The sequence below is a fragment of the Rissa tridactyla genome, chromosome 7 (genome assembly GCF_028500815.1).
Source record: "Rissa tridactyla isolate bRisTri1 chromosome 7, bRisTri1.patW.cur.20221130, whole genome shotgun sequence".
Classification (NCBI taxonomy): domain Eukaryota; kingdom Metazoa; phylum Chordata; class Aves; order Charadriiformes; family Laridae; genus Rissa; species Rissa tridactyla.
In genome coordinates this window covers 34,033,451-34,526,253 of record NC_071472.1, presented here as the reverse complement: position 1 = coordinate 34,526,253, position 492,803 = coordinate 34,033,451, and the positions used below count along the sequence as shown (strand labels likewise).

The 492,803-nt window shown below is 40.1% G+C and overlaps 6 protein-coding genes and 3 long non-coding RNA genes across 41 annotated transcripts; 4 read left to right on the top strand and 5 right to left on the bottom strand.

Moving 5' to 3' along the window:
- Positions 1–5,030: 5,030 nt before the first annotated feature.
- Positions 5,031–28,526, bottom strand: STK17B (serine/threonine kinase 17b). 3 transcript variants are annotated; one of them, XM_054210354.1, is made up of 9 exons: positions 28,393–28,522; positions 26,132–26,315; positions 25,639–25,796; positions 21,619–21,831; positions 16,433–16,577; positions 16,074–16,200; positions 15,114–15,162; positions 13,541–13,720; positions 5,031–9,775 (listed from the first exon to the last, which is right to left on the bottom strand). In XM_054210354.1, exons 3-9 carry the CDS (start codon positions 25,758–25,760, stop codon positions 9,493–9,495), a joined length of 1,119 nt encoding a protein of 372 aa, XP_054066329.1. In that variant the 5' UTR covers positions 25,761–25,796; positions 26,132–26,315; positions 28,393–28,522; the 3' UTR covers positions 5,031–9,492. The 3 variants fall into 3 exon arrangements, with proteins under 3 accessions (XP_054066329.1, XP_054066332.1, XP_054066330.1); XM_054210357.1 differs by lacking the exon at positions 26,132–26,315 and having other exon boundaries at positions 28,393–28,526; XM_054210355.1 differs by lacking the exons at positions 26,132–26,315; positions 28,393–28,522 and adding an exon at positions 26,517–26,573.
- A 4,517-nt stretch (positions 28,527–33,043) lies between these two features.
- Positions 33,044–236,558, bottom strand: HECW2 (HECT, C2 and WW domain containing E3 ubiquitin protein ligase 2). 7 transcript variants are annotated; one of them, XM_054210347.1, is made up of 31 exons: positions 236,398–236,558; positions 235,325–235,538; positions 210,306–210,429; positions 156,069–156,409; positions 123,283–123,390; positions 108,177–108,271; positions 104,290–104,365; positions 102,234–102,403; positions 99,535–99,677; positions 95,911–96,011; positions 93,069–94,400; positions 91,797–91,892; positions 87,613–87,763; positions 87,110–87,213; positions 83,410–83,534; positions 82,279–82,464; positions 77,197–77,331; positions 74,176–74,278; positions 73,056–73,152; positions 68,808–68,891; positions 65,644–65,753; positions 61,529–61,649; positions 59,337–59,450; positions 55,507–55,659; positions 53,305–53,403; positions 51,937–52,066; positions 51,191–51,337; positions 50,424–50,538; positions 49,628–49,713; positions 48,079–48,191; positions 33,046–42,650 (listed from the first exon to the last, which is right to left on the bottom strand). In XM_054210347.1, exons 4-31 carry the CDS (start codon positions 156,358–156,360, stop codon positions 42,539–42,541), a joined length of 4,698 nt encoding a protein of 1,565 aa, XP_054066322.1. In that variant the 5' UTR covers positions 156,361–156,409; positions 210,306–210,429; positions 235,325–235,538; positions 236,398–236,558; the 3' UTR covers positions 33,046–42,538. The 7 variants fall into 7 exon arrangements, with proteins under 7 accessions (XP_054066326.1, XP_054066328.1, XP_054066325.1 ...); XM_054210349.1 differs by lacking the exons at positions 235,325–235,538; positions 236,398–236,558 and adding an exon at positions 216,030–216,207; XM_054210351.1 differs by lacking the exons at positions 156,069–156,409; positions 210,306–210,429; positions 235,325–235,538; positions 236,398–236,558 and adding exons at positions 127,158–127,273; positions 129,731–130,589 and having other exon boundaries at positions 33,044–42,650.
- Positions 236,559–236,798: 240 nt separating this feature from the next.
- Positions 236,799–258,980, top strand: CCDC150 (coiled-coil domain containing 150). Of its 5 annotated transcripts, none has more exons than XR_008467668.1 (25): positions 236,799–237,024; positions 237,314–237,531; positions 237,625–237,803; positions 238,398–238,466; positions 238,705–238,821; positions 240,274–240,403; positions 241,962–242,005; positions 242,869–242,961; positions 243,941–244,048; positions 244,599–244,720; positions 244,899–245,076; positions 245,388–245,456; positions 245,990–246,082; positions 247,371–247,454; positions 250,591–250,760; positions 251,154–251,247; positions 251,906–252,075; positions 252,675–252,801; positions 253,370–253,552; positions 254,130–254,198; positions 254,278–254,439; positions 254,781–254,867; positions 255,848–255,967; positions 256,527–256,758; positions 258,655–258,980. XR_008467668.1 is itself a non-coding variant. In XM_054208624.1 (24 exons), the coding sequence occupies exons 1-24, from the start codon at positions 236,879–236,881 to the stop codon at positions 256,635–256,637; spliced, it is 2,943 nt and encodes a 980-aa protein (XP_054064599.1). In that variant the 5' UTR covers positions 236,799–236,878; the 3' UTR covers positions 256,638–258,980. The 5 variants fall into 5 exon arrangements, 3 of the variants coding, with proteins under 3 accessions (XP_054064599.1, XP_054064600.1, XP_054064601.1); XR_008467667.1 differs by having other exon boundaries at positions 256,527–257,534; XM_054208624.1 differs by having other exon boundaries at positions 256,527–258,980.
- Positions 258,981–258,996: 16 nt separating this feature from the next.
- Positions 258,997–282,857, bottom strand: GTF3C3 (general transcription factor IIIC subunit 3). 12 transcript variants are annotated; one of them, XM_054208629.1, is made up of 20 exons: positions 282,689–282,857; positions 281,457–281,559; positions 278,769–278,965; positions 278,223–278,346; positions 277,515–277,706; positions 277,068–277,233; positions 275,900–276,047; positions 274,083–274,155; positions 272,981–273,067; positions 271,802–271,905; positions 271,028–271,199; positions 270,367–270,569; positions 269,644–269,745; positions 268,600–268,735; positions 267,690–267,927; positions 267,132–267,322; positions 266,331–266,455; positions 263,479–263,631; positions 262,407–262,533; positions 258,997–260,898 (listed from the first exon to the last, which is right to left on the bottom strand). In XM_054208629.1, the coding sequence occupies exons 1-19, from the start codon at positions 282,785–282,787 to the stop codon at positions 262,411–262,413; spliced, it is 2,736 nt and encodes a 911-aa protein (XP_054064604.1). In that variant the 5' UTR covers positions 282,788–282,857; the 3' UTR covers positions 258,997–260,898; positions 262,407–262,410. The 12 variants fall into 12 exon arrangements, 4 of the variants coding, with proteins under 4 accessions (XP_054064604.1, XP_054064603.1, XP_054064605.1 ...); XM_054208628.1 differs by lacking the exon at positions 258,997–260,898 and having other exon boundaries at positions 261,778–262,533; XR_008467669.1 differs by lacking the exons at positions 258,997–260,898; positions 262,407–262,533 and adding an exon at positions 264,594–265,103 and having other exon boundaries at positions 263,494–263,631.
- A 547-nt stretch (positions 282,858–283,404) lies between these two features.
- On the bottom strand, positions 283,405–328,707 carry PGAP1 (post-GPI attachment to proteins inositol deacylase 1). 3 transcript variants are annotated; one of them, XM_054209502.1, is made up of 30 exons: positions 328,402–328,707; positions 323,834–323,987; positions 320,152–320,327; positions 319,342–319,513; positions 318,131–318,291; positions 316,487–316,539; positions 316,249–316,315; positions 314,723–314,828; positions 312,932–312,987; positions 312,693–312,776; positions 310,916–310,965; positions 309,445–309,496; positions 309,136–309,213; positions 308,212–308,287; positions 307,881–307,954; positions 307,742–307,793; positions 306,972–307,038; positions 306,005–306,113; positions 305,590–305,628; positions 304,440–304,533; positions 303,687–303,777; positions 303,398–303,595; positions 301,114–301,249; positions 299,950–300,000; positions 298,479–298,702; positions 298,020–298,124; positions 297,095–297,176; positions 286,135–286,278; positions 284,978–285,178; positions 283,405–283,700 (listed from the first exon to the last, which is right to left on the bottom strand). In XM_054209502.1, the coding sequence occupies exons 1-29, from the start codon at positions 328,555–328,557 to the stop codon at positions 284,996–284,998; spliced, it is 3,090 nt and encodes a 1,029-aa protein (XP_054065477.1). In that variant the 5' UTR covers positions 328,558–328,707; the 3' UTR covers positions 283,405–283,700; positions 284,978–284,995. The 3 variants fall into 3 exon arrangements, with proteins under 3 accessions (XP_054065477.1, XP_054065479.1, XP_054065480.1); XM_054209504.1 differs by lacking the exon at positions 286,135–286,278 and having other exon boundaries at positions 283,406–283,700; positions 328,402–328,705; XM_054209505.1 differs by lacking the exons at positions 283,405–283,700; positions 284,978–285,178; positions 297,095–297,176 and having other exon boundaries at positions 286,196–286,278; positions 328,402–328,702.
- Positions 287,766–299,180, top strand: LOC128912853 (uncharacterized). The gene is made up of 3 exons (XR_008467777.1): positions 287,766–288,011; positions 289,123–289,278; positions 298,919–299,180. It is a non-coding gene; the product is annotated as an uncharacterized LOC128912853 (long non-coding RNA).
- On the top strand, positions 328,242–345,516 carry LOC128912852 (uncharacterized). Of its 2 annotated transcripts, none has more exons than XR_008467776.1 (5): positions 328,242–328,404; positions 335,219–335,407; positions 339,853–341,482; positions 342,254–342,375; positions 344,817–345,516. It is a non-coding gene; the product is annotated as an uncharacterized LOC128912852 (long non-coding RNA). The 2 variants fall into 2 exon arrangements; XR_008467775.1 differs by having other exon boundaries at positions 344,591–345,516.
- On the bottom strand, positions 329,547–477,392 carry ANKRD44 (ankyrin repeat domain 44). Of its 7 annotated transcripts, XM_054209512.1 has the most exons (29): positions 475,258–475,385; positions 410,457–410,540; positions 401,334–401,412; positions 393,701–393,771; positions 389,947–390,147; positions 387,752–387,839; positions 385,297–385,439; positions 383,685–383,897; positions 382,130–382,208; positions 378,812–378,926; positions 375,246–375,328; positions 373,843–373,906; positions 371,328–371,396; positions 370,432–370,572; positions 366,987–367,070; positions 365,880–365,991; positions 358,682–358,708; positions 352,791–352,862; positions 350,386–350,587; positions 346,821–346,899; positions 345,669–345,786; positions 344,407–344,623; positions 343,610–343,697; positions 341,371–341,454; positions 339,944–340,089; positions 338,999–339,081; positions 337,796–337,878; positions 336,557–336,648; positions 329,547–334,380 (listed from the first exon to the last, which is right to left on the bottom strand). In XM_054209512.1, exons 1-29 carry the CDS (start codon positions 475,282–475,284, stop codon positions 334,115–334,117), a joined length of 3,210 nt encoding a protein of 1,069 aa, XP_054065487.1. In that variant the 5' UTR covers positions 475,285–475,385; the 3' UTR covers positions 329,547–334,114. The 7 variants fall into 7 exon arrangements, with proteins under 7 accessions (XP_054065487.1, XP_054065483.1, XP_054065481.1 ...); XM_054209508.1 differs by lacking the exons at positions 358,682–358,708; positions 475,258–475,385 and adding an exon at positions 477,109–477,392; XM_054209506.1 differs by lacking the exon at positions 358,682–358,708.
- LOC128912854 (uncharacterized) lies at positions 347,529–352,177 on the top strand. Its single transcript, XR_008467778.1, has 3 exons — positions 347,529–347,637; positions 349,633–349,719; positions 351,687–352,177. It is a non-coding gene; the product is annotated as an uncharacterized LOC128912854 (long non-coding RNA).
- Positions 477,393–492,803: the final 15,411 nt, after the last annotated feature.

The following is a 492,803-nucleotide window of genomic DNA, read 5'->3' as shown; positions in this document are numbered from 1 at the left end:
AGGTTCAGCACAGCTGCCTGCTCAGGTGTTACTGATTGAAGACACAGTTAGTAGCTGATAAACAACAGAGAATGGATTACACCTGTGCTCATAGAATTGTCTAGGTCAGGAGGGTCCTTTAAAATCATCAAGTCCAGCCATCAACCTTACACTGCCCAAACCACCACTAAACCATGTCCCTAAGCACCAACCTCCTTTCAGGTAGCTGTAGAGAGCAATAAGGTCTCCCCTCAGCCTCCTTTTCTCCAGGCTAAACAACCCCGGCTCCCTCAGCTGCTCCTCCTGAGACTTGTTCTCCAGATCCTTCACCAGCTTTGTTGCCCTTCTCTGGACCCGCTCCAGCACCCCAATGTCTTTTTTGTGGTGAGGGACCCAAACCTGAACACAATACTCAAGGTGGGGCCTCACCAGTGCCAAGGACAGGGGGACATCACTTTCCTCGTCCAGCTGGCCACAGTATTCCTGATCCAGGCCAGGATGCTGTTGGCCTTCTCAGCCACCTGGGCACACTGCTGGCTCGTATTCAGCTGCCAGTCGACCAACACCCCAGGGTCCCTTTCTGCCAGGCAGCTCTCCAGCCACTCTTCCCCAAGCCTGTAGCGTTGCATGGTTGTTTTGAAGATATTGCAATGTATTTGCAGCTACAGGAAGTTGAATTTCACCTTTGCTGTTATTTCACTGAGATTGTCTTCCCGTAGAAAATGCTTGATACCCTTTTGAGGCCTGCCAATTTCAGGAAAATTATAGTTAAAATTGCTTTGAGTAGCATGTACCACGCACTGCTGTTTAGGCAGGCATTCCTTTCTACCTTTTAAATTCACTGATGTGTATCAATAAGCAAATGCAGCTGCTTGTCTTTAGGCAAAGCAGTGAGACATGTGTGCTTCAACTAAACATGCAAAACAACTCACCTGTGCTTGCAAAATCATTCTCAATGAGTTCTAGTGGCTGGACTGGAGTGTCTAAACCGCAACAGCAACAGAAGATTTTTCCGGTGCCACATCGTGCTTCAGCCCATCTCGTGCACAACAGACATAGTATTTAAACAATCTGCCACCACCTCTACACACCCCCAAAGTCAGTTAATTAAAGAATACAAGAAAATACAAATAAAAGTCTCTTTCTGTTTCATTGGTAGTCAATGGGTGTTCCATGCATTATGAATCTGACGCTTTGACCAATCTAAATACTGGTATGGTTTGTACGACTTCTAACACTTTGCTGTGAGCAGGTTTGGATTTCAATGGGATCTGAAACAGCTCTTGCAAAGTTAGGAAGTTTGTGAATTTTAAAGGAGAGGTTTTGTTATGTTTTCACAGTAGCAACACATAAAAGGCAGCACTACAGTTTACAGTGGAGTTAGCTTACTGGAAAACCCCTGTAAATGAGTTCCGGCCTGTAACCAACCTTGTGAACAGTACATAGAGCATTATAAGAGTCTATATATCAAGTTTTAAACATAAAAAGCCCCGTTGTTAAAATACCACGGGCAAAGAACCAGTAGGGTATTTTTTGCTTTGTCCAGCTGTAGAAAATTCAGCATCACTTGGAATTCCCAGTGCATTTTCTAAAACAGTACCAAAGCCTGGTTTTGATTTTGAGCTGAGAAATACCCTCATACTCAACATATCTTAGGGAGATTCAAACAAGCTGTATGCTGTAGTGCCTATAATATACAAGGGTCTAGCTGGAAAACACGCAAAGGGAAATCCTTGCTATTTCTCTTTAATACTGAGTCATTCAACTATTAGAAACTGTACCTACAGAAGGCAGTAGCATGTTCAGCGCACATCACCATACACTGTCGGGAGCTGTGATGTCTTTTGCTAGAAAGTGACGTTTTGTTTTTTCATTATCTGGTTAGGAAACTGGAAATAGCACGACTGCTTTTACTCTTCAGAGGAGGAAAGATGCATTTAGGTTGCTAATATTAGGAACATTGTAGAGAAAATTCTTGTGTATATAGTATTTTTCATTATCGGAAGAACTTTCTTCTTACAGAGAACTAAGAACTTCTTAGTTCTAAGAGAGAACTTAGAACTTCAAGAACTACTTTTTCCCTTTTCCCCCTCATCTCACTCTTTTCCTGCAGTGACCAGTTAAATACAATTTATTTACATAAACACAATACCAGCTGATTTTAATCAGATTTTCCAAGGTCACAGTAGGACACAGCGGAAAAAATGGTTTACAACTCAGCTTTTTGCCTTCTTCTCTCTTCAGAGATCAAAAGAATAAAATCGCAAAAGGATGAAGAAGGGAGTACACACAAATATTAAGTGAGTACTCCTCAGCATCTGATTTAGAACTGCACTAAAAGCAATTTAAAAAATGGAGCAAGCTATTAAAAAAAAAAAAAATCTATCATTACTAGCCAAAGTCAACAGAACATAGGCAGTCAGTATCATACAGTTCCTATATTGTTACAGAATAAACAGTTTAGCAAAGATTGGAGTGAGTGCACCAAAAAAAGAATCAGTGATGCAGTAACTAAATACAGAAAGGAAAAAAGGCCGTAAGTAACATTTTTATCATTAAGTTTTCATTTTCTGAAAGAGTCAATGATATGGGGTTTTTATTCCACATTGATTCCTTGGTTAAATTCTAGAGTGCCAGTAATCAAGAACACATTTCTTTCTCCCTTCAAACAGAGGCAAAAGTATTAAACAGTAGTTAACAATGTGCTTTACTCCATGGAATTAACAAAACTTAAGCCAAAATACCATGTACCAAAACACCAGATGTTTTGTTTTTAATGTGAAAAAAGTGACCCTTCAATTTTTAACCAAAGTAGTTACTGGTAAGCTTTGTATGTTTTGATTAGAGCAAATAAATAACACTTGAAAGTACAACAAAGGTAGTAACTTCTGTGTGTACAAAAATTAAAGTTCTCAGATTTGGGTATTGCTTTAAAAATAATTTCAGGAAGGGGTTTTTCCTTCCCCAGAGGTTTCATATGACAGAACGAAAAACATTAACCAGCATGAAAATGGAACAAGATGTTTGAATGCAATGGAATTGCAGCTTCTTAAATGCCTACAGCTTGTCTCTCGAAGTTGTATTCCTAAATCACTCCAGCGGTTACGGCAATCTCAACTGAACACTAAGAGTACGTACTGAAACGTATTTCCACATAATACCTTTTCTTGTACTCCACTTCGTCTAAAATCTCTTTTGTCTCTATTGTTTTTTACTAAGTATGTATGCATCTATATATTTTTAAGTTCTCTCACATTTACCCTTCACAGACTCACTATAGTTGTATATAAAACAAGCAATTAATCTCACATTGTACTGACCTTTAATGAAACAAGCAAAGCTTTTTCAGAGAGGCTTCTAATAGTGGGGAACTTTTTAATGATTGGTAATTATTTCTCTAAAGGAAAAACTTTTAGTCATCAAAATTCAAGTTTAAGGGCTTTAAATCAAGAGTTGATACTTAAACTCTGTTACATTCATAGGCAGGATGTGAATTTTGGCCAGCACTTACTTACTTACAATTAGATGTGATAATTATTTCAAAAGATAATGAATTTAACATTTCTACTCACATTCATGGTGAGACATGACACTTCAGGCAAGTTTTCAGTGGGGAAAAAAAATAAGGATACATTTTTCATCTCAAAATCTTTTTAAGAGACAAAACCAGGTCTATATGTTTTCTTGTATACTTTATTTTTGGCATACCTAGACTAAAAATATAGAAGCACAAATACAAGTAGCGATTTTGTAAGTAAGAAGTAATTCCTACAAAATACTAGAAAATTTCCCCCGTTTGAAAATATTTTTTTTAAATGTTACGATCTTTATTAGATCAGGTCTTGTTATACAGATCTCTTAAGTATGGAACAATTAATGCATAAAAATAAAATTGAAGACAGGACTAAACTAGCATTTTCCTCTCTAAAAGAAAAGCAGTAGTTATTTACATACTGATTGTAAAATCATTCTCAGAAACATGTTGTGCTATAAGAAGCACGTGCTTAGTCAGATTAAGTCTTCTCCTCATATCACAATGGAACTACTGACCATTAAGGAAAGATCACGTTCCAAATTGTTTTAGAACAGCCGCCACAGTAACAGCAGAGACGTACTACACAATCCTACAGTTACTGCAATGCAGAAAAGATTTTTAAAGAAAGACAGTGAAGAGTTCTGGGTTCATCTATGTCAAGAGAAACAAAGCAAGTTACAGGCCAGAACTCATATTCCTATTTCATCTTCACAGCCACTCCAAAGGAGCACTAGAATGAGCTTGAGCACCTACAGGGCTAGTTTAAAAAAATCAAAATGAGTCTTTATTTACTATCAAGAATAGTAATAGATATCAAGAATAGTAATAGATATCAAGAATATCATAACACCAAAGGAAACATGAATACTTTGTGGTCCATGCAGATATGCTGACTTACTGACTGGATGCAAGTCTGTTTGTCGCTGGAAGCCTCTCTTCGCACTCTTCTCAAAGGTGAAGTCTTCATTTCACTGGAAGGCAACAGTTTTGTCACAGGTGTTACTGGGTCAAAAAATCATCCTTTATCTTCCTCTTGTGTTGTGAAAGCAACAAAAACCAGCAGTCTGACATGAAACAGGGGCTAACACTACATGGGCTAACCAGATAAGAATTTTATGTCATAATTCATGTACCTGCTTTTAATTAAGAAATTTCCTTATACTCTCACGTACCGGTAGGTGACTCAGCAGTTCAGCCCTGTAATGTTACCATTAATTTGGTAGACTTTCAATGCACTGACTCATTCTGCATCTTGCTCGCTTCTCTAATGCTGAGTGGGCCAAGCAGTATTTTCAAGTCTGTCAGCTGCCAGGTTGTTAAGGCACAGGATGATTGGTTCTGAAACAAACACACGTTAGTCACATGCTTTTATCTTGCCCCAATTTTAAAATATATTTTTCCAAGCATAACTTACCTTACCTGGGAAGAGTACGAGCACAGCTGTCCTGGTAAGAAGATAGTCAGCTAATATCTAGACAATGTATTTTTCTAGCATGTCTCCTTCCTTAGGAGGCCTTTTAAAAAGACAAATTTCAAGCTGTCTCAAATCACTACTAGTGTTAAAAAGAATAGTTTGTTTTCTAGAAGTCTTAAAAAAATTTAAAAAGAAAAAAAAGGCAGCATTCCTGATAAGACCCTTCAATGCAGGAAATATATTCAGATAATTTCTGAACTTAATGCTGCAACCACCACCAACCCAAGCACATGAATACACGATTTCTTTCACTAGAAAGAAAGCCCATTTGTGCATTTCTAACAATGAGAAAGCTTTCATTTCATCAATGAAACACGCCTTTGTAGGAAACATATTATCCAGGCCACAATGGGTTACCACCTCTTTTGAGTGTAATTTCTTTTCTAAAGGAAATTTGTTTTGTTTCGTTTTTTTAAATTCAGCCATCTACTTGAAAATAAAACAAACGTACAATTAGTACCCTAGGAGGGTAATATGTGTAACAAACATTCCATTTAAGTTTCCTTTCACGGTCATTCAGCAAAAGCTATTAGAATTTAACACAAAAGGTATCACCTCAAGATATAACTAGACCATTCTGCAAGACACACTGCAAGACATAACTAGAACATTCAACTTTATATGTATAAAAAGCAGGCATATATAAAACAGTTCCAGGAAGTTAGCTGATAAGTTTCATGATTCATCAGGAGTAGTCAGTGTGGATTCACCAAAGGGAAGTCATGCTTGAGCAACTTGATAAAACTTCCATGGTGAAATGACTGGCCAGTTTTGGGCTTCTCAGTATGAGACATAGACATACATGACAGTCCCCCGAAGAGCCAAAAAGACGATTACAGAATGGGAGCACCTCTCCTGTGAGAAAAGGCTGAAGTAGCTGGGACTGTTCAGCCTAGAGAAGAAAAGGCTCTGGGGGGATCTGTGACAGAACAAGAGGGAATGGGCACAAACTGAAGCACAGGAGGTTCCATCTGGACATAAGGAAATACATTTTTTTACTGTGAGGATGACTGAGCACCAGAACAGGTTGCCCAGAGAGGTGGAGCCTCCATCCTTGGAGATACTCAAAAGTCATCTGGGCATGGTCCTTGGGCAACCAGGTGTAGGTGGCCCTGCTTGAGCAGGGGGGTTGGACAACATGACCTCTAGAGGTCCCTTCCAACCTCAACCATCCTTTTGATTCTGTGAAGAAATGAAAACACAGACATTTTGAAAAAAGGCAACACGTATTTATTTATTTTAATATAAAAAGGTCATGAACTGCATAGAAATATGACTTCAGTCATCTTAAAATGTTACTCATCACTCATTTACACTTGGTAGTTCCCAGTAATATGGCAAGAAGCAGGACGGGCTAATAATCGTCTACAATGTATGTATTTACATTCAATTGAAGTTTTGCATGCACAATAGTATTTTTAAATAAACCAAATGCACTGATCCAAACAAAATCTGATTCATAAATTTTACATAAAGTACAAATAAAGTCTTCAAAACTTAAGTTCCTTGGATAAGACCAATTTTCATGTATTTAAATTTAAAGATAAGTTAGCTCCAAAAGTTTTAAGAAATGTAAACATCAGATACCATGAAAAAAATCTTAAGGAATAACAACTTTGTCATAAAGTGCTGGCATATGCTTTCAGCTTTATTTTCCAGATGTTAAAAATAGAATACTAATGTACAAAGACTTTCACAAGCTTCCTAGTTGTAATTCTGTTGTAGTTCAGTAATATTTTTGCAGAATTTTAATATTTAAAATTTTTATAAACATTCTTTTCTACCTTTATCCATTATAGCTTTTTGACAGTTTCTTCTTTATCTTAAGTGAACTTTAACTTCTGAGTACACATAAAATAGTTCATATTTTTAATTTACCCGGTTCAAATTAGACTCCATGCTGATGAAAAAAACCGAAAAGGTTAAAAAGACTCCAACTGGGAAAAGCCAAGGACTTTGAAGAGTAAGGGTATAACATACCTGAACACAATCCAACAACTGCCTCCAGCAAAGTCATTTTATAATTATATATATTATCAGTATCACTGAAAAAAGTTACATGAGAATTAATACATAGAGGAGATTCAGTGTGGTTCATTTATACCTAGGCATCTGAGCTTCATCCATACTGAATATATCTGTGACTTCATTTCACATGACGTTAAGTCTTGGAAAACTTTTACTGCTGTTGCATCTGAACCCCATATGACAAGGTTACTACTAGCTGTCTGTACTCAGGCTGCCGAAGGGCTGCCAGGATGCAGACTGCACTGGAGCAACCACAAAGCAAAATACCAACTTTGAATCCACTGACTGGCTGCATGTAGGCAACACTATCCTTATAAGGCTGTACCCTGGCTGGGGCAGGTGAAGCGATTCATTAGTGCAGTGAATACTTCCTGGCCAAGGATGCTTGACCATGTTCGCTTCTGTATCCTTTAATCTCACATTTATTCTAAGGTGTAAGACATGCAGCATAATGGGTGCTAGGTCATCATTATATTCGCATGATACTGGTTGTTGTTTTAACTGTGATTTGTTGTTACTGATAGTGGGTTGCGCTAATCTAGCTCTTCAATTAAAACTTTCGTTAAGACTGATAACCTCTGGGCCTAACGTTTCTTATTCACAACTCAAAAAATCATGACAACTAATCTAAATAAATAAATTAAAATGGGCAAGAGTAAGATAGGTGAGATGGAACAATGAATTAGATGTAAATTGTCTATCAGAAATGTCACCTCCCCTTTCTGAAATCTAACCAACATAATTTCCATTTTTATTGGATTGTAACAACTTCTTCTGACAAACATAAGGTGAAAGATAGCCTTATATGCCTTACACCTCAATCAACTTCTCACTTGTTGACAGGAGTGTCACCCAAAATAAAGACAATAGTCCAGAATTCCCCCATGCATTGTGGTGATACCTTATATTGAAATCTATTTTAAAAAACCCACAAAACTGTTCCTGTCTTGTGCAAAGAAAGATAAAAATACAACTTTCTACCACTCATTATGTTCACCTCTCATTCAAATGTTGTTCCTAAACCTCAATCTGCCTAACTATTGACAAGACCACAGGCACACTGATTGTGATATTTTATTATACAAAACAAACCAAATCCAAGACTATTAAGACTAAGCTCTGAGGAGTGGAAAAACCCAAAAGTATTTTTAAGTGCCATTTGCTCTCAAAATATTTATAAGAGTTTTAATACATTCCCTACACAAAAAGACTTCCAGCCCGAGTGTTACAATTAGGATTTTATCTTGTCAGTATTAGTTTTGGGCTGTTATGGCATGATTGGTATTTGCTCTAAGTCTAAACTTAACATAGGCATTATTTCCTCAGAGCCTAGAAACAGGAAGTGGAAGAACGAAGTTAAAAAAAAATAAACCCACTAAAAACCCCAAATTTAAGGCTTAAAACAATTATTAGGTAGTTTGTCTTTAAATACTAACACACTGCAGTCCATTTCTCAGAGCGGGCATGAAGCTAAATTACCACGGATAACAATAACTGACAGGAAGATGCACTTCTACATTAGAGGGGCATAATGAAAAGCTTTTAATTGCAGCTTCACTGGCAAAAATGGTTATTTTCAGTTTATTCAGTTATTACTTTTAACTCTAAGGAAGCTTTTCGTTTTGGGGTATTTTGGTGATTTGGCTTTGTTTGGTTTTGGTTTTTTAAGATGAGGAATAGGTCAATACAGGTAGACAACACTATTTCAGAGGTTTGATGAAAGCAAACTAACAAGTGCATCAGATATTTACATGACCATGGGACCCTTACCCTCTTCAAATATAACTTCCTGATAAGAAGTAAAGGACCACTAATGCAAGGACTGACAGTCTACCCGTTTTCTATTCAAGCATTCCAGAGATCCAGCACAGGAAAAACACAGAGTATGCATTATAATGCTGAAGTGGACCAGATCTATAAGGCAGAAACACTTGTTAACTATTAATGATCCTAGAGAGAAAGCAGTTTTACAAATGGCCCCAACAGATGTATCATAGTCCCAAAACATACGAACTTTAGCTTCCATTTAAAGCAATGAGAATGGTCACAAAGAAGCCCAGTAAGACAACTAGATTCCGTTTCCCTGCTTAGACCAATTTCTTATTAAGGCTAGTCATAAAAACGTGCTCATATTCAGCCACTGTTTGGCAAAGCTTGAGTTTAAACAAACTCATTTTCAGGTTTTAATTTGTTCACTCTGGCATCAATTTTGGATTAAAACTTGAAAAGTGCAAAAATATTTAATTATATCTTCTTAAAAAAAATAATTCATTTTATTGGTGCAACAACTCCAATTTCTCAGGAGTTAAATCCATTGCCAGCAACGGATAGAAAAGGAAGCACCAGCATAAAAGAATCAAAGTGCATTTCCAGTATGCCAATGCTGCAATGCTGCATAAATTGGCAAGCCATAATCTTATATTCACCACTGGAATAGATTATGCTAAATTCATTTAATAAAAGTCCGTATTACATATTAACATATGAAGTCTGTCATGAAGTCTTGGGGATACTGCAATGAATCATCAAAACGGAAACGTTTGGAGACTGTACTGCTGTCCTCTGGAATGTTTTCTTTGTCTTCCTTGTGGCTACAGGTACCATTACAATTGGATTTTACACTCCGCTCTTCTGAGCATTTTGTTGTGTGTCCTGGCATCAGAGAAGAGCAACAAGTTTCTTCAGGGCTACACAACAGTATGAACTCCCCTTGCTGCAACCACAAATGAGAAAGACAGGCCTCTGCTGTGGGTCTTTCCCTTTGAAAAAGAAAAGGGTAAAGTTACTTAAGTTGATTTCAGAAATACTGAAAGTGTAATTAAAATAGCTCTGACGCATACTAAGAAATCTTAAGCAGAACTGGCATTAAAAAGTTAATATTTCTGGTTTTCCACCACTACCACTGCTGCTTGAAAAACACATCAGATCCTATCATAGTTAAGGTTAAGTATTGGCAACATGCATCTAAATTTTAGTTGACAGTTTCCCCTACTGCTGAGTGTCAGAAAGGCAAGCTTTTCATGAGAACAAAGAACAGTTATTTCTCAGCTAGTATTCATAGTCCCTTGGAATGTTTACAACATTGTATATATATGTGCACATGCTTATGCTTTTGAAGACCACTGTAAATAGGGAGGCTAATGAATATTCAGTCTTTAGGTTTTCAAGGAGGGCCAAATAACATGTCGCCAACTCTATGTGACATTTTGCAGTCTTTTACTCTTGCAATTCATCAAAAACTGGTGTATACCCTTCCAAAATGTAGTTACTACCAAACAAACCACAAACTTGCAAAACTATTCATTTGGATAACCTACTATAGCGCTACTACAGTTTTGATCATGTTCTACATTTTAATGTTCATAAAATGGTTTGGGTTGGAAGGGACCGTAAAGATCACCTTGTTCCACCCCCCCTGCCATGGGCAGGGACACCTCCCACTAGACCAGGCTGCTCAAAGCCCCATCCAGCCTGGCCTTGAACACTTCCAGGGATGGGACATCCACAATTTCCCCGGGCAACCTGTTCCAGAGCCTCACCACCCTCACAGTAAAGAATTCCTTCCTAATATCTAATCTAAATCCACCCTTTTTCAGTTTAAAACAGTTACCCCTTGTTCTATCACTACACTCCTTGATAAACAGTCACTCCCCACCTTTTCTGTAGGGCTCTTTTAGGTACTGGAAGGCTGCTGTGAGGTCTCCCCAGAGCCTTCTCTTCTCCAGGCTGAACAACCCCAGCTCTCTCAGCCTGTCCTCATAGCAGAGGTGCTCCAGCTCTCTTATCATCTTCATGGCCCTCCTCTCGACCTGCTCCCACTGGTCCATGTTCTTTGTATTACAGGGACCTCAAGAGCTGGACACAGTACTCCAGGTGGGGTCTCATGAGAGCAGAGTAGAGGGGCAGAATCACCTTCTTTTGATGCGGCTGGCTTTCTGCACTGTGAGCACACATTGCCGGGTCACACTGAGCTTCTCATCCACCAACAGCCCCAAGTCCTTCTGCTTAGGGCTGCTCTCAATCCATTCTCTGCCCAGCTTGTGTTTGTGCTTGGGATTGCCCTGACACACGTGCAGGGCCTTGCTGAACTTCATGTGGTTTCCATGGGCCCACTTCTCAAGCCTGTCCAGGCCTCTCTGGATGGCATCCCTTCCCTCCGGCGTGTCGACTGCTCCACACAGCTTGGTGTTGTTGGCAAACTTGCTGAGCGTGCACTCAATCCCACTGTCCGTGTCGCCAAAGATGTTAAACAGCGCCAGTCCCAATATGTCCCTGAGGAACACCACTTGGCACTGGTCTCCGCTTGGGCATTGAGCCGTTTACTGCAACTCCTTGAGTGCGGCCATCCAGCCAATTCCTTAGCCACTGAGTGGTCCCATCCATCAAATCCATGTCTCTCCAATTTAGAGTCAAGGATGTCCTGTTGGACAATGTCCAATGTGTCCTGGTAGGTGATGTCAGTTGTTCTTCCCTTATCCACCAATGCTGTAACCGTGTCATAGAAGGCCACCGAATTTGTCAGGCACGATTTGCCTCTGGTGAAGCCATGTTGGCTGTCACTGATCACCTCCTTATTTTCCATGTGCCTTAGCAGTTTCCAGGAGGATCTGCTGCATGATCTTGCCAGGCACAGAGGTGAGACTTTTTAAAAATGAGGATTATGTTTCCCCTTTTCCGGTCAGCAGGAACTTCACTGGACTGCCATGACTTCTCAAATAGTGGCTTGGAAACTTCATCTGCCAGTTCCCTAAGGTCCTGCAGATGTATCTCATCAGGTCCCATGGACTTGTGCACCTTCAGGTTCCTTAGATGGTCTTGAATCTGGTCTTCTACAGTGGGCGGTACTTTATTCTCCCAGTCCCTGCCCTTTGCCTTCTGTGACTTGGGCAGTGTGGCTAGAGCACTTGCCGATGAAGACTGAGGCAAAAAAGTCATTGAGTACCCCAGCCTTGTCCATATCCTGGGTAACCAGGTCTCCCATTTCCTTCTGGAGAGGGACCACTTTTTTGCTAGTCTTCCTTTTATCACTGATATACCTGTAGAAGCTTTTCTTGTTGCCCTTGATGTCCCTGGACGGATTTAACTCTGTCTGGGCTTTAGCTTTCCTAAGCTCATCCCTGGCTGCTCAAACAATTTCTCCCAGGTTACCTGTCCTTGCTTCCGACCTCTGTAGGCTTCCTTTCCGTGCTTGAGTTTGTTCAAGAGCTCCTTGTTAATCCATGCAGGCCTCCTGGCGTTTTTGCTCTTTGTTGGGATGCATTGCTCCTGAGCTTGGAGGAGGTGATCCCTGAAAATGTTAATCAGCTTTCTTGGGCCCCTCTTCCCTCCAGGGCTTCATCCCATGGTATTCTGCCAAGCAGATCCCTGGAAAGGCCAAAGTCTGCTCTCCTGAAATCCAGGTGGGGCGGGGGAGGTATTGAGGATATAATAAAGATTCTGAGATGCCCAGAAGCAAAAAAGCGAGTAGTAACTGTGACAGAACGTCAAACATCCTGCAGGTTCACACCAATGTTTATCAAAGCAGGCTCTTCATAATTGCTTTCCTTATGATATTATGGTGTTTATGAGTTATTCCAGATATTGACAAACTCTCTATGTGAGATGCCAAAATAGAAAACACTTGTTCATCCTTGATCCTGTCCAGACATGAATTTATATGGCGTCCTTATTTGATGAGAGTAGGCACTTCATGGAGATCATCTCCCATCATCCCCTCCTATCAAAGAACCTCTTTCTCAACCAAACAACAGGGTCACTCCTACTTCCTGCAGGCTCTCTGAAGAAGACAGGGACTGCACTGTCTCACCAAAAATGACAATACGTAGCACTGTACTTGATAATACCTGACCACGCCTAGTAGAACATGACTGTTCTCCCATACTTACCTTTTAGGGTGTTTTTCTTTGTGTTTTTGTTTGTTTGTTTTTTTTTACTGCATGTGCTCGTGTAACAGTTAAAAAAATAATCCAGATTTAAAGCTATACAGGAACACAGACAGAGTTAGTTAATGTCTGTAATTCTACCAGTCTCAAAGACTATCTTCTCAAAGTTCGGCTACTTTGACAGGCCAAGATCTTATATAAAATGTATTAAAGTAGAAAGAGATATTAAAGATAAGTCAGGAAACAAGAAAGCACTGCATCAAAAAGATTGCATTTTTTCTCTCCAAATTGTGCAATAAAATGTTAGATTATAGACAAGAACATGACCTTCCTAGAATACATTTAATTAGATTTGTTAATTATCTGTCCTCTGAATGAAAATATAAAGAATCTTAAAATACAAAACTCAAAGCAGAAGCCTGACTACAATAACAGCCAGACAGTGAACCAAAGATCCTTTTCATACATTATAGAAAAGCATAAACCTACACTTTTAAATATCCAGCTGATAATACCAATGCTTTGTAAGATGTCTGACTGATCATATCAGTGGTATTAAGCTTCCAAATTAAAATTCACTTTTTCTAGGTGTTCCATAAACATAAAAGATAAGATTCTTGCCCGGAGGAGTTTGTTACTTACTCGGGATTTTTAATGAGAAGTTTTTGAATGAAGTCTTTGGCAGGCTGTGAAACTGACGAAAATGTTTCTTCTGAATAATCCACATTAACTTGAGATATATTAAGGTAAGTTTCTTGATTATCAGCTCCCACAAATGGAGATTCTTGCGTCAGCAGCATGTATGAAATTACACCTATGTTCCTGAGATAAGAACACAACGTATAATCGTACCAGGATACTGAAACAATATACCCCCATATTTATTGTGCTGCAGATCAAGCTTCCTGATGCATGCTACACTCAAAGAATTAGAAACATCACGTGACACCTCACTTTTATGTTTCAAGCATGTATCCACATGCACACCCAAGGAAAGCTATGTATATATCTCAGTGAAGGGATTTTTGAAAATCGCTTATTTTCAATATACCCCATTTTCTTCCCATTGAGATTGTTAGGAAAATAAAATACATCACTTTTACACAGCCCGCTCTTGGACATACAGCAATTCTGGAAGACAGAACCGCAAAAGGATAGACATTCTAATTTGCATGTAAATAAAACCCCATCTTTCACTACAATTCTGGATGAAGTATCAAAGACTGATATTTAGTCAACCTCTCTGTAGAATCGACATTTGTGTTACAATATCCTCTTGCTGAGATGGTTTTCCCTAAGTACATCAATGTGAGTACCACACATCATGTGATTTATTAGAAGTCTTAGGTGGTTTCTTGATGCATAATAAAAATGGTTTTGTGACCTGATAGTTGAAACCTAGTACACATTACAGTGTGGAAACATGCTACTGGGTTTGGCATTTTAAGTACAGTGCCAATAGTTTGTTTTTATATCTTCCCACAAAAGCAGACAAATAAGTGGTTAAAAAACATTCACTAACATTTAATTACTATTACGAGTTGAGAATGTCAAAGGAGTAATTAGATCATAGCAACCTTTAAAATGGAATTTTAATGATTTAGATGCTTAAGAAGAGTATATGAATATTTTATGTTTTTAAGGAAACATCCCAAAGCTAGCCTTTACACTAACATAGCTGATTAAATTAGTTAGGCTACAAAGATATACTTAATAAAGTTGTGGATTAGTTTAAGGTACTTGTCTCATTTTTTATGACTCATTCTGCAATTATTGCTCTAAAGATAAGAAGTAGAAAGTTAAGATACTTCTTATCAATTGTATAATACAATTATTTAATGATACAAAAGTGGGTAGGGAGAAGCGTCCAAGAGTAAATACCTGACGCATGTCATCCGAGAGTAACTAATAGCTAAAGTATGCTATGCAATCATTGTTATTGTTCCCTTAGAACAAATACCTATACTCTGCATGCTCAAAAGCCACCTGCATTCCCTACTAGGTGTGCAACAGACCCATATACAGTAATTCCCGTAAACCCCAATTTATATCCTGAGGGCTCCCTCCCCTCCCAACTCTCCCTCTTTTGGTCAGCCCACCAATAGAAGGGTATTTTTGGAAGCAGGATAAAACTGCATCAGAATCTGGATCTGTCCCCTAGATTGTTAAGTGGTCACGCCTACCTCAATAAAATGAATTAACATATACAACCTACCACATATCTGTAGCTGTGGTAATAGGATCATAGTTTAAGATTTCTGGAGCTAGAGAAAGAGATGAGGGGAAGAAAAACATTTTAATAGGTATATTACTCAAGTGGCCTTGAATCATGCACTACATTTCTAGCGGTTTTTTTGCCAACCATTATTATGAGACTAAACATACAGTTTCAATAACCAAATTTATTATTTTCAAGCCACAAGGCTTGAAAAAAGTTATTTCCATTTGATTAGACATACAAATGCTTAACTGGTTCACACTAAAATCGCTCTGTATGGCCTAAAGTCTATTCTGTCCAAGTCCCAAGATATTTTCTAATCAGACGCATGCACATAAAAGATTCTTCTAAGAAGTTTTCAAGTATAGATCTTTTTAAGGGGAGTGCATAAAGCCTTCAGCATGTTAACAGTGCAAGGCCAGATGAACAAGCCAATTTTGTGACTGTTGGCATATGCTAGATAGCAAGTTATTCACTACAGATTGAAGTGCTCTTAACATTGAGTGCAGGCAGATCATTAAGGAAAGCCGCCCCTCGGAGACAGTTAAGTGTTAACGGCAATTCTTCCCTTTACGAGGAATATTTTCATCTCATTAAATCATCATACTAAACAGCATTCCTAATTCAAAGAACATTTCTTTGTGCGTACTAATGCTGTATTTAAACTACAATCAAAATAATTTAAATCAACAAGAAATTTTGGCTGTTAACAGTTTGCATCACAGCAAATACTATACCATGAAATTAGAAGTGCACTTATTGATATAATTTGGGATTTTTTTTGGTGCAAATATTTGACTACTCAAAAAAAAAAAAAAAAGAACCCGCTCAGAACACATTGCCTTGTCTTGTTTTTCTTTCTCCAGTAACGACTGTTAAGTTGATAAGCACATTACATGAACTGTTTTTGTCTTCTCAAAACCACACATCAGGAATTGTGAAGCAATTCTTCCATACCTAGATACTCTGTTGTTCCCATGATCTGCCGCAGTTCACTAGAATTCTCAAGCTTCCGAGACATACCAAAATCTACAATTTTTACATCACCAAGAGGATTGATGCTGCTCAGCAAAATATTTTGAGGCTAGAATAGAAAGGATTTAATTCTCAATTAATAAAATATAAGCTACAAAAGACCCCAATATACTAAATGACATTTCAGTTTCTATTATGCAATACTTATTACTACATTTTATTTTTTTAAATTGTTTAATCTCTAATACACATCTTTTTCACATCCTTGTTATGTAGTTAACAAACTACTTTGATTATCATAATACTAAAGTACTACAATAAAAAGTCTGCTGCAGTCTTACCTTTAAATCAAGATGAACAATATTGTTTTCATGCAAGCAGCAAAGTCCTTCAAGTATTTGTCTTATAAGCCTTATAATATCCCTTTCACCAATTCTGTCATCCAGATCTGGGACACACAAGTCAAATATTTCTCCTCCAGCAGCACTGAAACACATTCAAGAACACTTATGTATTAAATTTGTATTTTCAAGCTTTAGTAAGGAAAAAATTTATATATAGTACCAACTTATATAATATATATTCATTTGTCATATTCATATTCTCAGAGAGGCTGGGAACATTCTTATTGCTACTTTTTTTTTTTTGAACACACACTTATGCCAAGACATTTAGAATAGGAAAAAAAAAAAATTTGATGATGCTTTTTCTTTCCTCATAGCTGGCAACAGCAGTTCAGACAGCGAAACAGAACTTTGTGGCTGAAAACCTCATAATGTGTTGGTACCCTCAAGCATGCTTTCCTGTAAGCACGTGTGAAGATGCCTTTAGGAAGATGAGTTCTGTCATCATTCCCTAACAGAAGCAGCCTTTCTCTTCAAGTCAAATCTAAAATTTCTTCCATTTGACCAGTTCCGTAAATAATCCAAATCAAGAAAGCCCAGCAGTATTCTTATTCTCTGAATTTGGGAGTAAAAATAATGTTGTGGGAGGTTTTTTTGATGTTGGGTTGTTTTTTTGGGTTTTTTTTGTTTGGTTGGTTTTTTACATGGTGCCACTGTGGTGTAAATGTAAGAACTAGAATGCAATGAACAGCTAGAGTCGCTGAAGGATATTTCTGGAGCAGGAGGAAACTGCATACTTGCCATCCTAGGTCCTGCCATTCTGATAGAAGACTAAAAATCAGGTATTTCTATCAGAAAGGTACCAGGAAGAAAATGTAGTACAGTGCTGCTGATTAGATACACAGTTGCCTAGTCAGTTAGTGAGCAGTATCCTCCAGAATTCTAGTAGACACAGAATATTCAGAAATACAAGGACCCAGCTCTGTCATTTTGAAATCTACCATTTCCACACTAGCAACAAAGATGAGATTGACAAACTTCATGTTTTCACACAGCATCTCAAATACATCTTCCTGGGAAAAAGGCTCTTGTTTGCTTACAGAAAACCCTACTATTAGTACAGCATAAAGGAAGCATGGAAATAACTGTGTTGCATGTGGTTTATTAGTTATACTTCTACACTTTGCTGCAGTGTCGGCTGTTTCGTTTCATGCTGGGTTTGAAATCATTATTCAGCCTGCTCTAAACTGCCTGAAGTTTCTCTCTCTTAAGGATAAAGAGCTACCTCAAAAGTACAGATCAGTAAGCTCAAATTTCATCATTGGCAAAATTATGAGTCTATAAAAAAAGCTAGATAATGGACAACATGGATAAACACAGTCACTAACCTGCTGGAGCTGTGAGGTATCAGTAGTGTCTCCCCTAGTTGCATTTATGATAAAATGTAAACAAGGAGAAGAGCAGTGGATGTCATCTAGTTCAACTTTAACAAGGTTTTCAACACTGTCTCCCATAGTATTCTTGTATCCAAGTTACTATATTACGGTCTGAACAGGTGGACAACCAGATGGGTACAGAGCGGAACAGCTCTGCTGAAAAGGATTTGGGAGTTACAGACAGCAAACTGAAGGCAGCAAAGAAGGTCAGCAGCACCTTGGGCCATAACAACGAGCCCAGCCAGTAGACTGAGGCAAGTGACTCTACCCAGCATGACAGACCACAGCTAGAATGTGGCATCTTGGTTTCGGCTCCCCAGTTCAAGGAAGACATTAACAAGCAAGTTTCAGCACCAACTGAGAAAGCAAGTAAAAGAGCACCAGATGACACATAGCATACATAAACGTAAGACATAATCAGAAAGATAACCAAATAGAATCCTACGCAATGCCAAACTTTGAACTGGCAGGTACAGCTCAGGAAATTTTCATAGAATCGCCTAGGTTGGAAGGGACCTTTCAGATCACCTTGTCCAACCATCAACGTAACTCTGACAAAAACCATCACTAAACCATATCTCTAAGCAGTATGTCTACCTGTCTTTTAAATACTTCCAGGGATGGTGCCTCAACTACTTCCCTGGGCAGCCTGTTCCAATGCTTAATAACCCTTTCAGTGTAAAATTTTTTTCCTAATATCCAGTCTAAACCTCCCCTGGCACAACTTGAGGCCATTTCCTCTTGTCCTATGGTCTGTTACTTGGGAGAAGAGACCAAGCCCCACCTCTCTACACCCTCCTTTCAGGTAGAGAGCAATAAGGTCTCCCCTCAGCCTCCTTTTCTCCAGGCTAAACAATCCCAGCTCCCTCAGCTGCTCCTCATGAGACTTGTTCTCCAGACCCCTCACCAGCTTCGTTGCCCTTCTCTGGACCCACTCTAGCACCTCAATGTCTTTTTTGTGGTGAGGGGCCCAAAACTGGACACAGCACTCGAGGTTGATTGACAGTTCTTTGAAATAATTGCACCAACCTGCAGAGCAGCCAAAATAAGAGCCAACATACAGGGCTATCATCAGGAAGGTTACTGGGAACAAAATGTATCAAAATGATGCTCAGTATAAGACCTTAGCATGTAGTTCTGGCTTCTGTATCTTCAAGAAGTGTGTAAGATTACTGAAGATACAGAGAAGGGCAAGCAAGAGGACAGACAGTTGCTTTACAAGAAGAAACCAAAGGGACACGGACTCTTCAGTTTGGATAGAAGATTGTGGGGGAGTCTATGAATGAGGCTTACAAAAACTAAAGCTGCTTTAGAGATAAACAAACAACTGTTATTCACCAAATCCCACAATATGAGAACTAGGAGGCACCTGATGAAAGTAGCTGGTTAGTTGAAAACAAAGAAAAGAAAGTATTTCTTCACACAGAAGGTAATGAACATCTGGAGTTTATTACCACCAAAGTAGATGGTATCACCAGGTCCAAAAAAGGACAAAACAGATTCACAGACTATAGGTCCATAAACAGACACTAAAAAGAACAGGCAGAGAAGTATCCTCAGTACAATACCTCTGGTTGCTGGGACAGTGCAAAGAGAATGGACAGCAAGAATTGGACAGGCTCATATGCTCCTTAACTCTTCCTACATAGCATCTCTCTACAGCCATTGCTGGAAATGGCAGCAGATTAGACAGACTGTTAATCTAAGTCTGTAGGGCCTTGCTTAGTTCTTCAATGAACAAAACTAGATAGATTTGAAAATTAGTACAGCTGCCTGGTATGCTGTAAAATGAATTAATACAGCTGCCAGGTTTGTCTCTGAATAACTGGATTCCTCCAATTACCTTTGACCGCCAGATTAGAAGAGTAACAATCTCTGTTGTGAGGCTTTTGAAGAAGTATTCATGTCTTTAATAATTCCCTCTCCAGAGATGGCCTTAAGAACTAGCATCCATTTCTCTCCTTTATTTAGAAAATGTGTCCTTACACAAACTGATTCTTACTACTACATCTTCCAAAGAACCCCACAAATACAATCCAACAACAGCAAGGACCATATGTAGGAGGAAAAATACGGCTAAATAGGAAATCCTTATAAAATACGAGTAAAACTAATTTCTTGCAATTCTTTTAAAGTACTGCTTCAGAGTTCTGATAATGAGAAACAAACAAAATCTGTGTATTCTGCTACAGAAGGACATAATTTAGAAATGTAATATCAGCCCTCTGCTTATCCCAATAGAACACTTACTGCAAGACTTCTGAGCATTACTACAAAGTAGACCATCAACACCAATGTAGTACAAGGGACTTGTTTCATTCAGAGCTTTAATAAGCAAGACTAGGGCAGCTGAGACGAAACAGAAACAGTAAAATCAATATGGCTTTTATGTAAACTCACACTTGACAAGAAGTTCAAAACTTGTCATCTGGGCTTTGTCTTCCAATTATTTATTATTTTATGCTTCTCAGAACAACAAATAATATTCTAGAGATCAGCTGGTTCCAGGAAGAAAAGCTTTTTTAAGATTATCTAACTACATTCTTTGGAAAAATTGAAGGAATTTACCATGGTGTTTGCAGTCCACTATTAACTTTTCAAATGCTTTGTACATGAAACTTAAATCCTAGAGAAAGACTTCCTGAATTAATTTCCCAAACTGCATTTATGTTCCTTACATTCCAAACAAAAATTTACATATACAGCAAATACAATAGATAATTCAAATTAAATTCCCAAATTAGACTTGTTTTTAGAGCTAATGAGAAGCCACAGGGACATCTAAAAAGAAGTGAGAATTTTTGAGGAAACAGGTCCAAAAGCCAAACAGCTTTAAAACAACAAAACCCACTAAATTTAGAAGCTCAGAACCCACAAATGAATAGCAAGTTTTCAGTCACCAAAAAGCATGAAGCGTGACTGAAGTCCACAGAACATGGACGTGCTCTGCTTCTCTGAAATCTGTGTACTTGGTGTCAGGGCTACAATTTTGGGGAGTATTATTTAAGATGCATCAAAGCACTATGCACTTTCTATGAGATTCAAGACACTCTCTCCAGCCAGCTTGCATAAAAGATTCTTGAAGGAAAAAAAAATAATTAAAAAAATGTACACCTTAGAGTTTGCATTCAGGTTTTACGTTAGGTTAGCCTGAGCTGAAAACCGATCAAAGCTTTTTTACAATAATCCAACTAGCAGAAGAAATAATCTGCTCTAATTAAACAGGCAAGTTTTCATCAAAATTACCCTCCTGAGACAGTATTTAAAGGCACAAAAAATATTTCAATTTGAAATTGAGTGAAATTCTCTATGAAATTGAGTTATGCAGTGGGAAGAAAGAATCTCTCTATTTTTTGATAGCTTTTTGTAAAAAAAAAAATCTTTAAGTCCTTTTTTAAAAATTTTGAGTACAGAACTACTATAAGTTTTGGTGTATTTTGTTTTATGCCTTATTCCATATTGTTTGACATAACTCATTAGCTGTGGATGTAACAAAATGCACGTACAAACCCAAAGATTCAAATTAACAGCAACTGATGCAACTTTTGCATTTACATTAAAAAAAAAAAATCACACAAAAGAAGTCCCTAAGAGCTTGTAAAGTATATCATAAAGAAAAGTTTGCATCATAATGTATATAGTACATTGTTGTAATTCTTCTGGGTGTTCAGGCAGCTCATGCAAAAAATGAGTATATTGACAGATTTGTAACTACAAAGGTGGAACATCTGATGAAGGCATACTTACTATTCCAATACTAAGATGATTTCATTTGCTGTTTCATAGACTTCATGGAGATTAACTATGCGAGGATTAGATTTCATTAATTCAAGTACAGCAACTTCATGAAGAATCTCTGCTTTGCAGTCTTGACCTCTTCTTCTTTTCTTTAAAAATTTAGCTGCATACTCTTGGCCTGTGGATTTAGCTATACATTTTCTAACCACAGCACATCTTCCTCTACAAAATAAAAGGGAAAACATTAAGTCACAAGACATAAAAAGTATGTAAATTGCCATTAGAAATAAAAAGGCATGGCAAATAATTGGAAACTAAAAAAAAAAAAAAAAGTGCTATGTTTGGCCTGTTCTTACACTAGTCCCTGAACGTTCACTTTCAGCCACTGTAGGAGAAATGATACCAAGCTAGATGAAGCTTTGTGGAGACCCAGTACAATTCCTTTTATACAGACTAACTAAGCGTTAAATCAGAGTATCAGGTTACATGGACATTCTTACTGTAGGATCATAGAATAACTGAGGTTGGAAGGGACTTCTAGAGGTCTCTAGCAAAATCTCCTGCTTAAAGCAGGGCCAGCTCTGAGATCCTACCAAGCTGCTCAAGGCTTTGTTCAGGTTGGCAATATTATATTAAAAAAAACCTCAACCACAATATAGCACATACAGGACAGAGTAATAAAAAAAGCAAAACCCTGTGAAATGTAGACAACGAACATAGAAAATAAAGCATATTTATGCAGGGGGGAGGTTTTCAGTGCAGAAAACTTTAGTCATAAAGAGAATTTCCCTCCATAAATTACGTAGTACTGTTAAAAAAAAAAAAAAGGTGTCTGCAAAATGTTTGAAAACATCTTAACAGAAAGACACTCACTACTTAGCATTCTCTTTCTCAATTACAGTTAGACAAAGTGCGCTGCTTTATTTCCCAGCCAACCGTTTAGGTATGGAAACAAAAATGTATTTTGGCAGAGAAATGTTTTTAAAAGAAAACCACATAGTGTAGTTAAAACACCAAGCTGACCTTTTAAAAAATTAGGGGAAAAAATGCAGTTTTTTAAGCCAAGTTATAAACTCCAGAAAAAACAAAGTTTTATAATCGCAAGTTTTGCATTCCCAGAAATGCTTAGTTGCATACTTGCAAAGTGTTTTCAAATAACACAAGAAACATTATTTAAAGAAAAACAACTTGAAGGGGTAAAATAAGTTGCATAAAGTTCTAAAAACAGTACAAAACTGTGTACAAAGAATAAGATCTACACTTATGTCTTTGAAAATACAATGCCCTTCCATGCATGTTTTTTGTTATCACAGCATACCAAGAACGAACTTGATGAAGAAGGTCAGTACAAGCTATCTGACCTGTGCTTTTTCAACAAAATTAGCTTTTTTAGTAGAAAAGACTATGTTGCCCTGCAGGCTTAGCCTTTCTTCTAGTGAAAAACACCTAATTCCTGAAAGGAACATCTCTTAAAAAAAAAAAAAAAAAGGCATGTGTGAGGCTTTTTGGAAAAATCTATACTTCAGTGTTTAATCATAAAAGCTATGAGCATCTCATGAAAAATCAGATTTCCATTTGCAAATAATGATATGTTTAAATACACTTTGTACCAGTCTGACTAAATTATTAAGTGTGTAAAGTTGACCTTTAATCATATTGCTATTGCTTATTTACAAATAAAGTCAACAAAACAGCTTCTCTGTCATAAATGATTTCAAAATCAATTAGTTGTTGGATTTCTTTATCCTTTTTTTAAAGCACTAAATTTAGAAAGGTAAGAGTACAAAACTCAAACCAAAAATTAATTTAAGAGGTGAAAGTTATTTACATTCTGATACATGTACACTCCTCATTTTAGCAAATATTTGTAAGCATGAAATGGCCAGGTCCTTTCTCAATTGTTAAACCAGCTTATTATTGCAGAGCATTTGAAGTTATTGAACTGAATTTCATAATACACCAGAGTTTAAGATACTCCCCCATAGCTTACATTCTCATTTTAACATCACATCTGTCAACCACAAAAGTTTCTCTAAAATTAAAAAAGGGGAACTGGTTGAGTTTCATGAGAACAGCAAGATCTTCCCTGATAGTTTTTGCACATCTTCCTTCTAGTCACTGCAGGGATAACAGCTTTGAGGGTCAGCAGTATCATCAGATAGATGATGTAAGACTTTCTACTTGTTTATGCTGTATTTGTAGCGTGCCAATTATTAAGACAAAATTATTAAGACACAAAATTATTTTAGAGCAGTGGACTTTCCCCAAAGATACCAAAAAAAAAGTGAGATCTGAAGTGCTGCACTGAAGCAAGCAAAGCGGTTCCCATTCCTTGTTGCCTGCAAAGCAACTGTTTAACCATCACTTTAGAGCCCAGTTTTACGAGATAAAAAACAATTTCAAGTTGTTTTCATATCCCAAGTTATAAACCACAGAAATTTAACTACTTCAAAAGAAGCCAAGCCATCCCCACACTGGGGACAAAACTACTTAACCCACTAAACAGAACCTGCCTGCTTCATGAGTCAGTGTCTTAAATACCAAAGGACCTAAAAGATAAGGGTGTGGGAGGAAGAAATAGGACATGGGAAGCTTAAGAGAAGAACAAAAGAACCATTTACGAAGTAACCTGAAGAGGAAGAAGAAAGTGGCAAATGAAAAGAAAAGCATATTAAATCTTTTAGAGACGCTACAAAGAAAGATGAATTTTGCATCACTTAAGTGTTGTAAACCCTTAAAACATTAAAAAAAAATGCATACTCACACTGTTAGGCCAGCAAAAGTAAAAATATGTTTGGAAAACATACTACTCTGCTTCTGTTTCTTTGCATTTTGGCACTTATTTTGTTATGCTTAGTTTTGCGTATGCAGAAAGTATTAAAGACTGTTTTTTTGGAATCCCTGCAAAATCTACACTTTTGTTTGCTTTAGACATCGTCTCATAGGTATGTATAATCTGAAAACCCAGCATTTTAAGAACAGTGGAGTTCTAGAGGATGGTGCATATAAACTGCTTCTGTAGAGCCTAGAATTCAAAAGTAGAGCTGATAAAGGGGTAAGAAAAGAGGAAAGTTATGGGCTGCAAGGTGCACTTTTTATAAAAGTGTACCAGAGAAAGCACACACTAGGAAAAAAGCAAACAAACAAACCACAACCAGCAGAACAATAAAAGCTAAAGAGCTTGTAAAATCACATGTAGAAGAGCATCTTTGCTGACAAAACAAGTTACAGGTGCAAAGGATCACTATGTGGCACAGTGAGGCACAATAACTGTGGGACTGACCTATGCCACTTCTGTTCAAGCAGCTTGGAAACATGACCATGACATTATGATTGCAAGGCTTTACACCGAAGTCCCTGAATATTTTCAAGGTATGAATTAACCCAATGATTTCAAAAAAGCATTAACTCAGAAATCTGAAACAATACCATAAATACCAAGGTGGGTTTTTTTTCTTTTGTTTTATTTCGTATTTTACCATTGCAAACAAGACCAAGGGAAGCAGCCTTCAAAGTTACTCTGAAAGAGCAGGTTGTTAGAAACTTAGACTAACTGCTTGAGGGTAAGAGGGGGAGAGAAAAACGTCTTTGTTTTCTGGACTTCAAAAAATTTAAAAAAACAAACAAAAACAACCAACTCAAAATCCACACTCTTTGTCTTGCAGCCTTACCCTATGTCATCTTTTCTTTAGTTTATGTTTAATTTATTCCATCACCTGGAATGTGATGTGTGACCAGACAGGGGAAATGGAAGAAAAGGAACATAATCCCAGATCTACATGCCTACAAAAACAGGCTAAATCTCTCTGACATGGAAAAGGCTGGCAACTTATGTCTCACTATACCTTTTCCCGGTCCCTAGAGAATCGCTTGGAGCCTGCAAAGAAGGGAGTGGGGAAGGGGAGAGGCATACTTCATTCCCCATCTGTTACCATAAAAGTTTGCTAGAAAGGGTCTATCATTGCACAAAGATTTCTCCTGCAGTAGAAATTCCTCTTACTAAAATGAAATAAACATGAATAATCTTACCTTCCTAGCTCTTTTGATTCAAGCATATAAAAATTGTGGAAATTGTCTGTCTTGATTTGCGTCTGCAGAGATGTGGCTAACAAGCCAGAAAGGCTTTTATTCTCCAACTTTCTCCTCGACATAGTCAGGAACAGGTCACTCCCTCTTCTACCAGTCACCTGTTAAAGCAAAATAATTAAGAGTTTTGGAAATACCATAATTACAGTGCATTAAAATATACAAATATTAAAGTTTAGGTCTATCAGACTAGAATACCCTTAAGTCTGTGCAGTAGTGACCTGAAAAGAAAACATTTGATCACTGAAAAAATACAACCGGAAAGGAAGACTAATCAAGACATGCTAAGAAAATTAACAGAAAGACTTCTTTTTTTTATAATAAATAATTTTAACATTTGAGATAAGGTGTGGGTTTTTTTTTTTTCCCCTGGAGCATATCCAAAAAATATTAGGGATAAGCTTAAGTTCTAGTAAAAATGCTAATAACTCCTTACCTGTTAATGATATGTGCTTTGCTTTTTTTCTTTTTCTTTTAGCTTTCTGCGAATAAGCTTTAACTCTTCTTTGGATTCTGGGTAAATTACAGCAATTCTCTTAAATTTACACTTTTAACTTGTATCCCTGGGGAGCTTAACCAAAACTCCTTCTTGTTTGTTGTCTGCAACACAGCAGGAATAGCTAACCACAGGAAAAAAAAAAGGTTTGGGTTTTTTTTCCCCAGTGGGAAGATTCACATTTCCTATTAAACTCACTCATAGCTCATCTAAGTTTAATTTTAACTCTAGATTAATTGTCAGAGAGCAGCATGAATGTACAACATCCTCTTTGCAAGTTCAGATCATTTAGAATCAAATGATGTAGTAATCCTGATTAAATTACCTTAATAAACCAGTAGAACGGCACATTATGATGGTACAGCCACCCACATTATTTCTACTATAAAAAAAAAACCAACAGTAAAAAATACTGGGTTTTGGCATTCACATTTATAGGCCTGAAGCATCTCTTCAGGTGAAATGCAAAAGCAAAGCAGAAAAAGGTTACTGAAGGATAACAGAAGTCTTAATTGATGGTTTATTTTAAGTTAAAGAGTAGGTTTACCTTTAGTAATGAAGGGGGAAAAAAAAAAAATCACAAGGCAAATTACAGTTCAGATACAGTTAACAAACTTACAAAAATACACTTTCAGTTTTCAAATGACAGAAATGTACTATCAGAAACTTCTGGGGGAGCACTCGAATTAATTATGATTCAAATATAATCCAGTACCCATCAAACATTGTTCCAACTACTAGTTCTTGGAACATGGATATTCATATTGGAACTACTTTGGATTTAAGTCACAATTCATGCTTTAGCAGGAAAAAAAAACAACTACACAGTTTAAGAATATCTACAAAGTAGCATTTGATAAGCATGAAATAACTTCCTAAAAGTTATCAAGGTGTAAGAATACAATCTAACATATAACCTTTGAATTGCCTTGTTTGTAACAAATATGCATTCCTTTTACCCCTTCCTTTTATCCCAATTATATGACACCTTATCATTTAAAAGACTGATTCAGATGTCTGAAGTTTTACACGATTCTCCTTAGAGCTGTACTTACTAAATACAGTTTAACAGTTAAAATTATCTTGTTACTGCAGTACTTCAGCACAAAAAGATCTATTTATTTTAGGCAGTTGGCTAATTGATTAAGAGCTTACTATTATCAAATTTATTACGTAAGCTTTCATTTTATATTGCTATTCTTGAAGTTATTATTAAGGAAAACTTTTGTCATGTTGAATTAAGTTTGTCTGCCTGGTAAGATACCGCATCTCCTCTTTTTAGCTTGGTGTCATCAAAAATAGAGAAAAACATATTCACAGCAGACACAAACCCACAAACAGGCACATATCTATTCAGGAGAATAAGATCCAGTTTCAAATCCAATTAGCTGTGAAAAAAAGTCATAAGTTGTAATACATTAACTATTTCCGAAGTTAAAAGTGATACCCGTGTTGCTACACATTGCACCAAAAGCCCCGAGTAACAGACATTAGAAGTATGGATCTCCCAGAAATTTGCAAGCTTCCCACTAAACTATCTTTAACTGGACAAAAAGCCACTTGATTTAACTGTTTCCAAGAAAAGTCAAGTCCCTGCTCCGGGCTAGGAAGACGCTCAGCTTCAGCGGAGAAGGACCACGGATGAGCAGCAGCAGGTCACTGGACGACACCGCAGGCGACCACCTCCCTCGGCGGCGAGGGGTGACGGGCACCCAGCGCCCTGCCGAGACCGGCGAGCCCCGCGGCGACCTCGGCTCAGCGCCAGCCCCGTCAGACGGCTGTCCCCACACACCTTCTCACTTCAGCCGCGCTTTAGCCTTTCGGCGACGACCCGCCCCACTCCGCGGCCAGCGTTAGATGCGCAGGGGCGACTGCCAGGCGGAGAGAAGCACCCGCGGGGGCCGCCCGCTCCCAAGTGCGCTGAAACCCGGTCGGGACGGGCCGCCGGCAACAGGGTGGGACCCGGCCCGAGATGTCCGCGGTACGCCCCAGCTCTCCTTGCCGGCACCCCCGCGCCTCGGGGTGCTGCCGCCAGCGCTCCCCGGGGCGGGGAGACGCGCACCGGCGAGCTCCGACACCCGGGCGGGGGAGGCAGCAGGACTCTCCCACCACCCACCTAGAACCCCACAGGATCCGCCCGCCCGCCCTCACCCGCGGCAGCCGAGGACGGCAGCTGCAGCCCCAGGCTCGGGCAGGCTCACCTCTCTCCGCCGGACTCCCAGGAAACCCCTCACGGGCCAACGGTCACCGCAACGGGCCGCACGCGCTGCCGGCCGGCCCGCGCACCCGCCAACCGCCGCACCCGCACAGCCAGGGTTTGAAAAGCGCAGCCCGGTAGATGTGGCCGCCCCGGCGGCGCCCGCCCGGCCCGCCCACTTCGACTGCGGAGAGCCAATCCGCGCCCAGCGGGGCGAGCCCTCTGCCCGGCGATTGGTGGGGCGCCCTCCGACCGGGCAGCGCCCCCGCCCGGCTGCCCTCGCCCCTCGAAGGCGGCTGGGGTGGGGCGGGGGCGGTGGCTGGGGCGCTGCTGGCGGCGGCTATGGGGGGGGTGGCAGGTGCCGCCTGTCCGAGCTCCTTCGTGCGGGCCAAGGGGGTGCCGCCGACGCGGGCGGGACGAGCTCCTGCTCCTCTTCTTCGTCCTCGTCCTCCCGCGGTGCCGGGACTCGCGGCCTTGCTCGGCCCCGCCGAGTCGGACCGGCGGCCTCGCCCCGGCCCAGGGTGCTGAGCCCGGCGGGGCAGGGCCGGCCGGTTGTTTGGAAGCCGGTGAGGCGAACCGGAGCGGCACCGTGAGTCGCCGGCTGACGGCCCGTCCGCGTCTGGGGCAGCTGCGGAAGAGCCATTTTGTTTAGCCGCCTCACGGAGCGCAGGGCGAGGGGAGCGGCTGGTTTGGGCGAGATGCACCGATAGCACCTCCTAGTCAAAGGGCTGTATTTAATCTAAACACCGTAATGAGGCTTATCGGCGTGCCTGCTGCATGCAGCAGCACCAGAACAAAGGGGAAAGGCTGAGGCCCTGGGGTAGCGCAAGGTGCGGGAGGAGCGATGGTGCGAAGGCCAGCTGCACAGAGCCAGCCATGGCAGCGCTGCCGGGGAGGCCGCGGGGAGACCTGCCAGGTCTGCAGCGTTTTCTTTCCTTTCTGGTCCAGCGTAGCTGGGGATCTGAGAAAGAAACCCACAACCACAAGAACAAAACTTGCATGCGCTTACCAGCAGTGACTGCAGGCGGTTATGCTTTTTATGCTGTTTATGACGCAGCTTGCAAAGTCTCAGGCGACCGTATTACTGGCTAGGTCCAGTTAAAAATAGAAATCGGTACACCAGTTCTCCCTGACATCTGCATATGCATGTTCAAACGGGACCAGAACCTACTTTTTATTACTTTTACACAAGTACACAGCTCACACAGGGCCTGCTTGACAATCCCTTTTTTCATGCATGTAAGTGGCAACCGGGTCTTCAGAGCCTCTTGCTTTAAGAACCCCAAGGGAAAAAAGAGAAAGTTAGAAGACTTTAACTTGTGGTTTCAAAGACCCTTTTTGAGGATATAAAATAGCCAAAAGCATGATTTAGAAATAAGTTGAAATTAGACAGAGTTCTAAAATAGCTGCAATTTGTTTGCCAAATTGATTTCCTCTGTGAAGCAATCCAACCAGCTGCCCTAGAAATTTGCAAACATCCGTTTTATAATAGACTTGCCATAAAGGCAGTAAGAGTAATGTAGCATAAGAGTTTAAGAGTTATAAATTTAAATTTCAGCAGCGTACCATTAGTTACTAGGTTAATTTTGTTTATGCCATGGCACTGCCAGTGAAATGGGTGATTGCTGTGTGCATGGCAAGTACAGTACCTACGTCATGCTGCCACAGCAATGCTTACACTAAGATTAGTTAAAGTAGTATAAATGAAGATGAGATACGCACTTTGAGAAAATTGGAAGTATTCTTGAAGGCTCTGGAATATGTTCTACCATGCAGCTGGCACAAGAAGATATACCTACTAAGAACAAGAGCTGCTGCTTCTCAAGTGTTAACTCTTGGTAATGCTTGACTTTCCATCTAGATGTTTAGCACTTAGCTGTGGATATTTTTGACAGAAAAAGTCCAAAATCTGTGCTCTCTCCCACTGAGTTCCACCATCTGTGCAGAGCTCCAGACCGTACCCTTTCTTCGTTACAACACGATTTCAAATACATCTGCCAAACAAAAATACAACATGCAGAAATGCTTGGTTTTGTTGAGAAGCATTCTTTGTGCAGTATGAAAAGCAAGCAGCATTCCAAACATACCAAATGATCCACAGGAGTAAAATTAAATGATGACTACAATTAAGATGTTTTAGGTTATTATAGCACATGGTGCCAAAAAGTAAATGACAGTGCTTATGTTTGTCTCCTTAGCTGCTTGCGTGTCTTTATCCATCCTTTTCGAGGCCAGGATTTCCTATACTCTCCCTTTAAGTTCTGAAAACCAAATACATACTAAAAATGCTTCATGACATGCGTGTTATTGTAGTCTTGGTTATCTGTTTATATATGCCATAGAAACATGTACGGCACTTGGAGAAGGGTATAATTGGCAGGACTCCACCCTGAGGACTTTGGAATTTACTTAGATACACCACCACAGAGAATGACAAACAGGGTGGAGAAGGGGGAACGGCAGGCTGAAGGTCACAACGCTGCAAGATCATGAACTGTGTTTCTTACTAATGCATGCACCTGGTCATTCATTGCTGTTTTTTAATTGTCGCAAAGGTGTTAGCTTCATAATTCCCATTCTTACCAATAATTTCTTCTCTTGCTTTCCTTCATTATCTATGCATTACAAAGCTGGCTTTTTACAGTCTTTAGAGGCTTTCATCAAAAGAATGATTTCTTCTTCATCAGTTACCCATTTGACAAAGCTGTGATGTACAGCTCACGTTGATCAGAGCCATAGGCGTTTTAGGAAGTGAACCTTGTGGAAAAAGCTCAGTTCCTTCAAGAAGTGCTGATTTCAACTCAAACCCATCATGGGGTTGATGTAGTTTGGACTAAATAGACAGCAACCTACCCTTCTTAGCAGATAACTGCGTTGCTACAGTGGGGGACAAGTGGACAACACGAAGAGCTGCTTAGATGGAAGCTGAGAATGTCAGAGCGTCCTTCTCCGACTCGTTTGTGGTAACTTCTTTGACCAGACATTGACAAAGAAAAACCATGATCTGTAGCACCAAAAAAAGCCTCAAAAAACATAAGTAATTCCACTTGCTGTTAAGTCTCTTTGTGGCATCACCATTCCACAGGGCAGTACACGCTTAAGTAATGTGACAACACATGCAAAACAAAGCCTTACATGAGCATCTTCAGCATCCTGCAGTTTAAACGTCATGGGGAACGATCCACATCTACATGTTGCCTCTACTACTGCAGCCTTCAAGAAGCAAGAGCCAATCTGCCTGTGAAGTGGATGATCGTTGTTGTGCAAAGTACCCACAGCTGTTTGCTTGGCGGAAGAGCATGGAGTTGGCACGCCAGAACACCACACAGAATAGGCTAGCTGAAAAATCAGAGAGTCATAGAATTTGTTGGGTTGGAAGGGACCTTTAAAGGTCATCTGGTCCAACCCCCTGCAGTAAGCAGCGACATCTTTAACTAGATCAGGTTGCTCACAGCCTCATCAAGCCTGGCCTTGAATGTCTCCAGGGATGGGGCCTCCACCACTTCTCTGGGCAACCTGTTCCAGTGTCTCATCACCCCCATTGTAAAGAACTTCTTCCTAACGTCTGATGTAAACCCACCCTGCTCTAGTTTAAACCACTGCCCCTCGTCCTATCGCTACATGCCCTTGCAGACAGCCCCTCCCCAGCTTTCTTAGAGGCCCCCTTCAGGTACTGGAAGGCCACTAGTGTCTGTGTTGGCTCAGTGCTGGTTCAGTGCATCTCACATTATAGCATAAAGATGGCTGTCTTAGTGGTGATGCTCCTGTACTTACTGACAGTGATTGTTGTTCCTCTCACTCTGTGGGGATAAAATAAAGAAAAAACCCTCAACACTCCACTGCCCTGTACAGATTACCCATGTCCCAAACATCTACGAGAGCACTCTCTTGCAACCTCTGCGATACCCAATGGCAACCTAAAACATGAAATACTCAAAACACAGAACATTTTGCCATAGGTTCCTCAGAATCAGCATGCCATCTCCTGCCGTACCTGCAACAGTCGGTTCTAGAAATAATCATTGAACACAGATACCTGCCTCATCCAAAAAGAATTATAATGTTTTTATTTAATATAGGTTGTTTAAAAAATGTGACTTTTTGCCCATGCCAAAATCTCTGCAAGAATCCCACCACATTTGTGCATAGGAAAGAAGTAAGAAAAGGCAATCCTCAATGCAACGGACAAATAGTCTCTGTATTTCACCCAGTCCCTGCTCACCAGAATTGCCTCAGTGTCACCCAGCATGAGCTTTGTACAAACTCCAGTCTTTATACTGAGGGAAAAATGAGCAATTGCTCAATACGTGGCGTCAGTTATCAGTGATCTGGATGAAACTGTCTCATGAGTCTGCCATCAAGAACTACGAAAGGGCTCAAGTCTCAAAGCCTCTGCTCTTCCCACAGCAGCTCCCCTTCAGTGATTTAGGTGAGCTTGGTTTCATTTCAGGTGAGCTTTGATTGCATTTCTGGTAGCAGCAAGATCCTGCAAAATTACTTTCTAGAAAAAGTTTTAAAATAATAGAAAAAAAATCACTTCAGCATTAGATTCTAAAAAGAGTTGATATGAAACACAGGAGAAATGACAACTTGCCATTTAACCATTCTGGAGCAAACGTCTCCTTGGACTGTTTTGGTGGGGAGAACCCTTGCGTAAGTGTTGAATAAAGACCAGTATCTCTAGCTGGAACTAGTATAATCTGTTATAAAAGTAGGAGGGAATCTTTAGTGGGGGCCACTGACTTTTATTAAAGACAGAAAAATGTATTTTTCCCTGAAGATATTTCCCTGTGAAAATACAGTGTTCTTTTGTGTTACAGCCACTGTTGCAAAGTGTGTCGCTGCCAGTTCTGATGCTCCGTTCAAAAGCAGAGACTCTTTCGTGAAGCCTGGGCCTCTCCAACATGTTGACTGTAGTATCTGGTGCTTTGTTCGCTTCATTTGTGATGGCCTTTGTTTCATGTGTAGTTCTTGTTCAAATTATGTTGCGTATGGCTGCAGAAGCCTTGCTTTCTCTGCTTCAAAATTTACGGTTTGTACCTTGCCAGGCTCCACAGGCCACCAGAGAAAGTGATGTAAGAAAGAGTATCTTGTGGTTCCTCTAAAGGTTTTAAAATGCTGCAAAGGACTAGAGAGAAAAGAGGTTCTCGTTTAAAAAATGTTACGGTATATTCAGAGGCACAATAAAAGAGTTGATTTCCAAAGTGGATTTTGTAAGAAGATTTATTTTAATTAAGTGATTTCGTGATGAAACATGGTCTTAAACAAAATAGAGATCAGTATGAAAATAAAATTATACACAGAAAAATCTTTTCCCCAAATGTTTTTGAATAACAGGAAATACAACACAACAGTCCTGTATTCAACTGAGTAGATAATTATGCAAATCTGTGAGCAGTCAAACATTACAGTACATTCCTAGAAGCCAGGCACAACGAAACACACTGTGTGCCCCTGTAACACCCTCAACACATTTCATATCTGCTCTCTCTGCCTCAAAGAAAAAAGTGAAATGTAATGCAATGGAAATGGAGAAAAGGACATACACCATCTTAATGCTTGAAGCACATATTCCCCATTTAGTATTTTGTGAGAGACATATACCAAATTCGGATGAAACTTAAATTAGCTTGTAGAAAGATAGAAAAACTTGGTATCGTATTTGATATACAATCTTGTGAACACTTAACTGAGAAGTATGGAAAGGATTAAAAAATACACCACATGTGTTCTACTTAAAGCTTAGAAATAAATACGCACTCTGTATTCTCAGTGCCTGAAATTCTTTAAAAACAAAGAACTTGGTATAAAATTATATCAAGTAATTGTCAAAAATGAGGGAGATGCACCTCTATACCTGTTAGATTCTGGATGCCTGCATCCCCGCTACAAAAACTTGTAATACTATATGCGCTTTCAAACATGCTGAATAACCCAAACTGTAGCCTAACAAGGGCAAGAATATCGACTGACTTGGGGGTACCAGTATTCCACACCATGTCCCTTCTTTTCCAAGTTTTTCCTTTCCATACTGTACCAGCCCTTACAAGTACAAATATTCAGTCACTTATACAAAAAGCAGCCTTGCTGATCAGGATTCACGGATGCCCTCAAGGCTGTGTCATTCCGAGGAAAAACAGAGTACAAAGGAAAAGCATCCTCCTAAAATGATTTTTGTACTTAATATTATTATAATTCTTCTTCCTCCCTGCAATGCTGATAATAAACAGCAGTCTCCTGAGTGTTGCAGACTCATTGCAGAAAAGTGTCCTGCTATATGGAACTATTGAACCATTATGGTCCAACATGCTAGTTGTCTTCTAGTTTAGGACCTAAAGTTTATATAAAACTCTTACCACCCCAGTTACCATGTTAAAGAAGAAAACTTGCAAGGAATTCTTCTTTTGACTCTTATACTGACTTATCTAATAGTCTTGGCTTTTAGGTGAAGAACCAGGTCAGCTTTTAGGTAGAGAACCAGGTGCTGAAATCTTCCTACCCTCTTGGCACAGTTTTTTTCTGATAATGTTATTAGAGTGTGAATGGAGTCAAGACTTGCATCAGTTTGGCCAAAGCTAACTACATAATTGAGGATATTTTCATTACCTTAAATAAGCTTTAGCAACATCATATCAATCCCAGTATGAGAAAGCAGTCAAACAGTCTTTGTGAAAAGTCACGGTTCTTACATAACCATAAGCTCACAACCTCAACCATCTAAAAAATAAAATTAAAAAAAAAAAAAATCTACATTTTCACACATCTAAATGTTAAGAGATTTCACCATCTAAATGACAGGCCAAATGAAAGTCACCCTCCGTAGTGATGATTTAACTTCTTATCAGATGCTATTTCTCTTGCCGAATGCAGCTAGTAATAAACACAATAATTATTTGCACAAACAGTAAGAGTAAAGAGGACTTCCAGACACCACTCTTATTTAGAAGCCTTCACTTTCCTGAGAGTAGTCCAAATAATAAAAAAACCCAAACAACCCAAAACCAATAAAAGAAGAAAAACCAACAAAGAAGTAAGTTTTCTGATTGTGTACTTTAGATTTTCAAAACCTAATAATTAGGTAAAGTATGTCTTGCAGTTACAGTAACACTAATGTACTTCATGATAAATAGTCGTTTTCCTGCGTACGTTATCACAGCCTAATTTTCAAGCAAAGAGTATCCCCTTTTGTATACCCAGCGGTCAGGACATCTCACTGTCCTGCTCACTATTTGCAAAGTCTAGTCCTTTTTCTGTCCCTTCTCTTTCAGTCTTTGTCTTCTCTCCAGCACTATTCCACGGTTGCATTCTGTATGCTCTGTCTGCTGTGTGAAACTGCCGTATCTTATCATTACAGCACCTACAATTACATTCCGTCCTTAGTATTATTTATGAGGCTGCGGAGATTTATTTGCTTATTCATACAGTAATCTATTTTAAAATTACTCAGCTCCAAAGTCTGACTGCAGCCAGCATGGCAATCAAAGATGATGTCTCAGCAAAATCTTCTTTTATTGACCTGATTTATACTGATAGAGGAATATTTCTAACTATAAAAATTGTAATTCTCATTTAAAGTGGGAGATGCGGTACAGTCAATGGAGTACGTCAGGAGCCGCTCGTATTGCAGTTAGCAGGCAATGCGGATACGGATGCAGATATGGAAGAAAGCATTTCAAGGGCTGTATGACAAAGCCTCCATCTGGCGAAGGCACAGTCCTCACTAAGGTAACACATCACCTGCCGCCGTGATTTCTGGACCAGCACTCACCTGCCTCACTGCAAGAGCCACTCGCCCTTCCAGCCAACAGCCTGAAGCAGCCCATGGGGGCTGAGAAATTCTGGCAATAGAAAACATTGCCAGAAAAATCCCCTACCTTGTTATTAATTTCGCAAAACCAAAATGAAAGGAGATTTTACCCCTGGGTATCTAATCAACTGTTTTCCAAAAAACTTCAAGGACTATTTTTCTTAAACCGCTCACAATCTAGATGTCAGAGTCACTGTGATCCTGTCGACTCTCTGGATCGAAGGGAGCTGCTTTTGTTGCGAAGAAGACCAGTTTAATTCTTGATGAAAAAATAAACAAACGCACTCTGATACTATAGCTGCAGTCAGCGTAGGTGGCCAGCAATTGTCTCTGCGTGACTGTAGGATTGTGTGCAGTTAAAAGGGAGAGGACAGCCAGCCTTTGGAAGACAGCCCAGAATAAAGGAGACCAGAGTCCTGTGAAGTTTTGCAGGTCTGTACATTCAAAAGCTGATTACATTGATGTCAGCACAAAATTACATTAAATTAGCGGAACAATATACCTCCTGAGCGCTTAGCAAAAGCCCTCGAAGTAGACAAGGTTCCTTCTAGTAGGGGCCAAGTGAGAAATTTGTGAAAGCTCTAAAAAAGAAGCAACTGAAAAACAAAATAGAAATCTAATTATTCATAACTTTTTAAGGGGAGGAAGGACTGAAGGAAGCACAGCTCAGGTCCCTTTTGCATTCCCCATAACTTTAAAAGATTTGTCAGAATACATCTGTAGTTAAATTTTTATTATTACTGTTCTGCAACATAATCTGACTGCATTTGGTACATAAAGGAAACAAGTTCAAAATTCCAATTATTGACTTAGAAGGGGGCTAATCAATGTGTGTAAGTAATTATTTGACATAGTCCTCAAGAGATATTTTAATTGCATTTTGAATACATACAGAGACTACAATGGATTGTAACCATTCCAGAGGAATCCTTGACTGTCATCCTTTTACCTACAGTCAGAAGGAGCCTTTCTAAGCAGGGAACAGGAGGTCATTATAATATCACTGATACTAAATAGAACTCTCAAATTAATCATCAGTTTATCTTAAAATACCAATGGCATAACATGGCTCTGAGCAAAGCATGTGAAGTAGAGCCTAAATGAAGTTTCAACCAGAGCAATACCTTTCTTTACAGTAAAATTATTTTAGAAAATACTAGAAAAGTTTGAATAAAAAACTTTTCATAGCAATGAAAATTTTAAATAGTAGTAGTCTAGTGCCGAAACTAGTCAGTCTGAAACTGAACAGAAGCACTATGAAGCTCGCGGTCTATTTGGAAGAGATGCAAAACATAAACCAACACACACTGTGAAAACTGTGTTTATATGGTCAGCTTTATAATTTTGCATACTGCTAACAAAAATAGGTTGTAAAACGGCTTTTAGCCTTACTGGCCTTACAATAAAGTTCTTCTTTCCCTCTGCTATTTACCTAATGTATACTTATTTTTCCAGCAAACAAGCAATTTCAAATTCAACCCCCTAAACTCCTTTTTTTTATTGTAAAATATTTAGGCAAAAAGTTAGACTACTCCAACAGCAGCCACTGTGGTTGTGCTAATAAAATTGTAAAGGATTTTTTACTTGCAATTGGTGAGCTAGTCAAGCCCTGACATTTCTGCAGTTCTGTTTCATACCGCATAATTGAGCCAAAATACGAACAGTTTAAGAAGCCAGGTTTGAGTAACTATTCTGAAATTTTGCTTGGAGTTCAATTTGCTTGCTTGGGGGGGAAAGCATGAGAAGGGGAAACAGCAGTGCTGGTTCAGTATTAATACTGTAAGGTTAACGTTAAAGCTACGTCTGTAGTCTTACGACTGGAGACCAAACTTACTGCTTAATTCCCATTAGTGCTAACAGATAAGTTACCCCTCCGCATAAAAACAATAGCAAGAAAAAAAGCACAACTATTAGTATAATCTAATACAAAAAATTTTCATTTGCTGAAAAGAATTAACTTGCTTTATGCTATGGGAAATGAACTTACACAGGCTATTCAAACACAGCTGACGCACATACCCCTTTTGAGCACAGGAGCTCCCTCAGTCCCGTGACAGCGTGCTTGCGAGTATCTCCATAAACCACTGCAGAAATTCAGTAAATATCTGCAATTCATACTGCTGAGATTACCTTTAGCAACCAGATGTTACCATTATGAGTGCTTCAGAAGGAAGCTTTTGCTTTTCTTTTACTTTTAGAAGGATTAAAAATACATAAGAAACCACAAAACTCTTCTCTTTTCTATAATTTTAAACTGAGCAAACTACCAGTCCCAGCCTCTGCCAGTTTAACTCCTGCCAGAAACTCTGTCTGATGTCCTGCCAGCACGCTACTGCCGAGATTTTCAGTTTCCCTGAAGATTCCATATATTCACCATACGTGACCCGAGGTTAACCGCTTCCATGCGGAGTGTATGTGGTGCCCAGCAGGCCTGTGTACGCAGACGGATTTCACCCTAGATACTCTCTGAGTCATATTAACACCTTTTTATGGTGGTTCACAACAAGGATAAGGACAATTATGTTTAAAAGCAAAAAAAAAAAAAAAAAAAAGGCAATTATTTGATGAATACTAAGGAAAAACAGCAGGCAGGGGGTGAGGGAAAAGGTTTGCTTCTGCTCGGCGGGACTGCGTGTTAAATTGGATTTTGTTCCAGATTGAAAGGCAGCTTCCAATCCTACGATCCTGTGATTCCCTGTGTCACCCTGCAAGGTGCTGCTGACGGTGTGACAGAGGCAGCAGATGGCTGTCCCCTGCCTGCCGTGGGTGAAAACACTGCTGCCCTGACTGCTGCTGCCTTACAGGTGTTGAGCGGGTAAGCGCTTGCTACAGTAGGGACCACACTGCGTAATTTCATTGACTACAAGCTTTTCCGCTGTATTTAGGAGTGTTAGGGTTAAACTGACTGCTGGCAGTGCCAGGTGAGCAAAGCACACCCCTGCTTGGCTGGGATGCTGGGACGAGGTGGGCGCCAGGGACAAAGGCCACTGGCTCCTGCCTGTGCTGCCAGGGGACCTGCTCGCTGGTTTTTGGCTAGCAATGCCTTACTTAAGTGCAGCTCCGCTTCCCGGCAGAGCGGGAAGCATGGGCACCTCACTTAACCTCTTGCGGAGACCTCCCCAGCCAGACTCTGTCTGATGGAGATGCTGCCGGGTGAATTAGTAGAAGCTGTCATCACGCTGGAGCTGAAGGGAACCTTTTGTCTACTTCAGGCTGTCTGGTTTTTTTCCCCTCCCGAAATGCAAAGCTCCTCTCTCTGGACCCTCGTGCCTGCCACAGCACATCATAAGCGAAAGCACCGTGGTCGCCTGTTGCAGTCCTCTGCAGGATGTCCAAGTTGGCTTTCACTTGGGTCATGTTTAACAGGAATGGCTTCTCACACTGAAGGGACAATATTCCACGCAGTAGCCAGGAGATGTGGGTATATTCCCTCCCTGCTAATCTCTTCAGAGCCGCAGCATCACTTAGATCAACACAAAGCGCCGGCCAAGTGCTCAAGGCACCATAGGGTAGCCACATCTGGGCAGTTACTCCTCGTCGCTTTCAAACAGCATTTTTCTAGGGTTCCCCAGGTGATGGTGGCAGCAAAATAGGAAGCAGCAGCTTCTCCTTGGTCTCCCTCAGTCTTAACGCTACAGGGATTCTAAATTCTCTCTCTTTTTTTTTTTTTTTTTTTTTTTTTAACTGACAGCCGCCCCACTTTGACCCTGTCATATCTTTACAGAATAGCGGATCATCGTGACTGATTTCTATTATTTATAAATGCATAAATATAGAACAAATGTGTGCAGTAAATACATTTAAATAAAAATTGACAAGATGCATTTATTGTTTTCGATTTGTACAAAAGCATAACTTAAAAGGCAGACTAGTATAAACTTACTTTGTGCCAAATATTTAAACTTTTCATTCCAAAGAGTTTCTGGTTCAAAACTTGTAGATACAGTTTGGGAAATCTCCTTTTTTAGACCACAGATAACACAGTATTGTAAAAATCAATATTCTGCAGTCCTTCAACCGAGCAAAAGTTGCATTCTGCTTCAAGTTCCAGAGTTTTAGCTACTCAGAGGATGGATCATATGAAACATGAGCCATGCTGGAGTGACCTGATGAAAAGTCAGTTTGCCTACTGCTCATTTGTGTTCTGAAAAAAGATGTGCATTACGATCTGTGACATGCAATCATAGCAAAGACTGATAAATATATGTGTAAAAATAGGGTGACGTGTTTGGATTTTTCTTTGCTACTTCATACCAGCCAGAAGTAGCGTAAGAAAACCTGTTACTTAAGCGAGTCCCAGATGTCATGCAGAAGCTCAACTGTTTCTGAAATAAAAGAATGCTTTCACTCAGATTTTGCAAGTGGGTTCTCCTTTGCGCAAGTAACATTGTCTCAGTAAACCCGAAGGTTTTTCTCAGTCCTTGCTGCCACCACCGCAGCTGTACCTGCCTTCCGACTCGGGTGGAGTGGCAGTCTTTGCTGACGACATCTCCACAGACGTTCACCTCCGTTGGAAAAAGACTCCCACAAGAACAAGCAGGATACCACCCTGAGATACCCTTTCAAGAGTCTCCAGAGCGAGAATGTTACCTCAAAAGCTACTTTTCCCACAGAACAAGGCTTGCTGTGCTTCAGCGCTATCAAGAGGGCTAGCGCAAGGCTAGACTCATGTTCTCGTCATCCAGTATCCAAGTGCAACTTCCTGGAATTTTAAAATGTGGTGGATGCACTGCGTGACAGCAGCTGTACAAGAAATGGTGCGCAGCTGCACAAGCGTTCCACAAGACCATCTGGAGGAAAGTACCAAAAATAGACGCGAGCAAGCCTCGTGTATTTCAGAAAAAGTAAGTGTAAAGAAATCGGTGTCCATGCAGTGTTTGATATGCCTTAAAAACCCTTTCAAATAACATTTGATAAGAAAACTATTTATCAGTGAAAATGCAAGCTTAGACACTATGAACAGTTTACATCTTGTAGGTGTTCCCTGGTACGGGACAGTGGGCGTTATGGCCAGTGGCTCACCTTAAAGTAGGTTACTCGTGGGTTTGCAGATGAGCTAGTGTTTTATGGTGCTGTACAAATAAAAAGTTGTGGGGAGCATATGAAATATCTGTATTAAACTCCACTGCATTAAGTTATCCAATGCATGAAAAATGACCCAGATGCATTTAAAATAAATGCATATTACAATATCATATATAGTATTATAAAATTATTACTTATGTGCACAGTCCTGATATCTATAGACATGGCACCGTGAAGAAAGCCTGGTTCCTAAGCATTTTTACAGATACTTGATAGTGATGCAGGTTGCTATCAGTCAGATCATGATGTCCCTTCAACTTTGGTACATTCAGTGCAAAATATTTTTGGGAGTTTTTTTACTCTTATAAAAATAAAAGGCATTTTTTTCCCTTGAGAGTGCTTAAAGAATAAACACTAGCAGAATGTCTGTTCAAGCATGGAAAGTGACAAAAAACAGAAATAGCGTTTTAGTTTGCTTATTTCCTGTTTACACTCTAAGAAAACATAATATAATGAACCTACAAAAATAAACAGAAGTCACTGTGTTAGGGCTTTTTTCCTGATATGCTGTGATAAATTGCTAGTTTCTTCTTAAAATAGTTTCCATGCAGTATAAAGCATAAAATCAGTCTTATTAAGTCCATTATAACAGCTCATCTTTTGTCAGACACACCACTGGCAAAGACATTTCCACAAACCTCCTTAACGCAGGCCGTTGTTGTGACACCCTTTGTTGCTGACTTTCCTTCCAATTCACTTCTGCCCCAGGAACTTGAACTCTGGTGCACATCATGCAGCAAGCACTGGATACGCTATTAGAACATATGGCATAAAGTAATGTAACTTCATGAATTAAAAAAAAAATAATAAAATCTATTGTATGATTTTGTGATAATTTACTGAGTAGGTAAGGGGCTGAATGATTTCACATTTTGCCTTGAATTTTCTATTCAACAACTTTGATGAGATTCAGGTTTCGGGTACACGTCAGTTTTGCAGTAGCCAGGTTGATCACAACATGGGATCACGTTTCTTGTTTGCTCAGAACATAAACTTAGGAAGTTTGGCCGTCCTGAAAAACCATGGATTGCAAGACTTGGTTTTCCCTGCACATCAGGCACACTCTAGTTTCACTGTAGAGAATTCTGCCACTACCACAATGCTTTTTAATTGCTTCATAAGCTCTTTCATGGAACCTCATTATTTGAATTGCACCGTGAAACAATTTTCCCCTAGGAAATCCAATACAAACGTTCATTCATTCCTTGAGAAGACAGATCCACAAAAGTCCAATGAGCTGGGCACTGTGGTTTGTGTATCACTCAAGTCCAAAAGTACTTGTCTCTTCAACTGCTGTCAACAGTTTTTCATATAACATGGAGAATGATGGATAAGGGGGAAGGTCCAGACGATTGAAACAAGTGTGAGCCCTGAGGGGGGGAAAAAAGAGGAGGTGAAGCAGCACATTATTTAAAAAGTTCAAACGAGAACATGCAGACTGGTATGTGCTTGCATAGAGAGGGGCAGATAGTATTCTTTCAGAAGACTTTGTTCTGTCAAATGATGTTTTCCAATTGAACAGGTAGTGAGGTTTAATCTATTTTCTTCTAATTAAAATAGGCCAGTAAGAAGCATTTATGAAGCTCTTTAGAAACACACTGACAGCCCAAAAGGCGTGGGATAAATTTTAACCATTAAATGTGCATGAGAAAAGAATGATATAGCATGGTACAATTCAAATAGTCTGTTCTGGAATCTTGGCTTTAAATGTATCTTCTGAGAAGCAGTATTTTTTTTCTGTACTGATACTTGAATACTATATTTGTAATCATAAACAAGATATTTCAGTACACTGAATATACATAAGATATTAGATTTGATGAAATATTAAAAAATACTCTAGATATACCAGAAACAGTCCCCCAATAGTAAAGGGCAGACAAGTTACATGCTCTTCCTTCTACGTTTCCTTGGCATATGGATCGTGTTCTTGCAAAGTTACCATCTGTGTTGATTTACACTATGTACGTATCTGGCCCCGCAAGCCAATGACCTTTAGAATAATACAGTTTGTGATTACAGAAAACTATGCATGTACCTGCAGCATACCGCCCTGCTTGCTTAAGAGGACAACCACGTGGTTTATTTCTCAGTATCTGAAGTCTACCACCTACCTCAGGTTTTTGACACACTTGGAACTGACTCTTGAAACCTCTTCCAGGGAATGAAAAGGGAGATAATAAAGGTTTCTGCTTGTAGCAGAACAATGGATATCATGGCCTGACCTCAGGGCAGGCTAAGGATAATACTTTCTAAAGCACTCTAGTGGATGAACCTGCTCTAGTGAAATAAAACAGCATAACTATTAATGCAATGGGTTCTTGAGGAAGAAATGATGCAGAGAGAAGCTGGAGGAAGCATCTTTTCTGCTTTGAAGCTTTGTACCGAAGCCTTACTTCAGACTGATTTTAGAGGATAAAAACCTTTTTGTATTTTGGCAGGTCTCTGTTTGCAAATACTTTATTCTTTTGCAATAAAACTCATCACGGAGTTATTTAAATACAATCCAGCTGAAAACCAAAGTTTTCCTGCAGTGACCTGCCCTTCATCAGTATGACCCGTATTAAGTGTAAATGTATAACATCAATGGAAGGAGTGAACAAACTCCCTCCTCGCAGCAAACGCAACTCCTCATTTAACCTAACCACTCCCGGAAATCCTAATGCCCACGACAGACCTGTACCGAGTTTCCACTGAGCCAGAAAGTGCTGCCTTCCATGGGAGCAAATTTATTAATTGCTGTTTTAAGTGGTTCTCAGCTGCCAACTACGGGGATGGAACATGAAGTGAAGTGGGTTAATCGCGTTTGTTAAGAACATAAGAGTCCATAACAAACCCTCACTGAAGGCGAAACATTCACTTAGTTACAGCCTTATAGTGTCATAAAAACATCAGGCTGAAGAAATGCATACGCATTACAGAAGGTCATACTATTATTATAAACAAAGTCCAAACATCAAATATGCAATCACTTAAAAAAGCATTGAATTTTGCACCCTCCCCAAATACAGTACGCTTTCAAGTCCGCTGCTATGCTGTACAGCAGAGAGGGCATTTCCCTGCCCTGTACTCCAGGGGCCTGGTAAAATTTCTCCACCCTTCCACCCCTCACAGGCTCCTGTTGAAAAGCTTTTTTTGTTCTCCTCATTTGCCTCTCCAAAATCCTTACAAAGTAGTATGTGTGATAGAGATTAAATTATTATTCCATTTCCCACACTTTTTTCTTAAAAAAAAAAAAGAAAAGAAAAGAAAAGAAAAAAATAAATTTCCCTTTTGAAGAACAAGACTGATTTAGACCCGGCAGCAAATGGGCAACTGGAACTCAGTGATCCCTTGAGTTCAGTGTAGAGTGTGGAAGAGTCTTAGGCAATTAACAGTCTAACCACATGATTCTGCTGCAGGAGGCTGACAGCCACTCATTAGAACTATGGATCATGCTGTGTGGGCTGTAAAACCACAAATTATAACAGGCATAGTGTATAATTAGCAAGGGATTCATTACAAACTGGTTTAATAGTGAGCCGGCACGTTGTTTACATTTATGAAGAGAAATGAGTTTTATCTTAATTTTGAGGGCAATTTTGAAAATGCAATCACCTACTTTGGAAAACCAAGTCATTAAAAACGACAAAAACATAAGATCTTTGTCTTCTGAGGGAACGCATGCCTTTTTCACCCTAGCAAGCAACTTTGTAAGTCTTGAAGAAGAAATTTTTTTTTTTTTCCCTCCGGACAGTATTTTCCCATTCCAACATTTCAAACCATACAGGCACTAACTGTTCATCTTCCTGGACTCACATTTTATGACAACATGAAAAACCATCTTGGTTCCTGATGGATGGAAATTAATCTCCCCTTCCGCTTGATTAGAGTAGTAAAATGGAGTGACTTAGGGTTAAAATCCAGCAGTCAGACATAAATACTATTTGCATGTGAATCATCACATGCGCGTATATATCACGAACCCGGAACCAACTTCTCAACATGTAAGTGAATGGAAAGAGTAACAGTCCCTCTGCTGATTTAGTGTAATGTACAATACAGGGTGAAAGAAGGAAGTAGAAGCGGCATCAGGGATAGCAACAGTTAAGCTAAACCTGAAATAATCAATATTTTCAGAGCCCTTTTCAGGGCTCCTGACTTATTAGTCTAAAAGACAGTGACAGAAGCTAGGCAACCTGACACGCACCTCACTGAAATCTCACTATTTTGCTTCAGCAGAACTGATGACACAGCAGGCAGAACAGTGGGAACTGGGTAAATATCTAGTGCATGCTTTTGTGTTTATATTCACAGCTACTAAGACCACAATCGCATATCTAAGTCACTATATTAGTTGCCTTCTGTGTCTCAAAATCAAGAAGAAGAGATGGGGATGGGTATTCTTACGTGTTTTCATCAGTGCAGCAGTTTTTTCAGAAACAGAGGAAGAAACATAAAGTCCACTGACTTGTTGAGTCCTAGCTTTTGCCACCCTCGTACCATTATCAAATTTCACAAGCACTCCCACTGAAATCAAAAGGGCAACTTGCAAAGCGTAACACTGCTACGAGTGAATGACGGTGCCTTAACACAAATGCTTTAGTTATCTGAGAATCAGTAAGAGTCACAGAGTCCTAGGGCAGCATTCTCGGCAGATCCAGTAATGTGTTTACACACGCAGGGCTTGTTTGGAAACCTCTGGAAAGTTCGCTACTCGGGGTCGTGGTTAACGATGTCTTACCTTCAAGCCAGTACTACCTGGTGTTTGCACAGTAAGTCTTTGAAGCTGGTAAGACGCAAGCTGAAGCTATGCTGCACGCAGGAGCTAGGTATGTAGAAATGCAAATACTGCTTTCTGCTTAGGGCTTAGCCCATTTAAGCATAAATGTGGAAGATCATTTGTTTTTTATGAGATCAAGGTTCCACATACAAATGGCAGGAACGGCCAGCTCATGACAACGGTAGATGTTTGTCGTGCACAGTTGTTTTCATTTTAACAAGTGTGGTGTTGGTTTATTTTAATTCTCACACTTGTATGTTAAAAACTATCCACAGAGAAAAACATCAAATGTTTCCTAACCAAGGGGATCATAATGAAATTTCAATTTCAATGCATTCTCCTAAACATGAAGGCCTGGCATTTCCCTACACTTGCTGAACATCTTACGGTAGCAAAGATTCTTGACACATTTGTCTGTGCTGCACTACAGGAAGCAGTTTTATTCTGCAGTTTATTACAACCAGGGCTCTGCGTATCCTTTTCAGAGGAAATTGTGAGCATCCCGTTCTGGCACGTCCTGACCTTTGCCATGCTGCAAACGGTGCGTGTTGGCACCAGCAATTCCAGTATTTGAGAATATACAGAAGGACTTCCACAATCTCTTTTCTTACTTAAACTCACAAGAAAATCTTGTATTTTGAAGTCAGAAATTATTTTTTAAAAATAAAAGCTTTTTCTTTTTGAACAGAATCAAACCTAGCCCATAGGTCAATCACAATCAAACTATGAAGCAGACTTACTGGGCTACAAGGTATTAGTAGGCCCCCAAAAGATATTAGAGCATTTGATTTGAAATAAGAAATTTCCAGAATTTGCTTATCTTTAATCCTCAGTAGCCAGGCTTGCATTTGTACAGTGGCTTTGTTTAAAGGCCACCTGCTGTGCCTGTGGATTTCACAGTGCCACTTCTGCGTCTTTGACTTTCTCAGTGCGGTTCAAACGGCTGCCTGCAGGCAGGAGCCAACCCCAGAGACGTCTCTGCCTCTGACTTTACGCTGGAGGAAAAAGCCAAGGGTTGTTGGTCAGAGAAGCTCTCTGCGTGTCTGACAGGCGCCTTGTGTCTAAAAAGAGACTTTGAGTGCAAGTTATTCTGGAGGTATCTTGTTTAAGACGAATGGGCTAGGATTAGGGTTGAATTTCCTCCATGGATCAGCCCAGCCCAAAACTACCACCACAGGCTATAAGCAGCATACTAAAGCTGAGATCTGATTAAGTAGAGTTAGTTCACCCACACTCCGCACACTAATCTGTATGTCTAACCACTGTTAACCCATTCTAGAGGCTACAGAATTATAGACCTGGATGAAAGGAAATCTTCCAGAGACATATTGGCCTGATCACAACATAGAAAAGACTGGAAAGTGACAATTTTTGTCAATGAAGTGCCCATGCTAGATTTCTCTTGCATCACTCGTATATTATTAGTGCAGTCCTGGTATTGTTACTGTTGACCTTTGAAAACAACTCTCTCTTGTTCCTCTTAAGTCAAAATACACCTCTTCTGCAGTTCATAACTTGCCTCTTCCATATTTGTTGACTCTTGACATCGGACAGTGCATAAAACTGACATCACTAAACTATACCGTAAAGGCTGTGTGTGTCTAATGCGAAAAGTCTGATATCAGCTTTCACTCAGACACAGGCACAAGTGCTATTCAATTTTAATTCCTATTAATTTTTGCTCCTAAGTGATAACTACATGTTCAGGAAGTAAATACTTGCATATTTAATCAAATATAAAAAAATCAAATTCTAATCAAAATACCATTCTAATATAATCTTCCATGAAAAAAAGCATTACAATATGGATGTCCACCACAGTCACACTGCCTTGTCCGTCTTATGAGAACAAAACTGAGTTCAAAGAAAAATGGATGCATCATACGCTGGAACAATGGAGAAGGAAATTTTCATGTAAGCCATAGTATATTTGCATATTCAGTTAAAACTCATTTATGTTTCTCAAACAGCTTATCTGTTATCCCAGTAACTGATATTCTAAAGTATCTCGAGCATTAATACGCACACAGCCGTACCTTGGAAGAGCAGTGATCTTTCCCCACTTTTCTACGCAGAACCTTCTCGGACCATTGCTCCCCCGTAGAGAGGCAAATCCCTCATAAGGTATGCTGGACGTGCCTGTAACAAACTGCCAGCGCAAACAAAACATGACGGATATTGGATACACAGATGGTGCAGGTTAGAAATTTACTGCTGTCAGCATACCCACTGAAGTCCAAATGCTTATGTAAAAGCGCTCACAAAATAAGGAAATTTGTGAGGCACAAGTAATAAAAGCTACTCCGAATAGAGGATAAGGGGAAACGGGCCATTTCCTGGCAGGACTCTAGAAGAGACAACTTATCAGATTGATTTCCTTCAAAGGTTTCTCTTTGGAAGAGTAATTATGCTACAGAAACACTGTAGAATAAAACACTCTTGATATCAAGTTACTTAAACTTAGGCCTAAATGAGTTTTTTCTTTACAGTTTTTTTTCTGTATTAAGAGGAACTAATAGAAAAGTAACAAAGTATGACAATGGCTTCCTCTTATGCCTTTTTGGCTGTGTGGATTTCAATATCTTTACAAACCATTATTAAATACTATAAGAAAAGGACTAAATTCTGAAGGTTAGGTAGAATGCCCACGGACGTTTGCTGAAATGCTGTCTGTTGAGCAGATTTAGTTAGAAACTGTCACGAACAGAGCAAACATGGTTTTTTGACAGATCAGAGGATACTTAATTTTTAACGATCTGGATATGATAAAAACTTTTGGTTAACCGATGTGATAGGAACATATAAGCAGACATCTCTGGCTCTCCATCAAATGAGATGTCCCACACTGCTTTTTACAGACCTTTATAAAGTACTTAAATAAAAAAAGAAAATCCTTCATCACACTCATATAGGTAACTCAATGATCAGATGCAAATTCTGAATTGTTAAAAACAGTGGATTTCATAATACCAAGAACATGGTATGGTGTGGTGTGGGGGGTTGTCTGTTTCTTTACAGGCATGATGGACGTAACCTGAATTTAAAAAAATTAACTCAATAGTAAATCCACACGTATAAATACTCCTCTGTTGAGAGGTTTTTGTCCTTCATCAGCAGGATGACTGGATTCTGCAGGCTGACTTAGTGAAAATGGAATCGGGCTGATTTTCAGGTTTTCATCATTATTTTCTAATTTTCTAATTTGAGGCACTTTCATTTCCATCTAAGCTTTCTTCTTCCTAAGCTGCACAAATACTGTTAAAATTTCTACCCAATCAGCTACCAGTTACAGAGTCTTCCTTTTCTATCTTCACTAGTCTTAATGTACATTTAATCAAACAATAGTAAAGGATCATTGACATCAGATACTTTATCTTAAGTGTATTTTTAACTTAGAAAACTATAAAAATAGTTGTGAGCTTCAGTCACTTAGAATTATTACAGGAAGTCTCCGAGGCTTGTAAGGTTATTTCCATTAGGCAGCATCACCGTTAAGTTTGTGATGCCATATGCCCGGATGGAAACAGTTTAGCATCTAATTTTAACGCTGCAGACTATTTCTACACAGATCAGCTGATTTCTTACCTGTAAAAGTCTTAGTCGTTGTTCATTGTTGAATCTTTCCACAGCAGCCCAGAACCACCGAATTACAATGTGATTGTCATGATAACCTGTTAAAACAGGAAGAGCCTTTGAGTGCTACAGAAGTGATTGACAGAACCAACTTTCTGTTCAGTAATTTTACTTCTTAGCTAAGAGCTGAGAGAAAACTATTCTTGAAATCATTAAAAATCTTAAAGGCAGAGAATTAATTTACTAGGAGTGCTTTTGCGAGCACTTCTCCCATTAATCGGTCACTAACAGGAATGCCAATTCTTGAAATATTCCAGTGCTGTGCTTTTTATATATCTAAAGCTACAAACGATGCTGCAACTGACGCTGCAACCATCTCTCTTGAAGTAGTTCCCAAATCTTCCATTGTTCTCAAATTATCTCAACTGCCAGCCTGCAGTCACTGGGATTACTTCTAATTCCCTGTCATCTTTGACAGTGGAGAAGAGGCAGATCCTAAGAATGGTTACCGTTTCCTTTTGTCTCCAGTGTCTGGGTGGTACTCTACTAGTGTGCGGGTGAGCACAGTACCTTCTGTGGAGAAGGCCGCTCTGTTAGGCTGTCCAGACAAAAATAGTAAGGGAAGAGCTGCATGGGGAAGCCGTGAAGCAACCAAAATGGACAAGTTACCTTCCCCTAACACAAACTTAACCACAGAAATTCAGAGGATACTAAAGATGTATCTTGTGGGATGGTTCTTTAGTGTCTTAGGAAGGGGTACTTCCAGGCCACCCAACACTGCCAGCGAACAAATCAGAATTAAGGTTACCTCCTCTATACTCTGTATTATTTCTCCAGTCGCTCAAGTCAATTTCTGCTGTTCCAGCTATAACGAGTTCCAGTTCCCTGGCGTCAAACACAGACACGAGCCTTGCATCAACCACCTGTGAAAGGAAGTAAAACGCATAGCAATGTTTCTTCATTTATTGATTTCTGCCTCCCCATAAAAGGCTTGTCTGCTACTAAAACCTTTATCAGGTAACATTTCTCTACAAATGGAAAGAATTAAGGTCTTTTTCTTTTTAAAGGCAAATAAATGTACTTTTTCTTCCGTTGCAGTTCCATTCAGTTTCATTAGAGGATCGCAGTGATTGGGAGAGAATTCTATTGGCAAATAATACTGAATTATTTCAGGACAAATTAAGTTCAATACATCAATCTAATTATCCATGTTAAAACAGGAGAGAGAGAAATACCTTGGAATATACTCAGGCCAACGCACTACACTGAGTAGGGCATACGCACAAAAAACCTCAAAGGCCCAATAAAGAAACAGATGGGTCACCTCAGCAAGCACTCACTGCTAATCATACAAATAGTGATCAATAGTATTTTCCAGTTTAAAGAAGATATAACCATAGTGTTTAAGTCAATGACTAACAATGATACCGCCCCCCAGTCCCAATAGTGTAAAGACACTTCTGATTATATATGTATCTGTTTTTGGGAATTCTGTATTTGGGAAATGTATATGAGGAGAAAAATATTTTGGGAGGATAAAGGAAGAAAGTAAATTTAATTTTGGAGTTTTTTTACCTCATAGAAACCACGAACTAGACTTTCTGTTTGTTGTACAACTCCTCTCTCAATTCTCCATTTCACCATTCTTTCTATGTATTCTTTCTTGTTCTTTTCAGTGACGGGGATGTTGGCACCTCCTGGCTTTAATTCCCGTTCTGTGATCTTGTGAAGAAAATGACCAAGTGACAACAGAGTATTATAAAGACAAAAGAAAGGATTATAATAATTTAAGCTTTTAAATTGAAGTAATTCCTCAAAAGCACTAGCCAAGACCGACTTCAGCGAACTGGAATATGTGAAATAAGAGGACATACAAAAAAATCTTTTTGTTTGATAAAATCATATTTAAAATCCCATTTAGTCCGAAGAATCTTGATGTTCAGTATGAAGAATAAGCTGAGAAGAAAAAAGAGTCTTTACAACTATTAAAGTAGTGAAGTCTTCTAAACAATATTGTAACTAAGGTGTTGTAATACCTTTGCCTACTAACGCTGCTGCACTTAAATTCAGGTAAACTACCTCCAGCAGAGCAATACAAAATTTTGATATTTCAGATAGCCTCCAGAAAATCTCCTTAACCAGAAAGACATGTTTGACCAGATACAAATAATAATCCCTACTCAGATTTCAACATTGTTTTCATCAACCAGAATTTTATAAAAACAAGTTAAAATCACCATGGAATGATAATCATTCTTCCAAATAAATGTTTATCTAGCAGTAGAATACACAAAGGAAATTAAATTAAGAATCTTGCACACCTGCCCAAAAACTTCTTCATTTACAGTAAACGTGAGATCTAGGATATCGTGTATATCATTGTCTTTCATCCACTGCAAACTCTGGTGAAACTCCTCGTCGAGATATTCCAGGTCACTCAGGTCACAAAGTCTAACATAAAGAAGAAGAAAACACAGATGATGATACAGATGATGGCAGTAGCATGTGCTCAGTAACTAAACTCAGATAGGACAGTCCTGAAAAACAGACTGAGAATGGGAGCCAGGAGAAAAATCAATAGAATAAAGAAGACACTACTTCAAATCTGTTTGTTTTGCATAGTAATAGCAGTTACTGTATGACACAAAGTGGTTTTGTTATATACAAAACTCCAGAATTTATTGATTTGAAGACACTCAAGTGTAGTTTAAGTGACATCCTGCAGTAACAGCCCCTACATCAAAGCTGATGCATTGGGCACAATGTCCCATCTGCAGAGGTGGTCTGCACGGCCCATCAGTTCTGAGGAAAGTGAAGGCCCAGGGTTCAGATGGAGAAGTTGCATGAATTAGGCTGTAATTTTTAATTTTACTGTTTAGAGAACCACTAAGCTAAACAATTAATTTAATTTGGCAGGCACACAATACTGGTATTAAAGTTCATCTGAGCTAAATCCTCATTCTTATTATTCTGTTAGCATTTAGGTACTTTCAAAATACACGTGCAATAGGAATGGATGCATTACTCCACACTATTAGAATGTATGATGTTTTATACGAGAAATATCCTTCAAGACTTCTCAAAAACAGCTTTCAAATGGAGGGCAAAGAGTGAAGCACCTTAAGTTCATTAGGTCTTAATTCCAGCCATGCTAAGGAAGTGCAGCTCTCATTGTTTCAGCAAGAACAGGAGTAGTAGTTCTGAAAACAAAGTCTAAAGTATATCAAAGTAAAGCTCCTTAAAATGGAGATTGCCAACAATCGGTCTACCTCTGAGAATGGGTTTTGCAGTCTAAGATACAAAGTGATTCATATCCTATCCTGTGAGTCATTATAAGACAAATGAATAAGAACTCTATTAATATCTGGAATAAAACCACAGCATTTCATTGTACAACTTCAAACGTAAGATTTTGTAGAAGAAAGCTGATAACGTGGCTAAAACAAAACAGGAGGTTTTCATACCAATCAGAAACAACATTCTGAGTTACTAGGTAACTGACTAATAACCATAAGTGGAAACAATAAAACTTTAAAAAAAAAAAGTCCTACATTGAAATAAAATGATTAAGTTATAAATAATGGCCTGTCTTGCTTGATGATAAAACACCATAATTTATCCATACACAAAATGGCATCACCCACGGGGAAGGAACCAAACAAAAAAGGAGACAGAACAATTCTACTCACATTCGGAGGAGGGCTTTATAAAAGGGTCGTGTAAAAAAGGCATCTAGCAAATACTGATGTATCAGAGCAAGACCAAGAATTCGACCACTAAACCTGAACCTGGAAGAGAAAGAGTTACAATCGTTACACTGAAACTTTGTGGTTTCTACACTGCTCTGTCATCAAAACTTACATATATTTCCAAACAGCATTTTAAAATCAGATAGCTATGTCTGAATTGTGGTATTTTTGGTTTTTTCTTTTTTTTTTTTTCTTGTACATTCTTAGTAAGGCACAGAAAAAACACAAGTCCGCAGGGTGTGGAAAATCCCTCAGATACCTAAGTTGCAACTTCTCAAAAATGTCAAATCCCTATTAACCCCATCAACCCCTGCCAGACCAGCCTCTTTATAAAAGCATATCTTCCAAAACCGTAGCCACTCTCTATTTTCTTCACAAACCCCCACACAGGATTAGCTTGTTTTCACATTACTGGGAGGCCAAAGGTTTTTCTACCCTTTCCCAGCCTGATGGTTCTTGCTCTCTGTCCTTTCCGCTCGCTCTTCTGACTGGTGATTATGGAGGTCTATATATATATATATATATATATATATATATATTTTCGTGAACGGCAGCCTGAAGCTTTTATATGTTCCACAGTGCTCTCCAATCCTATGTCAATGGGATCTAAATGATCTCCTCCTCTCCCCTCTCTCTCTCTCACCCTATTATCTTAATTTTGTCAGGTGAGTAAGGAGGGTTGGGGGATGGGGGCGGGGAGGAGTTTGATAGGTTTGGGATCAGATGGCAGCAGCTGTGAAATAGTAGGGCCTTTGCAAAAATTCCCATAAGAATAAAGATCCAGTGTGAAAAAACCTCCACATCTCTGGAACTAGATTTAAGTCTGGTATTCTTTTTCAAAGAAAATGTTTCTTAAACTTTCTGTTTATGCATCCTCAGGAACATTTTTCTTGGAAAGATTAGGGCCTTATTGTGCCTGCCTGTACACAGGGTTTGCAAGATGAGGATGTGGCATGCACAGCCCTCTCCTTCCATGTGTAACTGCTTGTCACAGCTGCATTTTCTGAACTCCCCTGAGCCTGTACAAGACCAGTGCTGTCACCGGCACCAGCACTCCAAAAAGAGAAGGGGTCTGGGGGGTTATGCCTCCCTTGCCCCCAGGGTCTCTGGTCCAGCACTGCAGAAGTCAGGGATGAATATAAAACGTTGGCACAAGCTGCATAGCACGTAAGGGTTTTTTTCTCCCCTTTTTGCCAGAATGTTCTGCTTTTCCAGTACAGCATATGCCATCTATTATTGCAGTATTGTAATTCAACAGGTAGACTGCTTCAACTAACTAAACTGGATGCAGCCAACCATTTAATTATCTATTAATTTTTAAAACAAGTAATGAAATTCCATTCTGATATTAATTCTTCATAACTGGCTTCCAATAAATAAGAACTCGGTACCTATCTGTCCTACACAGACGAACAGCTGTCACTCCATTATTACTGCAATCTAGCTACCTACACAGCAGAACCCTCTGTTAATATTCACAGTACAGCTTTACAGACTTTGGTGATGCCAGGATTTAAATCAACTGAGGGCGATTTAAACTGGCTTATAATGGTGAAAATGGGATTAAGTAAAAATCCTTGATAACTATTTTAGTATTATGTTTGTACGTACAGACTTTGCTTAAGAGCTATGTAATCAGCAGTCTTCCCCCCGCCCCCAATTAAGATACCTCCATAGATTTCCTTCCAATTGGTATATTGGGTCTTTCCACTGAGGAGACAACTTTACTCTTTAGGAAGACTCAGACAAATTATATACAGTAACACTTGTTTGAAATCTCCCTTAATCTCCACAGCTGACAAAAAGCCAATGTTTCATTCTTTTCCCCCCCCCCCCATGCACGAGAGGCTAATATTGCTTTCATGAAATGACTGCTAATGTACAAGAAATGCAGAGAGTTGTGTTCTGAGACAATCCCATGGTGCACTTTCCAAATCATAGTTTTGCTGACCTTGTGAGAAATAAGAACATTTAAAACCACAAAAGAAAACAAATCAGGAAACTCTAAAGAAATGTGATTATGTTGCTGCTGGTTAAAAAGATCAGATTCTGTGTTGTATGTCCAAGCAGATATGAGCAGTTGTCTGCAAGGGAGAACAACAGAAAACATATCTGAAAAACAAAAAGAAAAATAATTCTTACCACTCATGGTGATTGTCTACAAAAGCAGACATGGGACTTATTTGTACTGTATAGGTATCGTTGGCTGAATATTCAAACAAACCATAATACGGATTGAAGAGCTCTCTAGACACCAGGAAAAAAAACTCTCTTGAAGGTCCACTGTAGTCCAACCTTTAAAGAGAAACTTGACATTACTATAAAGCGTTCACTGTGTGCAAAGAAATGCAGAAAATCTACATTCCTTATGCTATATTTTAATTAAAATTGGTTAAGATTTTAACCAGAACCCTTATCCTGAAGATTGCTTAATGCCAAGGTATGTGAAGTCCTCATGGGGCTATTCTGAAATGGAATGGCTTGGAGGACCGGAATGAAGTGCTCCATGCAGGCTGCTCTCATCAAAAATTTTGGCTCCAGCCGTAATGGCCTCTTTGCCACAGGGATATTACCAAATAATTGGGGGCGGGGGGGAAAACATGAAAAGAGCTAACATTAGATCTGTCTGCATCTGACAAATGAAGAATGAAAATGAAAAATGCTCATATTCTGTCTTTGCAGATTTGCAACAATAGGACAATTTGCAGGATAATCTTTCTGTTTTGTTTCTGCAATATAATCTGAGATTACTTCAGTGATTTGTCTTTCTTGGTCTGAATTTTCTTGTCTGTCTTCCAAACTTGAGCGCATTTAAATGTCTTTTGGAGAGTGCATTTCCTTTGGTTGTTTGGGGTTGGTTTTTTTGCTATTTCAAGATTCCGGTACTAATGAACAAGGAATCTAAATAACCCCTTCTTCCTGAATCATTAACAAACTTCATTGCTGACAAAGCACTGAGACTGAATTTTGACATTATGCTGCAGGTCATCATTATGTTTCAGTTAAGTATGAAGTTAATGCTCTAGTAGAGTTTGAAAATGGGAAACTAGAGATTTTCTTGTGGGGAAAAGAGATTATTAGAATCCTAACAAAGAGTTATAAAGATACACCTTCTATAGATATAAGATTTCATACTTGACTTTTAAGGAGATCTTGCTTTTGACTAAGACAATGCACAGACGGAAGTATCACAGAGAAGGTCAGCTTTCACATAGGACTTCTGCTACTAATGTTTTGACTCATGAACTTTTACAAAAGACAAACAGATGAGAGTTGTTTCTGAGGCTGAAGTTGTCAGGAAAGTAAAGGTTAGGTACCATTATCAAGTTGAGGACAAAGCTTCTTTCCTGTGTTGAATAAAAGCCATTTTCCCTTCAGTCATTTGGAAGCACTTTGCTTCTGTTAAGCTTCAGAAGTGAAGTACTGAAACAGATCTTTACCCTGGCAAGAAGGGCAGATTCCGTCCTCAAATTGCAGAAAAAAACCCCACGAAAATGGTTAGGTATCATGGACAACTGTTGGATCTTAATCTTGGCACAAATACCAGGATCAAGCAAAGGGTCATCTGGAAGACTCTTGCAAACTTCTGGGAGAATCAGACCGACTACGAAATTTTAAGATAAAATAGAAACTGTGTGCTTGACGACCAGCCATTTCATACAGATCTTTTTGTACACAGAGTTACTGTGAGTCATGTTAAATAAATCAATCACGAGAGTCCTGCACTGCCAGTCAGATTTATCCCACAATTAAAGGCTTGGCACAAGGGTGAGAAAACTTCATATGAGAGGTATGCAACCACACAACAGCTGCCACTGTGGGGCATTTGGGTATTCAGGAGTAGAGAAATATGTTGTTGGCAACATGACTCATGTCTCCTAGGAAGTACCATTAATACTTCAGATTTACTGTTCTTAAATGTAAAGCAGCTTCTGCTAATAGTTAATAGAACTTAGGGGAAATAACTTGAAGGAAGTTTGATACTTTGTACCTTCATTTATCACCACGTGCAGTATGAATGTAAAATCATTAAACTAGCATCACAATTGCATGACTGTAGAAATTGAAGGTTCAAGGAAGATACCAAACATTATGAGACTTATGATAAAAATCATATGAACAGCAATAACTATGCCTGAGTTGCTCCACTTACTAATTTATACAGTAATAAATCAATAGTTACTAAAATCTTTTCATCTGTGGGGATTTCATTACCCATGACTCTAAGACTTACACCTCTTTACCGAGAGGAAAAGAAATGCAGGAGCAAACTCCCACTTAAAAACTTAAAAAAGGAAAAGGAGGAGCAAATAGGAAGCAATTAACTTTCAGTATTCCTCCTCCTCATCGTTCTCCTCCCCTCCACCCTGACCTGTCTTTCTACACCTAGACAAATAAATAGTTTGATGTGATACGTATCCTTGCACCATCTCTGATGAAACAACACTGTCTGCACACATCCTTTCTTCGTTCAAAACAGAGATTTGTAAATAGAGAATTGACGTCATTTTAATTTGACTTTGCTCTTAATTAACTCATTCTTTTCCATTAAGAGAGCCTTGTGTAAAGCTGGATGTAATGGGAACAGGATGTGTCACCCCCATTTCCAGGTCACGCTTCATCTTGCTGTACAGAGTGGTGGAATGCAAAAGCCAGACTGTCTCCTTTCATCAGACATCAATCTGGATCAATCTCTATCTCAGGTACGATTGTAAAATTTTCCCTTTCATTTTTAAATCTGAGTCGAGGTTGCGGCTGTGAAAGTAAAGGCTGGTAGGGCTGTGCAAGACAGTCCTCGTTCCTGCATCCCCACCCTGCTCTGTCAATACAGTGTAATCTCATCCTGCACCAGCCTTGCCATTCCAGTTCTGAGTTTTTCCTCAGACAGCAGGGTGATATTATTTATATGAACAAGTCCACACTTGGCTCTCAGCTGTCAACATTTTTTATTTTAAGACTCCAGTGAGTCCTTATTAGCACTAAGCACTTCAGGGTGAACTTTAAACAAACAACAGGATTTAGGGGTTTTCAAAGGCAGATTGATTTTATCTCATCTTGTATGAGATGTTTCTACTACAACTTCACTATTTTAAAGGCTCACACATCGCATGGCAATAATGCACACTACAGCATTCCAAGAGCTGTGTGCTGCAGTTTCCTAAATATCAAGGAATAAAGTCTTGAATGTATAAAATACATTAATGAGATTTATCAATAAAAATATATGCGTCTAAGGCAGTAGGCTTTAAGATCTGACAAAGGGGTGAAGAGACAAAAGAGGCAAATAGTACATCGTTCCAGTTTCACTTGCAAAGAAAACCTAACCACATCTTGCTTCACAATGCACATCTCGCAACCTGAAACACGTTAAACTTTCATTAGACACAGACTGAGTGTTCCCTGAAGTGACTTTGAAACACCAGGAATATTGGTGTTTATCTGAAAACTAGCAACAGCCTAATTGCTTTTATTTGTGACACAGGCCCTGGCCTGGAGAGGCAGCGAGCACCTCCTGTAGCACTGAGGGCTTTCGGCTCCCATTGCCTCAGACCGGAGTTGAATTAAGGATTAAGCCTCTAGCTTACTCTTGAAGTACCCTCCTTCCAACAAATGGCAGCTGTCTTTTGACAAGCACTGGGCATATAATGTCAGCACTGACAGAAAAGAAATATGAATAACATAAGAAAGTTGCTTGTTTTTTCTTTGTTTTCCCAGCAACATTCTGAAACACACACCAACTATTGTGAAAATTCACATAAACACATGCATTACTTCTGCAAAGGCAGAATGCTTTACATTTCACAATGCCTAAAAAGTCATCTTGAACAGCTGTATGTTCTAGGCTTATGTATGTGGCATTTCCTGACTGTAATCCTTCCTCTTTTCACTCTAGACCACAAGAAGTTTGGCGAAACAGCAGCTGCAAGACACACTGAGTTTTGAGATCACATTTACTTCCCTGCTCTACTCACCCTTCTTCCCCAACAAACGTGACATAGAGTTTATTCCTCTGCAGGTCTTTTCTTGAGTAGCCCATGATCTGGTTAAAGGCATCTTCTAGCAAGTGATCTCTCCTGATGATTAATCTGAAGAGCAAAATAATTTTGAAACAGCAATTCGTGAACACGAACCACACTATTTACACTGCAAGGTAACAGGGTTACTTCAGAGAGATACACATTTCTGCCGGATAATTTGATCCGGACCAGGCAGCTCCTGTCTGTTAGTCTATTTCCCTCATGGATCTACTTTAGATTTCAATGAAATGTCTCTCATAAAAAAGAAGCGTAGCTTTATTTTTTCTACCCTGGTTTTTCCTTAAATCAAAGGCTTCAATGGGAAAGGTCCTGAAGCGGGCATTTTCATTAAAATTAAAATCCTTTTGTAAAGCTGGGCCTCTAAATCAGTCTTACTCTAAGCAAGAATCTAACCTTTTACGTAAAAATCAGTCTCTTAACAAGGAAAAAGATAAAACCGTGGGAAAGTCACTGAATGGTAACTTCAGAATCACATATCCTGACACTATCACCAGTGTACGTGTGACGGGACAAAAAGTCTAGAAGGAATGCAATTGTTTGTCCAAAACCAGACTGAAGCATTGCATGTGAAAACATCATCTAGAAGAAAATTGTGAAAGTGAGGAAGTGCCATAAAGATCTAAAACAAGAGGTGAAAGAATCCTCCTTACTTAAACATTTTATCTTCTGCCAAAAAACCTGTGTTTAATTAGTTTCCTGGAACTTAGCATGCTTTATATTCAAATACTGCCTTATGTGTGCGTTTGATCAGTCAGTCAGAGTGAAGCTGGGAGCTGCTGCTGCCTGCACAGAGGCAGCTTCCCCCTTCACACAGCCTCCCGCAAAGCCCTTGCTGGCCATACTGCTTGTGCAGAGACGGGGCAGTGATTGCACACAGAAGCGGAGAGGCCAGGAACTGGCAAGGTACCTGGGCAACAAGAGGACCCAGGCAGCATGCACGTCGTACTGGGGTCCTGGTTCAAAAAAGGGTAGCGGGTCAGTGTATGCCTGGGAAAGCAACCCCGAGAAAACTTGCTATTAAAACAATCAAGCTGTTGTTCTGCTTAAAAATCCACGGTGTGATGGCAAATAGGTCAGGGAAAAAAGGTGGAAGAAATGTCATGGATCTTACACGTAGCAAATGCCATCTTCTTCTACCAGCTATTTGCCCCAGCACTCCTGACAAAACTTTCATAGATTAAGCTTTAGGTGTTTATGATTTCATTACATTACATGCAGACAAGGTGCAAGCTCTGCCTCCTAAGATTGTTTAAACAATACCATTTTAATCCCATTTCAGTTGTGGAAAACTTTTAACAAGCTCATATAAATGAAGTCTGAGCTCTGCACAAATTCCTGCAAAATGCAAGAAATGACTGACCGAGGGGAATAAAAATAATTAACCCACCCACCCCCCCCGTTCTAATAGAAGAAATAGTTAAAAAATAAAGTTCTAGTGCCTCAGGGCTACTATGAGTGTATCAAACTATAATAGTTCGATACCTGGTACAAGACTTGGTAATTTACAAAATTATGAAGGTATCGTATGATGACGATCCTTAACACAACAGTATGTAATCACACAATTACCAGATACATGAAGGAGGAAAGACCTCACTCCCAGCACTCTAGCATTCAGAGTGCTGAAGTAAAAATATGAGCAGGTTTTTAAGGCGATCCTTAGAATTTAATAATATTTAATCTTAAGAGTCCTCTTTATTAAAGAGGACTGTGATACCAATACAGGCAATGATGTAAAGAAGATAAGCCTACCCAGTTTTTTCAACAGAAAAAGACATGAGAAAATATAACTGTTTATATCACAGCAATTGCCATAATGGAAGAATTCAGATGCTTCCTGTTCTGCATGCCTCTTCCCAAAGCGCTTTTTGGCACTTTATTGGTAACATTTGTATGAAAATATAGTTGGAAGAAACATAAAAAAAGAAGCGCTTAGAACTTGCTGTGTCCTCCACTATGAATCACATGCTGACACTAAGTCTTTTATGACATGCTTTGTATTTCCAGAAGTGCAAGGGTAACCGTAACATCTGCATTCCTTCTAGTGGGAAGAAGCCTCTAGACGTGCAAGGCGAAGGCAAGCTGCCTGAGAAACAACTCCAGTTTATTGAGATTCTTCAACATACTTCAGTTTCCCTGGGCCTTGTCCATATCCTTTAGTCTCCAACTTCCTGTAAAAGTTCCTCAGTTTGGCTTCAAAATCTCTTTTGTAAGGAGCTGGAGCTCGGGCATTGGCACGCTGAGTACCTGCAGGAAGCAATACGCAAAGGATGAGCTGTCGTGATATGAAACGATTAATGTCCCATCCTCTACTGAAAAGACTCCTTAATAGCAAAAGGCGTGGTATGTGTTTGGTTTAGTCACCTTTATAAAGAGTAAAAGCTACATATCTTCAAATCTGCTCTGCATACAAGACTTTTTGGTTGCTCATTTCGAATAGTATCATATTTCTAAAGTAATTCTTAAAAGAGCAAATCCAGGTCAATGCAGAAGATGGACTAAAAAACCAGCACAATCCACTGGAAAGATTTAACTTTTGTTTGTGAAGTACACTTTACGCATAACCTTTAAAATAGCTCATGTAATAAATGTTCTGCTCTGTTCTGGTTTTAATCTTACTAGGAAAAACAGGAACTCAGAAACGAAGCATAAACAGACTGTAATTTTGCTGTGCCCCTGTTGAATACATCAAGCTGAAGAAGGAAGACTTTTGGAAATTCCCTAGTAGAAGTTTTTCCTTGGGGAAGTAAAAGGAAGAAAAATACTGGAAGAATGGAAAGACTACCAAATTTAAGTTTGTGGAACTTTTCACTTGTAGCTGCAGGAACATACGTGATGGTCGTCTAAGTGAATTTATTTTTGAGAAACTGTTTTTGAGGGTCAATTTCTTAAAAGCAGGGAGAGATGAGATCGTTTGCCAAAAAAAAGGCATACTCTCACCTCTGCATGCACAAGCCTAGTATATTCAAATTAGGTATTTAGTCTCATCTACTCTGAATATTACAACCATTAGAACTTTCGCTGCCTCCCTGGATATATTACTTCAATTGATTTGACTGCAAGACAGTGTGCCAAATAAGCAGTTAATCCTAGCCCTTTTACGTTCCTCTTCTTGCTCCTCATTTTTTTAACATTAAATTCCTCCCCTGCATGCCTGTGTAGACATCTCCCACAAAAACTCAGGGGTTGTTTAAAATTTCTCATGCCCTACAATATACATAGGTTGTCAACTACTTATCTGCAACAGGTGGTCATCTAACAGGCCCATAATGCACTGGAAATACAAATGAACAGTTTAGAAGCACGTACATGTAGACTTCTGTCTTTTAAGTGACAGTCGCTTCCTTACATGAGTTTTCTTTTGGCTCCCTGTAAGAAACTAAGCCAATACAGAAACATTTATTGCTACTATGGGGGAAGGCATGAGAACGCAACGTTTTCAGGTTATGAAAGAGAGAAAACGTGTATCCGTTCAGCCTGTGGGCAGAGACCAGGGGAAAAGAGAGCAGCTTGCTTAGCCACAAAGCGTATGGGTCTGACGGCAAAGGCGACGAGCACATCCTGCGGAAGTGGCTGCTGGAAGAAGCTGCAGAGTCGATCTCTCTGCAGAGATCACAGAGAGAACAAGCGAGATCAGTATTAACACTGGGTGCCATTTACAGGTCTTTGAAAGACCTGTCTGACCAGAAAGACACTTGCCACTCGTTCTAGGCTTAGAGTGGTGTGTGGGAGGAATAGAAAGCGTCAGGGAATCCTCAGAGCTCCAACATGCAGGACCCCTCTGGAAAAACAAATGACGGTCATTGATTAATGTATTGTGGTTCTCCTCTTTTACTGAGAGCACCAAGGGCTTCTAAAGGTACACTCAGCTAAGTTCTCTAGAAAACTTACATAAACTTGAAATTGTAATCAGCCTTTTGGTTATTGGCCTTTTCCCCCTACTTTGTTTGTTTCGCTTTGGGTCAAAGCGGGTACAAAAACATAGTCGCCAAAAAAATGCAACAAAAGCATGCTTTAATCTTAACCCCTGAAGGAAGTTTTTGCTGAGACATACCGCAGAGCATAAACCTGGTAACGCATTAATTCACGGTTCAGAAATCAGCAGTATATTATGCTGTCAGCACATGACAAGTCCTCATTGCAAATCAGATGCATATGCCAAGAAATTCCTGGGCAATTACAGTGATTACGTCCGCCTTGGGAACAAAAGATGTTAATGGAAGAGCTAAAAAATGCCAGTGATGTGATAATCGTATTTGATTTTCAAAGAGGTTATATTCTAAAGCAGATATAAAGAGTATCTTCATGACTATTCATCTTTCCCAAAAGAGAAAGTAGAACTGATTGTGACCGATCTGAACAATGGATCCTTAACACACAACGTCCTGCAGTGCACCACAGCCAGTTTAGATAACAGAAAAACACAGAGCCTTCATAGAAATGATGGGCTATTTACAATTTCTCATCAAAAAAGTCATTTGTACACCAACACAAACACGCATACTCGCAGACTGACAGGGCAATTCAATGGTCTCTCTATATTTTTCTATGAAATAGAATAGAGATTACAATTTTAAGGAGAACAGGACTAAAACCATCACTGTTCATCCTTTACTGTGTGCTGCTTCTTTGAGGAATAGATGAAAATACCATGTTAAAGACTGAATGTATTTTGAAATGACTTTGTTAGAGTGAAGCCCTGCCAGCATGCTTCGGCGCATGTACTAATAATGAAGAAATTATGACTCTGAAGGCCAAAGCTGGTTTTACTCATAAAAGACTGCCAAGTTTGCAGTTGGAAATAAGGTGCAAACATCCAGATTTCATTCTTCCTTTCTTTTCAACAAAGGGAAAGAGTTATATCTAACCCATATATTTTCCAAAAATATCAATACACGTGAGTATTATATTTTGCTGCTTTGCAGAATGCCATAAGATCATTAAGGTTTTCGGATACTTTCTTCAAATAGGTCCTACAGAGGTCCAGCAGCTTGAAAAGCTACCACTCATGACATGTTTATGAATGGTTTTAATCTGGTTTCTTGAAAAGGCAAAGCTTTTTATGATTGTGGGCTGGGAAATGCCCATAAAAATCACAGTACTTTTTCAGATAAAATTTTCTTATTGTCTGGAACTACCTAGAGGTAGTTCCCGAACTACATCCTGAATGTTCTCCACTTATCTATACTTTTGTTATCAAATTTGTAGAAGTCCCCTTAAGCCAATTCCAATTTACTGCAGTGATTTTATTTTACTTACCTATTATCTTTCTTGAGAAAACTAAGAATAGCGACATCTATAAACTTCAAATTGCTATAATTAGCCTTCAGAGGTCAAATGAAACTTGCCATATTTGAAATAATTTAGTTCTGATCCACAACTTAGTTAATATGTGATCAACTTCATTCCATTCTGACATGTGCATTTCCAGACAGCTGCAACGTGCTATCTTTTGAACTCATGTTAAGGGACAACAATCTGACTTTACATAAAATTGTCACTCATTGCCCCACAGCCCCACTAAAACTGGCATTTTAATGTACAGTTATTACATCTCATATTTTTAATTCTTTAGGCGTCAGGATCCTGGCATGAGCAGTCACTTAGGTGTTTCACATCAGTGAACAACAGGTTTGCATGTTTTACAAGTCAGAACAAAATCACAACCTCTGAAGCTGTAATACGCCAATTTTTTCTACTGGCAAAACATCTTGTGAGCCCAAGGCAAAGGTTCAAGTTTGACAGTCAAATGCAATCACACTTGTTGACTTTGCTCAAAAATAGGACTAGATCTTTGTTGCTGCTGGAGCAACAGAACTTGTATCTTCAGAAAGGTGGAAGGTTATTGTATGCAGCATAATGTAAACTAAATCACGGGACTGGCTCTACTGCAATACCTTACGGATACCATCATAATGAAAGTACCGCAGTGACAAGCTCACTGACCACTCAGAAGGTGCTTCAGCTTATGTAACTTTACCCGTCTAAAGGTTGGGGAATAAAGAGGGGAATAGGTTATACTTTCCAAACAGCAGGTTCTTGGCTTTAGGCTGACGTGATTTTGAATTTGGAAAGCAAACAAAAAAATACAGTCAAACCATTTTTCTATTGTTTTTGTTCTCCGACTTTCGGGAAGGCAGCAAGAGCATGCTACTGACTTTACTGATCTGGAACTGGTCCTTACCAAGAATGAGAAACGGTCTCCTACAGTCCCTGCAGAAGCTGTGCCTGAGAGACTTACCTGGAGAGTTCTGAGGCGAAGACACCGGCGAGCCCCTCGGGGACTGGCAATAACTAGGATGAAGTAAGGCATGTGGTGGCACATATGACATTATCTCCTCCTCAAACAAGCTGGTAAAAAGGAGCAAATCAGAAATAACACGTTTATTTGAATGAATGGCATTTTTCCACTTTCTGTGAAGAAATCTGTAGTTACTAGCCTGCTTCCTTTCCACTGTGCACACTTAGAGTGATACAAAATATTTTACTGCCATTCCCTCAATCAGACCTTGAAAGTTACCAGAAAACAGTAATTACTACTTTTGTGGGACATCACTATACATAGCATGGTATTTGTTTTCAAGGTTGAAATATAATTAATCGCCTTTAAAATTTGTTTGTTTGGCTTTTGGGAGTGTGTGGGTATGTGGTTTTTTGGTTTTTTTAAATTGTGTTCTTGTGACAAAGGGGTCAATAACCTTAATCACACTTTCCTGGAAAAAGATCTGCAATACTGCACAAAGACCAGGAGCAGAGACAAACATTCTAAGCCTCCAGGATTAAGAATCACATCTGAACTTGTTGAGCGTATTCAATAGTAAGCTTGTTGGCATAACAAGTTATTTCCTTATATTATCTTTAATTCTAACACTGTTGCTGAAACAGGTATATCACTAGCCTGTTCAGGTTGAGTTATTTCATGCTTCATCTGTTATTGCTACACAATTTTTAAGAGAAAACCAATAAACATTTGGCAGCCTAATCACTGCATCCGGTACATAGAGTCTGTATCTATATTAAAATTTCAGTCTTTTCCCAAAAATTGACACAAGCAAATCCAAAAAGAGACAGAATATCTAGTATCAGAATGGATCTGATATCAAAGCCTATGTTGGATGTTAAACACTACACAGATAAGAATAACCTGCTGAGCTCATATATAAAATTCATTTTCAAAAATTGAGCTACAGAAAGAATCACAAGCCAATCTTTTACTACAGAGCTCAAACAATGAAAGCAACGTTCAAATAAAAGATTTTTCTCACCAAGTTTTTTTCACTGAACAAATACCTAGAAAAATTTTTTGCATGAGGTTTTTTTGGAATGGGTATTTTCTGGCAGTTCTTTTTAAATTCATGACCATGTGTTCTTTTTCTCCAAGTTACATTTTGATGCTGAAAATGTGATGAAATATAAACCACTGCTTCAGTCTTGGATTAAATGAAGAGTTAAGATGATTATTTGTGTTGCATACAAACAACACGTTCGGAAGAAGAAACTGAAAAGTATTTTCTTCCTAACACCCGAAGCATAATGTAATGCCATTCTTAAGAGTGTGATGCACCGTATTTCCTTCAGTCCCTAAACACATAGGGGTTGGTTTGTTTCTTTTAAGTTAGCTGCAACTTTATATTTACTGAAGCATGTGAAAAAATGTACAGTGTTCCCAAACAATAAAGATATCAGAAACAGTAATTCCACCCAATTATTTACTACATCTCAGAGTGGTCTACAGGACAATTATATCTTTCCCCCCCAGCTGAAGAAACAGAGGCATGGACATGGGTACAGTCTTCCCTAAGGTCATTCAACCAGCCAAGCCAGATACACAACCCAGGTGTCCAGAGCCCCAGGAAGATTGAGTCGTCGTGATTAGAGTGCAGTTTTCTCAGGGTTTCATAGAGAAGGGTCATGATGACACCCTGCTGGAAGATACTGTTAAAAGTAAAAATCCACTGAGACTAAACAATGGTAAGAAAAGACATTTCATCACCTCAGTACACCAGTATTTTAACTTAGCCGACCTTCAGTTTTACACTGGTATTTACTCACAATAACTCGGTCCAGTCTTGAGGTTTAGCATCCAACATTTTAAGAAACTAATGAATGCATAGATAACATTTTATCAATAGTATGTCTTCAGGGCAATTAGATTATTAATAAAATGGGAAGAAAATCCTCAAGCAATGCTTTTCAGTTAGATTTGTTTTTTGGGGGGGGGAAAAAGTAGATTAAGAGAAATATAATGTGAAGAATATGATAAAGTTATTCTAGGGAGGCACTAGTTACAACTTTTCTCTTAAAAATTAGTTATACTTTTCTACAAAAGGAAGACTGCAAACAAAATTTTTAATTTGCTTTATTTCCATTATAAGTTATTTGCAGTCTTTGCTGTTAACAGAACACTAGAGGGAAGAAAACCCATTCAAAGAGCAATGATAAAATCATTTGTGCAACCCTTATTTAGAAACAAATAGCTGAAGCCAGACTTTTCTGTGTAAAACCTGTGCCATCTCCATGCATTATATATCGAAACAAAAATTTAAAAGGTTTATTAAGAAACAATATTTGCATTTTAAAAAAGCTTCTGCATGCCTTTAGAATGAGGGTTTTTTTATAGCTGTAATTAATTCAGAGATTTAGGGACCAGAAAGGATTATCATTATGCAACCTGATCTCAAAATACTACTACTAATGCCAATCCTATTTTACTAGATTCAATTTTAAATGTACTCATGAATTTCTTCATGCGCTTTTAGAATGGATGCGAATACAACGTGAAGATACAAGGGTTTAATCCTAGCAAAAACTCTGCCCGATTTTTTGATGTAATTGTTTAAATGAAAAATACTAAAGCAGCAGCTTCCCCTTTCGTGAACTCTGTATTTCCTTTATTAAAGGGGACAATGCTTGACAGCATAGTGAAGAGGCAGCAAGACGTTAAGTAATAAAAACACATCTCAAGTATGAATGTTCACAAATACATCCCCAAACCACGGAACTAAAGAGGTGCATTCTTGAAGCAGCAGGAGGCACATTCTTGCAAAGAGGTCTAAACTGCACCGCCTCTCCAAACGTCAGAGCTGGATGCAACAGGACAGTGAAAGGTGGTCTGGGCAAACCCATATAAATCGCAAGCACAGCCATCTTGCACTTGCCTTTCCTCAGACAGAACATCACATTCCATCACTTCTACCAAAAAATGTGACCTCCAGCTACCATCTAGAAATTGACCGTGATGAAAATAAAGTATCTGACCCTTGAGTTGTAGCTCTTCCAGCTGCAAGTCGGAGTACTGAAAGGGAAATGATTAGGTCACGAAATCAGCACACTCTACTCACTGAAAGGCTCCTCAGCAGCTGCCACAGCATATTCCATACGTGCATCGAAAGCAGCAGTGCCTACCTGAGTAACATGACAAGGTCTGCATCACTGGATAAACGCACCAACCCAGGTGTTCCCTCTGTCCGGATGAACTGGATCTTCTCCCTGTGTAAGCGAAAAAAGACTTCCAAAATATCTTTTGCAAATAAGGCACCAATGTACACCACAGCAACAAGAAAGAGTACAGGGTATACCATAAAAACCTCTGGGTTATGCTTCTGTATTTCAAAAACCATTTTTTTTCCCTTGCCACAACACGTCCACTTGAGCAGGAAAATATTACAACCCAAAAGCTAATTTATGCTGAGGAGTGATTCTCCTGCTGCCCTCATCTCTTCAATGCTCAGGCTGCTTCAAGTAGTACAGCCATCCAAACAGTTAAAAAAAAAAATAATTTTTTTTAAAAATCAGTCATTCAAGTTCACGCTAGCTGTGTCCCTGCATTCAAAGTAGAAGGCTGAGCCCTGTGAGAGGTCATTACTATTCCGAAAGTGAACTGTTTAAAGAGGTACTGTCTTTTTTTGAACCTTTGTACAAATGCAAGCCATACATCACAATGCACACTTGTGATTTTAAAAGCGGGGTTTTCATGCCACACTGCATTTAAGAGATCTTCCAGAAAAACCCTTGTACTATTTCTCCCCCTCTGTCCCACCCCAGCGCACACCCTTCCTCCCAGAGCCAGCGCGGTCACTACTGTAGAATCTACGCATCCTAAACTCTCAGCATGGTAACACACAAGTTTTTACGATCTATATTGAATAAAATTCCTTGGCTGATTTCTGTTCTTTTTCTCTTTAGAGTTTTTTCCTGCATTCTAAAACAGAAGAACATCCTTTTTATTTTCTCTCTAGCAGTACAAGGTATTTGATGGTACAGTAGAGAGAAATTCTAATTTGGCTTTACTCTTCAAAAAAGAAAACAAAAACCAAACCCATGTAGTAAAAACTGTCCCAATTCCAAAGGAGAAAATCCCCAAACAAAAAGAAAAGTAAAGAACTCCACATAAAAACAGCAGCATTGGCTCAGCTCAGAGGTCCATCTACCCCACTATTACCAACAGTGACAACAAGAAGGTCAAAACCGATCTGTTTTGACCTGTTTTGATCTGTGTGGATCTGCAATCCACATCGTAACAAGGCTGCTGGTGGCTGCACGCAGTTTAAGCTGCGAGATGAATTTCTGGAAGACATCACTTCATGTGCAGCAGTTTCAACAAAAGGATCAAACCAAATTTCTTGCCACCTGTCTCTAAAATCACGGTGCATAAAGACGTTCTCAAAGAGCAGATCTAACATACGTTGCCTGGTAACTTGCACTACACTTACGGCGTATTCAAGGGTGAAAAAAGGGCATAGCCAGGCTGCCCAGAGCTCGCCAGGGTGGCGGCTGTGGCTGTAGCAGGAGTGTGGAATTCAGTGTTTTGCCATGAAGAGAGGTCCTGAGAGTCAAGCACCCGCTTCATCGATGCTGTGGTTGCAGCCAGTCAAGACTCGAGTGGTTGCACTAGCACAGCGCCGAGCCAAAGCCAGCCTGCAAAAGCATGGCCCTAGAGTGCCCAGGGCAGGGACCTCTGGACACTTCCAGAGCCTACTCCAATTTACATCAGTGCCCAAAGGGCAAGGTTTGAGGAAATACATGGTGGATTACAAAATATATCTTAGCATTTAGTTGGCAGCAACACCAGGAACCAGAAGGATGTTTTCTGCATTAACTCACAGATGCAGCCCTACAAATGAATGCAGTCCATGACTTCCTGGGGCTACCAGGGACAGTTGTGACTTTGATAATGTTTTTTTACATATATGCCTTTTACCTGCTGTTAAGATATAAATTCTGTTTCATGTACAACAGGTGCCTTCGACTGAAGTCTTTTCCATGACGTTATTTACAGTTTCATCTGTGGTGTCTTGCAGTAAGATTTGATGCTGGCTACACGCTTAATAATAGTATGATAAATACAATGTTCTCACTCCACCATAAAACCTCTGAACAACAATCTCGTACCTGTAATATACTTTCATTGTATATTTTAATAGACCCTCAACTTCTTATCTCTTTATTCTTTTTAGGAATGAGAGATTATTTTAGACAGAAAATGTAAGAAATCTTTTCAAATTATCTCTGTGCCCTTCCACTGGCCAAATACTGATTTTCCTCCTCTCCTATGTAATAATTATAATAATAATAGCAATATTAATATCATCATTCTTCCCCAATTGCACTGAGGTCCTCAAAGAAATAGATTACTGACAGTGGTACTGATCACTACACTAAAAAAAAAACGACACAAAGAATTCATAGTGTGGGATTTCACTTAGGTCTTAATTCATCAAGTGTTACAGCAATGTCATTGGAGTTGCTTACTCTCACCACGTGTGAAATAGACACGGATTCCAATAACTTGCTAAATCAGGGTCTTAAAAGACTAACTAGGAGAAATGAAATTGTGATCTTTATAAAAATATAAGCAATGTTACTGAAGCATCAGCTTTAGAAGAATATAGGAGAGGTATAATGGAAGATACTTTACCTTAAATATACTAACTTCGAAGACTAAGGCTAGAATGGAACGATTTGGCTTAACAGAATGGCTTCTCTGAACAATCCTACTTGATGTAAAATAAAATTATGTTCATTAAAACCCCCAATCATTCTGCTAAAGCAGGCAAGTTAGACATAGATCTTCAGTCTATTATACACAGTCTCAAGTAAATGAGGAGTTACAGAAACCAGTATCTTTTATCCTTTGAACTTCCATTTTTAATCTGAAAAACATTTTTCCCTTGAGAATGGCTCAGCTTGTGGCAAATTATGATTCGGTAGTCAGGAAGCAAGGTTCTACAATAAGCAGAGTGTGATAACACAAACAAGTCTTTTGAACAGTCTGAACTCTTAAACTATAGAAACTCTAAAAAAACCACAAAACACGTAAAGAAAATGACAGTCTGATTGCTATCAGAGTAAAGGAAGCCAAGCACCCCAGGGAAAGGAAAAAGGAATAATAAAACTACTAATAATCAGAAATGGTATACTATTTCCCAACAGATTAGTTTGCTCACATTTCAAACCAAGCCTGGTGGGACAAACTTGCTTGTAGTGATAGGGGTGCAACATAGGAAGTGTTTTGACAGGCTGAGAATTGTAGATTTTTATTTTCCTCCTTTTCTCTGTATTTTCTAGAGAATGTGTATTCTGCTAGTACGTCATTTCAGGTTTGTCAGCCAGGATTTCTTTAGAGGGTAAAACAAATATTTAACATAGAAGCCTCATCACAAAACTCATTAGGACACAATGCTTTGGGAAACTGCAAAACAGGGCAGCTTGTTGAATTCTGGGAACTTGCAGGACATGGAGGAAAGGGGATTAATAAGTAACACTATGAGAATGGAAAAAAAAAATGAAAATCTGTGCTGGCTACTGCGCCAGCCAGAGTGGATAGGCACCTGGAACACAGAGCACTTCACTGGCAGCTCTCCGCACAGGACAGACCGCAACCATCAAACCAGTGCTTTTCAAATTTAATGCCCAAGGAAGAAGAGATAGTAATTTGAGCCCTAGTCACTAATATCCAAGTTGTTAGTTATTCCATCTTTTACACTCAAGTACATGAACCAAAGTGTCTTTGTGAAGGACACACTTTAAGATGGATCTTGCCACTTACTGAATTTCACTTTTTATCATTCCTAGTCTAACTATACGAGGGAGCTATAACAACCATATAACAATCACAGATCATCCTTCATCGGATCTTGTTGGACGATGCAAAAACCTGTAGCTACACATTTTTTAAATTTTGGAGAAGCACTAAAAATTCGGATTGATACAACATTACCTCCAAGTTCATTAGGTCAGGACAGCCTTTCTGTAAATGCGCACTAAGAAGCTAAGAACAAAACCAAATGCCATTCTGCCTCACAGTCCCAGCTGTACTCATACTGAAATGAATGGGCACATTTGCCGTGCCATCCAGCTGTCTTGGCACATTTTGAAGACATCAGCAAATCTCTTATGCCAGTTGTTCAAAACATTTTATTGTAGATACCTTTATTTGGTAATAACGCATTACCTCTGTTCTCGTAAACCTTATTACAGAGACTTACACAGAAGTACAATAAACAACTATTTCTTAATAGTTTTATGAATATGTTTGAACAGGCCAGAATTCTATCATGTGCTATGTTCCACTGCTGATTTTAATGAAAGAAACTAATTCTAATTAGCATTTTATACTGAAATAAGAATAGCAGATTTCACTAATTTTATTACCTGAGTGAATGATTCCTGGTAAGATCTGGCTGACGTTCTTGTAGAATTTCAAAGATATTGGGCTGCCGCAAAAACGCAACGATCTTGTCATTGTAAGCTGAAAACATCAACAGAAAGATCATGCTGAAACAAGGAGATACAAGATACAAGACTGCATTTCTTCTGAGTTTTGAAAAAATAATGACAGCGGACTTCATCTTCACGGTTTTAAGTTTAGCAGTATTGTGTTAATGCTTTTTCGTGTAAGGCTACTGATTCTACTATCATTTGGGGAACACGCTTCTTGATTACGAAGCAAATCCGATTCTGACACGACCTTCCCACTATTAATAGCTCTAATTTTGTTAGCAATTTCTATTATATTTTATCACTCACCCTCTTAGCCAAGGTCAAACTAGAATATTCATTGCTAGAATAAAATTGCAGGGACCTTGGTTTTCACTGCACTGAAATCCACTCTCAAATATTAATCAGTCATTGGAAACACCCATATCAAATACTCACTAATTGCTGAGCCTGCAGTGTATGCACACCACGTCCATGGCAAGGGGAAGGATTTAAATTAGCAGAGATTTTCAAGTAAACGTGCCACAGTACAAAGAGCCAGTTACAGTCAATTGGATTAATTTATCTTGATTTAGCACAATGTGACAGCTGTTAGATTCAGTAAGCTAAATTCTGTTCTTGGCGGCACACAAGTCAGTAACTTTGTGTGTATGTAACCGAGAACAGAAGTTAAGCTAATGACTAATTCCAAGCTGATTAGCACTTTCTGGAATCCTGCCAAAATAGATGCTCAGAAGTTGTACAAAAATCACTGGGAATAGAGGGAGTCCACAACTTGGCTCACTGGCTTCAACTCTTCCTGTCACCGTGTAGAGTAAGCGAGCTAGGAAGGTAGAAGTTTTACATCAGTTATTTGGTTCTGCACAGACACTTTGGGTATCATTATTCCAGCAGGTTCCAACTGAACAATTGGGAAATGCCATTGGACAGAAAAAATCGTAACAAATGATAACTTCCACCCACCCCAACCAAATGAAAAACCCAGCAGCGCACGCTGACGTGACACGCTCAGTGACGGAGAACTTCTCTGTAAAGAGGCCGTATGCCGACATACCCACTGGAACCACGTCCTGGTACTGAGCTCTGCTGACTGTGTTGAATGTGCTGGATGGTCTTGGCAAAACTGGTGGTCCTGAATGACGGGAGTCCTCTCCGACCTGAAAACGTGCAAGTAACCACAATGAGCGGCTCTGTGCCAGCACGCGTACTTGGGTGCGTAAAAGTGAGAACTCAGATGGCTTAAAACTAAGCACATAGGTAAATGCTTTGCTTGATCACTATCCCCGTAACCACCGCAGCAGGAATCAGCTGTGTGTTGTTATTAGTTAAACATTATTCGTAATTAGTTATTAGTAAAACATTGTTTAGTACATTGTGCCTATTAATATGAAGAATCAAAACGGATTGAAAGGTTATTACTATTTTTAAATAATAGTCCCATTCTGAAAAGGGACTAAAAAATGCAAACTGGGATTCCTTCAGAGGGTCTTTTGTACTTCATGGACACCTTTATCCATATCCAAGGTTCTGAAAAATCAAATTCTGCTCCTCATTAGCACCTCTATTTCCTCTGTGCTTGAATGGAGCTTCCCTAAATCTGAACCAGAAACAAGTCTGTGTCTGAAACAGGAGGATAAAGGAGGAAGTTCACGTTCAGGCAAGGCAAACGAGTCCAAAACTGGTAAAAATATGTTTCCTACAATCATTCAGTGAAAGTGTTCTGATTTTTTTGCGTTCACCTTCTAAGATTAAAAAATGTTGCATACGAACATTTTTTAGGGTAGAACCACAATGCAAAAGTGTTCCTGGTAGCATTTGTGATGTCAGGGCAACTTCTGCAGTTTTGTGTGTGCCAAGGCTTCAGCCATTTCTGCAGTGTCAGTATTTTGTATTTTCTCTATATAAAACATTTTGTTCACCCTCTTTTTCACCCTGTTGGACCTTTATGTTTATTTCTCAGTTCCTCTGCCTACATGTAATGGTTAGCATTTGAACTACACTTCCAAGCTTCAAAGATCTCCAAAACATCTAACTGCAAAAGATAAAATAACTGTAAAGGTTGTTTTTAAATCCAGACTCTAAAATCACGAAGAAGCAAAAGTCCTGAGATATCTCCCCCAAGACCTTTGTGGTCTCTGATAATACCCTCTCAGAAAAATGAAGAATTATTTCCTGTAGGCACTGTGCTGGAAAAGGAATGCCATTATTATTAGCTCCAGCTTCCCGCTGCAGTTCAGCTTTAGCTAAAAAGGCATTCCTTGCACTGGTTCATGTTTGCTTTAGCGCATCTCCCTGTAAAAACTGGGTCAGTGGCTTCAAAACATCAAAGTTCGTGGCAAGGCAAATCCAAAGAAAGTATTTTGAGAATTTTTTTCATTAAGTATTCATCTTTTGCAATAATGTACAGTTCTTTGATGCAATGGTTTAAAAATAGGAAAAATAGCTGCAAATATGCAATACTTAGGTCATAGGGGCAGAAGAAAAAGTGGCATTCAGATTCATACATATGCATATAAATGAACATCATTACATCATTAATCCTAGAACGGGAATACTGTATTGAATTGCTATGTATGAGATTTCTATCTGGAATTATACTTTTATTCAGTTCAAGTTACAGTTGTAACAGTATCAAGGAAATACTTCTAAAATTAGATGTAGAAACATGGTTTAAGGAATTTCATGTATCTAGGTGGAGTGGGAAATTCTGACAGATAATCAGCACTGTGTATATGCAATATACGTGATGACTTCCTGTAGGATAAACTACACTTATTTTGCAGCATTGACTACTTCAGCAGCATGGCTGACATGAATCTCGCTGTTTTAAGTGCAGAACTTCTGCACACTGCTTAAAGAAAGATAATTTTAGTGCATATTTGGTAAAGTTAAGAAAAAAAATGTTTCTGCTCTGTTATAAATCAGTTGCAACAGAAATACTTGCTTTACTTTATCGAGGACCTGAAGAGCTACATGAAGACACCTGTAGCTTCCTTGCCTGCTCTAAGACATCATTGTCTACATCACATCACCAAATTGATGCAAAATACCATGTAAAACCATCTGTAAAATATACCTTACATTGGGGGTGGAGAGTGGAAAGTATCGTGGGTGATAAAACCACGTTCACACAGGATACGACAAGAAATGCAGGCAGTGGTATGGCACTCGCTTGCCGCAGCCCAGCGGAAGCCTTTTTAGAGAAGTGGCAGAGAAGATTCATGCCTGCTCTAAAACAGACCTCTGTCAGAACTTCATCTGCCACAAGACTGAGCTACAAAAAAGGATAAATCAGAGCATTTCTCTTGCCATTCTGAATTGTACTATCTATAATTCCTGGCGTTTCGTTCCTGGCCCTTCCCTGAAAAGACAATGTGCAGTCAACAGTATGGAGGTTAAACAAAGTACAACTGAAGTCTAAGTCACTGTATACACACTGGCTCACAAGTAAAAAGATGTTACAACAACAAGATGGAGACTGACGGTGAAAATGGTCCACAGGGACATAACAACAAAATAGTATTTTCCATGTATTTCTGTTTAGAACGTAGAGATGAAATACATATGCAAATGCATATAACAGTTTGATAAGCCTACACATGGTAAGATTTTTTATACTTGTTCAGAAAGTTGCACATCTAGATTTATATACACACATGCACTTTTTTGTACCCCTCTAATTTGCAGAGTTATATCAACATATTTGGCAGACACCATGCTAGACAGCAATACATATTTTGGCAGCGAAAGACAGGATACAGATACTGGTAATCTGTAATCAGATGCTCTCCTGTGGTTAAACAGGGTTACTGCAAATTGAAAGTAAGAGAAACTCGTGTCTGATATTTTTCCTCCGAATTCATACATTTCAAAAGCAACAATGGTTGGCAAATAAATAAACAGAATATTAATAAATAACATAATAATGAAATAAATAAATAAAATAATAAATATTTATGGGTGAGTACAGGAGAATCATGGTCCTCACAACATGGAATTGTGGACGGAACAATGTGAAAGAGGATGATCCTAAAAACCCGGTGGTTCCCAAAAAGAAGGGGCAGATCCAACTCACCTCACCAGCGCTGTGGCTGCGTTGTCGAGTTAAGTGCTGCCGATGGACCAACGCGCTCGTGGGCCTGCTACTCTGCAAGGGAAGCCGGGGGTCGATGAACGTGGTAGTGCGGGAATTGTGGTCAACAAAGAAAGCCTAGAGAAAGAGAAAGAAGAAAGAACATATAGCTAATACCTTCTTTTAATACGTCCGAGGTTAATGTCTAGTCAGGATCTAGGTTTCAGTCGCTGACATGAGGCTTTGGAAAATTTTCCTCACGTTACTATGGCTTGCATTTCCCTTAGGCAGAAGAGGGATAACAGTTTTCCATCTCACTGAAGGGATGAATTCTTTAATGCCCTACTTCATTCATGTCAATAAAGCCCTTTGAAATTCTCATCTGACAAGCATCAGAAGTAGGAAGCTATATTATGATTGTCAAGACGACTTAAATGTTTAATAAAAGTAATCCCGGTGTATTCTCCATTTCATTTCCTTATAAGCATCTAAAAAGATGTCATTACGTGCAAAACCATTCGCTTTTGTAAACTATCTACCATGTAATTATGAACACAATTGTGTGTATGTATGTGAAGTGTATGATTGCATTCCTGTGATGAACTATGATTACAGGCCAAGAGGCATTTCTGCCATCCTCCTGATACAACTACTCTAAGTTTCGCTAACCTTATTAAAAAAAAAAAAACAAAACAAAAAACCAAAAAAAACACCAAAAGAAAGGTCAGTCAGGGACAAAAAGATGATGGCAACGAAAACATTTAAACCAGGCAACCAGTGAGAACTACCGCATATTGGCCAGTCAGCCATCTGCTGAAAGCAAGGTCACAGGAGCACATGTCCTGGAAAATGAAAACCTCCTACAATTCTGCGCAATTTGAACCAAAAAGGTTTCTAAGCCCTGAAATTTAAACTTTTTCCAGTGTCTGTGCTGCAATTGGAAAGCAGCACTGTTCTATTTCAACACACTTTGTTTTTTCCAGTCACAATGCTGGAAACATGCGGAAGTGGCAAAAAAAGATCCTGGTTTTGAGCAGGAGAGTTACAGGAAAGTGACATCTGGTTTGAGGAATCAAAGAATCTGGACCAGCAGAGAGGTGGTCGGGGACTGCGGGAGCCATTTCTGTGTTTGGATACCAGTGAGGTACTTCGACCACAGCTTCATAAACAATTCAGTCCTGCGGTGTCAGCAGTAGAAACATTCTCATCTTCCCCCATCCTGACCACGTGCTTCATCCCTCGCGCACCCTTCCTGCCTTGTGTTGGCACAAGCGTTTGTGCAGCCACACAGTGAGCCCAGCTGGGGAGCTGGTCCAGGCTAAAATTACTCTCTTTTTGTCCCTCTAACCTCGGTCAGTCCACCAGGGACGCGAGGAGAGTGGAACTGGCTCTTTTGGCAGCGATGCCAGCTTAGAGTATTCATGAAATCGTTGTTTGAGACCGCTGGGTATAGCCAGACCAGAGAAAATGCAATTCTTCTGACTGCTATGGAGGGAGGCAGACAAACCAGTGTGCCGTGCTAAACAGCAACTAAATACCGTTATTGTGGTGGGAGAAAATGTTCATACTTCCATTTCCCAAGGAAGGAGAAGCATATGGAGGGACACAGAAGTTGCAAAACCTTAGAAACGCTCCAGAAGAGGGCAGCAAACCTTCTACAGCCCTAACAGCGACGGCCTGCACCTGTAACCTGTGCCTACAAGCAAGGAATCGCATTACCCCAACAGTAAGGAAGAACTCCATTTTGATCACCTGACATAGTTATAGATATGAAATTGAAACTGACTGTTACACAGTCCAACAACTAAGAAGTGTATTCAGTAAACGCAGTTTTCCTTGGAACGTTTGAGCCTAATGCAGGGCTTGTTCACCTTGACAAGTAACGATGTCACCTGCAGCAAAAATATACAGATTAGAGAATATGAAACCAGTGGGAAAGCAGAATGAAAGCCATTCTGAAATTTCAGTTCTGGGCCTGGAAAATGACTGGAAGAGGCTCCTGGAACATATCCAGGCTTTCTGAAAATTTTGCTCCTGATTGATAGCTTTATTTCACTTATTAGCAAGTAGTCGGTATAGCGTTTTTTAATGTGCCTCTATCTACTATTTTATCTAGTCTGGTCTGTGTGTATTTATAAGATGTGAAGCACTTTCACTAAAACAAAAGTTGATTTCAGTAAGTCAACATCATACTGCAAAATCACTTAGAAGGAAAAAAGGTACTGACTGAACATAGGAGAAAGCACTACCTCGAGTTCTTTGCTACAGAACAAAGAATGAGCTCCACAGTTCTTTGAGTTAATGAAGCAATCTAACATTGCATGTAGTGTTCCTTGGCATTACATTTAAATAAGCAACTCAGTTTAAACATTAAGTTAAAGACAATCATGCCTTATTAAATATGAATGCTTGCAGGTCAGCTAGTAGCAGCCTACTTTAAAGCATAAATTACTACTTTGAAGCTTCAGTGAAGATAATCATTGGAGCTTCAAGGCTTTGAGCTAATCTAGACACTGGCACAGAGCTCAAAACACAGTGGCTCACAGTCTCCATTCAGAAAAATTCCTCTCATAACTCCTGTCTAGCTATAATCCATAAATCTATGATGCTTGAAGAGACTGACATAAGACGGGTAGTGCCAAAACTATATTTAGTCCATTAAATACGGACAGTTGCCCAAGTTATCTTTCCAATTAAAGTCTATGAAGCTTGTTAAAATACCTTTTCTTTCTATTGAAGACATTACTAATCAAGTACAATGGATTCATTCATTGTAGGAAAAAAAAAAACAAAAAAAAAAACCAAAAAATGCCCTACAATAACTTATTCTGCATTTGCACATCTTGCAGAGATCTAATTAAGAAGTATACACGTTTGCACCTGGCTTTAAAATATGAACATAAGCTTACACATACACTGCACACATGCACTGGGGTCCTTATCTGTATATACATGTGTGCATGCACGTGAAATTCTACATTGCTGTATACACAGTCATCAGACCGAGTTGAGCTCGTGGACCAAGCTAGCCTCTATGGTGTGTCCTGCTGCCACTCCTTCCAATGGTCTTCTGCCTCCCTGTGGTCAGTGACTGATGAAGGTTCCTCCGTAATGCCAATCAGGAACTACACCCTAGTTATGCCAGACCTTTTAGGGAGAACTGCAGGCCAAACTCATTTTATCTTCTGTAAGGGATACACGGAGGAGTCAGAGAGGAGTGGGCAACCGGGCTTTGCTGTGCCGCCTTGAAGGGAGTTCAGAGGTAGGCAGTCCCCAGCCGACCCTGAAGACAGCCTGCAAGAGGACAAGCAACCAGGACCGCACTGACACTGGGGAGTAAAAACTCTACTACTCAGCACTGCATAAGGGTCAGAACGGTCACCGTGCCTCGTGAGCAAGAGCACCAAGCCTCTTACTATGATATACTTGGAAAAATAAAGGAAAACCTTGTCTCAGCAGGGAAGAGTAGCCAGGGAAAGGAAATACAATAATATATTGTGGCATGACTAATTTCTACTTGTTTCCCTTTAAGTTTATGCTTTAATAAAGGCAGGTCCAGTTTCGGTTTGGTCTCATCAAGCACTGGTGTCACCATCTACTGGCCATCATCTCTCTTGAGTGCTGAATAGGCTTTTCTACTGGCCACAAGTGCTATTCGTGACAAAGGCAATTCAACATCATGAAAATGAACAATACTGAGCCTCATTCAAAGTGAATAAATCCCAGGGGGGATTTATTCAGTGCTTCTTTTTGATTAATGTTGTGGTAAGCATCACTGTTACCAAATACCACACCAGAAATCCAAAGGTCTAATTCTCTCTCTGGAGCGCCTATTAAAGTCAATTGAAAAGCGCTGTATTCTTCAGGAGAAAACTGGCCTCTGAAGAGCTGAACAGGAAAAGAATTACTTAAAACAGAAAAGACTGAGGGAGGCAAAGAACAAGGTTAGTGTAATTGCACATTCCTAATTGTGTTTCTAATGACAAAAACAGAGTGCTTTCCAGAGTTAATAAACCCAAGAAGAAAACAACCCTCAAGCACTTTTTCTACCCTTCAGTTTAGAATCTGCCTGTAATCTTTTCAAGCACCAAGATCATTGTTTATATGGAGTCCCACAGCTAACCGTACCAAGACTGATAAACCTAAGAACTGCGAAGCTCAATATGCCTATGGTCCTAATTAGGACTTCTCAGATGAATTGATAGCCTTATCACTTCCTCACATGCCAATCACAGTCTATTTTTAGCCTTCCTATCTTCTGCAAAGAAAATCATATTCTAGATAGTGAGGACACACCAGTTTACAGTTACATTAAAATTGTATTACTACTATTAAAATGTCTGTGATTTAAAATATTTTGTTAGAAGTTGAAAAGCGGTACCTTTTTTGAAAAGCAGTAAGACTTACAACTATTCAAGATCTCTACTAATGAAACTTACTACACACAATTTCTTTCCTGTTAACCAATACATAACCAACAGAGTGATCACCCCCAGAGCTATCCCAGTCTTAAGTGCATCCATTTTATCTCAGAAACTGATGAACAGTGGACCTACTTAGCATTTGGGTAGAGGACTCACGTAGGAAAATGGTCAGCTATTAAAGAGAAAAAGTGCAAATAACACACACTAATGAATGCCACTCAAGACTTTGATGTTGAAGAAGAAAAGAATAAAAAAAGCCTGAAAAGTTGACAGTTAAACAAGAAAAAAAAACTAATACAAATCGTTCAATGATAACAAAAATTCTGTAGGTAATAATAAAGTAGCTTTATATCTAAATTATCTTACGAGTACACAGGCAAGACTCCAGAGAACTTCACTGAACTGCCTGTATTTACACAGTAGATAATTCATTTCAAAAGATGTTCTAGACATCCAAGGGAATTTAAACAACTTATTTCATTGTAAAAAGGCTACAGATTTTCTAGCAATTTTCCTTGTAACGATTAAAACATACAGTTACCAGTCTCCTCCTCCTTTCATATAATGCTTTGTCAGCACAGACGAGAAATTCCAATCTCAAGATTCCATCGCAAGATCCATGATCAAGCACTAACCAGAGCCGCATGTGTGTTACGGTTACCTTGCCCTGATGGTCATGTTTCATTTCCCAACCTCTCGGCAGCTCCAGCTGTTTGTTGGCAAACATGTTTAGGAAGCCCACCAAATCACGATTATGCTGGTAGCGCTCAAAATGGTGGGTGTCCCGCCGGACTTTGGTGATCATGTGCTTCAAACACGTGTTATTTGTAAACATGCGGTAGGCACTCTGAAAAATAAGTAACAAAAGGAAATATTTTTAAAAGATAAAATTTCTTCTTACTGCAAAAGACAGCATTTCCACTGTAAATAAATCATCTGATCATCAATAAAACCTTAAGAATTATCTCGAACTAAGCCACAACAGTAGGAAAAAAAAAAAAAAGGTCCTCTTTCTGATGTTTTAGGATAAGTGTTTGATGTTTCTTATTTTGCTTGAGGTATACAAAATTTTGTAATTGACTCACTTCAGCAAAGTGTGAAATCCATTACAGATTCCATTTACCACACTTGGCCCTGGAACTGTGAAGGATCCCATAACATTAAAATTGCTTTAAAAGTAGATGATTTCATAGATATTTTCTAATTTCTGGAATAATGAGTCAGAAGTAGCCACAGAATACAGCAATAAAGCTGGTGAAGTTTTCTGCAGGACAAAGATACACAAGCTTGTAGAATTTATCACAAATCTACATAAATATTGTTTCCACCTATTGATTTTTCAAAAATACTCTTAACATTGCATGTCCATTTGTAATTTATGTAATAAAATTATGTCAAGGTTTAGGATGGACTGGCCACTAAACGAATGGCACGTGCTTTCTATTGACTCCTCTCTCTTTCCACAAGGAGAGAGAATAAGGGAGAGACACTTATGGGTTTGAAAAAAAAACAAACCTAAAACACCTTTAATGAAATGTTAACAATAAGAAATCATAAGAAAGATGAAGAATTGAGTGAAACATAAAAACTGTAGGAGCTATAATGCCAACCAGGACAACTCTGGTAGCCCACCAATTGCAAGGAGCGATGATGAGTGTTTGAGGTTAGCCAGCCTCCCTATGTACTACCAATAACTTGGCATCAAACACTGAGCAATATCTTTGTACACAAGACAACTATATTTTTAAGCACGTATTTGTGAAAGTCTTTCAGCTATAAATGCTATACTCACAGGGTTAGAATGCAGCACTGTAAAGAACTCTGGGCTGATAAGGAATTTCACAGGGGGAGACTGGAGCAATAAAGTAAGTCTGGATCTGGAGGTAGAGTGAGGCAGCACGTTCTCTCTTCGAAAATCTAACAGCAAAGTGAATGAAAGGACTTCCAGTAATAATCATTACCAAAACATCACTGCAAACAACTATATCAATTTGAATCCCACAAGCAAGAAAAGCCCTAAGTATACAATTACTTCACATTTATTAAGTATTATCCACACGAGTGTACCTGAATTTCTTCTAACACAGCACTGAAGTTCCTGAAAATACCACATTTGAGTTCAGTAACTTTTACTTGTTACTTTTGGTGCACAATCATTAAAAAAAAGTAATTCACGTCCAATTATTTGGGTTACCAAACATGTGCCCGTGTATAAGATGCAAGCAGGTCCCTGTGGCAAGCCTACATCACTACACTGTAACTGTATGCAGATAAGTTAATTTTTAAATGCTAACTAATGGATATAAAAGTCATTGTACACTTCAAAATGTTTCATTCCTCCTTTAAAAAAAAATAAATTAAAAAAATCACTGCCATTAACACAGCCCCAATCCCAATACAGTATTTAAGCAGCTTATATAAGTAGGAAACAGGTTGCCAAGGAACTACCTTTCAAGTTTCAACTTTCAATAAACATTTGGGTCTTCTCCTAGCAACCGTAGAAGTGCACTGATTTTTCAACAGTACCAGGAACTGAAAATATATTGTAAGTAGTATTTGCTATGGTGTTAAACCTGTTCCCTCCAATTATCTTTGAAAATCAACAGGACATATGGGTGCATATTTTAATGTGAATGAAAAACTGCAAATTCAGATTGGGTCTGCAGTGATTTTACTCTAAAAAGTATGCCATCTTTTACATTGCACAGTTTCTTTCTTTTACATATTGCAGTACTTGCACGCTTCCCCATCAAATCACAGATGAACATTAATCATGTAGAAGCCAGCTACCATGGATATAAAAGAACAATATCCCACAGACAGAGAAAGAAGAAGAGGCAGTGAATGAGACTCTAAACTGAGGGAAAAGTAAGAAAAAGTTTTAGAAAGAGGAGGAAAAGAAGACAGAGTAAAATTCTAAATATGGACGGGTAGACATTATTGATAAAAGGGAGTGTGGTAAATAAAGATGTTCATTCTAAGCATTAGAGGAAACCAGAAAACAGAAGTAAAGGAAAAGTAAATTAAAAAGAGGCTTTTTAGAGACACTTTTTAAACAACAGACCTCAAGCCCTCCCACCTGAAGCATGTCTATGGAGCGACAGCAGCGTAGCATAAAGACCCCTGAATCTATGTCTGAACACCTGGGCTGGGAGTGTCTTCCAGGCACGCACTGCGGTTGCTTGTCAGCTCTCGTACAAAACTTGGGTGTACACCAGACCAGCCACTTCTCACACCCTGGAAGATGCTGTGACTTGCTGCAGATAGGTCTGCTCTCACAGTCTGGGTAATCTGGAAATTGTGTCACCAGGCGACTTTCTTGCAGTTTAGAGGCTTGGGAATTTGATTTACGGAAAGCTTATTCAGCTGAACTTGCTGATTAGGGTTTAGTCTGAATTTGCTTTAAACTGGTATGTTTGCAGCACAACAAACCATCTCGCTGCACATGCACAAAAACAGAAAAGGAAAAAGCTAAGGCAGAAGTAAAGAAAAAAGAATATATAAAGGGAGAACTTTGCTAAATCACAAGCTCTACAACCACTTGAAACTTAAGGAAGAGTGGCATTGCTTGGGTATTAGATTAATTTAGGAAAGAGTACTATAACAGAATATCAAGAGCATCTAGAGACAAAGACAAAGCACATAATAACACACAACTAATGCAAGGGACTGGATGGGTAACAAACTAAATTTATAAATGTATTAGTAAATTAGCAGTAGGAAGATGACCAAGGAGAGTGCTGCTTAGCGAGAAGAAAAACTAGCAATGATGCTTGCAGCTCATTGAAAAAGATCTTTCCTTCTGTCTTCATTCAAAAAGTTAACACCGACCAGACACCAGAAGAACTAATAAACAGAAGAAAGACAACTTTCTTCTTAGGCTAGAATAGGTAAAGAGCAGGTTAAAGACTGCTGCAAATCAGAGATTTTCAAACCCTTTGGGCTTGATGAATTATACTCAAACACACTTAGGAACCTAGATGAAGCAATCTCTGAGACATGGGTGGTGATTTTGGAGGTCCGATGAAGTTCTCAGAAGTAAAGAAAAGGGCTAAGTATTATATCCATTTTTAAGAATAGGTAAAAAAAAGGATGAAGGAAACTATAGATGAGTTGACATATTTTCTATTCTCAGACACATGAACTAATTGTCAAACCACTTAAAGCAACGAGAAGGCAGCAAGCTGGAGAAACACAAATAACCAGGATTTCTGAAGAATGAACCATAACCAACTAATGAAGTTATTTTCTACTACTTGAGTGGTGTAAAGGCCACATATTTTGATGTTAATAAGGCCTTTAATACTGTTTATTTGATATCCTCAGAATAATTTGGGGGGAGAAAATTATCTGAAGCAGACGAAATCACCTGGAGGGGGTACGCAGCAGTTTGCAAAAATGTGCTGAAGAGCAGTTATGATTTATGTCAAACAAAAAGAGTACACCAAGTGATGTTTCACTGAGATCTAGCTGGGTCTGGTCTTATTCTATTAATGACTGGATAGGGAGGACAGAACTTGCTCCAACTAGGAGATGCTGGAGTACTTGGACAGCAGGATGGACAAGATTCAAAACCATACTGACACATTTAAAAGCGCAAAGACCTGCGTGCAGGTAGGGAAAATCAACTGCACAAACACCAGATGAAAAACGGACATCCGTGCCGAAGTTCTGCACACAAGGGTCTGGACCGGGCTTTAGCAGATCGAACGCTGTTGGCTAGTGTCAAACTATCAGACAAAAAAAAGTAATAATTATGCAGTAACGTAGAAGGAGTGTTGTACATAAGACGTGACATTTCCACAGTCTCTTCAGTCCAGCAGAGTCATAGCTTTATTAATTGTCTGAAATATTCCTCAGGAGCTGCAGACCAACTGAAGACCGCCCTGAGCAGGCCAACAAAATAACTGAAGACCTAAAAACACAAGCCAGGAGGAAAGACAGGAGAGACTAGGAAGTAACTATTCAAGATTGTTATAAGAGAAACAATGTGAGTAGACTGTCTAAAAAAGTTACAGAATGTGCACTAACTGCAGAACATGTTATAAGAATACACCAGAGAGCATTTGCCAAGTATGGTTTAGGTACAGGGCATCCTACCTGTCTTCAGCATGGAGACGAAGCTGATGACTGACCAAAGTCCTTTCTAGTCCTATATTCTACCATTTCAAAATGCAGTAGCAGATTCAAAATATTTATAACCCAGACCACGCAATTTTATACTTTTTCACTGCAAATTTCCTGACTATACTTCTACCCAGTCAGGTACTGACAGAAAAATGCTCTGAATCTCACATTTATCTCTCCGGCGTATTGAAAAGGATGAGCCATAGTCTTCAAAAACTAGACAGCAAGGAAAACAAATGGTCTCATTTTCACCCAGACTTTCAGAAGGCAGAACCTAACTCCTGCCCACGTCACTCTCATTAAATCATCTGTGAGATGAGTGCTCCCTTTAAGAAATCAGAAAAAGGAAATATATTTTTTTTAACCTGCATTAGAATGGTGAAAGTCAGTTTCCTCTGCAGCTCCATCCACAGCATTTGTATGCTCTTCAGGCCTGTCGTTAGTCATTGTTCTTCGGATGCTCTGGTACCTAGGGTTAGAAAACTGGACTTTATATATAGCATATGGTAACTATGATCCAATTCTGGATCCAAGGGAGCTTGCTTGTCTTTTCGGCCATGTAGGTTAATATACACTGACTTCTCATTTCTGCTTTTTGACATTGACCTTTAATTTCTGCTAATTTCTCCTTTTGAATTTCTAGAAACCATTATCAGAATTGTTTTTTTTTAGCCACATAGCTTACGAACACAGGTGGAATATAAAAGCCCTAGAAGCTCACATGCAAATTAAAAGGGACAGCCACATAAAATTAAACACGTATGGCCAGCTGCAGTACCAACTGTGAACCTGGCTCCATACGCAGTCTCACAATGGTGAATGCAGGTTTGCAAACACACAATTCACAAACAACATCGGTAATTCTTACCGGCGATTCAGCTGTTCCATTTGCTGTATGGAATTTGACCTCTGGAGAATCTGCGGGGCTGGGGGGGCTGTGGGTCGCTGCCATGTTGTTGTCCTGTTCACGTGGTCCACGTAAAAAATCCGTCCATGGCTGTCAATTCGAGCCTCCCAGTCTAAGTAGCAATAAAATACTGTGAACTATCGAGGGCTTGGGGTTTATTTATTTCTTTATTTTAGCTCTGTCACCTTTGTAACTGAATCTACTGTTCCAAGCACAGAACTTTCTTACTGAAGGGTTAAGAGACATGGCTTTTCTCTATTTTATCCCATAAATCAAATTCCCCACTGTAGTTAAGTTTCTGTGGAATCCATATCTAATAATTTCTATTCATTTCTCTATTCTATTTCCCACTAATCAGTAATTGTCCCAGGGAAGAAGAAAAAAAAAAAGAGAAAGTATCAGGATACTTAGTCTAATTCTCTTGGACTGAAGTAATTCAAGACCCTATCTCTGAGGGTTATTTCCAGTGCAAAAGGCCAATAGATAAGTACCAAAAACCTGGCAAAAATTGGTATCTGTCATTGTTTTTCCCCAGCTAGTAGTAACAGTAATAAAACAGATTCCAGCGATCTCCCTGGGTTTACATGTACCTATGAAAGGTAAGCAGACCTGCCAGAGAAGATGGACAATTACAACAAATCAAACTCCTCCATATACTAAATGCATGTTCTAGAATTGCTGATTCTGCAAATTTATCAAATTCAACTTCTTGTGCAAGCGGTCACTGTAATGCTGCCCACTGGTTTTGCAACACAAGCTACAGACAATGTGAGAAGTTTAGACCACAGAGACACACCAGGAAAGCAGAGACGAAAGCGCTGGGACCTTTCCCCAACCACATCTGGCTTCACAGTGCTCAGCAGAAACCAGGTGCATCACAACACCTAGCCCTTTGTTCAGAAGCTTTTTGGGTCAGAAACACTATCTGCCTAATAACTGGTTATAAAATAAGCATGATACCAAAACACTGATCACAGCTGGGGCCACGTAACAAAAAAAAAAATTAAGATATTTTATATACAGAAACAGACAGGCCTGATTCTTGGGGCACCAGCAACTGCAGAAAACATGCAAACCATTTACATATCAGTTGAAAAACAGTCTTGGAGAGCTCAGAAGGTTTCTAGAAGAGACTGCCTATATTGCAAGTCTAGGTGAAAACATCAGTCACTGCAGTAACATTTTAGAAACCACTGGCAAGCAACCAATCCTAAACAAACTCCGCTCCATAAGGAAAGTGGGCATAAAAATGTCTTGACAGCAGAGAAGGAGAATTAAACTCTACTGTACAGTATTTAATACTGACAGTCTTAAAACCTCAGGCTTTGCTGCTGTATGTGTCCTATGACTTCCGTCAACTCTCGGAGGCAGCCAAGTGGCTCACTGCGTTACACTGCAGGGCCTGAGCTGACTCGCGAAGAGGGAGGAAAGGCAGGTTTTGAGACAAACTCACTGTGTCATCTCCCCACGACAGCTGCGTGTTTTAGCTGGCCCCAACGCAAATTACTCTTCTGTCTTTATGATGCACAACCAAAACAGCCCATTAGTGTTTAAAGCGTTTCTAGTGTGAACAAGAGCTATGCAGGAAAGTAAGCTCAGAGGAAGAAAAGAAAAAGCACCACAAGAGGATAGGAATAAAGAGAACCGTTTAAGGAACAAATTTCAATTCCAGGAAAAAAAAATTCAAAATTTTGTATTATACTTTAAATTTAAAATACAAGTTTAAAAATAACAACATTACATCAATGCAAAGCTTACGGCGTAATCACTGCATTTGCTATTCAAAATATAACACATTTGAAAGTTATTAAAAACAATTTCATTTCTATCTCAAAAAAGCAAACTGAAACATTTCAACATTCTCTCAAAAGTGTTTCCATTTTTTAAAAAGAAAATAAATGACTGAAACAAATGTTCCTGGGCAAAGGTCCTATTTAAAAAAAAAATAAAAAAATCTTCTGATGAAATAAAAATACTCAAAATTTTAAACCAGAGTTTGTAAACAAAGCAAAACATGGAAGTACTCCAAGAAGGACAGAATTGTTCATTGGGAAAAAAAACCCCAAACACCAAACCAGTTTAAATTTGTGAATTCATTATTCTGCTTAAGTGTCAAACCCTAAATCACTGTATAATATTTCATATATTTTTTTTTGTGGTGATTATACATCCAATTCTGACACACAGTCACCACTTCTGTAATGTGGTCTTGCAGAAGAAAAGCGTTTTTGCCTGCATTCAATTTTAAACACAGAAGTTTAAACACTTGGGCAGTGGCTTCTAAAGTAAAGCACCTGCATCCGTGTTGTGATGGACAAGGATATCTTCTGTTAGTTAAATTGTTGTTAGTCAAATGTGTTACAAATAACTTAGCTTGCTGAATCGCAAAACTGTAATTCATCAAGGTTGTGTGGTCAAGCTTATTTGTTAATTTTCCCCTAGGAATGTAGGAATTGGAGCATAATGTTGCATGTTACAGGTAGAAATACTAGATAAATATTCCAATTCTTTTTCTTGTTCAAATAGACAAATATTTGAATTTGAAATAACAAATAGAATACAACCCAAAATATAAAGAAATTACAGTTTATAACTCAAAATCGTATTCTGTTTTCTCCAATTTTTCACTCTTAAAATATTAACACTGTTACATATCCAAAAGGAGAGCTTTAGAGAGAAAAACTGAATCTAGGCAACAATTAGTATTTAAGATTTTATTCACATTAGCAAATGAATGATCTACATAAAGATTGCATCGGGCTTTGACTGTAAAGGGGAGGTGTGTATATGCGTGCCCATGCGTGACTGTGTAAAAACGCAGCAAATGTCATGAATGTTAGAATACCACACAGCCAAACCTGATCCATTAACATTCCAATAGTTTTTCCAAGTAGTTATTGTGGTGTATAGTTTGCTTCTGAAACACAAAAAGCAATCTGTGTGTACACCATGGTACTACAAAAGCTATCCCTATGCATTTCTCATTTATTACACTGATCTCTGGGTATTTCCTGTAGTGTTCTCTGTCTTTTTCAGTATGAAAAGTGATAAAAATGCAACTGTAATATATGTCTCCCAGGCACAATTTTGTAAAAAATAATAGTGGCTTATTGAGGTGGCAGTTAATTAACTTTAGGATCTGCATGCAGGACTGATTTGTTATATGCACTGATTATAACAGAGGCAGCAGGGAGCAAAACCTTCTCATCACCCAGGCTTTCCAATATTCAGTTATATCTGTGTTCTGCTATCCGGCTCCTTCCAGTTCCCCTCTCCACTTACAGAGCAAACACAGTCCCATTCCATACTATGAAATAAGGATCTATTCATTTTACCCTAAATATCTGAATTCCTGACTTCTTTAAATTAATACAGCTTTGCCACAGACTTCAGTGGGTCCAAATTTAACTTTTTCTTTGGGTTTTGTTTTTTGTTTTGTTTTAAAGCAATGTTTACCTATTGGCTGTGTACCTTTTTTTCCAGTCCTTTCTCCCTTCTTTAAATATCTAATACTGAATAGATTTTCACTGCCCCAAGTTTAAGCAAGTGAATCAGTCCAACAATTGGGAGCAATGTATTTTTCATACACTTTAGAGAAATTACAATTTTCTGTCAATGTACGTTCATCTAACTGTTGCTTAACACCCAGGTTTATTTTAATTTAAAAAGTCTTCACGCTCCCTCAAAAAAATGCAAGGAAAAACACAGACCTTTCACATAATCTGCAGAGATTAAAGATGTTATATATTTCTTTGTGAACCATCCCCATACAAGAAGCATTCAGAGATTTCAGAGTGCTTGACATCTTTCCCTCCAAGTGCCTCACGCAGTACATCACCTCACCACTCCACCCATGTGCGCTGCATACTGGAAAGGCAGCACCGCTTCCGCCTTCCTGCTTCTCCACAAATGTCACTTCACAAGTCTGTATACACCAGGTACAATTATCATAGCACATCCTCCTAGTTTGCAGACTGAGCACAACGCCTTTTACAAAACAGCACTAGACTTAATCATCGTCACTCCTCACTTGGAAATTCTCAGCTGCTCATTCTCAGTTCTCACATTTAAAAAAGAAACATAATGAGGTCTCAGTAATGAGATCCAAGCAGCCTACCCCCCAATTAAAGTATGAAGAACCTCACTTGGTGGTAGAGCCTCATCCACTCTCTGGTACCGGCTAACATCCTGACGTACCGAAGGCAGTGACCTCAAGGGCTGATGGCCATTGGCTTGAGAACCTGGAATTAAAACGCCCACAAATTATTTTTTCAGTCAATGTGTGGAAGCCTTAGAGATGCCTCTAAAGTGAACAAGACATGCTGAAGCTTCTGCGGGACTATGATATTTTAGGATATATCGGATATTCATCTATTTTGGGGGGGCAAAATAAGCTACATCTACAGTTCTGGGTAAGTGATTTCTCTAGGATGCGCTGCAGTCTTGGTCCATCTTGGTCTTTCTGCATCCACCTGTGACCAGCAGAATCCAAGGCACACAAACAACAGCCTGTGCCTGAGCCATATCCCAGCAAGGGACAAGGACAAAGCTCCACCTGGACACCACGAACCCTGCTGTAAGAGTGGGAGGTGAAACTGCCCATTGACCTTCTTTGCTGCAGCCACATTGATCTGCAAAAACACGGTGCAACCTGACACCTAACAGAGTCCCAAATGGCTAGAAAATTGTGTCCAAAAAAACCCCATATTAAGAGTATTTGAAAGGAATAACAAAATTATTCTTTCCAAATCAAAGAGCTGTTTATGAAGGGAAGAAACTAACAGATCCCCAAACTTTTGAAATGTTATGAAAAAGATGCATTCAGAAATCCAGTTTGATTGCACTCCTCCCATGGTTCCAGCTGTGCTAGGATTTGTCTACACAGATAAGGGACTGGGAAAGAGAAGATAAACAGCCTGGAGTGTAACAAAAAATGATTTTGGTTTTTCCCCCCTGCTTTCTTTTGATTACCCTTACGTTTTAACGTTAATTCACGTGTATATTTTCTTCCCCTTATAAAGACACCAAAGAAAAGACCCAAATATAAATTCTAGCTTGCATTTCATAGTTCTGGGATTATTTCCCCCCCATTGACATTTTGATTAGCAAGGAGGGTAATATTGTGGAATCCGTTCCTCCTCTTCATTCTCTTTCTCAGTACTCTCTCAAGGATTAAAATATATCCCGTTTCAAAATAAACTTATCTTGGATATTTCAGTTTTGATTTTTTGTTAAATCAAAAACACCAAGAGTCTCTTGAGGAAGGGAATAAATCTCAAAGGAACAACAACATCAAAATCTTGAAAGACAATGAAATTGAGAAATTAAGATCTTTATTTTCAGATGTTAGTTTTTTAAAATAAGTTTTACTGGCTGCAGAAAGGTCACTTCAGAAAAGCGCCTCCTGCAATTGTTACCTCCAGTAGCTCCTTCAACCTGTCCTGTGGCACCCTCACAAGCTGCTTGCGCTCCTTCGGTTTCTTCATCCTGAGACTGGCTATTGGCAGCTGCCGCCTGCAAGCTTCTTCTTCTTTGCCAGATTTCTCCTGCATCCTCTTGGTCTTGTAATTCACCTGCCTCAGCCTCCTGTACTTCCTCCTGAGGTAACTGTACCGCAGGCAGAGAACCAGAAGTACTTGCAGCATCCTGTGTTTCAGCACCTGGCTCAATTCTAGCCGCGTCGGTGGCAGAAGCTCCCTCTTCCTCCTCCTGAGAAGAAAAGGCAGGAGTCTCAGGAAACATGGAACTTTCCAAAGAAGAACACCGCATTTCAACGGAGGAACGTCGCACAGTTGCACTTTCGTTGCAAGAGCTGTCTGCCCCTTCCGCATCACTCTCCCCTTCTGGACGGGTACTAGCTTCACTGACGCTTTCCGTGCGAGCGGGATCACTCTGCTCGGTTTCTGATGACATCTGGGAAGGTTCAGACCCTTGATCAATGGATTCCGTTTCACTAACACCCCTTCTGCTCCCAGCAGCAGCATCAGCAGCTCCTGCGTCCGCACTGCTAGGAGGCTGTTCCGCCTCCTGAGCGGCACACGATTCACTGCCAGCCAGGTCTGCTGGTGCTTCGCTTTGAGAACTTTCACCTCTTGCTAACTGTGAGGGTGGAAGCTCTGGGACAGTCTCTTGCTGGTCATCAGTTGACGGCAAAGGAGCTTCAGAGGCTGAAACATTTTCATTCTCTGCAGGCCCTTGCATTACCTGATCTGATGAGCAACTTAAACCGTTTCTGTCAACATTTCTTGTAGCACCATTAAGCATTACTAAGCCACCATCGTCTTCCAAGGAAGATGGAAAACCCAGGTCTTGATGTAGCTCATGCTCCTCTTCATCTGAGTCAATGTGAAGCATAGCATTAAGTCTTGTGTCAGTAGGAAAGCTACTCCTCAGTTTTGGGGAGGCTCCACGTGGACGCTCTCCACAGGCAGACGTCCCGGGTCTAGGATGATTATTGTGTTCTATTGCATCCAGATAGTCATTTAGTGAGTCCTGGCGACCTCTGGTAGGTGATGATCTTGAAGCACCAGAGGTCAACTCATCCTGGTCTGTTTCCAGAGTTGTACTAGTCCTTAAAGGGTGTCTTAGGATTGCTTCTCCAGAAGATTCCTCAAGGACCGGACCATTGGAACACACTGTGGACGTATCGTGATGTCCTGCTGGCATGTCCTCATCATCAGAGGGGCTCCCCAAGTCTCCATTTACAGAGTTTACTCCTAGCAGAGTGCCAACTGTTTCTGGCGAAGCATCTGCAGAGACACAAAGACTGAATGTGAAACACAAGGCAGCAACAGACAGTTTGTTCTATTTTCTCTGCGTCATAGAAGTGATATAAAAATACACATCTTCAAGATGTTTGCTTATTTCAATCAGACAACTAAGGGAAGAAAATAGAATTAAAACAATAGAGGCATCTACAGCGTTGCAACAGCAGTTACAGATTTTTCTCTGTATAAGTTTATACTATTTATGGGGCGGTAAGTATGACTTTAAAGGACTCCTATTTTGCTTTCAAAAGACAGAGCACTGCCAAGCATCTTGCCCAACTGTCAGTAAAAGAAGCCTTACAACCAAGGAACCAGTTTTCTACAGCATACCTCTCATATCCAAAAGTAGAATTTACACAAAGCCAGTCACTGACACCTTTAGCAGCATGCAAACTAGCATCTGAGATGACATGAGGAATCACAAATTGTGTACAGATATTAAATTCTATACACAACATTTATTTTGAGTTAATTTATAGGACTTTCCACTGAAAAGAATGGGAATCTACTTAAGGAAAGTTCACGAGATGTTAGGTATGCTATGGTAATACATATTGAAGAGAAATGAAAATAAACCATCTCATTTGAGAGATGAAATGGTAACTCCCCACATGGAAATTAACAGGCTTAGAGTTGAATAATCCAGCTGTAAGTGTCTGTACACATCTGCAAGAACCTTAACAGTGAAGTCAGTGAACTAGAGTGCCTGACAAAAACAGGACTGAAGACAGAAGCGTTTTTTTTAATGGTGACAGAGCAAAAAATATCGATGAGATTCAGGACTACACAGCTACAAAAAAAGACAAGATTACATCAAGTTAAAAGACAGAGCAATATCTCACCAAAGAGATTATACCAAGCCTAGCGAAGGAGAATCTACAGTCACAAACACATAAATAGACACATACAATGTGATAAACATGTAACTGTACCAACCAGGTTCTGCTGGTTGCCTTCAGAACAAGAAAAAAGGGGAATAAAAGAATTGTCTGATAGAAGCACGCATTCTCATAAACGTAACAGATATTCAACAGATATTCTTGGTTCTAAGCAGCACAGAGTCCTGTGAAAGAGGGACCGCACAGACTGATCTCCATGTACACTAGCAGGGGAGGAGAGTACAGGTGGAATCTTCCTTGCAACTGCTTCTCAGCCAAAGGTGTTACAGAGCAAAGATGTTAGAGCGAAGGGAAACAATGAGTTTGACTACCACATCTATCCCATTAAATGAGAATCATAAGCAGATTAACTTACAATCTTTCTAACAAAACAGGAAACAATACAGTAAATGCTGGTGTTTTGTTATTCTCGTCTCCAAAGCAGTACCTGACATATCTAAACTTTGAAATCCATCAGGAAAACAAAATCTGTAATAGAGACACTGTACACAAATGAGAAGGTTTATTATCACAGAAAATCCTGGAAACAAGAAATACATAGAAACTCTCTCCATACAACTACCTGGGGATACAGATCACTGACAAATTCTCACCTTCGTGAACAGAAGATGTGATTTCCACTTTGAATTGGAGATATCCACTTACATGATCAGCTGGGAGCCTTCTGCCAAGATTATAGCTGAGAACCTGGTCTCTGCAAAAACAAAGATATTGCGTTGGGGTTTTTTTTATATAATTTTAACTTTTTTTTCCCCAGTATTTTCTATCAGAGGCTTTTATCAGATAAGAGCCAGCGTGACAGCATGTAATTTCTGCTAGAATCTTAAAATCAGCCACATACTCTGGCTTGTATGGAAAAGCACAAACACCAACAATGGTGTAAAATACTGTTAGTTAACAGATAAAACAGCCTAACAAACTACTTCCGATCATTTCCAAATACAGACTGTGCCCCAGCAATTCTTATACGTCCCTAAATCTCTTCTTAAATTCTAAAAAATCAAATTGCAAAGGATCCGCTTTCCCCTAGCCTCGTCCTTCCCCCCACCCGAAATATGTTTTATAATTAACAAAACCTTTCATTTTTTAAAACCTTCTGCCCCCTTGTGGTTTTTACTATACACAAAATTCACAGATAGTTTCTTCACATTTTCTGATTCAATAAAGCACTTCTGCATTCCTATTTAGAAAAGCTATTAATGCTCGGATTTAGCTTCAAATACGTTCTTAAGGGTTACTGAAGGCAGTGGGACTCAGATTTGATTAAGCACTTGTATCAGCTTGAGACGTAGGATCAGATCCTAGGCTACATGTTCTTATTAGGCACAGCCAGAATTCACGGCCCCAGCCGCCCTCAGCCCAGCTGGGAGAGCTGAAGGGAGGGGGGGGCACTGCTGAAGACCTCCATAGGAAATTACTGCTATTAATGCAAATAAATTTATACTGGTATAAACACCTCTCCCTTACTGGGAGCACTCCTACTGCAATATGAGTGACAGACTACAATGAATGCCAAGGTCATTACTGAAATAAGCTGCAGCAGTTTGCACCCAAACATTAACTTTTAGTAAAAAAAGTCCGGAGCGGACAATGCGAGGCAAAGCAGCCTCCCCATGTTGCTCTATGGGCCATAGCATGTCAAATTATTATAGTAGTGTCTCCAGGATCTGCCAGCGATTCATCACTGTACTCCGATTACAGTTCTCAGCTAGACTTGGGGCGTCCTCAGAAGATTGCCCTTTGAGTTTTCTACAGTTTTTACATAAAGTTTATATCACTCTAGACCATTCGAGACTAGAGAAAACCACGACACGAATAATGTCTGCTCTGTATTCATTTGAATCAATACTAGATGATTCTCATGCTCGTTTATCATATTTTCCATGAAATTTAAAGCCACTTGGCCGTTTTGTTATGCAAACTTGTGAGATATGCAGACAGATAAAAGGCAGGCAGAATTTCAGTGCAGTCTGTGTAAAAACAGCTAGTTCTGGACTTCACCTTTTAATTCATTAATACTGATCATTAATACAGGGAAGGGCAAGTTAAGCATACTTTGTTCAGGCAACTTTTCAAGTTCACATTTTAACCCAGGAGAGGATTTCAATTGTCCTTGACATCACCAAAATGAAAAAGAAGAAAGTGAAGATGTTTTATTTGCTCAACCAAAAACAAAATAAAAGAGAATTAGCAGTTGATTGTGCGTTTGGTACATTTCTGCTTCATGTGTATTTTAACCACTCCTTTCCTTTGCAAAGCTTCTGGTGAAGCGTTGTCTGCCTTTACAATATCTAGGAAAAAGGAACTCTGGCAACTGATTGGCATGCAAAAACTGTAAATAGACAAATAAATTACAGATGAAGAGGCAAAACTAGCTGCAAGACGGATTTAATGTCAGTTCTAACTGCAGCACGGCAAACCCAAACTGAATACTTACCTATATTCTTCCTATATATTTATTATACAGCCCTTCCTTTCCTAAAAGGATTTGATATATCAAATATGCAGAACTGAAGTATGGAGGAGAAAATAGGAAACGTCTTCCAGAATACTGGTTTGGAAAAGCACAGACAAGAACCGACGAACACAGCAAACGAGTAATTCACAGGAATCCCGGAGCAGAAAAACTTTTTGGGGTTTAGCCTGGAAATGAGCAGCCTGAACTAGGTTTTGAAAACAGTCTGCATCACAGTGCTGGTTTTGAGTGCCTCGCAGTGTGCAAATTTATTAGAAAAAGCTGCCTGCTCAACTTACCACAATTTGTTGAAACTCGAAGCATTTCTTAGAAAAGTTAGATTGTATATACACCTGGACTGCCCTTGGATAGCACTACGAAACAAGTGGGCAGGCTTTTGCTGGTTTTTTTTGTTTTGTTTTTAAATAAATTCTGTATCAGAAGACATCGTCAAAATTTTAAGCTGCTCTTACAATTTTAGTCTTACTTTACTTACCAGTGTAACCACCACTTTGGAAACTTTAAGCTGAAAACTGTTTTCAAATTGAATTTGATTTTCTCCATTTATGCAACTTGTTACTTTGATGGCAATATCTGTGAAAAAGGAGGCCAGTCGTTTATATCCTGCTTTTTGTGCAAAAGCATGATGATACTGCCACGTCCCTAAACTTTCTGGGAAGAATATATGCATTTTATTTCACCACCATTCCTCACAGGCCTCATCCAGTGGCCTTTTAAACTTTAGCACTTCGAGTTAGGTCCTATACAAAACACATTTGAATAATTTAGTTCCTCCCATTGTCTTTCAATGAATTATTTTTTTCTAATTTGTTAAATATAGCATATAAATGTAAAAAGATGTTAACAAAATAATATACTCTACAATGACTGCTCTGTCTTACATGTAAAATTATATTTCTTGCACACACTGCTGGATCTCTTGCAGACCTCCAGCCATTTGCTTCCCACCCATAACGTATCACAGCGCCTGACCACAAAGTCTCAGGCTCTTTGCAGTGCACATGGCTGTACGAAGGCCTCACGGGATCACGCACTTGACTATATTATGGTCCCCTCCAGTAACCATCATGAAGTATAAAACATCTTAAAACTTCTTAAAAGTTTTTAAGTGACTTGCATCTTTATATGCATTGTTATACCGTAACAATTAGCTATCAAAAAATGACCAGAAAATTTTTAAACTAGCACAACAGGTGAATTTGGAGTCCCCTCAGTGTGCTATTCATAGCAAAAGGCAATTTTAATTGCGTAGTACCATCAGCACTCTGAAAAATAATGAGTCATAGCCTTGCAGTTCCGGCCAATTAGCTGAACAGATATCAAGTATCTGATTATTAAACTTACAATTAAAAATAGTTGAACTCTAACAGAAGTGAGACAACAAAATCTGCTTCTTCTAAAAAATTTGCACACAATCATGTAGTATTGTGATAATGCCTTGCTTCTTGACTAGCTAGACAGAGGGTAAGATTTTTTGCGAGGGTAGCATTTTTTGTGTAAAGAAATTAAGCTGAAAACAAATTACAGACACACATAAACACAAACATGGGTACATTAATTCAGAACAGGGTTAGAAACACTGGCATCTTCCAGTCAGGCAATAAGGCTATTAAAATTCCTACTAAATTTCTCACTACAGATGCAGTAGAAATTTGCTGGTCTGTGCCAGCTCTGCACCAGTATCCTAGATGCTGATTCTCCTGGATCAACAGAAGTTAGCATTAAGAACATTTTAATTTACCCAATTGCATGTCTCTCCAAGAGCCTCTGAACCGGTATGGTTAACTTCCCAAGAAAGCGCTTGATGATCGGACGACTCTTGGCAAATTTGTCTTTAACCTCAATTTCCAGGACATCTGTTAGAAGTGCAACAAAAGAATATTTCTGGAAGGAAAGAACATATTTGACACCAGATCAATACACCTTTATTCAGAAAGTATGTACATAATTATTACTAGCATGCAGTGAGCTCCAAAAGCAATGACTGATGACGGAAGTTTCCATACTGCAAAATAATGTCAACATCATTTATTAAGCACTTTATTTTTGCATATGTAACCAGCCTCTCAGGCAACCCATACCCTTTGATCGTTCCTTGAAAATAACTGCTCAGTGAGAAACTGCACTGGATAAAACCACTTTCATGATATGCCTGAGAAAGGAGAATACAATCTATCCTAGTGCTGGCTTCAATTTGGATGGTAGAAAGCAAAAAGAGAAGGAATCCTTGCTGTACTGTATCAGGTTACAGATAAGTAGCCAGGTCAATGCAGGAGGAAGGCAGAAAACGCCTCATTCTAGGCTGTGCTTCGCGAATTTCCCTTCCAACACCACACTTCTCATTAGTTTTTTTGTATGCATGACATGAAGTCAGAAGGGCAATGTGACTACAGTATTTTCAGGAGCACTGTAACTAAAGGAGGATAATTTTCTATATATTTTTGCCCCAAAGTTCACAAATCTCAGCAAGCTCCAAAAGAACCTTCTTCTGCACTTGAGGCCTTTAAACAACACGGTGCTAATTCATAAAAGACTTCCTGATGTCTGGTAAGATCATTCTTCCACCTTTCCCTATGAGGGAACATTTTCACAGTTACTCTCTTCAGTCTAGCATCCATTTTCATGAAGTTTATGAACGCTTCACCTTTGAGACCTGTTCTGCTCTGTCAAGTCTGCCTGAAGATGACCACAAGACTCAAAAGTGATACAGGGCAAATACATGAGCAGGCATGTTGGCAGACACACACACACACGTGCGCGCGTACGCACAGTGGGATAACAAATTCCCTTAGGAACAAAAGAACTCTAATTTTTCCTCTAAATTTTAGGATATTTCAAATAAAAAACCAAAAAAGTATGGTATAACCTACTCAGAAAAGCCAAGGTCATCTGGTTATGCTTTTACTATCTGCCATCTCTACGACCTCTGAGCAAATCGCAACCGAAGTACAATGCTTAATACGCATCTGGCACGATAGCTAAAGATGTATTGAACAAGGAACAAACGAAGGAACAACACTTCAGCTGTAGACATCAGCTAAATACATTCAAAAACAGCAATTAAATTGGGTCAGGAATAAACACACTTTCTCATGCTGGGCAACTGTCGGAGCTGGGTTCCCGTGATAAAAAGAACTTAAAATATTGTCACTCTCAGTTTGTTATAAAATTGCAAATTATTTTGCAGAAAGGAGTAGATGTAAAACAGGATCAATTCTGCACCACTAGGACAGTATATGTAACGGGATCATAAGCTGCTGTCGTCAGAGCGTTGCCACAGGGAAGATACAGCAGTTAAAGCAAGCTGATACGATACGTGCACCAGGGAACATTATCACTTTTCTAATAAGCTTCAAAACCAAGGAGAACTGGAGGAGAAAAAAAGGGGAAAATAAGAGTAGATTTTCTTTCTATCTACTGAACAGATGGATGGACAGACAGAAAGATGAAGAATCAATTCAGAGATCAGAACCTTGATTAAGATTTTAAGACTTCCACACATCTACAGTCTTTCCCACAACCAAGTACCCCACAGCAGTGCTAAAGCTGCCCCTGCTGTTCTGCTTTACTGCTTGTTTGGTTTCATTATGATTTGTGGGAACATTTTCCAAAGCCCACTCAATTTTTCAACGTTCCTAAAGAACACATTAATATTCATCAAACACAGTACAGGCATCTGCTCATTAGAAAACAGGCGCAGATCAAGAACGCTGCTCGCCGGTCCTGAAACAGTTACGGATGCGGGTCGGTATTTTCACCTTGTTTCCCATGTAAACATTTATCTTCAAAGGCACAGCCTGGCTCTCTTGTGATCACAGACAGTTGTGAGACCAAGCTCCTTCTCCGAGACCTGCACGGCTTACCCAACATAAACATATCTGGAAAACTGGCTTCTGCCAAACGGCCTTTCTTTTCCCCCCTTGCCGAGTGGTGCTGTAATGCCTCCTACAGCAACACATACAGAGGCTACACCAAAGAGCATCCCCTCTGCCTGGCAAAACTGAAAGCTTGCCACCTGCTACACACAATGAGAATATCATTTCCAAATGAACAGTTGTTGCAATCACTGAGCATAAACACTCACTTATTGTACCTTTCCTTAAAGTGTCTTCTCACAACATATAATCCATTTTAATTAATTTATTTTTGCAATTTCAAGAAATCTCAGAGCTGTTGAGCGAGTTCAACTCTTGTTCACAGAGAAGGGAATGAAAAATTCACAGCAGTGCAGCTTAAATACACAGCTTAAATATGCAGAGGATAGCTGTTTCTAGCCAACAACAGGGTTCCTAAAATTACTACAATTTCTGTGTCAGTTTAAATGACTAGCTACAAAATAAGCTCACAGCCTTCAGAGAGCAAGGACTAATGCATAAAGAGAAAATACAAGCCTGGTACCCTGCATCAGCTGGCAGACACCTCTCAAAAGGGATACGTTACCTCTCTGTGCCAGACAGGATTCGTTGTGTTACTGATGATAGTCGACCTTCTTTCCTGGCCATGATGAGCAAATGTAGGAAATGTACTTTTCTTGCCTGGCTGAATGGACATCTTTAGATAAGGATCAGGGTTGAAGAACATGCCTTTTTTAAGTCCAACTGCTCTAATATCTATGAAGCAAAACAAGAAGGAAGGGAAAAGGAACTGAGTAAATTAAAGCTAGTTCACAAAGTAGCGCATTCCTGAAATATTATCCAGGAAATCAATTCACCATAAAATACTACGTAAAGCAGCTTAAATTTACTTATACGTTAACTGGATCCAGTGTACAGAAGATAGTTAAAGCAGGAAGTCAAGTGTTTTCCCAAGAGAACATAAGGAGGAAAGGTATCAACATCCCCATTTACATTTTAGCCTCCAGTCATTTGTGAAACAAAAAGCATGAACTTGTAACTCACCTACAAATGTTTTTCGCAGTATGTAAGGTATTTCCAGTCTTAAAAAGAAAAACCCAAAACCACAAAAAAACCGTAACACAGTACTTGCTCTGTTTCTGGGTAAGGGGGAGGGGCCAAGATAAAAAACTGTATGGGAGGCAATATAGTGAACTCGCACTTTCCCAAAGTTGAGACTTTGATAAACATAACTTCAAATACTCATTATCGACTTTGCTCTGGAGTATGATGCACACTTTCTCTCAACTTAGAAAAAGATTATTTATCTCACATAAAAGGAGGCAAAGTTTTCTGAAAATGCTTCTTTCTTCCTAGGGAAACCTCATTACCGCAGCCCCCGAGACTTGCAACAATAATTTCCTCAGGTGCACATTCTCATGCCCAGGACTTTAATGATAGCGCAAGCTTCAACAAGAGCAAAAAAAAGGGGTATTTTTTTAATGTAATATTAGATTTTAAACTTAACTGTGAAATATTTCTCTGTTTAGGTTTGCTGAAGCACAAGATTTTAGTGTCTTTCTCCATTAGGTACTCCAATATGCTGCATGCAGTCTCCATGACTCTAATGCAACCAGCACATACATACTTAGATGAGCAGTTTTTGACAGTTTATACGCACAGGCAAAAGTCACTGCACTAAAATGAAATGCCACGGCTATGGATTCAGTAAAAAAAAATAAAAAAAAAATCCTACCCAACATTCAAAATTAAGCTACACAGTAGAAATAAAGGGCAATTGCCTTTAAAAGCAACAACTTTGCACGTGCAAATGAGCAACCAAAAAATTTTCCAGGAAATGTGTTACAGACCTATCAGTCAATACACCTTTCAAAATTAAATTAGGGGACTCCTCAGGCTCAGTTACAACCTTCTATTGAACACAATAGGTTTCTGAGAATTCACAAAACAACTATTTTTATAGTACTCTATGTGAGTCTATACAATCTATCAATCAGCTCTGTCCTAGATAACGGCTGAAAGACCATTTCAAAAAGCGGGGTTTTTTTTCTGCTTTACCCCTACACTCTCTAAATGTTTTCACTGTCAGCTCTTCAAGATTCAGAAGCAAATTTTTTTCTCTCTTTGCTCAAGCTGAATATGCTTCAGTCTCACACAAGACTTTCCGTGGAATAAAGTGCTAATCAAAACAAGTGACGCTGGTAGACTGTACCCCTGCAGCTATTTTGCTGTAGTGACAGTTTAGCTCTGTTACAAGTAAAGACTTTTTTCCTTTCTAAACCACCATTTGCAGTCATTGTTTTTTTACTACTTCAAAGTGATGGAACCAGCTTGCATCTTATTTAGAGGCTAAGTTTTCCACTCTTCAATCTGAGAGGAACTGTCCCTTGTGCAAACAGGAAATCTCTCCAAATTTTTCATGCTGGGATCCATCAAATCCATTTCTTTCACTCCTGGAAATTCATGACTGACTTGTTTGCAACAAACAGAAGTTCTAAAGAAATGACATCTTTCAAGCCACTAGAGTGTGCTCCTACAGAGGCTAATAAGGAAAAGTGTCCTATCTTTGATGTTATTTAAAACAGTAATTTAATTTTTTTTTAGCAATAATTTGTAAAACACAGAGTAGTGCTGTTTTTTACCTGATAGGGTAAAGCTGACTAATTTCCTAGAGTGCTGGGCTCCAGAAGCACCTTCATCCGTGCCTTCTACTCCCATCTAAAGAGGAGAAAAAAAAAAAAGAAATGTACCACAGAAATTTTCACCTGCTTTGTATATGCTTGGGGATGATAACGCAATTGTAAGGTAGTATGTCGGGGAAGAATCTGACGAACTACAGCATATTACCATGGACAGGCAAAGCTACAGCATTCGTCTCTAGGAAAATATCATTTATGCCACACAGTGCTACAGCGCCAGTACTAGGAATCTTCCAAACAGGACACGTATAGGCTAATAACACGTGCAGACACTATTAACCAGAGAAAAAGAGACTATATTTTCTTACAGGTTTCCCTTTTGTAAAATACAATCAACAGTATGGATTGGTAATACCAAAGCACCAAGCTGGTCAGTGACAGCATGTGTAACTTCTGTCACTTTCCACAAACAGATCATTTACTGTGCAACAAAAAAAGCAAACACATCAAAGAGAGACTAACAAAAGCCTTCGGATCTATGAACAAAAGCTCCTTTTAATAGAAAAGTGCAACAGATATCTAAATATGAATGTGGCCTAAAAGCTTATGCTTCACAGATTTTATGGTTTGGTTTCTACTGAAATCCCTCGTTAGGTAAAGCACTACTTCAAAATACAAAAAGTTTCTCATATATTAATGACTCATTAATGTCCATCTCTTTCAACCGGCAGAAGAATTTGTCCTTCGAGAGAGAGATGTGCATCCAGCTGAATAATCTATCATGAAGACATCAATGGAGCCATCTTTAAAGTCAAACTGTTCTCCAGGTAGGCACCGCGCTCACTGCCAGGCAGAAGAGGTGACACAGCCTGACGAAAAAGCTTCAGCCAAACACAGTGCTGGGGATTAGTACTAGCGACAGAACAGGAAGTAACCTGATGTATTGAACAATAAAAAAAATAAGCTGAATAAAAACTCGCACACCTATGTGTGTAGAGGAAGTATGTAAAGCAGTTCCGAGCAGCTGGAGCAGCAGTTTGAAGTTAACGGATTGATAAATGATTTCTGGAGCCATGGTAGCTGTGAGGAACCCACTTTGCATTCCTTTTTATATTGCCCTAAGCTATTTAATACCATTAGCTTTCAAATACTTCCCACAATGATCAGCAAGCACATTGGAATTCCATCAGAATTAGCAAACGTTTCAGAATTAGCAACAACTTCTCCCATTGCAAAACTCTAATACTTTGTACGAAACAAGCAGTCAAACAAAGTGATGAAGAAACAGTGATGACATCGATGCCTGATGTTCCCGTGGGCCTCCGCGGTCTCGTGAGGGAGCACACTGCGCTGTCACTTTCCCACCAAGAGCGACATCATTACCCCAGTGACTTTGTATGGACGCACAGGCGGTGACGGCTGGTAGTCAAATTACAAGGGCACCAAAGCCATGGGTTCATTCCAGCCGGATCAGTGTCCCTTCATCTACAGGCAGATTCCCTGGAAGCAGCAAGGGGCGCATCCCCCTGGGATGGTGATGCTGCCCAGGCAAGGCCAGAGAACGCTCTGTATTTCAGTGTAGTCTTTTGGGCTCATTCTAACGTGCAACGTTTTCTTCTTAAAAACGTCATCCATCCACAAGAAGGCTTTCCTCATTCTATACCTATTTTTCTGCCACATCACTGATTCTGTTTGAGAAATATTGTTTACATTGTTAATCATTACTTCATTTTATAGAGAACAGGAATTGCCTGCAATTCAGCTATAATATAATGAATTGAACGGTGTTCCCTCGCACTTCCATAGTTTCGCTATATATCCTTTTCCTGTTTCCATTATGACCTGAACAGCAATTTCAATTTTTCTGAGCCAAGCACAAAATTTCATCCCAGCATACATGCTTAGATTTTTTGCACTACAAAGGCTCGCTCTCATGCAGCGTAACAGTGTTTCTCAGCGCTAGATCAGCCCCTGCATTTCCACTGGTTCAAATGAACACAATGGAATGCTAGTTGCTTATCCAAGAACAAGACGGACTGAAACACCTGGTGTGATATGCCATCAATATGAGGAAACCCAGAAACATGTCTTCCACCAAACCATGGAATGCGAAAACACAGAATCATCCAAGTAAGCAGGTAACTTACTGCAGCTTAAAAAAAAGCGAGTGGGCATGCCGTGACTCTTATCACTTCCACAAACGCCATTTCTGTAGCAACAGACACGACCAGTGCTAAGAGAACAAAGTGTTCTCTACTACACAGTGCTTAAGCTCAACACCAAAACCATGAAAACGGTGTGAGGTATTTAACATAGTAATAGGTATGCTTACGTATAACTAACCCAATACGGTATTTTTAGGAAGTCTCATCCGAGCTGTCATATGACGTTCTCCTCAGGGGAAACTAACAGCTCACTATTACTGGAAGTCTATACTGTTAGCACAAATAAAACTGTTTCTATAAAATGACACCTTCTAGCAGGAGTGTAGATTCTGTAGAATCCCCAGGACCCTGTGCTACCTTTCAAAGGAAAGAAATTTAAATAGTGACAGCCAGTGAACCCCTCCAGACTGACCAATGACTCTGAAAGACAGGTCCTTCAGGTAGCTCCTAAGTTAATAAATGCATACTAAAAGACAGAAATTCAGGTGTCCTTTTGAGCACTGAATCTCAAAAACATTGGTGGCTACTATGACAAGGTGAAGAAAACACACAAGTTCAAACAGTTTCTCCATCCAACATAATCATTCTGCTTCTCAGTAACAACACAGTGCAGCACGCAGCCCATTTTAAGATGTGTTTTTTTTCTTTATTCAAAGTCAGGCTACCTTACAGTCTGTAGTTTATAAATTGATATTAAAGACAGCGGCTGTCAAGCTCATTAACTGTAACACATTTTCTTCTGTAAAATATCAAGAGTTCACATGCCTGCTGCGAAATGGTATTATTCATAGACAGATCTGACAAAGATTTGACAATTAAATGATGTTATCACCTAGTTCTATAATTCTAAGAAAAAGAAAAAACATTTGGTATAATGAGATATAGAGTCTAGTACAGCACATACAATACCATATAGCCATAACATGCACTTGCATATAACATAAAACGCTGAAAAAGTGCAGGATCAGAATAAAAGCTATTCAGTCTGAATAACTTGCGCCCTACAGTATCTTCAGCATTGCAGTTGTCAAGACAACATCCTAACAGACATGATCTTAAATATTTGTCAGCTAACATCAAAGAATCAAATGCGCTGTGAAACTTCACATCAACTGAAGATCCAGCCTATTAGATAAATTGCTTCCATCAAAAGCACCTGGATACAAGTTCGGAAGGCTCTTCTTCCAATACGTATTTAAACAGCTGAAAAAATTCCTCTAAAACTTTTCGTATTTCAAAAGAACAAGTCTCATAATGAAAGCATAGAAAGGCAGCAATAATTTTCAATAGTCAGAGAATTATCTAAATTTCAGTGGTATACAAACACTCAACGAAATCAGTAATTTTTGCAGTCTCTTTTTTTATACTAATAGTTGCTACCTCAGCAACAATTTCATCTTGAATATTAAGAAATAAGAAGACTTTTAATAAGGATTCAGTTTGAGTCAGATAACCAGTGGGAAAAAACTCTACTATGGTGTTAAATTACAACAAACTAAGCCACAAAATTGAAAGCAAGCAAAATCAAGTTCTCAGCATAACAGATTTCCACTAAGCTCAGTGATTTCAATGTCATTTTACAATGAAAAATACAAAACCAAGAAAAGCGTTTCCCAATTTTAATGATTTCTGTCAGGCAATATCGCTTTTTGCAAAAACTGCAGTTAATGGTAAAACTAGGAGGCTTATATCAACAGGTTTGTCTGACAACGAGGCTACACTTACCATCACAGCAGGGTTTTTCACAGTGATACATGGAGTAGTAGCTCGGAGGGCTCCACTAACACCATGGTAATATTTAAAACAGATCTTTATTTCAGCTGGAAAACAAAACAAAAATCGCATTAAACCCTTTACGACTGACCCTGGGCAAGAGAGAGACAACGGAAGGCGCACGTGCACACAGGGATTCATGGCTGACTTCTGTGTTCTTTCACTTTGTTGTGAAAGCATGCAATAACTGTAACTGAAATGTATGTTCTCTCAACCTGTAGAAAATTGGAAACCTGTCTCAAAACGTCTGAATAGAGTTTTTAATCAAAGAGTTGGTAAATGCTGCCTTCTGGTTTTGTTTCTAAATTATTAATTTTAACTATGTTTCCACTCAGTCAGTAAAAAACCAACAGCTCATTTTTTCCATCTCTTACAGTGAGATATCCACGGTCACTATTGGATAAGAAATGTCTAAGTATTCACAAGCCGCAGTTCACACAAAGTCACTTCTGTATGTTTTGTATGTGTCCAGGGGGAAGGAAATGAGACCGGTACAGATCTCTGAAGACAAGTTCATTTCAACATTATAGGGATAATGTGAATTGTTATTTTTCAACAGACTTGTAATTTGCAAACCAAAAAATAATTACACATATGTTTTGTTCTTAAATTATTTAGTCACATGGAAATGGGACCTCTCTCTACAGCCGTACGCCCAGAGGTGGTACTGAAGGTATTGTACCTTGTTAATATATGAAATTGTCAAAGCAACTGCTTTTTTTGCTTCTCAAACAGAGGGTAACATATTTTGATGAATGCATTAACATAAATTATGCTGACATGATGATTTAAACAGTGGTATCCTTTTTAGGCAGTTTGAACAGTTTGGGTTTTTTTTCATATGGAAGGAATAATTCTCAAGTGAACTACGTACTCCTACAGTAATTGTGCTAGAAGGGAGAGCAGCACGGGTGAACACATGCTAAGTGCCCCGAGCCCCCCAGCAGCAGCAGCAGGACAACGTGCCTTCCACTTCTTTTTCCCAACCTTAGCCAAGGGCACAGGGAACAGAAAGGCTACAAGTGTCCCATCGCTCGCTCTCTCACAGCCAAAAACAGGATTGCAGAGAATCAGGGTAGAGATTCAGGGTATATTTTCCTGGATTACAATACAACCCTATTTGTAAGATAACTGTGTTTTTTGCTCTGAGTTGATTCTTACAAGATGGAGGAGAAAAGAAATCACTGGATTACCTACTCTGATCACTGTTGTGCTCTTTGCTGCCCCTTCTTCCCTTCACAACGTGAATGTTGACATATGGACTCTAGGAGTACACACAGTACCCCTGCATCACCCTCAACAAAGCTGAATGAGGGGACAAGGTTGGGGCGATCATTCCTGTGGTCCTACAAGATGCTTCTCTGCTTATATATCCAAGAAATGCATTACAGCTCCTTGTTCACAAGTTACGTAGCATGTTGATGTTAAGATGCAGGACACATGGCCTACATGCCTTTCATTCTGAAGTCAGCAACACCAAAATTATTTTTATTTGGCTGTGCCTAGCTTGCTCAATCATCCTCCATGGATCTTTTATCAGGCAGTGTAATGATAGGACGAGGGGTAATGGTTTCAAACTGAAAGAGGGTAGATTTACATTAGAGATATTAGGAAGAAATTCTTTACTGTGAGGCACTGGAACAGGTTGCCCAGAGAAGCTGTGGATGCCCCATCCCTGGAAGTGTTCAAGGCCAGGCTGGATGGGGCTTTGAGCAGCCTGGTCTAGCAGGAGGTGTCCCTGCCCATGGCAGGGGGGTTGGAACTAGATGGTCTTTAAGGTCCTTTCCAACCTGAACCATCCTGTGATTCAATTTTTATCCTTTCCACTAATTCTCATATCATCCACAGACGAAATCACTGGGAACCCTGTATTTCACACCACTGATGAAAGTGTTTAAAAGCACTGCATCTTTTATTAACTCCTCCAGAGCCTCACTAATAAGATTTCATTTTTTGTGTAACCTGTCAAACCTTTTACAATCGTTTAGTATGCTAAACCAAAAATACCCTTTATCCTGGTTAAGGGAATAAATAGACACAACTTGAGGGTGTGACACAATACTGTGAAATGCAAGCTCAAAGTCTGGATTCTGCATTAGCCCTACAGGTGTTCTGGCATTCTGGTAGGAGTGGAGATGCAAGTATGGCTGACCACGGTGGAAAGCTGTTAATATGCTGTTCAGTGTATTCTTGAAAGCTCATTCTATATGAGTGGCATCCATCATTCAATGATCTGCCTTCACAAATACTTCAACAGGAAATTGAAAACAGAGCATCTGGTTCTCTCCCCTTTGTGTGTTGGGACCTTCTGTTGCTTAACAGGGGAGGGGAAAAAAAAAAAAAAATTAATTTACCTAATTCTGCATTTTAGATTTCTGCTACTATTTCAATGTAATCAGCTATGAAAAAGGGTTACCAAGACATTTGGTACTAGAATGATTCTTGTCAGACTCTGGAAGAAGTTGCATGACACATACCTGAAGGAAGCTTGATACATTTTATATTGGAACACAGGAAAGGTGAACGTGGGACCATGTTTCCGATCCCCCCGAATAAAGTTTTGTTTGCTAAATTGCATTTACTGCAAATAAAAGAGCATTATGTTTAACCGAAGCCTGACCTCCCACTGTTGTTCCTCTGCATTCCTCCAACGCAGCAGAACAGCTATAATTATGGCCGCCCTTGATCCTGTGGGATTTTCCCCTATCTGGAACAATCGCTCTGTTTTCCTTCTCCATTGGGATAACTCTTCTGTGTGAAGTTGATAAGGGTTTACTTCTGGGTACAGAAATGGCCACAGGCAAGCAGAAATTACAGCAGTCAGTTCAGACAGACCAGAGGATGCGCACGAAAGTTTGGGCAGTTCAGTTCCTCTGACTTGGTTCAACAATACGTCAGTAGTTCTAAAATACAAAACTGCAATGTTTTGTATAAGGTTTTGAGACATACAGCATTATTCCTTGAGGGCTGAGGTATTTCATTACTGCTGCTCAGAAGTATCAGACATCCATCCTGCAAGCCTGCTAGGCCAAAAAGGACTATTTATTTATTTTTAAATTTGCTGCAGTTATAGGTCAATGTTTATTTACTATCTTCCTCCCAGAACAAAGAGGAGGCACCTCAGAACTACCCTTCAAAGGCAAGTGACTGGCTGATGGAGCCTCCAGGGACTCAGGAGGTGGAGGAGCTGCTGGTCCCACTTCCTGCTCCCCACAGCTGAGTTCACACACACAGTCAAAACGTGCTCTGTTTACCACAAGCTTTACAGCAAAATTCCAAATGCAAACAGGATTTCTAGTCACCTACAAAGCTTTATCATCAGACCTAAAAATGACGGGTCAGGACCTGCAGGTTCTTCCTAAACCGAGCAATTCTCTTGACCTACCAACAATATTTATATCCAAATCAACACACAAGAATTTCTGGCTCACATAAAATGGGACTTTGAGCACTCGTGAAAGTTGTCAGGATTTATACCAAGTGCTCAACTATCCACCTTGTAAAATACATATATTACATAACCAGGACGCAGCCTTGAGCATCATTTAATCACACTGTGATTGTGTTACAACTACATGAGAGAATGGTAAAACAATGAATTACTTCACCAAGACTTCTATTTTCTAGCTACATTGCTCAACTTTAATGTGACCCAAACTTTATTTTTCAGAGAGTTTCTAGAGCTGCTGTTTATTCAGTCTGTTGTCGCTAGCTACCTTCTCTCAATTCATCACTTCTGAAAAGAACCTAGCAACGGAGAGGTATCAGCTGCTGCTTCTGTTCACAGAGAGTCAATAACATGACAGCGGACAGAAGTTTGTCATATATTTTCACTACACTGACACGTGTATTCCCCGAAAGGCCGAAACGCAGCGCTACAAGGTCTGGATCCTCAATTTCTTTCTCCCAATGACTTCTACAAGCATACAGTACTTTTCAATACCTGTATGCGTCTGGTGATAGAACAAAACAATCTTTAATCTGATGATCCCTTTTCATATAAATGAAATTTTTAAAAAATAAATATCATCAGGATTAATTTCTAGAACTAATTAGAAAAAGCAGAGCACTTAAAAACACAGTGCAGAGACTTCTTCTCTCACTTCCCAACAGAAGCAGCGTTGATTTGGTTTGGGATTTATACACACAGGAACGGCAGCCCTGCTGTTAGCATTGTGTCGACAGGATTAACACAAGAGAAGCTGTACATTCAGCACAAAATTGTAAAATGGGAATCACAAGCACACAGACATTGCCAAATTGAATATGGGCTTGCAAGACCAGATCTTGTATGTAGCAAGAATACAATCCTTTCATAGGACCAGAGATAGCTAAGGAAGCTTTTTGCAGCTAATGCTACTAGAAATCCCAGTTAACATTAGAAGAAATCTCAAAGGAACCCTGTCAGTTCAAAGCAGCTGAGGATCTAGCTTTCTGACATTTCTTGTACTGTGTTCAGAGAAAAAGGTGTTGATTAGAATATTTTTTTCTTGACTGATGGATTCCTGAGCTCCAGATATACTGAAAATAGGTATCCGTGGCTGGTCCTGATAGAACACATCTCAGCCTACTATCTATAAATAAGGCCCCATATACACACAGACCTCCTCAGAAACAGTAAGTTCAGTTATCTGCAAACAGGACTTTAATATTTAGAGAGTTGAGTTCAATACTGTATTAACACACAGGCTTCCTCTGAACTCCTCCATACTACAAACTGCACAATAGCACGTGTCACCTACCGAGTTTTCCCAGTTTCTTTCATTCCTCCTACCATCTTGCTTTCATGTATTTCCTTTAGGGGAAAACTTGCACTTCTCTTTTTTCTTTCCTACTTCTTCCCTCAACAAGGTAATTAGCTTGCTTTATATGTGATCTTTAATGAAAAAGTTAATAGCAGTAAATCCAGCAAGGGAAAGACATCTGTACCTGACCACAGGACTATCTGCTGTCTCATTAAAGAAAAATATGACATTTCAGAACAAAAAGTATTTTCATTCATGGGGGAAAAAAAATAAATGTACCTAGCTCTGTGTCCTTGATACCACACATGCCCCATTATCACTGACGTTCCTCCAGACATCATACACGCCACAAGAAATTCCATCTTCATTTAGAAACAAGACCAAAATGGAATTGAGGTAGCTATGATTATTTAAAAGATACCACACACACATAAAAAGTTATATATATGTTAATTAATCGGAACACTCCATAAAACCATAATCCCCTTCTTTAAAAGCCAATAGCTGTTATCATTTTACAACCATAGTTTTATAGCTGCTTAGGTCCGTTACATAAAAATGTTGGAATTAACAAAGGTTTCTGGGACTCAAACACTGATATTTGAATTTCAAAAGAACTCCTGCAAGAAATTATAGTGTTGTACTTCTCTCTATGGACCAAACACTCTTGCCTATTCAATACTAAAGAGATCAGCCTGCACCAAATAATAACTTGCTTTTAAAACATCACTAATTCCCCAAAGTCCCCCACTTCAACTACCTTTTTACTGTCTTAATACTCTAACTTGTCCTATCAAAAAATTACTTTAGGATAGAAAGATACTCAGAATACATAAACTTGGAATGCATAAACACATGAAGATAATTCTAAAAGAGTGCATTCTTTCCAGGAGACTGATAATTCAAGAAAACAAATGGGTTCGCTATAAGAACAGTTTGCTCCAGATATACCCAAGTCAAACGAAACGCCTGTATTAGAGGTGGAACCACCCCACATTCCACTGAGAAGGGATGGGCAGAGACACCTCCAAAAGACAAGTCAGATCCTGGTTGGGTTTTAACAGTCTGCGGAGGTAAACAGTGCTCCTGGCTAACTGCATGGAAATTGCACAGCAGCTAATACTTCCTGGACACAGCAGAGAGATGCCAGAAGTTCTCTGGGCTGAATCCATGCCTCTCTGCAGATATAAACGTATGCCCTCCAACGTTCAGTAAGGAAAAAGCTGACATCAAATGAACTCAGCTGAAAAATATAAAAGCATGTTCTATGAAACTTAGTTAAGAAAACTTTGTCACTAGAACAAACCAAGTCACTCACATTCAGGCTTTACAAAGCTATAAAGGGAGATGCAATCCAGGCAAAAGGCACTGGGTTAAACTCTAATTTTTCCTAGCTGAACCCAAACACCTCATAGACAACTGCAGCAATTTAGAAGTGCTCTGCGCATCCCGCCAGTTGAATTTCTTTTCCTTAGCGTGACAGTTCAGTGAACACAAACTTTTTGCTTGGACATTTAGCATTCTATTCTCTGCATCACTTTAAGCATGTACCTTTCTGATTACTTCCTACGGGGAACAGCCCAGCGTAGTAAACAGCAGCAGAACGCAAGTGCCAAAGCTGGCTGCCTCAGGGTACTTGCCGTGTCTCTCTCAGCACGTACATCATAGAATTTATTTCACAGAAGGAATGATAAAAAAAGAAACCTAGAAAGTGACTTAAGTAGACTTGCAGAAAGCTTTTTAGATAAACTAGGATCAATAACAGAAAATGTTTATGTCCCAGTGGTCTCTCTTCATCTATCCTGCTTCAGAGGAAACTGCTTGGACCAATGGTTGTTCAGATAACAGAGCCTTCGCACCCCTGCCAGCCCCGCTCACTCTGCTGTCACTCGGAGATGTTCTTATTTACAGTCACGAGCATTGCCTATTATATTCCAGTTTGGCAAAGCATTTCATTATAATCTAACCTTTAAAACAAAACACCGGGGGTATTAGGAGCTTAAGGAAGTCAACAAGGCTTGCCACAAAGGTAAAAATACAAGACCTGATCCTGTTTCAGTTATTTGTGATACTCAAAAATAGCTGTTAAGAGACAACAGATATAAATAGCAGAATAACAGAAGTATTTCTAACTCAGTGAACGTGTTTATAAATAAGGTAGGGACAATAACCATGAGTCCCCAGACAGACCACTGAAAGGGCACTGGTTGCAAGGCACTATACAGACAAGCGTTCCAGACTCAGAACAATGTGAGAAAACAATACAGAACATGCAAGAAAACAATGACCTTTACAGAATGTAATTTAAATGGTAAAAAAATATAAAGACTGGATACAAGGAATGAATTATGTTGATAGAACATTCATTAACATTGACCATTTTGGTCAAAACCACTAAAAATAGTAAACTCTGCTCATATCTCTAGTAACAACTCCTTGCTACAGCAGCTCTTAAAAGTTAAATGCACATCAGAATCAATTATTAAACTAGTATTTTTTTCCTTTCAATATATATTAGCTTTTTTTAATAAAAAAGGGAAACGGGAGTTTGCTCTGCTAGCTACAAAGTATGGCAGTTTCAGTCTCAATACACTATTTTTGCAAAAGTTATAGCTTCATGGAAATAGGGACTGAATACAGGGAACTCCACACAAAACCTCACTTGTAATATCATACCAGTGTAACGCAAACACATATATTACCACGTTTTCTAAATATAGCTCATAGTCTACTCATGCCACAAACCTGAGATTTTAAGTACAAAACAGACAGCATCTGTGCAGTCACTGCATCTGAGTATCGCAGTGTGGCACCAGAAGTAGTTTAACCACAAACATCCCAAGGGTGATTTGGAAATGATTGATGTGACAAGACTGTCAGTCTCTGGATGAATCCCAGCAGCTGCCACTACGGATTACCGTTCAAGACATAAAGTCATAGCATCAGTAAAGAAAATATATGCAAATCAATATATTTCTATTCTACTAACAGTAATGACTATGACATCAAATGTTATAAATAACAACAAAGACATTACACTACAAGTAAAGTAGGTGAAGGTGTTTCTTGTGGATACTGTAATTACTACTCATGGGACCAAGGCTCTAACTTATAAATACAAGTCCAACACAGTCTCAAAGGAGGCTCTTGGCCTACGCCTGTACTAATAAACCAGGCAGGACCATGGCAGGGACTCCAGAGCGAGCACAAGACCACCCCGACACAGGGGTAAGGGTTGGCTTCACAGGCACAAGTCACGCCGTGTCACTTGCTCCCAGCAGCAGAAAATAGCCCCTGGCCTGTTTTACCGCTTTTAACCTCTGGGGGATTTGCATATGGAAGGGCATAAGCACCAGTTACCTGTTGCGTGGCAGTGACTGTACCATACTGATTCTCCCTCCCATGGCACCTCCGACTTGGCCGTTCCTTCCCCATATTGCAGAAAACTGTCTTAGAAGCAGTGGTGTATAAACGAGCAGCAGCTTTTATCAACTAGTCTTCACAAGACTCAAGCTCCCTTTCACATGCTTTTTGTATCACCAGCCTTTCCATGGATCATTTCACTCCATCTTTCTGCTAGCTCTGTTCTCCGTAAGGAATACCATCATCTCTGTTCCACCACGATGCCCCAGAGAGAGCCCCTGCCTTCCCAAGCTCACAGACTGCTATACCCAGAGAAATACTCCGCCATCTAAAACCTCTCCTGGGGCAATTGCAGCCTCTCTTGCACCAGAGACTAAAGGTCCCGCCATACTTAAGGACCGAACAGTCTGATGCCATGCTAATTACGAGGTGACCATACCAAAGGCGAAAGCATTAAGCTCTGTTGCACCTTCACACTATTGCCACTTCCCCAGGATAATGCTCCTGGAACTTGTTCCTTCCTTTTGCAGAAGGATGAAAACTGTTTGTAGAGCTGCAGCCACGTTTGGCAATTCTTCTGCAGTTTACACAGCAAACAACTTGAGGGAGCCGTCTAGTGAGTCATTGTTTCCCTTCCCCCAGATTTTAGCAAGCCTCAAAGCAGGATGTTTTAAAGCCACCTCTACTACGTAAGGAAACAGCATCTCGGGCATACTGATGCTCAGATTCACCTTCTTGAATCTCTAAAATGGCTGAGTTCCCTTTCATGCTTGCAGGGCACTTCTGCTTCTTCCCCAGGAAAAAGAAAGAGGAACACCTGTCCCTGTACTGGCTGGCTCTGCAGTTCGGAGCCACTCACTTTGTCTCAAGGTGACAGCTTAACACCACCAGCTGTTTGTGATGGTGAGCTGGACTTCGTACTTGCAAGTATTTTCTTTCTCTTTTGCGTACTCTTCCTCCCCCTCCCCTCAGAGGCTGCTTGTATTTCTGGAATACATTAAGTTCATTTCTCATTATTTCATGTTGATTCCTTTGATTCTCCCTTCTAAGGGTAGAGTCTACAGAATTTTTGGTGTTGATTTCTGTCTAAAGCAAGCGAGAGTTTTCTTTGATCGTCCTTGTTTTGCCAATTTTGGATGTCTGGGGGGGGAATTAATGTCTGTTTTAGTATGAAGATGGTGAGACTCTCCCTGCCCTCCTTTCTGCAGGTTACTTGATCTGAATAGAGCAGATGGCAAACTATTCCTTTATATGTTACTTGCTTGGGAAACAGGAGATGCTGAATCCACAGGGATGAAATGAAATGGAAATGAATGGAAAATTGAGTTACAAGACTGCAGATATACAGTAATGCAAAATTCAGAAAAATGCTTATCTAAGGCCTACCTTCAAACATAAGCATAAATTCCACAGACCACAGTGAAAGTATCAATAAGTTTACAATTATGCTTATGGAACAACAGCTTCCCAAATTAAGACCTAAGGTGCTTTTCTTAAAAGATCCAAATCTGAGGATCATAGAAGGAATCTGAGGCCCAATCCAGCTGACTCTCACTGATTAATATGAAAGCAATTAAAATGGCAATAATCCTTCTGCGTGAGATTAGTTTGCATGTGGCTTGTTAGCGATGCTATCATCCTCTGCACTTCGCCCTACAGAGATATTACATTACTGGTGAAAAGATATGTAATGTCCCTAAGCTCTCACACGCCTAGGGAAAAAACACAACCAAAGTCTTTGGGATAACATGCTTGCTGACTAATGTCAACGCATCACTCAACATTAGTAAATTCCGATCCTTTTCTTGCCAAAAAGACAGACAGCTTCAGGCCAGTTTTGACTGGAAATCCTAAAGGATAATTGTAATTATTTAGCGTAACTCTATTAACAAGCATCGTCAGTCCTCACTGCCAGAGCTTGTTCAAGGCTTCTCAGGCTTGCAGCAAACATCCCCCTCCTCTCCTTGCGTATAGTTAGAGCAAGGAGCCTGCCAATCATACAGGTATAGCAGCCTATAGGTGGCAGCAATTAAGCACTGTCTGTGCTCCAAACAGGAAACAGCTCTGAGACAGAAAACCCTGTCGTGACATAACCCCAGCTCCAACTCAGTTATATACCTAGCTTGTCATCAGCTTTCTGCAGCTTCTCTACACGTCAGAGAACAAGCAATAGCCAGAGGACTGGGTCAACAGTGATGTCATCGAGTTCAGGAGGGAGACTTGCCAGTCTCTGCGCCAGGGGCAGAACGACCCCGTGCATCACTACAGCCTCTGAACAGACTGGCAAAGCCACAGCCCTGCTGAAACGGCACTGGGCCCAAGACGGACACCAAGGCGAATATGAGCCAGCACATCCAGCACGTGCTCCCCTCGCAAATACGACAAGCCACCTCACAGGCTACATTAGAAGGTGTGTGGCCAGCAGATAGATGGAAGTTACTGTACCCCTCTACTTGGCACTGGTGAGAAAAACTGTGCCTAGTTTTGGGTCCCTAGGTTCAAGAGCATGGACAAAATGGAGAGGGGACAGCAGAGTGCTACAAAGATGGTTGGGACTGAGAAAATGTGACCCATGAGAAGAGGCTGAAGGATCTGGCCTTGTTTAGTCTAGTGAAGAGGAGGTTAAGGCAAGACAAATATTATAAACTCTACTCATTACAGTTCTATGAGAAGATTATAGAAGGGACAACAGCCCCAAATTTAAGCTTTGGCCATTCAGATTGGATGCCAGAGAAATCTTTTTGGCTGGAACAATACCGCAGCACTGGAAAAGGTTACCTACAGCATCTGTGAAATCTCTGTCCTTGAAGGTTTTCAATACTGTGTTTTACAAACCACAGCTGACCAGGTCAAGTGTTGAACCCGGTTAGAGCAGGAGGTTGGATACAACCAGCATTCCTATGCTGTGATTAGTCTCCAGACGAGTTTAGACCGATCCTCTTACACATTTTGTCCACGCTGGTCCCCCAGACATTGTTGCCTCTTATTGGACCTACTGCTTCAAAAATTCTGGGACATAGCTGCTGAATCTGGGATTGTTCTCCACTTGCTTCTTTCATTTCTAGAGAAGCATGGTCAAGTTACCAATGGTCTGCTGCATGTCATTACTGTGAGGAGTAAGTATGACAAAGTCCTAATACCATGACCTGTATGCCTCTTAGCAAAGATATTTCTAAACACAAAAAATCTACAACTGTAGAGTTCTTTCCAAGATTTGGAAAATAATGGCAGATTAAAGCATCAGAGATACCTTAACTTCAATAATCAGGCACGGAATCACAGAATTTTCAAGGAATTCTTCAGAGTTGGAAGGGACCTCTAGAGATCATCTAGTCCAACTCCCCTGCTAAAGCAGGATTGCCCAGAGCACATTACTCAGGGCTGCATCCAGGCGGGTCTTGGAAGTCTCCACAGAAGGGGACTCCACAACCTCCCCGGGCAGCCTGTTCCAGTGCTCTGTCACCCTCACCGTAAAGAAGTTTTTTCTCATATTTGATCGAACTTCCTATGTTCCAGCTTGTGCCCCTTACCCCTCGTCCTGTTCCTGGGAACCACTGAAAAGAGTCTGGCTCCATCCTCCTTAAACCCACCCTTTAGATACTTTTAAACGTTAATAAGGTCTCCCCTCAGCCTTCTCTTCTCCAGGCTAAAGAGTCCCAGCTCTTTCAGCCTTTCCTCATAAGGGAGATGCTCCAGTCACTCAATCATCTTTGTCGCCCTTCACTGGACTCTCTCCAGTAGTTCCCTGTCTCTCTTGAACTGGGGAGCCTGGAACTGGACACAGTACTCCAGTTGTGGCCTCACCAGTGCAGAGTAGAGGGGGAGAATGACCTCCCTTGACCTGCTGGCCACACTCTTCCCTATGCAGTCCAGAATTCCGTTGGCCTTCTTGGCAACAAGGGCACACCGCTTGCTTATGGGCAATTTACTCTCTGCCAAGACCCCCAGATCCTTTTCTTCAGAGCTGCTTCCCAGCAGGTCCACCCCTAACCCATACTGGTGCCTGACATTCTTCCTCCCCAGGTGCAGGACCCTATACTTGTCCTTGTTGAACCTCATTAGGTTCTTCTCTGCCCAGCTCTCCAGCCTGTCTAGGTCACGCTGGATGGCAGCACGGCCCTCTGGGGTGTCAGCCACCCCTCCCAGTTTGATATCATCAGCGAACTTGCTGAGGATACACTCTGTCCCCTCGTCCAGGTCATTGATGAATACGTTAAGCAATACTGGTCCAATTATTGACCCCTGGGGGGCACCACTGGTTATAAGGCCTCCAACTCGACCCTGCTCTGTTAATCACAACCCTCTGATTCCTGTCACACAGCCAGCTCTCAATGCACCTCACTATCCCCTCGTCTAGTCCACACTTCCTCAGTTTCCTAAGAGGAGACTAACCGGTCTGCAGTTCCCTGGGTCCTCCTTCCTGCCCTTTTTGAAGACTGGAGTGATATTTGCCTTCCTCCAGTCCTCAGGCACCTCTCCTGTTCTCCGTGACCTTTCAAAGATGATGGAGAGTGGCCAAGCAATAACATCTGCCAGCTCTCTCAGCACTCACAGGTGCATCTCATGAGGGCCCATGGACTTATGGATGTCCAGTTTGGCCAAGTGGTCTCTAACCTGATCTTCCTCTACTGGGGAACACTCTTCCTCTCTCCAGACCTTCCCCCTTGCCTCCAGGGCCTGGTATTCATGAGGGACATGAGGCACATACTTACCTGGAGATGTTAGCCTCTCCATTTGCCTCTCCCTCTTGCTCCCTTGCTATGGCAGTGGCATCACACGCAGTGCTACACTGAGAGTACTAATTATACCCAGCACCGCAGCAGGAGAAAGAGGCTAACAAGGGAGCTACGTTTGTCTCCGTGGCCGGCACAGGCCGGGCAGTGTCACTGTCTGCAGAGCATGGCAAGAACCCTGACAGCACAGCTCTTCCCACACCCGGCCTGGTGCGGCACCGCAGAGGCAGGAACACTGCGGTCGCACATGAACTGTGCAGCCACCTGCTGCATTTGCCTGAGCTGTGATTTAGTGATCTGAGGAATAAAAAAGAAAGGGGGGAAAAAAATAAAATAAAAAAAGAGCAACTGCCTGTAGTTGCATCAAGAGTCGCTTCGCCACCTTTAAGCTACAAGAAAAAGCCTTGCTGAGAAAACATGGTCACATATCAATGGGGCCTTCTAGTTTAAAAAGTGGAATCTGACATTCATTTAAGTGTTTCAGTGCAATTTTTGGCCTCTCACAAGAAACACAAGTGTCACTGGTGACATATTTATCTGCCATACTATGTGCTATAGCAACATATGCTCACAAACATTCCTTTTTACAGTTCCCAGTTGCTGCATAATTGCTTGTCTCGTGTTCATTGTATGGCAGCAGAACTGTTCACTAGTAAAGCTAGCCACAACCAAAGAATGTATATCCTGCACTCTTTCTATCAGTTGCTGCGAAGTGTGAAGTCAGTTGCAGCTGATTTTAACTCAAAACTAGTTCTTGAAGCATTAGCCTAGGTTACTCACATGAAATAAATGTTGTTCAAAGCCCTCATCTCCGTGCATGATGGAGCAACTCATAACCAGCGAAAATATACAAACATCCTTGAAGTCAAACTGGCCATATTGGCAAACAATACTGACAGATATGCACAAGAAAAATGAGGCAATGAACTCTTCTAACATACATTTTAATCTGCTTTAATATACCACTGTCTTTGGCACCACAAAAGTTAATTATCTTGATCCTTATCTTTAGTTCAATCATTTTTTCCTGTAACAAACTCCTGACATTGAATTTAATTTTATCCTAGTAAAGCTTTTTTGTTGTTGTTAAAGAAATATGCTGCATAACGCATAGAGTAACTTGGCAAGATTCAATGATGAGTTCTAGAAATAAGTTTTAATAATTATTTATAGTACAGGGTATACAACACCTCTTGAAATACATGTATTGCTGTTCTATCAGTTAATTAAAATAAAAATTTCTGCCAAGATCTACAGTTAGCAGCACTGCACTGTACAGTGAAGTAACAGAGTGGGAGCATTTTTTTTTTTTTTTTTTTATTTATGAAGGAAGATTCATTGCTGTGAGGCTAAACAGGTGGTAGAGCAGCTCAGAGCTCTTTTGGGATTGATTGCCACTTTGATGCTTGGCATATCAGAGTTTTCAGCAAGCCCAGACATAACATCGTAGGATTAGAACATCAGTTTCTTTAGGGGATCATATACTTTAGATGGTAAGACAGCTCTTTTTCATGAAAAAGAAAAAAAAAAAAAAACAAAGAAAAAGATTTTTTTTTTTTTTAAAAAGCACACAGCAGAGTGGCTTAGCTTCCTATAAATCCTGGTTGCCTAACGGAGTGGCATAGCTGTTGCATTCGAAGCTTGGCTACCAATACTCCTTACAGAGTTCAACTGAAGGCCTTTTCTTCCAGTCACGTAGAGACTCTCAATACCTCAAAATTACTTAGGGGATTTCCCAGCTCAACAAACTTCAGCTGAGAAATCCTGATGCAACTGGACAGGAGGCTGGCACTTCCTAGAGACAAATCTAGCCTTCATACTAACAAACATTAGCAAGAACTATTAGCTTATTACCTTGTCCTTCGTGTGCATTTACCATTAATATTTGTCTAACTGAAATTTTAAACTTCTTGGGAAGGGACTTCATCTTTCAATGCGTATATACTATATGACATTGCATAAGGGAAATTTCTTCCTCCCTTAAACTGAAACATGCTGTCTAAGAACATTCCTAGAATACAAATGTACATCTAAGTTCAATTTGACTTTTATAATGCCCAAGCACACTGGAAAATGCTGCCCCTTAGAGGAAAACAATCAATTCCTTTGGTTTATCAGAGGGACTGACAAAATAGATATCAAATGCCATCCTGTTGATTTGACTTGACATAAAGGCATGCTCGCTTTTAGATATGCGTTGGATAAATAGGTACTCACATTCCATAAAATAGGGGCCAGGTTCAATTCGCCATACAATTTGTCCTTTTTGCGTGCCAGTCACTCCCCGATTCTTGGAATCCCAAAAATTGGCTGGAGAGTTCTCATCTGAAAGAGGAAAGGAAAAAAAAGTCAAGTAGTACTTATGATAGTAGTTTTCTTGGTTTTCTGTTTCAAAAGGCCCAGATACAAAAAATGACTTGTATTAAAAAAAATAAATAAATCAAACTAACTGGCAAAAGATAAATTACTTCCGTAGATCATTTTATGCAGAGTGAGCAGACATACATACAGCCAAAGCAAACACACGGTTTCCTGCAGGAGGTGACCTGCCAAGGTAAAGTATTAAATTCCAAAACTTCCCTAACTCAACAGAGGTGCTATTGGGAGTGTATAGCTGGCTGTAACTTCATCACAGAGTAACCACACCGTTTTATACAGCAGTCCTGCTCTGCAATGTGAAAATTGAGCATTCATGCCCTAAGTAGAAAGTATGGCATTGCAACTAGAGCTTTTTAACATATTCTTAAGCTTTAGAAACTAGACAAAATATTTTTATACATACACCAAAAAATTGGATATATTCAGTTTTCTGACAGGTACAGTATTATTATTCCTTATCAGTGGAGTTAGAGGCTCAGAAGGGCAGAACCGTCACATAGTAAGCCAGAGATACAAATGAAAGATCCAGCAAAATATATTCCAAAGAGGAGAACAGAGAAGCAAACTAAGTATCTGCAGATCAGCTTTGCAATATCAGTATTTTCCCCTCCCAAACTAAGCTTTTTGTCCTAACAGTAACAAACACAGGTCTTGGGGTTTGTTTTTGATTTACCAGCCTGTATTCAGGCACCCAGAATGCTGCATGAATGAAAGAAAACCAGAGCGAGAAGCTGTTTGAACAGGCACAACAGTTAGCTATGATGAGCCAGAAGAAGCTGACATAAATCCAGCTTAACTTCTTTTGCACAGGAAGTTCTTTAAAAGTATGCATCATAACATTTTAGGCATTAACATTTAGGCAGCTGTTTCTTAATTAGACAATTATACCTGCAACCTCAAACACAACATCCTAATTCTTTCCAGTGATATCCCTTAGGCTTAAAATTAAAAAAAAAATAAAAATCCTGTTTCATTACATACATTTAAGTGCATTCTGTAATCTTAAAAAGACTTCACTAAGAACTTAGTCTGCTGTGGCTTTGTTCACGAAGCTCCTATCCATTCAAGCACGTTTTCTTTGTACTTCGGTAGGAACTCTCGCATAAATAAGATTACGGAATTGTCACCTACATTTTAGAAATCCATATGCTGTTTATCAAAGATTAACAAACAATGCAGCTTTATTGCTTTTATCTTAAAAACAGAACAAAACAAAAACTTACGCTAAAGCTTGCCTTCCTCCTTTTCATTCTGATTGCTCCTCTCAGTGCATGCACAATATCTGTACTGAATCATTAGTGCCATCTGTACATTTGCATCCTACCAAACTGACGTACAAAGAATTCCCAGAGACATGCTGGACTTCTGTGATTGCTTGAGAGCAAGTTACACACCCTGCCCACAACCTGGAAGAGCTCTGGAGAGTCAAGAGGCAGCCATGGCAAGCTACTGGCACTTTTATGCCTCCAGGCATGGCTGACTTTTGAGAATTTTTAGAAGGCTGTGGTCTGAACACCTCAACATCCCAACGAGTCCAGAACAGTTTCGTAATTATCTCAATGACAACGAGGAGGGACAGGAGGGTTCTCCTAACGCCTGTGATCCTCGAGCACGTAACACCCTCAGGAATCAACGCGATAGTACCTAAACTGCATACACCAGAAAGTCAGGCACAAAGGCAGTAAAAACTTAAAACACGCATACATCTTCTTCATTACAGCGAAAAACTTTCAGAGTAAACAAAGCTGTATCTCACCCACGTATTCCCATTTTTTTCAAAGCTATATAAAGAGGAACTCTGAAAGTACATCCTGTTAATCATCCCACGGGCCTCCCAAAAAAATACCCTGTATGTGGTTTGCAATGGCACTTTAAACGAAACAATACACTGTTGCTTTATTTATTTACTTTTTTATTTTTCGATGTGCCTTCCTAACTCAAAGCCCCAGTATTATTTTCAACAGACAGTACTCTGGGAAGCTGTGAGATGAAGCTTAACTTCCAGCAAATCTACACTAGTGCCCACTTTGGTCCACCATACAAACTTGGTTATCCAAACCATCGCTACCCAAAGAGAGCAGATTCTTTAAAAATTCCACAGTTATCTGAATCACAGATCATTATAAATTATTCAGTGTTCTCATTACGTCTAGGTAAATATAGATGTATTGTATGACAAAAAACCACCCCCCTGACATGCTCTAGTTCTTCTGAATTCAGTCAATTGGAAAAGAGTCTGTTCATCATTCTAAGCAGAAGGACAGCTATTTGGTATATTTTAACTATAAACATGAATTTTTTTATTCTTACCTTGTTCAACAAATCAAGGAACTCTGAAACAATGAAATATGCCTTTAACAGTGAGATTTCCAACATTAACGCATGAGCAATTGTTCTTTGTTTTTTAAAATCAGTAACTAAGTAAAGTCAATGGTAATTTTTACAGGGACGTTAGTGAGCTTCAGAAAAGGTCCTACATGAACTGAGTCTCGAATTCTGAGCTGACAGGTACAAGAAAGCAGAACATTTTCTTACACCTTATTTTATAAAATCCAGTATTTAAGAAAGTGCTTGGATTTTCAGCGCTTTCATGAAGGAATAGTCTCCTTTGCAGCAACGAAGACTACATCATTGATACTCTGCCCACAGGCACGGTGCCACTGCAACAGAAGGTGGCAGAGACAGAGGGATGAAAAAACGCTGACAGACCACTGCCTGTCAGCAATCCACTCAAATTACAGAATTTATTTTGGACAGCTTTGATTTTCTTCTGAAACAGCTGATTTTGTTTCTACTTTTATGATGTTATTCACATAGGGGCAAAAATACAACACTACTAATGCATATGGAAAAATAACTTCAAACCTCAGTTAACAAAAAAACCTGAACAGCAAAAAAAAAAAAAAAAATCAAATAGTATGAAAACAATAAAGTACACAATATTGCAGAAATTTACTTATCAACACTGCAATAAAAAACAGTTAAACAGTGATAGCCTCAGTAATATTCAGCTGCACAAAAAAAAAGTGTTTGAGAGCACAAAAAGCAGTGTCAGAATTACCACTCCATCACTCCTCTTCCCCAAAAACATATATATGTATGTACATGTGTATACACACACACACACACATATTATATATGTATATTCCATAGGGAACTTCAATTCTGAGAAGTTCTAGTCCCCTTTTAGCAGATAATTGTTGCTGTTTGTGAAACTGGCGGCTGTTCCAGAATCTGGGCCAAAGAGTAGATATAAATATCCCTTCCCAGAACATAAAATATGCAACAAAATGCTGTCTTACTGCATTTGGTATCTTGTCCAGTGAGTCTACACTTCTGGAAGAAATAAAACAACGCAAGATGCACAGTATCTTTCTATGTTCAGTAATTCTTAGATGCAAAATATTACAGAAAGTAACTTATTTCTCAGAGCTGCAACCCCTGCACAGATCACCATACGTGAGATATCTTCTACGATGAAAAGTGGGTAGTAATAAATATATCGCTGTGTGGAACTTCACACTGACTAGAGCTCCTTGAAATCACTGTAAAGCAAACATGTTCTGAGTAATAATGTTTTCTTTATTTAACTGCTAAGCAATCAGCCAAACCTGGTATTAAGAACTGAACTCATTTTTTCCACTTTTAGGCTTTGCCATCATTACAACACCCTTTAAGATAAGTTAGATACCAACGGCATCTGTAATACCCACAGCTTGTGCTCTCCATGTCAGCATCGTAGTTCTCCACCTGCGTCCACAGCGCTGCCCTGATGTGACAGTGAACGGGATGCAGCTCCCTCTGGCACGTGCCACTTCGGTACAGCTGTCTTATGTGAAAAGCAATACAGAAGTGCAGGATAAATGGATGAACAGTGTAATGAAAGAAGAAGGTATTGTTTTTACAGAATTAAGTTTACGCAATAGAATTATGCCCATAAAAGAGTAAGAGTTACAAAAAGCTCCAGTTTGCCCGTGCCTTTTCTGTAGCGGGAGCCCAGAGCTGGAGTAGGACTCAGAAGTGTCTCACCAGTGCTGAGGAGAGGGAAGGACCACCTCCTTCAACCTGCTGGCTAAGGCTCTTCCTAATGACCCCAGGATGCCAGTGAGTGTCCAGAGCACTCTGATGGCTCTTGTTCGACTTCTTGTCCTCCAGGACCTCCACGTCTTTTTCTGCAAAGGTGCTTTCCAGACGGTCAGCCCCCAGCCTGTCCCACTGTCGGGGGTTATTTCTCCCCAGGGGCAGGGCTGGGCATTTCCCTTTGAACTTTGTGACATTCCTGTTTGCCCATTTTTCCAGCCTGTCTGGATGGCAGCACAACCTTCTGGTTTATCAGCTGCTACTCCCAGTTTTGCATGAGGATGTTACGGGAGACAGTGGTGAAAGCCCTGCTAAACCAGTAACTGACATCAGGGGTCAGGAGGCTTCTGCGGAGCTCACGTTTTGGTCTTTGCATCTTATCGCTTTCACTGTTTCTGTCTTAGGAAAAAGGATAAACTACCTGAAATCCATCACCTTACAGAGTCATCTTGCATAACTTAAATCAACAAACAAACAAATAAATAACAAGAACTGCTACTGATCAATATCTGAAACAAGCTTTATAGTCCCAGTGCATAGACTGGTCATATGTAAACTCGTCTTCTGGTCCCAGTTTCTGTGGTCAGTAGTGTTAGGTTACGTGATAAAATTTAAAAGTTCCCTATAGCAATCTAAGAGCTTCAAACTTTTGCATACTGATCTCTTTTCTGTAACACATTTATAAAGACGCTTATATGCAGAGCTCAGAGAGAAGGTGATGCTTAACAGACTCAGAATGTCACTGAATGGTTTTAATTATACACAATTTTACAATTTTCATCCCTCACTACCATATATGGGTATTCTAATTCACAGCTCTTGAAAAAATCCGCACAGCTTAGCTCAGAAAAGATCAATCATGTTGGTAACACCATTGTATCCCTGCATAATTCTGTTATCCTCATTTGGGATTTACATCCCAATCTCCATTTTTTCATCCCTTTCTGGAAGATGTTTTATGCAAAATCTTTTGAAGTGCTTGTATTGTTTATTCTTAATTCAAAATTTTAAATTAAGCTCACATTGTCAAAATGCTGACTTCCTTAGCATTTTAGGTTAATTTTAATAAATTCTTGGACACTGAAGATGATGTGAGTGATGCATCCCGTTATTAACAGGGGTGTTTGTTCTCAGCCCAGGGAAGCTTATAAAGCAACGATCTAAATGTTATTTCTCTTGTCAGGTGTTCTCTTACAGTATGTATCAGAGGAGCTGGAAGGCTGGTAGATAGCAAGGCTACATATATTTTTGTCTCAAGATGAGATTCATCGATCTGCCACCAGTTTTTCTCATGAGCATACTTTTGAGAATGATCATCCTCTATTTTATTCTGTTATTTCACTCAGTCTTTAAAAGTAACGGGTTTGTACTTAATCTGCATCGGAGGATATTTCTGAACTTAATTTTGAGCCAACCATCAGGAGATCTCTAAAATGGCATTTCCAATGTAAAACATAAATCTGATTTACATGAATTTTACTGCATGACTTCCAAAACCTCAGTCCCAGTGCCAGTAAATGCATTCCGCTTTTTTGGTGTGAGGACAGACCTCCAAGCAGTAAAATAGACCGTCACCAAAATGTAAGACTAATAAGAACATTCCAAAGAGTACTCACTGTGGATTTTGAGCAACTGAATAGGAATGTTTGTAACAATAAATTTTGTGCAGTATTTTCACTTTGGTAACCTCTAATAATTTTAATTCCAGAAATATTTTTTTAAAAAATTAATAAAATAATCCATAGGTAATCATTAAAGTAGCAGCACAATGGGTACTGAACTAACGAACTAAATCCATTACTCCCTTATATCCAAAATATGCCTAAAAGCAATTGAAAACTGCATCAGTACACATTTAAAGGAGAAGACAAATCTTATTACCTGAGGCCTCACTCCTTTTCTGGAAAGCCAGTAAGTAAATCAACAATTTCAAGGCAGAGCTCCCATTGCAAGCAATTATTAGAATAAATTACATCATGTCAACCCATTTAAAATATGCTGCGTATCAGTTACTACTGTACAAACAAATACTAACCCACTACGTACAGCCTATGTTCTGTGATTTTCAGAATTCCCCATCTCAGTTTGTGAACAGTTCACAGGCTTTCTGGTGAAAGCCAAACATTTCTCACAGAAGACAGCACCAGTGTATGCAGTACATTGCTGAAATTAAAGATCAACACGTAGTTGTACCTTCTAGGCTTACCTGGCCGTTCCAAAGGATGGCTGTGGATCCTAAACTGCATTTCTCCATCTGAGCCCAATTAACAAACCGATGAGTAAAAGAAAATTAACATTTCACAGGACAGACCCTGAAAATAGCATTCCTGTTCCCAATCACAAATGTTATCTTCCACAAACGTTGCCTTCTGGACCCAGCCCTGTGCAGCTCAAGTTTGGAGGCTTTAGCTCTGTATTAGCACTGTTGTGTAATCTCAGCTCCACGAGGCGCGTCTGTCCTCTCCCTTCCTCTTGTCATTTGAAGGAAAGGGGTTTGGAAGGATGTTCTCAAACTCCCTGGCAGTTTCTAGCAGTTACACACAATCGTCTGCCTCTTCTCCTTTAATCAAGGGTTTATCTAGGTTCAAAGAGCCCGTGTTAAAACATATAAAGTATTACGTCCTTCAAGCTCAGCTATTTGCAGCCACTCCCCTCCAAAGGGTACAGGATGCCGAAGCCCCATCCTCCCTCCATTTCCTTCCTCGCCTTGTCCAAGGGAGGATTCCGAGGCACGGCCACGGCCCCACAGCGCGGGGCGGGCTGATGTAAACAGGAGGATGGTTAAATCCTAGAAATGACGGCAAGGCAGCCACAGCAACCAGCACAGCAGGATCTCACTGGAAGTTCTGGCTTTTGTTTACTCAGTATTTCGCTCTCCCGCATGACTTCCCCACAAATCCAGTTATTTTAGAGAAGAGGAGACTGCTCCATGACATTTGGCTGGGATGAAGCTGCCTCTAACCCAGGATAACGCTGCACTGGGCACCCCCGAGCAGGAGGAAAAGCAGGTGGCAGAGAGCCGTTATTACTACCTCTCCTCTTGCAGGTTGGTAAATGCCACCTCAGCGCAGGGGCTGGGACAGGGCTCTGTTTTGCCAGACACTCTGACTACTCACAACCCCCCTGGTAGATGCTGGCAGCTCACCTACTCCTTCAGCTTATGGCAAGGACCCAAACCGTGCCAAACCGACCCTGATACTGCAAGAACAAAAAGGGTACTTAAGGGTATTTTTGCAATCTGGTCCACGATCTGCAGATCGAGTCCTCTGCAGCACACATTTCATGAAACCGTACGTACTCTTGGGGAGCACTAGGTTCAAGCTCTGAAAGCAAATCTCGGTTCTCGTACTAATAGTCAGATAACAAAAAACAGGGAGAAACCCCCCAACTTTTACAGGAATATTTATTCATACTCAGCTTGAAGACTTTCCAAGAAAAAAAATTAAAATGCTTCTTTCAAAGAAATTAAGATGGGCTTTTTGCTAACGAAGAACTGAAAAGTACTGTATTACTTCATGCTTGCATAAGCACCTCTAGGAATTGTATTTTCAAAGGACAGGAGGGAAAAGAACACCAGAATTGGACTACTGTAAGAGAAATTTAAAACACTGCTGTGTACTAAATGGCTGGAAACTGTTCTCCCTTGAATGCCACTAGAGCAACCCCCCCAAAACACTGAGAAAAACAAAATTCTTGGACAGTCTTAAAAGCTGCCCGAGCACCTACCAGATCCTATCACAGATCTCATTACTCTTTAAAACACTTTGGAAAACTTGGACAGTAATGAAAATATAAGACACAAATCTTCAGCTGAGAAAACCAAGAGCAGAAAAGTAAGATGCGGAGAAAGGTACAACAGATGCTCTCACAGCCTCACATAGGAGAGAAGCGGCTGTCTGGGGTCTACATGGAGGTGATGGTGCACTGCCAGAGGCTGCAGGGTGACACTCTGAACTCCAACCTAGACACGAATATCGGCCTCCTGGTGACACAGTCCTGCTGTATTAGCAGTGAAGGATCATCATCATCATCATCATCAATATTCAGATATTTAATATCATGACCCAGGGTCAAAAAAACAGGGAGGTGTTTGTGCCTCACTGCACAGCAGCAATTTGTTGCCTCGCACAACCAAAATTCAGGTTCACATACCTCCACTTACTGCCCCTGCGCTGTGGACAGGGAGGAAAGACTCCATTCGCGTTCCCTTCCATGCCCTCCGCGACCCCCTACATACCACGTATATTACGTTTACTGCACCCTATTACTTCAAACAGCAAGAGCAATTATCCATTTTTCTACCTGTGACTGGCAGGATGGTCAGGAATAAGCTGTATTTCTCTAACACTTCGCTCCTACAGAAGGAGAGCAAAGGTAGAAGCCATACCATTGCACCTCCTCCAAACACTAAACAATGAAACCTTTTTGCTATTGAAGCTTAAATTAATAGAGTAGCAAGATCCTTACTCTCATTTTCATACACAGCCTTTATTCTGACGCTGGCCATAAGATGAGCTATTTTCTTCTTTCTCAATAATTATACGACTACATTTTCTTTCCTTCTATACATACACTAACACTTCAAGGTAGGGATCAGAGCACCTCCATGTGCCCTCACACTATGTGCTATTTCAAGGCCCAGCAGCAGCTCCAAGGATTAGCTACCTAGAATATAGAAGAAAGATATTGCAAAAAAAATACGAGTAATTTTTTTAGACATATGATACAGTACAACGGCAGGACTAAAGTGGAATTCCACTTCTCCGCATTCAAAGTAAAGACATCATTGAAATTCAAAGCATTCAAAGACAAAAATACATCCTTTCACCCATCTCACTGGCAAAAATTCAGAAGCGTAACAATAGGAAGGAAATGACCTAAAGCTTAACCTCTTTCCTGAAAATCTTATTAATCCTCCTCCTCCATAAAATGACGTGCATTCCGTTCCCATCCACACTTCAGCTTTCACATACGTGCCAGCCCCGCAGCACAAGCGGTCCACACAGCGTGGGTCACCACCAGCTGACCAGGCTCACCTGCAAGCCAGAGCCTACGCAACACACGCGCACACCACTTGGGTGTTTCTGCAACGCACCACAAAAGACGGGACACTCTGAGAAAGGCATAATGTTAGACAAAAAATTAAGCTAGAGAACAACACTGAATAAACTCTGACAGATGGTACGGCACGCCGTTAGCCATAAAGGCTATTAGACACTTGATCATATTGCAGAAAAGTCCCTACATTTGCAAAATGCTAATAAATTACCTACCATTTAGTTCACTGAGGTCCAGCTGGCTGTATGTGGGGGTAAGTATAGCGTGAGGGATGCTTCCACCTCCTCCTGAAGAAGCCTCACACAGCTGAGGCAAGAGCTGCACCACCTCTCGTGTCAGCTCACAATCGTCTCAGCTGCTGATGGTTTGGGGAAATGACATCTGCAGGAGATGGAGACAGCACGTTCCCCAGGGGGAAAGCCAAAAGCAGGGGCCACCAGGCAGGGAAGAGTTTGGAAAGTCAGATTTAGGCCACCAACGGCTACTGAAGTTGGACTACTCTTATAATCTAACATACTAGACTAATTTAGTAGGCTATCATAGGAGGATAGCAAAGATGCAAGCAATATATTGAGGAAAAGGAGAGGAGAGCCTGTCTCTCTCCTGTAGCACCACCCATGACACTTTCAGAAATCTTTTGTTGTGGTTTTTTTTTTTTTCCTTTTTTTAAGCACTTTGCTGGGTCTCACACCTTGTTAAAACTATTGATACAAACCCACTCTCACAACCAGAATTCCTTCTCAGTACGCCCCTCTCTGTGATATCCAGTTCCCCACCATATCCCCAAACACATCCCAACACTCCCACAACCTTGTAGCCTAAAAGTGATTATCTCCTGCTTTCAATGGTAGCAAGTCCAAGAAAAACAAACAAAAAAAAAAACCAACCAAACCAAAACCTGTGTGTCCACGTCTCCTAAAATCCTGTTATTCTGGGATGGGACTGTTTAGCAATTCTAGAAACACAAGCTATTTTTCCTAATTAACTGTAAAAGGTCATTTTTGGGGTAAATACTATCAGAGCTAAATTTAAAAAAAAAAAAAAAAAAAAAGCAAGCTGTATCTAAGCTTTTCTGTGTCATATTTAATCTGCCAGTGTAAGTTTACCATGGAATGTTTTTCAACATTTTCCTTCTCGACCGCAGCCTTATATGGTGTCAGATAAGCAGTTGTTGCTGGCGGTGCACGAGCTGCTGAGCTTGCTTGAGCCGCACGCAGAAGAGGATTGCGGCTTCCCAGGAATAAAGGGCATGCATTTTTATCTGCAACCGCCTTCCCATCACAAGTCTTTGCCAGAAAAACTAGAAAATACAACAAAGTATTCCTGCTGTGGAAGACATGATACCAGCAAAGCTGTGCGTTTGTCAACATAGCCTATCCTGCCCCTGGATGAATTCAGTTGGTAAATAAACATTACCAACAAAAGCACAACTTTGCTAGCACAGCTGCACTTACAGAGAGGGCTTTCTCTGGTGTGGCTGTCTGGGAACAGATCATATGTAATGTCACAGCCAGTGAAAAAGTGAGGGGTCATTTATTTCATGGCCTTCATGCTGGTTTCTTTATGGACCAGCACTGTCTGCTTATGAATGCAGAAAGGTACCAGAGAAACTGGGGGTTTTGCTCTGTGGGGGTTCTTTTGTTTGTTTGCTTTGTTTTGGTTTTTTTCTAGTCAAATATTTCTGAAGTGGAAACTGTGGAAATCACTTCAGGAAGGGCCAGAGAGTTATGACAGCCCTGCCATGTCTACCACTGGGGTCACCAACCCCATCCCTCTCCCTCCTTCAAACCCCCAAAATGCACTTGGAAAAACTCCTCTGCAATAAGATCACTATTATAATTTCAGTCTGCTGCTGCACTCTGACAACAATAGGTATTTTAAATTTTCTGTGAACTGGAATGTTCAGGCTAGTTAAAGTTTGGATAGCACTGAGTGGCCCATAATATATAGGAAATCAGACTGAATGATGTAATGACCTCTTCTGGGTTTAATTTCGGTAAAATTTATGCTCATTTGAGAACCATTACTAGCTCATAAGCTAACCTTAAGTACACTTTATTCCACATGTAATTCTCCTGTAACTGACTTACCCTTTAAAAAGAGGTTCTTCTTGTGGAACTGTCAGCAAACACAATTGCCATAACCGAGAGGCCTTAAAATAGAGTCAAGATGACTGTGTGCTATTTGTACTTTTTTTTTTTCTTTGCAAATCTAAAAATAAAACACCATTTTGAATCGTTATGAAATGTACATCTGCCCTTTAAACATCATACGCATCACTGAAATGCACACCTATAAAAAGCACAACAGGCTAGAGAGATCTTTAGAACATACGCATCTTATTTTAAATCTGTATTTTGAAACAAGTTACAAGTGTCTTTTGTGCTATTTGTATTTATGAAATTTTAAAATCAGATACCAGCAAACAAGTTCTTGGCAACTGTCCACCAAAACTTACTGATACATTAGGCTTGAGTACTTACCATTTCTCCAGATTACATATGCCTCATGTTGGCTTTCCATGAAACGGAATAAATTTATTACCAGCATATTTGCTATTACTGATCTGTAGGCTTGCACAGAACATTTTCTAGTTTCCTTATTTCCTTTTTGTCCATCCTTCTGCTCCCTTTTCTTTTTCCTCCAGTCTCCAGCAATACAGCAGAAGAAATTACCCCACTTCATCAGGGATTTACAGTAGTACTGGTACATTATTATCAGAAACCTTATCAGTGGTAAGATGGGTACCCTAAGTAGTATCTAAGGCAAGTATCAAGCCTGTTACTACCTGTATAATAAACTACAAAACTTCCTGCCCTAATTAACAGGAGCCATCCCAGGCCTAATTAACAGCAGCCATCCTATTTCCCATGCCCTACAACTTAATATTAAGATATGCGAGTACTTTCAAATTTCACATAAATTTTGCAAACACTTTTTGACAAGTATTGTGCTTATTTCCTTTTTTTGATCCTCTGGTCCTAAAACTGAGATGATGATATACTGTAAGAAACTACAATTTATTAATAAAATTTATAGGTTAATAAATTTTTCAAGTCAAAAACCTCAACTTGACAGATGACCCTCAAAACTGCTGGAAAGCCAGAACTAGTTATCGATCACAGTAATGAGCAATAATTTTAAAAGCCCCATTCTAACTTACTTGAGTGAAACAAATTCCTCAATTTCTGCAATTATATTCTATAAAAACTGACCTGAATTCACTGGTGTGTTATCCACTTGATGTGCTTTTTTTCCATTCCTATTCTAACAGGCATATTACTGGCAGGATTATTTACACTTTAGCAAGATTTAGCAAATATTCATACAGCACAAAGGATGAGCTCAATCACTTCAGACCAGGAACTGTCACCTACCGTATGTGCAACATCTTGAGCAACAAGACCTTCCAGGCACTGCAGAGACACAGACAAAACACCAACCAGAAGCAGCTACACCTGAAAAGTAACTTCACGATCTTCACTCATCAAAATAAAGGAACCCATCAGCACAAGACCTCTTGTAATTCAGCATGAGATTGCACTTCTAATCCTCAATTAATGTCACAACTTTCGATGACAGAGCCGCAGGCCCAAATAGATTCATTAGGTATATGTAGTAATTCTGAAAAGATCTTTATTTGCATATATGCAAATTGCAAACAAACAAAAAGGCTAAGTTCAATAAATATATTTTGTTTCCTAGAACTGAACAAATAATAAGCAACTCAGAAGAAAGTACAAGAGATAAAGAGGTATGTATTTCTTAAATTCCTGCAAGGGTATGAAGTATCCTAATGAGCTGAAATCTCATTTGCGGAGAGCTCTCAGGCGTGTAATGGGAAGGAGGTGCTCCCTTGCCAGATGGTACGTTCTGCTGATGGCCACGGAGGAGAATGAGTGTAACCACGAAAACGACTTAAGTGTTTTAACTACCCACATATGCATATCTTCCACCAGTGACGACAAGTGGCTTTTTGTGCAGGTGAAAGTTTCAGCCAGGATCACTGCAGGTTTTCCGTAAGATTTTTATTTGAAAAAGATGAATTCATTATTACGAAGGGCGTAAAGCTCAGAGCGCAAAATATTCTGAGCCACAAAGCCAGCATCACCCCAAGAGCTGACCCAGCCTTTGCACACGATGATCCATCAGCCGATTTTATGGCCAGCTCGTTGGGTGGGTTTATTTTGCTTTTGATAGTCCCACCTTCAGGTTTCCCAAAGCTCTATTGTCTTTCCTGGAATGAACCAGCAAGGAGCAAAGTCAGTACCAGACACGCTCCCCAGGGGTCACATGGAGGTTCATTTCACCGCTCAATCACTCCTGTATGTTCAGCCCTTGCTTTACTTGGTGTTTATTTAGCCTTTTTGTGTGTGTGTGTCTGTGAAAGGTTTATTTATTGCTACGGACGCAGGGCTAAAACAAGAATCCCTAGATGCAGCATACCCCCAGAACAGACAAAATGCCCAGTAAAAGTTTTCCCACATACAGCAGCTGACATCTACGGATCCAGGAGGTTAGTCTGGGTTTTGCTTTCTCAAATGGTTGCTGGTTTGAACCCTGGAACTATTGTGATGGCACAGATATCTCTGGATTTCCAGCAATGTGGCATCCTTCAACATTGGGTGGAGACAACTGATTCATCACTGAAAAGAAAGGAAAGACTGCCTCTGGATTCCTCAGCTTTGCTTTTGATTGCATTTGATTATTGCTTGCACTTTCTGACATTGCCCGATAAATATTCTTCTTGATCGGTTCCAGCCTTTTGACAGTCACAGTATCAGGTGGCATTTCATTCTTAGTGTTCAAGTCCATTCCCGTGTCTAACACAGAAACGTTTCTTAAAATGGTTTTTTCCTTGCCAGTTCCAAGTGATTTCTCACTGCCTTTCAGAAATCCTTCGTGTTTCTTAAAGTTGTCAATAAAATATGTCTCTGCAGCACACATCTCTTAAGGATCTTGCGGGATTTAACATTCCCTTAGCAGCTGTTATTTTTTAAGTTTATCTTCAATATTATGAGCTGTTTAAGCAGGAATGCAAACTAGTCTATTGTTGTCATCTGACGGTAATAGGTTTCTTAGGGAATTTATTAGAAAGTCAGAGAGCCTACTGCTTTGGAATACAGAAAAATATTTATATTTAAACAACACACTTCTGTCACACTTCAACTTTTTGGTAATCTAAACCAAATGTAAAACCCACTAACAAAAAGAGGTAACAGCCCCAGAATACAGGTTATAACCCAAGATCAAAATAAGCTTCTCTCTTGTGTCTCTATTAAGAGCTGAACCCATTAACTGTGATATTGTGGATACCTCTGCATAAGCAATTTCTCGTCTCCTTTCTACAAACCACATAACCTCTAGCTTAAGCAAATAGTAACATCCTCCTATTTTATTTATATATGTATATGTTTGCTAAGGCATCCAAATGGCTGATAAGTAATGCTGTGGAAACCTACAGATAGAGAGGAATAATAGATCAGCAGAACGACAGCACACCCATGGTGCAGCGTGCTAAGGAAGGCTATTAAAGCAATATGCTGAATCACTATCCTTCACTACCTTTGTCACCGTTACCACTTACTTTCCTGGCCAGTAATGCCTTCCCCCACTACCTCCCCCTCAGTGCCTCACGATGGCAAGATCTAATGGCAGATTCACTCATCTTGTAGATTTTCCACTGCTGAAAAGCTCTTCCAGGCTCTTTACTGTGACTTAACCCAAAAATAGTTTATTCCAAAAAGCTTTGTTCTGAACTGGCATAAAGGTAGACCCAAACATTATAATATTTTCCAAATTATTAATGAGGCCATTGCTATTATTTGACTTCAAACGTGCTGAGATGCTTTACCGTTGCGAGAAGTATTTGATACTCCTCGCTCTGACCAGATTCCTCCTTTTACCTGCCTCCTGCTTTGGAAGTAAGGACTCATGATTCACTTTAGATTTGATATGGCTATTAAAAATTAGCAGAATGAATATATTATATAGGATAATCTCAGTTTGTTACAAAGCCCAGAAAAGCTGTAAGTGAAACATCATCTCTAAGCATTTACTACTAATGTTGCACCTGAAATAAAATATTTTAAATGTTCCCAAAGACATATATTATTCCCATATTTGTAGATGACAACAGCCAGCACTACTTAATATGGTAGTGTATATCCAAGAAGCAGACAAGCAATACACAAAAACAACAAAAAAGAAACCTATGGCTTTAAAAGTATATAAAAATGCTTTCTTAAAACAAACAAACAAACAAAACAAAACACCAAACCCTGCTGAGGTCTGTTATATTACACTTAACTATACATAATTTCATATAGTGAGCTCCGATCCTGAAAACTTTTTAAATACAATTTGTGAACTGAGTCCCTGGGGCATAATTTTCAGCTGAGCTGTGGTTTCTGCATTTTTGTATAATTTTATATTGTGTGCCATTGATTACTTGCAAACACAGACTATCCCATTTTGGGATCTGGCACTAGCATGCTGACATTGCAGAATTTAACAGCACAATTAAGGAAACACTGTAGACACAAGGAGAAGGGTTTTTTGGATGCGCATATGACTGAAGGCTGACCCGGTTCACTTTTAAGTAGCACATCATGCTTTTTTCAGTCATTTCCACCAAACAATATAGTGGGGTTATACGTTGTATTAATATTCAAGCAGACACAGGATAACCCAGAAATAGTTCAGGAGCGCAGCATATTCTAAATTTGCACACACACTTTCAAAGATGCTATTTTTGCAAGGTATACAGGCACAGGAAATCTAATTTTTTTCACCTCTGTCTCAGTGCCTGCATTCTTGTACTGTCCCTGACCTGATTCAGGTTCCCTTGGACTGCAGCATGGGGCTTGTTTACTTGACAGAAATTCACAAGTTCTTGTCGGTTCTTTGCTGAGGAGACCAAACCCATTTTGTCACAATGTGCCGACAGTTTGTCACGGTGCCTATAGCCACCTACTTTTGCCAATTTTCTCTACCACATTCTGGATACCATCCCCTATGCCTCAACCTGGAGCTGAAAGCAGGTACGTATGCTGACCTGCAAGTCAATCTTGCGTCAAGCACTGTTTTTCTTCCCTGCGTTCCTGCCAAATACATTACAATCACTAATTTCTTCAGATTCTTCAACAGGGACACCTCTACTAATGCAATACCTTTTTCTGGGGTTTTTTTGGTTTGGTTTCAGGGTTTTGGGTTTTGTTTTATTTATTTTTTTTAAATAAAGCATGAGTATTCTGCCTATTTGCTTGCCCTTGGTAAGAGGAATGCAGCAGCCATTCTCTCCCCATGGAGTCACAGAGCCCCAACCTTGCCACCTCCACAAGAAATGGGAATGATTAAATAAAAACTTAACTACAAAATGAAGTAGTCAGATTTTATCAGGAAAGCATAAATGGTTGGAAATATTTATAAGGAGTTGGAAAGAAACTGTAACAGATATAGCACATGATACTCTTTTGTAAATACCCCCAAAACGGAGGGAAAAAAGCCGCCATTGCTATTCTATATCCTCAACACTGAACTGCTTTACAATTGCTCATGATCATAGCTGGTTTTAGGGGTTTTAGGTCTGCTGGTTCCACCTCACCCTTTACATTTCATGCTCTTCAGAATAACTACAAAATACCTGTGCTCCTCCTTCAGAAACTATTTCAGCTGCATTGAATGCCAGGACAAAACCACTGGGGAACTTGCAGGTGCAACTCCTAATACAGACCACCATTTCACTCCTAAAGGTCATATTAAAAAGTTTATAAATCAAAGTATCAAACTACCATGGCCAATGCTCATGCTCCAACAAGAGAAATGTAGAAGTCGATTGTTCATGACTGCCAGTCAGGGACAAACACTGATGACAACTAGAAAACCAGAGGCAAAGACCTGCACCATCTTCCAACTCCTTCCCTTTGCAGGGTGGGGTCCAGAGGGGGCAACTTTTAGATAGAGCATCACAGTTGGATTTTTATTCCGCACCTGCATTTATCCGACTCTCATTGTTTTGAGACACTTTAGATACCAACAGGGTCGACCCCTTTGCAGTTAATCTGTGCTTTCTTCTCTCCGTTGTGATCTGCATGCATTCAGATTTTCCCGGAGTGCCTAAAAAGCTGACAGTATATGTCATCTGTTTGGAGATATGGTATTTAATGCTTTATTTCTGTGTAATACACCGAAGCAGGGCAAGCTAGCTAATTGCTGCTGCATCCAAGTTCAAAGTTCAGATCCAGATGTCAAACTTCTTAAAAATTCAGGATCATCTGGTTTTACTTTAGTTTGACTTATCAGAGAGAAAATCCCAAATCATGATGTTTGATGCTGGCGTCCTCATTTCTGTCCCTGAGTTGCTGCGTAACTCTTGGGAAACAAAGAAAATCCCGAAGCCTTGCCTACCTACTGTGTAAGACATGTATGTTACTAAAATGGTGTCCTCTTACTTACTTTTAAACTAACTATGTAGGATTCTAGTCGGTCGCCAGCGGCGCGACTCAGCAAAGCCCTGTGCAGAGAAACTCCCTGCTGGGACTCCTGCAGCCCCGAAGGGAAGGAAGGAGGGAGGGCGGCCATGTCGTGGGCCTTTCCTCACAGGGCCAACGCGCCTGCTTTAGGTGATGGCAGGGGATGCAGGACGCCGTCAGAAAGGGCTCCCGAAATCAGAATGCAAATTGTTTGCCAGTGATGAAATAAGAAGTGAAGAACATCGCCTATGCAGCCTTCAGATTTCAGGGTGCTATTTTAAGAAAGCTTGGTAGTCCTCAACTCAGCATCTTTACATTACTCCTCTTAATTTACACTCAAGTTCAGGGACATCCTTAATTTTGCATTAGAGATTTCGCCTGTCACTTCCCTACCCGCACCTCTCTCGTGCTGATACCTGAAAACACACTCTACACTTCTAACTGCAAAGCTCAGGTGCTCTTTTGGGATATTTTCTCCCAAATCCTTTTGGAGCATGGAGTACATATAATAGATTTTCAGAGAATATCTGTAAACTAGTATCCACAGAACCATCAAGAGCTTCTACGATTTCGAATGCAGTATCCTCTATTCAGTAAGCAATTTATTTCAGGAGGTTGACTCATTTCCTTAAAGCTTTTTCAGCTATCTGTTGTGACTGAAAAAAATTCAGAAAATTTAGAAGTACTCAAGGAAATGAGCCAACACATCCTGGAAGAAATTCATCCAATACAGACACAATAAGATAAGTCAGTCTTAGATTTCTAAAGAAATGAGCAGGAGGAAGTTCTAAAAGAACCTGAAATATTTTCTGTGAAACACAATGTTTGTTTCCCATCATCGTAACTCTCCTTATGCCCACTTTAAAAGCAACATACTATGGCTGATCAGGAAGGTATCACAGTTCTTGTTGGGTTTTTTCCCCTGCGGAGACAAAAAACCCTCCCTGAAATAGTTTAGTGATTCTCCACAATATTTAAACTAAAAATATTGCTGCCGTTATGCCTCATGAGAACTTTATTTCAGGTCTTTGGTGCTTACCCTCAGGGGCATAGAGTCCATGGTCAAACTATACATCCCAAGACGAAGCCTTTTCAGTGAGATGCGCAACGCACCACAGAACCACCTCATCACAGAGCTCTGGTGACCTGGGGGGTCATCACCCAGGGACAAGGAAGCAAAAAGTCCCAACCTTCAGGGTCTCCAGCAAGGTAATCAAGTGCACTGTCTTGTAAAAGCTCAACTCTTTGAAAACAAAAGCAAAGAACCAGAAACTTTTCTACAGCCTTTCCAAAAACCATACATCACCACGGTTTCATGTTTCTGAATATCCGAAATCATGACAGGAACAAATGAAAAATCCATCTGCCAAACAATAAAGACTTCATGAAACAGTAGTTATTACAAATTGCTTTTGCCCTTTTCTGGATTCTTGCATACTTGTGAAGCACAAAGAGTGAAACTCAAGCATTCTGAGTATTCTCAGTCATTAAGTGAAAAAAGGCAATTTTTCATTAAAACTTTTCTATGCCATTGTCTGTTAGACACAAATTTAGCAACACGACAATGCTGAACAGATGCCTTTGGCCAGACGTTTACCAAGTGACGACATATGTCCATGTGCTGGGCTGGCAAAGGTGCCAAAGCCTCTTCTTTCGCTTGTGAGGCTCACTCCATATGCACATATAGCTTTTGGAAATGTTGCATGGTCCAGATGTGGTACTGAATCTCCCAGAACACATTAGCACCACCAGCCAGTTCTGAGAGGGAATCAACACCACCCCACTCTTCAAGAAATGGTCAACTGGCGTTCTCACAATAGATGGAAACTGCACCCTGAGTTTGCAGCACAAAGTCACTCTTCAGACAGATTCCATCAAGACAATAAAATCTTTGTGCTTCCTTCTCCTTTTCTCCGTTACTCTTGACAGTTTTACAGTTTGTATCAGTGCCTGTTCAGTCTTTCCAGCTGATTGCCTTGGACTTCACTTTTCTATTTGATGACTTCTCTGTATCGGAATATCCCTTGTTCCCTGTCTATAATTTGTCATCTTTACCCTGTCTGGCAAACAAAGAGGCTTCCAAAACATACCATACCCCTGTGCAATCCATTAAGTCCTTCATCATACACAAGTTCTAAACATGCCAATCCCAACACCCAGAAATATTTCATTGTTTTAAAGCCTTTATCTCATACAGGAAAGCTGAGATCCAGCTGCTCTTCGAATGACGCAGTTTCACATTGCAGCTAATAGTTACAACCACGGGATGAGCAGACGGGCTGTGGAGGAGCAGCCTCACACTGCCTCCTGCCATGCTGCACCACACAAAACAGTCAGTTCGATGCACACTAAGTTAGATCAGCCAGCATCCAAAGGAAACCTATAACCAAATTAGACTCAACCCAAAATTACACTGAAAGTCAAGGGAGGTGGTGTTAGTTTTCTCTAGGGCAAGGCAAATTCAACTTCTTGATCATCTTAATGATTTTCCCAGAATCCTCCTCACCTTAACAGAAGAAATACGGTATAAAAATATGAGAAGGAGAAGTGACATCTGGAGAAAAACAGACAAACAAAAATCACACACTCAATGCAAGCCAATGTATCCCTAAAAAAATACCCCCAAAACAAACAAACAAAAACCCCAAATACTTTTTGCAGGTTACGTAGCTTATTAGCAGAAAGTTAATTTTCAGAATGAAATTGCTCAACATTTGCCTGAGCAAAAAGAGAACTGGAGTAATGCTAAGTGGTAATTCAGATCCTTGAATAGTGAGCAACCTCTAAAGAGCAAGTTTGTCCTGCTCCACTATTTTGAAATCAGTTACATTTAACAGGCTCTTCTCATCTTTAAAGAATCACAGTGCTCTACTTTTAGCCAAATGCAGTTTTTAGAAAAATGTACTTCATATCCAACTACCCAAACGCAGCTTCAATTTATTCACAATAACCAGAGTTTCCGGTGAGTATGTATCAAGAAGATTACCAAGATGTTAGTAAATATTCTCGAGTACCAAATAACCTACCTCAAAGTAACTGGCAGTTCATGCCCTAGCTAAATGGAAGACTGTTTTCCACTGTAAATTAAGACGGTGTTTTATGACACAGTCCTGATGAATTATGTCTAATTGCATAGCAATCCTAAGTAAAAAGACATTATCCAAGCAATAGCATCTTACTAATCTATTCTTCATTACCTCTCACGCAGTAGATGCAGAAGAGTGAAAGAGGCAGTTGGAAGATTGCCCAGGATCTTTACAATCTACTCCAGCAGAAGTTAGAATTTTCAGGATAAGTTAAGTCCAGAGTAATGCACTGAGAATATAAACAGTATTCCTGTAATAGCCACAAGAACTACTAACCTCCCTTCAACATCATTGTATCATATTCAGAGTAATGGAATGACTTTTTTTCTACATACATTGCCTAAATCTTTCTCTTCACACACATGCTTTATCAGCTTTGTAATGAGATGGATTATTTCTTCAGGGTTAAGATTTACCTCTTAAACAAAAAGGATATGGTTACTTCTCGTCTAAAATCTTTAAGTTCATGTCACAAAGATGAGAGCAGATGAAGCCGAACACTGCTTATGACAAGTACTAAATGGCTCTGCAGACTAAACTGGATGAGACCAAAGATAAAAGAAACACAAGGGTCATGTGGCAATTCTTTAGAAGCAGTATCATTTTACCAGTGCCAAATATCAAAGCCAATAATATTAAAATCATCACTGTAAGTCAAAAAAGGAGATAAACATCTTGCTTATTTAATATTTTAGCATGGAATCTCAGAACTAAAAGGTCTCTCTTGCAGCATTAACATGCAGCAGCAAAAAAGGACCACAAAACTGGGTAGACTAACGAAGGCAAAGAAACTGTATCATTTGTGTAAATATCTTGAAAGCACCTACAGATAACAACATTTCCATTATTTCCTTTAAATTCCTAGCAGCAATTCCCTGTGACTCCGTAAGCAAAGAACAGAACCTAGAATTAGACGCAACTAGAAACAAAGGCTCGCCAACCCAGCTACTCCCAGCAATACAAGCAAACCCAGAGCATAAATAAGTGATGACAACAGGCGCACTCAGACTTGCACTCCTCTTACAGCAGCCTACAAATCACATCCCATCACACCCTCTCTGCTGGCGTCACCGCTGCACATTGCAGCTGAGCGGGTCCAGCGGGGAATTACTGCCAAAGAGAGAGTCCCTCTCACTCCCGGTTACACACTCCTGCGGGCTCCCTGCAGCTACCCCTGCTGCTCTCCCTCATCCCGTTCAAGACGCTAAACCAGCACGGAGCTGTTGGTACTCTTGGGAGAGCATATGCTCTGCCAGTTTAGCTCTGCTCAGCCAATGGCCAGTAAATAGAGCACTGAAGACAGTAATCTACACTAATCTGGAAAGCGGTAATTTTTATTTAACTGCTTGAGCAGGAGAGAAGCAGTGTACTCAATTAAGTGTGCTGTAATTAGGACTGCTTTTCAAAATTGAAATCTTATGTGCTAATGACTCAGAACCTCTCCCCAAATGGACAGCAAAAGTCATAAAGCTATTCACATCATTTGGTGAAATGCCACTGATGTTGGGTGGGTTGTCTTTGACTTTACTTGCTGAAAACAGATCACGGGTGTGGGGTTTTTTTTAAAGGAAACTGGACAAGGCACTTTTCATCTTATTGCTCAACTAATTTACAAGTTAAAGAATACATCAAAGAAAATGTTATTGCCTGTACATTAAATACTACTCCATCAATAACTCCTGAAATCTTATTCATTGTTGACTTTGGTAGATTGTTGCATCCTCATTCAGTATCTTGAAAGCAACTGCCTGACTGTAAGTCTACTAAAATTCAGAGATGCATTTATTTTGAAAAATTACTTGAACTGAATTTTCCCTCTCCCTGTAGGCTACCATCTGCTGAACTATGTCATGCATGAAACTCTATATACAAATTAAACTAGAGTGAACACAGAAAGATTTTTTTTTTTTTCCTTTTTTATGAGGTCATTACTGGATATTTATCTCAGTGACAACGGTATGTGCCTGCTATTTTGCTATAATGTTTTTCTACACATATTTCGTCTTACTAAGTCAAACCCATTTAGGCTTAACTGACTTCATATGCAGGAAAGCGCTTCCACATTTGATGGCAAAGATAAAGCATCGATTAAGGTCCTGATCTTGCATGACACTGAATGCCTTCAATTCTTTGTCCTCTTCATAGATGACACCTAGTAGGTCCAAGCTTTCAGTTTTAATCTGTTGAAAATGATCCTCAAGTGTGTCTCCACTCATGTGAAGCACATTTATGACCATCAGATAAAGTTTAAATTCTCAAGGTAGGAAGCGTTTCGTGGAGCATGAGAGTTCACACCACATCCAATAATGAAAACTTCTAATGGCAACTGAATAGCAACGATCAGAGAATTATTGCCAGGGAAAAACAGAAACTGAATTTCTAATGACACTTTCTGTAAGAAAACTAGAAACCTGTACCCATCAAACCTTCTTCTGTGTACAGTTAAAGAGGGCTGGATGTTAATTAACAATGACATGCAAGAAGAGATCAAGCTGAAATCGAATTCTTAAATATGCCCTTTAAGAATAAATATTCTTTGTCTATTTCCCTTACGATCTGATTATCTACCTGCATAACTATGCAAGTTATTTTGAATATATTTCATAAATTTTCAAAATAAACTCCTTTACATTCACTTAACACAATATTCACTTCGCTTCTTTCAGGCAAAGTAACACATCTTTGTTCCTCTTTTCCTCTTCTCCTTACTACAGTACATGGAAAATGGCTATGTTATTTTTATGGAAATTGTAGGTTCATTTTTTGCATTACCACACACTGAGATATAAAGGATTAATTTATTCCCAAGGTTGGGACAGGAGTGAAAAGGGCAATGAATCTACTAATTTTTATAAACTTTCTAGGACTACTGACACATTAGTGATGAAACGAGTGATTAGTGACTCGGAATACAACTGAAGACTAAACAGTTTGACATTAACACTGAATGACTGCTAGACAAAGGAGGCAAGATCTCGTGATTAGAGTATGACCAGACCTTGAAACAAAGCTCTGAAGCACGGGATTTGCTTGCCTGGGAATTGGCTGCCCACCAGAGTGACAGCGATGGAGTCCTGGATGCTGCTGGGCAAAGACACAAGAAACGCTGCCAAGGCAGGCGTCTGTGAGCTTTGTTTTTCCCAAAGAGTAAACGCCAGCGAAGCATAGTCAGTTTAACTGCACTCTTGCAGCATCTGCACCCCACGTCAGAACCTTTCTTATGCCAAAATGGCAAATGGTACAAGGGCTGGGTACGGCTCAGGCCCAGCTGATAATTCTTCCATACCAGAGGAGCTCTAAAATGCTCAGGTCTGGCCATTCTCTTCATCTTTTTCTTCCTCAGGTGGCGTAAGTTGCAAGATACATCTTGATGAGCTTTCCTAGGAAAGGAGGCCGATCAAGATCAATATTGGTACTTTCAGTAACCTCCTCCAGTTATAATTTAAGAACCTGTGTATCCAATATCAGCATATATTAAAGGATTATATTAAACATATCCACCAATACAGTGTTAGTTTCAGAGTCCCAATATGCATGTTTCTCGTCTTTTTAAGTGACACTGGTTTTAACTACATCAGTCACGTCCTTAACATACTCTATTTAATGTTCAGCTTATTACACTTCTCCATTAATTCAGATTCATACAGTCATTGATAAATACGTGCAGATGAAGGAGCCAAGAACTTCATAAAAAATTTACAGGAGGAATTCTAACACTGTGCATAATGCAAAACTAATCCATAATCTATTACTTACATGAAACAAATGAATAGATGAATTAATGCACCTACTTTTTCAACCCAGTTGCCAGTGATTTGGAATAACTGTTTTTCCCAAATTATTTTGAAAATACTGTATGGCATGTTGATTTGATGACAGAAAACAGCTCAGCAAATGTCTTAAAAAAATAAAATGAAAGCCAACCTCCTTCAAACAAATAAAACCCCAAGCTAACAAAAGGCAGTTTTATGGTAAAAGGGAATATTATGAATTCAGAAATGTATATTGCTTTCCATTATCCAGTGTTTGTATTTGCCATCTTCCCATCTGCTGGAACAGCCACTTAAATCAAAAAGGCAGGGTGGGGAGACTACTGCTTTCTATCCAAAGGATTATAAGTGTTGTCATGCCAAAACCTCTTGCAGTGGAAAGATACTGACAACACAGCTGAAAGTGTCCTCCCTGCAGCTACGTTTGTCTAGTTTTCAGGTCGGGGTATCTCAAAAACTTTAAAAACACAATTAACTGAAAAGTTTGGATGTTCTGGCAACACTTTCTCTGTCACAGCCTGAACTTCTTCCAGACATAAATATCATCCTACAAGATTTTATAGCAGGGAAGTAATTCTTTTCTTCTTACAACAAATACAATTAATGTATTTTAACGTAGTGAGGGTATCTTTTAAGGTATCTGCTGCATGCAGAGAAAATACATAGAGAAAGTACTTTCTATTCATGTCTTCTAACTTTTGTAGTAAAGAGAAGGTATTATCCTGCCTATACACTGATTCTTGAGCAAAATTTATTAGCTCACAACTGAGGAGGAGGAACACCAAATTCTGCGCTGGGGAAAAAGTAGCTTTCCGTATGGGTTAGGATCCAGGAAGAAAGGAAAGAGTAAGATTGAAATGCAGTACCTGGAGGGTAAGCTTCTGAAGACCCTCGGTTTGTTACAGATTTTTTTTTTTTTTTTTTTAAATTGCTGTAAATCTCACCACATATGATTTTAGGATACAATTCCAATACTAGAGTGCCTTCATCTTTCATTAGCCCACTCAAGAGGTGGCCTTTTCCTAAATAGTACTAAGTCACCAGCAAATGAGGTATTTCAAGGCAGCTTTTTCTACACACTTTTGTTTATCACAAATATCAGCATCAGACAGACACAGACTAGCGCCAATCCCAGATGCATGCCAACATAAATTCAGGTTCTCTCCTGTAATCCTACTTAGTGCAGACTATGAATTTTGCTTTGTTATATGTATTATTTACACATAGGTCTCCAGAGGGTGTTTCACCAACATCTCAACACACACAGGTATGGCTCTTCCAGAGCTTCAGAGCCATAGCTACTCCTTTTGCTTATCTTTTGAAGATAAAAAAACCACCACGGTGCTTAGATATTCAGATGATATCATAAAAAAACCAAAACAAAACAAAAACAAACAACCAAAACCAAAATCCCCAATGGATGATAACAAACGGTGCAACACCAGCCTCGTGGAAGGCTCAGCCAAAGACTACCATGAAGCCAGCTGGGTAAAGACCAACTCTTCTACATAGGAAGTCAAGCCCATGGTTTGCAGACATTAGCAGCAGCCAAAATGAGGAGTAACCACAAATTAGTAGTATTATGCCTGGTAACTAGTCAATAGACATTAACAGTACTGCTCAGATTTTAAAGTACAGAAAAGTACTCATATTGCTAAAACAGGAAGGAAAAAAAATAATCAAGTGAATAATCAGGCTTTTCTGAAAGATAATAAAGTTACTACTTTGTATGTTTTCTATAATGGAAACCAGAGAAGTCTTCTGGGAATAAAGTATCTTAACATTTTATAATCTCTCTGTCTAATGTAAGCCACTATTTTAAGTGTATTAAAGACAGTTTATGTGAAAGCTTTTTTCTTTTTAATCTTGTCTGACCTGAAATGGAAAGGCTCCGAACTCCATTAACCTAGGAAGCTTAGCATAAACCTACATCCTATCTGAATTGCCCTATATAACTTTGTATCAGTTTTCTTTTGTTGTTGTTGTCTTGATTTTTGGTTTGTTTTTATAATGCTATTGTGGATCCATGCTGTAGGTATAACAAAAAGCCAAGCAGCCTGTGAAAAGCAGCTAATGGAAATAAATATAATGACCTTTGATAACCAGCATTTTAAATGTGCTAAGGATCTCTAGAATAAGGGCATGCATCTCATAAATAGGACTCTGTAAATTAGGACAAAAATAGGCCAACCTGGGCAATTTGGCCATGGGAGTTAATCTATTTAAACAAAAGTAGGGTTTGCTTCTCTCTCCTGACTTTTTATTCTTTATTTTGTACTTTCTGATTTCTTTAAATATTAGACTTCATGGCAACCCGTAAAACTCCTCAAGATTCCGCATTCCTCAGCATCCCACGAGCAGTAGAGAGTCCACCTGCTCATCTTCAACAGTTCCCACTTCCCAAGGAAGCCCTGGTACCCTGTTGCAAGTACCCTGGTACACAGTAACAAGAAAACTGGGATGTCTTATAGACCCTTTGAACTGAATATCCATCCATTTCTCTTCTTTGATTCCAGCTGGGTCCAATACTTTTCCCAGCCTTACTCACTACAGGACTCCAGAGCCTGTTCACTCTTGCCATAGCAAGATTCAGATTCCTCTTAATTAGACAAAAAAATCACTGTAAAACTCTAGTACCTTAAATATTGCTCGGAACAAACACTTTTAAAACAACACATGTAAAGAGCAAAAGCTGGGTCAGTACTGGACAAGAAAACTTCATGGGTCTAACAGGATGCAAAACCTGTTTGTTAAATTCTGTAGTCTTCTACCACTTCAAAAGATGAAGGTTTTTAGACTAAATCCAAGTTTAGCTCTTAAAAAAAAAAAAAAAAAAAATTAAGACAATGGACCTCTTCCTTCCTTCTCACTAGGACAGAAGGACTGAAAATTTACCTTTACTCTTCAGAGTAAGCACAGGTACAATACCTCTACTAAAAAGCCCCCGCTCGGAATATCATCACACCTCGTCACTCTCAAGTGACAGTCCTTATAACCGGTCCTGAAGCAGAAATGAAAAGCCCAGCCTAGGAAAAGCTTAAAGCTGAATTCAAAATGATAAGTCTGTATTTCAGATTTGACAATTTTACATTTCATGCAACGCTACTCAATTTACCTGAAGAAGAGCTAAAACTCATAAATAACATCATAAATAACATTTCTCTCTTGCATGTAGTCTCACTGGGATGCTTTTCTGTGCTTTTATAGATATGTTATCCACATTCTTCATGCATTTCGCCTCTGCAGCTAGAAGCCTGCCTCAATAAAACTTGATGGACAAGACTGTTCAAGAAGTGCTACTGACACTGTAAAGAGTTCAGACAGTACAAAACCAGAAATAGTCGGAAAAAGGATGTTTGCCTTCACAGAATACACTGTGTCCCTCACATACACTTTTCTTTTGGTAATCCTTAGAAACACACCAGAAAAGAAAAACACCCTTTGTACAAAGCAGTCCCTCAACAAGAAAACAGATCACATTTTAGCGGTACACAGTGATGAAACCGAGGAAGATACAGATGTGGTACTAAAACTAGGAAACTTGCACATGTATCTAAAAACATTCCTTAAAATACAAAGTTCTAGAAAATCTGAACATGAATTTAGTGATGTAGAACTATTTAGAATTTTTCACAGTTAGCTTCAATTTCTTGCGTTTAAAAATGAAAGACCAAAAGTTACTAAAGTAACTGCAGAGGATTATCCTCCTCTTTTTTTTTTTTTTTTTCCCTTTAAACAGAAGCCTGGAAAAAAATCTACATGCACTTAAAAAAAAAAAAAATTACCAGTCCTTCAGAACAAGATGATTCTGTGGTTCTCCCCTTAGGCTTTTCTCTTTTTAAAAAGATAACACCTATTTTCATAACCATTTAGCAGGCCAAAGATTTCACTGAAGTTGTACCGCACTAGAAAAAGCTCCATCTACTGTCCCCTAGCGTAAGCCCATCATCTGCAAACCACCTATAGTAAAGGCAGTGACGCTGATCAGTGACAGTCTTGTGACCAACTGCACCACGCGACGCCGGGGTGAATGTGTACAGTGGTTTTGTAGTCAGTCTCATAAAAAGAAAAGGCTGTAATAAGTTTGGTGGGATTCCTAATGAGCCACTTCAATTTTAACCAGGCAGTAAAACCACACTCAGAAGCACAGAAATGCTTCCTCATGATGGAAAACTAATGAGAGAGCGCTAATTGAATAAATTAATGAATGAAGAGGCAAGACAGTTTCACAGTGAGTCATTTTCAATTCCTTTTATAATGGATGTATTCTATGAAATTAATTTGAAGTGAAAATGTACCTGGCTTGCCTCAGACCTTTGCCAGTTCTCTCTGTACTAATGCCTGAGCTCAGAATGATGCTTGTTTTCAGGATTTCACCTTCTCTTCCTTTACAGAATTAAGGAACCACTTCTACCCCCCCTCAAAACATTGATCCAGCTTTCATGACAGTTAGTTGTACAACCAACATTTTAAAAAAAAGCCACAGGACTCCGCTTTTGGTTATGCAGTGCATTTTTTTAAAGACGACCAAAATATTTGCCTTTTTCTAGCTCCTTGAAAAAAGGTGCTTTACTACAAGACGTGGGGGAACACTGGAGGTACAGCACTAGGCTGGCACAGCCCCAGCGCTATCTTTTCTTAGTGTCCACACACAATGTCCACTGCGTTCAGGAGGCAGTGCCAGAGGAAAACAGTTTTCTAAGTGAGATGGTTTTCATTTTAAAGAAAGAACATGATGGATAACCTCCAGCAACTACGTTGAATATTACTAATGTGTTCAAGAACGGAGCTTTTATTATTAAGTATATTTACCCACAAACATCCCTCTCCTAGAGAAAATAAGAAGTGTGTCCTCAACTTAGAATCACAGAATACTTTGGGTTGGAAGGGACCTTTAGAGGTCATCTAGTCCAACCACCCTGCAGTGAGCAGGGACATCTTCAACTAGATCAGGTTGCTCACAGCCCCATCCAACCAAACCTTGAATGTTTCCAGGGATGGCGCATATCCCGTCTCTCTGGGCAACCTGTTCCAGTGTTTTACCGCCCTCATTGTAAAAAATTTCTTCCTTCTATCTAGTCTGAATCCACCCTCTTTTAGTTTAAAACCATTACCCCTTGTCCTATCACAACAGGCCCTGCTAAAATGTTTGTCCCCATCTTTCTCGTAAGCTGCCTTTAAGTACTGAAAGGCCACAGTAAGGTCTCCCCGGAGCCTTCTCTTCTCCAGGCTGAACAACCCCGACCCTCTCAGCCCGTCCTCATAGCAGAGGTGCTCCAGCCCTCGGATCATTTTTGTGTCCTTCCTCTGGACTCGCTCCAACAGGTCCATGTCCTTCTTGTGCTGAGGGGCTCCAGAGCTGGACGCAGTCCTCCAGGTGGGGTCTCACCAGAGCGGAGTAGAGGGGCAGAATCACCTCCCTTGACCTGCTGGTCATGCTGCTTTTGATGCAACTCAGGATATGGTTGGCTTTCTGGGCTGTGAAAGCACATTGACGGCTCATGTCCAGCTTTTCATCCAACAGTACCCCCCAGGTCCTTCTCACGGCTGCTCTCAATCCCTTCATCCCCCAGCCTATATTGATACTGGGGTTTGCCCTGACCCAGCTGCAGGACCTTGCACTTGGCCCTGTTGAACCTCATGATGTTCACACAGGCCCACTTCTTGGGCTTGTCCAGGTCCCTCTGGATGCATCCCATCCCTCAGGTGTGTCAAGCCCACCACTCAGCTTGTTGTCATCTGGAAACGTCCTGAGGGTGCACTCGATCTCACTGCCTATGTCACTGATGAAGATATTAAACAGTACTGGTCCCAATGTGGACCCCTGAGGGATACCACTTGTCACCCATCTTCACCTGGATATCAAGCCGTTGACCACTACCCTCTGGATGCGACCGAACTTCCAAAGGAGTAAGAGGGTACTTCACAGCAATTATTACAAGGGACTGAAAATCCTGGATTATACCCTGTGGGATTTAATTTACCTTAGTTATGTCTATAAAAGTTACGCAAATTACGAGTTTTTAGATCGTACTCTTACAATTTTTATCATTTTTTATTTGTAAAAGATGCTAGATACTTCAAAGAGCTTATCAAATACCTAAATCAAAGACAGACAGGCGTGCCTATCAGGCTGAATACATCCTTACCTCTCTGTTGTAAAAAATGTGCAATTCCGTCATTCAGAATGATGAAACCACAAGTCTTAAAGGAAAGACTCTGCTCCGATCTATTTTAAATCAGTAACAAAAATTTCACCAGCACTGATGGATTTCAAGTGGCAGCGGAGACAAAAGCTGAGTTCCTGGACCTTTCACCATTTAACAAGAAAACAGGAAACCCAACATAGTCAAACACTCTGGTATTACACAGTAGCATGATAGGGGTTTAGGCCCAGGAAGGCATAAATTTGGCTGTTCCTTATAGGATTCTTACCTTGTGGTAACTTAACATTGTTTTGTACTTTAGGAGCTCAACAGACTGAAAGTAGAAATATTTTTAATCATTAATGTAGGACAAAAATCACTTACAGCCTACAATAAGAACCAAGGAGAATTTTACAGAAAGATGCTGTACTTCAGCACCTTGAATACCAACCCTAAAGTGCTGTGAACCATGAAAAAACAAACAGGAAGGGATGTCAAACCTTTATTCAGATGAAGATCTCAGTGTATTTAAATGAGAACGTTTAAGCTCCATTTAGCAGTCTGCATTTTACAGCACAGATCATACTTCAGTTGCTAATGCTGTTGGGAAGATTCATTTCTGTTTATTATGGAGACCCTTCATTTAGGTGGCTTAAATGTTAGCACATATTCACAGTTCATCCCTGGAGACACTGCACCTCATGCAGCAACTCCAGTACAGCTTTTGTAACCAGGTAAGCGCTGGAACCGCACAAGTCAATACTGTCCAGTTTGTGGAACTGCAGTAATGGTGGGAAAATATATCAGACAAAAAAAAAAAAAGAGAAAAAAAAAAAGAAAGAGAGAACTGGAAGCACCATCTACACAGCACGTAACATTAAGTGATGCAGAGATGGAACATCTTGAGAAAAAGCTGGCACAGCAAACATCTCTCCAAAATCCTGCTGAGACCGATTTCATTGCACTAAGCTTACTTCTAAGTACAGACAAAATTCCAGTGGTCAGACCCACTTCCACCAGTTTCTGCTATACAGGTTGAATTGGCAGTTCCTTTCTACATTAGTAATTAGGTTCAGAGAAGCAGTGCAATTTGCAAACAAATCAACTGATGCGTCCCACTTACTAAGCACTGGTTAAATTCAAAGGGTAATTTTAGTGCACGCGAACTGGATTCCTTGAGAAGACAACTAAACCCCATGTGCCACTACAGCTACCCGCTAGCTACACTCTAGTTCTTAGCGGGGACATAAAGATTGTCCTTCGGCCAGCTCTAAACCACACACACAGCAGGGATGTTTGGATCTAGGGACCTGATTAAAGATAATACAATGGAAATTCCCAACCCAAATATGCTGCTGATGGTAGAGTCTCAGCACCAACTGCTCTGACCTACTGATCCACTCCTTTTGAGACACATTATTTGCTAATGCACACACTGCCCACAGGCCCTGGCACACCAGTCTAGAGCTCTTTCCAGCTGCCTCCTATGAAATATCCTGAACGGCACAAAAAAGCACATAAAATAATCTCTTTAGAGGATTTCCTTCTACAAGAATTCTTCATAAATAGAAATGCTCGCTCCTTCAGAATTGAAGTACAATTTCAGTTCTACAAAATCAATGACATACAAAATACCTTTTCACAAATGTTAAGAATTTACTTGTCAAAAAAACTGTATAAACATTGGACAGTAAGCATATGAAGTTACATGATGAATACCATACTCCAAATTTTCCGATCTATAAACCAGCCACCAGCAAACTGTATGCACATTTGTTGTTTAAGAAGAATGCATTTCATCTTCTAGCAAGTCATTGTGGAACCAGATCTACATTAATTAGAATCATGTTTTTACACAGTTCACTGCACTGAGAAAGGCAAAGAGAAATCCAAGGTACTTTTCTGCAGTCTTACTTCAACTTTATCTTTAGATTAATTACGTAGTGTGCCAGAACATGTATCAGAAAAGCAAGAAACTCACAGAAATAGTCCAGCGTGGCTCTGACTTACCTATGTGATAAAGTCCTATCCAGTCAGTCGGGTCTACTTCTTCCTTAATATCCCAGAAGATGATGAGGTTCTGAGATTGCCCCAAGGTGTACTCATACATACTGGCTGTCAAACTAGACCTGCTATCCGAGGTCACTAAATCAGTGTCGCTGTTGGCACGCTGCAAGTTCATGTTCTCAGCCATGGTGCCCTGAGATGCCAAACTCTGGAGATTCTCTGGGCTCAGAGTATACCGTAGCTGTGGGTTGCGACGTCGCACAAAAAGCAGATGTTCTCGGGCTGAACTGGCCATCTCTTCTCCACTTCTGTCAATTTACGTGAAAAAGTTGTTGTTCGAAGATCTACCATGGGGAAGAAAAAAAGAAAGTGTTAAAGTGAGACAGCAAGTTACGCAAAAATCTTCCTACAGAAGCCTAAAATGGACTGAGTAAAATGTTTTACTTCATTGCTTTACCACTGCAGCCACCTGAGTGTCTACATTAAAAAAAAAAAAAAAAAAAAAACAAAAAAACCCGCATGAATCACTTCCGACAAAACTCAGAGTTAACCACATACCATGAAATAACATTTATAAGCCAGAAAGCAACAGAAAGCAAGACATCCAAGTCCATCTATCAAGCAAGAACAGCCACAGTAACAAAGCTAATTTAAGTCTGGCAGTAGTCTAAAGAGTGAAGAGATAATGAACTCATCTTTCACCAACAAAATCAGTATATGAGGTACTTTCACTTACATACATTAGTTGCCAACAATACTTTCTATGCACTGTATGGTCAGAATTAGTATCATTGTTGAAGATATTAATAAGGTTGGAAATATTTCATTAGAAATGTGGTATCACAGATTTATGCTACTATAAAATAATTTTGTAAGGATTTTATTTTTTAAGATACAAAGCATAGCTTCTGAGAGTCTCTATATCATACAAACCCATGTCAGACCATTGACTGGGGTACCTCAGACTACAGGTATCTATTCAATTAGCCCATGACAGTTTATCTGTGCAGTCAGATTTTGTTGTTCTTTTCCATACATCAGAAAACAGAGGCCTTATAAATTTAACAGCTTTCCTCTAGCCCTGAGGAGACACTAGAAAGTCTTCACAGCAATGGTCATGCCAATGTCATCACACTATACCTTCAGAAACAGAACTTGCATCTCATTATCCATAGCTACTAAAAGTACCATCATTTGAAAATAAGCCCTCACGTTACTCACAAGTTGAGATAAATCATCAGAAAGGAAAGACAAGAATAGCAAAATAGAAAAAGAGAGGGAACAGCTTATAGGAGAATTGGAGATGGGGAACCTCTTGCCATTGAAGGTATTTGAAAATTTCCTTATCTAGGCTAAGTGACTGACCAAAGCTGTTTGGCTTTTTCAAAGCTATAGTTTATATCAACTCATTCTTTCTTTATTTTAAAGAGGAAACAAAACAGTGCTCATCTGGCAGAACCATTTGCTTTCAGAAGAAACTGAATATTTTGGTAATGTGTTTTTCAGTGAAAACTGTGAAACTGATCTTCCATACTATATTCACCTGGAAGAGGAATCATGTATTTCCTCCAAAGTCAAAGCAAACCAAAGCAGTCCTCCTGCCCAGTAGTAACTCCAGAGCTCACTGGGAAGAAATTGTGTCCTGGGCTCCTTACACTCTTCATACTAATTGAAAATATTATTTCAACTTTTCTGGCCAGATTGCAACTTAATCAGTGACAACATCATTTGTTCCACTACAGTATCTTCTGTGAGGGATGTATACTGCGGGAAAGATCTCCTTATTTTTACGTATACAAATAACCACATATAAGAAAAATATGCCCATGTACGCATATAAAAAAGGCAAATAAGAGGTACCTGTATATTATTCTTGGGCTTTCTTCTTCATGTCATAGCCTTTGGCTATCATAATGCAGACACATTTGTTCTCTTAAAATAACCTAAGCATTGTCAGACAGTGCTGACTGTCACCTGCTATAACGCTTCTTGTTTCAAGCAAGGAAGCCTGTAATGCAGAATTAGGTAGAGCCCACAAGAAGTGAATAGATTGGTTGGCCACTTCCATAGTATTATAATTGTAATTAGAGCTACAGTACACTACCACTATCAATCAAATGTTTGACAACTGGTTTATTAAACAGAAACCTCTGCCTCTAGAGGTCAAAAGACATTTAATTATTAAAAAGAAAAAACAAGTACAGCACTTGGAGATCCTAAGAATGTGACTAAGAAAAAATAATTTAAAAAAAAAAAAAAAAAGGGGGGCATTTTCCTATTTTGAGGGTTTTCTTTTCCTATTCATCCCTCTTTTCCCATATGACCCATCTTCAAAAACTGCCTCTTGCCTTCACATCTATTTCTTACCACTCATCTTCAATTTTCAGTTTAATAACATTTCAGTGTATGCTCTCTTCCAATGTATCACAAATTCTTCTGCTATTTTTCAGCTTTTCTTAAATTCAAGATGTTTTGAAATATTAAGAACCAACAAAGGGGAAAAATAAAGTTCAACCCATCCAGTCGTATGCAATTCATCACACACGGCACACGGTTCAGCATCAAATATTACAGAAAAGGAAAGAAACAAAAATTCAGTTTGATAATTCCACATATAGGGAAGTAACATGGAGATTACCATATTTACTTCACAAAGTACGCGACACAGTCTTTCCTGACATGAGCAATGTTTTGGCTCCATAAACAAAAGATTTTATTTTTGGTGCTGGACGTCAGCGGGGTTCACTAACTCCTTCTCTGTCATGTTCCTACACACTCTGCCTCTGACACCAGTGTCACTGACAAAAGGGAAACTTGGGTAAAAAGGGCCTTCTTAAATGAGAGCCAGGTAAGTTAGTATCTTGCTTCTCTATACGGAGTATTATTTGCCAGATCTGAAAATCCTGGATGACTTTGAGACCAGACAGGTAAATAAGAAATAGCCACCAACTTCCCCACAAGCCAGTGAAACATGCAGGGATCAGCCAGTTGCTGCGATCCCCCCACCTTTTTTTTTTTTTTTATCCCCCTTCTTTTTTACTTTGTGATCTGGGCAGCGGCACACGCCAACAGTTAATTTTTCAATGTCACAGCGAAGAGCCCCAATTTGCCCCTGAGCCTGCCCACCACAGCAAGCGCATACACCTGCCTGGGTACCACCGCCCCCCGCACCGGGAGATCAGGCGAGATTAATTAACAGACTGACAGCGCACTAGCAAGTTAATTTTCTTCTGTCCCACAACGAGAGATTTATGTAATTTTGTACTGTTGTATACAGTGGTTTTACGGCAGTAAAATCACTGCAGAATAAGCGTCATGCAGGAGGATTACAAGTTAAAGACAAAGTTTCAATAGGAGGGATGAAGAAATTTCCTTCAGCTGCAGAGCCACACACTGTACCCGGGGCAGGACTGGCATTTGTTGGAACATATTGAAAACTTGTATGTGGCAGATGGACAAATTCATCCATGTTTAAGGACACACGAGAACTAACTTGTGCTAGCTAGGACTATCCCACAGTTTGAGAGATGAGAACAGCCTGAGAAAAACATTAACTCCTTTGCAACAGTCCATTTTCTTAAGTCCTAATTGATATCACTCTGGTGAATCACAGATATAACTACAGTTTCTTAATGTAAAGTAAACCACAGATGTAAATGCTGGGTAACTTCTCTGATCCTACTCATAAATCCAACTGTCTTAAAGTCATGATTTAAACAATGATCCCAACAAATGACATAAAGCAACTGAAATAAATTTGCAATGAACACGTTAAAGTCACAAGGAAATGAGCTCTTATTATGGAAAAAATACCTCCAAAAATGCAGGACTTGTACGATTTTAGAGTATTGTCTAAATTCAGTGAAAGAAGTCGTAAAGCAGCCCTAGTGTCGGACAGCACTCTGCTATGTAGCACCTCACAGTAACCTGGGAGGTTAATTAAGGAGATTTGTAAAGATAGAAATATGACACTCATATTGTAAAAGGGGAAAAGGTGATTGCCATAAAACCGAGGAGTGATGGAAGGGAAAACAGGAGCCACTACTTTAATTATTCACGCTCTGAAAATTCAGTCTGAAGATGGGATGAAAACCTTACACAGTACCTTCCTGCCTACAAAAGGAACTGCTTAGCTGGCATTTGGTTAACAATTCCCAATGTCTGTCATTAATAACATAACTAACAGTACACTAACATATATATCCTACCAGAGACTGAAAATAAGAATCATCCTCCCACCTTCAATTCCTGCTAAGCGCCACTAACAGCATTGGCACCCAGACTATGCTGTAAAGACGATACCCTCTATTAGCTGTGTGCGCCTTCCCTGCCATGAAGCTTTGGCTAATCGGGCTGAATGTGATCAGAGCAGCAATTTCGCTAAGCATCAGACCAAGCTGGCAAAGAATATTGTTTCGTGAAGGCAAGCTGAAACATGGAAACCGAGTCAAAAGCATAGGGAAAACATAGGCATTTGAGAAATCAGCAGATACTAACTTTAGCAAAGTATTTTAGTTGAAAAGTGAAACCTGTACCAAAGCTGCTTATCCATATCACAGCATTTTCTTCAATACTTGACAAGAAGCTTTGAGAGAAACAGGACTGACTTCCTCTTAATCTCTAAATGGCACAAGTTCAGGATTATTTCTATCTATATATACTCCTCAAGTACTAATCATAGAGGGACCAGAGTTCGGAAAAAGTTCCACTTAATACATCAAATACAGATAGAAAAAAAACCCTTGCCCAACCTTCTTCACTAAAGGAGATTGAAAAGAAATGTCAAACAATTTCTGACGTGTAGTCAAACATTCACTAGTTTAAAAAAATACATGAATGAAAGTCTAAGGGCTCCAACACAGGAATAACCAAAAAAATCCCACCCCACCACGCAAAACAAACCAGAGTTCACATGCTGCCCTGTTTATCTTACTCATAACGGTGATTCATTTCTTGTTTATGTAGTGATCTTTTGTGTGGCTTACGGGTCCTGCCAACAGCCTCTTCCCACAGCACTTACTGTAAACTGACTCTACAGGGCTGGCCCCGAGAGCATGACCCGTCACTTGCCGGACACCCGCAGGTGGCCGAGGGTGCTGCTGGCAAAGCGACGATTAACAGGTTTCACTGGGGGATTGGCTTCACGTCACCACGCTGTAACGTGATGTCACCCACAAGAGGAGGGAGGCGAGGAGGTGTGCAATATGGCAGCCCGCCAGCCACGGCTCAGCAGGGAGAGCCCTTGGGGACTGCTCTGCACTGCAGCATCTCCGTTGCTCTACATCAGGTGGGCAAGAAGAACCATCCAGCCCAACTGGCCCCCAAATTTTCCCCTCATTCATAGAATCACCTAGGTTGGAAGGGACCTTTCAGATCATCTAGTCCAACCATCAACCTAACTCTGACAAAAAACATCACTAAACCACATCTCTAAGCACTGTGTCTACCCGTCTTTTAAATACCTCCAGGGATGGTGACTCCACCACTTCCCTGGGCAGCCTGTTACAATGTTAGGTTGGAAAAGACCTTTAAGATCATTGAGTCCAACCCTAAACCTAACACTACCAAGTCCACCATTAAATCTCGTCCTAAGCGTCACATCTACAAATCTTTTAAATGCCTCCAGGGATGGTGACTCAACCACTTCCCTGGGCAGCCTGTTCCAATGCTTGACAACCCTTTCCGTGAAGAATTTTTTCCTAATATCCAATCTAAACTTCCCCTGGTGCAACTTGAGGCTGTTTCCTCTTATCCTATCACGTGTTACTTGGGAGAAGAGACCAACCCCCACCTCTCTACAATCTCCTTTCAGGTAGTTGTGGAGACCAATAAGGTCTCCCCTCAGCCTCCTTTTCTCCAGGCTAAACGACGCCAGCTCCCTCAGCCGCTCCTCATAAGACTTGTGCTCCAGACCCCTCACCAGCCTCGTTGCCCTTCTCTAGACACATTCAGATGATGCTTGGTATCTCTCTCAAATGCCCCTCCCCTGCTGAGATAAGCAATCTACATAATTATACAGGCAAAAGAAAACATTAAGGATATGAAGAACAGAAAACATGCTGGTTTCCCAGTTATACACTGTGTGACATTGCTTTTTTCAGGACAAAGATTTACAAATGCTGCAATAAAGTAGAGGGCTCAAATTGACCAGGTCTCAGCTCTAAGTAGCTAAGAAAAGAAAATGCTTCTTGAATAAATTCAGAATTTGGGGATTCTTCTCCCCACAGAACCCAAAACTAGCCTATTTTCTGGGATACAGTCCATTTGCAGCTATCCATACGCTGGCTTCAAACTTGCTAGAAACTGGCAAAAGGAGAATAGTCAGAATTCACTGCGAGCTGCAAAACCTGCCTAAGAAGCTGGGTGATGGTTAACCATATGGTTAACTCATATGCTTAACCAGCCTGCACTTATCCTGCTCTCAGTACTCAAGTCTTCAAGCTCCTTTATTGCTGCTGTGTACCTCTGACAGCAGGACAGAGGGGCCCCTCCCAGTAAAAGTCACCAGCAACTCACCAAGATCATCAGTAACTGATTCTGCCCAAGACAAAGAGATGAACTCCCTAGCTCTTCAAATTTCCTTCCAGGCCTATATTCTAGTATTCCAATGGCTATCTGGAGGGACAGATTTGATCTATATAAAAAAATAATAATAATAAAATCAGATAAAGCTGACATGAAGTATCCTTTTCTATAGATATATAGAAATAAGAAATAAGAATTACAATTACAAGAAATAAGAATTACAATTACAAGAAATAAGAAAAGAAAGCTTCATCTTTCTGCCCAGGTGTCCTTTTCTTCTTATTCCTCCTGGAATATTTCCAAGAATTTCTACTCATCAGGTTTCCTGCGATCCACAGAATGGAATTTCTCTCAGAAATTCGGAATTTCTTCACCGTCTGGTTATTAGGATTTTTCTTCATTAGCTAACATTTTATCAGATCTGAGTTAAGCTAACACGTTTGGATGCTTCCTATTCAGCCACCCGGATAAAGAGGAATGTAAAAGCTGTCAGTATTCAAGAGCCAAGAAAAATCAGCTATTTGGGATCTCTATTTTTCTCCACTGTTTACCAAGTAGAGGGTAATAAGGCCTCTTTACTTACATGAGCATGACAATTTTCTAAGTCTTTAGGATGATTTAATCAACTTCTATCATATAGCAGAAATTTAGTATTTTTCCAGTAGACCACGAAGTTCGGTATTTCAAAAATATAACCACCATTATACTACATAACTGCACAGTTCCGAGTATCAACACCAGGCAGAAATCTGGTTAAGATCCTTTAGCTAAAATATAATCATAACTGTTCAATATTGCTACCTAGAATGCCTGAGTGATCATTAGGTCTGTATGTTTTAAATAATAAATTATGCAGGTAATTTATACAAATAAGTCCAGTGATGGATATATTGGAGGGAAAAACATGATCATTCTAAACCTAGAGAATTTGTGATTGAATTCAGTGCAAAAGAGAGACGATATAAACTTGAAAAATCACATCATTACAGCTCTGACACCATTTTTCTTTTTAATTACAAGGCTACTGAGGATATCTCAGAGAGATTAAAAGGGAAAGATGTTTCTTTCTTTTCTCCAGTTCTTGTAATTTACACATTTGACAGTAAATTTGTATTCACTGCTTTTCCTTGAATAGCCAGTTCTGAGTATTTCTTTCATTTGAAAATATATTAAAAATTATAGGAAACTACCATCATAACTGACACAGGACTTAGATATAGTTTAAGTACTTAAGTGTACTTAAATTTGTTTCTTCCTTTTTAAATTAAGTAAAATTCAAATTTACTTTAATTCAACTTTAAGTTATTGGATAGTAACTGTCTAGAAATACAAATTGTTCTGTCTAGAAGTGCAAAGAGACAAGTTAAATTCAGAAACACTTTCTGCTGATCTGCTCACTTTCTCTTTTAACAAAGCCCCCTAGACTTTCAAAATAGGACAATTACTGGATACTCTTAGAAGCAGCTTAGCCCGAAGCAATGACGACGAAAGAATTTAATAAACTTGCTAGTTTCCTATATGCTCACAATCGTTCAACCAGATTTCCTTTTTAATCAAGAAAATTGCCAAGAAAGTCAACAGAAGCATCTTGAAAGATGCAGCATTTTGTAAATCTTCTCCTAAGAGAAATGTTTTGACTTCTCCATTCAAACGATCTCTGCAGGAGTGCCAGATAAAATTATGTGCCCTACGCCGGGCAGGCGGCTGTGCTAGGAAGCTGGCCTCCCCAGTGAAGAGTCAGAGGCTCCTCTGAAAAACCACTCAGTGTACCCAAATCACTCCCTCTCTTGATCTGTGCAGGTAGTTGGAATAACCCGAGACCAAGCAAAAGAGGAGAGAAATTTGTCTAGATGCCCGTTTCCGTGGTTACCCTGCTCTGAGCCGTGCCCATACCATTGGCAAAACAACAAAAAAAGTAAACTGGGCTGAGAATACCCTGCCTTCGGCCTGCTAACTCATCCTCTGAACTCACTGCTGGGAAATCACAACTAGCACTGGAATTTACTTCTGGAAATTGTATTCAGATGTTTTAAGGTAAAGCTAAAAATTACTGTGCTAAAATTTCACAAGGATGTTGCCATAAAGAAGGAGGAAGAGAAGGAAAGAGAGAAAGTGTGCATGCATACTCTAGTCTCCTTTGGATTCAAATCTGGTGACTCAGCTCAGATGTTAAATATCAGCTCAGATTACAAAACCACCATATAATTTACACTGGCTGAAAATCTTCCCTAAGGAAAAAGCATATACTTCAGCATAAATATATATTTTTAAAAAACAGTCTATGCAGCACATTATTTGGCCAGAGAACAGCTGAGTTAATTCAGAGTGTAACAAAATATCTATTTTAGGCATTTTCAATGCATTTTTGTACAGTTCATTTGTAAAGTCAATCTTTTTTGTATCTGGCTGGAAACAAATATCACTCTCCTATTATCATGTGACCTTAACTGCTTGAGTAAGGCTTACATCTTCCATCCCACCAATTGCGACTCCCTTACATCAGGCGTAAGTTACTGACCAAGTCTATTATGAGGACCAGCAGTCTGAAGAGTTCTGGGTATTTCTGACAGGTCTCCACAGCCTGCCCATCAGGCAGTGCCGTGCTTTCTGTACAACTTATTGTATTAATTCTCACACACATGGAGCTAGCTAGTATACAGAGGATCTGGCCACCGGTCAAAAGAGTAAAAGGTCATAAATATGTACACAGAGACTAGTGTACACGTACATACATACACATATGTATAGCTTGGCATGTCTACAGTTATACCAGTTTTAGAGTGTACCTACTGACATACTGCGTTGTCAGTGTCTACAAACGTCCCATGTCGCCGCACTGCTGTCCCCACTGCTAAGATGGAGTAATCAAGCCCTGAAACATTTCAAGCTAACTCAGCCAGGTGAACTACAGTGTTCAACACCAAGAGTTTGGATCATATGTCTGAATTTGCACTGAAGAGATAATGGAGGGTTTCACACCATCCTTTCTGGTACGGCTGCCAGGCTGTGAGGTCTGGCTGGCTGGCAGATGTGTCGTAGCATTGCTCTGCAGATATACAAGAGGATGTCTGTGGCCTAAAACTCATCCCTGCCTTTCACCAGAAGCAGCAATAAAAACTGCAGATAAATTTAAGTGAAACGTACCAGATACACTTTTATCCTCCAGACTATTCACATGAAGAAACAAAGCTTGACTGGAAATTTTAGTGTGATTTCATAGTCAAGAGGCTGTGCTCCATATGTATGACCCAGCCCCTCAACCTCCTCCTGGAGTGGCAAGTAATTTAACGAAGTTCATTTATTTCAGTAATCTTACCTGCAGCAACACCCCTCAAAGAGCTGAGTTCACCAACGAAGCAGAGACTGGAGGTACAGACATGTAGCCATTAAACCCAGCACATCATGAAACCACGGCCTTGTATATTTTACAATACAATATTACCCTATATAAACTTTAAGATCAGAATGCCCACTGCCAGAGGTTTGATCTTCAGTGTTCATGACACTGATATGTCTGCTGCTAGTTGCTGTCGATTGGTTGTCCTGAAGAATTTCCCTTGCAGTACTGATGCAGTTGCTCTTAGTTTAGCCTTTTGATGTCAGGTCACACGATCCATCTAAAAACATAGCCCCCTTCAAATATCCATACCAGAAAGACAGAATATAATCTCTGTGAGAAGCTACTCTGTCACAGGAGGGGAATTTAATTATTCTGTGAATAAACTGTAATATAGGCACATACTTACATATGTGAAAGCCTGCAAGGACATATTAATGACAAGAAAAATGCGTAGCCCATTTAATTCTCTTGAAACTCCCTCCTGTCATAGAATCATAGAATAGAATCATAGAATCGCCTAGGTTGGAAGGAACGTTTCAGATCATCTAGTTCAACCATCAACGTAACTCTGACAAAAAAGTCCCTCTTTAGGACTTCCAGAACATCAGCAGCACCTGCCCAGAGTTCCCCAATTATACGTCTTCTCCAAGGCTTCTTCACAACAAGGGACAGTAAGCACGAAAATACAGACATTTTACAGAAAAGAACAATTTAGCATCTGTCTGCCCAGGAAAGTAAATAAACGCAACCCAGAAGAAAGAGTACAATGCCAAAAAGCCTGACAAACAGCAAAGAAAAGTTGTGTTCCTTTGAAAAAAGAAAGGAAAACTGCCAGGCCAAAAAAGCCACAATTCAAAAAGCTGTTTATAAAATAATGCACTTGACAGTAGTAGTAGTACAATTATTTACTACTTACTATCAGAGCATTTCTGCAGTTTCATTCCAAGTCCCTGCAATCTGTACCAATGCAGATACTATTCAATGAGTGTCACATCCATAAATGACAGCTGTATTTTAGTGATACTCAACAGAGCCTGAATTAAGCGTTTATTTGGTAGTTATTTAAAGCTAGCATATATACAATGCAATAAGCAATTGTATAAATTTATTTTTACTCAGTCTTAAACTGGAAATCCATTCTATACTGATGGAGATCCCTGGAATATACAGTGAATATGAATGAGCATTCATTGTTCCACCCATCCAAGTCCAAATCCAATACAATCATTCCCATTATCAAGCCTGTACAAGCTCAGTTTTCTACCATGTAAAATTGATTTCATTCACTGAAATGGTATCAAACCACCACAGAACAGGTACATCTGTCACGCTGAGAGATTCCCACATTATAAGGAAACACAGGAATGCTCTGTTCTTCTCAAAGCAGCACACCAATTCATCACGTTATTTATTCATTTTTGTCACAAAGAGGATATTATCAACTTGAAAAACAGCATTTCTTTGTGTAATACATATATTCACTGACTTCAAATTCAGGAATTCCATAACTGAAACATGCTACCAGACTAAAAGTAGAATAAAAATGAGTGCCCACCAGTCTGTAGATAAGAAATTTCCCTGATTCTCCAATTTTTAAAAGTTCTAGCCTGGTAAAACTGACTGGAAAGTAGGGGTGGAAGATGTCTAAAAAGACTCAGTTGGTCTCCTTAAAAACAAAACCAACCCAAAGCTTTGTGTACCTAAGTTTTATAAATAAACTACAGATACAATCAAGTAGAACAGGAAAACAGGAAACAATTATTTTTAAAAACTGACAAATTTTGCTGGAGTGAATTTAACTGTCCATCAGTATACAGTCAAATACCCATCCTCCTGCCCCTTTCACCCTTCTGGTATTTCAATTAGGAACATTTTACCAGTTAATAATCTCCCCCCAAAAGAGCCTGCATTTCCATAAATATTTGAGGAGACTTATTGCTGAAATAAAACGTCAGAACATTTCTGCTTGCCAACAGTTCAATGGAGCTTTTTTCCTGATAATATACTAAGCAATCAGCCATCAAAAATGTCCCTGAAACTAGCAATAGCAGAAGTGTTAGGCCTGCTCAAAGGCAATGCTTTTTGCTTGCTGACGGTGCAAGGTACGTCCTTAAGGAGGAGGTGCCATCAACAAAAATATTTCAATACTATTGTCATTTGCGTAACAGTATTCCTAGATTTACTAGGAATTTCTTTTAATCAGCTTTTCTTCAATTCCTTGTCTTCATAACACTTCAAAATACATAAGAGCTTGTAGCTGAAAGGTAAAAATTAAGCCCTGTGCTCATATATATTTTTTTGAGCAGAACTTACAGCATTACCACAGTGACTAACACACTGCTAAAATGCCATGCTGACTACGTTCAGTACATTAAGTTACAAATATTGCAGAGAATCAAATATATAATCTTTGCAGAAACAAGAGATGTTAAGCCCTAAAGATTTCCTCCTCCAGAAAACTTACCTTCTCTACACTCTTTTAAACTTTTTCCTTATAAACTGCAAAAAAGAGCCTAGAATGAGAAAAAAACAGGTATTTGTCTGCATTCTGTTTCCACTGTTTGCACAGATGCTGATCTTCAGCTTCAATAAATCCAAGTAGAAAGTCAGTAGGGCTGTATATGATGATACTGCCCTCTGTACTCACAGGATACATCACTTCTAATACTCTACACACTTCGGTTCTGTTGGTTGTCTTTTACAAACCAGAAAACAACAACACACAAACATTTCCAAGTCTAACAATCTGTTTTAAGGAAATGCAAACTGCAACTTTATATGCTACTTCAGATTTTCCCCAGAAATATAATTTAGCTCAGAAGTTCACGCCTGGACACTACAACAGAATTCCTACGCACCAACTACTTTACTATTCATTCAAGGCCAGGCTTGATGAGGCTCTGAGCAATCCCATCTAGTTAAAGACGTCCCTGCTTACTGCAGGGGGGTGGACTAGATGACTTTTAAAGGTCCCTTCCAACCCAACACATTCTATGATTCTATGACTATTTTTTTGAAAACACTACTTAAATAATTTTTAGCTGGATCATTCAAGAAACAGAGTACTTAGCAGAATTAAGTATTAACAGAAGATGCCTGCACTTGTTATGGTGTAGCAAGAACATCAGCAGGACACTTGGACATACTCTACGCCATACGAAGTCTCTGTCTGCTTAATGCTGAACAGCTGCAGTGTAATTGCTGACGCCGTCAGAGGTGAGGACCCCAGCTCTGCGGAAACACAGTCTACTTCAGGAACAGGCTAAAAGCACAGAGACACATGCTAAATTTCAAAGAAAGAACTAGAAGGGAAAAGGGAAATTAACAGAAAAGTAATAGTTTCCATAGTTGCACTCAAGAGAAAAATGTTTAAGAGCCCTAAGGAGCTCCACTATGACAAAAATTCTACTCCTGTGGTAACTCGCATCCACCACCATCACAGAATCACCTGCAAGCGTACCCAATATGCCTTTGTCAGTGCCTGGTCTGTGTTCTCTATGTGAGAAAATTCTTTGAGCTAGAATGCAGACCACTAGGGAGTTAGAGATATCAAAGCTATCACCGCCCATGCTTCCTTGCCTTGTGAGTACACATTACAATTCATTATTTAGTTCAGTGATCATACACTTTAATTTTTTTTCTTGCAGGATTACTGCTGCATTTGCTGCTTTCCTCGGTTTCTGCACTAGATGAAGCAGAAATCCTTCAGAATCTAAATGAACAATTAATGAAAAGACAACAATATGAAGTGGGCTATATAAAGATGAGGCCTATTATGAATTAATACTTTTACTATTAAATATGCATGAGTTTTTAATAAGCAGAGCTAAAAATAGAGACATGTATCACAGGGTTTCTCCAGGCTGTACAATTTTCATTCATTTTCATCCTGTGAAGAAATGGGCCATTGCTAAAAGGACTCTCACCGTGCATTTTCACATTGTTGTCATTGGACCTAATTCATCGTTGCATACAAAAAAAGCCCCTGGGATCCAGGCATAAAGGATTCTGAAGACCTCCAGCCTCTGCCATAAGGTTGGAAGGAATCTGCAGCAAATTGTGTGGGTTTTCACAGTCCCTTCACCCATCTACCAACAGGCACACGTCCCTCAGCAGCCTAGTCCACATCCCCCATTTGTGTGTTTAGAAAGAATACATTTGAAAGACGACTCCTGCATCAGGTAACAAACAGCAGCAGATGTAACCACTAGACTTAAATAAAACTGAAATAACAATTTAAATCTTTACTTTTTAATCTTAATATTTAATTTAAAAAAATACACATATTCTCCTCATTCCTTCATCATTCCAACAAGGAAAGAAGTCCAAAACGAAGCCAAACGCAACAAATCCAAATATTCTGTTTGGGTATTAGCATTCATTTCTAACACCGTGTCACGTTACAGATAAAAATGAACAATAGATTTTAATAAAGACTGCTCTAATTCTGGCTGAGAGTGAGCGCATTCTGGAACGTAGCACAATTCTATATAAATCCACCCCAGGGCGTAGGTGCTACAGCACCAGGAAACGGAAGAAGATTGAAATCAGTGTTTATAAATACAGCCAAGAAATCCTAGCACACATACCACCAAATATATAAACAGAAGTTAAGACAATCTCATCTGTAGTCATAAATTTCCTACACTTATTTATGTTGAGGAATTTCTTGCTATTTTTAAGACACTTTGTTTTGTGTACTCATGTTAAATGACCTTGGTGTATTTAAATCAAAGCACGCATATTGAGTTACCAGTTGCTAATGCTGTGTGGCAAAAGGAAACAAAAACAAAGAAATCGTAGCACACTGCATTCTAGTATCATCTTAAATTACTCTGAACTCTGTATTATAAAAATAATTCTGGTTTGATTTTGAATTTTCTCTATTTTTCAGTGTGTAAAAACAAAAAAGTAATTTAATCCACAACAGATATATTCCTAATTAAAAATAAACAATAAAACCACAACGAACACCGGAGCTAATGTTCAACTTTTTATGGATAAATATGCAGTTTTAAATAACAGTTTATCAAAACAAACATATTTTTATCACCTATTACCATTTTAATCTTTTTTCTGGAGTTCAGTACAAAAGGTGCGATAACATGATAGGCATTTTCACTGCAATGTCCTTGGCTTAGTCTTTGTGAAGACAATTTCAAATTTGAGGTTTTCATAGACATACAACCACTAATTCAGAGTAAAACTGACATGGCTTCCTGGAAGCTCAAAATATCATGGGCAAAGCACACTTTTCTTCCCCTCCTAGAGCTTCATCCTAGCAAACACTCAGGATTTGTGTTTGTTTTTCCTATGACACATTATAGTCACAGTGATCAGAGATTTTCCAGAAACAATCGGTCTTTTACCACAGCTGTAGAAATACACAGAACCAGAAAAAACCCACATCATCATTGACATCTTTTGTGATTTTGGTGCCTTTACTATTCACAGGTGCATTTTCGGCTTCAAACAAACATCCCCCCCCGACCGTTCAGGATCCAGAGTCTTGGGAGAGAAGAAGGGGAGGTGGTCAGACCCTATCCTGGTTGGCTGGGGATTTTTTTCCTGTTAATGGAAATGCCCTGCATTTTCCCGCATTTGGAAGTTAACTTCACAGGGTCACCTTCCCAAAAAGTAAGATGCAATGCAGCTTTCTGGTTAGATAATGCCACTGCCTCTGTGTCAGGCCTCCACTCGTGCCAAATTGTCACAGCCAACCTCTGCTGTAGGTTATTACTGAGCAGAATTAAAGAGAAATCACTAGAAACAAACACCTGCATACTGATTGGACTCCATAGTCTGCCAAAACTACAATGTCCTCATTTTAAGACATATGAATGAAGTCTCCTATCAACATTGCTAGTTAGCTGGAGGTTTTCTATGTAGTTTGAGACTGCTTTATTTTTTTTTAATCATGTGTCTAATAAATTATGTATACCATACGATTACAGTCAAATTACTAATTATTACCACTAAATTGTTTTCTCCCTATGGTGTAATTACAGTAGCTCAATAAGAAAAAAATGTCAGGTTTAGGCAACCACCCTTCCGTCAGGTTCCAGAGCAGCAAGTTTGAGTTGTGTTTCCTAAACAGCAGAAGCAGCCCAATCAAGCGGAGGATGTTGTCGTACTTTACTAACAATCCTACCCCACCCTGTAATGTATACACAAACCTCAGATTAAAATACAAATAAATCTTACAGCTGCCAACATCAAAAACTCAGGAAGGATGCTGCAACGGCAAAAGAATACCAGTCGTTAGACAAAGCAGTGATACAACAGAAAAACACTTGTTAAAATAATGCTGCTAGAATCCAGGAGCCAAACACTTCAGAAAGTCACAAACACTATCAGAAGCAGCAATTAGCTCTTCTTGCCATCACAACCACATCTGGTGACAACACAGGTCTGCTGCTGAAGTGCCATAGTGTTATAGACACTGAGGAATCAGATCACTCATCCATTCAAAAAGCTCCACTGGAAGCCTTTTGTAAGACCCTGCAAGACTGCGATACACACCGGTGATGCCAACTGCAGCTGGGAAAGCACAGAGTGCTGAAAACGGCTCAGCAAGCCTCCGGTACCAACATAACGCAGGCTGTATTAGCTAACTTCAAATTAATAGCCCTACTGGACACGGCAAAAGTTTTGAATCCAAGTGTCATAACACTGAGTCACTAGTTTGTGATCAGTAGAAGAAATTCACCGGAAATTGAGAGGTTTCCACTAGTACTGATGGCATGAAACAAAGCAGACTATTTTTAAAGTCACCAACACAAATGTAATTACTTTAAATCAGTTTCTCCTTGGTCACAGAGGAACACATATACCAGCATTGCTGGCATCCCATCAGATGCTGTATCTTGTCTAGAACAAAAGTAGAGTGTCAATTATGAAACATGCTATTCTCAAACACACTTGTTTTCTAATATTTCTTCTTACCAGTAAAGAAAAAATTGCTTTATAATTGCATCCAACCTAACACAGAGGTAAAAGTAGTTCTCACTGCTGTTTACCAGAAGTCATGACCAACTCTGAGCAGAAAATATATGACACACACTCATGCCAAACACCTTCCATGAAAATAACTTTCTGAAACCTATTACTTTGTTTTGTGGCATTTTCTAGAAATAAGCACCAGAACTGCTGGGTTAGCAAAACCAATCTGAATTGCAGTGGATTGGCAGCGTAAATTTGGATCACCACTGCAATTGTGCATCTTCCTTGACACCTTAGAGCTACAGTTCCTAAAGCAAATGGGAATAAAAGACCTAGCAAAGGTACACCTAAAGTGCCAGACCACGCTTGTGGCATTTAAGTGTTAAGATATGCAAACTGATCCTTCTGATGCAAGGGAAAAACGCTACGATGATGTGCCAACCTTCAAAGCAAACCGGCAAATATTTTATAATAAAGACAAAGGTTTGGCACAAGTAACAATGAGCACTTTCAAAACTGAAGTATTGCATGACCACAAAAGATTAAGTGTTAGAATTTGCTGTCATGGCTCTGAATTTCGGTGATGTAGTAACCTCTCAGGTCCTGAACTACATCCAGAGGCAGCACGTTCCTGTGTATGCCAAGATGAGATGTACTCGCCGTCGGGAATCAGCCTCACCACTCGCAGAGCGACGGACACCAATGCCAGGGGAAGCTGGTGCCGATCTACCAGAGTTCAGCCCTGACCAGCAGATGTACAGGGAGCATAGGTTACACAAAAACAGATCGATAGGCTCTTAAAAAGTGTTAATAGCGAACTTAGCGGTTGAACAGACTGTTTTGCAGAGGGAGAGGCACAGTAATTAAAAGATCAGAAAATCCCGCCACAGATCCATCAGGGAACTTTCTAGTGGGTCACAAAATTAAATTGGTCCCATTATATGTCATGTCACTGGCCTTTCAGAGCTAACCAGCGTCTGCAATTCTTTCATTTCACTTTTAAAATAGTCCCACTTGTTCTCTGGTGCGCACATGGAACGCAGGCGGTCTCCTGGCCCCAGCGGCTGAAAGGCACATGGGTTTCATGCCCTAACAACGCACTTAGAAAAGCCTACAAAGGCTCACAAAGTGTTTTACGTGCATCGCATTTTAACCAGAATCCAGCTAAGAAATGTATGGTGGGGTTGTTTTGTTTAGGGGTTTTTTTGAGTGTTTTTTTTGTTTGGTTGGTTTGGTTTTGGGGTGTGGGTTTTTTTTTTTGTTTTGGTTTTTTTTAAATCAGGAAATTCTACTGGAAATTCTTTTAAGCCACCAGGACAGTACCCTCTGCTACCTACAGGCTACTGGCACGATTTAATTACGAATGCATGATATAATAGACACTGAAATTCCTAGAGACTACAGAATGCCACAGAGGGTGTCAGAAGGTGTCATAAGGCCAGGCAACAGAAATAAAGTGATTTAAGTATATGAGACCAGAAAAACAATTCCTGAAAAATGCATGACTCCTTATTGCTAGAAAGTATAATTTTGGATACTGTCTAATAAGCAATAACCAAACAGATCCAAATACAGCATGACCTTTTGCAGCTGTTTTACAATCTACATACAGACTGAGGAACCTTTTATGTGTTAAGGCACAAATACGTCTTCCAGTTGTATTTGGTGGGGCACAGAGTAAAATGCAATTTACCCAGTAACAGTGTGGCCAGTGAATCATCATCCCTGCCATTCCAACTGCGGCCAGAGGGTATTTTGCATCACAACATTTAGTGGATGAACTCAAGCACGCACACAAACATATGGCAACCAGGTAAAGGCAACTCAATTCCTGCTGAAATTAAGGGGAGCCTCTCTGCTACCTCAGAGCACTTGGGATCAGGACCAGACTGAAGGGCTGATTCGGTGCTAGGGTAAAGCCTAAAACGCCATGTGCCTTAGGTCTTCCAAATAAAGTAACATTCTTGTGACAAAAAAGCTCTAACAAAATTGAGATCTTGTTTTTCTTAATCATAGAATGAAAAACACACCTCAGAAATACATTTGTGTAGCAAATATTTTACTCACTTCGAATTTCCAATTTGAAGATGCCATTCCCTGTAAGCACCACCAAGCCTAACCTCATAACAGACATTAAAGCCATAAAGTGGCTGCTGTTCCTCCTTACCTAGAATTCATAATGATCCCATTATTAATCCACAGTCACGGTTGAGATATGACTGAACTCTTCCATTATTAATAGATCAACAGTGGAATATTCAACTTCACACAACAAACTATCTCACGGGCATTAAACAGTTGTTCTGTGGGGTGAGGTTTTTGTGTTGTTTTTGTAAAACATTACCATTTCCAATTAGTCAACACCATGGTGTAGGCACCCTGCATTTCATAACATGCCATTATTTTTGTTAAAGATGTAAACAGAAGTAGGTGAGATACTGGATATACAAAATCTATTTTACATCTAACATCAACCCCACATAAGAATAACAGGTATATTTTTCTAAAAGAACTGAAATTCCTATGAGGCAGGTTTTAGGATCTGTACTAGGGAGCAGGAAGGGGAGCAAAACAGAGCGTGAAAGAGGCAGGAACTCATCAGAGGCAATCTGAGTGCACACAATAAAATTTCTTAACTAATGAGAGTCCCAGAACTAAATCTCTGATCTTAATGTTATTCTGTTAAATAAATATAAAAACTACAGAAATGACTGTTACTTTTAAAGCAGATTTTTCATTACTTTCTGGGTTTGAGGTTCTTCCTCCTCCATTTGCTTCAAGATTCCTTATCAGTATGTGTCAACATTATCTTAACCATCCCTGAAACACTTTTCAACGTATGATACACTAAGAAAAGGGCTAAACCCTCCCAACACATTCAACTGAAAATTGCTATAGAAAGCTCCCCTCACTTCTCCTTCACAGCACCCGACAGCTTCTCCAATTGGTACCTGATGTGTGTTAGTACTGTATTGCCACCAACTATGTGAATATTTAAAATTACTTTCAAAATATTTATGAAAAAAGACTGAAGAGTATTGTCAGAGTTCATATTGTTGATCTTGTTACCAACTATTTTTAATACATACCACTAGGATCTAAGATTTGAAAAACTGAATGACAAAACACAACGCACAAGCCACGCTGCCAGGAACAGTTATCCAGAGCCATGTTTTATCTAAGAGAAAAGCTGTCACCCTCCAATAAAGAGAGGATTTTATTAGCAAGCTGTTTGTTATTCCATACAATTTGTACGTAGTCAATGAATTAAACTGATAAAACTACCTTGAAACGCATTATTAGATATTTAGGGAAGCAGAGTACTCCTAATGATTTACTGAATATAATACATTTACAAAAGTAGACTTTGAAATTAAAAAATTAACAAGGTATTAATAGGATAAGACAGCTTGTGACTCATTGTCTAACAAAGGAAACGTGTCAGGGAACAAAAAAAAAAAAAAGAAAAAAAAAATCAGTAGACTCCAAGTATGACATTTTAAAGCTATATGCACAAGCAATTTATTTCAGTCATTAAACACAACAGGGTAACTTGTTCTCCAAGGGGACAAAATCAACTAAGTGAATATGCCAACCAGGAAAACTTGGTCAACATTCAGTAAAAAGCAACCATGTCAGAAGTCATGTCCAAAAATCAAAGGAAAGAGGGGGAAGCTCTCTTGCACATCCTAAATAAAGAGATCTCTCTGTTAAAACTTCTTCATTAACACTTTTTGTGTTTTCCTGAAATTTTTATCCTCAGAAATCTTTGCAGATTTCATTTGATCTAGTCCCACATCTGCAAGCCAGGAGAAAACGTGCATGCTTTGATTGTCAAGATATACTTTGAAAACAGCACAAATCTTGCCGCCTGCCCTCACTTTCACCAGTTTCTTTTGCCTCATGGAAAATTTTAATCTGTGCCTTGCAGGGTGTAGAAGTACAATAGTTTGAAACTAAGTATTTGAATAGAGAGACTGAAGTTTATTTCAGCAATGACTCTCTAAAATTCCAACAATGCCAACGTTCCCTTTAAATACTTAAACTGTACTACTCTCAAATAGTGTGGTGCTTTTGATAAAGTCCGATTTACTTATTGGGAGAAACCCACTCTTTTTAGAACAGTTTCTTATCAATAAATAACTTTTCTTCTCCAACCCTTCTTGTAAGAAAAGCTTAAACTAAATTAAGGGGCTGATGTTCCAGTTGGACAAGGATCTGGTTCAAGCCTGACCGCATCAGTATCTTATTCTCGCATGGCATTTATGAGTTTAGATTATACAACTACAGTCACTAAACACACTCAATTTGGTATGCTTTTGGCATTCCCTTTATTTCCTTCTTTTCCTAAAGATAATAGTCTCAAGTCTTTTCACGTGCTTTTTCGGAACGTTATTTTTCCATGCCTCTAACTACCAAAAGTTACTGCAGCAATCAAGTGCATGTCCTGATGTCCTGTGATGCCCTTTAAAGGGAATGTGTAAGTTTGAGGCTAATCACACAACCCTTCCAGCACTCAAAGATATATCTCATCACAGTGAAAAAAGTAAAAGGAAGATTTGTTTTATCATAGGTCAGTCAGATATATGATCTTTTCTGTACAAAGAAAAGCGTACCATCTTATTTCTCCTCAAGAATTCACTTTGGTAAAATTATTTGTGATGTTTCTGATAGACCAGTTCAGTGCCAGCAAAGTTGGCCAAAAATAATGGAAAACTAGTCCAAATTGCCTAATTTGGAAAGACTGCCAAACTCTCCACAGTAAGTGGCTGACATTCTCTATTTTCGTGTCAAAATATTTATCAGTTTTTCCCCAACAATAACTACATTGATTTTTTTAAAGCTGTAGTGAGTATTTGCAAAGCGCTGTATTGATTCACATGCAATAATCTTTCATTCTCAGCAGACCCCTATTTTTTGAAGAACAGAAATGAAAAAGGTTAGTAAAGCATATGCCAAAAAAACACGCCCTGTGTGGAGTATCGGCACTCTCTGCCTCCCACTCATACTGTCTCCGCTTTCCTTTCTTCTGCTCCACTTTTTGGCAGATTCTTTTCTGTCAACACGGACACGGGATGGAGAACCCTCCTCAGCACTGCTTTCTTGGTGCAGTGGCACCAGCTTTCAGCAGCCCCCCAAAGGAGGGCTGGAGCATCCTTCTGCTCTTTTTTTCACCCCCTCCATGAAAGCCAACCAGATTGGCACTGCCACCTTTCTAAGAAAGGGACCCAAAGCCTGCATAAGGGACCTCAGTGCTGCTGCCTCACAACTGATCACTTTCAGAGAACTACTCTTTTGTTCTACACCTAAACTGTAATGGAGGCTTACAGTCAAACCAACGGGGTTGCACCTAAACATGCCAAATGGCAGATTAAAACAACATTTTGCTGCCAAGGTGAAACAGTTTTAAACAGCTGAGCTGCTTTTAATGATGCTTCACCATCCTTATGCTATGCTTTTTTGTGTTTGTAATTTTCCTTCGTATTACAGCCTGTCTCTGCAATCATCTACTACCATCACTCTGAGTTACTTAAGCACATTTCTACGGTTCTCCCAACACAGCCTGTGAACACAACCTGATTTGGCCGACTAATGCTATAAATAAGCAAAGCAAAACTGGCACCTCTAAATGCAATTGCTAAAAAAACCTGTCCAATACAAGCCAGGGCTCAATACAAATACAATACCTTGAAATATTTCTAATGCACAGAGCTCTGAATTCCTGAGATCTTAGGTTTATGAAAAAGCTTTACAAAGCTAATTTATATTCTTTCAACATAACTTTGGAGTAATATGAAGAAACAGAATCTAGAGTATGAATTTTAACTACACATAATGCACCTCACCGCATCTCACCACCATTGCTGGGAAAAGAAAAATTCTGCTGCTTTCTTCCATGGTGACACTGCAATTGCAAAGAAATGTTGTGGTTAAATGTATACAGCCAGCTCCAATGACTTTTACTGCTGTTTTTTATTAGTGGTAAAACAATTTCCCAGCAACCTTCTTCCCTTCAGAATTAAAACCACAACACTTAGACGTGAGGTTTTTCTCCTCACAAAATCTCCAGTGATAATTCATATTCAGTGTTCCCTCAGTGACATGGGAAAGTGGTGAAAGATATATCCACAAAGAGACAGAGCAAGAGCTTCCAGTCTAGAGGAATTTAAGTACACTTTCTCTTTTAAAAGCATTTATCAAACTGGCGATTCCAAGTTAACACTCCTGAGGGAAGCTGAACATACATCAGTCTTTTCATCTGAAAGACTGTGTCTAAATGCCACTAGTTCCTTCCGCTTCTCTCTTTTCTCACTTAATTATTCTGTTCTGACTTTCTGTAAATGAGAAAAATAAATAAATAAACTTTCATATGGCTTCAGGGTCGTAAGTACCAAATCTGTAGCTACAGAAAAAAAAAACCTTGAGAAGTCTGCTTTCCAATTATTGCAACAAAAAAACCACCTTGGACTATAATATTGTTCTCCACATTTCACAGAAGGACTGATATAAGACCAATACGTCAGGCTATCTGCTCCAGGAAGAAGGAAAACACACTCTGTAAAGTCACCATCAGGAAGACTGCCTTACTCCTGCTCTGTCTGAAGTTCCTCTGCTATCTGGGACCCAATCCTTCTACTGCGCAGAGCTAGGGGTCTGCAATTAGATTTAATAAATATCAGACCTAAGAGCCTAAACTCTATCGCTAACTCATCACCAAGGGAAAGGACCCTTACGTTATTTCTCTCAGCAGGAACACAGGAACACAACCCAACTCACTGCTACTGCAAGAGGGAGCTGCAGAAGGAACTGGCTCTTCTGACCCATTAACTGCAAACTGAGCTTACATTTGATTTTGGATGTAGTAAACTGAAGGAAATAAATAGGAAAAAATAGGATTATTCACAAATCTAAAAGAAGTTCGCTTAGGGGTCTGGGGTGGCTGCTTTTTTTTTTTTTTCCTTTTGAAGCCAACAATTTCAGAACACAGAAGAGTTACGTGTAATCATTCTTTGGGGGAAATAATGTTTTGGAATCTTTATTTTGGTGTCCTACTAAATGTTAGCCACATATCACTTAATAATATCAGCCTATATTGGGCAATCCCAAGCACCGATATAGGCTGGGTAGTGACTGGCTTGAGAGCAGCCCTGACAAAAAGGACTTGGGAGTGCTGGTAGACGAGAGGCTCAACATGAGCCATCAGTGTGCACTAGCGGCCCAGAAAGCCAACCACATCCTGGGCTGCATCAGGAGAAGCGTGGCCAGCAGGTCAAGGGAGGTGAGTCTTCCCCTCTACTCCACTCTCGTGAGACCCCCACCTGGAGTACTGCGTCCAGTTCTGGAGCCCCAACTACAAGAGAGATATGGACGTGGCGGAACGTGTCCAGAGAAGGGCCATGAGGACGATCAGAGGGCTGGAGCACCTCTCCTATGAGGACAGACTGAGAGAGTTGGGGTTGTTCAGTCAGGAGAAAAGAAGGCTCCAAGGAGACCTTATAGTGGCCTACCAGTATCTTAAGGGGGCCTACAGGAAAGCTGGTGAGGGACTTTTTAGGATGTCGGGTAATGGTAGGACTAGAGGGAATGGATTAAAACTAGAAGGGACAATTCAGACTGGATGGTAGGAAGACGATTTTCACCATGAGGGTGGTGAGACACTGGAACAGGTTGCCCAGAGAGGCGGCGGAAGCCCCATCCCTGTGGGTGTTCAAGGCCAGGCTGGATGGGGCTTTGAGCAGCCTGGTCTAGTGGGAGATGTCCCTGCCCATGGCAGGGGGGTTGGAACTAGATGATCTTTAAGGTCCCTTCCAACCCTAACAAATCTATGATTCTATAATTTAATTGAAATTGACTCTAAGAAAAGCACAAAACTGACAGGTAGTACAACAGACTAAAGTACCACTTCTATTTGTTAGCAGAAGCCTGCAGAATTTAGTTAGTCTCGTGCTAAACATCACTTGATAAAAAATACTGGTCTAAACCAGGGAAAAAAAAACCAAAACAAAACATGCAAACCTTAGCTACTTTTACTACACAACTCACTGCACCTGTGTGATCATCCTTCAGAAACACTCCTAAATAATTTTTATTAGTGAAATTACTGTAACACTTTTTTTCCCTTTTAAAAAAACTGAAAGTGATGCAGGCACAGTATTCTCAAGGAGTAAATGAATTTATTTTACCTCAGATAAACTACTTATTTTTTTTTATAACCTCCTCAAAATACTTACTGTGAATTCACACATATCTTTTCAATGTAGGCAAAATCCTGCTATACTGTAGCTGGGATTTAAGAGGACTCCTTTCTACTTTGGGTAAACGCATAATCTAATGAACTCGATCTCTCTAATCTAAGAGAAGGACTGAACCTAATCAGTAACAATTTAATTTTATCCCACATCAAAGCATCTATGGGTGGCAGGAGAGAGAGAAGCATTACGTATAGCAGTCATTTGCCTCTTATCTGGAGTGTCTTTTTTTGTCTTAGACCTTTCTCAGTAATGAAACTGACTTTATAGAAACATTAGTTTCCTGAAAGTATTTAAGGAGGGCCGGACAAAGGGGAAAGCATAAAACTATTTCTACAGTTCGATACAGCTAGATTGCAAAGGATGGGAGCTCTCTGTAATCAGAATGAATTTCACATAGGAACATATCTCAGGTCATACTAAGGTACTGAGATAACAAATATACTATGAAATCAGTTTTCGCAACAGCCTAGTTGAAAAAATAATAAAACGAAGTTATGCAATGCATTTTTGAAAAATTATTACACCCTTCCAGCACAAGTATATCAGTAAGTCACAAGTACAGTAGCAAACCAACCAAAGAATAAAAGATTCTTTCACAAAGCTGCAGGTTTCAAGAAGTTTCAGATAGGATGTGTCACAGATAGTAAAACCCAGGCGTGTTTAAACTCCATAAGAGCTATGTATTCCAATTTCCTTTCAAGAAGCTTTGATGTTTTGTGCCAATTCATTTCAGGGCCCACTGCTTCACTGTAATAGCCCCCACTTCTCCTCTCTCCTGCCCTGGGCCATCCCTTCCCCTGAGCTGAGCTGCTGAACTGTGCAGTCAGGAGGGAACGCTCGACTCCGGCATCCTTTACTCTCTCCTGTTGACATTCATACTTCTAAAAGGTATTTCCTGAGCATAGAAAAAAGAATCAGCATGACCTTAAAGTTGTTTTATGCATGGGTGTCTACTGCCACAAGCAGAAAGCCATCCTTTTTCAACATTGCTCTTAAATTATGCAGCTTTTGCTGCTGCGGATAGTAAATCATTCATAAGTTTAGCATTAGGGAACTGGAAATGAACTATTAGCGACAGTGTGCTCTGATACACCGTAACAGTGTGTGAGCAAAACTGTTATGAAAATATTCATACATTTTCTGTTTAAATACTATACACTGAGTGAACAGTCCAGAAAAGACTTATCCCCCTTGTAACCAAGGCAACGGGAGCCTCAGTTCTACTATGTCTCAGTTCTGGATTTTTCAGTTTTTCTGTTGTAAAATGCATAGGATGCCTGTGTTGTGTAGGCATATACACACATGCTTACAATATTATATATATTATAAAAAATGTGTGTGTATACACATACATATATTTATACACACATATATGAGCATATAAATGGAAATTGTCAGGGTGGAAGTTATAATTTTTTTAAATCTCAAATTCAAAAGCTTAACTAAATAAAAAATTAAGATGTTTTGTATTTGCAAGTAGAGGCCCTTCCACCAGTGAAGCTCATCTACCAAAAAGATACGGATCCATGTTTACTAATGTATTTATGATGTTAAATTATACAATCCTTATGCGGCACTTAGACAAAACTCATGCCAAGTGTTCAAATCCAGTGGGACATGGGTACAGACTCCTAGATATTTTACATAAATAAAACTCAGTAGTGCATGGATGAAGGAAGGAGCTCATAATAGCCATTTGTTAGAGTTGAGCCTCCAAAAATATTTAATAGTGTTTAGGAGAATCTTTCATATAACTTTATGCCATTTCTCCCACACAAAGATTATTTTTTAGATTCATAAATACATTTTTAGAGAACAAAGCATTTGTTTCTTTTGAAGAGGGATATGCCTTCACCCTAAATTACCCATACATTTATCAAATTTTATATATCATATCTATTTTTTTCCAGGATTAAATGGAAAACCATTTTCAGTGAGTGACTAATACATAAATACTTTTGATAGCTGCTACTTCACTCTTCTAATGTCGTTTTTTAGGAAGTTTTTCTGGCATAGTGGGAATTATATCAAAACACTCCTTATCACTCTTCCTTTCTGTAGAACATGCGCACTTCGACTTTTACCACACGCTAATAATTATTTTGTGGAAAACCTCCACAAGAAGATGTTTGCAACATCTACCTGATCTATTTATTTACGAAGCCTGTAACACTATAATATTCCAGAGACACTTATAGATTAGACATTTACCACCAGTGAGTCATCACAGTATCTGCGTTCATTGGTATTTATAACAAACAATGGCAATGCTCAAAAACCCCACATGAAAGCAGACGGGTATCATGGACAGATCATCATTACAGAAGAAAAAGATCCTCAAAATTACATCCATTGGACAGGTATTACTGGAGCAAAATACAATACAATACAAAAAGAATCTGTTTCCATGCAAGTCACAAAAATATGCTGGAATGAGAGATGTCAGAATAAAATTAATTTCATTCAAAACGTTCAAAATAAAGGTGAAACTGAGGAACTCTGCTGACAAGCAACTAAAATGTCTAACAATAGTTAGAGGCTAATACCACTGCAATATAGTAACAATCCTTTCCCTTGCGTAATATTATTTAATATATTCTGTTCCATAGTTCATGTCCCCCTTCATTTCCTGGAGGTTTTTCTCTTTGTGCTTCTTTTGCTGGTACTTTTCTAAGTTCCCTAACAACATGAAATTATTACTATGATTCTATGATTTTCAGGTTTTTGTTTTCCTTCCTGTATTAAAAATCCAAATCTTAAAGACAAAATGTTACTCTCACCAACATCACGTATATCGACACAATAAAATTCATTATTTAAAATTAGATTTATAATATTGTAAAACCTGGATTTAGAGGAGCCCTGTATATCCAAAATCACAGCATACAATAGTATCATACCCCGAAAGCAAGTTAAAAGGTGTTACTTGTGTGACATTCATGATTACTGATGAACTCTCAATGGAGAAAACTAGAATCTTTAAAAACTGATCCAAGTAGATTAAGTATATAAAATATACAGTAACTTCCCATTCACCTTGAAATTTATTTTTATATACAATTTGTAAGAACCTTTCTTAGCCATATGCCAAGAATATGTAGGCTGGCATAAACCAAGGTTATTGTAACTGATTTTCCAAGAAGCTATGCCAGCTTGTACTTGATGAGGACCTCGTACTTTACCTTTTACCCCTTTTGTAATGCTTGGATATGCCATAGTTTACCACAGGTCAGAATTTGTAACTAGAGCTGCCCAGCATGAAGTCCACAAAACAATGGGAGTCAAAAAGAAGCTGTCAGGTTTTGTTTGAGAAACAACTCCTGCTCTCCATTGACATTTCCACAGTATACCTGCACTCTCAAACCACTGACATGGAAACTTCACTTGTGAAATCCTTAACTGTCTAGACTCAAAAAAAATATACTACACAAGGGGATTAGACTTCTTCAGAACTGGTTAAATTCATCAACCTTTCAGAAGTGCAGATTTTTATAGCATAATATTTTTATTTTCCCATGTTCGCAAAGGTAAACTTACTTGTTTATACAGAACTGTCATGATGGACTTTGCTCTGTGTGTTTCAAGCTTCATTTGCTGTAGCCATGGTAAAAATGTAGCTAAGCATCCGACCCTCAAGTTTTGCTTTCTATTCTGATTGCAAAGCTATCCCAAAATTTGCTAACTCACATACATTCTAAAAATGGCATAATCATTACAGAACCTTGGGATTACACAAAAATCTTCACTTAGCCTGGAGCCAGAAAACCCAGGGAAACGTCCATTACTTTGACATCCCTTACGGTGACAGAAGTATGACGGTAGCAGTCTGGGCAGTGGGAACAAACTTTAAAAAAAAAAAAAAAACTAAAATAAAAAAACCACAACCGTGTTCTCTAACAGGTAGAAGTCGAAACCTGGATGCCCAGGATGTTTTGGATGCTTGGGAAGAGACAGCTTGCACTACAAAAAAAATCTCTATTAAACAAAATCATTATTGACTGGAAAGATCCATAAGCATCAACTTTGAGAAGCTTCCCATTTGGAATTCCTCACGGAAGGCTACACTCAATTTAGATTGGTCTATCCAACTTTAATGGAGCTGTTAAAAAAAAATAAAAATCATTCTAACATTTCAGGAATAAACAGTGAAGCAACTGTCTAGGGGGTATTCGTGTGTTAAGATACTGAGCAAGGTCACCAAGCAGGGATCGAGCAAGGTGCTCTGCCTAGACAGTGAGGAACAATTCCTGCCCTGAAGAATGTAAACAAAAGAGATTTAAAGAGAGAGAAAATAAATATCAAAATGAGAAGCAGCTAGCAGGTCAACAGCACAGCAAAAATCTTTAAAACAATATCCAGTTTGCTAGAGCCTGCGTTTTAGAAAGCACTGGGCTTTCAAGAAATCAGTGGGAACTTACATATATTGATCCAAGGTAGGACTTGACATTTCTTCTCTGCAGGTCTGCCAGACCAGAGCACTAAGAATGCTGAAGAATAGCTCTATCATGCTCTCAACTGACAGTGTTTAGTTAAAGACGCAGATGAAAGGCCGACCTTGCCCTCTTACCGCTAGAGAAACCTCACCACTGAAGGAGCACTTTTTTAGCCTTGAACTGCTTAGCAGCTCCCTAGGGTTCAGTAAGCTTATGAAAGGCCAAAAGCATCTTAGAATCTGTGAAAATATGTTTATTTTTCTAAAGTCCTTAAAAATTATGATTTGTAGAATCCATTCATATGTTCTTCCTCCCTCCTGCCTTCTACGCTTCTATTTCTCTAGACTGAGGACCTATCCTCTGATTTTCTTGTATCGTCTCCCTATAACAAAAAATACTACACATGGTATCCTGAGTATGTTCTCCTTATTTAATACATCAGCTATGCAATACTAAACGCCATTTGTGCAGCCTATTTACACAGAAGAGAACGTGTGAAGATTCACAAATAAGGCCCCCCTGGAGACAGAAGTGCTAGGCAAGTCATACATGTTGTATAAACCAGCCTCTGCTGCCTTTTCTAAATTTTATTTGTGGAAGGCTTATTTTTCTGCATCCTTAATAGAATCACAGCACAATCCTGACTGGAAGGGACTTGAGGAAGTAATTCATGCCTAGTTAGGCAGGATGAAACTCATTCCCATGAAGGAGACAGGCATATATTTTCAAAAATTTTAATCCTGTAGCTGCTTCTTTGTAACTCTTAAAAGCTTACCCAGTATTGCGGAGGAATGCACTGTTTCACCAAAAAGCACCCATGCTACTATAAGCATTACACAACCAACACTCCACAAAAGAAATGCCTCTTATCCTAGCAAACAATGAAACTGGGATTATTGATGTTGATGGCAAGGGTGCCACACAAACTGGAGTGGTGCAGGATCTGTGCAGCACAGTGAAGGGTTTATGCCAGCAGTGGGAGAATGCACAGACTTCCAGAACAGAAAGTTTGGGACTTAAAATTTCACTGCTTGGAACATGGAACAAAATTTTAATGGCAAATGATCCAGGAAGCATCCATGTATAAAGAGAAAAGGAGATCGGTCAGCAAGCAATGTGTACCCAAATTAAGATGTATATTGTTAAAGATGAAATTTGGATTGGAAGGAAAGTAGAAAATGGTAGACAAGAGTCAGAGAGCAAATTTGGATTCAGAATACAGCATTCTCAGCTCCGCAAACCAGTATTTGAGTCCTCTCCACAGGATGAAGGGTACTGTTCTAGGTCAAGCTCTAATTCGCTAGTTGTTGTATAGACTCTGAAGCTGTACTTGCAAGACTACCATTATCCATTAGTCTCAACAAATGCTGAAGTAGAAAACTAAGAAATCAGAATAAACATCTACAAAATCAAAACCCACATCAAATAAAAATTAACATGCAGCAAAGGTTAATAAAGATTTTCATTCAATGAAAGGAAGCAGACAGAAAATGAAGAGCGATCCTGACAGTAACAATTATCTGTTATCTCAGTGATAAAAGATGCAGAACTCATCTTTCCTGAAAGATTAGAAGCCATATCACTGGCAGCAGTACAAGCCAAACCCAACACAAGAACGTCTTTGACTGGTTCAATTTCTGGTCTTATTACTTTGAAACTCTCACGAATTTATAACAGATTATAATCGGGAGCATGATTCCTCACTTGGGGGGGGGGGGGGCTGCGGCAGCGGGGGAGGAATAAAAGAAAACACACACAGGTCTTTCCTGCAGATTTCAGGCCTGAGAAGATCCCTGAGAAGATAGTTACTTAAGCCATGTCGATGATCATTAATCCCACATTCAGAATCCTCCAGCAGGACCAACTATGCAGCAAAACTCATTTAATGGGAGTTTTAGGAGAGACGGGTCACCTCCTCCCCCTTCATGCAAGTATGTTTTCTTATACACAAGTTCAAAGCTAATCACGATTTTAATTTATCTTTTATTTAACTATTTATCTATTTTATATTTATCTTTACACTGATACTAAATATATTCATTAGTCTGATACCTTCCAACATAGTAAGTTCAAGAAGAAATTATATCAATTGTCAATTCCCTTTTTATCAGACTAATGAATTATCCAAAATTTCTGTTAAACCTTAGATACTGGTCCTGAATTTCTCCACACAAGAAAAGAAACCAGAGGAGTGATGCCAGAAGAACAGAATAAATTAAACTCTGATATGTTGATTATATAGCTCATTAATCTAAAGCCATACACATTTCACTCAACCTTTAAAATCACTTAAGTTTTAAGCCGAGTTAAGTGTTTCTAAAGCCTAACCCTGAGTTAAATCTTACATTTATCTGCATTTCATTGCAATGCTTATATACAGTTTGATTCAAAATTCCTCCTTAGACCAAAGCTTTACGTTTATTTAATAATACACATCCATATTCTTTATTATATCCTATTAGCAATATATCTATGGTATTATTTTCAACCTGAAAGCCAATTTGCATTTCACTGAAAACAAAGCAGTAAGAGACAAAGACGACTTTCTCTGCACTAAATTAGCTGGGACAGTACTTTGAAAGACATCTATTTTGCCTATTGATGTTGAATTATTAAAAAATAGAAAATTCACAAGACCTGCAAACACTGAGAGGATTCCTGTTCAACAAAAACGTCCGTTGCTTTCAGATAACAAAGCTTCCTTGAGCTACACATGCATCAAATTTCCTGATACTTTTGGGTTTTCCTAAAAACACAGAGCCTCTTATTTTTACATAGCATATACAAATGCAACACCAGTATAACACACAAAGTTAATACTATTAACAGTGTTTGCTTCTAGTGCTCCATGATCCGCCCCAAGGCAAATACATCCAACAGACAGCCTGCCTTCACCCTGGGATGGATGCGGCGTGCCTTGGCGCGAGGCAGAAGCTTGCCAGTTCCCATGGCCTGACTTCCCAACACTCCCACTTTCTGCTCATTAACCAGCTCTACACCAAACATATGCATACTTGTTGACTTGAACTAAAATGAGCTTAGCGTATATTTAACTAATCAGCAAAGAACTCTGAATTTCGGCAGTGCTGCACTGCTATGCTATTTACGCAACAGAGCCACACAGAAAAATAGAAAGGCTTTTTCTTCCCTTCAGCAGTAGGTAATTTTTATTTCCTTAGGGTGACGCAGCACGAACACAAGACACCTAACATGGCTGAAGACGTTCATTTAAACACTGAGGCTGTAGTACAGCTCTCTAGAGCTCCTTAGTACGCTCTCTACAGCTACCTGAAAGGAGGTTGTAGAGAGGCGGGGGTCCGTCTCTTCTCCCAAGTAACAAGGGAGAGGAAACAGCCTCAAGTTGCACCACGGGAGGTCTAGATTGGGTATTAGGAAAAAATTCTTCATGGAAAGGGTTGTCAAGCACTCTAACAGGCTGCCCAGGGAAATGGTTGAATCACCATCCCTAGGCGGATTTAAAAGATGTGCAGATGTGGCGCTCAGGGACATGGTTTAGTCGTGGACTTGGCAGTGCTACATACATGGTTGGATTTCATGATCTTAAGGGTTTTTTTACAACCTGAATGATTCTATGATTCTACAGGGTAACATCACCAACTGGTGCGCCAATAATCACATGGGCAAGGAAAAACAGGTATCTGAGAGGCTTGTGGTTCTGTGGACATCATCACCAGTATCATCTTACAGCCTTACAGTCAAAATACAGCTTCCATTCAAAAAAAAAAAAAAAAAAAAAAAAGGAAAAATTCAAACCAATGAGATCCAAGTCAGGCAGTTTCATCTAACAATCTAAAATCAGGAAGCTTTGGCAGACTTTGTTTCCACTTGTTCTTTAGCTGTTACTAGCTTGCTTCCAGATATCACCAGCCAAGTTGCACTTTTTTTCAAATGAAAAAAATTTACACCAACAGGATTAGAGCTAACAGTAACTGGCAGAAGCTAAAAGGACTCAAAAGGAAAGCTAGTAGAAGGAATAACAAGGAAAATAGAGGAATGCAGTAAATGAATTTTAAAACATGGGAAAAATACAAATGAGAACACTTGAAAACTGTACAAAGGCTATACACTGATCCTGGAAGATGTAGCAACTGCCACAGAATTAGCTTCCAAGGACGGATTTCAGTCCATCCAATCTGCCTCGCAGCATGGCACAGGCTGGAGAATTCACCCATTAAATCTTGCATCTCACCTCCCCAGAAGCTGTGTATTAACTCATCCAACAAGACTAGAATAAGTTTTGACCTGTATTCAGCAGGAGAATATGGTATATCCAGTCTTCCTGTCCAGGTAAGACACCCAAGATTCATCCAGTGTCAATGGAAGAACAAATCCTGCATCTCCTCTCTGTCCCTTGAACTTGTCTGTGTGCACCAAGCATACACATTACTGGGTTACACACCCTCCTCCAACACTTCTGAAAAGGGTATTTTGCCAGAGAGCATGTGCACGCGCACACCTCCTGATTCGTTCTGAACCTGAGCCAAGAAATAGGGAATAGGCCACAACTGTCCGAATTATTCATGCAGCATATTTTCTGGCACAGCTGCAGAGCACACAGAGAGTGGGCTGCAGGCTGGATGAATGGTTCTGGTAGTAGCAACCTTCAATCACCATTTTCCTACAGCTATTCTTAGCCCTTCCTCTGTTACCTTACAAATCCCTAAATTTAGAGGATTACAACATTGCAAACTCTGCACATCTATAAGGAATGTAATGGAAATTTGCACAAAAAGGGTCCCAAAATTAGAGCTTAAATCAACGCTGGATACAGATGTAAATGGAAAGTCCATAATGTTGGAGGGGAAAATGTGTTTAAACATTTTCATATACTGCGTATGATATTTCTTCTGGCTTTTTTTAATGAAACATGTGGATTAATATCCCAAATACTAATTCAAAGAAACATCATTCCCAGTGTCTCAGCCAAGCTTTACGTTTGTATTAATGCCTTCCTGTTTCATGGCAATTGCAGTCATTGAACATTGCAATGCAGTGTTTGGCCAAGATCCGCGCTGGCACCCCTGGCCATGCCAGGCACCATTTCACGTCTTGTGTAGGGCTTCAAAGACCTGGGAAAAGACCTAAAGGTATACTCAAATTTTCTCAGACAATTTTTCTGTCCCTTTAGTGGGAGATGTTTCGTAATTGTCATCTTATTTGCTTTACCTCCTACGCTCTTACCATTATTTGACATTTGTTTTCCTCTGCCGTCTCCTTTTTCCCTTTCTGATGTCTTAGGGAGTCCTGCCTACGTCAGCTAAATGAAGACACTACTGAGAGGTCATTTGATTACCAGACATAAGCATTTACTCACTGAGAAGGAGATCTGATAGCAAGACCTCCTCAACCTTGCTGATAATAACGCAATAGGATCCAGCAGCTAACAATTAAAGTTAGATCAATTCAACCTTGAAACAGCCTGCAATTTCCTAGCAGTGACTGCAGCTGAACCTTGAAACAGTTTACTGGGAAAGACGGAGGACAAAAAAATGCAAGGTTTACCATCAGGCAGAATCTGTGTCACATATTTTTGTAAAGTGAAGGCTTTAATTTACCTTTCGAAGAATTTATATAAAAGTTGTGAAATGAACAGCATTTCTTTCTGGGATCTGCATCTCTTGATCTACAAATATTGTCCTTCACTCCTTTGTGAGCCACACAGAGAAGGTGGTACCTTTTAATGCCCAAATCGTGTTCCTTAGACAAACCTTCCCAGATAACCTGCAGAATGCTTTAAACAAACGTGGAGCACTTGACTGAAGTAAAGCAGATTGCCAGATCTGGTGTAGGAACAGATTATTTCATCCAGTTACGACTGTTAGATCTTTGTTTTGTATTTTTGTGTCTGTTTTGACTAGCGAGCAGGGAATTCAATAAAGGAGTATTTTGCTTTTCTCCGTTACCTGGATTGTCTAAGGATATCACACTGAACAGACAGGACCTGAGCACTACTACCACCCCTCTTCTCCTGGTTTCTAACCACACAACCGTTCAGTGTAATGTCAGTGTGGTCAGTATAGTACCTGCCTGAACCCAAACTGACACTGATTTACTGATTTGCAGGAGGTAAGGCTCGAGCTTCAGTAATCCCATTAGACCCCAAATACTACAAAATCACAAAAAAGAACATTCACCTGCATTTCACTTATTTTCAGAGTGTTACACATAAGGCATGAATCAACCAAAAATCCCACATGTAATATGAATAAATCTTAACCTGGACAAAATATTAGCACTTAAATACGCAGTGATCTACAGCAAACAAGAAGAAAATAACAGGTAGAAGAACATTCTAAGTAATAACACACTAAATTTATCTGTGTTTGTCTTCAAAAGCTATTTCAAAGATAGGAAGCTCTAGTATTCACTTTGTCCGTAAACTCTTATTTCTCCATTCCAACAGAAAAGTCTCCATCTTTTTTGATCTAAAACCTTTTCTCTAGAGGGAAAAAAAATCCTTATAGGAACCTGCTTTTAAAAGATAATCTAGGGATTCTATTTTGTAAAAATAGAGCTGATTTTCAAAAGAGGAAGGAGTCTGACTTAAATTACTCACATCTGCAACTGCAGCTCTCCCCCAGGCATCTGATTAAGCATCTATGGAAATTAAGTAGGCACTTCAGCATTCTGCCAAACTGGACTGAAAAACATGCTTCAATACTTGGATGATTTGGGATTTCATCTTCAAAACAGTTCAGGTCTTAAATACGCTCCACTACAAAACACAGGTTTCTCACTTAGTGTTCAAATTTGGCCCACAATTCTTTGGCAACTTTGTTCAGGACAAGGACAATATCTTCTCTCCTTCTGGCCAGAGTTTGCCATAATGCCACCAATTTTTAGTCCCACATTTCTACCACAGAAGTAACTACCTTTTGAAGGCTGATCAAGTACACAACACATTTTTTATAAAAAAAATTATGCAGAGCCCCAGTCCTGCACTAAGCTTCTGGCTGTGAGGTCCATAAGAAAATGAAGACTTTTTGTCTGAGATATGGTTCAAAATTAAGTGTGCAATGCCCTCTCAGTGTCTCATACCTTTCTATCAGAATCATAAATGAAATTTAACTTCTGCTTTGCAGTTCCTCTTTCATGTCTAAAGATGAATTATATCAGAAACATATTTTAAAACTGCTTAAGACTGCTTTCATTTTATGAAACAAAGTTCAACTACATAGCCCTACAAATCTGTGTACTTGAATTAAAGCCAATTTTTTCATGAAAAGTGCATCAGAGCTAGAATCTGAATGCCCATGGTGTTTATTAAACCATTTCTTTTTCCTTTCTTAAAGGAAAACTATTTTACATAACTCCCTTTTACAATTTCTTGTTCTGAAAACTGTTATTAACATAAATGCTTTATAAAGACGTAAAATACAAACATGTCTGTGATAGTGAGCTACCTACACATTTAATTTCACATTCACATTTTCCTAAATAGCTACTCACATGTGAAAATTTAAACACAAGTCAAGTACAGTCATGATGTCACAACAAGTTCTTATGATTACAAAGTGTTCCTATATACTTAGTGTGTTCCCTGGGAAAAAAAGAAGACCCAGTCCTCCTATCTTTGAGCCAACAATATTATGTTAGCTTAGGCTCTGTAGCAGATAATCCTGAGAAATTAAAACAAGAAATCAGTTTTTCAAAAAATGAGCATGGTTTATACTGTGCACAATATGCAAGCAAAACAAAAACATGCTTGTTACAATCATATTCTAGATGAACTCCAACATTTTTTTTTCCATATCCCTATGAAGACTAAATACCTTGGAGACCAACCAAGTATTAAGGTCCTCTTTCTATCATAGCCAGTGACGAGAACTTCGCTACAGATCAAACGTTTCCAGGTTAAAGTCACGGAAGTGTGAACATGTACTTATAGAACCAGAAAAAAAAAATTACAGTAGACTTTTGCTTACAGGGACCCATCAAAGCATACAATATTGTATACTAGACTCAATATAGGGAAAAGCTAAATGTATATATCAATTTATTTAATATTGTCAGAATAACACAGAAATGGAACTGAACTGCAGAAAGACTTAAGAAATCAAGTGGTACACAATGGCTTTGATATGACTGATTCTTGACAATATGAAATACGGTATTGTCCAACAGTGACAGTATGAGAATCAAAGCATGAGAAATGTCTCTTCTGCCTTTACTTTAACATCCAAACAGGCTACCTTATATGACCAATACATTGTGTCTACTTAAATGCGACCCATTTTCTTTGTTTTTGAAATAGAAAGCAATTGTGCAATGCTGCTCATCCCAAAAATCATCAATTGAAATGAAGAAACATGACACTAGAACAACGAATAGTAATAATTGCATTGTTTAACTATTTTTAGCCTGTTAAATAAAGCTAACATGCCGATAACACGTGACAAACATAGGAACCCTTCCACAGACTAAATGGTGATTTGACATGGCCATTAGATTTGAATTTAATTAAAAGTCATTCAACTCTCTTTATGTCTCCTTCCCACTTCCTCACAGTCCCCAACTGACAAGACCCGCTTTCCCACTGTCCTTGCACTTATACGGGTGCTGGTCTATACTGACCAACCTGTATATATCATATCCCTGCAACTGCATGGGCTAAGCTTCAAGATGTGCACTACTAGTGCATTGACAGAAATCAAAATCCATTTTACAAGAAAATCCCAACAAATCACTAGAAGCATCTATGGCTGCTTTGTTTGCTTGTAAGAAAAAACAAAGCAAGATTTTTTCAGTGAAGACAATTTGCAATACAACAAAAATTCTCACCAACATCTACAGCACATTTTTGCATAAGTCATAACAGTACTGTAAGTGAACAGTCTTCATGAATTCAAGTGCAAAACTGCTAAATTATCCCTACTTACCTTTCCTTCCAAGCATAGTAGCTACTTATTTTTTGCTCTCAGCCAGTTAACCTCACACAGTTTTTCTCACAACTTTTATTTTCCTTATTCTGAAACACCTCGTAAAACAATTAATCATAGTAAGTTATATAAAGCATTTTAAAGACTTCTCTTAGAGAATCCAGAAGCATTTTAACAAGCTTGGCATTTCTTTCAAAAAAGAACATCTATTGAATCACAACTGAGTGTGTGTAATTGTCTAGAAAACATTGTGGAAAAAACCCAAATGTATGTCTCAGTTCAACTAAAACTCAGCGCAACGAGGGTCTACCTATGTCTTAACCCTGCTGTAGATCACGATGAGTCACTGCTTTCTGGAAGAGCAGCCAGAGCACCACCTGCAACTTGCCAGTGGGCTGAAATGTGATTAAGTTATCCAAAGCTTTTCTCCAGCAGGAAAGTCTTCCCTTACACAGAATTACTGCATGAATGCATTGACATAAAACAGTATTTCCAAAGCAAGTATCATTTAGCCTCCACACTGAAAGCTAAGCATAAAAAGAGTAAGAGGGTCTCACCACAACAGCAGTCAATTTGGTTTTCTGTTTTGAAAGGTAGCTTCAGGGAACCAATAGTTACACTGATTTCCAGTCAAGTTCTACCTCTTCTTTTCCCTCACTTTTGCATTAAGAACTGGCCTTGAGCACAGCTGTTAGTTAAAGTTTAATGCATCCCCATAGCCCACATCACATGGGCCACTGTGTGCCATCTAATGGGAGAAAACATCATGGGTGTCTAGTATGTGTTACTCATCTTCTTTGGTATTTTTCAAAACATCAGGCTATGGAATTATCCTCTTGAAATTGCAGAGGAGAATGCAGTTAACAGCCATGCAACTGGAGGTACAATAATTATAAAATATCACATATATTTCGTGTACCCTTCAATGTTCTCACTTTGACAACAGCATCAGTTCCAGAACTGTACAGCTACCCATATATCCTGTAATCAGCAAAAAGCAAGAGTTGTCTGTCCTGTTATCTGCCCTGTGAAAAACCAACAGCAAAAAAAAATAAAAAATGCATGCTGAATGATATAATATCAGTCCTATGAAACATTAATAAGCACAAAGCAACCAGCCAAAGAGGGAAAAGGAGGAAAATAAAATATGCTAGCAGTAGGATTATGTAGATCCTTCTCCCTCGAACGACAAATACAACAGTAAGCTCAGTCTGCAAACAAGGAAAGGAAACTGCAGGTATTTCTTTTACAGATTCTGTCATCTCTGATGACATTCTCTCTCAGGTACCTGACCAACTTACTGTCTATCTTACTAGTTAAACTCAGAGCTGTTATTTTCAATGTGCCTTTAGTTTCAAAGATTAGTGCTGCTACCTGACGTCTGAAAAAGGGCTTCTATATTCAAAAGCCTGTTTATTCCCCCCCGAGTCTTACCAGCTCATTCAGTATAAACTGTACCTTCCACCTCTGATTCCCCCCAGATCTTGCCACATTTGCGCACCGCTCTGAGCCCTTTCCAAGTACGAGTGTTATGGAATGTATCTGGGTTTAGATTCCCCAAAACTTTATGACAACCATAAAGTAATTATGCTTTCTTAAAGCTTGTTCCATGATGGTTTTGCTAGATGCCTCCTAGATTTTACATTATCCGAAACCATGAACAAAAACCGCAAATCTATTCAGGTTCTCTGTATTTTTCATTATTCTATATGTATTTGTCATATCCTTCTCACTGGCCTTTTTTTACAAGAAAATAAGAGATCCATTCAACTTAGTTTCATTAAAGCTATTTCATGCTTTTTAAGAATATAGCAGATCTAGACAAAAGATGTTTAGTCATTCTGAAATTACTACAGATTTAGATAGTACATTTAAAAAATACTTTTGTGATTTTAACTTCCGTATAAAGCATAAAATCTCCTGGACACTGTACTAGAAGAACAAGCTATCCGAGTCTCTGTTTTTCTGATGCTGCTGTTCTTCAGCTGCTAAAAGAAGAAAACTTGTTACCCCTCCCGCTTAATGAATATAGTAAGAACAGGGCAAGACACTAATTTAGGGAGCTGGTACTGTTAAGAGTTTCAAGACAATGTTACATCAGAGGCTCTTTCTGAACCACAAAAGCCGACAAACTTACCAAAATAATGGCAGTTTCCACCTCCTAAGTTAAACAATAAAACATACGTTATTTTTTTTAAGTTAGCTTGCACTCAAGGATTTTAATGAAAACAAATGAAGATGTACGGATTCATTAAGGCTTGCAACATACTTAGTTTTTCTAAATTGCTACTCTTTTCAATAAGCGTGATGCTTTTATTTGCTATTCTTTAATCTTCATAATCCAACCCGTTTTGTTGAACTACATTTTCAAAAATCCTCCCATTCATTTTATTTATTTTTATATTTCCCTGATCACAAATATATTGCAAACACACCCCCACCCCATCAGCTGGCTTTTCCATCATCAGCAACAGAAGCAAAGTTGAGTCATACAGCAGCTCCCTGCACTGAACAAGTGGTCCTGTTCTTCACAGCTACTTTAGAGATCTTCTTTCTGTCTGCAGCCTGTCAAGATCTCCACTCTCAGCTGGACACTTACGGCTCTCAAAGGGAAGGACGAAAAGCAGAAAAGCCACTTTAGAAGGTGGAATTTTACTGTATCAAACCACAGCAAGTCCATCTTGGATCACCTTCGGAATGCAGCGCAATGCACTGCAACTGACCTCTTGGTGGTTTTTGTGTTTCGTTTGTGGTTTTTTGGTGGGATTTTTATGGGTTGGTTTTTTTGTTTGATTGTTTTTAAAAAGATGCTTATAGTGGTTTAAAAGAATCCTTTTACTTAGCGTTTGGAAAGCACAAGGAGCGTGCACAAGGGCAACTATGGTATTTCAGGTGATGGGTAGACACTTCCAATGTGGATCAGTGATTTCCCTAAAAATGATACTGACTGCCTATACTTGTATGAACATATTTTAACTGTAAAGACAATCCAGAGTCATTTCTTCCTCACAGATCAATAGTGGAGAAGAAAGAAAATGTGAAGCAAATAGTAGCAGTAACTATATCAGAAACAGTAGTCAGGCAGGTTTAATAAAACTGTTAATTGGATATGTCGCAGCTACTTTGATGACAACAAGGAGAAAAAACAAAACCAAAACAAAACACAGAAATGAAACACAATGCGTGATGATGGTACCAGGAAATTCACCCAGTAACTGCATTAGTGCTAGTGTTCTGGCATTTCCGTCTTTTATTTAATCAATCTTTCATCTTACATTCCATGCTGAAATGCACTTGCCTTCTACCTTAGCACACTTTTACAGCCATGTACTGCTGGTTTCTATAACCAGTAATGGATACACATCCAACACATGGCTTATGCAATTCCCAGAGTCTTTTCCAGACAAACTAATTTTGTCTAAATAATTAGTTGCATTTTGACACGCATATTTGTTCTCTTCCTCTTTCCTTAGAGCCAAGCTTTTTTCTGAGTGCGTTAATAACAGTGAAAATAAGCTGTTAACTGGCAACTAAGCACACCTGTAGAGCAAGAGTGTTAATTATCAAGCTATACCAAACATTTACAATTTCACTGTGACTTCTGCCTTTAATTTTGCAAAAGTTGTTCATCTCCCATGAAACCACGTGTTTGCTTACACAGATTTCCAAAAGAAAAGGTATTCTAATTTTACTAACTGATGTTCTTGTTACGAATTATATACCTGGTATGTTATTTTGCAGGGCAAAACATAGCTGCAGCTCAGTAGGCATTACCCAATGCCAAATCCTCATCAAGTACAATAGAAATTCAAGAGCATAACCCACAATTTTGTGCCTCAAATGAAGCAACCGCAGTCAAGCGCAACGTATGAATTCAGGCAGACCAAAAGAACAGAGGACACTGATAGATGTAAATGACTGGAAATCCTTATACAGCTGCTTTTTAAATTCTTTGCTGTGAGCAACTGACTCCAACAAGACCATTAGATAGGAAAGCCAAAAGGATCAAAATTCAGAATTTTAGACATAAGCACATTTCAGTAGGATCAATTATGATAGTGAAGTAAGCTTACATAGAGTTTCTAAGTGTTGATGATAATATTCAAAGTTAACAAAGCAAATGAGAGTACAAAAGGTTTCTGGACATCATTAAGTGCCAGAGGAATTATTTTTTTTCCAGTAATCCAAACAAATGTAATTGCCTGTGTCAAGGATTTCCAAGAGCAGATGCAATTAAGGCACCACTGTCCTAAAAGAAACAGAAAAGGGTTTCCATTATTCAGGAATCTCAGAAGCCCTACTAACATGCACTATTTCTGCAATACTTATGACTGCATAAGTACATATAAATCACTTACATTTACTTATTACTCACACTCCTGGCTTCTGATAAAATTGCTTTTCAAAGCCTAATAAAGCATCATGGATCGCGTCTAGACTGATGCTTCAAATTTACTGTATGCAGAAAATGTAAAAATGTTACAAATTTGTTCTCAGCTCAGAAATGGCTCTAACAATTTCGTGATTTTGCTAAAAAAAATCTTAACCTAAAATTAGTATTCTGTGTGTGGGCACACCACTGTATTTTTAATTTCTTGAACAGACTAAAAAAATTTCTGTATACTAACCTTAATCTTCTATGGCTAAGTTCTACGGAAAAAAAAAAGAAACAGCAAAATTCACTCCAAGTGATAAAAAAAAATCATATGCATACCTGCAGCAAATGAGTTTGCAGACTGATCCCTGTCACTCCTTGTTCCATTTGCCTTGTTGCATATTTTGGAAGACAGCATCCCTCTCTTCCATTAAGGAAGAGAGGAAAAAATCTCAAGTGAATGTTTCTCCGTACTGCTAATGCACTGGAGCTGCTGGAGGTGAAAGCGAAAGCTAGTGTGTGCCACCTTTTCCTGACACATGGGAGAAAATTTGACATCAAAGACTTGCAATCTCTCAGATGCAGTATCTTTAAGAAAAGTTATCGCACTGGCAGATTTCAGCAACTGATTAAAAAGTGACCCGAGGCACCTGCTACAGACCAGGCAAAGGAGAGAGGGAGCTGAATGCTCATCACATCCCCTATTTTCTGGGCACAACCCTCCTTTCAATTCACATTTTGCCAGTCCCATGGCTGGTCAGCATGGCTGTCTCCAGAGCTGTCCCCAATAGCTAGAGTATGTCCTTTTAAAAAACGTTTTTTCTATTACCCTACACAAGGGTAATCAATCTTCAACCTTACTCTCCAGGCTCCCATCCTTACTAAACCAGAAAAGGACAAGAAAAAACAGGATGACCAAGACCATAAGAATGAATGTGTATGCAGAGAACTGCAGAAATCCAAAATTACCGGAGGTCTGGGGAGGGATGAGAATGACAAGAGAATTGCAGAGATGCCTGAAGACAAAACTGGGGGGTGGGGTGAGGGGGGATGTGGAATCAGTGAAGGAAGGAAATCAGAAGAGAAAGAACTTTGGGACATATAGGATGGTAAGATAGGAAAACTTCAAAGAAAGGAATCAAAAGAATAATTTAAAGATAATGGATACATGACATTTCAGAACATATATTCTTAAAACTCAAATTGTTCTTGTTCTGCAGTTTAATTGATTGAAGTTCTGTCATTTTGTAATTAAAAAGCCACATTAAACACACACTAATGATAATCAGAGGGAAAAGGATCTCACAATCTGATATTACATAAAATCACTTGGACTCTTACAATAAGCAAGCTAAATTTAAAATAATCAATTCCATAATGGTTGAACTATCACTCAACAATTGGAGGGTAAGTCAGGCATAACTCTTTATAGAACATTATTTCTACGAAGGTATGATGCTTATGAAGCTTGATGGTGTTTTGGGGATGCATTACTTTCCTGTCCTGTTTCAACAGCAAACAGGAGGATGTATGCTCTAGTCTTTGGATTTTATACCACAACCACCATGACCAATATTACAGTGTTTGTAAATCAAAAGCAATAGTGAAGTCCTCAACAGATTTAGTGGAGGTTGTCATGTTTAAGAAATAAAAGCACTGTTTAGGGTAGCATTTTATATGACATGCTTTTTGAAAGCAAGATAAGGGTGGCAAGAGGGGGCTTTTCACATTGAGACATCATTTGTCATGAAAGGGCTTTCTCAAAACCAGAAGTCTAGAAGCATTTGTAGGAGTTCAGATTTCACTGATTTGGTTTGGAAGACTGTTCCATAGCTGAATCATTACCACCAAGAGTGTTTTATGCCCAGTTCTTTCAGTGTTAATCCTGGGCTTTGCTAACTGCATCGTGCCAGAACGGCACACCTATGGGATGGTTCACAATCCGACTCATTCTTTCCACCGCAAATGCTTATACAAAATTTTTTCCTGCATGGTCCAAGAGGAATAGCGCTATAATCACTTGTAACTCTTTATTCCTTGGGTCCTTTCCATGTATGAATAATGGATAAATATTTAAATCTATTGTATATTTCTTTAAAAAAAAAAAAAGCAGACAGTTTGCACTCATATATGTTCAGCTCCTGCTAACTGTAAAACAGCTAATATTCTGTTCACCTCAGTAAAGATTCCTAGCTATGCTTTCTAATGCAAACTATAGATAGGTAAAATATCACCTGCAGAAGAAAATGTGGCTATAACACCCAACATAAATAGTGGAATATTCATGCTCTAGAGATCATGTATGGACTGGTTTTAATTCCAGGTAACTAACAACAAGAAAAGCTGAACTTTTAAGTGAAGAGCTACAAAAATGCAAGGTATTTTTACCCACGCTTACATTTTAATGAAATAAAATGTCTTCAATCAAGTTCAGTTAGACTGAAGTATGTAAGGTTTTACGAAGATGAGAGTATGTGCAGTAATACTGATACCCAGTGAGTAACTTGGAAAGTGGAATATTCATATGAGAACACTTTTTCCCCCATATTCAGGAAATGTGAATGTATCATGCAATACATCTGCTATTTTGCTGTAGTAAGCTATATTTCACCAAATTTTTAAACTAGTTTCTTACTACATTGCACAGATTGAAGGAAAAACTGATCAGATACACCAGTCAAAGCAGACTGCATTCTCTTAATCCACTTAACAATTTAAACTGTACTTGGCCTGATTCAAGAAGTGTAAATCACAGTAGCCCAATTAAGTGTTATGCCCATTTACATTAGCTGGAATCAGGCCTATGAAGGCTTCCTTTTTAAGTAAACCTCAGTAAGTTTGAAAACATTCAAAAAATAACAATACTATTAGACACAAGACCAACTTCCCTTATTCAAGTCATTAAGTACAGAACTCAGTTGAGAAGATTATTTTTTTCCTCCACATGATGCAAAACTTCCCTTACTTTCTCCTCCCTTAGAAGGCACAATTTCTAGGCTTCAACAATCCACATTGGACTTAGGTTGTCAACCTGAAAGTAAAAGATTTCATTACCGGTTTCGCAAGAGGTAATGAATGATGTTTGCCTTTTAAATGTGTTTTGGATAGAGGAGAAATAAAAGGATAAGCCATCCATGACTGCAAGACGGCACACGATCAGAATCTGATGTGATACTGCATGGATCCTAACCGTCCTGCCCCCACTGCTGGCAAGGCTGCAGGGGCAGGGAGGGACTTCACAACCATTTCTGTACTAACAAGAAGTGATTACAATATTGATTTTTCATGGGGCTACTTACATGAGTAAACATTAATCAATTTGTGTTAGGGTTGCAAACTAAGATCAAAATAATTATTTGACAAATAAGGCTTGCTTGCAGCTGACTCACAGCCTACATCACAAGTCGCGAAGCATAGTTAGTAGAAAGCTAAATTCTTCACCCTTTTAATACTGCTTTTTGTTTTCCAAATGGCACACAATCAGCTAAGACAGTAAATCAACACGTTTTTCCTTTGGAAATTAAGTTGGGATATATGACTTGTTCCAGGCCTTTCTTATTTCTGAGGTGTTTGGAAGACTGAATTCCTCATCATCCACACTTAGGAAGATCCTGTCTATTCTGTTTAAAAATATTTCACATGTGGTTAATCAACGCATATTTTAGTTACAAAGTCTTTGTTTAATATACAGATAGCCAACACTGCCTTTTGCATTAAAAAAGGGATGTCATTAATTTAAAAATCACATTAATCTGTCAGAAAAGTTTTTAATGTATTAGAGCCTCACCAAAAAAAACCTGAAATTACACAGAAGAAAGATTTGAGGGAAAGTATTTCTATTTTTCCAGGTTGAATAATTGAGAGTTTGTGTTTTGTTCCCCTACAGCAGTCTCCCAGTTGTTTGGGTGGATTTTTATCAAAGCATTGGAAAGAAAAGCACTTAGATGGCAACAATAAAAACACAAACCTTGGAAAGAAGACCAAGCAACATGCACAAGACCTGAAGTTTACATTTTCTTCTACGAACAGATTCAAAATGGACTGTGTCGAAAAACAAACAAAAAAAAACCAATCCACCAACAAGCAGTGTAGGAATGACCAATTTACAGTAAAAAAAAAAAAAAAAAAGGAGGAAGATTAAAACAAAGGCTTCTTTTGTGCCAACACATGTTAGGTCTCCCATTAAAAGAAAAAAGAAAAATTAAATATATGCATTAGTCCTCCTTATATTGGCTATATTTATCCCACCCACTTATTATCCAGAAATGTAATAGAAATAAGTTTATCTACAGAAGCAAGAAACAGAACTGCTTAGCTTTCCCCCCCCGCCTTAATAAAGGGCTGTCTCCATACAGCTACCGACAACTGATGAACCTCACACCAAGAGGTGCTGAACATGCTTCTTGTATCTATAGTACCTCAAACTCTTTACAAACTGAGATAAGCATAAGTAAGCTTTAAAAACCTCCTGACTTCATGCTCTTAGAGCCTTGGCAGATAATTGTTACAGCTAGTGATTTATCCTATCATCATGAGGCAAACCTGTCTTAAGTTCAACATAAGTCAAAACCAGATTTCTTTGTAGTGTATTTAAGCTAAAGCATTTAACCTATTAACTTACCTTAGCTAGAAATCCAGTACTTAAGTCTATGCCTTTGCACACAGTCAGTATCAATATCAGTATTAAGTGGAAATGAAACAACTTAACATAAAAGCAAAGACTTCCTCCAAAACAGTGAGTCAGTTTTTAAAAGACACAGGCTCTCACTGGAAATCAGTATTTTCAGGACTACAAGGTAAAATTAACACAACACCCACCTCAATGCAGTAAACAAACAAAAAACACCCACCCAAATTCAATTAAGAAAAATAAGGGTAAAATTTTAAACAAGCAACTAGTTCACTGCTTAGAATGTTAAGTCTGACAATTTGGCTTTATTTACCTATTTTTCATAAAGGTATGCATAAATCAACTCTAGAAAAAAATCAGCCTTCCATAACTTGCAATATTCAGTATGTTTCACACAATGCCTAAGGAGAAAAAAAAACCCTAAAAAAAAAAAAAAAGCCTACATCTTTGATATCAGGAAGAAAACCACATCTAAACTGTTCAGTGTAACTAAACGTGTGACACAAACTAAGGCAAGAAGTGGAAATTGTCAGAATTCTGTGGAACATTAAGGAGGGTGACAATTTACAACCACTGAGCAGCAGCACCACGGTGTTTACAGTGGCTCTCTACATTAACCAATAGTTTCATAATGAAAAATATCAACCTGTCACACTTAACAGTCCGACAGAACATAATCCAAATTCAGAGCAAGTTCATAATACGCACTTACTCAAGTTAATAGAATGTGTTCATAAACATGGAGCTAGCACCAAGTTATATTTTGCTGGAAGTTATTTCATTCTAAGAAAGTCAAAACACCTTTTAGGAAATGAAACAGAGAACTGGTGTCATCTACACACTCAGAGATTATTAGGTGAGCATTTGAGACAAAAACACCATGTAAAACAACCATGAACTCTGACATTTATTCTAGTTCTGATACTTTGCTACGCATGCTTACAAGACCCTGACAGCATTCTGGAAAGATCTGGACAGCACTCAACATGGTGTTATTCACAACATAAGCAGCTTGTTGTTGAATGAAATAACGTGTATGTGTGTATATATAGATAGCATGGGGAATAAACAAGAGGAGTTAAAGACATGCGCACGCCTCCAGGGCTGTGATCTTATTGGCATCACAGAGACATGATCATAGAATCATAGAATCTTCGTGGTTGTAAAGGACCTTTGAGATCATCGAGTCCAACCATACACACACAAAAAAAAAAACCCTACAATATCTGCCACTAGAGCATGCCCTGAAGTGCCAAATCTAGACGTTTCTTAAACACCTCTAGGGATGGTGACTCATCCACCTCCCTGGGCAGGCTGGTCCAGTGCCTGACCACTCTTTCAGTAAAGTAATTCTTCCTAATATCTAACCTAAACCTCCCCTGCCGCAACTTCAGACCATTTCCTCTGGTCCTGTCATTATTCACCTGGGAGAAGAGGCCAACCCCCACCTCTCTACAACCTCCTTTCAGGTAGCTGTAGAGGGCCATGAGGTCTCCCCTCAGCTTCCTCTTCTCCAAACTAAACATGCCCAGCTCCCTCAGCCTCTCCTCATGTGACCTGGTCTCCAGACCCCTCACCAGCCTGGTAGCTCTCCTCTGGACACGCTCCAGCACTTCAATGTCCCTCTTGTACAGAGGGGCCCAGAACTGAACACAGTACTCGAGGTGAGGCCTCACCGGTGCCGAGTACAGAGGCACGATCACTTCCCTGCTCCTGCTGGCCACGCTATTCCTGATACAAGCCAGAATGCTGTTGGCCCTCTTGGCCACCTGGGCACACTGCTGGCTCATGTTAAGCTGGCTGTCCACCAGCACCCCCAGGTCCTTTTCTGCTGGGCAGCTTTCCAGCCACTCTTCCCCAAGCCTGTAGGGTTGCTTGGGATTGTTGTGACCGAAATGCAGGACCCGGCACTTGGCCTTATTAAACCTCATACAGTTGGCCTTGGCCCATCGATCCAGCCTGTCCAGGTCCCTCTGCAGAGCCTTCCTACCCTCAAGCAGATCAACACTCCCACCTAGTTTGGTGTCGTCTGCAAACTCACTGAGGGTGCCCTCAATCCCCTCATCCAGATCATTGATAAAGATACTAAACAAAACTGGCCCCAAAACTGAACCCTGAGGGACACCACTGGTGACCGGCCGCCAAGAAGATTTCACCCCATTAATCACAACTCTCTGGGCACGGCCATCCAGCCAGTTTTTTACCCAGCGAAGAGTACACTTGTCTATGCCATGATTCGCCAGCTTCTCCAGGAGAATGCTGTGGGGGATGGTGTCAAAGGCCTTACCAAAGTCCAGACAGACAACGTCCACAGCCTTCCCCACATCCAGAAGGCGGGTCACATGGTCATAGAAACAGATCAGGTTGGTTAAGCAGGACCTCCCTTTCCTAAACCCATGCTGGCTGGCCCTGATCGCTTGGCTGCCCTGCATTTGCCATGAGAGCTCACTCAAGATGATCCTCTCCATGATCTTTCCTGGTACTGAGGTCAGGCTGACAGGCCTGTAGTTCCCCAGATCCCCCTTCCGACCCTTCTTGTAGATGGGCATCACATTAGCCACCCTCCAGTCATCTGGTACCTGCCCCGTTGACCAGGATTGTTGATAAATGATGGAGAGAGGCTTGGTGAGCTCTCCTGCCAGCTCCCTGAGTACTCTTGGGTCAATCCCATCCGGCCCCATAGACTTACACGTGTCTAAGTGCAGAAGCAGATCACTGACTGCTTCCTCCTGGATTATGGGTGTGTTGTTCTGCTCTCCATCCTTATCTTCCAGCTCAGGTGGCTGAACACCCTGGGGACAGTTGGTCTGACTATTGAAGACGGAGGCAAAGAAGGCATTATCTCAGCCTTCTCCTCGTCCTTAGTTGCAACTTTTCCCCCCACGTCCAGTACGGGACGGAGATTCTCCCTGACTCTCTTTTTGTTGATGTATTTTTAAAAACTTTTTTTGTTCTCCTTTATGTTAGTGGCCAAGTTGAGCTCCAGCTGGGCTTTTGCCTTCCTTGGGATGGCTCTTGTGACTGGAGTGTTCGAATGGAAGGATACAAGCTCTTCAGGAAGGACAGGCAGGGGAAACAAGGAGGGGATGCCACCCTCTATGTCAATGACCAGCTGGAGTGCATGGAGCTCCACCTGGGCATGGATGAGGAGCCGACTGAGAGCCTTTGGGTCAGAATTAAAGGGAGGGCAGGGACACATGACATTATAGTAGGTGTATGCTACAGGCACACCCAACCAGGAAGACCAAGCGGGTGAGGCCCTCTATAGACAGATAGGAGCAGCCTCACGTTCTCAAGCCCTGGTCCTCATGAGGGGTCTTCAGCCACCCTGATATCTGTTGGAGGGACAACACAGCAGGGCATAAGCAATCCAGGAGGTTCCTGGAATTTGTCAATGATAACTTCCTTCTTCAAGTGATATAGGAGTCTATGAGGAGAGATGCTATACCGGACCTTGTTCTCACCAACAAGAAGGGGCTGGTGGGGAACATGAAGCTCAAGGGCAGCCTTGGCTGCAGTGACCACAAAATGGTAGAGTTCAAGATTCTTAGGGCAACGAGGAGGGCACACAGCAAGCTCAATACCCTGGACTTCAGAAAAGCAGACTTTGGCCTTTTCAGGGATCTGCTTGGCAAAATACCATAGGATAAAGTCCTGGAGGGAAGAGGGCCCCAAGAAAGCTGGTTAATATTTTCAGGGATCACCTCCTCCAAGCTTAGGAGCAATGCATCCCAACAAATAGGAAGTCAGGCAAAACACCGAGAGGCACGCATTGATGAACAAGGACCAAACACTAAAAGGAAGCCTACAGACAGTGGAAGCAAGGACAGGTAGTCTGGGAGGAATACAGAGAAATTGTCCAAGCAGCCAGGGATGAGGTTAGGAAAGCTAAAGCCCAGATAGAGTTAAATCTGTCCAGGGACACCAAGGGCAACAAGAAAAGCTTCTACAGGTATATCAGTGATAAAAGAAAGACTAGGGGAAAAGTGGGCCCTCTCCAGAAGGAAACGGGAGACCTGGTTACCCAGGATATGGACAAGGCTGGGGTACTCAATGACTTTTTTGCCTCAGTCTTCATCGGCAAGTGCTCTAGCCACACTGCCCAAGTCGCAGAAGGCAAAGGCAGGGACTGGGAGAATGAAGAACCACCCATTGTAGGAGAAGATCAGATTCAAGATCATCTAAGGAACCTGAAGCACAAGTGCACAAGTCCATGGGACCTGATGAGATGCAGCAGTGGGACCTTAGGGAACTGGCAGATGAAGCTGCTAAGCCACTATCCATCATATTTGAGAAGTCGTGGCAGTCCGATGAAGTTCTGACTGACTGGAAAAGGGGAAACATAACCCCTATTTTTAAAAAGGGAAAAAAGGAAGAACCTGGGCAACTACAGGCTGGTCAGTCTCACCTCTGTGCCTGGCAAGATCATAGAGCAGATCCTCCTGGAAACTATGCTAAGGCACATGGAAAATAAGGAGGTGACTGGTAACAGCCAACATGGATTCACCAAGGGAAAATCATATCTGACATCTGGTGGCCTTCTACGGCAGCATTACAGCATTGATGGATAAGGGAAGAGCAACTGACATCATCTACCTCAACTTGTACAAAGCATTGGATGTTGTCCCACACGACATCCTTGTTGCTAAACTGGAGAGACATGGATTTGACAGATAGACCACTCAGTGGATAAGGAATTAGCTGGATGGTCGCACTCAGAGAGTTGCAGTAAACAGCTCAATGTCCAAGTGGAGACCAGTGATGAGTGGTGTTCCCCATGGGTTGGACAGGCGCTGTTTAAAATCATGTTGGTGACATGGACAGTGGGATTGAGGGCACCCTCAGCAAGTTTGCCAATAACACCAAGCTGTGTGGAGCAACTGACACAACTGGAGGGAAGGGATGCCATCCAGAGGGACCTTGACAGGCTTGAGAAGTGGGCCCATGTGAACCTCATGAAGTTCAGCAAGGCCAAGTGCAAGGTCCTGCACCTGGGTCACAGCAATCCCAAGCACAAACACAGGCTGGGCGGAGAATGGATTGAGAGCAGCCCTGAGCAGAAGCACTTGGGGCTGTTGGTTGATGAGAAGCTGAACATGACCCAGCAATGTGCGCTTGCAGCCCAGAAGGCCAACCACTTCCTGGGCTGCATGAAAAGAAGCCTGGCCAGCAGGTCAAGGCAGATGATTCTGCCCCTCCACTCTGCTCTGATGAGACCCCACACGGAGGACTGCATCCAGGTCTGGAGTCACCCAACATAAGAAGGACATGGACATGTTGCAGCGAGTCCAGAGGAGGGCCACAAAGATGATCAGAGGGCTGGAGCACCTCTCCTATAAAGACAGGTTCAGAGAGTTGGGGTTGTTCAGCCTGGAGAAGAGAAGGCTCCAGGAAGACCTTATAGCAGCCTTCCAGTACTTAAAGGGGACCTACAGGAAAGAGTGGGACAGACTCTTTATCAGGATAGTGATTTAGATTAGATATTAGGAAGAAATTCTTTACTGTGGGGGTGGCGAGACACTGGAACAGGTTGTTCAGGAACGTTGTGGATGCCCCATCCCTGGAAGTGTCCAAAGCCAGGTTGGATGGGGCTTTGAGCAGCCTGGTCTAGTGGGAGGTGTCCCTGCCCATGGCAGGGGGGTTGGAACTAGATGATCTTTAAGGTCTCTTCCAACCCACTCTATTCTATGATAGTTTTTTTTCCAATACGGAAACAAATAGAAAACAACAATATGCAATAAACTTTCTTAAGTGTTGCTTTCTCATAAATGACAGTGGCTTTTTGTTTTTCTCTAGGTAAACGGCATGCAATTGCAGCTTTTTCTTATGCAAAAACATGCAGCAGCATCCTTATGGCTACATCTGCACTCATATGCAGAACAGGCCACAAAACAAATGCTGAAGCCATGCAGTACAGCACGCACACTAAATGCTCTTCTCTCACAAAATGGGGCTGTCTTATCCATAGCCCATTTTAGGGTTGTCCCTGGTCCATGGCTTTCCCTGAGTTGTGCCTTGTTTGGGCTGCTGACACTGGCCAAATGCATGCCAAGGAGCCCACTAACAATAAAACAGTGCCACAACCTTGGGACAGCATTTAAGTTCAGGCACTAAGTCACTCAGACAGCAGGTACAGCCATAGCCTTGCTGACCCCAATGAAAGGTTTTCAAGTCTCAGAGAGCCCACCACAGTTACATTTGCAATTTTCCTATTTTCCTATGCAATACAAATATTTGGGAAATTAGTTCCTTGACAACAATTTTTATGTTCATGAAGAAAATGTAGACATTTTTATTAGAGCAATGAATCAAGAACCATAAATTATGGTTTTTATGCAGCTATAGCTACATTTTAAAGAGATGATAAGTTTACAATCTCTACTCTTTTGTTATTTCTAGTGGGAAAAATAACTCTTAGCAAACTACCCACTCAAAACAGACTCCAATCGGTAATCTAGCAGAAGAATAACATGATCAACTGATCAGATCAGCTGTTTTTAAAATGCATCTTAAATAAAGAAAACACACAGCTTAACAAGCGCACCTTTTGGAGCTGGAACTTTGCAGCCTAGCACTACAAAGCTCACATGCTCTTGAGAGAGCGAAGGAATCCCATAAAGATGGGCATATGCCTTTTTGTGACAATAAGGATCCAAAGGAAATTGCTGGTTTTGTAATTTTTTTTATTGCTACTTTGCCAATACTCAGCATCTGTAATATCCAATTTAGTGAAGCCCTTGATTTGGGGCACCTAGTGAGTGATCATTTTTGAGCGTTCTTTCAGCAGGATCCCTACGTTCCTCGCTGCTCCCCAACAGAGTGCGGCTGATCCACTCCACTCACCATAAGGTGCTGTGGCTTCAGCTGTCACAGTCATTCCTGGCAAACTCTTCTCTCTTACTGTGGTTACTCTATCCGACAAGGATCAGTCAATGTTTTCTTTTTTTAAAGATGCTGCTGGTCATTCCTGGAAGAAAATGAGTTTTACTGTTGCATGCTTTGGGCTCATCTAATTACAGTACTAGCCTTCAGGGAATTTTTAAACTAATGACATTGTATTTGTCAAGCATATAAACTTTTAATCTGATTTTTCAAGTGGATCCTAGCCAATGGATCCTTGCCACCATAGCACTTAACAAAACACATCTGACTGTCCTCCATGCAATATTTAGGTGGCCTTATTATCAAAATGTTAATTTTTGTTACCTAATATCTTTCTCTGGTGGTCAATACAAGGCATATAGGTATATTGACAATGTTATTAAAGTTTTTATGACTAAAAGTCAACAAGTCAAATTATACGTGCGTAAATACAGCTTCACAAATGAAGAGGCGCGCACCTTAAGAAATCTGAATCAAAACACTATCTGAACAACTCCTCAGTTTCTCTGCTGATCTCATGATTTATTGTATGCCAGCATCAAGAAATACCAGGCCAACAGTACAGTTGTTTGGGGTTGTTGGTTTTTTTTTTTCCTATTTCAACATGCTATTCTTTATTTTCAAGATTTTTTCCATTTACAGTGCTAATACAGAGACCAAAAATCCAAGTTATTAATTACATCACAATGACTCCTTAACCCCCCCCAAAATGCAAACAGCTCAGATGATCCATCAATCACATACTTTGGGGTACTTCCTTAATTCTAAAGGACAAATAGTGCACTATTTCAACCATTAAGTTTGGCTTGACTGTACTAATTGGGTCTTTTGGACAAATAATGCTGGATTCACATTTCAATTTCAAATTCATTTCAATTATTACTGCTTCTCCAGAACACACACAAGCTGCAATTCTGCCATGTAGAAAGCTTGATGACTACACTTCAAAGAAAAGATCCTCTCTTATTTTCACCTTTCAAACCTACCTTTAAACATAACTATTTTTTTTCAAAACTCCATGCCAGTTCAGGGCAAAATTTGCTAAATAAATTATGAAATACAGGTATTAATGTCCATTGAGCAACAGGTATCAGCATACCAGTCCTCCCCAGACTTAAAACAATACAGTTGGGACATAAAACTGTGTAAAAGTAACATAACACAAAATACTGGCACAATTAAGACAGCGGTCCTAACTGTCTACATCCAAACCAGACTTAGCCTCAGTCACTTTTCATTTTCTCCCCAGTACTAGAGGGTATCATGAGAAGAAGGAACAGCTCTTCATAATAAGATAGAGAGATATGACTCGCCATTTGCCTCAAAATCTAAATCCATACATCCTGTCAGCAGAACTTGGAAACCTAACACCGACTTTTTCAAAACAAGTAATAGGATTCCTAGGTGTTGCAAGGGATGACTGGAACGCATACACTTCTAACGTGAGTGACTACATGTTGAACTAACAGTCGAGGGCTTGCACTTCCAATGAGGACTCACAATCTGACTGCAGTCTTTTAACACAACTACTCAGAAGTTTTATCATGACACCTGGAAGACAGCACAGAATCATAGAATTGCCTAGGCTGGAAGGGACCTTTCAGATCATCAAGTCCAACCACGAACCTAACTCTGACAAAAACCATCACTAAACCATATCTCCAAGCACCCCATCTACCCATCTTTTAAATACCTCCAGGGATGCTGACTCAACCACTTCCCTGGGCAGCCTGTTCCAATTCTTAATAACCCTTTCAGTGAATAAATTTTTTCCTAATATCCAGTCTAAACCTCCCTTGGTGCAACTTGAGGCCATTTCCTCTCGTCCTATGGCCCGTTACTTGGGAGAAGAGACTGACCCCCACCTCTCTACACCCTCCTTTCAGGTAGCTGTAGAGAGCAATAAGGTCTCCCCTCAGCCTCCTTTTCTCCAGGCTAAACAATCCCAGCTCCCTCAGCTGCTCCTCCTGAGACTTGTTCTCCAGACCCCTCACCAGCCTCGTTGCCCTTCTCTGGACCCGCTCCAGCGCCTCAATGTCTTTTTTGTGGTGAGGGGCCCAAAACTGGACACAGTACTCAAGGTGGGGCCTCACCAGTGCCGAGGACAGGGGGACGATCGCTTCCCTAGTCCTACTCACCACACTGTTCCTGATACAGGCCAGGATACTGTTGGCCTTCTTGGCCACCTGGGCACACTGCTGGCTCGTATTCAGCCACCAGTCGACCAACACCCCCAGGTCCTTTTCTGCCAGGCAGCTCTCCAGCCACTCTTCCCCAAGCCTGTAACGCTGCACGGGGCTGTTGTGACCCAAGTGCAGGACCCGGCACTTGGCCTTGTTGAACCTCATACCATTGGCCTCGGCCCATCCATCCAGCCTGTCCAGATCCCTCTGCAGAGCCTTCCTACCCTCAAGCAGGCCGACACTCCCACCCAACTTGGTGTCATCTGCAAACTTAATGAGGGTACTGTGCTACTTTCACTGAGTATGCAATCAATTTTAAGAAAACACACAGGTTTCAGGCACTGACATCTACATTTCTGTAAAAAAAATATTTAAAAAAAAAAAGTGTTACTTGAACTCTTCTACAAGGACTCCAGTATTTCAGGATCACATCCTACTTGGCCTCTCATCCCATGAAGAGGTGCCCTTGTAACACATGTCCATGCTACACAAAGCTTTATCACCATTTTTGATCTTATTGCCAGAGAAATGGGCATTTCCAACCTTTTCTTCAATACCACTGATATTCCAGCTGATCACAAACAAGCTGACATGGAGGAAGATCACAGAGGCCCTGTATCACTGTCTATATAAACCGTGCACAGTTAATTCAATTTCAATGGAAATGACATGGAACTTCTTTTAGATACTAAACTCAAATATCAAAATAATCTGTAACAATGACAATTAATCCCATTCTCATCTTGCAAAGGGCCCTGATGTGATTAGATAAACACCTCATGTACTGCCATTAGCTTCAAAGTGCCAAAACACAAGCTCACAAGGTTGCAAGAATACATCTCTTCTCCATTTCAGTTGGGGGACTTCTGTATAAAATGTTCAGTTCCATTACATCTGTTAGGCAATAAAATTAATATTCTTCGTACTGGTGAGTGAGTAACTTCACTCCAGCCTCTCCCCCTTTGTAATATAACCAAAAAATCACCAACGGACAGTGTGAAGACAAAGGCTATGACTGTGCCATGCATGATGACAGCAGGATCAAACAAAATTAGGCTCAGCTACTCAGAGCATCTCATACTATGAAAGGCAGCACTGTTGGCTATGGCCTCAAACAAGGGGTTTTGAACGCGCTACTGAAGTGGACATTTACATCTCATTTTCCATTATTAAGCAACATTACCCAAATAAGCATTTTGTCACCATCTCCCTTGTATCAGTACACATTAGCCAATGGAGTAAATGCAATAGCCTAAGCATCCTGTTTCTGTCTGATTAAAGGAGAGTTATTGAAAAAACAAAATGCTGAGTTGGATCAAAAAAGAAAAAATGGAAAAGGAGTTACACTTAATTATTCAAGAATGTAATCTGCAGATTGCATATGCAGAAAGCCCCCTTATTTTGCAGCATACTGGAGCTTTAGCTGCAGTTTAAAGAGTGTTGGAACATAAAGGGAAAAAAAGGGTTGGTTTTTTTTTCAGTTAGGCATTACTATTTAATCTTATAAAGGGGGCAACACAAAGTAAATTCCATTTCTTCTCAGGAAATCTGATAAAACAGTATATTGTTTCTGGCTCGCAGCCATTGCACTATTACACGCTTCTTAAAGGCGTAACATTGTGAATTCTACCAGATTTGAAAAAGCACTGGAAGCATAAAATAAATAGAAATGCCCGTTAGCTCAACTGACTTTAAAAATAAATAGCAAGGTAGTAAATAGGTCTTTAAGGAAGGCAGAGGGTCCTTACAGAGAGTGGCAAATGCTCCAAGCCAAACCAATTCCATAGTGCCATCAAGACTGAAAGATACACCGCGAGTTTGCACTGGCATCACCAGAAGGCTGTTTATAGAGACAGATGAACGGAAGGAAGCCTGCTCAACAACAATTCTGTGAAGTTAAACTACTACTAAGCACAACTTTAAAAATGGTCTCCAGTCAACCATATGAGCTCCATGCAACCTCAGAGCGCCTTTTAAGGTGGTATGTTTAAATTCCAGCATAAGACACAAATAAGGAGAGAAAGACAGATACACACATGCAGACTAGCGTCTAACATCCACTGTGGTATCTCCAGATGACATGAAAGCATCCACATTTTTGGAAATTGAGAGCCTGAACAGCAGCGGTGATTGAAAGGCAGCATTAGGTTTGTCCCTTTCATATGCTAATAATGACATCATACCTTATGACCCAATGCTGCAACCACACACTATCATCTTCTAAGAAAAAATTTTTCAAAGCAGTCTAAGAAGCAGGCAAACTGCTCACCTGCGTATATTAAAGTATTTTAATCCATCCATGACATAGATTTCTTTCTCTTCCTCAGTGCTGTGAATAATCACTACTGAAATATTTAGAACGGTTTGACTGACTTTCTTAAAAAAGTAAAAAAATACTATAATCGTTGGGGGAAGTAGGAAAAAAAAAATCTCCAAAAGAAGTTTTTAAGCATAGAGAAAGCGGTCCTGGACATTTACGAAGTGAAGCAAGGTAAGGCCCCTGCTGGGATCTCCGTACAGGAGGGATTTAGGGCTGAACCTCTTGCAAACATTCCAATGCAATGTAGTGTAGTGCAAAGACTCCCTCACACAGCATCCCAGAAAAGAAAAAAGAAAAAAAAAAAGTTATAAATACTCTCTCCATCCTCCTGACATATATCCAGCAATAAAATAAGAGATAATAAATTATGTAACTACTACTGTCTACATACACCACACTCCCTGTATTTTGACATCAAAGAGCCCAAAAAAGAATTTTTTATTTTTCTTTTTTAAATATACCCTCATGGTTTTTAGTGACATGCACAGAAAAGGTTAAGAGAAAAAAAAAACAAGCGTACTAAGAAAGAGATCTCCACGTCAATAAACAATCCACAGAATGGTGAGAACAGGAATATAAGCCTATTTTTCCCCCCAGTGTCATTGTGCTGTATTTCGTGCACACAAGAACAGAACCACACATTAAACCCCACTGTTTTGAAAACAACATGCTTGAAATCTGCAGCGATCTTTCTTCCCCACCGCGGACACTGCTACATAAAATCTGGAGAACAGCCCTATACATAAATAAATAAATAACCTAAATGGCGAGGGGAAAAAAAAAGAGCGGAGGAAACAAACGCGTCGCACAAAGTGTTGGACGCATTCTCCGGGCAGGAAACGACTTATAATTAAATGGCCCAAAAGCGATTAAAACGAAGCCGAAGGGAGCCCTGCGGGGCTGCGCGGCAGCCCGCCGCCCGAGCCTCCGGCATGACGGGGCAGGCGAGGCGGCCGCTGGGGCGAGGGAGCGGAGCCCGCCGCGGGGGCAGCGGGCGCCCCGGCCCGCAGAGCGCCGGGCCCGCCCCGGGGGTACGGCGGGCGGGGGCCGTGGGGGCCCCGCACCTGCCGCGGCATCGGCACCGCTAAGGCCAGCCCCGGCCCGGTCCCCCTCAGGCTGCAGCCGCCCCCCGGGCTCAGCCGCGTCCCTCGCTGCCGCCGGCACCGGGCGGCGCCCACTCACCTCGCAGAGGCGCGCACTGCGGATCCGCGCCCGGTGGCGGGCTCCGGGGGAGGGCGGCTCCCGCGCCGTGCCGTGCCGCTGCGGAGCCAGGCGGCGACCGGAGTCACCCCGTCCTTGCAGCAGGCGGCTCCCGCCGGTGGCGGCGGCGGCCCCTCCGCGCCCACGGCGGGGCGAGCGCCTCCCCGCGCAGGGGCGCCCGCGCCGCCCCCCGCCCCCGCGCCGCCTCAGCGGCGGGGCTGGGCCCCCCGCCCCTTGGCCGGCCTCCGCCTCCGCGCCGGCATCTTCCCCGCGATCGCCGACAGGCACGGCAGAACCGGTGTGGCTGAGGAGGGCCGGGGCCGAGGCCGCAGCCCCGCGGGCCTGGGCGGCGCCGGGGGCGGATAGCTGTAACAAAGCCGCCCGCTACCCGCCTCCCCCCGGCGAAAGGAAGGCAGCGGGATGCGGTCGCCCCGCCGGCGGGAGGGGGCTGCCGGGATGCCGCCAGGCCGCGGCTCGGCGGCCGCCCGGGCCCCGCGGGAGGGTAGCGGGCTGCGGGGGATACCCGGGCCCCACCGAGCCCCGGCCCCTGCACCCGTAATAGGTAAATCCTATTTCGAAGCCCTCCCCGTACGGATCCGGGGGGGGCGGGAATGGTCCTGCAGCTGCTGCGTTTTAACCGCTGTTCCTGAGAAAGCGTCACGGAAACGGTGCTTTGAAATGCCAATTTCTTTTTTTTTTAATTCACTCACGGTTATTAGCCCTGACAGTTATCAGTGCCATCGACCTGGGTATGAGCCAGCCTTTATCATTTTCTCAATTATCCTGTCTATTTGAAAGCAGTTAGGCGCGATCAGCTCTACATTTCCTACTTTTCCAGCAATTTTACTTTGTGCTTTGTCCATCACAATGAATTCAGGAATGTTTTCATAGGAAAATGTGGTTACAAAAAAAAGTAAATGAAATGAAAACTTGAAATACACACAGGAGTTACCAGAGAACCAGTGATTTGAAACTCTACAGAATCACAGCCCAACGAAAACATGGTAATGCCAACGACAGGGAAAATGGACGCATTAGACTTATTCTTGCGTGATCCAGGTCCTGGTTCTTATTATGAGACAACGCCTCACACTTTGTTTTCTTTTCTGAGTCACATGAAGGCAAAATCTTCCCACAAGCAAGCAGCACATCAGTCCTAACTACTTTGTATTCTACATCTGTCTTCTGACATAGATATCTCTACCAATATATGGGCAACTACATGGGTTTCTGTAGACACTGTTTCTTCAGAAAAACCAGACCGCAACTATATTAAATTAATGTACGTCAAAATACACCATAAATTTTGTATAGCTTGTAGCATATTCTCAAAGCCCTGGGCTTGAAATGCTGTCTGTATTGAAGCCCATGTCACTTTTGGGCTTCAGTAGAAGGAAGGAATTTGCTTTTCAGCCCTTCTGCGTGATACTACACAAACTGCTCCAGATACAAGTGTATGTGGCTGTATTCCAAAGTAGGTCAAGCTATGAAAGTCATTAACACTCTTCCAACTATCTGAAGCTTTAAAACTTTGTTCTGGTTCTTTTCTGTGTAATGGCACTTACGCTGTAGCTTAAACGTGCTTAATGTGCAAGTGATCGGGGTGCAACTGATTACTTTCATACAAGTTTTCCCTGACTCCCTACACTTAAGAGAGTACTACTCTGATGTGTCATTGCAATAAATCTGTTTAGATTTCCATTAAAGGCTCAGATTTGGATGATCAGATATAGGCTAGTGTTGATTTGGGCATTCTTAGATACATCTCTCCCTTCTGCGGTACCCTGACTTGGCATTGATAATATAATGCCTGCTTTACTTTCTGAAACAAGATGAAAAGAGAAATAAGGATGTGTAATGCCAGGAGTTTCATAACATTTATAATTATTTGTGCTTTGTTTTTGGTTATCGTGACATTTTTATGATGGTAAGATGAGAAACCGAGAAGATGAGAACTGTTAGCTAATGAATTATTCTTAGTGGATTTGCAAGCTGTAAAAGCCCTTTGATGGTGTGACACAAGTGCAGACTGTCTTTAAGTTAAGGCTTCTCATCTGTCAAACTAAAAAACTACATAAATCATACACTAGATTTTCAAGTTTCTTTCCCTCAAAATGGATCTTGAGAATGTTCTTGCGCCCAATGCTAGAAAAATGCTATTTCCACTGAACAAAATGTTAATCCATATCAATCTTTAAATCCCCTTGACTTCCCTCCAAACATAAACAGCAGCGATCACAACAATAGTAAAATATAAAGCATTTGTAGAAATTCAGCGCTACTGCTTTCCAGTAATTACAAACCTGTTGATTTCTGTCCTTATATTTCTGATGTATTTGTATTATATGTGATGCTACAGGAATAGTTCTTTATTAACAGTTCCCGTGTCTTTGGTATGCTTTAGGATTCTTTTCTATTTTCCCCAGATGTAACTTTGGCTGTAACTGAATATAATTGCGTGCACACTAGAAAATAAACACATTTCATAGAGGAATTTCTATGTCTGTCTTCACAGATGATTACACACTACAGACATGATGCTGATAAGGAATAGGGTAACTTTTCAGAGCCGTGCACTGAGGCAATGGGTAGTTAACCTTCAACAGACTCAAAAATAGAGAAAACCAGCCTGCTTTTCTGGAGCAAACGGCTGTCTTTTCTCCTCTTTCCAACTCTATTGCTTCCCTGCCCCCCTCGGATCCATCTCATATCTCCTTTGCCAAAAAGTTAATATGAAAGAAACCAATGCGACAGAAACTCATACAAAATGACCTTTGACCAAGTGGGCGTTCCTACTGTCTTCACTAGGGCTCTAATAACATTCTGTAACAGAGATGTGCAGTGCACAGCTCACGGCAGCACCTTTCCGGACCGAGAAACATGTTTTTAAAGTTAAGTTACAATGTATCTGAGGCGAAGCTATTATTGGGTGAAAGTTGGAAAAGTATATTACTCTCTTGTGGAGATTAGGACCTAAAAATAACTGCAGTAGCACTAGAATATTAAAACTTCCAAAGAATATTTATATTATGTTCTTGGAAAAGGTTTCACTGGAGAAAAAACAATTTTCAGTCACCCCCAGAAATTATTTAGTAAAAAACATGCAAAATGCAATGAACTGTAAAAATATTTTACCATAAAAATAAATTAGACATCCAACATTTCTAATCAATACTCTTGAAGTTCTGTACAGGCTGAAAACATATGTCATACTGACATAAGGGTGCACCCTCTCTAAAAGGGATTTTCAGCTGCTCTAACTTTGGATATTGGTAACTCAACAAAAGTGGACATATACTTAATTTAATTAATTAGACATTAATATTAAAAAGCAATATACATTTTGCCTGGCAGTATTACTTAATTCCCACACAATTACTTAAGAAGTAAGAGTACAAGTACAGAAAAAGCAAAATATAGCTTTTCAACAAACAGTAAACAAAGAAAATAAAGCAATCTTCCAGCACTTCCCAACTCCTTTCTCTTCCTTTTGGTTATCATTTACAGCAAACAAAGAAGGACTTGATGAGTCATCACTGAAGGTCATCGTCTAGCACCGTGTGATCAGCAGTAGAGTGAACAAAGAGCAGTGCCCTTTGAGAGGGTAACTTTCCTTTACAACAGCTAGAAGTGTTAAAAGACAACAAATGCTGTTCTATATTATATGAAGATGTCATATTTTCCCAGCAATTCAATTCTCTGCAAGACAATGGGCCAAGCTGAATACCCAAAATAAGAGTTTCTTTGCCATGGCCATTATAAAGCCAAACATAAAAAGGTTAAAAGGATCAACTGGAAGAACATTCATGTCAAATGGAAATGTAACGTTTCACAAGACTTCTGGACAGATTACTGTACAGCAGGTGAAAGTATTAATTGAAAGAATCACCCTAGGTGCCAAAATCTGCAGGACATATTCTCTGGCCTGGCCTGCCTCTTTTGTGCTGCACAAAAGACTTAATGAGAGTGAAAACCATCTGCAGCTCCCCAGCTGGTGATTTTTGTGACATAAAAGAGTCCCTGAGTGACTGTGGAGTTGTCCACCCCATGGAAGGCCACATGCCCCTGCAAGCTGAGCAGAGAGAGGGGAGGACACAGTGGGGGAAAGCACACCTGGGTTTTGCTGCTCCAATCGCCTGCAGCTGGTCCATGGGCCTTGGGAGCTGTTGCCATCTGGTACAATCTGGTGCCAGGGCAGTCATTTATGCAGCCAGAGAGTCAAGGGGCTTCACAGCAGCTCTCCACCCTTCTGGTGTACAGAGAAGAGACCCACTGCACAGGGCCATCTGGGCTAATCTGGTTAGAGCTCAAATCTCCAGACCCTAATCTGGCAAAACTCCCATGGATATCTCTTGAGTGCATACCTGAGTTGGCCTTCTGGTCTCAGACCTAGAGGAACATTAATACCTAAAGCAAATAAACACATGGCCAAGTTTTCATTTAAAAAAATTCAAACCACTGGTGAGAAGTATATTAACTGCAAATATTAAAGCAATCTCCTACCAATAACATTTTATGAAATTATGGAAATCGTTCTTGGGTAGAGAAATGAAATTTGCTGCAGTTCCTAATGCTTCCAGATAGTTACTGAAATGTGCATCAAGATCACTGAATTGGGGTTAAAGTTATGATGATAAAAGCAATTGTCAGTTTCTGTTGGTACTTGCAGTGATTTAATTTTAGAACTGTACCCTTAGGCAAGTAATATAGGATTAGATCCATACACACTGCATCCAAAGTCATACTGAAATGTCACTTGTAAAACACACTTTCATGATCTTGCTATTTGACTTACAAACGTGTCAGTCCAATCCACAGAGAAAGCCTGCAGTATATGTAGGCTGTATTGAGGTAGTATGTTACTGTATCCATGCACCATGCTTTTGTAAATTCAGGAAGCTTCCATAACTGATTAAAATGAACACATTGTTCTTCTGGAATAGTCTTGCTGAAGCAAGTAAAAGGCGTCTGAGAGGAAACAGTCCAACATCATGTTGAGAAGACAAATGATACAAAGTTTGTGAAGGTATCAAGACATTAGTGAGGCTGAAAAGAGGATCATAAACCTGTATTAGAATCCTGGAGAATTTAAAGATCTGTACTGATGGTAGTGGAACAATTCCTCGTTTTCCCCAGTGAAGGGAGAGCTGAAAAGGCTCAAACAGGTGGCAGAGAGCTGCCACATCACTACTATCACTAGCATTCAAATCCCAGAGTATTTAGCTGGTGCCCCTCTTCACATCAGTTTACACCTCTCTAGACAATAAACAATGGTTTATTGAATTACATATTTGGTTAATAATTTGACTAAAAATCCTCAAATGATCTCTTTAGGAGTCTTACCACTTCCCACAGCAGCAACAATTACCACATAGATGCATTTAGCAAGCAAATACAGCAGATATTAAGTGAACAAGCTATACTGCCAATGAATTTTCTTTAAATGATTTGAAGAAAGCAGTAATTTCTTCGGCAACCAGGCAGCAGGTTACCCTAGTGACATTAATTCCTTCTGCATCCTGCATAGGATTGAATGTGGAATTAGCAGAGCTGGAAAATGCCCCTGCAGCTGTGGCAGAAATAACATACTTTCTCACTGTAAGTGGAAGCTTCTCTACAGGAAACGCTTGTGCTTCACTGCTCTTTACCAAACAGGGTAACAAAAATATACATTTCACTAACAGGCTTGATCAGCAATGGAAACTCAACTTAGCATGAACTGAGAAAAAACTGTCAAATGCTTGAGCCACATTTATCCTGCACACAACAAATAAACATTAATGCTAGAAAAATAAACCACTCTGAAAGGCTGAAGAATCAACAAAGAAGCTTTTTGCCTGTGCCTAATCCAGCTAAACCTTCTTAAAGTCCCATTCAAAACAGATACTTGACATGATTTCCATCCACAATAGCTTTCTTACCTATTATATCCTCTTCCATTTATGAAAGGACTATACGTTTATATTTAAGAATCCACAGAGTTGTCTAAAGTACAAATACTGAGACTGTTATTTTGGCTAAGAATTCAATTCAGAATGGTGAAAATTACTAGGGTTTTACGGTCCACAACTCTCTTGCTGATTTCATAGGGAGAAGGTTTTCTTTCAGTGAATGCATAATATACAAATGATGGTGACCTTAAAGCCAGTGTTCAGTCAGTTTTCTTTGTAGAAGTGTCGCCATAACCATATCCAGTACCATTACAAAGATAACTGCAAAATCCTAACAGCCATTAATATAATCTTACTCCCTGTTGAGGCTCAAAGCAAAAGGAAGAGCTTGTATTTTGATATTTTAACCTTGCTCTTATTGCAAGGTGTTATACAACTTCAATGTTAATTTTCACCTAGTGTTTTTTCTTTGGCATCACATGCCAAGAATGACGTGGGGGTACTGGTGGATGAAAAGCTGGACATGAGCCGACAATGTGCGCTTGCACCCCAGAAGGCCAACCGTATGCTGAGCTGCATCAAAAGAAGTGTGGCCAGCAGGGCGAGGGAGATGATTCTGCCCCTCTACTCCGCTCTCGTGAGACCCCACCTGGAGTACTGCATCCAGCTCTGGAGCCCTCAGCACAGGAAGGACATGGACCTGTTGGAGTGAGTTCAGAGGAGGGCCACAAAGACGATCAGAGGGCTGGAGCACCTCTGTTATGAGGACAGGCTGAGAGAGTTGGGGTTGTTCAGCCTGGAGAAGAGAAGGCTCCAGGGAGACCTTACTGTGGCCTTTCAGTACTTAAGGGCTTATAAGAAAGATGGGGACAGACTTTTCAGCAGGGCCTGTTGCGATAGGACAAGGGGTAATGGTTTTAAACTAAAAGAGGGTAGTTTTAGACTAGATATAAGGAAGAAATTTTTTACAATGAGGATGGTGAAACACTCAAACAGGTTGCCCAGAGAGGCAGTAGATGTGCCATCACTGGAAACATTCAAGGTCAGGTTGGACGGGGCTGTGAGCAACCTGATCTAGTTGAAGATGTCCCTGCTCACTGCAGGGTGGTTGGACTAGATGACCTCTAAAGGTCCCTTCCAACCCAAACTATTCTGTGATTCTATGATACATTCATTTAACAGTAGCCCACTGGGCAGCTCCACTGTGTGAGTCAGTGCTTTTGTTCATAAATGAAGTATTCGGAAAACAACCACAGGTGTAGAAAGAGGCCTGGAGGTATACCTCTCTCTTAGAAAGTTTACATAAAATATAATATAAATAACTTTTTTAAACACATTCCTCTGCCTTATGTTAGAAAGATTTTACAAAACTCAAAATTTTTACTCAGATTTCCAACATCTGTTGTATGTATTACAAAAAAAATTAAGCAAACAAAAAATTTGATTTTTGAGGCTTATAGATTCTGAATACCCAGACCTGGCAATGTGGTGGTGTAGCAACTATTATGACCAACAATGGGGACCTCAGCTGAACAACACATAAAAATAAGGGCTCAAAACTAAAGCCACAATTAGGCATAGTACCATATGCTACAAAGTGCTTGTGCATTAAGCATGCACTTAAATTCAAACACAAACTTCACTGCTTAACTGAAGAGGGACAAATTTAAAAATGTACTTCAAGTTAAGCCAAATATCAACAGGCAAAAACATCACATGTATCTGTGAAAAAATATCTCAGTCAAAAGTCAAAAACTGCTCAGAAGAGTGTGATGTCACATACAGAAGAAATGATAGCAGCAAAGAACATTAGAGGAAGCAACAATATTAGAAATCTTCACACTGACAAAGAACAACAAACAAATATTTGAGTTTAGAGACTAAATGAAAATACAGTACACAGAGTAGGAAATAAGGCCCAAATAAGAACTCCATAGCCATCAACAGCACAGCTAACTGCTGAGCCTTGTACACAAATCTGCCTGTGTTACCTGTAGAAAAGAGTGGTGGTGTATACTGCTGTATACTGCTGAATATGCAGTAGCTCTTGCTCATGTAATCTTCATGCTGGAGACTAAACCTGAAGCCCCACAGGTACTTTGGAAGAGCAGAGCCAAGAAGAACAGGAATTCTTGAGACAAACATTAAAAACCCAAAGTTCAGAAAAAATAGTTAGAGTAAGACCAGTCCGGAATATCGCTGCACAAACTCTCTAAAAACTGAAGCACGGCGAAAACAAATCTCTACAAGTACTTACAGTTTTAAATATCCTGATATCCAGATGACACACTGCAAGGATATCTGGAGTGCAGTTTGAACAAATCAAAGTCACTCTTATCCTGGCACATTTGGATCAGGAATATCTGTCAGATTTCAGTTGAGCTCACATCACTGTATTAGGCAACCATTTAAATCCTATGCAAGATTTTGGCCTGGTATGTGATTTGAGAGCAGGAATCCAAACTACCGCATGGCAATCATTCCAGTTGTTTTACAAGGCGACTTTAGACACTTCACTCGCACTCCATTTATCTAAATATTGTTTTTAATAAAGACCCACTTTCTAATCTCTGAGGCAAAATACCAAACCATGTATTATGAAACTTGGATTTACAAGCAGACAGACTGAAAGCATGGACATAACAACACAGCCCGCGTACTACACAATGACAGGCATCCAGCTTTCCATAGCAAGGTTTTGCCTGATGATGGACTGACGGCATCATGCACTTGCAACCTGTAGGAGCTATCCTCCGTTGCCTAGTATCTTGTATTAAATGCTACCGCCTGATTTTTAGTGAAGTCTGAATGTGTTGTACAGATTGTAACTATAGATTTTTTTTTAGGCAAGACTGCGTAGAATGCTATCATTATTTTACGAAGAACAGTCCTGCAATGACAGAGTGCAGCCTACACATGCAAAACTTTATCTCACCCAAAGGACTCTAGTTCAGGGGACAAAGACACCATTACTTGACAATAGATACTGGAGACTTTTGATCATGTGAGTTAGGCTATGTAAGTGATCCGGTTATTATGTGACCAGATTACTGCAAGGTGAATATTCTGCAAGATGAATATTTTTTACCTGGATTTTACCAGTGAATAGGAAAAGGACTCTAAATTCTGAAAAGTCTGTTCTAATCAGATTTGAATAGCACACTTAATTCTAAGCTAATGCATCTTATTAAGCATGAGTGGAATTAATTTCCGAGCAAAAAGCTGAATGCAGCAGGAAAAAAAAGGGAACAAATGTTACTTAGTTTAGCCTTGATGGCTAACTCAATTCATTTACTACATTATTATCAAAGGTGTCTGAATAACTTCAGTAAAGGATTGTAACATATAACTGCAGAAAACATCATCTCCACATAACATTCCTATGAATAATGAATGCTATTTAGGCATCAAGCTACCACTTTCACACAAAGGGAGGTATAACATTCTGAGAAGAACAAAATATTCCAAGTAATATAACTGTTTAAAAACCATTAGGATTACAACTTGGTATATTGTGGAGAATATCATTAGTATGTATTTTTTAAACCTCTTAATTTCCCTCAAGTTACACATGATTTGGAGAACCTTGTTGAAGCTAATATTTATTTCAGGTATTAGGTCTATTTTTTTTCTGAGAAGTGCTAGGTTGACACATGACGAGAAAGTGGCAGAAAAAGAATTTTTACTAATGTAAAGCTTAAAAATTAAGCATCAGCAGCACATTTTTGCTTAGACCTTTGAACTGCACCATATGGCTGACGCTCAATTAAGCAAAGATTTATCAGTCCCTGATTGGAATGTGTCCAGGACTTGCGATCTTCTCAAATCTTTGAACCAGAGGACAAGAACTGAACATACAATTTTCTGGACTCACACAAGATACACTTTCAAATCTTCGAATGAAATGAGGAAAATTATTTAATATAGATTTTCTTGGGTATGCATTTCTAGATTTTAGAATGAAAATATAACAGTGCTATAAAAGCTACAAAAAGACAATTTCATGTTACAGCTTTAGCCGCGTTAACATCTCAGCACCATCAAAAAGGTGAGGTCCAAATCCCTGCGAGCTCTCCACAACATCTGCTTTAGCAACCACCAAATTGCATGGCAAAGAATGTTCTAGGCACTAAAATGACAGAATACCAACCCAGTAAAAGTGTGTATTTTATTGCTGAGTTAGCAAATTGAATGAGTTCACCATGCAATCCGAGTGGCACCAAATCCGACGTGACAGACAGGTGATCCCATGATTGGGAAGAGACGGCAAGGGAGAAGGGAATGAGACAACTTCTGTTTGAAAGCCCAGTGCTGTTAACACATTTTGACTTGTAATCTAAACATTAACCGTTTTCCACTCCCTGGACAGGTTGCTTCTGCTTTTAGCTGTATGCTTTGTAAGTTCATTTACATCACACCCCAGCGCAGCAATAAATTCATGAACAACAGACAAGTCCGCGATTGCAAGTCTAAAAGTGCTAAGAGTGGAATAAGAAATAAGAACTTCAGAATGAATCCAGAAGGAATTTCATCAAGTGAGCACTGGAGAGGGTATCAAGATCTGGATGTTGTGACTGCGTAGGAAAAGATGTAACTTTTTCATTTAAGACTGTATATTTCATTTTTTTGATAATGGACTCAAACACAGACACAGTATTAGACTGAAGTAGGTCATGAATTTTTTTCCTATCAGATTATTTGAGGCAACAGAAATGTAACAAGGAAATTGTTTACAGTGAAAATCCTAACCCAAAATTTGGCAATAATGAAGTCAGTCAAACATAAAGCTTTTACGTTAAATTGTAAAAGCTTAATTTTAAATTCCATGTAGGACTCTATGGTTAAATTCTGCTTTTTATAGACAGATGGTAGGGGGTTGGGGTTTTTTGCTTGTTTATTATAAATGTACTTGAGTGTATCTATTCAGTCCACTGAAAAAAACTGAAAACATAATTTAGAATATTTTAATCCATGAGGCTTAATTCCTTTGCAATCGCCATTTCAATGTAGCAACAGATTTCACTGTCGCTGTTGCTACAAACGGATTAAACTTTCCCTGTTGATTTTTTATACTGGGAAAAAAACGTAATTGAAGGGTTCAATTGGTTTTGTCTGAAGGTTTTTGTTTAGTTGTTTTTCCTTTTCCTAAGTGTCACCTCATCATTGCAATTCATATTTTCATAAATGTTGGAATATAGCTTCTTCTACTATAATAAAACCATAAAACATTTCTGTAGTCCTGTTTCTCCATGTCACCAGTTCACTGAAACCTCCTGGAATAGTAACTTGTAACATAGCAAGTGTAACGTAGGAATGAAGAATACTACTTAAAACCAACTTCAACTGCAAATTTACCAGCAGCGCTATACAAAAAGTATATGGGTGTTCATGTAGTTTACAAAATAACACTGGTGCATTGCAAATGATGGCTATTCTACTTCCATGACCTTTCCCAATGTGCTCCATTAAACTCTGATCAGGGAAGATGCTATTTCTTGACTTGACAGATTAATGTAAACTTTATTACCTTAACAGCGGGGCTCAACAAAAACCTGACTTCTGCTCTGGCACATAGATGCCAACTCACACAAAAATGTGTTTGTATGAGGTTTTATTTTGCTTGTTGTAACTGCAATTCTTGACACATGATGAGGCCATCATGTTTAGGCTTCTTTAGGATACCATCAGGGTCTGTGGACCATGGATTTACTCATGTAGGTCTAGTCCATCCTTCTACCCTAAGGCAGAATGAATTATGACTGAACCATTTCCAAGGTATTTTACACAGGACATCAGAGCAAATGATCAGACCGCTGTCTTTGGCTACAAATTCTATAAAGAATAGTGATTACCCTGAAAACACACAGTGAGATTACAGCATACTATACCCTTTTGGTATACAGTTATGAATTCTGATTATAAAATATAATGGACAAAAAGTCTGTCCTACTAAATTCAGCTAGTGCTAGAGACTTCAGTTAAAAGCAACATTTCATTCAGCCTATATTTTCTATAATTCAGTAATTTTGACCAAACAGGTAAGAACCTGTGCTCATTGCATCCGGCAGCCTATCAGGAACCTGTGCTCATTGCATCCCGCAGCCTATCAGTTACTGAAAGATATTCCAACTCTGTGATTTATTTTTTTTAATGGTGTTGTTCAACAACTGCCCTGTTGAATGCAATTGTGCGTTCTTTCCCTAATCCCACGAATCTTTGTAAGTGGCAGGAAAAGTCATTTACAAAGTCTCCAGTGCTAGCATACTGTGTTTTTAAGAAAAAATCATGAGGAAAACATCAAATTCCATATGGTGTGAGCAGGCTGTAAAAGGTCAATGTGAGTAGAAGAATTTTAATGGTCTCTTTAAATAAATAGTATTTATTCATCAATACTTTTTTTGGCCAGGAACCAGGACGTTGTCTGCAGTTTGACACAGAGAGTTAAGAACGTAAAATCTGTCAGCATTTAAGGAAACAAGGTCTGAAGGTAGAAATAGTAGTTTATAAAGCAGTATTTAGGGCAATTGCATTTTAACATAATTAAATACTGCACCATTGGAAGTACAGAAAACCCTGCATTGTTTGTAAATGCAGTTAAGCCTTTTAATCAGACTATCACCTTTTCATAAGCACATCAACAAAAATGACAGCCCGTAGAGAAAAATAAAACAATTAATATTAGAATATTGCTTAGATAGATTAATCTGCTTCAGGACGTTCAAAACAATAAGCAGAGTGACATATTTTGCTGAACGTATTAAGTTTTGAATATAAATTAAACCCTGCTACTTGAGATAACTAAACATGTTAGCTGCATTAATATCTGTTACTGATGCAAGTTGTTTTAAGAGATAACAGACCAGATTCTCTGGTGTGGAACTGGTATTTTGCACTGCACTACTGAGTACTCCATCAGACCCACAAGGATCCCAGCGTAAAATGGATGCTAACAGTGTATGTTACGCTCCTCTCCTTTTTTGCTGCTGCTGACATAATCCAGCTCAAATCTCCCAGTCCTGTGGCTGAGTACCCACACGACCACCCTAAACTTCAAGCAGATAAATGACGCTTTCCCTCCCACTGATGAATGAATTCTGTACAACGTGGACACAAGAATTTGAAGTGAAAAAAGGCAAGCTGTATTGTCCTTTCGTGCAAGCATCTGATTTACAGCACGTGTCAGTCTGCAACTCCTAGGATTTGGGCCACGCTCACCAAAGCTATGCAGCAGTCTCACACAAAAATAGCACAGCACTTCAAAGATTGTACAATGCAGGTTTAGCATACAAGAAGGCAAAGTCCCTCCCAAAAATATATGCTGACTTTTGATTACATCCAAAAGAAAATGTTCCTCATAAGGACTGCATAAACAATTCCTGAACTCAAACATAAAATGTTAATTAAAATGTAACGTAATCTGTGTGATGCCTTTGTTTTCTGTGCATCTCTGGTTTAAAACTAAGGCTAGTTATCTTGCTGTCTGGTGAGGTTCTCCTGCTTTCTTGTTTACTTGTTCTGAAGAAGGCATTCTCCCAGTAACAAATTGAAAACACAACAGTCATTTACCTCTTCTCTCATGTCAGTGTCTTACCCTTAGAGACTCTTGCACTTCAAAAACAGGCCAGCAGATACATTAAGCTTTATGTGCCACGGGCATTAAGGTAAGAGGCAAACCCTTACTCAGAATTTAATTCTATTTTATAAAAAGCACTTAAATAGGATTTACAGCTTTCAATTTTTTAATTTAAAAATAGGAAAAAGACATTACTAAGAGCATGGCTATTGATTTAACAACTGAAACTTGTGTTAGTGCATACTGGGATTGGGCATTTTCAGCCAGGTAGCCAGAATGTACAGAATGTCATAATATGGAAACCAATAAAAGCTATTACAATTTTTTTTGCATTCTTATGTTTTTCTTAGATTAAAAATCAACCTTTTCACTGCCAGCTCTTAAAGCACAAGAAAAGACAGAACTCTACAAAGAACAGATTTTTTCTTTCATTTTCACAAAATTTATGCAATGGTTTCACACTTTGTTCAATTAGACAGATGTAAATAAGGAATATTACTGCTCGTAGGAGTACTACTGACAATGTGTTTAAAATGGATTCAAACACCTAACAGAGTTCACTGTACGCTGCTTACATGAAATATTGCTTCTCAGCAGGACTGTAGGTCATTGTTCTATAATCTAAGTGTACCAAATGTTCTGGTATGATTTCATTTGATTTCGGTGAAAGAGGTGCAAAAGGTGACAACTGAAATAATGACAAACATTTCTGTCATTGTAGAACTATCATGTTTGACTATTTTAGATGTCATTTAGACTTGTCTTACCTTTAAATCTGTTGAAATTTATGCATTAAGTTGTCATGTACAATTACACTTTGATTACACTTCAACTCTGTATTCTTTTAGTTCAGTGCCTGAAAAGAGGGTATTTGCCTCTGAAAGGTAAAAAAGAAATGCCATACTAGGTTTTTAATGCTAAACCTCTGAGGATATGGAGTTGGTTGGATAAGCTGATATGAACTAATGAAGATAGAAGCCGATTCTGCTCACGTATCTCAGAGTGAAACAGGAATGATATCAAAGTGATGTCATTATTTCTTGTCCCAATAGAACTTTTACATACTCCTAAAGGAGCAGATGCCATCTCATATTTTGCAGACTTCTCAGAAAGGAGTTGGACAGCAAATTGACACATTTTCTAGATATTGATTGTCCCTTGGTCTAGTATTCTATAGCCTGTTTCCTGATTTCCAAAAGTGAGTGTTCTGATTCAGAATCAATATACCACTTAAATTGTCATCTTATCAGATCTTTCTTCAAGTGAATTAATAGAATACAGATAAAATACCAATTCTTTTACAAGTGTTCCACACTTCTCATATATGCATTTACACAACAGAAATATTATTTAATGGAATATTCATTAAGATGAAGTTTGAGAAGAATGTTACTTACACTGTCCACAAAGCTGTGCAGAAAAGACTGAGAAATAGTTTTGCATCCTCTCTTTTTTAGACAATATGAACCTTCATAGCCAGAACATTGTACATGATGTATACAGCATGTTCATTTTTTAATTACTGAAATTTTAAGACAATGAAAGGAAAACCAAAGCAGAAGAAACATGAGTCTTATTTTTGCAACATTTTAACGAGAGACTTCTTATGTGCCTACAAAGTAAAGACAGAATACAGCTGCAGAACTTGTATTTATATTTCAAGTGTTTCTGACAGTGTTCTGAACTACAGGTATTGGGGTTTACTGTAAAGATAAACTACATGTGAGCATCACTCACATCTGTATTTATGTCTTGAACATCCAAAGTTCAAGACTGTTTTTGTTTAGAGCTTTCAGTCTGGGCTCAACAGCACACATAAAAAAACCAGTATTCTAGGAGAAAGCAACAGGATGGAAAAGGAAAGTACCTAATAAATCAGTGTGTCCTATCAAAAAGTGGGAAGGCTTAGTTAAATAACAGCTTAGATACAAATTTATTAATATATTTTCTGCATATACGTATATACACAGACAGAACCATCTTGCATGTTTCTTATTAAAGACATTAGTCTTCATAAAAAAATCTGTCGGTTTTAGTTTATTAGGTCCTCGTCTTTATGTCCTTGAACTCATAATTCTCAGCGTGACATCACCATCAGTCATTCTAAAGATACTGATGGTATTACAGACTACCTCAGACAAGAAAACAAACAGAAGAAATTTAAATTAATCATACCAATCTGAACTCTTTTTTCATAAAACTGATCTTGAAACAAAGAAAATAATTCAAGGAAGAGGAATGAAACACTGGTAATCACCTAACGTTTATCTTCCTCATGATGCATGCAAATTATCTCTTGGACGGACATCGCAAATAGAATTTGGTTGCCTACAGAGAGGTGTCTAGTGCCACTTTAGACAATGTCAAGTATCCCAGCTGGCTTCCCTTGGCTTGGGACCCCCTTACATTTTGCATGACATCTGTTAGCCCTGTGAGAATATCTTCAGTGGCCTGCAATATCTAAATTGGCACTAGACAGTGCCTAAATGTTTAGGCACCTGAAAGCCTAGTCCATACTCCCTTTTGCTCTGGTCTACACCATATGAACTAAATCAGAGTATTAGCATTGTATATTAATTTTACACTGCCATAAAAATGACAAGATAAGTAGGAAACTGAAAAACAAAAGTGGCCTTCTGCTGATTAATATTTTAATACAATAGCATCTTCAATGAAACATTATGTTCACTGGTTTGCATAAACATTCTTATACCATACTCGCAAAAAAAAAAGACTAATTTCTGTCAGCAGCACTGATTTAACACTCGAGTTGGATATCTAAGGATTCTGCTATTGTCTAGCTGCATTGTTGACTATTATTCCTCCTTGTCTGAGACAAAGCTGTCAAACTGAAGAAATACTGTGTTAGCTCACTATAGAAAAAGGGAAGAGGGGAAAAGGATGGCAGATCAGAGGCAGGTAAGCATAGAGATAAAAACAGAACATTGTTCTTTATCTGGTATACAAAATAAGGATTATCAATATCGGCAGCATATGGAAGAAAAAATATGTTATATAGAATACTTATAATGCTATATTATTATGTAATACATCTAGTAATATACTTACTGTAAGACTCTATAGCAGCTAATAACACTAAGCTGGGGATGATCTTTTCATGACACTCTCTTCAAAAGCTGGTCTCCAGCTTTCCCAAAGGTCTGACAGGTTGCTACAAAGACCAGATGGATGCAAACAGACTGGGCAACACAAAGTACAGTTACTGCCAGTAAACCACCACAGTGGTAGAAATATACTGATAACCTGAATTCTCACCAAGTTTTGCAGATGTAACAGTGTAGCAGAGTTTTAAGGATGGATCAAAGAATAGTGCTTTCAGCATATTTATGTTAATACCCCTCTAAGTATTGAAGTTATGAGAATAAAAAAACCCCAAACACCACATATGGGCTTGTATGAGAATTAAATTAATGCATGTTGGAGTCTGGCATCATGGGTCAAGCAAACTCAGTTAGTATCTCATTAACGATAAAATATACCAAAGAGGATGAAGAAAAATCATGAAGGGTTCTGAAGAGGAAGCTTTCAGTTATCAATTTCCACAGCTTATATCTGATGCAATGAAGAAGGGGACAAACTTATTGAAGCAACGCTCAAGGAAAGCAGACTTGCAGCAGTGATAGAATAGAGTTGAGGCTCTTACTCCTACAAAGAACCTTCCTTTGCAGAATGCTAACCTGGACAAACTGATCCAATTTTGCAGATTTGATTCATCCCACCTCTCAGTTCAAATTTGCAAGTTTCACCTACTGCTCCAGCATTCTCTCATACAAGCCAAGGAATCCAAAATAGGGATCTTTGTACTAGTATTTCCTCTCTGATTTACCTTCATACCAAAGCATTCTGTATAAGCAAGTAATTGAGTGAGATGAAAAGAATTCTAAAGACAAGCACTACAGAAGTGCTGGCAGCTCAGACTCCACCTTGAACAAAGACTTCAGTCCTACCACAAAACAGTAGAAGGAATTCAAGAAAGATCAACAAAACTATGAAGAAGGAAAGTATTTTACGTACGCTGGAATAAAACTTTTATTAACTAATGACAGTTGTAGCACATAATTATCTACAAATACATGGGAAATCTAAGAAGAAATGAAAATAAATTATCAGAATAGTGAAAAGGCTATAACTAAAAGAAATGTCATTACAGAAAAGGAAAATTTAACAGCACCTTTAAGCAGTGAGCTCTATTGGAAGATGGAAAAACTTCCCTGGGAAAACCCCATTCCCTCAAAAATTTGAAATCAGACTGAAAAGATGATTCAAGACAATATACAAAAATAAACTGAAGCTATAAAACTGCTGAAATAATTAAAAAATTATATGAATTATCACTTTTTTTATATATATTTTTTACATGAAAGTTTTACAGAGATATGTGAGCTGCTGTATGCGTCACACAAAGCACAGGTGTTTTGCTAAGAAACAAAAGTCCACCTGTGCTCTTAAACATAAACCAAAACATTTTTCTATCCCATTTTAGCTTGGAAATTTGTGCAGCAACAATGATTCCACCAGGCATATATGTAGGTGGCAAACTATGAAGGAAATTATACTGATTTGAAGAAAAAAGTAGGTGGTCCTACTGCCTTATATATTAAAAATAAAAGAAAATATCATCTTTAGGTTATTTTGAATACTCCTGTGAAACTGTTGAGCAGGATATTTGAAGCAGAAAAGGACATCAAATTGTTTAACTTCTGCTTCCAACAGTCAGTTGTTTGATCGGTGGTCTTCTTAAAAGTTTCCCATGGAAAACACGCTACAGACAGTTTGATGTGTATGTTTTACTGCTACATTTTTCATATGAAGTTACTCATTAAACTATACACCAACTTCTGAATGTAAAATAAAGAATGTGAATAAAAAAGCTCAGATCAATCAGTTCTTTTAGTGCCAACTAAACTAAGAATAGCGTTTGATCTGTTTGTTTCAAAATTTATACAGTGTCTTCAGAATTAACTATCTTTCTGTCAAATATTGTTATCCTACCTCAGCTCATGAAAGGATTTCTGAAATATAGTTTCAAGTTGACCTACATATCAGTTGCTCTTTTATGTTCTCACTTCCTGTACATGCTATTCTACTGCATACACTAGGCATCCCTACATTGCCATTGTATCGATATCCTCTGATTAAAGAGTAGCCTAAGTACAACACCAGTAGTTACCAAGAAACTATGCAATAAAATCAATGTTACTTTTAGGATTCAATGTTATTTATATATCTCTCCATTGGGGGAGAAGCTTAAGATTTACTTAATTTATCATTTTTAATCTCCTTTTTACCCTAGTGATCTTTATATTCCCTCACATCCCACGTTTCTTCACAAGCCTCCTGGCAACATCCCCCAGGCAAAGGCTTCTTGGAGCAGATTCTCAAGTGGAGCAATAACAGTTTTACATCAGCTGAGCATCTTTTTGTTACATACACATTACTGATTGAAGGCAGTGTTGGCCTGTGTGCAGCATCACTCTCTTTGCTCAGAAAAGCTGCAACTCTTCCTCCAAAATAAAACAGTCAAGCCAGAAGATCCTTAAATCAAAACAATTATATTCATCAACAGAATGCAAAATTTTCAGCATTAATGGATAGCCACCAGCTGCAGTTTCACAAATGATAAAATGCATAGTCACCATGTTTAAATGTTCCAATGAGTATAGTTCCTCTTTGCTGCCATCTACAGATAGATTTGGAATTTTTAAAAAAATCTACTTTTCATTTCGAAAGATATATTTAATAATAGGATCTCAACATGGCCTACAAACCAGCTCAACCCAAACATATAGTACCTCAACATATTAGAAGCTTCAGGCAAAGCTGAGCCCAAGTGATAGTCTTCGAAAGGTATTTAGATGTTGCCACACTGCACGCTGAGTGACGCTTGATCCTTGGTGTTCTGCAGCCTGTGCAAAATGCTCAGCTGGGAATTAGGTGTTCATGTTCCCTGTTGAATGCACGGGAAGAGTTAAGCTGTACACAGATGCCCCTCAGAAGTCAGATGAGCTGCCAAAAATGAAAAGGAGATTCTAAATCTCTAGTATAGATATCTTAAATACCTTTGCTTGAGTCCCCAGAATATCTAATGCTTAACGGCTGCAGCACTGTTATCTGATGCCTGCTCTAAACAACACATTTCCAGTTTTGCAGCTGTGTGGTCTAACTGGGAGGCTACAAAGTCAGTTTCCCTCTCTGTATAAAAATGAAACTCAGCAGACCTAAGTGGTACGTTTTCAAAAATCTGACGCCTCAGATGCACAGTGGAGACAGCATAATTCAGTAAGACTGCTGATCTGCATGAAATGACCACATGCCCATTAAGTATACAACACTATGCCTACTTACAGCCCAAAGTGAACATGTCACTTGACACGTAGTAAATTGCTCATGTATAAAAATAACTATTAGCCTACAGGTTAGTATGGTCCTCCCGAGCATCCTCCCTACATGGGTTTGAGCCCTCTAAACCCCTCCAAACGCTAAATACTTCTGTGTTTTGCTGTAAAACGCACTTTGCTGTGAGCACTACCTAAGCACAAAAAGCAACCAACACACAATTCGGGTAGCCCTATCGAAACCCTTCACGGGCAACCGCCTTACAGCCGCCCTGCGACGGGAGCAGGCCCGGCTGCGTGCCCCGGCCTCAGGCCGCCCCCTGCCTCGCCTCTCTCCTCAGGGCCCGGCCGGGGGTCGAGCCCCGCCACCCCGCTGCCCGGGGACAGCACCCCTGCCGCCGCTGGCCGCGGCGTGAAGGGCAGGAGGGCGGCGGGGCAGCTGAGGGCCCCGCGGCCGGGAGCCGGCGGCTACCGAGGTGTGAGGGCGGGGTGCGAGCTGCGCGGCGGGGCGGAGGGAGGAGAAGCAGAACCTGCTGTGCGCATCCCACGACGCCGCTCACCAGCGGAGGCAGAGGCGCACCCTGACACCGGAGGGTGAGGCCGGACCCTCAGGACGCCGGACCCTCAGAGCACCCGGCCACCGCCACCTCACGCACTTCTCTTAAGCCGCCGTCCCGCGGCTGTAGCTAGAGCTACAACTACAGCTCCCAGCGTGCCCCGGCGGCCCGCCTGCTGCGCATGCGGACACACACCTCCCCCGGCGTGCCTTGTCCCAGGTTCTGGACGGCCGCCGCGGCTGTGGGCGCGCATGCGGGGCCGGCCGCACGGGGAGCGGGTGGGTTTGAAGGGGAGGGAGCGCCATGGCGGCGGTTGGGGTGCGGAAGGGGTGAGGGGGCGCGGCGGGCAGGGAGGGGGTGTCGCAGGACCGGGGCGGCTGCCATGTAGGGGGTGCCTCAGGCATGGCTGGTGCGGGTCTCCTCAGGGCAGGAGAGGGAGGCCGCTGGAGCGGCAATGGCCAGGCCAACCATCATCCCCACGAGCGTCAGGGCAACCGCGCCCGAGGCCTTCATGGTGCTCCACCTGAGGATGAGGGTGGTGGAAGAGCAAACCAACGGGCTGGTGCGAGACCTGGAGGCACTCGGCGTCGATGGGCAGAGGTAGGGAGAAGGGAGGGGTAAGCTTTTTCCTTCTTGGAGAGCACACACTTTTCTTGATTTTGCTTATCTTATTGCACCTTACACTCATTTGCCATGCTTTGCTCTTCTCTCCATGAGGGAGTGGTACTGGCGGAGACAGCAAGAATAGGCTACAACAACCTGGGGTCACAGGAAACCTTCCAGCACTATGAAATGTGGTTTCTAATCTAATCGCATCTGTAATGCATATACGTGCAATGCCGGGTAAGGTATGCATACACAGAGTAGGTCAGTCTTTTCTCCTTTTCAGCCTCAACCATTTCCACTCAAAGACGTCAGAAACACCTGCCAGTCACCCAGCCATTAGCCCTGTGCAGGCCAGGGTAGCATTTGTGGGAGAAAACACACTGTGGAGAAACTGTGAAGCACTGGTGAATCGAATGTGTCGGTTAGAGAGTGTTGTACAGACACTGAAATTAAACATCTTCCGGCTGCAGACAGAAAAGGAACTGAATCCAAAGCATGCAGGTAGTAGAAAATTTGGGGGTTTACCACTTTGTTCACTATCCCTCCATATGCTTTTTCTGTCAGTGAAAGTTTTTTGCCTTTTCCTTGCGGCAGCCCAGTTGCAGCACCGCCTGAATGCAATCCACGAGGAGCATTTGCAAGAAATGAAGATTGTACAGCAAGAAGCAATGAAGTTGCGCCAACACCTAAGTGATATGAAAGAGGCTGAAGAAAAAGCAAAAGAAGAAGTTCAGAGACTGAGTACTGCTCTGGAGATTACTACTGCATCCAAGGTACAAAAAATAATGATCTTCTTATGGTTTCAAGTATTAAAAGACTGGTTTTTAAGTACGTTCATCTCCGACATAGTTAAACAGAAAGTATACTCAGCTGGAAAAAGGAGTTTATTATATATTGTTGGCAGTAAGATATATTGTTGGCACTTTTGAAAAGGAGAATCTGTGCTTCCAGCAATTAAAAAAAAAAAAGAAAGCAAATCAAGAATAAAAGTATTTGAGACTTGTAATTTTCTCATCTTTGTGACTTAAGTTCATCCTAGTTTTCATGCACAGAGTTCTCAATAGCTTTTCTGTTTCTCCAGGAATTTTTAATTCTCTGGATTTCAGTCTTATACTTTTATTACTATCTCCTGTGAAGAGAACTTCAATGGAGTATGTCAGTCAACCTCATTAATTGTATTAAAGAATGCATTGCTTCTTAGTGCTTGCACTCTTATATTCAGTGCTTCAGAACAGAGAACATCAGACTGGAGATAGAAATCAAGTTCTAGGTGTTAGCGTGGCAGTTGCGTTTTATAATGCCTATTGCTTTTGCAATAGTTATGAACATGAAAGGATAAAAATATCTGTTCCTTTCATCTTCTTTAGATGGACGTAGCAATTGCAGCAGAGGAACTGAGAAACACAAAACAGAAAATTAACTGTAGACTTCAGGAGGTAAGTACAAGAGCAAGGAGCTTAGTAGGAGGCTGAATTTGACAAGTATTATCTAAAGATTTGAAGAAGATCCTTAAATACTTTTCTGGGTGCAACTCTGGAATGTTCACAACCCAGAGGAACCTGCCAGCCATGCTCATAACTAAATATACAGACAGAATATCTTTTATATATGATCTCGAGTATTTGTTCAATCTACTTAATTAGACCTGGGTCAGAAAGTGTTTATTTTTTCTAGCTCACAGAACAGCTGTCCCAGGAGATCAGCCTGCGGGAGTCTTTGGAGGAATCCCAAGCAACTGTGATGTGTCATGTACAGGACATGGAAACAACAGTAGAAGCAGAACGGAAGCAGGTTTGAGAAAACTTCTGTCTTCTTTTGTATCTATTTTCATTTTCTCATCTGGGAGGAAGAGCAAGAACTTGAATGTCATTGCTAGAAACCAGTTAAAACACTTTCTAACTCCAACATTTTGTACAAATGTTAATCAGAAGAGATCAAGTAGTCAAACTTTCTGCTCAAAGTAGGAGTATCGCAAACACTGGATTGGGGCAGTGGTGGTTTTGTCTAGCAGAGTTCAAGGACTGTAATTCCATGGCTGCTTTAGGTATTTTTTTTATAGTGCTGCAGTAATGTTCCAGTTAAGATGTTTTTTTCCTAGCATCCAATCTGAACGTTTCAAGCTTAAATTTGAGACCACTGCCCCTTCTTAAATCATTCAACACAACTGAAAAGAGTTTGACTTCATAATCTTTGTAACTACCTCTCAGATTTGTGCGCCACAACTGGATCCTGACTTAATGTCTTCTTCGCCAGGCTGAACAAGCCTCCTTATAGTTGAGGTACTGATAAATAGATAGAAATAAATAAAAAATACAATTTCTGAAAAATATTCTGTTGACATCTAAAACCTTCTGGGAGTAAGAATGTTTTCTCCATTAATTGTCACGATGACAAAGCTAGATTTTTATTCTCAGCTGTAGTTGTATTATCTAGCTATTTTGGAGTGTGGCGAGGGGCCATAGTTCATGCTAGAAATGAAATGGTTTGCACATAATTCAAATAAACAAAACCAATCCCTCTGCACGCACACACACAAGCCACATGCAGTCACTCCAACACTCTGAATTCATAGCAACAGTTTAGAAAGGATAAAGTGAGTAGCAAAGTACCAATACTTGAATAACTAAGGGTTTTTTTTTATTTTTTGATGATCATCAAGGTCTCTTTTTTCTTAAAATATGCACAGTTCTGTTCGAAATTACTACATATTTTTCCTACATGCCTTTTATCATCTTTGTGTTCTTCTACAGCAGAAGCAGAAAAATGATGGATACATATTGAACTATATGAATTATATATCATGTGGGAAGCAAAGGTTACTTTAATTCATCTATCCCTTTCTGATGGTTATATTTGACCCTGTGGTATATTTATTAGTTAGTGTTAAAACAAAAAAAATTCCGCACAAAATGGCACGAGACAGACCTGTTAAGTGTCTTGAGTGTTGCATTCACCTTCCTCTTTTACAGCTTGATCTTTTCTGTAGTCTCGAATTCTGAAAACTTGTTAGTTTCTGCCTGTCACATAAAGATGACTGTAAGCACGCATACACTGTGTTACATATAGAAATTGAGTTGCTTGCCATAAAAGTCTTCTGCATAAGAGTGGGACAAGCAGAAAGAGAGGAGAAGCTGATCAGGCTATATCTTTTCCAGTTAGATCAACCTTGTAGGCTCTGAAATTTGCTTAGGTTTGCCTGACTGAATTCTGCATCTTAAAGAATAATCTGTGATATCGTTGCAGGTACAGATATTACAGCAGGACTGCCAAGAGTTGCGTAAAGATGTCCAGCTCACCCGATTTAGGCAGCAAGAGGAGGAGGAAAGAACTGCCCAACTGGAGCAACACTGCGCACAACTGAAAGTGGAGCTGGGTATGACAGTGGGTTCTTGTCGTATCTTTTTAGCACTTCTCTCACTGCTTCCACAGTGAGAGAAAACGAGCACTGAGGTCCTCCAGACCTGTGGCAGGTGTACCAGTCAACAGGAATGGAGGGCAGCTTAAGAGGTGATGAAATATTAAAGGCCTTTAGTTTGCATGTGATGGTTCTAAAGCCTCTCCTTACCTAGAGGAAACTTAACACCAGTGGTAATCAGGGTAATGAATACACAACAATAATATGAAAAGATTCCATTAGCATAAATTCTTTTCAAAGGAGACTTGATCTAGCAAGTAACCATTAACACATGATTCCTGAACGGATGTGCAAGTAGAATGCCCGTTGCTATTGCGTCTTTTTGCAGCTGATTAAAAAAATGTGCTCTATTAAACATCAGAATAAGGACAAGCATCTTGGACAAGCCTCTGGTTGATCTCATTTAGATTCCCAGTCTACTGATGTGAAAGTAGCTGCTTATAAGGAAGCTAAGTGGCTTTTAATGCACTTCAGGGTAGGGGGAAGATCCATATTGTCAAAATTAAAGGTAAACGTTCCTAACCTAAAGTCTATTCCCTATTCCCAAATAACTCACAGTAACCATGCCTAAATCACAGGATAGTTATTTTCTTGTGATCCTTCCCTCAGGACCTGTTTAAGATTTCTAGCTACTCCTTTTACAGAAGTGTTCATGTTTCTCATATGTTTTGTTTGTTATTCTGTGAACCACACATGCAATAATTAACCTGTTGCTCACAAAAGGCAGTCAGCATTTCTGCGTAAGGCATAGCAAGAGGAGAGAAACTTGTTGTGGCAGAGTTGGCTGAATGGGGGATAACGATGGCAGAAGAATTCTTTCCTTCAGAACAAATCCATATGCAAATGACAAATTTAAATGAGACGTACAAATTTTCTTTACTACCTGTCAACTAATTCTGCTTTTTCTTTTTGTTAATTGAAGGAACTTTTGAGTGATCCTTTGATGATAGTTTGGATGTCATAATATTTTTGTCTAGATTTCCTTCCTTATCCTGCTCATGCTGAATTGTCTCTTGTTTTCCTTTTCTTCTGGTATGTTATACAGCACAGCAGAATAAGAGGTTGATTCAAATTCCAACAAAAATACTTCTGCTTTTAGATCTGTATGGTTTAAGCAGGGATCTAACTATTGTTCTTTGTCAATGCACAAAAACTTGTAAAGTTGCGTATGGGCTGTGGGTTATAGTCAGGACAAATGAGTTGCTTACATGCTAGACAGCTGAATAAGAGACTTATTTTGAGAGATGGAGAGATTCGATGTGCTCAAGCAATCACAGAAGTGGTATGTGTAGGAGATTGGCATGATGGCATGCTTAATTTTAAAATTAAATAAATTATAATGAAAGTAATTATGCTGAAGTACTGAAGTTATCAAGAAGAAAACATTTGTAGAAGTCTTACCTGTTTGTGGTATATTCAGTAACTTAGCTAAACTCAAACATTAAATCAAAGTGTCACCTTTTAAAATTACACAACAGATAACAAAACATGTCCTGATGTTATTTTCTATTTTTAGACTCCAGGAACTGTATCATTTCCCAGCTTGAAGAAGAAGTGAAAGTAAGTTTTTAAACAAGCATTGGTGAGGAAAATAGCTAAACGAAGATCAGAACAGCCTATATGGGGTCTTTCAAACGTGCCACGCTTCAGAGGCAGAATTTTTACGTGGACAAGTGCCAAATGTGACTAAGGCTATAACCATTTTATGTCTTATTTTATTATGTTACTAGTTTGGGTTTGCCCTACTTATGTTTTGAAAGATTAACCTTCATATTCTACTGGAATATCAAAACAGTGATATGAATGCCTTCCCTGGAGAGCTAGAACTGACCATGAAACACAGTTGTGGTAGCACAAGTATTGCATACAAAAGAGACAAATAGATAGATTGGTGAATAATACTACAGAATAGTAAGAACCTTGATCAACTGCGTACTAAGTGGGTAAAGAGGTATGTTTACTGCCTAGGTAGGGACTGTGATCGCTGTCTGAAGTCTCTGAAAGAGTAAGTTTCAGTGAAGGTGAGGTAAAAGTTCAGCTTAGATGTGGAGTCTAACAATGCTGGCACAGGATTCCTTCAATTGTGAATTGTACCACTTCTGTCAGGGAGATTTTTTAAAGTTCAGAAGTACTGAGATTAATTGTAGTGGAGACTAATAAGTTTGAGCTCAGAAGTGTATGAAGTCACCCTCAACTTTAAAAGCTAAGTTAGAGCAGGTAGCACTTTGGTTATTATTTCAAGGTATATTTCAGAAAGAGGCTTGTACTATAGGAACCATGTCAGTACTTGCAAGAGCAGACAGCCGTGTGACAATAGCTTAAAGGAAATAGGCAAGTATGAAACAAAGACTTGATTGTGAAGTGCCTGCCTAAATGACGTTTAAATTTTTTCTCAGTGGACGTTCTGTTTTATTGCCCCTTAGAATGCACAGCTGTCCTTTAGCAAACAATGCAAAGAAAACCTGCAACTTCAGTCTAAAATGACTGCCCTGCGAGAAACGGCAGAGAAAGTACAGGTAATGAGAATAGCTGCTCTTGTTTTTAAAATGGAAATAAAGTATAACAAAATGAGTGATTACAGTGAGAAACGATTATACATTTATTGGGAAGCCTCAAATGCAGGTCAGGAGACAAAGTTTAGTACCCTCAGGTAACGCGGGCTAATGAACAACTTCCAGTGAAGGAATTCAATCACTAGCCTAGGTAACTGTTCCATATTTCCTAGCCTTAAGGTTGGAAAGTTTTCTTCCCAATACTTATTTTGAATCAGCTTTTTTTGAAAGTGTCTTCCTCAGGGGCCAGGACATGCAGAACTACTGCTGCTGCCTCTTCTATCTACCCTTGAAGTAGTACATTTATATTCCTTTGCACCTGTAGATTCTACAGGAATATATTTCTATTAATAAGTCAAATGGGGAGTACCCGCTTGGCTAAAATTTCCTCTGCCTTTTGTGACAAAAGTTTTACCTCAGTACATTCTAAAAAAATTTATTTATTCTACTCTCCCTGTTTTTAGAACATATTTTAGAAAACATTTTTCTATTTTTTCCCCTCCCCCCCAACAGATACTTGTTTATTGGGTGGTGTTCACTGGTAATGGGATTTGGGTATGTCTTTCAGAGAAAGTTCCATTTTTCTTTGTTATCTACAATAATTCAACTATGTAATTAGTAGAGGGGTCCATTTTCAATTTTTACCTTCTTTGCCTTAAAAACATTACTTTTTTCTGGACTTTAAAACTAGTAAGTTATGCTTGATTGGTAGTTTAAATTATGTTCTCTTTTTTCCCCCACTACTGTAAACTTTTAACGCCTTGGAATAAGTCTATCATAAACTGGGACTACCTGAACAAATTTTTTTGGACACTTTCTACCTAAAATAGATTTTTCCATGTCTGCAAGAGATTTTTAAAAAGTTTCTGACAGCCTACTATGCAGAAAAAAAACCCCAAAACACTGAAAACATGTTTGTCCTCCTCCTCCTCCTTCTAACCAGGTCCTTAATGACCACTTAAGCCAGCAATGCTCAGAGCTCAGCACCAAACTCCGAAGTGTTGCCACGGAGAATGCTAAACTCGTTTCAGATCATCAGACCATGCTTAAGGTATGTAGCCTAATGTTAGAGTCCAAGAATGTTGTCTGCAGCTCAGACGTTAAACAACAGACTAATTCCTAATACTGATAATCTGCGGGAACACAGTAGAATACTTTATATATAGCAGTGTAAGTTCTATAAAGGTTGTGATAAAAAAGCGTTAGTGTTCTTCTTTGGCAAAGCTTTATTTTCAGTACAGAAGAAAAAGTCATATGTTATGGAGAAAGAGTGTAAATATGATAATACGGTTTCTCTAAACAGTATAAACATCCTGTAACAACCACTGAGAAAGAGGAACATAGGAATTAATGAGCATTGTAAGTACTGTAAATGCAGAAGCTGAGTGGAAGTAATAAGGATCTGAGATTAAATACACATATAAAAGCTAGGTAAGGTGAATTCAGCTTTGACGCCCTATTCAACAAGCATCACAACACAATATGCAGAACTATAGGGATGATCAGGAGCTCGATGACAAATTAACAGCTTTGTGAATTAATTATTCATCCCACATCATTCTGATGTTAGTCTTATTGCCTGGGTAATTTTTCCCCTTTAGGCAGAACAAGAAAAGACTCATAAGCTGCAAGAGCAAGACTCGCTTCTGAACGCTGCCCATGCCAACATTCTCGGAGAGCTGCAGAGTGTGCAGCGTGAGAGGGCTCAGCTTCAAAGACAGCTGTGAGGAATTTTCTAGTCTGCAGCCTCTTTCTCCCCTTTCTCCATTGCATTCTCACCACCTTAATTTCTGCTTCTTTAGCACTTGTCACTTACTAACACAGAAGGGCTAGTTTGGTATTTAATATGGAGGCCATCTTCTGTGCTAGAACTCCAACTTGGCTAATTTCTCTTTCTTTAGGGAGGCCTTGCGTACAGAGCATGGCAAATACAGGCAGAAAGTAAGCCTTGCTGAGGAGGCAGCTACCACACAGAGACAGCTTTTGGAACGTACTGTTGCTAGACTGCAAGGTGAACTTGAGACAGCTTTGCAAGAGAAAGGATCTCTGCTGGCAGAAAAGGAAATTCTTCAACAGGAGGTACAGAAAACTTACTGGTTTAAAGCTATATTCTTGGAGGCTGCTCTTGGACCCACATCGCTAGAGTTCTTACTTACATACCAGCTTTGCTTTCGGAACAATTATTTTTTGTTATTGCAGTGGCAAGTGTGACACACTCTCCCCTTATATAATATATATATATTTTGACTTGTAATGTCTCTGAAGCATGAAAAGGGAGGGAAGAGAGGGAGTTGACTTGCAACCTTCAGATCAGCTGTTCTGAAGATGTGTAGTAGTTCTATGAATCAAGACGCTTTTAGGTATCAATGATTTCACATTTCTTTTGACAGATAAGGACAACAGCAAATGAAACAATACAGGAAAGGAACAAATTGCAAGTAGAAAAAACAGAGAATGAGGTATCTTGCAATACATATGGCTGTTCTTTAAATTTATTGTTGTCTTTAAGTTTTCCGTTTCATTTTGCTTACTCTCTCTTAACTAAATTATTTCTAAATAATGTGATATTTACTATAGCCACATTGTTCACTTTGCTGTTTGATATTTTTCTTGTCTGTATGGATGTGTCCTGTGGAGCAGCAACCCTATTCCTACCTACACAAGACTGTATTTGTAGTAATAAGTTTGTTATGCTACTATGGCAAATGATAAATAATTTTCAGCTTCTCCTAGCTGTTTTACCTGTGTAGCTTCCTTGCATATGCGTAGCCTGGAAAAGGAAAGGTAGTATTTGTGGTATAAATGCGAAATGCCTTAGTGTTGTGACTGAAGTCAACATGATTCTTTCACTGTTGTGGAATTGCTCTCCAAAACAGGAGAGACTATACCTAGTCCATATATAGCGCTGAGGTTTTGTGATATTCCTGTATTGTGACTGTGGAAATCTTGAAGTGGTTAGAATTCAATTAGAGTTGGATTTTCTTGTTCATAGCTAGAAATGGTTTCAATGAAATTCACTTTGCAAACACTAGAGGAAGAGAACAAGAGGCTCTTGGATCGCTTGGCCACACTGGTACATGAGCAGGTAAGCCTCTAATAAAGTAGATAAGGTGACCTTACTGATAAGTAACTGTAGCTGTAAACAAGGTGCTCTTTAAAGTAATCTATGTTTTATGGAGAGTGACTGATCAAATTAAGGAATCAAAAATGGGAAAAAATGAAAACAAAAGGATAAGGTATCTCAAATGTTACTACATCTTTTTAGATGTCTGTGTGGGATGAGCTAAGAGGACTATATAGAGCTTCAGGTGTTGGACATTTAGGTATGTCATGAAAATCCCATGACTCCATTCCATTTTCTAGTACTGGTATACAGCTTGTATATATTTACCTTGTGTGCACTGGGAAGGTATTAACAACAGTTTGACGCCCATTGTGAACAGATTTGCACTTGAGACCTCGTTCCTGTATTTAACTTGTTCCCATTCCGTTATTTCTCACTACTGTCAGTCACCTGGATCAGGATACTTGACCAGTTCCAGAAAAGTTGAGTAAAAGCTTAGTAACACTGTGCTACCAGTGCTTTTACCATTGGGGTTTTTTTGTTTGCGGGTTGTTTTTGGGTTTTTTTTGTTTGGTTTTTTTTTGTTGTTGTTGTTTTTTTTTTTGTTTTTTTGGTTTTTTGGGTTTTTTTGTTTTTTTTTTTTTTTTTTTACAACGTTGGATGTAATGACCAGTTGTATACGCTGGAGATCCTAAAAACACTTAGCTGCCAATAAGGTCCTAACATCACAATGTTAAAAAGAATTAACTGAGCACCTTCTGAATGTTTGTTACACGACAATCAAAGTTACACTTCTACAGTAGTTAGTCTGTAACATATGTATACCTTTTTTCTGTTTAACACAGAGCTCCTTTGGCAGTCATCAGTTAAAGAATGTGAATCAATAGAGCATTCAAAACCTTAAAAAGTTACCCGATTTTTCAATTTTATTTGTATTCTTTACCGTGTTTCTAAGTTATTTTAATTCTGTCCCTGCCTTCTCATTCTTCTAGTTATTTTTGTGTCTCTGATCCGTGTTGTCAAAGGTTTCTTTCATCTCTTCATTTCTCCGCTTGTAGGACAGTGGCCTTCTTGTAGCCATCTGGAAGGCCTGAGCAGTTCCTCCTAGAGATTAAACTGTCTTGAAGGAATTTATGCCATTTGGATATTTTTATATTTTTAAAAAAAATTCTTAGTGTTTCATCTAATTGAAAATTTATACCTGAAGCAATAGAGGAAAGTTAAAGTACTCAGGACGCTGAGCACCTTTTTTGCTGCTTTTTGCCTTATTTTTCCTACGGAATGGTGACATCTGCTCTTTTTTCCTCAGCATGCCCAGCAGCAGGTGCAACAAGTGCTGGCAGAGCTGACTGACAGCAAGAATAAACTGACCTGTGACAAAGGAAAACTTCAGGTACCTCTCAGCATCCTATTTGTCAGCTCAAAAGGGAAACTCGTTTTTCATGTTCTTCTGAGATAAGGTTCTTTAACCTTAGCTCTTCAGTACTTAATTTGTAGGGATGTGTTTATTTATCTTCGCTACTTAATTTATTTGTGTGGGGTCAAGCACATCTATTAAGAGAGTTCTGTATCAAAATCATCTTCAATCATGCTCTCATACTGCCTTTGGGTGACAAGATGCTGTTGATGTAGCATCTCTACGATTTGTGCTAATTAAGTTGCTTAATGTGTGAAAATAGTGGAATGGCTAAGAACCACCAGGGGGCATTGAAACAAAATATATGGGTAGAAAATTGGTTGAAAAATTAGAAACATGGAAAACTTTACAAAAAATACCGATTAATAAGCAGGGAGGCAAACCATGGTGGTAAGCAAAAATAAACAGCATATGTAAGCTTTCTTGAGCAGAAGTTAGCTAGACAGTAAATGAGGTGCTGAAAGTAAAGCTTTTACTTCAATGTGACCTATGCCGTAGGAATCTTTGCACCACTGTCCCAAATTCTGAGTTTCTTTCAAAAACAGCACAGAATGTGTAGTGATTATTAGAGAGCAAGAAATCTGCATTTATGTAATAGTCCTAGGTCTGATGGTAGCGACAGAAGGAAGCGACCAAGACATCGTACTTAGATTAAAACAAGGTGAATTCTAATTTGGAATTATTTCTGTGGAAGGATAAGTTAGAAGCAATTCACTTCCTGCTTCTCTTGCTATGGGACTCAAGGAAAAGAAAACATTTGCTGTGGGCAGAGAGACGTTGTCACATCACTCCACTTCTGTGTTCCAGTTAAGATAATGCTTTTCCATTTCTGCACTAGAAGAAAGCTGAGCTGTTTTGCCACATCTGTTTTCTTAAGACTGAAGTACAGAAGCTGGACAAAGAACTGTAGATACACATTTAGATAATAGCGAGCTTTGTAAGTGCTTTGCATAGAGACCAAACACACTGAGGTGAAACAGAACTGTGAGAACTTCTTACCCCTCAGAATTAGAGTCAGACTAACTAATGCTTACATAGCCATAAGAAATCAGATTCAACACACTTTTTTCCTGAAGAACAGAGCATATGTTCAGTGTTAACTGTAGCATTCTAGTCTGCAGCTGGAAACAGAACCTAATTTCATCAAAACAAACATGAGAACTATGGAAGCTCAGCTGAACAGAGCGGTTTTTCATGCAAGTTGATTGTACGTATTCAGGCTAGAAAACGCACACTTTACAGGATTATAAAGATAGCACTCAGGATTTATTATTATTTCTCAGTAAGAGAACAAATAGTTGCAGATAATATTGTCTAGCTGTATTGCTGGGAGAGAGACAGTTATTCTGCTTCAGTCTGTTCGCTCAGTCTTAACAGACAGAAGTACATAGAAGAGCTGTGTTATCCTGGGCAGTGAAACCAAGCCTGTAGGTATAAGACTGTGAAGTGGACTCTGCTCTGTCAGGAGTTTGCTATTCTAAGCTGTAAATTCAAGTAACTGCATTGAGACTTCTGTTCACAAGCAAGAATGAACTCGTAATAGTAAATGCTCTTTACAGACTCCCCTTGCTTCTCAGATACTAAAGCAATCTTGTAATCATTCTGATTTGTAAAACTAAAGAGGGAAAAGTGACAAACTGTCAGTCATATCCATAATCTCCATTGATCTAGAAATTAGAAAATGTAACCATGTTTAGGACGCTTCCCTGGAACACAGGAGGTCCTATTTTTGCCTTCTGTCTCCAGACAGCAAAGTGAATCAAAGTTTCTCTTGTACTTTATTCTCCATGATAGAGGATGGTCCATCAGATAGTCAAAGGCAATTGGATATTACATTGATGATTGGAATCCATGACCTGAATGCTTTCAGATTTCGTGAAAGTTGAAACACTCTGTTCCATTGGTTTGCAGATATAGAGAACTAGCTGTAGAAGGGTCTCACAGTGGGAGCGGATGAGAGGGGTGCTCAGAACCAGGGGACTGTGCTGGCTCTGCAGAGCTATGACAACGGCTGACATCACAGACTTCTAATGAAGTTCCAGTCAGCACTGTGTCTTGCTGCTGCTGAGATGCAGAGGGAAATCACATGAGTTTGCATAATGTGCTGTGGAAAGTGTCACAGAAGAGAGCTTAAATATCTTCCTGAAGTAATGCAGATTTAGGAATAAGATGTAGCATCTACTCTACTCCAGTGAATAAATGTTTTGGAGAGTATTTTTTCAATTTCTGGTTTTGGTATTCACATCTTCACTGCCTCCAAGGGCTGACTGATTTTGTAGAAGGAATGGCAACAAAATGAAAAAAAATCCCCAGCAAGATCTTGGCAACATAAGTCTCCTGATCGTAATGCTAGGTCAGCTGTAGGCTCAAGAGCAGAAACTATGAAATACGATTTACATCATTGTGCTCACCACTGTACTTTACACCGAGTTCATTTGCAACAAGATGAATGTTCAAGAAACTCTGCGTCTGAACGTGGAGCTAGCTCTAGGGTCAGCCAGAGAATTCTGTTAAATGCTATAAAGGACATGGGAGAAAAACTGGAGAATATAATAGATATTCTCTCTCCAAGGTCTTTGAAAACTGAATGGTCTTCTGAGAATGATGAAGGAGACACTAATGTGGTGAGTGATGACCATGAAATGCAAGTTAGAATGATGGTTAATTTCAGTTGACTAATTGATGACAATGAAGAAATGGCTGAAAATTAACAGGGACCAAAACCTTTGAGTGTTTTTTGTTTTAAAGAGATGCAGGTGAAAACTTAGGCTAAGCAACATTAGAATCAACAACTGGTTTTGACTAAGCACCCAGCTTCGTGCATCTGTGGCACTTTCTGAAGCCTGGGTGCCGAGAGTTCGGAAGCATGGGAACTCTCAGCGAAAACACCCACAAAAACCCACCAAGAACACCACCACACACTCAGCTCGGGCTTAAAACAGGGGTAGAACAAAGGTTGTGTAGTAAGAGGAAGCTATTTCTATTTTCACAACCATTGCATACTCTTGGCACTGCTGCAAGCATGCAGCTACTTATAAAAGAATCCTTTAATAAAACTCTAAGAGATGACTGATTTTCCTACTCCTTTTCCTAATGATTTCTTGTACTGCAGATGGCAAACCTGCAGCACCAGCTGGACACAGCAAAGGATGATAACAGTAAGGCGACAGCCATGCTGGAGCATGTGTTAGCTTCTCGTAACAAGATGCAAGCAGCTCTGGATGCGGTACAAACTGAGCTGGGACACAAGGACACCGAAATAAGCAATCTCAGAAAAGATAAGTAGGTGAAACTGATGCTGTTTCTGTGGTCTATCAGCAGTGGGGCTGATACAAATACAGTTGAAGAGTGGCATCTTCCCCATGGTTCTGGCTAATAAGCTGTAGGACGAGTTTGTTTGAGAAGTTTCCTGTAATCTTTGCTGCAACACTGAAACATCCTTAGTACTAGTGAAACAAATACTCCAAGTGCTTGTAGTACTTGTACTCTGTAAGTACTCTGCAAGCTTGGCAGGCCTTGTGCGGAAAGCAGGTAAAAAACCAATTTAACTTCAGTGACAGGCAAAACTTAATTGGTTAAGGTAGAGAACCAAACTGTGAGATGGTCACCACTTCAGAGGAGATGTGCACAAACTGACTTAATGCATGATTTTGTTAATCCAATTTCCATTTTCAGGAGCCAGATACAACAGAAAATACAGAGGTTAGAAACAGAATTGGAACATTGCCAAGCCAAACTGATTGCCATGGGAAGGCAGCACAGCAGCCAGGTAGAGACTGCATTTTTCCGTAGTAAGAGCCACCACTGCATTTTTAGTGTTGAGCCAAGTACCTTGTCTTTAACTGAATACAGTACGGTTGACACATTCATGTGAATCAAGGCAAAAATATTGTATCAACTTTTAGCTGTGGAGCAGGAAAATCGTTATCCAAGTGTTGAAGGAGGGAAGCATCTCCTCTCCAAAGAAAAATTCCTTGGCACAAGTGAAGGTTTTACAGTCCGCAGCTGGATACTTAATGTGAACAGAGATTTTGGAAGTTTACATAGCTGTTATTTTTTTGCTATTAGAATGGGGGGGAAGGAGTCCAAGGAATTCCTTTCATCTGTCTTCATAATACTTAGTGTCAAAAGGATTACTTTACAACCCGAACACACTCACTATTGGCAAAGAACATTTTTCCACTCTCCCAAGAAAGTCATGGCTATATGAAAAATTGTTCTGATCCTTCTGAGTAAGCCAGTGAATGGATTGGCATTGTAAGGATTCCCATCTAGATGCCTGTTCTTAGGACATTTGTAATCAGACAGTTGGTGAACGCACTTTTACTTCCTGTAAGTTGATAACTGCCTGGAAAGGGAAAAAAAATATTCCTTTCCAAGCTTTTTCATCTGGGTAAGTATAGATCTGATTTGTTGTCACTGCACAGGTGGAACCACTTTGTAAGGCACTAGAAAGTACTAGAGCAGACAACAAGAAACTTGTTTGTCGTTTGGAAGAAGTTCTGCAGGTTAATAACACCCTGCAGAGCAAGCTGATCCAAACCCAATGTGAACTGAAAAGTAAAGAAACTGAGCATCAACAGCTGATGGCCTGCCGGTAAGACCAGATACATGATACTACACTTGAGGAGAAACATTACTGTGCACTAACATCAGAGCTTTACGGCTTTATTCATCTATCAATATCAGCATGATACAGATAGATTCCTGCAGAGCTACAGAAATGGGCTCTTTCACTCGTTCCCATAATGACTCTTTGACCTACTCTGCTGTACTGAGGAACTGCTTACCCAGGGTCATTATGGCTCATCTACAAACAGCTTTTTCCATGAGGACAGCAGATATCACTTCCACTTTGAAGTGGCCTGCAGTAGCTATAGCAAGGGGAGCACAGGATAGCTGTTTAAATTCACCACCCAAAACTGAACACTAGTAAGTAAAACCTCAAACCTAAGTGTAGGCGCAGTCTGAATCTCCTCATTATCCTTTGTCTAAACAGGCTTAGCCTTTTAGTTTTGTAAGGGAAAGTAAGTTGTCCTAAAAATATTAGAAAACATTCCAATCTTTAAACAGTAGTGGTACAGAGAGTATTTCCAAGACAAAAGTATTTACAATTGTCTTTCCTATTCCTGGTTTTAAAAAATAAAGCATATTAAATAGAAATGTGAATTACTGCTTTGTTTCCTCTCTTTAAAGGGAACAGTTAATGGAAAAAGCCAAGACTGAGGAAAAGATGTCTGCTGAACACTTAAAGTCTTTGAAGAAGCAGTTTCAAATTGAGCAAGAGGCTTCGAGGAAAGCTGCCTGTCAAGAATCTGCTGAGGTGACAAGGGAGAGAATTAAAAGATTTCAGTGAATGATTTCCAGGGAAAGAGTTCTGCTTTACAGTTTTCCAACAGAACAAGAGCAGCTTATGACAAATATTTGTCTCCTTTTCCATTCGTCGTGGAGTTGTCTGTCACTTGCATACAACAAACTGAATTTTATCGCGTGGTGGACATGCATATCTGTGCTCTCCCAACATCTTCAAGTACCACTCTGTATCCCTCAACACTATATATCTTATTGTACATAAGATCTAGACGTTGATATCAGCCTTCAGTGTCTTCAAAAGGATAATCTGGAGTTGTATAACAATCTTCGTGGATAAAATACTGGTTTGGAAGTCTGCTTTATTTCCCGGGGGCTGGATTATAAGGCTCAGCATAACCTTAGTATTACTCAGTATTATTCACTTTTTTTCCTTTGTTAGAAGGGTATTAAAGAAAAGTGAAAACACACAGGTGCTGTGGCACACTTCAGATACAGCAAATCAATTGGGCGTGCTCGTTAATTGTTTTATAGAGTGAGCTAATTCTTAATGTGAACTCACTTTTTCCTCTTTCCCCTAGGTAAAGAAATCCATTGAAGAATCCTCCTTCAAATTGGCTGAAGTTTCCTATGCTAACAGGGAGCTGCAGCAGAAAGTAACAGAGCTGGAAAAGTCTTTGCCCAGTTACACGGAAAAGCTAAAAAGCCAAAGAGCTCAAGTCAGACAATGCCTGGCCTGTAAAGCTAACACAGAAAGGGCAGAGGTCTGCACACATTTGTCAATAAAAACAGATGTCCCAGTTGAGAACTTTTTTCTCCACGGAGTAGGACTGCTGTTGATCCTTTGCAGTGGAGCTAGACTTGAAAATAAAACTAACTCCAGACTCAAATTCTGAACAGAAGATGCAGCTACAGTAATTGGGTGGCTTCTCCTGTAGTCCCTCCTCCCCCCCCCATATTAAATATGATGCCATAGAGTCCCATCCCCCCGTTAGATTTTTATAGTAGCATTTGTCCTTTTTATCATTTTGTGGATACAGTCTGTTTAATTACTGAATGGGCCAAACGTTGCTTGTGTAGTGATTAGTCCCTTTCTATCCTTTATAGCCATAGAACTTACAGTTCAACTGGTACCTGATCCTAAATGAGAATCTAGACTCCTTTGCAACTCTGCCACCTGCTAGTTCCCCTTTCCCCAGCAGGGCATGGGTTCTCTTAACTTCAGTCTCATAGGGCAAGAAATAAGGACACAACGTGCAGACATCTGCAGAAATAGTTCCCAAATCACAGCCAGTGAGCCTGAAAAATTCATGAAGTTTTGTTTCTCTCAACAATTTCCAGGAGACAGAATCTGAACTGAGGAAAATGGAAGCAATAAAACAGGATTATTGGAAGATGAATTACGAACAAGTGAGTTTGCTTGACCAGTTTCCTGAAGAGACTGATCTGCTAAAATGTTGTTGGGATTTCATTCTTGTGTTGTCCTCAGTCACAGGACATCCAGAAACTTGTGTCAGAGTTGAAAAGTGTGCAGAGCGAGATGCAAGTGCTGTTGAAAGACCGACATGAAGTGCAAGTGCAGAACAGGCAGCTGGAGACCCAGCTGGAAGCGGAGAGAAGGCAAAGGCAGCAGCTGGAAAACGAATGTGGGGTAAAGTGCTAACAGCATGATGAAGTGGCGAGACACCCATGGATGCATTTTTGTGCAAAATCTGTGGGGTTTTAGAAGAGGTGGTAAAAGACTTTATGAACTCGGTCAAAAGATATTGCTATAAATCTTACTGTGTCTGCTCCAGAAAGCCTGAGTAACAACTTAACATACATTCCCTATATATCTGGCTTTAGAGACAGACAGGATTTTTATTTTTTTAAACTATACAACTCTAAGCTGTTTACAATAAAGGTTGGAGAGTCCTGCCGTTATGTTGCAATTTTTTATTTGTGTCATGAAAAAATTCTATAGAAATTAACGTTACTTCTTTTTCTACCTAGAAACTGGAAAAAATAGTCAAACATCTGAAGAAATATAAAGAGGAGACAGAAAAGAAACTGAAGGAAGCCAGCATAGAGTCAGAACAGGTGAGACTAGATAGCATTAGAATAATTATTCATTGAAAGTCAAAAGATAGTATTTCATCATATGCACCAAGTAACCCTTTCAATCTCAGATCTAGGCCTCTGGTGAGGAGTGAGGTGCATCCTTGGCCTTCTGAACTAAGTGGCATTTATCATAACTTTTTAAAAAAAATTAAAATGAAAGGTTTTATCTTTTCTGTGAATCACTTCCATTTAGTGGTGCTTGTAAGAATAGCTTTTGTCCCCCACACCTATTGTTTTTATCAGCTCAAGATATCTGTGTTAACCAACTGAAAGAGTTGTGGCCAAGTAAATGGCCCCCCTGAGCTGATCTTGTGTCACTCTGTATGTGACATCATGCAAAACCACATTTCCCACCCGCTCTCCCCCTGCCCCAAGAAGTCCTTTGTCCTTGCATCACCTCATCCTTGCTCTACTGTACCACAATATTCAAATTATTATAACTTGCATGGATTACTATAAGTAGTTGGGGGTGAAAGTCTAGTTTAGATGTTTTATAGGGTATTAACCAGCATGAAGTAAAATTAAAGAAGTAATAGAGGTGCCCCAGCCTGAGGTCTTACGTGCTGCTTATCAGTCTGAGCACTGTTCTGTGCTTAGAAAGAGACCTTAATAGCAAGAGAGTATTTCTACAGCATTCTTCAGGTAAAGTTAGTCTTCCATTATCTCTCTCAGGAGTTTGTGGTACTCAGCATCCATTTTCTTCCCAATGTCTCTGTATTTTATGCTGTGTTGGAGACCCATGTTGACTTCATTACCCATTAAGAGAGGGGCAACTTTGTAGTGAGGACCTCTCTGATAGATTCCTTTCACAGCAACGGAAGAGGGCATCATGGAGAGCTCCACCCCTACATACAGAAGGATTTGAGTTGTATGCTGTTCTGCCCCTTCTTGCTCAAAAACTGGAACGCAGCATGCATTAACTGTTCTCTCAGCTGTTCTAATTACGCTGTTTTCCCTAGATCACAACTAGCCTAGAAGAAGCTCAGCGTTGGTTCAGATCTAAGTTTGACAGCCTGCAGCCAGAAGTTGTGAAAAACTACCGGTCAAAGAACCCTGAAGAGAGCAGCTCCAAAAAGAAGGTAAAGAAAGCAAGCACATTAATTTCAAAGAGGGAAGCAAAGAAAATAGGTGGGAGAAGTACTTGGTAGCTCATTATCAGTCAGGATTTCAGTTCCTGAAACTTTTGTAGTTCCTTAACAGGGGTAGAAAACAGACCCCTCTTCTAGTTCAGTTTGCTTCCTCCTCTTTTGCCAAAGGACATATTACATTGCCAAAGTAATATTACAGGTACAAGATAGCTTCAAGGGACTGTTTCTGTACTTAGAAAAGTTCTATTGCACACACTTCATGTTTTGTTGATGCTTGTTAACCAAATACTTGTCTGAAAGCTAACAGCTAGTGTGTTTTCTTCTCCACATTCACCCATTTCAGCAGTTCTCCTTCCCCTCCTCCATACCTTTATAGATACCCTTTCAAAAGCTGTGCTTACCTTATCTGTGTAGGTTCATCAGCCTTCTCCATAACTGATAGCTTTTTAGAGATACATGTATTAAACTGCTAAAACTTTAATCTCATCTTAGTAACAACAAAGATTCCCCAAACAGTCATTAGCTTCATAAAACGTTGCATCTTTTCCAGGAGAAAAGGCAAGAAGAGCTTCCCACTCGCACCTCCCTGGACAGCAGGGCAAGGACCCAACACCTCCCAGCTCACCACCAGCAAGGCCCATGTGAGCTGGGCAGGAAATGAGCTCACTTGACTGGGTGATTCCCAGCCCAGGGAGAGCATCACCTGCCGTCTGGAGACTCCCTGCTAGCACCCAGCTGCTGGAAGAATCGGAAACTTTACTTGATCCGACATAGTTAGATAGGTCTGTATCACCGAGAAGGCCTTGCAAAGAAAAAGCGCTCACAGGACACCCATATACAGGGGACCTAGCAATGGTTGTTTAAATCATAAATTCCAATTTGAATTAACTCATACCCGTCACCTTGTCTTTTTGACTCAGGTGCTTTGTGTTGTGAGGCTGATACTAACAAAACTACTACCTACAGCAACACAGTTATCATTACTGTAAACTACATGCTGTTGATATGCACCATCTGTGCTTTCATCACTTTTACCAGCTTTAGACTAAGACCTGGCAGGTGCTGTCAAAACAAATCTGACTGGTTTACAGAGGGTTCAGGTGAATTACTGAAGACCGAGTCATGTGTCTGTGGCTGGATGCTGACGTGACTAGGACAGGGAGGAACTGGCTGGACCAGCTGCTTCTAATGTAGATAAAATCTGGGTCATGACAGAACATAAGCCTTGGGCTATTTTAGGAGCATATAAGGAATGTATTAGGTGTGTGATGGTATACAACACATCACCTTACCTTCGTAAGAATTAGTGGAATTCGTTCAGCCTCGCCTACTGTGGAACAACACACTGGGGAGGGAGAAGTTGAAGCAGATGACTGACATCAGATGTTGATGATGATTATATAACATGGACATTCCGTGCTTGTTCAACTAAGGATCAGCTCGTCTTCGTCCTGGCTTACTCTTCCACCTGGTTTCAGTACAACTAGTGTCAGTACAGGTGTTCTCGCACTCCGAGCTGCTTCAGCAGAGCTGCTTGCAAACTCCTCTGTGATCAATGGTACTGTTTCTTTCTGTGGGATCCATTCATGTTATTTGCAATACTTGTCTAGTTTAGGGGGGAGGGAAGTCTTGCATACCTCAGGAGCCTAGGAGTAGCCCGAGGACACACTGGAATTAGCTCATTCTGCTCCTTCAGAAATTTGGTCCTAAACTATAACTTGCACAATAGGAATCTGGACTAATTCATGGTGACCTGAGCCTCTCCTTGAGGCAAACGGCTGTTCTACGGGGCAGGGGGTGGCTGTGCACACTCTTAAAGCTAATGCACACCTGAGCTCCATTAAATTGTGCTGCTTAAAAGCAGGCCTATGCAATACAGCTTTAGGGTTGTCCCAATCAAGCTGGTTCCATTAGAAATCAATTGGCATCTGTGCCACACCTGCTCTGTAAAGCTGCTTAGGTGACTTAGCATAAGCTGTGCCTCTACCTCCACAGTGCCATTGGGCAAACAGCACTCAAAACTGTAATCGAGTTTTGCTTGCTATGGACTCAATCTGTAGAGCAATCACAGATGAAAAACAGTCCTCTCCAAAGCACTTACCATTTAACACTTTTGTTTATACTGAATGCTTAAGTAGGTTGCCTGACAAGGGCCAAATGATTGTGACCTTTGCCTGTGCAAAAAGCATACGGCAGCTGTTCATGTGAACTACGCGTTGGCAGGGCAGCAGCACCAACCACCCCTCTGTTTTACCTCTGCGGGAGTTTTTACCAACGTAGGGTACGCCTGAAGGGCTGGTTCTTCACCCCTTGCTTGTTGCGGAATCCCCTGCTCTCTCTAGGGCTGCGCATCTGCAATTACTTTGTATATTGAAACGCAAAGTCTGATTATATGGCTGTGGCCATTAAACTTGGCACTTACGTACATTTGCACAGTGACAGTCTGTTCGGGGTTCAGCCCATCCTGTTGCTTCTTCTAAACCTCTTTAGGGTGGAAAGCAATAAGATACGGTGTAATTGTGAAGGATTACTGCATTCTAATACCTTTTAACTTTAGCATAACCTTAAGCTTTAGCTACGCCTGCTTTAGCAAGTGGTGCAGCTCAGTGAGTTGCATGCAGAATGAAGAGAGCTGGTCCCAATGTCCAGGATATGTTCTGGATTGGTTTTCACTTCAGATTTGCTCTAGTCTGATCCTGCTGACCGAATGCTCACTAGCAACTGGAGCACTCCTGGAAGCCATCTTCTAGCTTGCTTTCCTTTGAAAGGAAACCAGTTTGTCTGCTCAGAGCCTGCTCTGCAATATGAACCACAGCACGGCGAGTGGCAGCGCACCCATTTGAAACATCAGCAGCACACAACAGGCAAGAACTTGTTACTTTCTTTAAACACAGTAATTTCAATAAAGTTGTAGTAATTAACACGGCTGCCACCTGCAGGATCAATAATTCAGGTTTCCAGTGGTAGCTGCTAAGCCTCTCAGTTACAGTAACATTTGTAGTATTTAAAAATACATTTTCTAAGCAGCAAAAAGGTTGGGGTTTTTTTTTCCTCTCAGGCTGTGGCCTTCAGCGCATGCGGATGGCAAACAGCTTTCTACTCTTGTCAGGGCTGCTATCAGGTAAGCACAACTGAAAAGGTATGATTCAGTTTTTAAGACAATCAGTAGATGCCTTTATGAGCAGTCTTTTAGCCTTGAGTTAATGTATGTTTTATATAAAATAGTTCTTCAGCAATAAACAGTTAACAAAATTATCATGGTTAAACCAAGCAGTTTGACAATATATGTGGTATGTTTGACAGAAACTGTTACTAATTCTCTTAGTGAGGCTTGAGGACTATTCCCAACATGCTGACAGGTGAGGCTGGCATTGATTTAAGTATTCTGTCCCTCAGTCTCTTGTTCTCAGTGATTTATGAAAGCTTTCCCAAAATTGTAATGGCTGATTTCAAGCTTTTCCTGCCTTGCTGTTTGTTCCCACACGTTCAAGATCAGGCTGGACGGGGCCCTGAGCAACCTGATCTAGTCAACGACGTACCTGCTCATTGGAAGGGGAGGTGGACTAGATGACCTGTCAAGGTCCCTTCCAACCCAAATTATTCTATGATTCTATGATTTTACATTTTGGTAAAACAGTCCTTACTCTGAAGGCAATTTAGGCAAGGTGCTGGGTTCATCACCCCCAGCGTTAGGTTCTTGTGAGCATCCTTAAAACAAGCTACAGCCAGGTAAGCCTGAAGATGAACATAGCGCATGCCAAAATAAATCCCATACAGATGCTCATACCCCAAGAAATATTTGTTTCAAATTCACAGTCCCCTGTCCATTCTCCATCCCTCACATCATAGAGTACAATGATGAGATGTGCAGTACGTGTTCACAACTTCGTTGTTTGAAAAAGAATTCCAAAGGAAAGGCATTTTATCAGTGGTATTGCAAGTGAAGCGTGACTTAAAACTTACCCAGTTCTGTATTGGAGAGTACAGCTGTGGCTATAAGCTAAAAGCCCAGCTTAACATATGTATTTTCTGTATGCAGCTCATGTTCTCTGCTTTGTTTTTCCTTAAGCAGGTCGGTTCCCATGGGATGTGCCTGGTTAAACAACCTTTTACTGGGGAGCTCACAATCCTACAGCATTTGTTTTGTCTCCTGCTTTGTCTGAAATCTTGTCTAGTCTAATCTGTTACTGCTGCACCATTACAATATAACATATTTATAATATTGTGTAGAAGTGAAATCTAAGTAAAAGACTGTTTATGTCATAACCATAAATGCAAGTTGGATGTAACGAAGGAAAAAAATCTATCTTCATATACAGTTTTTCCACAAGCATTTGAGAAAGCTTTAGATAATTAGCATTGAGACAAGCAGTATCTCTTCCTTCCAGATGCTCAAAATTGTTTAGACCATCCTTTCAGAACACTGTTTGCTAGCAGTATGAATTTTCCAGTCCATAATGACTGGGTTTAATTAAATGCAAGTTTCTGTTACTTGGTGCTTAAAAACAATCCAGAAAGCAGATTAAAAGTCATCAGCATTCAGATTCTATTTTTTCCTTTTTATTGGTATGAATGCGAAAGATTCATACCTCCTACGTTTAAAAACTAAACTACTTCAGAATTCTAGCAATAGTAGGGATCAGAAATGAATTAATTAATAGTAATGCCTTGATGTTGGTCAATTTTTAAGACAACTCTTAAAAAAAAAACCCCACAACCTTCCTCTATGTCAAGTCTATTTAAAAAATGTACAAGCAATAGGATACTGGGTATTTCAGACTCGGTTTTGGAAAAAAATAATACAACGGGCATCTGCGTACAGCATCTCTGGTTTCTGTTTTCCAAGCAACAGTTCAGTGCTGAGGGCTGTGCTTCCTGGGACATGATAGACTTTTTTCCTATGAAGGGACAGGAATCATTCACTGCAAGAAGACAAAAAAATCAATGGAGTTACAAGAGGTGAAAAGGCCGATAAAGAATAAAGAAAGCTTCAATGGAAGAATTTTTACCCCAAGACGATGCAACGATACTATGTCTGTACATACATCTTGGCCTTGTCTTATGATCACCCCAGGCTAACATAAGTAAAATGGTTATTTGATTTTAGCTCTCCAAACTTGGCATGGGACTTCTGTTTAGTAAAACTTTCTGTTTTACTATTTCCAAGTAAAACATGCTGTAATTTTCCGAGTTAGTGATACTTTATTGGTATTTGTCTCACCTTTGTATTCTCACTATGGCCCAGCATGTCTCTAGTGAAGTGGACACGCAATATATTGTAATTTAATACTTGATTGGAGAAAAAATTGCCTTACCTTTAAGATTAGTCTAGGCAATTGCACAAGACTTGTTTCTTAAACATTGTATGAAATGATTCCAGAACACAACTACATGTAAAAGTGGGCTGAGAGCAAATTAGCAGTAGTTAGCTGTGATACCGTAAGTAACAAGACTGCTTGGGAGGCAACAGCACGGTTTGTTTTCTATTCAGCAAACTGCCTTGCTTAAAAATATTTTTCAGCCTTATTTTGCTGTAGCACATAACATATATCCTTTTCTATATATACATATAACTCTATACTCTTTATTTATGATAAAGCACTGCATCCTGCTTCTCTTACTAGGGTAGAAGCAGCACACCTCCACCATCATATGCTACTGTTCAACTGTCAGACATAATTAAAAACCCAAAGCATTTGCAATTTATGTTAAATAATAAGCTGTATGATATTATTATAGTACTTTTTGCTATAAGCTATTCAGTAGGATATATGTTTGGTGAGAATGAGTAAACATTATCATTAACGTCAGAATTTTTATTAACAAGTTCAGAAGAAGAACAAAGGTCACACTGATTTCAGTAAAACAGAAATCAATCTCCTTCAAATAAAACAGCTGCTAGGAATATAAACTCCCAGAAAATTCAGAATACTTTAAAGAACTCGAAATACTGAGTTCTCCATCCTCTAGGGATTAGTATGAGCCCATTTCTTCTATATTATAGTAACACTGTACATCAAAAACGCCTCATCACCAGTGAATATGGATTCTTGAACAACCTCACTGGTAACTAGTTGTAATATTGCACATTGTCAATTTTCCCTAAAAAAACCCCCCCAATAAACGGCACCGGGCTTCAGTTGTCACTGTTTGATTCTGTAGACAAGGCTGACTATCAGAGTAGGGAGCAACGCATCACAGAAGAGCTAACAACAGACACACTTGAGCATGTCAGCGTTGTACTCGGAACAGCTTCCATCCGTACGTGATACAGTTCAAATGCCAGAAGTGGAAAAAGTCCCCAAGGCCATATATGGTACAAGCCACGTCTCCGACCATCCATAGAAAAAGGTGTACATAAAACCAATTTCCTCAGCGCTACATAATGCAAAGGTGAATACAAAGAGTAGCGATTCCATCTGCCACAAACCTCATCACACAACGGCATAGGTGTACAACATCTTTTGAGCCATTCTAGTATTTCCACTGCTCTGATAAATAAGCGACAAGTTAAAGGCAGTATCTCTTCTCAAGTCTGTCTGATCAGTTTCTATTCCCTGTAAAAATAATGATTAGAAAAGTCATCTATATGCAAAAATAGTGTAAATCTTGAAACATGAGTAGCAATTACAGTGGAATCAAATGACATATTCATGGTTTATACAGGTTTTCATCTGTACAGAAACAAAAGAAGTAGTATTCCTTGTGCCCGCCCTCTAACGAGTTTCCACATATTGGTCATCACCAAACAGTTATATAATTACATGCTCAAAACATTAGCTGTAAATGAGATAGCCAGCCCATAAAAAAGAAAGTACCATCCTAATTTGTCTTTGTAAGCAAAGTATTTCTTTCTACAGTCAGAATGTGAATAACTGCCTGTACCTTTTACATGGTCACAAGATTGCTGCTTTGTACTCCCAGCACTGCCCAACACCCACGCTTCTCACTTTACCAACCCTTCCCGTTTTCTAAATACACTTGCCATTTTTCTACCTACCCGTGCCAAAGCTAGGCAAAATCTTTCTCTCAGACCAGGCTTGTAAAGGTATGGCACATCAATTAGGGCGAGCTAATACAGATCAATTAGAGCAAAACCACGGCTCAGACGCATTTAGGCTTTCTTCAGAGCGGTTCACAGTGCTCCAGCACGCTGGTTTATAGCACCGGTGAATATACAGAACTTCCAGTTATAATTTATTGCATGTAATATATATAAAGTTCAACTACTTATTCAGATAAATTTGTTAAGCAACCTTTTTTGCTGCTACTTCAGCTGCTTAGTAAATCCTTAAAAATTCATAAACCTTTGAAATTAACACATGCTTAAATACATTACCAGCTGACAATCAGATTTGGGCTTCCAACGACAAGGAATTACAACACAAATTAAAGGAAACTCAACCACATGGATTTTTATGTACCTGTTTAAACTATGGCTGAGAAATTGTTAACATTGACCTGATTTTATTCTCTGTACGCAACTTCCAAAGATACACTACCTCTAAGGCGAGAGGAGGAAGTTCAAGTACTTTTTGGTAATAGTGGATTGCCAGGTGCAGTAATCCCAGCTGGTGAAGGCTACGGCCGAGGTTGTAGAAAGACTCTTGACATGGTCCACGCAGGTCCAAGTACCGGTGAAGGAAGGAGAATCCCTGTACACATATTACGCACATTTGTGAATGTTCCCTTTAAGAAAATGGCAGCAAAACAGGCTGGAGAACAGGCGTTTAAATGTATCTGTTTCAACTTTTGATCGCCGCTTCCCCACAGAGCCACATGCAAGTTGAAGGCAAAAAATAAGTCACATTTGATAGTTGAGACCATAAAAAGTGCGCTCTGTCAGTCTCTCTGCCTTCGATAACAATGGGTACATCTTTTTAATAAACTGAACACAGTTATTTATATATTATAATATTTATATATTATTTATATGTAATATACACACAGATAAGACTGGTTCTTGTGCAGAAGAGCTAACCACGTTAAAAAACATGCAGCCAAAGGACAGACTAGAGCAAGATTTTACTTTTCTTTAAAAAAATCTTTAAAGGATAACCCTCACCCAATTTTTTTTCTTTTTCTGAAAAGGAGAAAAAAACCCAAAACCCAGACCTTCATTCCCTTTCCTTCAGTCTTTGCCTTGGATAGTGCCAAGAAATGGTTTCATTCTACAACTTTTCAGAATTCTGCAAAATTCTGAACTCCATGAAGTACACATCAAAGTATTATTTCTGGAATGCAATCATATTCTTTTCTTGATCTTGTGCTCCATGTAAGTGTTTATTCCAGTACCAGTTATCAGGGAAATGATCAGTATATCATTTTATAAAATGGCCAGAAATAAACATCACTGAATAAGGGCATGAAAAATCCATATATCCTAAGCAGCAGGCAAGAGTTCATGTCCCTTCTCGAAGCCAGCAGATGTTTTACTGCCAAGTCTCCAGCAGAATTTGAAAGGAAACTCATACCCAGCAATTCCAGTGCTAGGCTTTAACAAATTTCAAGTCAAAGCACCCTGTAAGTGTTACACTTCCTTATTTTGCTTTTAGTTTAAAATTAAAATATACACTTATATATTTAAACTACGTGACTAGCAGCATCCCAGGTGTACCTAATCTCGTTGTCAACTTTAGTGTGATTACCCGCTCCTCCTACGTGGCATGCTGTGCTTCAGACAGAGGAGCAGGACCCAACAGGTGCTGATGTCCCAGAAGATGTAAAACAGGACAGTGACAGTGACCAGGCACCGGTGGAACAAACTAGTCTCATTTATACGCTGACGTGCTGTAAAGCGAGGGAAGTGCTTTGTTTCTCATCTGTAGGATGTCACAGATGTATCGGCTTGGTGTGTTACAGACTCTTCATGACTCAAGGTCTGTATGATGCTATAAAGATGAACGGCATTAGACCAGCGCTACCCCCCTACAGAACTCAGGGAAAGACAAAGAGGCATACAGTGGTATTTCACATTAACATGCAGTGTTTCATTCGACACTGACGGAGCCCTGGGGGAAACTCAGAGAGATAGAAGAGGTGAATGCAGAAGGGAGAAATCGAGGACACAACGTTTTCATCCTCTCCTGTGCATTTCATTTTGTTACCACTTTGGAATGCGATGACTCTGTTGTAAATAGAGGATTTCTTTTTAGGCACCATGTTGGTAATCAGAGAAGATAGCTCCTTCAACGTGAGGAATTATTTCAGGCACAAGCAGCTAATGATCATAATAAAGGTCACCAATATGTCACTGTGGTTGAATTATTAATCAACTACAATAGGAGCAAGAGAGGAGGTAAAAATACCAAGTATGGTAAGCAAGAAATGAGAAGACAGAAAGCAGGGAACCGTATAGCCAGAGGGTAACATAAATAGGACATTGTTCAAGTGTGTTACAAAAGGAGAACAGAGCAGCCCATAAAAGAAAGGCAGGCGGATCACAGAGAGAAGTGGATAAAAATATTAAAATTAGGCCAAAGTTTGCAAGTTCAAAATGTCTTAAGTTGGATACTGACATAATTGGTATTGGTTTAGAGTAGCTGAGGAGCTACAGCTTTTGTCAAAACCAGGGCAAGGTACGGTTTTTCAGCAGTTTCAGAAGTCATGAGAGTTCTGGATCCTACCATATTTTGCTGACTCTGAGCTCATTGGCCACAGGAATTAAAAGGCATTTCAAGTTAATGAAAATACTTGTTGGAGGGTAGAGGAAATTACTTTCAAGATTCTGTTTGGAAATAATGAGCCTGTGGTTTGTAACTGGATCTGGCAGATGAAAGAAAAATGTGAGTAAGGAAGCTGAAAAATTGAGGGTAGCCTAAACTGGAGTTCAAAAAATCTTTATAAAGAGAGCGGTAAGAGGCACGTAAAAGGGGGAAGAGAAAAGGAAGACGGGGGGAAAAAACCCCACTTTCTAAGTCTGTAAAGTTCACTTCAGCAATGCAGTTCATGAGACACAACTAAGAAGGGCACGTGACAGAGATTCTACTCCACAGCACTTCTTTGGACTAAGGCGGGCAAGAAGAAAAATTTGGAAGAAAATCCAGACTACAGTCATCAAGACTGAAATTAGTAATATTTTCACAAACAGCTGGCAGCTGCTGGCATCTATGTGAGTGATCATTATACACACACAGCAGAACAAGCTACATTTAACTAAAAGGAGAGGAGATTCATCTGGGTATAACTACAGTTCAAAAGCATCTTCATCTGTGTTCATGTTTCACCACTTCCCTCTTTTGAAATGCCGTATTAATTATTAAAAGTTATTTAAACAGACTACCTTGTAGCCATAGCTGTCTGCAAGATCCAAAGCCAGGAAACGCTAAAGGTAAAAATAATCACACTAACTCACCTGTACCAGGAGAGCGTGCCTTTTCAACACGTATTTCTGAGAGGCCATGTGGATGAAAGTCAAGCCAATACAAAGACTGTACAGAGGTTCATCTGGGTTCGCACGAAAGGCTTGCACGTACTGTCCTAAAAACAAATAACTAAATCAAGATGTTTGTTGTGAAAAGAATTCCTGAAGAATTAAGGACAAAAAAGAAAATCTTCAAATTAGAAGTGTGAACTAAGAAAAGAAATAGTTTAATACACCCACACCAAAACACACACAGGGAAAAAGATGAAAAGAAATTTTATATTTTCAGCACTCCTTGGATTCTGAAGGAAGAATGCAGACTGTGATGTAAAAACATAAGCAGAAAACAATCAGACACAGAAAGCGAACACGGTCCTTGCTGGGATTTATATCCCGGAGGCCACACACCTTAAGTGTGACATTTGGAGGGCTTGACTGAAAGCAGTAGGTTTACTTCAAAGGCCTGCTTCAAATGTCCAACCGACTTTATTTGCTGTTTAAATTGGTTTGTTTCTGTCCTTCTTATTCTTTACTATCATTAGCCTTCAATTATCTTTGCAAGTTAGTTATATTGGTGATGTGTGCTAAACTTGAAACGTGTCAGCTTAATTTTTTTAGCAAAACTCTTCAGCGATACTTTGATTTGTGTACAAAATAATCAAAGCACCAGACTAACACTGTGAAGCCACCTATAATTTTCTGATGTATGAAAAAAATGACTTCGATAAATATTTCTCAGAACAAAGCATTCACTTGTTATATTTGTTAATATTAGACCATTAACGATATTACCAAGAGCGTGCTTGAAACTGCCAGATACAAACGCATTGTGCCCGTTCAGGACACACAGTGCGTGATTATCAGGATTTTTCAGCATCAAGCGGAGACAAAAGCGATGGTGACGGACATCCTGAGATTGCATAGTCACTTGATTGAAGATGTTCCATAGCTGAGGTTTATTGACATTTTCCATTACCATGATTCTACAGAATGAAACGTATACAAGAAAATAGTAAATGCTATACAGTAAATACTGTATCTGCAATAAAACCTCAACAGTTTAGGGAAGATAACAAAGAAGAGACATTCAAAGAGCAGATCAGTGACTGAGGCAAAGTAGAAAGCGAAAGACAGAACCAACGATTCTGGCCAAATCGACCAACTGTTACATTATGCTTTTTTTGGAATCAGAGGCTATCAGAAAGCTTCTTTAATTTCAATAGTCTTACCTGTTTTAGTGAAAGCTGAAAAGCATGAGCCTGCCTCCTTTAGCAATATTTTCAGCAGTATGACTACAGCCTCAGTGGAAAAAATCACAGAAGAGATTGCTCTACCTTGTCAGTACCCCACCTGATATAGTTGTACGCTTTTCTGAAGTTCTTGTCCAGAATTGCAGCAGAGAGCCCAAAGTATTCCAGCTCCTTGCGCTTTTGTCTATCATCATAAAACGAGTAATATTCCAATGAGGAATCCACTAGTAGCTCTGCCTCCTTGTACCGGGAGAGGTCACACAAGGAATATATAGCCTTCAGGAGGAGGTTCCACCAGTCATCTTTTGTCAGAACACTCGTGAGAACGGCAAAAATTGCTAAAAACATTGAAGTCAGTAAGTTGAGAAAATTAAAACAAGAGAGTTAAACTCTCTAAAAAAAAAAAAAGGGCATATGTCAAACTGATCTTTTCAAAAACATCTCATAGCATTAACAGGTAAAATAAAGATAAAACATTTACTTTTTTCAGCTGAAGTACAGTTTGCAAAACATCAGCAAAAAAACAGTGAAAACTTGGGAACAAATGTCAAGAAATACACACAGTTCAGGTTGCAAACATACCACATGAATGCATTAAAATTCCTCTTCTTAATTACCAAATGATGCTTAAGAATGTGTAGTCTGGCTCAATCAAGTCTGGGCCAGTCAAAAAAAAAAAAAAAGACAAAATCACACCACTTTTAAAACATGTATTTCTATTATGTTCTAGATTTGCGTGGATTATATTTGCACTGAGGAGAATGTTGGACCATATGATCTCTAGAGGTCCTTCTCAATCTGAATTATTCTTTAATCTTACTATTTTTCTCTGAAAGGGGATTGTTCCCTTAAGTTATACTATCTTAATTTTTGCTGCCTTCTTTGCCCTAGAAGTAAAGCAACGTTAACACGAACTGCATGGATTTAGCATGCAAAATAGTAACATTTATTTCATTTTTCAGAACTAAGGAGTTTATCTTGTTGCTTTGTTTTTAATAAACATTTGTTACCTTTTGCATCGCAATTTGCTGTCTCTTGGTCGTCATTGTCAGAAATTTTATCCCTTGACACCTTAATAAGATAGAGGTGTCTCTCTCCAGATTTGGAACTAGATATCAAACACACCTGAGCTCTGCTCATTGCTACCTAGAAACAAATTTAAGGGCAGCATTTCAGATTACATTAATACATCCTACAACAAAAGCAGTTTTATGGCAAATGCATCTTGCTCATGTTGCATGCCAAAACAGTCTGCAATTTAGAAACGCCTCAATAGAGCAAGAACAGGAGAGAGAACATTCCCAAGAGGAATATCATCTCCGTGTTGTCTCATGCTCCAGTGCAAACTGGGCTATGCAAAAGAAAGATGCAAACTCTTTAAATAACTTAAAAGACTTTTCCTGGGATTGGAACATCCCTGTATTTATTGAAATCAAAACTATTTGCGTAGAGGCATAACAAGAGCAATGCCTTTCTGTATCAGTTTCAGAAATATGTGGATAGTCACCTACTCAACCAATGTAATACAGTAGCAATGGCTCTGACCAGATTAGTAAAACTCAGGTCTCAATATTCCCCTCACTCCCTATTTAAAAACAAACAAATAAAAAGTAACACAAAGCCACCACTACTGTATTTACTGGCTAAATAAATTCTTTGGTGATTTTATCACAAGAAAATATAAAAAAAACCCTTAAGAATTCAAAGGAAAATTGATGAAATAGAAACCAGTATCAACATTTCAAGAAAGCACTATGCTGACTGCTAAAAAGGTACGAAGCAGCTTTAGTACTCAGTGCGTTCTATGTACACTGAGGAACAGGGAGTTGAAGTCACTGCCTTAAGAATCCTACACGCAAGCGGTCCTCTGCTCTGAACACTACGGGCAGGAACACCAGCGTTACAGACTCCCTGCAAGATTATTGTCTAACAAAATTATGATACCATTTGCATATTAAAAACACTAGCTCTCCTCCTGAGTTTGTCTGTCACTTATCTTAACCCAGCTCATAGCCGTCCAATTTCTTAAGGTGTAGCTGTAAAGATTGGCTTACCTTCAACAGCATTGCCAGCATTGTAAGTAAAGTGTCTATGTAACCATACATTTTGCCTTGGGAATACAACAGGGTCGAACGATGGAGGAGTAGCTTTAATTCCTAGATAATATTAAACATTATTATTCAACCTCTTGCGCAGGGAGTGCGTTCATAAAACAAACAATTCTGACTTAATACAGTACTAATAGGATTGGAAAAGCTTTTAGAAAGCTGGAAGAATCTTAGCAGCAGCAGGTAAGAGCTCCCTAAAGTGCCCTGCAGTAATTACTGTTTCAAATTCTCAAATTTCAGAGCAATTCAGCATAACCCTTACCTATAGTGAAAGTGCTACTGGGGAGGGGATATAAAACCTTTGCTACACAATCATTTACAATCTGTAGAGGCCAAACCACGTAGCTTGTATGTAGCAACTGCTGATCAACTTGATGCAAAGTGATTGGCATCAAGATTGGCATCAAAGTGGTTGCACATCACACAGAAGTGATCAGGTGGGAGAGAGGAAATACTGATAAAACGGTCAGGGAGAAAGGGCCACGAGGACTCATCCCTGACACTCTGTGATGAATCATCTGCTGTGCTCTGAAGGCTCAAGCATAGTCTCAATGTAAGTAAGATAAGTAAGTCTCAATCCCTGGTCCTACATAGTTGACGTCTTTGACCACTACCATAGTTTAGCAGAATAAAATATCCTAAACTGTAAGCACAGAACACTTTACCCACCTGCTGGGCAGCGTTAGCATCCTGAGCCAGCGTATCTGGATCATACATCGGTTCCAGAGCCTCCAGAGCTTTCTCAGGTCGGCCCAGCTGCTGCTGAAGTGTTGAAAGTGAGATTCTTGCATCCAGATGCAATGGAGCAAGATCAACAACTTTGGCATAGCTCTCTGCTGCACGCTCCATGTGTCCCAAAGCCTTCAAGCACTCTAAAAATACCATACACAACACAATACACTTAAATGGCAGAAAAGAATATTTCAAAGCTTGCAAAATAGTTAATATATTTTTCAGATACTTTTTCAGTTAGAACCACCGAAAATATGCATTATTAAAGTGAAAATATTCAGAAATATGTACCGATGCATTCACAGTTTCACTTAAAGCATCATCAGTTGACAGGATGGAATGCAGAATAGATGCTGTTTCACTTACAGGCAAATAAAGTATTTATAGCTGAAGTAAATTTCAGTCTAGATGAAGAACAAGAAAATGCTCCACGACAGGGCTGTCATAATAAACTCCAATTATTGTTCTGCAAATACCAATTATCATTCAACATGTGAATCTAAAATCCCAGTGATTTTAGATACAGGGCCCTGGAAATGCTCAGCATTTTATTATCATCTCTCAGCACCACGTGCTCAGCAGTCCTGCTTCTTCTCACCCGCATGCCGAAGCCAGACGACAGCCAAGTTGTATCGTTCTGAACAGACAAGGGAACTCAAGAGAGGCAGCGCTGAGTTGTATTCTCCAACATCCAGAAACGCCTCTGCGACGTCCAAATACAAGTCGCCCATTTCTTCTGGATTTTGTTCCACCAGAGTGGTCAAAAGAGGCTTTAAAACAACCACACAAGACACTAAAAGCACAAATAACTAACGAGAATATTTCTTTAAGATACAGTTGTTGGAAGCTTACATTTTTATGCAGTGGTTTTTATTCTCTTTGCATTCTTAACTACATTTCCTTTATTTAAATGCTAGTGTAAAAGTGAAAAACAAAGACTTGAATTTCACAACTCCTGAAAAAGCCATATTTTTCTATTCTAGACATTTCACATCCAACGGCTGAAAGTGCCCATCAGTGAGGAGTGCTCTTTATGAAAGAACAGGCTTCAGATTTAGTAGGGCTTCAAAACAAAACGAAGATGTGTTCCTTAGTGTTCAACAACTTTGCAACGTGGTCCTGGGCCTCTCACAACACATATGCTGTGATTTACTGCGCTTTAATAATACTTCCATTGGAGGCATAATTTATAAGGACAAAAATAGTATTTCTGCTATTATAGGTTTGCTAGGTTTCTCTCTTGGAGTGGGAGGGAAGCAAAAAGAATCTCCCCAGGTCTCTCAACGACCTCCGTCATACAAAACCAGGAAAAATTACTTGCTTTGGTAATTTATTAGAACATCGCCCACCTTCTGAGTTGGCTTCTACTTACATTGAGCGGCTCTAGGATGTTCAAGTGAACCAAGCACACCATCAGCTTGACTGTGATGTCTATGGGAACGCCCTCAGGTATACAGCAGCTGACCTTCTCCACAGCTGTGAGAAGATAAAGAATTTCTTTCTGAACCCATAGGCTTTAGCAAGCACTTCACAAGCTTCACATCCCTTTCAGGCCATATTCAGCTCCAATGAAGAAGATATATTCTCATTGACTAGCAAACGTTGGTGTAAGCCTGCCCTCTCCCTTTCGTCTGTATCTCTGACGATAGCTGGAACAACTTGTTCCTACTATCTCTGATCCCAATAATTTCATCTGAAGTATCAAGTGCTGTCAGTCTGCATCGACTTCAACAGCAGGATCCCGCAGGATGCGCTTTACAGCCTTCGCCCTCTTAAGACGTGCTTGCTTCATAAAGCTTTTCTTTAGCAATTTATGCACCTGTACTCTCCTCTCCTTGCTTTCTGCAGGAAATATGCTGTATTAAGGTATTTGTTCTTATTAAGCTAATCCTGTGTCACAGGGATCTAGCTGTATACATTGTTACACACAGTTAACTACAGAACTTTACACAACACATAGACAGAATGAAATTCGATGACAATGCAAACGCGAGACAAAGTAGTTACCCATGACAATGCTAGAAAACTACAGGTCATACAGTAAAACTCCATTATTGTATTTCCTTCACATGCGGTCATGATACCTCCTTAACTACTCTGTTTAAGTTCTGCTTCACCTTAATTCTTACACCAGACATTCAAAGGGTGATTGCTATAAACTGAGAAAACTGATTTCCAACATAAGGCTTCCCTATTACCTTCTACATTCACATCCAGTTACTGAAAATCACAACATGCAGATTAATTCATCATTCTCTAAACTTAATAGCCAGCATGAGAGTAACTATTCACCTACCGATAAATTCTTACAAAATGAAAAATTTTCTTTCCAAAGTGGGTATGCCCCAGAAGAATGCTTTTGGATTTGGTAACTGGCTGGGTTAGAAGTAAGTTGTGAGTAAGAAAGACAGTACACAAGAAACCTTTTCTGGATCAGCCCCATTACTCTGCTGTTAGAAGTCTCTCCCAGTTTTCATATGATTGCGACCTGGTTCCTGAGCATATGATCAGTTCATAGACTTGTATGAAATTCAAAAATTAAATTACTTACCTGCAGCACTGGGTTCAGCAACTGGATGACTTTGGTCTTTAGTCTCTGCCTCCTGGCTTTCCTGAGTTTCCACCACTGCCCCTGTATCTTTTTTAAAAAATTAACAGACTATCCTAGTAGAACCAGCTAAGCCAAAAGTTACTCAATTTTGAATCCACACTTGATTGGTAGCTTACTATGAAAAGTGGACTTTTTTTTTTTAAGGACAGAAGAGCAGGAAGCATTCAAAAAAGTTATAAAGGAACAAAGGGCAGGGAATCAAGCTGTGGGGTAGTTTAGAAGCTTTGTCTTACGAAATTACACACACCAGGTAACATGGCAACACTGTGTTTTAATTCCTAAACTCATTATAGATTTGTTTCTTATAAATTATCTGTTAAAAGTCTCTATCAGGACAGTTGTTCATTGATCAACTGTATTTTTACCTGGTCCTTAAAGCAAAAAGACAACAAAAATTTCTTATACTACATTGGGTTTGGATCGGATTGCTGAAACAACCAGTCAGTTTAATCATAGAACAGACCGTCTGCTTATGGAGTTGGCATGCTGTGATCATTCTACAGCCCAAACAAATATTTTTCAGACTAAAGCAATGACTTTCACAAAGCAGGTTTCTCGAAAACAACCTACTTCATTCAATTACAAGCTAATATCCCTAGATTTCTATATACCAAACCATTTAAATACATAATAACAGAAGTAGGATTGATGAAGAATATTATTCTCAGGTCAAAGGTTGATATTCTTGACTACAGATGCCACTAAACTTATCTAATTTTTTTTCAGAAGCTATTTAGCTGGCAGAAATAACTGGCCTGATGTGAACACTCCAAGGAATGTTTAGAACTTTAAAAGGCCTCCAGTTGCCTGGAGAGCAGTCCTTGTCCTTAATGAGTCAGCAGGGCTAATTGGATATCAGAGTAACTCCTTATAGAAAGCTGAGGTCGTGCCACGTAATTCATTAAAAATACTGAAAAGTTTCAAAAGAGAAAAGACTGTCAACATGCATTAAAATATACCCACGAGTTGAAAAGGTAACAGAAAGAAAGATGTCATATTAGACGAACAGCAGGGTCATACTAACCGCTTGGTAGCTACTTACCTTTTTTCTCCTCGGTTGCACTTTTTTCTGACACTTTCTTTTCAAGTACAATTCCTGCAAAATCTGTAATAACCTAAAACAGACAAGTAACTTGGATCATTTTAAAGATTTAAAGGATTTATGGAGTAACCGGACCACACGGCAATTGTTTTAGACATCACAAAAGTTATCAGAAGAAAAGCTGCATTCATTTCACATGGGGTTAGTTGATTAGTACTGAGTTTGATCATCTTATGTCTTTGTCCACTATTTTTTGACTACTTAGATGATCCAACCGGCATCTCTTTAGCAAATATAACAGTTACTTTCGTCACAACTAGAAAAGTTTTTAACCTTTATAGCTTCTTTTAATGTCTTTTGGAAAGCAGAAAAAGCAACCAAAGCACCAGGTAAACAGATAAGCTCTCCACAGATCTTTCCAAAATGCTCCAAGGATTCCTCAGCCTAATACATTGCAAAGGAACCAAATGGTTTGTCTCAGTTTAAAAATAAATAAATAAATAAATAAAATTCACATCTACATACTGACATTTTACAACAGCCCTAGTCATACACATCATGACCTCAATAAAACTAGTATAATTCAATAGAACAACTAATTAAAAAAAATAAAAATCATAGACAGACAATTCAAGACATTCACTTGCCAATGGGGAAGTGCGAGGGGGAAACGCACAGGTGTGAACGACTGTTGGTCTAAGACCCAACTCGGTTTGGTATTTTTGTTCATGAATTGTAAAGCAAGTATTTAAGTCATTACTGTTGCCCAAACGTGAGTGATAAACACAGAGTACGTGGCCCTTAGAGGAACATACCAGATGACTGTATTAAGACAATTATTTTTTAAAGGCTTGGTTTACCAGCTCAAATACAGATTCAGCTATCTAGGAACAAGAATGACAGAACGGACATGAGGAGAACCACCAAGAAGGAACAGGGGAACAGTTCTACAACGGAGTACTGTATTAATAAATCTGGCAGCTGAATACTGGTTACATAAAATTGACTGTTTGATTTTTAAAATGGGAAGAAATATAGAGAAGGGTCAGAGGAATTGTTTGCAGGCTAATGATGCTTTACACAGACAGACATTTAAATAAAATCTTCGGGGTAAAATAAAAAGAGGTAATTAATATCAGCAAATAAGAAAGTTCACAAGGAGAAAGTCCCAACTATTAGTGTCTTTTCAATCCACCTGGGAAAGAATAACAACAGCCAGACACTAAAGACTTTCCTCTCAAAGCCAGACCAAATCAACTGGTAAATGCCTCAAAAGTGAGGGTTAATAACCACTAGAACAAATTGGGAACAGATAAGCAATCTTCTCCAATTCCTGATGCCTTAGAGTCAAGATGTATTGTCTTTCTGAAATGTGTGCTTCATGCTTAATGTATAAATTATTAGTTGTAACACAAGTATGCCAGATAAAGCAACAAGAGTCTGCATTTGAGCCATTAGACTACTCAGTGTCACCCGTTTAACCTTCAACTTCGAGACTGCTTTTTGCTGGTAGCACTCACAAAAACAGATCATAGGTCTTCTCTGGCTACTAAGGTTATGGCAATTGTAGAGAAGGAGAGGAAGGGTCCTAAAATTTTAAACCTATAACAGCATACAAGTCTATCAGCCCCCAACTTATGAAATCAAGCCATTAACTTCAATGCTAATTACTACAGAACGAACAGAAAGCAGTATTTGATCAGCTCTATCATTATAGAAACATGACCATATTTAAGCACTACAGGATTATCAACGGTCCATCCCGATTGGCAAAGAGGTGCTTAACACAGTACAGAAATGCATTTAATTCTCCATACCGCCAATGCTTTGTCATACTGTTTGGAAGAAATATATAGTTCGGCTGCAATATTAACATCTTCCATGGAGACAAGGCTCTGGTGTTTAGTAAAGGCTTCTTCTATTATCTCGATAGCAGAGGTCACATCGTTTGCTTCATAGTAACTCCTATAAAACACAGATATGAGATGTTAAGTATTTCAGATAAATGACAGTACGTACATTGAATATTAGCAAAATTATTTTCATATTTATTTTTGTCTATTAGCAAATATTTTTATTAGCAAGTTACAAAAGACGGTGGGAAAGAGGGTGTTTTTTCTTTTGTTACAACTGTTGACAATTTTTATGTATTTCAAAAAATTACCATTATTTTCTGCCCTATATGTTAGGACATCACTGGAGTTTTCCTTACAACATCCCCCACCTCAAGCCAGGTATCAACAATGTATTGCATTAAACTGGTTTCAAAAAAAGTTTCAAAAATAATACTGTTATAATACACTTCCTTGCATTTTTTTGTCCATTTCACAACCATGAACATCAAAAGACTTAACAAACTGCTTTGAAACAGGCCAGTAACACCTTTCTACAAGTTATGCATTAGAAAGCTGAGATATAAAGTAGCTAAACAGCTTACTAAAAACTATGATAAGTGAGCTACACCACAAGCCTCCTCTATCTCCGGTGAGCTTCTATGACTTGATCTGCTCTCATTAGCAAAAAAGGGAAGGAGGCAGATTTTTACTTGCTCCAGAAGTGAACCACAAATGACATATAAACTATGTTCTGTTGCAGATGGTTTGTATTTCAGATTGAAGAATTTGTTTAATTCAGATTTGCTGGCAATAAGTTTTCAGGTCTCCGGTGATATTACATAGATAAAAAATGTATTGCATTTGTATATAATCATATACTATTGGCATCTTTCCAGTCATCAGTATTTGCATTTTATTCTCTTACGCAACACTTCTAAGATGATGCATTGGTCCTACACAGCATAATTCACACATGCCAGGCTTCAGAAACATCACAATAGTTGGGAAATGCATGCTTATTCTGTGGGTCACCCCCAGCATTCCTTGATTTCAGCTGCATACCCAGCTTGAATCAGCTGCAGAGCTTATTAATACCAGTTTTTGAGAAACTCTGGAAAACCAAATCACACTAGCTTTAAGTCCAACTTACTTTGCCATGTCTCTAGCCAACTGCATGAAGCGCTCTCCGTCAGAGGGAGACAGGAGATTCAAAATACGCCTGTAGCCATCCATAGCCATCTTATGTTCCCCCAACTGTTCGTACAGGCTTGATCTCTCCCATAGGTAACGCACATTGGATGCATCGTATTTCAGAGCTACAAGAAAAAGCTTATTAGTAGCCTAGCTTAGGAAAAGGCAACAACGGATTTCACATTCATCTACCTGAATAGATGAATGTTAGTGGACATGCACAAGCTTTTTGTAAGAAAAGGACATCCTATATTAAAGATTCATGAAATCTTTCATCAAACTCTGGACAGAGGTACCAGAATCTTAGGAAACTGCAGCAAACTATATTAGAAAGCAAAAGAAAACAAAATGATTGCTATTAGCAGCTAAAATGTATTTTTAAATATTAAAATGGTTGCTACGCTACCTTTTGTGTAGCAGAAAACAGCCTGTTTAATATTGTCCTGTTCCAGCGACATCTCTGCTAGTCTAACCCACTCCTCAGTATCACTAGGATTTAAGTGAGCTGCAATCAGTTCAAACTGTAGTGACTTCTCCATATCACCCTGGTCTTCATAGATCATGGCAAGAGTGGAAAATGGCTCATGAGCAAGAGGAGCTGTGTGAAGACAAAAAGAATGATTAAGAACCATTGTTTTAAAACCACCTTGAAACCAAATAACTTGCCTTTCTGCAAACAACAGATAGCAAAATTATATGAGCCATCAGCATTGCTCTGTTTAAATTCACAACAAACTTGCAGACAAGCTTCCGATTCCTTTTTAGAAATTATTAAACAGCCTGACTGAACCTACCAATGCTAACTTATAGCATTATTCTACACTGTAAGTCATGCTGACGTTTATACCTTGGTTCTACAAAGACAATAAAAGCAAACTGTGTAAAGCCAAGCAAAGGCCCAGGGTGCTCTGTGGAATTAGGGTCCTAGTTTCTTTTTATAAGCAAAATTATGCACTCAAAATGCACCACACAGTCTTAATTCCATGCAACTTATACAGTGACATTCCTTGTACTGAGTATTTTCATCATCAGTGAAGCCACACTGAATTTTCCTGATGTTCATGGCAGTTTCACCGTACCCTTAAAGCCAAAAAGTTTTACTGTTCTAACATACCTTGTCGAATGATTTCCATGCACATTAGGATAGCCTCCTCACGTTCTCCTCGAGCAAACCTGATATTGGCCTCTCCCATCAGACCCCTCAAGGCACGAGGAAGTTTGCTGCGAGGTCTTTTCTCCTAAATAGAAAAGGGGTATTGTTATTTCTACCAAGGATTCAGTTGTGCCCAAATTCAGGAGACATCCGTCACATTTGTGCTTAACACTACCTAATAACAAGTTATTTAAGTACTAGCGATATTAAAATGACAGACCAAAATATTTGGTAATTTTCATAACTGACAGAGTAACTCTGATATCTAACACAAATACAATCCAGACACTGGAAAAACTCATTTCATTATTTTTGAAAATTTTCAAAGATTAATCTACATAATTTTCTAAAAAACAAAGACAGGCAACACCAACACAAGCAGAAGTATCCTACACAGGATTATTTTCAGGGACGTTTCCCCGCAAGTAGCTTAAATCACACAAACTGTCATTTATGCACTATGCTCCAGGGGATCCAGAGAAGTTACGTGAAAGTTTAAATACTTGCTTTCATCATTTTCTTGGTCTCTCGATTAAGTACCATCTCCAACACAAAAACATCTCCAGCTGTGGGTTGCTCAGTAGTTTCTTCTTCCTCTTCCTCTTCTTCTTCTTCGTCTTCATCCTCTTCTTCCTCTTCATTTTCCCCAAGCATGGATGCAAAGACCCGATGAACAGATTTACTGACACCATCTGAAGTTTCTCCTGGTTGAGAAAGAAACAAAAAAGGTTTATGATATAATCAAGAGCACACGCTGCCTATCAGGACAAGTGCAGAGAAAATAGAATTCTTCATAATTAGCAGTCCACTTGAAACAGTTATGCTAGAAGAAAGAGGCCTGCAGAAATGCAGAAAAACTATTAACAATCTCCTTGGCTTTAAAACTCTGCATTATTCATCACCAATGCTTAGCATACCCCAGCCTCTAACATTTTCTGGATATTTGAAGTGAAAGGATGGAGGAACACAAAGAACAAAGCAACAGTTTACTCAACATTTTTCTCAATCCACACAAGAGAAGTATATTAAAGCAATTTTCAAGCATTGAACTGGTTGGACGGAATAAAGCTTTTCAGATGAAGAGGCTAAGTGAGCAGACAATTACAGTAAACAATAATGCAGCAACCAATTTTTAGAAGTAATTTAAAACAACATCTTGTAACCATCCTCTCCATGACAATAAGTACCTCTTAATGTGTGTAAATGCAAAATCCAGATTATTCACCTTTCTCAAGAAAAAGAAATAAGAAAATTCTTTAAAATAAATAAGAATACGATGCTATATATCAAAATCAAATATGCTTAAAGCACATAATTTTAATATTTTTCACACTTTTTAATTACGACTTCTCATTACTAAGCTAACCCAGGGTTATAATTGCCCACAAGTCTCTATCTATGCAAAATATCAAAATATGTAGTGTTGAAAGGTTTCAGATAGGGGATTGGGCATCTAAAGATTTGATAAAAGAATAACCATAGCATCAAGCTGGGACTGAAAAATAAAGCTATCCTATATTGTGTATATACAAGAGGGAATTGGGTACTACACCTGAGTTTATGTTTGGTTTGGTTTTTTTCTGACTTGGATCTATTTGGTTACTTTTTTTCTGACTTGGATATTAAGCATCAAAAAATCAAGACTTTTCTTCCTCCCATCTGAAAAAAACTAATTATTAATTTAATTTCCCTTTTCTTTCAGTCTTCCTGGCTGCAGGAAGCATCTGAAGATTGAAGCAGATAAGCTCTGAAGATTCGTATATCAAAAGTGCTTTTAACAATGACCTAACATTTTTCTTCTGAATATCCTAAGTTTGATACTAATGGCAACTTTTTAAATAGTGATAAATATTACCTGATTCTGACTGCTCCTGAGACTTGCCTTCTCTGTAGTAAGAGCAGAAGTAACAGTATCACACAAACCTATCAGGATATGTTTTTTCTTAGATAAAGATCATGTGCACGAAAAAAGATGTAACAGACTAGGTGGAATACAGAGCAGAAAAGAGCAGCTTGGAAGTATTTCCAAGACATCAGCAAAAAGAAGGGGTCAATAAGGAACCACAGGTGTCTGGCTCCAACCACACCTCCAGTATTCATTTTCTGTCCTTCTAGGATGAGGTCTGGCCATACTTTCAAAATCAAGGCACCACTGACACACATTTTTGGTGAAAGAATTTAAGGCCTAATTTTGAAATTTTAGGAGGGAAAAAAAACCCAAACAAACCCAAACCAGAATGATGAGAATTTGCAGTGAAAGTAGGCAGAGTCTAAGAACCAACACAAAGAGATAAAAAACTGCACTTTGCTATCTCACAGCACTAGCAATCCCACAAGAATACACCCTGACCAGTGCATGGAGAAGACGTCTGAAACAAGACAGCAACACTCTAAATCTCAAGCTCAAATCCAGAACATGAAGCATGGGATCAACAACCACTGATACAAACTAGAGAGAGAAACGCTGCTTCTACCACTTCCTGCACGTCCTTTCACTACGCAGGAATGCCAAGGAAGTTGAGCTTATTTTGCTAAAGCATCTAAGGAGCTATTACCACTGCAGTAAACTGCACAAAGAAAGCCAGTCAGGGAATCCGTAGCTAGGAATATCCAACAGAAAATAAGGAGAGAAATAAAGGTAGGCACTCTAAACAGGCCAAAGGAAAACTGAGTAGGCGAAAAAAACACAGAGGAAAAAAGAAACTCTTCTTTTTAGGTATTTTATTTCACTCTGGATGACAACGGAAGATGGTAACACTGACACAGTAGAATCAAGTATTCTGAAAAATTCAAGTCTCGGCAAAAGACTAGCAAAGAGATGAACAGGGAAAAAGCCAAAACAAAACACAGAGAAGACTCTGAAATAAGTTAACAACTTCAAATTATTTGTAGCTTTAGAGAGAGTAAATATTTGAGACCATGTGGTTAACAAGCCAGGAGGGGAAAAGTGGAGGTTTTTCCAGAAAAAGATGACGAACCGGCCAGATCTAGCCCCTGAAGAACACTGAACAAAGATAAAATCCTAGCTATGGCTCGGAACATCCTACAAAGACATACATTCTAATGATGTGCTTCAATACCCACAGGTTCAAAAGAAGCAGCCAGGTATTTATTAAAAGTCAGCTACCAAAGAAAAAATGCTCTCAATGACCTTTTAAATACATTTTTCACTGAAATTATTATGTTAACATTTACCGTCAGTTTCATCCTGACTTTGGGATTTCCCAGATGCTTTTCTGGATGAAGATGGAGCCTCTGCATCTTCAGTGTTTTCCTCAGCAGATGCATTTTCACCATCCTGTGCACACCAACAATATCAGTTATAAGTTTTATTGCATGACGTTCCCACTTCCCCTGATATATACAATTAGCATTTAGACCACGGATTTCCAGCTTTTGCACTGCTAGTGAAACAGGTAGAATAAATGCTATATTTTTAAACTAACAAAACCCATCATTACTTGCTTTCAAGACATTTATATTTTTATCAATGTGAGGTGACTCAGATGGTGACTGTTCGCGTTATTTTCGACTTAAGAGAATAGTCCATTGCTTATTTGGCATTACAGCGAGATAGGATGACATGTCCGACTGTATTAAAGTTACAAAAGTGTGACGAAGCCTGCCTTTTTAAATACAAAATGAAGTATCAAAATAGCACTTGTAAATGCAGTAAGAAGATTGCCCTAGGATATCACTTGTCCTTCCATGACAGGTGAGTTCTGCTGAATTTGTTCTCTGGTGACTAGGAAATACAGAAATTTAGTTGCATTTTGGTATAAAGATGGCAAAGTTAAAGTTAACTTCAATACTCCAATCAAGCATACAGAATTTCTCGTAACAACTCCATCTGCTTACTTCTAGACACAAAGCTGTGTTTCTCTGAATTTATTGCTGCCAAGAAGCCACAACAATTACCAAAGGGAGTCAAACTGGATCTCTTCATTAGGTCTCACAGAGAAGATGGTGGGATCCACCATATGCTGGATAATTTTTATATCAAAACCTGCTTCTGCTCATTGCTCCAGCCTAAAGGAGAAATTAATTATGGTGCCTGAAGGCAACTTCCACTGGCTTTTGCCAATCCGAGGGTTGTGAGCCACACTGGCACGCACCAAAATGCTGCCATTCTGCACCCCTAAAAGGTGGACGCTCCCCTGAACAACTAGCTCTACCACCCAGTACCTAACGGCCCTTACAAATTAAACTTAGCTTCTTGTAATTTTTCCACTGAAATTATTAATTAGACAGCAACCCATGGCCGAGTGCAGCAGCTCTTAGCGTAACCCTCTCCACACACACACACACACACACACACACACACACACACACACACAGAGGAAGCCCCGCTGCTCCTGAAGCGGCCGGGTGCTGTCGTGGAAGGAGGGCCGGGCCAGGCCGGGGGGCGCCAGGCGGGGCAGCCTCACCTTCTCGCGGCTCTTGCGCTCCTCTCGCCGCCGCTCGAACTCCTCGAAGGAGATCTTCCCCTCCAGGTAATCGATCAGCTCCGGGCTGAAGCCCGACATCGCACCGGCACCACCCGGCAACGGGAGCAGCCGCAGCCGGCGCAGGGGAACCCTGTTCAGGGCAGGACGCGGGTCCCTCCGCTATGGCGCCCGCCGCGCCCCGCGCCCTCACACTGAGTTCCGCCCCGCCACCGCCCGGCCCGGCGCCGCCGGCTTGGGACGGGGGAAGAAGCGTCGCGCCCCCGGAGGGGGAGACGGACGCGGCTTAGGCCGGGGAGGACCGCCTGGGGGGCTGCGGGGAGCCGCGGCGGCAGGAGGGGCCCGCTGCCTCGGAGGCTGGAGGGCAGGAAGCAGGAGGGCAGCTCCTCACCATGAAGATGTTAGATCATCTTTTATTGCCTCAGAAATAGGTGTTATTTTTACACGAGAAGGGTTTCTTCACTTCATATACGTGTAGGGTTAAGGCGTGGGTGATTTATTGAGCAGGGCACGGTGAGGAAGGGGTGAGAGGGGCGGGGTGAGGCACAAGCGGCCATCGGGGCCCAGGGGCAGGTACGGCCCCATTCCCTCCTGCCTCCCAAAAACTAGAGGGCCGCTGACAAAAGAGTAGTGAGGGGAAAAAAAATAATCACTGCAAAACAGTTTATGACCTCTAGCTCCAATAAACTGAAAGGTAACATTTATTTACCAATTTTGAACACAGACAGGTAGCAGTAGTTAAAAGCACTCCGTTGCACTCGTCATTTATTCATATTTAAACAAACACAGTTCTGCAAAGCAAATTGTAATAGCCAAACATGACACGTTTGTCAATAGGCAGCAAACGTGCTGATTACAGCACGGCATCAGGTTCCATAGGTAAAAACTGTGACAGTGAGGAAAATTTGAAGTTGCCAAGTTACAGTTAAAAAGTCAAAGCAGTAATATTTTGCCGAGGTGGTTACCACTCCGCATGAAGTTCAAATATTAATGCCTGAAAAAAAGAGAAGGAAAAAAAAATAATAATAAAAAGATGAGAGACAAATATAGAAATATTTAGAGGCAACCAGGGTAAGATCCAAGCCAAGCCCCGGTAACACTGGCTGAAATACCCCATTTTCCGAAAATAGTTCTGAACACTGAAGAGAACTACCCTGATCATCCTGAATTATGCAGGACAAATTACTTCCACCAGTTACAGCATCTCACCGTTGCTGTAACTTACAGTAGAGCTACAGCATCCCTTCTAAAGTCTCTTCTAATTTATTTGTCATGCACAATACTCAGTGTGGTGCATTTTTTTTCCTAACACAAACTCAGCAAAAAGAGAACTTAGTATTAAAATTTGAGTGCAGTCGTCTTTATTGTTCATAATAAGAATAGTGGAGCTGTGCTTTTGATTACAGTAGGAGATGCGCTTATGCAGGCAGAGAGCAGGACAGAGCTAAAAATCCTAAACTGAATATTGATTACAAATGAATCTCTTAAGATACTGGGTAGATCACCAAAATGCTTAGATTCAAATCTTACTGAAATCTTCACCTATTTGTAAAATGTGAGAAAATTATTTACCTTTCCTCAGAACTGCCAATATTCACTGACTCTTAAAACGAGGTACGAAAGGATTTATTTGTTACAGAGTATGGTTATGCATAGATAAAACAGCTGAAAAGTACTTGCTATAAATTGAGGCTGGATTAATTACTAATGCAAGTTTGACCCACTTCAGTTTTATTTCATATTTATGGAGAGATGTGAATAAGTTTGCAATTATTTTGTTCAGCCTTCAGTTTTAGTGGTAGAAATAAGGAAAATGGCATGAATGGAGAAAGATGTAAAAGGTGATGTATGCTTTATCAGTATAGTATCTTATGCCTAAATTAACTTTCCTTATATACACGTATCACAGGAAATTAGTCTCAATTTATAGTTTTACTGATATAAATTACTTAAATAAAACCTGCATTCTCTATTATCTACATTTTCAGAATTCTTCTCCACATGAAAAAATAGAGAAAAAGAAGGAAAAAAAAAGCATGGCCTATATAAGTCTGCACAAGCACCATGTGTAATTTTACCAAAGTCGTGAATACCTCATAAATCCTCAACAATTTTACACCAACTTCAGGCAAGAGTTAAGGTGCTAAATTTTTTAATTTCCTCTGAAAAATAAGTTGTTTTAGACTTCAGGCAGAACTGAGAATCACTTGAATCCAAATCTTTCACTTGGTTACACGTAACAACGTTAGAGGAAAAGGCATCCTCTTTTACCTTGGTCAGCAGCATCTTTCAGCCTTTGAAATAATTTGGAAAAGAATTTCTTCTTTCTTCATAATCTGCAAATGCAGAAGCAATAGGATCCGAGTAGAACATGACAGGCCTTGGTCCTTCATTGTTCACAGTGAAAGTAGCTGGGAATTTTCTGAGATCAAGACCCCTGCCCGAAAAATAAGCCTGGAGCGTTCTGAAAAACTGAACATATTTCATAGATGAAAATAGAGCATGCCCAACAGAGATTAATTATTTCTACCAGCACAAAGTAGATGTAATATTTGTTCCTATGTGGGATGAAATCCTCTATTTTTATCATAAACTGGTACAATACAGGCAATATAATTCAGGCGTGTCTACTCTGCCCACAGCTTGTACACCCTACGTGGTGTCCAAAGGCCCCCAACTGTTTACTGATCATCTGTGCTCCCCACCGAACCACAGAAGATTCAAACTGTATCCCTTATAAAACAGGCACAGCAAGACCCTTGCTGAGAGCAAACAGTACGGTTCTGTTGCACATTTCTCTAAGAGAAATGTTCTGCAAGCGTTAGCAACAGGGGGCAATTGATTTCAACAGGCCCCTTAGATCACTTAAAAGTAGAAATTAATGCTTAAAACGGTGAGGAAAAAATTGTGGGAAACTGATTATTTTTCCTTCACAAATTCCTTACAAGATCTTGCAAACCTTTCCCTTAATGATATTTTTTTAGCTGTAATTAACTTTCAGATCTTTAGTCACTATTCACGACAATGTGTCAGATGCAAACTTATTTCTACTTCCAGAAGATGAGACAACATGCAATTAACAAAGTACACATTCGGGAGAAACATAATAATCATTCCTCTTCTGTTTCACAGAACGAGTGATTGTATAATCAATATACAGTTTTAAAAGCTAAAGCTGCTGGATGGAGATACAAGGAAGTTTTTTTTGTGCGCTACTACACACCGAGAACGTCTCTTCAGTTAAAGGGTACATCTTGACTGAAGAACGCTCATCCAGTTGTGGTTATTGACTACACAAAGTGCACAGTTACTAACACTACATTTAATGGGCCCCTCTTACCTTTCAATTTAGAAGATAAAAATTCTCATGATGGAAAACACAAAACCCACATAAAACTTAGGCTATTGTTCTTGCAGTATTTTCTTACCAGGTCTCTGTTTCTAGGGTTATCTAGAGGTTTCCACTTTTCTTCTGGTTGGAAAGGAGCACCCTTTGCCAATCCCCTCACAGCCAATGCTGTACAGAGACCCAGGAGCACCACTTTCCACATGCTGAAGAGATAACAGACTACCTGTAAGAAGGACAATGAACCAGACTCCTTAAGTCCTACAGAGCTGTCACTGGTAATAAATAGAGCAAGCATGACAATCCAGTGGAGTGCTGAAAATAATTTATCCATGGCAAGAAAAACTTGCCTGCTGCAGATTACATCTGTGTGCTATCGACTTCTTCGGTTTACATTAAGGTACTAGGGAGAACAAATTATTCTAAAGAAGTGCTTCCCATACCAAAGCTATTTCTAGACACTTGATTCTCTTTTCAATAAGGAGTAGTATGACATCTAACACAAAATATTTACATTTGTAAGTTTACATTTGTTATTACACACATCCATTTTCATTGGCTGATTAGTTACAGCATCAGATATTTATGTGCTCCACAGAGAATGCAAAAATATGGCCTGAGACCCAAATAGCTCAATTTCTAAAACCGCATGAAACAAAAATGTGTTACATGTATTAGTAGGGGCAATAATACAGTCTGGTATAATATACTAGAGACTCATTTCACAACTTGATTCAAGAAAAAAACAAAACAAAACAAAAACCAACACGCCACCTCCCTTTCATGCTCTTTAAAATAAAGCTTACCAGTGAATTTGGCTCTGGCTTGCCCCTTCTTGGTTAGTCTCCTTGTAATCTGTGAACAAACTGATCTCGGCACTTATATTTCTAGTGGACTGCAGGTGGGTGTCAATGACGTTAGCAGGAGTTCAAAAATACAGTAATGATTCCATTTCCATCCATGACATAAAGACCCTTGAGAATTTCATCCTTAATACTCTTAAGACCTGTTGCTATCGAACAGTGCAGTGCAAATTCCTCCTCCCTAAGCCATATTGCAGAAAATTGGTGGTAAGCATATAATAAGTTTAAAACAATTCCCAGCAGAGAGACCAGAGCTGTATCAAAATATTACTTTTAATTAAAAGTAATTAGCCATGTCTTAGAATGCTGACTAACAGATAATTACAGCTGTTTGGATGGTTTTCAAGAGATAGGGATCATTTTCTTGATGCTGGAAAGGGAAGAGTAAGGTCTGTTTCAAGATCCAAAGGCACATCATTTTAATGAAAGTGCTGCTTTCCTACCCTGATTTTATCGGCAGTCAATATCCTCCTGTCAGACTAGAAACTAAGACAAAGACTGCAAGGACAACTATGCTAATTTACCTTCGCCTTATTTCATAGCATCCTTCATCTCAAAGCTGCTTGAATTTTTTTTGCTTATAATTTCATTATACTGTTCTCTCCACTATTTAGACGATACTTTAGTTAGTATCACATAAAATATACCTCTAAATAGACATGTTAAAACTATAGATTTTTGGCCATTATCTTACCCCAAATTATAGATGTTTGTTTCTGACTAGAAGCTTTACAGCTTTCTTTGGTTTAAATTTTGAAAGCAAAACAAAAACCTAACACCGCCCTTCCAGGCAGACTAAGCTGTGGATATCCAAACGCCATTAGTAAAACAGTGAACAAAATCATAGCAGTGTTGTTTCCATGACTGCCATAACAAATACGAATAAAAGTCAACATATCCAGCTTGCATATTTTTCTAGACTTGGAATAAAAAAATTCATCAAAAAATAAAAATCCATCAAAACTCATAAATTACTTTTTTTAATAGACAACTTCCAGATAGTGGACTCATCAAGAACCAGAACAACAGCAGCAACGGAAGAGCTTGTAAAAAGGTGGCCCCCGGTACAGGAGAACTTTCTTTGTTTATTTTCTAGGTAATTACCCACCCCCAATTCTTTCATGCACTTAATTTATTCAGAAAGAAAAACCTGGGGGATATGCAGTATATTCAGATAATAAAACATACCAAAGTCAGCTGTAGTTTGAAACAAGCTTTATTACTGTTGGACTATTATGTTACCCCCTAACAGAATTTAGGCAGTTTGGTTGACTGATGAAGTATGCAGATATGCAAGGGATTGAATTAGCATGTATTTCTCTGTGAGCTGTCTTTAAAAAACCCTACAAACTTGTATTGTTGCTTTCCGAGCTAAAAGAGTCTGAGAAATTGTTTGAGCTAAAAGTCTCTTTAGACTTAGTGCCCATTTTAATGTGGGGATTGCGGTAGTTGTGGTATTTTTGCCCAAAGTTTTTTGGTTGTGGGGTTTTTTTTGTTTGTTTTGTTTTTTGGTTCTTTTTAAAAGAATTTCATTATATCTCTTTCCTTCAGTGAAAGTCAAATATAAGTGGAACATATTCATATTAAAATGCTATTAGTATGGTCACACTGATTAGACAAAATTGCATCCTCCTTTGAGAACAGTATGTAATTTAACAAATACTTTCCAAGCCAGATGTTAGTGTTCTGCCTTTTGAATGCAGCCAAATTTAAGCACTAGGTTTTTCTTGACAAGTTATGTCTATAGACACACATCTTCAGTAAATCCAATCTTTTGAAAGGGGCTATACTAATTATATAGCCCTTATGGCACAGTAATATTCATATATATTTGAATTAAATTGCACCGAAGCTGAAAATGCTCATAGCTTTGCATGTTCAGTTTCATGCAAGTTACTTCAAAAAGGTAAAAATCTTGTTCTGGAACAAAAGGCAAATTTAAAACTAATTAGTTTAGCTGTAGAACAAGTTTTATACATGTAATGTTTTATATAAACTATATTATTCATCAAACATTTTCCATTTTATTGCATTTCGATGACAAGGCATATGTAACAGCCTAAGGTGCATGAGATAAGATATTGAGACAAGTTTCATCAGGTATGATCTTTATTGTTTTCTACTCAAGATGTGAAAAAAGTGTCTGTTACCTGAAGTACTGCTCTAACCACAATGCTTTTTTTCCACTGTTTTTATTTTCTGGTTAGAACCCCAAGTATTACAAGTTAGAAGGAAAAGCGCGAAACTGCTCCACATGAGTACCTGAGCAAAGACTAAAGGCAAATGTTTATCACAACACTCATTTGCACATTTGTACAACAGAAGTACGGGTAACATTCACCACATGCTACACAGTATGACTGGTAAGTGGCACTTTTTGTGAATTACAACCATTTTTACTAATGCAACCATGTTAGAACACCATACAAAAATATACAGAAGTGCTTATTTAGCAGACCATATGCTATACAGTGCACTCTAAGTCATGCACACTTAGGTTAAAAAAAAAAAAAGTGAAGTATACACTGCGGACAGGGAAACTGTCAAACAAAAGACAAACATCCCCGCGTAGCTCCCATACAAGTTTCCCTCAATTGCAACAAAAAAGTACCAGCATCTAAAAGACAGTTTTTCAAAATTTTGAGATTTCAGCTTTTAGCAATTTCAGCATTAGCTGAAGATACCTATTCTCCAAGGCTTTCTCAGCATCTCACAAGACTTTACCAAAGTATCACACATTGCATGAACTGTATCTGAGAATTCTGTTATAAACATTTTAATAAGCACAATAATTTATTATAGCATTATTGAAACATTTATAGATAGGACTCTATTAACATCTCTAGAAACCTGTAACTATTAAGAGTTAGCTCCATCTAAACCACCAGGTTTACACTAGCTACGTAAGAACTCAAAACAGAGGAAGAGTTAAAAACATGTAAGACAGGTTGCTTGTGAAGAAATAGCTTTTTCTAAATATGACGTATATGTTCTTCAAAGTTCTAAGTCCTTTAATGAAAGCAACCAACCAACCAGCCAACAGTATCCTCCCCCCCGGCCCCAGCACCTGTCCCCACAATTACCCAAAATAGATAATTTGACAAACATTATTCTGTCTTTGTGCTTGGAAAAGCAATTAAAAGGTAAGGAATCAAGTTAGTAAGCCTACACAATTCTAGACTAAATAAAGTTCTTAAAGGTAGTTCTGCCCTCTTGATGACTTTAATGCTAGAATATTCCTGTAGCCAGGAAATCAACAATGACTAGGATTACTGAAAAAACACCATCACAAAAGAAAGAAGAAAGTTATGTGACTGGAACGAGGGGTTTAGAAGTCCTAAACTAGCACAGGAAGTTGCACGGAAGGTACAAAAATTGCATGTTATCTGTTGTGCCGCAGCGCCAGCAGCATTGTGGCAGCCAGGTACAAGTTATTGGTTCTCAATAAAAGATGGTTAATAACTTTGACTTATATTGCTTCAAACAATTATGGTGATCAGCTGACATGCCATCATTTTGTGTGTGTATCTAAATACCCACGGTCTAATGATAAACTTTGAGATATGGCATCTTGAATAAAGATCCGGTGTTATGTAGTTCTAATACCGGGGAATTAAAAAAAGGCAGAATTTGGGAGGTTGTGTTCAAAACATACGAAGAATCCTATAGAGACACATAAGGAAAGCCAGTGGTGGCTTTTCCCGAGTTCTCTATATTAAAAAAAAAAAAACATAAGAAAGCCTTTTACTATATCAAATTTTAAGATTTTAACTATTTCTGACTTTCTTTAATGGATTGAGAAGAACAGAATGTATAAACTACCCCCACCCCCACCTTTTCAGGGTTTTGTATATGAATATTTTCCCTAAAAAGTGAAATTTGTTATTCAAACTTCTGGAGTTTTAAAACAACAAATCAACCCCACCCTACCCTCCCCAAGAAACCACCTTCTAGTTTTCTTCTCACACTGGTGTAGACCTTGATACACAATGCCTTAAATATAGTATTTTGCTTAAACTACAATTGGAGGAATTTTTTATTTTGAAGAAACTAAAGAACAAAATTAAAAAAAAAAAAATAATTTGACACACGGGCTTTGAAGTTGAGACAGATATCTCAGACTAGTTTTCCTTCCTTATTTTTCTTTCGGTCACAATAGAAAGACTTGAGAAAATAAGGTCAGCTAAAGCTTTGCAACTTCAGCTGGTGTGATTCCAAATCACAAACATTTTTGGTCAACTCCAAAAATCAAATATAAGGCTACAGAAGTCCCCAGGCTACAGTTAGAGTGTATTCATTAACTGGTTTAAGGCACAGTATTTTTTTTGCTCTAGAAAGCTACGAGTTAAAAGTCACAGTGAGGAATTTCACATTTCAATTTTGGTCTGGCACTCTAATTATATTTGTCACATCTACTACTTGTAGACTTCTGTAAAATATTTCAGCTGTCAGGTGCTGCAGTCTCAAATACTGTTTTCACACTCAAAGTAACGTAAGTGGAAAATACTGAAGCCTGAATTGATCCCAAAATAGTGCACTTACCATTTTATAAAATTATACATCAACACATTTGCACATTTGATACTTAATATATATACCCTGAAATTATTTAAATTGTAGGGAAAAAAAAAGTCTTTGCTGGTATTTCAACAAACATGCAAAACTTCAGTAGAAAAACAGTCTACAGGACAGCTGCTGTGTATCTTCACTAGGTCAGGCATGGTGCCTACTCTTACTGTGGACATTATGTTTTGTACTACAGCAGAAGGATACCGCAAACCAAGGAAACTGCATATGGAAGGAGGAACTGGAATGATGTGCCGCAAAATAACAAATTTGTGTGCGCCATTCTTGACTTTCACAGACACAAAATTAGCTCTGATGCCAGATTCCTACAGAATCTAGACCACAACCTGCCAATACCCGTAGAGAGACCATGCTTGCAAGATTTGTTTATAACAGCATGAGTAGCAAAATCTGTCTGCATTTAAGAATGCAGAATGAGACCCTAAGTCTTAAGCAAAATTAGAATCAAGACATCCCAGCTTTGACTCAGGTTTTCATGCTACAAGGCAACAAGCACATATTTGAGGCAGTTATGTGCTTAGATACCTGAAAAATTGAGGTGCTGGGCAGATTTGCATAAGAACTATAGAATTTTCTCCTTAAATGCTTAAAATTTATTTTTAAAAGCAGTAATGTTTATTATTAACAGGATGAAATTTATAGATTTTATTTAAGCTTTAAGATAAACGAGCTGATTAAAAGCTTTGAATACATTCTTCCATAAATAAGAATATCCATCAGAAAATACAATATTTGCAAAAGATTTTCAAATAAACTTTTAGATACTTTAAGGATTCTTTTATGAATACTAGCTTGAAATTCTACGTCTAAAAAAGGTAGAAAACCTATTTTACTGATGATTTTACTAAAAATGAATCTGTTCTCAATTGTCATTCACTGGCACATATTTCCAAAGGTATATAAAAGCAGCATGTAGCTTTGGTGACAAAAGTACGTCTCCCCTAAAGGAATGGCAATGAAAAGTTTTAAAACCTTTTGCAGTACAGTGCTAAGTGCTTATAAAAGCTAACTAGATTATTTCCCAGAAGAGAGAGATGTAAATATCAAAGCTGTAAATGAAGTAACTAACATTCATCACAAAATGGAAGATAAGCATTAAGAACTTAGTCTGTTGTACAGCTAACAACTGTCTAGTAGCTTAGTGACTTTAAACACCAGCACAATTGTTGTACAGACACTCTAACTGCTTCCAAAACCATTTTCACTAACCCAGAGTATTGAAGGTCTGTAAGTGGCTGCTTTTTTCTCAGTATTAGACAAATGCCTAAACATGCACGTGGCTGTATTGAAATAAACCTGATCAAATGAAAGCTTCTCGGATGTTCACAGGCACTAATTGACTTTATATCGTCCTGCCAAAGCTTAGAAGCAGATGTATAAGATTTAAGAAAAAAGTCAAGTAACAGGTTCATAACCTTGTTATTGGCAAACACATGGAAAATTAGACTTCGTATCAAATAGCAACATATGCAACAATACTTTTTGGTTTTTTTAAAGTATCAATACATTTTATTTTTTTAAACACTGACCTTAAAGGTAGCCCAATTAGGTTATAGTTGAAAAGTTCACTTAGACATACAGGCAGTCTCTATGTCTTCTACAATATATTACTACTACATTGTTTAGGGTTTTGGTGTGTTATTTGTTTGCTTGTTTTAAAACTTAGCAAATTAATAATTTGGAATGAATTGCTACATGTATCAGCTCACAATACAAAAATCAGAGCAGAACTCTAAATATTAGAAATATTAACTTAAATTCCAGTTACTGCTATTTTTTTTTTTTTAAACAAAACAAACGAACCCTTAACCAAAACCCAAAAAACAATCCCCCTTTTAACAGGACACTGAAACATGACATTCTGCAACCAGCTTTTAAATCAAAACCGAAAATACCACCTTTGGACAACATTCATTCATTCAAGTTTCAAGGTGAATTTGGTAATTCCAGTTAAGAGGTAACAGTTTTTCCTTATCAGACAAATATAGACCTTTTATGAACTGATAGCTACAGGTGTAGCTACTATGACTGCAGCGTGGTAAGACTACGAGAGGCATGTTTGCTTGTATCAACCAGAAAAGATTATAGACTTCGAGAGCAATTCAGGGTATGGAGATTTTATTAAAAGCTTCTCATTAAATCTCCCCCTGCCAAAGAAAGATTCTGCTATATGTATATGCTGTACCTAAAATTAGTGACATTTGGTACTCTAGGTTCTTACCCTGTTTTTTTATTCCATTTCTGATAGCTTATAAAAAAAATAAATTAGAAGAGAGCCACACAAATAGTTCTTGTTTTGAATGCATCCTGAGGTACAAGCCAAAAAATGGTTGCTTGATCTCAACCTAAATGCTTGATTATGTGGTATAATCTCCATCTAAATGTGGTAAACATCCACATAGATGAAGAACAGTGGTTTTGCAAAATTAATACCTCAACGTCTGAAAAGGAGAGAGCAACAGAATTTGGGTCTGGATGTAAATACAAATCTTCCGTTACAGAGCAAAGGTCTAATCCATTACAAGTTAATTTGTGTCTAGATCTTCTCCTACACAGTCTAGATAATCTAAAATTTGAAGAATAAACTGGAATTTTAATTTAGTTAAAGGTACTACGAGACATTACAATATATTTGCCAAAAGCTGGTTTATAAATGCAGCCTACTCATAATAAAGGATATTTCAGTAATATAACACATCCTTCTACATGTGATTAAAAGTATTTATATTTAATTACGCTAAGTTTTCACTGAGATTATAATTGTGAACAGTGGCAGAACTAGATTCATATAACAGAATTTAGACTCTCATATCAGGACGGCAAGTAGGATAATTCATCCTCTCTCAGAATAGGATGAATTGGTCTAATCCTATCCCCCCCTCCATTGATTATATAGAAAATCTAGTTGGGATTAGACACCTAACCTCTCAAACAGTTGAAGTTACATAGTCCACAATCACTGCAAAATTCAGACGCACATCTCAGTGCAGTTTTCATCTAACAAATGACACGGAATGCATTAAATCCAAAAAGAGCAGTAAGACTTCCCCCCTTCCCCTTGTGAAGGTAAACCGTCTCTGAAACATCTCTGAAAAAAGGGAGCATTGAGGGACATGAGATAAATTCTGTCATCTGGGATCTCAAGACTCAGGGTTGTATCTATTCCTACATCCAACCTGAAAATCAGGTAGGAATCTATGCACGATTCTGTAACCCATTTAATGAAAAGTGATAACAACTATCAATACGATTCACAGCTTTAAAAACATCATTAAAGGAAAAAATTGGTGTCATTCTATGCTGCTTTAATTCAGTAAATTTCACACTGTGGCAGATTTTGGAAGCTATCAAAGCTACTACATGCAGAGACTGTTTGCTCTCCTTGTTCTGATTATTATTTTATTCCACCAACAGCTCCAACAAACGGATTTGTGCATAAAGAGCCCATTAAAGTGGCAAAACAAAATCAGAAGTTAAATACAGTAGTAAGCCAAAAGAACCATGAAGGCCAAGGAAAATTTCTTCCACAGAAATCAGATCCTGCACATTTCAGGGATGCCCTTTGGAAAGCCCCGATGCAGTTCTGCCACCATCTTTCAATCACAGCCATTTGAAAGTACAAAAACTATTCTTCTATATGTGAACAGCAATTTTTTAAGTTAAACCAACTGGTGGATTTAGCTACAAGTATATTTAGACACACAAATTAACAAATTATCTTTTTTATATATATATAAAAGATATATATATATATACACACACACTGTAGCACACGTTTGATTAGAAAGTATCAAGATATAATCTATTCAAATACCTTTTCTGATTTACAAACACTATGGATAATCTAACCTTTTTTTTAAAAAGGTTAAGACTAGAATACCAGGCAATGAATTACTGATAACAGTGACAGAGGTTTGGTTAACTACAATAGTCTTACTCAGTTAAAGCAGTTTTCATGACTTACAGATAACTTGAACTGCTGACTTGGATATAAGCAGAAAAAATACACGCTTACCTCACATTTGTCCTTCATTTTGGAAAATCCCTGTGTGAATTAAGTCTTTCCAGCCAGCTCAAGTAAACTGACCCTAACAGCACACTAGATCTAACTGAGGCACTTTAGGCAAGATTAATGAGATACAATACAATTAATGGGTTAGGCTGGCTGCAATACTATATCGAGAATATACTTGATTGACTGTAGGTAGCAGATTTCCTCTTATTATTCGTATAAGATGACTGAGCTGGTCTAGTATTTCCATATGACAATAACAGGTATCTTGGACAGAGTGGAGACAGCTAACACAGAGACAAGTAGCCTCATCTCTACACAGAATCAGTACATCATTTCAACCTAATGGCTACTAAGATTTCTTCTGTAGGCAAAAGACATACCCAGGGGACAGAATTCCTTACACATAGCTATTTTAGGCTTCGTTATAAATGGCAGTCACTGTAGCATCTAGGCACTAAGATAATACTTTATACAGAGCTAATAATTAGGGTCAGTATTTCCCAGTATTACTAAGGGCTTGTCTGCATAAGGAAGTTATAACTTTATGGCAGGGCTTGAATTGACAGTGTTGTAACTATTCCATATTAATTTCATGTATGGACATTTCTTATGAGACAGCTGATTCTCCATTTACAATAGGAAAAAAAAACTGCCTTGTCTACTTTGAAACAGAGCGGTACAGCAACTGCACTGTAAATTCAAACTATACCTCAACATTTGCTAGCTTCTACATATGGACAAGGTCCAAGGAGTAATTTCAGGATTGACAAAATTCCAGAGAAAACCGGCAATGTTTTAAAACAACATTACAGCAAATTGTTTCTGAATCTGCTGGTATCCTTCCTGAATAGGAAGCTACACAGAATATTGTTGTTTGCTCACTCTCACAAAAAGTAAAATGTATAAGACTTTCAATAATCTCACAAATGTTCAACTCACACTGATTGAACAAATGATTTGATAGAAATAACAGTTCTATAGAAGCAGTACATTCTAGTTTGTCTAGACACAACTGTGGCAGCTTTTAAATGTAGCATAAAATGATTAAAAGTATACTTGGCTGTGTAGTTTTTGTGATAGTCACAGTGTGCTTGAAATGTATTGAGTTTTAACCAGCATAATTTAGACCTGCAAAAGATGCAGGTTCGTAACATATGCACTGTATGGCATAGTGAGTAAAAAAAGTCTTGTTTCAACAAAGAACTGTAGTGAAATATCAAAGTCTCTACAAGGCAAACAAGAGTATTGAGATGTTACACTAATATGATTTATGTGCTTACACACACACATAGTAAATTCACTTAATTTTCACAGTCATGTGAACATTTTCACACCACGAAAAGCTTTCTAAGCAACATGAACAGAACCATGAACTTTTCATAAAGTATTCACAGTTCCGTCCTCTTTCCCACATAATGTAAACTACTGATGATATTAATCTAGGCATTTCTTTGTTGAAATTTGCCCATCTCCAGTGTTAAATTTCTAGGCTGCACTGTTCTTCCTATGTATAACGAATGTTACACAATACAACACAGCACATGTAAAAGAAAAGAAAAGGTTACAAAGTGTGGTACTTTGTATAAATGCATTCGTCCAAAGGCCAACATTGCAACTGACAAAGGGAGTGGAACTTTGGCTGCGATCTTCAAGAGTTTACTGTAAGAATATAAAGAAAAAATTGCCATTTTTGTAGCCATACATGCAGAAGATATACAAATACCATATTTCACTTTCTTTTGAAAAGTAATTTATAGATTTCACAGATTTGTTCATTTCTAAAACTGAACAAATAGGTGTAATAGGCAATAACAACTGATGCATAAGCAAGAGTAATTTCAAAAGGCTAATAAAATGTAATTTTAAAATATTCTTATATTAATTTAGAAATAAGTTCTCTGTAACACGGAAGATGTTTAGATCATTTGAATTAACAAGTACTGGCCAAGGGGATAAAGTACATTGGTTATTATTAGTTGTCTTTCATGAGGCACTAATTTTCTATCTGAACAAGAAATGCTCTACCTGTCAGCAAAACCAAGTGCTCAAAACTTCTTAATCCAGTAGAAAGCAAGTTACGTGTCCACAATTGTGCCCGTAAGGGGGAATGGCAAGAATATAAGCTATAATGGTTTAGAATTCAGTTTAGAATTCACTTTTCCTTGTAACTTCTGATAGTAATTGCTAAACATATTAGGATTCTGTAACATTTGTAAGGATTCAATGAATTTTGAATGAAAGACTCCCAGTTAAAGAAGTCTTTATGCAACTGATTGTTTAGATAGTAAATACTTCATTTAAATCCACATGGTAAATACCAGTGATTTTCTCCACTTGGCTGAACTACAGTTAATTTGCATTTAAGATTTAACCATACGACTTTATGAATCTATGTAGACAGAACAATTACACATCTTTGCAGCATAAATTAAGTTTTACCACACAAATGGAAGTAGTAAGAAAGAAGTAGGAAAACAAAAACTGGGAATTAGGCTACAGTACCTTGATTTCACTTCAGAAGTACTTGAATTCATGAGAATTTCTAAAATGCATACAAGGATAATAGCTGTAGATCTACATGGATCGGGATCAAGTCTAACACTGTACCTGCAAAAAACGGTTTAAAAAGCATATTACTTCTAAACTAGGCTACCAAATAAAATCCAAGTTGGGAATATGCACATGCTGACAACAACAAACATACATGAAATGTACATGGCATCACGGCCTGATTTTAAACCCTTTCTGAATCATTATTTCCATCAGGACATCACTGATTCATTTAACACCTACTTATACCATAACATAAACCAGATTGCATAGAAAAAATGATTAAAATTAACAGAAGTGTTCGATACCATGAGATAGCTAATAATAAAAAGAGTCAATCCTTTGCAATTTTTATTGTCTTTAAAGGTTCATATTATTTTCTTACACCTTACTGGCAATTTAGGAAGTTACCTGAGATTTTTTAACCAATAAATTAAAGATGGCAAGTTGAGCAGCACAATCCACGTGAATAAATTGAGAATTGTAACATGCATCTTAAGACTGTTAACGGCTTCAGCAATTGTTGTACTGTTGGAAAGCAATTGTGTTGCTTTTGAGGTATTGTCCATCGAACTCTGGTTTTTGACTGTGTGTATACTGGAGTTCCGTGAAGTTTCTTTTGAGGGGTCTGAATCCTGAAAATAAAAGGCAAAAGTCATAAAAAAACGCACAGGCTTGTAAGAACCCATGCTGTGGGAGGAGGAGGGAAAAATCATCGTAGCATCATCATACCAGCTCTGATTTAAGAAGAAAATTTGCAATTTATCTCTCAAAATGCCATCAAAAGCAAAGTTAAATAGTTCAATTTTAAAGCATCTAGATTTAACCAGAAATTTCTCTTACACTAATAGTTCATATGCCTTTGGAAGAAAAGAATGGAGAGTGGAGATGCCCTGACACCAATGCAGTGATAAGAAATGGAGTTCCTGGAAGGAGGAAGAACAGAATAAAAGGAGTAAATAAAGCATGCAGGTGAAAATCACAGATGATCATTCATGGAAAAAGATACAGGAGGTAATGCAACTCAGAGTAAAACATTAGCTGTAGGAATAAGTAACAAAGAAACTAATGACTTGGCAGATGCTAACCTCTAATGACAAGAAAAAAACCTCAAAACACACAATTGAAACAAAACAAAATTGTAAGCAGATGAAAAGAGAAGGAGAGTATTTAAAACTAAACACACAAAAAACACTCAAAGAAACCCAAAGAAAACTGTCAGCAGCTTTTTCTGGCAAACTTCTTTTTTAACTATGTTTGCAAAAAAGAACAGGTAGTTATTATCTGCTTGTATCCACACATGCTTACATCTTGGATCCTGTACCTTAAAGTAACTGAAAAAACAAAGACAGTTCACAATGCATGAAACCTAATGCTTCTCCACTTCTTTTTAAACAGCTCACAATATACTGCAGTCTCAGTCCATATCCATCTAATAAATCATATTTGTCATCCCCTTATTAAAAACACCCCTGAACTACACAGACTACCTATCTGGAAAAAATATTAACCTATAGTACTTATCAGCATCTAGAAATTAAATTTATTTCTTTAGATGAGGCATGCATAATCAAATACCAAAATTTAGACAAAAACTACTGTTCAGTATGTATTCAGAGACTAAATTTTATTCTTAAATGAACCTGAATCTAGTTCACACGTCAGTGATCTTGAACAGTGAATGCAACAGTCGTAAGTGATGGAATAGGCTACTTGTGTCCTGGCTTTTCTTTCACATCATGCACACAGTAAGTAAACAGCCATCCAGTCCTCACAGCACAACCAAATACTATCCAAGGCAAGACGATAACCATTTGAAACGAACAGGTTTGCCAAACAATTTTTGGTCACAATTTTGACTAGAAGCTGGAAATAAACTTACCCCATTAAGCGTCTTTTCTTCTACTCTTACATTCACATGTAGTTTTATAACCTGCAAGACAGACAGTTCAGCTTTTGTAAGAATGTTTCTTCACACAAAAGCTGTAGTATACAAGAAAAAAAAAATTTGGACTAATTAATTTTTGACCCTTTTTATAGTTAGATGATTCTAGGGCCCCAATGGAGCTGCAATGCAAGAACTCCCTCCTTAAGGAAGGATTTCCAAGCACAGAGAGAAAACTTCTGCTGCTTTTTCCCCTTCCACTGTGCTTTACAGAGAATACAGAGTGGAAAATCTGCATATTCCTCACCTCCTCCTGCTAATTCAGTTCTACTTCACTTTCTGCAGAAACCCATAAACAGGCCACAAAGGAAAAGTCCCATGCCAGAGATTTACTGCAGAAGAGGGAATATTCTTCACAGGGTGACCTTATGTCACAGGGAGTTCGATTACAGCTAGACCTGTTCCGCAGGCTGCGCTTTCAGCTGCCACCTACCTGCTTCAGACCACCTGTAAGCTGCTCTGCTTTGCGCCTACTCTCAGGTGCATGCCCGAATGCTTCCCTAGTAGTTAAGTATAGTAGCTGATTTAGCAGCTTATAACCATAGGGTGAATCAGATAAGTTTGACGCTCTGATGCAAGGAAGACCATGGAAACTGAATGGCAGGGACTAAATATGGATCTCTGTGGCACTAGCCGAGGGAGAACATTAGACATACAGTAAGACTATCCTAATTCTACAATATATCCACCCTCCTCCCTTTTACTCCATAAAGATTTGTGAAAACTCTTTTAAGATAAAAAGTTTTTGTCAGAACATTCCAAGTCCTCCCTTTGTTAAAGTTTATCTTCAAGGGAGTTACTAGTCTTTGATTTTATGACATTATCTATCCATAAGTTAAAAACCACAATTATATGCATTATTGTAGTGGGCACATGGGACTGTACGTTTCTTTTGAAAAAGCATTATCAAAATAGCAAAATAATTCTAAAGGTTACAGGATTGTGAGAGTCTCATGTGTTCAAAAAGGACCTATTTTCAAGTACACAAATAATAACATTTAAATATGAAAAATGGTAATCTGTATTTTTGCTTTTAACGTGGGGTTAATTCAAAGCACACAAAATTGAGTTATAAATTCAAAAAGTTTAGCCTTTCAGTACCTTAAACAAGTACTGAAGATAAATAATGAATATAGCAAATGCACCGCAAGTGGTCCAGCTAACCAAAACAAGGGATAACATCTCACAGAGTCTTCTGGCTGTAATCAACTTCTTGTCTTTATGAAGTACAGTAGGTCTAAAAAGAGACAAAACTACCGTTATTCTCTTGTAACAACATAAAACCCACAAAGATTAAAGACTAATTCTTTTTTGTGAATGACTAAAAAGAATAAATTGCTCCTGAATATTGACTAAACGCTGAAAAAATAAAGTTAGACAAATTTTAACATATGTAACAACTGCTACATAAGCTACTTTGGAAAAAAAAAAAAAAAAAAAAACAACAAAAAAAACCGCAAAAACAAAACCCAAACCCCTCAACTTTCTTATCAAATGAACCTACAAAATCTTACACCTTCTAGAATGTATGTCTGTAACTAATGTATTACTTTTACTTCATTTGGGGACCATAAAGGATACATTTGTGAACATAAAGCATTAGATAATGCTATCTGTAGATCTGCATCAGTCACTAAGTTCTTCTGTTCAGCAAAAGAGCACAAGGATCATCTTATTATTACTGCAAAGCAGCATCATGGAAGTGACACCTAATACAAATGTTAATGCACTTTAAATTAAAGACAGTATACTGCTGTATACAGTATAAAACAGTAAGTCTCCAGGAGATTAATTCTGTGACAAACGTTCTTCCCAGACAGGAATTTTTGCTTGCTCACAGACTGTGTCTGAGACACAGAAAAGCTTAAGTTTCTGGATTCCAGCTGGTACGACTAAGAAACAAGTATGAATTTGAAATGACAAAGATGAGCTAAGGAGGTGTGACAGTGAGGGGAATGCAGCAGGAGGTGCAACAGAACTAGGAAAAAGTCTGTACTACTTGTATATTCACAGGATATTACAGATTTAAACTAGACACTGAAAACAGAAGAAGCATTATTTGGAAAATACAATTTTAAAAGCCTTTGCAACCAAAATTGAAAATAACCACAAAAAGGTGGCTGACGCACACAAAAAAAAAAGAATTCCACAGACAGCTAGTGACAAATTCTTTGCTGCTGGCCATATCAGATCATTTCAGAACACTGAGCAAGAGTCAAGCGAATACTATCTACTTTAGAGAGATTTATAGAAAATAAAGGTGGGTTTGTTTTGTTGGTTTTTTTTACAAGTAATTCAGAAGTAGATCAAAAACTGTGTAAGGCACTAGAACTGTGTAAGGCACTAGGAATTTCAAAATTAACCAGCTGACTTACAAGCAGGCACACAAAATCTTATTTTCCTGCCTCTGCCCAAGACACTCTCAGGATTTGCAGGAAATCAAAAGCTTTAGTGAAGTGTACAAATTGAGCAAAACCCTTAAAAATTCAGAAAGAGTAGTTTCAAAAACTAGAAGTTAATCACTTTATCACTTAAAACTAATACTGAAGCATCCACTGTAATTTATAAAGAAGATGGCTGAGAAGAAATAGCTGACACCACATCTATTATTTGGTAGAATAAGACCCAAAGTGCTCATGGTGAAAAAATAAAGAGTTCATTTAGCAGATAGTTTCTGAGTAAAGAGCATCCCAACCAAATTTCTGGAGACAGAGTTGGCTCAAATCTAGCTGAGGGCTGTTATCAGTGTCAGAACGCTCAAAGCATTAAAATAGCTAAGTGTGTTATCCAATTTACTAATTTACTCTTTCAAAAATCTCTTTATCTTCCTTGCTTTTTTTAAACCCACTTTCATATTTGAATGCTCATCTGTACAAGCAAAAACATTCCCCTGTTCTTCGACACAATCAATAAAATTCATCAGTCTTGTAGAGCAAAATTAACATCCAAGAAGTTTGTTTTACAAACCTGTTTGCATTCCTTAATGCAGTTTATCCAATATGAACAATGAGGAATGGATCGCAATGCTTATAGTCCCTTTCTAAATATATACATTTATTTTTTGAGCTGCTTATAAGGGAATAGTTCAATTGCTTGCTTTTCCCCAACAAGCCTTCCTGAAAAACAAACTGAAAACCTTTATAACAGCTGGTGAAGGAAACGAGAAAGCCATTTATGTTCCCTTTTGGAGATGTGGAATAAGGAATATGAGGCAATCCTCATATGTCATTAGTACTTAACGCTGACAAACCCAGATGGCTAAAATCATGTATGAACTGTATTGCAGAATTCAATCTGCCCAAGCATTCACACTAAATCAAACAGAAAAAAACTGACAGAGTCTCAGTCATCTAAAAGAGCATAATTATATAGCATAATGTTTTACCTAATCAGAGTTAACCACAATGAAGAGAAGAGCCTCAGAGATATAGAGAAAAATACTCCACTCCAGTAGGCAATGCCTGTCCCAAAAAGAAATAGAATGAGGGACACAAGGGGGAACCATGCATCCTGACTACTCAGTACAGCAGCATCCACCTCTGGTAGTGACAGTGATTGCCAAATCACTCTAAACCAGTGAAACCTGCCAAAAACATGAAAGCAGTATTACTTATCACTTCCAATTACCATTACAGTTGGAAACTGCTTTAAATAAGTAAGTTACACAAACTCACCTCTGCAGAAACACAACAATGCTTATGAGAGGTTCTACTTTGTAGGGCTTAGCTGTCCTAACTAGCTCAAGGGAAAAGTCTGAACACTGGCCTAGAATAAAGAACGGAAAGCATCTGTAGTTATTATTTTGTTATGAACTTTAACAAGTAAGATCCACAATAAAAAGTAAACTGAGACAAAGGTTTGAAAGTTTACTTCAAAACAAGATAATTACATCTTATAACAGTACTGTAAGTCAACATACTTCATCATCAAGGCCCTTATTAGCTGGACCACCCATACTCAGGTAATATGACAAGAGCTTTTACAGAGATTACAGAGTTTGTTATAAACACTACCTGAATTTAAGCAAAAATACATTTTGTCTGAAGACATGACTAAAGGTTAGTCTGGAGATCTCATCTTCATGCAAGAAAAATGTTTTGTGCATACTAACGATGTATTTTAAAAACTTTTACATGTATTTTTAAGTAGACTTCTATTGATTCTAAAATATAGTGCAACACCAATCATGTGCAACGAAAGGACTGCAGAGTAAAATAATAAGGAAATATTCTGCTACAACACAACCTTGAAGAACTATCAACAAAGCAAAACTGAAACTGAAGAGCATAGGTCCAAGTACTTGCACAAGTTCAATGATACTTAGCTTAAAAAATTCACAACTAGCTAGTCTTTCAACAGTACATTGGATAAGTAATTTCTTTAAACACGCCTGTGACAGAAAAAAAAAAAACATTCTAGAAAGCTACCTGTTGATATCAATGTGCTCAACTGTCCTCCGTAAGTAAGAAGAATATTAGAAACAACATAGACAGGAAGAGCGCCAGCATGGAACCTTATTATCTGAAAGACAAGGATATAAGGATAACTTTATTTATTTATTTATTTGAAATACACACAAATATCATGAAGAGAGCATGATAACATGATTGGAAAATCTTAAAAGTTTCTCATTTTGATACATAAATTATTTGATAACCATCATTAGCAACTAATGTTATATATGGAAAATACTCAGATCTATCATAAATGGCTAATCAAACGTGTTTTGATAAACGACCAAATTATAAACTAATGCTTTTTTTCAAGTCAAGACAAATATGAAAAGAACAAAGTAGCCTCTTAACGGTATTTCAGTAAAATAAATTCAAAAAATAAAAGTAAAAGTACACTTTCCAAGCAATATATAGTTATATATGCTTTTGGTCAAAGAATTTAATGTACATGTTAAATGGCTTCCACTGTCCCAAATAATGAAGGGATATCTGTTTAACACACAAATAGCACACAAGTTCTTTTAAAATGACAACAAAATGAAAAATCTTTTATGTATTCAAATAGAGAAACTTGCCAGTAATATTCTAGTACTACACTTAGGTGCTTGAGAATTAATTACTTTTTAGAATCAGAATATTGCAGATGGCTAGTCTATTTTTACTGATACAAATGTTGAAATATATTCATTGATAATCAAAGAAGATTTGTTGAAAAGGAGCATATGGATCTACTTAGACTTTTTTTTTTTTCCTAACTTTGAGTTGATGCCAAATGTATTTTAAAATTTTAACACTACTGACTCATCAGGCTAGAAAGCGAAAGTGACCTACAGCATCATCTCTTTACAGATATCCGGCTAATCACAAAGCCAAATGCTCAACATTTACAATAGCTCTTTAGATCCAGAGTGCTTTTCTAATCCTCTGAAAACTGAGGCCTGACATTTATCCAGATGGGATGCCTTGCCAAGTGACAAGGTTTAAAGTGATCATTGAATAGTGTTCCTCTTGGCATCAAGAAAGAATCTGAAGTGCCATAGTAGGGAAGGGAAGAAGGGAAAACTTCTACAGATGCTACTGACATAAAAAAACCCAACAATCTAGTACTAGAAAGTTTTCTTACTTGCCCAAGAATCTGTACAGGTGACGTCTTCAGAATTATCTTGATAAAAAAGCCAAATATTTTATTACTTTATACAATGGTAAGCATAAACACAAAATACTTTTATTTCTAAGAAGCCAACTTAATATTGGAATACAGCAATCCCATAACTAAACTGTACAACAGCTTACTACTGATTTTTTAAAAACAAATGCTTTAAAATTTTTCTTAGAAATGAGAGCCCAACTTCCAATATTACTCCAGCTGTTACAAAATACTTGTAACATGCACTACATTTACAAAAAGGCCAAACAGCCCACCTTTAGATTTGCTTAGTATTTATTTTGATTAATAAGCTACTTGTTTTAAAAGACTCAATTATACAAAAACTATACAGCAATGCAAACTAACTATAAAATAAATCTGCATTACTCACTTCATACTGACAGTCTGAGGAAGAGTAAATATTTAACTCTGGAACCCTGTTGTCATTTTGAGGCTGAGCTGTATGCAGTTTTGCAGAAATCTCAGTAAAAGATGGAACTCTGAAACATCAACTTAATTGGTAATTGTCCTTATAATCAAAAAAAGCCAAACATGCCTTAGTTTTCATCAAGTGCACATAAAGCAGAACTAGTACACAAAGTGTCACTTCAAGCTATAAGCTAAATAGTATAAGGAACTTGTTTACCCTGTCACAAGGTACTACGTAACATTGTCAATCCACTGTCCTCTCAACTACCAGGGGGCATGGTACTAATGAAAATAAACAAGTTCATCATTAGTGTCCGCACTACCTCACAGAACACATAAATATGCTGAGTGATAAGAAAGAGAAGGACAGATTCTCAAGAATACAAAGCAGTTTCCTGCAAGTATTACATTGTTAGAAAATACAGGGGGGAAAAAAAAAAAAAAAATAGAGAGGTGTCCTTAAGGCCTCTAAAATAAATAAGGAAGACTGTTTTCCACCCATCTAAAATAAACCCAGGTTGTTCAACTGCAATTCATGAGTGACACGTATTCCAAACTGTATCATTTGATTTTGTCAGGACTATGCTGCTGAAGCAACTTAGGGCTACTGTGTGATCCAAACTCCAGGTTACAGGAAGAAGCCAGCATCCAGAGCAGCCTCTCTATTCCCCACTCATGAAGGAGTCAAAGATTATGCCGAGAATTTCAGATCAGCAAATTACTTCCTTTTCAAGAAAATTAGCGAGAAATATTAAACAAACAGTTAATAGATATTCTGAGGAAAAGCCAAAACAACTGTCAACAAGGGCAGGAAGCCAAGCACTTGAAGACTGGAGAAGTTGTCTCATATCAGAAATATTACCACAACAGAACGTAAACATTCTTCAAAAACATACCAAAAAGTAAGTTATAATTGTTAAAGTCCTTACTTTGCTACAAATATTGAGTCTTCATGTGACCAGGGTATATGAAGTCTGTAAACATTAGCTTTTCTTTCTGAAATGGAAGAGAATTAAAAAATATAAAATTAATTAAGAACAAGATGTGGCAACTGTCTCCAAAGACTAAACTGCAAGTAAAACAAAGGTGGTATATAGATCACTATACAGAATCACCATGCTTGCAGTTACATTGCAATTCCCGTTGCAATGCAGATCAGTGCAATTAACATTGAGTGAAAGTGACATTTTTTAATTCCTGCTGTTACAAAATAAGACAGCAAGACATCAATGTTTAAAGGCAGGACAGTTATGAGAAAACTTCTAGTTTTCAACACAAAACTGTAACCTCAAGCTAACGATGCCATCACTTTTTTTTTTTTTTTAAACAAAGTCCTTTACCATTCCATTCTGATTAAGCTCATGTAGCTCAACATTCAAATTTGAGTCCCATAATTAGCAAGTTATCCTAGCCAAATGTGCCATTCTTGAGGAACACTTTCAACATAATGCAGAATCCTGCCTAAAGTTCAACTTCCCTTTGCTGGGAAGTAAGAAAAACAAACATATGAGGACTAATTCCACATTTTCTTTGACTTATCCTTCTTAAAAAGTGGAAAGTGAGATGCTTGAGCCTATTATAACAGTACTGCCTAAACCACATTGCATGAGAGGACTTTTGTTTCCATCAGCTTCAGTCTTGAGAATTTTCAACAAGCATTGTTTTATAAATTTATACTTTAGACAAGACTTACATTTACCTTTGAGTGACTGGCAGTGGCCCTCTATATAAATTTTGAAAGCTTGATATATCTAGAACATAAAAAAACCCACAAACAAATCACTTACATTCTCCAAACAGTGGTTACAGTAGCTTAAAAAATTAAGTACCATTCTTACTTGGTTAAAGTGCTGGAGCTGTACATTGTAAAGTAAGCCAGTTGAATTTAAAAGAATTTTGCTTGAAGAAAGCCCTGTAAAGGATTAGATAAAGTTATCCGAGAACTTACTACTTTTTCCCCCCCCCCCAGGAGACTTATATGCTTCTACATCTGTTAGTCAAAACCCTCACATTTCTTATTTCTTTGTCTTATTATTGTATTACTGTATTAACTTCAGTAAAAACAACCCCAAAACCTCCCTGACCATTGGAATTTTTAGGCAAATTATTATCCAAATGCTAGTAATAGTAGTTTTCCATTTTTTTCCAAAAGTAATATGCTATACTTACCAAATGAAAAAAGATGAGTTACAGGAAGCTGTACTGTTCTGGAATCCTCTTTGAAGAATTCACAGTCCAAAGTATACTGCAATTCAGGATATTAAATACAGATCTAAACCAAGCACAGGCCTTTGCACTTGCCAAATTCTATTCAGAGGCTCAAGTAGAGTACAGGACACAAATACCGAAAAACCACCTCTCCCCACCACCAACAGGGACTGACATGGAGTTTGTTCCTGTACATAGCAGTACAAGTTTGGGTAGCTTAAGCTTAACTTCCAGGCTCTCTGGCTCTCATCCATTTGCAAGAACCTTCAAAAAGCTGTTCAAATAGCTGAGAATGACTAGAATCCAGTTTACACCCCTTAAGTGTTCCTTTTAGTGGGATCCTGAGAGGCCTTGATGCAAAGATATCCAACTCATCTGTGAAATTCAGAACTATTAAACTCTGCACAACTCAGTCAACCACATTATTTGTGGTCTCAGAGCTTACAGAGGTATCTGCACCAAGCTCCCCAGAATCCATATGTGATGTCTTCAATTATCTACAGCATTCTCTGCCACCCTGGATAAGAGAACCGATTGTTCAAGAAGATAAACATTCAGGAATACAACCAGAATATTAAGAAAAACAAGGAAGAACATTAGAATCTCCAACAAGAACTCTAATAACTGTTTTGAGAGCTGTCACTTCATATGTTTCAAGTACTACTCACGCCTTGCATTTGGCATTTTATCAAATGAAAATGTTTCTGAGCTGACAGAATATAACAAAGTTACCTTCAAGCCACACTGGAGTGTAGGTCTATGGTTTCTCAAAGGAACTCAGCACATACTTAATGTACTTTCTTTTCCTTCTGTCATAGCATCTGAAAGCTATGAATGCACTAAGCAAGCAATTTCTGCATTTCTTTTTTTTTTTTATTATTTTACCTTATTGCCAACTGTGGGTAGTGCCTGAATGACAATGTGGGACAAAGAAGGATAGTCCTGAAGTTGCAGTATTACAACCTTAAAAAAAAAGAAAAAAAAAAAGAAAAAAGAAAGAAAGAAAAAGAAAAGTCATTACTGAACATATCCCTTAGCCTACCCCTAGCCAGTTCCCAGATGTCCACCTCTTGTACCCCTTCCTCTGGAATACAATCGCATGTTCCAATACTGTAAACAGAACAGATCCTTCTCCTGTGACATACAACTACCCCACAAAGCACCTCTCTCCTACAAATTATGTACGATGCTTACCTTGGTGGTTGGAAGTAACTCAGCTTTCCAGGATAAATCAGTAGCTTCCAGGCTGTAAAAATTCATGCATGTTAAAGGATGAGCATATTCATTATACAGGCACTATGTTATGACAGTAGATTAACATAGACAGCTTTTCTCTCTCTATATATATATATGGATTCACATGATTTTAAATTGAGAACCAGTGTGGGTCTACTGCAGGTAGCTACCATAGTAATTTATCAAACTATAACCATTTCAGATAATACAAATCTTGTTTTTGCAAAAACAAGTTAAAGCAAAGCTCTAGCTTCGTATACACAAAACATACAGTTTTTATTAGCCATGCAACTTCAGACACATAATGAAAATTCTTAATGAGCTAAAACAGCACTAGCATTGAATTAACACACAGTTTTATTAGCACCTTTTAAACATCAAAAGTGCCAATTTTTCCTGTGGAAACATCCAAAACATACCACATAAAACAAAAATTTTGTTAGCTGCTGCAGAGCTAACAGCAGTTCTAAAATGGTGTGTACTTATATTAAGTCAACACACTGAACTGCAACACATTCAGTCAGTCATTTTAAGTTTTGGTTTTTAGAATACCAGGATATTTCTGTTTCTCTAAATAATGCTACATGACCTCAGGACACAGTCCACAACAAAACCACTATTATTAGATGAGGTTTTAGGCAGCAGTCCTGAATTAGGCTAAGCTGCATTTGATGCTGATCAAAGGTTATACAAAGAAGTAACAGCCAACTTCTCCTTGGAGCAGGACAAAGTAATTATGACATCTGGCTGTCAGCTGGAGGCAACGCTCTGTGGCTATACACCTCACCACAGATCCCAGAAGAGATAAATACTATGCTGGCTCAATTCCACCTGGAAGCTTTCCCTAACCTGAAGGGTACATTGAATTTACTTTGAGCTTACTTTGCAAATGTAAGGTAAGCCAGTGTTTTACATCCATTTTGTAATGACTGTAATGACCTGATTCAAATAATCACTACATCACCCACTTTTCTAAATATTTTTTGTATGACAATAGCAATTTTGGAATAAGAAAAAAAATAAGAGATGCTCCACTCCACTCTTCTGAAGGCTTTGAGTGATATTTGATGTCTTCTGTGATAGGATTCTAAAGAGAAGCTACAAAACACATGATTTAGGAATCCAGCACAGCATGTAGTGTCCACAAGAGAGCAACAGGAGCAACTTTTCACTGCTATAAAGGTCAAAAATACAGCTTAGAGAAGAAAAAGTTCACCTATTTTATTCTGTATTCATGCAGTAGTTCTGAGAAAAACTATTCTTTCCTGTTCTCTTGGTGATACAGAAAACATGAATTATTCACAGTAAGGATTTTACTTTTCTTCACAACCTCTTCCCTCCTAAGGAGAAGGATATTTTATATGCTTCACTTTCAAATGTAGTCTCACAAGATCCATTTGAATAAAGAACAGGAACTGTTTATACTCACCACATTGATGAATTACTGTTCATACAGCCATAAATCCAGCTACTTGTGTCCTATAAAGGCAATACCATAAAACAGTACATTACCTATGTGTGACTGTATTTATAAATATATTAAAAAACAGCAATTCTTTACTCAATTAAACAATGCAGGAGTTAATGCTGATAATCTTCTCCAAAAATTCTGTATGCTGTTTCAGTACACCAGATGTCAACAACTGTTCTAAAAACCCTCTGATGGCAGAACCTTGGTGCAATTAACTTACTAAAAAGAGGAACCAACTTCCGTCTTCATCTCACTCCTTTTCTATTAAGTGTGTCTGCAGCAGCCATCACTATATTGACCAAACTCTCATAAGGATGTCAAATGCTGAAGTGTAAAAGTGAAGATGATGATAAAAACCGTCTCTCTCAGATTTCCTCAATTATTTATAATGAAAGATATCCAGCAACTTTTGTTCTTCATTTTGCAATGAAGTCAGAGTTCTGTGTTAACAGCAAGTGATATCCTCCACTAGAAGTCTGATATCATAATCTTGGAATTACAATTATAAGAATGGAAAGATGAACTATAAGAGTGAGAGGCAGGGCTTTCTAGGAACCATTTTAAATAACTTCCACTTGCAAACAAAGGTTGATTCATAACCTTTTCTAGTTATGAATCAACACAGTTTCTAAAAACAAATACAAGGTTAAGCAAACACACTTTCACCATTTCTCTTTAAAAAAAATAAAGTATCTGCCTTACATATGATGTAAAATTCAATTTTATTAGAATTTAATCTTTTCTAACCAAAAGAAACATCTCAATGTACTATCCTAAGTAGTTGAGGAATGCTTCAGACATTTCATGTTCTACTGCTCCCTCCCTCAAGCATTTGAGTGTTCTGAAGCAACAGTACCATGATGCGAGTATCTCAGACATTGTTCTGTACCTTCTCCTCCTCAAGCAGTACTAGTCCTGTCTTTAAGATATTATAGAAAAGGCAAAAGTTACGCTATTAAAGCACAACTAAGATTACAACAAGTGTGTAAATAGTGAAGATGCTACTGGGACGGACAATTAGGAAAGCACTGAGAATATACAATCTTTTTTCACAACATGAGGTATGAATCCCTTTGGTAGGGGTAGGAGTGGCAACAGGGACAGGCAGGATGGAACAGGAAAGCATCTCAATTTTCTCGCCACTAATCTAAGATACATAATTCTGAAGAGCATATTAATCTATCTCCAGTTTGCCAAGAGACTACATTCATTCCTTTCAGAAAATATTTTTTAAAAATTTCAAAAACATTTTGGCTAGATTTATGTGTTTGGAGATAAAAATACAAGAAATGCACATTATCGCCTCTCCTCTCAATAGAGAGGACAACTGAGGTGGTGCTGTTTTCTCATCTGCCTTCCATTTGCATCCACTGCTAAGAGGAAGATCTCTGTAGCCTTTCAGACTCACTTAAATTTTATTACGGGAAAGCAAACCTATAAACAGCTTTCCCAAATTAGAAGTATGGCTGAACCCTGGCAGCACTAAAAATAACTTCTTCATTCAAAACCATCAATACAGAATTAAAGGAGAAATTAATCTGGGGCTAACCATAAGAGAGTCAAAAATAAAACATTTGAGTTTCAGGTGGCATTGAAGGTTTCAGATCTTGAACACTAAGCGTGACATGCTAAAACAGTAAGTATCAATGTCAGTAATTTCAACAACAGTTTCATTAAACTGTCTTAAAACTTCAGCAAATCTAAGTTAAAAAACATTAAAGAACTATTTTCTCACCAACATACTGTTTTCACAGTAAACATGACTGTATGATTTTCTGTGGCTTGCAAGAGGAAATGTGAAAAATTTTCCATCAGAATCCTTAAAAGAAAAAAAGTTGCTCATTAGTTAAAAAAAAAAAAAAAAACAAAAAAACAAAACAAAACACACACACAAAAAAAAAAAAAAAAAAAAAAACAAACAAAAAAACCCCCAAAACCCATAAAAACACAATGTGGCAAAAAAGTGTTACTTACATTGTAAGATGAGTAAGTCCATTTTGAAGCTTTGACTGTAATCCATGTGAAAGCTCCTAAAAATAAATAAGTTTTTATATGCCACACTGCAGGAGCTATTATCCTTTTCTCCAAAATCTTATCTGTTACTTATAGCCAAGGTCTTATTCTCTTACCTGTAAATGGCCATAGACTTTATAAGCTTTATCAACACTCAGGATTGCTACTGCTTCGAATTACATGCAACAGTTATCATCAGTTACACAGGCAACAGCAAAACCCTGGGATCCAATTACTACATTGTAATTGTAAAACAAATACCCTAAGGATCTTGAAACAAAGCTCTCAAGGCAACAAAACAACTAAGAAACTGAATGACAGTAATGCAATTAACAGGGTATGTGACTGATTAAAGCTAAGGCAACATTAAAAACAGCCCCAAACTTTGGTCCTGTCAGCCTCTTAAGAAAACCCATACAGAAACTTGTGTAGAAGCCAGTCGACGATGAAGTGAATAACACGTACAAGAAAAAAGTAGCAGTTTAAAAGATTTGTCTGGAAAAAGAGTAAGACAGAATGACAAAGAGAATAGAGATACAAACAATGCAAATTGTCATGCAAGAAGGTTAATAACTTACTTCTGTGTAATTACAGTAACAAGTTCATCACAAATTTAGCTGTCAAGAGGTCACCACAAATAGGAAGATGCAAACACGATATCCAATTTAAACATATTCCTCCTTATTGCTAAAAACTGGCCCCCAAAAAGGCAAACAAACAAACAAACAAAAAATCAGCTCCACAGCCTCTTTGGGCACATGTTCCAGTGTTTGACCACCCTCCTGGTGAAGTACTTTTTCCTAATATCTAATTGGAATTTCTTTTGTTGTAACTGGACTCTACTGCCTATTGTGTTATCACTGTGCACCTCTGAGAAAAACCTAGCTTCACCTTCTCTGCAATCTTTCATTAGGCAGTTGAAGAGAGCAATTAGCATTCTCTTTAGGGTGAAAAAGCCCAGTTCGCTCTCTCCCCCATGTCCTGTGCCCCAGGAGCTAACCATTTTGGTGGTCCTCTGCAGTATATGTCAACGCCTAAAGGCCACCTTATACTAGGGTGCCCAAAACTGGACACCAAAGTTAAAGCTACCTTAGAACTTCTGCATTAGCCTACGTAAAGAAAATTCCTGAAATAAAATGGTTTTCATAAAATGGTTCAATGCATTTCAGCAAAAGCAGGAATACATCTGTGCCCTGCAAGAGTTCTGTTTAGTTTCCAAGACTACATGCAGTCAAAATTTCTCACCTTTAACTATGCATTCTTAGCAGTTACAAGGAAACCATTAGTGTGCAGTCCATTTTACCCTGCCATGTCATGAAAAAAAGGAAGTCACTGATGCAGCAGATCTGAATATTCAGGATTTCCATGAGTAGCACAAAACTAACACAATGGCTCTACAACACCCGTACTATCCCTCTTGCAAGCATGGTATGTAAGTGTACATTAGACTGTACTTTTGACATCCAGCTATTCCCAATTTCTGAGATTGTCTACTGGACACCCTGATGTAAACACGACTCCTGCTCGCCCCCGAAAATCTAAGCCATATAAAAGCGAGACTTTTGCTCCTACCCCTTTTAACCTATTTAGTGCTGAAACCACACAAAAGCTGATAGCTTAGGTCTATAACCCATATTATTTTAGCAATGTCTGAAGAAGGACAAAATGTATTCCAGAAGTTTGTTTGTTAATAGTTAATCTTCTCACTAAGGAATATCACTGAATCCTGTTCAAAAGAAAACTGCCGCACACCTGTGAGTTCTGTAAAAGCTTCAGGATTTTCCTCAAATATCTTTGCAGGGTGTCTCACGAAGTGGTGATTCAGTACAGACATTCTTTTCTTTGGATCCTCAGTTATCTAAAAAAAGAACACATTAACAAATTTTATTTTACCAATTTGTGTGATTTAAGTCATCACATGACCATAGCTAGCAATACAGTTTTTGGGATGAGACGCAGGAGAGATTATTAGAAAACATGGTACACTTTCTATTCTAAATTCAATAATCTGAAAAAATAACATACTCCATCACCGCAATACAAAAAGTCTACACGTTATGAAGCATAGCTGAAACTTTTACGAGTTTTAGATCCTTGCCTACTCTGAACAAAAGGAAGCCATTCTATTAAACTTTCTTTCTAGACCCACATGCATTCTTCCTGAAATAACACATTTATGCCAGAGTTTAGGAAAAATTCTCATTTATATTTATGAGTCTGAGTTCACAAATCCAGCTTACTACATGTAGTAATATTTCAAGCATCCAAACAGATGTAGAGCTACGTTGTGATTTGCTTTCATTTTAGGTTGAGGGTTTTTTTTGTTGGTTATTTTTTTTGTTTGGTTTGGTTGGGGTTTTATTCAAAATCAAGTTTACAGGACTAATTTTTGACTATTCAGTTTTTAAAAATTGTGGCCATCACAACTGATTTCTGAAAAGTTCTACCCTCCAGCACACTGCCAGTCAGCTCCAGAACAACTGTACCCCATTTTGTCTCTCTAAAACACATTTTAAAGTGAGTACACCCACGAAACTAGAGAAGTCTGGCCCAAACAGCCTCAAAAAGAACACCTGGAAGCCTTCCTCCTCTATGTCTGGGGCTCTGCTCTAACATATTTTCAACCTCTTGGACCTTAATTCCAATTCACGTTTACTGCTGCATAACATTTCAGAAAGAGAACAGAGTACAACAGGAGATTTCTCCAACATTTTTTGAAAAGTAAGATACAGGATATTTATTTAGAAAAGCAATAAATAATTTATGGTAGTATTTTACTTGCATTCTATTTTTGTAAGTGTAATTTGCAAAAGGACACAACAAACGCATGCTGGTGCTGGGCCACTGTGATGACAACACATGGGCAAGTTCGAGAAGCATTATGTCTGAGTTAAACTATCACAGTCAAAGGAGGTGATTCAAACACATATTGAGAGGTCACATTCAAAGCTACACAGCCAGCAAAACTTGCTGGTGCAAGTCAAGTAAGCCTGCTGCATTATGGAAGAAAAGTTCAGTCCACACCCCAGCTATAAAGCATGAAACAGTCAATAATAAAAACTGAGTTAACACCTAATTATTTCTGACACATTGGTCAAACAACACAAAACCACAGAATTTTTCAGTGACAGGTACAAACCAGCAATTTTCTCGGCATGACTTAATACAATTAAAAAGGAGTTTTCTGTATAATGGGATGATATTTGTCCTGATTAAACATTCTGGGATGGAAGAAAAAGGTTTGATGGAGAAATATACAGGAGACCACATATACAAACCTGCCTTGTATTTTCATCTATGAGATCAAAAAAAGCTCTAATGGTAGCCAGGATCAATTCTTTGCACCTAGAAGAATAAGTGAAATTAAATCTAGAAAGGAAATATCTAGGGGAATAAAAGTGGTCAGATGAGACATCATAATAATATTATGCTGAAGTTAAATTACTGTATAATGTGGTAACAGTAGAGAACAGAGGGATGTATGGTCAGTCAATTAACCTTTGTTCATTAGCTTACCACACTATGGAGAGATGGTCTGTTGAGGCCCATGCTCTAGGCACAGCTGAGCTCTGTTTGGGGAAGAAAAAAAATTAAGATTTTGTTAGTATTCAACATTTTCAAATTCTAAGCAAGCCTTTGCCCTCCTTATTTAAACATATTTGCACAATTATTAAAAAGAATAGTGTTGCGGGGATTAAGGTACAATAGAATGACTTCCTCAGTCAAAAAAAAAAAAAAAAGTCTTACACGTGCTGAAGCACGTGTGAAACAAAATGACTAAGTTAGCTATGTTAGATAGCAGAGTCTAATGGTGAAAGGGCAAATAATGGTATAGAGAAAACTTACCAAAATTTCTTCAAAGACTGCTTCTATGACATCTTACTATTTTAATAAGTGATCTTGGCACACAAGAATAGAAGCATGCCAATGAAAGCTGCTGCTGAAAAAGCAAGGGCGTCCTCAACAGAAAGGAGCATCAGAAGACCATGCAGGAAGAATGGACAGTCTGAAGCTATTCATTTACAAAAGTGTATTGCATTTTAGGGGCTAATAATATCAAAAACACCTCCCATAAATGGAGCTCATCACCTAGTTGTACACCTTGATTCAAGTAAGTATCAACTATTGATGCATTACAGCCAGGAAGAAAAAAAAACAAACCAAACAACAATACCACCGCCCCCAAAACAGAACAAAAACCCCCAAACCAAAAAAGTAAGAAAAAATAAAAAAACCATGAGAAAGAACTGGTACCACTACACATGAGATCTCATGCAAAATTCTGGTCACCAACACTCAAGAGAAATGAAAATTGAGCAGATGCAGAGAATGGTTACTAGGACAAAGGGAATGCAGAGTTAATCTTCTTAGCCTAGCAGAATCAGAGCTGAGACTATTTATAGACAGCTTTCTGTACAATGGACAGGGAGGTAAACACCAAGGGAATAACAACTACTTCGGATAACATTTCAAGTTGATGTGAAAGTGCATTTAAAAGCTGGCTTGTGGAGTAAACAGAAGTTGGAAATTACAAATTTTCTTCCTACTGAGGAGCGTTTTCTGGCTACTTCCATGTTAGGAACAGGTTGATGGCAGGGGGATGGAATGACAAACCTAACTGCTTCTATGACGTTGTCTGATTAGTTTTGGAAGGAGACAGATGCCTGCAAGAGCAGAAGACTGGACTTGATGATCCAGTAGATCTTTTCTATTCCAAAGTTCTTCGAAAAACAGTAAATACAAATAGAAGGCTTGAAGCCAAAGCTGTTTTTTTATAATCAAACCAGTAGTCTATTCCTATACTGCACGTCTGTCAGTCTCCATATACACGTCTCTTGTAAAAACGCAGGAAAATAATACCTGAGTTCTGAAACTAAAAAGGTGCAAGAAGGTGGCAAGAAGAAACACTACCAAGTGGTAGAAGATTCAAATCCACTCCAAAACATCCTCTTCCAGAGGACACTCATTTAGACTACAACCAACTATTTATGGGTTTATAGCCGTACACTATCTACTTTGAGTTTTCACATGTAGTATTTTAATATTTAGTTATAATATGCTGCACATACAGACCATAATTAGACACCGATACATGCATTACATAAACAGCTATCTAACATGTCTCCATGCAAAAACCAAAAAAATAGTTTGCTTTTTTACCACAACAGATAAGGCACTGTCATGTTGACTCAATCTTGGTAGAAAAGCCAGTCCTGAACGAACTTGGTAATCTCTGAATCCTCCCGCCACAGAAAGGGTAGTTAAATTTCTTAAATCTTGGGCCTTTAGAATCCAATGATTGTTTACAGCTGTATAAAAATCTATAAGATATATTAAAATCAATTACAATATCCCAGTAAGTCTACTTGAGATACAAAAAAGCTATAGAAACACTTAACTAAAAGTTTCTGTAGCCCCCCTAGACACATTCATGCTCCAGTTATCACTTTTGATTCATATAAGGAAGGAAAACTATCGTTTTAACCCCAAGAAGGTAGCAGCTGGGAAAGACACATACACTTACACCTTCTATATCATCTGAGCACATATATTGTTTGAGTAGCAAACCACAGATTTATTTTAAGGACAGACAGAGTCCAGAAACAGTCAGCAAGGAAGTAGTACTGCATTGCAATCAATTGTAGGAGAGAGAATTAATACAAGCACAATAAATCAAATTCAGCAGCTAAAGATAATCCATTCCTCTTGGGTGCCACAGAGAATGATGAAAATAAATGTCTATTCCCTTTCCTTCACCAATTCCCCCAATATCTACATGTAGCAGCACAATTATCACTGAGCGCATATTTTATCAGTATAATTTAGTCAAATCTAGCTTTTCACAAAGTGTATAGTACATGCATAATGATTATACTTCATTTTTTATGCCACAGTTATTTAGGTGAGCGGAAAATACGATCTATCTTTTGTGTAAATATATTATATAAAATATATAATTATATGTGCATTTAATAGTCTCACCCCCCCCAACCTTTGGGCGTGACAAACATTAAATTTAACAACTCTACTTAGGCAATACATTTGATAAAGAAAGCCATTACAGAGGTCAAGTTTATAAAAAAGAAAGAAAAATTGCCATTTGCTGGAAAGCTTACAAATTAAGTAACATGCTCTGCAACTTACTAAAATTACAAATTATTGAGAGCTCCAGGCCCTGCACAGCAGCTCAAGTCCACATAATTCATTTTATTACACCTTACTTTCTCTCGGTATCCTAGTGCTCTCACACAACCACACAACAAAGGAATAGATTAATCACAGTAAACAAAACAGCACATTTTGCTCTTGATTTGCAAGAACTTCACCTATCCATGCTTGAGAGGATCAATTAGATAACCTGCAATACTTACCGGTAAGATATTTGTCTAAAGGCATTACAGGTGCAACATGAGGTGTGGCTTGCGTAATAAGGAGGTTTATAAGTTCAGGCTTAAAATTCTTCAGGGTAAGCAATGCTCTTGCAACAAGACCCCCCATGGAATGACCTACTATTGCAACACTGGTTGGTGCAAATTCTCGATCCTTAAGCAAACAGCAAAGAGTAATTAGACACATCAAAAACAGATCTGACATTGAACTGTAGTTATCAGTTGTACTTTTTTTTTCCCCCCCAAAATTAACTTATGTCCTATCAAGGATAATATTAACTAGTATCAACTTGACAAGTTTACAAAATTAATATAAATTTAGTTGCTATGTCAAAAAATGTGTTTAATGTGAAGTTTGCAGCTCAAAAATAAATATTATATAGCCTATGTAAGCACAGGAAACTTCAGCTTATTTTAATTTCCGAGACTCTTAGGCTATCAAAGAACTTTCCTAGAGAGAACTGGATGTAAAGTGATGCTATACTAATATTTTAGTAAACTAGGGAAAGTTTACATCTCTACTGCAAAAAAAATAGCATACGCTGTGCATGGAAGTATTTATTTAGAAACACAGTTACAGGACCTAACACTAGGGCTCTGGGATTGTCACAAGCATTAAAAATTTACTGAAGAGCAGCACTTCTGTATTGCACTACCATCACATTCAATTATATACACACGTCATAAAGTCTCCCTGCTTTACTCATCATTCTTCAGTTTTCCAGCAGAAAAGGCAGCCCAGAATCCCATTCCAAAATGCAAGTACATTATTCAGCATATGTCACTACTTACCCTGTACAACTTAAGAATTACTTTTATGCATTCATGCACAAACTTGGTCTGTCGTTGCAGACTACCACCATACAATGCAACCAACTCCTCATTAAAGTTGACACTGAAGAAATTAAAATGATACTTGAAGTCAACATCTTCTGCTTTTCTAAGTGCAATGGAGCCAAGAGAACGTACTGGGAAAAGAAAACACCTTAATTAGAACAACCTAATAGTCACTGCTTAGCATTGTCATTAGTAGACAAACACATAAATATACAATCTATTAAGAAAAACATGTTATCTTAAATTCATTGTTCACCTCAAGTAATTTATAAAAGTAAAAAAAGGATGAAAAAGACATCCAAAAGCAAATAATCCCTTTTCTAATATGTAATCACGCTAGTTTTACAAAAACAGATTTGAAGACATAAATAATCAGAGCAAAAGTGTCAGCCAGTCACTGTTGGAACCAAATTGTAAAATGGGAAAAGAAATAGTTATTTCCTATTTTTATAAGGATCCCTCTGGTAAAGAGATATTAGTAAACATATCATAACAAGAGCTTACAGAAGAATCTGGAAAAGAACAAACCTGATGAGACAAAAAGAAAGTTTGGACTGAGTTACCAAGAGCTGCATACTATGTTTATGACAGTTAACCACACAACCTAGCCTACTGCTGACTACAGAGATATTTTATGTCAAAACCAAATTATACATGATCAAGGATTATGTTCCTCCATCTGAGGGCTGCTTTTCTCATCTCATTTGCACCTTCTTACAGCCACACCAGGACAAGAAGGAAAAACAAACAGTCTTGACTTCAACTCTAGAGGCATCGCTACTGCTAAGCTTTCCTAAAATTCCTTTGAAGGCCATCAACTCTAGGACAACATTCCCAAATACCACTAAGATATGTACAGGGGATTGGAAGAAACAAACCCCAAAAGACACTTTCCCACCTAAAATCTTGAGGGAGAAAATGTTCTGTTTACACAGTCTTGCTTCTGACCCATCTTCTCCACCTAACCCCAGCTGCTCTTTAACACAGCCTTCTGAGTGCAGAATTGTCCCCGAGTTTCCATGGAGACATGGCAGGATCGGAACAGTAACGGTTACAAATTAAAAAAAGCACAATAGGGAAAGAAGAAAAGAAAAGAGAGAGTCCCAAAAGCAAGTATATACTTTTGCAAATAAACTAACGATTACCAGAAAGGTCTGCCCAAATCCAGCATACAGAAGCAAGATTCTTCTGGAGTGCAACACTTCCAGAGATCTGCAGCCTACAGAATCCTCCTTCTCAGCAAAGTTTGCTACAGAAATTTACATATCAAACAAATTTCAGCAAAGTTAATGACATTGTAAAGTAATACTTATGAAATACTTTCTATGTTCAAACACCCAGCACGATGAAATTTGTAAATCTAATTTGTAGTTGTCATTCCACCAATTCTATCTAAAAGTAATAAGCAATAAGAAAACCTTTGAAATTATTTGAAAAGACCTGAAAAGTATTTAAAAGATCAAATATCTTGTCGCAACTTCATTATCTCGAAGTCATGGTAAAAGGAACAAGAATATTACCAAAGATCACAGGGCAAGCATGTGACAGATTCCTAAATAAAACTCAGGATCTCAATTCTCACAATCTCAGGGTCATTCCTAACAATTAAACTAGACCATCATCTTTTAGTCAAAGTCTGAATTTTGTACATTTTCAAAGGTTCATTTTAGTACCCATGAAAGATGATAAATTAACATTTCAAAACAAAATAGTTTGGGTTGGAAGGGACTTTTAAAGGTTGGGGGTTTTAAAGGTTTTAAAGGGTTAAACCCCCCTGCAACAAGCAGGGACATCTTCAACTAGATCAGGTTGCTCAGAGCCTCATCCAACCCGACCCTGAATGTTACCAGGGGTGCAGCATCTACCACTTCTCTTGGCAACCTGTTCCAGTGTTTCACTACCCACGTTGTAACAAATTTCTTCCTTACATATAGTCTAAATCTACCCTCTTTTAGCTTAAAACCATTACCTCTTGTCCTGTCACAACAGGCCCTGTAAAAAGTTTGCCCCCATCTTTCTTATAAGCCCCCTTTAGGTACTGAAAGGCTGCAAAAAGGTCACCCTGGAGCCTGTAACACATCAAAGTAACAAACCCAGCAAAGGCAGCAGCAACACTTCGATCTTCATTGCTCAGCAAATATGAATATATATTTTAAACAAGTACGAAAATAATAACACTACCAGCTTCTCTGCTCATCTAGGTATCAGAATTAAATGTTTTATCCCACAATAAATTCTGAAAGAAATACGAATTTTCATAAATTCCATAATAAAACCAAAAAGTATTCTGAGCCACTGATTAAGGCAGAAAAATTTATTTTAACAAAGATTTTGAAAAATGAATATATGACTTATTAACAGTCTCTCTAAATCAATTTCTCAAAACAAAGAATATTTAAATATTTACTGATCTTAAGGGGCACATTATATCCACAGCACTTAGTACTTCTGCTCAACCAGTTTAAGTTTTTCTTCATATACTTCCTTTTGATTCCTAACATACTCTTAAAGTACTATTTTATTTCCCGCATAGTGATGTACTGCGCAATGATGTACTGTTTTTAGAGACAGCATTAATTCAGATTTGCAATACTTTATGCACAATTACAAAAGTCCATATGGTATCTCTCATAATCATTATGTTCATAATCTTCTTTGGATTTTCTGAAAGTACAAGCTGGTAAAATATTTTACTTTGATATAAGCTCAGAGAGTATGTTCTCAAACAAAAAACTTTGCAAGGGTTCTCTGAAATCAGATAATTTAAACACCAAGTTCAGTGCAAATATAAGGAAAAATTATCACAGTAAGATATCAGGGTTTAGACTGTGGTGGTTTTCCCCATACACACACATCAATTTGGCCAACATCATAAGAGTATTACTGTTTCAAAGCACACTTTGGAGAACAACAATAATGGTCTTCAAACCCAGCCTCCAAGAAATACCAGATACTGGAATAAACACACACAATACTTCACGTTCATCAAACTACTAACTTTGGTATTTACAACAAAAAATAAAAATGCTTTAAAACTATTACCTCTTTTCATTTCGAGCCTAGAAGTGCAAGAGGGAATAACATGGAAAACAAAAATAGGCTATGTGTAAAGTGAGAAAATGATGCTAAGGAAAAAAATACCACATAAAGAGGTAGGAAATAATGCAAGCTACAGGGCAAGCCACAAGACGATGCTTATTTCTATAGCACGTAATTACTTCAGATCACATACTCTAGATTGTTCAGTTTCTTCTAATCAAATTTAGGTCGTCTTATTTGGCATAACTGCACTAAACCTTGTTCAAATCAAAACCAACTAGAAGTTTACGATCAAAAACACAGCAAGAGTGCAGTGCTGCCCTAGTACAGCATAAATGTTGCTGTTTCAGGCTTTCAAAAGTCAAAAGTATTACTCCAGAAAAATATTATAGCTCAACTGTTCAACCGATTTCAAACAAAATTGAAGTCTCTTCACTGCTTGACATTAACCATTGGCTAACAATGATATCTATACCATAATATGATCAGCCATTATGACTTTTGTTGATATTATTTCAAACAGAAAACTTACTGTCATTAAGTAATGCATAAATATGGGAGCTCTTTGTACATACCTATAACTTAACCAAATGCTTACCTTGTTTGTAACTGCCAGCATTCCCAGGAAGAAAGAGAACTGGAATTCCTGTCAAGAAGAGATTTTTGTTTTCTTCAGCGTAGTTCCCTTCCCCATAGAGATAGAGCTCATATACTGGGTATCGTCTGGCTGTTTTCTTTGGTAATTTTATTTTCTGTTGCAAAAGTTAAAAAGAAAACAATTACCTTGTCTATATTGTTGCACAAAAGAAAATATAGTGGCTTATACAGTAATTTAAACGATCTGGCTTATGTTTTAGGTATTGTTTTAAATTACAGTCTAAAGAATACAGAAGGAAAAACTGCTTTAAAAAAATTATAAAGAAAATACCAAGTATTTTGTTTAATTAGGTATTACTGTGCACGAATGGCTGCAGTTACTTACTTGAAACAGCTCTTAACTTTAACTGGCTTTGAAACAAGCTGCAAATTAATGCAATTAGGTATCTTTTAAAGTTGCACATTCGTCAAGTAAACCTAGCCTTACACTATGGGGGAACCCAACCAACCACCAGTCAAAACCCAACCCTGTCAAAACCCAACCACTTCTCACAGGACATGAGAATTTCAGAGCAGAAACTGGAGCACAAGTGATCCCAATTATTCCTGCTGCACCTGAACAGTTCTGGAATCCTTTTCAATGCCACATAACTCAGAACAAGGACGTGCTACTGCACCTGATACCAAAGCTGAATCTCGAGAACAGGGCTACATAGGTGACTGTCAGATGACAACTGTTATGTCAGGGTTAATTACAGATGCAGCAGGAATTCTCGTAGGTGCTCTTTACTGAGATGTAACCTGCAGTGGGAATTTCAACAATAGTAGCAACCACCTTAATATGGCTTGTCAGAAAAAATAAACCCGTGATACTCTTGGGGCTTTTTTTTTGTTGCTGTTTTCAGAGTCAGTTATGTGGTCTAGAGACAAACAACCTAGTTTTGTAACAACTCGGGATCCAATTTACACAGTCAAGTGTCACCTTAAAAAAGGCCATATTTCTTGTATTAAAAGAAAGAAGTAAACAACTAACCACCTAACTTATCACATGACTTACAGGGTTACGAATTCCCAAAGAAAAAAGAACAAAATACCTTTAAACCTGAAGGTTAGGTGATGATCAAGTCTTAGACCAGTAAGTTATGACTCTTCGAGCCATATGATACTGCTTTAAACAAAATAAGTAGTAAGCAAGAAAACATTTAATTAACTCCTGTATGGAGGTTGGTTGGTTTATAATTTTGAGTGTCTGAGATTTTTAAAATTCCTATGAATGCAAATACACTTGTTCTAGCATTTGATTACTTATGACAATTCAGAGACAAATAAGAGAATTTAAAAATAAATTTGCTAAGGTGTAATTTATATTTTAAGGAAACATTTTATTTTAGAGTAAGGTCAAAACTAAACTCAGTTTTGCATCAGAAATCTTCTCAAAAATCTCTCTTAATTGCTTTCTCGAAATAGACGCATCGCTATTTTGGATATTTCAGTTGTTTCTTTCAACTGCATCTACAGTAAAGGCGATTTAGCTTTTCCCTGCCCACATACACTTTCCCTTGCCCTGTTCTTCTCTGTATCTCCTCGGCTAAAGACTATTTCCTTTCTACCTTAGCCTTCAAACTGTTTGCCATATTGGTTATTTGCAACCTCTTCTTATGATGTTCGATACATATATTTAAAATGTATATTATATATATATTATATTTTATAATATATAACAAAATACATGTATTAGAGAAAAAGACTGTATTTAATTCCTTCACTGTGAACAAAAAAGATTAAGCTTTGTTCAGGACTCATGTCTTCAGATCATCCTTTCAATGTTCTTTCCCTTTTCTCCATCATCTCGCCTTTCCAACTTTGCTAACCTCTCTGTCCCTTTTTCATTCCTTTCTACTGCTCCTTTTTTCAAAGGCTTTCAAAATTCTGTGAAAAAAAACAGATTTAAAAAAACAAATTAAAAAAAAATTTAAATTAATCAGTTTCCATTACTAAACTAAGAGTGCCATCCAGATATGTTTAAATGACCTCCTGTCGGATCAAATCAACTGTTCTTCCACAGTATCTTCCTGGTTCATTGTCCTTTCAAAAATTTTTCAAAACATAAAATTAACAAGCTGCCCTTCTCTGGGTCAATGTCAAAAGCAAAAAAACTACACAACCCATGAGAATTGTTCTACCAAAATATTGGGGTTTTTTCTGTAAATCACAGTGCTCAAATATTATAGCAAAATGTCAACGCACAACTGCAGAGGAAAACCGACGTTCATGTTCCGTGACAGTGGTTTTAAGTTCTGAATTCTCAAGACATTGGTTATATAATTGGTTGTAACGAGCTACAGTAACTTTTTACAATGTCAACGTAGGCTTCATTTTTCACCCTGGTTCCCAAAGAAGTTAGGCTTATGTGAAAAAGTCCTCATTACTAACTTCCGAATCTCTTACCAAGCTTAGCTGAACAGGACATGGGTAGGTTAAATTCAAATACTGCAATTCTACAACTCATGCAAAAAAAAATGGTTAAGTACAAAACAGAAAAAAAATCCAAACCAATTCCATTACTTTGTATTAGCTTGAATGTGAGCTAACTCACAGTTAGACAAGAAAGAAATGAAACTTCTTATATTTAATTACTCAAATAGTTATTTGATTTATAATGTGATGCCCAATCTGGAAGGGAGGACAGGTACCTTTCACCTGAAATTCCTACCTTGCCGTTTCCTACTAATGCCAGCATTACAAAGATATTAAAAATTAAACAAACAACCTCTCCAACAACAAAGAGGTACTTGAAAAGTATAATGCCTTAGCAAACCCAGACAAATTCATCATGTCTCCCCCCCCCCAGCTAAAGTACTGTTTTCCACACAATAAAAGTGGCTATTATTCAGGGAATAGAAATTCTGAGAGGCAAGAATACAGCCAGCTGTGACCTGCATCTCCTGCATGGAACTACTGCTTACCCTTAAGCCGCGCATCTCTTACCAGCACAACACTTGCCTAAAGAGGCTTAGAATTTAAGCCCTGACATAAGGAGTAAATACAAAAGATGTGTGGTGGCAGATGAGAATTTCATGCAACTGCCAATAACATCACACAGATTTTTACTAGTAACTTTCCGTTGGCTGGCTTCAGATTGAAGCTGAAGTAGGTTTGTGCTGCTAAGAGATCTGAAAACTTCCCATTTAGTTTTTGAAGTATTTATAACTGCTTAAAAAATTTTGTCCTACAGCACTGACAAACCCTTGTAGCTATACCAGGGTTCTCTCTTGTAGGCTAACAAACACAACTATGTCAAGGTTAGCAAACGAAGGTTAATAGATCCAAAAATTAATGGATTCCAGCTGCTTCATTACCAATTTAGGTACTAAGGTTTTGCTTTAAGATCTTTACTATGCAAGCGAGCTTGCAACCTATTCAGAACAGAATATTATTTAGAATACTTCATTTTTTTTTCCAGCATAAATTATATCCTAGAAAATGCTAAATAAATGTTTAGGAGCCAACAAGTTATGCTTTGGGATGCTTTAAATATTACAGAAAATCCTGTAGTAAGATCTACTATTAAAAAGATAAATTGTTTTGTAGCAACTGCATGCAGTAGTAGCAGTGAACCTACATATACTCACATATTTACATCCTCACACTATTAAACCACAATACCGTATCTGGAAAACGGTTCCATCAGCAGTCCTCTCGCTCAAACCGATCCAAGATTTTCAAAGAGGTCATCAAAGAGGTTTCTAAAAGGCTTCATTAGCAAAGCGAGAGGGACTTCAGGCAGGTTTACAAGTTCCCCCTGTATATTGTGGGACCCTACAAAGTGCTCACTGGAAAGACTTGTCACTGCTGTTCACTAGCTTAAGAAACAGAGATTTGAATTTCAGTTATTCACTTTTTTGACACATTAATTGCTTCACACTCTACAGAGTCACATAACGGACCGAGAAGTACAAGACTTAACCTCCTGGGCACTGACGGCGCTGTGAGTGCTGTCAGAGGACCTGTCCCAGCCTCTTTGCAAAAGCTTGCGTGACCGGTCTTACCAGGACTACAGGTAACTACAGGCATTCACAGGTTAGAAAACTGGAAGCTTTTCCAGTCATTTGCTGTTGTACAGGTGTCAGTACGAAGCACCTCGTTACTTTTCAGGCAGGCAGCTCTTCCCGTCTGTAGCCATCCAAGGTGCAGCCCCACAGGAGGCAGCCCAGAGCAGCGCGTTTCGCCACACAGCGACCCCTCAAAGAAGCCAGAGCGATTTTTGCCCCGCTCGTCGCTTGCCGGTTCGGAGGAGGCCGCCTCAGGAAGCGGCAAGTTCGCTAACCCGAAAGTTACGGGAGCCGTCAGGAGCCTGCGCGGTGGCCCTCCCTCGGCTGGGGCTCTTTTGCTCTCCCTGCAGCAGAGGAGGGGAGCCACAGGAGACGAGCCACAGGAGAGCCGCGCCTCAGGCAAGCAGCGCCCGGCCGCGGCCATGCGGACGGCGCCGCCCCGACGGCCGCCGCACCCCGCCCGGCGAGCTCCCACCTGTTACACCGCTCCCTCAGCGCCTCCCGCCGCCGCACTCACCAGGTACTCGGGGTACTCGTACATGTAGGTCATGCTGCACCGGTTCTCCTCGTAGAGGAACAGCACGTCCCGCACCCCTAACAGCACCAGCGCCGCCAGCACCCCGTAGAAGAGCGCCGCCGCCACGGCGGGCAGCCGGCGGCCCGCCCGCCCCATCGCGCCCCGCAGCCCACGTCCCCCCGCAGGCTCTCCGCGCACACAGGCACGGCGAGGCGGGGCGGGGAGCCGCCACCGCCCGGGAGGCGGGGCGGACGGGCGGGCGCCACAACCCGGCCGCCGCCGGGAGCGTGAGGGCGGCCGCCATGTTGGGAAGGTCCAGCGCTTGGCCGGCCGCCGCTCCGCCAGGCTGGGGGGGCCCGTCCGCCATGTCGCGGGGGTGGGAGCCATTACGGGGAGGTCGGGAACCTACCTACGGGTTTCCTCCAGCCAGTAGCTTGCGGGGACAAGGCGTGTCCGCCATGATAGGGAGGTCAAGTCATGGCGCTACTGCTGAGGTGCGCTTGCTTAGTCGCCTCCTGCCCGCGGGGCTGCTGCTGAAGGGGCGCCGCCCCGGGCTGAGGCCCATGAGGAGACTCCTTCCCCTCGCCGCCCGTCTCTGCAGGCAGGCGGGCCTCGGACGGCGCCTTGTCGGCGTCCACGGACTCCAGGACGCCCTCCCGGGTGTCGAGGGGCGCAGGTTTATCCCCCCCGCTGGCAAGGGCCCGGGCCGCCGGTGGAGCCCCGCAGCCCAGGCGGGCGTACCGCCGGGGGACGGACCTCGCCGAAAATAAACGCGCGATCCCCACTGCTCGGGTGCTTTTAAGGTTCCTGGCCTGTTAGGAGCTTAGTCACAACGTGGGTGGGGGTGTTTTATTTAATTAAGCACTTCTAACAACTTACTATCTTTTATTATGTGTTCATCACTGGATTTTAGTCTCCGTGGGACAGCCCACGCCCTGAGGCGTGACAAACCCACGATTGCTGGTGTGCCTCAGTGAAAACTAACATTAAATATTTTACTAACTGACCAAAAAAAGAAGTTCTTTTTTTCATCAACTTATTAAGACGAAGGGTAGTTACGTAGGGAAGTACAAGGTAGAAATACATACATAGTTGCATTTTCATTTTTGCTGCTAAATAAATAAACCTTTCCACCCCCTTTAAAAGAAAATTTACTCAGTTTTTCAACAGTATTTGTACCATTTTTATTTGTAAAAATAACCGTCTGAATGCATTTCAATAGTACTTTACAGTTAAGGTTCTTCATTACATTAATACAGCATTCAGTAGTTGAAAAAGTCACTAAACTGTGCTTGAGAAGATTCAGGTTGAATTCCAGGTCATTCACTGAAGTAAATATTTTTCCTCATTTCGCATGTGACATTTACCCAAGTCCTTAAACTTCAATTTACAAAAGCAAACAATACCGACAAAACCCCACTGAAACCATCAAACAATAGTTTATATTGTTTATTACAAATGTTATGCAAAATATAACACTGGCACCAGATTCGTATCACCATGGTTTGTAAAGATATATTGCACATGCTAAAGCATAAAATATAAGACAAAACCTACAAAACATAAGATATTGGCTTTAATATGTAGATCACTGCATAAGAAACGCATAAAATTACATTTTATACACACACTCAAGATTGTCACTAGTTTAAAACGCCCTTTCCTATAACACTGACCTAAGGTTTACTTTTTGTGTAATAAGAAAGCATTTTCAGCACTGCGAAAATTATACATTATTCCTATAGAAATTTAGCATATTAATTTTCATTTCAATGCAGGTAGAACATATGAAAAGAAGAAACACTTTATACATTCAAAGAAGGTCTGAAATGAAAATTTACTGGTAATATATTGCTTTTATAACACTCAAATGAAAAAAAAAACAAACCAAAAAAAACCCGAGTTTCACAAAACACTTCCATAATACACAAATATAAAAAGGCACTCTAATATTTCTTACATGACTAAGAATAAAAATCACAAATTTTTTTAAAATCATCCTCAAGATACATAACCAAGTTTCTCAACAGTACAATGGATAAACAATTCATTTCATGTGTTTGTTCTAATTCAACGATCTGGCAGTCGTTTACTGCATAAAAGTACCAAACACATTATGGTGCCCTTTTAGTAGCGATGAACAGAAATCCCCTGAGCTATTTCACAGCAATTTCAGGCAGTCCGGAGGTTGTAACTCAGTATTTATGAGAGAGACTTGGGACCCCATCCTGCTATGGATTCCACCTGCAGCTGTGGTTAAAATACAGGAGGAAACGATCCTGCCAATACAGCCGGGCAGATGGCTGCTCCTCCCCAAATAACCTTGGCTTGGTGCAGACACAGAGGTCGTCCACGTACTGTAAATTGCAGGATCCAGGGTTAAGTGCAACAGTTATATATGATTCACTCGACTCTTGTAAAAAGTCCACAGAAAGGCAAGGTGATTATTTACAAGAGTAAAATTATTCCCATGCTTAAATACCTGCTCTAAATTACAAATTTATTTCTACATGTGATAAATTATATTACAGATTAATGTGCCAGCATACAAAAAAAGGGATTCTGGTAACTGACGTGAGATGTGGGATAGGCCAATACTGAGTACTTCCAAGTGTCTTGCTCGGAACAATCTTCCTCCTAAATACACCATACTCAAACACAACTTTCGCAATGTCCTTAAGATGCTGACAAATCCTACGTTTCTATGATTTTTTGAAATATTGCATATTTACATCATTGTTAGTTTACAGAAAAGTTCAATCAGTAAAGTTTAGAATTGGTTCTTCCCCTTCTTTTACTTTAGAAGGATCAAAAGTAATTCAGTAATGACCTATGCTTCTACAACATTGTATCTATCATTAAGAGGCAGCAGTTGTTGCACTACGCAATTACAAGAGTTACGAGGTATTGCAAATATACAGAAGTATTTTCAGTAACTCTGTATGGTAGCAAGTAAAAATACTGACTTTTTTTAATGGCTGCTTAAATTAATACATCCTCCTCTTTGTAAAGAGGACTGGTTTTCTCCTAATGAAGCAACTTCATGTAGGATAGTGTAACTTTCCGTATTTTGGGGTGAGACTTATAACTAATCCTGCCAAGAAGCTTACCTACATCTCCAGTGAAAATAAGTTTAAAAGGCTTATCCTGCTGTTAGACAGGTCGCAGCCATTTCCCATTTGTTTGTTTTCAATACCATCATTCCACATAAAAAAAAGCAAAATTTGGGATTTCTATTCATTTCTGAACAGACACCACTGAAAACTTCAACAACTGATCTCTCCTCTTATTTTCAGTGCTTAGAGTAAGGTGGTTATTGCTATTCTGCAACTTTTAAAAGCAAAAATGAGAAATATCAATCATAAAAATGTTATTCTGTGCTATTTCTGAGGAGAAAAAACAGGGTTTCAGGTGCTCTGTCACTCTACTGCAGGAAATAAAGAGTTGAGGGAAATGTTTGCCTTTAGAGACACTATCCTCTGTGATTTTTTTGTTGTAAACTTTGGAAATTTGTTAATGTTCAAGGAAACAATATTTAATTTTACCAAATGTTCAAGGAGACAATATTTAATTTTAGCAAGGCAAACTAAATATATAAATATTTTTCTTAATTAAAGAACTGGAATCTGCCAACAGATTTTTAGACAATTCAGCAGAACATGGCTAAAAACTGCAACTAAAATGAAAATCCTTACTTTCCGTTTACCCTGCCGAAAGCGTGCACTGAGGAAGCGCGTCTCGTCCTCCCAGCACAGATAGAGGCCTGCAGACAGCCTGAGTGTGACTCACGGGAACTTTTAACACCTTGACTCCACGCTACGCTACTTTTTCCCCTCTTTACTGTAGCTGTACAATGTTCTCTCACTTGTCTAGCAAGGGGTTGATCCCAGTCTCATGCTTTTAAATGAGGGAAGGTGGTTTGCTTTCTGCTTTTTACCATTATAGCCTGTGGACTTAATCTTTGCATTCCATACAAGATGGGCGCTCTCCCAAAGTGCATCCGCCCTTCCTTTTTCTACTCAGGCCATCGGTCTTGCCTAGATTCACATTTCATTTTGCATCACGCCAAATAGTATGCACAAATGCTAACGAGGAGAACAAGCCATAGTTATTTTTCCTGGGCATTTGTTTCATTTCAAATAAATATAAACACATTTACATTAAAAGTATATGAACATATTCTTTAGTCTGGAAAAAAACCCAACTGTGGTCAACACATCATCAGTTACAAATGTCAACTTGAAACCTGTGTCATAAAATGTAAAATTCACTCAAGACAAGTCATTACCTCAAAAGTTTATATTTTTATGGTTTAGAAAAACTACTTCATTATGTCACTCACATTTGAAGAAAAAAATAAAAGTAGCAAAGTCTTCCATTTAATTACTGAAGCATTTTGGTCCTCTTGGTACAGCTGGTTAGTTCATGATAGCTTTTTGTTTTGGTTTTTTTTTTGTTTTTGTTTACAATGTCTCATTCTTCCTTTTGTACATCTGTTGCAGACGAGGGTCGTGGTCCATTTGACCTAGAAACTTTGGCAGAAGGAGTAAACATATTCACAAAGTTGACCTTGCTTTAAAAGCTGGTGACAATAGGCTTTTTTAGCATGTATCTCCAATCCCCTGCACGGTACACTGCTATGTTTTCTGGTGTTTGGTATTTCAACTTTTGGTGTTATGCTTTCATTGCTTTACCTTTGCTCTGTTAATCCGAACACTGGCAAAAGTATTTTAAAATTCTATACTGTTTACAGTAAAAATAAGTTATTTAAGCATAGAAAAGGAAAAAAAAATCCATTTAAGTTGGCAAGTCATTATAAACTTTTACATATACCTTTGTCTACACCTGATTTCCCCCCCCCCCCCTTTTTTTTCTGGTATTAGATTCTTGGTTAATGGCTCAGGTGACAGAAATATCTAGTGACCCTAATTCTGTAGTGCAAATAAACCGTACGTTTGTGCTGAATTGAAAAAAAAGTAAGGGCCAAGTGATTTTCATTTTACACGCGTGGTTCCACTAGTGTCCGTGGGAAAAATATGGTGAGACAAGTAGAATTTGGCCTAAAGAGTTCATAACTATATTTTTCTAATTGTGTGCTGCAACTAAGAACTGTAAAAAGTGCCTTCTATACATTTAAGTGCTTAATACACGCAGAATGTAAAAGGTTTCATTTCCTGTAGAAAAGTAGTACAGGCAGTTTTAAGATTTACAACTTTACCTTTGGTTTGTGTAAAAACAAAATATCTAATTAACAGAGCCCCTGGAAGCAGGAAACAGACAAACGTAGGAAAGGGGTGATGCTCGAATCTATGGAAGCTACGCTGGAAATATGTTTGTGTACTAAAGGTACAGCTAAAACATGTAAGAACTTTTTACAAACAGTTTCCTGTTTATTTGTGCTGTCAAAAAGAAAAAAGGCATTTTCTCTGTTCTACTTAAAATAAGAGGTAGAGACTTCGGGCCTAAAGAAAACATCAGGAAGCTGAAAAGCCGCAGAACATTAATGGGAATATGTTCCAGTAAATCCCTCTAACTTTGTTATTTAAAGGCTTGATTCTCATCAACACTAGAAATCTTTCAATACCTGCTTGTCAAGAATAATAGTTAAGAATATAGCTGTGGGATTTAGGCTGTTTAAAAAGACAATAAAAATACAAAAATAAAGCTGAAATGAAATAATCATGAAAAAAAAAAGTTTTTCAATACCAAAAAGTCAAAATGTTTCAGAATCTGAATCGTTTTCATTGTACCCATCCTCTGTTCCTATGTTATTACTCAAGGGCTTATTGTAAGAGTTAATGCTACCCATACTGGAGCCATCGCAGAGATGTGTCCTGCCCAAATTGTCTTTTTTAAAACAAACGAAGTTGAAAGCCGTCATTGAACTGGAAGGAGAAAAAGGCATCATGGTAGCCAAAATGAGTGCCAGGCAGTCAGCCACGTCTTTGTTAGGAGCGCAAGCCAGGGCTGGCGTATGACCTGGGCACAAATGCAGACAAGGCAATGGTTAGTACTAAGGGCACTGAGAACAGCACTGAGCATTCCTCATATACATCTCTAGGTGACATCGTAAGCAGGAGATGTATGTTCCGTTACCATCATGCCAGGCAACAGGGGTATGTTACTTATTTTAAATTAGACATGCTGGGGAAATACACACTTTATGGAGCATTTAAATCACTGACCACAACAAGCACTGTTTTTTTTTAAAATCAGGCAGCAAACAGACTTCACGATACGAATACAAGCACTTGCTAAACACAGTTCTAGAGCACAGACAGTATGATGAATACAGAACACGGGGAGTACAGCAACAGCGACAGAAACCGGCTTCGGTTTCTGTGCCTATGAACAAGTCTCATTCTGAGAACAATGACTTTCGTTAGAACATAAAAGATACTAGTTTAAAACCGTTTTGAAGTAATAAGCAAACAATTTTAAAGACTGATCAGTTGAGTATCTATCTCCTCAACTCAGGAAGCATTTAATTTAGGAATTAAACTATGAGAGAAAAGAATTAGACCAGCGCACATGGTACACGTATAGCAGGTACAACTATGTGGATGTTTGGTTACCCAAATTTATATTATGTTAGAAGAATAACAACTGTATTCAGAAAGCATGGCATATGCTTTAAATACAAAGTTAATATTATACAGATGTCAGTAAAATGAAGAACTGGGGAGATATTAAAATTTTGTCTTCACTGGAGCTTAACGTGGCTCCTGTCCAAGCGCTGCCCCTAAAGCAGCTCTTCCCATGTACAAATCTTGGAAACCAGTATGCTGATTACACTCGCTCTCTTTACATTTTGCAGGCTGCTGTGTGCTATTCCAGCACCTTCGAACAAATCCTCCTTTATACTAAGAGCAAACAAATGGTTTTGAAGACGGCTAAATCTTAAGCACTGCAGCAATAGTGATCTGAGGCAATGACCACTACTGATCTCCTGCTGCCTCAAGTAAGCTGAGAACACCTGCAATGTAGAGGAGTTTGGTGGAAAAATGTGAGTACAGCTTTGTAGCAAACTACCCACATTTAAGCACTGACTGCAGTGAATGCATGCCCTGAAGGGAATTTCCCCTTCCACTGAGTTGTACTTACACTAAGATGGTACTTAATTTCTCTCTTTTCAACTGCGTACGCAGTTGTTCCTAGAAAAGTTAGATGTGTACCAAATTTAAACTTGATTTTTACTCGTTACATACATGCAAATTAGCTGGATCTGTATGTACAATTTTAATGATGAAAACTGTGGTTCGAAGCTAGTCTGGTTCATTTTTCTCTCCCCTATCTTTAAAACGAGGTTAGGGCCAGATGACTTCAGTGGAACTCATTCATGCGTGTATATCTAGCTTGCGTTTGGTTAATAGTAAATACTCACCACTGAGTTCTTTTCATCCATAGATCTCAAATGACTTGCAATGATGGGTGAGTGTTATTATTGTTACTTTACAGATATGGGAAGATGGAGATACTGAATTGTTACATTAATGCCATGAAGTCAGTATTGTAACAAAGACCAGCTTATTTCAGGAAGACATTTTGGAAAATATTAATTATAGAAGCACATCCCTCTATGGGCTTTATAATGTTTAGGGAAGGACTTCATTGAGATCTGAAACAAAATTATCATATTTATTAACTAATCATGTATTTTATGAGGCAACAGTAATTTACTTGCATCTTGGATTGGGTCAGACAATTGGTAAGCACAAGCTTTGATCTCAGAATGAACTAGAACACAATCAAACATATGGTGATGGTTTTCTTCCTACCCATTAAAACATGCGCTGATTGAATGCATAATCCTTAATTCTTCTGCAAGGTGTCAGAATTATCCGGTGCCACTTGCATGTTTAGGAAATTCAAGTTACCACTGCACTCAAGCATTAAAAAAGACTAGCTGTTGACAGTACATGCAAAGTGAACAGTAAAAGGGACCGCTGTGATGTTCAGAATACATTTTTATATTAAAGAAAAATAAATAGTATCTTTTTTTTTTAATAGGTACTCACACAGCTCACTGTCTGTTCTTGGAGGGATAAAAGCATCAATGATGTCTATCATCAGCTTTTAAGTCTATTGCTTCAGTCTGTTGTAAAATTACCTGTTGGGTCCTACTGAAGATTGTCAAAGTGTATTATTTACTTACCATTTTCATCTACTGCTAGGACACACGCCCCTTTGGCTAGCAACTCTTCAACCACCATCTTTAAGCCGTTCCGTGCAGCAATGTGGAGAGGTCTACAAAAACATAACAACTAAATTCAAGTTCAGTTTAAAATAGACTTTCTAAAAAGAGTTAAGTAATTCTTAAAGCATACCCAGCATCAGAAAGAGAACGTGTTCCTTTATTGGATCATTAAAATTATACTGTAGACATTAAGTTATATTACAGCCTTTAAAATAATCCTCATATTCCACATCTATAAAACACATGTGCAAGATAAATATAATTACCTTTACATACACAAAGATTGCCTAATGCTTTCCAGTCTAAAGGCTTTCTTTAAAAAGCTCTCATTTTTCCACAAATGCTCCATTTGCAGCACACAATTGACATTTAAAAGGAAAATTAATCTGAGACTGAAGAAACGCCTTTGTTCCATCCTTCAATCTGGCTACCACAGACCGTTCAAAATTATTGTATTGACTTTTTATCCTTGAATACTTGATTACTAATCTCTATTACCACAGAGCATCTGGAAATTAAAAATAACCACTGGTTTGCTCCCTTCCTGGGCAAACACCCCACGCTCCCATTTGGGGACAGCTAGTGGGACGGGAAAAACAATTTCTTATTGGAAGGGGGGAAAAAAGGGCTAAGATGGAATGAATTCTTCTGCAAGTACTAGATGATGTGCCACCTGAACTTGTAGTTGAATCTTTTCTTGTGGGATTCTCCCATCCCAGTCAAACAGTTGCAGCTGGACTAAGAATATCGATGGACTAAGAATATAAGAATATTCTGCTGATAATATATGGTATGGATGGGAGTTGCACATAAAATATGACCTATAAAACCCTCTGAAAATTAAATCTATCACCTTAAGTCTAAATAAATTATTTAGATTTAAGATGAAACTCAAAAAGCTAGGAAATGCCAGATGTATGCTTATACGTTCACATGATTAATAGACATTTTGATATAGTCTTCAAATAAATGACCTCATGTAATTTTTCCACCAGACCATGTATAGAATTGGCATCAAAGGAATAAAAATTAGAAATGAAAATGCAATACAAATCTGGTCTGTTCAAGGGCAAGCACTCATAAAAATCAGAAATTAACTTTTCTGTTCTATGAAAAAATCTGAGACATGAATTTGAAATGCTAAATTGGGATCTTCCGGTAAGCCAACTGAACTTGAAAGGATCAGGCTATACTTACGTCTGCAATGCATTATTTTTTGCATTAATAAGGCTCTGTTCTTGTATCTTGTCAAGTATTAACAAGGCACATTTTTCATGACCCTGTAGTTGGGAAAATAACAAATAGTGTTAATTTGCTGAGGTGTTTGTAGTTGAGGCAAAAGAAATGTTACACATAGAACTCAGTTTGAAATAGAAAACATGCCTCTCAAGCATAAGGATGTGCAGTAAGTGAACTGTGGGAGCCTTAAAATACCATTTACAAACTGCTACTGGTAGGATGCTTCAGCACATTTAGAAATTTAGATGCTCACCTGTCTTTCAGCCCTCCATTTATTATATATGAATTCACCTCCCCAGCTTTCAGAGAAGACCGCTATTTCTCTTGAAAGCGCATTCAATGGATTCTTTATTAGAACTACATAGTAACATAGGAAGAGGTGGTTTAATCTCAAAAACTAATACTATACTTTCTGGGTTTTTAAATGCCTTTCTGTATTATTAATAAGCTACTACAAAATCCCTTCAGTTCGAGAGCTCTAATAATGAAACTTTTGAAATAATACAGATCCAGGCCTTATTTCTGTTGAGCCTACAGCCCTGGCAGGTGAACAGCTGCCTGAAGGACCTTGAGAATTCAGTGCAGCTCTTGTGTCTGCAGAAACCGGAGTAATACTATCACACTGGAATCCAGTCTGTGGATAGGAGCAAAAGAAAAGGCCCAGGAGATGGAATCCCATGGGCATTTTTTCTTGCAAAAACAGCAGTAGCAATTGGAATTAAGAGGAAGAAAGGGTGGGAAAAGACACCACCACCAATCTAATCAATGCCTCTAGTTTTACTGCTACAGAGCATACGGAAAAATTTTGTGTTCCTTCCACAGAAATTGGAGAGTAAGAAAAAAGAATAAATACTTTATTTTTTTCTTTGCCACTTTTGCCACTGAACCTATGTTAAGCTATTTTACAGTGAGATTATTTGGTAAAATCTCAAAGGATTTTCCAGTATTTCTCTTAGTTTCCCTTCCTTATGTTTCAGCTGTCCCAAGAGGCATCCATATTTCTTAATTTACTAAACCTTGAAACAAACTTGAGAAAAAGCTTGAAACAATCTCCCTTCTTCACCATAAGTTCGACCATCACGTTTCCATTGCAGAAATATTTTTAGGAGCATACATACAGACTGCAAAGAGAATAGAAGCGTACAGAGGTCTTCAACTTACTTTACTGCTAGCCAAGTGCAAAGATGTATTCAACTCCTTATCCTTCAATGTCAGGTCAGCCTTAGCAATGTTCACCAAAAAGTCTGAGAGTATAGAATAGAAATCAACGAACAAACGCAATGGGCAGACAAACATGTAAAAACAGAGGAAAAAAATTTCTATTTTAATATGCATGTGCATAGATGCTAGTCAATTAAGCCTTTATGTGATGTAAATTTTATGAACGTGAAGTGAAAATAATGAATGAGAACAGACTAATCTCGTGCAGTTAATCAGCAAGCAAAGGCAGAGCAAATGACTCCTTCACAGTATCCCAAACCATCAAACATATATTCATCTTAATTTATTTATGAACTTCCCTATTTGCAGATCAGCAAGCTTTGCCTGAATCATCTCCCGAGAACAACTGTGGATTCGGCTTTGAGAGGACTAAGTGCATATAAAGAATTCAGGGTGCAGTTTGTGCTGTTGAAGCTAGAGAAAAGGGAATTCTGTTAAGCCAGTATGACCCCAATCCGTATGTCTATAGTCTAGCCTGGAAAAGCAGCTGCTGATAGCTGCCATTTTAAGATTAGGGCTTCCCGTAGTAGTGCAGACAAAAAAAGGTTACACAATCTTTTTCACAAGTGCAGTTTTACTGCTCCATAAAATCAAGTACGTAAACAGGAGAATAGAATTACTACTCCCCTTGTGCTCTTTACAGCACGCTCTTAGTAGGAAATAAGACTCCAGTTTGTTATTGCAAGTGTTCACCAAGACTACTGAGAAACAATGACTGAGAAGAAAAAGAACTTTTTTACAGATGTAAAAGTAGCTTCTTACAGACGTCTGCACAATTTATTTTTCTTCCTTAGCTTTCACAGGAAAAAAAATTGCAACTTATTTGGGACAATAACTGCAGTAGCACTCACCCTTCAAGACAAACAGAGGCAAGGAGGTACTTACCTACAGCACCTACATGACCGTTGTGAGCTGCCATCATGAGAGGTGTTTTTCCTGCGTGATCCGCAGCATTCACTTGTGCGCTGTGACTCAGGAGGAGCTGGAGGCACTCCACGTGATCCGCGAAGGCTGCTGCGTGAAGGGGCGTTCTGTGGGGAGAGTGACACGACCACAGCTGTTGCTAAGAATGACAATATTCCTGTTCACTTACCTGCCCAACAACCTGAAAGTGCAAGACTTTTTTTTTTTTTTTTTTTTTCTATGAAACTTTGAGTTATCACTAGGGGAACACTATAGTAGCAGCACCTGAAATAAGTTAAATAATATTTACAGCCTCTGTCCTGGCGTAATATAAACTTTAAAAAAAAAGGGAAGTATAAGGTAGATATGATACTGTAGAGAATCTCATATTAGCAGCATATTTATTTTAATGGAGCACACTGCGTAATATGAAAAGTAGTACAATCCCTCATTCATTTGATTTTATTTTTTTTAACAAGCCTAAGAGGGGAAGAGCTATCAGAAAAGAACAGATCTATTGTTTAAAAAAACTAAAGTATTTTAAGTTATAGTCAAAAATATTGCAGCAACAAGCTACAAGAACAGTGTTACTATAAAAGGCAGAAAGAATTCTATCTGCTTTGAAGGTTATCGGTTTCCACAGGACTGAGACACTAGAATTCGTTCGCTGTCTCCCTGTGGCATTTTGCGTCTGAAGTGTGACTAATAGAGATGAAAGATAGTTGGTACGCAACCCCGCTCATAGTGTTACTTCAGGTTTTGCTTATCAGTAAGGGTGAGGTGGTCTTACCCTTATAGGAGTAGATAATCACCATTACTGAAGGTCTTGAATTTGTTTTAATTAATAGAAACAATGCATATTCAATTTTTAGAATTTCATTACTTTTAATTAAATATATATATACACACACACACAGAGTGAGGAGATTATCAACATGACAAAATAAGGATTTGGCTGAATGCATATCTCGTGCTGTATGAGTATTATTTTGCTGCATAGATCTTTTGAATTGTGTGCAATGAGAATTCTAACATAACGTTAAAGCTTTTAATGAAATACTTTTCTATGTGTACATAGTATCACTCCATTTAGCAAAGATAAACATGTTTAAATATTTAACACAAAAACCTGGTTCAGGAAAACAGCCTATAGTCATAGCTGTTCTTAACAAACAAAATACTATTTCTTTTCTATTTCTTTTTATATGTACTATGAAATTGAATACTTGCTTCAAGTGAGCCACCATTTAACTCTGTTGCAGTGTAAACTGCTGTCTGAAAGAATCAGCATGACAAGCCTTAGCTCAACCGTATCAGATAAGGATTAGTTCCAGAGTTTCAGAAAGAATTATGAAAAATACTAGATGGATTCATGAAGATGAAATGCAATTTGTTTAAGAAACTATTACCTTCCTTTGTCATCTTTGCAATTGACAATGCTGGCATCGATGGCTCCGATGAGCAGGGATGCACAGTTTTCATGATCGTTGATTCTGCCAAAGAAAAGACATTTTCAAAAAGGTAAAAAGTCTACATCTTTTCCCACTTTACAATATTAATTTACTTCACTTCCCATTAATATTTCTTATTGGTTATTCCTAAGTTATCTTAACATACCTTTGCCATAATGCTTTCAGTCACATTTCTGATAATTCATCATCTCTCCATTTAAGCAAACTGCACGTGCTACTATGAACTTCAGTCTCTAAAGTAAAGCTGATTCTGCAATTGACTATGCACAAATGTAACTGAAAGTGCACTGCAAACCTAGGATTAAAACCTTAATACCTTAAAATCATTTAGTCTAAACGTCAAACACACCTGGATCTGGAAATCACTCAGTCATAGATACAAAGCTTTATTCTAATGTTTTAGGCACTGAAGCCCAAGTCTCTTCCAACTCACACATTTAATACTTTTCCTTGATGGATGTACTCAATAAATACTCTTTCTGGTTATTGTTAATTTGTCTCATTTCATTATGAAAATTAACAGTGTTTAGTAACAGTATTGGACATACCGTATAGCTAACACACACCCACGCTGGATTAGCAGCTGTTTTCATTTTAAATTTGCAGGCATTTTTAAGTTGCACAGCTTTTTAATGAGTTTCAGAATTACATACTCATTTAAAAGAATATAGAAATTGAAAAAAAAATTTCAAAGCCTTCAGATTTCAGATTTTAAGCAGAGTAAAAACAGTGCTTTATATATGCTTTTATTTCTCTAGTATATTGGGGGTTTTGTAATTTCAAAGTTTGATACATGACAAATTACTTTTCTACTTTCCAGTGATGCGTACTGCAGAAGGGAAGCCTACACAACTCCTATCATTACTTCTGGAAGACATTCATTCTTGTAATAGAATACAGAACAGAAGGCAGTCATTCTAACTGTTGGCAGAAATTAAGAAGGTTTGTAATTTTTTTTCAGTGCTTAATTCCTTGCTCTTCTGATAGCTTACATGTTTCAATAAGCATGTTAAGTCCTACAAACTAAAGTAATCTTGCATTTAAAAAAAAAAAGCATTTGCAATTATGTTATGAAAAGTTACAATTTTGCTCTATTAGAATCCTTTCCATATGAAAACATACTGCTTTATTTGGATAAGGAACATGTATAGAATACGTGCATGGAAGAAGATTAATAACTCATAATAGCCACCACCTTTTTGTTGTTTATAAGTAATATGAAAACTTTGGGTACAGAGTCTGCCTCTATAACTGATCAAGTACCAAACCTTCAAGACAGAGAGTATGTGAGAAGCAAAAAAGACCATGAAGAAAATCAGCCTGGAAAACACTCAGCTGAGGATGTCTTGGAAAAAATATGGCCTGCAGAGAACACCATTCTAGCATAGCATAGACTGTTGTTTCAAATCCTTCCTTCATTAGGCATGTTGTCCCTATTGCTAAAAAAAAAAATCATCTTGATTTTCTGGGCTCCCCAGTTCAAGAGAGACAGGGAACTACTGGAGAGAGTCCAGCATAGGTCAGCAAAGATGACTGAGGGATTGTAGCATCTCCCTTCTGAGGAAAAGCTGAGAGAGCTGGGACTCTTTAGCCTGGAGAAGAGAAGGCTGAGGGGAGACCTTATTAATGTTTACAAGCATCTAAAGGGTAGGTTTAAGGAGGATGGAGCCAGACTCTTTTCAGTGGTTCCCAGTAACAGGACAAGGGGTAATGGACACAAGCTGGAACATAGGAAGTTCTGATCAAAATATGAGAACTTTCTGAGCTTTCAGCCATTGGGTTTCAAAGGAGCCTCAAAAGCTCATACTTACAGGGACCAAGGCACTATAGCCCAGGTCACGGCCTAAGAAAGGAAGAGCTATGAAGTTCCAGCCTGTGTGAAGAAAAGGCATAGGTCTGTAGTTGTAAGCAAGGGAAAAGAAACTAGAAAGGGAGCAGAAATGCAGCTATTTAATTAAAAGTCAGAATTTCATCAAATAGCCTACATGTATGAAATTTATGCAAAAATACTCTATTCTGCCACTTTTTCAGCAGACGTATAAGCACAATTTTATGATCAGCTTTAAAATTATTTGCTCATGCCAATAATCTTAAAAAAAAAAAAAAGCTTTCTTCTCATACTGCTACTTTTTCCAGACATATCCTAAAACATTTGTTACTGGAGATTTCTACTTACACAGCACAGTGCAATGGAGAGAAGGTATTACCATAGAATGTGCGGAAAAACTTTTGTTCCAATAGTACCTCTATGCAGTTTTCATGACCTAAAAGAGATCAGACATTTCACAGTGTTGCACAAAGCAAGTAATTCACTTAATTCATATTAGGCTTATACAGATTGGAATTTAACACTAAGGTCGAAGTTGAACACAATGTGTATATAAGCTCTTATGTAATAAACAGATTTTTTTTATGGCAGTAGCAAGATAGATCCATGCTAATATTAGCACTTACTGAAAAAAAAGTAAAGGAAAAAAAAGTCTCTTTTTGATGTGATGTTATGTTGTCTTACACATCTCCAAAGATGGTCTTAAATGATGGTATTAGGAAGCTTTATCCTTATATTAAGTGGCAAATTCAGATTATCCAGTTTAGAACAACCAGTTCAGTTCAGAATATCCATCAATTCACACGGTCTCTTGCATCAATAAATAGGAAAGTGACACCTCAAAGCAGCATTCCCGGCCCCACAGAAATCAATTTAATTACTGACATCAGAAAAAACAGAATTTCACCCTGGCCTCCTGTGACTGGGAGCAAATGAGTTGCAAAGCCAGTGGGAGGTATTGGGTATTGCTGGAATTTCCCTGGCTTCTGCCTTGAAGAGTGAGCACAGCCAACGCTGACTGCAGAGGGGAGATAATTTGCCTCTTCATTTCAAGCTTCTCAAAGTGTTAGGCTGCTTCGTTATCGTGTTTCCCTAAAACTGAGGCCACATCTGAACTTGGCAAAAGTCCACAGGGAGAACCTTACCATTGTAACAAGCCCAGTGCAGCGGTGTATAACCTTGATTATCTTTCAAACTGCAGTCTTCCTCTGAAAGTGCTATCTGCAGTAATTCACTCAGCCAAGTGGCGTGACCCCGAGCTGCCGCGAAGTGCAGAGGTGTTCTGCCTCTGGCGTCTTTACATAAAATAGATACTTCTTTCTCTAACAGCATCTGAACACACTCTTCGTGCCCAGTCATAATCTGATAACAGAGAAATGAGTAAAGAGGTTGACATCATACAGATTCTTGCCCAGGAAATATGGAATATGATTGATGCCTGTGAACATGAAACGGCCTGCACGTGATTCAGAAGGCAGAGATGGAAGCTCCTTTGCTCCCATGAGTCCCTATGGTAACTGATACACTGAAATGTATTTGGTGCTGTCTTTCAAAGGCTTTGATTCCTACTCTGTGGAAGAGACTCCGCTAAGTGCGGCACAAAAGCAAGGAGGAGTTTAAGACTAAGGAAACAGATGAACAAGGGGAGACGTTCAGAAAACCTGAGTCTGGCTTCTCAAAACCACGTATGAATGTGAGAGAAGAACTGAGGAAAAAAAGGATCAAGAATATCATCAGGAATATGAAAAGCTGCTTTAACAGCTGGCCAGCTACTATCAGCGACCTCTGTACCATACATAGGTTAGCTTTGGTATCTTGGGCATGTTCATGTATTGCTATCAATACAGAAGAGAATTTTTATGGCTGTAGCTTTTATTAGGGACTGGTGCCGGAGTCCTAAGCTGAACTGCTCACTCTGGTTATCATAGAGTTCTGTATAAATACCATCTCTTGCATCAACTTGACATTGGGTGAGAAGCTGACTCCTAGAAAAGATAAGACCTGCCTCGAGTTTCACTGCCTCTACAAAAAACTTCGGGCTTAATTATTTACACCGTCCTCCCCCAGGAAAATGAAAAAACCTGCTGGGCAGTTCTTTTAAAGAAATTATTTTCCGAATTTTTAAGGTGCTCAGTTACAAGAATAATGATTGCTATTGTAAAACATCTAAAGCCAAGAAAAAATGGTCTAATCAGTATTTTAGCTAATTAATTAAAGCGAATGTAAAATAAAGTCAAAAGCAGAGCATTACTGAGATCTGATCTGTCCTGCTTTTTTAATCTCATTGACTATGCGTGGTCATGTTTCAAATCATTTACAGTATTCCCTACATTCAGCATCCCTGTATTTATACATGAATTGTAGTCACAGTAAAACAAATAATTAAGAATTGTAAAAATTAAGTCACCCCTCGATGTAAAGCTGTGCATCCCAGGAGATCAGCTGCATCTACAGATGCTTCTTTTTCAAGTAATAAAGAAACAGCATCAATGTGCCCATATGCCACTGCAAGCATTAGTGGGGTTCTAGAAAAAGCAAAAACAAACCAGTCACAGCTATAAAATGACATACTACTTGCCACTGCCGACTTACAGAATAGAGAAATCAGGAAGCCCTGCATTTCTCCCCATTCCTGCCCACAAGCCTGTTTCTTTCACCATACTCATCTATAAAACACCCAAGTTTTATGACCTTTTGTATGAACGTTTAACAAACAACTACCATGACTAAAATAGAAACAAACCCATTTGTAAGCAGTTTACGGAGCAACATCATTCAAGACAATCTGTTCCCTTAATAACCTACAATTATTGTCACCTCCAGCGACACGTGAGCTTTAGAATACCCAAGCGTTGTGAATGAACGTCCCTGCTAGTTACCAAGATGACAACCACCCAAAGCATTTCTTTTGCAAATGCTGCGCAATTGCTTAAAGGGGATGAAGGGACATGAGGAAACTGTTCAAGCCAAAATTTGGACTAACTTATCTTCCATTTTTTCTGAAAAAGATCTGTTCTCCTCCTATTTTTATACAAGACTAATGCCAGTTAAAATTATATGTACAGTCAGATATGTTCCAGGCACCCCAAATGAGTTTTTTTAACCATTCACGTTTTTGCTTTAAAGATGTACTTTATTCTCCCTCTATAACTGTCATTTAATGAGAAGTAAAATTTTTGTAGGAACAGCTCGGATGCATGTGTCACCTCAAATAAACATTCTGTCCCACTGCACCATCCTAATATACCAAGTAAACCCTGAAATAGCAATGTTTTAGAAAGAAAAAGACTCTCTATAGAAACATCTCAGGCGCTTGTTATTTTTTATTGAATCTGGCCCTCAGCATCTATGAGGAATTGTTTAAAGTACGAAGCAGAGGCTAAGATTAATGAATAATCCTTTCCTCGTGGCTTAGATCAACTGAATAGGTACTTTGTAATCTCTGCCAGATTCTGTAAGGAGTAGTGCAGGAAATACAGTATTTCAAATAAATTGTGAGAAATCCGAGATGCTATTTGAATCACGGAGCTGAAAAAAGCCCATCACAAAGAAAACTTACTGTCCTTTGGCGTCTGTCACATCAGGGTTGTCTGCAACTTCTAGCAACAACCGTAAACAAGGTGTATGGCCATTAATGACTATAAAGAAAAAAAGTATGTTTAATTAAAATATGTTTAATTTCAGATACTTTGCCATTGGAATGCTTATGGATAAGAAATTTCCTTATAAACAATGAAAATATTCCATCGTATAAGAAATTATTATTCCCACAATTTTGATTTAACTTGTGCCGATGAAATGGTGAGCTGCTTTTTCCCTGACCTCAGTAAGACAAGGATTAGTTCTCTTACATACAAAAATCCCAAATGAGTAAAACAGAAATCATGATTTTCACTACTGAGAAGATTTCTGCTAACCCAGACAGCATTTCAAATTCCCTCAGACCGAGCAGGCAGAAAGGCTTTCTGCGATCAGACTTAGAAGGCAGGAGGAAGTATGTCGGCAGGGCTCCTTAATTCTGTGTGCGCTCTACAAGCAAGTTCTTCAGTGCTGCTATGAAAAAAGAAGCATTTGCAAAGAATGACCAATGATACAAATGTCATATTCGTAACGGCACGTAACACCAGAGACTAAAATTCCCTTTGGGTTTTCCCATCTTTTCTCATTTAACATTATTGGAAGCCACGGCTACTTCTCAAAAACAGGGTTTGCTTTTTAAAATGTAACCCATTGCTGTTGGAAAACCGCTCTGAGTTACTACATTTTGCAGGACACTGGAAACCCATCTATGTGTCAGCTGGCTTAAAGGCTTCAGCCTTTCATGGGATGAAGAGGACAGTATTTTCTTCTCTGAAAAACAATAATTCCTGTACTCGGTAGGTATAGATGCTGTTCTTATTACAGCAAGTCATGCGTTCACACTGCCTACACCCTGTGGGCTGAGGCAAAACCCTTGGACACCACCTATGTCACATCATTCTGGCAGAGAAACGGGCCCACATCATCACATTTAAATCGTTCATCCAAAAATAATCTTAGTTGCTCTACCCAGAAAAATAAAAGACATTTTTAGTTATTTACCACTAAGTAATGCCATATACATAACATGTAAACAGTTCTGCAGGGCTGATGAGTCACTGGCTTGGAGGGGGGAAGATCTGTTCTTTCTCCCAGCAGGAGGAAGAGGAATCATAACTTGTTCACACCAATGTCTGAAAAGGCTTTTGGTAAATGTGTTTTAGAACAGATACTCCCGAAAACTCTTAGGAGCTGACCCAGCGACTGCCAAGCATTACAGACCCTGCAGGGAACATCAGTTTTGCCAACAGAGCTACAACACTAACACTGGGGGAACGTTTGCGATGGATTCCCCAAGCTAGCCAGAGGAAAGGCTGGTGGTAATAAAAGCACACAGGGAACATACAATTTAAGCTAAGGAAATTCTCCATATTATGAGGTCAGAGAAAGTCTATTCTCTGAGGAGGTCAGACAGAAAAAAGAAATACTTCATTAGGTGATTTCTCTACTAAAGTTACAAATTCCTTTACTGAATGGAGCTCTGCAGAATCCCGTAATCCACTTCAGGTCTCCTTAACTGTCCTGCTCAGCACTTGTGCTTGTGTAATTAGAAGGAATGAAGGCAAACACGTTTAAGGGGATGGGCACACATGCATTCTTCTTTCGAGTGCACGGTACTGCACATGCAAGTACTCATTCTTGTGTGTGCAAATGCGCACTGTCACTCAAGGGATTAATTCAGCAAGAATTCTGTTTGATTTCTCAAAATATGCCAGTTTACCTCTTAGACTTGCATTGCAAATAAAAACTGCTGAATGCTGCAGTGGCAGCACGCAGAGTTTCCGATAGGTGGCATCATTCTTTGCTAAAACACTCCTAAACAAAATGTATTGTTATGAAACAGGATAATAAAAATCCTCAGATTGCAAGTGGCTTTTTATAATAGTCGAGGATATAAGCTTTACTCCAGAGCTAATCTCCACAGAAAAAGATCAGAAAAGTCTACAATGAACCTTCCTACTGGTTTTACATGGAAGGCGCTCATGCTACAGTAATGGGGGCAATTGAAAAAGAAACTTGAAGAGGAAAAACCCCCACAATCAGAATTTGTATGAAGGTAATAATTCTGCCTATTAAAAGTAACACCTTCTATTTAACAAATATAATCAATTATAGTCTACAGATCTATTAAAAAAAAATAAAATCCATATTTTAAGTCAAGAGTTGCTAAGAAAAACACGGCTTTGTTACCATTTACTTTTCTCAGTGCTGCAGAAGCCTTACAATTCAGCTGTGACAACAAGAAACCTATGTCACTATATCCAAATTCTTCAATAAATGCAAAATCAGGCTGGTACATCTTCACCACAGCAATAAGTCACACCCTGTTCATCATCAGAGTCCAAGCTACGTTTGAAGTGACTATAGGAAAGCTCTTGACCAACACAGCTCCAGTTTTGTAGTGGCACAGATCTTGCTTTAAATTAATTAAATCAACAGTTTTAACAAAGTGAGCATTGGCTGGATTTACTGTTTTGTGGTTTTATCAAAAACAACTAAAAAGCCCCTCCATTACTTTACTGCAGGGAGTAATGTACTCAGTTCTGATGTGACATTTCAGAAGGCAGAAAGCATTTCTTAGTATGCTGTGAAGATTTAGTACGCGCATTTTCTTCAGTACTGCAGACATTAACCTCATGCTTCCACGCTGCACTTGTATGATCACACACACAGAGCAAAGTGGTATTAGAGGATGTGTATGCATTTTAATCTAAGCAAGATTAAAAGATAAACAGAAAGACAATCAAGTCTGGCTCTGAAAATAACGAAGTATTAATTTTACTTCCCACTAGAGGTCACTGCTATGCTGTACTGAGCCCCTCAATAAACAGCCAGAAGAGAAACGTTCCCTTTGGCACCTCTGCGTATTTATCTCACAGGTACATTTAAATAATAACATTTAAATAAACGGCAAATTCTACATTTTCCAGTTAATTATGCACGTTGCATAATTAACACTCAACTCATGAGGAATGGAGCAGACTCACAACAACAGCAAGTTTACCAGCTAGCTCTGGAGGAGGATAATGTCTGAAAAGGGGTGAATTTCTGTAGTGTTGCCCCTGCAGAAGGTTGAAAGTTTTGAACACCAGGATAATTTCATCACCAATGAGAACCTACCTGTATTTTCAACCTTTCTTCCTTAGGAGAAGCAGTGAGGCAAGTGTTCTCTCTTCCCATGATTTTTTTGGCCAAGGAACCATTGTCATAGGGGAAACATCCCACATCTTAAAGAGTAGGTGGTAATAGAGAGGTACGGTAAAGTAGAGGCAAGCAGGTAAGGGCAGAGCAGTAGTGGTGTGGGAAAATATGGGACTCTGTGTGAGAGAGGACTGAATCACAGGGACAGAGGAAAAAAGACCAAGGAAATGAAAGATAAGAGTTAACCATGGGAGCTGAGCAAACAAGCAGCAGTCCTCAGCACATGTCAGAAATCTCCTTCTTCCATTTAGAAAAAACATGCATAGGGATAGTAGGGAGGTAAAAGGTAACTGCTTCTGTCATGTAAAGTTTAGATCACAAGCATAACATAAGCACACACTCACCTGAAGCATGGAGGGGAGTCCTTTTGGTGACATTGTCTTTTACAGTGACAGAAGCGCCCTGGCTGATGAGAGCTTCCACGCACTCTGCATGTCCTTTAAATGCAGCCAGGTCCAAAGCAGTGCGTCCTTTCTCATCCTTAATATCCAGATCTACCAGAGACTGGAGAAGTACCTCCAATGCTTGATGGTGACCGTTATAGGCCTAGAAATATGAAATGTGTCATGTAAAGAACACAACTCTCTTCTTTCAAAAACCTTCATGTAAAACAGGAATAAAATCCATCATTGTCACAGTCTCCTAAACACAATAGAAATGACACAATTTTCTTGATTCCTTATGACTCTCTCTTCAGCCTGAAAGGATTTTCTCAAATTACACTGTAGCCAAGAAACTAAAAAAATCCTAGTGGTTAGGGACAGAAAATTATGACTGTTAATTTGCTCTAACCTTCCAAAACAGCACAAGGGGAGGAATTTCAGGCAATAATTTGACAATTCGGCACAGGTGAATCAACAATTCATTTTTCACTTTCTACAGTATCTTTCAGGGAAATGTTTGCTTCAAAAACTAGATTCACTAGAGCGATGCTGGTCAGAGGTCTCATGGATTATCACCTAACTGGGTGCTAAATTCAACATATCTGCTGGTCTCCAACTAAAAGAAAGCAGTTCTCAAAACAGATTTTTGTGCAAATACAAACACAAAGTTGACCTGCTGTTTATAGCTGACTCTTCATGGAGTATTCCTGCCAGTAGGATCATTTGGGTAGAATAACTACAGTGGACAAGTAGATGCACTTCCAGACCTACAGCCACATTTGGGCCAACAGCACAAACACAGGGGACATTGCAAAAACCCATTGGATAGCCCCAGAAACTGGAAACATTTAATTCAGCTTTGCAGGGACTGCCCTCCTCTCCTTACTGTTAGACTCCCAAAGAACATCCTTTTTATTTATACATGAACATGTAATTAGTATTACCAGAGTTGAAGCAATTAATGAAAACAGAAGAGAAACACAAACATGAAGGAACCAAAGAGGCACTGAATTTCAAGGTGAAGGATTCTGCCCAAGAGGGACTGGCGAGGAAATGAGTTTGGTGTCTGACCAGCTGCAGGGCAAGTCCCTTCCCAGCACAGGAATTTGTGTTGGTGATAGTGTAGATTGTAACTCCTTTTGGGGCTTGGGAGTGACACTCTCTTTCCTGCAGTCTTCAAATTGCAGAAAAAAAGACAGGGAGAAGTGTTTGGTGACAAACTCAGTCTTTTAACCCAACTGTTTTGGCTCTTGTTCCCTCAGATTACGCATGGATAATTCAAAGGTCAGGTCAGAGCTGTTCTGGCTGACTGAGAAACAGAGATATGATTGCTACAGAACTAAAACTCGCCCCTGTCTTTGAGTAAGCAAGTTGCTTCCCTTTCAAGAAGAGGGCAGCTTCACGGTGAGGCTGGATATTCAGTGAAGAGCCAGCCTGTGAAAGACGTATGAGGAGAGACCAAGAGGTGTGGGACTGTTCAGCTTCAAAAAGAGAATGCTTAAGGGCGTCCCACCAATGTGTATAAACACCTGATGGTGGAGCAAAGAATACAGAGACGGACTCTTCTCAGGGATGCCCAGTGACAAGACAAAAGGCAAATTTAAACATAGGAAATTCCATTTAATGCAAAAATAAACTACAAAACCCCACAATATTATTACTGTGATGGTGGTCAGATACTGGAATAGATTGCCTGGAGGCTGTGAACTCTCCATGCTTGGAGATATTCAAAATGTGATGGGGCACAGCCTTGAGAAAACCTGCTCTAGCTTTTAGCACAGAAGTGGGACTAGCTGATCTCCATCAACTGTTCTGTGATTCTGCACAAGAAAACTGGGAAGAGAGATCATGAATCTTGAGTTCTTGGGAAAAGGTAGGTATTGTGATCTCTGAGGTCACATGTGTTGGATCTCCTCTTGAGAGCATAGTTTCGATGGCATGATCCCAGGGCACTGCTGGGGTTTAAGCATGCTTTCCCACGCCTTGCTGTGTACCAGGTAGTTTTTTGCACTCTGCACATCTCCAGAACATCAGAGCATCCCATTCCATGATCAAAGCCATAGGCTCAAGCTCTAGCCCCAAATTTATAAACTAGTTATAAACAGAGGCTGCAACTTTCCATTTAATTTCACTTCAGTGTCTATGTCTGTTTCTTACCTGAGTGTTAGAGTCAATAAGAACCAAGAGCTTCAGCTGCCAAAAACTTAATTAACGATTCCAGCCCAGAACCTGTTTTTGTTACATCTAGGCCTACATCCCTTCCCAACTTTTTCAAAACAAGTCTATGATTAAACCTGCTTCAAAGAAGAGATTAAGGAATTATTCTAAGAGATAATGATCAAACACTTTACACGTCTCGTACTTACAGCTAAATGCAAAGGACTTTTCGTGGCTGCAGAATCAGATTCCTCAAACATATTGTTGGTTTTTTCCAGAAGCTGAAAATGAAAAAAAAAAAAACAAAACCAAAAACCAAGACAGTCTTAAAACATCTTTGCATGAGACAGCAGAAATTCTCATGGACTATAAATCAGCAGACAAAGATTTGTTTTGTCCTCAGGTGTCCACAGTGGGTACTGAAGGACTGTGAGGAATAAATATTTCACAACCTTTTCTGTAAGGTATTTTCAAGTCTTTCCCCCCTGAGTAAAGTTATAAAAGTAGTTTAAAAGCTAGTCATGAACATCCTTAACCTGATTAATTAGTTTCCCTGAAATCGTAGGGCCTGCATGGGTGAGGAGATCTCAAAAGGCAGGATTTGTAGAATAGAGCCCTCAGTAAGTTTACTTTGGAGAAAGCGCAGTTTCATGATTACACAGGTAATGCATACGCAAGCCATGTCTGATACAGCATTTCAGATAATTCTGACACATAATTAGCACTGGGAATAATTATAACTGACCTGTGAATCATTCACAGTTGTTTTTATAATTTATCAAAGTAGAACCTGCTCCTATAATGACAGTCTTCTGAAACGCAACACATCCTGGAGCTAATGTGCATTGCACTTTTATATGATCCTCTTGATTTTAAGGGATCCTAACACATTTAAAGGCTTATCAAACAGGGTGTTTCTGTCCATCTAGAAGGAGGAAACTATACGGATTAGCACCGTGCCACAACAGCACATAAACCCTGACAACTTATCCAACTGAGGCTGAAAAGAAAATCATACACAGTATTGACAACAATATTGAGAATTCAACATTTGTGGAGCAGCATTGCTGATGTGCATGGCCTCTTACTTAATAGCTACTCAAAGAATTAGTCTCCAAATACCTTTGTGACTGGGAATTAGCATTTTACAGAAAATTAGTAATAGGAGATTGTAAAAAGGAAAGAAAAGCATGACAAGTAACTGCAACAGACTTGTAATATTTCTAAGGTTACAAGTCAATTTTTCACATGGATTTTTGAGGTTTTTTTTGACAGAGTAAGGAATTAACTAAAAGACTGCAAGAGAAAAAGAAGAAAGCGAGTTTTTGTGACAATCCGGACAATTCTAGGGTATGACAACATGGAATACTCTCCAAAGAGGCCAGTGAAAGCCTGTGGTAGGATAGAATTTACCTGCCTACACTGCAAGATGATGGCATATCCTAAACTCTGATGTATGCCTCAACTTCTGGTGTAACAAATCTTTACTAGACCTACATCAAGGACAAATTTATAGAAATATCAAACCAAAATACAAGCTAGTATTAATAATGCGTAAGGTGTCACTAAGCTCTTATTACAAGGACACTAATCTGAATCCTATGGAAGAGCTAGAAAATCAAGCAATAATTTTGTTTATTTGTATATTCTGTGCCTAGTGAAATGTCAGGACTGGGAAAAAAAATGTGTGTTGACGCAAATACCGCTCATAAGCAAGTGGGTGTGTGTATTAACAGGTAATACAGATTTTAACACATCCCTGCAGCTAAGGACAAAAAAAAAAAAAAAAAAAAAAAAAAGATCAAGTCCCACACCAGTTTTTCAGTAGGTCTGGGGCAGGGTTAGGAAACACATTTGGTCTTACCCTGTGGAGCCACCTCCAGTTTAAAATACTGTTCTTCTCTTTTATAAGATAGCTATAAACAGGATGAAGCAGTAGCCAGCTCTGAACACATGAATACATTCTGATTTTCCCTAGTGAGTAAACTAACTAAAAAAACCCCACCAAACAAACTCAAGCACTAAGCTTCTTCCTCTGCCTGCCTAATACTGGCCTTTATTCTGAGTCCATAAGGCCAGCACAGCAGACTAATTTAATCACTTTTAATTACATTTATCATCATCTGTTGAAATTCCAGGATCAAAATCTTAACTTAGAAATACTTTCCTTAACCCGTTGGAAGGCTCCAAAAGTCTCCTGGAACAAGGCTGATAATTGCCTTTTGGGTAGATGAAAAAAACCACACAGAAAATTGACAAAATTAAGGCTCTAAAGGAACAAATTGTGGGATTGCAGAGCCCCTCACAAAAGGCATCTCCACGGCTTAGAGTTAAAGCGGTTTAGGCTGATGCAGACTAGGCTTAATGAGCTTATTACTTATGCGGCTGAATGTCTCCATCATAAAGTCAAGCGTAAACAAGAATTTGATGGTAAACCTGGTAGCTCTCAGATACATAGCCAGACAGCACGAGAAGAGAAATTATAAAGGAGTGCAAGAAGATTAAAGACACAAGAACTAATATTTTTTTTAGTATACTTTGTCAAGCACTGCTTTATAACAGTTAAAATTAAGTCATCTGAAGGATAAACATCATGCTCAAAGTACCACATCCAAGTTACCAAGCAAATTCTCCAGTTTCACCAGTGTTTCGATGATTCTAAAAATGCATTTATAGCAAATTACATATACTTGTTATAAGAACGCATAAAACAGTGTGTCCTTGGGGGGCTCTAGCTCCATAATGCTTCCATCTTAGAGTATACATGTAAGAAGCTACCCACAGTTGCATCTGTTTTTAAAAAAGGTGAATTTATCGCTCAAAGCCATGTGCCCTGACCGCCATGGAAGCTTAAATCCATAGATCCTGCAGAGCAATCCACACGTGGCTGCTGTGCTGCGGTACGTACCTGCCTGCTAGAAGCTGCCCAGTGCCTTTCACTGCAGACAGACAAATAGGCATGAATTGCTAACGGTTTACGGCTACTGGTGGCTGACTGGAGAACGTCCCAGCATCTCTCATTTCTAATTTCTTGTGCCACTGAAATTATCCTTTAGCTGATTACATTTCTATGTATCAATTGCCCACCGATTTGAAGCGGCTGCCAGAATTGTGCAGAGACACTGCAAGGGAAATCGGTGGCCACTCTTCTCTCCGGTTAGGTTACAACCTTTTAAAAGGTGAGGATACCCTAATTATCTTTCTGCCTCTTGGAAATTCCCAGCATGACCCCTTCACTTCCCAGAACAGCACTATTTAATACTGTATGTAATTATTTTGTAAAGTCTTCTTCACACTCAGAAACAGGAACTTGAATGCTTTGGGAGTGAGATGCAGACAAAGTAAGGTAAAACATGTCAATTATTCAGTTCTATTGTTACAAACTAATAACACTACAAGGCTGTTAGTATAAACTGTCTTGTCTCTCCCAGCTCTGTATGAAGATTAATAACTTTTACAGTTCTCACAAGGTTATTTTATTTGTACAGTAAGGGTATTTACAGGCATAAGAGGATTTACTGCTTGATTTTATTCTGTGGTTATAATAAAGGATTATATGGCAGGATATGGTGGGGGCAGGGGGGTCCCCCCTCCTTTTTTTTTTTTGACTCAGATATGCCAGTTAATGAGTCAGGATACTTTACATGGTTGTCCTTATAGACTATAATAGATTTTAAAATTCAGCCCTGGCTTAAAAAAAAAAAAAAAAAAAAAAAAAAAAAAAAAAAAAGAAAGAAGCTTCATGGAGCATCTCAGTAATTTCAAATTACCATTAGTCAGAAAAGGAGATAATACTTTCACCATACATAAAAGGTTTAAGCTAGGCTTTTAAAAGGAAGATGTCAGAAGGAACTTCAAACCATCGACACTGTAACGATGGGTGCTATCTCAAATCCGAAAAGAGAACAGAGTGAATGATTCTGTACAAGCCATCAGGCACCCACCCCTCCAGGCACAGCCTGAGGTGAAATGCACTGTTAGTAGTTATGCCACAGGTTTCATCTAACTACCACTAAAGTTAAAGTGACTTTTCTTCAAGAGTTTTACTATTTTAGTGAGTCAGGCAACTTCTACATTCCAACACGCATACTTCCTGTTAATGAACTTTTCCAGTTTGGTGCTATTAATACTAATCGTAAAATAGCAAAACATCAGATTTCATGTGTATGATCTATAAATGGCCTTTAGTCTGAAAGGTTATTAAGCAAACTGCATTCAGCACCTTCACACACATGAAGAGAAGATCAAAAGACAATTAAGACAAAAGAAATAGTTGAACATTGCTCTTCTGCAATAATTACATAGCAATGTAGCTTATCACTTACAAGGTCATTCAGAAGTGGCAATTACTAACAATTTTTAATGTCACTTTCAGACCCGATAAAAATATATCGGCTAGGATGTCACTTTGAATCTCATCTTTCCTGATAAATTGCAATAGATAATTGTCTCTAATGGGGAAAACAGACCATCAGCAGCTTCTTTTAAATAAAGGCTTTTCCACAGTAAGTAGCAAGCACAAGACTGAAGAGTCTTATCAGTTGTTTCAGATGAGAGAGAAAAAAGTAATAGAATTAACCTCTGTACTACTTTATACCAGGGAAGCACATTTTTAAATCTCAGAATTATCCTTGATTGAGTAATTCAAAGGTGAAGTGGTACAAACACATCCTCAGGGGGGACAAGCAAGCCTATAAGCTCGTACCGTATTTGTAAACAGAAATGATCAAATTATTTTAATTTGATCAGGTTAAAACCAATATATGTCCTTAACCCAGTGTCTGATATGTTTTCCTAAAATCAGGCTTTAAAAATAAAATTAATCAGTGTTTACATCAGTTTCACTCATGTGCATAGATTATGGGTGAAGTTAAAATAACATAAGCAAGAAGTTTTGCAAGAGCTTAGGTAGACTGAGTCTGGAGAAATTTATTAGTAGTTCCATGCAACTCTTCCACTACAAAGTTCAAATATCCAATACCCTACCAGAACAGTCACCACCATGCAAACAAAACACTTACCTGACACATAGGAGAACAATATTGAAGTATTTATACATATCTAAATCTCAAAATTCAAGCAGACCTCCAGGCCACTGTCTGCTCTCACGTGGGACACTAATCTTCTCCTGGAGCTCTTCCACTTCATACAAAATTGTTTCATATTAAGCCCTAGGAGTGCCATACTCCGTGGGTTATATAGGAGATTCTCACCCAATGAGTATTTATACGACGCCAGACAGCTCCAAATGAGAGCGAGAGATCCTACCCAGTACCAGCCAGCATAATACATTGGTGACTTCCCAGGATATAGAACTTCAATTTCTTTGTCAGTCAGGGCAGAGATTTGAACCTGGAACTTTCACACTCGAATCACATATATCATGTTTCTTTCTGGACAAAAATTCTACCTCAGAGGTTCTGTGAAGCCTCATACTTCGGTTTAAGGACCTTCTTACCCAGTGGAAGTTTTGCAAAATTTCATACGCTTACGTAAAAGGTATAGTAAGGGTTTTATTTAGAGAAATTATTATCCGTAAAAAATTTCCTCTTCAGCTAGAAAAATTGAGTCTGGTGAAATAGCGTGACAGTCAATTTAAAAAATGTGCATTTCAATGGTATTTTTACTACTCTCCTCTCATTTGTGCCTCTACTGTGAAATACACACGAGTGCTTTTAAAATTCAGACTCACTTGAAGACACGTAATTTACATTTCTTCTCTGAACCACTTTGGAATTGGCCACAAGCTTCCAGAAAACAGGCAGGTGTTGGTTCTATTTCACATCACCAAATGCACAGTTACTTTAACATCCAGAAAAGTGCCATGCCAGTCAGGTACGTGCACTTGCTCCTAACACTGACTGAGGAAAAGCAACAGACTTTCTAGCAAAGCTTGAGCCTGTGAGCAACAGCAAGAAGGAAATCCAATGGAAACGAAAGCAGCAGACATGCAGTTGCTTGAAGTACACGGCATGCTAGTTATGAGTTGTGACTCTTCTTCTTCAGGCTCTATCAGAGTGGATACAAGGATTTGCAAAATACTAGGAAGTTTAAATAAAAATGAAAATACACAACATGCAATCGTTTTTCATTTACTCACTATATCCAATGGAGTTTTGCTTCCAATCTAATTAAAAATGTCAATTAGAATAATGAAAGACATAATTACTCAAGTATAATGGTAGTCTGCAAGTGTTTCTTGGGGTTTTGTTTCGCTTTGTTTTTCCTGTAGAATAAACTGCATTGCCAGCAGTGCGTGAGCGGCAGCATAAACCAAGCCCTGATGCTGCCTGCACCCATCTCTACACTGTCTGCCTATGGATGAAATACTCCTGAAGCACCCGGACTACTGCCTGCCCTCAGGCGGCCACTGTGAACAGATACCAGTTGCATTAGTTCATAAGGGAGGAGGGCAAAGAGGAAAATAATGTTCAATGAGAGCGTTTAAGATCAGTCTACTCAACTGACAAAACACAGATATACAGATACAAAACACACACACTGGGGGGCACTTTGCCTAATGGCGTTAGGTTGCTTTGTAAGCCTACAAAAAAACAATAAACCAGTGATAGTTTCTTTTAGAAAGTCTGCTCACGCAGGCAAACATCTTGCCTTGTATAAATAAGCCTGATTACGCCCCCAACATCCCAGCGCCCACAGCTCTTTCTGAGCTATATGGTCTAATGCAACGCCATATGCCATGATCAAATGCCCTTTTCATTGGATTCAGTAGATCTGCAGGAGGAAGATATTCCTCACACATTTACGTTTAAACACCACACACAGAGATACACACTCACAGACAGGTATTTAGGCAACAGCAGAAGTCCACGACCTCTTTCCAAACTGAAGGAAAAATGTCTCCTGCCGTTCTGCAATGGCCTGTTCTCTATCAGGAGACAGCAGATGAAAGTGCCTTGCGTCTCCACCCCAGGAAAATAAAGATATAAACTAAAAAAAGACAAAATCTGTCAGAGAGACAGAAGATAAACTTCAGAGACGCCAGGCACTACTCCTGCCCTACAAGCCAAAGTGCCAGCAAGGTGCCAAAGAAAATGGTAAATTCCCGCACTCATGGAGCCCACAAGCAGCATTAGCTTTCTAGAAAACGTTTTTAGGACCAAAATTATCTAGTTTCCAAAACATAAAATCCAAGCCAAAACATACTGGCATATCTAGCATATATAGGCTCCTATTGCTCATTTAACCAGGGGGTACATATCGCAGCAATGCTGACATCATAACTTAAGTAATTGAATCAATCTACCAGTATATGGGGGAGACTAGGAATGACAGGCAAATTAGGTTTATTAAAGTTATTTTCAAGCATTAAGTTCCTAAGTTGTTCTCCTTTTTAGAGCCACTTGAGTTAATGACTTTGAGCTTCCTCCACTAATAAAGGGGCTTCCACATGGGAAAAGCTCTCATTGCTATGAAGTTATTCACCACACAAAAACCTATCATCACTGGTTTCCGAAAAAACACTGCCTTTAAGAAACAGGGTGTTGGTGACAGAGATGGACAGGCATTCACAAAGGAGAAAACCCAGAACTGTCCACTAAATGAAGAGATTCAGGCCAGGAGGTGGCCCAGGGACTGCTGCTGGACAAGCATCTGAGCCAGATCCCCTTGTGGCAAAAGGCTTTTTAACACCTATCTCAACCACACTTGTGATTCATTTGTCACTAATTACCAGTGTCCTGCTCTCAGATGGATGAATGAACAAATTCTTGTTGATAAGAGACATATAGAATTAGCAGCAGCCACATCAAAGATTTATAGGGTCTGTGATTTCAACTTCTCCACAGGTAAAGGAACCAGGTGTTTGAAGGCACGCCTTAACTATTTTCCAGTGGTAACAGCAGGTCTAATAAAAGGTGTTTTCCTTCTCTTGATCCCCAGCCTCTCCTTTCGCGGCACAGCCAAGGTGGCTAGTGAGAAATCTGCCCCTGCCCTTTTTGCCTGACACACTCCGCTGCGCAGGTCCCCTTGCTGGGGCGGGCGGGCTGAGGTTCGCCTTTTCTTTTGGACACGGTTTTTGGTTAAACCATGCTCTCCAACCATCCTCAAATGAATTAGCGCCAGTGCCGATTCAATTTCTATTAGCCAAAGAGTGAATTTCATTTGCTGACAGAATAAAGAGAAGAGCAGATGAGAAGAAAAAATAACCATCAATTCTTACAGTCTGAGAAGAGATTTCACTACAGGAGACAGGCATTTAATTCTGTTTGCCCTAACACCGCACAGAGGCCTATTTTTACCAGCACCAAGTCCTTGACTGGCTCTCCAGATAGAATTTTAATGTGAAATTACACTGTAAAGTTCACTCTTTTCACACCAACAAGAATTTTATGTTAAGAGATCATTTCAATGAAAAAAAGCACCATATTCTTCTTTTTTTCAAAGCGGTTTGGTGATGTGATCAGCTCTAAAATACCAGCTACTGATCGTGACCAATATCCCCGGCTACCAAACACCAAAGAAGGCAGCCACAGTCTAAACAAACATGAGGTTATTTTTAGAAGAAGGAAAGCAGATGGGAGCTTCGGTTGCCTGGGACCACACATGCCCACCACTCAGCCTTTATGAATGGCTCCTTACAGATGGAGAAAGAATTCAAGAATCTGCTTCCACTCTTCTCTTTTTAGCAACATGACGTCATTCACTGCAGGGCAACCACCCCACTAATATCCCAGACAACCTAAAGGTACTCCAGGAAAAAAAGCTTCTGTCATTGAGCTCTGTGGTTGAACACACAAACACAAACTTTATTTGTTTGGGTCAAAGGACACGACCTTTTCACTTTCAATCCTTATTTCTCCTAATAGGTCTCCCCTCCTCAAAGAAATTTAGCTAAATTCCAGTCAAGCTATTGAGCTTACAGTAAACACAAAAGCCAAAAAATGAAAATATACTTTCGTAGAAAACCCATCCTTTCCTAAACTGTACTCAAACTCAAGATCATTCATGCACCCACTTTGCCTTAGTTTGGATCAGAATTAAAGATTCATATTTTATTTGAACTCTTTTTTCTAACAGTTTTATGCCCATAAAGAACCATCTTGTTCTAGGGAAGATAATTCCTAGGAATTTTCCTCTGTGAGTTGTCAATAATAAACTATTTACTCAAGGGATAAAATAGTAAAAGAACCATTAGTTTGGCACTGAAAAATTATTTTTTAATTTCAATAATCCTGCCTGAAAATCTCTTCTTCAGGATGGAAGGGATTGGAAATATTTTAGGAGGAGTATTCTTTATGACATGACAAGAGTTCCTGTGAAACAGATTACTGTTTCAAAGTTAGCACTTTCTTAAGAAAGACTTCCCTTTATCTCTGTTATTGCATGCATGAAGCCAAAACAAAAAAGTTTCCCTGCCTATCTACAGACCTATTTATATTGGAATTAGGGCTACTGGGCTCCCACTCTTGCTTGAGTAAAAGCAACTAAAAATACTGTGAATCTTATTTTCCTTTTCGTTAGCACCTAAGATAAGAAAAACAAGAAAAATGTATTTCCAAGATACAGCAGTAAAACCAGCCAAGTACCCCTCAGACACAACCAGCTGTCCTCGTGCATCTACTCTACACACTAACCCACCAAGTCAACCTGCAGCGTCAACTGGAATTGACAGTTTCCCACACCATAACTGAGAGCCCAATGCGACTCAGGAGAGAGGAACAAGGCAAAGAGTGTTGCCAGTTTTCTGGATCTCCATTGGTTTAGTTTTCAAAACTGATAAACAGGCAGCTTGAGGACTATGATGTCATTTGATGAATCATAGACTCTGTTGGGTTGGAAGGGACCTTTAAAGGTCATCTGGTCCAACCCCCTGCAGTAAGCAGGGACATCTTTAACTAGATCAGGTCGCTCAGAGCCTCATCAAGCCTGGCCTTGAATGTCTCCAGGGATGGGGCCTCCACCACCTCTCTGGGCAACCTGTTCCAGTGTCTCACCACCCTCACAGTAAAGAACTTCTTCCTAATGTCCGATCTAAACCTACCCTGCTTTAGTTTAAAACCATTGCCCCTCGTCCTATCGCTACGTGCCCTTGCAAACAGCCCCTCCCCAGCTTTCTTAGAGGCCCCCTTCAGGTACTGGAAGGCTGCTATAAGTTTTCCCCGGAGCCTTCTCTTCTCCAGGCTGAACAACCCCAACTCTCTCAGCCTGTCTTCATAGCAGAGGTGCTCCAGCCCTCGGATCATCTTTGTGGCCCTCCTCTGGACGCTCTCCAACAGGTCCATGTCCTTCTTGTGCTGAGGGCTCCAGAGCTGGACACAGTCCTCCAGGTGGGGTCTCACAAGAGCAGAGCAGAGGGGGAAAATCAACTCTCTGGATCTGATGGCCACTCTTCTTTTGATGCGGCCCAGGATGCGATTGGCCTTCTGGGCTGCAAGCACGCATTGCTGGCTTACATCCAGCTTTTCATCTACCAGTACCCGCAAGTACAAGCACTTTTCCGCAGGGCTGCTCTCTATCACGTCATGCCCCAGCCTGTATTGATAATGAGGATTGTCCCAACCCAAGTGCAGGACCTTGCACTTGGCCTTGTTGAACTTGATGACTTACTGTTCTTTCTCCGATGTGGAAAAGAAGGGGCCTCCAGATAAGTCATGCCTAGAAGCAATTAAACTTTACTGGATGTTTCATTCAACTATGAGTAACTGGAGCAGTCAATGTACTGTGGTTAACAGCCGCCAGAAATAAAGATCATGGTTCATGATGAAGTCCTTGTCATACATCTGCCACAGAGAGCACAACAAACTGTGACCAAGCCACCAGCCAGCCTCACAAGGCAACGAGGTTCCTTTCCATCTGCGCCAGATGAATGCTTATTGCAGCTTTTACACGCAGCCTTTGAATAGCGATGAATAACCATAACTCTGTCAAAAACAATTTGATTGCATTTCAGGATAGCAATGCCTACAGATAACATTGCTTTATCAGATGAAGCACGGGAATCAATGATTGTCTTAACACCTGGGACTCTCATGTTGGAGTAAGTGAATAAACCCAACACAAGGATTATTTCCATTTCATGCCCACCACACGATTACCTTTCAGCTGCTCAAGACTTTGGTCTCGGCTCTTTTGCCATCCTGAATCCAAGCAATTCCAAAAAAAAATCCGTGAAAAGGCGATGCCTATATGAAGTAATCACTGTTATGAAATACAAAGTTGTTACACTCAAGCCTCAGTCATTCATTCCAGCTAAGGGACAGGTGCTCACGTGAACAAAACAAAATCACCTTCTTCTGACAGTGGGTACAAAGATGATGAGTCCAGTCCTACTGTTGATTGAGCACATACGCTTTCTGGTAAATTTAACTTTTGTATTCCAGAGGGAAAATGAGATGCCTGTCAAGCCCTGAACATCAATGGCAAAATCTCAGTCCCCACAGAACTTTCAGGCAGACACCCGACCACGCGAGAGTGGTCCTTTGCATGCAATAGGTTAAAACTTGTAGGAGTTTTCTTCTTTCACTGGCGTCCATAGAACAGCTGTATGACTATAACTCTGCAAATGATGCTTGACCTTGGGTTTCTATGCTGCAGCTATAGTCACAAATATGGGAAGACTGACATGGAAAAACATTGAATTTCTCTGGCCAAATATAGAACACTTGCTGCACAGCTGTCTCTAGCCCACAGTTTGCGTTTCACCCTCCAAAATTAAAAAGAAAACCCAACACCTCTGATATGCACTGCATTCCCTGCTCTTCCTTTTGTCTGGCAAGCCTAAGCAACACTAGGACTCGACAGCAGGTCATTGTCTGCAACTGATATGTTGCCAGAAAACATGCATAGCAACAAACAAAAGAAAAGAGAGGAGACCTTGCTCCGTGCCTGCTCCACGCCTCATGGCACGCAGGGACTATGATACGAAGGCTGAAAGAAAATTGCCCAGTGAAGACTCTTTTATAGAGGTCTCTGCTCCTGCAAGTCATGCAAGAATGTGGTGATAAGACAGGGGTAAGGTTGCAATACAGATGGCTGTGGCTGTACAAGCATAGGCTTGTACACAGCACAGAGGAGGCTACTATAAATATACACCCTTCAAATACCAAGAACATTTGCTTTTGTTCCAAACGGGTGTCAGGCTCAGCAAAAGACCCCTCCATCCCCACGGGCAGTCACGAGAGATCAGCTCTAGGAAAAGGCTCTAAACAAGGAAAGGTCAAGCTCGCTGCCACAAACAGTAAAGGAGCAGTGATGTTTTAAGTGTCCTAAATATACATGCTTGCAGGTGAGAGCTAAAAAGGCTTAACATCCCACCTGAACTTCTGACCCAGGGCTGCCCTGGTGTAATTACATGTCACGGTTTCCTAGCTGTCGCGCCCTGGCGCAGGCCTGCTGCAGTGCGTCTCCTGCAGCAGTAACTGACAGTGCTGGTAAATGTGGCATCAGTGCAGCGTGTGCCGTGCAGAACTCCCTTTCAATAATTAAGTACTTTGACTCTTCAACAAAGAAAGAAAGAACCAAACAACATAAAACACTAAACAGCACACAGTGTTCTAAAGCATGAATATCTGTACCCCAATTTTCTGATCTGATTTTTTTTTAAAGCAATTAAAGCTTATTTATAAGTGACAATAATTTTGGATCACCCTGTGTATCAAGCAGTTCAGTTAACACCCATCTTCACGACACTTATTTTTACAAGTCAAAAACTTCTATAAATCCATACTATACTTCTCCCAAATCCAATTTTTTGCTACAAACTTTTGGGTTCTTACAAGATGCAATTTCTAATTGTTTAGGTCCAGGATATTAAAAACATCAACAAAAATAAACTAATTACACTGCATACAAGGTTATTCTTGATAATGGTGACTTTATCAATACTGCTATTGTTTCACTAGAGGCAAAAAGGCACTGCAGGTATGCAGGTATGCAGCTGACAAAAGCTATTTATTGTCTCAGTTTGCAAGTCAGATAATGTGCCAGCTAAATAAGGCACATACACTGTCATGCACTGGGAACTACCCCTTACTACTGGCACATACACATACCCTGGGAATATTTTGATCACAGTTAAAAATAATTTGAGCGTACATAAACTCCACTCAAAGACAACATTTAAGCACCAGCTTGTTGAACAAGGACTGGATTATCAAGATTAACATGTTTTTAAGATACACCTGGTTGCATATATTTGAGTTTACTGCACCATATTGCAGGTTTTCACAGAGCTGTGAATATCCAAAGAACTCAAATAGTAAAGGGAGTTCATAATCCTACCGTATGCACGTACATATCAGCAGATAAGAGACTTCCGAAACCGCCTGAGTACTTACCAGTTCCAAACACTGCCGGTGCCCATATGCAGCAGCGTAATGCACAGTGTTGTACCCTTCTTTGTCTTGGATGGATGGATTGGCGTCGTTCTGTAGAAGGAACTCCAGACACCTGTGGACAATTCACTAGTGTAAATGTGAGCTCACCATATTTAACAGACATCCCTCACTGCACCTAGGAGTGGCACTGAAAACTGGCAGTTAATTCTGTATTTCTAGCAGCACCTCAAATCTCTTTTCACCCTCAGCTCCCCACATTCACCATGTTTTTAAACAGAAAATCCGCACTCATCTTTGACGATCATCTTCACAAAAACCAATCTTCAACCTAGCTTCGGCGGCTACTCTAGATTACAACATGATTTTCTATTATAAAACCTGAAAGAACATGACACAACTCTGTACCGTGATGTAAACAGCCTAGAACTGCTACTACCCACGTAAAAACTCATGTATCAAACCACTGGCCTCCAAACACGCACTATGGCAAGCTGAAAAATAAAAAATTAACTGAATTAATTTCCTGGCATGTATGCACATAAATATATTTTCTTCTTTGTTGGCTTTTTTTTTAAAAAAATCATGTGTTTTTCAAAGGATTCCTTATGCTCTTTATAGCTCTTGCCACTTATACCATCAAGAAATCATCATTTTGTTATCAGCACTTTCTTTCATAGCTTGTAATTTGTAGTGAATGTAAGGCTGTCACATGAAAAAGGGGATTTTTAAAACAAAAAAAAATCATGAAGCAACTAGATGAAAATGTCAATCCGAGTAAATACATTGAGGAAGCCATTAGCTACTTCTTTTTGCAACATACATACTCAGTCCAAAGCATTAGACAGTGCACGATACTAAAGAATTGTGAAATTACTGAAGCAGTACATTTTCAAGTAAGAAACAGCAACAAGCACAGAAACAGAAATGTTAGGGAATATGTGCGCAGAGAACAGCACAGAGCTTTTTTCTTTAGGTTAGCCCTCATTAAAGCCAAGCGCCGTGTTTAGCAGAGCAATGAATGAGCAAAAGCAGGGTGTAAAACTGCAGCCCAAAGCAGTGGCATTCTCCAGAAATGAGGTCTAACTGCTTTATTGACACCAAACTTACAATGCAGCTTCTTTTTCCTTCATCTCACTGGCTCTTTCAAGTTCTTCAGCATTTTCATGGGAGTTACCCAAAATATTCTTTCTTCTTAGCATAGAGGACAGAAAAATGCAACTTATTTTCAAAACACCATACCAGTGATTTTGACGCAGTCTGCCACCCATCCCCAATCTCCTCTTCAAGGAGTTGGCCTCCTCCAGCCAACAATAAGAATTACACAAGTTAAGTGAATGTACCACATGGGTCTGCAGCTAATAAATTTTGCAAGATACAGAGACAACTACAACATGGTAGTTTACTGCCCCAGAAAACCAGAAAAAAAAAAAAAACAAACCAGAAAATTCTGGTTTCTATCAGAAACAGTTTGATTATCTCAGATCCTTCTGTTTCTCCCACAGCAATGTTGCGCATTTTGTTTCCTTTGCAGAGAGGAACTCAGGATTACCACAACTTGCTTCTTGCTACAGTAGCCTGCTGGTTCTTCTCTAGCATTTAAGATGTAGAGCAAGTTTAATCACTGATACTAATCGGTCTGCATTAGCTGGGTTGGACTCTCCTCGCTTTCTGTGAAATATCTTGGCAACGCTGTGTAGATCTCCCAGTCAGGTTCTTTAGTTTCTTCAAAGAGCTCAGCATGTCTTCATATCCCTGCACACCCGTATCATTTTTGGTACCTCTGCTTCCCAGATGGATGGATGGCAGACAGAAGACTAAGATTTGTGATCTTACAATCATGAGCTTGTGATTATGATCTTTCTTGGCCACCGCGGCTAACACAGAGTAAGTTTATAAACCGCTATCATCATGGATTAGTAGCTTGAAAACTTGAAGGACGGTTTGCTAATTTCAATCCAAATATAACAGGCAAATTCCAGCCTGGATTCTGCACAACGCAGAACAGTACGTTCTTTCTTTAATATGCGATTTCCCATTTGTAATATCAAGATTTGACATTCTTCCTGCAGGCGCTAGCAATGACAGGTTGTTCTACAAACCCAGGGTCTGTCTGACATCCACTGACTCAGAGAAAACTTAATTATTAATAAAATAACTCCCTTGAATATTAACATTGTAAGTTTATAGACAGTATTCGTGCTACGCTGAAGTCCTACCTGCATCTGCTTTCAGTTAACCATGAATCAGTGAGATCCCAAAATAAGATTCCCTGAACAGAATAAGCAATGATCTGGAGAAACAGTACATACTCAGGAACTGCAGTTATCTATTTAATGAAAATGCTGTTGTGATTTCTACTGCAGGAAAGGGTATTTTCTGAAGACCGTAAGCAACAACAGCTACCAAAATAGTTGAAACAGTTGGGCAACCTCTCTGCACCAAGACTTCTCCCTGTTCATTAACTGCCCACATCCAAAGTTAAATAATTACGAATATTCTTTGGACTAAGTTTGCCTGACCTTGGGAGTTTTTTGCCATTCAGCAGGAAAAACAATAAATGCTGACCTACAAAATCACGGATTGCAAATAGCATTTCATCTATGTAATAGGGCTTCTTCCAGAACATCTCAAACTGGAAAATTTAATGAGAAGACAGCATCACCACATCAGAATCAATTTAGGTTTGGACTATGAGGGGAAATAAAGGCCACATATTCCTGCCAATGTTCAGGACGTTACTAAAGTAAGCTTTTCGTTATTTTTTTTTTAATTAGTGATGAAAGTAGCTACATCCTTAAGTTAACCAAGAGCTTATTTACATGCTGGAGCCTCACCTAGAAAGAGCCAAAAGCTGAAAAACACACACTGAATCACCACTCGCAACACCCCGAGTAACACCCCACCCTGGCAAGACAGAATTAGAAATGGCCTGTGGTGAAAGCCTTCCTACAATCCTACTCTGCTTGTAATGCCAAGCACAGATCTTTGAAGATCCTGCGGCCTTCTTCCCAGCACTGGTGAGGTTTTAGGGTGAGAGGGAAGACATTTTTCATATCAGTATTATCACAGCAAATTATGAAGAAGCTACCAAGGCTGTGGTCTGGCATCCAAACTTCTACAATAAAGTTAAGCGTTAAGTTTTCCTGCAGTAGCTTTGAGGTGGTATTCTGCTGTAAATGAGACAGACGTATTTTTACCAGATCTCTCTATGCAAGAAACCAAAAAAATAGTTCCTTAATGTCATGGTTTCAGCTGGGATAGAGGTGACTTTCTTATTAGTAGCTAGTACAGTGCTATGTTTTGGATTTGGGATGAGAATCATGTTGATAGCACACTGGTGGTTTTGGTTGTTGCTAAGCAGTCAAGGTCTTTTCTGCTGCTCACCCCACCCTGCCAGCGAGTGGGCTGGAAGTGCACAAAAAGTTGGGAGGAGACGCAGCTGGGACAGCTGACCCCAACTGACCAAAGGGTTATTCCATACCCTATGACGTCATGCTCAGTATATAAAGCTGGGGGAAGAAGAAGGAAGTGATGACATTCGGAGGGATGGCATTTTGTCTTCCCAAGTGATGGAACCCTGCTTTCCTGGAGATGGCTGAACACCTGCCTGCTGATGGGAAGTGGTGAATGAATTCCTTGCTTGGCTTTGCTTGCGTGCGTGGCTTTTGCTTTACCTATTAAACTGTCTTTATCTCAACCCATGAGTTTTCTCACTTTTACTCTTCCAATTCTCTCCTCACCCCATTGGGGGGGAGCAAGCGAGTGGCTGTGTGGTGCTTAGTTGCTGGCTGGGGTTAAACCACAACATGTTTTTAAGAGAGAACTAGCAGGAAAATTGAGCCTGTTTTATACAGTATATGATAAGGAAGAGATTGCCAAAATATGCAACTAGCTGGGAATTAGAAATTGCAGTCACTAACCACAGGATTTCTAAGTTTTGCAGCTGTTTTCCCTCTTTCTCACAAGAATAGCAGTGCATTCTGTCAAAGGATATTCCCCAGGCCTTTCTCTTTTTAAAGTTTCTAAAAATCAACCTGTTTGGACAGGGTGAGCATTTTTATCAGCTCTGACAGTGGAGAGAGACCAATGGGTAAATTTATCCCATCTTTTCCAGAAAGCCTGTCAGAATGGCCAGATGTTTGTCTGTCACAGCAGCCCATCTGGGAAAACCTCTTCTTCTGCTGTCTCTTGCTCCATCCCTTCTGATGGACTTGCAAAGCAGATGTAGAAAATTCTCTGAGCTTACTCTTGTGAGGAAACCACACAGAGGAAAACAGAAGACAAAACGCTGTGAGAATAGTTCAGTAGGACAGGATGGCTGCAAAACTGTGTTTTACGTTGAAGGTAAACCGTAGAGCTGAAATGCCACATCATCTGGGGATGCGGCTTATAGTCGGAGCAACTCAGTGTGGAGTCATGCATACATCTGAGAGAAATTCCTTTGCTAGCAGGATCATTTTTTTGGCTCAAATGACATAGCCTCATGAAGAGACTAGAATGACACTGATTTAGCAATACACTTTAAACAAGCAATACAGAGAGGCTTTCTTACTTTCGGTCCATGTCAGAAGCAGCAGCATAGTGCAAAGGGGTGCGTCCCCAGTCATCTGTTTCATTAATATTGGCTCCTGTTGTCACCAGCGTCTCAATACAGTGGAAATGACAATTTGCAGCTGCATAGTGCAAAGGTGTCCTGGAACATAAGTGACAATATGTTACCTCATATTCCAATATGCACCACTGAGAATAGCAATAAATCTTAATTCCTACAGATTTCCAGCAGTTGATATCAGTGCCTTATGTTCCCATGATGAAACGCAAAGTTATTCAAATTTAACAAAATATTGTGGTAACAGGAAGTTCTGGTGCTCCTAGAAAGCCTAATAGGATACAGATCCTCAATCTGTGTCTTGCAAACAACCTATTCCTGCCGACAGCCTCTGCTGTTGCTCTGCATACATGCTACTTTCTTCCAGTCGGGAGGCAGAGCAAAGCACAGTGTCCCTCGCAGCATCTTATTTAGCTGGCATAGCAACACTCATAGCAACACTTCATAACGAGTAAAAAAAAAAAAAAAAACCCTCTAGGAAGCACGTCAAATAGCAGCAATCCTCCCATCATAACCCAAGTGTTGTCTTGGGCACACAAGCACAATAATTTAGGCAATAAGAGAAGCAATAAGGAAAAAATAACAAAAAACCTGTGACATTTTTAAAACAGAAGACTCAAGAGAGTGGGATGGCTTTCATGTCTCTAATGAAATCTGCACCTGTCTGTCTGGTATGTAACTGCAGCAGCAACAGTTCTGCAGGGAAGGCCAAACTCCTAGTTTATTTTACTGTCATTTTTCATAGAACGTATGATTTCCAGACTGAGGTGGTCTTTCTTCCTGGCCTGATAGATTCTTTTTTTTTTTTTTTTTTTAAATGAGCTTTGTAATTTACCTACCTCCCACATTTGTCCTTCTTATTAAAATCTGCTCCACTGCTTTGCAAGAGTTTTATACATTCAACATTACTGGAAAGAGAAGTAAAGAAAACAAAACATGAACAAATCAGAAGTTTGTATCTGTGTCGCCCCCTGCCCCCAAAGAGGAAAAAGTTACTCTAACTATTTTCGTATTATTTGCCCTGCAAAACCAGGGTACAGCCAACTACAACGTGAAATTCAATCAAACAGAAAATTAAGCTTTCAAAAACTATTTCTGTTTTTCCTTCTAGAAAAATTCAAACTTCTCTTCTGCAGAAGAAAAAAACATTGATTTTCCAAAGAGAGCACAGTAAACGTGATCTGAATTCAGTGTGTTAGGAGATTGTCAATGGGAGCTGTACTCTAATGCTTCCCACACTGAACGGGTATTTTGTAAGAGAACTTTAACAGAAAGTTGTCGTTAGCTTTTAAAATGCCAGTCTAATAACGAAGAGGTGACATTTAACGAAATCCACCCCTGCTCAGCAAAGCTTTCAACAGTAAGCATTTTGCTCAAATCCTGTTTACTTAGTGAGATTTAATCACACGAGTTACTTGGATTATTCTCATATGATTTGTTGACTATTGATAAATTTAAGCACGTCTCCCAAGTGCTTTGTTAAATAAAGAGCATAGCAATTTAAAGTGATTGTCAATAACAATATTGCATTTATATAAGCAGATGAGTTGGACTCCATTGCTTGTATCTGTTGAAAGAATTTACCACATCATAGCTGCTTCTTCATCTTGTTTAAAGCCAGGTGATTTTTGATAAAAAATAAAACAGCTGAATTCTCACATCTTTTGTAATTCAAGCGAGTAAATGTATGATTCCAGCCAGAAAATGATGTCAAGAAGTGCGGCATTTTCCAAGACTCCTTATTGACAGGGGCAATAAATCGTTTGTGCTCACAGATGAGCAGGCCTTTGAAGTTTGTTCTTTTCCTGTTACCGTGCAACTCCCATTAATGCAATGGGAGTAACAGGCATTCGTCAGGAAAAAAACAAATGCCTCCAGCTCCAGGGGAAAAAAAAAAGACTGGATGCAATATATTGGCTTATGTTCATCCCTACGCGAAATTGCTATTGCATAAAAATAGCTACAGAACACTCACCACAATGTACTAAAAATAAAAACACTTGTTAGTGATGGCAATTGTAGTAAACCACTGGAAAAATATTGTTTATTTTCATGAGCCACTTTTGCTTCTTATGAGGTCTCTCCTTCTCTTTAGGACTTCCAGGTTGTTTTTATTATTCTTTTGGGGCGCAGCCTTATCAAAGAGGTAGCATTTGAACCATACTATAATAATCTCCATCCAAGCAACAGTCATACCTCCTCTATTGAGATGAGACAACTATCAAGAAGAATAATAAAAACAGTATTTGGATCAATTTGATCAGGTTTTTGTAACAACGAAAACTGTGTGATATACATTTTGGTCCACTGAGAAGAAAAAACAACTTCCAGAAGGACTACCAAGTATTCGCCATGGATGTCCATTTCTGCTTGCTATAACCACAGAGAATCCAGGCTAGCTTCTAGCTAAGGCTCCGTTTCAGCTGTTCTCTGAGACACCAAGTCCCCAATAGCAGAGTCAAAACTCAGTGCTTGCCAGATGTTTTGTCCTTTTGCTAGGTTAACTTCACAGCACTCCACCGACAATTATTGGGAAATATTTAAACTAACTGGATGTGACCTTTACAACTTAAATTGACGTATTTCAGTTTTCATTTGTTTCCATTTCTGGCTTCCCAGCACTTATCAGGAAAGTATCACCCTGAGAGAACAAGAGTCTTTTAACTTTCTAATTTGGAAGTTGGGGGGTTGTCTGTTTGTTTGTTTGTTTGTGGGTTGTTTTTTTGATGTTGTTTTGGTTTGTTGGTTTTCAGTTTAGAAACTTTTAAACTTGCACTTGAAAAATGGGAAAGAGGGCGATGAGCTGCATTTGGACTCCAGGGTTGCAATCTGATGATGGGCACTGTTGCATAGTTGCATTTTCAGACAAGGACACAGCCCACAGGTGGAGGCCAGGAATAACTCCCCTGCCAGCAGCATCCCAGGAGCCACAGCCCCTTCTTCTCACTGGCTTTGCCCTAGGAAATGACGATTTCCTGCTGACTGCTGGCCCTCAGCAATGGTTGTGGCCAAGAGACAGCCTGGGTGAGCGTGCAGCACCCTCACCCAAAGCTGAAGCAGTCTTCACAGGAGCTTGAAAAGGGAAAGTTTTACCCTCCGCCTCCCTATGCTTCAAATCACACCCGGCTGTCTGTGGTAGAGGGGATCCGATCACCACCTTTACTTTGCAAGCAACCCCTACATGAGGGCTCTGGGAAAAGACAGCCTCAAGTGACCAAAATTTGACATCAGACAGCTTTGCTTCCCTTGCACCACAACACATTCCTCTGTGGATGGCACAGTCAAGTTGGCTGACACGGAATCTGCAATGAAGCCACAAAATAACTTACAACAGCCACAGTTCCAGCTACTCACCCTCCTGCAGCGGCAGCGTGGAGGCACGTTCTTCCAAAACTATCAGGGGTGTCTATTTCAAAGCCTGCAGACAGCACGTGCTCATTACTAAACAAGGACACTATGCTATACTTTTGTCCTAGTTAAACCACAAGAAACATTGCAGAGACAGAAAAATCAGTTAGTTAGGAAAAAACAGAACGCAAGCAACTACAGTCAGAAAGAGGTTGTCACGGGAACAGCGAGCGGCTGCTCCAGTTTGGCAGCTCTATAAAAAGAGCTGCAAAGTCGACGAGCATCTATTTCCGCATCCAGCTCTGCGCCACATCCCTATTTAAAACCATGTGACAGGCATTTATGAGGCAGATACTTATCAAGAGGACTGCGACAGCAGGACATGAAGACAGAAAACATGAAGAAACGAGGGAAAACCACAGAGTCAGTCTGAACATGAAATGGGGCCATTTTTATCGCATGCGGTTTTCAGGTTGGAAAGAGGCTTCCGGGAGCCCGCAGGGATATTCATCGAGATGCACAAGGCCAAAGACAGAAGCCTGGCAGTATTAACTCCGGTCACCCAGAGCTTTTTCTCCTCCTTCCTGATCTGGTGGTCAAGGCTAGAGCGCAACAAGGTTTAATGTAATGGGGTACGCAATTGCCATATTTCACACTTTTTTTATATCCTACAGGACTCAAATTTAGGGAAAAAAGTAGTTGTAGGACATTTTACTCGTTAAGTAATGAAGCAATTTTCTAGAAAAAGCATATGATCTGCCTCGTGTTTTTTTGACTCATGGGAACTCTTGCCTGGAAAACAAGAATTTGGGATTTGGCACCTGATTATTGCCCCTTTTGAAACAGCTGTGTCAGGAAACTCCTGCTGCTTCTGCTTTGGGCTCTGGTGGGGATCCCGAGACTGCTCTCTTGACACTACACTTTCACTCATTTCTGCTCCCGTGCCCAGAGAGCTTTGGCCAGCCTTTACTCGGGTTGGATTCAGAAACACACTTTAGCTGTATTTACAATATATCATCGTCAGTGAGATGTAAATACCTGCGCCAGTGCAGGCCCCGAGGAGATAATTTCTTGAATTATTTCTTTGGGTGGGGGGAACCCAAACCAAAAGGGTGTATTATACTCCTACAGTTTGAAAAAGGGTCCTAAATTTCCTCCCTCTTCCCGGTGAATTAATATAAACCCTCTGAGCCTACCAGGAGAAAAGGGCTTTGGGCACAAACAACAGAGGAAGTACCAGCATGCCGTTAGGAAAGCCTCGCACGCTCCCGCGCACCGCAGCACACAGCCCAGCACGGCAGCACAGGAAGTCTTTCATTTGAACAATTCACAACAATGAGCATAAAAGGGCCGTAAGCAGCAGCGACACACACTACTCCAGCTCCACAGACACTGCGGGATTTACTTACCCGATGACAACAACTTCCTGCAGCAGTCCGAGTGAGCATTCAGCGCTGCCAAGTGTAAAGGGAACATGTTGTGGATCCCACACCTGAAAGGCACAACAGCCTCATTACACAGAGCCATGTGAAAACACGGGTTGCGTACAGACACAACGCATCAAAAGCTCCTTCCACAAAGGCAGCATTTTTGACCCTTTTTGAGGAAGATTCTTCGTATCGTGTTATTTTTAGGCTATATTTCCTTACCAGCCTTCTTGGGAGTTGAAAATACTCTGATACAGCAAAACCTTGGCATTCTTTATGCTTTGAAGAGAATGTGGCAGGAAGGTTTCTAAGAATTCAAGATGAAAGCCGAGGTAAGGGAGGGAGCAACAGAGCAGATATTGCTCAGAGTTAATTTCCTGGTCTGAGATGCACAAATTTCTGCATCAGCTACACATACTGCAGCTGCCATTCTGAGGTAAAAGTAAATGCCAAAATCTGTTCAGTATTATTTCTAAAATCCATTTTTCCTGCAGTTAACATCCTTTAGATAACTCTCGTGTGGGTTTGCAAAGCCTCCCCTCCTTCCCTCTCTTTCCCCTGGGGCTGGGGTAGCTGATGACTCTTCTTCATGCTCTCCTTTAGGCTGCCGTGACACTTGCAGTTTTCTTCCCACATCCTAAGAACTAAACAGCTCATTTTCCCATTTGCTGCAGCTACTCTCCTCATAAGGCCTTCCAAATTTCCGCCCGTTTAACACATGACCCTCTTTCCAATTACACCATAAACTTCTCAGGGCAGACATGCTGGGTGAAAAAAAAGTAGGCACCTATCATTAGGCTAAATCTCTCAGGCAACCACATAGTTTTTAAATAAGCTGAGTGCTCAGCAGCTTTTATTAACACCAGCAAATCATCCCAGTTCAGCCCCTAAGCATGCCACTATTTACTGTCTTAGAAGACTTTTGGGTTTGGACATCTTGGCTTCTGTCATTTAGCATTGTTTTGCGAATAGCATCTTGTTATTCTAGAAATATCCTCCTGGCAGTCCTCCAAGTGCACATAAACACAGAGCCTCTGAAACCAACTATCTCAACAAGATTATCACCTACTGCCTGCTTCAGCAGATATATTTTTGAAAAAGGACCAACTCTTGAACAACAGCAGATGGATTCATATCTGCCCTTCATTTCTGCAAGACTATTGGTGGCAGAGAGATCCAAAGATGCAGAAACCTGTCTTTCTGCAAGATTCACTACAAATCATATTTCCTTATGAAGCCTTAGACAAAAATAAACGTGGATGTTTCTAAGGACATCTTGCTCTCTCCAGCATTTTATACGTATTTAACTAGTTTTGGTTAGCTTTTAAAAACTCATTCTTTCCAGAATCCACAGGCCCATCCTTCCTCTGTCTTCACATCAAATTTGTCCTCCTTGCTGCTTCACTACATCAGGGAGTGACTTGTGGTGCTGTACAAATTTTAATTTTGCTAGCGTCAGTATTTACATCTTAGAGTAAATCTACTGAAAGTTGATCTGACAGCCTATTCTTTGAAGGAAACAGCAGAAGCTCCACCAAGCAGCTGCATCTGTATAAACAGGTTGCATTTTTTAGCTGTGGATTCATTTATTCAAGCTAACATTGGACATTCTGTATTGCTGTCCTTCTTCCTACACCCATTTCCCTCTATCTCCTCTTCCACCTAGTTATCTAGAGCAATATTTTTCTTCTTTTTGGTCAAGATTTCCACCCAGCACATGTTTTGGCTGGTTTCCATCGAAATACATTACCTGCACATCTGCTAACCAGTGTCACACTTCTATAGCACTGTTCACACTGGTTCCTCCCATCACCTACACAATCTCCCTTTAAACGCAGTTACCTCAAAGACTGACTGAGCTGTCTGCAGTTGTTGCTAACAGTGCTGCAGAGTTTTCTTTTCAAAGCCAGTTCAGGGAGCTCAGCCAGAGTTATATACATGCAGCACATACGAAAGCCCATTCCCAGCGTTTCAATGCTCCTTGTTTAGCACAGTAGCATCATTTGGATCAGCTCGGTATCTCTGAGCCAACTTTTCATTTCACTTATTTCTGCTGCTGGAAAAAGTATTTTATTCGATCAGTGTTCCAGTCACCCACGTGTGAAACAGAAATTCCTAACTGGATAACCCTGATTCCAAGAGTGGGCTATCCCACTGCATCTCATTTTCCACTTAAACCTAAAGATAAGAGACAGACTGGGACTCAGTGTGTGGGAGAAAGAGCTAGCAAAAATACATGTCTATTTAGACACCAAGATCTTCATGTTGGCCGTGTTAATAAAATCCAGTGACGTCAGATGAAGCCTGTGGAATTCCATTATCCATGCCAATTGAAGATCTGTTCCACCTCTTGAGTTTGCATGGGGATGGTCGTACTTGATAAAGGAATATGGGCAAATGTGCCACTTTCTTAAACATCATCAAGCAAATAAACAAAATACTGGAAGCTGTATGTATCTTCAAAATTAAAACCAGCTCATTGGCATCTGAAAGCAGGTTTTCCTAACTAGGTAAGCCAAGCGAGGTCACTGATTTCTATGGTAGGTTCTAGGCAGAAGACTCTTAAATTATATTTTGGAGACATCTGGAGCTAATTGCCAAGAACTTACATTAATGAAATCAGATACTGCTGTTGAACACCTGGTACAGATATCCTTCATGGCCTTGCATTCCTCTGGTCTTATACCCCTTTGTTTACCTTCAGGTTTGCTATTTTCTTTTGACAGGCCATAAGAGCCTGAACATAACTAACCAATACTCAAGTACTCTTAAAAATCACGCATCTGCCAATGTTTGAGATGACAATACTTATCATGTTGTGGGTACAGCCTTGACATGTGTGCAAAAGAAAAAAAAATATGAATCGAAGCAGAAAGTACATTTAGAAATGTGTCTAATTTCACCTGTCTGTCCTTCTAGCCAAAAAAAGACTCCCAAACCTGCAAATCAGATAAAAGCAGTCCTATTATTTCAGCCACATGAATATCAGAAACCATGCAACATCAAGGCAGGCTCTAGTTACACTGAGATCAGAAATACTTAGTAACATCTGCTTTGCAATACTGCTTTTCTATTGATTATCTTACATCATACCAAAAGATACAAGATAATAATAATCACCATGTCACTAAACGTTAGGCTAGCTTAGGTACTAAGGAATGTGCACACAATTCCCTTGGAAAGCACCTGAATTTTTTTCAGTTATGTTTCCCGTACAAACTTTTTGCTATAGACTTTATGGAATAACTGTGATCTTTATATACATACGTACCTCATGTACATGATATGCCACTGTGCCACATCAATGCTTTAGGAAAAAGCAGCCATACTTGCACTACCTGTAACCGCATAACTGGAACTTAGCAGGGCTTCCTTCCCCTCTGCACTTCCCAAGCGTTCATATTTTAGCCCCAGGTCACCCACTGAAGTACAGTACAATTATGCTTATCCATTTTAAACTTCACACTTCGGAACCTGAGGAGTGAACTGTTTCCAGGCATCGGACATAACACCTGATCATTAGAAACAGCTCCACTTCAGCCACTTACTTGGCAGTGTCAGCTCCGCTGGTTATGAGGGTGTTAATCAAAAGCTCATGTCCGTATCTTGCAGCCACGTGCAGAGGGGTGTTACCATCCTTATCAACGCAGTCGATTTCCCCTCCTGCAAAAGACATTTTCATACAGTTTAACACTGGAAGGTTAAGCATGAACCAGGGGCCACAAACATTATTTCTCTCTAGAGAATGCAGCATAAGCAGTCCAGCCAGAGACATTGAATTCAGAGACCGAGAAGCAACACAAAGCAAGCTGTCAGCCACTGGTACTGAACGTGGTCTGACAGCAGCATTTTCACCTCCCTCTCCAGCAGCAGCATTTTCCCCCCTCCCCAAAGTGGTGGGTGAAAGTGGTGGGAAACAGGAGAACAGGATGACATACAATGGTCAAGTACATCATTCAGACTTGCTCCTCATCTAAAGGTACAAACAGATGCCTTGAATTAAAGTAAAAAAAAAAATAAACTGCTAAAACTCTGCCCTGATTCGTAAAGACACTGCCACTGAACCTTACCTGTAAGACAACAAAGTTAAGTAGAGTTCATTCAAGAGGCCAACAGGAACACACCGCAAACAGCAAGCGTGTTCTGTGCTTTCTCTGTGTCTTACAAAAGAACAACCAAACAGTGCTTAAGTAGAACTTTTCCTCTTGCAATTTAAGCCTGTCATCTCATGTTTTATTCTCATAAGCAGGAAAAATAGATTATTTCTTCTTTACTGCAGCTTTTCACCATGCAAAGATTGCTGTCAAGTCCTTCTTTTCTTTTTGGACCAAGGAACTGTAATTTTTTTCAGTCTGTCCTCCTAAGTCAGGTTTGTTGCACTCCAACTATTCTCGTCCTTCCCTAGTCCTCTCCAGCTGGCCCACATTCTTCTGCAAGTAAAATGTCAAAAGCCAGAAACAGTACTACAGCTGACGTCTCCCAACGCTGAGTTGAGCAAAAGGATTACTTCATGCCTGCTGGCTACTCTCCTATCTCTACACTCCTGTACATTGTACAGCACCATGTACGTTGTTGATTATTTTTTTTTAAGCACCATGACACTGTTGATTTGTGGTCAACAAGCTTCTGATCCTCTGTAAACCCCAGGTCCTTACTTGAGGAGCCTTACTGTAAACACCTGGCTGTTGCCATTCCGAACTTGTCGAAATGATACTCCTGCCTGTCTGGGGGATCTTTCCTTTGCTTCGCTTGCATTATAATGTCTGTCTCCAATTTCACAGGATCGTTTTCCATTCTGACTCCATGTTCTGTCAAACTAAGTCTCCCAACTTCATGTTTTCTCCAAATGTTAAAAGCACATTTTCTATTCCACTATTCAAGCTGTTAATGAAAATACGGATAGTTCCAGACCCCGGAGGGAAACTGAAAACCCCCTCACTACACCTTCCATTTCAACAATCCATGTATTACTAACCTCTGAGTGTAGTTTTTCAACTAGTTATGCACCAACACTGTAATATATTAATACTCCACTAGTTTGCTGTGAGAATACTTCATGAAAGCATGTAAAAAGTCATGCTAACATCAGGATATGGTAATATTTACTGCATGTCCACTATTCACAAGAGATAACAGGCCATAACTGCAACAAGAAAAGTTCTAGTAAAGCACTACACAGTATTTTCTTACAGTAAATAAAGGTCAGTGAAATGCCAGATCAGGTTCCCTGGAGCCTTCACCAGCGGAGGTGTCCACAATCATCACCTGCCCACAGAAAACTCAGAGGATTGTGCTGTGTTCAGAAAGCCTATTACCCTGGTGTAGAAGGGAATTATAATGTTGCAGCATCTTTTACTCTTGAGAAATCTATGCCAGATATTGCCCACTGCTCCCTAAGTGTTTATAAACAGTTTGTTCATTCGCTCATTTCAGAATTTTGGCTGACCTGTGTAAGATTTCCCAACTTTTCTTTTTCCCCATTTTTAAAAATAGGTATCACATTTGCAACTTTCCAATTTTAAGGTAATCCATTCTTCCCCTACAAGTCGCTAGAGACAGCAGCCAGAAATTGAGACATCATTAAGTACTGCAGAATGAATCTCCATTTCTTTAAATCATTGACATTTCTCTCTTCCACAATATTCCCTGGCAATGAGGCATAAAGTCACTTGCAATCAGACCTGTGTACAATACTAAAATTAGTGGGGCAGCAAATGAAGAAAGTGAAGAAGTGAAAACCACATAACTTGAAGAGGAATAGAGAGGCGTGAAGGACAGATAAACTGCCAGTCCTTTCACACACAAATCCAACCGACAGCAAACAACAGCTGTAAGTCAGAAAGCATATTTGACTAGGCAACTAAAAATTGCATTAAAGCACAGTTTCTTCCAGTTTGTCCAAACTTCTTTTATTATTACTATTTCATTTATCCAAGGAGCGATATGACAACAATTTGCATGATGACCTGAAAGAAGAATAATGTACTGAAGACCTCCATTTTAAAATAAAATCTGGTGTAAATGTGTCATTACATTTACAGCATAACTGTTCAGTCATCTTCAACACCTCACGCTTAAATTCCAAGGTTAGGATTTTGGAAAACAAACGAAAAAACCAACCAACCAACCAACCCAGCCCATCCTGACTGGTATAGTGGCTAAAGCTGGGAAGCATAAGTAAAACAATCAGTAACAGCAACCTCTGTCAATCAGAAACAGGCCTCTACCAGATCTCCAACAATAATATTTGTTATACTCTGTAGTATTCTTGGACAAAAGAGATACCTGATAAATGACTGATCATCAGGAATGCTGGCTATGCCAGAACAAACAAGGTGGTGCTGGCCCACCCTCCTGAGTATTTATTCAACACTTAATGAAGACAGCAGCGAGCAGTGGAGCTAAGGGAGGTGAGAGAAGTACAGCTGATGAGTGGAGGGTAGAGAAAATGGGCTGAGCTCTAAGAACACCAGGGAACCTCCCATGGGAAGACAACTAGAAACTTTTTCTTTTTTTAGTTTTTAAATAATTTTAGAAAGAAAGTTGTGCTTGCTTCTCAGCAGAAAAAAGAAAAAAAAAGACCTAAATACGTCTTTGAATTCTTGTTTTGACATTAAGAATGACAACAGACCAGCTGGACCACCACTGGCTGGAGGCTTATGGGATTTTGTTAACAACCAAAATCTCAACTTGTCATGACACACTGGAATGAGAGCTGTCAGCGCAGCTCAAAGCCAGAAATTGATGGAGAGAGCTAAGCAGCTCTCAGAGCAGTCTTTTGGCACTCTGCATCAGAACAACTAAAAATTGCAACCTCAGAAATACCTAATCTTTTGGAGAGTTGTTGAACAGGCTCAGAAACTCACCATTCTGAATGAGGGTCTGCGACCGTGTGAACCTCCCATGGACAGCTGTCATGTGCAGTGGGCTCTTCCCATCCTTACTCTGACAGAAACAAAACATAAAAACAACCATTTAGCACATAAAGCACTGGTAAAATTTGAAGTGTCTCAGCTCAACATCCAACAGCTATTCTTCAGATAAAACCTCCACTGGATTCAAAAGTCTATTGGACTGAATCTATACATGATGGTAAATGCAGAAGGTATAAGTATATAAGTAAAACTCAGCAATAAGTAGAAAATGGGCTGGAGTGAAGCCTGTCCTTACAGCCTGGCTGTATGCAATACCTGCTAGAAACCTAGAGATACTACTCTTGAATATTATTTTTAAGTAACATTTCCCATTCAGTCATTATTTTCCCTAACCCTTGTAACGAGGGAAATAACAGCAAAGGAACCAGAAAGCTAAGTAGGAGCAGTCTCTGAGAGATTCAAGAACTATATCCCGTTTGTCAATTTGCATTTTATAGATACATCCCAGAGTAAAAGCCACTCTATTAAAAAGGTTTGGTTAATAAGTTTCCACACAATCAAAAATAGGATGTCTACAAAAGACCATCAGAAAACAGGGAGAGCATATGAAAGGAAAGGTGCAATGAGTAGAGATCAATGGTTTGAGTTCTAGAGAAAGAAACTGAGACTGGGGAAGCCAAGGAGCTGAGAAAATAGCAAGGGAAGGGTACCAGCCTCATTACATGCATCACTTCATGTTTACTGGCACGGAGTTTCACGTTCATTGGCAAGCACAATCCCTAATTTCATTTTAATAATTCTGTGTTTAAATAGTGCACTGACTATTCACTGATCTCAAGGGACTTGCCAGAGGTGTTAAGTGCTACGAGACCAGTTTTACAGATGGGAAACTGAAACACACAGAATTTAAAGTACAAATCTTTAGTCAAAGATCAAAGTCAATCAATAGTCAAAATCTTATATGAACTCGGAGATCTCAAGTCTTCTAGTAACTACCAGTACCCTCTGTTGGATAGCAGCAGGTCCCTTTCAACTTCATCAAGATGTGTCAGTTGTATCTCAAGAGCATTCAGATATCCTAAACAGAATCAAACTTTGTAAACTCAGGCTCTAGAATAGGTAAACAAATAACTTTCAGTTCTTACTTCCCCAGGAAAGTCAAAAGGAACTTTTTAGAATCAAGTTTAATTAAATCCATATTGTAGAGGGAAGGAAAACACCAGAAAGGAATAGTTCCTTCACTGGTCACCACTCCCTGAGATAACATTTTAACAGAGCTCCTGGGACTATATTTTAGTAGTGGTTCATGCCTTCAGGAGAGTGGCTGGCCTAGATTTTAAGGCTGTCATTATATTTATCAAGGCACTGAGAGCTCCTCTGCTGGGAAGTAATCTCATCCAAGCAGTTTAATGATCAACGTTCTCAGCGTCACTCTACTTCCATCAAGGATTTAAAGCCATGCTGTACTCATTGTTATAGTTTCCAGTCTCCTGAGGTGGGCAAAATAAGATAAAGTAAAACTGAAGAGCTGCAATGCAAGTTTTACCTGAATGTTGACGTCTGCCCCATTATTCACCAGCAGTTCAAGACACAGTGCTCCATGAGTGGAGGCAGCAGCAAAATGCAAGGGAGTGAATCCGTTATTATTAGGCTGATTTACATTAGCACCATAGTCAATCAGCTCATTAACAACAGAATCCTGACCATTGTAACAGGCAATGTGAAGTGCAGTATTTCCATAGATGTTCATTTCATCAATCTAAAACGAGACAAGGAGACACAGTTAAAATTACAGACATCAACTTACCGTTTTACATAATGCATCACATACTACAAATGGAAATAGCTGGAGGCTTGAACTGTCATAGGGTATATTTCTCACCAGAAAATTTCATTGACAAAAATATATTCCCAGAGAGCTTAATTTGGAATGCTTTACCTTTACTATTATTAACTTTTTATCCTACTGGCAATTTCTAAAAGCCAGTGTGAAACCTAAAGCCGATAGCAGGACTATGTAATGATGATAATGATGAAAAAAGTCCTAACAAGATGGAAAGCTTTTACATATAAGTGGGAAAGTAGGATAAATAAAAAGCTCACAATCTTTATTAAAAAAAAAAAATTAAAACATTGACTATTTCATTTTTGTGAACAGAATCAGGCTTAAGACCTCTTTCCACAGAATTCTTTTCAGAAGGCAGTGAAGGTGTCTGAGTGAAGGGAAGGTGAAACTACAGCCATTTACACTTCAACAAGAAACCACTTTCAGTAGCTCAGTATTATAAAGATGTAATTACGATTATGTTACTTCTTGACGTCTGGCTTAGTATTCAACTGCTGTTCTGTAAAATAGGACAAGACGGATTGTACAAAAGACTTGGGGATGACGTGAATACTCTTCCACAAAACACAGGCGTCTCAAAGATCATATCCCCAGTGGTGGACAATGTGGAAGTTAAAGGTAGTTATTAGCATAGTACTGCTAATAACAGGAAACGCCTATTCCCCTTCAACTTCACAGTCAACAGCCTGTGAACACAGACTTCTGACATTTTTTTGGCAGGTCAACTCGGCTGGTTATAAAGCTGGCAAATGCAATGGCTTTATCTGACATCTCTGATGAACCATTGCAGGCTCTTCTGGTCATGTCACTGCTGCTTTGAACCACTGAGTTGACAATATTACACTAAGAGAAGTCTGTGCCCTGAAAAAAAGTTCTTTTCCAGAGTGAAAATAATCCTTCTCCTTCCCTCCGTCAGCTACAGAGGAAATACAGGTTCCTAAATTTAAACAACTTGAACTGCAGTTTAGTAAAGTACGCAGTGTTGAGAACAACCGCTCATCATATCAAAGAGAATGCCGAGCCAAGGGAAATTTCATTATTCCATCTTCCTCTGCAGGAACAGCATATATTTCCTGATTTCTTCAGCAAGGTAGCTTGCAATTTACTGTCCATACCAGGCATTTTTTATTCCAGATTGTTTCCTGCTCTTGAACTCATAAGCCACATGAAGCACAAAGGTTCTTTCATGGTCCAGAAAATGGGAACTATTGTCTTTAAAAGCTCTGCCAATGTCTGCAGCAGCATCCATAAGAAAGGAGTATCTCCACATAGAGAGAAACATGGAAGCCACAAAGAGCACGTTATCACGTACCTCTACCCCCAGGTTAAGGAGGTGTTTCACAATGTTAATCTGCCCATTGGATGCAGCTGCATGAAGTGGGGTGTAACCCTTCTTGTCTTTACAAGTCACCTCTGCACCATGATTAATCAGCAAGGCAACAACTTCCAGGTGACCTTCAAAAGATGAGAGAGAGTAATCAATGAGTATACCATCCTACAGCATCACTTCTCCCAGATTACTGCTTTCTTGCTAATGAACTGCCCCTTTCGTTGGTGTTTCACAATGCTCCTACAGTTTTAGGAGGGGGAAGAAAAAAAAAAAATTTTCGTAAATATTCTTAATCCTAGCTCCAGGCCTTGTCAAGAAATCCACGCAATACGCATTCACCTTCACCAGATGTGTTAAAATTCTCTTTACTGACTTAGTTTTCCAGTCATTAAAAGAACAAAACCTCACCTCTTCCCCATTTATTTTTCTAAAATTAAGAAGTTTGTGGTTTATTCTCCGTGTTCCAGGAAGAACAGAGCACAGGAGCGTGACAATACAAATCTCCCAAAACAGCATCTTGTTGATGCCATCTGCAGATACAATTGCTAACACTGGTCATTTTTTGTTAGCAATACAAAATAACTTTAATAAATGATAAAATGATGGTATCCTCTTCTCCAGCACAATCGAGGACACAGAAAAAAAGTGAATGCAGAATCTGATCCAAAGCCTACCAATACAAACACAAGATTTTCTACTGAATCCACTGATCTTTGTATCAGGTTTTTGGCTCTCCAAAGCTGTATCATTAACACAAAACTCTGCAAGAAATCCTGAATATAGGTCTAAAAATGTTTCAACCTGAACTTATTGTCTATACACACATACTTAGTCTGCAAACTCAAATAATTGCCTCAAGAGTCACGCAGATTGAGAGCTGACTGCCAGATGAATGGGACATCTGTCTTCAGGAGTGAAATCCCTACCCCTGAATTAAGATCTCCCTACAGAACACAGGGGAAGAGCTGAGCACCTCAAAATGCAACTTATAACCCTCCTGTATCTTCAGTTTCCTCCTCTCCCTGAAAGTTTCAAATCTGGCCTGCCTTCCCAGATAGTGCCCTAACCACCAAAATTAAATCAAGGCTAACTGAGGAGTAGACCTTATTGCTTCATGTCGAAGCAGAGCTGGCTGTCTTAGAATAATTTGTTCTGTCAAACACCATATAACGTTGTGCATCACCTGAGCTGTACAGCACTTTCATGACAGAGGCAGCTTTTGGTGATGTGCAGGACCTGGGACACTTTACGGACAAAGTCCAAAGTGCCCAAAGATATGTAACCAGTCAAGAAATTACAAGAGAATTTACAGGATAAGATACTCAGATCTCATTATTTAAATTCTGTCCAAATTACACTAGAGACTCCTAAATCCCATTGCTAATTTAGACCTTAAATGTTATCTAAACATTTTGAAAAGCACATCATAAATTCGTGAAAAGAATGAAGAGCAAAAGAAATGTGGAGTTGCACAGCACAGTGTAAAAGCCTTTCACTTTTACATAGTGGAGTTCAAAGCTCACTAGCTCAAAAGCCAAATCACATTCGTTGGCAAGAGTCTTTCCATCTGTCCGTGCCTATCAAAAAAACCCACAATATGCTTTTCTCACAGTTTGAAGTCTCCTATTATCTCATTTCCAAAAGTGCCAGGATTAAAATTAAGAATTTGACAGGTGAGATGAAAGAGCTCCTGGCAGAGGGCACACAACACTTCATGAACTATGATCTGGAATACACTGCATGGCCAGCATGAAAGCTCTTGAACAGGAGTGACCAGTATCACAGGCAATCTTGTTTTAGCATTTTTAAATCATAATAATTCACAATGAGACATTTTCCTTTAACTTGAAAGGAATAATAAGGTCAATCGATTTATTCAAGTAGTATTTGGTAATACCACTGATGTCCTGAACAGATGAATCAGTTGCTCTTGTCCACTCTAGAATAAAAGATGACAATTTGCTCCTAACAGGAGGAAAGGCTATGAAGCACTTCCTAACAATAGCATAACTTAGCTACTTATAAACAGAGATAAACAGCAAAATTTATGATTGTATTTATCTGCATTTTATATAAAGTAGTTTTTAGCAAAAAAAAAAAAGAAAGAGCCACAAACATAATCTGTATTTTGTCAAGCCCAAACATACTTTAGGCTGGACTTAAGAGTCACGGTGAAAAAAAAGGGAAAAAAAAAAAAAGGAAAAAAGCAACACAAAAAGCTCACATTAATTGTCTTTAAAAGGAAAGCACAGCCAAGTCCTCACCAGCTGCAAAATCGTAAATGGACACTGTGTATTTAGATCGGCTGAACCCTTCCTTCTTCAGGGTAACTACAGCACTCACTTTCCATGGCCTGGTCTGCTCTTGTCCATTTTAAAACATGTTGTTGGCTTGTCAACAGGAAGTTAAAAAGAAGGAGCAACAGCCCGAGCCTTACCCATGTACGCTGCCCAGTGAAGAGCTCTTCTGTCCTTTTTGTCAAAAGCATTGATGTTTGCCCCCTTGGCTAAGAGCAAGTTCACCATCTAGAAATAACAACAGCAAGTAAGCCAACCCTGTAGGTCACACACTCGATAACCTATTCATCATTTCATCTTCATATTCCATAGTCATCATTCTAGCAATAAAGTTAGGATCTCAAAATCCTGCTTTTGAGTGATAAATTCGTGAACTACACAAATACTGTTCGAAGCTGTGTGCATTAATGACAAGGACTGGTGACGGTCACAAGTAACCAGAACAAGTTCTGTGTCCACAGATTTGGCTGAGAGCACGCAGGGCACTGCTACTCCAGTGTGCTTCAAACTGAGCTTGGCAAACAACCTGGAAGAGAAACAGGCCTGGAAGAGAAACATTGCTCTAAGTTAAGACCAATTTAAGGGGGTTTCTTGTGGATTGGGACAAGATTCCTCCAGACTGGTGAGGTAACAAATCCTAGTATCTGCCTGATCTTTCAACAAGGAGCGTCAATTTCTTAGCATGGCACAGTGATTTTCATTAAGTTCCCAGGTGCCTATGGCAGTGTGGATGGGCACCAGGCTGCTTTGCATATGACGCTGGCTCTTTAGATAGCATCACTAAGAGGTGAAAAGCTGCCTTCCCCATTGCCTATCATCCAACGTTAAAGGTAAGAAAAATCAGGAAAAAAGAGACAGAAAACTAAATGGAAAACACATTCAACAGCTGTCTTTTCCAGCAAAACATTCTAAAATCATAAATTACAGAGCAGCACAATCGTCGTCTTCTCATACACTGCTTTGCCACAGTAAAGAGATCAGCTAACAGCATATATTCAGTTAACGTTTCTGATACTTTCTATCCAAAAGCTCAGGAGCTTTAGGTTATGATGGTTAGACTCAAGCATTACTATCTTTTTCCTACAGTGCAGTATTTTAAAGGCCGAACATCATAATTGTTTTACAGGAACCACAATTCCTCTTCCTTCCTTTAATTATAGTACAGCTGATCAACATTTGCTGACAGAATCCTACTCTTTCACTCAAAGTTTTTATTCAATACCTAGATCTTCAGGTGTGGAACGGGCAAATGAGGATCCTTTCACCCAGATCTAAACACACTAGCAAAACCCTTTACATACGGGCTTTATTTACAAGCGTGTTTTTTCATATAGAAGTAGTAATTAGACTAGAAGGGTTTGCTTGTGTAAGATAAGTAGAAAAAACAGAAGCACATTTTCCAGAAGACTAATTAGAAAAGCAGACTGACTGGATCTCACACAGCTGAACATTTCTTCAGTATGAAATGAATCCCCCAGTTTTCCTTTCTTTCCATTATGCTGCTCTTATTTTCACAGGCAGTCAAGCTCAAAAGAGCCAAGCACACACTTGAGCTGCCAGAGCCACTGGTGCAACCAGCTCTCCAAGTTTGCATGCACACTTGCATGCCGGCTTTCTACAAGTACTTTCCAGCCATTCTTTCATTTCTGCAGGTAGGAAACCTGGCACACAGTTTGGAAAACAGCTGAATGATAGGAATTGTGGGGGGAGGGGATATGGGGCTCCATCTAGACCCAGCCACAGCAAGCCAACTGTTTGAACCAGGAAAATAAATCACAGAATCATAGAACAGTTTGAGTTGGAAAGGACCTTAAAGATCATCTAGTTCCACCCCCCCTGCCATGGGCAGGGACACCTCCCACTAGACCAGGCTGCTCAAAGCCCCATCCAGCCTGGCCTTGAACACCTCCAGGGATGGGGCATCCACAGCTTCTCTGGGCAACCTGTTCCAGTGCCTCACCACCCTCACAGTGAAGAATTTCTTCCTAATACCTAATCTAAATCTACCCTCTTCCAGTTTGAAACTGTTACCCCTCGTCCTATCATTACACTGCCTGATAAAGAGTCCCTCCCCATCCTTCCTGTAGGCCCCCTTCAGGTACCAGAAGGCTGCTGTAAGGTCTCCCCAGAGCCTTCTCTTCTCCAGGCTGAACAACCCCAACTCTCTCAGCCTGTCTTCAAAGGAGAGGTGCTCCAGCCCTTGGATCATTTTTGCGGCCCTCCTCTGGACTCGCTTACGTTGGGGTCCCCAGAGCTGGACGCATTACTCCAGGTGGGGTCTCACAAGAGCAGGATCACCTCCCTCGACTATCAATTACACACGTAAACAACTCACCTCAATGTGGCCATTCAGAGCTGCATGGTGCAACGCTGTCCGCCCGCCGCGGTCAGAGACATTGACACTGCTCAGCATGGGGATGATGACTTCCGCACACTTCACTGCCTTGTTTGCAGCAGCCACGTGCAATGGTGTCTGCCAGTTCTTGTCCCGAGCATTGACATCGGCTGAGTGCTTAATCAATACTTGCACTGCTTCCTGCAACAGCAACAGTTATACCCATAAACAAGCACTTTGAATAAATGCCCACGTTCCTGACAGCTTGGTGATATTACCTATCCATATTACTTATGCATAGCGGACATGGCCAGGAGGAGGGAAAGAGAACAACATTTATCTAAACAACCTCCCAGGTTAGAGAAATGGTATTGTTGATTCAAATGCCACCTTTCCTGTCATTTAGAGCAGTGTCCTCACAATCAAAATTTCCCAATTGGATTTTTAGGACATGCAAAGCTGCCTACGCTCAACCTGTTCGGTTGATTAACCTTCAGTATCTCAGTCATCATAACTGTGCTCTCATTGAAGAGATGAATTTATTCATTTGAGCTCACTGTTATACAAATTATTTAAAAAATGAAAAGCATAGCAAATTGCTCTAAGTTTTATTTGTAAACAGGAAAAAGGAGAAAATAAAACAGAATATGTGAAAATAAAATTTTAGCTTTGCAAAAACATGAGAATCACAGCCAAGGGTTGATGCTGGTGTCCCCAAGTTAGCATTAGCATTCCTTCCCTCCCTGAGGGCTGAGCACAGGCCAAGAACCTTCACTGCAACATCCATTCTGTCAGCCTGAGACCAAACAACATCTTTTAAGGTTAATTTTGTTGGTTAGAAGTGAATATTTCCCAGTGAGAAAACGTACTGTTCTCTCTTGAGAGACTGTCTCACTAGAGAATTCACAACCCGTTCTTTTCTGCCTCTACTCACGCATCTGCCCTTATGCAAGTCAAATGAAAAAAAAAAAAAAGACTCTCTCAAAATTACATTTTGTTTCTTCTGCCTTTTTTTCCCCCCACAAAAAAAACAAAATACAAAGGAGCCACCGGGACACAGTAGCCTTGTCTGCGAATTACAACTCACAGCTGGTAAGTGGGAGAGTCCTGGTCCTACATAGTACCTTATTCTTTTTCACATAAACTGAAAAGTTTTCTGGTAAGCCCAGCCAAAATTTTATTAATGAATAACAAACACATACAGTGTGTTTAAATAGCACTTTTGTACCTAGAATGGCCCAGGAGAGTGCCTGCAGTCTGTATCAACAATACATCCATTACTAGGAGTTTTAGTTCTTTGTCCTCAACCGATCTCAGCAATTTCATTTTCCACAGCCATCTCACAAACTGTCCTCTAACAGATTTGTTCACTTAGTGACATTGCAACCCTTACAGCACCAGTAATGATATATCACTGTTGATGTCTCAATAGGATTTTCTTTTTTTAAATTACAGGCCTACTACTTTAAAAGTCATTTAAATGGAATTCACTGGAGACCTACCCAGCTGGGACATGAAGTCTGCAGGAAAATTCATGCACTTTGACTCTTAAGGAAGGAAGGAAGAAGTTAAAGGAGAATTTTTAGAAGTAAATAGTAAGGTCTGAAAAATCTAAGCTAAAATTAATTAGCCTTTTGAAAAAAAAATTTATACATTTTTGTTTACTTCTGCAAGTCTGCTGCTCTATCAGATTTGGGATTAAAGTGTTAAAAACCTTATGAAGAAGTTTTAATTTTATTGCTTTTGAGAGCACGAGCTTTTTATTAACATAATTTCTACACATGCATGAAGTCCACAGCTATGGTGTAAGCCTCTATATTCTGTGTCTCTAGCTATCCAAAGTTATCAGAGTGACATCTCTTCGCTTTTTCAAACCATGTAAGGCTGAAAGCTGATACATCCATTATCAGTCCTGCACAGACACATCTGAGGGTTGTTGGTTTGTAAATAAACATTTAAATCTCTAAAGCCCACTTGAAGAATCATTAAGACTTAAGTAAAAACGCGTTCATGCTTTTAATCAATCTATAAAAGGGTGCAAGAAGACAGCTTCTGAATCCTGTGAAAGCTTCATATTAAAAGATGAATAATAAAACTTTAAACATGTAGGTGATCATTCTAAAAGCAACTGTGCTCACGGGAACTTCAAAAAACACACCAAGTCCTACTGGTCAACTTCTGGACCATGAGTTCGTCTCCTACTATTAACGTGAACTATGAATTCACCTACTGCTATCTACTACTATCATTATCAGTTTCATCCTGTTATACTGAAGCTGCACATTTGTTAGCTTGTGTAATGAAGTAAAAGCAGCACTGAAAGAGCCTCAAAACGCTGAATCTTGTTTCAAAATTATTACCAATAGTAGCTATTATCATATAAAAAAAAAAAAACAATGAAAAAAGACCAGGAGAAAAAACCTATGTGTTTTTTTCTTAAATACATGGCAGACCACGAAAAGGCATCAGAGGCTGGTGCCTTCCCCTGCTGCCTCACTGCTGCACCTGGGTGCTTGCTTTGAGGTACCAGAACCGCCGGCACAATGGAAGACAGTTTCTCATTGTGCAATTGGCCTTCAGCTGACGAAGAGTTAAAGATGAGACACAAACCCACAGAAAGACATACATTTTCTGTTAGGACTGTCACGGACAATAAATATCATGTACTCTGACACATCCAAAAAAAAAGAAACCAAGCACGCTGCAATTCCTGCATCAGAAAGATTGTGGCTGGTTTTTAAGGTTCAAGTCTGACCTTTGTTTTCCAACACGGCTTTTTGTATTTTGCCTCATTACAGCATTCATATTCTATCAGATATTCCTTTCAGAGGGTTTCAGCGGATGCCAGCAGCTGGGAAGCTCAGCCAGCAGCCAAACAATGCCTGAGTTCAGAAGCGAGCCCAGGATTCCTGCCTCCAGGCTTGGCAAGAGCTGGGACTGTTACGGAGGTGATTCAAGTCCATCAGTCTCTGGAAGACAGCCACCCTCTGTCTCTTTTACAACCCCTCCCCTCACCCCCAGCAGCCAATTCGGTCTGCAGTTGGGCTCACTGTTAACTGCGTATTAGGAGGATAAAAGTATACAGGGAGGTCCAAAATGGAAAGCCAAGAATAATGGTGCAGTTGAAAACACAGTCATGCCTCAGCTGCATTCCTGATAGTTACTGCTGCTCCTTTTTAAGATAGCAATGGAAGAAGTACAACATGATGCCAGAAGATTTCCAGTTGTCAAGCCGAAGAAATATGGGCTAACCCTCCTTTTTGCATGAATTAAATGTATTAACAGAAAACCTAATGGATGCCTTGAAATGCAATTAACCAAAACAAAATACGTGGTAATACGTGTTGGATCACATCCACATCCACTCCCTTCTGGCACACGCACAGCCTGCACACATCCATATGCATTTATTCCTCTTTATTTCACCACTTGAAGATGATGTGGCCACTGTAGACCACTGTGGACTCTATCCCACTTCAGTCCTGGTCACCCACTCCAGCTGACGGTTGCTCAATATGACTTGCTATGGAAACGTAAGGCATTTCACAGGGCAAAAATCAACCACATTATGGCTCAAAAGCAGCTATAACTAACGCGTAAAAGCTGGCCTCCAGCTGCAATGCTGAAGGCCTTGCATACAGAAAATGCTTTCCCTGTTTGTGTCACCGTGCTATGTCCTACGGTTCTCAATGGTTTGATTTTCCCCTCAGCATGTAGTTTACGTGCAAAAGCAGAGTAATCAAATCTTACTCACTTCACTTCTTGAAGCAACTGCTCGATGGAGAGGAGTCAGCCACATATTGTCCTTGGCATTAACACGAGCGCCTGCAAACAAACAGCAGAGGTTACATCCATGCCTTGGGTGCCACAGCGAAAGCCTTGCCCAGCTGTTTCCTAGTAACAAGAGCTGAGCCGTATGTGGTACCCTCAGCGCTTCCCACGACTCGCTGGGCACCCTGTTCACCTTGGAAATGCATTTCCAGACCCTGGATAGATAGGAGCTGAAGTGTGATTCAGAAAGAAAGGAACTGGACAGGTCCGACTATTATCAGGAATAGCTTTGTTTACAGGACACAAGAGAAGCAAGATTTGTTGTAGGGGATTACGTATGTATGTATGTATGTACATGTATGTCTATGTAGATGCATTTTTTTTAGTTCAACTGATACAGCTGGGGGGAAAAAGCAAGCCTTTGCTCAGAGCTCTGCTGCTGTCTGCAGACATCATGAAGGGAACGAGCCCGAACAACCGTCTCTTGTTTCCAGCTCCACCAGGCAGACCACTAAAAGATGTAAATGCTTCCCTGCTTCACAAATCTTGCTGGGATGAAGAAAACAGGACTGGGAAATGCTCAGGTTGAGGAAGAAATTGGGCACTTAACTCCCTCAGCTTCTGTGGGTGTTATTCAGCAAACATCAGAAGAAGAGGGATGAAGGAGACTATCCATTTGCCTTCTGTGCGGTTCAGCGCTGATGTGCACTCCGACAAAGAGGATGGGTTCGGGGTGGCTTGCCAGAATAAAGGATAAAGAAGGATATTTAACAACTACAGCGGTGCTGGTTGACTGCAGACAAAAAAAAAAAAAAAAAAAAAAAAAAAAAAAAAAAAAAAAAAAACCAGGATCCTGTACATTTGTGTGATAAAACAGATTTGTTCGAAAGAAATATTAAAGCTATTCACCGATGTGATACCCTCAAAAGGAAATCTAGTGAAAAGTACTAGAGAAACTAATTTTAAAAAGAGCTTAACCTGAAAATGTTGTACCTCTCAGGTCTGAGGTAGCAGTACTGGTCTGAGAAGACTGGCACATGCAGAAAAATTCGAGAGAAGCACAAGTGTCATGCACATAGCCTGGATGAGCCTCTAAACTTCACGAACAAAGGGATTCATAAGCTTCATTTTGCATCGTAACTTAAGTGCATACAAAAGCTCACAATTAATAAATCACACTCTCTGAATCAGAAGTACTTTCCGAGAGCCATTTCTCAAGAATATTAAGGTGCTTGCCTCTGAATCAGTGATTACTGGGAATTGTGCTAGACAATCAGAGAAGAAACAAGTTTTTTCATATTTCCACAAGTTGGGATATAATTTTTTGACTGCAAGAGAAAGAAAGCCACTTTCATAACTGCTGTAACAATTAGAGGTAATCCGCCGAACTCAAGAACTCAACTCAGAACCTAGTACCTGCTGGTACAACCTGCCCTCTGGAAAAACTCTTTAGAAAAGACAACAATTTCAAAGGGTTTTCTAATGAACCTGTCTAAGCAAGGAAGCTGTTAAGCTTCTTTTGTCTTCATGAGAAGGCCATTACGGTTGATGTAGGTTAGTATCCTGCCCTTTGCCTACGCTGCCCTAGGCTCTAGAGACACTGAGGGCAACAACCCCATCCACCTGACAGACAGGACTCCAAGGCACCTTACGTTGTTATACTGTTTTGGCCTGATAGAGGTCATGAGGATGCAAAACACCTAGATGACTTCCTAATGATTGGCACAAAATACCTCTTTTAGGGTTTAGAAATTTATTTTGTATTTGCCTTGGCTTTTTGCCGTATGTTCTTACCTAAGGTTTCTTTTGGCTTATCTCCACCCATTCAGTAACTCCTACAAGCAGATGGTTGCAAATTGGAAAGGCTAATGTGTGGAGTATCAGAGTGTGACAAACATCATTCCTCAGTCTTCAACAACTCCAGTGGCATTGGTGAATATGAAGACGATTAGAAAACCTCGGGAAGTGTCTCCATCAGTAGCTATTCATGCCTTTCACTGATCCACTTACCCTTTGAGAAACTGGAATAGTTGCCAAGAAAACAGCTAAAGAAAATCATATAAGCAAAACAATACCAGTATAAATAAAATAACACACAGCATGCTAACAGCCTTTTCTTCCTCAGCTGCTTTCCACATCCCTTTACCTCTTTGTGCTTTGGAGCTCCTTTATGTGACAAAGTGAAATTGCTCTTACATATCTATTTCAATGCATCAGCCGAATGTGTTTGTGATTTCTGTCTTCAAAGCGCTGTGCAATTCAGCTGTTGCCTGTTACAGGAGCCGCTGTTGTCCATTTACTGAGGTGCACATTTTCTGAAGAGACATTTCAAAATGTTTCCCTCCATACTGCCCATTTCCTTCATCAAAATTCAGATTCCGGGTTCCCAGCAGTTCCTTGCTGGCAATGGTTAATGACAATGAAAAAACTTCACCAGCACTGATGCACTCCTTCAGGGACAGAAAATATCTGCCATTTTAAAGCAGATCAAGTGGAGGGCACCCGGGGAGCAACGCTCCTGTTTTCAAAGGTGTCCCCTACATTTCACAAATTTGAGCGTCCATCCTGTGACAGCCCGGGACAGCTCTTTGAAAGCACTGAGTAACACAGAAATCCAACTCTAAAGACTAAGTGCTCTACAACATGCTAATGCACCTAAAATGAACTGTGTCCAAAAATCAGAAGCTTAAGTTTTCAAGTCCATCCCACAACACCTCCTCAAAGTCACGCAGAAATTCAGAGTCCCTCTCTTCACTCTGGACCAAGTACCTTAACTCTGTTTCAATGCACTTCCTACAAGACTCCATGAATTAATCTGTGTATTTCTTGGGACAAAGAGGGCTGATAACACACTCAAATTGGTGTATATGATGTCCTTCATAGTACAATCTTCCTTGGAAAGATAAGCTGCTTTAAAGATTTCCCTTAAAATCCTTTCAGGTAGCCACAGCACCCACCCACACCACAAAATATCCACTTAAAAAAAACTCTCTCCAGAGAAAAGCCTTTTCTCAGCCCCATCCTCTGCACTCTGCCTTCGAGAGGGCTCGTACCCATGGGCCTGAAGGAAAAACTTGGCTGTTGGATTTGCTCTGTGAGGCTGAAGTAGACAACATAACATATAACATTACGGATAAAATCAACAGAGACGAAACTTTCTGTAATCCACTCTTCTTTAATATGGCTCTTTTGTAATCTTTGCCATCTTTCACTCTCAAATATTTCTGCCAAAAGAGGAAATAAATCTGAAATTGCCTCTGTTCTCCGAGATCTGAAATAAACAACTCAATGCTGGCTTTTGGGAATAAAGTTAACATCTCTTTATCCTAACCAAAGTACAATTTTCCACCCAGCACATCTGCCAAATCCACAGGTCTCCAATAAATCTAGATTCTTCAGTCTAACTCTCTGAAATTAGGGATGGCCAACTCTACTCTTTAACCTATTAATGACATCATTAACGTGCACCTTTCCAATTCCTGCTCTGAGACACAGCAACGGACACCCAAAAATATAGGGAATGTCCCATGTCCCGCCCCACCGCGACACACAGTACAAAGCAAAGATCAGCACGAATAGTGCTAGATGTGAACACGTGAACCGAAGAGCCTGGGAACACCTACGTGGCAGAAACAGGAGGTTAGGCAGGATCTCCTCAGAGGCAAGTCCAAGTCACTTGCCTGGGGATCCCATCAGGTGAGAGCACACAGGTCCTGGGTCACTCATTAAGGTGAGAGGACATAGCCCTGGGACATCCTCCAAACTTTCACCCAAAGGGGATACTCTTAATCCCCAAGGACAGGAGTCTCAAAGCCATGAGAAAGGCAGAGAGAAGGCTGCCTCTCCAACCCGCCTATTCTTTAGCCTGCCATAAAAGAGGAAGCCTTGAATGTGTGTTTAGGTTACACAGCGCCTTCCCCTGCTGCCTACACAACAGCGATGGCCCAGAACCTGCTGCGCATGTGACAATCTTGCTTCCAAATCTGTGTGGCAGAGCTTACCAGGAACCCTTCCAAAGCATGCTGGGCTTTGTTCCTTTCCTCTGCTATTGTGCGTTTTATGAAGGATGGATGTCAATATTGCATGCGCACCCCCAGTGCATAAACTTCTTGCCAAGAAGCTCAGAGCCTTCTGAAATAGTAAGGGATGATAATATTGCCAAGATCGCAAGCTTCTGGGTAGGGAACAAGGGGTGAAGGACTGAACTCAGACATAATGCTCTTGGGCACCAGCTCAAAGCCCAGGAGGGGGAGAGACACCAGCACAAATGCAAATGGAGTTTGTATTTGCCCAGGCAGTTCTTCTTGCACATCCATGACTCTGTCATCATACAGAGATTCATTTACGTGAGATGGTTTACCCCGGTCCTTCTCCTTCTTGACAGAAAGGAGGTGAAGGAGAAGTGCTCAAAGCTCCATGCTTTCACGTAGCCTAGAAAAACAAACCCACACAGCACATTTCCCCAGTTCGAAACATATGATTATGGATCAGACCTTTGAGCTGGTGTAAATGTACCTAGCTCTGACTTCTAATGGGCCGGGATGATTCATACCCATTGAGGGATCTGGCACTCTCTCTCCTGTATCAATTCCAAACAGACTCCATTTCAGTGGCTACCTAGAAAGCCATTTCTGGTCTGTCTCCAACCACCCGGTCAGAAGTTTTATTCATTAGACGCTACATTCATTTGTGTTGCCACCAGTTCATGGGCCACGAACCTCAGAATGTGCACACCTCATTTAATTTCTCTCCTGAGCCCTGTACAAAATGCGATGGGTTGCTACTCCTCCTAATTTCTGCTCATTCTGAGAATATTATTGTTTAATGCCAACAGCAAATATTTTTGTGCTTTCTCTCTGTGAAAATACCCTCTCATTTTAAGTCAGACAACAGATGTTTTCCGCTTATGTAACTGAATTTTATGATCAGATTAATCTTTTATGAAACACTTTTACTAATACAGTTTACTGAATGAAGAGGTGAAGCAAAGGGAAGATGCTGCTCTTGTCTTTGGAGCCTAGCTCACGGAAAGATCACAATAACAAAGAGGTGTTTATAGTAACTTATAAATTTGCTCCTCCAAACCTCATAAAACTCCAGACTTGCTCCTGGATGCAAGTACTGATGCTCACCATGAGTAATGATACTTCAGAGATTAAAGGACAGTGAACAGGTAGAACATGCAACAGAAGATTAACGTTGACTCATGCTGAGCTATTTGGGAAAGATCCACACAGTTCCTGCAGACTGAACCCCAGCACAGTCCCACTGACACGACGTCCAATTTTTAAAAGCCCACACTATAAGCTTTTCACACTCATTTGGATATATAAAAAAACCCTGAGATATATCACCTGCATTTTATCTGTTGCCCAGACAAACACTATAGCCCGTGGATGACCATTTGGCAGCGAGGTGCTGGGACTAAGCATCCCAGAAGAACACAAGAAAGTCTCCTTCCCTCATTAGGAACATGACAGAAAACAAGGAATGTTCACCGAGACATTTCTTGATGATGTTAGGATTCAGGGCAGAAATGGGCAGAACAGTTTCACCTTTCCCTTTATGTGGATATTGCCTGTGTTGTTACTTGCAAAACTTGAAAAAAAGGCATTGCTCCTGCAATCTTCTGACGCCACAATGGAACAACAGTATGTGACAATCAACACACACAGCAAGAACACATGCACAGACGAAGCGTATTAACTCTTATCTCCCAGCGAAGAAAAGCATACTGAAAACCCACCCAAGCATAACCTGCCAGTGGAGGAATGTTCATTTAAATTGTTCTGCTGGCATCAGGGTTAGAGCAGAAAGATCTGAGGTATGACGTATGTCCAAATAGTTAGCCTCATTAAGGAATTAGATAACTCAAAATGCTCACAAAAATGTACAGAGGAAACACATAGCTACAGCAAACTGAATTCTCATTTTCTGCCTTCTCCAGGTGTGGTTAGCCCGGTAATCCAAAAAAATACGTCTGTGTGGTCTGCACGCGCCCATTAGCAGCCTGATCTAACTCTGAAATTGGCTGGTGCTCCAAGCAGGGGGCTGGATCAGGTAACCTCTAGAAATCCCTTCCAGCCTGAATTATTCTAGGATTTAAGGTTGGAAATTAGAAGGTGCCTCATAATCACAGGATTAATAGTTCTGAAATAACTTTCTTAAAAAAGCATGCAACTCATTTGAAGAGGCAATCTAATAATTTGTGAAACCAATCATACAGCAAGATTGCTTGTAAAGTGTTAGATGTTTGTACCATAAGGTTCCTTTCAATCTCACATTCTTAAACCACTGTAAGCTTTACCCTTAGAGTTCTCCAGTTTAGAAAAACACTGCCTTTGAAATCTGCAAGCATATCTAGGAGTTTGCCATGAATTATGTGTACTTCTTGAGAGACATCTGCTTCATGCTTTGTTCTGACATATTTTGATCATGTTTTTTGTCACTACAACAGTTTGGAAATATTTTTTTATTTTTTCTCACAGTGCTTCTGAAAAGGTAGGTTAGCATTATATTCCTACTTTGACCTGGGAAAAAAAAATCCAAGGAAAATTATATTAGCATAGTCAGCATAAGGGATTAAAATGGTTCTTAGTCCAATATTAAGGCTGTACTTCAGTCTTTATGTCACAGCCACGCGCAACAAATAGAACTATTTTGAGCACCTATGTCCAAACCTCTATCAGGCTCCCTGTATATACATATGAACTCTTGCTTTTGTTCATGATTTCTCATTCTCAGACATTTGATGACAACATACAGAATGAGCTTTTTGGCAGTGCCCCAACAAAGCATTTGATCTAATATATGAAGAGATTTATGCTTTTTAAGGGAGAACGTAAGCGTTTACAAATAATAATATGCTTTGGGTTTGACTAAAGTATCTTAAGATAGTGTACAAATATAAAATGTATATTGTGTGTGCACACATACATATATAGATAGATACACACATACCTCTCTACCCTACGAACATATAATGTTTAGACAAACTTCTTTTTTTTAACAAATTTCTCTTTTTTTAGGGACTACCAACAAAAAGATCATACATTTCAGAAATATATTTGTTAGTTATATCAGTTCCAAAAAATACAAGTTGTTCTAACTCTGATTTGCAAGTTCTTGACTTTACATTTGTTTATTAGATACATCCTACAGCACAGTTTCTGTTCTCCAAATCAACCTCCCGACTCTTAGAATCAAGTTTCTAATGTAAATACCACTTACAATTAATTCAAACTCATTCATAACTTTTTTGCCATTATTCCATAATAATTTTTGCTTAACAGGAATTCTTGGCTTGTACTCCAGGATGTGAGCCCACATTTCAAATACGTACTTCAGCAAGTTTCTAAATCTACAAATATTGTCCGTTTGAATGCTTTAGAAGTTTTTGCTTTGTTTATTAATTCCACTCAGTCACAGTGCATGTTTTATAATTGTATCACCAAATTTAGATATATTTTCTAAGCTTGAAACAACTGCAACCAACTCTATGAAACTCAGAAACAGGCACTGCCCAGAGCTCACTCATATATGCTTCACTGGGTATTCCTTGGAGTTTTAAAATTAGCTAATTTACTAGTTAAAAACAGCGAGGGACACTACCTTACCTGACAAAATGAGAAGCTCAATGATGTCTGCATCCCCCAGGAATGATGCAACGTGAAGAGGAGTTCGTTTCTCAGCATCCTACAGAACCAGAGATTGTCCAGTTATAAAAGACACTCAATAACAGCAAGCGTTAGTGTTAAAGAGCAATGCATTTGTATATAGTGTTTATTTTCCTATGTGTATTTCTGTTTACAGTTAGAAACGCAATCTCAACCAGTGAAAGAACAAAATCCGTGCTCTTGAACAACACACTTCCTCCCAATAATCCTCAACCTTTTTATCCCTTGGTTCCACCAGACCTTGCAGAGATATTATCTTTGCTCTGCTATCCTGTTTACCGGTAGATCAAATCAAATCTAAAATGAGGAAAGACATCATCCTTGGGTCTCTTTCGGAAACGTTTTTCCACTCTTAAGTATTGCAGCGACATAATTCAGATGCTTCAGTTTGCACCAACAACGTAACACCAGACCCTCCAGAGGGTATCTCTGGGGAATGGTGTGCAATCACACACAAGGAGAAGATGCAATCCTCTTGGTCTACAAAGGTTCTTGCACACCATTTAGCCTGGTTGTCTACGACAGCCCAAAATGGGCTTGTACACCTTGATTGACCTTTAAACACAAACAAAGAAAATATTACCATTTAGGCCTGTGTCTTCAAACTTAGAAGAATTGCTAATAATGACATACACAACTTCTGAAATAGATCTACTTTTATTTGATTTCTGTAATTTTCAACCTTAGGGAGTCACATTTCCAAGATTTTCTTTTCTAACTTCAAGGGGTATAAATACAATGTTTACAAAAAACCCTTTCTTTTATTGTTTGATTCAGATGATTCTAGAACACAGGCCTTTAAAAGAAACTGCTAAACGTTATAATATGGGCAACAGAAATTACAAGAACTGCTAATACCATTAATCATGCTATTGGACCCCTGTTTCTAATCCCAAACGTATTTCATTTTAGTTTCTTAACCACTAATACAAAAGAAGTTCTAAGAGACTTATCAGTCAAACTTATCAAATTACAACCTACCAGCATTAAATACCGTAAGCTGGTAACAGATTCAACACCTCCTGCAAACGATACCAACACAGAAACCCTACCAGTATTTACACTCTCTCCCTGAAACAAATCTCTGAGCCTATCAAGTAAAATATCACTTTTAACATGCCCAAGAGGTCATCAACTGCAAGCTATTTTGGACTATCTTCAAAGCATGCTATAAATGTGGACAAATCAGTGCTGCAGAACCATTTGTCGTGTGAATGCTGAAGATTGTTTTCCAGCACTGAGAGGCACAGAGCCACTAGTCACCAGAAAAAGCTACGTTTAATTTTTATATTTGTATGTTTTTTTCAAACATACATGATGTATGTAGTCCTCGAAATCTTACATATTGGGCATGCACATAAAACACTCAAAAAACAGATTACATGACACCCTGCTTGTCACAGGTCAGAGGGAAAAATATCTTACAGAACTTCACCTCCTCACACGGTAGGCAAATTAAAACAATATCAATCAGTGTCTGCCCAGCAGTGTTCGCTCAGGAGCCGAAATCACAAGCTGGATTCTGTCATATGCTCAGTTCCTAAAACATAATCCACCACAGACTAGCTTTTACAGGCTACGTGAGTGCATACGAGACCTTTTATAAGTATTGCTTCATATTACCTATCCTGAGGCTATCCGGGGCAAAAAATATGCTAAGACTGATCAAACATTTGTACAAAAATAGAATCAGTTTTATTTCTTTTTTTTAGCTTGTTCATTTTAATGCATGAATTTCTTTTTAGCACAAAGTAGTATTTGTAATAGCTATTGTACCTGTCAGTGATAAACTTTGCGGCAGCTTCTTGTAGCACAGCCAAATTCGGCAACAGAACAGAGTAGTTTGAAGTTGAATGCTAACGACACAAGACCAACCAATTTTCAATATCAAGGAACAAAGGCTATTCAGTGCTTTGGCGATTATAAGCAATATTTTATGCTAAACTGTAAGCCTGATGGAAATTTGATAATTGAGGAAGGAAAGGACATGAGACAAAAAAGTAGAACTTTTATCCTTCTGTAACAGGAATAACTCTCTGTAAGTACTCTCAGCTTTCACTTTTTAAAATCAATGCTAAATCCTATCAAATTAAGGGAGAATCAAGTCCTCAGATAAAGATGGTTTAGTCGTGCAACTGAATTCAAGCTTAATTTCTTCAAGAGGAAAAAAAACCCTAAAATTTCTCCATTTATCACAACCAGGCACAAATCAGAGTTCACCCTCACATGAACTAGTTGATGATAAAACCTGATGCGTGATATAGAAAATCAAAAACACACGAAAGAGCCCTCCAGGCAAGGTTTTCGGGAGTGTGGTGGGGAGAAGTCCGCACGCAACGCCTGTAGCTGAGCGAGCAGTTGAGCAACTCAACGGAGGAACGTCTTCAAGTTCCTGTTTATGCTCTGCACAAGCCGGACACCGAGAGAGGGGAACCGGGGCATCCAACCGCACTCCTTGCCTCCTCCTCAGAGCCGTGTACCGCTTCAACACGACTTAAACGGCTCACTGGCTTTGTCTCTGGCCCATCCACTAACGTCTATTCAGCTACAGATGTCCTTGTGGCATGATGGTGGTAGGAGCAGTACAAATAAGTACATTAATAACGATCTAAAAACTGAAGGCTACCAACAGAGAGAGAGGAATAAAAAGAAAATTTGTCATTTCAGGGAAAGGTCTGGCAGTACCCCAAACCCAAACATACATTATCAAGGCAAGGAAAGGAGGTGGGAGGAAGAAATGATAACAGGATTACAAATAGCATTACAACAAATAATCAGACCTGCCTCAAGTACAGTTCTCAGAGGAACAAAAGGTCAGTAAGAGACAGCAGATAAGCTAAACAATGGCTAGAAAATCATGCTGAGATAAACACTCTCTCCCCAAGACTGTGTTAGTGACTGTATTAGGGTTCACAGAAAAGATGCTGCTGCATGTTAACATTATCTGTACATTTTTTTAAAAAAAAAGTACAGATAAAGGAAATTAAGAACATAACAAACAGGCAATCGAGGACAGAAGACCTCAGCAAGAAAAACACTCAACACATGCTTAAACTGTTCAAGTGATCACAGTGACACCGATAAGGCCCTTCACAGGCTTAAAGTTAGGCTAGTCCTTAAGTGCTTTATTGGATCAGAGCTTTAGAGTACATGAAGATTAGTCAAACAGTGGCTCAGATGAATCATATCAGCATATATAAAATAATCAGGCACATTAAGAAAAAGGCCAAGTGTTTCTCCTCAACACAGCCTGCATCTCAAAGGAGGTAATGGATTTGAACTTTTACATCAACTGCAGCTGTTAACATCAGAAGATGTTTGGGACAGAGTTATTTACTATTGAAATACAAGTGCAACTGTTACAGGAAAACAAATTTTTGTGTTTTCTTTTGTCACCGAACTGCCTGAGCAGCCAACAGGAATAGTTCAGCACAGAAGTTGTTAATGCACCACAAAAATCAAGTTAATGAAATTTCATTGGTAAGAAGTGTTTGGAATCCTACCACCTTCAAGCAGCCAGCGATCTGCCTGGCTGGCAGAATAAAATAAACTATCTTAGAGGCACATGAATGGCTATAGCTTCCATTGATACAAGCCTAACCAAAACAATAACAAAACCAAACCTGCTCATTCATTCCAATTACTGTTGTTACATCCGAGTACACCTTATTTAAATAGCACAAAGTGGCTGGCACCATTAAAAAAACCCAAACATTCAGACAAAACTTGACTTCAGGAAAATTAAATATTGGAAACTGGTTAGGAACTACTGAAGAGGCTAAAAGCAAATTATCAGCCAGTTCTTGGGCTATTTACAACTATCAGAGCCAAAAGCTGATGCTGTATGAAGAAAATCTCTGCTGCTTCAAGATTTCCTTCCTCTCACAGATTCTTTTATTAAAGCCTGCAATTCACAAAGCAAATGAAATGCTTAACTGTGAGCACCAGCTGGGAGGTGAAGGTCAAGCTCTGGTGCTCTTTCTTCTGCTATTACCAAGCACAGAAATACCTGCCTGAAAATGCAGATCCTGGTTCTAGCACCTCTCATCCCCACAGTCTTCAGTTTAGCCTCAGAAACAAAGATTTTTCTGGACTGTCTCTAATTGCCAAGTGCCCATGAGGTGGAAGAGGCAACTACTTCCAGAGACAAGAAAAATTATCTTCCTTCTCTCCCCCATGTAACACTTCCCTTCCATGAGGCTGACAGTAGCTGTCACGATAGAAGAAGGTAACTTTTAAAATTAATTACTAATCCTAGATTGAGACTGTATAAAATGTTATCCTAATGAAGGAAATATTTTAATGTTTACAGCAGCAAGTTTCCAATGTAAGGCTCAAAAGACAAATTTGAATAACTCCTCCATTTTTATAAATGCAATATTGACTTTGGGAAGGGAGTGTTGATGGCGTAGGAGCACACATCACTCGTGACTTGATGGGAAAAGCAGATTTAGAAAATTCAGATATTTCAGGCTGACATTGCTGCCTTTGAAGAAAAAGCAGCTAGAGCCAAACCCTGCCATGAGCTTTTAATGGCCTATACATCCTTAACTGTCTCCAACTTTGAGGACAATGATAACATGAGTCACCAGCACAGATATAGATAGATATATAGATATATATATATACACACATACCCACTAGTACTCACTAGTATACTAGCATGCTGTACAAAGCAACTCAGACTATTTCAGACTCTTAGTAAACTGCAGCAGAATCTTCTTCACAGTTCAAACATCATCTTTATAACATATAAAACAGTATACTTATTTTCTAAAAGAAAAAAATATTTATTCTAAATAAAAGTCATGCTGGTTATCTTGCATCGCAAAAATCAATGCAATTTCATATTCTATTTCCTCACACAACTGAGAATCGTGCATAATTTCCTTCTGGAGAAAAAAGAAAATTCTCTATCACTTCCCACTAAAATTAACAGCACATCGAACAGCACTACTAGAGGCTAAATACCCAGTGAAAACATAGCTACTACCTAGCACCAAACCGTCATACTGTGTCAAAGCATAAGCCTTCCAAAGTTCTTGACTAAATCCTCGAGAAGACTTTCCAGCACAGCAGAACTACATTTAGAAGAGGAGCATTTACTTTCAGGATAGCTTTATTCTCCTGCAAGACTCCATACTGCCAAAAAGAAAATCATCGTTCCTTGCACAAGAACAGAGATGAGGGTCTGGTTCCCAAGGTCACTGAAATACCATGTTATGGTGTCTCTTAGTCCCAAATGAAACATGTCACTCCAAACTGAACGACAAGCTGTTTTTCACATCAGCTATCCCAAGCATGCAAAGCCTTTCCGACTCACAATGCTAAACGTGTGCGTACTTGTATCCTCAAGCACTCATACCACTTCAAAAAGCATGCTTAGCAGTATTACAGAAATACACATAACTTCTGCGTGCGTGTGAAGACCTGGATAAAGCCTGGATCCTCCTAACAAAGGCAGTCCTGCAAATCTTTGCCTTACCAAGTAGGATAATGAGAAAAAGGAGTAATCAACAGAATATATGCATGTCTCTCCATAAGGACTTCCTTCTTGCCCTCCTTATCCTCTAATAAACCACCCTCTAAACACATGGCCTTACATGTAAGGCCTTGCAATCTCTGCTGGTGCCACTGCCCTTTCCTCTGCAGCTAGAAACAGGCAGGCGGTGCCCAGCGTCAATACACCCCGACATGGCTCGAGCCCACGGCCAGCCTGGCCCGTCAGGAGTCACTGCGGCCCACCTAGACCTGCTGGCTCTGCAGCTTTAATGAAAACAAACCAAATTCAGCTAAACCTCTACCTTCCCCTAACCTCGCTCGTTTTGGCGGAAGTGGGTAGGGGAGCATTTGCGCAAGCAGCTCTTGACACCAATGAGCAGTGAGAAGAAGCAGCTTTTCCAGCCGGCAAAGCATCAAGCAAAGAGGCTACCTGGATCAAGCCCAGAAGACCATATCAGCGACCATGGCCCAACGGCAGAAACATAAGCAACTAAGTTTTGGGAAAGCAGATGTTCCCTTCAACAGTCTTGCTGGTGGGGTGAGGGGTTATATTATTTACTTTCCCAGAAATATGAATTCAATACAAGATATTATGGGGACAAAGTTTTGCATAGATTTGGGGTTTTAGGGTTCTATCCAAGAAAAAATGCAGGATTAGGGGATAAAGAGTAAAAACAGAGGGAAAGAAATGTCTGGTCTGGCTTGCAAACATCTCATCCGTTGTGGGGAAGAATACTGGAAGGGTTTTTGCATTTTTTGTTTGACTTTGAATATTTTAAAGGGAAACTAAACTCTGAGATTGAGATGAAAATGGAAATTTTACAGGAAGGGTTTTGGTTTAGTAGAAAAATCATGGCATCGCACATAAGAACTGGACTCTGCAGACGTAGGGTGCTGCACAGCTGCATGTATTATGAATCCCAGGTAACCAGATGTTACCGCTGGATCCAGTACAATCCCTAGATACTGGGGGTCATTCTCTCACACTCTTCTCAAAGTGAAAACAGCACCCCAAAAAACCCCCACCTACACACACATTGCAAGATCACCCCGATATTTCTCGATGTACCATGTTGCAAGTGTAGAGGATGTCTACGTAAAACTAATCTGGTGGTCTGCATGGTCCTACCCAATATCCCAAACGCCCTGGGAAAACAGGCTGCTGAACATTACCCCCAGGCAGACCACATTTCCCACGGAAATAGTGCATATTCAGTACTCAGTGGTAGGGAATTGCTCACCGCCAGCCAAGTATAACACTGGCCATGCCCTCAGGATGCAAAAGTGGCATCATGTTCCCTCAAAGCATAGTTAGGAACTGCAGAGGTCAAAGTGACCATTGCGGTGGCAGAATGAACAAAAACCACACTTCTAAGCAAAACAGTTACAGCTTTCACTTTGCTGCAAAATAGAAGTCACAATTATAGCAGCATCCAGAAAGTAGCCATTTCCATCAACAAACACTTCCCAGCTTGGAAAGATATTAATTATTTTACCAGACAAAAAAAAAAATTAAACATCTAAACTTCTGATTTGCTCTAAACTCTTTCCTCTGAGATTTATGTTCTCTTAGGAAGTATGCATATACATCCCTAATTTTGTATAGTTTCTCCATGTGCTTTTTTCTTCTGCCTTCCAAATACCTCTCTTGCTGCAGATTCCAAAACACAATTTTTAAAACTTCAGAAATCCCCAAAGTTTGCTGAAAAAAAACCCACACTTTTATTTTGTTTCCCTGTCCTACCTATATTTGAGCTATTCCAATATTAACACAGCTAACTAAAACGATCAACAAAGGACAAATTGCTGCCAAACAGTGTCAGAGTTTCCTCTCACGTGAGCAACCAAGCACGAGAGAAATACTAACATGAAGTAATTAAAAGCACCCTTAAAAAAGAAACGTAACCACGCAGCGCAAATTGCCAGCTCACAGCACAAGGGGGAAGATGCTATCTTCTGATCTTTCTTTAGTGACATTTTAAGCATTTGACACTTGCTTGCAATCACTACCCAGAACACAATCTTCAGAATTTGTGTTAACCAGTATTTCTCTAATTACTCCAAAGAACAGCTTTATTTTTGCTCCTGAAGAAATAGCTGTTCAGGCAAAGCATTCTCGGGTGGACTTTTAGCATCTTAGACCGGACACTGGGCAAGATCAGTCAAGTTCAATGGCTTTTTCTATTAATTACTATGGTACTCAGCTATAAAATCCAAATTTTTCATTTAATATCACAATTGACAGTTGAAAGCATCTCTCTAGCAACAATCACTACCACACTTGCAGACTAAGGATATAAAAACACTAGAGAAGTCTACAACAATCTTCTACAGGAAATGCTATTTTGAAAAACCAACAAGAAATACAGAGGAAATTTTAGGACTATCATGTTCATCTAGGTTGGGTTTTTTTCTGTTTGTTTGGTTTTGATTTTTTTTCTTTGGTTTTTTTTTTTTTAAACTAAGACCATCAGGGAAAACAAATAAGGAAGAAGCTCAAGGGAGATGACGCTTTAAGGAAACACTTTTAGGAACTTATTTCAAGAAAACAACAACGTACTGATAATCACAGGGAAAGCCTAACATCAAGGTCTTCTTTGATCAGATTTCCCATTTAAAACAGCAGCAAGTCTTTCACAAACAGAGTGGAGCCCCAGTTAAGCAGATCTGTAGGATCACTTCTCCAGTTCCTTTCTCCAGTCTGAACCAGATGGTTGGACCCCACTCCCTGCAGAAGCTGCAGTGCCAAGACTACACCAGACAAACTGCTGGAGTTAGCTACGAATAAACTGATGGCTTTATGTCAGAGAAAAACATGAAGAAAAGGAAGGCTGATTCAAAAGCCCAGGAAACACCTGGAAATCACCATTCTGCTTCTGCTTTATATTCTCACCACTTCCAGAGGCCACAGATTGTAGTCAGGACTGGCAAGGTTCATTTCTAACAGCACAGATTTAAGTTAAAATCAAAGAGGGGCAAAAAAACCCCAACTTCTGCTGAAAGACCAAGTTTAAACGGAGGGGTTTTTTTCACTGCCAAAACACTTAACTACTACTTGTTTACAGCTGCTTACCATTATTCTGGCTAGAATAAGCCAATCCGTAGAACAGTAATTCCTTTGTGGGCAAATCGTGGCCAAGATACTGCTTCCTTACCCTCACTGCTGAGACCTATAGTGAAGCTTTATTTCAAGTACAGTCAAATGGTAAATAACAGCTCCTGATCTGCAGACTCTTCATAAAAGGAAACTCTACAGAGAGTAAAAATATGCAGCTTTCAGCTGTTTTCATTCATTTTCTCACTAAGAGAGAAAACAATGTCCCTGACTGACCTGCACGCTTGGAATAATTACCAAACACTTAGAAAATTTAGTCACCTGCTGGAGATAATTATATTTCAGGCTACTAATTAGGATTCCACTGAAGTCCCAGTCTCTAACTTCCAAATAATTTCCATTCTGTTATGTGTTAATTAGTAAGGACGTGATTAATACTGTCATTGCAACAGCTCATAAGCATGGTGCTTACATATCACAGGCACCTAACATGCCAAGTCACATACCAAAGCGTTGACATCCTCAGTTTTGTAGATCAACATCCGTATCTCTTCTGGATCGCCACTGAAAATCGCTTGGACCAGCGGTGGCTGGAAAAATAAAACAGAAGCAGCAGCATTAGAGGTTTGTTTAGTTTTCTGTTTAAAAGGAGAGCATATTATTCCCGCTAACGTTTACTAACGCTGCTCGCAGACATTGTATGACCCCAGTAACAAATCCCCAAGAGTATCTCATCAGTAAGAACTATCAGTTTGCTTGAGGATAAACTGAAATCATTAGTGTGTTTGTACGTATAATGAGCGTGTGTCTGCACAAACAGGGACCCCCATTAGAATGGCAACTTTTGTCAACAACACGCAATTAGCCCAGATGTTCTCCTTGGCATGTAAGGGAAAAACTAATTACATCAGATATTGCTGCATGCTTGCTGTTGGCACAGATTAATGGTCATGCAATACACATTTAGAAACAGAACATTATGCAGATAATGAATTTCTGGGCAATTACTAAACATCTTGTATCTTTTTACTGAATAAATGTGCAACGAGCACGGTTAATTTTAACCACCCAAGAAGCAAAATAATTATCTTATTGTTTCAAGTCTGTTATTATGCTATTATGAATCGGAATGCATAAATAAATAATCAGGCATACGGGAGAAACAATATGCCATGCTCATTCCTCTGGCAAGGCTGGCATCACTGCCCGTTGGTGGGAGGGAGCGCTGCATATGCTCCGTTGCACCTCCAGAGCTGGCGATTTCGGTCCTTCTGCCGAGGTTTGCTCTGGACCACCAGCAGCAAATATCCGAGTTATTAACCAAGCTGGCAGAATACAATCCACTGAATTAAAAGAACAAAAGCCTTGCTAGTGGAGACTTCGAAAAAGAAGGGGACGAATCACAAAGACGCCTATCCCCTGAAGCGTGGAGCTGAAGCAGGCAGTGGCCCCACTGCCACCGTCACCCCTCCTGAAGGCAGCGTGTGGCCCCCTGAGCTCGCTGCCCACCTCCAGGCTGCCCCCACGGTCCTACGAGCAAAAACGGGTTTGTGGTGCTATGCAATCACCGGAATCTAAAATAACCCTGCAAAATGGAAGCATGCATGACTACCTCAGCACATAAAATCACAACAGTTCTTGAGACTCTGCAGAATTTAACTCTCTTGTAAACAGGTTATCTCAAAATTCACAAACAAGCTGGAAGAACAGAGAAAATGCCACTTTGTCCCAATCTTTTCACTGCAAAATTCATCATATTCAAATGTGGAAAATACATTTCTAAGTTGATGGTGTCTATTTTAAGACATATTAATCCCTTATGTCCTTGAGAAAAGATTCATACTGGAATTTCATTCCTGCCACTCCTCAGATGGAAAAAGGACTAAAGCAGCATCTTTTATCACAGCTGTCTGCAGTCTCATGTATTGTAGTGCATGTTTGAAAAAGAAAGAAAAAAAAAATGCATTTCACTTGAACCATTTAGCGTGCTTCCTTCCCAGCCCGTCTCAGAATGGCCGAAGACTAATTCACCAGAATTTAGCTAAGACTGAGACGGTCTCATTTCTGCATTTTTCTCTACCAAAAGAAAACGTTAAAAGTTATTCTCTAATCTTATGCCCACTAGCACACTAATAAAAATTACTATTTCCTAGACATAGCACAAACATAATAGTAACAGCTATGAAGAACCAGTGAATGTTTATGAAATTAGAATGCTCACACCAAAATATTTCCATTGCATGTACATTTATCATAATATTCAAATAACAAAATAAACAGGAAAGCATAGCATTCCTCAATTTCAAGGTGAATGGCAACACAACCCAGCAGTCAAGCAACAAATATCCCCAGCAGCTTGGAGTAGTCCTGGAACCCACTTGCAGGTACACCCGGCACCCAACGAGAAGTATCAGCCAGGCTCTGCTGACACCCGAGCTGAGATTTCAAGAGGCACCATCACCAAGAGAAAAGTTCCACAAACTTCAAATCTACTGGGTTATTTTTTTTTAAGTTCAAATACTTTTACAGGTGACATTTTTGTTTTAATGGGGAGAGAGTAAAGTACTGTGCATAATTACATTAAAAAAAGAGGAAAGCCCCACAATAAGACAGTTTGACCCTTCCTTCCTCCCTCTGCCAGAAATCTGAATCAGATACCTGGTTTTCCAGGAAATGCCTGAGCTTTTTAATTAGCATCAGCTGCTTAACACAGAAAGCAGATTGAGAATAACACTGTTCTTTGGACCCATAACATATATAAGATCCTCATCTCAATTTTTGTCCACCATACCACAGTCATAGCTACATGCACTTCCTTATATCAAACCCCAGTATTTCTTGTGTCTCTGAAGCAGGTTGTTAAGTCGCACACTGCTGATACAAATAGCCTTTGCGGACAGGAAATAGCTGCCGCATACCCATTTGCAAAGGCCTTAGTCCTTCAGCCCTTTTTCCCATTAAACTTACTTTTTGTAAATTAATTACAATAGAATCTATCACTGCTAATCGTACCAGCAAGAGACAGAGATAACAGAAAACACTCAGAGCCTGTGAACTGGAAAGAACAGATAAAACCAGTACAGGTTAATAACCATCGCGAGTCACTGCTGCGCAGCTTTCTCCAATTGGCCATTTTTCTAATTTACTACCTCATGATTTTACTTAATTTCAAAGGTATTGGTTTTGAAGTGAGAAATGCATTATTGTTAAGGATTTTTTTTTGTTAAGGAGTTTTTATTACATATTAAGGCATGTTTCTGTGTAAGACGCACAGTCATGTATAATGACCCGTTCAGGAAAAATATCAGAAGCGCGTTGCAGCGTTGTTGCTGCAATTTGAGGTCAGAGCTGAGAATGTGCATTCGCATCCATCAGCACAATGAGAAAAGTATTGCTCCATTCAGCAGCTGACAGTGATGAAATGGAGCTTGTGCAGTTACGTACGTGTTGATGATGGATGTCCAGTGACCTGAACAGATTACCTTATTGATCTCCAGGGATAATCATGTTCATGCGTGAATGACTTCAACTTTAAAGAATTTCTTTTTTCTTTTTCTTTTCTTTTTTTTTTAAACTCCTGAAGGGCAGATAATGACACTTCCTAATTATCAAAGAAGGATGCAGTATATTTTTGGAAATAATTTCTAAACCCATGACAAAATGATTAACGGGTTATTTCATTAACAGAAATGTTTTCCTTTAAAATTCTTCAAATTCAGAAGTTGTTAAACACTCAGAATGAAGAAAGAAAAAAAAAGAAAGCACAGAGCAGGTTACGTATAACTATTATTAGAATTAAGCAAGGGTGCAGGTTTTGGAATGATGAACAACTGTTTTATCGGCTCAGCTCTCTGGAGCTTCCAAATTCTTAAAGAGAGCTTCAGCTGGGAGCGTTCACATTTTTTTCCTGAAAATATACACCAGCAGCTAACAGAGACCTTTCCATGTTACATTTTCTGCCGAGTTGCTATTAGAAGTATGAAACTCATCAACAAGTTTTACTAGACTGTTCTTTACTTTGTGCTGTAACAAGCGTTACAGTAAAAATAAAATTTTATCTGCAGACATTTTCCAATGTTGGAACATATCCCTATCTTAACCACATACGGGGCAATCGCAAGCTGGACTTCACTCCACTGTGTGAAATTAGCTCATTGAATTGAAGACACAATGATTATTTCGGCAACGGAGAGCTTAAACTCATGCGGAAGAATGTCCCGTGGCTCAGCTGGCTTCAACAGCACCAACAAACCACACCGACAGGAAAAATCCAGCCTTGGGAAATTCTCCTCCACAGATGTGACAGCGCAGAGGAAAGCCAACACTACTGCCAAGAGGCATTTGCAGGTCTCTGAACTGCAGATGAGATGAAGTATTTAACTGACCTGTCTCAACTATCATTTTAATTACCACGTCCAAAGTGGGTGCTGAAGCTCCTAGCAAACCAGTTAGTATTTTTGTCAAGTACCCGTGACATATATTAAATATTTCGTCTTGATTTTAGATATCCTGACTCACTAACAAGGACTTATTTAAGCCAGAGTTTCATTTGACAGGAGCTGGAGGCAGATAGGGAAAGGATGATCGATTCCCATGCTGATTTACTATCATTTCGTCTTGTGAGTGAAAAGAAGTTTTATATTGATCCTTTACTTGTTCTAATTGCATTACATCAAGTTGCTGGAGTAAACACTTGGATATGTCCATGTACTCATTTCCCTTTAACTGGCAAGACAACATAGCGAGACACATAATCATTTGAAAGTGGTATTGATTTTGTCAGTGTTTTGCCAAACACCTCTTTTTTTCTGCAGGTACTCCCATTAATCAAGATTACAGGGTTGTCTGCAATGTCACGTCACGTACATCTATTTCCCTCCACTGGTCACAGCACAAAGCCTATTCCTCGTCCTAATTTTAATTTAGGACTTTCTCCCTCCGAGCGTACAACACAGAAATATCTGAAATGCTGTTTTAATGTATAGTCTGTATAAGTGAGCAGTCATAAACTGCATTTCTCTTAATTCTTAGAGTGCATTTCTCTGGTGTTTGTATTTATACAGTTCCGTGTACAGAATTGTTCAACACTAATCACTTTTTAACAGGCATTGCAGCCTATCTCACTTGCATCAGGGGTTGGCCTTTTAATGTGTTTTAGGAATTAATTGCTGGGTAAATACAAGGAGAAGTTTACTCTTAATTTGTTATTATTTCAAAGATTGCGTTTCTGTTATTGGAAAGTCTTTATACTGGTTGCTGACAGCAAAGTGCTTTCACAGAGCTGGTATTTGGAGAAGAATGTCCTTGGATGGTTGCTAAGGGGTGTTTCAGAGTAATTACAGATTTTTACTGAGCAACTCCTAATGAATATGAATACTTGTCCAAGCTACTGAAAGGCCAGTGGAAAGAATCAAATCCGTAAATAGGATATGCTGGTCCTCTGGAAGCACTATGGCAAACTGACAGCATTGTTAAGTGAGCAAGCGTACGTACCTAGGACATTCATACTGACCAGATCAATAAATACCCTGTACACCGCAGTATTTCAAATACAGCAGGAAAAAAGTTTTTCAATTAATTTAATTCTGTCTTCGTATGTCCTTCCATTTTTTGCAGACTAGCCCAATTATGTATAAGGATTGCACATAATCCACTGCAGAAAGGACAGCATGTATGCCTACGCATTGCTACTTATTTCAATTTGGTCCACTGTGTTTCCACGCTCAAAGACCAACAAACTTAAAAGACACACAGAGGTATTCAACAAAACACAGACCAACATTCCTGAAAGTACGAAAAACTCTGGGTAGATGGCACTTACAAACTTTGAGAGAACTCCATGTTGTTTTTAAGCTAATGTTTAAAGGACACAAAAGAACTGTGCTCTGGCCCTTTCCGCGGACCAATGGCTGTATAACTTGCTGCCACGCTGTGCTCTAAGTTGCTTAGAGGGGTGTGCTGGGCATTCAAGTTTCATTGCAAGAAGTGTTAAGTTTTTCCTGTAATGGCTCCCCATTTCTCTCCACGTCATTTGTAACAGCCTTTTCCTATTTAGCTTCTCCAAAACCTCAGGTTGCATTCATCCTTCAGACCATAAAAAGGGCTTCAATGCCGCAGGGCACACGGGGAACATACTCTGGGTGCAGTGGAGAACCAATCACTGCTTCATTCGCTGTTACACTCTCCTGAGGTTAGGAAAAACGTATATCTAAACCACAACACTAGAGCATATGTTAGCATCAAGAGCAACTTTATACCTAAACTTTTTAAAGAAAGAGGAGATGGATGGGGGTGTCTGCGTTTGTCTGGACATCCCAGCATCTCCTGAACCTGCCCACAGCCTCAGTGCCCGAGAGCCTGTCCCTCCAATCTGTTGATTCAAATGGTGGATGGCAACTTCATCAAAATGCAAAGAAATGCTCAGTGACCAAATGGAAAAATACAAATACCCCAGTGCACACCTACAGCTACCAGAGTGGTCTACCCTAAGGGACAGGTACTGAACAGCATCGATGGCATCAACAGCATCAGGCAAGGATGTCTGCAAAGATGTTCAGTGTGTTACAAACAATGCTAGTTTTGTATTCTGTGCTTTCTCCCCCCTCCCAATGATTAGTTAAATGCTCAGTAATGCATAAGTGGTTACGGATTTTAAGTAATTGCTCACAAATGTCTGAATAATTCATGTTATGCCAACATGGTCTGTAGGTAGTTCCCACTTAGGCATGCACTCAGCCTTTCCCCTAGTGGCTTCAGAAATGAAGACTTGAATATTTCCAGAAACACTTGGTGCAAGTTGGACTATGGCGATTTTAACATGATTATCAGATATTGCCATTGCTGGTGACATTAATAAAACCCGAGTTTAATCACTGGTATACCTTGCCAGCTGGATTAATCACAAGCTACCAAACAGCTGCAGAAATTGAGCAGCTCCAACCTTGCTCTGCTGGACTGCCCGGCGGGTTGTGCAGACTGCGAAGCCTCTGGGCAGTGTGGCCCAGGGGAGGACCTGCGTCCTGGGAGGACTCCCACCCTTCCGGCTGAATTCGGCAGGGTGCCTGCTATCCAGCACTGATCAGGTTTATAGGCTGGAAATTCAGACCTAACAAAACACCCTTCCGCATCTCGAGAATGGAAAAATCAAATCATCAGCTTTAGGCAAACAAGTGTTTTTTTCCAAAACTACAAGTTCTCCTTCATTACAGCAATTGTACATCATTAGGGGAAAGAAAAAAAAAAGTATGATCGCTGGCAAAGGGTTGAAGTAGTAGCAGTAAAGATGCCTGAAACAAGATTGTCCAATGACAAGCTGAAAAACACCTTCAATTAAGGCTCCTTCTTGAACGTTGCTTACATTATATCTGAAAAAGAACAACCAAAACTGCTTAGAGCATGGCTCAACCCTGAAAAGGGAGAAGGGCTGTCACAACACAACCTGTATCACCTGCTTTTAAATGATTTTAAATGATCCCTGGAGGTGTTCAAGGACAGATTGGATGGGGCTTTGAGCAACCTGGTCTAGTGGAAAGTGTCCCTGCCCGTGGCAGAATCATTCCATGATTCTATGATTTTCCCTCCATACCAGTTAAGCCTTTGCAATGGCAAACTGGGCTTGGGACTGGAAGCCCAGGCTGGGCTCCCATGGGCTTCTGGCTCTGTTCCCAGTCAGCAGGACCCCAGTGGCTTTTGCTTACACCCCACCTGCAAAACTATGTATCTCTGGCCAGACGGAGAAGACAATAGATCTGATTCTGTAATTAAACATAATCACAATTACTCATTTAGTAAGTGATGTGCAAACCAGAATATACTGCTGTTCACTTTCCCATTAGCATACTGCTTGCGAAGTAATAAGAATAAACCAGCTTCACGCCCCTACCTCCCCACCAACCCCTGTACCCTCATGTCTTGGTCCTTTCTGTGGCTGGCCCCTTCTCCTCATCTACTCGCCTTCTCCAAGAGATTTAAACCTTTGCCTCTCTCTCTGCTGCCCCATTTCCATGCTGCTGGAGCAGGGGAGCTGGAGCTCTTAGGATGATGAACACTTGAACACCTTTAGTTGCAAACACACATGCTTGCATTTCAAGCAAGTGAGAAAGAACCATAAGCAAAATGAAAACTGTCTGGGGGAAAAAGTATTACAACATACTGAGACAGCTGAAACTTTAACACAATGCTTATTTAGTCAAGCTTTCATGATACTTAAAAAGGAAAATAGTCAGGATTGATTCTGCTTGTGCAATGCCGAAGCAAGCCCGGTATTTGTGTTTGCACAATTTCTGATATGCCATTCCGGACAGTGCAAAACAAGCCTCTCGGCAGATCTATTTCTGGATGCTAGCTTGGCTCCAGATTTTGGCTGCCTCCCATTTCTCATGATGAAGCCTATCAACTGCCCCAAGAATTGCTTATGTTTCCAGGTGAAGGAAAGGTTACATCCTGCCGTTCCTGGAATCCTGAAATTCCTCTACACACCATACGCGCTGCAAGTGCATTATGTTTTGTTAAACTTATCAGTTAAAGGCACTGAAATAACTCACAGCATGTTAAATTTAGATCACTTCTAAAAAGGAAAAGAGCTAAGCAAGTCTAATTCAGCTTGCCCAGTGCCCTTTCCTTCAATACTGGAGGCTGTCCACTGGTCTCGATTTAAAAGGTGGCTTTTGGTTTTGACATTTGGGGTTGGGGGGGTGTGTGGTATTTTTTAAGTGCCTGCAGATTGTATCAGAAAATCAGTTAATAAAATCTGTCTTAAAGCTACATTAATCAAGTGGAGACAAAGACTCAGCATGCTGCAGACTAGTTCAAATAAGAGAGGATTTTTTAAAGGAGACAAAAATAAACATAGTAGCATAACATGTTATATTCACCAGTATTTGTTACCCATTTTAGTGGGGAAAAGTCTGCCACAGACAGCATGATAAGATTTGTTGGAAGATCTACAAAGATTGAGGATAATCGATCTAATGGTATCCTGAATTTTTCTTGTCCTCTTGAATTTGTTTGTTCAAAGTTTCTTGGGGTTTTGTCTTACTGTGTATTGTGTAATATCTCACAGCAGACACATCAATGACACCATTAAATAACAGTCACAAGATTGTAATGGCAGTACCAAAAAAAGGATCCGATTCTTTTTATACATTCCCAGCAGCGAGTGCTGCACTAAAAATCCATGAGTACTGCTTGTCACGTTGGTATTTTGATTCCCAGAGCTTTTGCCCCTTTTTCCCCCCACCTTTTTTTTTTTTTTTTTTTTTACCTCCCCGTAGTCCATCTATCATCTAGGCAGGAGCAGGGAAGAAGGCCTGGCACCAAGGCAGTGTTTCTAACAAGAAGATAGCAGAGAGTAAAAGCCCTGGGGGCACAAATTCCTGCTGGTATAAATCATTTTAAGTGAACTCCCAAGCGAGAGGTGCTGTGCCACCTTATACCACCTGCTTTCCCCACCAGAAGCACAGCCGAGAGGTGGCCAGGCAGCACGAGGTTATGAACCTCAAGAGAAATAAAACAGCTGGCAGAAGGGGAGAGCAATAGTGACCCTGGTGACAGGTCTCTTCCTGCTACAGATTTTGAGAATAAAGCAGTTAGGGAAGAAGCTCACTTGAAAAACATCAACCCTACTGAAATCTTCATTTCTGGCTCGCTTGTCTTCAAACACATTTCAAGCACAACAGCAATTTTTTTTTTTTTTTTTGACCAATTGCATAGGTGTTGAATTCCACAAGGAAAAAAAAAGACAATTAAAACCTGCATGCAGCGGGGAACGCTCTGGGGAGCAAACAGGTTCACGCTAGCTGCAGCTGTCCACCTAAACTGACACGTCTCCTCTGTTCAGTGGCCCCACATCTTCTGGAGACCACTGACATCCTGCCTTCACCCGACTCTAACGAGCAGCAATGGCAAACAAGTAGAAAAAAAAAAAAAAGAAAAAAAAAAAGGAGAGAAACGGAAATGTTGCAAGTTTATCTTCCTTCAGTTTATCACTTATGAAATCATGACTTACCCCTCTCTTCCTTGCTGAGGTAAGCATGAGCAAGGACCTCTACACACAGCACCGCTGGTTTAAGCAACCTTTTCATACTCCCCCTTCAGTGCAGCAGCACAGCGAGATCTGCCTTTCATCTGGCATCCTGGACACTCAACGGTACAGGGTAATAGTCCAGTGAATCTCTATCTGTGCTGTAATTAAGGGCTATATCTGATATACACAGCGTTCACTGATACTCATCATACACTCTAATAAAAATCCTTTCATTTTAGAAAATTAATCCTGATTTAGAGAACTATAAAGTGGCATCTGATCCTGTATGATGTTACTCAGTAAGATTAGGACTTCCGCTGGTTAATGGGGTCTGTTTTATATTAATGTACACGCAAAGAAGCAGCTATGAAACAGAGAATGCCCTAATAAATTTCAGATACTTCTGAACTACAAGCAACTACAAGGACATTTGAGGGCAGGATCAGAATTTACAACCACCTCGACACACTACACAAACAACTGGTCTGGAGGGAGAGGAGGACACTGTTCAGTATGGAGGAGAACCCAGCATGCCTGTTAGCAAGAAATCCAACGTTATTACATGGCAGTTTTGTGTAAGAAAGAATTTGGGACTGCAGTTTACTAACTGAATGTAACTGAACAATGTTATGAAAGAGGAGGAGACCTTAAAATAGGAATACGGCTTGCAAAACACACAGTAGTCCTTCCATGCTGCTCAGTGCTGCTTAGGCTGCGACTGCAGTGAGACATTTACTTTAGGGCACCACTTGACTTGAAAACCAAAACAGAGCTGTAAAACATGATTTACAGGGAAAATCTAAACAGATCACAGCTATTCAGCCTACACAGAAGAAAATCTAAAGGGAACATGAGAACAATTTGCAATACGTAAAAGGTTGTTACTAAAAGAAATCATCTGTTTTCCACATCCAAGACATCCAGAGCTTGAATGGCTGCTCGCAAGGAGGATGCATTTCTGCTCCATTAAAGGCAACACAAACCAGGACATTGGTTACTAATTCGGATGAGTTACAAACAGTGAACTGCAGAAGACCGTAATTTCAAAAACAGAACTAGACCAATGATCACTGAAACTCAAAGGGATTCTTTTCTGCAGGCTTCAGTAGGCAAGGGATTGAACATAGGAAAGCAAAAGAGCCCAAACAAAATTCACACCGCGCTTACATAAATACAAAGCTTAATGCAAAAAAGGGTAAGTTACAGCACACTGCACTTCCAATAAAAAGCTGAGAACATGCATTTTCTAGCATTTCAGCTGGGTATTACACCATAAAAGGGGCAATTACTTAAAGAGTGTGTCACATGGTGCTACAGAAATTTCTACAGAAATCAATAAAAATATATATATTTCCAAAAGTTCAAGGGAAGTCTAGTGCCTTTGGGTAGAAACACACTAACGCGTAGCATGACCCCAGCAGAACTTTCAGACCCCGTTTCGTTCACTCGTCAGGAGGTAATTACAGGTATGGTTTTCTTCACATGAGTTCACACGCTGAGTTTCTGTTAAGGATGGCTGTATTTTGCACTGACAATCTCGCATGTTCCTGAATCTCATCTTAGCAGTGATCTGCAACACTTCCAAGGTCCTGCTGTCACGGGTGTCTAAACCCAGACAGTAGCAAACCTCTGGGGTCATGAAAGCGACATATGGGAGGGACAAGACATCTTAGGGTCTTGAGCAAAATCTGAAACATCTGACTTGCTCAGTCTTACCATCATATTATGGGTGGATCTCGCTTGGGTTCAAGTAACTTCCCCTTGTGTTGCACATCACACACAAAGCCTCCCCACCGCCTGTCTCCTAAGGACTGCAATGCAGCTCATTCCCCTGGTGAATGAGCGCCATCCCAACAGCCGTCTTCCTGCCAGCTCCAGAAAAACTCAGAAAACCTCCTAACTTACTTTCTTATGCATAGCAGGTGTCAAATATACTTTAAAAGACATTAAACACTAATGTTTACGTTTCCTGATTTTTCTTAGAGGATCATGGAGCTCTCGGTGCTCTTGAAGCGAACTGTGGTCAGTTATTACTGTTTTCATAAAATAAAAAATCCTTTGCAGATTTTAGTCTCTGGCATTCGCCTTCTGCATAGCTAGTATAAAATTCAGATTAAAAATGTTTAGCTGCCGAGGCTGATGACAGTGTTATTTCCATTAATAGCAGAGTAACTATGTGTGAACATGCAGATCAGTCCATAACAGTGTTTCATCTCTTTCTTTGCATTAGGCATGCTACAGTTGGCATGGAGCTCTGCTCAACAACCAAAGCAGATGTTTTACCTCTATTTTGAATCTGGAACAGATTAACGAAGTCAGCTTGATTCAACATATCCTGATAATATCCTCGTACTCGTCATCAACCAAACTACTGAAGCTGACAGGAAAAAAAAATAAAAATCAAGCTTTGCCAATGAATGCAATGTCAAGTAGCCAGGTCGAAGAAATGAAACAGAAATGTAAAAAGGTTTCAAAATTGGCTTCGCTTCAGAAACCAGTTCAGGATCTTCCAAGCATAATGCATCTGACTGTGACAAACTCAGCAGCTTCAAAGTGACTTCGTACAGACTCAAACCGAAAGATGAGCCTGAGAGCTTTAATGAGCTATTACACTCTTTCTTACAAGTCACCATGACAAGTTATGAACACCTTTGTCTGGATACCCTCTGGAAAGGCTGCAAGATGGCCCTGGGACTACTGTCGCAGATATGGGAGTCAGTGTGAATCTTCCTTTCATCACACACAATCCCATGCATTAAATACATCTCCATATTTGAGCAAAATTAGTCTTGAATGAGAAACATCAGCCAGAAGTGTAAGTGTATGCATTCTCATCAGCTGAGGAAGCCGGATACACCACTTCTTCCTCCTTCTACCTCTCCTCAAGGAGCTTCCAGCCACAGTCACACAGTCACAGCGCTGAAACCCTTCAACACCAGGAAGGGAGGCGAGAAAGGGTCTCAGCGCCCCAGCTCCTGACATGGCTAACTCATTTTGTACACGCAGCGCTCTCTTCACCATCACTTCCAGTTCCTGCCAGACAAGCCAAGTGGCAAGGCCTGCAGTCAGACACAGCCCAGCTATGTTGGAGACCCTCTCTCTGTCCATATCACATCTAGACACATTGACTCCCTCTGGCCTGGCATAATCATTGCCCAAACGGGGCTTTCTTTTGTGGAGACAAAGGCTCGGTGTGGGGGTGCTCAGCCACAGAGTGACCATCCCGGAGAGGTCAAGACAAGCCCCACTTGTTTCCGAACAGAGGCTCATAGAAGCCAGCTTGCAACAGAGGAGGGCAAAGAGTCATCAAGTGAACAAAAGGGAACACACGAGAGGGAAGGAGTGCGGTCCACTTCCACTGCCCCTCTGCAACACAAAGTGCTCAGGCCAGCCAGAAAGAGGAAAGGGAAACAAAAAGGAAAAAAAAAAAAGCCAGTTTTTACAAAACCCTTTTTAGTCCCAAATTGCAGGTGCCATCTGTAATCCAAGGCGCATTTTTTATTTTGCTAGAGAGGCCCATAGCTTATTAAAACTGAAAGAAAGTTTAATTAGACTTGCATAGCCTAACACTTCAGCCTCTCATTTTCTGTGAACCATTCCACTTCAGCAGTGTAGAACTTACTATTCTGCGTTGTTCTGTCATACATCACAAGTCTGATGCCAAAAAGAAATGCTTACAGAAAGGAATACTTTAGGGTTTGAAAAAAAAAAAGTGTTATTTTTCTCAAACAGAGGTTTCATATTGTTACAACAAATCTATATCTTGGAGTCTCAAAAGACTACAGATCACAATCTCCTCTCCAGTTCTTTTGTAAATATTCCTGTATTACTCTTGTCAAAATTAGCCCAGTAAATACACGCCCTTACTACAAAACAAAAAGCAAGCCGTCACCACTTAATCAGCTAATGCATGTAAGAGCTTGTTGTCAAGGCAGAGGCAATGTGCTTTACATTCACTTTTGGCTGTGCCGGTAAGCAGGGCATTCTTCTCAGCCTCTCTCTAATGACAACAGCAGAAAGAGCTGGAGACAGCTTGATCAATTGCCTAATGAGATAAGGAAAGCTGAATTACAGTAACCTAGCTAAACGATAAAACCAAAACAAACCAGAGGATTTCCTGATCCAGTCTGACTACCATTCTTTTAGGATTCCTTGGCCACTCGCTCTGGCCACACCACCGCACGTTCCTGCGGTATTTGAGCATTTCCTTTCAACAGGGAGCTCTTCAAGTCATTTTGCCCATCAGAGAAGAGGATGTTTGAGGAAGACCATGGGGAACACGTCTGCACTGCCACTAGTTACCCCAGATGCCTTCTTTGGAAAGAAGGTGTCCTTCTGGGATCATGCCATGGGAGATGAACCCCCTACATGAACTCAAGAAGAAGGAAGTGTTGACATTACAGTTTCCCTTCTAAATCCCATGTAAATGTCAAACCAAAGTCAGTGGAACTAAATTAGTCATAATCTCCATTCATTTTCATAGTTCTTTACAAGTGACTCAAGAAAAGCATCAGTAGCTAGTGAGATCTGAGAGCATCTAAGCTAGGCCCAGACTTAGCTCTTCACTTGCTCAACCCTTTTTCAAAGAACTGGTTTGGTAAACCACTGTCCTATTTTTTGTTGTCTGGTTTGTCCATTCTCAGGCCACCCTGCTGCTCTGCCAAACAAAGCAAATCTCTCTGCATCTCACAGCCGCCTCCTCGCAGTTCTTGTGAAGCTCTCACCTGCTTTTTATGGTGATGATCATAATTCAAGACCTGTATGCTCCTTCTCTGATGTCTTGTTTACACTGGTACATGTAGCTCACCACTCATTGGCTACCCAACACTTCAGAAGAGTATGTAGGAAAGCACAGTCTTGCTGTGTCACAGACCTTAGATTTTCAGGATAGGACAAACAAAATGCATTGAAGGTCCACCTAACTCTGTTTGCGTTCAAGTTGATGGCAAAACCTTTCAAACTATGCCAAGAGACTGACAGCAATGCTTGGTGCTTTTAAAAAGTCAACCCTCAACTTATGAAGCTGTACGATCTTTTGGAGGGATGGGAAAGGTTTCAGAGGGGTGGGAAAGGTTGTGCCATCTCACCATCTTAAATCACCACGGTTGCAAGGAGTTAAAAAAAAAATTAAAAAAGGAAAGAAAAAAACGGAAGCAGCCTGTTCCCGAAAGTCTGCCCAACAGCTTTCACTCAGAGTTTTGCACAGGGAAGCACAGGACTCTTCTGCTTGCAGCCACTTCACACAGGCTCTAGATTCCCCTCTCCTCTGGGGCCAGACTAGTAGGATGACAGTTTCTCTACACTATCTACAAGGTCTCATCGGTCAACTGAAACCACACTGTAAATGAGACTTGCCTAAGGGGAATTCAGTCCCAATGCACTGAGCTAAAATGATGGTTGGCAGAGAGCTTTAAGCCATGGGAATATGACGATGTTAGCAAAAAAGGTGGATGTACCCTTCTCCATCACAGCGAGATGCTTGTACAGATGTTTTCAGGCTGTTTAAACAGAGGCAGAATCTTGAGGCAGTAACTAGAGAGAGAGGAGGGAAAAGCAGAAAAGTCTTCCTGGTGAGAACAAGCCACGCACAGCATCCTGCCCTCTTGCTTTGGACTAGCCAGCTCTGTGGTCTAGACTTCAGATCTGACTGGACCAAAATGGGGACTGCACTGGTCCGGCTCCTCCAGGCCTCAAGAGGAGGGAGCTGTCCTGCTACATCCTTTAAGCGAGGCAAACTGGATTTTCAGTGGTCTCATTTACAATCTAATTCAGACTTCTAACTTGTAAGATGGACATCTTGTAAAATTTAGAAGGTGAAATCTATACAACCATAAACAGCAGAGTAAAACACAGGAAATCTCTCATCCTTCTCCATGCCATAGCAGAATGTAGACCATGGAGGCAGACTGCATGTTTCTAACGTATTTTAGCTCCACTTCCCCTGTTCCCTGAAGCTGTTTGGGTCCTAGAGGCATTTTAAATATTTCTCACTTGAATTTTATTTCTGTCTCTACAGGAGGGGAGAAAAAAAAAAAAGGAAGAAAAACCCAGCTCCGAGTCATATTAAATATTTGAATAGATTTCTGCAAACCAAGAACAAGACATTTCTAATCTAGGTCATCTTATAAAGATATCACAGTGTCACTGTGCTAAATTTCTCTCCGAGACTGAGCTGCCACTAGCTAACTTGCTGTGCTGACACAGATTCTGAGAAAAGCCTCAGGAAATACTTTAGGCAGGTTTCTGTGAAGAAAGAAAAAACACAAATCACATTTCTAAATGCCTGCACCCAACTCCACCAGCCCACTCTGTTTTAGATAATGGCAGTACCACACAACACAGCTCGCTCTTGTAGGAAGTAGCAACTGATTACATGCCAGTCTTTTTGCCATTTTTCACTGGAGGGCTATCTGGCTCTAGCGTTCATTCAGCTTGCTGTATCAAAAGAGCAAAAGTTGGCTGCAACGCACTCTGAGTTTGCTAAGCAGTGTTTAATAGAGATAAGGGAGGGAAGTAAATCACAGTTGGACGTCAGTACTCAGCCTCCGGCCATACTCGACTCAGCCTGGGTATGTGGAGTTACGCTCAATCCCAAATCAACACAGCCTTTGCTGTGCAAATCCTGCATCTTTCCATCTTCGCAACCACCTAAGTCTTTCTTATTGACCAAGTTCAGCTCCTTTCTCTTTCACTCCTGTCAATTAATGTCAAACTGATCCTTCCTGCTGAGCTTCCTGAAGGCTAGGATAGCACGGGAGAGTAAGAGGCCTGGAGAGCTATGATTTTGCAGAGAAGAATCATGACTGCTAACCACACAGCAGTGACAAACACTGGAGAGCAAAGAGGAATAAATACTGTGTTCTCCCTCATTTGCTACAAGCATGAGAGCTTGTATTCACACATAAAAGCTCTCTGATGACCACCACCCATATCCTCTGGAGCTTCCCTCCTGGCTGCATTCGCAGATACAGACTCCAGCTTTCCAGAGCAATGCCACTTGAAAAAGATTCATCCTTTGTATATGATAGAGCAGAAGTAACTGGAGAAACAAAAGGTGAACTACCTGCCCACTGCAACAAGTTCAGCTTTTTTAATTACATATGAAGATTTACATTTGTTTTTTAAAAAGGGCAAAGGTAGAGTAGCTAGAGATCAAGGCTACCGCTGAAAACCCAGTCCCAGAATGCAGAGTGTAAGGAAAGCTCACCACGTGTACGGAGTCAACTCAGACCTGTCTTGCTCACTGAATGCATCCCCGTTAATTATCAACGTTACATGTGCCAGCAGCACCAGTGCGCGCTGTGACTCAGGACAGACAGCGAGATGCTCTCTTGCTATTATGGTGAAACACAATTCAGTTTTCATGCATTCATGAAGAACTACCACATACCTCAGCTTAAAAAAAAATAAATTACATGAGCTGTCATGAAGGTGAAGCAGTTCTCCTGGCATGAGCACCATTCACCGCGCTGTCCCCACAAGCCTCTAACGGAAATTTAGAAACAACGTAATGAAAAGGAAATCAAGAAATGTATATATTAAAGATCGCATAGCTTTAAAACAAGAGCAAACCTTTAGAGCTGTCCAGGACAGACTTATGAAAAATATCTATGCTATCAAGCACCCAGAATAATCACTTCAGTTCAAACCACCAGGTACTGCACTAATTAAAAAGTCTGTGCTTCTAAAAAGTCAAGAATTATACCCCGAATTAGAGTCCTCAAGTAATGTCTGAAGCTTGCCCCATGACAGTGATGTCTTTGCGCACCTCTGCCAGGAGTTTATTTTAGAGTGTATAATTTGTGCTATTTTTAAAAAAAGGTGGTAAGAAATTTTATTCTCCTGGTCAGAAAACCACTTCTCACATTCATTTCTCCTAATCATTTCTCACAAATATTGCGGCTCAAACACCATCATATGTGCAAAGTGTAATGAAGATGTTCTAGATAAATGAATAAATGATAAGTCTGTTTGCATGATAGGTGGGAAAAAAAAACCTCACTGAACAAGTTGGAGGATCCTGAAGCCTTTCAATGGGTAACTTCGCTGGTTTGTAGCAAATCAGAATTGTGTAACCTAAATTGACTGACAGGTAAATGAAATGCTGCATTTACAAACCTCCACTAAGGTGACACTGACAACTACAATGAAATCCATAAATCAGAAGAAATGGACAGATTAATGCTTCTGCCATTTTTTTCTGCCAAAGCCATGGCGGGTGTCTCAGACACGGTGTTTTATACGCAGCATGTGCTACGGCGGTCAAGCAGAGGAGTCAGGAAGTACTTCTCCCTGAGCCGTCCATCCTGGGGCTTGGCTCACCGAGGCACGGATCCATACTGCTCTTATTTACTTCCACTGTTCATTTTGACAAGTGCCGAAAGTCATACTGATGCCAGTAAATGTCTATGCTGTTGCCTCCAAACTAAACAAAGCACTCGTTGCACTTTGTGAGCAGAGTTAGACAAGTAGCAGAAGACTGTCAGAACTGCACATGGCAAAAAAATACAGCTACTGAGTATATCAAATTTGCAGGTACTCTAAAATCATCTCCTAGCACCAAAAATGACTCATGACTGGTTTCTCCCTGGGCCTTCTCGTCACAGACCTAGTGGCCAGGACTAGTGAGTAGGTTTGAATACCCACTGCATACTCAAGATCTCCCTTCTACTAGTTCAACGTCTCAGCAGAAGCTGCCTGAAATGACACATTTCCCTTGTCCAAACTGGGGCGCAGAGCCACCAGGCTTAGCAGTTGGAGACAGCAACACTTATTCATCCCACAATCTCAAAGCACTTCATAAGGGTGGATCCCAACTTCCCAGACTAAGAAACAAGCACAGAAAAGCACATGTAAAATTGTTATACAACCGATTCTCCTCACAAGTATTTTCAGGTTTTATGCTTTCAACATTTGCAACGCACTGAAAATATTTTTCCAGTACTTTTTGTTGAGTGACAGCAGTATTAGATTTCGTAAGTAAATTGGTATTTATAGAAGAATCAGTGATAAGATCTCTAAATGAACTCTCAGGCACCAGAACAAATGGAATTACAAGAAGCTAGGAAAAAAGGTTTGTGCCCTCCTCTCCACCCTGTTCCACCCAAAAAAGGCATTTATGTGAACAGAGAAACAGGGATTTGTAAGTCTGTATGGCATCACAGCGCTGGGGTCACATCTCCATACCCACCATTAATTCTAAAAGCCGAATTTCAAAATCCTTGCTTATACTTAGTCTCTGACGTGGCTGTTCATTCTCACTCCCAGCAGTTTGCCTTCTCTTACGGAAGCAAGGGGTCAGGCTGTGAACCTCTGTCCCAGCCCCTTCCCAAGGTAGGTACCACAAAATCAAGCCAGGACTGTATGAAAAATGCCACCTAGCTCTGAATCTGGTTGCAAAAACAAAGATGCATATGTACATAGAATCATAGAATGGTTTGGGTTGGACGGGACCTTAAAGATCATTCAGTTCCACCCCCCCTGCCATGGGCAGGGACACCTCTCACTAGACCAGGCTGCTCAAAGCCCCATCCAGCCTGGCCTTGAACACCTCCAGGGATGGGGCATCCACAGCTTCCCTGGGCAACCTGTTCCAGTGTCTCGCCACCCTCACAGTAAAGAATTTCTTCCTAATATCTAATCTAAATCTACCCTCTTTCAGTTTTAAATGATTACCCCTCGTCCTATCATTACACTTCGTGATAAAGAGTTCCCTCCCCATCTTTCCTGTAGGCCCCCTTCAGGTACCAGAAGGCTGCTGTAAGGTCTCCCCGGAGCCTTCTCTTCTCCAGGCTGAACAACCCCAACTCTCTCAGCCTGTCCTCATAGCAGAGGTGCTCCAGCCCTCTCCTTAAAGGCCATCCATCAGAACAACAACTGGGCACAAAGATTTCCAGAGGGAAACCACGTTAAGTGACTGAAAAAAACACATTCATATTAATGAAGAGCCCAAGAGAGGGGAGTTTCACAGCTCGGGCCCTGTGGATGCGGTGGAGCAGGTGGAGGAGGGACACAGAGCACCAAGCTGCTCAGGCCTCTCATCCCCCATGGACACGGAGCATCCCGGTTATGTCAGAGGAACTCGTGGGAGTTGAGTGCCCAGCTGTGCTAATCACAGCTAATCAAAAGCCAGGAGAGAAGACCTGGGCACTGAGGAAACATAAAGATGAATCGCTTTAGGGAATCTTTTTGCACACTTGGTTCCCACTGCCAACATAACATTTTCCTTCTATTACGCTCAGCTGGACTCCTTAGACACCACTGCTCAATCCCACACTGGCCTGTGCTTTGAAAACCTAGCCGGAAGGAAGGCTGAGCGGCACAGGGACTCGTCCTCCCTTCCTTCCTAATCCAACAGCCATTAGTCAGGAATTAGTCCCAAGGAAAGGAACCAGATTAGTGATTGTTCACTTTTGTGCACGCCGCTGTCTCATATCACACCAGAAATCCCGCCAACGCCCTCAGTCACACAGATGGCACAATAATTAATGTACTGCTAGGGGGAACATTATCCTCCCACCCCTTCTCCTCTTGGGATTGGTTCAGAAATCAAAGCAGAGTGCAGAGAAGGTCTGCATCCCCAACACCCACACTTCACAGGGTCTATCACTTCGGTACCAATTACCATGGCTGTCAGCTGCCCAATACTCCAAGAGGACAAAATACATCCCTTATCTAACCAGACAGCATCACGTCAGAGAAATAACCAACCATTTCTCTGGCCCACAGCACACGGAAGGAAGGAAGGAAGGAAGGAAGGAAGGAAGGAAGGAAGGAAGGAAGGAAGGAAGGAAGGAAGGAGGGAAGGAAGGAGGGAGGGAAGGAGGGAAGGAGGGAGGGAAGGAGGGAAGGAAGGAGGGAGGGAAGGAGGGAAGGAGGGAGGGAAGGAGGGAAGGAAGGAGGGAAGGAAGGAGGGAAGGAAGGAGGGAAGGAAGGAGGGAAGGAAGGAAGGAAGGAGGGAAGGAGGGAAGGAAGGAGGGAAGGAGGGAAGGAAGGAGGGAAGGAGGGAAGGAGGGAAGGAAGGAAGGAGGGAAGGAGGGAAGGAGGGAAGGAGGGAAGGAGGGAAGGAGGGAAGGAGGGAAGGAGGGAAGGAGGGAAGGAGGGAAGGAGGGAGGGAAGGAAGGAAGGAAGGAAGGAAGGAAGGAAGGAAGGAAGGAAGGAAGGAAGGAAGGAAGGAAGGAAGGAAGGAAGGAAGGAAGGAAGGAAGGAAGGAAGGAAGGAAGGAAGGAAGGAAGGAAGGAAGGAAGGAAGGAAGGAAGGAAGGAAGGAAGGAAGGAAGGAAGGAAGGAAGGAAGGAAGGAAGGAAGGAAGGAAGGAAGGAAGGAAGGAAGGAAGGAAGGAAGGAGGGAAGGAGGGAAGGAGGGAAGGAGGGAAGGAGGGAAGGAGGGAGGGAAGGAGGGAAGGAGGGAAGGAAGGAGGGAAGGAGGGAAGGAGGGAAGGAGGGAAGGAGGGAAGGAGGGAAGGAGGGAAGGAGGGAAGGAGGGAAGGAGGGAAGGAGGGAAGGAGGGAAGGAGGGAAGGAGGGAAGGAAAGGAGTAGGTAATTTTACTGTGCTATAGATACAGAAGATAGATGAAAAGCACTTTGTGGAAAGTATAAAGCAAAAAGCAAGAGATATACATTGATTTTAATTTCCTGAAATGTTTAACCATAGGTTGTTTTTTGCAACCGTATCTCACAGAGCTGGCTAAACCCATTGCCAGCCATGGATTCAGCAGTATTTCCAGGTTCACAGTGTAATTCTGGAAGCACTACATCCTACACGCGGTTCGGTCACCAAGACGTCTGCCCAACACGAGACTCTGGCTGGAAGCACCATTGCACTGATGCGGCCAGTCCCCGAAAGTGATCCCAAGCAGAGGGGATCTCTCCGCAGCCTCCCTCTGACACGGGATTCACTGGTAAAGTCCCTTGGTAGGAAAAGAAGGGTTAATTAATCTCTTTAAAGAACTATAATTAGTCTGACAGGAAAGTCAATTCTGTCTTCCTGATCCAGGGACAGCGAGTGCCAAGAAGTCTGAAGAGGCGTGCGGGGAGGGCAGACACACGCAGCCTTCAAAGGCAAGCCCCAGTCCAGCCCCGCTACCTTCCATGGAACCAAGCACCATGTTTGCCTGCCTGCTCTGACCCCTGAATTTATACGGGGGACACAGGTTGTTTTCTCTTTAGCAATTTTGCTTATAAAGTATAATGCTTCACTGGTTTTTGTTTGCTTTGTTTTAAAAATCAGACTAGGAAACACAAACTGTGCCATACCAAACTCATGCACCAGTGCTGCTTGAATTTCAAATGCAGATGATTCTTTTTTTTTTCTTTTTTCAAAGACCAAGCAAATCTAGTATAACACAATTACAGTAAGTGGACTCTAAATAAGACCTTCAGAAATTACCAGTTCCTGTAGTTGATATATGCAGCTTGCTTGTAGATCTAGTTGAATAACACATTAAAATGCAATACTGGATGAGTTTTACAATACTTTTTTTCCCCGGTGTAAATTTAATTTCATTTATCAGTTCAGCCTCAAGTCAGGAGTTCAATAGTTAGTTCCTATATTTAATTACGTTTTCTTCTCATCATGGCGTTTTCCAGATAAATGTTTAATCAGGGTGTTCACTGTAATATAAAAATTACTAGAGTGAAAAGAATGAAGTAATAATGTCCTCGTCCTTATACGTATCATCGTATGTTAAATTCTAGAAGGTTGATTAAAAAAGGGCAAAGATGTCACTGAATGAAGAACCTGCTAACAAGCCCTCAAGGAGAAAGTGAGCTAAGTAGTGGTAAAAATTAACAACCAGAATACGAAACTATCATACCTTTTAGAGAGTATCAGGGACCCATTCATGCTTCAATAAGATGCAATGAAAGCAAAATATAAATTTAAGTTCAGTGCATCCTGATCGAATCCATGCTATACCGGTGACAACAATTCCACTGCCAAAAATGCAGCACGAATTTTTCTATGTAAATAACGTGCCAGGTTTGGAGGCAGAATCAGCAGCCCACACAACAGCATTACCAGAACCATTACCTGCTCTATCACTTGCGCACCAGGCCAGAGACTAGAAGTCTAGTCTGTGTTATTCCAGTAAAAAAATCTATGTATGTGTCCTGCTACAAATACATCATGACCCCAAACCCTCCTATTTCACAAAAGTGCAAGGAAGGACTAATGCTTATTTTTGACAATGTCTATGGGGAACGTGAGCAATAAGCGTTGATACCACTCTCATCAGTGTTACCCACTTTTCACTTTATCTTTGCCCGCAATGCATCACTTTGTTTTCCATGATTAATCAAAATAAAACTTGCAATGAACCAAACATTTCAGTTACTAGAAAACAGGCAAATTTACTGTAAAACCTGCTGCATAAGAAGTTATAAATTTCCTACATATTTCTAGGTAGTTCTTCCTGGCTACGACTCTATAATATATATACACACTCTTTCATAGTTCTGTCTGGTTTGCAGTCCTGTTTTTTTTACCTCTTCTTTGTTGTGGACACTGATGAGGCCATTTCTTCCTGCAGAAATTACTCATTTTTAATGGGTACCATCAGTCTTCTGTTACTGTCTTTGCTTATTGTGAGTAAACTAAACATCTAACTCTTCTTTTTTCTAAATCATGTAAAGACATGTTGTTTGTCAAACCCTATCTACGGAGGAAGTTTCTTTCTGAACTAGGCAGGAGGTAACTGCTTTGCTTCATAAAGTGTGAATTATTACTGTGATTTTTCAGCATTTTTTTAATTTTCTGTTAAATAGTTTTTTGACATTTAAACTTGATGCAGCCACATAAATCTTCTGAAAATATATAACATTTACTGGATTTTTAGACAGGCTTTCTTTTTAGGAAACTGAAAGGTTTTTCTTATCCATCAACATCCTTCATTCATACCATGAAGAATGCATGGTTTCAATTCTTTCTGCCTGTCTTCCGTGCCTCCCAGAAGTTAAAGCAGGGACAGCAGAACAAGGCATATGTCACATCTGCGACCTCTCAGCCACCAGCAGCACAGCACAGCTGGCTGTCCTGGGGGCACAGCTGGCTGGCACAGCTGGCTGTACTGGGAGAAGGGACAGTCCTGCTCCCCCTCAACCCTGCTCTGGCCACCAGCTCCCCTATAGACGCTTCTGGCACTCATGCCGAACGCAACAAACAACTCTGGGGAGCTGAATCCTACTCTCCAAGAGGTGGTGAGTATTTTTCTGCTGGTGTCAGGGTCTCAGAAGCTCAATGAGCAGCCTGGCGAACGCCAGCACTAGTGCACAGGACAAGACAGGAGTGCATGGCAAGAAGCACACAACGGTCCTGGACCATCCCTTCCAGCCAGCCAGCGCATCAGTTCACTGCTAACGTGAAACCTTGATGGCACTTCAGTCGGGCCACGCCAGCAGGGACAAGCTTTGGCTAGTGCAACAACAGCACCAGCACGCCATCCATTCTGTTCTCACTGATCTTGGGACAAAAACTTGGGACAGAAAAGCGTTTAAGATGAGTCTAACAGCCACGAACCCATAGCAGAGAGGGAGGAACTCCTTTTGCTGCAATCAAATTTGACAGAACTTGCCCACCGGAGCCCTTATACAGGGCCCTTATCCATCTGCAAGAGAGGATTTTTTTATCCTGTCTTGCAAGGGTTCAACCCAGTTAAGATTAGTGGTGAGAAAAACTGAAAAATGTAGAGTGCTTCAAATGCCGCATGCTGGATTGCTGTTAATGCTTTGAAAATCAACACAAAGGAAAAGTGATTCAACTCCACATTTGGAGCTTAGCTTTGCAAAAGCGGAACCACACTTTAGCCAGGAACCTAAAATATTTTCAAAGTCTGAGGTCCAACAGAAAGCAGGTTTAAGACCTCTGCTTTCACAACAAACACTTTAACAACATTTAGTTACTTAAATTGCTTCAAAAAACTGAAAGACCTGCCTTATATGAAAGCAAATCATATATAGATTTCTTGTAAAGATTTCCTCATGTACCCGGAGGAGTAAGAGCCCTAAGGATGACTGCTAACCTAGCTCAGGGCTGTCTGCACCTTAGGACAACATCCCTTTTCTTGTGATTCAGCCAGGAGAAGACAAGGCTCTGGGGAGACCTTACAGCAGCCTTCCAGTACCTAAAGGGGGCCTATAGGAGAGATGGGGAGGGACTCTTTATCAGGGAGTATAGCAATAGGATGAGGGGTAATGGTTTTAAACTGAAAGAGGAGAGATTTAGATTAGATATCAGGAAGAAATTCCTTACTGTGAGGGTGGTGAGACACTGGAACAGGTTGCCCAGAGAAGCTGTAGATGCCCCATCCCTGGAAGTGTTCAAGGCCAGGCTGGATGGGACTTTGGGCAGCCTGGTCTAGTGGGAGGTGTCCCTGCCCATGGCAGGGGGGTTGGAACTAGATGGTCTTTAAGGTCCCTTCCAACCCAAAGCATTCTATGATACTACGATTATCCCATTTTCTTCATTGTCAGCAACTCCCTCACCTTTTGAGATGTCTGAAAAGGTCCAAGGGAAAGAGGTCAGGGGAGAGATGTGCAAACAAAAGTAATCACCCTGAAAGACCAAAGAGCAGCAGTTTAACCCCAAAGGGAAAACACCCAGCGTATATTGCATAAAAGGCAACAACCAACCCTGAGTGACGGTTTATGTTTTCTCCTGCATATAGGCACAGAGTCTGGACAAAATCAACCACGTAAAATGCATTTTTGTTAAGTGGTGGAAATTTGTTTTCACGAAGTAACTAGGAAGGCAGAAGAGAGACGTAACAGGACACTGAGCTCCTCCCTTTCAAAACAGCAGCTTGCATCCAGCCCATATCAATGACAGACAAACCTGTCACATGAGGGTTACTCTGTGATCCGGATCAGCATCCATATTCCTAAAAACAACGTAACTTCATAGAAAATTCAACCCAAAACAGAGCTTAATTCATTAGAAAAGTAAAATGTGGAAAATTAAAAACAACTGTGGTGCCGTTTCTGCGTGCCTATGACCATCTAGGTGCAACCATCTTATGCTTAGGTGACTTTATAGCCCAAGACTGCAGAGCTGACATTGGTCTCATGCACTAATCTCATTTTCAAGAAATCACAATTATTGCTACACAACAGTGCAATCCTTTTAGGTGGCAAGTGAACTTAACCAGATTTTTCCAACATGAATCACCTAAATAAATAACTCAGCAGAGAAGAGAGCAGTAGAACAAGAAGAAATAAGTTTTTATCTATAGGAAAGATGGTTCTTATTTACTCATTCCTTACAAACGCTCTGAGAATATGCTCTGCTGAGCATTAAAATGCTGTAAGACATTGAAGACAATAATCTCTTATGTATGAACCATCCAGCTGAGGGAGAAGGAAAATTATATTCCACATTTAGTATTGCTGATGTGACTGCATAACAAAAACCTCCTAGTCAAGACTGGAAGGATTAGAAAATTTTTCAATGGTTTTGTGGGTTTTTACTTTTAATTTTAGTCTATGCAGCTCATTGAACAAACTAAAATACATCAGCACTAAATCTGGTATGATTTGGTATAACTGGTGTGACTTTGTCTATAATAGGAGACAGACAAAAAAAAAAATCAGAAAAACCCCACGTGCCTTGGATTGGTTCTGGCATGTTAACAGAAATTTCTAATGTAAGCAGGATATTACGTAAATATTGTAATTCAGATGTGGACATATGCCTATGTGGATACATGCACTGTATGTGTTCACCCCATTCCACAGAAGTTGTCCTGTCTCAGACAGCTGAGCTGACTACACTAACAGACTAGGATTAACCTACTAGAAAAAATTTCACTTTTACTTTTCCAGAAACACAGCGTTCCTTCTCAAAAACTTAGGGCTTCACAGCCCAGATCTGGGATTTACTGTTGGACCAAGAACAACTCTCATACTCCCCAGATCCTCAGGTCTTTAATGTTTTATTTTGGTGCTTTTCAGAGCTGGAAGCGAACACCGGGGATAACTGAGGGAAAAAACAACCAAGGCAAAGAGGTTGAGCCCAGTAATGCCAGCAAAATGCAAGGGATACCAGAAGATGTGCAAGAGAAACACTACATCAATACAGGTACCTCTGTGTTGTTCAGACACAGACACACGCACACTTATCAAGCACCTTTCTAGTACTTGCACGTGCTGGTTACATCAGGCATCCATCCCCCTGGGTCTTCCCCGAAGGAACCCACCTCTGTGGGCAGCTCAGACTGCAACAACTTTTTCCAAACTTGCCAAAGACATACGTGCCAGATACAAAAGTTTCTCTGAAAATTGCATTTGTGAATACCCAAGCCAAGCAAGATTTCAGGCCTGAACCAACAGCATATTCCGTCTCTGAAAGCTTTGCGACAATAAGCCCATCGGCGCCCTGGGCTTCAGGCTGGAAGCGTTTGTTGTTGAGGAAGACCCGATGAAAAAACAACGCCAACAGAGCTGCGTGACTCACAGCACTCACCTCAGCCAATATAGTCCTGGCAAAAATACCACGGGAGTAGAAAAAGCAAGTAATCCTTGGTCATCTTGCAAAATAAAAGGTAACGGACACAGAGATCTTATTTTTTTTTAAAGCAGCGCAAGACTGCCATGTGACAGTGTGATGCTAATTACTCTGTTTCAAGAACCCTTCAGAGTAATGGACAGGAGGGAGACGAGGGAGAGAGATAGAGTAATTAAGGCTTTATAATTATTATTTTTAAACAGAAGAGTGCTCAGTTGCAAGGCTGAGCTTCTCCACGGCAGCTCCTGCAGCAGGGATATCTGGAGCTGGGGCTCAGCCGGACACAGCTCCAGGGCAGCGTGGGCAGGAACAGTGCGGGCAGGAGCAGCGCAGGCAGCAGTGCAGGCAGGAGCAGAATGGCACTGCCAGGCAGCAAGACTCCAGTCCAGCCTGCAGAGCGGGAATGGGAAACTGGCACGTGGCCTGCACCGCCTTAGACTACCAGTTACTATAACGCATTACTGGCAAAGCTCCTGCAGCCATAGAGAGGAGGAAAATTAACTCAGGTTTAATAAACACTGTAGGGTAAACATGATTTCAGATAGACACCAGATACAAATACTTAGTTTTTTCTTAAAGACACAGTCAGCTTCTAGGCAACAGCATCCAGATCTTAAAACAACGAGGTCTCCCACAGCTTTTCCTTATGTCGATCCAAAAGTCCCAAGAGGGTTGGTTTTTCCCTCCCCCTCTTCAAACACAGGATCACAATGTCTCAGATGACATTTGAACAAAACGAGAATAGGGGACGGTGTCTTACTGGAGGCAGGTGTCTGTTACAGCCCAGTCAGCCAGAGTATCCTTTGCACCAGGTAACCTTTCAGTCAAGACAAACAGCAGAACTAGGGCAAGCATGTTTGTAGGGTCAGGACCCAAACAGAAACCCACACAGACAGTTTGGAAAACTTCACCCCTATGTAAAAGTGCTGCCCAGAGCACCCGGTGATGCGACAGGCCTCGACTGTACAGATCAGAGGGATAAACACATCTCCAAGCTGCACGGACAATGAGCACTTTCTACTATTTTCCACTCTTGGAGCACTGGTATTTTGGCATTGCGAAACACCCACAAAGACTCTCAGACAGCAAAAAAATTAATAAATGTAACCAGAAGAGAAAAGCATAGGGGCAACACAAGACACTTAATTGTCATGTAGTCTTTAGAGAATAAGAGACAATCTCTTCCAAATAGACAGCAATAAATTATTAAAATGCAGCATCTCAAGAAACAGCAAGGTAAATGTCAGCCTACAAGTTTGGCACACTTGCTGTGTTTCATGAATCTCTTATAAGAAAAGATATTCTGGTTTTTAAACAACGCCTCAAAATCATCAGCCATTTCACTTTCAGTGCAACACCATCAGGATTCTTCCACTCATCCAGGTGCCCCTTTCAGAAGACAGCAACATTAAAGCCTTGATTTTGACACTTTGTCAAAAGAAAATTCCTTCTGTAAATCACACTTGCTGTCACGAATACTGTGCTGGCCCAAAGTTTCTCCCTGGCAAGTTACTGGCAAGCTAACAAAAATCCATCCACTAGCTCAGATTAGCGCTTCCTCCAGAGCAGCAAGATGAACTGCAAAAGATGATATCTTGGAGGTTTTTGCTAGCAAGAATCACAGAAAGCGGCCGAAAACACAAGACAAATGAACATAACCGTACCAAAAGACAGAAAGCAGTACTAAGGGAAAACCCATCCACTTTGCTCTTTGCTCCAAAGTTCTATTTTGACGGGTAAGTACAAGATCTAGCAATCTATGTTCTGGAGGGGAGCTGCAGTGTGAAAGGCTGCCATCCAAATAAGTCCCATTTAAAGCAAGACTAAACTCTGAAGGCAAGGAGCGAATAAATCATATGAGTAACTGCGGGTTACAGCTAAGTGCCAGCACATTTCATGGGATAAGACAGCCAAAATATATACAAATATAAAAAAAAGGGATGAATTCTCCATGAAACGGAACAACAAGAGATAAAGGAGGCCCCAGGAAATTTTGATCTTGCTTCCAAACATCACGGACACAGTTAGGTTGGGGCAGAACGGAACCAATACATCTTCACAGCCTTGAAAGTCTGCATTACAGCAATGCCATAAGACAACAAAGATGCATAGCAGATAGGAATCATGCAGAGAGTCCAATTATATAGGCTCTGCTAACAAAATCAGATCTACAAGATCAATTTACCTAAAGCTAGTGAATAAATTAGTGAGGGGAGAAAAAAAAAGAAAAAAAAAAAAAAAGAAGAAACCATGTATCCCCCTGCAACAGCAGAATTAACATAGAAAAATGTGAACACCCTCCACGGAGTTTCCACTCTGCACATGCCTCCCAATTACTTTACAGCAGCCACATTTCAGCGTAGAGCAGGAAAAAGACAAGAGGTCTCTGTCCCAGCTTACAGTCCAATTAACACATGACAAGTCTGAAGATTCCACATTCCTTTCAGGTGTTGACTCATGAATCCACCCACCTGCATTCCTACAAATATCCAAAAATATCCGGAGTGACAGGCTGACATGTGAATGCTCCCATAAACACAAAAAAAGTTTTCGCCTCGTTAGGTTTGGCCAACAAGATATCAATGGAGCTTCCCACTTTTAGACCTGAAACTGAATCCAAGCTACTACCATTATCAGAACAAGCAGATCAGTTTTCCTTATTGACAGAGGCACAAAAATCTGAACAGGCATAAGGAAGGGACAACACTTATTTTGAAAAGAAAGGTGACAGGAGGCCAAAGATCAACCAGATCAGTGATGGAAACCCACCAACCCATATTGCAACTCCTATATTTCTGTTATTCGTCACAGTTACCAGCAGTGTGACAATTGCTTTTTGCCATTGAGCAGCAAGACGGTATTTTCACAAAGGGAAAACGTTGGCATTGAGGAGATCTTGCTGGGTGACCAGCAAGCAAGCCATGTCCGACGCAGCTGAGGCAGAGAGGCTCTCTGAGGCCACCAGTGCTCAGTAGAGCCATCCTGCACTCCCATCCGGAGTGCAGCCTGCTGTTTCCCTACCCTCAAACCTTTTCTGTCACACGTACTTTACAAAACCCACATTCATTTTTTTCTTCCCACATCTTCCTGAAAGAAGAACCTAATCCTGTATTAGTGGACACAGGCTGTTGTTATTATTATCTACAGGAAAAACAAAAGATACTCATCTTATCTAAGGCTCAGCGTAAACAATGGATGGGGAGAAGGGAAGCGGAGACCACACCACAGCGCTGCCATTCAGTACAGCCCTTACAAACCCCAAAGGTCCAAGTGCTTTGCCCCCGTTTTGCAGGCAGGGAAAGGGAGATGGGAGGATGGGGCACTGTCCCAGGAGGGGCAAAGGCAGAGCCCACCATTAGCAGCGGGACCCGCAGGCAGTGCTGTCTGTGCAACCCAGGGTTACTTCAAGCAGCCCTTCCAAGACGTGAAGATCAGCGCATGAATGAATCATAGTTTTCTTCACATAAAAAGGGGAAAAGGAAAAATGTTTCCCATGTCACAGGCAAGCAAGTTGAGCCACACCACGCTCATGTGACTGCAGCTACAGGGGACAAAAAGAGACACTGTGCAGTCAGATACAGCCCAGCCCGGATCCAAGTTAATCACTTCCTCAGACGGGCCCTGGAGGAGCAGCGCTGTCGCAGATGTTTATACCATCCTCCCCTGAGGCAACCAAAGGAACCTGCATGAGGACGGAGGCACTGCTAATGGCAGGGGACAGAGCGAGGGCTACCACCACTGCACCTACCCTGCCTGCCCTCCACCACAGCGGGCTCCTCTCCAGGGAATAAGGAGTACGTCCGGCTGGGAGAAGCTCTTGGGCTGTTTTGTATTTGAACACCAGCTGGCACAGTAACAGTCTAATGCATGACGAGGGCTCCCTGGGTGACATAACAAACTGTCCATATTTATTTCTCTGTTTTCCTTAAAAACAAAGAAAAAGCTATTATTTTCTTTACAAAACAACATGAAAAAAGTGTGCAACTTTTGTGCAGGAACAACTAGCTAGGATATTATTCCAAAAGAAAGACAAAAATCATTGATATAGACCCTTGTTAGACAGCTGTTTCACTTATTTCCTTCTAAATAAACTAAAAATACAACAAAAGTTCTTGTTGAAAAACAAGATAACTTCTTCTTGATTTTGAGGCAATAAGAGAGGGAGGAGTCAGAGGACAACAGAAATCTTTTGTGAAAGGGCAGAAAAACACAGGGAAAAGCAGTGTGTTAGTGTCAGGTAGGAATTCAAGCAACAAGTCTCCAGGGGAATGCGGGTCTCCAGAAGTTCAGTTGCTCAGTAAGCTCAGCTGCATGAAGAAAACGTTAAAGATAAACAAAACATGCCAATGTTCAAAGTCAGATTCATGAGTGGCTCCATCACTTCATTATGCTGGAAAACAGCAATAGGAAAGATGCAGTTGTTTCTAAATGTTTTGCCAACGCTTCTTGCTTGACAGCACAGAATCACTTTTCATAGGCAGCCATTTCAGATCTAAAACAGAATTAGATGTGCTACAGCAAGGATTTATGGTTTCTTCTGAAGGTCTTAACGTTGCTTCCTGCCAGTGTGTCTTGGTTGGCAGAAAAGGAAGGATATGCTGCAATACGGTGGTATTTACTTGCAATTATCTGTTTGCCTCAAAATATTAGCTTCTTCAAAACATCTTGGGTGGAGGCAGGAGGTGACAAATCATCTAAGAGGTAGCAAGAGGAGGGATGAGAATTTCCATTACAAACTACATGTTAGGTAGTCCCACCCCAAAAAAGTCATGATGCTATACTAGGATGTGAGAAAAGAAAGATCATAGTTTGTGCGTCAAATTACGAGAGTAACATCCATGTTATTTTAGGGCAGCTCACATCCAAAACTTGCATGAACACCATCAACTTTGAAGAAGCTCAGCTCCTAAGATCCTTACAAGTGACCTTGTATTTCAGCCCAGCTTGAAGAGAAGTTTCTTCTTGAAGAGAGCTTTCTTCAGACATTGGAAGAGTTTTTAGCAAATATTTTCACACATCACAAGCACTTAACTTTCAGTCCCAACTACAGAAACGGATCAGGAACAGGTACAAAGTAGTTTCCCAAATAATTTTTTACATTGGTAGATGCCCTATTAAAAAAACCTCACAGCTCTAAGGAGGCCCAGAATAAATAAATGGTTTGACTCAAGGCTTAGCTCACCATAAAATACATAAGGATGAGAGACACTGCCCCATTCATCAAGAGACTAAAACGAGAAAAGAAAGTTACGCAATTTACTTTACAGAGGCCACCATTCGCTGTCTGCATCTCTAACCCACTGCAGACAGGTGAAAAAGTATCCTTCATTTTGACATATGAAGTATTTTTTGTTTAACAATTGCTGTTTTGGAAATAATATTTTGAGGATATAGATTATGTTACAGACAAAGTAACCTATTCCTGAAAGCTTGCTAAACCAATTTTTTAATAAATTGAGCCCTACCGCTACACCACTTTCTCACATATCTTTGCTCTGGTTTCCTTCAGAAACAGATATCATAGGAGAATTTCAGTCTCTTTCTCTCTTTCAGTTTATACACAAGAAGGAAAAAAGAGCTTCTGTTAAATTTGAAAATGTTATTGAGTAATTCCAGGGTAGATTCCAGCTCAGTAGATGGTAACCAGGGAACACAAAAGACACGTTCACAAATTCACTCAGCAGAGCTGGCATACCAAACAAATGTCTACAGGTCTCTACCAAAACCAAAACAAAGCAAAGCAAAAAAAGTAGCAAATTAAGCTATGCTTAACTTGATTATAAGTAGCAAAAAAGCATGGGTATTTCCCCCACCAAATACATCAGGCATGCTGATAAACAGCAAGCAATGGCAACTAGCCAAAAAACGCAGCGTAAATAGCAAGAGCGTTTTTCACTACCAAAAGACAACAGTGTAATGAGTTGGACTACAGGAACCCAGCTGGGAAGAGTTTTTTACAGAAGTACTTTCCTAGATTTTTAAGTTTATAATTTCAAACATGTACATATGAAAAGATTAATGTTCTTCTGTTTCTTCCCTTTGGAGGTCATGAAGGAGGTAAAACCGAAGTGCTCTCTGATGCTATGACAGCCTACATGGAGATGCTATTTAGCAGTATGAAGCTCTCTGGAGAAAGACTGATACTTTTCTTTAAAGCAAATCCCAAAGTCTTCTATGAACTCTTCACATAACAAACTTTTGTTTCACGTTTTTCAAGATAAAATCTGGGGGGAAAAGAGCATTACTCTAAAGTTTGTAAGTCCTTGAATTCCTGTGTCAAATAACAAGCATTAATCACTCTTTTAAGTTAAACCTAGTAAAAACATATTTTAAGAAAATGCAGCTTTGTAGCCTTTGCAGATGAATGTGCTTGGGTTTGCACTTTGGTCTTTCCCTTCTCCCAACACACATATGAGCTTTACACCCCAGCAGCAATTTCAAAATAAACCTTTAAAACAGCTTTTTGTTGTGTTGCAATGTGTTCTAGCAAAAATTGGAAATTTTCAACCTAATAACAAGTAACTATGGTCATTAAAATTCTCCATAAAGTTTAAGCTTTTCCATAGCAAAACCTCATGCTATGGAAAGTTTCCATTGGTTCCTGTTCCGAACACTGTCCACAGACCATCTCAACGGCATCTAACACGCACACACTCCTATCCCTACTGCACAGCAGAGAAATCGAGGACCTGAAGGACAACTGCGTGTCACCAAGAGGACTGTGAAGAGCTCAACTGCAGGACTGTTATCCATTATATGGAAGGGCCAAAAGTAATTCTGCATTTCACTGAGATGTCACTGTAAGAAGAGACGGCACCCAATTCTCCTGCAAGGAATGGAGTGTTATCTAACAGGACAGACATTTTGAATCAGGGTTTTCAAGCATACTGCTGGGCTGTTTTTTTCTGCTTCCTTCCCCACCAGCTGAGGGAAGTACATGGGCACATTTACATTCAGCATTGCCTCCATCCCAGAACAACTCCAGCACGAGAAGCAATGCTAGCACCTAAGTGGTGATGAGCTGGCAGGTCTGCTGAGATCCCACCACGTCACGATCAAATGATCCAGGGAACGTGGTGACCCAAAGGTGGTGGTCTTGGCTTCAGCTCTCTCAAATGATGTCCAAAATGCAGGAGAGCAAAGCCAAGACCAGAAGGCTCCCCCTGCCTTCGGCAGGCAGGACACAAAGAATGACAGCCTGTTGGCACAGGTTTGGGGGGTTTGGAGGTTTTTTCCTTGCTTCAAACAAACCCCTCCCTACAGCACTCTTCCTTCACCGCTGGTCCTTAGGCAGCTTCATTTAGTTGATCACTGGGAACTGGGCTTCATTCAACACCTTAAATCTGCTTGCTCGGATTGCTCCTTAAGGCATTGGCAAAGTTTTTAACTAATAAGCACTTGCCTGCTAAGCTGAAGATGGAATTACTTAGAAAATGACATATATATCTAGCACTTTGCCGGTTAAACTGGTTTTCATTAACATCTGGATGGGAGGCTTGATAACAGCTGGCTGCAGCCAGCTCCGTGCGGAGGGCAGGGGAGGGACACCGACAGCCCTGAGTGACCACAGAGGCCGGCTCTGGCCACCAGAGACCTTCGCAGGACAGGAGGAGAGACAGAGCGTCGGCACGGCAGCCTGGCAAGAGCTAGTGGCACTTTCACCATAACGCAAGGATGAGAAGGTTTTACCTGATGAAAGGATAACACCATTGCAAATGTGATGGCCATATACTTACCCATGTGGTTTTATACACTAGCACTTTAAAGAGAAATAAGAATCAAGCCTGACACAGAGGGGAGAAGAGTGGAAAGAAAGGGATGGAGAAGCGAGAGCTCAGGTTCTGTTTGCAGCAAAAAAAGCTCATTTCTGTTGAAAGAAAAAACTAGAGGAGTTACTTGAACTCCCGTGTGTGTCCTCAACGCAGCAGACAAGGACTCCCAACAATTCACTAGGCAATACGAGTCTACAGATTGCACGTATGCTTTGAAGCGAGCACTGAGTTTACAACACAGACAGAAAACATCCTCAAAGTCTCAAATGAAAGGCCTGAGTTTTCCAGAGTTACAGGAAAGCAAACATGCATAAAGAAGTCAACTTTTAGTCTAGAAGTTGTGCCTTTTCCCTCTTGTAACTAAAAAAGGATCAATATTTTTTAAAACATGAATAAATGCTCACATAAGCCCTGTAATACTAGGCTCACAACAACAATGACGACATTAATGGAGTTGGTTGGCATTTAAACAAGAATGGGCAGAACTTGTCATTTTCTTGTAGTTAAGCCAAATAGCTGTAAGGCTGGCGTAGGAGGGCAGCATCTAAATTTAAGATAAATAAGTAAAACAGTATCAAAGTAGTAATTAACAACAAAGTAGCCTCAAGAATGATAATATCAGGTAATCATCACTAAGAAGATTTACCTGCAAAATTTGAAGTTGGTTTATTTATTATGGGGGTTTTTTAATTATTATTATTATTTATTTCAACTTTGGCCAACAATTTTGAAGGCATTTGGAACTACCCAAGCCTACTGAATGTTGCTTAGGGTTCATAGTCAATTGAATTCATATAGGAAAGAAACAATGAAGTATCTGTCTCTCAGCAAGTATGCTAACCTTTAACATCCACAGTATGACCCTCCTCCTCTTAAGACAATGGGGTGGAGGGGAGAGAAACCCTTCCCAAACTGGACAGGGCTTCTGAAGAGCAACAATTAACACACCAGAGCATGAAGGATCCATACAAATGTCATATCCTACTTAGTCCTTCCGACACACTTTCCATGTCTGCTGTGCAGCTCTCAGCTCACCACAGACAGATCCTCTGCCTACACAGAGGCAATTATGAGTTTCTTAGTCACTGCGAAATTACACCAAGCAGAATTTACCCTGTAACTTTCCAATGGGATGGACAATTCATCTTCTTTTGCAACATGGACAGAGGCAGACAGTTTTGAAAATTGCCAGTAATTACTGGGATCCTTTCACTGTGCTTCCTTAGGTCAAGAAATTTGTTTTATCTAGAAGTCAAAACTCTGTAAGTAACATATGCAATATTTTATATACAAACATGTATATGATATACACACACATACTTTGAAACAGATCTACAAAGCTGTATTTCAGGCCTTAATCCAATTCAAACAATTGGGGCATATGAGAAAGCCTTTGTGGATGGGGAGATCATCCTCCACCTGCATTCTTTCAGCATCCTTGCAACTTCCTTGCAGTTTCAAAAGCTGACCACAACTAGGAATGGGGCAATGGATAAGAAGTGGATCCAACTCATTCAGATGTTTCTTATGCTCTTTCACCCACGAGGGTTTTTGCAGGGAGGAGCAGGGGCAGTTTGCTAGGGGCAGGCTGTTTGGGGTTTCTTCTGCCAAGTCTCGTCTGGGACTTTGTATCACACAAAAGGGGTAAGGATGGCTGAAGGGTGGGTCTGACGGGTAACACAGGGTATAAGCACTGTCATGTCCTAAGTGGTAGATGAAGGCAATTGAACCAGAAAATAAGCGAACTGCTATGTTTACCATTTATACGCCATTGTTAGAGGCCTTATTAAAACAAGAGCTCTCCAGTATCCAATTTTCATCAGTCAATAGGTGAGATACATTTCAGCTGAGCATCATACCCTTCTGAGACTTAAACTGCACTGGAAAAGACAACTGCAGTCAACTATTCTTAACAACTTACTGTAAAATAAAACCATATACACCCTTTTTCTGTGTAACCATAGTACTGTTTTACAACACATACCTAAAATAACAGTTAGATTTTGCTCTACCATAGCACCTAGTAGTGGATTTAGGGATCCCATCATTCTGCATGGCTACTGTGTCACAACAAAGCAAGGACAGCACAGTACGGTATATATAGTATACTATTCAAGGGGAAATTAGATATTAGAGTTGCACTGTATCACTGGTACAACATACGATGACTATACCAGAAAAACTAGCTTGGGCTGCTTCAGAGTGTACCGGTGCTGTTGTTTAACCAGCAGGGAGGAGCAGTTTTAGGCACTCAGGCTGCCTCCTCGGTCACGAGCAGCCAGTTCTGCACCTGAAGCTCCCTGCCCTCGCTGCCTGCAGGGCAAGAGATACAGACCGGTCCTTTGGGCTGCCCTCCCTTAAAAGCAGCATCATGTTTTATATGCCTTTTTAAAGATGTGAAAGTTCCCTACCCAATATTCCTTCTGCAGACAGCCAGCGCCAGACTCTCCTGAGGTTGCTGCGGGGAAGTCCAAACACCAGCAAAATTCACTGCATTTCCACAGGTCTCCCACAAAGGTTTTTATTTCTGAGAACAGCAGCTGAGCCACTGCAGAAGCCAGGTACCATGCAAAGCCACTGAAACAAAACTTCTGCTACTGTATGTCCCCAGAAACCCAAAGGCACTTCTTACAATTACTATTAGAACAAGCATAGCAACATAACTAACTCATTTTTTCTATTCTGTGCCATTTAAACCTAGGGCTATTGGTAAAGGCCAAATGACTAGATCAGATAAATTACAGAAGACACAGCGCTTTTAATATCTATGCACCTGTTGAACTTCAGTGACAAGTCAAGTCTTGCTTATGCATGTATAAAGATTTAAGAGGTTGGTATGGCTAACATAAGAATACAGGAGAGAAAGGGGGACGGTGCTATTTTGTCTGTGATAACTTTAATAACCACCTCAGCACAGCTTGCTATGAAGAGAAGCGACAGAAATGTAAACCACCTGGTTTGGCTGGATGCCTGCTTTGCAGGGCACTTGACCCCAGGACTTCCTGAGTTCCCTGTTGCACTGGATCTCCAGCAACAGCCTGGATGAGTAACGGCCAGACAGCACTGACATGTGGCAGCGGGGTTACAAACAACTTCCTCCGCTGAGACATCTCCCGCTGTAATTATGATCGAGGAGAGCAGCACGGGCAGGGAGAGCCTGCTCAGGCGGCAGGACAGGGCATGCCAGCCCCTTGTTCAGCACCAGCCACCCTGCGTGCACCCGCTGACTACAGCGGATCAATCCCGCTCCTCTACCTTTCCCCTCCAGTAACTCAAAAAGTCTCTTTAGCACAAGGTCAAGAAAAGGAAAAAAAAAATTATTAGGAAGTGGAGCAAAACAAGATCATCTCTTTGAGGCTTCTGGTTTACCTAGAGGCTTCCTTCCGGGGCCCTCAACATAAGAAGGGCACGGACCTGTTGGAACGGGTCCAGAGGAGGGCCACAAAGATGATCCGAGGGCTGGAGCACCTCTGCTATGAGGACAGGCTGAGAGAGTTGGGGCTGTTCAGCCTGGAGAAGAGAAGGCTCCAGACAGACCTTACAGCAGCCTTCCAGTACCTGAAGGGGGCCTACAGGAAAAGTGGGGGGGGACTCTTTATCAGGGAGTATAGCGATAGGACCAGGGTTAACAGTTTTAAACTGAAAGAGGGTAGATTTAGATTAGGTATGAGGAAGAAATTCTTTACTATGAGCGTGGTGAGACACTGGAACAGGTTGCCCAGGGAGGTTGTGGATGCCCCATCCCTGGAGGTGTTCAAGGCCAGGCTGGATGGGGCTTTGAGCAGCCTGGTCTAGTGGGAGGTGTCCCTGCCCATGGCAGGGGGTTGGAACTAGATGATCTTTAAGGTCCCTTCCAACCCAAACCATTTTATGATTCTATTATTACTTGCTTGTACTAGTTGTGTTTTGTTTGGCCCAAAACAGACCAGATAGGGATGTACACGAGTCCATGGGTGAAGTATCATACAAAATAGGTGGCAAGAACAAGTTTTCCCTCACAACCTACCGCACAGGCACAGAATAAAAAAGGAACAGTAAGGTACAAGGATGGCAATCGCCAGCCCTGTGACCCCAGTGAAGCCAGGTGGCCATGCAGGCACGCAGACCGCCCAAGGACAGAAGGGCCAGCCTTTGAAGGATCCAGCTGGAGCCCCTATCCCCACGTAGGGGCAATCTGTAGACACACAAACTGCCATACAAAATTAAAACAAATTTGCAGATACAACTTAGCCTAAATTTCTCTTTTAAAAAGCTACCGGAAGCTAGTTGGGTTTTTTATCTCTCTGTTCCTCCTGGAAACAAACCCTGAAGCACACTTCAGTATAAACAATAACTGGGCAGTATCACTGTTATTTAATGAGCTCTAGTACATCCAGATAAGAGACTTACAAAGATAGTATCATCTCCCTTCCTTCTGCAGAGTTCACCAGGTAATTCATAGTCACAGTCAGTAACTTTCATTAATCCCTGTGCTAAAGAGAGAACAGCATTTTGCCAAATTTATTTGGGGGAAAGGAGGCGGAAGCAGCTTTAATTATATAAATTAAGTTAGACCAAAACATGGAACAGATTGACCTCCCAGACCTTCAATTATGTAACTAACCCTGACGAGTTTAGAACTGGATATCTTCCAGTTTTTCTTGTGAAACTTGTGATTTTCTCCCATGTTATTACAATTCCTCTTTTTAATATAGTGATATAATCAGAGCTCTACGCTTTTGCACAAATAGTCTATTTTGTTCAAGCAAGTTCTTGAAATATAATTGAAGCTCTAAGGGTGGGTGCAGCCAATTTGTTTTGATAATGTTTCCTGTTTATAACATCTTAAATTTCACTGCATAAGGGAATGAGATCATCACTAAGGCATGGAAGGAGGGAAGCAGGATGTTTATAGCATCCGATCCATTTTACCTGAGCTTACAGACTTCATCACTTTGCAAACATTGAATAATCCAACTGAACTGAAGGTGCATGCAGAAAATACAGACTTAATGAGCAGGATGCTACGGTTGAACTGTATTCACGCAGAGAAAAGTCATCACCCATCTTCCAAACCCCATATCATAAGCATCCTCTGAACATGCTACGGAATCAGACAAAAAGAGAAAGCTGAGCAGTTTCAGGAGAGAAAACGCACAATCTGAAGACATCTGAAATTTGTGATGGGCTAAAGAAGTAGTTTCAAGAATTTATCTCAGGAGAAAACAACTGGAGTATTTGACAGCTGTGCTATACCATCGCAATTCTATAACTGCCTGAAACCTAGACTGATTTCCACCCTCCATCCAGAAGACGGAGGTCAGCTTCTACCTGGCAAGATGAGTCTCACTGTCAGAGATTGTTCAGATCAAAGGTGGGACCTCACAACACTTAAGAACAGGGAAAAGAGAAGGACACAACAAAAAAGTGCAACACTTGAACCGGGGGCATTCATTAATTTCTCTGAATCAGTATTTTCCAGATAAAAAGTCTCAACTTGTGCAGCTTAGTTTAAGACTCCCATCTGACTGACGGAAGAGGAGACAGCAGGAGACAGTAAAAGTGGTTTTCAATTCAATTGGAATAAGAATGAAGGCAGGGGGGAAGCAGAGAGTCTTGCTCGCTTCTACCAACTACATGTCAAATCCAGGCCACTCCTACTGCCAGACATGAGCCCACAATATATTATTCAGTTCTTTCATTATTAATGAGGCACAGCAAAAGAAATCATGGCAGCACTAGGTCTACAGCTGACTAACATGGATTTTAAAGTACGAGATACAGAAAGCACCTCTCAGTGTGAGCTTGCTGGAGCAGTGACCAGCATTTTAACACAAACACTGCTACACTGCCTTATCTTTGGGGCCCTGACTGCTGCCCACGTGGTTTGTTTGCCTTTGTATGGAAAATTTCCAAAACCTACCCACGTAAGCTCTCTTGTGAGAAAGCACAGAAGTCAGCCCCACGCCATGAACATAGCCCCTTTCTGCCTTTTCAACCCCACGAGTTTACTTTGAACTAATGGCATATTTGAGAATAAGCTTTTGTGGCTCTTTTTGTCATGCGCAATTATTTCAGTGTGTGACCAGCAAGGTCTGTTCCACCCCTGAGCTTCTTGGACTGCTGGTGGGAACGTCCCACTGACCAGAAATAACGTGATTTTTCTTTACAAGAGAGGGCAGGGAGAACTGGTGGCAGTGGGTAGGGAAGCAGGGCCCCGACCCACTCCTGATCAGCAGTTTAGTGATGAATACATTCCACCAAGTCAGTGTAAGGCTTTCTGTTGAGTTCTGCCGGGATGTAAAGAAAGCAGCAAAACCTTTCCATTGTGATGGTTTAGGGAAGAAACAGAGAGATTATACCAACAGGCAAAGAAACAAGAACTAGTGAGACACATCAGATAAGACTTGATTTAAGACGTAATACTGTCTTCCAACTAAGAAATACAACACAACCTTCGAAAAAAGGCAAGTTTAGGCTTCTATACATTGATATGTGACAACTTGCTCACACTATTGTTCTCTGTAGAAAATTTCCAGCCTCTGTTTCTGTTCTGTCTTTTGTTGTGCTAGTCCTGGCGTTATTCCAGCTGTATTTTGACATACAGTTTAGTGTCATATTAAACACCGCATTTTGAAAACAGGTTCAAAAGTTTTCCATTCCCAGCAGAAGCACAACACAACATCACACTTTTGTATTTCACAAACTGGACCTGTTTGGAAAAAGTTTACTTCCAGCTTGATAATATTTCATGGAGGTGCACATGCTGCTCGCAATACTCATTCTTAAAGATAACATTAGCTATTACATCAGGAACTCGTGTTTATGTGCTATATTTTAATTTTGCACAGAGTACTACTAGAAGTGAAATTATTATTGGTCAGTATATGCACAAACCCCCTACTCGAGGCAGAAAGCCTCCAGTTCTTCTAAAACTACCTCGCTGACCCAGTCTAAACACACACGTTTTCATTTATGTAATGTGGCAGTAAGTAGACATGAATTTTCAGTTCCTGCTAAACCCTGGGCTTCTCTTCATCACACAGCCAATGCCCTCCCCCACATACACGCGCATTGATATCTCCTGAATATCACGAAAGATAAATTTGCAATTAACTGTATTTTAAAAATCTAAATATGGATTTTCTTTTAAAAAGCAACCTGCTTTCATTTTAAAAGGCAATTATGCATTTATTAAGTATGCATAAGAGGTGGGTCCTCCATCTTAAAGAAGCAAAACAAAACAGTTGCATTTTTTCTAAAGGCTCCAAGAGTTTTCAGCAGAATTGCAGCTCCAAGCAAGTGATGAGCTGTAGAGGATTCACCCAAACTACCACTGATCCAAACACCAAAATCTTTGGGATGTTCCAAAAATCTCCCTTAATCCCATCTCTGCCATGCTGGGCTGTGAAGGTTTAGCCACTGAGTCTTCCCTTGTATCCACAGACTCTAAGACGTCTTTTCATTTTTCAATGTGTGGTAATTTCCAGGCTGAACCTCAGTTCCCAGCCACACTCCCATACAGTAGCTTTGTCTGCTGCAATCACAAAAACCAAAGCTGTGACTTGCAAAGCAGGATGACATCAGAGAAGGCTTCAAGAACTAGACCCTTCTTTTCTTGCATTTCTTCTCCTCTGTCTTCATCTGGCATTGCCATCATCACAGCTTGTGTATACAAGAACCTAGGAGCCCCAAGTCAGCTACCCAAACAACAAACACACCAGCGCAAACACCTGCATCCATATTATAATATCGTAAAGCCTATACAAAAATGAAGTCATCAGGCCAAGAGAGAGATTTTGTGGTTCAGTCTGTTTCCTCACGCTGTAATCTTACTCCCTCTTCTCTCAATCTACCCACACTGAATTAATCAGTACCTGTCCATCTAGAAAAGCAAACGGCTGTCACTTCATCAAGCGAGTTTTTTTTGTATATCTAGGCAACTAGGCCAGAATGTCACACAGCATGTCAAGTTAACATAGAACTAAGATAATTTCCAGCTAAACAAAGGCAACCAAAAACCTCCAGCATCTTGCATTACCGAAGTTTGCCACAGAAAGTTAGGTAACGCTAATACACCAGGAACAGTCACGCAGATCTGATTTCATGGACCACTGATCCTTGGACAGTAGAAATGACGGCGGAAAAAACTATGCATATAAAATTGTCTGTCACAATGCAGAATACTGCCGTTACAGAATGTTGTTGCCATTAACTGCAGCAAATTGATATATAGTTTACATGTAATCAAAGATAGCAGAGATTCATTTAAACTTGCAGTTAATATCATGAACAAGAAGACATCCAGAAATTGTATTTTTACTAATTAAAAATTCAGTAAAAGACTCTTTAGTGTCTCAAATAATATGGTCAACAAATAACTACTTGACAGCTACATCATGTTCTCCCCTTTCTTATAATGTTAGGACATAAATAAATTCTTTCTCAAATAACTGAAGCAGGTTCTTGAAGTTACAAGCCTGGTTGGAGGAAAAGAGATCTCTCAACTTAGTCATATTAACAACAAATTAAATTAAAGCTTGTTATCAAATACAAAAAGGCACAATTCTCAGCTTTTAACCAGGTGTACAAAGGGAAAGGACAGTATACATCAGTTCTAGCCCTGTCTTCTTTAACCTCAGAAATGACTGGCATTTGTTTGTGATGACTGTCAAATATGCCAGTACCAGAATAAAGTTATTCACAGGGATTTTTAAAGGGATATAAATGATTATAGATGTCACTGGGTGTAAAAAGACAACTGCGTGACAGTCGAAGACACCACTAAAGAGGTCAGGACAGAAAGCGAGTAATGGTGTTAGCAAGAAAATCCAAAGTAATTACTCAGAAACTAACAGCACCAGCATACCCACAAAAGATTAGACTGAAAAGAAGTATATTTCACACGCACAACATTTACCAAACTAGCACCCTTTCCTCGTGTCCTCCCAAGTGCCTGTCATCCAATGCGTCGAGTCCCCAGGAGGATTCTGAACGCAGCAAAGCTCATCACTTTAAAACAAGAGATGTCAGACAGAATTCCTGAGCCTGTGCCATCTGATACACCCCCACGATTTTCCATTCTGTTCCTTCCAGCAACATCCCAAAACCCACTCCAGTTGCAGGCTGTTTCAGCAGCCACAAGAAAGACAGACTCAACCACAAGTGAAAGATCGTGTTCAGACTTCATTTTCTCCTTCTGGCAAGGGAAAAAGCCGGTGTAATGGCCCAGCAGGAGACATTTGGCATAGAAATGGAGGACACCTTCATTATAGCTGTGGCACCACAGTGGAAATACCTAGTGTACAGGCAGCAAAATGCCTGTGGCTTGGGAAGGAGAGATACCCAATCGGTACATAAGCACAGAGGAGCATGTAAAGGCAGTACCTGTGAGTGTCATGCCAAAACCTGCCTCTGGTCAAGAGCCACACAGCAGGCGCTGGGCACCTCCGAGAGGAGGGGCGATCTCCTGAGGGTCCCACAGCACGGCAGCAACTGGGGCTGGTCACCGACTGAGCCAGCACCGCAGCCAGGATGGGGGCTTGGGGTACTCGGCCACCCCACGTCCAGCACCACATGCTCACTTATGGGTGGAAGTCACGCACGACCACCTTGACCGAAGCACTGGAGAAGCACACACCACGAGGAGCCAGTTGAAAAGCAGACCAACATTTTACGTACCTCTACAGTACTACTTTCTATCCAACTCACTTTTGTGTCTGTTTTCAGTATTATCCAGTAAGCAAAAGATTCACTGACGCCTATCCCAAAAGGCACCCTGGTCTTTGCACGGGGTGAAATCTGAAAGCCCACCCTTTGTCAAACCTCCATCAACCTCTCCAAGGTGCCCCACATGACCAGTTGCCAGCATCAGGGTGCTTCCTCCAGCACACTTTGTTAACGTAAGCCAATTATGAGGGGTAAGTTAAATGCAAGATCAAGATCTGCCTGTGCCTCATCATGCAGGCTCAAGGGCTGAATAGTCACTTTCAATAGTCAATTTCAGTAATTCCAACATCAACACCTAAATTAAGGACCAAAGCTAGAAATTAGGGATGATCTTCCTAAATTCTAAATACAATCTTGAAATTCCTATTACCTTACCCCCAGTTACTCCTCTGGATGAATACTTTCGTATGAAAGCTCCAGCAGGTGTTCCACAAGCTCTGCAACTCCAGCCTGAGGAGCCTGTGCCAACGGACACCAAAGGAACACAAACCAGACTTCCTCTCAAGCACTCCCAGCATCGGGAGCCAGCATCCAATGGGGACACACTAGTCCTGCTCAAGGTAATGGCAACATGCCCATAAATTTTGGTGGAGCCAAGCTTTTATGTCTGCACATCTAAAAGACAGTTCCTGAATGGCAATAACATTTACCATTATTGTTATAGACCACTAATGTAAAGCCAGAAAGCTGTGCTGGGGTGAGGGGGAGCAAAATGCCAGAAAGATTTCGTTAGGGTATTTTATGAGAGGTTAATTGTAAAAAGTGACATTTGAAGAAATTGGTTAACAATCTGAGAAGAGAGATTTCTATTTAACCCACAAGCAAACAACTATATTTTATGTTAGTGCTACAGGGCTGCTGTCTCTGCCAGAAGAAGATAAACGCATTTCTTCTGCTAGCCTGAACCTGCACATACTGTATAAACATATTGTAGAGTAACAACGCATATGCAGGGAGTTTATACCAGGCCTGCAAAACAGATGGTCCCACAAGCCACAGACAACCCTCCAAATGACTCCGCTGTCCTGCCGTACCATCTTCACCTCGAAAGGTGAAGCAGGAATGAAAGGCGTGCAGGAATGAATGCCTTTCAGAAGATCAATATTCCCCGCACTTTGTTCCTCCAAGTAAAGGAGCCTCTGCGTCCTCTGATAGCGTGCCAGGCTGCCTGGCCTTGGAAATCCCAGACCAGCGCCAGAACGGCACATGTTAAAGCACAAATTATTCAGTGGAGTAATTCAGACCAAGGCGCTCATAAGCGGTACAGGATGCAGTGCCGCTGCTCAGCCTGGGAAGACGGGCCGGCAGCAAGGGACCCATGTTGCTCTGAGAGTGCATCTTGGTGTGTTTTCTTTGCTGGCTTTTTTCTTTTCTGGCTGTTAGTTTCACAGTCAACCTTGCATTTTACATACAAGTGCCCAAAGGTTGCAAGAGATACTGTGCAAACTAAAATGCTGTTACCCTTTTCACGCAGTCTTCAGGGGGAAAGTAATTGTGATTTAAAGGAGAGGGAAAACATGCATCAGAAATAAATCGGACAGGACCGATAAAGGTGAAATTACACAGCTGCAAGGCATCTTGCTAAAGCAGCCTAAGTACAGAGGAGAGAAATCAGTGGGTTACTGGGTGTTACGATGATGTGCCGCCACACCCTCGCTCTACTGAGCCTTCAAAAAGAAGTGGCTGTTTTTTGGGGTGGGGTTTATTTTGGTTGGGGTTTTTTTTTGTATTTTTAAGGAAGCCTTTGTAAGGCTAGGTTACAGCACACTTTTCTTATTTTGGCATAATAAATGTACTTCACTTCCTCGGCTGTGTTGGAGTATCAGTCAGTTTTGAGAGCTCCTTTGGCAGCAGAAGGAACTGATGGCCACTGCTCCAGCTCCTAGGGACCAGGGAGCAGGGGCCCTGCCTGGTTTTGGGCAGACAGTTTCAGAGAATTGAGGTCTTTTATGTACTGTTCACAGAAAAACCTGCCGTGACATAATAAAACCCACAGGCCTGTCGCTATTTTAGTCCTATTTTTTTTTATTACAGTATTCAGGGATTGGATTTTTAATTTATATCCGTATATTGAACACATTCCTGAACACTCGATAACACTTCTTACCTTTTAGAGACAGGATATGGTTTTATTGCTGCTTTAAGCATGAAGCTACATGGAGCCACACACCAGAAGAAATTCTTTTTAATGAAGAAGTCAACATTTTTAGAAACCCAACCACAGCTATAAAAGCAGGTGCCTTCTAATACTATGACAGGGTGCTTCACACACATATTCTAGCACCAGACAGAATACAAAATATGAGGCACAGTATTTTATGACCCTATGATAGAGAATGACTTTCAAAGAGGAATTTCTGACTGAAATGGTTTCAACTAGGAAACAGGGAAAACTATCTGGAAGGTTCAATGTTCACGAGGTGTAAAATCACCACTGGCACGTGCGTGCACAGTCACGCAAAGCATTCTTCAGTTAACAAGAAATACCTGGGTTTTCTTCACGTGGCCTCCCATCTGGGTCCTAGTTTTACGGACACATGTTGAGCTGATGCCCGTGGTCACAGCAGCTTGCCCACAGGCCATCTGCAGAGGCCTCCTCTCTCTACAGAAACCCTGCAAGGCAGCAATGTTGCTGAGAGCGTTAAGTCAAGCAAAATCACAGCTGGCAGAACATATAGCATAAAATAAGTTCAGAAGACAAGAATAAAGCAGGAGAAAAAACTCAAAGAGAGCGAACAGATGAAAATAATTATAAGACAATTTCAGAGACAGAATTTGGGTGGCTTAAAAGGAAACAAGACAAAGTTCAGAAAGGAAAAGCAGAGACAGCCAAAGGGTCTCAGCTATGCTGATAACAAGGAGAGAAATGTCACAGGGGATCAACATGCTGGATTTAATAACCATTTGGAGCCAGGATGAGGTGGGAAAGAAGGCATTAAGTTATCGTGAAAGATGCGAGCATTGGCAAGAGAAAGACAATAGCTCCAAGTGGTGCACGCTGACTTTCACAAGCTCTGGAGGAGTACAGCAAAACAGGAACACCGGGTTCACCTAAGCTATCCAGCATCAGAACTACAAACACAGGGGCCATCGGTTGCAATGTAAGCTCACAGTGGGGCCGGTGCCTCTTTGAACATCAGGGAAGTGTGTGCTTGGTTATGTCCAGACTACACCTTTACAAAACCAGATGGGACATTCCTTCTACAGTCATGGGGAAGAGGAATGCTGAAGCCTCCGTGTTGGGGCAACGTAGTCACTTAAAAGACAATTCTTAACATTTGCAAAAGCGAATGCTACAAGCATGATGCCCATATTGCTCCTTCCCAATGGAAACACAGCAGAGCATCGTTCCTGTTCTCCACTCTGGTTCCCCCCGAGGGCTCCCTCTGTTTGGAACAAGCACCTGCTGAGGTTTCATTAGGAACTGACTGGAATGGGAAAGAGATCAACGAGCTCAAATGCTTTCAAGAATGCATTAAATATAGGTGTGAGACTCAGCCAACCTGCTACAGTAAAAGTAATGTTTACAATGTGGTTTGAGTGCACGGACTTCAAAGACAGAACTGGCATGGGCCACAGAGAGCTCCTGTCTTATCACAAAGGCTTCGCAAATCACAAAACAACCTGTCCCTGGTATTCAAGGCATGCGGAAATCACGTTCCCTGCTGTTACTCTCCTCATCTAACTTGTATGTTTGTTTTCAAGATTTGATTTAATTCATTTCACCTTCAAGGCCTCTCAAGTGTAGGTTCTGCAATCGTGAGAAACAGTTAAATGTACTCTCAGATCTGCTGTGTACAGATATCTGCTCTTAACTCTCTTAAATCACTATTCCTTTCAGCTGGAATTTATTATAAATGTAAAAAGAAGCCAAATATATCAAACCTTTAAAATCCATACAAGCAGCAGAAATTCTGGTTTGTCCAGTTGCAGCCAGAAGAATAAAGTATTCAAAATTCTGAATGTTTAACAAATATTGTAAGATCTTAACTTGTGCATCTGGCAAGCCATTAGGCAAAAAAGCCTTTTTCAAGCAAGAGTTCTGATACTAACAGACCCAAGTCACCCTCTTAACATTAAAATTTCCATTCAGTCATCCTTCAGCTATACCAACACAACCAAAATGCCCTGAAAAGACAGCTCTTCTAGACCGATTAAAAAGAAAACTTCTGATCAGAAAACGTCACTGTCTCTCCCTTCCATTCATTTATCTGTCTTGTAACATGTTGGAAATATTTGTACTGGCATGCAAGAAAGCAACTATAGTGCACCATTTAAGGATTAAAAATGCTTCTGAAAAGAAGAGTCAGTATCTACAGCCCATTGCTACCTTATAATCCTGGGCAGATTCAGACACTGTTAAATTCCTTACATATTTAAAAGGATACTTTAGAGTACATTTCTTTTCCCTCAGTTTTACAGCTTTCATTAAACTAGACAATGGCATATTTTTTCCCCCTTTGCATGCTGAAACTGGAACTGCTTGCCTTGGCAACAAAATCCTGTAATTTCTATTCATGCCAAAAGCGGCCTTCTTCCTGACCAAGTTTGCTGCAGCTACGACAAGAGTTTGATCAGAAAGCTGTATCCCTGGCAGGAAGTGAAGAGCACCCTTCTGCAAAGGAGAGTCACAGAAAGCAAGTGGTGAAGAGACAGCGGGTTCTTTTAACAGCTTCCCAATTTAGAAACAGCTGAAAATTGCCCAGGTCCCAGTCTATCTCAACACACTTGTATGAGGAACAAGCCTAGCACTTACTGTTCCTTATTATTCCCCTTGTGGCTAGAGCGGTTAGCAAAAGTCCAGGGCCTTTACAGGGTTGTTTCTGCTTGGTGTTGTGAATACAAGTTTCAAAAACAGTGCACAAAGTCCCATTTCCCTGAACAGGGTAGAAAAATCAACAGCAGAGACTTCACTTCTCAGAAATCCTGATCTCTGCCATCCCAGAGACTTCTGGAACAAGATATTTTGTTGTATACTTCACAATGTTGGCATTACATCGACTAATTCTCTGGCTCCTCACTTCCCCCCTTTTAAAAAAGGCATAACGCTTGCCTGTCTCCAGTCTTGTATTTTCCCCATCCTTCACATACTCAAAAATAATCTGTATAAAATTTCACATTGGCATGGCTATTTTATATTTTAATTTTTCAGTTTTTTCTGATTGCACACATTATTTGCATACCTTTCCCATCACGTAACAGATCTTTAACATAATTTCTCATTTTCACTTACATCTAACATATTTATAAAATCATTTCCATTTTGTTTAAAGAGAAAAAATATGGGCTGTTTATAAGGCCAAAAAGAATGGAGGGAAGTGTTTTCAGAAATGTACAAAATGATGAGCCACAAATGACATATGATACCTCAAACTATTTGAGAACTAATGATTCTCGCCTGTACTGCCACCAGCTCCAGTCTTTTGGTGGTGTTAGGAGAAAATGATCCTAGTTCTTCTGAAGCTAAGAATGAAGGGGATGATGAAACTTCAGCAGAGATCCAAGGGATTTCCACAAGCACAGCCAAGGGAAGGACTGCTGCAAAGGAAGCTTTAACCGCTACCTTTCATCAGACGCCATAGCACTGCAGACACTGTGGCAGTGTCAAGAAAGGAAAAGAGACTGTGCTGAAAACATAAAAGGGGGGGAAACGGAGGAGTAAAGGCCAACGTTTAAGAGTCCTCTGTGACACAAGCTGGGGACAGGGGAAAGCACATCTTTTCCGTCAGGCTCTGAAAACACATGAGGTGTGAGGAAGGACAAATTGTGCTGGCATATGGGCAAGAGAGAAAGGGCTCCTCGAAACAAAGAACAATAAACATGTCTCTAAAGGAAACCATGGTTGAGGCAACCCAGAAATACCCAAAATACATGTTAAGGGTCTACTCATGCACTATGTAGTGCGTATGTTTAAACATACATATGTTGGACCATTGGCCATAGTACTAAAATAGAATAGTTGTCATTAATATTAGCTTAATACAGTATTGCCCATTCATTGGATTTAATCCCCCGTGGCTCGTGACAAACTAGGCACGAGTTTGAATTTGAGAAAGTGTTAGGTACCCAATGGAAGCAGCATTTCTGACTGCACTGTCTGGACAGCAGCTGGAGTACAGGATGAGACGCCAGAGCTGGTGGAAGTCACGCCAGCCGGTTAAAGAGGTAGCTGGATGGGAGAGCGGAAAAGCAAGAACACCAGGCCATAACCACTAGCTACGCTTTGGGGTTAATAAGAAGAGGTGTCAGTTGACTTCTGTTTCCCGGGTGCGGGGGGAGGAACAGTTGTTTTTCCACCATTTAGGAATTATTGCCTCCCTTTGTATCAAATACAGAAGCTGTGTGGCTGCGGCAGAAAAGTCTCATTTGCAGAAGAGAGATTAGCTGAATCGTCACTTTCCTCCGCCTTGAGATCTAAAATGAAAACCTCTTCCTCTCTCCCTCCCTTCCCCACTCCCAGGCCCCCATAATTAGTTCATCGTCATAAACTGTTAAGGGCATTCCATTACACTTTATAAACGAGGGTGAATATGAGAAAACCATTTGTCTCAGTAGACAGAGCAGGCAAGTAAAACACTTCCTTCACTACTCAAAGCAAGAGATCGTTGCATAAAAATGTAAAGAGCAGTTAAAATCTTTGAAGTCTCCTAGCCCTAAAAATGTTCTATCAATAAAAGTAGCCATTAATAGGCAATACATTTTCAGCCACAGCAAGGCAGAGGAAGAGTAAGATTCAGACTATAAATTTTTTGCTCTTCTATTTCCGGCCCTATTTGGTCACCGTATCTTGTGGCAGTATACAAAGCCACTCTTGTATTAGTGATTTACTAAATGGGACTCTGTAATTAAGACTAATAGCCCAGGTGGCAGAAAGAAGGAAGAAGAGGAAGGATTACACTTAACTGCACTTATCTTAAAAAAAAAAAAAGAAAAGAAAGAAAGAAAAGCATTTCTGCTATACCTCTAAGTTAAATTAACCTCAAGAATAAAAACAGGGCATACGAAATCTTCTAACTCAGAAGGCTGTACGTACCAGCAGTAAGAAAACAAGACCCAGTTGCCTTCTCTCATTTCTCTCATATTGGAGCCGCTCGAACTCTCCAAATTGGCTGTTTCTGGGCATTGTTGTTGCAAAGCTTAAAGCACTCCCATGGCTCACACTTTGAATTCTTCCATGACACAGTCTACAGCGACCACAGATATGAAAGTGGTTCAAAGGACATCAAAAAGCTGGTAAACCAGATGATTAAAAATGTGCAGTCCCAGGTTAGAAATCCGTCCTTCACATTAATATGCACGCTGAGCCAACAATAAAACAAAGCAACAAAATGATGGTCAGTGTCACTTTGAAAGGCCGAGCCCATTTCATGCTTCTAAGCATCACATATTCCGGAAAATGACAAGATCTATTTGGAGTATAGAGGGGTGAGAGGTACAGAGACGGAATGCTTTTCTCTCTGAAGCTATGACGAATCTTGTTCATTTTCCCCTTTTTGGCCTACCTTTCAAACTATTAAAAAAAAAAAAACCCAAACAAAAGAGAAAAAAATCCTGTATAAAGTCTAAATGCGAGCTGGTGAGTATAACTCTTATCACAACGATTCCTAATTTCCTGGGCAGTCCTATAGGATTAACCTGACCAAAATCATTGTTGCAAGAGCTCTTTATATTTCTAGTACTCCAACACTCCTCCAAGGGCTTGCTTCCACCTTCTCCATGAAGGTGACAGAAAGCCTAAGTGACACAGTGACACAGCTAAGGTCTGCCAGAGCATCAGCGATGCAGAAGGAAATGACCTGTGGGACCAGTGTGCGGAGCCCACTCACCTACAGGGAACGTTGCTCCCTCTTTAGCATCAGTTTTGAGGGAAAATTCTGTGGGAACAAGCCAGGGATCAGACAAATCAAACATTTTCAGCCTGTAGCACTACAGAGATCCAGACAGTTCTGTGCAGCGCTTCCTGTGTGAGCAGCACAGTTAATTAACTCTGTGTTGATTAATGATGCTCTCTCACATCAAGAATTTATTGAGTCTGTTATTATATACAAGGTCATAATTGCCAAACAGCCACAGCTAAATACCATTCCTTGCAGTCTACTCCTTAAGCATCATAACATAAAATTAATTGGTACTTGTTTGTTAATTAATATGAAATGTTTTAAGTCATGCACCATAAAACTTACCACTGGTATGTTCTTTTCTAAACAGCCATGAATGAACAGAACTATTTTAATACCTTGGGAAGAACCTCCTCTTTCGAATCACAGTGGGATGGGGGGTGTCTTTATTCTTTGTAGTGGGGCTTTTCTGTGCTCAGACATTTACCAAAAGAGCTATTCTTGAATAATTAGTCAGCAGTTATTCTACTTCCATGGTGCATTAAGACAGACTAGCAAAAGACATTCTTATGCAAGAATATGAGCGCCCACACCAAAATACCTATGCAGAATAGTTATTTTGGAGTAGCTGCTTCAGTAAATTTCCAAGCCCAACTGAGATCAGCTCACAGCAAATGATCTAACTTCGCCTCGGGGTAGCAACAAAGATCAAAAAGACACTTGAACTCCTTTGTCCCTTCTGGGATCTTTAAATCCAGGGTTAGCCTCTGTTTAGGGAAAGGGCTGGCAGCAGAACAAAGCGGATCCCCACTGTGAAAGAAAGAAGCTCACAGGTTGCATCCCTAATCCTAAGGATGGGGAAGAAAATGCCTTGCTCAGATGTATCCCCTTCCCAGGAACAAGGGCCTGGGCGGTCACTGCCAATAAAGCTACACCGGCTTTAACCAACCCATGGTGGTCGCCCCCATCTGGAGGCAGGTCAGCGCCCAGGCCTGGCCTGGTGGGACAGCAAGAAACCAGAGACAGCGTCCCAAGGCTGACTCTGTCACACAGGTAGGGAGAACATTGAGACCCAGGAGTCCACCGGGGAACAGACCCTTGCTCCTCACCTGTGCCCCCAGCTGAGTAAAGCCCCTCCTATTTATATTTCTGCAGACAGTTTTAACTGCCCTCTAAGGGCTTGTCAGTAATGCAAACCTTTTCTTCAACAACGTGTTTCCAGAAAGAGAGGCATGGGCAGCATAAACTAGGTCTGGCTGGTTTTTAAACTCGTTTAAGGCAGACCTCGGCAGAGAGATGGCTTTTACATTGATTCCACTTGTCATGCTACAAACACCAGGGACCAGCACAACTCTACAGGGAATACAATGTGCGTGAACTTAGGCGGTAAGGCACAAGCAACCAAGCTCTCTTCTGGCTGAGCACGCTGTTTATCCCTCTGTAGAGAGAATTACCTTATTGGCGAAACATCTACTGTGGCTTAAAATTATTACTGCGTGTGTTCAAGGTTCAATTCACGTATTAGCTGAACACTTTGTTAAAAATAGGCAGAAATCTGGACTGCTTTCTCTCCAAGCCTACTGCTTGAAAGCAAACAAAATACACTAACAGAAGCAGTGTCAGGAATGAAACAATCACTCTTTCTCAAATGCAACGTTATTCCTGGGATTGCATCCACATGGATGAAGCACTTATTTTTGATGCTCCGATATCCCAGCAAGCAGCAGTGCAATTCAACCCAGCAGACCCTGAACAGTTCAACAATCGCACAGGGCCAGATAACACATAAAGAGATTTCGTTACTTCTATGGGTCAGAGCCTTCCCTTTTTGCTGGTAATGGACAGGCAGCTGTAGAGGCCTAGGTGAAAGCTTGCTCTGTGCTAGAGCTTTTTGGAGGTGCAATATAAAGGAGTAAAGCTTAAAGCACTGAATTAGCCTCCTTGTCCACCTCCTTTTAATTTTTGTCCCTACAACAGAGTCAACCAAAGAATTCTCCAGACAACTGTCTGAAAGTGTGCAGCACTCTTTAAAGACCTCTTCTAAAGGGCTGGGGACCATGTGTCTGCACAGAGTCATCTCTAAGGAGTCACACAAGGCTTTTCAGACAGTTGTCTGGAGTTGCCTTCAGCTGGCCCTGCGGGAACACGAAGAGCTGAAGATCACGTGCCTGCTCTGTGGTTTGCTGTCATTTGTGTCTCCTTTTCCAGGCAGCTCGCTGGTAAATTACATACCTGCCTTGGAGGGCAAGAAGCAGTCATAAAAACCCAGTAAAGATATGCAAACTCTACCCAGGAAAAGGAACCAGGAGATCCTAAAAGCAATCCCTGATTAATGTGAAAGCTGTGCCTATGCCTGTAGGAAGAGGCTAACAGCGAGGCCGACGGTAACCAGACACCCCAGGTAACTGCACCCACAAAGCTGGGGTACATGGGCACTCCCAGGCTGTGCAATCTCCCCACCAACAGTGGTCACATCCTCAGAGACTCACGTCCAGCTCCCTGGCGATAGAGGCTACGCGGCTGTGTGAGCTAGTCTTACCCTTCTCTGGGGAGGAGGACAAATCTGTTCAGCTTCATTTGCACCCAGCTGCAGAGAAGAATAACACTCCTCTGGGTAGCAGGGGTGATGCACAAATTTGCCAGTCTTCATGAAAATGCTTCTAAAAGGAGCACCCTTTTCTAATTAGAAACTAGATTATATGTGTATAATATTTACATGCAATAAACAAAACTTTGTGAGAAGACTGCTCAGTTTCAGCCTGACATGAAATGGACCTTGTGTGAACATATGCAAAGGGCTCCACCTGATCCACTGACAGTAAGTTTTCGTATTTGAGAGGCTACCTCCATTTCTCTGAACCCACCCAGCTCCGTGTGTGTGCTCTGTGGCCAAGAGTCACAGTCCTGGATTATGAGGACATTTAGTCTAAACAAGTGGCCTTGACACACAACTGGCTGATCTCACTTTTACCGTTTGCACTGCCAGAATACAACGCTAAGCCTATGACACAGAATTAGTGACCAAAGACAACCACCCACTGCCATCATCCAGAATAAGCCTTTACCTACCAGGTGACCTAAAAACCATTTCTTAACAGAGCACTTTCTCTTAAGCAGCAGCAATGCTGATTTTACACTTTAAAAAACAAATATCTAAATAAACTACATGTTCATTGAATTTAACGCTGTGCTATGAAACTGCATGCCACCGTTCATTTCTCGTCTTGCAACATCATAAGATTGGCATCAGTCCCCATGGTAAACAGCGTTAAAACAACTTGCAGGGAGGAAGGGCACCACTGTGAATCAGCCACTGAAAGAGGGAAATCAGGATTCAGCTCTTGCTCTGTCACCGGCTCCCTTTCTCAGCCTGACCTCAGTCACACGAGTTTCTCTGCATCCCGGTTCTCCCACTGCAAACTGGGATAATGACCGCCTTCTCCTGACAGTGCCATCCAGCAGCAGCGCTGCACCTCTGGCTACACCTTTCCTGCCTCCTCCTCTGCCTCCTCCTAGCATCCCTCACACTCTCTGCCTCTGCCCTGAAGGGCAGCTGTTCCCTCCCCGCCTCTCAAGCCACCTTGGCAGCTTCTTAAAATCTCACATTTGCCTTCATCCAAGGGTATCCGAGCCACAGGCTCCATCTGCAGAAAACCCCACCAGAAGCAGGGGCACATCTCCTAACAGAGGAGCAGGATTATGCATATACCTAAAGGATCAGTGCTTGATTACATTAAAACAAAGACATCTCCTCACACTAGACTTTACTCATGCTGGGCGGGATGCAGCAGAATCACTCACCTAAGCACGCTCCGTTCAAATAATGGTTGCAGGATCTGGCAGACAAAGTTTACTTGGTTGGTAGAGCCCTTTGGAAATGTTCCTGGAGTCAATGACTAAATAAGTCCCTCTCTTGATTTTAAATTGGAGATAAATGCTGCGTGTCGCATTGGGAAGCACATTAAAGCAGCTGGAAGCACAAAGACAATATGGGGTAATTCAGGCCTTTGTTCTCTCATTTTTCACCCTCGGCATGTTAAACAACTAAAGACCACACTGAACAAATCAGTGTTTTACCAGATAATACTGCAGGCTTTTAGCTTAAAAAAATGACAGGTTCCCTGCTGGCACCAGCTCACACGGCAAGCGGGCTGGCTCAGGCAGAGACATCAGCTCCAACTTGGTGGCCCATGGACCCAACGGCACAGGCATGGCCCTGCGATGCTGCTTTATTGCACAGAAGACTAAAAAGCTCACAGAGAAAAGCAACAACCTTTATAAAAAGACACCTAAGAAGGGGAGAATGAAAACACTAGTGAAAAAGGCGTGTTGTCCACCTTTGTCTGTTATAACTATGGAAAAAATTAACTTTATGCATAGAAACTCAGAAACACAGGTGCTGCTACCAGTGTGTTACTATAAATACAACGCAGCTTCCTCATATTCCTGCAAAGTTGGTCTAGATTCAATGCACCCAAAAGCAAAACTTCATCTGAGGATGAGATTTCAGAAGGCAAACTTTCACCTTGGAAAGGCAAAGAGCCTATCATGTTAAAATGACACTATAATAAAACATGTTATGTTCTCCATCTGAACGGTACTGCCTACATTATTAATGATGAAATGCATATAAAAGCTTATTAATGTCCACACTAGTTTCCTTTCCCAGAAATTATTTGATCATATTTAGAATGTGAAAGCTTGTGCATCTAATGGTGCAGCTGAGTGCTGAGTTCTCTTCAGTTTATATATTGCAGACAGCAATACTTGATTTTTACATTTTTACTATTAAATTTCTTCAAGTTACACACTCTCTACTGCTGGTAATACTTTGTTGACAGAGACATCAGTTAGAGGTATGCAACTCGGTAGGTCCCAAACAACTATTTTGCTAAAAGCTTTTTCATGGACAAAAGACATTCGATCAAACAACAAGTCTGTAAAATGACAAAGGCTGAAAGATGGGAAAAAACCAGGTCATATAATGAGATCATAAAACATGCCAGAAAAGAAGTGGTAATGTTTAAACAGCAAATTATTCATCAGTAGCAATTATTTGCAGACTTTCTATGTCATTGAGGATATCAACATGTGGCCCTTAGAGCAATCCTACACATACATAATTCAGTAGTACAAGGTGTTTTCATAAGAAACAAGCTCCTTCATGCAAAAAAGCTACAGCCTTAGCTCAGTAAATAGATGCCGTCAGGTACATCTGTTAAGACCATGTGCAGAAGTCAACCATCATGGTTTTGCTTACTTCCTCATAAAGACGGAGCAGCACCAGCTGCCAGGAGGAAGCAGGGGCTTTGCGAGGGCATTCTCCCCAAGTACTCTTTTTAAAATAAGAAAGCAAGCCATTACAAAGAATTCTGGCACAAAAATGCATGTCCGTACATCAAACCAGCTCGTAACACCAACCAGACAAGCCTGTGTTAGGCTAGGAAGGTCAGCGCTGCCTGGCAGAAGTGTATTAAAAAGCCTCCATTTTTGGTTGAACATCTGCAGCCAGGGAAGACTTTTTCTTACCCCAAAAGCAAAAAAAATGCAAATGTCTGTCATCAAAAAAAGCACATACTTTTTCAGAATGTCACAATTACCTAGCCACAACTAAATGCTGTAATTTGTTGACCGACTCCTTGCAAACTTCAATAATGACCTCAAATCCTTGGATAAAACTGCAAAATAATTTCCCCCCTTTAAATGTAATTTCGTAATGCTTTGATTCCCACCCATCACCGGGCTGAAGGGCTCCAACAGCACGTTGCTACATGTTTCTAGCGCAGCAATTAAAACAAAGCTGAAGCCACAAACGGCAGCTGTGGGAACTTTCCAGCCCAAGCTTTCCAGCTAACAAAAAAAAGTGACAAATGTCAGATATGTACTTCTGGAAAAAAAAAAAAAAACCTGTTAATTTTAAAACGGAAACAGCTGAAAATGCAACAACCAGAGCTCTTCTGATCGGGGGGACAGCTTTAGGAAGGGGAGAAGGCACTTGGCCCAGCTCCTCCGGGTGAGCACACCGCAGAGCACCAGGCCAGCATGGGGAGATCCTTCCTGCCGGGACCACGTCCTGGAGTTTCTGCCTCTCCAGCAATGAACAAGTGGATCAGCTGCACCCAGACCTCTAGAAACAACCTGTAAAAGTTTTATTTGCTGGCTTCAGGGATTTGCCCCCAAGACAACATTCAGCAACCAGCCAGCTCCAGCTTGGGCACTTTTATTCCTGGGTCACAGAAATCATCTGCCCACCCTTCAGCAAGTATCCAGATAAAAATACCACCTTGCCCAAACCAAGCCGTTACACAAGGGCCCAAGCTGGGAAGAACATTTATCTCTCTACTAAACGTAGTCATGACAACCACATCTTCATTTAAGAGATGATCAGGGAGAGGTCATGAGGCACTTGTCATGCAGGGATAAAATACCACACCTCGAGTGAGCACAGGAGGGTGAGTTCTGCTGGATGCCATCTGTGATTCAAGAAAACTAACATCCTAACATGACAGGCACACACCCCCTCAAAACAGCCCAGGCATTTAGCTGCAACCACTGCAAAACCCTCACAGTATTACCGAACAGCAAAGTTCTGGAGGATTTCTCTGCTAAAGAAATATCTATGACAGACTTGAGCATGCTACGCGACTCCAGAAATTCCCCTGATGAAAGCACTTCTTGTTTACCTTGAAACAAGCTAAGAAACGATCAGAAAGCGATACTTCTTGCAGAAGCCATGACCAAAAAAAGCAAGCAGCTTCCTTTTCAAGCCTGTATCTTGCTCTCTTTGGCAACTCAAAGGTTGTTTTTTTTCCCCTCTCCTCTGAATAGGACGAGACAATGAAACGTGTCAGAGCTCAGGACCCATCTGTACCAGACGGCAGCGACCATCATTCCCACAGATCTGAACAAGGGCAGGAATGCTGGTACTTCCCATTTTTTCCAAAGTTTTTACCTTATTTTGAAACGCATGGAGCCATACCTCACACTGTGTTTGTCGTGCCCAGGAACGTCACAGCTCTAGAAAGCCAGTGGCTCCCACCGTGGAGTTATTTTGGTCCAATCACATTTTCATTTCACAAGAAAGAAGAGAGAAACACTCTTGTGGGTAAATTCCTCCTTCTTCCTTTTCCACAGTTACCTTTGTCTTTCGGCTACCTGAGTATTTTGTACAAAAACAGATTATCTCTTCCTTGCTGTGAGCCCTTTCAAAAACACTTGGCAGCCTGCAAATTAATAGACACCTTAGTATTATCTGGCAATAATATGAGGAAGGGAGGAATCGCAGGACTTCATGCCACACGAAATTAACCCGTGGGTTGCCTGCGGCCTCGGGGCACAGGTTCATTACTCCTATTTTATACAGCAGATTCAGGGGCATCTTCTCAGATGCTTTTACTTGTCAGAGAGAAAGGATATACAGAAAAATAGCCCTGTGAATCGAATAATTCTGAAATAAGTTGAAGATACACCATCATTTGGAAATTTAATCAGCTTTGTTAGGAGATTATTTGTTAATGTTGTATTCATTTTGGTTTTAAGTGTATTCAGACGCAAGTCCAGCCTTTGCCCAGCCGATTTTTATGATCTTTGACATCTGTTTAAAATTATTTAAACATTTGTTTAATGCTGTTTCTCTATGAAGGATCCTGATGGTCAGCGGAGAACCGTCAAACCCAGGAAAACATTTGGGAAAGGGAGGGAGAGAAATAGTCCTTTCAGTTCTAGTCACACCACATTACTCTCAGCAATCAAGGACAACAGGCAGAATACCAGGAGACAGGATGAGGTTTTGCAGTTAATAGCAGCCTAAGTGCACACACTAACCATTTATCTGGGCTTCATTACCCTTGTGCATGCATATGCATGCTTGTAAGGGTAGCCTAAAAATAATTTTGTTGTTTTGTACACACACAGGACCTGAAGTCACAGTAAATTTTGACCCCCAGGTGCACTGGGTCAAGGCCGGATGGAGCCTGTGTCTGTCCCAGATCTACAGCAAGCTTCCCCCTGAATTCAGCAGTACAGGCATAAAAACACTAAGCACTACTTCTCTTAAAAGTAGCTCTCTTAAAAGAGGCTTCGCCTCTCTGCAACTTCTGATATTACTTTTGTTTACAGAAAACATTCTCAGTGTCTTTCAAAGACAGAACGATATGTTTCCCCTGCAAACGTGCGTAACTATAATCAAGAGGGGAGAGCTTGCGTCAGCCTCTGACAGACACCAAGAAGCAGGAGGTCCCCACACAGGAGCCGCTCCGACCGTCACTGCCTCCAACACAGCATGATGGGCGCACTCGGGACGAGGTGCCCGAAGGCAACCTGACCTGCACAGAGGGCTGGCACCCCAAATCAAACACAGTCATGCACCAAGCAGCTTCCTTGGCTTTAAACGGGATGAAGAGGACGGAGCTAGCCACAGAGACAACCTGCAGGCCCACGGGCACTGCTGGCGGTCCTGCGAGGAGGGCCTCAGCTGCCAAGACAAGCCTGGAAATGAGATGGAGACACTACAGAAGCTTAGGTTCTTCCAAAATAATTTTCCAAAAGCTAATTCACACAAGTTTACATAGAGAAATATTTTGAGATATTTTACCCTCTCAACAGAGCACTGACAGGAGCAATTGTCTGTGTTTGCTGCCCAGAACCATCAATGGAAACCCTCACGATTAAAAGCACACTCAGCAGGACTTTGACTAACAGGCTTTCTCTTGAAAAGTTTGCAAGTGGCAAACAAACAGTTCTCAAGAAACCAAGTTACTCAGTGCAAGTATGAAGAATAAGCCGTGCAAAGCACTGCAGGCGGCGGGCAGGGAGAGCGGCGGCAGGAAGCAGCCTGCATCTGCCGGTTCCTCAGAGGACAGGAGAGAGGTGGGTCCAGGCAACGACGGCTCCTCAAAAAACAACCACAAACGTCAAAAACCAACTGATGCTTTCACTCGTAGACAGCTTTGGCGAAGGGGAAAGGATACTCGTGAGAAGGAGGGAATGGCAACTCAAAAATACAGGAAGGAATGAAGAGCTGCATCAAGCAGGTTTCCTCCAACAGCACCCGAGGGGCACAGCACACGTCCTGTCATATGCATCGCCAGCCTCAAGCTGTGTCAGCGCAACGCACACCGGAACGCAACTCTGGCCACCCACTTGTTGAAGCACTCATCCTCTGCTCCTTCCAAGCTCTAGCTTAAATGCAAAGGCTTTTATCACATACAACTGCACCCCCACGTAATACAAAATACCAACGCTCATCAAAACCGAAAAGGTACAACCAATAAACTGGATAGGGAACACCACAGCAATAACTCTGAAAATTGAAAAACTGTATTTTTTTCAGTCTTTAAAGCAATTTCCATGCTTGCTGTTATCAACATTCACTGGTAAAAAAATGGATAGAAGTTTTAAGATTTAGAGTAAGTTTTGCAATATTTGTAAACGACAGCTGAAATATTTAGAGCATCAGAACATTTACAACCGCCCAGACACACCACTACAAAGATTACAATCCTAGGCATTTAATTTAAGTTTTATGAATTATCTTAGGTTGTTTTCAGCTTAACATTTAGTTAAAAATGGCTAGTGGCAGGTAGCCGCTAGCTGAAGAAAGGAAGGCCTGGAAGAAATAAGTGCAGAAACAAATGGTGGTAGAATACACTTCCTATGGTTAAATGATTTAAGGGTTTCTTGTGGCCCAACTGATAAGCTGGCAATTACCATCGCTGGAAGTAAATTCAAGTAATCTACACTAATGCAAAACTCTTAAACTAAGCTCTCCTGCCTAAGGAGTGAATGCAGCCAAAAGTACCGACAATCTCTTTGAAGGATTAAGCACAGCAATACCTAGCAATACCTTAGCACCTTTCAGCTATGTCAAAAAAGAAGCAATAATGGAAGTCTGTCTGTCCTCAAAGCCCGTAGAGAAACCATGTGATTAATTTCTCATCTGTCTGAACACTCTGCTGTTAGATGCGGTTGGTAAGAGAAGCCAAGAATGGAGGCGAGAAGGCAACAGGTTACTTAAAGAAATGCACATTTAAACTCTTAGCATGAGGGTTCTCTAGTCTTCTCCTACAGGAAGCTTTCCTCACTGGTCAAGAAAGTCATGGATCCAGAGGAAAGCACGTGCTACAGAAATCACAGTGGCCTCTGGTGTTTAAGCAAAAGGAAATGGTTTCCTGAATTGCTGCAAGTTATCGCTGCCACAATTGCCTCGATCCTTAAGAGCAGGAAGAAACCTGGGAGGAGCCTGCTCCCACAGCCTCAGCGAGTCTGAGCACAGGCAGGAGTTGTTACAGGAATGCAAATCTTCCCAGGCACATCATTCCTTGTCCCAGCTTCACCTCTGTTTTGCCTGGATCTGTTTATAAACATGTGGGGCTGCTGCTACCGCATCTCTTTTAGTCAGAGGTGGGCCAGCCTGGGGACAGCGCTCCTCAAACCTGATGTACGGCTTGGCCTGAGGCACACAGAGCTGCTGCTGCAGGTTGCACAGCCCCAGCTAGAACTGCTCGGGCTGCAGGTCAGCGAGGCTCCACCAGCAACGGCACCAAATACACAGAAAGAGGCACACATAAACTTCTGCACCCGGTTTAAGAGGAAGCACCACGGCCAGCTTTGAACGTATCCTCCCCCTCCTCCTGTCTCTCAGAAGTGAAAGAAAAATATCTGGTGAAGAAACTGAAGAAAATCAAAAGAGATCCAGTAGGATGAGTATAGGCAGACCAACATATCCCCTCGTAAATGACAGAGGACACGTACTCACAAAGAAAAACTATCAGCCTGTCGTATCATCTCCCAGGTCACAGCCTGACCAGGAACCATCACGAGCATCCATCAATTTTTTGAGCATCCCCAAAGCAGGCGGACGGCAGGGGCACAATGGCAGCCCTAAGGTGCCTCGTCCCTCAGCTTTGAGAGTTCTCAGAAGAGAAGGGAGAACGCTAAGACAACGGCCTACATTGTTTATGTGTTTTATAGCAATACGGACTTCAACAAGACGTGATCCACTTGACTTAAATCTGTTTTGACTTGCCACTGAAGCGAAATCCTTGCAAGATTTCAGCAAAGGCAGTAAATTCAGGGGCTTCATTAAACATGTAAAAAACATGGTTGCAATGGTACAATTTCGGTCCCCTGTAATGTATGCATTTCTAATATTGATGCTTGCTGTTTGGATTTTTAATACACAGATTCTACACAAATCTCCTTATTTATGAGACCCAGCCAGTGCACCACTAGGTAGGGAAGCCTTGTGCTGTGAAATATTTTCTTTGCCAGTGATAAGCACCACATCTAAAGATTAGAATATTCAAGGGACATGTCAGGAGATAGCCCACAAGTACTGCCTTCTGTTACACGCAAGAACGTGTTATAGACTGTGCCTGGTCACACAGTGCCGCTTTTACTTTAGAAGCGGCTTTATCCTTTTTTTTTCTTCCAGAACTCTTTTAATCATGCTATGTTGTGGCTTTCTGCACGTGGAAGATTTTCTTAGAAAAGCCTAAATAGTCTGTGAGCAAGGTTTGGGATCTGTAAGTATGGGGTATCTGGAGAGGGGCTGGCTGCAGACAGCCCTCCTGAACCCAACAGGAAGGTCTGAGGCTTGCAGGACACCCACGCTGCAGATCACAGGCAGACCACATTAAATTAAAAATAGCAGATTAAAGCACGCAAAGTGTGTAACAGTTGGTAGAGTATGTGGATAAATCAGGATGTGGGAGCCATAATATCAATTTAGTAAATATTTTTAAATGCTTTTAACTACCAGCGATAAGAAATACTTAATACCGATTACAGCTGCCTGCCCACTGCTAAATTTAACACAATCTAAGGGTTTAATACCATGTTTTTTCCTAGCAGCCTGCAAACAATGGCGACAGCTAAACCGAACGGGCACTTCCTAAGTGAAAAGGTGACAGGAAAAATAATTTACACGTATGGCACGGCCACGAGACGTGGGAGAAATCCCAAGGAAGGCGAAGCAGAGCCGAGAGGCCTTTCCAAACGAGCCGGCGTGCGCTGCCCTCCCGCCCCGCCGACGGGAGCTGTCAGGATGCCACCGAGGACGGCGGGGCGACGGCGGCCCGCTCGGCGGGGGACGGGCGAGCTCCGGCGGCGGCCACTGCCTCCCGCCCGGCCCCGGCCCCGCGCCCCCGGCCGCCCGCACACGCCGCCTGGGCGGGCAGAGACAATGTCCGCCGGGAGGGGAAGGAGAAGCGCATCTGCGGCAGCCGGGCGGGCGGGGGGCGGCGGGGAGCCGGCACCACACGGCGAACCCCCCCCGGGGAAGGGGGGATCGCGCTTCTCCCAGCGCGGTCGCCTCCGCTACAGGGCCCCCCCCGCCTCGCCCAGCTGCGGTTCTCCGCCGGGCCTCCACCGGCACAACGCGGAGCCGGGCCGGGGCTGCGCTGCCGCGGCAGGCTGAAGCTGAGGGAGAACCCGCCGCCCCCGCTCCCGCCCACCCCGCGGCGCCCACCTGGTCGGCGAGCTTGAGCACCGCCATCCTCCGCCGCTCCTCCCGCGCACATGCAGCTCCTGCGACGGGCGGCGAGCGCGCCCCGCGACAGGCGCTGTTGCTGCGGCGGCGGCGGCTCCGCTCCGCGCCGGCGGGGCGGGGCGGGGGCGCGGAGGCCGCCTCGCCTCGCCCAGCCCAGCCCGGCCCGGCCCGGCCCAGGAAGCAGGGGTGGACGGGCTGCCTCGCACGGTCCGCGCCGCCACCGCCGCCTGCCGCCGCCGCCTTTGTTCGCGCCGGCGGCCGGTGCCGGAGCCCCGCGGAGCCGAGCGGAGAGCAGGGCCGCCCCGGGGGCTCTCGCCGCCCCCCGCCCCGCCGGGCAAGCGCCAGGGGCGGCGGCGGACGGGGTGAGGGGCGGCACCGCCCCAGGCCGGGCCTGCCCCGCCGCCCGGACCCGCCCCGCGCCCCGGCCCTGACCGGCCGCCCGGCCCGTGGCGTAGTGGAGGGGCCCCCGGGGGCACCTGCCGCACGCCGCGGAGGGCCTGGCGGCTGCCGGTGTGGAGACGGAGGGAACCGAAAGCCGAGCGCCCCGCGGACCCTCAGGGCGGCGGTGGTAGCCCCGCCAGACCGGCTGCCGCCGCGGGAGGCCGTGGTAGCCCCGTCCCCGCGTCAGGGGGGGCTGCCCGGCGGGGCTGCAGGCATGTGGGGCTTCACGCCCGTGAGGACCGGGCTCTCCAGGCCCACTTGGGTTCCCACCACGCTGAGGGACAGCGGGGAACGTGCTGTTCTAAACCCCTGTAAAAGGGGAAGCCGAGGCCTTTGCCTGTCCCCTCTTCCATGTGTGCGCGCGTATGCTGAGAAACTGTTTGTCAAATCCCACCAAACAGGCGCAACTGTCAAGAGTCTTTTGGGGTTGTTTTTTTACCTCTTTTTAGGTTATACGGTTTTAACAGCTGCCTTGCAAGAATCGGATAAGTCCTGCCAAGTCAAAGTCTCTCCATACTCAATATGTTATTTCACTTTTCAATGACATCAGATAAACTGTACCTCTTTTTAAACAAGCAAGCAAACAAGCTGCGCAAAGTCTCTGCCCCGTGCTGCAGAGGAAAACGAGCATCATCCAATGTTCCTGTCGAGCTTAACTTGGGGAAACTTCAGTTCCATCCTCAGCTCTGGCTGTCAGCGGGACTCGAGCACCAGAGCAAGACTGCACAGCCAAGCACACAAAGAAAGGGAAAAAAAGGAAGAAAAAGAAAACATGAAGGGGTAAATTCTTGCCCCTCAGACTTGACAAGCTGACTCCCTGAAGCATGTGATTCAATTAAAATCATTGGCACAATACACAGCAGCAGGAGTTACAAACACACTGAAGGTAATGAGGGTAATTACGTTTTTCCAAGGACACGTAACTGAAGAGCAAAGCATTGAAGATTCGCTCTTCCCCTCCCCTGTGCTGCGCAAAGAGGCCAGGTATTTCCACACAAGTTAGATTCTGCAGTAGCAAGCTGCTGTACCCCACGACGCATCCGTTATGACTGTGATTTATGACTTTTCAACCCTTGATTACAGAACGGGGTGACTTTAAGTAGTTAAAAACAGGGTGACTTTAAGTAGTTAAAAACAGGGTGACTTTAAGTAGTTCAGAAAAAAAAAAGGGGAAGTGTCTTCTGTGGAAGAAAACCAATCCAAGAAGGAAACAGATGTTGGTTTCAAGCTTCTGAGGCATCATTATAAATGGGGATTAAAAATAACATACAAGTTACAACACATTTTGACTCCATCTGTTTTAAAGGGGTCTTAACGGAAAAACAGTATTAATATAAATCAGTCATTTAAAGAAAAACAATTAAAAAGCAGCAAGACAGAATCCAGTACCTGTTAAGAATGTATGAACTCAGGTAGTTTTTCTTTTTAATATCTTCACCCCTTATGGTCTTCGTCACGCCAGAACTGCTAGAAGCATTACGCTTGCACCAGCAGATTTGCTGTGTCAAACCAGGCGCTGAGAAGGGCACTTGGCAGCCCTGCGCTGCCATGCACCATGCGCCAGAGACTTTCGGTGTCCCACTGATTCAATCCAGAAATTCTGCTTTGACAGTCCGCTCCCAGGCTCTGCTGAAACAACGCTTACCACACGGAGGTCAGAAGTAAGCAGAAGTTAGCTTCCAGCTGAGAGCAAGCAAGAAAAAAAAAAGAAAAAAAAAAAGGAAGAGGGGAAAATGGAGGGAACTTTCAGCATTATAAGGAAAGGTCTGTATAAGGAAAGTCCTTTGTAAAGGCCTGTTTCCAAGGATTTAGCATTCACCATAGCATTTTCCCTGCAGTTAAACTTGATGGATACATAAGGAAAATGATTTTTCAGGTTTGCTCTGTGCTCCCTTCACTTTCTGATCTAGGAATCTGGTACAAACCCTTGTATCTTCTTTGTGACCCCGACAATCTCCTGTCAGGGGGCTAAGCTGACAGTATGCCATTAGAATGGAAATCTGCTGATGCAGTAGGAGCCCAGTTCCTTGGAAATAAACAATTGGGCTAGAGGCAAGCCATTGTTAAAATATTTTTCTGAAGTTTTTTGCTCCCAACAAGCAGTCTCATGCCAGTCTCTCTTTCCTAGGCCCCACAGGATGGTGTCTGGGAGGATCAAGCATCTACGATGGGCTCCTTGGGAAGGTCCCCCTGGGGCACGCAGGACAACAGAGAGTGTTCACATCCCATATTAACAGGGCAGCACTCAGTTTAGAGAGGTCCTTACAATTATGTTTACACTATCCATTTGAAGTGCCATTTGCATGAACTGCCAAGATTAGTCACAGTGCTACAATCACAGTAAAGGAGTCCAAGATTGCTTTGGAAGTACCACGTCCTCCTCTCCTGTTCACAAAATAGCACAATTATGTTACAGGCTTCTGACTTACCATGCAGAATCAACCCTCTTTTCTGAGCTATTTTATCCAACAACTTCCTAGCCCTCACTGGTACCTAAGAGTAATTCCATAGCACATTATCACATGAAATGATGCAGTATGCTCAACTGCCTCTTTTTGGGAAGAAGAGGCACAGAGACATTAGTATCCAGAGCTAAGTTTTCAAGTAATGGTCATACCTGCAACTCTCAAACCTGTAGCATTTTGTTGACTTTCCATGCTGAGATATTAACAGGTATCATCAAAACAGGTGTGCAACAGCTTTAATGAGAATATGCTTGAGCTTGCCAGATATTGTCATCTTGGATTAAAGCTGTGTTTGGAAAGGAAAAAGCCCTAGGGCTACACTGAGCTGCTGAGAAGGAAGTGGAAAGAAACCCTCTAAGGATGGCTGGTGCATTTCTTCCTGACTGACCCATGCCCAATCCTCAGAGGATCCTGTGCATCCAGTTGAACTGTTCTATGAAATAGAAACACAGACACCCCTCCCATTACAGATTTTAAAAAGCAAAATAGGAATACGAAGCCTTGAACTTTAGCACTTAAGCAATTTCTGGCCAACAGCAATGAAGAACAGAACTGCCCCAAATATTTTGCAGCTGCCCATATCGAGATTTCTTGATCTTCTGGCCACAACGCAATAGGCTCTGCAGGATACTGGCCCACTATAATAGGCCTCTGCTTTTTTTTTTTTTATTTTTTGTCCCTGGCAAAACCAAAGTTCCTCCAGTTCCATCTGAAACTGGATGAACGCCATTTGCTATTAGCAGTCATACGCGCATGAGACACTTCCTCATTTGGATTTTGTGTCAGGAAAGCACTTGGCATTCTTATACCCACTTGGGCTCAGCAAAACTCCCAGGCACGCTTCGATTTAAGCATGTGACTTCAACAGAACTTAAGCATCATCATAAACGATCTGCCCTTTGTTAAGGTCTCACACGTCACTTTCATGCGGTGCAATATTGCAAGGCTTAGTTTGGGCACTGTCTTGAGAGACTCACTGTCAATTTTCTCTTGTGCCACAGCATTCCTGCATGGTGCTGGGTGAGCAACCTGGTCTCGTGGTGCCTGGCTGCCTGCTTTACAAGGAAATTCTCCCACCTTGTGAGGCATGGGATGCTGACATGGCTGGGGAAGGACCTCAGGTAAAGGTCACCGGCTGCTGCTCTGAGCGTTACTCTGCCATAACAGACTCGGTCTTCCCGTGCGGCATCAGGAAAACAATATCTGGGAGCTGCACCAGAGGGAAAGAAAGCAACCCCATTGAAATAAATCCATTCACACTGCACTTAAATGCTACAGAGAACCGGGACGTGGGTGGGAAGCAGGCGAAGAGACCGAGCGCAGGAGCAAGGGCAGGAGTTCTCCCTGCACCACTGTTCCTCCTGCAGCAATGCAAACGTGTCTGCAAATTATCTGCTGGATCCCCACAAGCACTCAGACAGACAGCTCTCTGCATTAGTCTGGTGTTTCCGCAGCCTGACAGGATGTGGTCACTTCAAGGCAGCCAAAAGTCTGCACCAAACACCCTCCTCTCCCTGCTCCCGCTCTGCCTGCACAGCTGAACAGCAGGGGCAGGGGAAGGGCTCGGCCCCGGTTTGCTCTCCAAAGTCAGGTCTGCTGCTGTATTTAGGCAGGATGATCACTCGCAGATGGAGGGTGCAATTGCTCCTAGACGTGTGTTTGGCTCCTGCCTGGTGAAGAAAGCTAAAATAAATACAGTCAGCATATTCCTTAGCAGTGTTTGTTTGCCACTGTCGAGCACAGACAAAAGACAGGACTGATGGAGGAAGAGACATTTGTTATCTCTAACCATTTCTGATGGCTTCACTGTCTAGCATGCCCCTGGTCTCTACCTGTTGCCTCTCCTCTAACAGCAGCACATAAACATCCTGCTGTGCTTTCTTCCCCCTTACGGACTCGGTGGGAGTCAGATGAGAGTGATGTATAAGCACCATTATGAGACTGCAGTGGTGGGAACAAGCAAAAACATACAGAGCTGGGTGAATTTGAAATAGAAGGGCAAGCACGGGCCACAGCAGGAGACCAGGCAAGCGAAACACCAGAGACGGTAACTAATTATTGCTGTCACCATCTCCCCCTCCTGCACTGCTACAGCACACAGGGCGATTGGGGGGTAGGAGGGGGACGGTCACCTCAGAAAATGCTTCAAGGTGCTTGTCATTGCCCCCTCATAGTCTTCTCCCTTTTATTTTAGTATGATTTATTTTCACAAGGCAGATTTCCGTGTCAGTGTGTGTGTCCCAATCTGTCCCCGCCCCCGCCAAGGGAGATTCTTTTTATCTCATTAAGTTAATTTTCCTCCTAGATCTACTTGTTTCACGGGAGGGGCGGAAATCAAACAAAATTAATCAATCCACTGATAAGGGCAGAGAGGGGAGAAGAGGAGACCTCAGCATCACCTCCTGTTATCCAGACACAGGCCTCCTCTCATTTCAAATACTTTTTGATTATACTTCTGCAGCCAGGTAGTTAATGCACAGAGAGGCTTAGACACAGGATGCAACTGAAAATTTTGAACTTGAAGTTGAAATCGTAACTATTGCAGCCTTCTGCTGTATTAACCAAAAAGGAATAAACACTCCCCCATATGTTAAGGTGTTCTTACAGTTGGTCTTAGGTGGCGCCTCTCTTGCAGATGTCCACGTAACTAGTACCAGGTACTGAAAACAGGGGAGGAATTAAAGCAGATGACAACTAGAGAGGCTAAATTGGGTTAACTCCTTTCTGATTACACCAGTTTAGAAATATGTCTCCGCAAGAGAGGAAGATTTCACTGACAGTGGTAAGCATTAGGCTGACTTCAGTTCTTAAAGCAATGTGTTGGTGGCCTGTGCAAATACATATCTATCCTTACCTTTCCTGACAAGAGACTGCAACAAAATTTTCAGCCATTTGTCACGTAGCCCAGTGCTCGGTTTAGAAACCAGATAAGTCAGTAGAAAGACACGTTGATTTCTACGGGCTTCGGACAAGGTTTCACATGAGGCAGTAAGGACAGGACAAGTGGGAAGAAAAAGCCTAAGCTTTTTACTGCCTTGTATCGCATAACGAGGGCCAGAATGGTCTGGGTTATTTTGCTGTTTGTTTGAGGTTTTTACTTTTATCTCCTTGTCCTTCCTTCCTGAAAAATACCAAGTTATCTGATTCTGCTTTAACTTTTACAACAGACACTAAAAAAAACCCAAAACCAAAAACCTGCAACACAAAAAAACCCAACACACAAAAAAACCCCCGTCACATTGGACACTTCACTGCACCACGGAGCTGACGGCCTGGCTGTAGAATCTGGAAACAGACACTCTATAAAAACTAGTGCTAAAGTACTGGAGCTAAAAAGAAGAAAAATAAATGAGGAAAAAAAAAAAAAAGGATGCGCAAAACCAAATTAGTAAAAGAAAAGTTCAGTATTTAAATTTTCTGTTCTCAGCCCTATTCCATTTATGGGTATATACAATATCTTAAATCTCCTATGTCATTAATCTTCTAGGGGAAACATGGAGAGAAAAGAGAAGACATAAGAAGTATGTTTAGGTCTTCCTCATGCATAGTGTAAGTATATATGAGTTTAAAGGATTCCAGTCCCACCCACCCTCACCCCCCCAACACAGGGCAAGTGTCTTTGGACTTTAAAAGCAGTATCTTCCAGTACTCATGGTCTGAAGTGATTCACCAGCTTTGAAGTATTATTTTTCATCTAAATTTTCCACTGATTTACATTTTGAAGTATGCCTGACCTTTAAAGAATTCAGCAAGTGGTCTCCAGGGGTTGGGATTCCTGTTACATTGAAACATCCTGTGTACCCCCTCCAAGCGCAACACCAGGTAATTATACAAGTTGCGTTTATCTAATAAGCCATACTCCTTAGAAAGGTATCACTGATAGTTCAAAGGGACACTACACCGACCTCTCTTTATATACTCACTTCACCTGAATAACCTATAGCAATTAGTTATTTGTAATCCCTAGCTTTGAAGTCTCTTTTTTACTTTTATCCTCAAGATCAAATCATTGAAATGACGCGCTAATATAAAATACCAAATTTTAATCTCAGTTGCATCAGGACATCATCATTATTTTAATATAAGAAGATTTCATGTCCTTGGTCTTTTTGCTTTTCCGCATCTGCATAATCTTCACTTCTGTCTGGTACTAGGTCCAGCCATTGGGACACCAACAGATGCATACTAGCAGTGTTGAAATCTATCAGCCGAAGCGGAACAATTTTGGAAAGGAACAATCAGGTCAGTTATCCAAGGTCGCAGTCTTGGAAGTGAGGAGCATTGTACGAGCTAAATTAGGTAGGAATCCTTATCAATCCATTCTCAGTGTGCAGATAAGAAGAAAGGGCCTATGTCTGAGCCTCTGCCAGGACCTAATGAGTCCAACACCAGATCTAAGACCCACATAAAATTTGGGACTGTTTTGCTAGCACATTCCTTCCCCAAACTCAACTATATTTTTCACAGTGCCCAAAGGCCAGCAAGAGATTTCATTTTTTCAAGTCACACAAAGAAAGAAATCCCATCCCTGAAGTTGTGTTTAGTTAGAAGGGGTGTGGGAGCACACGGCAACTAACACGCAGTCGCCACCAAGGAGAGAGCAGCGCTGTGGTGGTTTTCTCTCTAACGTTAGGGTTTAGCTCACTATCCAAAGGGAAGTCTTCTCCCTTCCATAAGGGAAGTTACGTGGCCAAGAGCTCTGTGGGGAGAAAGATGTGACAGAGGGTGTCAGTAACGTCATTTTTGGAGGAATGTTGGAAGTCTGGATTAAGTTCAGATCTGCAGGATGAAAGCTAATGGAAACAGATCAGCCTTATGGTTAAAGATAAAACCTGCTATGCAGTAGCGTATATTCCCTTACATAAAGGGAACACTAGACTAGAACTTTACAGAATTAAGGTCTGTGAAGTAAACCAATTAAAAAATCTGAATACACTAACATATAGATGAGAATTTATGATTTGTTTTCAAGAGAACCAGGCTGGGGGAACAAAGGATACATATATTATGGTACTGGCTTACCTCAAGCTAGTTGGATCATCACAGGCCATGCTAAAACTGATAGACATCCAAATTCTTCCTAGAAGATAAATCAGAAATGACCATTATATCCCCTTTTGCTGCAGCAATGCTTGGAAACAGCAGAGAGCCAATACTCACAGTCACAGGCCACAGCCTCGAAACTTGTCTGCAAATGTAAGGGGGCGATGGGGCTCAGTTCCATGTGTCTACAAAAGGCAGAAAGCCAGAGGAATAGCCAGCACAGCTCTGAAAATAAGCAGAAACACCAAGCTCTGTGGGGCACAGAATCAACGGGAGGGGCAGGCTTGGGAAAAGTTTGTTCTGCATTCAGAAACAAAACTATCTACACTCTCCTTCAAATTTAAAACAAGATTGTGTGTCATAGCTGATTCACAGGAGTTTCTTGTTCTTCTATCAGAAAATAATTCCACCAACCCCAAATTTCATCCTGCCACCCCTACAATAAAAGAAAACAGTGTTTTGCTTCTAACAGTTCTAGCGTTTAGTCCAACTGCAGTTTGTATCCCAATACTTGGCCAACAGTACTAGCCGCTACACAGGCTGAAGAGGACAAAGTTCCTTCCCTAAAGAGTGCAAACCTTTGGAACATGAGAAACAAAGGAAGTCCAGCAGCAAAGTTACCTTAGTTTAGTTTTACGAAATTTTACCTTACATGCTTCAGAACCACTGTAGAGACTTGCGTTTACTGAGAGCGTTCATTCTGAAGTGGGTGGTGGCGGATCCTCAGATTATACATTTTGAGACATTTTAATCCCCGTTCTCACTACTTCGTTGCTAAAAACTGGGATTTGACTTTTTACAAGAGTTTATACTGTAAGCCTGAGGGAGGAAAAATCCATTTTTCTTTCTGTGCTTCAGTTAAAGAAGGAAATAAGTAACATGAGCCATGAAAGGACTTTGATCCAGAAGTAGGGAATGTAAATGCTTTACAGATGCCAAATAAGGATGTTTCCAAAGAAAAAGAAAACAAAGCATTCTCTACCCCAACCCCTTTTCATTTCCAAACAAGGTAATGGAAGGAGAATTTTGTAAGATTTTGATGGAAGTTCCATTTCTCCAAGAGGTTGTTCTGTTTTTAATAATTACATACATTCATCAGAATAAACAACTGATTCTTTTGACAGGGGCTTATTGTGTTCCTGGGAGGGCAATAAAATAATTTCTTTAGATCAGGAATGTCTCTTAAAGCCCTATAGTGGGTGGAGAGGAACAGAGTAGAGAGGCAGGAATCTGTCCTTAACTGCAATGATGCTGGTGAAATTATAACAACCTGCCTGATGGCCATACTGCCTGCACAACGCACCCTAGGAACGTCCACAGCGTGTACGGACACTGGCGAAGCCTATGCAGAAAGCGCCACGAATAGGAAGATCCTGTGGTTGACCGGTTTTATTTGTACTGGGTTTTTGGATAGCATGTGACCTCGCTCTAACTCACAAACATCAACATCAGTTCAACTTGCACGTTCTTTACCAAAACCCAGCCTCTGTGGGTAAGAACTGCTAAGAATCTTCAATAAACAAACAAAAATGATCTAACAGACTAAAATATGAAGTGTTTCCAACTAAACCCTACTTTCTCTCCGAGAAAGGAGGAGCCTGCCCGCTATTTATGTGAGATGGAACAAGGTATCCGAGAGGAAAGTCATGACTCCAAGATTGAGTAACGCTGTTGCGGTGTATTCAAATCCCTTTTAAATGGATTTGTCTTTCACTGTAGAAGCCTTTAGAGGTCATACAATGTGAATACCTGCTATATATTTTTAAACAATAATGTGAAGTACCCTTTACTTATGCAGAATACAAAAAAGTTAAAGATCTTTTGGCATTGTATATTCTTAAACATGCGTTTTTCACAATATTTTGACTTAGCAAAGGATGGAATAAATAATGCTCAGCACACGTGCCTGGTCCAAAGATAAAAATCTATGGATTCAGCCCATACAGATGGGCCCTGCACTTGCATGATACCTCAAGGACATTTGTAAGACTCTGCATGAGCGCAGATGTCTTCCTGATCCTCTTGCAAGATCAGAAGACTGGGTCAATGGCTGTGCTCCAGATTATGTCTGGAGATGTTAATAGTGACATTATCACAGATACAGCTACAAGAATAAAGCGGGTCAGAAATGAGCTTCTAAGCTTATGGTACAGCTGCCTTACTCCTCTCTAATTCCCTAAATCCCAGAGCACAGCGAGAACAAAAAAACCACCTTGCTGGTAGAAAAACAGCGCCACGAAGCAGCCAGTGTTCAGGTATATGAGATGAATGTTGGAGTTCAGAAATGCCAAACCTACACCTCTGGGGAACAGCAAGGTCAGAACTCATTCCTTTCTCTCTCAAAAGGAAACCGTGTGAATGTATCAGCATATAACTTTTTGATTGTTTACTTCACATTAAGAACAAGTTTGTGCTTGTATGCTAGTACTAATTAATGATTTACTAATGCATTAACATCTTAACTCTATTGTCCAGCCACGGCAGAAGTTAACTAGTACTTACAATAAATAACATGTTACAAATCACACCCCTATCACGCAGTACTTCCTGGCAGGTTTTGCAGTTCCTTTAGTGCAGGAAACAACATGTTTCAGCACAGTATTTCAGAGATGCCGTGACTTTCTGTGTTGACTATGCAGGAAACTAATTTTCCAAACAGTACGTTATGGATTCAAACCCACTTACGTGGAAGTGGGAAGGAGGACACGGTCAGAGAGGCAGGAAAAGCTACGCCTGTATTACTAGAATGGTCCCCGCTCAACAGCAACATCTTGAAGCAGTATGCCAAGTAGGGCAGGCTGGTTTCAATCACGATGGTCTGCAATTCAGCGAGAGACTCCTTACTAAGTCCTCCATGTCACACTGCTGATTTGCTGGCAGCTTAAGATAGCTGACAGCAGGCTGTACTCTTCCTTTCCGGCATCAGGACAGATGGCCCGAGTTCACTCCAGCAACTCAGTTTAGCCGATATGAAAAAAGAAACACTAAGAACCATTCTTATCACAGCAATGAGACGCATCCAGCTCCTGGAAAGAGAAGGGAACCTGCCTCCTGAAGGGTGGAAAGCCTTGTTCTGCCATAGTAAATAGCACCAGCTGGGCGCTCGGATGTCTTCCTGTGGGCAGACTGCTGGGGAGAATCCACGCTCTAAACGTGCCTTGCAATAATCTAGCCCAGATGTAAATGTTTAAATTCTCAACAGCTACCAAATTGTAATATTTCTTAGGCTGCTTGAATATGAGGAAGAATAAAACAGATCAGTCCACTTCAATAGAATCAGAAGAAGGAAGAGGAGGGGATTGCAAGCACTGATGGCACAGCACTCCCTCGCTGCACACAGCCTGAGTGCTTGAGCCCAGGCAGCTGGGTGGCCTCAAGTGACTCTCACAGGATTTAGAGTGGATTTACCAGATCAGTCGTAGCTTGCAGACCTATGTGTCTCCTGGTCTCCTCAAAGGTAAGACCCTGGCACTCATTCCTGCAGGCCCTAAAACTAGCACCGATCCCATTGTTTCCCCAGTATAAACGCCTTTTTCCCACAGATACAGCCTTTTAGAAACTGGGGTTAAAACCTTTCAGGGATATACAGTAGTTAAAAATGAAACGGAATCATAGAATGGTTTGGGTTGGAAGGGACCTTAAAGATCATCTAGTTTCAACCCCCCTGCCCTGGGCAGGAACACCTCCCACTAGACCAGGCTGCTCAAAGCCCCATCCAGCCTGGCCTTGAACACTTCCAGTGATGGGGCATTGACAGCTTCTCTGGGCAACCTGTTCCAGTGTCTCAGTAAAGAATTTCTTCCTAATATCTAACGTAAATCTCCCCTCTTTCAGTTTGAAACTGTTACCCCTTGTCCTGTCACTACACTCCCTCATAAAGAGTCCCTCTCCATCTCTCCTATAGGCCCCTTTTAGGTATTGGAAGGCTGCTATAAGATCTCCTTGGAGCCTTTTCTTCTCCAGGCTGAACAACCCCATCTCTCTCAGCCTGTCCTCATAGCAGAGGTGCTCCAGCCCTCTGATCATTTTCGTGGTCCTCCTCTGGACTCATTCCAACTGGTCCGTGTCTTTCTTATGTTGGGGGCCCAGAGCTGGACACAGTACTCCAGGTGGGGTCTCACGAGAGCGGAGTAGGGGGCAGAATCCCCTCCCTTGACCTGCTGGCCACGCTTCTTTTGATGCAGCCCGGGATACAGTTGGCTTTCTGGGCTGAGAGCACACATTGCCAGCTCATGTTGAGCTTCTCATCAACCAACACCCTCAAGTCCTTCTCCTCAGGGCTGCTCTCAAGCCATTCTCCTCCCAGCCTGTATTTGTGCCTGGGATTGTCCTGACCCATGTCCGGGACATTGCACTTGGCCTAGTTGAACTTCATGATGTTCGCACGGGCCCACCTCTCAAGCCTGTCCAGGTCCCTCTGGATGGCATCCCTTCCCTCCAGCGCGTTGACCACTCCACACAGCTTGGTGTTGTCAGCAAACGTCTTGAGGGTGCCCTCAATCCCACTGTTCATGTCGCTGACAAAGATGTTAAGACAGCACCAGTCCCAGTACCAATCTCTGAAAAAAGAAAACTTCACAAAGTAACTACATACAATGTACACACAGATAAAGTGCAAGAGAACAGCAGATAAAATTAATTATTTGTATGCCAAATACATTTTCCTTCTCTTTCTGTGACCAATGCTTTAGCCAGTGCCTCTTCTATTCTGACACCACCTCTTGGAAAAAGGTAACAACTGTCCTCTAATTTATTTTAAGATCCCTTTGACTCCCCCCAGACTGGTTTCCATGAACTGATACTAAGTGTCACACCTTCTGTTTTGCAGAAAAGTGTAGCAATGGAGTCACTGAGCAAATCTTTTGGCAGGGCAGGAAACCCCAGTACCCACTATTACACGTTAATCACTATTAAAACACGTTAAGATTTCAAGCATGTAAATCAAACTTTTGACAACACAACACACAAGGTGTGCTAGGCAGTTCCACATTTTAACCCTAAACTAAAAGGGCAAAGCAAAGCTGTTTGCTTGTTAAGACCCTTACTTTATGTAACATTGGACCAAGGATCCAGACTTTAACTCTCCGTCCTCAGGAAATTTTTTCTGGGGTAAACAAGAAGCACTTGAGCTAAACACGGCGATAGCAGGTACTTCAGGCAAAGTCCAGGACTACCAGCTTGATTAGGAGACCTGGAGTTTTATTTTGGTTTTAAGCTGTATAAAATGGATGTGATATAACAAGAAAATGATCCAGTTAAAGAGGAAAACCATGGGAGTTAAAAAAGATAAAATTGAACAAGCTAAACCACGTTTGAAATAAAAAGTTAAAAACAATTGCTCATCAATTGGGGTGTTAAAAGATGAATCGAGTGGGGTCGAGGGTTACAACTTTCGTGTATCAATGGAAAGAACACGCACTCCTGATATAGGGGAGAATAAATAAAAGGACTGCGTGTGTTTACAGAGAGATGATTTGCAATGGTAACAGAAGTATTACAATCCGATGCATGTTAATTCCTTTGGGGGGAAAGATTACAATCCACAGCAGCAAAACTCCAGAGGCTGGTAACAAGGAGGCCACAAGAAATCCAATGGAAGCAAGAACAGAGGTAAAACCTTTAACAGATGTGTCAGGAAGTTCTTTGATAGCTGAACTGCACAGGAAGTCTCAAAACATCTCCCAAATGGCAGTATCTATATCACATAGGCATCCCTCTCAGCAGTGCCGGCAAAGACCCTTGCTGGAGGCTTCTTCTGTGACATTGGAGAAAACTTTACAAGCCTCGCTTGGAAAGTGATTAAAAATAACCCAATCAAAATGGATACAATCCAAGGAACGAGAGACACAAGCTGTTATTGTTTGAGAAACCCATAACAATTTACTGTCATTTAGACAATTATTCTATCACCTGATGACCCCTCCCCACCTGAGAAGGGGACTTGGGGAAAGCAAGGAAACACGAGGGTTGAAATATAAATAGATTTAATAGGATAAGTCTAAATAATTAACAATAATACTAAAGAACCTGTATTGATCCCAATTATAATATAAGATATACAAGGATTATGCACAGCCAATGCTACCAGTAGGAAACTGTGCACTCCCAGCAGGGGACAGCAAATGTTGGACACTGCGAGCGCTGCACTTTCGGGAGGAAGGGAAGGGATCAGGGGTCCGGCAGCGGGGCAAGGAGTTCTCTGGACCACCACCATCAAGGAAGAGAGAGACTATACAGCAAGCTTTCTAATTTATATTGGATGTGACATTTATGCTAGAAATAATCCTGTTGGCCAGCCTGGATCAAGTGCCCAGGTCTCGCTCCTCCTCATCCCGGCACCTGGCAAGGCTCGAAAACGCAGAGGCCTTGAATCCCACATAGCCTAGCTGGCTATAAAGTAAGCATTTTCACGAGTTCAGACACTAGAGTCTTCTAAAAGTGCAGTTTTCCCAAGCATTAGAAAAGAAGTTAGTCCTGTGTTGCCCAAACCAGGACAGAAGCTAAAATGCAAACATGGTGGTGGTTGGATTTTGTGTTTTGTTTTCATGGGTTTTTTTGTTTGTTTAAAAAAAAAATAAAAAAAAAATCACTGCATATCCTATACTACATGAAAAATAAGATTTTTGAGGGGTGGGACACTGTGGTACATGGCACTACATCAGCAGAAAGGATGCTAAGCTGGCAGCTGACAAGCTGTCACGAACAGCAGGCTTGTGTTTCTAACACCAAGAGAATAACCAACATACTAAAATGTAGTAACTCCAGAAAGTTTGTACTGCAGGCCTGTCTCCAATGACTGAAACACCCATGAGCCACCTCAACACAAAGAAGTATGGAAAGAAACTGTAAGCGGCCATAAGAGAAAATGCAAGCTGCACCCAGGGTCCCATACGCATGTTTTACTTGGACATGGGCAAGTAAATGCATATTAATACTGCAAAGTGTGCATATTAATACTTGAATGTTATTCTCCCATCTTCAGACAGTGATCCAGAGAAAGATCTTAATATATAAGCCATGCAAAGGCTTATGCAATTACTAATTGGAACTTCCTACAAATAGTGAGCAAGTGATATGCATATGACAGCATTTGGTAATTAAACATCTTTGTTCCTGTAAACTCTGCAAGGACGTTCCACTAATATCTTAAACACAGAACGAGATCAAAAAACCATCGGGTGATGATGACTAGCAGGGAAGCATTTTGGACAAAGATGGACTTGTTCATTAAACTTCGCCAAGTGAAGAAGCCCATTCACATCTTCAGTAGAATACCAGATTGAAGTCAGCAAGAAGCTTGGAAAAAGTAAGGCTGCGATTCTTGTATGAGTCTCGGTCAGGTGCTGTCCTAGGCCTATCGCACTCTGCGTGCAGGTGGCAGAACATTTCAAACAACATCCTGAAGCACGGCATAAGCGCAGATAAGAAAAACTGTTCTTGGAAACATGCTACCTAATTAAGATAAACCAGGCTTTGAATCAACTACTTGATAAAAGTACACTTTGCCTTAACATCAACACGTTGCAGAACACATTTAACAATGTGTTAGTTCACACAGGCAAAAGCACCCATATCAACACGCACCTCTAGCCCTAATTTTGAGACTAAGCAGGAAGTCCGGAGGGACCCTGACAGGCTTGAGAGGTGGGCCCGTGTGAACCTCATGAAGTTCAACCAGGCCAAGGGCAAGGTCCTGCACCTGGGTCAGGGCAACCCCAGGCACAAATACAGGCTGGGAGGAGAATGGCTTGAGAGCAGCCCTGAAGAAAAGGACTTGGGGGTGCTGGTGGATGAGAAGCTCAACATGAGCCGGCAATGCGCGCTTCCAGCTCAGAAAGCCAACCGCATCCTGGGCTGCATCAAAGGAAGTGTGGCCAGCAGGTGGAGTGAGGTGATTCTGCCCCCTACTCCGCTCTCATGAGACCCCACCTGGAGTACTGTGTCCAGCTCTGGAGTCCTCACCATTAAGAAGAACATGGACCTGCTGGAATGAGTCCAGAGGAGGACCACAAAGATGATCAGAGGGCTGGAGCACCTCTGCTATGAGGACAGGCTGAGAGAGTTGGGGTTGTTCAGCCTGGAGAAGAGAAGGCTCTGGGGAGACCTTATGGCAGCCTTCCAGTACCTGAAGGGGGCCTACAGGAAGGATGGGGAGGGACTCTCTATCAGGGAGTGTAATGAGAGGATGAGGGGTAACAGTTTCAAACTGAGGGAGGGTAGATTTAGATTAGATATTAGGAAGAAATTCCTTACTGTGAGGGTGGTGAGACACTGGAACAGGCTGCCCAGGGAAGCTGTGGATGCCCCATCCCTGGAAGTGTTCAAGGCCAGGCTGGATGGGGCTGTGAGCAGCCTGGTCTAGTGGGAGGTGTCCCTGCCCATGGCAGGGGGGGTTGGAACTAGATGATCTTTAAGATCCCTTCCAACCCAAACCATTCTGTGATTTTAAGTCCAGTTTCTAGGAGGAGAACGCTGCAAGAGGAGCTTCTCAGCGACCACCTGAGAGCGCTTCCCCAGCCACAGCATGTGAATGAATCTCCTGCTGCAGACAAGCACGTGGCAATAGGGCCTCTGCTGCAGAGCCCCATCAGCCAGAGCAGCAGCTGCACACCTGCGGTGCAGCGCCCTTCTCTGGCACCACAGGGGCCAGCAGCAGAGCCCAGGGTAGAGCCTGCCGCTGCAGGACACAACAGCTGCAATACTGACTTGTGTGGAGCTCTAACGGCAATTACAATTGTCCTGCTGCGTGGTAACAAAATGACCCTACAGCTAGTCACTATGAAGTCATGGTCACCCTTTTCAAGAGAACAAAACCAAGGTGATTTGCAAAGTGCGTCGTCTCTATTTTTCTAAGCATTAAATGAAAGCTGTACCTGATAAAAATTTGTAATTGTGTTAAATGAAATGATAACTTGTCATTTCATTTTACAGATGCCTTACACTAGGTTTAAGTTACCATGGTTGCATTTTTTACAATAAATATCATGATAAACAGGAGGGAATTAGAAACAATTATGCCCTCGATTTTGCCTTTTTTTTTTTTTTTTTAAATGTCAGGTGTTTTTTTTTCTGTTTATGTTTTTTAAGGTACTGACAGAAGATTGGTACTGTCATGTAGTAGTATTACTATTGCAATGTTAACACTAACATTTGTATGCAGCTGAATATCTAATATATATTGCAGGGAGACAAAAATTTCTGCCGGCTCTCACTGGATATTATGCACCTTCCAATCTTGCCAAAATTAACTTAGAATCCAGTGTTACAGAAATCTCTAGCTACATCTCAGCAGGGTTTTTAAGGCAAGTCTATTCATCGTCATGTTTCTTCTGTGGAAATATGATACACGTACAGAAACATCTGCAAACCAATGTAGAGAATAATTAAATGATTTTGTATACATTTAACCTATTTTTATTAAGTGAGGAAATAGCCTTTTTCAAAGGTCATTTCTTTGGTCTTAAAAATCCAAACCCAAGCCACCTGGTTTTCATTTCCTGGCGTATTCCTTCTGTCTCAGCTGCATACTGTGCTAAAAACAAAGGCTCCATTCTTTACTTGTGAATATCAGACGCC

What these genes read in the sequence shown, in the direction of transcription:
- STK17B (XM_054210357.1), bottom strand. Translation starts at nt 25,760, where the DNA reads ATGTCGAGGAGAAAGTTGGAGAATAAAAGCCTTTCTGGCTTGTTAGCC. An exon ending in TTGTTCATCTTGATTTAAAG is followed by an intron (nt 16,201 to 16,432) that starts GTAAGACTGCAG and finishes TTTCTATTCTAG; the next exon opens with CCTCAAAATATTTTGCTGAG. An exon ending in GGGAACAACAGAGTATCTAG is followed by an intron (nt 15,163 to 16,073) that starts GTATGGAAGAAT and finishes CTCTTTCTCTAG; the next exon opens with CTCCAGAAATCTTAAACTAT.
- HECW2 (XM_054210347.1), bottom strand. Translation starts at nt 156,360, where the DNA reads ATGGCCAGTTCAGCCCGAGAACATCTGCTTTTTGTGCGACGTCGCAAC. An exon ending in TGAAAAACCCTGCTGTGATG is followed by an intron (nt 104,366 to 108,176) that starts GTAAGTGTAGCC and finishes TCTCCTCTTTAG; the next exon opens with ATGGGAGTAGAAGGCACGGA. An exon ending in TAGTTCGTGGTTTCTATGAG is followed by an intron (nt 50,539 to 51,190) that starts GTAAAAAAACTC and finishes TTCCTTTCACAG; the next exon opens with GTGGTTGATGCAAGGCTCGT.
- CCDC150 (XM_054208624.1), top strand. Translation starts at nt 236,879, where the DNA reads ATGGCCAGGCCAACCATCATCCCCACGAGCGTCAGGGCAACCGCGCCC. An exon ending in CAACAGCTGATGGCCTGCCG is followed by an intron (nt 252,076 to 252,674) that starts GTAAGACCAGAT and finishes CTCTCTTTAAAG; the next exon opens with GGAACAGTTAATGGAAAAAG. An exon ending in AGCTGGAAAACGAATGTGGG is followed by an intron (nt 254,440 to 254,780) that starts GTAAAGTGCTAA and finishes TTTTCTACCTAG; the next exon opens with AAACTGGAAAAAATAGTCAA.
- GTF3C3 (XM_054208629.1), bottom strand. Translation starts at nt 282,787, where the DNA reads ATGTCGGGCTTCAGCCCGGAGCTGATCGATTACCTGGAGGGGAAGATC. An exon ending in AGCGCAAGAGCCGCGAGAAG is followed by an intron (nt 281,560 to 282,688) that starts GTGAGGCTGCCC and finishes TGGTGTGCACAG; the next exon opens with GATGGTGAAAATGCATCTGC. An exon ending in CAGTTTCAAGCACGCTCTTG is followed by an intron (nt 266,456 to 267,131) that starts GTAATATCGTTA and finishes ATTTGTTTTTAG; the next exon opens with GACAGTACGTGCAAGCCTTT.
- PGAP1 (XM_054209502.1), bottom strand. Translation starts at nt 328,557, where the DNA reads ATGGGGCGGGCGGGCCGCCGGCTGCCCGCCGTGGCGGCGGCGCTCTTC. An exon ending in GACTCAATATTTGTAGCAAA is followed by an intron (nt 306,114 to 306,971) that starts GTAAGGACTTTA and finishes TTGATGTTTCAG; the next exon opens with AGTTCCATCTTTTACTGAGA. An exon ending in ATCTTCAGTACTTGTTTAAG is followed by an intron (nt 300,001 to 301,113) that starts GTACTGAAAGGC and finishes TCTGTCTTGCAG; the next exon opens with GTTATAAAACTACATGTGAA.
- ANKRD44 (XM_054209512.1), bottom strand. Translation starts at nt 475,284, where the DNA reads ATGGCGGTGCTCAAGCTCGCCGACCAG. An exon ending in CTGAGGATGTCAACGCTTTG is followed by an intron (nt 401,413 to 410,456) that starts GTATGTGACTTG and finishes CTGGTTCTGTAG; the next exon opens with GATGCTGAGAAACGAACTCC. An exon ending in AAGGAAAAAGAAGCTGCATT is followed by an intron (nt 365,992 to 366,986) that starts GTAAGTTTGGTG and finishes AATTGTCCACAG; the next exon opens with GTGTCTGGAGTTCCTTCTAC.